The following is a 521,034-nucleotide window of genomic DNA, read 5'->3' on the forward strand; positions in this document are numbered from 1 at the left end:
TCACATTGGCTTCCTTGCTTTAGGATCTCTAGTTTCTCTTGTTAACCTAATCTTGAGGATCTTGTCCATTCACTTGATGACATGGGTATTACTACTTTTACTTCCTTGGATTTTATTTTCTATGAATTTCTAAGGATCTTGCCTCTTTCCTTCTTTAAAGCAGTTCTTTATGTATTTTATTTGGGATATACACCAACAGATATTTTTCTTCACACTCCCATTCTTTTTAATTTAAAATTTTTTTTGACTATATTTGCAAATATACCTGACATTCTCAACTATCCAAATGGTACAGTGAGTACAGTAGTGGACTTGGAGTTAGGAAGACATGAGTTCTAACTCTGTACACTGCCTTTAGCGAAGTCACTTATTCTCTCTTTGCCTTAGTTCCTACTCTGTAAAATGAATATAAGAAGGCACCTACAGGTTTTTGTGAGGATAAATGGTATTGTGAAATGCTTTGCAAATCTTTAAGCACTATATAAAAACTAGCTTACTTAGTGCATAAGTAGTAGGTATAGTCTAATTCAAATCAAGAAACAAGAATTTTTTTCTCTTAAGTTCTCAGCTTTATCCTTTGCTAATTTAAGTTGGATAAATTATTAACTTAGTTTCTTGTCCAAGTATTTTATAAGTGTTTTGCTTTAAAATATTTCGGCTTTGGGAAAAAGTAGTTATGAAGTTGACTGGTGAGGAAAAAAGATTTATCATTGTTTCATTTTTATTTTTTATGAAAAAACATCATTTTTATGAAAAAAGATTATCATTTCCTTTTTTTACTTTTTTATTTCACTTCATTTTTTATGAAAACTGTTATGAATTACATTAAAAATTAGTGTGAGAATAATACTCATACATAAAAAGTTAAGGAACTTGGGAGTGTAAGTGAATTTAACATTATAGGAGAAAGGAATCTTCTCACCATGACTCAGATTTCCTCAGACTGAATTCATTTTGACAAATATTTGTTCCAAGTCCTATGTATAGTACTGTATTTTTCTTGCCACCAGTTACTCTAGTTTTCTTTTACCTTGTATCTGACCTTTTTTTGGGGGGGGGGTGAGGTGGGAAGAGGAGATGGTACCATATTGTTATAGTTAGTTAGAATCTTTGAGGGTTGGCACGGAATATAGCAAAAATCACTTAATCTCTTTGTTATTGCCTTATGACTAGGATATCTCAGAGGTAGGATTTATATCTAATCTTCTGGACTTAAAAACTAGCCTTCTGTTGCTTAGCAGGGTCAAATTCACAAAGGTACTCTTCCGCTTAACCAGAAACTCTTTTTGGAGATTTGGAAATTATTTATGTACTTTAAATGGTGGTTTTGAAAGCAATCCATTTCTCTTGTAGAAATACTAAAAAGGTTGCTTTTGAAGTCTTTGAGTTCAAAACCAGTGAACTTATATTATTGCATTTTTTATCATTTTTATTGAATTATTGAAACTTCCTATATTAAAAATATAATTCATAGCAGAAATTTAATTTCATTAGGAAATATCTTAAATTCCCCCCCTCCAGGTGGACCTTCCCCTTGGCTTGCCTTTTTATAAATGGATGCTTCGACAAGAAACTTCACTTACATCACATGATTTGTTTGATATTGACCCAGTTGTAGCAAGATCAGTATATCATCTAGAAGATATTGTCAGACAAAAGAAAAGACTTGAACAAGATAAATCACAGGTAAGGATATAAAATGAAGAAAATTTTCCACCTTTCTTTTCATCATCATTGTATTAGTATGTAATTTTGTTAGAGACATTTATTATCAAAATAGCACTTCTATCTGGTAGTAAAAAAGAATGGGTTATGATTTTAATAAACTCATTACTATTGACTTTACTATCATTTAAAATTTTTTGAGATTTCTTTTACATTATTTTCATTTTCCACTTTTTACTTCCACCCATTTTCCTCCCCTTAACCCCATAGTCCTTTTAATGAGAATGATTCCAACAAAATAAACTTTACTTCAAAAAGTTGAACGTAACATCCTTGGTCCTTTTCCAAAGAAGCTATCAGAGATTTCTTCTCACCTGTCCTCTTTATTTTTTATTTTTTATTTTTATTTTTATTTTTATTTTTTTAGGATTTTGCAAGACAAATGGGGTTAAGTGGCTTGTCCAGGGCCACACAACTAGGTAATTATTAAATTTCTGAGGCCGGATTTGAACTCAGGTAGTCCTGACTCTAGGGCCGATGGTCTATCCACTGCACCACCTAGCTGGACCCCCCACACACACACACCTGTACTCTTGTTTGGTATTATAAATTTAACAATATTTTAATTTTTAATTGTTTTTTCTACTTAAAAATTGTTTTAGTTGTTGTATATTTTTTCTGATTCTGCTTCATTTTTGCATCACTTCTTGTAGTCTTCCATCTATTTCACCATCTAGATCATGCTTAACATGCTTAACATTTTTCTATATTAGTCATGTTGTGAAAGAGGGATAAGAACTATGGGAAAGAAAAAATTTTTAAAAAGTAAACATAGTATGATTTACTCTGCATTTAGACCCCATAGTTTTTCCTCTGGATGTGGATGGAACTCTCCAAGGCAGGTCTCAGGTCTCACAGGATTGCCCTTGATCTCTGAATTGATGATATCTTGATGTTCAGTTATGTTCCATGACGTTCTTATACCATAGTTTGTTTGGCTATTCCCCAAAAATGATTCCTTGGTTTCACGTCTCTAAAACTGCAGATGCTTTCTAGAATTGTTGGGTCAGTTCATAACTCCACCAACCATGAATTTTAATGCATTTTCACAACTCTGTTATCAATTTTCATCATCCGGTTTTCTGAGTGTGAGATAAAAGCCTCATAGTTGTTTTGATTTTCCTTTTTCTCATTGGAGATTTGGAGCATTCTTTTTCTGGTTATTAATAGTTTGTTAATTCTTCAGAGAATTGTTTATTCTTCTTGGTGCAGGACATTTCCTTTGTCTGTATCATATATATTAAACCCATGAGATATTTGATGCAAGGTTAGTTTGTTCTTTTTTTAACCTTTGCTGTATGTATTAATCTTATTCATGCAGAACCTTCAATTTACATGTAATTAAAATGGTCTCTTATCTTGAAATTTGCTGTCATTGTTTGGGTTAAGAAGGTCCCTTTGGTTTAGAATTTCTGAGGGATGAAGTTGAAAAGCTGTTCCCACTAAGTTCAAAACCAATGTGACCCCTAGTAGCAGAGTGCCGCTTAGACTGCCTAAGGAATTCTAGGTCAGAAAAACAGAGCCAGTTAAAGCTTTATTGTCACTCACATGTTGGAGATCAGACTGAATTGCAGCAGCTTTTCCAGCCTGGATGAGATGGGCAGGCACATTCTCAAAATTGAATGAATTAATAAATAAACAAAATTTATCCCGAACTCATAGATATTTATTTTAGAATATGGTATAAGATGTTAGTCTAAATTTAATTTGTATCGATCTCTTTTGCAGTATTTCCAGCAATTCTTTTTTAAATAGTTCTTTCTTAGGAAAAGTTCTTGTTTTCTAAAATTAATTTTTACTTTAAAAAATCTTTTGACTTCTAAATTCTTTCCTCTTGAGCTCCTACCTCACCTGTGGAGAAGGCAAGCAAAGTGATATCAGTTATACAAGTGTAGTTATGCAAAACATATTTCCATACTAGCCAAGTTGGGGGGGGGGCAAGAAAAATAAAATGAAAAGAGTATGTATTTTGTTTATTTCATAGCACAGCAGTATTCCATCACAGTTATATACCACAACTTGTTCAGCTGTTTCCTAATTGATGGGTATCCTTTCAATTTCCAATTCTTTGTCACCACAAAAAGAGAGTGATTACATTTCTGTACATTTAATTCTTTTCCTTTTTCTTTGATTTCTTTGGGATACAGACCTGAAAGTGTCATCACTGAGTCAAAGGAAATGCATGGTTTTATAGTTCTTTGGATAGAGTTCTAAATTTTGTTTGTTTTTTTTTTGGGTTTTTTTTTTTCAGAATGGTGGCCACTTCACAACTCTTATCAAAGCTGCATTAGTGTCCCTATTTTTCCACATCTCTGCCAACATTTGTCCTTTTCCTTTTCTGTTGTGTGAATTAATGTACTAGTGAATTAGAGCATTTTTATATGACTATAGATAGCTTTGAATTCTTCTTTTGAAGAGCATCTGTTCATATCTTTTGACCATTTGTCAGTTGGACCATTGTACATAGTTTTATCAACTTGGTTCATCCTTACATATTTGAAAAATTAGGCCTTTTTCAAGGGAGACTTTAAAAAATTTCTTCAGGCTCTTGCTTTCTAATTTTGGCTGCATTGATTTTTAGTTTGTGCAAATGCTTTTTAATTTCCTCTAATCAAAATTATCCCTCATCCCCTGTGATCCTGTCTGTTGCTTGTTCATAAATTCTTCCCTTATCCATAGATCTAACTGGTGATTTTTTCCCCCATACTTCCCTCATTTACTTTATGATATCACCTTTATGTCTAAATCATTTACTCATTTTGACTTTGTTTTGATTTGAAATGTTGATCTATACCTGGTTTTCTGCCAGTCTTTTCAGTTTTCCCCACAAATTTTGTCAATTATATCTTTGAATTTATCAAACTCTGCATTTATTATTGCCATTTACTGCTTTCTACCATGTACCTATTTGAACCCATTTATCTTTTTTCTTAGAAAGTACCAGATTGTTTAGATGTTTACTACTTTATAGTATAGTTTGATATTTGGTACTAGACTGCCTTCCTTCACGTTTTTTGTTGTTGATGCCTGGATTATTTTTCTAGCTTTGTAAAATAATTTTTTGGTAGTTGGTATGGGATACTGAATGAGTAGATTAATTTAGGTGGTATTCTTGGTGTTTTAATATGGGCTCAATTTGCCCATGAGCAATTATTATTTTTTCAATTGTTTGGCTCTGTCTTAATTTGTGTGAAAAGCATTTTGTAAATCTCTTGATGTAGTTTCTGGGATTGTCTTGGTGGGAAGACTTACATTGTCTGCAGTTATTTTAAAATGGAATTTCTCTTACTTTCTGCTGATTTTGTTGGTAAGCTAATAGAAATGCTGATGGTTTGTGGTTATTTATTTTTTATCTTGCATCTTAATTGTTTTGACCTTCAGATTGGTTGTTTTTTCTTTCAAATAATTGATACTATTGAAGGAGAGTATCTGTTTGGATCAAAACCTCCCTGTTAACGTGTTCTTGAAATGCCTTGTTGATCTTCTTCCTTGTGACATAGTTGACTCTTCTAACTCAATGACTTTATAGTTATAAACTTAGAGATACCAAAGCTAGGAAAAGTTTTAGGAAAGGTTCCAAATAGAGTACTGTGTGTTGTTGTCAGGTGACATTTTGCTGGACTCTTGGAACTACATTCCATTGAAGAGTAATAAAAATTATTTTTTAATATTTTAAGCGCAGCTTGCTTAGGTGGTATAGCAGATAGAGTGCTAGATCTGAAGTCAGAAAGACTCATTTTGCTGAGTTTGAAAGTGGTCTCAGATACTAATTGTGTCACCCTGGGCAAATCACTCAATTGTGTTTGCCTTAGTTTCCTCATTTCCAAAATGAATTGAAGAAGGAAATGATAAACCATTCCAGTATCTCTGCCAAGAAAATTCCAAATGGAATCATGAGGAGTTAAACACAACTGAAATTATCTAAATAATAATGACAGCAATTAAGGAACTTTTCTTTGTTAACCTTAGATAAGTCTTCTAGAATTGTTAGGTAGTCTTAAGAAGTTTTTGCATTTGGTTTGCATTATCATTGACTTAATGAATTTTTAGGTGTATATAATATATACTATCTATCTAGATATGCATATCTAGATAGATAGATAAATTTTGGTGGGGGGGCATGCCAAGGCCAATGGGATTAAATGACTCACTGAAGATCACATAGCTAAGTAAATATTAAGGGTCTGAGTTTGGATTTGACTTGGTTCCTCCTGACTCCAGGGCCAGTGCTGTATCTACAGTGTCACCTACCAGCCCCTTTTAGGTATATATATATATATAGTACCATTGAAAATTAAATCTAAAAGAAAGAAAGAAAAAAGTAAATCTTTTTTTTGTTGCAAGAACCTCCTTATATTCTTTTAATGGTATTATATTGGATCTTTTGCTATATTGATATGTGAAACTAATTGTAATATGATTTAATGAATTGTGCTTTACTCTTTTCCCTCTCTGTGTTTTTAGACCAAAGAGAGTCTACAGTATGCTTTGGAGAACTTGAATATGAATGGCTGCTCAGTGGAAGATCTAGGGTTGGATTTCACACTACCAGGGTTTCCTAACATCGAGCTGAAGAAAGGGGGAAAGGATATCCCTGTCACCATCCACAATTTAGAAGAGTATCTAAGAGTATGTAATATAGAGGAACTTTTTCTGGGAGGAGGAGGTTTTTTTAATAAGCTTATCTTGACTCCAGTGCTGTTTTTCTGGATGGTTCTAAGTATACCAATTTTGATGAGTCAATCTTGTGATATAATTTGGTGCAAAGATACCTTGTGATTTAAAATATAATTTTGCTCATTACATTTACTATACATAAATAATAATAGATATAATATGTGAAAATTGAGTTTTGGACAAAGTTCAGTTATTTATATTGAGATGATTAAAAGGTAGCTAAACCTCGGAATCTTAGGATTGGAATGGAATGGACTAATACCATCTAATTCAGTCCATATGTCTTGACCAGGGCATCATTCAGCCTTGTCTGAAGACTGATAATGAGAAAGAACCCACCCTCTACTCCTTTGGCAGCCAGTCCCATCCACCATCCACTCTGATGCAGACTTAACTTATAGGAAGTTTTCTTGATATCAAACTTAGATTTGCCTCTGAAATTTTCAGCATCCATTTCTTATCACTGGAGATTTGGAGAACACATAGCAAATACTTGTTTGCTTCTTAAGTGTTTTCTTCTCCAACTTGAACATACTCAGTTCCTGGAAGCAAAGTTGGTACCAAATGACCTAATAATGATTGAACAAGTATACTATGTAAAAATGATGGAATATTACTAAGTTGTAAAATAACAAATACAAAGATTTGAAAGTATAGGAAAGTTTAACTTATGTTACAAGATCTTGGAGAGTGCAAGTATAGAATATAGTCAGGAACGAATGTGACATGAAAAAAAGACATTAATACTACATCATGCAAAAGTATATGTTCTTTGAGATTCTCATCATATCTTTCTCAAGCCTAACAAGTTCTTTTGTTCCCAATATAAAAAATTCTTAAGAAAAATATTGCTTTGTAAATTTATTTTCTTCCTATAAATAATCAGGTGATACTTTTTTGATTGAATGGAAATTGTTAGGAGAATAGTTATTTCAGACTTAATGGTATTTAGAAGTAAAACTTTGGGCAGAATGAGATACAGATAGTCTTTCACAAATGTTTTAATAAATTATTTCTCACGTAATCCAAAGGACATTTTGGATTTGGCTGGAGATTTTTTCCTTATTTTCCATTAAGTCTAAAACTGGTATGATGATTTTTGTTGAATAGAAGATTTTTGTTATCTACAGGCATAGAAGAAAATTTTTCACTGCATGAGGTTCCAGATTAAAAACAATCTTGATGAAATTACTTTCCATTAAATTATGTCAAAGATATAATAGCTTATAGAATACCAGTTTTATTACAACCTGCCATCCATTTAATAGAATTAAATGAAATCTTTCTGATGTTGATTTTTTTTTAAGCTGGTTATATTCTGGGCACTAAATGAAGGTGTTGCCAGGCAGTTTGATTCATTCAGAGATGGATTTGAATCAGTCTTCCCACTCAGCCATCTTCAGTACTTCTATCCTGAGGAAGTAAGTAATTTTCTGAGCATAATATCAATCCTATACATGGGCCTGCAAGTCTCATATCCTTTCTGTTTCTCATCTCACAATCAGATTCTCCTTTAACAGTTACACTATGACCAGGATGTCATAGATTAGTAAGCTTTAAGGATCAAACTACATGTTATTATTCTTTATATGCCCTCCAGTGCCTCCCACAATAAATGTTTATAGAATTGAAATAGGGAAGGACAATTGGCCCAGATACTCTGTACATGGTGAGGATCCACATTATTTTGTTCAAATTCATTTATGTTTCTCCTCTTAAGTATCTACCAACTGAGAATCACGCTTCCTCCTGCTTCCCAAACCTCTTCTGTGGGAGTAAAGGTTAAATGTGGCTCCATTGCTTTGGGTGTGGGAACATTATCAAGACATTTTAAACTGGATTTTACACTTAATTAGGTGAGATATTTATTATACACATAGTCAAGGTTGGTATTACATTGACATGTTGGAAGTGGTAATTAGTTGCTGAAGAGGAATGTGACAGAACCCTGGGGAAGTGGTCATTGGTTGTCATGGCAGAGGAAGAGTCAAGTGCTTGTATCAATAACTTTTTTTAGTATATCTGATTTTACAATAAAGTACATTTTCTTGAAAGACAAATTCTATTACACTATTAGAGTCCATTTGATCTATGTTTACACTCTTTCCCTCAAGAACCAACTTAGGGGTAACTTTTGGTTCTTGAGGTCTCTACTAGCAGAGCCCAGACTTTGAAATTGGGGTTGTTGAGGGACTTGGGGATTTATTCACCCTCAAAAATTAGAGGAGAGAGAGAGACAGACAGACACAGACCCTGTTAATCTTGCGAGGTGAGGGGAGAAATTACAGCAACTCAGAGAGAATATATACTTAAGCATAACATAGCAAGGTTGTGATCTTTGTTAAGTAAATACTCCTCTTGGGGTATGTTCCATACTCTCCTCTTCCCCAAACTTTTCAAACAGGGTATCTTAAAGTAAACCACCCCAAACCTGATTGCCTCTTTTCCCCAGGTATCCCTCTAGTCAAATCCCATCTCCTATTTCTGAAGGGACTCCTTTTGCTGCCATTTGTATGAATAATTTCTTCCCATGTCTTTGAACACAGCTGGATCAGCTTTTGTGTGGCAGTAAAGCAGACACTTGGGATGCAAAGACACTGATGGAATGCTGCCGGCCCGATCACGGTTATACACATGACAGGTAACAGTTACTAAGGTCTGTGACTTCGGGGAATTTTTTCTTTGGAATTTAAGGCAGAGGCAAGTGAGTCCCCATTATCAGTGGTTTTCTAGGAAAGTTATTTTAAAGAATCCCCTTCAACACATTCATGATTTTTTTTACCTTAATACTGCCAAGAAGCTCATTTTCAAGTGGTAAATAACTAAAATGGAAAAGAATTTAGGTTTCTTGGTAATTAATATCAACAAAAATCTTGAATCCAAAAAAATCTTAACACAGTTTAGGTTGTTAGGTTACCTGGTTATTAATGATAATTTAAATTTAGTTTAAACTCATTACTTTATTTCTCTACTTATGTATCTATTTCCATATCTTAGATATTTTGGATCTAAGATTTAGGCATGTTGGTATCAATCTTGTCTGTCTCTCGTCTTCCTCATCAGTCTCTTGGCTAGCCATTAGTAAAAACTGGAACTTGAATTGGTTTTCTTGCCCTTAACTATCCATCATTTAAAATAATTTATTGTTGAAATATTTGTTATTGTTACTGTGTCAATTCCAAAATGAAGCTATCTTCCTGACCATTGTTCATTGTATACTTTCTTCTATTTTAGTCGAGCTGTAAAATACCTGTTTGAGATTCTCAGTGGTTTTGATAATGAGCAGCAGAGATTATTTCTTCAGTTTGTCACTGGTAGCCCAAGATTGCCTGTAGGAGGTGGGTATATATCTAGTTGTTTACCCCACATTTCAGTAAGGCATTGTTTCTAGACTTTTAAAAATAAACTATTATAGCAGTTAACATGAAGACTTCATATTTCTTGTTACTTCAATTTTTCCCATTTAAGTTATTAGACCTAGAAAGGTCAGAATTATACTAGTTGCTTCAAAATGTGTTTTAGTACTCATTTCATCCATGACATAAATGCAAGAAAATACATGTATGAAGTTCTAATAAAATAATTTCATTTTATAGAATTAGTAACATTGAGTGATATTTGATATTTGAACTTTTTCATGGACAGTTTAATTCATGTCTTTTTTCCCTTTCAGAATTCAAAGCAAAAAGTTAAAATGTCAGTTGTTGATGAAAATATTCATTCTTATTTAGAATTAAATCTTAATAGCTAATTTTATCTTAAAAGAGATATTTTTAAATGGCTTAAAGAATCCCCTTCAACACATTCATGATTTTTTTACCTTAATACTGCCAAAAATTTCATTTTCAAGTGGTTAATAATTGAAATGGGAAAGAATTTATTCTGTGATATTTTTTTTTTAAGCAGAGTAAGTGATTACATCACATAGATCAGGATAGGTTTGATTGCTAAGTTATAGAAGGACTGGTAACTTGCACAGATAATTACATTTCTAGGCCATGAATTTTCATATTTTGATTTAAGTACAATATAGGTTTGATATAAGTACAAGTGCTATAATTTTTCATTAACCCTTCTCTCCCCCCCTTAAACCAGCTGAACTTCTCTGATGAATTTACTTAGTAGAAATTGTTCTGAGATGTTTTGCTTTTAGCAAACACAATCTACTTATTAAAACTCAGTGAAAACCTTAATGATTGCAATTTATATGCTTATTGATGAGTGCCTTGGCCTTTTCTTCCTTTCCTCTCAATCAGGCTTCCGAAGTTTGAATCCTCCTTTGACAATTGTCCGCAAGACCTTTGAGTCAACAGAAAATCCAGATGACTTCTTGCCCTCAGTAATGACTTGTGTGAACTATCTCAAGTTGCCAGACTATTCAAGTATTGAGATAATGCGTGAAAAACTGTTGATAGCTGCCAGAGAGGGGCAGCAGTCATTCCATCTTTCCTGATCACAATGAAAAATGCAATGTCTGCCTGTTACAGCAAAAGAGAAAAAAAAATCATGATTTCTTTTCTAAATGTATCACCTGAGTCAAGGAAACGTGTTACTCCTTCTTGTAGAAAAACGGCTTGCAGATTATAAAAGAGACACTTGGTTGATTTTTCTTAATGGCCCCATGGACTTAAAGTGATCAGGCCCTAAAAAGTTGTTGTGACAAGGTTTCTTTAGCAAGTTCTTGTTTAAATTATCATTTATTTGATGAGTGAAGTTTTTAAACTTGCTTTGCTGTGTGAAATTTAAAAAGGGATGTTTTTCCAGGCTGGAACAATAAATGTCGCTGTGCAGTTTAATACTGGGCTGTGTGTATCCATCTAGCTAAGTCTGCAGTTTTATTTCCTCCAAAGACAACTTTTGTACATAAGTACAGAAATTAAAACTCACATGTATTTGACATATAGTTTTAGTAGACTAGCTCTCTGTACCTTCACTTGCCTCTGATTTTTCTCCCTTCCTCCTTGTATTGTCTGATGTGCAATTCCCATGGGTCTTTTTTTTGTGTGTGTGTGTACAACACTCACAACAATTGTTACATTTTCGTTGGCATGGACATTTACTGTTCCATGTCTTTTTCTCAAATTAAGATTTAATTTAAATTTTACTGAATTAAAATATATTGTCAATATAACTCAGCCTTTGTAACTAGGTAGTTCTTTCATATAGCTTAGTTTTAATGTAGTTATAGGCTCTATTGGCTCTACAGATGAAAGATGACACACTAGGACTGTTGACACAGTTATTTCAGGCAACAAAAACCCTCCAAAATGGAGGTGAGGAAGAATTGGGGGGGGTGTATGGATCGGTGTGTGTGTGTGTGTGTGTGTGTGTGTGTGTGTGTGTGTGTTTGAAAATTTGACCAGATTGGGCTGGCCAGTATTTATTATTACATGGCCAGATCATTTTGAATTGTTGTAAACTTTTAAAAGTAAATTAGCAATTTTCATTCCCTGTTCTAGGAAACCTTTTTTCCCTTTGTTCTTAAGTTCTTGCTTTTCTTTCATAGTTTTACTTTCATTCTTTTCTCTTAACCGTTCCTTTCTTCTTTTCCCTCAGCTCCCCCCCCCCCCCCCCCAGCTTGGAACAAACAGTTCAGCCTTTGTCTTGAATACAGATAAAGCACCTGTAAGCAATGCTCTGTCCAACTGTTTTATGTGCTGATTTCTCAAATCTGCAATAATTTACTTCATCAGGTTAATGTTTTTTACCTGAATATAAATAAATAAAGTTTGCTTCACCTTTTTGTTTATAGTTTTGTACTGTATCCATAATTCAATTGTGTAAATTTATTTCAATGCTAGTAAATCATTTAAATCTCCATGACTATGGTCTGTGGTCATGGCTGATTTGCTATTTAAATAAGAGTTTGCAATATATGCGATTAAATTCTGTGGAGATGAGTGAAGGAGATTCTTTCCTTCCATGGGTTAAAAATTTACAGTCTGCTACAAACATTCTTGAGAAAGAACTTTCTATGATTCATCTCTGAAAATCTGATATGTTTAATTATTTTTATTCAACTTTGAGAAATCAAATTTATTTTTAGTTTGATCACTTGTTCAAACATTTATTTTGTCAATGTAAGAATTCCTACCTTCCTCCCCTTTTCATCCCTAAAGTATCTTAGCGATTTGTTTTATTTGAGTGAATGTGTCATTTTAGAATAAATTTAAATGGCCTTTCACAGAATTTTTTTATAGTTAAATTAGTCACAGAATTTCATATGAAGCAAATCCAGCTAAGTGCCATTGAATTATAACTCAAACTTGTGATGAGGTGTGAAATTTGAAATCATTGAAGAGTCTGAAAATTACAAATTCATATTAAAATTGAATAAAGGTACTAAATTTCTACTTGTAATGTTAGATAACAGTTTAATTTTTAAAAAGGCAGTGTTAGAGCATGGATTTAATTGTTTCAAATTGTTAACTTTTTTAAAGCTAAGCATAGCAGTTTTATGTTTATGATGTCTAGATAAAACATTTTGTTCTGCATTAAAAAACAGTTCTGTATTTTAAAAACTTTACATCTGTGTTGCCCACCAAAACAGGGCAAGTAATATTTTCTATTAAAATAGGTGTATTTGATATTTTTTAAAATCCATGTTGTCTCCCTGCCTAACATGGCTCCAATTGGTCTGCATCTAATGTAGATTAGAATTATGAATTCAAATAGAAAATAACTAAGTGTGAATAAATCAGTCATTTCTTTTGACAATATCAAAGAGAACATTTTAAAAACAACCAAAACTTCAAATTCTCTTAATGGTTGAGCAATCCTGTCACAAAATCAAGAGATTTATTCACTAAACCCCTTATGAAGATTTCAGAGATTGAAGGATATAAACTGCTTCTTTTGTATTAGTCAACCTTCATTGCCCAAGATCAGTCATACCCCTGAAGCACCAGATGAAAATTTAGATAAGTGGCTTTTACTGGGCCTTAAAGTTCTGTCATGCTACCTACCCTTCACAAGAATTAGTGACTTTAAGTAAATTACAGATAACAAGGTTATTTGGTCAAGTATTATTTTGTCTTTGATTTCTGCTGAATTGGTTTCTAATTAACATGAACCATAACTGAAATAAGTCTATAGGCTTATTCAGTTCTCTAAAGGACACTTCTGTGTCCACAGTTAGTGTTATGTGGTCAGGTGAATTCCTATTTGATGGTTTGGTTTTTTGTTTTTTGTTTTTTTTGGCAGAAGTAGTGCACCTCTAAATTTGGGCGGGGGGCGAGGGATTTAGCCACCATACTTTTAAATCAAATTCATTTTTCCTTAATCCATGGCAGAAGGGACTTGAGAGAGTTGAGATAAATGAAATCAACTGTTTTGACTAACCCAGAATAAAAAGCTGCTTGCCAAGAAGGAATGGATGAATAGCTATCTGGCTTGCCATGTTAGAAACCAGTCATGAGAAGATAGTAGAATTGGTTACCTTTTTTTTAAAAGTGTACAATGAAATTCAGCAGGTTGTATGTTGTACTTCCTCAAGTACAGACTTAAGTAGGACTATGTTCGTTGGGTCACATCATACAGTTCCTATGTACACATAACACAGTTGCTCTCTCATTGTCATGCAGCCTGTAAAGAAGATTGATGCCTTGACTCTTAAATTCATCAAGTTATTTTTCACTAATGTCTTATGCATCCCAAGGAACTACATCAATCAACTCTTGGTTATCTCCTTCAAAGATACTCTGGCAAATTTTTGAATTCTAGGTTGCTTTCTTAACCATCATTGGGGCAAGTACCCAGAAGAACCCCATTTCTCTCTCATTCTCTCTCTCTCTCTCTCTCTCTCTCTCTCTCTCTCTCTCTCACACACACACACACACACACACACACACACCAGCATATTAAGGCTGTGATTTCAAGAAATGTGTTTGTTAGTTGAACAAGATTTATTCAAAAGAACAATTCTGGATAGGGGAATAATGCAAGTGTTTTCCAAAACCAAAATCACAAGTTATTTCACCAATAACATGGAGGATGATCAAGAGTTGACTCAACAGTTCAAACATTTAAAGCTTTTCTACATTGTTTGCTTCTGTCCTTAACTGCAATTTAAGATTATGGTGTTTTGGAATGTCTTTGAACTATGTAATATTCTTTTGGATATCCTTTTTGAGCAGTTGAATCCTGGATTGGATACTGCAGTGACGCACATTAAGTTCCAGTGACAAAATGCTTCTTCCATGACCTCAACAAAGCAACATCATTAAGAGAGCTCATTCAGATGTATAGCAGTTTTCCAAGAATTTTAAGATCATTATAATGCAAAAAATTTCAACTATTCAACTCACTTTGCATAACAGACTAATGATTCTTTAATAGAATTGTTTTTCTCTCTCCAAAAACTCATTGGTATAATCAAACCTATCAATTGCTGATACTTGTATAAAGCTCTTTTCTCTATTTTACCCAAAACTGATTTATATTAAAATTTATCCTCTGTTGAAATAATAAAACCTCAAGCTATAGATGCATATGTAAAAATACATAAATGCACTATTCTCCCTGAATATATTTTTAATAAATAGCATTATCCTGACTTGATCACTTGTTAAATTATATTTTAGAGGGTTTCTTCAGAAAAGTGGAATGTGCCTTTTTGCAGTGCTTTTGGAAAACATGAATTACTTCATTGTAGGATATAGTTGACCATTACAGAGGGTTTTGAAGGGATGTTTTGCAGGGAAAGGTCTAGAAATCTAGAGTCTCAGATGTGAAATTGTTACCAAAGGTTAACCAAAGGTTAACCTGTACCTTTAAGTAATGCTGTCTATGCAGTGATGAAAATAGTGCCTTTGAGATTTGGTTTATATTTGAAAATAAAGATAGAATCTCACTAAAAAAAATTAAGACTGCGAAAACGAGAAATTTTTTTTCCTGAAAAATAAATGTATCCTCTTAATTACAACACTGGTTGAATTCCTAGGCTTCATGCCTACCTTGAAGACAGGTGTTCACCAAAACAGTAAAATGTTTTACGGGCCGATTGATGGGGTGGAGTGAGAAATGAGGTTATGATTTTTTAGAAGTCTTTGAATTGGATACAATATCTCTTGGTCATGCATTCCTGCTCTAGAGATCTTAAACTAATCACCTACACCAACTAAATATTTCACACTTCACATTTTTCCCAATTGTACATCTATCTCTGAGTTATGTATAACCTGTGATTAATAAAATGCTCTGAGCCTCAGATGAATGGTGCTATTCAACTTAAACCTGTTACAGAACAAGAGCATTTCCATAACATTTGTAACTGATGCAATGCTGTCTGTATTATAAATTGTGTATATTGAGGTAGTGAGGCATTATGTTAAAGTAACAAATTTAAGTTGATCATGTTGACATGTTTTAATGGCTCCTTTGGATAGTATTTTTAAATCTTTACTATTAAAATGGAAGCTATCTTGACTGCTGTTCCAATACTAAGTTTACAGATTAAATACCTTATCCCCAAGGCCAGTGGACACTACAAAAGACATTTATTTTCTATTCTTGCTTGGAAACTCTCAGCATCCACTAACGTTTATTGTAATACACTCCACAACCCAGGTAAGAACCAGCACTAGCCCAGATTTTGGATACCAGGTTAATAGCTCCCCAAAGATGAATTATGCATATCTTTATAAAATGGATCATGGTGTACTGGAATACCAAAGTGCTGCTATCCGAGTATCTATGCAATGGGTAAAGAAGGTGGTAGTCTGAAGAGTTACCCTTAACAAATGGCTCTGTAAGAATGTTTCTCCTGTTCTGTTTTGTCTGCCATGTATAAAATTCTTAATGGTCTGGCCCAGCTGAGGAAATATTTCAGATGCATGGTTAGATGGCAAGATTAGTATAACATCCCTAAATGGAAAAAGCCATATTGGTTTCAGAAGCTGGTACCTTGATCAAATGAGATGTAAAGCTTCACAAACTAGCTATATTAAAAATGGTGATGTTGTTGATAATTGGCATTCTAGAAAGAATTTCTTAAATTCAAGCAAAGGTCTGTTGACTTGTCAAGGGACATCATAGATTCTTCAGATATGAATTGGATTAGATGACTTTTTTGGTTTCAACTCTGAGGTTCTGTAGTTCTAACTAGCATCCCTGCATCCACTTATTTCTTTACACATTCCTATTTATCATTCTTTTAGAATTGTAAATCTAAAAAGAAATTTAAATTCTTGACATTAGAGCATTCTGAAAAGAAATTTAAATGTTATTTAAAAAAACAACCAATGACATTACTTTGGCATAATGTAAGAAATGAACTCTTCTTTCAAAGACAGCTGAAGGTTGGTAATTAAAAATCCAGCTCCTCCCCATCCCAAGTATAATTACACTTAAGGGGGGAAAAGTCTAAATTTCAACTCAGACAAAACCAATTTGCTCTCAGACAAATCCAAAGATAATTGCAAAAAATTACATAGGGGTGCTTTTTTAAAAACAGAAAACATCTAGAAATTGCCTTTATGCAAAAGTTCAATTTCATTTTTGGATCCTTTAAAAAATTTTAAAGAAAAATAAGGATTAGGTTCTAATTTGAATTATATTGGTTCCAGTTATTGTATTTGTCAGCAAATTTGATGACAACTCTTGTTTGTTGTTCTGGTACAACTTCAAGAAGAAAATTTTATGGCAATAATGCATTTGAGTAAAAAAGAGCCTGGGAGAGGTGAGTTTGGAGTTCTGGTTCCTGTTTACCCATCATTAATTGTGCAAACGCTTTGGGGAGTAGCTTAGCTTGCCTGGTCCTCCCTTTTTTTCATCTGCCCAGTAACTTGGAGCTGAGCCTTAAAATTTACAAAGGTGGTCATACCCTATGGATTTGTAAGGGAAGGGAGTACTGACTTTGTTATCCCCATTGGAGACATTGAGTGACTTTTTCCATAGTAACAGCCAGCAAGCGGGGCCTTGTTCTCAGATTCCTTAACTAGGTCTTATGGGAGAAATGATTTTTAGAGGCCTTATTATTAGAATTAGAACTATGCTAGATCCTTTGCTTCTGATGCTCTCTGGATCCTCCTGGCCTAGGAGACCACCTTGGAGGGTTTTGTTTTTTGGTTTGTTTCTTATATTCCCATCTGGTTTTGTTGCATTAGGAATTTTCTTTTTTTAATTTTGACTACTATTTGAAGGGAAATGACTATCCTAATATCTAGTTGATTGAGCACGTAAACACTCATTAGTTCTATGTAGCTTTCTCCAATTACTTGTTTTCACAGTTGCACAAGTGTGGCTATGTTCGTGGGGCTTAATATGTCCCATCTAGAACTGAAGCACTTAATGAATCTTATTGTTTTTATCTTATTTTTATGATTCAGTGTTTATTGGTATTAAAATTTAACTGAACAATTCCAACTTCTCAATCATAAAAAGAAAGCAACTCCAACGGATGACTAATTGGGCCCGAATAACTTCTGATTGATTATTTGTGAATTATTTGTGTTTTGAACTCTAAAGGACCTCAATTAGGCAACCCCTTTCAATTTGTCATATGGAATGATGAGGCACGGTCTCAGTCTTTAGCATATGCCTGTTTCAGTAGTTCTGAGAGCTCATGAACATGTCTTTCTCTCGATGCTGATTACAAGCCACCCACACTTCACCTGGTGCAATCCTTATCTATGTTTTTGATTGAGCTGACTTTACTTCCTGTCCAATTAATCCCTCATTATTCACATTCCAGGTTCATCTTTCTGTAATTTCCTTAAGGATAAATTTCCTGCACATAGTTTATCACTGAAGATATTGCCTATTTGCATTCATCATAACATCCTTCAGTTGCCTCTTGTTTTGGTCATTGGATACTTTGTTTTTTCAGAGATTATGATGTTCCAAGATTAACCAAATGTTTTAGAAAAAGGAAGGAAGGTTTTTGTAGGGAGTAGTTTGGGATTGCTGAAAACATTGTACAACATTCCGCAGCAATCCAGTGTGCTGGAGTCTTCTATTTCAAACTATCCCTCCTGACTCCCAGACCATCTTTCATAGTTTAGAAAATAAGCATTTTAAAATCCAATTTAATTTTTCTTGAATGGATTTCTTGAGTAAACCTGGATCTCGTAAAGGATGACCCTGTAGCATTCTTAGGTTTGGAGAAATCTGCACAACATCATTTACAAATGGCAGTGTCTCCTGAGCTTTGTCATCTATAGCAAGGTTTCTCAACCTTGTATCCCAGGAGTTTGATGAAGCCTATGGATCTCTTAGAAAACTTAAATGCATAAAATAAAGCATATACGATTGCAAAAATAAATTATATTGAAATATAGTTATACATATTTTTAAAGTTCACAGACCCCTTTATTGGGAACCCTTCCATTTGCCACTTGGATTCAGAAACTTTGTCCAAGTTCTGATCCCATAAAAATAATGTATGTTTTATATTTTTAAATATAAAACTACACAAAAAATCTTGGCAATATCAACATAATTTACATTTTGAATTGAGTACATTGAATTCATACATTGCCAGAGTAAAAAAGAATACATCCATCTAGAATATAAATAGTTCTGTTTTACATTTTTTATTTTTTTTTGGTCAGTTTTCTTCCATCTTCCTTATTCCCTACATTATTGGGGGAGGGGGAGGCAACTTACACTGTTAAACAAAAAACTCCCACATTGACTATCAAAAAAGTATGCTTCATTCTACATTTTGAGTTATCACCTCAACTTTAGTCCTGTCATCTTTTGAGGGGTGTTTTTTTTTAATAAGTCATACTTGCTTATTTGAATTTAGGCAGGTCATTTACCTCTCCAGGTGTGGGTTTCTTCATCTGTAAAATTAAGGAATTGAATTTAATTACATGATAGTTTAAGCCATCTTGAAAACTTTGGTTCCCTAAATTAGAGTTAGGGAATCAAAACAACGATCATGTACCCTTTTGGGGTGGCAAAATAAAGAATGTAAAAGCTGAAAGGGACCTAGAAACAATCTTTTCTGATTTTGCTTCACAGGTGAAGAAAGTAAGCACCCGAAATTATTTATTCAGGATTGCCTGAAGACTAACACTAAAAACCATCCCTCCTGACTCCCAGACCATCTTTCTTTCCATGACATCATACTACCTCTTAACTTGGTCCTGGCCTGTTTAGAGTTGAAATACATACCTTATATAAATTCTGTGTTTGGGGAAGCTTTAATTTGGTCCTAAATTCCACTGGAGGAGCACTCAGGGTTTTATTTAAGTTATTTGCCCAAGGTCACATGGGGAGATCAGGAAGGTATAAAAGGTTACAGTAAGAGCCTTCTTGGTTTTGCCAAAATTTATTAGAGATCTCTAAGCCCTCATAAAGCACAGTATTTCACATCACCAAATCTTGGGTGTACAAGAACACCTCTTGTGTTTCCTCTCACAGAAGTAGATAACTAGGATCTTAGCCACAGAATTTGAAACTGGAAGGAACCTTAGAGGTTACCTATTAAAAAAAACTCCATTTTAAATAGGAGGAAACTGAGGCCCACAGTGGTGGATTAACCCCTTGAGCAGATGGTTAGCAGAGTCGGGGCTTCAAAGTCAGTGTTCAGCTTCTAATAAGTCTTTCATGTCGGGAGTTTATCATCTTCCTTCCCAAACCACCACCCAAAATTCTAAGATAAATTTTACCATCATTCTGCAATGAACCTGAATTATTAATCATATTAAAGCCTTTTGCATAATGCTTCAGGAAAGCCTCAGTGATTCGTAGACTTAGAATTCTAATGTATAACGAGATGATAGATGACACTGGATTCATCTGGGTCAAAAAGTTAAATGGAGTTTAGAATTTAAAAAATGAAATCAAGATTTCTTTTTCTTGAATAAAAAATGTTATCTTCTTAAGGAAAATAATCTCACAACTTGAATCAAATTTATTTCCCAGCTTGAAATGAATGTTGCATCTTTATTGGAGTGTGTATATAACTGCTATTATTCTTGCATTCTGTTTGCTACCTCATGTTCTTTCTATAAGAACAATGTTTTCTGCAATTATGCTTTTGTGTTGGTTGTAGTGTTCACTGACCTCTTTGGAACTCCTTCTTTCTCCCCTTCCCCCATCTTGGCACTCATCACTGTTACAAATAAAAATTGTTCCTAAAAGTCACTGGAGTTTTTCTTGGAAGGAAAAATGAAACAATCTTTAGATAATCTGAAGTGATTATATGTGATTAAAATAATCTATTATGTTACAGATTTTTTATTCATTGGGTTCAACTTTCCTCCAAGAGACTCTAGATCTAGACATAGGTATTTTGCTTTGATTTTAAGTTGACAGGTTTAAAGATTATAATAAAAAAGTAGAGAGGAGATGGGGTGGAGTGGGGTAGAAAGGGGTAGTGTGGGATGGTATAGGATCAGAGAGAGATGATGAGAAGGAACAATAATAGAAGCCTTCAATCCTGTCATTTCCTCTCAAGAAAATAAGCTGTCTATCACACAAAGCTATAGGCTTATAGAACTGTAATAATAATAATAAACATGTTACAGTTTCTACTGTGTTTCAGGAAGCATGTAAGTCTTAACTCATTTGAACCTTGCAGTATTCCTAAAAAGGAGGTGCTATTATTAATCCCATTTTGCAGATGAGGAAACTGAGACAAGCAGAAGTGAAGTGACTTGCTCAAGGTCACACAGCTAGCAAGTGTTTGAAGCTGATTTGAGTCAGGACAACTGATTCCAGGCCCTGAGCTCTATCCATAGTAGTAGCTCAGCATTGTAGTAGGTTGCAGGGGTATCATGTACTGGGCTGGGATTTCAGGACAAAATTCTGGTCCAATTGGTATGAAAAGATCCTGAGGCTTTTGAAGCTAAAGCCAGACTCTAATTTTCGCTTGCATAGAGTATACAGAATGGCCATAGATCTAGTTATGAGCTCCAGGAACCCATACTTATGATTTACATGGCAAGAACTTGGAAGACTGGACAGGACCTTGGAGAGCATAGTCCAGCTCCCCAATGTATAGAGGAAGTGGTGAAGGGCTGGAGTATTTAAGTCATTTGCCCAAGAAAGAAGCAGAGCCAGATTTTGAACACAGGCCCTTTGACTTGCAAATCAGTACCTCTTCCACAAGTTCCAATAAGTATTGGATATACTATTAGTTGATCTCTTCATACCTAATACCCAATCTAGTTGTCTGATAAGTAACAATTTGTCTTTTGGGGAACTCTGTTAACCCTCCTTATCCCATTTAGCCATGGTCTTATGGCTGATTTACTCCTGTGTAACTCCCTAAGAGAGTAAGATTTCAAGGGTACCCCACTGGTAACAATAAAAATCACTTTTCAATAGCAAAAGTAAACAAGAAGACTCTGCCCCTGCACCTAAATATATCCTAGGCCCCTCAAGCTACCTGGTGCTCTGTTATGATAAAAATACAATCTGTTGTGATTTCTTGAGCAAATGACTTAAATATTCTTGGTCCTTCAATATTTCCTCTATACACTGGGGAGCTAGACTATAAACTTATCCTCATAGCTGACTTTTATATTGGTTATAACCCAATTGCCCCTAGAAGCAAACTGAAGAGAAAGTTGAGTCTGATATGCTCTGGATTAGGCAGGTCCTAGAGACAGGCTTGAGCCTCCCTTGAAGATGAACAGACAGCCCTATTGTCCTGCATGGCATTGTGTCCTGTTAGTAATTTTGCTTGGGCTACCCAAAAATGTCAAAATCTTATCCCATCAAGAATCCATGATCAAAGCAAATTGGGTATGTCCTGACCGCAGAGACAGAGATCAGAAAGTAACTATGAATAGGAGTTTTCCCTTGTACAAAGGTATTAGCTAGATACCCGTATATGACTCCCAGTACCATATTATTCTCACCCTGCAACAGAATTGTGAAGCAAGGGAAATTCTACATCCCTCATCACTACATAGGCAACTTCTTACTCTGTCTACAAATAAGGTTGACCCTATTTTAGCACTTTCCAAAGTTCCCCAGGAAATAGTCCAGCCAAGACTAAAGATTTGGCAACTGGGAGGAGGTGTGAGGAGGACAAATCAAGGTTGACTACACATTTGTGAATCTGCTTTGCTGGAAGGATGCTAGTATAAGAAGACAAAAATTTGGTGGGGCAGGATTAGGGAGGAAGACTTGAGTTTCACATTCTGCAAGCAACTGAGCACAGATTGGAAGTAAGTATAGTTAATTGGACAGTATATGCAGGTTTAAGAATCATCTATGTCTAGATATTTGAACTCATAGAAACAGAAGTAGAGGAAATCACCAACAGACAAAAGAGTCCCAGAACCAAGCCAAAGGGGATCCAGATTCTGGGAGCAGGAAGTGGATGAGGACTCAAGAAAGAAAATATGAGTTAGAGTTGTTAGGCAGATAAAAGAAGAATGGGGATTAGTATCATAGAAACCAAGGGAGTTGAAAGCCTCTAGGAGGGACAGTTCATAGTGTCAAAAATTGCCAGGGACATTAAGTAGAATAGATAAAGGCTATTTGACTTAGCAATGAAGTGGTCATTGTTAATCTTGGAAAGAGCAGTTTCATATAATTTGTGGAGTCAGAAGCAATATTAAAAAGGGCTAGGAAGTGAAAATGGGAGGTCAGGCAGTGAAGACATTAAATACAGACAATTCTTTCCAGAAGCAAAATGGAGAGGAGATAGATTTTTACTGATAAAGTAGAATGCAAGAGCAAGTGACTTATTTCCCTCAAGGGGGTGTGTTTGTATTTAGCAGGAAAGGACTTGGATCGGGGCTTCCTAACTAATTTTGTATCCAGGACTCCTCAAAAAAATCTTTTTTATTTAACAAAATAAAATAGGTTTACAAAGAAAACCAACTATGTATAGAAATACAAGTACCATAGAGAAAAAGAACCACTGAGGAAGAAAAGGACTGGCAGAAAGTAAGTTCAAACTGGATGGGGATGAGAGTATGAGGAATTGTGTCAGAGAAAGGGAATTTTTACCTTGGGAGATGTTACAGGGATTAAGGAAATAAGGGATAATCATTTTTTAGCTAGTGGAACAGAGAGAAGCAGATAGGTGAAGTTGTGGGCACGGTGTTATACTTCAAATCAAGAGGACTTGAGAGTGAGTCTCCCCTCTGATTCTTACTCATATAACCCTGACTTACTAATGTAACACTGGCTGGTCACTTCAGTTCTTAATGAATCTTCTCATTTTCCTCACTTGTAAAATGAAGGTATGAACCCAATGGCTCTAAATCTTTGATCCTCTGGAAGCGCAGATTAGGGTTTTTTTGCTCCAGAAGCATGCCGAAATGTATTGATACACTCAAAATCTGGGGAGCTGGGACTGGTGGTTGAGAGTTAAGATCAATGAGCTTGAACAATATTACAAAAAAATAAGAGATATAAGCTTACAAGACTAATTTACCCTGCAAAGCTTAAAAGAATCTTTCAGAGAAAAATGAATTGTTAGTAGAAGATAAGATTTTCTGATCGAATAAAAAGATCAGAGCTGAATTGGAATTTTGAAGTACAAATAAAGGGGTCAAGAGAAAGGTAAATTTATCTGAACATTTGATATACTGCTAACATTCTAATGGGGGAGAAGAAAAAAAATTTCCATTCAAAGCCTCAATGTCTTCAAAGGATGTTGAAAGACAGACCAGTAAAGAAAATAAAGTAGAAGGAAGCATTACAGCCCTCCTGTCTCCCATGATACTCCAGTAAAGACCTAGGAAGAACATCTGATGAGGAAAGATTGGTAAAATCTAAGGAGAAGTCTCCATGAGTCCTTTTTCCACCCTAGGTCAGAATAGGGAGAAAAACCAAAGGCTTGTAGTCAATGGGAAGGGTTATCTAATCAGGAAAGACAAAAGAAGACCCTTTCAGCATAGGGACTAAACTGGGACCTAGGGCTATGTACCAAAGTGGATAAGGATCTAGCAGAGATTTTGTATTGTAAGAAATGATGAAAGTGATGGCCTCAGAAAAACCTGGGAAAAACCCAGAAAAAAATCCCTGCATGAACTGATGCAAAGTCAAGTAAAGTGAGCAGAATTAGGAGAACATTGCACATAATAACAGTGGTCATGTTGTAAAGGTAAATATAACCTCCCCTCTCAAAAAGAGAAACCTGAAGAAAAATAAAGTTAAAAAAAAAAAAAAAGGATGTTCAGTCTGTATTCATATACCAACAGAGCTCTGTCTTTGGAATGGAGAGCATTTTTTATCATAAGGCCTTCGGAATTCCCTTGAATCACATCATTGCTGATCATCCTGCAACATTGCTGTTAGTCTGTATACAGCACACTTCCCATTTTATCTATTCCTCTAAGTTTCTTTAAGCACTTCATCTTAATCATATACCACAATTTGTTCTGCATTGTATATAATAACAGCAATATTATGACAACAGTAAAAGATTTAGCTATTGAGATCAATATTATGATCCATGACAATTTCAAAGGACTCATGATAAAAAAAAACCCTACAATTGAGTGATCAGGACACAGAGCTCAAACAAAGGGAAAGTCTACAGTCTTCTAGAATCTTCCAGAATCTTCCAGAGTCTTCAAGTTAGCTTATAGAGTCTACTACAATTCCCACTAGAGGCAAGCCTGAAGTTGTGTCATTCAGACTCAAGCCAAAGTCAGGAACTTTTACAAATACTCAGACCAAAATCAAACTTCACTCTAGATGATATTTCTAAGGGTCCACTGAAAGCTTGCAGGTCCAGGGCCAGAGCCACCCCCAAGATCTTTGGAGAACAGAGCATTAAATACTGAGAAAGTAGCAGCAACTGCATAGTTGAGAATACAAATCAGAACCAAACAAGGCCCTCTCATTCTCTAAATGGAGAACCTGAATCTAACACAAAATCCCAATTTGTTTAGTTAGACCGAAAGAATTAGTAATCATAAGAAAATTGACAAAGTTAAATATGAAAAACAGAGAACCTGGCAGTAGACTAGTTCTGTTCTGAAGGTTTTGAGAGGGAAAGGGAAGGGAGGGTAGAAGGAATACACTAGCATAAAAAGGGAAAAAGTAGGGAGAGTTAAGTGCATGAAAAGAAGACTATACACATGAATGAAGAGATTGAGGGGAAGGATGAACCTCATTCTTATCTGAAACAGATAAAAGAAGAAGCTATATGGGGTGGCTAGGTGCCATAGTGGATAAAGCACGGGCCTTGGAGTCAGGAGTACCTGGGTTCAAATCCGGTCTCAGACACTTAATAATTACCTAGCTGTGTGGCCTTGGGCAAGCCACTTAACCCCATTTGCCTTGCAAAAAAAAAAAAAACTATAATATGCAATTTGGTGTAGAAATGCATAAATTCAGGAGGAGGTAGTCTAAGAGGAAGGAGTGGTCCCAAGCAAAACCAACTTTTTGATCCTAAATGGAAGGTTAAAAAGAAAGTAAAGTACTAGAATCTAATGGGTGTGGCTACCGATTAGCAAACAGTGAAGCACATTTGACTTGTGCATGTAATGGCAGATTATTGATTCACAAAAATAATGGAGACAATTTTAGAGAATGCTTAATGCATGCTCTGATGCAGTGAAGAGAGCAGATGCAGGAGAACAATTTTCTTAAGAACGACAATATTGCAAATAAAACAATTTGAATGATTGAAGAGCTCTGACCAATGTAAAGACTTGTCTGGTGGTTCTGCTCTTCTTACTGTTCCTCCTATGCAATGTGTCATCCCCTATCTCAATGATTTTACATGAGTCACTTTTCATTCCAGGAGAAGTTGAATTATGTCTCCCTCTAATTACTTCTAATTATCTTTCAAATACTTGAAGACAGTGTTCTTCCTGGCTATTACTGACTATACAACTCTGCTTCTTACTTCTTGTATCTGTAAAATGAGACAAGATAGTATAGTAAGAATAGAACCAGAGTCAGCAGATGTGGCTTCAGATTCCAGTTCTGCCCCACCTAGCTTAATTACAACTCACTAGATTTTCTCCAGTTCAAAATATCCATAGCTCAATCTTTCATTATAGATGTGGTAGAGAGGGTCCTTTTCTGGTTGTAGACTGGATTAGATGATTTTTTTTTTTAGTTTTTTGCAAGGCAAATGGTGGGGTTAAGTGGCTTGCCCAAGGCCACACAGCTAGCTAATTATTAAGTGTCCGAGACCAGATTTGAACCCAGGTACTCCTGACTCCAGGGCCGGTGCTTTACCCACTGCGCCACCTAGCCGCCCCACTATACCACCTAGTCGCCCCTAGATGATTTTTTAATTCTGTGATATCTCAAATTCATTTAAAAGAAGACACGTTTACCATTCAAGTAAAAATGACTATTTTTTTTTAGAGTCAGTTGAAGAGGGAGATACTGGGTGTCTAAAAGGAGCACAATGGTAGCTCAGCAGCTAGAGTTATAGAACCAGAAGGACCTGAATTGAAATTTGACTTGAGACACCTACTAGCTGTGTGACTTTAGGCAAGTCACTTAATCTCTCAATTTCCCTGAGGATAATAATTACATGAGTCCCAGGGAAATGGTGAGAATCAAATGAAATAAAATTGGTAAAATAGAAGGATAGTTTTGGAACATTGGAAACATTTAATAAAAGCTTGTTTCCTTTCTCCCTGGAAGGAAGAAGGAGAGGATACTGCTGAGAGGGGAAAAAGAAAAATAAAGGAGAGGCTGGTTAGTTTTTTATATATGGCAGGCAGAAGCCAGAGAACCCTGGAATAATATTTATATCTAGAACCTGTGAATTTCCTTTGTATTAGGTGCTTCCAACTATTTTTATTTCAGATAAATATGGATAAAAAACATTTTACTGTAAGTATCATAAGTCTTCAGTACTCTGATGGATCCAGGATTTTCCTTCAAAGATGTAGATTGCAACCTTTTCCTCTGTGACTTTTCCCCCATATTTTGCAATCAACTTATAAATATATACTAAATACCTATAATTTTTAGGCATAATGGCAAATGCTAGGGATAAAAGGAAAAAAGATTGAGTCAGTACCTGCCTAATTTACATGTTATCAAGGTAGAAAAAAATGTATAATTGTAAATATATACTCATCAGCCACTGAACTTAGCTGTAGGAAGTCTCATCACTGTGTCAACTTACAAATTCACATTATTCAATCTCAACTAGGCCCCGACTACAACAAGGCAGTCCTTCTTTCCTTCCCACATAATGCTCCCCACATAAGCTTTTCCAGACCTCCTGTTCTTTTCTCAAATCCCCTCGGCCTCTATCAGCTGAGGATCCAGCCTCTGACTTGACATCAGGTCTCATTCTTTCCTTCCTCCCAAGTCTCTAAGATGACCTTTCTCCTTTCCAATGTCGGCCCTTCTTTCTACATGCACATTTTTTTTTTGCTGTCTGTTCCAACAGATTGCATCTTCAATTATCTCCCTTCTTTCTAATCATCAATCTCTCCTAATCAACCAACTTTAAACCTGCCCAGGTCTTTCCCATCTTTAAAAAAATCTTCATTAGACTCACTTATCCGTTCAATCTCTTATCCTTTATCTCTTCTTATTCAACCAACCCCTTTGCTCTTTTGACTTCAGTTCTATTCTCACTCATTCTTTAACCCTTCACAAACTGACGTCACTCCAATGTGACTAATCTCTTCAAAGTTATCAATGACCTATTAAATATGAAGTAGAATTATCTTTTTTTTTCAATCCTCAACTATGTGCCACATTTAACCCTGTTGTGCACCATTTCACTAGAAAAATCAATATAGGAAGGGAGGAAAGTGCAGCTGTGGCAAGACTGGAACAGAATTTAGGATCAAAGTAGTCATGATGAGGATGAAGAATTTTGAGTTTCAAGTTGGAAAGAGAGAAAGAGGTAAAATGACAATAAATTGGGATAAGAAAAGGGAATTTCAGAGTACATGAACATTGAAGTGGCACATTTGGCAAGACTAAGGGTACAAATGTCTTATGTAGCTGAGGTAGAATGAATGAATAGTTCATGTGAAATGAATAAGTTGAGACTGGGAGGTAAAGATGTTTGAGGAAATATCAATATGTCATGTTGAAGTCTTCTAATATGAGGATAGAAGATGGGGAGGAGAGATAGACTATGAGCCAGGCAACCTACCTCATTGAAGAATGATGACATTCCTTCATGGTCTCCCTTTCAAGCATCAGTGGTACTTTCTCTTATTCCCTAAATGTCTGATTGAATACTCCTTGCTTCCTATTGTCACTTCCCAAGCTAGCTCTCTCTCCCCCATCATAACTCTAACTTTTTTCTCTGAGATTCACTCAATCCCTATCTATCTCTTAATCAAAATTCTGGCAATTGTTATCTCTTGACCTCCAGGAGAAGTTGGGCCTTCCCCAAATGACTTCTATTATTAATTTCAGTATTATCCTGTTGACCTCAATCTCACTTACCTCACATATCCAGTCAACTATCAAGTCCTTCCATTTCTCCCTTTCCAATATATCTTCCATCTGACACATTTTCTCCACTCTCATAACTAACGTCTTAATCCAGGTTCTCATTTCATTGTGCCTAGATTATTCCAACTTCCTGATTACTCTTCCTGCCTCATGTTTCTTCCCATTCTAGTCCATTCTCCACACTGTCACAAAATAATTTTCCTTAAATAAAAATTTGACCAAGTGACTCCCCTAACCAGTCAATTTCAAGGCTTCTTGTTGGCACTAAAAATAAAATATGAAACCTGTGTGGAGCTTTTAAATCTCTGGCCTCAACCTCTCTTCATCTTCTGTGACTCAGAAAAACTCACAGTCAGTCTCTCTCTCTCTCTCTCTCTCTCTCTCTCTCTCTCTCTCTCTCTCTCTCTCCCTCACACATAATTCTTCATTTCCTGCCTTTGGGTCTTTGCCCTGTTTTGCCCCTCTCTTCCATATCTGGAATACATACTCTCCTTATTTCTACCTTACAGAATCTCTTTCTGCCCAAGATTACACAGCTAGCTGGTGTTAGGACTATGATAGGCTATTTTTAGTCTGTTACTCTTTCCAGATACCAGAATTTGAGAATTGATTATAGCATATATGGATGCAAGGACATGTACATGTATGTGTGTGCACATATACATCCTCAAATAGATTTTATAACTATTTCATAATGTTTCCATAAACCACCAATAAACATTTGTTAATTGTTTTATGAACCCTAGGTTTTAGGCTGTGTAGAAAGAGTTTTCAGATGAAATTAGGCAGAATAATAATAGCATAAAAATAAACACACAGAAGATAGCTGTAGAAATAAAAACTATTATTATTATTATTATTATTTTTTGTAGAATTAGTTGTGTTGAGATCTATTATGTCATCCTCTTAAAACAGAGGTAGGATACTGTCTTCAGCTTGAACATCCCTCCTGTAACTGCCAGTACCCTTCATCTCAAACTACCTTGTATTTAGTTCCTTTGTGTATATTTATATTTATTCATTTTGTATTTTTGTTGTGTACAATTTGATATGTACTGGTTTCCTTCATTAGGATGTGAATTCTTTGCAAGGAGAGATTGTTTCACTCTTTTTATGTCTCCCCATTACCCAGTACTTAATAATTGTAATTCTTATTGGTTGGATTGACTGAAAATTCCTCTAGGCGTCCTAGAGGAAAAATTGTTGCTAGAATTTTCTTTTTTCTCTTTCTTTCTTTCTTTCTTTCTTTCTTTCTTTCTTTCTTTCTTGGAATGGAATTTGATTTGTGAAGTTCAGTCATCTTGCTTGCTTTTTTTTAGCTTTTTTTTTTTTTAAATCACACTCCTGGACTCATCCAATTTGCTCCTGAACTGTAGGACTGAGTAACAGCTCAACCTTGGCCTCTGGTTCTTTACCATTTACTGAGCCCTTGTGCCTGCCCTACAACAATATGGGAGCCTTCCACACGGACCGTTTTCCTGCTTTATCAGACTAAAGAATGAACCAGATCTTGCAATCAGTGGAGTTTTTATTTCCATTTAGCAAATGACTTTGCTTTTTAGTTTCCTTCAGTACAGAGTTGCACAAATCTGAGCATAAGGCAGGAAAATGGGTAATTACTTCTGGAACCAAGATTCTTTGTTGGGAGCACAATAGTATGATACATTTTAAGTATGAGCTTGCCTTAGGACCTGTTAACACCCCCCCCCCCATATAGGCTCCAGCAATGTCCCTTTATATGGAAAAAGAAACCTAGAAAAATAACTTTTCCATCACTTTCAATAAATTTAGCAATTGGGTGGTCTGTTAGAGACTGAGATGGAAAGAAGGGAGAACAAAACATCTCTTTAAACTCCCTCTAAATTGCCTGCTTCTTCTCTTCTCCTTTCCCTGGGGTTGAACCTATAGCACTGTCAGCATGAAGCTGCCCATTTGTGTGCTATGTAGCCACTGTTATTGAGCACACTTACCCAGGAGAATAGTGTATTTGTTTCAGAATTTAGTGCATTTCCAACACCAAAGTGGAATGCCAATACATTGATCTTGGGATGCTAGGTACTAAGCTTCAATAATTATAATATTCATTATGCTTCAATAAATGAAAGATTGGTGATTTCATGAGCATGTCTTCCTTTTACCCATGCAGATAACAACCACTCTCTACATGTTGTCTGCCCCTATTAGAATGGGGTTTTTTTGAGAGAAAGGACTATTTTACTCTGCATTTGTATTCTTAGCAATTACTACAGTGCTTGGCAGATAGTTAATACTTAAAAATTTTTCATTGATTCATTTCTGACTGATTAAAGTTGAATATAGTTTATTATCCCTATTTTACATGAGAATTTTAGTTGAGGAAATCAGCACATGAAAACTGAGAGACTTGCCCAAGATTACACAGCTAGCTGGTGTTAGGACTATGACAGGCTATTTTTAGTCTGTTACTCTTTCCAGATACCAGAATTTGAGAATTGATTATAGCATATATGGATGCAAGGACATGTCCATATGTGTGTGCACACATACATCCTCAAATAGATTTTATAACTATTTCAAAATGTTTCCATAAACCACCAATAAACATTTGTTAATTGTTTTCTGAACCCTAGGTTTTAGGTTGTGTAGAAAGAGTTTTAAGATGAAATTAGGTAGAATTAATAATAGCATAAACACACAGAAGATATCTGTATAAATAAAAACTATTATTATTAATTTTTGTGGAATTAGTTGTGTTGAGATCTATTATATCATCTTTTTAAGAAACTTGTTGCATAGAAACTCCTTTGCTGTTGAAGATTAGTATTTTATCTAAAATACTAAAACACGAGAGTTTTAGAGATTTTTAAGGGAGCGTTGAAAAGTTCAATAATTTTCCCATGCTCACACAGCCCATAAATATTAGAAGGAGCACTTGAAATCAGGTCTTCCTAAAAGACCTGCACCATGATAAATCATTAATCCTAAATAAGGAAGACTATTTTCTTTTTTTTTAATTTTGTAAGGCAATGGGGTTAAGTGGCTTACCCAAAGTCACACAGCTAAGTACGTATTAAGTGTCTGAGGTCAGATTTGAATTTAGGTCCTCCTGACTCCAGGGCCAGTGCTCTATCCACTATGCAACCTAGTTGCCCCTGGGAAGGTTATTTCTATCCATACCAAGAAATTCACACCAAGATATGAATTTCTGCCTGTAAAAGGAAGGTTAAGTGATGATCTTGGCTTAATTTATGAAGTATTATATATTTAGATTACAAAATAATCTCCACATGGGAAAACTCCCTAAGTAGAAGAAATACTTGTTGGAGGAGTTGTTTCACATCATTTTTTTATTTGGTCATTAAAATTAATAGTTTTACTTGCAGTATAACCTTTGTAATCTCAGTATGCATGCTCAAAATGAAATATTTTTCCTTGTTTAATAAGAAGCCTTATAGGATCCAGTAAGAGATAGGGAGAAAGGATTCAAGGGGATCAGATAGGGACATTAGCTTTATAGAAGACAAGGGAACTTTTCTGTCACCAGAGGGAAGGAGGAAATATTGGGTAATGATATTAAGAAGTTAAGAGGGGGTGGCTAGGTGGCACAGTGGATAAAGCACCAGCCCTGGAGTCTGAAGTACCTGGGTTCAAATCCAGTCTCAGACACTTAATAATTACCTAGCTGTGTGGCATTGGGCAAGCCACTTAACCCCATTTGCCTTGCAAAAACCTAAAAAAAAAAAAAAGAAAGAAGTTAAGAGGAATGGAAGAAGTATGTAAAAAGAAAACCTCAACTTTCTCATCAAATTAGAAGACAAAGTCATCTGCCGTTAGTAGAGAGAAAAAAATGTAACTTTTTGGGACTGGAAGCTTGGGGATTGAAAAGAAAAGAAAAGATTTAGAACACAAGTTGATAAAAGGAGAGAGTGTAGAATTTTATATTTCAGGATCTTGGCAATGAGGCATTCCAAGAGATGTTAGATGAAAGATGTAACCATTCCAGAATGTGATTGACTTGGGATTCCAAAGGAACTCATTGGAGTGCAGAGTTTAAGGAATTGTAGAATAAGTTGTTATGAGTGAATTTTCAATCTATTATTGATGTCTCTGAGGATGATGGCAAATGATAGGGTGGAGAGGAAGTCACTGAGTTCAGATATAAAAAGTTGGGAGAGGATGACATAGAGATTGGCATTTGACACAAATTAGGATGGAAAGAAGAAAGGTTAAGTCACATTTATTAAACACCTACTCCATACCTAGGATTTTGTACTAAGAATACAAAAAAAAAAAGACAAAAATAGTCCCTACTCTGGAGGAGCTCATAGTCTAAAGAAGAGGGGTGTCATAAATGGAATTCAAGAACTTTGAAAAGGTTGGAAGCAGAAGAATGTTCTGGAAATAGCAGTGAAGAACAAAGGAATGTGACTACCTTACCTCCTCACCCTGAGAATCCAGCAGATTGAGAGAAATCTTCAGTAGACACAGTCATTCTCAGGAAGGAATCAGGTTTCAGCAGGTTTAAAAAGAATGTTGCTTGAACAGTGTTGATGAAGTAGGGATTTTATGGAGAACATAGGGAGGGTCTAAAAAGCATTCACATCTCCCTTGCCCTGATCTTTGATCTTTTTTCCTCAAAATCATGTGAAAGGTAGTATAGCTCTTAATCTATGAGCTATATGATAAACTCATATACACACACCTTCGTAGGGCAACCAGCAAGCTTTGTTCTCAGTGACTCAGTAGTGAGACCAGAGGAAATTTCTAACTCCAAGTCAGAGAGTAGACTGATGCCAAGGATTTTGAGTAAAATCGCCTGAGGAAAGTCAAAAGGATACATTTAACCTCAGGGTATGAATTGGATTTTTTCTATTTCTTTTTAGTTATTGCCTTAGGCTAAAACTTCCCTTACAAGGGAGGGATTCACTACCCATAGACTTCAGTAGACAGTACTAGAGAGTAGTAGATGACACTGAGGTTGAATAGCCAAGAGCTGTTAAATGGTTTTTCTTTTTTCTTTCATTTTCTTTTCTTTTATTTTTTTGCAAGGCAAATGGGGTTAAGTGGCTTGCCCAAGGCCACACAGCTAGCTAGCAAGAGCTGTTAAATGATAGCAGAGACTAGCTCAGAAAACACCCTGTTTAGAAAAAGAGGTGAAATACTCAATAGAGATAACTCAATGAGGGGCGGCTAGGTGTCGCAGTGAATAAAGCACTGGCCCTGGAGTCAGGGGTACCTGGGTTCAAATCTGGTCTCAGACCCTTAATAATTAGCTAGCTGTGTGGTCTTGGGCAAGCCACTTAACCCCATTTGCCTTGTAAAAGCCAAAAAAATATATTTACAGAGATAACTGAATGGTCAGCAGAGACCAGAGCCATAGTGACCAGTGTCCCTATGATACCTAGCAGATTCACTACAACCAGTAGGGCATGAAGTCATAATACCCAACAAAATCCAGCATAAAAATAATCCCTATGGATAGATAATGCTTTCTAGCAGTAGAGATAGGAATTGCTCTAACTCCAATATGACCCTATATGTGTCCTCCATGTCCTGAACATACATATGTTCTCAGTGTTGGACTCCTCCTACTGATAGCATGGTAATTTCTGAGGAAATATACTCTTGTAGATGGGGGACTTCTTTTTTTGTCACTTGATTTGCTGTGTTATTTGATCAAATATCTTGATTTGAATTAATGTGGTTTTTTTTGACTTAATAAAAACATCAGTGAGTCTTGTGAGTGGGTGTTGCTCTATAAACTTATATGAAGTGATGCCTAGTGAAAAAAGCAGAACCCAAAGTAACTGTAGGTATAAAAACTAAAAACAAAAAAATGACAGTTATAGAGACATATAGACAGAAACATAGACCAATAAAAGTATAGATACATTGATCATCCAATAAAGATTTATTAAGTATTAGAATAAAGAAAAGGGTACTATGGGCACCTCTGTATTAAGGTCTTTTTGGGGTGGGGTTAATGTTTAGAAGATAGCAGAAGCTTACAAATGTGTACAACTCTTTAAAATATAATTTTTGTTGTATAATATTGAGTCTTAGTCTTTTATTTTTTTGTTCTTTGGTTTATATATTTGAATACCTGTTAAGGGGGCATTGAGGTGGCATAGCGGATAGAGTGCTGGACCTGGAGTCAGGAAAACTCATCTTCCTGAGTACAAATCTTCCCTAATACTTACTATTTGTATTATCTTGGGCAAGTCACTTAACCCTATTTGCCTCAGTTTCCCCATCTGTAAAATGAACTGGAAAAAGAAATGCCAAACCACTTCAGTATCTTTGCCAAGAAAACCCCAAATAGGGGTAAAGAGAGTCAGACATGAGCAAAACCACACAACAAGGACCAACAAAACCAAGCATAATAGCAGCTACTTCCTAGGTTTGTGAAGATACAAGGAGATAAGTGCTTTGCAAGCCTCAAGGTACTAGAGACACACTAGCTATCATAACTACATTCTCTAGCTTTAAGATCTACCTAGTGCTCTCTTCACTATCTGGCTTTGAACTAGGTAGATCACTCACTTTACCTAACCAATGAAGCAGGTCCTTTATTCATAATTCAAAATAGGAGGCCATGAACCGGCCTCCAATCCAACTAAATCTTTGAACAGACTGCTATTCACCAAATCCTGGAGGCTTAGTGATGTTATTTTTTATGTTTCTTTCAAGTAAAGCTTCAATTCTTTTTGCAGTAAAAAGTGGACTTGGCTTGTAAAAGTTTGGGGAGGGAGAATAGATTGTCGTACTAAAAAACTGTTTTCCGAGAGATCACTTCTATGTGGTTCTTAATATTTTAGAAGGGTTTAAATATTCACAAGCCTTTCTATTGCCTTTTTGCTGCTACAAAATGGTCAACAGTGATGCAAAGACGCAAAGAGCTCTGGACTAAAACAAAGTTACTGGAGAGAGGGCCAGGTTATATTCTGTTTCCATATCTGTATCTTTAGCAGGTTTAACTAGCTTTTTGCTTTCCTCCTCCTCTCTCCTCCCTCTCCCTCTCCAGAATGCTGATGATTGATAGAAAGAAACATTATATAACAAGAATAAGATAAAATAGACAAACATTTATCTAGGAATACAAATACGTAAGGGAAATGGTTTTGATCTCTGATTTATATGAGATGCAGACTCCCTCTACCAATAACTTGTAGTCTTGTAGAGATGATTGGAGCATTGAGAAGTTAATTGACTGGTATATATCTGAAACAGCATCATGGTATCGTATACTTAGAGCTAGAAGAGACCTTAGAGATATTCTAATCTACCTTCTCCCCCCAGGACCCATTTCATTTGAAAGATGAGAGAAGCAAATCCTGGAATGGTTAGTGACTTGTTTTTGCTACTAGTTAGTGTGTATTACAAAGAGGTGTTGAGCCCAGGTCTTCCTGAGTGTAAGGCTAAGCTGGTATTCCCTATCCCCTCAATATCTCTCTGTATCTATAATGAATGAGCTGGATGCAGTGTAGTTTAGGGAATCCTATTTCTGACACTAGTTCTATGACCCTTCCCTAGGATGGAAATGTGATTTGTACTCTAGCTGAAGCAATGATGATGGAAATATTGGGCTCACCCCAAATTTATGTACTAAGTTACAGGTTCCCTGCACTGTACTGGTATGGTATTTATATTGTGATAATTTAAAAAATTTTAAAAACTGTCTCTGGTTCCTACCATCCCCCCCCATTATCTCCAGTTATCTTTCCTTTATTTTTAGCCAAATTCTTTGAAATGCCACCTGAACTCCTGGCATCTACTCTTGCTTCTCAACCCCTTTCTTTTCTCAGCTCCTTACTTTGGCATTCATCTTTCACCAAAATTACCAGTGACCCCTTCAATGCTCAATCTGTTCTCATCCTTCTTGACATGCCACGAACACTGTTGATTGTACTCTCCTACCTGGTACACTCTCTTCTCTGGCACTTCTCTCTTTTAGCTCTCTTCCTTTAGGTCTATAATGTGAGTATTGCCTCTTGGTTCTGTCCTTGGATCTTTTCTCTTCTCTCTTTCAGTAACTATAGACTTCCGTGGGGAAGCTATAATTTCTGTGCAGATAATGTCCAGAACAATATATGTTAAAGGAAACTTATCTCTCTTTCCAATCTTACTACACCAGTTGCCTAATGGACATTTCAAACTACATGCATCTTATACTCAACATGTCCCAAACTGAATGCTTTTCCCTTAAGTCCCTCTTCCAAACTTCCCTACTTCTGTCAAATGCACTACCGCTCTATGGTGTCTGAGGTTTGTAACTTTGGCATCATTCCAAGTCATCATTCTCCATCATTCCCACATGTCCAAGCAGTTGCCAAAGCTTGTCATTCTTCTACCTTCACGATATATCTTCTTTGCTATTCTCCGAATTACTGCCTTAGTTAAAACCCTCATCACCTCTTGATTAATTATCATGGAAGCTTTTGATTGGTCAGTCTTTCTCATGGGTCTCCCTACTCTGGTCTCTCCTCCATCCTCCATGGGACCCCCACCCAGCCAATTAATCAAGCCCAGGCTTTCTGTTGCTTCTAGGATAAAATTTCAATTTCCCTGCTTCTTTTCCTATTGTAAATCTCTTCTCCCCACCTCCTTTGTGAATAGTTGTTTCTCTCTTCTCTCTCTGTTTAACTATTAAAGTTCTTCTCAGGCTCAACCCAACCTTTAGTTAGAGCTAACTCTCCTCCCACATTCCTGTGACCCAGCAAGACTGGCCTCTCTTTTCCTCACACATAGTATTAGATGTCTTGTCACTATACCTTTGCTCGGACCTTCCTCCATTTCTGAAATGCAACCTATCCAGAACATCACTACACATAGCTCCTGTCTTCCTTTAACATGCAACTCAGACATCATCTTCCACATGAAGCCTTTCTTGATCCTCTCAACTGTTTAGTACCCTCCCTTCCAAACTACATTCTATTTAATTATTTTGCAGGGAGAGAAAGTCTCAAAAAGGCTTAGTGTGATTTTAATCTATAAAATTTTGTATTTATTCACTTTATATTTATGCTATTTTTATATGTTCTTGATTTCTTGTCCATAAGAATATAAGCATTTGATGGGTAGAAATCAATTCATTCTCTATGAATATATATTCCCCAGCTTAATAATTAAGTGTTGAATTGATTATTTGACTTCATGAATGCAAAAAGTAGCAATTTAAAAAAATTTAAATTAAAAAAATTTAAAAATATCAAGGACATGTTTGACTCAGAAAGGAGGAGGACCCTTCCTTTATCAGGAAAGTGAGACAAACTTGAGGACTCATGAACAGCACCAATAAACCAACTGTGCCCAAAGAATGAATGCCAAGAAGATCTTTAGGACAAGATGGGCAATTTCTCAATAGACGATTTATTGGAAAGCACAGAGAAGAATGGCATGGAATGAGATTTGGTGTGGTTTTGATATATGTTAAGTGGAAATATGACTGATGAAATTCAATTAATTTTGAGAATACAAGTATGAAGTAGAAATAATATCTGCCATTTTTGATTTTCCTTAAAAGGCATTAAAACTATTTCCAATAGAAGGGAAGTTTTATATGAATAGATGCAGTGTGATATGTGCAGAAAAAGAACAGTTTCTACAATAACAACAGGATTGCAGAGACAAATAACTTTGAAGTAGCAAGCATTTAAATAGTGTTTTAAGATTTACAAAGTGTATGTTATCCAATTTAATCCTTACAACAACCCTGGAAGGTAAATGCTACTATTATTTCCATTTATAGATGAAGAAGAGATAGCTAGGTGATACAATAGATAAAGGGCCAGGATTGTCCTTCCTAAAATATATAAAAATTGAGTCAACTTTATAAAAATATGTCAGTCTCCAGTTGATAAATGGCAAAAGGATATGAACTGGTGGTTTTCAGATGAAGAAATTAAAGCTATTTATACTCATGAAAAATGCTCTAAAAGTCACTATTAATTAGAGAATGCAAATTAAAAGAACTCTGAGGTACCACCTCACACCTATCAAATTGGCTAATATGACAGAAAAGGGAAATGATAAATGTTGGAGGGGGTACTGATGCATTGTTGGTGGAGTTGTGAACTTATCCAACCATTCTGGAGAGCAATTTGGAACCATGCCCAAAGAGCAATAAAACTTCATATCCTTTAATCCAGCTATACTGAAACTGAGTCTGTATCCCAAAGACAACACCCACAAGAATATTCATATCAGTTCTTTTCGTGGTGCAAAGAATTGGAGATTTTGGGAATGACCATCAATAGGGGAATGTTTGAACAAGTTTTGGTTTACAAATATAATGGAATGTTAAGAAATGATGAGCAGTTAGATTTCAGAAAAACCTGGAAAGATTTACATAAACATGCTGAGTGAAGTGAGCAGAAGCAGGAGAACATTGTACACTGATAGCAAAATTGTGAGATGATTGACCATGATGGACTTAGCTCCTCTCAATAATACAAAGACAATTTAAGGACCTGTGATAGAAAATGCCATCCACATTCAGAGGGGGTAAAAAAACAAACTATAGAATATGAAAAAGATTAAAGTATACTATCTCTACTTTTTGAAATTTGTTTTTTGTTTTTCCTTCCCATAGTTTTTCCCTTTTGGTTCTGATTCTTTTTTCACAGCATGACTAAAATGGAAACATGTAACATGGTTGTATGTGTATAATCTATATCAGATTACTTGCATGATCCTAGAGTGGGGGGAGGGAAGAATGAGAGGGAGAAAAGTTTGCAAAAATATAATGCTGAAAATTATCTTTACATATAATTGGAAAAATAAAGATTTAAAGTATTTTTTTTAAAGTTCAAGGTCTGAAGTCAGAAGAGTCATTTTCTGGGGCAGCTAGGTGGTGCAGTGGATAAAGCACCATCTCAGGAGTCAGAAGGACCAGCCTCAGACACTTAATAATTACCTAGCTGTGTGACCTTGAGCAAGTCACTTAACCCATTGCCTTGCAAAAAAGCAAAATAATAAAAAATAAAAAAAAAAGAAGACTCATTTTCCTGAGCTCAAATTTGGCCTCAGACACTTGGTAGCTATGTGACTCCGGATTGTCACTTAACCCTATTTGCCTCTGTTCCTCATTTGAAAAATCAACTGGAGAAGAAAATGACAAACCATTTCAGTATCTCTACCAAGAAAACCCCAAATAGCCTCATGAAGGGTAGGACAGCATTGAAACAATGAGCAACAACAGAGAAAAAGCAGAATGGGCCATTCTCAGTTTTTTTCCTATATGTAATGTTTTTCAGGCATAAAAAGATAGGGAGGTAACTTGGTGTATGACAAATTGCAGGTAATACAAATGCTACAGATTGGGCCATGCTTCCCACAACACTAATTGACAACATCTGGGAACAATGGGTCACTGTGTCAACATAACTTTCAATAATTCCCTCATTTGATGTTACCATATATATGCAAATGACTGAATAATAAAACAAATTCATATGATTCAACACCATATTTTGTCTTATATTACTCCTTTGTATTCAACTGCATCATCCTAATCTCTGCTCCTTGTGCAAATCAATAGCTATGAGCTGGAAGACTCAAACTCATAGGAAATATATACTATGGTCATGAGTATCACAAATCATAATCCCCTTTTCCTCAATGACACAAAATTGAATAACCTTAGATATACAGTTTTACTTTATGTGTCTCATGTACCTTTTCTTCTGCCTTCCCTTCTTTGTGCATGTGAAAAAAAGTCAAAATTTGGATTTTTTTTCTCCTTGTTTTTCCTATTTCTCCTTTAGTTATACTGAGCTTTGGAGAATTAAATTCTTTACCACTTCACAGTTTTTATCAACTGTGGGGGTGGGGTCCACTCTGCCCTATTCTCAGGCAATGTCTCAATACCAGGTTTTTAGGGAGAATTAGAACTATCCATAGTGATAGTCAAGGGTGAAAACCCTCAAGACAACTGGATGGCTTGCCATTTGTTTTTTGTATTTTGTTTTCAAGGACCTAGCTGCCCTTGCCATTGGTTACAAGGAAAAATTTTTATTCCGGCTTTTGTCCTAATTAATAAGGCAAAGAACAAAGAGAATTGAAAGTTTATTAAATGTACACCAAGATAGAAATATGTTGACAAGATATTAACTGGCGATCAGCAATGGCTTCAAGATGGAACCAGCTTTTATCGATCACTTTCATGAGACAAAAACAATTTGAATATGCCCATATCAGTAAAAAGAGTTTGGTCATTGCCTATTTGTGATGTTTATCTGTTTATCAGATGAAGTTTATCAGTGGGGATAAATACCAGATAATACAAAGGCTGCAGATGAAGTGATAACTTCCCCAACATTGATTGATAAGCAGGTCTGGGAGCAGTATTGGTCACAACTTTCAGTAGTACCAGATACTCATATTCATCATACATCTCTTAAGAGTGTACATAAGGGGGTGGCTATGTGGCGCAGTGGATAAAGCACTGGCCCTGGAGTCAGGAGTACCTGGGTTCAAATCCGGTCTCAAACACTTAATAATTACGTGCTGTGTGGCCTTGGGCAAGCCACTTAACCCCATTTGCCTTGCAAAAAAAAAAAAAACACTAAAAAAAAAGTAAAAGAAGTATATATAAAGTTGTGAGAAATAATTAATTTGGACCCCTATTCTATTCCAATCAGTATTAATCAGCCTGATATTTCACATAAATCATATAGGGATAATTAGATAAGATAGATTCTTATATTAGTCTTTTTAATGGCCTCAAACTTTAATATAATGTTCACTACTCATTTACCAGTTAGGTTTACCACTTGTGCAACCACAAGAATACTGACAAAGATACTTCCATCCTGTTTTGCTCAAATTCCAAATTCCAAGGCATGGGTGAGATGTGTTGATTCTTTGGAAAGTCCCCCACTTATTTTTGTACCTATGAATCATTTTCTCTTGTCCATCATGAGCAGGTGACCATCTTCTGACCACTTAGTCAGTGAAGATGACCTAACCTGTGATTCCCCCCACTTGATGTGTCACTTTTGACCTCAAAAACTAGGTCTATCAACCAATGAGAGCCTATATTTTACCATGCCTCTCTTACATAGTTGAACCTCAAAACTTATAAAAACAAGGTCCTGGGAACCAGGAGCATCTCAGTCTGTAAGGAAAGTCTAGGATCCATTTCATTAGAGGGGACCATGGATCCTTTAATAAAATGCCATTGGCTCCAGAGCTTTGACTCAGTGGTTTTTCTTGCAGTTCGGTTCAATTATAATTCTCACAAAGCATATACAAATTACTACTCTTTTATATTAAAATTTATCCAGAAATGAATTGACTAACTGCCAGACATAGGAATCAACATTTTGTTTGATTTATTTTTAGAATTTAGAAGTGGGTTGTGCCAGCCAGTCAATAAGCATTTAGTAAATTTTTACCTTGACTCTAGAGAGCTGGGCTGAACATTTCCATCATCACTCAATGCAAAAGCCACTGAAGCATTGACCATTTACTTCAAGTTGTAGTCAATCAGTCCCTAGCTGAAGTTCCAACTGAAGAAGAGGTTTTGAATGCCATTAGACTCCTTTCAAATGGCAAAGCACCTGGTGCTGATTCTATTCCAGCTGAGACCTTCAAGATTGGGCGGGGGGAGGCCATCGCTCATCAAAAACTGACTGAAATTTTCCAGGTCATATGGCATGAAGGGGTTATCCCCTAAGAATTCAAGGCTGCCTCCATTAGCCATCTCTATAAAGGAAAAAGGGATAGATTGTCCTGTGACAATCACAGGGGTATTTTTCCTTTAGCCTCTGCTGATAAGATTCTTGCTAGAGTCCTCCTCAATAGGCTGATCCTTCACCTGGAAGATGGCCATCTCCCTGGGAGCCAGTGTGGCTTCAGAAAGGGTCGAGGAACAGTTAACATGATATTTGCTGCCCGACAACTCCAGGAAAAATACCAGGAACAGAACAGAGGTCAGTTTTGTAGATCTGATTGAGGTCTCTGATACTGTCAGTCATGAGGGTTTATGGAAAATTATGTCAAAATTTGATTGCCTAGAGAAGTTCATCAATATTGTAAGTCAGTTCCAGGATGGCATGCATGCCTGGGTTCTGGGTAGTGGACGATTTCCCAGTTAGCAATGGAGTGAAACAAGACTGTGTCCTTGCTCCCATACTTCTTAGCACTTGATGTTTTCAGCCATGTGGTCTGATCAGTCCCAGTCAGACACTGTAATTTGTCTCAGACATAGTGATGTCATTTTGATCTTTTTTTGACAATGAAGAACAATAGCTGCCGTGCTAAGTACTGGGATACAACTAAAGGAATAGTGCTTGTCCTCAAGGAACTTAAAATCTAATGGGGAAGGCAGCATGCAAAAATTGTATAAAAAAGCTAAACATAGAATGTTTGATCCTGGAGGTGATAGTGAACCACTGGAAATGATTGAATATAGGAATGACCTGGGTAGACCTGTGTTTTAGGAAAGTAATTCTGATTTTTCAGTGGAAGAGGGTTTAAAGCAGGAACACTTGTAAACAGACCAATTTATTTGCAAAAGTTCTGGTGAGAGTAGGTGGGAGTTTACAACATCATGATGGCAATGTTGATGGAGAAAAGAGAGCAGTTAACCAAGATGTTACAAAAGCCTTGGGCAACAGAACTGGTGTATATCCATATGCAAAAGAAAAGCTTGACTAAAGTATACTTTGATGGATTTCTCACTTCTTTCCCCCAAATCTGGGAGTCTTAAGTAACTTTAAAGGAAACCATCCACCCAATGTGTTGTCCTCAACCTACCCCTTGTAAGCATATGATTCACAAAGCTCAAAGAATTGTTTACATGTTGAAGAAAATAAAAGCAGCTGCCTGTAAGCAAACACCTAAAGAACTTTGAAGTCTTTGATTTTAAGTCATGGACCATATTGAGCTCCTGGAAGGCAGAGACAAGTAATCCTTAGAATGTGTTCCTTGATCTGCTGCTCCCACAGGCAATGTGTTTCCTGGGCAGCTCTCTCTTCTCATCTCTACCTTCTGGTTTCCCTCAATATCGAGGTATATAGGAAGCCTTTCCTAGTCTCTCTTTGTTTTATTTTTAATTTTTTTTATTTATTTAAGGCAATGGGGTTAAGTGACTTGCCCAAAGTCACACAGCTAGGTAATTATTAAGTGTCTGAGGCCACATATGAACTCCTTACTCCAGGGCCAGTGCTCCATCCACTGCACCACCTCGCCGCCCCTCCCAGTCTCTCTTAATTCTAGTGCCCCCCTATTATTTCCCATTTATTCAATGCATAGCTGATTAATTATGAGTCAACTTCCCTCCCCCATTAACAACTCTCAGATGGTAGGATAAATAATCTTTTTTTTTTTTAGTGAATGTATAACCTCACTGGTCTATACCACTCTACATTCGTCTCCACTAGACTTTCTCCACCAAGCTCCAAGCAATGAATCAATAAATATTAATGCCTACTACAATAAATATTAAATGCCTACTAGACCTGTACCAAGCACTGGGGCTTCTCTCAAGAAGCTTGCAATCATAATGGAAGAGATAATAAGCAAACACATATATACAAAGTATGCTACATAAAGAATAAAGAGGAAATAATTAATAGACAGAAGGTACTACAATTAATAGGGATTAGAGAAGGTTCCTGTAAAAGATGGGCTTTTAATTGGGATTTAAAGGAAGTCAGGGGGCAGCTAGGTGGCATAGTGGATAAAGCACCTGCCCTGGAGTCAGGAGTACCTAGGTTCAAATCCGGTCTCAGACACTTAATAATTCCCTAGCTGTGTGGCCTTGGGCAAGCCACTTAACCCCGTTTGCCTTGCAAAAAAACCTAAAAAAAAAAAAATAAAGGAAGTCAGGAAAATCAGCAGGTGAAATCTCTTTACACTTGTCAGTTAACCATAACTGGACTTCACATATCAGAAATTTCTTTTTGATCAGCTGGCTCTTCCTTGAACCTTCATTTTAAGGAGGCTCAGGAAACCATTTCATCATACCTCACAATGTTCCTTTCCCACATTTCTACATGCTCCATACCCCATTTGACCAGAAAAGAAATGTGACCACTTTGGAAATATTGATCAGGCCTTCCCCTTCTTAGATTGATTTTTTTTTGAATTGGGCAAAAAAAAAAAATGGTCTTTCTTTGCTTCCTATCTTACTGAATGGGGGTGACCTCAAGAAAACTGAATTCTAGAAAGATCTTAGCTTAAAAAGGCCAAGGTCTCCTGCTGCATCCAGGACCATCTCCATTGTCCTGATCCGTATTTGGCCACTAGACTCAGATGACTCCAAAGGAAAGAGTGAGGCTTTGCACATCTCTCCCTCACTTAAGTCCAATTCACTTGCGAGACATGGCATCACCTTCTTGATGTTGGGGTCCTCTTTGAGGAAAAAGGACAAAGAACCACAAACCACAAGACTTTATCTACTATCCTTTACCTCCCATTCCTGGTACTTTGGTCTTCCTTCCATGTCACCACTCCGCTTTTTCAGCTTCCTCTTATGTGTTGTCTTCTCCCATCAGAATGAAAATTCCTTAAGAACAGAGACTATATTTCTGCTTGTCTTTGTATCCCCAGTCTTTAGCAGCATCTGCCACATAGCAGATCAGATACTTAATAAATGCTGGTCAACCTTGAGCTTTCAGCCTTATTTTTGTACTTCAGAGAGGTGCATGTTAGAGTTTCTATGTTTGACCAGAAGACACAGATTTTTGCAAAATAGCTCAAACTCAGTTTCAGATCAGGAGGCAGCTAGATGATGAGTGGAGAGTGCTAAGCCTAGAGTCAAAAAAGATGTGAGTTCAAATCTAGACCCTGGACAAGTCATTTAATCCATGACAATCTTGGTTTCCTCATCTTTAAAATAGAGATAATAATGGCACCTATCTCATAAGGTTGTTCTGAGGATCAAATTAGATAACTTTGCATTCAGTGCATTTGTGTCTCATTTAATAAATTCATATCTCTTCCTTTCTATTCCAACTCAGAAGCCTCTTTTTTTTCAAACTATACTTCCTTTTGACTTCTGTTTCAAAACAGTATACATTGTAACACAATCCAAAAAAAATTCACCCCTCTGATTTCCTGGAGGGTTTCCATGACCAGCACTAGGTTGGACCAAGATAATTCCAAAGTCTAACATGCTCTTTTCTCCAGACATCTCCTGAGTGGTATGTTTCCTTTCTTAATGAGTATTTCCTAAGGATATAGAAATTTGCCATAAGATTCTAATTTTTCCCCAACTGTTTTCTCAAATCTGGTGAATATTTCTAGAGACAATTGGATAGAGTTATTCAAATTGCCTAAGGCTGCTTCTCAGGCATAGATGAGAAAGCCACAGCTTCACTGATCAGTCCCACATCAGAACAATAATGCAAGAAAAAAAATGTGACCTCAAATACAGATGAATAATATGGTTATCTCAGTTCTTAAAAGCAAACAAAACAATCTATCCAAAGAAATTTATGCTGCCTTTTCTCCTGATACAAATCCCTGGAACAAGCCCCAGAATTCAAAATCATTACCCTGACTTTTAAGGTCTCCCATAGCTTAATCCTAAAATCCTAATAACTACTCAATAAATATTTGCTTTTGTCTGCAATGGTGAAGTTTGTAAGCAACCCAGTCTTGCTAAAATGAATTTGTAACCGGTTGTCAAAATACATTTATTAAGTGCCTACTAGATACAAGGTTACTGATTCAAGCTAGGGATGCAAAAGAAAGAAATAAATAGAGAAAACAAAACCCCCCACCTGCGGGGGTCCAGTCTCTGAGGGGTCCTTGGAACCTGACAGGAGGGATACAATCGGCGAAATGAGTTGAATCAACAAGGGGGTAAAGGCAGGAGCAGGTTGACTGACTGTCAGCTGCTTAGATTTATTTTTATAGTCTCAGAATCATATCAAACAAACTAAAATCATTTCCTTGGTTACAAAAGTATACAATTTTCATCATTAATCATATAGTTCATATGGTTACGAGTTTGATCGTGTAGTGGTTACAAGTGTGATTATCAATCATATAGTTAATTTTCTTGTCCCTGCTTAGACCGTGATGACCTCAACCTGTCTGTTGCTTAGTTTGTTGCTGCATAGTAAAGTTATTAATTAAGCAGAACTTTCCTGATAATAATCTTTGATGTAACTTGTTTAATGGAATGTTTTTATGTTTTTGTGCCGCATATGTAATGTTTTTCAATATACTCCCTTGACAACCTATAGTAAGTGCAGTTATGTTTGTCCACCTGTCCGTTGACTCCTTCAATCACCAATTTTCCTTTCAGCCCTTGTTGGTAGACACTACGGTTTCTATGACTTTTTATTCTTTTCCACTAAACTAAGGCTGTTGAGAGTTCACATATTGGTCACCTATACTAACTATTCTCTCACCATCTTTATCATATATTCCTATGTATGATAAGGGGGGGCAAAACTGTTAATTTCCCTGGAATTCTATCTGACCCATCTTGTATCTGGTTTCCCTGTATATATTCTGACATCTCCCTGGAACTCCCAGTGCTGTATCTTCCAAAGATTTCATAATGTTGAAGCCTTTTGTATGTCTCAGGGAGAGGCAGTCCTGTTAAATTTGGACAGAGTTCACAATCTGTTTTATTCAAGGAATTTCTCTGAAATCCTTCCTTTATAGTCATTCCACTATTAGGATGAATACGTTTTGCAATCAATAATAGACCTATAAATATGGGCATACATGGAATTCCTATATATATTGAAGAGGGAAATGTTGTTCCATCAGGCAGTGTGACTGCCTTGAGTCTTGCTGCAACTGTGTCAAACAGCTTAGAGACCCTGGCTCCCAACACCCACCCTCCAAGAGCTTCCATTTTACTGTGGATAGAGGAATTTCAAGAAATTCAAGATTAATGACTATAGAGATCTTGAAAGGCATTTTATGTAGGGAGGCATTTGGGTACTGATTTTTTTTTAAATTTTATTTATTTATTTTTGAATTTTACAATTTTCCCCCAAAATCTCACCTCCCTCCCCCCATCCCCACAGAAGGCAGTCTGTTAGTATTTACATTGTTTCCATGCTATACACAAATCTAAATTGAATATGTTGAGAGAGAAATCATATCCTTTTTTTTTTTTTTTTGGTTTTTGGAAGGTAGTGGGGTGAAGTGACTTGACAGCTAGGTAATTTTTATGTGTCTGAGATCGGATTTGAACTCAGGTCCTCCTGACTTAAGGGTTGGTGTGAGAGAAATCATATCCTTAAGAAAAAAGATAAAATATGAGATAGAAAGATTATATAATAAGATAACTTTTTAAAAAAATTTAAAGAATAGGGGCAGCTAGGTGGTGCAGTAGATAGAGCACTGGCTCTGGAGTTAGGAGTCCCTAAGTTCAAATTTGACCTCAGACACTTAATAATTACCTAGCTGTGTGGTCTTGGGCAAGCCACTTAACCCCATTGCCTTGCAAAAAAAAAAACAAACCTAAAAAAAATAAACTTAAAGAATAGTCTTCGGTCTTTGTTCAAACTCCACAATTCTTTCTCTGGATACAGATGGTATTCTTCATCACAGATACCCCCAAATTATGCCTGATTGTTGCACTGAAAGAATGAGTAAGTCCATTAAGATTGATCATCACTCCATGTTACTGTTATGTTATACAGTGTTCTTCTGGTTCTGCTCATCTCGCTCAGCAGCTCAGCATCAGTTTATATAAATCCTTCCAGGCTTCTTTGACTTCCCATTCCTCTTGGTTCCTAATAGAACAATAGTGTTCCATCACATACATATACCACAATTGGTTCAGCCATTCCCCAGTTGATGGACATTCACTCAATTTCCAATTCTTTGCTACCACAAATAAAGCTGCTATGGATATTTGGGTGCTGATTTGAGAAAAACTAGAGATCCTCTGAGAAAGAAGTAAGGACAGAGGGCTTTCCTGGCATACTCATACAATGAGAGAATAGATGAACTTTTGTGTTTTGGGAGATGCTGAGCTAGTTTTATTTGAAAATGGAGCATGAAGGGGAGTAATAGAAAATAAAACCAGGTGTGAACCATCTGAAGGAGGGCCTTAAATGCTAGATACCTGAACAATTAGTTCTAATTGTGATTATTTTTTCTTAGATGAAATAAAAGACACCAGGAAACTGGTGTCAAATACCACAAAGATCTTATGCTTTGTGGCCACCTGATCTACCAGGCAGTTTGACTTGGATGTCCAATGAGCACTTTGAGAAAGAAAAAAATATTCAGTAATAAACATAAGTTTTCGTCAAGTAATTTCAAAGCACCACTCATAGAGCTGCAAAGCAAAGTTTAAGGAAGACTGTGAATTAATTCAGTTTAACTGGGTGAAAATCACCAGTTAATGAACTATTGGTTAATGAACTATTGGTTTTTGGATGAGAGAGAGAGAGAGAGAGAGAGAGAGAGAGAGAGAGAGAGAGAGAGAGAGAGAGAGAGATGACCCTTTGTACTGGTCTTGACTCACTTATTTACTTATTAGGGAACTGGCATTTATATTCTTTAAATCTTAAAATCATTTTACAGTGTCTCATTGGATCCTTATCATAATCACTCTATGAGATAGGTGCTTTCATTATTCTCATTTTACAGATGAGGAAGATGAGATTGAAAGGATAACTTATCCAAAATCATACAGCTAGGCAAATGCCTGAGGCAGGTAGTCTAGTCTCTGATCACTATTCTACCTAGTTGCCCAATGTGATTTTTTTTTATTTACTGATTATTTTATTTTTATTTTTTATCATCTAATATATCTAAATTTTTATTTTCTCACACCAAAAATGAGGATAATAAAATCATAATAATATTTGCACCACTTGTTAGGATCAGATGAGATAATATATGGAAAAGCTTTTGAAAATCTGAATGGTATCTATCTATCTATCTATCTATCTATATATGGAGAGAGAGAGAGAAAGGAATGACAATTATTAGCACGTGGTGGTTGTTTATATTTGTGGATTGAATTTATGTGAAGGACTTTTTATTGTTTTACTGTCTAAGAAATATATTAGGTAAGGTGAAAGTTGCTTTGGAGTTGAAGAACAACATAATTTATTTAGATCATACTAGACATTGAAATAAATGGTTTATTTAATATTTTTCATTTTGGATTTCACGGGATCATAGGCCTGGAATAGAATCAGAGACCATCTATTCTAACCTCCTCATTTTGCAAATGAGGGAACTTATTTCCAGAGAAATAAAATAACTTTCCCAAACTCACACAAGCTGAAAAACTATTTAAATTCAGGTCTTCTGATTATAAATCCATTCATCTTTCCACCGTACCATGCCATATTATAAGAATATGGCAAAAGTCAATGAGTATAGCTCCAATATATAGGAAACAGGGCAAGAGAAGTAAACTACTTTCTCAAAGCTACACAACTGGTAAGTATATGAATAAATGAAAAACAGTTACTAACTCTTACTAGTCACCAACTATGTGCTAAGCCCATGTCAGTTCTTGCCTTCAAGGAGTTTATCTGTCTTATCAGAGATGGCACCACTAGAGCCAGGATTCAAATCCAGATCTTTTCAGGTTCAATAATCTTTCTAATAATAAAATGCCATGCAGCCTACTTCGGGAAACTAACCAATGAATAATTCAACAAAACTGCCTACTATATGTCAGACACTGATATAATTAATAGGGACACAAAGAGAGGCAAAAAAAAACCCAATCCCCTCAGGGAGCTTACAGTCTAATGGGGGAGACAATGAACACTAGATTAGGAGAAGTTGGGGAAGGTTTCCTATAGAACTTGGAATTTTAGTTGGGAACTTAAAAGAAGTTAGAAGAAGAGCATTCCATGCATGGGAGAGAAACAGAAAATTTCAGGAGCCAGGAGAAATAGGGTTTATTCTTTGAACATTCTGGATGCCAGTGTCATTGAATGGGAGTAGGGGATTAAAGGGTGAGAAGCCTGAAAAGGTAGGAGGCTAAGTTATGTAGGGCTTTGAATGTCAAATTGAGCATTTTGTATTTGTTCCTGGAGGCAATAAGAAGTCACTGGATGTTATTGAAATGGTGGCTGGAGAGGTGAGGTGGAGAAGTGTGCTTTGGGGAAATTTGGGGAAATTACTTTAGTGTCTGAATGGAGAATGGTAATGGTAATGAGTTAGGAGAGACCTGAGGGAGGTAGACCCATCAGTACGTTAATACAGGTGTGAAATGACTCTTATACCCAAGTGATGTAGTATCAAAGAAAACTAACCAATTGCTTAGTTATTTCCCATCCTTACTAACCAAGTGGGCTGCAGAATTATGGATATATCCCTAGTTAACATTCTTTATGATGTTAGCATGACTGTGAGAGCCCATTAAAAGTTAAGGGACTTTGTGGGATCAGGATAGTTGCAAAAAACTCATTCCAAATTAGAATCCTTAGAAGATGACCAACAACAATGGAGAACTAAATATTTCCCCAGTCCTGATTATCTTTCTAACTCTCCAATTCTCCCCATAAAGTAATTAGACATCAAATATAGAATGATTGTCTGAATACACAGGATGAAAATGAGAAGCCTAGAAAGGGTAAAAAAATGGTATAGGACAAAAGACAGAAGCTACCTCCTTACAAGTGAAAATTTCAGTGGACAAATCTAGAAATCAAGGAGCAGATATATTCAGATTTATGGAAACAATGGAAAACATCATTAATGCTGATTAAACTTAAAAAAAAGTTTCATTAATTTTCAGAGATGTGGTTGTTAAACTTTTACCAGTACATCCCTGAGTAAAAAGAATGGACCCTACATTATGAATTAAACCTTAATGTGCTCTCTTTGCCCTCCTGGGTTTACCAGGGGACACACAAACTATTTCATGGAATTGCACTTGGGACTACACAAATATTCACCTCCTGCTGCAGAGATATTTCTCATACATCTACTTTCCCTCTCCTATTGCAGAAAATAACAGATTCTGATCCTGCTCAGGCATGGGAGGAAGGACCACATGCACCTCATCCTATGCAAGAAGCAAGCCTCCTGACTGTCCCATGAACAAGATACCCATCTCTAGATTTCAGACATTTTCCCTGGTTGCACACCTTTGCCTCTTGGGTTTCCTTGGCTTCTGTTAAATCTCAACTAAAGATCACTATTTATAAGAAAGCTTCCCCATTTTTTCTTAATGCTAGTGCCTTGTGGCTGTTGATTATTTATGATTAATTCTAAATTTATTTATCCTGAATAAAGCACTGTGAATTGCTATATAAGATTATGATGACTATTATTATTTTGAACAAATTTACTGGTTTTTTTTTATTAGGTAGATGTAGCTTCTGTAGAAACTCCTGGAAATGTAAAGCGTACGTTCCTATCTCTTCTTTCACCTGGTCATTAGTAAACATTGCTGAAGCACTTTCCTTGGATGAGAGCTGTATTTAATTCTCTTCTCTTAGAGGATTCTCAAGTCATTTGCACTTGACTGCCTTGACATCTGAGATAAGTCCTTGAGATTTTTGACCTGGTTCTCCCATAGACCTGGGGTATTCAGACGTTTTTCTAAATGATTTATCTTTTTGGCTGGTATTTGGGTCAAAGCCAGTATGGGAGGCCATTGGGCAGGTGGCCCTGGTTTGCTCATGCAGCCAAATATTTTAATATAGGAGAAAGGACCAAACCCTTGAGTTTTCTTCTGTGCAGGGTAAAGCAAGTTTGAAAAATAGAAAAAAAGGAGACCATCTGGCTTGATCCTTAACCCAAATAACCTATAATGCTTCTGTTGGGAAAATCAGCATTTCTTTTTTAAAGTTGCAACATCATTAATTTTCCCCCCCAAGATTTGAAACTGAGAAATGAGTGTGGGAGAATATGTATTATTCAATTAAAACAAAGTCCAGACATGAAGTGCCCTCCTAATGGTAAAAGGCACTTATCATTTTATTTTTTAGTAAAACATTTATTTTTACTCCCCTTCCAATAGACTTGGAGGAAAAAAAGACAGCAAATCCAGTTAAGCCAAACTCCCAGGTTTGTCATATCCAAAGATATTTAGCTTATTTTGTATACTAGACCATCATCTCTCTGCAGGAGCTGGGTAGCATCCTTTACTAGTGGTCTTCTGGAATCGTAGTTGATCATTGAGTTGATCATAATTCTAAAGTTTTTCAAAATATTCACCTTTACAATACTGATATAATTTTATTTCTACAAATGAACCTGAAGTAATGTTTCTCAAAGCCTTTTTTGCCCAGTGATAAAAACTCCCCTCCTACCAAGGAAATTCTAGAGGTTGGGTACCAGGAGTCACCTGGGAAGGAGTAGGGAAAGGTTGTTATAGTTATCATTTTCCAGCTGTTTTTGACTGTCAGAAATCTTTCTTTTTCCTTCCTTCCTTCCTTCCTTCCTTCCTTCCTTCCTTCCTTCCTTCCTTCCTTCCTTCCTTCCTTCCTCTTTCTTTCTTCCTTCCTTCCTTCCTTCCTTCCTTCCTTCCTTCCTTTCTTCCTTTCTTCCTTCCTTCCTTTCTTTCTTTCTTTCTTTCTTTCTTTCTTTCTTTCTTTCTTTCTTTCTTCCTTCCTTCCTTCCTTCCTTCCTTCCTTCCTTCCTTCCTTCCTTCCTTCCTTCCTTCCTTTCTTTCTTTCTTTCTTTCTTTCTTTCTTTCTTTCTTTCTTTCTTTCTTTCTTTCTTCCCCTCTTATCATCTTTTTATTTCTTATTTTCATTATTTATTTTTCTAGGTATATGTAAAGATAATTTTCAACATTCATCTTTTGTAAAGTTTTCTCCCTCTCCCCACTCTAGCACAGCAAGTAATCCAATATAGGTAATACATGTACAATCATATTATACATTTTTCCATACTGTATGAAAGAAGAATAAGAATAAAAAAGGAAAAGTCATGAGAAGAAAAAAGCAAAAAAATTAAGAAAAAGTGAAAATAGTATGCTTCGATCTGCATTCAGATCCCACAGTCCTTTTTCTGGATGTGGATGGTATTTTTCATCACAAGTCTTTCATGGTTGATTGTTCCAAAATGTTGCTGTTAATGTGTACAATATCTCCTGGTTCTGCTCACTTCATTCAGCATCAATTCATGTAAATCTTTCCAGGTTTTTCTGAAATCTGTCTACTCATCATTTCTTATAGAGCAATAACATTCCATTATATTCATATAACACAAATTGTTCAACCAATCCCCAATTTATGGACATCCCTCAGATTCCAATTCTTTGCCACCACAAAAAAAGAAGTGCTATGAATATTTTTGTATATGTGACTCTTTTTTCTTTGTGGCCTCTTTGGGATACAGCAAAGTAATGAAATTACTGGATCAAAGGGTATACACAATTTTATTGGGTGTAATTCCAAACTGCTCATCAGAATGATTGGATAAGTTTACAACTCCACCAATAATGCATCAGTGCATTGGAATTTTCTTGGCAACGATATTAGAGTGGTTTGACATTTTCCAACTTTATGTGACCTCATTTTCTGGCAAAGATACTTGGCAAAATTGCCATTTTCTTCTCCAGTTCGTTTTAGCACCGAGGAAACTGAAGCAAACAGGGTTAAGTGACTTACTCAGGGTCGCACAGCTTGTAAGTATCTAGGGGATAAGATTTGAGCTAAGGAAGATGAATCTTCCTGACTCCAGATCCACAGATCTGTCCACTGTGCCACCTAGCTTCCCCAGAGAATGAAAAGGAAGAAAAAAAAGGAAGGATCTGATAATCTATAGGTTACCACTGTACCAAACTTCTTCAGAGGAAGAAGACAGAAGTAAAGAGAAATCAAGCATGACTAACTTTCATCATAACACTATTCTAGGTCTGAATCCTAAAGAGATCATAAAAAAGGGAAAAGGACCCACATGGACAAAATTATTTATAGCAGCTTTTTTGGCAATAAAGAATTGGAAATTGATAGGATACCCATCAATTGGGAAATGACTGAACAAACTGTGGCAAATGAATATATGGAATATATTCAGCAGACAGATTTCAGGAAAACCTGGAAAGATTTACATGGACTGATGCTGAGTGAAGTGAGCAGAACTAAGAGAACACTGAACATTGTAATAGCAAAATTGTGTGATAAGAGACTTAGTTCTTCTCAGCAATATAGTGATGAAAGATAATTCTAAAAGACATGTGAAGGAAAATGCCATACACATCCAAAGAAAGAACTATGGAGCCTGAATACAGACTAAAACATACTATTTTTTTTTTTTTTTTGCAAAGCAATGGGGTTAAGAGGCTTGCCCAAGGCCACACAGCTAGGTAATTATTAAGTGTCTGAGGTTAGAATTGAACTCGGGTCCTCCTGATCCAAGGGCCAGTGCTCTATTCACTGTGCCACCTAGCTGCCTCCTATTTTCACTTTTTAAAAAATTGTTTTTTGCTTTTCTCTCCCAAGAAAGACTAATATGGAAATTGGTTTAGGATGATTGTGTATATATATATATATATATATATATATATATATATAGTCTAAATCAGATTCCTTGTTGTCTTGGGGAGAGGGGAAGAGGAAAGGGAGAGGGAGAAAAATTTGAATCTCAAAGTACTACAAAATGATTGTTGAAATTGCTCTTTACAATTAATTGGAAAAAATTAAATTAAAAAATGAGAAAAAAAGAAAATTACAAAAAAATGTGAAAAGAAAAAGAGCAATGCTTCCAAATCTGTGATCTTGGAACCCCTTGGGTGCTGCAACCACTCACATCCTTTTTCAATCATCAGTTAGTAATAGTATCTAGGGGACCAGATTTGATCTAAGGAAGATGAATCTGTTATCATGTGAGATCCTAGAAAGTGTTTGATATGAAAAAAAGAATCCTCGTGTTGAAAAAGTCATGAACCCTTGGTGATCAGACAGAGTTAAAGGGGCTATGGGAATATAATGATGTTTATTGATTTATAGACTCAGCTGAAATGAAATTTAACAATTTTGTTGTTGTTGTGCTGTTGTTTTTCAGTCATGTCCTACTCTTTGTGACCCTGTTGGGGGTTTTCTTGGCAAAGATACTGGACTGGCATGTCATTTCTTTCTCCTGCTCATTTTACAGATAAGGCAACTGAGGCAAAGAAGGTTAATGACTTGTCCAGAGTCACACAACTAGTAAATGTCTAATGTCAGATTTGAACCGAGAAAGATGAATCTTCCTGACTCCAGGTCTGAACTTCTAGCCACTACTCTACAGAGTTTGAAGTACTTGCCTAGGACACTCTGGAGTGCACTTTCGTGTTCAGAAAAAGGAAATATAGGGTCATAGATTTTGAGACCTTACAGGTTATCTATTTCTTTTGAAATTGCCTTCTATTGATGCTTTATATATCTTTTTTTTTTCTTTTTTAGGTTTTTGCAAGGCAAATGGGGTTAAGTGGCTTGCCCAAGGCCACACAGCTAGGTAATTATTAAGTGTCTGAGGCTGGATCTGAACTCAAGTCCTCCTGACTCCAGGGCTGGTGCTCTATCCACTGCGCCACCTAGCCGCCCTGCTTATATATATATACATATATATATATATATATATATATATATATATATATATATATATATATATATTACTGTACAGTTATTTGTATGTTGACTCTAATTAGAATGTAAGCTCCTTGAGGGAAAGTACTATTTTTTTTATTTCTTTGTATCTCCAAATGCTGAGTAAAATGACCGGTAAGTGATGAATAAATGATGTTGACTGTTGGCTAAGTATTCAGGGAAGGACTGAGGCCTAAAGCAGGAGGTGTGACTTTTCTCCAAGATCACATAGGTAGGAAGTAGTGAAGCAGAAAACTTTAGTTATGACTTCTTGGAAACTTTCCCAGAAATTATAGGCATCACAAATTCTATCTGAAAGAATCAAGAACTCAAGAATCAAGGCTTAAGAGGTAGAGAAATTGTCACTGGTGGGTGCTCTCATGGAAAAAGAGGGGATTTCTGGTTTTGGTTTCTTCTTACCAAGATGAGAAAAAATTGCTTCTGAATTAAAGGGAGGTTTGGCAGACTGTCTACAGTATCTGGAGTTCTTCAGCATCAATGTCCAGAGAAATGCTCTAACAATCACGGCCAATTGCCGCCAGAGGATTACACTGGATGAGTTCCACTTCGTAGTGGAGTCCCTCCCTTTGTTCATTCAAAGACTCACCCATCAGGTAAAGGAAAAAGAGTTGTTATATTCTTTTGCTTATTTTTAGTTGTTTGTGATATTCCTAGGCTTTTAAAAAGATTTTGAAACTACTATATTTCCTCCCCATAGGATAAACTTAAGAATATTTATCCTATTACATCCGTCAGTGTTATCCTGTTTTGTGTAATTTTAGATTTGTCTTTGTATTGAATATGAACATCAAATTGAGATGGAGTTGAATAAGACTATTCAAAAAAAAGCTCTCAGGTTTTTATTTATAAACATCGAGCTTAATAGACATGGTTAACATCTTGAAATTATTTGACTAAGATCAAGTTGGAAATTGTTTATAAAATAATTCGTTATGAACAACCTAGTTATGGCAACTAGATGACACAGTGGATGGAATGTTGGGTCTGGAGTCAGGAAGACCTGAGTTCAATTCCAGCCTCAGATACTTACTAGCTGTGTGACTCTGGGCAAGAGTGTTTTGTTTGCTTAGTTTTTGTTTGCCTGAATATCCTCCACTGTAAAATGGAGATAATAATACCTATTTTCTAGAGTTGTTGTGAGAATTAAATGAGCTATCTGTAAAGTTGCTTAACATATTATTAGTAGGGCCTGTATAAAAGTGAGTAATGATGATGGTGGTTGTGGTGGTGGAGGTGATGGTGATTATTCCAGAATGTCCAAAGGATGGATCATAATACCCTTACTCCTTCTTTCTAAGGAATTGAATGTAGTCTTTGTTGGTTAAAGAAGGATGAGGATAAAAAAGTGTTATTTTTGAACTCTTTCCTCAAGTCTGATCTCTCTCTCTCTCTCTCTCTCTCTCTCTCTCTCTCTCTCTCTCTCTCTCTCTCTCTCTCTCTCTGTTGGGTGCAGGAGCCCATTCCTGCCAGGCTTCAAACCCTCACTCTGCCCAAACCCACTTTTTAGCTCTTCAAGTGAGACTATTGCTTGTTCTTCATTTGTACTAATATGGAACTATGGAACTTTAGATCTGGAAATGACTTTATAATGAATGAATGACAAATCATGAATTAAACATTTACTGTATACAAAGCACTGTTCTAAATTTTATCTTATATATTTTCTAGTGCTTTGTGAAATAGGAACTTAAGGTAATGACTTGCCTCAAATAACAGAACTATACAGTAAAGTTAACCAACCAATCAATCCGTAATGCAAGACTTTGTCACTAGGTACTGTAATAAATATGTAAGTGCTTATCTATTTATCCATCTATCCATCCATCTTCCTTCATTCTTCCCTCTCTCCCTTTTTGCTTCCCCTCTCCCTCCCTCCTTCCCTTCCTTCCTTCTTCCCTCCCTTCCTCCTTTGCTCTCTCCCTCCTTCTCTCCCTTCCTACTTTCCTTCCTCCTTCTCTATCTATCCATCTTCCTCCATTCCTCCCTCTCTCCCTTTTTGCTTCCCCTCTTCCTCCCTCCCTCCCTCCCTCCCTTCCTTCCTTCCTTCCTTCCTTCCTTCCTTCCTTCCTTCCTTCCTTCCTTCCTTCCTTCCTCCCTCCCTCCCTCTCTCTCTCTCTCTCTCTCTCTCTCTCCTCTCTCTCTCTCTCTCTCTCTCTCTCTCTCTCAACTACTATATCTCTTTCCCCACTTCCTCCTCTCTCTTTCCCTTTTCTCTGTCTCTCCTTGATCAAGAAGGTTCCCTAGGGCCCCTAAGGATCAAATATAAACGTCTGTTTGGCATATAAAATCCTTCAGCCCCCAGATTTCTTTCTTGGTTGATTCTACCTTATTCCTGTATCTACATTCGCCTCTGTTATCTATACATTTTTTTCTTGCATTTTCTTTCATTTCTCATCTCCAAGCCTCTGCCCTGTCTGTACTCTTTGCTCACCCTCCTTTCTCTTAGAATCCTTAACTTTCTTCTAGATGCAGTTCAGGTACTATATTCTCCATGAGAAATTTCCTCTTTGCTTTTTAGAGTCCTTCTTTGCCCCCAGTATTACTCAATATGTATTTTGTATTTATTTGTGCATCTATTTATGTATTAATTTTTAATTTAATTTATTTGTGTATTTGTTGCATTTTTATCTATATATATTATTCTTTCCTAATGGAAATGTAAACTCTAGAGGTCAGAAACTGTTTTAGTTTTGAAATTCCAAGGCCTAGCACAGTGTTTAGGACCTAGTAGACACTTTGCAATGCTTCTTGAATGAATAAATAAAGGAACCGAATGAATAAATAAAGGAACCAGCTCTATCTAGGTACTACTTTGTCACTTCAGTGGCTGGGCACAGGAAGGATGTGACAATACGTTTTTTAGATGAGATGTATTAAGCTGCTAAAACATAAAAGCAGGGAAGATAAGCTTGGAGATCCACAGGAGATGACATAGGAGACCCATGGTGCTGACTTGGCAGTGGGGCCTATAAAGCTCCATCTTTATCTGGCTTGACCTTTCTTGGTCTCTGTCACTGATCCAGGAAGGCTTCATTGGCATCAGATACTCTGTGAAACAGAACCTCTCCCAAACACTTGGCTTAAAAGTAAGCAATCAACACCTTGACATACAAGCTGGAAAGAAAGTATAATCTACTCCAGATGCACTTTCTGAAAGATAAGCCAGTCACTGTCTAATTGACTAGGTCCTTTGCCCAATCTCCTACCTGTTGTATGCAGTCCTTGCTATCCTTGTAAACTGAATACCTGATTGCCTTAGATGTGAAGAGGTTAAGAACTACCCTCCCTTTCCCCTGCTCCCACTCCACCTTCCTCTCCTCAAAGAGAGATCATAGGATAATCCTTAGAGCTAGAAATGACCTTAGAGGCCATGAAACTGCTAATTCCCACTCATATTGCCAGTCAAGTCTTCAGAAGGTGGCAAATACTATTCCCTCAGGGGTGTACTGTTTCTAGTACTGTTGTTCACAAGTCCCCATCTAGTTTTCTTCCCAATATCCATCAGAATATTTGAATTTCATTAACTTTTTGAAAAGGGATTTACTAACAAGCTAGAATGAGAAAGGAGGAGAGAAGTTGCAAAACCATTTTTGCAAATTGGGGTACATTCTTCCCTTGCACTCATAGAGTCCCTTGGGAGAGAGATCTCAAGTTTAAAGCACCATGATGGTGACACATATGTTAGAGAACCAATGTGATCAAAGGGTCCTGCGTGGCCCCAGAAGTTTTTTTCCCTCTTTGTGGAGAATGTGAACTTTCTTTCTTGTATAGCTTTCTTGTATTGCTCTAGGGGTTAGTGTCTTTACTAACTACATTATACTATAGTAGATAGCATATATATGTGCTATATACTATAGTATACTATAGTCTTTCTCCTTGTTATGAAGTAGCTGATGAACACAGGGAACTATTTTTCCTTTTCCATCTTCAAATATTTCTTCTTTTGTTGGATACCAGTAGATTCTGTTCTGATTCCATTTGCCAGTGGGATCTTTGATGACTTTGATGGGTCTCCTGGTCACCTGGACAATTCCCTCTTGGAATATTCATTTACTTAATAACAGGAAAGAATAAAGACAAAAGAAACATAGTTAATGTGAACTCACAGACATGTGGCAAACCAGGTAGGAGAGATAATAGGTGCTCATGTCCTACCTGGCCACTTATAGCAAAATCTGCCTCCTTCCAAGAAGAAAAAGAAATAAGAATGGAGGGAGTTGGTCCTTGCAAGCACATTCAGTCCTGGCCCGGCAGTTCTGGAGCCATCAATCCTTCTGGTTCCTGAAGCAATCATGAGACTGTTCTTTACCCTGTTAATACCAGCCCCTCCATCATTCATGGCAAAGAAGTGGGACTACCTCTCTTCCATACAAGATTGGATTAGACTTAAGAGAATATCTGCATTATTCTCTGTGGATACTGTAAGAACTCAAACCAGGCAGGGACCCTCTATTGGCCAGTTCTCCAATATATAACTTAACCCTCTCATTTTATAGATGAAGAAAATGAAGTTCAGGGAGCTTAAACTATTTGCCTAAAGTCACACAGAGAGTAAATGTCAGAACTTGGATTTCCTCTGATGATTACTCTATTTAACCCAGTCAACCAAAAGTTACTGGAAGTTCTGTTGACGGAATCTCCAAAATTCCTGTCATATACGACTCTTCCTTTCCTCTCACATTGAAATCCTCTGTCATCCTCACCTTTACCTCATGGAATCCCTTCAAGGCATCACCTACAAGTAGTCTTTGATTAATTGTGGCAGGACGATTAATTGGGTTACAGCATTTGCCTGAAGGAGGAAATGGAGTCCAGTTCAAGTAAAAACCCCAGAGTACACTTATGAATGGCTGCTCCAAAGATTGGGGGTTTAGGGAGTGTCTTATATGGTTTTACAGCAAAGGGAGGCAGGAGAATAGGAGAAATGCAGAGTACCCAGAACCATGTTTTTGCAAACTCTGTTCATTTGGGGATGACATAAACCAGGGAAATGTTCCAGGTTCACCCAGTGGACACCACAAAGGATCATTGGTATGTTAAACTCAAGTTTAAAGCACCATGATAGCGACACATATGTGTAAGAGAACCAAGTAACAGTCATCCTGCCTCTTGATTGACTGATTTTGATTCCCAAGTTATTTTGTCCTCTCTTAGATTGTAAGAGAGTTCAAGCAAATCAAAGTGATTAGTAAACTCATTATTCATTTCATTTCCACACCCTTCTTGATCCCCCACCAACTACTACTAATACCCCCCCTTCCTGTCTATCTTGTATGTCCTTGTATTTAGTCACTTTACATTTATCCTGAATATACTTTCATACTATTTTTCTCCTCCAATAGAACACAAACTATTTGAGGGTAGGTATTGTATTATTTATTTTTTGTATCAGCCTTCCATTGTGCTTGCTTATAGTTAAGTGCTTAAGGCTTGATGATCTATTCTCCTCACATTAAATTCTAAGCTCCTTGAGGAGGAAATCTATATTTTATTTCATTTTGTAAGTCTCCAGAATATTCTTAAACCTAGCAGAAAACCAGTTTGTTGACTTGAAAGTGATATCTAAAAGGTTACCATGTTGACTTGAAGTGATGTCTAAAAAGGTTCATTCATCATTTTGAGTTAAACATTGCATCTTTACATCTGGAAATACCTGTGGGAAGGGTTGGCTCATCCACTTCCCAGAATTTGAGCATAATTTTAGCCAGAGTATGTTCACTTTCTTCAAATATTTGAATGATTATCCTAAGGTAGAAGGATGAATCCTTGTCGGCTATACCAAAGAAAGGAGATCTTGTGCAGGTTTAGATGAGATTAGACAGTCCCTGAGTTCCCTTCCTCCTCAGAGATTATATGAAATAAGATGATTAGAGGTCAGTGTGAGGTCAGGGGATGGAAATGGCAGAGAAGTGGATGGAAAGGCCCTAATAATAATGAACACCTGAAAGTTTGAAGGGCTTTTCATAGGTATTAGGGATGTATTAAGGCCATGAGGACTCATTCAACTGGTTACTAAGACAAACTCCATGGAGACCTTAAAGTGGCAATCCACCTCTTTGGCTTTATCTAGTGGATCATAGATAAGCATGACTCTGACCTCTGAAGGGCTGGTGATTGTGTGTGGGGGGGGTGCTCTTCTTTTCCCTATTGTTTTATGAGGACTCCCAGACAAGTCTGTGTCCTATTTGTGTCTTCTTTCCTTTGGTAGAGGGTCTTATGAGACCAACTGAGAGGAAAAGAGTTGCTCACAGAGAGGAAAAATCATTGGGAAGAAAGAGCCCTTGTGGCGTTGATTGGTGTGTATTCATGAAAATGAAATATAAAAAAGGCTAATGAGCAGTCCTGTGGCAAATACCCCAGTGATGCCTGTATATTAACTTCTCAATGGATTGTAATTATCCTGGAATTCTTTATTGCTTTGTGGGATTAAACTGTCTGTTCCATGCCTAATTCATATTTGTTCTCTGGGTAGCTCTTTCTACTTCTTCCCTCCTCCTCCTCAACTGGGAGGCCCAAGCAGAATCATTCCTCAAGGAATCACACTAGAAGCCCAGTTCCCTTTCTAAAGTAAAGAATTTAGGGCAGGGGAAAGATGGGTATTGGAGACAGTTGCCAGGCCTTATGGTCTCAATCTAGTGGTGCCTAATTAGCTGTTGAGTGCCAGAAATAACTTATCTCTTATGAGCCTTGGAACAACCATAAGAGATAAGAGAAAGGCATACCTCACCTGTTCATCACTTTTATTTTGCTATGAAAATATGTACATGTGTTTGAAGGGGCAGCTAGATGGTGCAGTGGATAGGGTGATGGATCTGAAGTCATGAAGACTTGAGTTCAAATTTACCCTCAGACTTACCAGTGATGTGACTCTGGAGAAGTCACAATCTCTGTTGGCCATAGTTTCCTCATATGTAAAATGGGGATAATAAATCACCTACATTGTAGAGCTATGAGAATCCAAGAAATATTTACATAGTGGTTAATAGTGAGATTCAAATGATAGTACTTAATTATGTCTGGCACTTTATAAATATTAGCTGTGGTGATGATGATGGTGGTGGTAATGATAATGATAATATGGATGGTGGTGATAATGATAATATAGGAAGAGGAATCAAAATGTAAAAGAATTGGAACTGGTCATGGAATGACTTTTTCTTTACTTGTTATTGATGCAAGCTAGTATGCTAAAATATACTTTGTATTGTAAAGGTCATCAATGTTTGATTCTTTATCATCCAGTGAATCATACTATCCATGGGGTTTTCTTGGCAAAGATGCTGTAGTGGTTCATCATTTCCTTCTTAATCCAGTGGATTAAAGCAAGGAGAGATTAAGTGATTTGCCCAGGATCACTCATCTAGTAACTGGATTACTAGTAAACTGGATTTGAACTCAGGTCTTCCTGACTCCAGACCCAGCACTTTTAACCACTGAGTCTGCTTCTTGAAAATGATTAAACATTTACATTTTAGAATGTGTGTATGGAAAGCTGGAAAGAGTATTGGGTTGAAGATCTGCAAATTTGTGGTTTTCATTCTTGTATTTTGCCCCTGACTATAAGACATTGGACAAGTCACCATCTTCTGAGACTGCTTCCATATTATCTATAAGACAAGGAATTTGGAATGTCAGAAAATTACATAAGGGAACAAACTACCAATGGCAAATACTTGAAATTTTTTGGGGGGACCATTTCTTGAAAAAACATTTATTTATTTATTTATTTCCTATGAAGAAGAGGTGGAAGGAGAGGGGAAAGAAACATTTGAATTGTTCCCTGAATTAGGCAGCCTTTGTTCTGCCTCGGTGGTATTTTAATTGAGGCCTTCCACCAGGAACTATCCACAAATTTAGTTGTTACTTTCAAAAAAAAGGTTATGAATTCTCAATCAAGTCACCACCTGATGACTGAAGCCTTCTCAGTCATCTGTCACAGGTATGAAAGGATCAGCAGGATCCCAGGTCCAGGAACAGCCTTGATCCTCTAAATGAGGTCAATAGGGGTATATCCTCATATTTCTTGGGGAGGGGTAAGTAAATTTAACTCCCTTTAACCTTATCAGGTTGATCAGGATTGTCTAGATGGGATGTTTTGAAAAACTTATAATTTCAGCCCCAGAGAGCTTCCTTCATCAACACTTATTTTCACATGTACTTTAAGACAATTTCCTATCTGTCCAATAGGATTCTTTTGGGGCAAAGCATTAATTTAACTTCATTTCATTTCATTTTGATATTGTTCATATTCATGAAATTTCATTTAGATGAAAAAAATTCACATTTAGATGAAAAATACCATATAAGGCTAAGGGATAAAAATAGAATAGGATGGAATGGAAAGAAATAGAGGAGAATAGAGACTGGATCTGTAATCTCATTGTTTAGGGAATTCCTTGATGAAAAACTCTTCCTATCAATGCAAGTTGGTACCTTTTATGTTACTTAAGACAGGCTTTGCCCACAAGAAACTTACAATCTAATAGGGGAGACAACATGCAAGCAACATGCAAAACAAGCTGGATATAGGATAAATAGAAAATAGTAATAAAAGGAAAGCATGTAATAAGTGCTTACTGAATTGAAATATGATGTATGATGGGATCTGATGCATGTGCAACATCCTTGGAACTTAACCTAGAGAGGCAGTCTTTCTGAGCTTTGACAATCTCTTTATCCACCCTGCCACACTGTCTCATACATAAAGACATCTAGTTAATAATTTTACTGTAGAGTGGTATGAGTCAGTGGTTAGTCATTAAAATCATGACCTCCCTGACACAGACAGGGCAGAAATGAATTCTGTATTTGGAAAATACTAGGAGATTGAGTGACTTGCCTAAAGGACTAATTTAATATCCTGGTGAAAGGGTATTGATCAGTGTTGCCTGCAGAGCTGTCTCTAGATCTCCTCAAATTATCCCTGTATTTATCTGAGGTAGAATAGAAAGAAGGGCCTGTTGTTGTAAGGGAGTATTAATAGAAAAATCACAATAACTGAAACTTATCTGTAACAGGAACTTGGTGCATGTCCAGCTTACCTAAGATGGAAGCACTATTTGGGAGGGATGAGGGACCTTCTATGAGATGGGAGACCTGGCTCTTGCATGCATATTCTGCATTGACCTACCTTGTGGTTGGGAGCAGTCTTTTTCTGTTGTCTACATAACCACAGTTGTTTGCATTTTTAAAACCAACTAACTGGGACATTTTTGTTCTCTCTTTCCTGTCATATCAGGAGTGAAGGACTCATTAATTCACAGCAAGGAAAAATGAGTTTGGGATTTGGTCTTTCTCATTAATCCTTTTCAGTTCTAGGTACAGGAAGTGGAATTCCAGATTTGGGGACTTAAGTCCAGAATCTGAGATCTTACATCCGAGATGTTACAACCAGTCCAGCAAAGAAGTCTAGAGAAGCCAGAGTCTCTGTATACAAGCTTACAGAGGGCATTGAACTTGGACTTGGTGGGATTAATGCTGTGTAGGAGCGGACCTAAATTATGGACTCAATAGCCCTCTTCTCTCCAGGAATGTAGAGGAAATTAAGCCCCTGAGGTGTTGGGGATGGGGCGATGCTCATATTTTTGTTTTTGAGATATCTTTCAAACAAATATTCCTCTGTTAAAGTTAATGTGATTGTTAACTAGTTAAATGGAATTGGACTGATACAACATGGGGCTGGGGGTTGACTCAATGACAGAGAAGAGGAACCTCTACCATCCTCAACTCCTTAAGAGTACAGAAAAATCCTGGGAGAGAGAGAGAGAGAGAGAGAGAGAGATGAGATATACATCTGGTTTTCAGATATTGAGCCCAGAGTGTCCCTGGAAGCTATTTAACCCTTTAAAGTAGGCAAAGCACTTTTGCATAAACTAATTTTTGATTCTTGTACGTTGTTCACATGTTTCTCAAAACTCTCTAGCAGGGAGGTATTACTATTATTCCCATTTTGCAGATAAGAAAATTGAGCATAATAAGTCTAACTCATTCATTCAGGGTCACACAGTAAATCAAAAACTTAGTCTTCATGGCCCCAGGTCCAGTTCTCTCTTCAGTATGTCATGGGAGATCATTGGGGACAAAAAAAATACTAAATGGTGCTGAAGACCCCTCTGAAGTTCATATATATAAACTCCTTCTCTCTTCTTCTCCATTTCCTTCTCCTGATTGCTATAGTTATTTATATTTGGATTTATATATGTTTATTATATGTTCATACAGTATATGTTCTCTATATAATACATGTGTGTTTACATAAATATGGATATGCACATATATATATATATATATATATATATATATATATATATATATAATTATGAGTGTATATGCCCATAATCAAGAAGTCTCTCACTCTCTCTATAACCAAAACTATAGCCAAAACATATTGTGGTTTCCTATTTTTCCTTATGTACTATTCAAACTATATTCTTACTGGGCCTTCTTTTGTTCTTTTTAAGGTTTTCATTAATGTTCATTTTGACCTGATTTCATTTATAGAAAGCTACTTGTAGGGGGAGGAGGGGAGTGTACTTTGCCCTTAGCCTCTACCAAGAACAACCTTGGTTATTTATATCCAATTGATTTCACTCCTCCAAGATGTGTGAAAAGCAGTTTTAAGATACTTTGAACAATGATGGGGAGCATAATTATGTGGTACTATTTAGACTCTAGAACATTATTTATATTTAAAACTACCTGAGTTCAATCCTGGATTCTTGATGACTTTAGAGGACTTGAGAAAATAATAAGATAAGAACCAGATGATGATGATGATGATGATGATCCACAATCTTATTAGCTTAAATGTTTGCAAAGCATTTAACCTAAATTATCTCTTTTGATTAGAAATAGGAAAGGGATGGTAATTAAAATAACATCCATCTCCAAAAAAATCTTCATTCAAATATATTAGGAGATAGGGCACTCTATGTGCTTTAACAGCTTCCAGTTTGGGTTATTGAACTCTGCCATAACATTTATTTCATAAAAGGATTTCAAATCCCATGATTTTCATGCTTTGTATAGGGTTTAATGGTTTTTGCAAATTTTGCAGTTCTTTGGGACCATGGATAAAATGGAAAATTTGACTATTTTCTTTCTTTAGTGTTCTTTCCACCACAGTGAATATTCTCTGGAACTTGAGTACTACTGTGATCTTTTTTTTTTACAAAGATAAAATGAAAAATGATTCTGCCCTGGAGGAATTTAAATTCTACTGGAGGCTTAAAAACAAAAGGTTTTATTGATGCCTTTAACTTTTTATGTCACGGTTTTTTATGTATATCTATCCCTCCCATTGAACTCTGTCTTATAGCTAAAACAAAACAGGAAACAGTTAAGCAAAAAACAATCAACCTTGTCTAGTATGCAACATTCTGTATTGGTAGTTACCACTTAGTGGATGAGAAGAAGAAAGTATTTTTATTATATGTTTTCTTCAGTATTTTCCATTTTTCAATTGCTCAGAGTTCAACTACCAAATTTTAGTGATCTTTTAATTTGCATTGTTGCAGTCATCACATAGATTTTTTTCTGATTCTCTTTTCCCTCTACTTTGTATCACTTCACAGAAGTCTTTCTCTATTCTAAGTCTCTCGTTAAAAAATATTCTCCTTAATTGATGAAATCTGAATATAGATTGAAGTATATTATTTTTCACATTCTCCCTCCTTCATACTTCCTTTCTCCATCTCTCCTTTCCTTCCTCCCTCCCTCTCTTTCTTTCATTTTCTTCTATAAAATGGAAATTTCTATATGATTACACATATATAACCTATATCAGATTGCTTACCATCTCGAGAGAATTTCAAACTCATAATTAAAAAACTGTTAAAATTGATTTTTAATGTAATTAGGGCAATAAAATATTATTTTAAAAAATCTTCCTATATCCTTGTGTATAAAATTCTGACCAATAGAAAGTAATTGTAGGGGGCAGCTAGGTCGTGCAATGAATAAAGCTCTGGTCCTTGAGTCAGGAGGACCTAAAGCTCAAATTTGGCCTTGTACACTTAATAATTTCCTAGGTGTGTGACCTTAGACAAGTCACTTAATCCCACTGCCTTGCTAAAAAAAGAACTCAAAAAGAAAAAGTAATTGTAGAAAATTCATTTTTTTTAATTACAGAGATAGAGTAGAGTACTTCAGAAATACTTCAAGAAATACTCAAAGCAAGAAGAAAAATCTAGAATGTAACAAAAAATGATTGTGTTTGCTTCTTCAATATGTGTCCTCATTCTCTCAATCCTCACTCATATTGGCAGGCTAAGTAATCAGGGACTGATGACCAGGAGCCTCCATCTGGTGTCGTTCATCCACAGCTAACATAAATTAACTTTTACAAATGATGCTGTGGATTGGACAGTCTATCTCTGCTGACCTACTACAGTTACTGACTGGACCTTTGATAGCTCTTTTCACCTGTCAAAGAACATAAAGTCCTAATCTGTTCATTTCCATGTCTCCATACTCATTCAGCTAAGATCAGAAGGGAAGAAACCCAAAAGAAACAGAAAAAAATTAGTTCTATGTGCTCACTGTCATGCGATGACTGGATGAGAAAATAAAGCAACCAATGTCCCTTCCCAACTTGATGGATTTTAGTAATTCTTCTCTTAAAAGTCAGGGGGAATTTAATAATTGCCTAGTTGTGTGACCTTGGGCAAGTCACTTAACCCCATTGACTTAAATAAATGATTTTTTTAAAAAAAGCTAGGGGCAAGTGAGCAAAAATTCAATTCATGTCTTTGCAGTAACTCTCAATTCCAGCTCCTTCTCTAATTAGAAGACTTTCTGCCTTCTTAATATGAATCTCTAAGTCCCCATGTCTAGAAGGAGGTTCACCAAGCCACCATTTATTGGATTAGAAACAGAGAATATTGTGCATGCTCCCTCTAATCCCTAAGGAAGGGGAGACTCAATGGGGTGCTTTAATGACTGGCTTCTCATTAGATAATCATCTTTCCTGCCCTGCCCTCATTATACTTGTACAAAGAACAGTTTATACTTTCAGAAAAACAAATGAGCTCCTGGCAGTGATCCTCAGCTAAGCTGTCATAGATGTGCAGAATATGGATATATCTAATAAGGTTGTCTGGCTTTCTGATCTTAATTAATTTCTTCCAAATTGAATTTTTGCTATGAAGTAATTCTTAATCAACTCATGACAAGTGGATCGAAATGTATTGATTCAACCCTGGGATAAATCATCTCCTCCTCTGTAGCTCACAGTGAAAGGAACGTCCTTAATATTCACAACAGATGTTACAAGGGATGTTCAGACTACATATCATCTAGTGACGTACGTTTTGCCCTTACCAAAAGTCACATGAGGCTGTGGTCACATTCTCTGGTGACGTGGAACAAACGCTCCAATTAATCTCAGGGCAGAGGGACTGACGTGTTGTCCACGAGTCCGTCTGTGCTCCTGCTACTCCAGGGCTGGATCAATTGAAACTTCACCATCCTTGTTGTCTTAGAAGGAAAACCTTTGTCTTAGGCTTGCAATTTGATCTCATGCTGTGTTTTTTTTTCCTTTTTCTTCTTCCTCAGAGCTGAATACAAAAATGGAATGTTGGAACCAGCAACAGTCTGTGACCCTGACTCCTTACAAGGGCAATAAGCCAGAAAATTCTAGGGGAGGCAGCTGTAAAAGCTTAATTCTATTCATTATTATGAATAACACTTAGCCCCCCCCCCAAAACCCCCCAAAACAAAACAAAACAAAACTAACCACTTGCTAGAATTGTAGTAGTTATAAGAAGGTGAAGACTGGTCATCTGGGCCAGTATCCATGAATGTCAGATTTGCAATGCAAACAGCCTAGCTCAGACACATTCTGCTGCACAGTCCCTGGGGATATGGTGTTATTAAAGCATGTAGCAGTCAGAAACAAAGTGGAAAAATTTTTTTTCTTTACATTTACTTGTGTACTTAACTGAGAAAAGAATTTTAAGCAACATATCAGTTCCTCTGTTAATGGCATTTTTGAAGTTAAAAAAAATGCTCTGTTGACACTTGCTTGTCTTTGGATATTTTCCCAGTCTCTCTTCTCTCTTGTCTTACCTCCTTTCTGGGTTCCCTACTTGGAAGACCTACCTGGGGCCTCTAGGTGGTAGAATGGATAGAGCATCAGTCTTGGAATTGGAAAGACCTAAGTTCAAATCTATCCTCAGACACTTGACTGTTATTAGCTGTGTGACCTTGGGTAAGTCACTAAACCCTGACTGCCTTGCATCTCCAGTCTTCCTGATCTACATCTGGCCACTGGACCAAGACAGCTCCAGAAGAGAAAGTGAGTCTGGTGACTTTGCCCAGCACCCTCTCACTCAAATCCAATTCATATGCTTGTCATGGCATCACCTCCGATGTTGTGGTCTTCTTCGAGAAGGAAGGACAAACATCACCTGGAAAATATCATGAGAGTAATAAGGGATCCAGGCAGCTATCACTGCTTCCTAGCCCTAGTTCTCTTTGAATACTCCCTTTCTCCATCCTCCAGACTGTTCTGACTTCCCATCAGAAATTACCTGTTCAATATACCCTTCCCCCCTGGACCTAGTCTCTGATTGTTAATCTTAGATACAAATGAATGAGAAGGGACAAGGTAGGGCAGCCCTGGAGTCAGGAGTTCTTGAGTTCAAATCCAGCCTCAGATACTTAATAATGACCTAGCTGTGTGTCCTTGGGCAAGCCACTTAACCCCATTGCTTTGAAAAATCTTAAAAAAAAAGAGAGAGAAGGGACAAGGCAACAGTAAAATAACAGAAAGAACAATGAATTTATATTCTGAAGACTGGGGCTCATATCCCAACTCTCCCATTTAGGAACTACACAAAATTAGAAAAGTCATTTCCTACATCTTCCTGATATGCAAAATGGGGAAATTACAGTGGTACTATTTACCTGGCAGGGTTATTATGAGGACTGAATGAGACAATGCATGTGAAATGTTTCATAAATATAAAATATCTCTTGAGGAATGTGAAATTGGGTACAAATGAGCCAATGCATATTATCACTTTTTTTTTTTTAGGTTTTTGCAGGGCAATGGGGTTAAGTGGTTTGCCCAAGGCCACACAGCTAGGTCATTATTAAGTGTCTGAGGCCGGCTTTGAACCCAGGTACTCTTGACTCCAGGGCCAGTGCTCCATCTACTGTGCCACCTAGCCACTCCCATGTTATCACTTTTAAGAAACCTGTTTGCATTTGAGAAGGAGTCAATGTTTTAACAAAAAGAAATGGTTTTAATGCTAGGAATTTGGGGCATCATGATTGATAGACTTTTGATATTCCCTTGGCAAACAATTCAAATTACTACCATGTAGGTGATCAACTAGTCTTTTCCTGTTCTCACTTTGCTACAAAAGAATAAAATGTTCCTTCCCCATATGAGACTATATTGTGAAATAACTTCCCTAGAAATATAAACCCTAAATGTTTATTAAATACCTTAGCCCTGTTATTTCACATCTATAGTTCTCTATTTATAGATCTGAGATAATAATTGCATGTCAAAGCCATAACCAGCATATGGTGACCAGGTCTTTGCCCTAGGGAACCACTAATCTACTGAAAAAGATATCATTAACCTACTGAAGAAAAGAAGGTGCAACTTCATTGATTTTTTTAATGTCCAAAGTTCATCATTATAATCATTGAACATAGAGTTTCATATTTGTCTTCACTTCCATTACTGGAATCATTATTATACTCATTTTCCTGATTTTACTTCCTTCACTCAGTATCAATTCAGATAGATTTTTACCATATTTCTCTGAATTCTGTGAATCTGTCATTTCTCCTGTTATAATAATATTCCATTTCATTTATATGCAATAATTTTTTTCAACTTTTCTTTTTTTTTTCGGTTTTTGCAAAACAAATGGGGTTAAGTGGCTTGCCCAAGGCCACACAACTAGGTAACTATTAAGTGTCTGAGGTTGGATTTGAACTCAGGTACTCCTGACTTCAGGGCCGGTTCTCTATCCACTGTGCCACCTAGCTGCCCCAGCTTTTCTTTAAAAGATGGGCACCCACTGTATTTCCAGAATTTTACTGCATAAATACTACCACTGTGACTATATTGGTTTTCACAGGAACCTTTCTGTCTTTGTCCTCCTCAAGGTCAGTAATGGTATTTTTGTGTCAAAGGGTATGATCATTTCGTCAGAGGCTAATATTAATAGTATTCAATGTGCTAGCATTGACTTCCTCTGAAACCAAGAAGGTTAGAAGGTTTCTTTGGAGCTCACTACATGGGTCAGGAGTAGAAACCCCAACTCCATGTTTCCTTTGCCTCAGGCTAATGTTTTGACAGAAGAAGTTGGAGGGATTGACTTCTCCTGACCTTGTGAGACTAGTCACATATCTGGTCAGAAGTTACCACCATAGTTAAAAAGAACCTGAAAAAGCCCAGAGATAAAATGATTTGCCAAAGCTCTCACAACTTTCTATTGTAGCACTGTTGATGATGACTTTCTTTTCCCATTTCTATTATCCCTTTCATTTCTGACCCCCATCTCCTACCCTCACTCAGCGTATGGAAAAGTCAAAATGAAAAACTCCTCCTAGAAATAGAACAGAAGCATCTTTCTTTTTTTTAAAATATACTTTTGCAAATATTTACATTTTATTAAATTGTTAAATTTGTTACATATTTACATGTAACAGCCTAACATATAAATACTTTGTTAAATTTTAACATTCATATAAAAAACTTTAACATTCATTTTAAAAGAAATGAGCTCCAAATTCTTTCCTTTTCTTCTGTTCTTCCTCCAACCATTGAGAAGGTAAGCAACAGGATATCAGTTTCACATGTGAAATCATGTTAGCCATTGCAAGAGAAAACATAAACAAAATGAGAAAAATAAAGTAAAAAAGGTATGCTTTAATCTGATCTCATAGTCCAACAGTTCTCTCTCTCTCTCTCTCTCTCTCTCTCTCTCTCTCTCTCTCTCTCTCGCACGCGCGCAAGGTAATGGGGTTAAGTGGCTTGCCCAAGGCCACACAGCTAGGTAATTATTAAGTGTCTGAGGCAGGATTTGAACCCAGATACTCCTGACTCCAGGGCTAGTGCCCTATCCACTGCACCACCTAGCCACCCCAGTTCTCTCTCTTGAGGTGGATAGCATCATGGTTCTTTGGAATTATCTTGGGTCATAAAAAAAGAGTACTGTATTTCTCTTTTTTATTGTAAGAAACAGTAGCCGATAGATTGTTAGTAACTAGTTTACAACTGTAGAATATACAGAGCTAGAATTTTAGTCATTTAATTTCCAGGCCAATTTTCTTGAGTTTCTTCTTGGACAAGTTCCAATATTTAAATGTTACTTATTTTTTTATGAAAACAAAATATTTTTACTAAAAACATTATTGCTTTTAAAATAATGTGGTGGCTCCAAGGAGACTATTTAAGACAATTTGATTTTCCTTTGGCTATTTCAAGTGCCTCTGTAAATATTTATCTGCAGAAGATGCAGTCTTCAGTTGTGATCTATTTATTCAAGACATTGACTTTAAATTAGTTCTGGGTCAAAACAATAAAAGAGTTTTAATGTAAGATGTTTGAGTTGTCTTAGTACCCTATTAGAAGAGACATTGTATAATTAAAGCAGGTTGAGATGAAAAGCAGTAATCTTTCTTGACTATAGTACTTAGGAATCGTCCATGGATATTAGATAATAAAGTCATGGGAATTTTCTATATTTGGATGTTTAACTGGTCTCAGGGTATATATATATATATATATATATATATATATATATATATATATATATATATATATATATATATATATAGTATAATGGTTTTCAAACTTTTTTATCTGAAAATTTTTTTAATGTTCTTAAAAGGGCAACTAAATGGTGTGGTAGATAGGGCTTTGAGCTTGGACTCAGGAAGACACATCTTCATGAATTCCAATCAGCCCCGGACACTTATTAGTTGTATGACCTTGGGCAAGTCACTTAACCCTGCTTGTCTCAGTACTTCATCTGTAAAAATGAGCTGGAGAAGAAAAAGGCAAATCACTATAATATCTTTGCCAAGAAAACCCCAAATGAGGACATGAAGAAGTTGGAAACAACCAAAAACAACAAATGTTCTTAAAGATTATTGAAAGTCCTAAAGACCTTTCATTTTTGTAGGTTACACTTATCAATATTTATCATATTAGAAATTAAAATGTTTTTGTATTATTATGAAAATAGTTTTGACTTCATGGATTCCTCTGAAGTGGTCTCAGGACCCTTACTTTGGACCACACTTTGAGAAACACTGGTTTGGAATCAGGAAGACTTGAGTTTTATCTTAGGAATAGATAATAGTTGTGTAACTGTTGGTAAATCACTTATCTTTTCTCAGCCTCAGTTGCCTCATCTGTAGAATAGGGATCTGTATAACAGCACTTGATTTAAAGGATTTTTATGAAGATCAAATATGGGAGATTCTATATATATGCACACACACGCATATAGATAAATAGATGTAGATATATAAAGTGTTTTGCAAACCTTAAAGCTCTCCATAAATGTCTGGCATTATTTTGAAACAGGAAAACAAAGAGAATATTTATCACTCACTAAGGGAATACTACAAATTTTACATTGCCTGTGGGTTCAAGTTTATGAGAGTCATTTATATTTTGTGAGATCTTTTAAAAAACACTTAAGACTACACTGAACTATTTGTTTACATTATGATTCTGAAGAGGCATTTGTGCTTCATTGCCTTGAGCTCAGAAAAGATGTGATCATTTCTAGTTGTAGCACAGAATATTACCAAGGCTACGCTTTCTCCCTACCTAACCCAGCTAGATTGGTTCCCCTTGGTCTTTTGGTACTAATCTTTTTGGCCCGTAAATTCTTCCATGACAATTTGATCCCAACTCTGGGTTATTATTGTAGACAGGTCTTCTAAGTTCTATGGGGCATTTCCCTGAATTCAAGCATTCCTTAACCAAAGGTCAACTTTTCTCCTCATTCTGAATCAGAACTAGAAATCATAAACAAGAGAGCTTCTTTGTGACTCTGAAATATTGCAATAAAAGATGTGGTGATTAATTTAACAAAGGGCATTGGCTGCAGCATTTGAAGAAGTATGAGGATTTTTTTAATTTGCATATGATAGCCATACATGTCTCAATCAACATTCTAATAAGGATTTTAATCATAATTAATTTATTCCAAAGGCAAAAGGGAGCCAGGGAAACTTTTTGAGCAGGGGAGTAACATGGCCAACCTTGTGCTTTAATAATATCAATTTGGCAGCTTTGTGGAGGATAAATTGGAAAAGACAGAGTCTGGAGACAAGGAAACCAATTAAGAAACTATTGTAAAAGTCTAGGGAAGAAAGGATGAAGAACTGAATATCAAAATTTTTCTATTGTACCAGAATGCATTGCTTTAACAGGAGTCTCTCTAATAGCTTTAGCTCTGCTATTATCAGTCAGTAATAATAGCTCACCTTTCTATAGTATCTTAAGGCAATCTACCATCACCATGCCATCACTTCCATTTAAATCGTCTTAGAAAGATTCTGAAGATCACCTGGCAGGAGAAGATACCAGACATTGAGGTCATTTCTTGAGCTAAGTTCAAACTTTACTACAGAGAGTGCAACTACAATGGTCTGGCCATGTTATGAGAATGCCAAATGCATGCTTGCCAAAAACTGTTTTATGGAGAACTCACACAGGGCAAGTACTCACAAGGGGGGGGGGCAGAAGAATCAATACTGAAACACCCTGAAGGTCTCATTGAAGAACTTCAGAATTGACTGTATAGCTTGGGAGACACTGGCACAGGGCTGCCCAGCATGGGGTGCCCTTATCAGAGGGCTCTCAATGAGCAAGGCAGAATTGAAGCAGCTCAAAGGAAACGTGAGATATGTAAGTATAGAGTAGACACCTGCATGAACTATTTGGGCCCAACCTGTGGTAGAGAATTCCGAGCTCATATTGGTCTCATTAGCCACAGTTGGACACATTGTAACTCAGAACCAGTAACAAGTTTCATTCCATCCTCACATTATGATCCTCATTTTCAAACTAAAGAAACAGAGGACAAGCGAGACTAAGCATCTAGAACACTGCTAGTTAGTGTCTAAGAAGGTTGTCTGAATTCCAGACTTGGGTCTGTGTTTTCTAGGTCATTGCTCCGGTGATCCAATCCCAGAAGTTGAAGGGATGTTGGTTTTAATTGATCAGTTTTTTCCCCCTCACACAGGAACTCCTCATTTATAGCATTAGACAGATGGTTATCTAGTCTTTCTTGATGGAGAACTCACTTTGTCAGGAAGTAGTATTCTTTCCTGGAAATTTTCTTCTTATATTGATTGTATGGAACCTTCCTCTCTTTGATTTATCTATATATTTATTTATCTATCTATCTATCTATCTATCCATCCATCCATCTATTCATCCATTCATCAGTCTGTCTGTCTTTCCTTCTGTCTGTCTGTCTGACTGTCTCTTTACCTATGTCTATATATCAATATACATGTTGTTATTGATATTGACATATAGATAGATGGAAAAATATACACATATTCACTGGTTCTAGTTCTATCCATAAAATGAGTACATGTGTAAATATTTATATATGCCTATAATTTAATATATAAATGGAAAGACACATGTTGAATCCAAGTAGGCTGCAATACATGACCAACAATTACTTGTCCACAAGGTGTAGCATAAAAAACATTCATTAAAGGAGGTAGGCTGGTTGTATAAGAGGGTATTGGGATGTGCCTCTTTAATTTCTTGTATTTAATTTCTTTATGCCAGAAAAAGGCCTCCTGTATACTTGGAGAATTCCTTTGAGGAAGATTCATGGAAGAAATTGGGCAACAATTCCTAGAGGAAGAAGGCCTATAGAGATGGTGATCTCAACTATTGGAAGGAGGCAAGAGATCCATTCAAATAATGAAGTATATGATTGCACTTCTTCTTAACAATTGAATTATACAACTGACCCTTCTAGGTGGCAGAGTAGATAGATAAAAAGCCTGAAATCAGGAAGAATTGACTTTAAATTTGATCTCAGTCTCTAACTGGCTGTCTAACCATGGGCAAGTCTTAACTTCTGTTTGCCTCAGTTTCCTCATCTCTAACATGGGGAGAATAATAGTACCTAACTCCCAGGGTTGTTATTAGGATCAAGTGAAATAACATGTGTAAAGTGATTAGCACAATTTCTGGCATACGGTAATGCTACATACATTTAGCTATTGTTATTATTATTATTATTATAATTGTTATGTGAACTGAAAATTCCAAGTCTTTTTCATATGAATTATTGTCTTTTCTGGCATTCCCTTTTCAATCCGTGCAATTGTTTTTTGAACCTAGTATAGAAATTTACATTTATTCTTATTAAATTTCATCTTAGAAATAATAATAGCTAGTATTTATGATGCACCTACTATGTAAGATAACATCAATATTATCTCATTTTATCCTTACTACAATTCTAAGATGAAGGGACTATTATTGTCCCCATTTTACAGATGAGGAAACTGAGACAAATAAAGGTTAAGTGACTCATCCAAGATCATTCAGCTAATGTGTCTCAGGCTGGATTTTAATTCATGTCATCCTAGCTCCAGTTCTGCCACTCTCCTGTATCCCATAGCTAGCTCATGTTAGTAGTCTTCACTCAGCATTCTACCCCAATTAATTTCTACCTATGAATGAATGAATTTGAGATTATTTAAAATCTCCAATATATCACTTAACATATTCAACATGCTTCCCAGATTTGCACCATTTGCAGAGTTTTAAAATCACACTTTTAATGTCTTTACCCAAGTTATTCATTATAACATTGAACAGGGAAGCATGACCAAAAATATTCTAACACTACAGACCTTCCTCCAGGTAATGACAATCTGTTAACAAACACTCTCTGGAGTTGGTTGTTCTCCTGGTTGTAAATATACCTATTTATGCAATCAACCACATTCCCCAATTTTAAGTATAAGAAGTTTTCAAATGTTTTGCTGAAATCAAGGCTTTCTATGCTTAAGGCATCCTTCTAATCTGCCAAAAGACTGACATTATTGAAAAAGGAAATGAATCCAGTCAGATGTTTGGCATGACATTAAGAAGAAACATCTGGATGATTGACTACATTTTAAAACTTGTCATTTAAAAATAGAGCTAAAGTTATTTTTTGAAGCCACTATTAAAGGGATGAACCATAACATGGGGGGAAAATTTAGAAATTTTATCCCTCATCACTATGGTCTGGACCATTATAGCAACCTCTTAATTGAATGTTCTGCATTTAGTCGCTCCTTTCTCTAATTCATGTTCTACATAGCTGCCAAGTTGGTATTTCTAAAGCATAGGTTTGGCCATGTCTCCCTTTCCAAGTTTCAGTGGCTTCCATTGCCTCTAAGATAGAATTGAAACAGTTTTGGATCCAGTTAATCTCCTCAGCTTGCTCATATGTTCCTCTCCAGCCTCCATAAAGCAATATGAAGTAAATGAATTTTTGTTTTTATAATTTATCTTTCTCTTGGGATAATGATGGTAAAATAGGGCATAGGAACATTATGGAGAGTCTATTAGGAAGGAAGAAATGATCAGCTAGGTGACACAGTAGATAGAGTACTGTACTCGAAATCAGAAAACCTGAGTTTGAATCTGGTGTCAGACACTTAGATGTGTGATCCTGGTCAGATCACTTAACCACCTCATTTTCCTTAACTGTAAAATGATGACAATAACCCCTACTTTCCAGGGTTGTTGTGAGAGCAAACAAGATAATATTTTCAAAGTGTTTTGCATATAATAGGTATAATATAAATGTTTGCTTATTCCCTATCTTTTCTCCTTTCCCTATATTCTTGTATTTCAGAATCACCAATTTCAAATGTTATTTATTTATTTAACTATTTATTTATTATTTATGGGGGCAACTAGGTGATGCATTGGATAGCACACCGGCCCTGGAGTCAGGAGTACCTGAGTTCAAACCTGGCTTCAGACACTTAATAATTACCTAGCTGTGTGGCCTTGGGCAAGCCACTTAACCCCATTTGCCTCGCAACCCCCCCCCAAAAAAAAACCCCCTATTTATTATTTATGTTTTTGTTTATGTATTTATATATTTTTGCCAAATCCATGTTAGGAGTTCCTAGGGAGAAACTTCCTCTACCAATGACAAACTGCCATCATCTCTGTAATTTTAGAGTCTTGAGAGAAGGTAATACAGGTTCACAAAACCATCCTAGAGACAAGGTTACACTTAAAATTAGCTCTCTCTTCTTTCTAAGCATGCTCTCCAGCTACTTACAGAAAGTTGCCTTACAAGAAAATTTTGCAGGGGTGGAGGAAGAAGCAGGGCAGTGTGTCATGAAAGTTGCTTGAAGACAACAGATTGTGTTCTCACTTCCATTCCTGGGACACAGAGTCAAAAATGAGATGAGTCTTGCCCTCAAGGAATTTACATTCCAATAGGAGTACAAATGAATGAATGAATGAATGATTGATTGAGAAATCATTTGATAAGCACCAAGATACATGCAGGAGATAAAAATACAAATATGCAAGGTATTTCCTGCAAGAATCTTACATTCTTATAGGAGAAAAAAACCCAATAAAAGAAAGCTGGGAGTGGGGAATATGGGAAAGGGAGATGATTTGTAAATGACCAGGAATAGCTAGATATACAGGAAATGTTTTGTAAAAACTCATCTCTGAGAACTTGAAATATCAGGTTCTGTTGGGAGGGGGATAGGGAGAATGGGTGAACTTAGGAGGCTTTGAAATATACTCTGGTTGAAATACTGTCAATAAGATGTCAAAAGCTAATTTGAGGCAGGTGTGGCAGGCCAACAAAATAATTTTTTCAATTCTTTCCAGATCTGTAGATCTCTATCACTTTCTCATTATACATAAAAGACTTCAGTGATGCTTCTTAGAATTCTGTAACTACGATTGTTCTTCCTTATTCTAAGGAATGCAAATGAATTAACATAGCATGCTATACAATATCCCAATGCATACATACATTTATACAGAGTTAGCATTGTTATTCCCCTTCTCCTACAGAATCTGCCCAAGGGAAGAAACAAACAAGCAATTTGAAAGATTATCAAGGAGAGGGGAGGCTTAATAGGCTATTATGGTATTTTAGATGCAAGTTGATAAAGCCCAAACTACAAAAGTGATCATGAGTAGAGAGATGGCCTGGATGTAAGAGATGTAGAAATAGAATTGCTGGAGTTTGATGACTACAGACACTCCATTCTTTTTGCACAATCTATTGTGGAGGACAGCCATTGTGCTTTTGTTCCCTAGAATTTCTGGTTTTCTTTAAGATCAGTTACAGGGTCACTTCCTACAGGAGACCTTTCCTGGTGCCTCCAGTTGAGTCATTGCCTCTAGGAAGTAGGTATTTAATAAATATTCATTTATTAACTTCTATCTACTCAGTATTTATTTTGTGTTTTCTGATTTCTACACATTGTCTCCAACATTAGAATGTAAACTCCATGAGGGCATGGAGTGGTTTTGCATCTTGATATTCCTAGCACTTAGCCTACACAATGCAAACATAGTTGTTCTTAAGTTGTATTTTTCAGTCATGTCCTACTCTTTGTGACCCCTTTTAGGGTGGTTTGCTTGGCAAGGATATTGCATTTCCTTCTGTAGTTCATTTTGCACAAGAGAAAACTCATGTTTAAGTGACTTGCTCAGGGTCGCACACAGTAAATGTCTGAGGTCTGATTTGAACTCAGGAAGAGGAGTCTTCCATTCCTTTTTTTTTAATTAAATTTTTTTTTTCTATTTAAGGCAATGGGGTTAAGTGACTTACTCAAGTCTAGGAAAATTAAGTGTCTGAGGTCAAATTTGAACTCACATCCTCCTGACTCCAGGGCTGGTGCTCTATCCACTATGTCACCTAGCTGCCCCAAGAGAAATCTTTCTGACTGCAGAACCAATACTTTATCCATTGTACCAACTAACTAGTTAATTGTTTGGTGATGAGAGAGAGAGGGAAATGTCAAGGATGACTTTGAAGTTGCAACTTTAAATAGCAGAGAGGGAGATGTTGATGCCCTCAAAGGAAATACAGAAGTTTCAAAGAAGAATTCTCAGGGTGGGGTGGGATTGACTGAAGGTATTAGAGTACTTATGTTTTAAATGTGCTGAGATTGAAATAAGGCATTTCTGGGGTACAGTTGATAGAGGACCTGGGGTCAGGAGGACTTGAATTCAAATTTGACTTCAGATACTAGCTGTGTGATTTTAGATAAATCACTTCATCCTGTTTGCCTCAGTTGCTTCATCTATAAAATGAGTCAGAGAAGGAGATGACAAACCACCCCAGTCTCTTTGCCAAGAAAACTCAAAATGGGATCATGAATAGTCAGTCATGATTGAACAACAAAGAGCAAGACAGGCATTGTGCTAAGCAGTGAGGATGCAGTTAATAAAAAGAAAGAATCCTGGCCCTCAAGGAGTTTTCCATCTAATGGGGGTTGGTTGTTGGCCCTCATGCTTGAAGAGGACCAAAATGACATCACTGTGTTGGGGCCAATATGCAGTGTGTCTGACTGTGATTGATCAGACCAATATGAGCTCAGAACATTTTACCATACTGTGGGAAGCTGACATACCAAAGGAGGCAGAAAAAGGGAAGGGGAATGGGGTGGGGGAGAATATCAGATGTAGGACTATCTTCTTTTTTTTTTTTTATTTGAAACCAGGTAGAGTAGTGAGTCAGAAAATCCATTTTCTGCCCTCTAAAAAAGAAGGTATTGGAAGGAGTTGGGTACTCCATCCTCTCCAATCTGAAAGAAGACAGAGGGAAGTAGTATTAGTTATGGTGCTGAGATTAGAAGTGGTCAGCTTAACCTGGGGGGGTTTCTTGTTCTGTAAACCAGGCAAAGCAGCAGATGCAGAGTGGATGGGACTGTGCCTTGATAGTGTAGGATGGACAAACGAAACTGATCTCCATAGAATGGTCAGCTAGGAACATGCCAAGTCAGCACAGATCAAGAAATGGAATTAGAGAGAATCAGGAAAGGCTAAACCAGCCCATTCGTGTCCCAAGTCATAGAATTTAAAGTTGTTATTGACACTGGCAAGATGGTTGGAGCTCTCTAACTGAAGGTGATTCAGGGAAAGCTGCAGGGTTTGAAAATTCTTAAATGTCAACTGAAGCATGAGGACCTCCTATTGGAATTCTCCTTTTCTTTCTGGGGATGGGGTTCAGGGAAGCACTGTCCATGGGAAACTTTAAAGATCTGATTAGAGTTCTGTACATGTACTTCTGGAGTTTTATTTCTAAATTTGTATATCACTTCTTTTTCTTGTGAACTAACCACAGAGAATGCACACATGAGTCCAGAATTATGTGGTAGCAGTGGGAGAAGGGGAATGGGAAAGATGCTGGAATTAGACATCTAGTTTGAATGGCAGAAGTAAAAGAGGGAAAATTAGTGATTAAATGTAATATATATTTGAATGTAGAAAACCAAGCATGATAAGGGTCAAGGGGTCTTGGGACCCTGAAATGAATTTTAGAAAGTAGGGAAGTTTAGAAATGAGGGCAAGGTCTCTTGGACAGGTTCCAAAGAGGATTCCAGCAAGAGTTGCCCTAGAGTTCTATGCCCTAGAAAATATCTAACTTGAGATACTTAGAGATCAATCTTGAGGCATAGTTGAATAAATGGATAAATAAATGAATGGGAAAAAACCCCATTTATTAGGTACTTAATTATGTAGGGGGCACTATGCTGAAGGTATAGAAATAAAAAGACATAGCTTCTGCCCTCAAGAAGAAGCTTATCTAAGGAAAGGAATTTTGTTCTGGGGAGTCATAGGGATGGTGAGTGGATGCTTAGAAAAGCCAACTGACATGGCCTTTCTAAATTTAAGGATACTACTGCTTTTATTACTGTGCCTAGAGTAAGAGGTAGAAAGTGAGGATGCAGGGGTTGGAAGGGGAGTGATTAGCATCCTCAGGCAAGATGGCCTAGATGGGTAACTGTGAAGATGAAGCATGGTTTCTAGTTAGACATAGTGCTCAAAGTGGACTAGTTTGTATTCATTATGTCACCAATCAAGAAGACTGCTTCCTGGGGCAAGAGTCCAAAGATGAGTAGATTGACTTATTCAAAGAGTGGAGTCTGTGATTGCAAAGACTAAACCATACCTTAAAATGAATCCTTAACATAAAATGCCCATCAAATGATCATCTAGCTTCTGCTTGAGGATTTCCTTTGGGTGGGCATACTGTCTCTAAAAGGAGTCCATTCAATTTATGAACAGCTTGAATTGTTAGAACTCCCAATCCAGTACCCCTTTCACTATACAAAGTGACTAAACTTGAAGTGGAATTTCTTTATGAGAAATGCAAATGCTGAATAATTCAGACTTGAGCTCTGAGGCAGGACATACTACTGAAATGTTTGCTTATATGAGACCCGCTCCATTCTTTTTTTGTACCTCTGGTTTTATCTGCCAGAGAAAAGAGTTAACCTTTTCTTCTCACTCCTTGTTTTCTTATTATCACTTATTAATCCCATGAGAATAGGCAGTGTATACGGTTTAGAGCAGTAATGTATATTTCTAATGACATAATCCCATTAAAAATAAAGGAAAAAGGGGCAACTAAGTGGCACAATGGATAGAGCATGGGCCCTGGAGTCAGGATGACCTGAGTTCAAATCTGACCTCAAATACTCAATAATTATCTAGTTGTATGGACCTTGGGCAAGTCACTTAACTTCCCTACCTTGCAAAAACCAAATAAAAAAATAAAGAAAAAGACAAAATAGATGTGTTTTACTTGTAATCTTTGTTCAGAGACTACAGAAGTCTTTGTATCTGAAAAAGTCAAAAAATGAAACTACTCACTTCGATTTGTTTGTTTCTAATTAATAATTAATATTTTATTTGTTTTCCAATTATATACAATAGTTGTTTCTACCTATCATTTTTGTAAGGTTTTGAATTTTACAATTCCCCCCTTCCTTCCCTCCCCCCACAGAAGGTAGTCTGATAATCTTTACACTGTTTTCATGTTATACATTGATTGAAATTGAATGTGTTGAGAGAGAAATCATATCCTTGAGGAGAAAATAAAGTATTAGAGATAGCAAAATTATAGAGTACAAAAAAAAAAAAAAGGAAGGTGATAGACTTTGGTCTTTGTTTAAACTCCACAGTTCTTTCTCTGGATACAGATAGTATTCTCTGTTGCAGGTGCCCTGATTATTGCATTGATGGACTGAACTCCCCTGGGGTTTTAAAGGGTTAAGTTCCATGGTAAAGAGTTGTTTGAGGTAAAGATGGGTGGGTGAGGATTTACTTCAGTCTATACCCTTTTGGATATGGCAGGCCCCAAGGTCGTCAATATATGGAGAGGAGGGATACAGAACATATATGTGTCATGGGATGGGCGTGGCAGAAGTTGGGTCAGCATGTAGCAGAGAGAAAGGTTAAAAAGTAATAGTTCTTCCATATAGGTCCGTGTGAGATTCCCAGATGTCTCAGAGGGAGAGAAAAATAGTATGTGAATGGTCAGAATATGACCAGCAGAGGGTGCTAAGGTGGCACAGAAATGGAAACCTTTAAAGCTGATGAAGTCGGGGATAAAAGTCAGATGCAAAGGAAAATATGAGCCTGTTCTGTTCCACTTGGAAGCACGGATCTAGGGATTCCTCCAACTGAATACAAACCTAGCTAGGTTTCAGCTTCTTTAAGCAAGTCGTGACAAGGATTTTAACTGCTGTCTGCAAGATACCAAATATTGGTTAAGATAAGATTAAGAGAGGCTAGGATATTTGCATTGGAATGAAGACTTTACTGACTTGCTAGACATCTATGGAATGGGAATAGGGATGGAAAGAACTCTCCGTCTAACTTCAGAAAATGATAAGATTCAATCAATCAATAAGAGAAACACTTATTAAGCTGCTGCTGTTGCTAGGCATTTACCAAACACTGGGCGATACAAAAAAGGTAGACATATAGATGGGGGGAAAGACAAATCTGTTGGGGGAAAGATAAACATATATATATATATATATATATATATATGTTTATATATATATATATATATGGCAAGCTATATGAAGCATAAATAGGACATGATTAACGGAGGGAAGGCAAAGGAATTAAGAGTGTTAGGGAAGGGCTCTGGCAGTTAGCAATGTAACCTTAGATAAGTTACTGTTTTCTTGGGCCTCAGTTTCCTCAATGTAAAATGAAAGATTTGTTTCTTCTTTCTAACATCCCCAGATAGGCTAAAGTCATTCATGGGCTTCTAAGTAGGCTTCTAATATTCTAAGAGTAATATTCTTATTCCTGAGCATATTTATCTACATCCAGGTTGGGCCAGCATCCTCTCCCTCATCCATAGTATCTCTATTATTTTGGAAGTCTTTTGTTTTCCATAGAAAATCTGGTCAAGATTTTAGGGATCCCCCCCCCCATGGGCTTGTGGGTTCTTTCTCCTCTGCTGCAATTGGAGAGTTATATGTAGCCATGTAGATGGAGAAGGGGTGGTGGAAGGTTCTGGGGGGAAAACCCTGCAATACAAATAGCGTCTATGTTGTTACTCCTCAGATTTTGAAGTTTCCCTAAGGCAGGTGAAAGCAGAAAAGCTACTTTGATGCCTCTTGCCTTCCACAATAAGGGGCTGACTTAAAAACAATTTTTTTTAAACTAGTAGAGATATCGAGAACCAGGATTTCTAAGTTGCTGCTTTCCAAGTCTGGCTTTGCTCCTGTTCCCACCTCAGATTCTGATGAGTGAAAGGGAAAGACAGAAAGGAGAGGGAGAGAAAGGAAGAGAGAAAGAAAGAGGGGAGAGACAGACGGACAGACAGACAGAGAATGGGAGAGAAAACAGTGAGAAAAAAGGAAATGGGAGAAAGAGAAAGGAGAAAGAGAGAGAAAGAGAGAGGGAGAGAGATAAAGAGAGGGGAAGAGAGAATGAGAGAGAGGGAGAGAAAGAAAAAGAGAAAGGGGTAGAAGAGAGAAAGTGAGAAAAAGGGAGCGGAGAGAGGGAGAGAGGAAGATAAAGAAGAAGAAGAAGAAGAAGAAGAAGAAGAAGAAGAAGAAGAAGAAGAAGAAGAAGAAGAAGAAGAAGAAGAAGAAGAAGAAGAAGAAGAAGAAGAAGAAGAAGGGGCAGAAGGAGAAGACCAGAGGGGGCCAGCCAGAGACAGCGACGCGGGCCCGGCTGCTCTCGCGCCTCTGCCAGGCCCGGGGCTCCTGGGTGGCACGCGGTGGGGGAGGGGGGCGCGGGGTGGCACCCGCGGATGAGGTAAGGCTGGCCTCCGCAGTGGTACACACGGATTCTGCGCCAAGCCTCCCCCCGCCTGCTCCGGCGCCCGCGGGGGCTCTGGGGGAGGCCGCGGGCCCCGCCGGCACCCCGGGGGGCTCGGGCGCGCAGAGCCGACCCCTTTCCGGGACGGGGCGCAACCACCTGCGGCGGCCCGGGCCGGCCCTCCGGGGCCCGGCCGAGGGGGCGCGTCCCGGGCCCTAGCGGCGCCCCTCCGGGGGCTCCCGGGCCCGGCCCCTCCCCAGCCCCCCTTCCTCGGGGCCCCGCCCCTGCCCTTCCCCAGCCACACGCACTTTCAGCCCCCCAAGGGGAAGGGAGAGGCGCGGGGCCGGGGCCCCGGCGGGCGGGGCCGGGGGTGGGGGCGCCGGCCGAGCCCCCCAGCCCGGGGCCCCGCCCTCCTCCCCTGGCCCCGCCCCGCAGGCCCCGCCCGCGCGTTGCCCGGGGAACCGCGGATCCCGCAGCTGCAAAGAAGGCAGCGGGCGAGCGGGCACTGCTGCTGCCGCCTCCAGCCTCAGCCCGGCCCCGCAGCCCGGCCCCGCAGCCCGGCCCCGCAGCCCGGCCCCGCAGCCCGGCCCCGCAGCCCGGCCCCGCAGCCCGGCCCCGCAGCCCGGCCCCGCAGCCCCCCGCGCTCCTCTCCGGGCCATGCTGCCGCCCCGGCGCCCCCGCCGCCGCCGCCTGCTGCCCCCCCTGCCCACCGCCCCGCTGCCGGTGGGCAGGCCGGTGCTGCCCGGGCTGCTGCTGCTGCTGCTGAGTCCGGGGCTGTCCCGGGCCCTCCCGCTCGGCCCGGCCGCGCCCCGCCCGGACCCCTGCGCGCCGCAGCCCTGCGCCAACAACGGCACCTGCGTGGCCGACCCCGGGCCCCCCGGGCCGGGCTACCTCTGCACCTGCCCCTCCGGGACCGCGGGCAGCAACTGCCAGGTGAGGCCGGCCGACCCCCCCCCCCCCGGCCCCCCTGTTCTGTCTGTCTGTCTGTCCGTCCCCCCCTCTCCTCGCCGCCCGGGCCGCTTCTGGCTCCCCCTCAGCGCCACTCCCTCCATCTTTCGGGGGCAGGTGGCTCCGTGTCTCTGGGATGCGATGTGCGGGCGCACCACGTCGCTCCCGGGCACCTGCCCAGCCTGGCCCCTCTCCTGGCTCCGCGCCTCTGCCCCCCCCCCCCCGCCGGCTGCCGCGTCCGTGCCCCCCTCACTTGCACTGACTTCTCGTGCCCCCCTCACCTCCTGCCGCCCCCCGGCTTGGCCGTGCATCGTGCAAGCCGGCTCCCCGGCTCCCGGGGGCGAGGAGGGCGCGAGCTTGGGGCTCAGGTGTTGCTCGGACGCTGCCGAAGCGCTTCAGGCCCTATAGACTTACCGAGGTGGCCGGCTTCTTTTCTCATTAAACATTTACGGTGGATGCTGTTCCCCAAAGGAGCCGCGCTCACCCCCTCGACAGCTGCTCCTGCTCTCGCCTTCCCGGGCCGGGCTCTCCCACTTGGGCTGTTGGCTGAGGTTGAGAGAACTTTGCTTCCCCTTCAGGGATGGGCTCCAACAGGCAGACCGTGCGCTGCAGCTGGCAGGAGCCGGAGCCGCTGTCTTAGGCGATCCCGGCACTTGCGTTTTCCTGGACTTCATTTCAGAAAAAACCCTTAGGCGACTTGTATTAGAAGGCAAGTGCAGTGAGCGCGATGTCGGCGTGAACCTGCCTTAGAGGGAGCTGGCATATACAGGCAGATCTAAAGAGGTGAAATACGAGTCAAACTCTTTGGTTTTGGGGGGCAGCCACAAGACGACATCTCTACCAATGAAGTATTAATCAAAGAAAATCTTCTCTCATTGACTATTGACACAAGAGGATGGAAAGGAGCTTTCTGATCTCAGTCGCCGGGAAAATCTGGAGATAATACATAAATACAAAGGCTGAAATGTCAGCCCCAGCCAAAAAGCAGCTTTGGGTTCTCGCCATAAGGAAATCCAGTGCCTGGACTCTGACTAGTTAGTAGAGAAGCCCTAAGCCACCAGCAAGGGTAGGAAAATGAATCTGATGCCCTTGAGGAGAAAAGAGGCTCTTCTGTGATCATAGGATTCATTTAAACTAATTAGATGTGAACTATCCTTGGGTTCCTATTGGAAAATCCAAGGACACAACCTTTCCACATTGCATGTAGACCTGAAGAGAGTGGCTTTGGATGAATTTAATTAATGAAAGATTGTCGATGGGAAACTGCTAAAAAAATGATCAAACCAGCCGTGTTTGTGTGTGTGTGTGTGTGTGTGTGTGTGTGTGTAGAACTCTCACACTCTCACCCCCATTTCCTCAAGGGGGAGGAGGTCACATGAAATAAACATGGGATCAAGTCTATTGACCTTGATGAATGATGCTTAGTTTTATTTAGAGGTCCTTTTTTAGGACAGCTGTCAACATGAAGGTAATTTGTCTCAAGGTTGTCGTTTTTCCCTATGTTCATGGAGCTGTAATTCTGGTGGAAAAGACGTTCATTTATTCCCTCCTCCTGCTATGACTTGCCACTGGGTTTTTGTTGTAACTATTATCTGTCCTTCCAATCCCTAATCATTAGAACAGAGCTCTCAAATCCAACTTTTGGAAAATTTAAGAGAACCACAAATGAATAGAGGGACTTGGTTAAAATGAAACGAAATGGATTAAGAACTAATTTCAACTGCTTTGCCACTTAATGAATTGAGCGGCTGCAGCTGTTTAGTTTTTCTCAGCTATTCCTACTGAATTCAAAAACTGAAAGGGAAAGTTATTCATTTTTTCAGGGGCTGTGTTCTACCTGTAAGAAGCCTCAGTCACTTTCTCAGTGGGGGGCAACAGTGGGAAGCTAAATGGGGCATTTGTGTCAGCTCAAGTCAAAGGAAAACACATACATGGAGATACTGAAGACAAATTTTAGTTTTTTTCTTTAATTTCACATAATTTATCTGGAGCCCTCACTGATAATGACTTATCTGTTTTCTTTACGAGTATGTTATGGTCATTATGGTTTGGGGCGACTTTTAAAACAAGCTATTTGTGGTGGTGGAAAGAGGGAAGGGGGAATCTCAGTCTGGGAATTTCTTTGGTGCAAATCAACAATTCAGCTGCAATTTAGAGCCTGAAGAAATTGCTTGACTTGACCATGGTTGATCGGTTACTGAGGATCAGTGGTATGACTTGAATCCAGGGCTTAATACTTCTTAACCATGGCCAGTAAAGAAGCACAAACATTTTCATTATGTCTAAAATGATGGTTTAAGATAGAGAGAATTAGTCTAGATTAAAATAGTCATAGATCATACATGATCTCCAAGAATCATCAGTTCTAAAATATCTCTGATCTATGATGTCATATTTTAGTTATAGAAATGATATGGGGCAACATATCTTTTTGCACATGTAAGAATTGTGGCGAATACTTCAAATTCATATGGGTTAGGGAAGAGGAACTGGGGATAGAAAGCTATATGAAAGTCTTAAAGACATGGGAATTGCAATTTTAACAGATTTTGTTTTTGTATATTTGGAATTTGGCTTTTACTTCATTACCAAAAATATCTTGTAAATGTTATCTAGTTACTAATTACTCATAAATACTCAATTTTTGATTATCTAGATTTTCTTATTGCATGTTTATCTAAATTTTATCTTATTGCAGTAAGACCTAAGGATATCTATTTTATTTTCATTTCTTCCCCTTTCCTTTTTTTCTTTTCCTTAATAACTTCATTAGAAAGGACACTTCAAAGATTCACAGCCTTGGAATAATCTTTGATTTCCCATTCTCCCTCATCCAACATACCCATTGCTAGAGCTTGTAATTTTTCTCTATAATTTATTTTCCATCCATCCATCCCTTCTCTTTCCTCACATAGCCATCACTGTCAATTGGTTTCTTTGTCTCCCATGTCTCCTCACTCCAATCCATCTTCCACTCAGTTGACAAAGTGATTTTCCCAAATTGTAAATTTGACCATTTTATTCTCCTACTGGGTGATCTTTGGGTCACTCCAGTATCACATATAAGATCCTTTGGTAGCATTTAAATTCCTCCCTACCTTTCCAGTCTTCTATTTACACTTTTCCTTCTCACCTCCCTTCTTTTTGCCTTTACATTGGTTATCTTCCTGATACTTTTACCCTTCCTCTCTGCCTCTTAAGATTCCTTTTTGCTTCCTTCAAGACTGAAAAAACTACCTTTAAAAAAATTGGATCACTACTCCAGTCTTACTGTTGTACATTACTCCTTTTCTGAAATAATAAGGTCCTGTTAAACTACTCTCATGATTGTTCTTTATACATGACAGTCTCATTTACTGTCTTGTCATCTTTGTCCTAACTATTCCCCAGTCCAGAATCTACTCATCTCCAGTTCTAGGTTCTCCCTAGATGCTAAAGTTGTCCCCAGAGGACAACCTAATGTGGTGCAGTGGATAGAGCATTGTCCTTGGAGTCAGGAGAACAGGAGTTTGAATCCAGTCTCAGACACTTGTCACTTATTAGAGGTGTGACCTTGGGCAAGTTACTTAATTCTGATTGCCTCATAGCCAGGACTATGTCCAGATGACTGTAGAAGAGAAAGTGAAGTTGGTGACTTGGCATAGCACAACCTCATTCAAATCCATTTCATGTGCTTGTCATGGCATCGCCTCTCTGTTGTTATGGACTTCTTTGAGAATGAATGACAAACATCATCAAAGTTGTCTTCTTTAAGGTTACCCTTTACTCCAAATATCTTGTATTGAATTATTTATTTACATGTCTTGTCCCATATTAGAATGTAAGCTCTTTGAGGATGGGTATGATGTTTGTTACTCAATGTTTAGTACTTTCTCAGAATATAGTAAGTGCTTAAAAATATTTATTGATTAAATGACTGACAGACTAATGCAAACAAGGAAAGGGAGTATTAACCATTGAAAAAGGATGTGGTTGCTGAAATAGGGCTTAAGCTTCTACTACCAAATCATCCAATAAATATTTAACAGTATTTAAAGAGCTTTAAACTGAAATAATTGGAAAGACAAATAATAGTACTATGAGTAATGACATATTGATGGTGTATGGTCTTTATTATCTCAATAGGTTTTCTAATTGCTCTTCCTTCCTTAAGCTTCTCCTCTTTCCAATACATACTTCATGCCACTGCCAAAGAGGTTTCCTTGAATGACAGGTCTAACCATATTGTTCTCTCAACTCCTTTTCTTGGCATCCTGTTGCCTCTTAGGATCATATATTACACTCCTCTGTTTAGCTTTTGAAGATCTTTGCAATCTAGCCCCTTTACATTAAATTTAAGATTTTTCAATAAACAAAAACCTATTTGCTTTCTCCCTCTCATCTTTCCCCAAAACTTGAAAAAAAGGAAGAATAATAAAATCCTTGTAACAGACAAACATAACCAAGCAAAACAAATTTCCATATTGGCTGTGTCCAGAAAATATACATTTTAGTCTATACACTGAATTTATGACTTCCCTGTCAGGGAGTGGGGAGCAAGTTTCACCATGAGCTCTCTAGAATTGTGGTTGATCACCACTCCAACTTACTGGTCTTACTTCTGTACATTCCTTCCCTTCTGAAACATTAAGGTCCAATTAAACTGCTCTCATGACTGTTCTTTATATATGACACTCCCATTTCTGTCTTGTAATCTTTGTCCTGTTTTTCAACCCAGAATGTACTCACCATAATTTCTTCAACATCTTTCCTTTAAAATTCTGTCTAAGCTTCCTCTTTTACTTCAAATCTTTCATATTCCCCCCATCCCAATTTTCTAGTGCCTTCCTCCCTCCACACCATTTAAAAAAATTTCATGTATTAGAAAGACAATGTGGCATAATAGATAGAGAGGGGAACCTCAGAGTTGGGAAGACCGGCTTTCCAGACCCAACCCTGATACATCCTCATTCTATGACCCTGGACTCAGTCAATGAACCTGCTCCTTCCTCTTTCTACATAATTCTGGAAGTCTCTCAGTGTGCCAACCTGCCTATTACTATGGAGGAAATCTTTTCTACTAATTTAATAGCAGAACTAGTCCTTATCTTACTATAGAGTTTTCCTATACTTACTGATGTGTTTATAAATAATAAATGAACAAAGAGATAAACACACACAAATATATATATACATATATATACATATATATGTATATACAAGTTGTCTTTCCCAGTAGAATATAAGCCTCTTGAGAGCAGAATTATTTCATTTTTGTCTTTTTTATCTCCAGCACCTAGTTTCTGACTCTTAGTAAGAGTTAAATAAATGTTGTTTGATTTATGCTTTCTCAAAAATTGTCATATGATCCTCACAACAATCTTGTGAAATATTTGGGGGAAGATGTTATTAACAACTTTTTTCAGATAGAAAACTGAGGCCTAGAGATGGGAAATAATTTGTCCAAGGTACAGGAGGCACTATGATAGTCATATAAAAGGAAGTTGGGGTGAGCAGATGCAAGCTTGAACACCTGTCTTGCTATAGTAAACTGGCCTTGTGGCTTAGGGCTCTATGATTTCAAGGGTTTTGCTAGCTCTAAATCCTATAGGAAAATATAGTGTTTAAATAGATGTTATGTTTGAAACAAGTAATAAGATAGCTGAACTTTTGTTTTATGGGATGGAATTATTAGGAATGAGTATTTTGATGTACTTTTGGAAAAAAGCTAATGGACTGTGTTGTCTTTGAGACTCAGGAGGCAAAGAGCTCTGGCTCAACTCTTGAGTTCATAGGAAGACCTGGGTTTAATTAAGTCTTGCCACTAATATGTACTTGTCTATGTGACTCAAGGCAACTGGCATATGGTAATAAATTAAGAAATGCTTTTTGATTGCTTGGATTCACTCAAGATTATATATTTCATACAAGTTGCTAATCTACACAGATGGAGAGAGTTTATATGACAGAAGTTCCTTATATTGATGGAATCACAGATCTGAACCAAAATCAAAGTGTAGCATGTAATTGATCCAAAAGGTAAAAGGTAAAAGAGTGTATCAGAAGAGTCTGGGGACCTGAGTTCTAGATTCTGCTTGGCCAAATCCTAAGCAAATAAAGTATTAACATTTCTGAGCTTCATCTGTAAAATGAAGAGCCTAGATTTGATCATCCCTAAGGTTCTTTCCAGCTGAAAAACCCTTTCAACTAATTTATAAAGACAGTAAGTACATCTTTTTTTGATACAGAAACCAAGGTGTTTGCAATTAAACATCTTAGCTGAAAGAAATTTTGTAATTAAAAAAATAAACTAATACCAAAGAAAAGAGGCCAGCATTCCTGATGTTTTCTACAACCAACTTCTGCCTCTTTATTTCCTGTCAAATTTGTCTTTGTTTCTGTTTAGCTCCTATTTGAAGATGCATTTTCTGGGATGGGTGGGATGTTAATTGTTCTATTGAAAAGTACAGAATCTCTCAAAGTTCTGATTATTGAAATCTGTATTATATTGTTTGTAAAGTTTATTTTATCTTCATGAAACATTTTGTTGCCAAGAATTCAAGCATTAATTGAGAGAGCAGATACTATTTTTTAAATTAGATTTCTATAGGTATGCTGTCTTTTAGGATGATAATGAAAATGTGTCAATTTTTTTTTATTGGAGGAAGAAAGGACCTACAAATTTTTTATTGGAGGAAGAAAGGACCTACCTTTCTCCCTCTCCCTCCTTTCTTCTCTCTCTCTCTCTCTCTCTCTCTCTCTCTCTCTCTCTCTCTCTCTCTCCTTTCTAAGGATGCAACAAAGGCATGTGCTTTAAATGAAATTGTTTTGAGTTGAGTTATGCTAGCCAAAATAGCGGCTAAGAGTATTTATAGATATCTGAACACACTATTACATTTTGGAAAACTGAGAGACAAAATTTTTTGTAAACAGAAGGGACTTCTCCCTTCAATAAATGAATTATTGGTTATTAAAAATTTGAAATTCTCTCCTCTTCCCCACCTCTCCCTACCCATTGAAAAGGCATTTGATATGTTAAAAATGAGATAGCTTGTTAATGACTAAGCCAAAATTAGAGCTGAGATGTCCTGCAGCTTCTGGTTCAGTGTAACTGGATGTTGAGAATCAGTCTGGTATGGTGCAGAGATGTGTGGTCTCTAACACTTCTCTGTAAAGTAGGAATCATATGAAAATGTGATTGGGAAGTATCTAGCAAAATAAAAAATATAATGCAACATATATAATGTTAATTTGTGGTTTTCTAAGTCAATATGATACTAGCAGGAATCCCAGGTGTATTAGATAGGGAAGAATGTTGAACTTGGAGTTGGAAAAACAGGTTGAAATCTCACCCCAGACACTAGTTGTATCACTTTGGGCAGGTCACTTAACCACTTTGAGCTCATTTCCACAGCTACAAAAAGAGGATTACAATATCAATAACTCTTGCAAGGTTGACTTGAGGATAAAATGATGTAATATAGTAAAGCACTTATATAATTGCACATCATTATATATTAAAATTTATATATTTATATACATAAAATTCATTTATATGAATTGAATAAATGAAAAAGCATTTTTTGAGAGAAATAACAATAGCTAATATTTCTATAGCATTTAATGTGCAAAGTGCTTTATAGTTATTTTTTCCTTTATAATGTGCTAAATCAAGGGCTACAGATATCCTCAGCAAGAGGGACTAGGTATATAATTTCATTAGCATAGGAACCTTTAAGTGAGGAGAGCCCTTTTACCCTTCCAGAACAGCATCTTTTGGGTAATTTAGAATTGTCTAAACTCAGTCAGTGGATACTCAGTGGTTAAATGACTGGACTAAGGTTAGAGGTTCAGTCTATGTTTTAAATGGATTTGAGCCTTGGTCTTCCCAAACCCAAGAGCAGCTCTCTAGTCACTCTATATTTTAAATTGGGATAGGGGATTGACTTGTGATTTCATTGGAATTAGCACATTAGCACATCATTTCCCTTTTACGATCTTAAAGAATTTCCCAGACATCAGAGAGTCACATAGTCACTGTCAGAGGTGAGACTTGAATCCCTATCTTCTTCCTTCTGAGATTGCCTCACTAGTAACCAGGCAAAACTATTTCTAATGAGGGGAAGACAAGACATAATAGTGGTGATTTGGGGAGTTACAGGTATGATGAATGGAAGCAAAGGTTAAGATGTAGAGTGATATACCTTTCACTGGAATAAAAAAGAGAATGGAGTAGATTATTCTTCCAGGACCGGATGGTGGTAGGGAGAGCTGGAATTTTGACAAAAATGGGATGTTATCTTTTATCTTTGCCACTTATTTGTTACTTGAGGAAAGACATTTGACTTCTGGAAAATACTTTCCTAATTTGTAAAATCTGTAAAAAATACCTCTTCTATCCATCTCTATGAGATTTTATGATGATAAATATGGACATGTTATTGAGAGTTCTCTGAAAACTATTATATATAGAAAATTATTACATATTATATATATAGAAAATGTGTACAAATGCATAAGATAATGATGTAATAGAATCAATAATGTTAATATTAAATTAATACAAGAATATTGGGAACTGATTCCAGTTTATAATAATGAACCATTTCTCAAGAAATAGCATAGAGATCTGAGCAGGTAGTTTTCAGAGGAAGAAATTCAAGCTATTAACAGTCAAATAAAAAAAAGGTTCCATGATATTAATAATAAAAGTAATACAAATTGAACCAAATCTCAGAGCCCACCTCAGATTTGCAAAGATGGCAAAGAAAATCACAAGTGCTGGAGGGGTTGCAGATAAACAGGCACGTGATGCACTCTTAGTAGAACTGTGAATTGTTCAATCCATTCTGGAAAGCAATTTGATACTAAAAAAAATCACTGAAGTGTGTATATTCCTTGGGCCCAGTGATAGCACCACCACTAAATATGGACCCCAAAGAGATCAAAAAAGAAAAAGGTGCATATTTATAAAAATATTTATAGCAGCTCTTTTTTTGTGGTAGCAAAATATTGGAAATTGATGGAATGCCTACGTATTGGGGAATGATTAAACTAATTATGCGATATAAATATAAAGAAATATTATTGTGCTATAATTTTGAAGAACTAGGTAGTTTTAGAAGAACATGGGAATATTTCATGAATTGATAGAGTAAAATGAGTAGAACAAGGAGAAACATTTATATAGTGACAGGCAATATTATAAAAGGATAACCTGAAAGACTTTACAACTCAATGTAATGACAAACCATGATTTGAGAAGAATGAAGATGAAGTCCATGTTGTCCACCTCCTGAAAGAGAGACTTAAAATGTAGATTGAGATATAAATTTTTGGATGTGGCCAGTGTAGGAATTTGCTTTGACTAATGATGGTATTTATTATGATAATTTCTTTTTCTTTTTTATGTATTTGTGTGTGTGTCTGTGTGTGTGTGTGTGTGTGTGTGTGTGTGTGTGTGTGTGTGTGTGTGTGTCGGAAGGGAGGTGAGGAGTGAGAAGGAAACAAAAGAAATATTTATTAATTGGAAAAAATAATAAAATAAAAGTAAAAGTTTTTCAAAAAATAAATTCATAATCTCTTATCTGGGAAAAAAGGAAAGGGCAAGGGAGTATTGATTAATCAAGACAACAAAATAGGGAACTAGGGCAGCCAGGTTATTATGTAAAATCTTTTTTTTATTGTTTTAAATTTTCATGTATATCTTATAGCTATATAGAGCCTATTATGTGACCAATAAATACCCTTTTTTGTTTATTGTTAATTTTTTCTCTAACCTTCAGTAAGAGGGTTGGTTAAAAAAAGTAAAGGATTATACAATATTAGAATATGAAAATACATATTGCTTTAAAAAAAATTAGGAAGTGTGCCCTTAATTGAATCAATATCTGGAAATGTTTTCTTTGAATAAAAATACTTAGAAAAGTTTTATAAAAGTTTATCATTTAAATGGATATGACCAACTAAACTTGCTCAGTGTCTATTTAAATTATTTTTAACATAATCTATTATAAATTGCAATTCCGTACTCTATAAAGTTCTCATGAAGATTTGTTTATCCTTTCATTCTCTTTTAATTTCTTATTTGACCAGTGTGAATGTGTATTTCATTTTTTTCTGGTTTTTCTTTTTTTAATTGTGTTATTACACAAAGGTCTTTTTAGATTTCCTGCCAACTTCTCTGTCAGTAGCATTATAGCATTCCTTTATATGAATGCACTACCTTTTATTTAACTATTCATTGATTACTATAAAAAAGGAAATACTGTAACCTATATTTGTGCACTGTTAAGGGGAGGGGGAGGGAAGGGAGAGAGAGAGAGAAAAATGTGAAACTCAAAGCATTACAAAAAACGATTGCTGAAAACTATCATTACATGTAGTTGTCAAAATAAATTCATTTAAAAAATAAAATACTGTTCATCCAAATTGGACTTCTTTTTGTGTATTACTTTAAAAATTTTTTAAAAAATTTTTTGCAAGGCTATGTGGTTAAGTGACTTGCCCAAGGTCACACAGATGGGAATTATTAAGTATATGAGGTCAGATTTGAACTCCTAGGTCCTCCTAACTCCAGGACCGGAGCTCTATCCACTGCATCACCTAACCACCCCATCTTTTTGTGTTTTAAACTGGTAAATTGCTCCACTCTATCTTTTTGTAGATTTTTTTTTTAATTCCAGAATTTGTTTAGAGGCTTGATTTAAAGTTATTTTTGAGGGAAACTGAAAAGAGCTCAGGGAATTTCCTGGCTTCTCTCCACCATCTTGGCTCCATCCTTGATACCATGTGTTTTAAGTGGGGAGAATCATAGAATTCTAGAACCCAGAGCTGTAAGGGTCCTTAGAGATCCTCTTGGTCCCCATCCTTTCACTTTACAGATGAAAGGCCAACAACATGAGTGGCCAAGTAACCTGCCCTAAGATCACTGTGGCAGGGCTGAGACTAGAACCCATTCCAACACTGTTGTACAAAGTCCAAATTTTAAGACTTAGGGCTTAATCGGAAACTGAATAGAAAAGATGGATGGGGCTTTCAGAGGAAGGCAGTCAAGATCACTGAAATATACTGGTTCATAGCATAAGAGATTCAGCTGAAACAACTAGGGAAAGAGAAGTGTTTTGTCTAGAAAAGAGAAGCCTGGGGAAACAAGATTGTTGTCTTAAAGAATTGAAAAAACTGTCATAGAAAGAAGGATTAGACTTGGTTGACTTGATCTTAGAGAGACCCAACTGACTTGAAGCAGTATTGGCTGAAATTGTTTAAATTCTACTACAGCATTTTCAGTTTATCTTGATTTACTGTGATTATTTTGGTGGATCATTTAAAAAGCACCCATTTCCTACTTTGTATCATTCTTCTTTCTGGAATTAACTTACTTTCTTTCATGTTTTGCAAAAATGATCAGACTCACTTGAGTGTGTTTAAATGACCACTGGATGCTTACTATACTTACTGATAGTTATGGATGAATAGCTGAGTCTTGAAAGAAGAAAGCTTACTCAACCCTTGTGTTTTTCCTTCTCCAGAAAAAGAGAACAGTTTTAATCATTCATCGGAGTCAAGCTCCCTCATACTTTAATCTCCTTGTTTTATTTTGTAGTTCAAGGTTTCTAGATTACTTCTCTCAAAGAAGGATTTTTCCCCTAGTCATTTTGTTTTCATTTTCACAAATTAATTTCTTTCAGTCTAGAGAAGAATAACAGTAGAGGGAAAGACAGTGATGAGAACTAATATTAGCATTTCTTTGAGACCCAAAATAAACAGATCCAGCTGGATAGAAGTAATTTGTGGTGTGTGTTTGTCTTTTTTTTTTTTTTAAAGAAGGCAGAGATTTTTAATTGAGTCAACTGAAGGAAAGTTGCACTTATTTCTATTGCTTGAGAAAATAATTATAATTATTGTAATCATCCTTAATAGGATTAAAATGATATTGACAGCCACTTAAAAAATCACTAAATTGATTTTATCTCAGTTAGCTTTTTAAACATTTTATTCACTCAAAAGTAGCATTATGAGTGACCTTTCCCAAGCAGCACAGACAACCACAAAATGCACCTTCTCAACTAAGTCACTACATTTCCCTGAAATTCCTTTGTTTTCACTCTTTTGGTCATTGAGGTTATCTTAATATACAAAGTTCTTTTGGGGATCATTTAGGTTTAACTCAAATTTTCTTTATCAATTAACCTAGACATCAGCTGAGATTCTGTAGTGGGAACCCTGGGACAGACAGTAGGAGATTTGGGTGGGTACCATTTTGCAGATGAGGAAATGGAGCTCAGACTGGCTAGATGACTTGGCCATGGTCCCACAGGTAGTAAAAGAGGTGAGTTTTGAACCTAAATCATTAAGTCATAGATTTAGAACTGGAGGACCTTGAGCAGTTATTTGTTTGCTGCCCAGGAGAAATAAGTGACTTTTCCTGAGTCACCCCAGTAGTAGTAGAGATTAAGTTTGTTGAGTTTTCCTTCCAGATTCAGAATTCTTTCCATTGGATCCCTTCTCACTCTCTCAATTTGGAGAGCTGGGTAAAATTACTGATAGGGCTTATAATAAATGATGCTGTGAGGCTTTCTTAATTATCTAATTTAACTGTGCTCAGTTTCTGTAAAATTAAATCAAATTCATTTAAACCATATAATAAATAATCCAACTTGAATGATACATGTTATATGTTGCCCAGATTGCGTGCCCATCAAGTACTGAAAATCTTCATTTTAATATTCTTTTAGGAACTCCAGTAGAGAGATTCAAGAACTGTTCAAAAGCTATCTTTGTAATGGTGCTCATCTCTTATACATTCTTGATTCTGGAGATTATTGGGTTCAAAGAAAAGCTTATATAAAGTTGATGTATAAATCTGTAATTGGAAAGTTTCAAGAGATTTGTCAAAAGTCTTGGCTCAATACCTACCGTCATAAGACACTTGGTATCCTCTCTGCACCTCCAACATACATTTGTGTTTTTTACATTGCTTTGATCTGAGCATTCTTCCTCTCTTTCTTCTGTGTCCTGGGGTGACTTCCAGTCATTTGAAAGCATGCTTCCTTTTTGTTTTCGGAACTTCGTTAGACTGAACAGCTCAAAACTTGGTTGAAAGCTCTGAAACTGAGGGTTAGCCTAGCCAGAATTGTTTCTCTCTGTCTCATTTTGTTTAAACATTAAGGAACATCTCTATTCGTTAATGTTCATCAATAGACAGCTGGCTTTTGTGATTGAATGCAGAGCTTATATGGTTGACTTTTATGAACAAATATACTTGTGCTTATTAAGGTTAAGGGACATAGCTACTAGATGGCCACCACATAGAACCCAGCTTTTCTTTAGGGACTCAGAACATGGCCAACTGTAGGTCGGAATGTTCCTTTTGACCATTGGTTATGCCGGCCCATAGTTTCAGTTTGGAGATATCTTTAGAGATCTCCCCAGTAGTTGGATCAGGCCCAATTGTCATTTGGAGGGTTCCTAGGTTCAATTTGACTCTGAAAATTGGGAGCTGGAGTTGGCTCAGGGAGAGTGTGAATGGAAACTTCCTGAGGACAAGGGTGTGTCATAGTTTTCTATTTTATCCCTTTCGTTTGGCATAGTACCTGATACATAAATACTTCATAAATGCTTATTAATTGATTATAAATTTCTTTGTTGGTAACTTTACAAACTGATTGATTATAAACTTCTCTGCTGTTAACTTTTATATCTGATGAACCTGATGAAATCCCACCCTGAACTTCCAGGTCAGTCCCACTGGCCTGATGCATCTAGAGTTCAAATCCAGCCTCGGTTACTTCCTTACTGTATAACTCTGCACAAGTCATTTAACCATTGTCTGCCTCAGTTTTCTCAGTTGCAAAGAAGGGATACCCCTCCCAGGGTTGTTTTGAAGATGAAATAATTTAAAATTTGTAAAGTGCTTGATATATATCTGCTTCATAAATGTCCATTCTATCTTTCCCTTCTCTGTACTCTTTTTTAACCGTACGACTTTTAAGTCCTTGCATATATCTCTCTCCCCACCCCAAACAATGAATCTTCAAATTCTGAAGTTCAGTTCTGGGTATGTGCATAATAGTTGGACTTGAGAGAATTTTTATACCTATTGAAACATTTTTAAGTCTCCAGTGCAGGATTTTTTTTTTATTAAATATTTTATTTATTTTTCCAAATCCATGCAAAGATAATTTTCAACGATCATTTTTGCAAGATTTTGTTTCACATTTTTCCCTCCCCCCCGACAGAAAACATTCTAATATAGATTATACTTGGATAACTATGTTAATCATGTTGTGAAAGAAGAATCAAATCAAAATGGAAAAAATATTAGAGAGAAAAAACATAATACATAAGACAACTTTTAAAAATTGAAGAGAGTAAGTTTTGGTCTGCCTTAATATTCCATAGTTCCTTCTCTTGTCCAGTGCAGTTATTAATCATGTTCTGTTATATTCTTCTTTGATAGACCAACATTAATTATTATAGTGCCATGAATATAATGACCACTCAATAACCCTTTTTTTTTCTTTTTTGCTATTTGCAAGGGAATGGGGTTAAGAGACTTGCCCATGGTTGTGCAGCTAGGTATTTATTAAGTGTTTGAGCTGGATTTGAACTCAGGTCCTCCTGACTTTAGGGTCAGTGCTCTATCCACTGAGTCATTTAGCTGTCCCCACTTGATAACCCTTTGTGGAATGAAAGAATCCATAATTCAAGGCATTATCTACATTTAGTGTCAGCAGTTTTTGTTTTTTTAAACAAGGAAACTTATCATGGAGAAGACATGCCAGTATTTGACAATGGCTCAAATCAGTGTCTGTGATTTGTCTCATTGTGGGAGCTCCCTTCCCCTGTGCTGAGAGCAGCCCATGGATGTCATAGAGTTGCTGGAGACTCAGGGAATTTAAGTCACTTGACTTTGTAAAAATAGTTAAGGGTCATGCTTGGGATTTGAGCCCTGGTCTTTCTTTCTTTTTTTGGTTTATTTATTTTATATTGTTACAATAATCTTATGTGAACCCTCCTCTCCCCCCAAAAAGATGAGAAACCTCAAGAATAGTGAGACAAAAATGTACTTCAATCTGTTCAGATTCCAATGACTCTGTCTCTGAGGTGAGTTGCCTTCTTTATCATAAGTCCACCAAAGAAGTTGCTTCAATATTTTTCCCATAGTTGCTATCACTAGCTGTATTTCCCTCCACTCTATTCCTCCCCACTCTAATCTATTCCATTCTCTCTCTCCTTTCATCCTGTCCCTGTGCAAAAGTGTGTTGTATCTGAGTACCCTCTCCCATGATCTCCTTCTCTTCTATCACCTACTCCTCCTTCCCTCCCCCCATTCCCCTTATCCCATCCCTTTCTTCTCATTTTTCTCTAGGGTAAGATAGATTTCTATACCCTATTAGCGTGTATCTTATTTCCTCTCTGAGACATTATTGATGAGAATGAAGGCTCACTCTTTCCCCCTTATCTTCCCTCTGTTTCACTCCATTGTAAAAGCTTTTTCTTGACTCTTATGTGAAATATCTTAGCCCCTTCTTCCTCTCCTTTCTCTTCCTTCCAGTACTTTTCCTTTATTACCTATTGACTCCATCTTTTTACTATATTATACTATTTATTATATTCTGCTCCTTCCTGTGCCCTGTCTATATATGTTCCTTCTAACTACTCTTATAAATGAGAAAGTTCATATGAGTTAACAGTATCTTCTTCCCATGCAGGAATACAAACAGTTCAACATCATTAAGTTCCTCATAGTTAGTCCTTCTCATCCACCAGAGGGCTATGGTTCACCTGAGTTCTGTACTTGGAGATGAAACTTTCTGTTCAGCTCTGGTTGTTTCAATAGGAATGTTTGAAAGTCCCCTGCTTCACTGAAAGTCCATCTTTTCTCCTGAAATAGGATGTTCAGTTTTTCTGGGTAGTTGATTTTTGGTTGCAAACCAAGATCTTTTGCCTTCTGAAATATCATATTCCAATCCCTACAAGCCCTTAATCTAGATGCTGCCAGATCCTGTGTAATCCTGACTATAGAGCCACGGTAGTTGAATTGTTTGTTTCTAGTAGTTTTTACTATTTCCTCTTTGACTTGGGAATTTTGGTATTTGGCTATAATATTCCTGGAAGTTTTTCTTTTGGGATCTCTTTCAGGAAGTGACTGGTGAATTCCCTCAATTTCTATTTTACCCTCTGCTTCTAGGATCTCAGGTCAATTTTGCTATATTATTTCCTTGAAAAATGAAGTCTAGGCTCTTTTCCTGATTGTGGCTTTCAGGCAGCCCAATAATTTTTAGATTATCTCTTCTAGATCTGTTTTTTGAGATCAGTTGTTTTTCCAATGAGATATTTCACATTTTCTTCTAATTTTTGGGTTTTTTTGGAATAGTTTTATTTCTTCCTGATTTCTTGCAAAGTCATCAGCTTCCTTTAGTTCCATTCTGTATTTGAAGGAGTTATTTTCTTCAGAGAATTTTTTTGTCTTCCTTTCCAGCTAGCCAATTCTGCTTTTTAAGGCATTCTTTTCCTCATTTGCCTTTTGTTTTGCTTTTTTCCATTTGGCCTAAACTGGTTTTAACATTTTATTTTCTTCAGTATTTATTTGTATTACTTTCACCAAGTTTCTGACTTGGTTTTTATGCTTTATTTGCATTGCTCTCATTTCTCTTCCTAATTTTTCCTCTACCTCCCTTAGTTACTTTTCAGAGTCTTTTTTTTGAACTCATCTCTAACCTGAACCCATTTTCTATTTCTCTTGGAGGTTTTGGATATAGAACTTTTGATTTTTGTCATCTTCTGAATCTTCCATGGGACCAAAGTAATTTTCCGTGGTTAGATTCTTTTTTTTTTTCTTTTGTTTTCTCATTTCCTCAAATTATGACTGATTTACCACACTTCCAAGGCTTTGGGGTTTTTTTGGGACAACTAAAAGGGACCTTAATTCCTCCAACATCTTATGAGAGACTCTGACTGCTGTCTTACCTATGCTTTGGATATGGATGACCACAGACACTCCCCTCTGCCCTGGAGGCAAATGAGGAGGGTACCTGCTTGACTATAGTGGTATGGGAGTACAGACTGTGACCTGGATCTGAGTGTGGGAAAATAGCAAAGTCCTGATCCAGGGAAAGCAGAGACCTCTGCTCTGTCCCCCCACCCCTTACCATCTGTGGGCTGTGTTCTGGAGGTGCAGGCTGGCTTCCCCAATTCCTGCTTCAGGTTCTCACTGCAGGGCTGCTCTGAGGCTGGCACTCAGTGCACACTCACTCTGGTGTGATAGAGTTCTCTCACCACCCCTCCAAGTGTTCCTGGTAATCCCTGGAACTAGAAACCTCCTCCATGAACCCAGGCACCCTCACCCTGGTCTTTCTAATGGACAGTCTAGGACTCTGTTAACTATACCACATTACCTCATCATTTCAGTTCTACCATAAGGCACTTGTACTGTGTTATTGATACTGGCTGGGTAGCTCAGTAGATAAAGTGCCAGACCTGGAATCAGGAAGCCTTACCTTTCTGAGTTCAAATCTGACCTCAGACAAAAGTTGTGTGACCTTAAGCAAGTTACTGATCCCTGTTTGCCTCAGTTTCCTCATCTGTAAAATGAGGAAATCACAAACCACTCCAGTTCTTTTGTCAAGAAAACCTCAAACAATATCACAGAGAAGCACATAAGACTGAAACAAGTAAACAAAATTAATACTATCCCCACCATAACAGGAAGTGCCTTTCTCTTCTTCACCCTTTTTTCATGATCTCTTCAGGGTATAGACCCAGTAGTGGTATTGCTGGATCAAAGGGTATACACATTTTTATTGCCCTTTGGGCATAATTCCAGTTTGCCCTCCAGAATGGTTGGATGAGTTCACAGCTCCAGCAACAATGCATTAGTGTCCCAGATTTCCCATATCCCTTCCAACATTGATCATTGTCCTTTCTGATCATATTGGCCAGTCTGAGAGGTGTGAGGTGGTACCTCAGAGCAGGTTTAATTTGAATTTCTCTAATCAGTAATAATTTAGAGCAATTTTTCATCTGACTATGGATCGCTTTGATTTCCTCATCTGTAAATTGCCTCTGCATATCAGGAAGTGCCTTTTCAATGTATTCAAGAATGATTTCCTTTATGATAAAAATAGAATTTCACATTTTAATCCTTATAGAAATGAATCAAAACTAGAGAATACTTCTGAAGAATGGTAATTAATTTGTATTCTTGCTTGCCAAGGTCAAATTCCAAAAATCCAATTAAAAAGCCATTATAAAAACTTTAAAAAATAGGTAATTTCTTTGTGATTGGAAGTGTCTAAATAAATTTTTCCTGTACCTGTGATTTGGGATTTAAAAAAAATCCTAGCACTGATGTATTTGATAAAAACCAATACCTTATATATGAGTGGGGTTTGGCAGATTTCAGAGTGACTGTACATACATCGGCCTGCATCCTCCCAGAAACTCAGACCATCTCCACTGGGACTTGGCTGTTGCTATGGAGAACAAGTGAGGAGCATTCCAGCTAACGGGACTTTAGGGAGAGGAAACACAAAAGCAAATGGAAGGCGGGCCAAGATGCTCACAGCCAGACATGAAAGCAAGGGCTGATGAGCATGGCCATTTGATATAGTACTCTGTCCGACTCAGCACCTTGGTCTTTGGCTCTTGCCAAAGAGTCCATTTGAGCTCCAGACTTATATTCTTGGAGTCTTGTGATTGCTGAGATGATCCTCCATCTGAATCAGAACCATCTCCCTCCTTCTGGGGAAGGGAAGAGATGGAAATAAGCACAAGAAGTAGACAATAGCCTGCTATGTAACAGTTACCATACTAAGCATTTTAACAAATATTATCTCATTCCATCCTCACAACAGCCCTTCCTCCCAATCTTTACAGATGAAGAAATAGAGAAATAGAGGTTAAGTGACTTGCCCAGGGTCATACAGCTGTAGTCTGATTTGAATTCAGGAATTCCTGACTCCAGATAACAACAGCTGTCTCCCTGATCCCTTACCTAAAATGGAATTCCCCTCTGACTGCCTATGGTAAAACTTATTCTCCTTTGGAAAATGAGAAAATTGAAGTTGAAAGTGGGTAGGTGAGGGCAGCTAGGTGGCACAGTGGCTAGAGCACCAGCCCTGTAGTCAGGAGTACCTGAGTTCAAATCCAGCCTCAGACACTTAATAATTACCTAGCTGTGTGGCCTTGGGCAAGCCACTTAACCCCATTGCCTTGCAAAATAAAAAAAACAACTCCCCAAAAAGAAAGTGGGTAGGTGATTTCTCCAAGTCCTAGGGCTAGTATCTAGGGAGGCAGAATGGACAGAGGAAACTGAGTGTTGGTTAGAAGTACAGAGCTCATCAAGAGCTTGAAAAAGAATGAATGTTGCAAAATACCTTTGCATGTAATTGAAAAAAAAATAGAAGTCCAGAGTTCAAATCTTATTTTATATGCTTACTGCTGAGGTGATGGTGGACAAGCCATTAAAATAAACTCTTTGGGTATCAGCTTCCATATCTATAAAATGAGGAAGTTGAATTAAATGGTCCATGAGCCCTTGACCTGCTCTGCATCTCTGACCTTGGCCCTAGGCATAGACGAACTCTCTTTACATCATTTCACACTTGAATGAAGTTTGCATCATTTAAAAATCACATTCTGGACACTGCCAACCAAGGGAAGTTGTACCTTCAGCACTAAGTGCATAAGATAGAAGACCCAGAGAGGAATGTGGGACTTCCATGGGGATGTGTTTTAAGAGCAGTAGCTGTCAGCATTGCCAGTACTGGAGGGCACGGTGTGAATGGACATCTTCAGCTGTTTCTTAGAAGATTGGTCAGTTTAAAACCTTTTATGGTTACCATCTTTAACTGAATCTTGGTCATTTCAGAACTCTCTTGCATAGTTTAGAAAGTATTTCTTATAATTCAACATTTCTTCAATGGATTGAAAGGGTGGACTTGAAAGACGGAACTAATTTTTTAAAAGGGCTAGTAGGGATTTGATATATATATGTATATATATATATATATATACATATATATATATATATATATGTATATATATATATAGTTTTTTTTTGCCCTGACTTGTTATCACTGATGGAGGGAACTCTTGTCATGAATAATAAGTCATGAATAATCTCTGTACACATACTGATACCTAAAGGAATAACTGGGAATTTTTTTCACCAGTGAGCAAAAACAATTTAAGGGTGTTGGCGGGTAGGAGGGAGAAGATGACTGAACAACTGAATTCACTCTTGTCAAAGGGCCAGGGTGTTCAATGAGGCTGAAGGCTGCATTTATAAAGGTGTAACCTCAAGGTTCAGGTCCTTTGAGAACTGACTGAAGATAGAAAAGAAAGAAAGGAAATAAACATTTTTTTCTTTCTGTCTTTTTTTTGGTAGGTCAATGGGTTAAGTGACTTGCCCAAGGTCACATAGCTACTAAGTATCAAGTGTTCAAGGTCAGATTTGAACTCAGGTCCTCTTGGCTCCAGGACTGGTGCTCTATCCACTGCATCACCAAGATGCTCTGAAATAAGCATTTCTTAAATAATAATAATAATAATGTTTGTCCTCCATTTTTGAAGAAGACCATGTCATTAGGGAGGTGATGCCATGACAAACACATGAATTGGATTTCAGTGAGAGGGTGATGTGATGTCATAGTCTCATTTCTCCTCTAGAGCCCCCTGGGTCCAGTGGCCAAATATGAATCAGGATGACTGGAGATGGCCCTGAATGTAAGGCAGAGTTAAGTGACTTGCCCAAGATTTCACAGTTACTAAATGTCAAGTATCTGAGGTTAGATTCGAACTCAGGTCCTCCTGACTCCAGGGCTGGTGCTCTAGCTACTGCCCTACCTAACTGCTCCTAAATAAGCTTTTCTTAAGTACTATGCTTTATATTTATTATCTTTTTTGATTGTCACAGCAACTCTGGGATTGTCTGTTATTATCCCCATTTTACAGTTGAGAAAATTGAGACAAACAGAGGTTAAATGACTGCCCAGGATCACACAGCTAGTAAGTACCTGAGGATGGATTTGTAAGCCCAGAGCTCCATCTACTATTCTATAATACAGAGCATGTGGACTTCATTCCTACCAGGGAGAGAGGGCTCTAAAATGACAGAGGGCCAGCTACTCTGGGGGGAGGGACCTGCTTCTCTCAACCAAGGGTGTTGTTTGGGGAAATTCCAGGATTGAGGACTAGCAAAGCCTGGGCTGTCTGCCCTAGTTCTAGTCTTTCTTCTAGGATTGAGGATGAAAGAGAAAGATATGGAGATTCCTTTTTCATGCATTCCAGCTTCTAACACTTTGCCCTTTTCCTTTCTCCCCATCTTTCATTCCATCTGGCTCCTAACTGATGGCCCCAGTAAATATCTCTTCTTTTCAGACTGAATTCATAGATGTTCCTTTCTCAGATCAGGAACAGGACTGAAATATTTGCTTAGGGGAATCATTTAGCTTGCTGTCCCCCCGCCCCGGTTCTTTGGAGCTGGTGCCCAGGTGATAAGGCCCCTGGGAAGCTTCTTCCATCCTGTGCTGAATTTCAGCCAAAACAAAAAGGCTGAATATCATTTGTCTTTGAACTTTATCTTGAGAGTAAAGGACAATTTTAGGTGATAAGAGGCTTTGGCTTCTATTTGGTAAATTAAGATAAGTAATAAGACTCAGAACTATAGTGCAAGTGAGTTATTTTGCTAGGCAGCAGTACACAATTCCCAAAACCCAAGATTTGGATTCATTGCTTTCTTGTCTTCCCAGGATTTTTTTTCCCCAAGGGCATCACTTGGAAAACAGAGATTTTGTATATATGCATGTGTGTGTGTGTGTGTGTGTGTGTGTGTGTGTGCTTCCAGGAACATATTCAAGTGGCAATAAATTAAAAAAAAACACAATTGGGTTTTGTTTTCTAATTCCCCCACCTTGCATGGATTTTCTGTAGAACTTGCAAATGATTAATAAACACTGTGAATTCTTGTCTTGCCTATGTTACTTTAGGGAAATTACCAGAATTAGTTGGCTCTGTGGTTGACTGCTTAGTTGATATTTGAGAATGGAAAAGAATCTTGTGGTGGATCATCTGGGAGATTTACTTGTAAACATTCAAAGAGTAAGGAGACCACTAAAGGAAAATAATTTTCAACCTTCCATTATAATTACTGAAATTACAGCTTGCAAAGGTTGTAGGTTTTAAGATTCCTGCTGCTGGATGGAAAAAATACACCTTTCAATTAACTATTTAGCAAGTATTTATTAATGTTTACTATGTGCCAGACACTGGAGGCAGAAAGACAAAAGTAAAAGGTTCCCATACTCAAGAAGCTTATGTTCTTATAGACATGTTGCTGCTGTCACTGTCCTTTGTTCTTGAAGATCTTGACATCGAGCAAGTGATGTCTTTAACATGCACATCATTTAAGTGAGAAGTTATTGAGGAAAGATACCATTCTCACTATTTCTTCCAGAACCAGCTGAACCCAGTGACTGATAGAGTGGAACAGGATGGCTGCTGGATATCATGAGAGACCTTTGTATTTTAAATGTAGTATCTAAGGCACCTCGATGGTATTTGGCTTTGGTATTATCAAGCTTAGGGGTCTTTGACTAAAAGACATTCAATCAAAGTTCCACAACTAGGACCCTTGGTTCTATTTTGTTATTTTTTTGGAACTGGGATCATGATTCAGGGGGATATTTAAGTATATCACAGGAAGAAGTTGACCACTGGGGGATGGAATTTTCTTACCCCATAGCAGTTCCTGAGGATTGGGTAGAGGGGTTGTGACCATCATTGTTGGCCAGGTAGTGATGGTGTCTACATTAATAAAATCAAAGATCCTTGAAACATGGAAATACTTTGTATGTTGAACATGAGACCACTTAAATTCCTAGCTTCTGTCCAAGTTTTCCTCCATGGGATGCATGATTTCCTTTCTTCCCTTTCTTTCCTTCTTTTTTGTTTCTTTCCTTCCCCTTTTCTTTTTCCCCATATCTTCCCTACTGCCTCTTTCTTTAACCCTGTCTTGGCATCCCCCTCTTCCATATCTCTTTATTTTCTCCTTCTCTCCTTTTACTTCTCAACTTATTACGTACTAGTAGGTTTAAAACATTGTGCTAATGCTGGAATGGATCAAAGTTACAAAGGACATGGTTCTTACCTTCAGAGAGCTTCCATTTCAGAAAGAAGGGATTTAATACCCAAATATGAATCAGTATTCAATAACTAATCCCAAAGAAGAATATATTAAGAGTATAGGAAAGAGGACAAAGTGTCATACAAAACTTGAGAAAGAAAAGGTAAAGATCAGGAAAGAGCTTTTGAAGAGAGTAATAGTTGAGTTAGGTCCTAAAGGATGTCCTGTAAGGAGAAAGAAATCTCAGTATTTTCTGCTTATGAGTTTTAGCTTGGATTAGAGAAAAGATAGAAAAGGGAGGTCTGACTACATCAACACTTAATTTTAGGCAGCCCACTGAGATCAAAAAGTCCCCTGATAAGGTAATTGAAAAGAAGTTTTTGATTGCACAGTTGGATTCAAAGGTAAGGGAGAAAGGACAACTCCCTAGCTAAGGGAGACAACAGTGTTGGACTTCTGACATGGAGGAGGGGGTGGTTTGAAGTTGTCTGACACCTCAAGTAGGAAAGTTGGGCTTATTCAGAAAGAATGTTTAAAAATAGCTAATGCTTATGTAGTACTTGAAAAGCATTTAACATATATTATCTTATTTGATCCTCATAACAACCTGGTAAGGTCGGTGCTATTTTTCTCACTTCCACTCTACAGATTGAGGACACTAGATTTAATAATGGGCAAGTGATTTGCTTATGGTCATGGAAATCATAATTGTCTGAGGTAAGATTTGAACCGATAGCCCTGACTTCATCTCCTCCGGCTTATCTATATGCTTTATAGCTATATGTATATATGTATATAAATATATATATATATATAAATAAACAATATCTATACACATACACATATATGTGTATGTGTTTGTGTGTGATTTGTATTCTTTAGAAACTATTGCTCCCATGTCAGGGATAGAGTCTAAAATTTCTTCCAAATGGTTATATCAATGGATATTTCTGATTTTTCCTAAAAATTTCTTAGAAACTAGTTGGATACAATAATTCTTCAGGATTAGAGTCATCTAGACACAATCCATTTCCTAGGTCCCAGCTTTGCTGTGTCTGTGGTTTGAATTCATTATCATCTAATTATTTTTTTCATAGTGATATGATCTTTGAATTATAGGAAATTGAGCTGGAAGAGATTTGTGAGGCCATGAGATTTTAACCTAAGAGGGGTTTTAGGGATCATTGAGGTCAAGCCCCAATCTTAAAAAGGAAGAAAACAGATCTAAGGAGATGAAATGACTTACATATTGTCATATAGCTAGTTGATGGCAAACCTAGGGTTAGAACTTAGGACTCTTGACTTGATATCTTTTTTTTTCTTTACAATGATTATTTCTCCCCACATAGGAATTCATGTGAATTTCCCAATCATGATGATCAAAGTCTGGCTATCTCAATCTTTCACAAAATTCTCTATTTCAACCAGAAATTCAGTTTGGTAACACTAACTGCAGGGCCATGATGGTCAATATCTTAGGTCTGTCTCTATAGAGATTTTTATGTGTGTTATTCTTTCTTTGACTCAGAGTGCAGGATAGTGTCTTCATGCCCAACACTGATTGGATCTGATCAGTGGAGGAGGACCTGCCTATACTGAGGAAATTACAGGCTTTTTAAATTATCGAAGTATGGAAAGTTACCTTAGGTAGGGCTCCTTAATTTGGACTCCATGAATTTGTTTTAGAAAATATTTTGATAGTTTTGTTTCAAAATACTTAATTCCCTTTATATTTCTGTGTATTTTATTTTATGTATTTAAAACTGTTATTCTGAGGAATCTATGAAACAAAAAAAGGTTAAGAATCTCTGCCTTAACCTTTTCCCCCTTCTCTGTCTACTTTACCTTTCTGACCTTGTATGTCAATCAAGCAAGACATTTCCTGGTCATTTAGTTGCCTTTCTTACCTTTGTGACCAATCTTTCTGAAACTGGGTTTAATTCTGAGTGTTGGGTACTTGCCTTAAGAATTGTAATAAGATGTTATTCAATATTCAGTCATTTCCCATATGGTAAAGTAAATAGTTCTCCCCACCACATCCCCCATTTCTTGTCATCAAATCATGGCTTCCTAGAAGACATGAATCACTTCTACAGCCTATCACAGTGACAGATTGAATCAGAATCCACAATCTGTCTCTGATCTTTTTGAATCCCTTATACCTGCAACACCAAGAATTAAATTTTAATGTCATCCATCAAGAAGTCAACAGATAAGTTATGAATTACTGTCCTTGTTAGCAGTAGCAGAAGCTCTGGCTGGGGAAAGATGACTGTCAGACTAGCAAGTGGGTCATTTGTATGCAACTCAGAAGATTCTCACAATGTCATATGCTGTTTTATCTCTCAAGTTTTGAGGTCACTGCCTAAGGTAACCCTTACAAATTAGAGAGGAAGGGAGAAACCCACCCACAGGATGCTCCTGGTGATTTGAACTGAAGGGGCCTTCTGACTGTGATGGCTATGGTTCTCTTGGATGTTGATGGCTATGGAAGAGCTGTAGTGTGTAAATCAAGATCAGGGCTTCAGGGAGGCAAGCTGGCACTTGTCAAGGTTGATGGTTTGTGAGGAAGTTTTGATCAGGGAATTTCAACAGAGCAGCCTTGAGCCCAGGTCTATGTGAATCCAGTCCATTTCAGGGCAGAATAGATTGGTGTATTCTACTGTGACCATGGCAGTGACAGCAAAATGCATCAGGAAAAGTGAACTTGGGCAATTATCTGTGGAGATAATTGAATCAACTAAAAGCAATTATTAAGCACCTACTATATGATTTTCAGCTAATGAATATTACATTTGTATGAACAATGAAAACATCATTAAGGGCAGTGGTTTTATCTCTGAATAGTAGTATTCTGAATATTTACCAGCCAGATTAATCCCTGAGTTAGTTTACTAGATTTATAAGGATGATAACAACAGCAGACATTTATATATTACTTTACCCCTTCTAAAGTATCAGAGATTTAGAGCTGTAAGGGACCTTAGGGGCCATCTGCTTCAATATCTTTATTTTTCAAATAAAAAAAATAGGTCCAGAAAAAGTGAAGTCACTTGCTCAGGGTCACAGAGACTGAAGAGCCAAGACTCAATACAGTATCTCAGTTGGTTCTTTTAACACTTTTGGGAGATAATTAGGAATTATTTTTATTTAATCATGGGTCCCCCTTCCCTTTTCCCTTCACAAGATCATACAACTACTAAGTAGCAGAGCCAGCCCCAGGGTTTCAATCCTGTAGACAATTTTCTTTATATTCCATCTGGGCTGCCTCTCCTATAAGGTAAGTTGGGTAGGGTAAGTTGATTAGGGACTGGAGTATGGTTGTGTACATAGAATTGGGGGCAAGGACAGGATCAAGTTGACTTCCTTATTAGGGAAAAAGGGATCCCAGTTGTCCATTCCTAAATCTGGGAGATGCCAAGAGGAAAAAAGAATACACACTTTTCTTCCTGTAAAATTTTCTGTCTTTTGATATATATGATGAATTTCTATGATCTATATTCTTTACATCCCCTGTCACTGGGTTATATATCACAGGGCAAAAGATTTATATCCGGATGAGACCTTAGAGGTTATCTACTTCAAACTCCTCATTTTAGAGTTGAGGAAGCAGATTCAGAATGAGTTAAATGACACATCCAAGGTCACACAGGTCATCAGTGGCATGACTGGAATTCCAAACTAGATTGTGGGATCATATCTATAGAGAGCTTGCAGGGACCTCTGAAATCTTTTGGTCTAGTCTCAGTCTTTGAACCTGGATGTTGTGACTCTAACTCCGATGTTCTGCTGGGGTCCTTCTAACCTCTGCTTATTAACGCCAATTCCACCTGGAACTAACTCTTCTTTTCATAGCCTGCTTGCCAAGCCACTGATAACTCTTGTTTCCTTCCCTTTATCTCCCCTGTCCTTTTCACTCCCTTCCTCTCAGATTCTAGGTTGTCACTGCCCTTTGGGCACAGAGATATGAGTCATTTATGGATGAGGTTGAATTATTTATTCTTTGATAACAAAAATGTGGGTGTGATGAAGTAAAACCAATCCTAGGAATCCTAGGGCCTAGGATACTAGTTCTACAGAATCATAGATAGAAGATACTTTAGGTGTCCTAAAGTTGATGCCTCTCATTTTACAGATGAGGAAATTGAGATCCAGAGAAATTGTCAATTCACAGAATCACAAAGACTGAGAGTTATAAGGAACTTTAGTAACCAAAAACCCAAATCATACACCAGAGGAATCTCCACTCTTAACATGCCCAACAAGCTAACATGCAACTTGCCCAAGGTAACTCAGGTAGAGCTGGAGTTCAAACTTAACCATCTGGGGAAAAAAAACCAACAAAACTCTCTGAGATCCCTAAGTTTCACTTGATGAAGGCTACTTCTGTTCTAGACATGGCTCCTTCTCTTTCTGGGTACTTTCCTATCTTGTCTTTTTCTAGAATTTCTAAGCTTGGATTCTTCTATGCTAGAAATGTCCTTCTTCCATGCTTCTAGAGCATGTCATATGTGTGCCTGTGAGAACAGAGCTCGGAAACTAGTTTAGATACTTGAGAGCTCCTTCATACCACACATAGCCCATTCTTATGTCATTGAGCTGCCCAAATATGGAGGATTCAGGGTCTAGGAGTTCCATCCATTGCCTTAGGATGATGAAAGCTTGGGATATGTCAACTCTGAGAGTTAGATGTCCATTGTTGACCACCTTTCTTCTCTGACCAAAGTTTGAAGGTCACTGTGCCAGAAGCTTTAGCTCCTTGTCTAGTATTTTTTTGTTGTTTCTTCTCATCAGGGTTCCTAGCCTTTTCTTATGTAAGTTAAAATGTGCCTTTAATAAAATCTCCAAAATCCCAAAGAGTTGAAATGGATTGGGATGCTTGTTTCCTCTGACTTGTCCAGAGAGTAGAAGGTGGAGAAACTTGCATTCTACTGAATTCCCATCATATTATCTACTCCAGTGGTCCTCTGTATAGATTTTTTTTTTAGGTTGTTGCAGGGCAAATGGGGTTAAGTGGCTTGCCCAAGGTCGTACAGCTAGGCAAATATTAAGTGTCTGAGGCTAGATTTGAACCCAGGTACTCCTGACTCCAGGGCCAGTGCTCTATCCATTGCTGCCACCTAGCCTCCCCCCTCTGTATAGATTTTTATCTCTGTTGATCCACCCTAAGAGGAATGAGTTGATTGGACTATCCTTAGTGATAAAATGTTACTTGATTCAAATGTCAAGATGCAATAAAAAAGGCCCTGTCGCTTCTTGGGGGAATCAGTATTTCTCTGGACATCCTTTGATGATTATAAACAAGTCAGAAATATGTAGATTGATTTTTTTCCCTTAAGATAAATAGGAGGGGCGGCTAGGTGGCAGTAGTGGATAGAACAATGGCCCTGGAGTCAAGAGTACCTGAGTTCAAATCCGGCCTCAGACACTTAATAATTACCTAGCTGTGTGGCCTTGGGTAAGTCACTTAACCCCATTTGCCTTTCAAAAACCTAAAAAAAAGATAAATAGGAAAAGGTTCATTGTAGGACATTGGACTTTTACTGAATATAGCAAGACAAACCAGGTTATCTATTTCTGTTTAACAGATTCGAGTTCTTTGTGCATCATCATTGTATGACTGGAACAATGGTCCTTATCTTTGTTAAATCTTGCTGCCATATTATTTCAGTTTGTTGAAATGATCTGTTTCATGTATTCAGTCTTTGGTCTCCACGTCAGATACTTGGCAAGATGGAGATTGCACTGATGATTTTTTTTTGTGAAGTACTCATTTGCATATTTGTATTTGGATAGAACAATATTAATATTTCTAAAACTTTTAACTCTCTATTGAAATGCAAGTGGCATTATCATACTGTGCACTCTTTGTCCTTCATATGATTCAAGGCTGCTGGTTGCTTAGCAACTGAAGATCGGAGTCCTCTAACCTTGTGCTGTTGTTATTATACAGTCACTGTCCCAGTGGAATTGGGAGGGGGGCGATCAACAGAGATAAAAATATACCTCAGAATGATTGCAATAATTCAGTGATTATCTCAATTGCCTTCTAGAGACTCTTTCTGTTCTAAAGCATACATATATATATGTATATATATATATACATATATATATATGGTTTCCTTATCTTACTGGGTCAACAGAATAGCTTCCATTTCTGTTAGTGCACAGATTCTTTTTTGTAAAACTTTCTTAAGCTAATGCTTTAAAATTAGAGACAGTAAAAAAGGTTGCTCCATGTCACAAAGCAAAAATAGGCAATATACCATCAGTAAGTTAGACTTAGAAAATTAGACTTGCTTAAAATATTTTATCACAGATTGTTTAGTAGAGCTGAGATATAATGAGGGCCATGATATAATGGAGAGAGAGTGGACCTTGGAGCCAGGAGGATGCAGGTTCAAGTCCAGCCTCTGGCACATCCTGGCTGTTTATGACCCTGGATAAAATCATGGAACTTCTTAGTATTCTATTTATCTAACACGAAAAGTTGCAAAGTAAGTCCCAGTCTACTTTGGTAGAGGAGATCCTTCACTAATAGAATCCTCCCTATACTAGTAAAATCACAGGTCTTGTTCATATTCCTAACCTTATTGGAATTAACCATTGTTATGTGCTCATTCTATATAGCCTAGACCATTGTTAGTGGTAGGGTGAGCAAACATGACAATTGATTACTGAATCAGGCTTTGGGTTTATTAAGAATAAGGTAGATGACAACCCATTTGATTTAAGTACTTCAAAATAAGAAATATGTGGGGTTTTTTCTATTATTAGGGGAGGTATTTCCCTATACTGATGCTAATCATGTCCTTTCTACAACTTAGCAGATAGTCTTTGAGAGTTTTTAGGTACCTCAAATTGATCACCCTTTAGCCAGCATCATGATAATCCTCTTGAAATTTAGCTAGGGTGGTCCTCAGTTTGACATATCACTAGGTTCACTTTGTGCCAGTGGTAGAAGAGAAGAACCTTTTATCTAAAGGGACTCTTTTACAAAGGTTAGTTTATACAAAAAAATAAAGAAATATACGTAATTAAACTTTACATTTATCATATATCACATCATTAACCAGTAGAAAGGTAAATATTTTCTATTGTAGCTGGCTATTCATTTTTATTGATTAGTTACATGGTTATAAAAATGAACTTCTGTCTCTCAGCAAGAAAGTTTATAAAATTCTCCATTTTCCACTACATAGTTGTATATTCATTTTTGTTTTAATCTTTTTTTAAGTCAAATTGCAGAAATAAACTTGATTCAGAGAAAGATCTAAGACTGTATTTGTCTTATAATGTTAATCTATGTTCAAATAAAAATGTCCAATATTGAAATTGTTTCTATAGATCATCATATGTTAAATATAAAATTATGTTAACATCTTCCAAGTTGTAACATTTTATTAACAATGTTATTTATAGGCAACCAAATTTGTAAAATAAAGAAAATTAATAAAAAAATCTTATACCTAAGAGTAAATATATGAGGTCTTGCTAGATTACATAAAAAATTTTTATAGCATGTCCCACATAAAATATTTATAATTAAAGATTGGAATTTTAAACTTTATAAATTTTTACAATTATGAATAGCATAACATTTTATATTTTATAATTATTATTATATATTCTAACTTGGAGCTTTTGGGGGGCAAAAGTAATCATTGTAGCAATTATAAGCACTTAATCAATATTATAAATAGAGTATTAAATTACCCTGGTAATTCATAATATTTATTTTTGTTGTTGGAAGGATTCTTAAACCAAAATAAATATTGGGAACTACTGCCCTATTTGAATCACATTTCTTCATTGCAATCTTCCCTGATCACCCTACCTGGAAATAATCTCTCTTAACACTTACATATTGCTTTGACTTATGTAAAGCTTTTGAGTGTGTATATGTTTTGCTTCTTCAATTAGATCATAAACTGCTCATTGCTTACACTTCATTTTATATCTCTTTCTAAACCTTGTAGTATTTAGGACAGTACCTTATACAGAGATGTTAAATTTTGTAATGACTAGGGACTCCAATCAACTGAGTCTTCCTTGCTCCACATTACTTGATGCATTTATAGAAAGTGAGGGTCATGTAATAAAGACAATGAGATGTTGAGATAATGGAGAAGTTCATTAATACTTAGGCTAATAATAGAATAATAATACTTAAGATAATAAGATAATAATACTTAGAATAATTAGCATTTACACAATATTTTAAATTTTGCAGAGTCCTTTTTCATTTATTATCTCATTTGATCCTTGAAATAATTCAAGTGCTATTATTATTTCCATTTTACAGATAAGGAAACTGATATTGGGAAGTTAAATGATTTTTCCTGGAGTCACAGGTAATAAGTGACTGTGACAGGAATAAGAAGGAGCTTATTTATCTGTTTAGGGGAATATTGGATGCTCAAAAGATCAGCCATACCCTTTATAAAACTAGGAAGACTTCACACCCTCTCTAAGAAGGCAAGGCTGAAGCTCTGACAGTCATGGGGTGGGGGGTCATCTCTTGGAATAAAAAAATAGAGCCAGCTATTGGGAAAGAAACTAGCTCCCAAGAAGACATTACTTTTGAATTTATTCCTTCATGCCTCTCCTAGAGCCCAGAAGAAGAGGGAAGCTGATTTCTTTATTCCTCATTCTATCCCCATCGCCAACAGTGCCTGGCTGTAGAATAAATTGCCTAATAGAAAATGATAATCTGAACAGAGAGCAGGCTTAGATAGTCCAGTTAAGAGAGAATGAGCCTGGAAAGACTCAAGGAGCCTCGCTGAGTTTCATGACCCACAGAGATACTATAACCAGATGAGTGTGGAAACCCTTGAGAAGAGAAAAGAGGAGCTCAGACACAATTGAGGCTTGGGTTTCTTTGGCAACATGTGTTGTCCAATTGTGTGCCCAGAATGGCCATTGATGCTGTGTCTATTTGTGGGATCATGTACCTCAAATTTATGGGAGGAATGTTTTGTGACTTTTGTGCTCTGTCATTTTGATAAACGAGATAAATAAAATTTGATAAGATGAGACAATATTACATGCTTCATAATAATACATGCTTCATAAATACTTGTTTCCATCCTAGATTAATTTACTTTGATCATTTCAACTGGCTGACTGTTAAAGGTAAGCATACTAGGAGGGGCTTATGAGAACTGTAGTTTTCGGCAGGTAGACCCACAGAGTAACTTGTACCTGAGACAGATATTCCCTGGGGGATCCAATCTGTGAGTTTGAATTGGGGGAGCAGTGTACCCAGAGGTTCCATTTAGTATAATTACCTTGTCTTATAGATAAAGGAATGAGTTCTAGAGAGGGTAAATGACTTGCCTAAGGTCACAGTGTGCTAGCACAAGGATTAGAATTCAAATCCTTTGGTTCAAATCTAGCACTTTCCCCAAAGTTATATACTACCTTCTAGGGAGTGATAGAAATCAGATCTGTCTCTGGGGCCTACTGGAAATTCCCTACTGGGTGTTCCCTTGAGGTCTTTGTTTTATAATAACCTCAAAAACTATTTGGTGAGGATAGAAGAGGACAGTTCCACCTTAATCTCTAAAGGTTTAAAGATCCCTTAGGACCTTCATTTATTTGCAATTAGAGAGGAATCCAATATGTTGGTAAATTAATAAATAAAAGCAACATTATTAAATTTAAGGACTTTGATTCATATGATTTGTTCATTTATTTTGACAATTGTTTAGTTATTTACAAGTTATTTTTAATATTGTACATAAATCAACATCCTAAAGCATATCAGAAACAACAACCTAGTCTTTGTTCCACTTGAGTGCTCTCTGCTTTGTTTGCCATAAAACTGGACTGATAGAAGTGGGGCAAGGATGTCAAGGTTTCTTACAGAGAAAAAGTAAATGATCTTGATTCTTCTGTGGGTTTCAAAAAATACATTCTGTGTCCTTGGAGGGTGGAATTTATTGCCACTTTATGTTTTACATTTCAGAGAAAATATGGTTAGTAAATTTCACCATTATTATTTATCCATATTTGTTCATTTTCATTATTTCCTAACTTTTTTCAATCTAGAAAATATCTCTGCCTTTTAAAGACTCTTACTGATTTTTTAAAGAGTTTTAAAAACAACTCCAGCTTTTTGGCACTCCATGGGATTATTCCTGAACAAAAGGTAATACCTTACCTATAAATTAATACCTGATTAGTTGTCCCAGCCTTCCAACTAATGATAAAGGCGGAATGTCACTCAATGACTTCTTTGTGATTTTCTGATGAGTATCTTTGAACCATTAATGGGTGCCAAGTTTAATCATCAATTTTGTTTAGGTATTCAGAAATAAAAAAAATCAGGCAAAATGATTATAATTTCACTAATAATTATAAAACATTTTAGTTACAATTGATTTTTTGGGGGGATCCTCTAGTATGCTGAGTACAGAACTGCATGCTTCCTTAGCTCCCTGAGACTAAAAGTTCATGGATTTTTCATCTAATGAGCAACCAATATATATTGATTACTAGAGCTATAATTATTTGCAAGTATCCCTGGAGGGAGAGACCTGATTCTGTGCTCGGTTACCAGTCCATAAGATCTTAACTAATCAGCTAGTTCATAGGACAAATGATTTTTCTAAATGACCAGGTAATGGATGTCAGCCTCTTAAAATTTTGTCACTCAGCATTATTTAGGCCAATTAAAACTTAGGGCTTTTGCAGTACACTTGCTGAAAATCATTGTATTGACCTTTCTGTTGTTCCCAAAGTTATCATCATATTGCTGTAAACCTTTCTTCCATTCTTTATCTTGCTTAGCATTTTTAGATGAGCTGACAAAGCTTAATGGGGCTGGATGCTATTTGCTCAGCTGATTCTATTGATAAAAAGAAACTGAGAAGCAAGGCGAATACAAAATTAGCAAGAACATATCTCTGTATGTATATATGTGCATATATTTATTTATGTGTAGATAAACAAGTAAACAAATAAACCCGTCCTTCTTCTCTCTCTCTTTAGAATGTAAGCCTTGTAAAGCATGGATTGTGTCATTCTTTGTATTTGTTTCTGTAGCACCTGGCTCAGTGCCTGCCACAGTAGATAATAAATTCTCGTTGATGGATTGGTCCTATGAAATGAACAAACTTATTACTTAATTTAAATTTATATTTAGCCTCAATAGTTAGGAAACTTGGAACATAGGGGGAGTTTTCAGAAAATTAAAAAAGAACCATAGTAAGCATTTGTGTTGCTGTGGTATAAAAGATATCAACAAGGGCTTATTTTCCCAGAGAAGAAGTTTGTGTGTATGGGTGTGTGTGTGTGTGTGTGTGTGTGTGTGTGTGTGTGTGTGTGTGTGTGTGTTCAATTACATATCTAAAATAAAGAAATAAGGTCTGCAGTGGGATAGTCAAGTAATCAGGAGGAACTGAGTTAAAAATCTAACTTTAGACACTAACTGCATGACCCTGGACAAGTCATTTAACCCTGTTTGTCTTGTTTTTTCTCAAATGTCCAATGACCTGGAGAAGGAAATAACAATATCTTTGCCAAGAAAACCCAAATGGGATCATGAAGAATTGGACTAAAGTAACTAAACAAACATAATACCGTATAAGTGCTCATTATTATGATTATTATCAAAATTCTTTAGATACATCTTTCATTTGAACCTTACTGTAAGTCTATGAGGTAGCTGCTGCCAAAATGATTATTTTACTGATGAGGAAACTGAGGTTGAGAGAGGTTAGTGACTTGCCTGTGGCCACATGACTAGTCAGTTAGAAGCATGATGTGAAGTTGAGCTTTACTGACTGAATTCAGAGTTCTGTCCACCATGGCACACTGCCTTTTTAAAATTCAACTTGTCCATTACTTACTTGTTCATTGGAATTAGCATAGTAGCACAGACCTGTTTTCCATCTGGTTTAAGAATTTATTGTCAACACTTTGCCCTGAGGGATATATCTATGTCTGGAGAGAAAGTGACTCTCTTTTTGGATTTTGACTAAAGATTAGGCATATCCTGTTTTCTTTCAGTTTCCATTTATGACTGTTCGTCACACCTTTGACAAGAAATTTTTAAAATTTCATTTATATTTCCTGCCACTCTGACTTCTGACCATAGGCAGATGCTGTTAAACATTTATGTAATATATAATATATGTTGCATACATATCTATAAAATATAAATATGTTTTATATAAACACAGGCATGCTGCTAAACATTTATACAATATATATTATTTATGTATAATATAAATAATACATACTTTTTATATATATAAACAGAGGTATGCTGGTAAACATTTAGCAATGAAAAACTCATGTGCAGAACACTTTTGGTCAAATGTTTTCTCCATTTTTTCTCTATCACTTTCTCAAATCTAGACAATAAACAAAACAAATTGAGCTTGCATGGATGGTGTTTACTGCTATTTGAGGTATAAATGCTCTTAGTGAAAATTTTTATTCTGGCAAGAGCTGACTCCAGCACATTTAGAGCTGGCAGAGAATTTGGAAAGCTTCTATTCCAACTTTCTGAGGCTAAAGAGGAAAGAGTTTGGGGATAGGCAAATGACCAAGTAAAGGTCATCTAGCTAGCAAGTGACAGAACCAGCAATTATCCTTTTCATCTTTAATTCCATCTCAAATAAAATTCTACCTTCCATAATAATCTTTTCCTGATCCTCTTTTGTTGACTGTCTCCAACTTGTTTTGCATATAGCTTGTTTGTACATAGTAGTTTGCATGTGTCTCCTATTAGATTGGGCACTCCTTGAGGGAAGAAAGTATTTTGCCTTTCTTTGTATATTTATAGTGTCTGGCACATATGTTCATTGATTGACAAAGGTGTTGGGATCAGTGTCTAGGGAGTCAAAGTTATTACTCCAGGAAGAAAAGCCTGGTGCTAGTGTATGATGAGGGTGGGAACTAAGGTTATGCTAGTCAAAAATGGGGGTAGAGGAAAAGAGAATTTTGAAAAGGTTAACAAATTCTGAGGGGACAATTAAATACAGACATCCCGTTTTCAGAACACAGTCATGATAAAGGATTATTGGCATCGGTTTTTGTTCACCTTTCCAGTGAGATTAGCAAAGGATCGACAAGGAAGAGAGAAGGAATGATGGCTAAGTGCACGATAGTCTGTGTTCCCAATGAGACTCCCATTTTTCCTCTGTTGGATTGTTTAAAGAAATATGACAAACTGATTCTAATGCAATGTTGTTACTGGTAGTGCTGTTTGAAGATAAAGGAGGTGGGGCACTGGATAGGTTCCAGAAATGAGCTTCGATGTATATCCTTTTAAAATACTTAGAAATATATTCAATATAAAAGATAATTTTCACAAAAAGAGACAGACATCAGGAAAAAATGAAAAAAAAATATGTGAGATACTGTGTCCCTTACTTCACTTCTACTCCTCTAAGAAGGTGAAAGTTAATCTAGAACTACATCAAAGGCACATTATGATTAAATATGGATCAGACAATTTAAAATCATAGAAATATCTCCCCTTCCTCCTACACAAATTATATTTTAAACACAGAGACCTAGTCAAAGGGTTGTTTTTTTAAGGAATCTGTGGCTGTTAAAACAATTGGCAGTGTCAATTTTCCTTCTTGGATCTCAACATTCCTGAAAGAAGCTAATGGGGTGGTTGTGAATAGGTTCAATGGTAGGGATACATCGGAATGGCACACAATTGGAATTATATTAATATTTAAGCTCCATGAGGGTAGGGAATGTTTTTGATATTTTTAATGGTATCCTCAGTGTTTTATGCAATGACTGGCATGTAGTAAAGACCTATCGATTGATTGATAATTTCTCTTCCTGAAAGAAAAGACTCTTTTAGTGTATAATAACTGACTTTTGAAAACCCTAAAGTACTTTAGTGATATGAGAGAGAATCCATCTCTTGTGCTTTTTCCCATTTCCATTTCACTATCCTCATCCAGATTCACAACCACAGAGTCATCCTAAACTTTCCATTCTTCAAACCCTATAGCTAACCCATTGCCAAGTCTTATTGGTTCTACTTTATATAACAGCATCTGCAGTCTTCCATTTCTCTCCTTTCATATAGCCTCTCTCTTAGTTTAGACTCTTCTCATTTCTCACCTGGACTATACTTTTGTGTTATTCTTAAATTAATCTATATCCAGATTGTCATGACCTCATGGACCATAGTGCATCATGTTTCTATCCTCCAATATCCTCCCAAGCTCATTATTGATTCCATGAATCTATCTAACCATTTCTTCCTCTGTTGCTTTTGCCTTCCATCTTTTCTAAAATCAGGGTCTTTTCCAATAAGTCTTGTCTTCTCATTATGTGACCAAAGTATTTAGGCTGCAGCTTTAGTATTTGATCTTCCAGTGAACATTCTGGATGAATTCTTTTAAGTACTGACTGATTAGATCTCCTTGCTGTCCAGGAAACTCTCAAAAATCTTCTCTAGCAGCATGTTTGAAAATGTCATTTCTGTTCTACTAAACCTTCCTTATAGTCCAACTCTCAAGCCATATGTTGCTAGTGGAAAAAACCCATAACTTTGATTATATTTTTGTTGGCAAGGTGTTGTCTCTACTTTTTAGTATGCTATCCAGATTTGCCATATCTTTCCTTCCAAGGAGTTAAGTGTCTTTTTAGTAGTATTTTTTGCTTCAATATTTATTTTATTTTATTTTTTCCAATTATGTAACAAATGTAGTTTTCAGCATTCATCATTTTGTAAGCTTTTGAGTTCTACTTACCTCCCTTCCCTCTTCCTTCCCCATTATAGCAAGTAATCTGATATAGGTTGTAACATTTTCATATTAGTTATGATTTGAAAGAAGAATAAGAATTAAAGAGGGAAAAAACCACGAGAAAGGAAGAAAAAGCATAGAACAAGTTTTATTTTTATCTTTTAATCTTAACAGTCACTTAAATTTTTTTTAATTTTACAATCCCCCCCAATCTTCTCTCCCCCCATCTCCCCACAGAAAGCTGTCTGATAGTCTTTACATTGTTTCCATGCTGTACATTGATCAACATTGAATGTGTTGAGAGAAAAATCATATCCTTAAGGAAAAAATAAAATATAAGAGATAGCAAAATCATATAATACCTAACTTATTTTTAAAATTGAAGGTAATGGTGTTTGGTCTTTGTTTAAACTCCATAATTTTTTCTTTGAATATAGATGGTATTCTCCATTGCAGATAGACTAAAATTGACCCTGATTATTGCACTGATGGAATGAGCAAGTCCATTAAGATTGATTATCAGCCCCATGTTGCTGTTAGGGTACAGTGTTCTTCTGGTTCAGCTCATCTCGATTAGCATCAGTTCATGAACATCTTTCCAGTCTTCTCTGAATCCCCATCCCTCCTGGTAGAACAAGTTTTATAAAGTGAAAAGAATAAGTTTTTATCTGCATTCAAATGCCATAGTTTTTTCTTTGGATCTGGATGGTATTTTCCATTGCAAGTCTTTTAGAATTGTCCTTAATCACCGAACTGCTGAGAGAAGTTGAGTCCATAATAGTTGATCATCTTACAATGTTGTTGTTGTGAATGTGAACAATGTTCTTCTCATTTCTGCTTACTTCACTCAGCATCAGTTTGCACACTTTTTTCCAGGCTTTTTGAAGTCCATCAGCTCATGATTTCTTACAGAATCTCACATTCACATACCATAATTTCTTCAGCCATTGCCCAATTGATGGGTTTCCCTTCAATTTCCAATTATTTGCTACTATAAAAAAGAGCTGCTGTGAATATTTTTGTACATGTGAGTCTTTCCCCTCTTTTGTGGTCTCTTTGGAATAAAGACCTAGTAGTGGTTTTACTGGATCAAAGAGCATGCCCAGTTTATTGTCCTTTGGGCATAGTTCCAAATTGCTCTCCAGAGTGGTTGAATCAGTTTTCAATTCCACCAACAGTGCATTAGTGTTCCAGTTTTCCGACATCCTCTCTAACAGTGATCATTTTCCTTTTTTTTGACATTTTAGCCAATCTGGTAAGTATGAGGTGGTACCTTGGAGTTGTTTTAATTTGTATTTCTCTAATCAATAATGATTTAGAGCATTTTTATATGACTCTTAATAACTTTAATTTCTTCATCTGAAAACTGCCTGTTCATATTCTTTGGTCATTTATCAAATGGGGAATGACTTACATTCTTATAAATTTGACTCAGTTCATTATATATTTTAGAAATGAGTCTTTTATCAGAAATACTAGCTATGAAAATTGTTTCCCAGCTTTCTGCATTTCTTCTATTCCTGGTTGCATTGGTTTTATTTGTGCAAAATCTTTTTAATTTAATGTAGTAAAAATTATCCATTTTGTGGCTTATAATGTTCTCTGTCTTTGATCATAAACTCCTTTCATCTCCATAGATCTGACATACAAATTATTCCTTGTTCTCCTAACCTGTTTATGGTATCATCCTTTATGTCTAAATGCTCCACCCATGTCAACCTTTTCTTGATATAGGGTGTGAGATGTGGGTCTATTTCTAGTTTCTGCTGTACTGTTTTCTAGTTTTCCCAGCAATTTTTGTCAAACAGTGAGGTTTGGTTCTAGAAACCAGAGTTTGCCAAACAGTAGATTACTACAGTCATTTACTGCTGTTCTTTTGTACCTAATCTATTCCCTTGACCCACCAATCTCTTAACCAATACCAGACTGTCTTTTAATTCATAGCTTCAGCCTCTCTGTGGAGATCTTTATGTCCAAGAATATAAAATCTGACATTACTTCCCTTTCTCTGCTTCTCAAAATGGTGTGAAATTCAGAGAGGAACAAATAAATATGAAAGAAAGAAGGGATATTTGAATCAGAGTTTGAATCCAGATCTTTCTGAATCCTGGTTAGATTAGGATTACAAATTAACAGAAGAATTAGGAGACTGATTAGGATTAGGAGACTTTCTCCCTGGATTGCTACCTTGTATAGAAGAAAACAAGCCAAGAGACACAAGACAATTTACTCAAGTTTGATCCAGCTGGTAATGTTAGAGCAATCACTAGAACCCAGATTTCTTGACTCTCAGTGAAGCTCTTCCCCCACTAAACTGTCTCTGCCTCGGAGTAATCTTACTTCTCTTTTCTCTTATATTCAGTTAGATATGAGGTTCCTAACCTGGGAAATCAAGAAGCATGGTGATACCAGCTGCAGGTATTGAGGAAGATGCTTTGCTATTCTTATTTAACCAGCTAATTCTTTACATCTTCCAGTACATTTGATACCATGCATGCTTTTTTTATTTTTAGTTGTTTTTTTTTTTTTTTTTTTTGCAAGGCAATGGGGTTAAGTGGCTTGCCAAAGGCCACACAGCTAGGTAATTATTAAGTGTCTGAGTTCAGATTTGAACTCAGGTCCTCCTGACTTCAGGGCTGGTTCTCTATCCACTGCGCCACCTAGCCACCCTGATGCCATGCATACCTTAAAACTTCTGACATTTCAAGTCTTTTGTTGTCAACCTAACATGTATTGTCGCTTCTTATCATAAGAGAGGGAAATATTTTCTGCAAATTTGGAAGATTTTTTGGTACACTTTGCTGACTGTGTCTTCTTTCCCACTTCCTGATCTTGTGTCTTTACACGATTGTGTTTTTTTCTTGAAGTGACCTGGCCTAATTTCTATTTTTGATGACTTTTCCATTTTCTTTCAGCACTCAGTAGAATTCTGGGTTCAGTCAGATTAGTCCCTTGTCCTTCCTATATATTATCAGAGTTTGTTCCCAAGTCAAAACGCTTCCCAAAACCCTGATATTTTGAGTGACAACTGGCCTCTTTGCATGCTTTTTTCTCCTTTTAAAGTTGTTTTTACACTGGAATCTGTTTAGTAGTATGCTGATTCTGGGGGAAAAAAATCTCATTTCTTAAATTATTTTATAATGACTTCTAAAAAGGTCCTTTCCCCATCTTTAGTTTCAATTTTAGATGAGATTGTGTAATCCTCAAATACCCTACCAGGCTTTAACCCTGGATTACTTGCCACTGACCCTCTTTGCCCATCCTTTCATCTTGCTCTACCTATTGAATTTATTGTAAATTTCTGTTATTTAAACTTGCACAGCAATCCTTTTCCTTATTTGACTTTTTATCATACTCCCCATAGGAGCTGTTCAAACTTTCCCTTCTCTTCTTAACCTTCTACACTCTCACTCTATCTCTCAGCAGAGGATTTTCTAGAGACTTTCAAAATCACCAGTTGTGAACTTCGTCTTCTATCTTCTACCTTTAATTCCTTCCCTTTCTAGTTCCCCTTTATATGTTGTCTCTCTTCCCCTTCAGAATATAAACTCTTCTAGGGAAATCTAAGCTCTTTAGCTTGTTTTGTTTGTAATCCCAGTGTATTGTACAGTACCTGAAATGAGGCAAGGGCATAATGGATGCTTTTTCTGTTCTCTCTCTCTCTCTTTCAGTCTGTCTCCCTTTTTATAACCCCTAAAGAAGGGATAGTCCTCTTTGCTAACTCCTCGAGTCCATTTCATTCTGTTTCTTGGGGCTTACCGCTTTGGTCATTCTCTCTTTCTCTCTACTAGTCATTTTCTTTTTCTTTTTTAAATGTAATTTATTTTTTCCCACTTATATACAAAGGTAGTTTTCAACTTTCATCCATTTGCATGTTTATGAGTTCCACATTTTTCTACCACCTCCCTTCTCTCCCCCTTCCCCACAGCAGAGAATAATCTGGTAAAAGTTGTACAATTGTGTTTAACATATTTCTATATTAATCATGTTGTGAAAGAGGAATTAGAAATGAGGGGGGAAAGCCATGAGGAAGAAAGAGAAAACAAAAGAAATTTTAAAAAGGGGGCATATTATGCTTTGTTCTGTATTCAGACTTGTTTGTTTTTTTCCCCCCTAGGTTTAGATGTCATTTTCCATAAAAGGTCTCTTAGGGTTGTCTTTAATCACTGAACTATTGAGAGGAACTGAGTCCATCATAGTTGATCATCTCACAATGTTGCCATTAATGTGTACAATGTTCTCCTGGTTCTGTTGACTTCATTTAGCATCTGTTCATGGAAGTCTTTCCAAGCTTGTCTAAAAACTTATCACTAATTAGCTGGTCACTAATGATTTGTTATAGAACAATAGTACTCCATAACTTTCATATACCATAACTTGTTTACCCATTCCCCAATTCATGCACATTCCTTCAATTTCCAATTCTTTGCCACTACAAAAATAACTTCTATAAATATTTTTTGTACATGTGGGACTTTCCCCCCATTTTTATGGTCTCTTTGGAATATAGACCTTCTACTAGTCATTTTCAATCTCTCCTTGTCTACTGGCTCTTTTTTTTTTTACAAGGCAATGGTGTTAAGTGACTTGCCCAAGGTTGCACAGCTAGGTTATTATTAAGTGTCTGGGGCTGGATTTGAATTCAGGTCCTTCTGATTCCAGGGCTGATGCTCTATCTACTGCCCCTACTGGCTCATTTTTGACTGCCTATAGACATGCTCCAGTTCCCTCTTTTAAAAAAACAACAAAAACCCAAACAACTCTTCACTTGATTCTGTATCCCCTCAATCTGTTGTCTGGTATTTCTTTTTCATTTCACAGCCAAGCTCATACAAAAAAAGTAGTTTTTATTCATTACCCACACAGTTTTCAACCCTTTGCAATCTGGCAATCTAGACTCTACTACTCAACTGAACCTATTCTCTTCATGGTTACTAACAATTTTTTAACTGCTCAATACAATAATTTCTTTTTTGTTCTCATCATACTTATTCTGCAACCCCCCTCTCTCTTCCCCCCAACCTTTGATACTGTCAACCACATATAATGCTAGGATACTCTTTCTTTGGCTTCTAATATACTTTTCTATTTAACTGACTGTTATTTCTCTCCTTTTCCTGCCCACAAGGCTCTGTTGGCTTTCATTCTTTGTATGTACTTTATCCCTTGGTCATCCATCCATACATACCATTAGATTCTTGTATAGCTATACAGATGACTCCCAAATCTTTATATCTCATCCTGGTCCTTCTCCTGAATTCCATTTACATATTACCAACTGCTGATTGGTTATCTTAATCAAGATGCACCATTAGCTTCTCACAAGTAGATCTTATTTTTTTTCCCCTAAAAACTTACCCTTATTCTAAATTTTCCTGTTTCTGTCAATTATACCTAGGAAAACAACCTCAAAGTCATTCTTGACTTTTTTTCCTTATTCTTCATATTCACTCAATTGACCTTGATGAATTGCCTCCTGCATTTCACCCATCCATTATTTTCTCTCTATTTGCACATATTCTACACTAGTTCCTAAACTCATCTTATTAATTCACAAAATTTGAATGTTAGAAGGAACCTCAGAAGCCATCTAGTCTCACTCATACACAGAAGGAATTCCCATCATATTATCCAGTAAGTGGTCACCTAGCCTTGACCTGATGATCTTCAAGGAGAGAAATTTACCAATTTTGAAGCAGACCATTCTGAACATTTTTGGATGGTTCTCATTGATTTCTTTGTAACTCCCCCCCTCCCCTGTCATTATTCTTGATTTAGCTACAGTAGTCAAACAGAAAACAATGCATTTCTTCTTCCATATGATAGCTCTTTCAGCACTTGAAACTGTTACTACCTCTCCCTCTAGACTTCTCTTCTCCAGGCTCAATCTGCCTAGTTCCTCAACTGATTCACATATAACATCATCTGAGGTAATCTACAGCCATTCCAATCCTTATATCTGACCATTGGGACCCAACTGACTCTGGAGGAGAATGTGAGGCTGATGACATAGTATGACTCACTTAAATTCAATCCATTTTTCTCTTCAAGAAAAGGACAATCAACATATGACATGGTCAAAGACTTTTTGTGTCATCCTGCTTGTCCTCTTTTAGATGATCTCTAGCTCTAAATGTCCTCTATACACCATATTGCACAGAACTGAGCAAAAAAACCCCCAATGAATTCACTCAGACAACTGTATTAGCCTACTAACTAAGTCTCCTTGCCTCCATTCTCTCCTCTCCCCAAACCAATTCATACAGATGCCAAAATCATCTCCCTAAGGTACCACTCTGGTTACATTACTTTTCTGCTCAGAAATCTTCACTTGCTCCCCATTGCTTCTAGGAAAAAAAAAACTATTTATTCCTTTGCTTGAGATTTCATACCCTTTAAAAATATAGCTTTTAAATTTACCTTTCCTTGGGCAACTAGGTGATACCATGGGTAGAGCACTGGGTCTAGGGTCAGGATGATTCATCTTCCTGAGTTATAATCTGTCTTGAGACACTTACTAGATATGTGACCCTAGGAAGTCACATCACTGAAATAAGTCCCAAACTGTTGGCCTTAGTTTTCTTGCCATAAAAGAAGTTGGAGAAGGAAATGGCAAACCACTCCAATATCTCTGCCAAGAAAACCCCCAATAGGGTCTTGAAGTGTCAGACATGACTGGAAATTGACTGATCAACAAAACATATCTTTCCAGATTTGTTTTATCATTACTTCTACACACTTCATGATCCAGGCAAACTGCCTAGTCTCAAAATCCTGTATTTTGTCTCTCATTTGTCTCATCTCTAATGGCTTTAAATTTAGAATTTCTGTCCAAGCTTCACTCAGGTGCCACCTTTTCCAGAAAAACCTTTATGATTTTACTGATCAATTTTCCCTCCCTATTCTCACATCATTTTGCATTTGCAAATCACAGATAATTTGTATGCTTTGTTTACCTATAGAATAAAAGGACAGGGAATGTCTTCATTTTTGCCTTTTTGTCCCCATTCCCTCCCTATTCTCAAATCATCTTGTGTTTGCAAATCATAAATTGTAAGTTTTGTGTATATGTAGAATAGAAGACTATGGAATGGTCATTTTTGCCTTTTTGTCTCCATTGACTCAAACAGGATTTTGTGTATGGTAGGTCCTTAAATATTTGACTAGATTAATTAATGAATAGTTTTCCAATTTAGTTCAAAACTGTTTGAAAATCTGTGGTCTAATAGGGGAATAAATATTGGTCTTTGCCACTATTATATTTTATTTTATTTAGAGTTTTTTTGCAAGGCAATTGGGTGAAGTAGCTTGCCCAAGGCCACACAGGTAATTATTAAGTGACTGAGGCCAGATTTGAACTCAGGTACTCCTGACTCCAAGGCCAGTACTTTATCCACTGCACCACCTAACCACCCTCTTTGCTACTATTTTAGCTATTTAATTTAAAATGGTTAGGGTTCAGAGCTTTTGGAAGGCCTGAGTTTGAATTCTACCCAATACATTTATTTGCTATGTTACTAACATGGTAGTTAACTGCTTTTATCCTCATAAAAAAGGGAAGATAACAATGCAGCTGTTGTACAAGGTTATTGGAAGATCTAATGAGATAAGATAAAAAGTGCTTTGCAAAACTTAAAGCACTATAGAAATATCATTATTATTATTATTATTATTATTAACTCTAGAAAAATATTCCTCTACATACTGAAATTAGGCAAATTATATCACCTTGCCACAAATGTATGGAAAGAGGGGTATTTACTATAAACAAGGTACTTTCTTAAACTTTGGGGATGCTCATTTACTTTTTGTAATACAAAAACTGGGAGAAACTATTATTGGTTTTTCCATTTTGGGGAATTTTTAGCATTGTATTTTCAATTCCAAATTCTCTCCTTCCCTTTAATTCCTTCCCTACCCCTTGAGAAGAAACGAAATATTCTTTATTCATATGAAGTCATGCATAACATTTCCCCATTATCTATGCTTTGAAAAAAAAGAAAAAAGTTACTAAGTTTTCCATGATGATTATCTTTACAATATTGCTGATACTTTTTATCTTAGTTTGTGTATTTATGGGATTTTAGAAAATATTGCAGTTATCCTTCATTGAAAAGAAATCGATGGTATCAGAAAAATCCAAGAAGGCTTACATGAACTAATCAATGTGAAGTAAGCAGAATCTTGAGAACTTAAGGATCTGAGGTGGTACTCCAAATAACTTATAACCTCAGAATTATTAGTGATGTAGAGTATTTATATATGACTGTGAATAACTTTGATTTCTTTCTCTTACAGCTACGTATATCCCATGACCATTTATCAGTTGGGGAATAGCTCTTATTCTTATAAATTTGGGTCATTTCCTATATTAATTCTTCCATTTTTTTTGAGGAAAGTAAAGATACTTTCTTGCAACTGAAGAAGGGTAAGCATAAGATTTCCTATAGATATACAAACTAGATATTTAGAGAGAAATCAGTCAATTGACAAAGTCTTTATTAAGTAAATGTTATGAGCTAGGAACTGTGCTAATCACTTAATAAATATTATATCATTTTAGCTTCACAACAATTATGCTGTTATTATTCTAATTTTAGAATTGAGGAAACTGAGAAGACGTTAAGTGTCTTGAGGATGAATTTGAACTCAGATCTTCCTGACTCCAGACCCAGAGCTCAATCCACCATATCACAGTCACTTCTAATATACAAAAATTGAATAATTGCATTTAGAAATATTATTTAAAAATAAACAACTAGAAAAGTTAATGAGAATCAAATAATATAAATACAAAGAAATACTTTCTTTGTTCAAGGTTTGAATTTTATTTTTACCACTATTTGGGTGACTTTGGGCATGTCACTATCTCTTTGAACTTCAATTTCCTCATCTTTGGAAAAGGGATATTACTTAGTAGTATCTACCTTACAAGGTTATAATGAATTCCAAATGAGATAGTGGATCTATTATCCCACTCTACATATTTTAGAGTGCTGTGTAAACATTACTTGCTAACGTTGGCAGTCAAATATATTCACCTTTAAGCTGAGAGATTTCTTTCTTGTTGTAAACTTTATAGAATGAAGGTCTTACTCATTTTGGCCCCTTCTCCACCCTGCTGCTTTGGGTTCAAGTGAAACAGTATGATATCATGAATCTTTTCTCTGAAATTGCCACAGGCCAAAAACATGTTTTCTTTGTCTTTTTTTTTGAAAGGAAAGCTGTTCTGTTGAGATAAAAGATGAGCTTTCGGCTTATTATTACACTTAGGTGGATCAGGGAGTTTGAGTCCTAAGAGTTTAGTCTGGGTGGAAGGAGGCAGTTTATATAAAGGATCCTTTGAAGGCTTCAAAAGCATTTGATTTCTTCACGTTTTAAAGCTCTGTTCTGACTTCGGAACAATGTTTGGACTGGGATCATGTCATCATTTATTGACATTAGAGTAGTGAACACTTGTAGAGTGCTTTAAAATTCACCTCACACTTTACATGTATGATATGATTTCCTATTTTAACTGAGCTCCAGTTTAATTTACTTGCTGGAATCAACTTGTAAAAATCCTCTTGACTCTAAGTTCAAAGTTCCATCCCCTGTGACACTCTGCCTTCAGATAAGAAACTGTATAAGTCAGAAAGAAGATGGAATAGTCAGGAAGGGAAAGGGAGGAGTTGATAGCTTGTCAACCCCAGGACTGGAGTATTTCCATGAAAAGATCAAGGGGAAGATCCATTAAGGAGGATTCATGGAATGATAGGAGCAAGAAGCCACAGTTTGCTTTCTGTGATAATGGCAGTCATATTCACTTTGATGAGTTCATGGATTTATCAAAGTATCACTTCTTCACATTGAGTCCTGGCTTCTTGAACTATTTCCATTTTTAGGGTGAATAGAGAAGGACAGAAGGATGATGAGGTTTATGGGGTGAAGGTTTTGCCCTTGGGTTTGGTAGACAAATCTTCTTGTTGTTGGGAAGGAACATATCAAGACCTTGCACATTTATTATGTTTGGACATCTGATAATAATAACCCACACTTACATAACTCACATTTAATTTTCTTAGAGCATATATAGAATTACCTTATCTGTTTCTCACCAATAATATGAAGAGCATTTTCTGAGACACAGATTACTTAGGAGACTGGCTCAGGGATGCATAGCTAGTAAGTGACTCAGATTAGATTTCATCTTCATCTTCCTAACTACAAGTCTAGCAGTCTACCCAATAACCCATTCTGCCTCCTATAATTTTATAATTATAGATTAATCCTGTAAGACAATCTGAGTTGATAATCATAACATTCCAAATACCTAAAGATGATCCTTTTCTCTGTCTCTTTCTGTCTTTATCTCTCTCTTCTCTGTCTCTATCTTCCATTTTCTCTTCTCACTTCCTTCCTCTCATCTTGAAGCATTGCCTTTTACACATCTAGAATTACATGTCCTGTATGCAGCTCAATCTTTTCCCCAAAGCTCTTCCCCTCCTTCCAACTTAAAAAAATACTATTTAAGGGCATTATCATTATCATTATCCCAGGCAATCAAACTTGTTACTTCAGTGTCATAATTGACTAATCATTTTCACTCACCCTACATATACAATTCCTACATATTTATCTACTTTCACAAGACCTTTTCTCTATGACTCTTTCTCTACTCACACACTTATTACCTTTAACTTGGACTATTAAAATAGTTTTCTAATGAATCTTCCTACTTTAAATGTCTCCACATTCTAATCTGATGCCTAAAGCATGAATCTGACCCTACTATTAAGCATTAATGGCTTCCTGTTACCTCTGGAATCAAATTTCAACTTCTTTGTTTGGCCTTTAAAGGTTTTCCAGTGCTTAGCCCTTTCCTACCTTTCTAGTTTTTATTTTCTTCCATACACTTTGTGATCCTGATGTCATGTTCCTCTTAGAGAATGAAGGATCCAGCTATGATGCCTACTGGGTGTTCCTCCTTGACCTGGGAGTTCTGAAATTTGGTTATAATATTTATTTTCATTTTGGGATCTTTTTCAGGAAGTAATCAGTGGATTCTTTCAATTTCTATTTTGTCCTTTGGTTCTAATATATTGAAGCAATTTTTCTTTATAATTTCTTGAAATATGATATCTAGACTCTCTTTGATTATGGCTTTCAGATATTCCAATAATTCTTAAATTACTTCTCCTAAATCTATTTTCCAGGTTTCTTATGAAGATGTTTTATAGTTTCTTTTATTTTTTCTTTCTTTTGACTTCACTTTATTGTTTCCTTGATGTCTCATGGAATCATTCACTTCCATTTACCTAATTCTAATTTTAATTAATTATTTTCTTAAATGAGATTTTACCATTACTCTTTTACCATTTGATCAATTCAACTTCTTAAGTAATTATTTTTTCACTAATTTTTCATGTCACTTTCCCCAAGGTTCTAGTGTCCCAATCTTACATTATCCAGGAGACCTTTCTGCTCTATGGCTAGTCCTTTCCCTTTAAGATTCCATTCTGTTTCCTTTTATGTATTTGTATGTACGTGATTATTTTGTCCTCCCATTAAAATGTGATTTCCTTGAGGTAGGAATTATGATTATGTTTTTGCCTTCTTTGTATCTTAAGTTCTTACCTCAATTTCTGGCACATAGTAAGGGGTTAATAAATTTGCTTGTTGAGCAACTGACTCTCATCATCTGCTTGACTATTAATCTTGACCTTTTGAGTCTGACCATAAAGACCAGTAATCCTGGCTATTAAAAAAAAAACATTTTGTAGAAGCCAGTTAAGGAAACAAAATGATGTGGCAGTAACAAAGCCTGTGAATTTAACAATTCTGTGACAGGGAGTCTGATTCTCTTTCTCTCATCCTTGAGAAGACAAGGAAAGTAGGCTGGCTGAAGTGCACACTTCATGTGAATTCACAGTGGGCATAATTGAAGGCTGCACCTGATGTGTTCTGCTGTTAAGAAGTGTGATGATGGATTAAGAAGGATGTAATTGTAGGAGGCAAAAACAGGGAGGAATTGTTCTTTGTAGAATTTTAAGTAACATTGGTATGTTTATAATCTCCGGAATTCTTTCAATGTTACATCTGATGGATATCAAAAAAAATGATTTAAGGGAAAAATAATCTGGCTTCTCACCCCTGCACTTACTGAAATCTCCCCCCTAGAGCTTTTTACCAATCTTCTTACCACAATTTCTCTTTCTTTTTAATGTCTCTTCAGCATCTGACTCTATTGACCAGCCTCTTCTACTGGACTTCTTTTTATTCCTCCCCTTTCCTCAGAAAACTCTCCTGGGTTTTCTCCTCTTTTATAGTTTCTTCTCTGTCTCCTTGTCTTCTTTCTGACCCCTTAAACCAGGAGATTCTCCAAGATTCTTTCATTTGCCCCATTTTATTCTCTCTAGCTTTCAGGATGTGATGAATAGAAGGTTGAACTTGTGCTCAGAAAGACCCACATTCAAATCCTGCCTCAAGATATGCTACTAGCTGCCTGGACAAGTCGTTGTCAGCCTTGGTTTCCTTATTTGTAAAAGGGGGAGATAATCATACCTGAAGCACAGCCTAACAGGATTGATAGGAGACTTGAATTTTATAATGCATCTAAGGTACTTTATAAACTAAAAGCATCATGTAAAATATCAGATATATTATTATTCTCTCCTTATGTATGATTTCTCTCAGCAAACAATCATTTTCTTGACTAATGCATAAATTATTGCTTTTTAGTTTCTTGAGCACAGGAATTATTGTATGACATGTTTATTTTTGTATCACTCATTCCTAGAACAGATCTGGCACATAGAAGGCTCTTAAAAATACTTATTGATTGATTGATGTGCAGATGACTCAGAATAAAAATCTGACCCTGACTTCTTCCCAGAACTTTAGATCCATATCTTCAATAGGATACTCCACTGGTAACACAAACTCTTAATTTCTCTATTTCTCTCATTATTTATCCAATCGGTCATATTCCAAAATGAGGTTCTCTTACTTACTACCTAGATTTTGAAGGATGACAAAGAGAGGAGTTTATATACTAGAGGCCAAAAAGAGTTATTGTAATTTCATGAGCCACAGAAGGATATGGTCAGATCCAAGTTTTAGGAACATTGCTTTGACAATTGAATGGAAGATGCTTTGGGGAGGGAGAGACTAGACAAAGGGAGACCAGTCAGAAGGTTATTGTTGTAGTCCAAGCAGAGGTGATGGGGACCTGCACTAGTGTGGTGGCTGTATGAGATGAGAGAATGGATTGAGAGATATTGTAATTGGAAAGATGATGGTAGTCTCTAACCATGCAAAAAGAAAAGTGAGGAAGGAGGAAGAGGTTTTGGGAAAGATGATGAGTAATACATAAATGGAATGACATACAAAGCACAATATAAATTCTGATTCTTATTTTTATCACTACCATCACCTAGAACATTTTTTGGTACACTATGTTTAAACATATTGTAAGAGAGAATCATTTGTTCCTCTTCTCAAAGTTACAACAGCATTGTCATTGTTATCTACCTTACTATCCCCTTCTGTGGTCTTGCTGTTTCTTTGTCTCATATTGTTTATATGGGGTCCCTCACTGACAATTATGTACATCTTATGAACATGACTCTGGAATATTTGCCTTTGCTTCCCAGGTAAAAAAATTCTAAGGTATACATTTCTTTTATAAATACATTAAGAATCATTGTTTGGGGGGCAGCTAGGTGGTACAGTGGATAGAGCACCAGCCCTGGAGTCAGGAGGACTTGAGTTCAAATGTGACCTCAGAATTTAATAATTACCTAGCTGTGTGACCTTAGGCAAGTCACTTAACCCCACTGCCTTGCAAAAACCAAAAAAAAAAAAAAAGAATCATTGTTTGCAGAAGCCAGGGTGTTAAGCCAAGGTGGACCCTTTCCTTAAAACATGTCCATGGAGACAGTTTGGTGTGGTGAGAAAAACTTGAATTTTCAATCGCAGGATCTGGGTTCAAATCTTATCTCTACTCCTAGGTAGCTTAGTGAATATAGCACTGGATTTGGTATCAAGAATTTTGTGGTTGTTCAATCATTTTTCAGTTGAATTTGAATCTTGAAGACCCTATTTGGCTACTGGAATAGTTTGCTATTTCCTTTTCTAACTCATTTTACAGATGAGAAAACTGAGGCAATTAAAGTTAAATGACTTCACTCAGATCCCTGAGTTCAAATCTGGCTTCATACACTTGGGGGGGGTGACTCTGGCCAAGTCACTTAAGAAAACAAAAAAAAAACTCCAACAAAAACCTACACCCATATTTACTTCAGTTGAATAATATTACCTCTCTGGGTTGTGAAGATAAACTGAATTTTATTTATTTATGAAGTGCTTTCAAAACTTCAAACACTAAATTAGTGCTAACTATGTTTTTGTTATTGTTTTATTATTATTGCCTATGCCATCTTGAGCAAATCATTTTATCTCTCTGGGACTCAGCTTTCTCTTTTGTAAAATAAAGGGCTTGGACAATATGGCCTCTGAGGTTCCTTTAAACTCTAGTCTATTATCTCATTTTTGTCTTACTTATGACTGAAATGTCTCTAACCAGTCATAATATGTGGCTTCTGGAGGGGAGGAGAATGGGGGAAAAATCCAAATGGGACCATTACTTTTCACTGTCCAATGATATTCTTTTGAGAGACATCCTACTTTTGCTGAATTAACACACAGAATGACTAAATTTAGGGTTATAGAACATTGCAAGTCCTTAGTTATATCTTTGTCAGTAGAAAAGCATCAGCCAAGCTTATTAGTTGGGACCATAAAGGAAAAAAAGGAAACCAATTGCTTTTAACTTGATTGAAATTTTCAATTTCCTTGATACCATGGAAATGAAATCACAGAGTAATAAATTCATTTTGTTTTTGGATTTTGAATCCTGGCAATAAATATTCGATGGGACTATATTCAGCAGTTTTCCTCAAAGGAATATTTATGGGAAGATAGTGTGTGAGGTGTAAACAGAGAGAGATTGAAAAAATTCATAGTTTATTCTCAGATTCTATTAGGTGTCGTGATTTGGGCTGTGGCCTGATTTATCAATTCCTTTTCCCTTCCCCCCCACATCTGGCTCTTTATTTGATGTGATTTTCCTTCCTCAGTCTTCTCATTAATCCCTTTAGTCCTCTTCAAGGACTATGTTACAGATGCATTTCCTTTGACCTTTATTTCATTTTTCTATACAGGTTGAGCTCTAATAAACCATTTAAAATCAAATCCCATCTTCTTGCTTTGATAAACACCAAAGTGTTAAAGATTTGCTTAACAGAACAACAACATGGTAGCTATTTCTGTTACTTTCTAGTTATTTCTGTAACTTTCGTTAAGGCAGTGTTGGAAGAATTAGAGAGAACACAGGAATTAGATACAGAAAAAATTTAAAGATTCATATTCCAACTCTGCTACTACCTTGCTATGTAACTATAGTCAAGTTACTTTATTTTGCTGACCCTCAATTTCCCCATCTGTAAAATAAAAACAGTAATAGGACTGTTACCTATTTCAGTGTCCTTTTGAAGTTTAAGTGATATAATGTTGCTATAAGGTTTTGTAAACCTTAAAATAATATATAAATTTAGGTGTGACTCTTCTGAGATTCAAGGAAAGGCATTCAATGGTAGTGAATGTTGTCCTTCCCTTCTTCTCCCCGTCCCTCCATCCCCAGATTCTTCTGAAGAATTTAAGCTCCTTTAGAGAAGAGATTATTTAATTTCTTTCTTTGTGGATGACTCTTGTTTAATAAATGCTTATACTTTGAAAATAGAAAACATTTGTCCATTTTGTAAACTTTAAATTGCTATACACACACACACATATGTCATCTCATTTGATTGTCCCAACAACCATGTGAGTTTGGTGCTATTATTGTGCCCATTTTACTGTTGAGGAAATTGAGATGGAAAGATTAAGTGACTTACCTGGAGTTATACAGCTTATTTGAGACTAAATTTACACTCAGGTTTTCCTGACTCCCAAGTCCAGTCTTCTATTCACTAGTGCCTCCTGTGTGGTGAGCATCTTCTTTTGACATGGAGAAAGATGCAAATTTACGGAAGAAAGAGTCCTTTTTCTTATTCTGATGGAGTTTACAATCTAGAAGGGAGATATGACATATGTGAATAAGTATGAAGCAAAATGATTCATGAACAAGACAGGTGTGAACCAAGGGCTCTGAGTGGCCATTACTGATGGGGAAGCAGGGAAGGTTTGATGAAAAGAACTGGGTTTGACACATTGACAAGTATAGTCCAGGAAAAGAGAATTGTCCTACACTATATGCATATAGGAGCTTGATTATACTTAAATCTTGACTAATAAAATTGAAAGGTGAAACACTTGTTCTTCTTTAGAAAAAATTGACCATATAAGGTATAGATTAGCGATGCCACATTGACAACCATGATTTATAGATAAAATGTTTATGAGGGTTTAAAAATACAGGCTAAAAAGAAAGTCCCCATCTGCAAGGAGTTTACATTTATTAGGGGAAGACAATCCCTAAAGGAGATTTGGAAAATGAATGGAGTAGGGGAGAGGGGAGAGAAGGGAGGATATCTAACTGTTGGAATAAGCTGGTGGTGAGGAGACAGAGAAGTCTGAAGAGCCATGGGTGAAGCAAGCTTTCTTCTGGCACTGATGTGCCCTTTGTTGGACTGTGCCCTCTGGTGGTCCATTGGCACCCCTTTAAGGATGATTGATGGATTGATTCACAGTAGGATTTAGAGCACCTGGGCTAAATACTTGGACTAAAACTTAATAGGCATTTCCAGGTAAATATTGAGAGATGCAGAGAGGGGCAGACCAACTAGCCATTGAGATTTGAATTCATTTCCATAGAAAGGCAACCTGAGGCTTCAGAAAAAGAGGGAACCCTGTGGCCTAGAAGACAGAATTAATCAGAGGCAGAAGAGGAAAGTTTTTGGACTAAGCTAATAGTTGCAGGGATGTGAGCTTGAAGCATAGAATGGTAGGGGCAGCAGTTGAAAGGAAGAAAAGTTTCTGGAAAAATGGGAGGGGCCCACACCTTCTCAAAAGAGAGAAAACATTCCTAGATAATGATGATTGCTTGGACTAAGTCTCCTGGAGAGATGAAAAAGAGTTCTTGGACAAAGAAGCATTCCTAAGAACAAACAAAAGTCTGAGCCAAGGGATGGAGGCTCAATATAGAGAAGCAAACCTGGAACTTCTCATTTAATGATACTTGGAATGATATAAACTGGAATTATCTATTGACCTTGTTTTCTTCATCTGAGGATGCTTCAACTAAGGCTTCAACTCAGACTAAGTCTTGAATAGACTATTGCTGTTGTTTGTCCTTAATTTTCAAAGAGGAACAATGATATCAGGAATGTGACAGCAAATGAATTGGATTAAGTGAGGCGGGATTGTACAAAGTCATCAGCCTAACTCTCTATTCCAGAGTTATCTGAATACAGTGGCAAGACTTAAATCAGGATGACTGGAGATGATCCCAATTGCAGTGGGAGAACTTGGTCTTTTTAAGCTAACATCTTTCCCAGGTCTTAATTTGTTTGGGGAAACATACCTTCAGTGGAAAAGACTAGATAAAAATGGGGCAAAAATGGTAAAAAATTATTAAAAATAATCCATCTGGGAGGGAAGATCCTCAGGTTCTAATTAGAACAGGAAACATTTGCTATTTACTCTCACTCTAAGCCAACAAAACCCATACAAAGACCAACTGAGGCTTGAGTTGGGGCCCATTATTGACCAGTCAGTGAAAGCCAAAGTTATTTGCCTTTACGGCATAGTCAAGTAACTCTATGTGAATCCAAATGGCTTTATCAATGCTTGGTTTCCAGAACTCCATTTTAAGAAATATATATTCCCTGTAAGATCTTTCCCAAGTCTCAGTTTGTCTAATGAAACATTCATTCAGTGATTTAAGGTTGGCTTTGTTTTATATTTAAAAAAAATTCAATTTGAGAAAGGAAGGTTCTCATGGTTTCTGGCTAGACCAGAAACAATTTCTATTTACATGTACTCTGAATCATTAAAACACATAGAAAGACCAACTAAGGCTTGGACTGGGACTTATTATTTGTCAGTCAGTGAGAGCCAGAGTGAGAATTAGTGCTTGTACTTTTGATAGGAGACCAATGACATCAGGAAAGTGATAGCTGCACAGGTAGAGTTCATCAGAAGGAGCCTAACTTTGTGGCAGCCCTGAGGGTTTTCACCTCTCTGTCTGTGGGAGAGCTCATCTTGGGTAGTCCTGTAAGATGATCAGATATCTACTCTTCATAGACCCTGAGTGCCTTTTCTTTGTAAGATGACCTTAGCCCATTGCAATCCTTGGAAAGGCTGAGACTCACTAGTGATTTGTCTTGATCATTTATAGGTTTTGATGTGAATCCTTTATGTTCTGTGTTTTCTTTTGAATGAAATAAAACCCATTCCTTTTTCAGTACAATGTTTGAGTACATACACGAGACAAGAGGGCTCTTTTCTATTTCTGTAGATAAATAGGTATGAGCCAAATCTGCTATTCTCTGAGTGAAGGTATAAGCCAAAAAGAGATCTTTGGGAGAAGATTCCAAATATTTAGCCTATTTTATTTAAATCCAGAATTTTATTTTTTGGGCCAAAAATTGCACATAGTGGTGAAAAGTATGTTATGTGCATATGAGGAATAGGGAATGGTTTTTACTAAGCTGGAGGATGAGTGCATTGAGGCAATCTAGTCTAGTAATTAGAGTCATGTTTATGAAGTTATCACAACCTGGGTCATGCTGCCTCAGATAGCAGTAGTGTAACTCTGGACAAATTACAACTATTATGGAATTCCATTTCCTTATCTGTGAAATGTGAAGATTGGACTCAACCGTGCAAGTCCCTTCTATCTCTAAATTTATTATTCAATGTGTAACAAAGTAATACGAAATAAACCTGGCAAAATAAGGTGAAAGATTGAGAAGGGCTTTGAATGCAAGAATAAGGTATTACTTAGACAATAGGGAATCACTTGGGTATTTCGAACAGAGAAGTAAAGAAGATGTGTGTGGCTGTTATGAAGTCTGAATTGAAGGGCAGATCAACTCAATTGTACTATCTAGGTGAATTATAACTATTCTAGAATGAAGGAAGAGAGAGATGTGAGTTTTTTTATTTTTATCTTATTCTGAATGTAATTGTATGAATAAAGTAAGCATTTCCATATATAGATCTCTGTCTGTCTTTCCATCTATCAGTCATCTATCTGTTTATCTTTCAAAAAGAAATTTGAACATGAAACTATGAATTTATACATAGCTTGCTTTTCCTTCAAGTATAAATTCGAGTAACTTTCAAAATTATAATGCGTGTCTGTGTCCTTTTAGCCTTCTCTCTGGTCTCTTATCCCTTTCATTTTCCTTTTTGGCAACCTTATTGCTGACCCCTCTTTTTCTTTTATTCCTCCTCACAAAAAAGAAAATCTTTGTAATGAGTTTGTATTATTAAGCAAAACAAATCCTCATATTATCCATGTCGTAAAACATGATGAAAGACATGTTGAAAATAAAATCCAAAGGACTTTGTAGGTAGTTAGATTTGAGAGATGTCAAAGAGAGAAGAATCCAAGATCACAGCAAGTTATTGGATAATGGTTGAACTCAGTCAGAAGAGCAGGTTATAAAGAGAAGATACTAAACTTGGTTTTCTATGTGTTGAGTTTGGGGTCTTGACAGGCTCTGATTTGGAGGCAGCTAAGAATGTAGCATGTTCTGGAGCTCAGGAGAGAAGTCAGAAACTTCGTAGCCATTCATGTGGAACTTATCAGTGAAGCTTGGGAATTAATGGTTCTTCTAAGGAAGACCATATAGGAAAAAAAAAAGAAATTTGAGATCATGCCCTCTAGTGAGTTGCACTTACTATAGTCCTCAATTATTGCCATGACAAGTAAGTCTTAAAAATGAAGCAGATTTCATTTCATGAGATGTTTAAATGTGGAACAAAAAAAGGTGGTATTTAGAAAATGAATATGCTCGAACTCTTTAAAAACCTATCATGATCTCTTTAACATAATAGTGACTTTAGCACAAATTATAGAACTGGCATAGTTTATACCTCGAGTCTTCAAGTTGAGGATCTTAACCTAACCTCTTCAACAGTTTGGATAGTCTATACATCCCTTCTCAGAATAATTTTATTGCCCACATTCATAATGGAAAAATATGCTAGATTTTGGTTGAAGTTAAATGAAAATCAAGATGCAATTCTCCACCCCCATCCATTCCCCTTGCCTTTTATCTATAGACTCCTTAGGGTTCCATGGATCTTTGGTTAAGAACCTCTATCCTATATTACATCAAGGAACTGTAATTTCATTTGTGTGTGTGTATTTCCCCTTTACCCTAAGAAGATTGCAGATTCTTTAGGCCATGGTTTACATTATCTGTGAATGACTGTGACCAATTTGGTGATGATCCTCTGCAGTCATAACTAGACTGTTTTCTGGACAATAAACATGTAATCTTGTTTGTTGTCTGGCCCAGACACCAGTACTTTCTATCTTAGTAGGACTACCACACAATTAAGAAACCTTTCATTAAAATCCTACAGTGATGTTCTTTGGTGGTATAGGAGAGTCATTAAGTTCTCCCAATTTACCTGTTGGTCCTTTTCATTTAGACTATGTCCTATAAGAGGCAATTCTTTCTTTATTTTAATTATTCTTATTTTGGGGACAGCTAGGTGACACAATGGATAGAATGCTGGGTATGGAGTCAGGAAGACCTGAATTCAAATCTGGCTTCAAGACATATATGTGACCCTAGGCAAGCCATTTCACCCTGTCTACCTCAGTTTCCTTATTTGTAAAATGAACTGGAAAAGAAAATGATAACCCATCCAGTATCTTTGCCAAGAAAACTACAAATGAGGCCATGAAGAGTCAGACAAAACTGAAAATGACTAAATAACAACAAATATATATTTATTTTAATTATGCAGTAAGAATCTGTTAAGATATTAATGAATTTCTTTCATAATCATACTAGGTATTTAGTGAGAAATCTGCTAATAAATTGAGATAGTTTGCTTAATTTTGTACAATTAATTCAGGAATTTATATATTCATGCGTTTATGAAATGTATCCTTAATCAATTAGACCACCAGGATTTAACTAGGTTCTAGACACTGTGCCAAGAATTAGGGATACAAAGACAAAAGAGAAAAGCAGGTTTTTCCATTAAGAAGCTTAAATTCCATAAGTGGAGACAATATATATGAATATGCGTATACATAAAATACATACAAAATGACTGGAAGGTTGTCTTGAAGGCAGGCAAGAAGAAAAGTTCTGAGAGATGGGAATACTTGAGGCTTGTTGTTTATCCTTCATTCTCAAAGAGGACCCAATGATATTAGGAAGTCTTAATTGTCAAGTGAATTGGATTTAAGAGAGAAGGGTGTGCAGTCAGCAGTCTCACTTTCTTCTCCAGGATCATCTGAGTCTAGTGGCAAGATCTGGTGACTGGAAATGGCCCTGGATGTAGTGGGAGACTTTGACCTTTTTTAAGTGTAGTTCCCAGGTCAATACAAACAATAGTTTGTATATGAATGTATGGTAAATATGGAAGAAAAGAGAGACTCAGTTAAAAAAAAAGCCAGGTCAGCGCCTTTTGTCTGAGGCAACACCCCTTTAGTGATTAAGGCTAGGTTAAGAAGTGAGAGAAAAGATGGTCTAGTTTTTACTTCACAAAAGAATCTCTCCGGGAGGGGAAGATCCTAGGAGTTTCTAGGCAGAACAGAAACATTAACAATTGCTATTTACAGTCACTCTGAACCATCAAAACTCAAACAACAATCAGTAGAGACTTGAGCTGGTACCTATTTTTGGGCAGTCTGTGAGAGCAAGTGATTTGGGTTTAAAAGACATAATCAAGAGGCTCCATTTGAACCCCACTGGATTTTAGCAAGCCTGAATTACTAGAGTAATTTCAAGAAATTATAAATGAAAAAAATTACATGTAACAAAAAGTTACTTAATTGTCCCAATTTCAAAAAATAGAAAAAAAAACAGGGAAGAAATAGAAAAAAAATCTAGCCCTTAAATATCAAGATATCTTGCAAAGTATAAACGATCAAAATTTACATTCCTTTGGGCAGAGAGCCTACATGTAAGGGTATGACTCCCCACACAAACAGAAGGAGAGGAGGAGGAGGAGGAGGAGAGAGGAAATAGCAGCACTATCCAACTGGAACTGGCCATTTGGGTTCCCAGGTGGCCAGCTACTACTATTCACAGATTGTCGTTAGTCATGGATTATGTGCCATCGCTATAGTCACACCCAGAGCTTTGTTTAGGATAGCCTGAGGGTTTTTGTTTGTTTTTTTTCTTTGCATCCACTACCCTCATACTTGACTTCACTAGAAAATTCTTTTCATCAGACATTATAGGGGTTAGTGTCCAGTTAAGCTAGGAAAGGGATATTTGATATTATCCTCAGACATCTGTATTATCCCCAGAAATTAAAAAGATTTGGTAGCTCTAGCTTCCATCCCCTGACATCTGCTGAATTCAATGTTCTTTTGCCTTTAGTCTGTCTTCTCTGGGCATCTTGTTAAGGATCTGGAATGCAACTGTCAGTAGTCTCCTAGAACCAAAGCATCTTAGAAGTAGGGTCAATCAAAAGATGTCACTACAATGTTGTTTGTTGCCAAGGGGCTCTCTAGAGCACAGAATATCTGGCTGAACAAATTGAAGAATTTTTGCTAGAAGGAACCTTTGAGGCAATCTTAGTTCAATTTTCCTATTTTACATATGAGGAAACTGAAAGTCAAGGAGCTTAATTGATTTATCTTAGATCACTTAGTAAATTAGTGGTAGAATTGGTACTAGAACCTGGGTCAGCTGACAGTTTTATGCTTTGGGAGTATGTGTTATGATCAGGTTAGATAAGGTAAAATAATTTAATTCTACTTATAGAATACTATGTATGAAGAACCTTTGCCTCAGCTGGGGTAGGGGAGGGAATTGCTTTCCTTTTTGCAATTTTGATATCTAGGTAATTCTTCTGAAATCCTTCCTAATTTTTTTCTTTTGTAGTTTGTATATGAATGTATGGTAAATATGGAAGAAAAGAGAGACTCAGTTAAAAAAAAAAAAGCCAGGTCAGTGCCTTTCAAATCTAGTTCATCTGAACAACACCATTTCAGAAGTTTCCCAAAGGCTGATTTCAAAGACCTTGAAAGGACATCCCATTCTTGTCTCAGTACAAAGAAACACATTCCAGTTTAGCTTTGAAACTGCAGGGGGCTTCTGCTGCTGAAGCTTTCCTTCATCAATTGCTGCCAGTCCTGGGTGCTGCAGAATTCTGATAATGAGAATTTGTCAGTTCTATGTAGGTCACCACATCCTTCAGGACAAAACTGAGATCTGGAGGAGTGATACATTAAAAAAAATTGGAGAGAGAATATTCTTTTTCTTTCAGTAGAAGAAACTAATTCATAACTTATAATTTTGAGTTTCAATTTATAAATTTTGTTATTAATGTTTAAAAAATGGTATTTTGTGTAATTCAAACTCATATGAGATAATGACAACTTCTCAGAAGTTGAGATGGTTTAGAACCCTTTTGATGACTGACCCTAAAACCAGTGATTCACAGGATTAAAGGCATGAGGTTTTCCAATTAGATTGTTTTATCTATATACTGATAACATTATAAAATGATTAATAAAATTTTTTGGCATTAATATAGCACTTTGAGCTGTGCAAACACTTTACATATAGTATCTTAATTAGTCTTCACAACAATTCTTCAAGCTATCCGTTTATTGTTATTTTATAAATGAGTAAACTGAAGCTAGGAAAGCTTAAGTCACATGCTTTCCAGAGTTACTCCCTTTTGAAGTATTCAGGCAGGATTTGAACTGAGGTCTTCCTGAATGCAAGCCAGGGTTCTTTCTACCATATCATGCTAAAAATGGGTTATTTAGTTTATTTCTGGAGTTAATTCTTATTTTGAAATGTGAATTAGTAGATGTTTTTCCATTTAAAAATGTAATTGTAACTATTTTTCAAAATTATCTAGAAGAATTCTAGACCAGTATATTAGTGGATTTGTTATCTCATTCCTTTGAATGTTCCCTCCATGCCTCCTCATTCTGTTTAATTTTTTATGTATATTCTCTCATAGTTTCTCCAAAGAATTCACTTCCATTCAGGAATAACTTAATAAGTGCCTACTATATGCCAGCTACCATGTTACATTCTGGAGATATGAAGACAAAATGAAACATTTCCTATTATTCCATGCTGGGGCTGGCATTCTACTGAGGAAATCCATGGAATGTATAGAACTCTCCAAGGTGCTGGAAACTCTCTTGTAGAGTTTTTTGTTTTTACTTTTCATGGGCATCAGTGCTTTGATTCAGAGATTTTAAATAGAGACAGCAAGACTGAGAGGATTTAGTGCATATATCAAGAGATAATAGATTTTGACTTAGTTTTCACAGTTTCTCTATCTGTAAAACGACTATAAGGATCATAGGACCAGGAGGGACAATAGAGGTCATCTATCCAAATCCCCAAGAGGATAAGTGACTTATATCCAGGATCATCCAGGGAGTGTCAGAGGTTAAAATTCAGGTACTTTGACTCCATATCCAACAGCTTTTCTGCTTTCCCATAGTGGCCCTATTTCACAAAGATAATGCTAGATTTCTGTTAGTTTGTTTTCAGAGAAGAAACACTCAATATTTTGAACAAATGGCACCAGGGAAAATGAGAAATCCAAAATGATGGCAGAAAAAAATGTAAAGTTCTGTGGAACATTCAGTAACTTTATGGACAATATTGGGTAAGACAAAAATCTTTAGATTTTTTTTTAAGAAAACTTGACACGTATTAATTAGGGGTCCTCAAGATTTGGAGTGGGTGTAGGGATAAGGAACATATGTTCTGAAACCCAATTGGTTCCATAACAAAGAAATAGGCATTACCTTAGCACAGGTTAGGTTAACTAGAGACAACCCTTATGTAGAAAATCTCCAGGCATGAGGTTAATTGTGCTATTACCACAAATCAAAACTAATTATCAAAGAATAACAGTTTATGTCATTCCCAGTCTTAAAATGATCTCTGTGGCTTTTCTGGGTCAGAGACAAGTGATTCAAAAATTTCACGAACAAAATTTTCAGTGGTTGCTTACAGTTGCCCGGGGCAGCAAAAACTGGGAGTTTCAACTTTCCCTGCGATATTCAATTCCAATTCTAATTCGGCTCTATTCATCATTCCTGGATTCTATTTTTGTGTTCCAATCACCAAGTTCAGTACACTGTAGAATATTGAAGGCCTAGAAAAAGCCTCCAATTTTAACTGTAAGCAATTTACAAGACTTGCCTGACAAGACAAACAGAAGTCTGTCGTGCCATAGACTTGGGAGGTGGTAAGGTTGTTTCAAGTTGGCAGTGCTGGCAGAATCACAGGTGAAACATTTGCTGCCTCACCTAAACTGAGCTAGACATGGCAGTCGGCCAACTGCTGACCCCCCTTGCCTGTTTCAAGTAAGCACTTTAAACTGTCAGGGATGTGAGGATCCGGGGGAGCCAGGAAGGTGGCTAACCAAGCTGAAAGAAATAATTAGCTTGATTAATCCTCAAGTAGTCATATGAGTTTGATGCTTAGCTAAAAAAGGTAGACCATTTTGATACATGTCTTTAGAATCATTATTATTTATTCAGTTATCGTACATGTTTAAGTGTGAGATGGCCTTGACAGTTTTGAAATTGGAAAATTATTGCTTTCATGTTTTTAGAAATTAAATTGTCTTCTATTTTCTTAGCTCTAGGCTATGAAAACACTTTAAACATGCACATGCTGATGAAACATTCCTATTAGGGATTATTCTTAATGACTGGAGGTGTAACTTTGGAAAGAGAATGGAGGCAGCTAAACATTCTGCACAGATATCCAAGTCACATGGCCAATCACTTATGTTCTTTGAATTGTCTTTCAACCCTTGACTGGGGAGAATTAACAAATTCAAAGGGTTAACCTTTGACAGAAAATATTAATAAGAAAAAATTCAGGGACTGTAAAATAGTTTGTTACCCATTATTTAATTCTTTGTTTTCATTGTTCTCTTTGTAGTAAGACGGTAATCAGACAGAAAATTGTACCCCATGGAAGCTGAATACAATGCTTTTCTTTTGGCTTTGAGATGAAAGCTGTTGAATGAATATAAGTGAATAAAATGACTATGTAATCATGGACAAGTTATTTAATCTCTCTAGACTTCAGTTGACTCATCTATAAAAACCAAGAGGCTGAACACTATTATCTCAGGCACTTAGCTCTATCTTTGACTCCTTCATGTCTTGTACCCATCATTTGCAGGCAACAAATTGTATTGGCACCATAAATACATCTATGTTTTCCTTTCCATTGATACTTCTGTTACGATCACTTCCATTACCCTATTGCTAGTCTCCTTTGCTTTTGCCTTCTGACTGATTCTTTGTATCCATTTTCTCCTTCCAATCCATCCTAAAAGCCTCTGTGAGATTCATTTTCCTAATGCATTGTGCATTCATTGATCAATTCTGATGTTATTCTACTGCACAGAAACATTCAATGGTTTTCTATGCCTTTACGATAAAATACATGATTGCATATTTAACATCTTTCACAATTTGGTTCCAATCTACCTTATCCTTTGGTATTGCCCTTCATGATATCTACTTCCCAGAAATATTGGTTATTTGTCCTTTCTTGGATTCATCTAGGTCTCTTACATTTTTGTACCTATACTCATTCTTTTTTCCCACATAATGAATTTAGCATACTTACTATGTTTATATGTAGTAGGGGCTTAATAAATATTTGTTGAGCTGAATTAATGTTCTCTAAGGTTTCTTCCAGCTCTGACATCTAAGATTGATTTATAAAAATAGACATTAGAAGCAGGGAACAGGAACAGGCCAAAAGACAAATTACAGAAAAGCAGGAGTGCAGTTCTGTTCTAGCAGGTAGTGAACTTTTGCTTTTGTATTCATTGCATTTGGTGGAGGTTGGTTACAGGGAACTTATGTTCAATTGAACAAACTTCTTTTAAATACCTGTAGTGTGTAGTTAATTACCCATGTTAGGTGGGAGGGGAAAGTTATCATTAAGGAACTTATCGGTAAGGGTGGGGAGACTAATTAGGTTGAGACTAATTCATGTCAATACTTCAATGGATCTTTGACCTCATCAATGCAGGTACTTCTTTTAGTAGTGAAGGCAGTGGAATTGCATCTTCTCATCCTGTGCTAATGTCCCTAATAAATATTCCATAGACAGTTAACCCTTACATTAGATTCCTGTTAGATCTTTAAAATTCTGGGAATATTGATCTATCCATCTGTCATGCTAGAGTTCTTTTTTACTTTCTTGTCCATTTCTTCTCTATTTGTCATACAGTTCTTTGATAACCTTTGCTCCTACTCTTCTTCAGAGTTCCTCACTGGTTATGAATTGTAGCCTTTTCCTGTCCATCATACTTCTTTCTATTATCCTCTGTGATGCTCATCTTTTGTTCTTTGGAGTCAGTAGTCTTAGATTCCACTGCCATATAGCAAATCTGGTAAAACGTTCATATTGAAAAGATGGACTTTTGTTGTTATAAGAAATTTTGGATTAGGAAAAATGTGTTGTAATTTCACTAAAGCAGTTCAGCCTGTTCTTCCCCTTTCAACTCTGCATCTAGCTTACTGCTCTTCTGTGTTGTCTGCACCAGATTTATAACTATTTTATATCTGTACTTATACTTAGATCTATTGATCTACCTATCTACAGATCTACTACCCATCTACCCACCTACCCATCTATTTACCTATCCACCTATCACCTATCAACCAATCATCATCTACCTATCTACATACCTACCTAGCTATCTTATCTACCTACCTACCTACCTACCTACTTACCTACCCACCTCCACACCCATCTACCTACCTACTTTTCTACTGCTTTATTAGTTGTCCATTCAGAAACATGTTGAAATTTGGTCAGCTGTTCTTTATTCATTTGGTCTTTCCTATGTGAAGGAAAAGACCATACTCCTTTATGTGCTCACAAAAGTTTCTATAATGATCTGGGGCTGGTAGTGTTGTTATCTGTAAACAAGGTTCTTGTGTAAGATCCTTCCATGTAAAGTAATATTTCTGAACCTGGACTCTGTGTTGGATCTCTTCATCACTTTGAGGAACATAGACATCCTAGTTTTATGCCTTGCTGCATATTTATTATTATAAAGTCCTTAAGCACAATATTCTGTTGTTAAAATGTTCAATGACTATTGAATTATCTTGATATAGTATCTCTTGTGAAAAAAAGCCTATGAAATACACTTTAGTTCTATTGAGGTGGAAACTTTTTGATAATCAATAAACAGTAAGCTCAGGGTAGCAGATGGTACAATGGATGGAGCACTAAGTTTGGAATCAGGAAGATTCATTTTCTGGAGTTTAAATCTAATCTCAGATACTTTGACCCTGGGCAAATCAACTAACTTTGCTTACCTCAGCTCCCACATCTGTAAAATGAACTGGAGAAGGAAATGGCAAAGCACTCCAGTACCTTTGCAAAAAGCAAAACAAAACTCAAATGGGGTTATGAAATGTTGGACATGATTGAAATGACCGTACAACAAACAATAAATTCAATAAGATCTTAGATTCTTTACATCTTTCAGTCAAGTGTGAGATGATGAAGATATAGTCCTCTATTCAATGATAACAATCTTTTGCAAAAATCTGCTTGAACCATGTAATACACTCATCAAGGAAGTTCTCGATTGACTTTCAAGAATATTTTTATATAAACGGGAAAATAAGGATATAAGGTGGTAGTTGATATATCCTTGGGTCCTTCCATGCCCCATCTGCCCTTTTCGGAATTAGTAAGTGAGATCTTAGATTTTTTCCATTTCTTTGGTATCTTTGTAAATAGTTTAGAAACTTTGTAAAATGGTTCCTCAAGTCTTTCATGGATGTATCACTTCCAGTAGGTATCTCCTTTTTATATATTTAATCCAATCAGGCTACTTTTCCCCATCTTTGTCTTCCTCAGATCATTTCTACTTCTCCTGCAAACATTTCAGGGATTGTGATATTAGAGACAAAGGATAATAGTTTCATCCTTGATAAAGTAGCCTTAATAATTTATGTAAATATTTTCCATTTTTCTTCTACTTGTAATCATATTTCCATTTTTTTAAATTTTTGAATGCCTTTGGAATGCCTTTGCTTAGTTGGATGTTTCTTTAAATTGTTTTTTACACTTTACTACTTCTTTCTGATAATCATCCACATTCTTCTGGGGATAAAACTGGGGGGAAAAATAAAAATTTTCCCCTAACATTCTTTTTTTTTTTTTTTTTTTTTTAGTTTTTAGTTTTTGCTAGGCAATGACCCCATTGCCTAAAGTGGCTTGCCCAAGGCCACATGGCTAGGTAATTATTAAGTGTCTGAGGCCGGATTTGAACTCAGATACTCCTGACTCCAGGGCTGGTGCTCTGTCCACTGTGCCACCTAGCCACCCTCCCCTAACATTCTTTAGGGGAAATAGCAGGCAAATAGAAAATATATACAAAGTGATTTGGGGATAGGAGCTCTAGCAATTAGGTGGGTTATCAAAGGCCTGAAGTAACACCTAATCTGATATTTGAGGAAAATTAAGGATTCTAAGAGGCAGAGGTATGTTGCAGGGATGATGGGGGATGGGGACAGATGGACAGCACGTACAAAACCCCCAAATCAGGAGCTGGAATGTCATATAGGTTGAAAGGAAGTAGACCATTTGCATTGGAACACAGATTGTGGGAAGAGTAGTAATGTGTAGTAAGTGGGGACAGTCTAACTGAAGTTAGATTGTGAAGGGCTTTATACAACCAACCAAGGAATTCACATTTTATCCTAGAGGCTGTTGGTAGCTAATGAAGCTTTTTGAGGGAAAGTGGGGAGGGAGAAGATGATATGGTCAGCTGCCTATGATTTATTGCTATTTGAGTCACTTGTAATTTTGAATCTTTTGGAAATTGCTGCCATGATTCATAGCCAAATAACAACCCTAGGAGAACATCAGCATTAAAAAGATGGGTTTTTGTTTCATCTCCCTAAATGTAATTTAGTTATGTTCTTTCTCTTATTTACTTCTAATCCCAGCTCAGTGATATAGATACAAATACCCAGCAAACTGTCCTGCTTCAGGGATCTAGGGTTTCATTGGATACTTGCCCTACCAGAGAAGATCATTACTAGTTTTCCAAACTTTAGGGTCCCAGAACATTGAGTGGTCAACATTATGGTGATGGATCCCCTGGATTTTTCTGATTGTTAGATAACAGACATTCTGTTTAGATAGTGTCAGAGGCCATAGTTGAAGAGGAGGACCAAAGGAGTCCATGTTGATGGTCTTGATCATTTTTAGTGAAATATGCAGCATAGTTTTCTGCTGAGACAGATGGTGGTAGCAATGGAATATGGGGTTTGAGGTTAATAAAGAAATTTTCAATGGTTGGTGTAGTGAATGTAATAAAGAGATAATCAGAGAGGAATAAAAATATGCCCATGCAGCAGTGAGGGCCAGGTTGAAGGTAGATAGCATGAGTTTATTGTGGGCCCAGGATAAGGATAGGGGTTGATTTTATGATATTGCAAAAGGGAATTCCATAGCTGATAAAACTGCCTTTACCAATACAGATCAATATTTATATTGTATTTGAAATCTAAGCTGCAGAAATTATATCTTATTATACCTAATAAGAAATTAAGTGACTAGTTCAGGATCACCCAGCTAATACATATCAGAGACAGGTCTTGAACTCAAGCCTTCTCGGGTGTGAGGTCAGCTTTCTATAGACTATGTAACACTGCTCATTGGACCCAATTAATTCAGTTGTGTGTCTTTTATTGGAGGGAAAAAAGCTCAACTTAAAGTCTTATACTTTGGAAACCAATCAGAAATCTTGTAAGGATAAGTAAATCCTGATTTTATGTAGAATGCCTTCATGTTTACTGGTAATGTGACCTCATGATAAATACTGACTGTCTCAGTGAAAAATATACTAAAGACTCCTAAATAGTCACTAAAGAGATTATAAGAGAGTTTTCAAAATGAGATGACTTTGTATAGCTAGCCTTCTACATCTAGTTGTCGCTCAGTCATTTCAGTCATGTCTGACTTTGTAACCTCATTTGATTTTTGTTTTGACAAAGATATTGGAATGCTTTGCCAATTCCTTCTTCAGTTCATTTTATAGATAAGAAAATTAAGGCAAATAGAATTAAGTGATTTGCCCAGGGTCACACAGCTAGTAAGTATTTGAGTCTGAAAATGTTTTCCTGATTTTAGATCTGCCAGTCTATCTACTCCAGTGCCCTGTAGCTGTACTACCTAGTTGTCTCATTTATCATCAGAATGACTAGGAATCATGTTTTTATTCATTTTTTTACCTACCCGTGCACCAGATTATGTTTAGTATAATAATCACATTTGAGAGTATAAATAGCTACTAAACCATTAATCCATTACTAATGTTCTATCCATGCTATATTTTTTTCTGAACCTTATCTTGGAATTCTTTGGTCAATTGTGAGGACTTTCTTAATCTTCTTTCTTATCTCTGTCATGTTCTTCAAGGCTTCCAAAGATTTTGTGCCATCTACTATGGCTTCCCATACTACCAGATGGTTTCCTGTGAATTTCCTGTCAATACTTGCCCCTGTTTTCTCTTACCTCTACACCTTAGAGTAAGCAAAAGTAGAGTTGCTTGTCTGTGGGCCACAGGTAAGGTATTGTGGGGCCAGTTCAAATTCCTTTTTTCCCACAGGGATGGGCACAGATTGTATTTGAAAGGACAAAATTTTGAATGTGAATATGAAATATGAATATGAATATGAAACTTCAGTTTGGTTGATGGAAGCCATAAGCAATTCAATTAATGTCAGCGTAGCTCTCTAAAACAGCTTCAAAAGGGCCAGATGTTATTTTTGTAACTTTTCCAGTCTTTGTGTAGAAGTATTGCTTTCCCCCTCCACACTAAAGATGGAAGATATGAAGTTGAATTTGTTAGTCATAACTAAGTTTTATTACTTGTGATAAGGAGCATGTTATTGCTTTAATGTTATATGAATAATGGGAACAGCATGCACTGCAGAATGACTCCTTTTAATAATCTCTGAGTTTTCATTGGCTGTAGAGTTCTAAAGTCATTATAATTTGCAAAATCTGATCCTTGGCAAGGTATTCAGGACCACTTATCAACTATGAGCTGTTGAGAGTAAATCCCTTTTAGTTTCCTTCAGAGGAATGAATTCAAGTTAGGAGACAGGAGAAGTAGAAATATTTCTTTTCTAGCAGGTGAGGCTGATGAGTAGTGATTGCTATGCAATCATGAAATCCCAAAGGTGAATAGGGCTTGGAGACCATCTAGTTCAACCTGTTGATTTTATAAATGAGGAAACTCAGGACCAGAGAAGGCAAGTGACTCATGTAAGATCACATAATTAATGAGTGGTAAATAGGAGACCTGAACATTCAGCGCAGTGCTCCCTTCCCTACCCCATATTCCCTTGTGCTTCACTGCTGATGGTAGCAGCCAGTCAAAGATAAGACTCAAGATGAGAATGATCATCCCCCCTGAATGTGTTCAACAAACTGCTGTGTTTGGGAATGGCAACAACCTCAGCAAAATCTTCAGGGAGGGACCTTTGGACTACAAGAATGGATTCCCACCAGGAACGGAACTAACGTATGGTGATTGCCCACATTGTTATGTTTTCTCTTCCAACATTGTTTTCCTTTCCCATTCAGACTGGAGAACATTTTCTCTGATCATTATACATTTAGGCACTTAAAAAAAGCTTAATTATACTTTTTTGTATTGTCCTGCCATCTCTACCAGGATGTCTAATAGCTGCAACAAAGATTGTTCTTTCTCCCCCACCCACTGTGTTAATTCCCTCTTGAAAAAACCCAAACCAACACACATAATTGCATGCACTAATGACCTAATTATCTTTAACAACTCTTATGGAATACACATGTGACTCAAAGCACAAATTTAATCATCTATATGCTGGAATAGCCTTTAGTGTGTGAGGCTTCAACATAGATCCAAGAGAGGCAGGTTGGTAGCCAGAATCCTGGAATTGCTGTCAGGAGGCTCTGGCTTTGAATTTCAGCCTACATGTGACAACAAGCAAGTCACATAACCTCATTATTTTCCTCATCTGTAAAATGGGACTAATACTACTTGTATCACCTACCTTACAGGATAATTATAAGGAAAGTAATTCACAAACCATAAGATACCTTATAAATGCTATTATCACATGGTACCTGTTCTCCCTCCAGAAAACACTTTGGTGTCAATTCTTCAAGGATTCACATTTTCCTTCATAATAACAGTAACTGTTATTTATATAGTGCAGTAAGGTTTGCAAAGTACTTCCTTACACATTTTATCCACATCAACAGAGGCTGCAACCCTTTTGTGCCTTATTCAGTAGTCAGTCTTTGGGAATAATTATTGCCAGAAAATTCATCAACTTATAGACATCTATAAACTTACCTGGATTGGTTCTTAGAAAATGGTCACAGTCTATCCCTGAGCATGTATTCCAAGGCTTTCTAGACCAGCAGAACTTGAGTCCTGTGGCCACAGCTATTGGGAATCCAGGGACACTACCATGTCACAGTGTGACATAAGATGATGGTGGGTTAAGATGACCTGCAAGGGGCACCTTTGGGAAAGAAAATAGCCACAGAAGTGCACCTTGCTACTTTCGGGGTTCCAGGTAGATGTGGATAGAGGCAAGTTTTCCTAATATATCTTGGTACTGGGGCAGTGGCGTTTATAGACTGATTTGGAGATGATGCTTCATACTAATTTTAAAATGAAGGAGTTAGTAGAACTCTCTCTGTCATGTAGACTTGTGGCTTTCTTGGGTCACTGACCAACCGACTGAAGGTAAAATTCTTTGTCCCCAGTATGATTTGGTGACCACTCTTGAGGCACCCAGGCACAGTTGTGCAGAGATCACAGGGAATGTCATCATTTGAATTTTGTTTCAAACACTTACTAGTTGTGTGAACCTAGGAAGATACTCCTTTCCTCTCAGCCTCAGTTTCCTCATCTGTCAAATGAGACAATTAGGTCTCTAATTCTGGTCCCTACCAGTCAGAAAACCTAAGCTTCTAAGGTTGACATAGTCAAGACATCACTATCCTGATGGCAGTGATCTTCAAAGACAAAGGAATACCCCTGCTGGTGCCACCACCAGCACCAGCACCACCATCATCAACAGAAGCAGTAGCAGCAGCAGCAACAAAGAGTAACAACAACCATACTGACAACTGCACATGCTGTGGATAGTGATGTCCCCTTGTTCCCTGAGAATTCTGAACTTGAGGATTCTATCACCTTTTTGGTTTGGTTGCAAGGCTTTGGAGAGGTGGAAGTGGGAAGGAAATAATGAGACCCCACTAGGTACCTCTCAGTAATTCTCAGTTCACATAAATATAGCTTCTTGTCACCCTCTCTGAGGAGTCTAGGGAGACCAGAAACCTAATATCTCTTCCGCTTTACTTCTAAAGAGACAGAAATAGTTGCAATTTGCCACCTCAAACACAGATATTGCTAGAGCTAAGACCACAGGTACACTAGCTATGTAGATGTGAAAATCATAATCCAAACTTCTCTGGAAATTTCTCACTCTCTATGGCAAGCACCATCAGCAGCATCTTTAAAGATGAAAGATACCAAGGTGTTTCCAAGGTTTGGTGGAAGGGACTAATGGAAATGTGAACTGCTATTCCCAGCAAGATACAAGTCTAAAATTAGCATGCTTAGGCTCCCAGACTGCAGACAGGGGAATCAGATTTCCAAACATTTCAGGAGAAAAGATCCTGTGTTAGCAATTGCACTAATAACCCCCACCCCCCTCATTAACATACTATCCATGTCTTCCTCTCTTTTTTGCTTCTTTTTACCATGAGAACAGCTTTTCCTGGCTTCTTTCCCTCCTCCCAATAAACAATAGCTATAACCAATGGAAAACATCCACAGCAGGTGACGGTCTATTTTTAGGACTACTGATAACTTGGTGTTGATTACTGTATTTTCACACCTAGAATATACTCAAGTCCTAAAGTTGAAATATTGATTTCTGTGCCCTCCTCCCATTTTGGCCACATTCTTCCCAGCCTGTGACTCTCTCTCCTTTCTTTCACACTGTTCTTGTCCAACACTTTTTGGTGAATTACTTAGACACATGATAAAGTGAAAGGCAAGAGAAACAGCATCAGGACCATGGGAGGATTGGCAGCTGCCCTAGGGTAAAATATAGAGTGAAGTGCAATAAAAGACACATTATGGCTAGCCCTTATATAGACCATTAAAGTTTGCAAAGTGCTTTATGGATATTATCTCCTGGGTTCAAATGGCAAGTAGGTGTTAATATTATTCCCATTTTATAGATGAAGAAAGTGACTTTTCTAGGGTTACTCAGCTGGTATTTATCTGAGACGTGATATGAACCAGGACTATCTGACATCAAGTCTGGGACCCTAGTCACTATGCCACCCTTCTGCTACATACATGATCATAGAGTTGAAAGGAGGAAGGAAACTTAACTATCATCTTAAAGCCCTCCTATTTTCCAAATGGGGAAACAGAAATGCCTCAGAAGGGAAATGACTTGCCCAAGGTGACACAAATGGGAAATAGAATAGTTAGAATAAATCCTCATGTCTTCAGACTATTAATACCAGGTCTTTCCCCACATTACTGTGCTGCCTCACTCATATTTCTACATGAAGAAACTCAAGCTACCCCAGATTGTGATATGTCTGAGGTTAACTAGGGATCAATGCCAGCATTTCACCTCCTGCTCTCTGATTTCATATCAGGTTTTTCTCCTCCATACTACTTAAGGTAACTTTATAAGTACATATTTTTGATGCCAGAAAATTCTGTTCTCTGAGTATTTTGTGATGTCAAGTTGCATATGTTACAAATGGAAGCTCCAAGTTTCTGGCAGACAGGAATACATGGGAGAATGCAGTTTTCAAAAGCTTGCCCAGGATGTAAAGTTATTTTAGTTCTTGTGTGAAGTCATTCTTTGGGCCACTTCACTGCTCATTGGAGATGCAGAGTGACAATGTAAAAGAACATTGATTTTGGAATAACCTTACTAGGTGTGTCTTTAGGCAACTGTGTCCAGTTTCCTAATCTGTAAAATGGGAGATAATACTACTTTCAGTGCTCGATAGTTTGTGGTGAGCAAAGTAGATCTGTGGTCCTACTTGGTTTGGGCACTCACTCCAATGATGCAGATTGCAACTAATAATCTGTACTTTATCCTGTGTGACTCTTATTCATAGGTGTTCATAAATCCTCTATAGGGTTAAGTATCCATATACTTAGGGGCTTAGAGAGCTTCTCCTGGGTGGAAATACCAGGGGTATGTGAACTGTTCATTAGTTTTTTAAGAACATTATTAATCTTTTTTTATTGTATATTTCCTACCTTCTTCTCCAAAGAGCCACCATATATAAGAAAGAAAATGAGGGGAGAAAACAGTTTTGCTGAATTTTTCAACAAAACTAAACAAAACATTAACCAAGTCTGACACATACAGTGTTATATCTCTAAGTCTTGATTCTGAAGAGAAGAGAGGAAGGTGCTTTTCATTAAAGGAGCTTAATAAAAGCTTATTGATTTGGCCTCTAATTTGGCCTCTAAAACTTGGTTGTTATAATTTCACAGCATTTGATTTTGATTCCCCCCCCCCCCCCAATCTAGTGTTCTTTCCATTGTACTGTATGTGTTTTTCCAATAAAGTTTCCTTTGGGAAAAATAAGATTGGAAGCTTTACTGCCATTCCTTATTCGCTTCAATGTTCTAATAGGGGTGGCAGTACTATTGAACTTATACTACAGTTCATTTCACCAAACATTTAGTAAACACTCACAATGAAAAGGCACTGGATTAGACTTGGGGATAAAAGAGGAAAACCAAAATCGCTCCATTCATCAAGGAGCTTCTGCTCTAAACTCATTGAGCTTGGGTAGGTAAATATGAAGTTTTAAGAAATTTGAATTCTCTGTACCTCAAAACTTAAATTTTGTATACACATTTTAGGAAGTAAACCATTAGAATAGTGTTCTACAAAATGGAGACCATGGACTGACTTCTGAGGTTGCCGCATGATCAGCTAATCAGAAGGTGGGAAGATGAGTTAATTGTGAAAACAACAATGCCTACCTATAGCCCTCAACACTCTCCTGGCTCCTGCTAGGCAAATTTCCAACTTCCTTTTTCTGAGTGGAACATTTCTCAGCTGCAGATCTCCCTTCAAGTACAGGGAGCAGTGACTGATAAGAGCTCCACTTTCACCCTTTAAATTTTGAGTTGGTCAGAGTAAGTTTTATAAGATGAGCAAGTCTTGATGGATTGTGAAAAATATTGCAGATATTATTATATGATCATATTTCTCTTCCAAATATATTCTTTTTCTTTTTCCTCTTAAAGATACAGCATTCTCTTAGTTCCCCAGCTTCAAAACTTTGGCATCAATGCCGGCTCCTCACTCTTCCTCCTGTATCCAATCAGTTTCTAAACCTACATTAAAAACACTTGACGGATCTCTTCCATTCTCTCTACTCATCCAAGTGCTACCCTAGTTCAGTATCTCATCACCTTTTGCCTAACTTATAGCAATTTTCTAATTGATCTCTCTTCATCTCTTCCCTTCTAACCCATCCTTCTCTTACTGTCAGAGGCATTTTTCTAAAGCTCATGTCTTACCATGTCTCTTCCCTTCTCAGTATCTTCCCTACTGGCTTTAGAATCTCATATTTTTCATTTTTTTATCTCATCCTTTAAAATTTATTTCTAATGTGTTTTATAAAGATATAATTTACACAGTAATACCTGTATACAATTTATAAATAAGTATAATTGTTCTAATGTTTTTAACATGATCAATAATGTTTGAAGACAGAGAGTAGGTTGGATCTATGAATACTTCATTTTTTACTCTCCTTTTCTTTGCTCTGACCAGCTGCCTTGTTGTCCATATCACAGAGCAAGGTTTTCAGGTTTAAAACCTTTCATCTCTGGATCTTTCACCATGAAATTTTTGATTGGCAAATGCCTCTCATGAGCCACTGTTTCAGGAAAGCTGGGACACTACTCTCTAGCCAACTCCTCCCTAGCCATACCCTTTTTTTTTGCCTCCTTACTTCCTCACCATGATGCAATCAATTCTGCCACCCTTTCTGGAAGGACTGTATCAGTCTTCTTCTCTGTGACCGCATTTACCTTCTCTCTAATTTCTGGACTAAAGTGTCCTTTCCTGGCTACTACTCCTTCATGAGAATATAAGCTATTTTAATATGGAGATTGCTGTTTTCTTTTTATTTATGGAAGCTAGTAGAGTAGACAGCACAGTGCTTTGCACATAAGAAAAATTTTATGCTTTTTTCATTCAGTCAGTCATTAACTTGCTTTGTATAGTGCCATGCTTACAATGGTTTTGAGGGACTAGATTTGGGGTTCTTTCTGCATTACTTTTCCTTAGAAGAAATAAAAAAAGTAAGGAGGGAAAAGTTGAGGATGATGGCCATCCACAGTTTTGGGAAAATTTCCCTCATTCTGTTGCAATCTAAATATCAGTTCTCCTTGATAATCAAATTACTTTTGTCTTGAGGACAATTTCCATTTATTCTCATATAAAATTTGTTTGGTTTGGAATTAAATGCTGTATTTTAGGATCTTAGAGAAACCTAGCTACTATATGAAGGATCTATTTACTATGTAACTATAATAACATATTTTCTTTTCCACCCCCAGAGTTCTTTTAAAATTACCTTTTGATTTACAGCTTGTATTCCTTTTTACCTAGAAACTAAAGGATTGGTTCCCATGGTGATGACTGAATACAACAGCGTCTTATCTTGAATTACTGCATATTGTATAGGGCTTTTGTCCTGTTGCCTGTTAGCCTTTCCTGCAGCATCTTCTACTCTACTAGCTTCCATTCCTGGAAGGACTGAGAAGTGTCAGTGACCTGTAAAATTTAATGAATCAGGATAGCATATGTTTTATTTGTGGGTATTAGTTTTCCAACACAGATTAATGGATACATTGGCTCTGGGTAGGAGGAATTTCATTACTAATTGTAGGTATGCTCAAAAGAAGGGATAAGTTTACATATTATGAAATCAGTAATCAAGAGCATGAAGACTGGGGAGTATTATGGAAGGTAGTTACTTACTGTTGACTGTAGTTTCCTTTTAGTCTGTATGTGCATCAGAGCATTTGATGGCAGACAGCTCATGGCTGGGCAGTGCACAGGTCTAGAGAGAGCTGGCATCTCATGTCTATTACAATATCATTCTAATGATCATAGTAGTTATGTATTATTCTTAAGGTTCTTAGTGCTTAAAGCAGTCAAAGAACATTTCCAAGAGGTAGCATTTATGCTTTTCAGAATAATCCAGTCAAAAATAACTCAGTAGGGCAGCCAGGTGGTGCAGTGGATAGAGCACCAGTCCTGGAGTCAGGAGGACTTGAATTCAAATTTGGCTTCAGACACTTAATAATTACCTAGCTGTGTGACATTGGTCAAGTCACCTAACCCCAGTGCCCTGCATAAAAAAGTCCAAAAATAACTCAGCCATTAATATGTCCGTTTTGTAGAGATAGCATTAAAAGAAGAAAGGATCAAGGAAAGTAGGAGGGATCATTTTAAACATGCTTTCCTTGCAGCAATTATGGAAACTAATCAAAGTGAATTGATTCAAAGTTGATAATAGCTAGCATTTATATAGTATTTTAATGTTTCCAAAGAAATTTACTAATAGTATCTCATTTATTCTTCAATAACACTACAATAACACCCATTTATTCTTTTTACGTTTTTTTGCAAGGCAAATAGGGTTAAGTGGCTTGCCCAAGGCCACACAGCTAGGTTATTATTAAGTGTCTGAGGTCGGATTTGAACCCAGGTACGCCTGATTCCAGGGCTGGTGCTTTATCCACTATGCCACCTAGCTGCCCCAATTATTTATTATTTTTCAATAACTTAGATGAGGAAACTGAGGTAAACAGACTTAAGTGACTTGTCTAGGGCCGTAGAGCTAATGTGTCTGAGACTAGATTTGAACTCAGGAAGATTAGTCTTGCACTCTATGAACTACAGGATCACATAGAAGCCCAATACCAAGGTATTTAGGCACTTATATATACAGATGAAAATGATTTAATTTTTAACTTTGGGAACAGGGACCTCATATTTCTTCTAAGAGTGTTGTGTGAGTCAGGCTCTGAAAGGAGAGTACATTTTCTCTATTTGTTTTTAACAATAAAATCTGTTGAAAATTGTTTTAAAATTTGTTCTATTTGTACATGTTGAGTCCCTCTCCTTCCAAGTATTTGCCAGGTGTATAATGCACTTTTTTGGTTCACTCAGTCCTTCTCCCGAGGGTGCCATTCATTTCACAACTGCACAAATATACAGAATGTACTCAGTTGGCATCAGCAAAATGTGACCACAGTTTATGCTTATTTAACTGATTAATTTTGTTACTTTGGATTCTGAATTAAACTGTGAAAGCTTCATCTATTTTGGTTTGGAGGCCATCTGTGTATGTTTTTAAAAAATTCTCAAGTGTTGATTTGGTTTCTTGGAGCTTATCAGGTGATACTTTTGATCATCGCCACACAATAATCTTGTGTGTGTGTGTGTGTGTGTGTGTGTGTGTGTGTGTAATTAGTTATCAGAATTTAATCTGAAGGATATTGGGATGTGAAAATCTAGGACACTATTAGGTGACTATTGGATGGGTTACCATTCAGCTTCCTTTCATAGTTATCCTGTGAGGTCCAGCTAGGAAGGAAGAATCATATTCTGTACCTTGCTATTTTAGCCGAAAGGTCAACAACAGAGATGGGAGCATCTTACATTTGATTGGTGCATTGTAGTTGACAATAAACTTTCATAAGCTTTAATTCACCTTAGGAGATGTCTCTATGAGGTGGGGTTACAGGCAGCCTCTCCATTTTACAAATAAGGAAACTTAGTCTCTAAGACATGTTTTGAGCAAGGTCAATTATCTAAGGGAAGGTATCATTTAGTAGAATACTTTCTAGATTCAGAGTCAGGATGCCTTTGTTTGAATCCTGACTCTAATACTTAATGATTTTATGGTCATAGAAAAACCCAATTTTTGGATAAGTAAATATGGTTATTGTATACACATGCCTATTTGGGAAACTTAAGGATCAAAGTATTATTATTATTCTCATTTTACATATAAGGAAATTGAGATTTTGAGAGGTCTTCATTTATTCCAGTTCACACAGTTAGAAACTTTTGTACTCAAACATCTCTGTTTCTGTTGAGTATATCACCATTCTTCTAGTTACTCGAATTTACAACCCCAGATTCATCCTTAATGCTTCTTTCTCCCTTACCATTTTCAATTAATTTGTAATCTTGATTCTATTTCCCTGCATCTTCTGACTCTTCTCCATCTCTTCATTCATGTGGTCAATATAATAAACCCTACTTGAGAGTTTTTAATCTCCTGCCTGAACTGTTTTAATAGCCTTCTAACTGGTCTCTCTCTCCCCCAATCCATATTCCACATAACTATGGAACATAAATATGACCATGTCATGCACTTAAGAAACTTCAATGGATTTCCATTGTCCTGATAATAAAAGATAAATTATTCAGCTTGGAATTTCTAGGACTCCAGCCTATCTTTCCAGGCTTTCTTCACATAACTACCCTTTCCACATTCTATGTTCTCAGTCACCTTGGCCTACTTACACTTGGCCAAGTTTTTATTGGCCGTCTTCTGGTTTCATTCATTAACATATTAGCTCCTGTGCTTGACTTGTACTCTCTTCTAGCCTCCATGGCTTAGAATAAAGATTCTTTAAAAAGTCTGCTTAGTGCCACCCTTTACAGGAATGCTCTCTGACTTCTGCCACTATTTTCCTCTCCAAATTATTTTATGTCTACTCATCTGTTTATGTGCTCTACCCCATAGTAGTCTATAATTCTTGAGGGCAAAGACTGATATACAAACTTGGGAAAACTTCTTTACCTACATGGGCCAAGTTTCTTCATCTGTAAAAATGAAAGGATTGAACTCTGTGTTTTCTTGCAGTTCTATGACCTCATCTTTTTGTCTTTACATCTTCAGCACCTTTGGTAGTTCCCTATACCCTGTAGGCACTAGATAAATGCTGGTTGAAATGAATTCAAGTCAGTTAGATCTGAAATCCAAGGTCCTGATCCCAAGTTTAGTGATCTAAGAGCTTGTTGGAGTGAGCTGAACTGAAGTTCATCATCTACCATGTTGTCCCTATGTCAGTGTGAATATGAGTGAAACTGTGGACATGTCAGGAAGAAATCCTTTGATTAGACTTATTAGTAGCTGAACACTGTCCATTTTGCATCTCTGAGTTTAAAAAGATGAGTGGATACTCTGGAATGAGAGGTTTAGGCAAAGATATCAAGCAAATTCTTAACTGTTTCTTTAAGGAATACCAGGGAATTTCTCTGAAGAGAAAGATATGTCATGCATATTTTAAGTATCACTCGATTTCAGGAAGGGGGTTGGATCAGATGATCTTGGGATTCAGTTATTGATTAGGGGAAGAGACATATAGTTGTATGTCTACAGACTGGCAGGTTGGAAGTCAGCTGTATTGCTCTTGTAACAGATTTCAACTAGAAAATTTTATCATGTATTAAATTTTCTGAAGTCCCTGACCCTGAGAAAGCTTGATTTTCACTCCTAGTTAACAACCCTATCTATCATAGCTCTCACTTGCTCTCCTTCCATGGTCTGGAATCTTTGATTGGAGATGATGTTAGGATACATCGGGGACACATTCTGATTTTGGAGACAAAGCATCTTCCTGGAAAAGGTTTCTGGAAGCAGAAATGCAAATATCTATTATGGTCAGGAAAGAGAATTTCAGGAAATTGTAACAATTTTTGCGAGATGTTCTGCACAATTTCCCAGATCTATCCTTAGGACACATGGCAGTGCATTACTGGAAAAACACATTAAAGAAGAGAGAGTCAGTGATATACATCAATAAGGAAGATGTAAAAGCCATGGCAGTGGAGACTTTGAACTCTGCTCATTGATGATTTGTTTCTCCTTCCTCAGTGGTGTCCTGATTCTGACTTTGGCTCTTTTCCCTGTTTTTGTTCTCTGCTGCTTTTCAACCCTGATGCTGAGGTACCAAGGATTTGTGTACAGGTGGTAGTCTAGCTTTTCCTCTAGAGAAATATAGATTTCATGGTATGATATACTCTAAAAATCAATATTCCAACAGAGGGAGTCGACTTGATCATGCTTGTGTCCTTGACAGAAAGGAGAAGTCTTTTATTCCTGACACAGTCCCATTAAAGAAAGAAATGTACCAGAAAAACATCTTTTTTCTTCTTTCTATTTTTGGGTTATTCCTTCACTTGTATGAGATGCATGCTCTTAGAATATATGTCTGTTATTCTGGTGGGACATTTATTTAATTTTATTCTTATATTCTATTCTTTTTCATTCACTCTTCCCTCCCTTCTCCCACCTCCAATAGATCTAGAAGATTGCTGGTAAAACCAGACTCAGTTCTTTCATAATGTCTATTTTACTTTAAGGGGACAGATGTGCCAACCTTTCTTTGGCCATTAAGCCATGGTGACATAAGTAAATGTGGCTTAGCTATAGATTCACATATCTGGAACATAGCCCAATGTGTTGAATACTGGGGGGAAAAGGACTCCAAGTAGTTCAAAATGGAAAATATATTTATTATTTTCAGAGGAGAGGCCTTCACAAACCTCTCAACCCTTATTTACTCGTATTTGACACACGGTTCTGAGAAGCTTAATTATTTAGTTTTCTGGTCTGCAGCTGATGTAAAAGGGAGATTCTAGAGGGAGATAAAAATTATCAACTGATGGTCTGACTTTGAAGAAGGAGAGAAAATAGTCTATAAATAGCAGTTCCAAAGACTCATGAACATAGCAGTTGCTTGTCAGTGAGCATAAGAGGTTAATGCTTTGTTCACCCTTAAAGACTTTTAGAATATTACTACATCATAGTGGATGTTCACAATGATGACTTGAAGTTATCAAGAAAAAGATGAAATTTTTCTCAATAGTTACTGAATTTTAGAAAGAAATCTGGAAAAATTGTTTCTAATGAAGAAATCTACATTTAAAAGGAAAAGCTTCAATTTTTACTTGAGAAAACTCAGGTGTGTAGAATAGCTGTGGCATTGGATAAATGAGTTGAGTTTAGAGTCTTGGAGTTTGGAGTCTCAGTATCCTTTATAGATGTTTATTGTTCATATGTTCCACAGAAGTTCTGAGGTCCCTGAGTCCAACTCCATTTCTCTCAGAGGAGTCTGAGGTGCTAGAGCAAGGCTAAATTTCCCCTCAGAATTACTCTCAGAGGTGCTCTTAAGCAGTTGGAAGGGATTCTCTTAATTCTACCAGCTCCAGTCCCTACCACTGATTTTCCTTCCCAAGATTATCATTTAAAAGCCATTTTAGCATCAACTATTTGTAGCTTTTTACCTATCTCTATTTGTTTCTTTCTCTCTCTCTCTCTGTCATCTATCATCTATCCATCATCCATCATCTACCTATTTGTTTTCTATAATTTGTTATCTGTTTTATGATTTATCTATTTTCTATCATTCTTTTTCTCTTTCTCTTTCTCTCTTTATTATCATTGTGCTATTATTTCCCACCTACCAATCATCCATATTTTTTATCAACTACTTTTAAAATATGGAATTGTCTATTACTTTCAGGCCATTCTTGTGAAGGGTCATGTTCTTTCTCTCTATATCATTCCAATTTAAACATATGTGCTGCTAAACATATATAGCTTTTAGAAAAGGGATGTTTACTAATATATTACTGTAAGAATACTTTTCAATCAACACTCCCACAAACATAAAGAGGGTTCTGGGCAAAATGGACTCAAAGTTAAAGAGCACATGTAGCAAAGCTATAACTCATGACCCCGCTTGCTTGAAGTCCTTTTCCATCATTTGTGGAATGCTTGCAAAATTCCCCATAGCCTGAGTTTTTTGAGAACCATGAATCCACATCCAGTATATTCTTGACTCCCAATTTCACATTGCCATCTACGCATCTGGGGCATCGGTGGCAGGTTGGGAAGTCCAAAATCCTTTGAATTATTTCAAATTTACTTGGTCTTTCTTTGGTCAAAGGAAGGTGGAGAAAGAAAGCTGGCCAAGGTTAATGTAGGGGTTTCTCTCCTAGGCAGATCCTCCTCAGGGGCTTTACTGGAAAGCTAGGCTTGCTTCAACCTTTCAGATAACTCCATTTCAAAACTAGTTTCATAATTTATTGAAAAATCCTGGATCATGATCAAGTCCCCTGGGCCTTTCCAAGCACTTCTTCTAGTACACAGCCATTTCCAGTTCCAAGTACATTCAGCACCTGGTCTAAAGCCTGTGACTGAGATTGCCCGAAAAGGCTTACAACCCCAACCCTCTCATATACTCTAAGTGGGGTGGGGTGGCTAGATTGAGTATATCAATCAACTCCACTCTTACTTTGAAAACCCTTCTGAAATAGAGGCTTCTCTAGTCCTTGGAGGAAAAACTAAATTCAATTCAATAAGCTTTAATTAAGTGTCTGTTGTGTGCTTGGTTCTTGTGACTCAGAAATAAACTTAGTTTCTATCCTTAATGCCTTCCAGTAATAAGAAGCCAAGAGATAAAATGGCACATCTAAAGTTCTTCTCTAAAGTTCAGACACTAATGTCTATATTATCTCTCTCTCTCTCTCTCTCTCTCTCTCTCTCTCACTCTCTTTTTTTTTTATTTTTGCAAGGCAACAGGGTTAAGTGACTTACCCAAGGTCACACAGCTAAGCAATTATTAAGTGTCTGAGGTCAAATTTGAACTCAGGGCTTCCTGACTCCAGGGCTAGTACTCTATCTACTACATCACCTAGCTGCCCCTATATTGTCTCTTTTGACAATGCACCCCTGGTCACCAGAAAAATAATCAATTGATTGTTCAGAATAACTTTTATTGAATATACGGGGAAGAAAGATTTAAGAAGAGAACAGCCTATGGAGGAAGAAGGCAACAGAAAGGGAAATCTGTGGTCATATAATAGAATCATGGAATTTCTGCCCAATAGGGGCCTTAGAGATCCCCTAGTCCAAGTCCTTTATACTGTAGTGAGTCAATCAACAAATGTTTATTAAGGCCTAATGTGTACCCGGCTCTGTACTAAGTGTTATTTGTGAACTTTTAGATTTGCTAAGCGATTTCTGGGTCTGGCTTGATCTTCACAGCTAGTCTGGCACCATTACTAACCCAATTTCACAGATATTGAAACTAAGACTGAGAGAGGGTCACCAGCTAGTAGCTGTCTGAGGTAGAATTCAAACTCAGATCTCCCTGATTTGCAGTCTAGCACTTGTAACCACTTTGCCACCTTCTGTTTCCAATAAAGCACCTGGGCACATGAAGTCACTTAGCCAAGGTCAAACAGATAGGGTCAAGATCCAAATGAAGAGTTTTCTATGCTATCATGATTTCCCTTCTATTTACCTGCCCCTTGTAGTTATGTGTCTCCTCAAATTAGTTGACTTTCCTCCTACTATCTCATGTGACCCAAACTTTCACTGATTGAACCATAGCTATAATGACCAAGTCTGACTGCTGTGGCCTGTTGAATGAATGAATGAATGAATGAACCAAACATTTATTAAGCACCAAGTAGGACAATCTCTTAAAGTCACACTTTAATGGAGGAGACAACAGTAAATGGAAGGTTTTTGCTGCAACTTAGATGGAAGGGCTCCACGGTCTTTAGGGTGCAGTGGCAAAGAAAATAGTGATGCGTCTTCTCTAATATCATTTTCACCAACAATGCTATCTCAGTCCCTGATGCTGAACCATTTAACAGTGTTAAGTACTTGATAATGAGGACTTTCTTTTCTCAGTATTTAGTTACTGTGGTTGTACCATGTTCAGGAGAAGTACGCAGGCTGCTTCTCCATAGGGGTTTCCTCTCAGGATAATGTCTGTTGACCCTAGACTTGGAAGCATTGTTATTCTGTCACCTCTTTGGTTCCTAGGTTTTCTTTGTCATCTGGAAGCCCTGCTATTCCTAAGTCTCTTTGGTTCAAGCTCCTGGGCTTTCTTTGTCAGGATCTGAGGAGATATGGTGGCCAAGGTGGCTAGGTGAATTAACTTTCCTGGCACATATACTACCTATACTCACTCTCTCTCTCTCTCTCTCTCTCTCTCTCTCTCTCTGCCTGTCTCCCAAGTTTCCCAACTTAACACTGCATCTAAAATTACCATTCTTTTTCTAGTTTTAAAATTAATGCTCATTTAAACATAGAGACATACAAATATAAGCCCTCTTCATGTGGGGTCTGGGATTTTTGTATTTTATGTTTTGATAATTTTTAAAATTATTCTTGATTTTCTTTCTAATCTTATATAGTTACTTTACATAATTAAGATATTACTCTGAGGGGTCAATAAATTTCAATACATAGCCACAGTGACCCATGATACAAGGTTGTTAAACATCCTTTTCCCAGAGAATAAAATATTCCTTCTTTTTAGAAATAGGAGAGAGAAAAAGAGTAGCTACAGAGAGATAGGACACATAGATTGTTTAGTGGATTTGTGAATTGTTTCCATCACTTTGGAAAGCAATTTAAAACTATTCCCTAAATATAACTACATTGTGTATATCCTTTGACTTAATTTACTACTAATATCAGCAAGAGATCAAAGAAAGAGAAATATGACTCATATGTACAAAAATTTTTTATCAGCTCTTTTCGTAATAGCAAGAAATCTTTGGAAACTAAGAATTGGGGGTGTCCACCTACATAAGAATGATTAATTTTGTCATTTTGAAATAAAAGTTTAATTTTCTTTTATTGTGAACTTAAAGAATGATGAAATAGACAATTTCAGGAGAAACCTAGAAGAACCTATATGAACTGAAGCAGAATAAAGTGAGCAGAACCAGGAGAAAAAAATTATACAATAATAATAACATTTTAAAGAAAAACAACTTTGAATGACTATAGAATTCTGATCAGTGCAATGACAAACCAAAATTCCAGAGGTGTAATGATATCAATTTTGTGAAAAAGAGGTAATGAACTCAAAATGTAAAAAGAGACATGAAATTTTGGACATAGATTTACTTGATTGTGTATATTCATTGTGAGAATTTTTCCCCTTTTTCTTTTTTTAATTGGGATGGAGAGAACAAGTGCTTGTTAATAAAGAAAGGATTTCAGGGATACTTAAGGGAAAATAAGATTTTTTCCTAACTTTATTCTTTTTTCTAGTCTTCAGTGAAAAGTTCAAACTTCAAGGGATATTAAAGAGAATATATTTTATCTGTTTTATTTTCTAGATGAAAAAACCAAGGGGAAGTCACATGTCTGTCATACCAGAACTGTTACCTACCACACTTGGTCCTGTAAACCAGGGCTCCTGACTCCATCACATGAATATATATTCCAGGGTGCTGTAATGGAAGGAGTACTTAGTATCAAGAAAGAATTAGATTCAGCTTTGTTCTCTTGCTATTTCTAAGAGAAATTGTTTAGTCTCTCTGAATCTTGATTTCTTCACTTGGAAAACAAGGAGAAAATTATCTGGGGAAAATTATCTGTAAGACCTAACAATAAAAATATCTGTTGTATTATCATTTTTCAATTTCAATATTTTTAAAAATTTTGAATTCCAAACTCTCTCCTTTCCCCTAACTACTCCTCCACAACTCATTGAGAAGGTAAGCAATATATGATAGTGTGAGGATTGAAGATTTTATAAATATAATTTTTCAAGATTGTGGATAAGAATCCCTCCAATTCTACAGATTGCTTTCCATCAGTGATTCTTGGTTTCCCTGATTTTGTCTGAATCCTTCTTGAAATATTACATAGGGGATCTTCCCAATATGCTATGGACCTTCTAGATCTTGTATATTTACAAAAGGAGCATATTTATCTGTCCATCACTTATATTTCTTTTTGTGACCAGCTCACTTCCATTTTGGTCATGCATTTTCTTTTCTCATTATTATTATTAATTATTATGTGCCTGCATCTGTGATCTCCTTAGTATAGGTAAATCCCAATGCAAACTCTTTCTATCAATACAGATTGCTAATGCTTGTATAACTGATAGGATAGTATTAAGAAACTACCCAGAGTGTTTGTGTCTTGCACATGGTCACATGCTATTTTATTAGAGTTAGAGTTTAAATATAGATTTTCCTGACTACAAGATTATCAATCTGGTTTCTATCCCATTCTGCATCTCTTATTATTAGTTCCCAAACCCAGTCACAGCCTGACCTGACCTGAAGTAGCATAGTATGAGATGGAATGCAATAAGTTTTGAATGATACAATCTCATATTTTTCTTGACTTGGTTCCCTTGAACAAGACTTGACCAGACTTGGGTTATAGAATTTGTAGAATACTTTTCTTCTTTTACATTAGGGACTCCTAACCACTTTTTTTTGTTCCATACTGTGTTGGTGGCTTGGTAAAAATCTATGAACCTCTTCTCAGAATAATGCTTTTAAATACACAAAATAAAATAAATAGTATTGCAAAGGAAATCAAAAGTTAGTAAAAATAAAAACTGTATTTTTCCCCATTCAAGATCACATTCCTTGAAATCTATCCATATGTATGTGTGTGTGTGTGTGTGTGTGTGTGTGTGTGTGTGTGTATGTATTGGATAAGTTCAGAATCTGTGCAGAGATCTGACATAGCCAGTGTACTCTGATGAGGTTTTTCAGGAATTCATTTTTTTCTCTTACGCTGAACACATTTATTGAAAGGAAAATATCTTCACCACCTGAAGTCTTATAGGATGTTTAGATGTCAGTCTTTCTCCCTTCTCTATTTTATAACCAAGAAAAAGTAAATCAGTATTAAAAATTGATGTGTTATGTGACTTATTTCTAGAAATTATCATAAATATTTGACACTTTCTCATGTAGGCTGCCTCCTTCCATGTGGCAAGAAGAGAAAAGAAAGGAATCCAGAGAGAACCTTATCATAAAAAAATGAACCATAATACTATGCTATTCATGTGCCAGCTGATAATAATGTTTTGCTAACTATTCAAACATCTTCAGCTCGTTTGGCACATTTCTACTTTAATTCTTTCAACAACACTATAGCTCTATGAGTGGGAAGTGGTATATTATGCAGCAATACTGAAACATACCTATGAGAGCTTGGAGCAGACTAGAGGACTGCCACCTTAATCCTTTACAATGGCATCAGCTGCTCTGTGTGATAGCACACCTGAGCCCACATTATGCCCTTAGAATTTCTGTCTTGTGACCTTCAAAAACTGCCTCTTCATGGTGCTTCACATTTAAAAGGACTTTGGGGAAAAATATCTCCCTGCCTTCTGACAACAAAGGAAGCTGACATGATGTTCTTGTTTGTCAATAGCTATCTGAGGGGTAAATCACCCTTGCTAAGATTTCTGCTTTCCAGAGAGGTCTCCCTGCAGATTTTCTTTAGGGGACACCAGTATCACCTCTCAATATAAAAGTACTTGGGTAGTTGGGGTCCAGATTTAGACAAAAGATGACATTACTATGGCTCCTTTGTGTTTATTTGGGAGTGTAAAGAGAATATGCAGGTGGAGTTGCTGAATCAAGTTTAAGAATTATTTGCTCAGCTCTTACAACAGGCAAAGCACTCCTCTAGACATTAGCAAATAAAGATAAATAATTCGATTGATTTCCATTCAGCAAGTGTTTATTAACTATGCTAGTAGACAGAGAGCTGCATTTAAAGTTAGAAAGATTTAGAGAGGTTTAGAGAGATAAATGGCTTTCCCATGGTTACACAACTAGTACCTGCCAGGCTCAAGATTTGAACCAATGTCTTATGAACTTCAAGTCTCCCATACCATACTATTTTCCATAAAACCTGAATCCTGGAATTGAGAGTTTATGATAGATTTAGGGAGAAAAGATTGAGACATGAAAGAGTTAAATAGTATTTCAGTGCTTCAGAATGATCTGTGATTATTGTGATGTATCTTCTTTCTACTGCCATAGATTTTGCAAAAAAAGCTGCTAGTCCTAAGATTAGAATGAGGAAAAATATGGTAGCTTCTGTTTCAATAATATATTCAGGAAAGATCCTGAAATTTGGGTAAGGATCCCTGTGATGACTTTGTAGGGGGATATGGAGTAGGCTCTCACAGAATGGAGAGGCATGTATGGATTTGGGTATGTATTATTGGAAGGAGAATCACACTGGTAAAATATGGATTTTCTGCTTACTATTTTGAGTATGATTAAAACAACAAAACCAATATCAAACACCTATGGGCTAACGTTTTGGGGATGCATATAGGGATGCCAAGAAAAGCAAAAACACACCCTCTACCCTCAAGGAACTTATATTCCAATGGGGAAGGCAATGTGACTAAATTTGTACATACAAGATATTTACAGCATAAATTTAAAGGAAATTCAAGGGGAACAGGTATGGGGTGATGTAAGCTGAATCTTTAAGAAGCTAGGCATTGGCTTCAGGGAGGAAGAGAACATTCCAGGTATGGGGGACAATCATGAAAAAAAATCATTGACCTGGGAGATGAAGTGTTAGTGTTACAGAAATCTTCTAAGAAAGATGCATCATAAAATGTATATGGGGAGAAATTATAAGACAACTGAAAAGATAGAAAGGGGCAAGATTGTAAAATTTTTAAAAGCTAAAGAAAGATTTTACGTTTGATTCTGCATTTGAAACAACAGAAATATAGTTTTCCTTAGAAGTATACACTAGTGCTTCCCTTAATAACTAGTTGGATTACACAGGAAATGTAGAATGGTTAAATTAGGACAGTGGAAAGAATACTCAGAAGATTTGAATTCAAGTTTGTTTCTGATATTTAGTAGCTGTTTGATCCTGGACAAATCACTTCAGTTCTTAATTTCTTCAGCTGAAAAATGGGGGCGGTATTTGAACTATTTTTTGCAAACCTTTTGAGTGATTGTGCTTATATTCATGGAGGTAGGATGACTTTCAGAGTTTGACTTTTGTATACATCAATGCTAGATGATTCTTTTGGGCACTCTGGCAGTAGCTCCTTTGTAGGTTTGTTGTCTTTCTTTGCTGTTATTTTTAACCCTATGGCCTTAGCGTAGTTGAAGGCTGGTATGTGATTTAGAGATGGGACTTTGAGCAGCATAGAGTTAAAGGTCCATCCTGCTAAAGACCTGCTTGTCCTGTGCCCGCACAGACCCTAGTCAAGCAATTCCATTAAGATAAGCAGAATGCACAGTGCCAGTTGTTTCTGTCATAACCAGGGGCTTTGGCTACAACTGTGTCAGGACCTTGGAGAGCACAGTTAGTATCCAGCTAGTTTCTTCTAGAAACATTGTCTTGTTTTCTGGCCTCAGAGTATAAAACCAGGAAGAGAAAATGACAAACTCTTTTTAAGAGCTCTCATTAGTTAGAGATTAGGCCAAAACATGATTAGGATACACATGGGATTGACTATGGGAACTGCTGAATGCTGCACATAACAAAATGGTTATATAAAGTGTTTAAACACGTTTCACATGATAGAAATACATAAAATGTATTGATTTTCTAATGGACTTGATAGAAATGCTGAATCTCATTCCATTGTATTTGGATTCACTGGGTCTTGACACAGTGAGAGTATAGCTCCATTGATTACCCAAATTAGGCAGTCTTACTTTCCATATAAAACCCTTTTAGAGTTGGATCTGGAAGAGAGAACTTTGAGGTCATTTAGTCCAGTATCCTCATTAAGGTAGATGAGGCCCAGAGAGGGGCTAAATGTTGTAAACAACAGTTGGATTCAAACCCAATTCCTCTTATTCTAAATGCCTTCTCCCCTTCCTTCTCCCCCCCCCCATACCCTGACTTCTTACTTGCCAGCTCTCTGTAATCCTGTATGCTATTAGCAGACCAATGAACCCTTCTCCTAAAGCTTCTGAAAATACTCCACTCCACTCCTGTTGTGTATTCTGCTAGGTCCAAGGCATCCAAGCAAGAGGAAGGCCAAGCCTTCCACTGTGCCAGTTTCTAATAGCTCTGGACCAGGGCAAATTCAACTCAATTGGGGAAAAAATGGAAGTATCCTGTTTTTTCAATTCTGATCAATTATTTAACTTAATTACCTACATCACCACGTCATAATTTCATCAGTATCCTTCCTCACACATCATAACCAAGCCTTCCATATTTTAGTAGATGACAATCTTCCTAAATTGCTGTGACTAAAGGGAACTTCCTCACTAGCCGTCAGTGTTTTAATGACGAACATTTCATAACTATTCCAATTCAATAGAACAGTATGGTGGCCTGAACAAAATGCTGAACCAGGGGAAAGGGAAGGAAAGAAAGTTTGGTTTGAATTCTGACATTGCCACTTACTACCAGTGTGTCTCTTTGGATACACTTAGTCTCTTTGGGTCTCAGTTTCCTCATCTATAAAATGGACAAGGGAATGTACTTGATAGCTTCTAAGGTCCATTTCAGCTCTAAATATATTATCACCATGGCTCTTTGGATTGCAAATACCAGTCAGTCACTAGGATTTATTTATTTATTTTTTTGATAGGCGTCATCATGGTGAAGCCTTCTAGACTCATTAGGATTAGTGGAAGTTTTTAAATGTATCACTAATAGGAGAAACAAGAAGTACCAAGTTGGTAGAAGCCCTTCATTATTGAAGTTCTTCCCCAGGGCATCTTAAAATAAGATAGTTTCATTTATTAAAACATTGTTTCTGAAGGCAAAGGATATTTCCCCACCCTCTCTGGGAAACTGCTGAGCTGTTAAAAGCACATATTGTACTTTTTTCCTTCATATCATCTTGGAACTACAATTTCAAATCTGTGATGCTTAGTTATAACTCTATGTGGATGACTCTTTCCCCTTTGACATGGAATCCTTAGGAAGAGCAGGATTGGTTACCAGTTTAATTGTATTCCAGAGGAGGGATCAAGCATTCAGAGTGGAGAAAGCAACCTTTTAGATCACCAAGATTAAACTTATTTAGCAGATTTGCTCAAAATTACTTAGGTCCTTTGATGATCAATCTAGTATTCTTTCCACTATACCTTGGGAGATGGATGTGTCAGAGATTTGAAATAGTCTCAAAAGATAACTCTTAAGCTTCAGACTGAAACAATAACTTGATAAAATATATAACCAATCTAATATTATTATAAATCTCATTCTTGATTTATTTCATGGCATGCAGACATTGACATTTTTATTCCTTCCACTCCACCCTCCTCACCCCCATTTCTTTCTCTATCCTTTTTCTTTATTTCTTTATACAATATCTATTATGCAATATGGGTCACTGATAAAACTTCCTTATCTCCTATTTGTGAACCCCTGGGTAAGTCACTTTGGGTTTCAGTTCCCTTGTAAAATTAGGGGTTTGGTTTTGATGACTGTTTTCCCTTCTAGCCCTCAATCCAGGATCTCATCATACTACTCTTCTTACCCTTATCCTTCAACTTCCAACCTTTATAGACAGTGACTGTTGGTTTCTCTTAATGGAAAATTGCTCTCAAGAAAGGTCCTGGTACTAATTTCCACTAATACATAAATAACTGTTAACATTGTAAAGGTTTTCTTCCCCCAAGAAGTCTTGGTTTTTAACAGGGATAAAAATCCCATGTCCAAGGGATTATATCCCTGAAAGTACAGTTCTAGGGCTCAGTGAGGAGGTAGAGATTTGTGGATGTGGAGGGGGGAGATAGAGGGGAACCTTCTCAGTGTCTCTTGAGATTCTTCTACTTACATCTACAGTTAGACCGATTTTAAGCTCAAAGTAATGACAATTGCTTTCATGTTGGAATCCACTCTAACATTACCATCAGCATATAAGACCATGATTTAACCCTAATTCCAGTTATCATTATTTGATACCACTTTTTATATCAGAATTGATTTTCTTCTAGGTGGGAAATGGAGGGAAGAGGCTAATTACTTTTGTGGTGATAAAGAATATTCAATGTGTAGTAATATAATCTTAGAGAACTAGAAGATTGCAGCTCATTGCTTCCTATCCTAAGACTTATTTTGTATAATCTATGCAAATAAGATACGAAGAATGGAAAATAAGACCTTTTATTCAATACCAAAGAAATCTGGCTTCCTTTCCTGTCTGTAGGTGCCTGGGAATCCAGATGGCTAATTGTAATAAAACAGGTACATTGTGGGGTGAAGGCTGAGAGCTGCATTTATGACCATATGTTTGGAGATTTAAATATTCATAATGACCATTTTTCACCAGTGCACAGGGGAAAAAGTCCAATGTTTATTCATGTTTATAAATTTGGTGAGAAAAGTTCCTTCCAAGACAATTTGGGAAGTTTTAATGTTAAATATGATTATCAGCCTGAGGGGAAAGAATCAGAATTTATTAAAGGGTCGCTATTTAAAAAAATTAACCTGATGGCTCTTCTAAAGTTATACTTGGGTACTTCATTGCGTCATGGAGGTGACCCTCCTTGTAAACCATGTCAATAGAACACAAGTTCTGATAGTCATATCTAACTTGCAAACAGGCTGCATATGTTGTTAAGAAATCCTTCCCTCCTCTCCCTTTTTTTTCTGCTTCCTTTTATGTGTTACCTTCCTCCTTTTCTTATTTGTATATATGTAGTATTTGGCTTATAGCAAATACTTAATAAATTGGTTATTGAATAGGAGAATCAATTTAGGTGAATTTAATCCTTACAAGGGGATTGACCATATTTTGATGCAATTGTTCAATTACAGTAGTAATTTATTTTTGAAAGCCATATTTTAAATTTAATTAATTTCTTTGAAATTCTATATTTTATTATCTTTTTTGGGAGGCATTTGGGGTTAAGTGACTTGCCCAGGGTCATACATAGTGAGTGTCTGAGGCTGAATTTTTACTGAGGTCCTATTGATTCCAGGATCAGTGCTCTATCTGCTGCATTACCTAGCATTACCCTCATAAGTAACTTTTGAAATCTGTGTACTAAAATATGGAGGAGTTGAGCTTTACCTTAGTGAAGGAGAATCAAATAAAGTCTAAATCATTTATTGCACTGACCAGAACAGACAAGTGTTTGTAGAATTGACCCATTTACATATGAAATGTGTTTTATTTTACTTTTTATTCATTTTTATCTTTTAGTACTTGTTCCCTTTCTTGCTTACTTCAAAGTTAGCAAGAACCATTAAACTCAAGAGTTCAACCCTATGGCTTTGTCTATCCACTATGTTGGCTTCATGTATTTCTACATGCTTATTTTGTATTTTGTTAATTTGACTTTCCTTTATCTTTTTAGGTTAATTAAACATAATTCTGTATTTTTAATCTTTCCAAGTAATTAACTTTTAGTTATACCAGTTTGATAATCTCTTTCTTTTCCAATTTACCTCTTTCTCCTCTAATCTTCAAAATTTCTTCTTTTGACCTTCTTTTACCTTTATTTATAGATTTTCTAATTTTAAATGTTCTCTTTTTAAAACTCTAATGGAAATAGTTTTTCCTCTGAGCCCTGCTTTGGTCTAATCTATCTGGCTAATCTATTCTTTTTCATAGTCTGTTTCTATAACTTTTTTTGACTCATCATTTATGTCATTATTAAGACCTCATGTAGGTTCGTATGTTTTGCTTGTCCTTTCTAAAATATTGTTTCTAAAATTCACATGAATATATTTGTATTTAATGTTGGTTTTAACTGAGAAAATCTAGAAGACTGGGACATGCTGTGCTGGAGGTAACCATCATAATTAATTTTTTATGTGGTACAGATCAGTACTAGGTGGCACCCTCAGGTACCCCATGTTCCTTCTCAGCACACTGTGGGGACTCGGTTTTTGACCCTAATCCTGATGCATTACTATTTTCTGCATAGACTATTGAAGCTGTTAACTTTAGGTCTGCTGACTTCAGGTGCTAGGGTTATAGCAAGCTGCAATCCTTGATGCTGTACATCACATCCTTCCCATAGGTTTTTTTAATTTTTCCCACTAAAATGAAGTGAACAGTAGTGGGGAAATAACTATAGGGGAATAGGAGCAACATATGTATTTTGATTCAAAGATTTTTATATGAATCAAATATTGACTACTTTAACTTAGCAACAAGAAAATTAAAGTTCTACTTAAACCAAAATTTAAATCAATTAAGAAACATTTAAAATTTATTCCTTTGTCTCCAGAATGTGAAATTTTCACCTCTCCTCTTCACCCAAAACTTCTTTACATTCTTAAACAAGTTGTGGCAAGCATCATATAGTCCTGGCTGGGCTATTCAACTCCTTTCTCCACATCTGCTAGGAATTTCCCTTTCTTTCTCTCTTCCCCTGCAAGGTAACTGAATGGGACAATAGATAGAGTAATGTGTCTGGAGTCAGGAAAGCTTGAATTCAAATTCAATTTCAGACAAATGTGACCCTTGGCAAGTCACTTAACCTCTATATACCTCAGTTTTTTCCATCTATATTAAAAAATTAACAATCTAATCAGTGAGATAATATCCAAATTGACTAGATTGCAGAGAATTCTTTCTCTTATATTTTCTCATTTGATGCTTACAATCAACATGTGAAATAGGAAGGGCAAGTACTATTATCTCAATATTATTATTAAAGAAACTGAGGCTTAATAAAGTGATTTACCATCAATCATAGAATTAGGGTGGTGGTTGAGATCTGAACCCATGATCTTTTTAATTTGAGTTCAATAGTCTTTTCACCATCTTATACTATATCTCTGGCAACATCATATTAGTATTAGGGACCATTTGCCGTTTCTTTGACATTTATGCTCCAGGCAGGTCTCTAAGACTATAAATCACAGAGAAAGTGCCAACATGTACTGAGAGATGGAGTTTCATTACTTGGGAGTTCCCAGTTTCACCGAAATCATAAGTAACTTTGTCCTCAGAAGGTAGTGGATTGAGTACTAGAGGAGGAATCAGATAGACCTGGGTTATTATTAAAAACAGGATTATAATCCACACTTGTTTCATATAATCAGATATAGAGAAGAAAATGCAACCTGTTTCTTTCAGCTGTGAGATATTTGGCAAATTACACATCTTCCCTGTGACTTGGTTTCCTCCTCTATCAAATAATGACGGCTGGATGAGACTATCTTTAAAGACCTTGAAAACAATCAGACATCATCTTGCTTTGAAAATGCATTTAGGTAGTCATAGTTTGAGTTTCAATTCAATCAAAAATGTCCTCATGTGTCCTTAACTGCTTTATTGATGTATGTACACTTGATGAAAATTTCATTTCCCAGAACATTCAAAATTCATGGAAGTGGAAGGACAGTTTGGAATCAGTCCAGTGTATTTATGCCAATTTCTGAGATAAGGTCAATGGTCTGAATTATCTAACAGGAATTCTTACTTTTGTTGGGGATTGATTTTTACTTGCAGGAGATGATGGTATTATTGCTCTGAGATGAGAATGTATGCCAAGAAAAAGTTACTTCTTTTGTAATTTTAATAGCATATACTATTATTCTAAAAGTAATTTTGTATACTATTACTGTACTTTTTCTGAACTTGACTTCATTTCTTCATACCCAACCCTTTCTTCTCTAATATACAGAAAATTGGAGTGAGACTTTTAGTAATGTTATTAATATTGAAGAAGGGAAAAGAGAGAAGGGAATGAACATTTATCAACATATTATTATTATTAATTTGAACCTCACAACCATCTTGGTAGGGAGGTGCTATTGTGATTTCCCAGTTTACAGATGACAAAACTGAGACAGGGATTAAGCGACTTACCCAGGATCAAAGAGAAGTCATGATAGAAATGAATAAAACACCTTCATTTAAATTAAAAGTCATGCAAAATTTTCACAGCAAATATATTTTTGAGTCTGACAACTTTGCAATGATTTTATCAGCATTTTCAGGCTTCATGACTTGAAGGTGACCTTGAGTTCTTATTTGCCTGTGTCAGCCAAGCATCAAACACTGAAAGGGCTTTGACAAAGACCCTTGTGATTGTGTGTCCAATGTCCAACAATCAGTCCACCTATTTAGGCAGGACAATCACCAGAAGGTTGGCAAGGAAGTGATGGATTACTTTTGATGACATGAGCTCATGGAAAGCATTGAGTTTGACCTCAGAAAGCCATGGGTTTGAATCTCTTCTCTGATATGTCTTCAGTTGTGTGACCTTGGACAAGTCACTTAACCTCTGCTTGCCTCAGTTTTTCTAAGAGTAAAATGGATCAAATGAGATATTTATAAAGGCTTATCTCATGTAATAGATCTTGCTTCCTTGTTTCCTTCCCTTCCCCAGGAGAAATAGCTTGTAGCACATAAAAGTGATTTTATTCATGAAAATAATATCAAGAAAAATGCATTACTAGGTAGTTTGCCACTACAGCTCAAGGACCTCTGGCCCTTTCATCTGACTTGCTGAAACCTCCCCTCTGGGTTATCTCTTTCTGTTTTAGAAGGTGAACTTCTTGACAGCAGGAACTGTCTTTCTTTTCTTTTCCTATTTCTAGTGATTAATATAGCACTCTGCATACAATAAGTATTTAATAAATATTTCCTTTTATTCTTTTATTCATTCAATTTCAAAAAGAGGAATAGCCAGAATTATGTAGTATTGCACTCTCACAGATCCCTACCTGTGCAAAGAAAGGAGAGCTGTTCATTTTCTTAAAGAAAGACTCCTGACTTCTGCCTTCAGTGCCACATCCTTGATGCTCTTTTATTATAAATTGGCTTTCATCCTCTGCTACAGTCTTATCTCTTATTGTCCATTCAGGCTGAACTTACTTTCTCATTACTCCCTCAATCCTGTCTTTTAACCCTTATAGAAGTAATCCCTTTGACATGGACCAGTCTTTCCTGGCATGCTCCATTTGTCCTTCAATAAATTTAAAAATTCACAATCATTGATTAAGTGTTAGACGTCATGCTGATTGTTGAGGATACTAAGGAAACATGAAACAGATCCTTCCCTCTAGGGACTTACATTCTATTTCAGGGAATGGGGATAAGCATTGCAGAGACAATAAAGGAGAGTGAGGACTTTGCCAACTGCTGGGAAGCTGGAGAAACATGGAGGAGATTGCATTTCAGTGGAACCTTGAAGGATTAGCAAGATTTTTCAGAGGCTGAAATAGGGAGGGTGTGCCCCTTTTAGACATGTGGGGGGATTTTAGAGGCAGGAGCTAGAATGTGAAATTTGGGGAGCAGTTACTAATGTAGTTTGATAGGAAAATAGAAAGCATGAAAAGGAATAGAGAGGGAACAAGCTGGGAAGATAGATGAGAACCAGGTTGTAAATGCCTTTACCTGTCAGGTAAAGGAATTTATATTTTATTCTTTATTGGGGGGTAATTTTTTGGTTTGTTTTTTGTGGGACAATGGAGTTAAGTGACTTGCCCAAGGCCACACAGCTAGTAAATATTAAGTGTCTGAGGTCACATTTGAACTCATGTCTTCCTGACTTAGGGCTGGTACTCTATCCTCTGTATCATGTAGCTGCTCCTTGGATATATTTTTAAAGTTCTTTTTCAACTTAAATAGAAAATGAGAAAAGTAAAAAAATTGCTTGTGTACACAGTCAAACACAAGAGTGTTCAATAGAAAACAATAATTTCCATTTCAAGAAAACCTATATAATAAATACTACACATTGTTCTCAAAGCGGCCCACTTTTTCTTTGTTTCCTTGTAGGTTTTCTTTTGTTCTCTGCTGTGCAATTTTTACTTTATTTTTCCCCTTCTCCCTCTCCTGCAAGAAGATTATAATTAAGTGTGGGGGCAGCAAGGTGGTAGAGCACTGACGTTGGAATCAGAAGGACACAAGTTTGAATCCACCTCACTTGACACTAGCTGTGTAACCTTGGACAAGTCACTTAACCTCACATACAGGGCCCTCTTCAATCCTGATTCATATCTGACCACTGGACTCAGATGGCTCCGGAGGATAATGTGAGGCTGGTGACTTAGCAGCATCCCTTCACTCAAATCTAGTTCATGTGCTTGTCATGCCATCACCTCCCTGATGTCATGGTCTTCTTTGATATTAAAAGACAAACATTATTATTATTATAATACAATTATTATGATTATATAATTATATATATCCACACATGCACACATCTACACATTTGCATAGATATCTGTAAGCATACACATATATACTTATATAATCTGCATTTATGTATTTCTACACTCACACACATATAAAACCATACTACACTTATTTTTATCTGTCTTCTGTTTCTCTGAAGGTAGATAGCATTTTCCTTCAAAAGTCTAGGTCTTTCCATGTTTTTCTAAATCAACCAGCTCATCATTTTCTACACCACAGCAATATTCCAATCCAATCACATCCTTTCTGAGACTGTCATGAAAGTTTTTTCCAATTTTCTGCATTCCTTCTAATATTTTATTTTCTAGGTGATAGGGAACCACTGATGGTCTTTGAACAGGGGTGTCCTGCATAAATTCTTTTATGTCCTTTTATCTTCCACATTAAAATGAAAACTCCTTGCCAGGAGGGATTGTTTCATTGAGTGTATTTGCATCTCCTGCACCCAGAACATAGTATTTCTTAATAAATATTTGTTGGTTGATTAGTCTGGTCCACATCCCTCCCACCCCTCCATTTTGTGGAAGAGAAGATTGAGACATCCAGAGGTAAAGTGATTTGCCCAAAACTACACAGGTTAATGGCTACCAAAGCTATTTGCAATTCAGCCCTGTCCACCTTTGAATTCAATGGCCTTTTTCCCATGACAAAGCTTTAAGAGCTCAGCCTTGACTTCATGTAGGCCTTTAATTGGAAGATCCTTGCTTATCTTCAGTAGCCAAGTCCATTCTGGCTGAGCAGGCCAGCTGATCCATATGCCAAAGGCAAGAAATAAACTCCCAACTGTTTTTTTCCCCAATCTCTACAAAGAAGGGAGGGAGGTTTAGAAGAAGGGAGATACTTGAAATAAGAAAAAGTTGAAATAACATTTTATTACTAACAACACAAAAGAAAATGGACGCCATTGAGAGGGTGACTTTAGAACTGTCTCCAGGAACATGCAAGAACGCTAAGGAATCATGAAACTGAGCTTTTGACTTTTGTCAAATTACCTGAAGTGAGTGTTGAATGTCACAGTCTGAAAAATTCAGAGTGAAAAAGCATTTTAAATTATTTCAGTATTGGGGAAAACTGCTGATAGCATGCAGGTAAATGTATCTGGCCCTGCTGAAATCAGGACATATTCCTAAACAGAAAACAGGCTATTTTGTGCTCTGTTAATTCTCTTGCATACATTTGAGAAAATCATGTTGTGAAGGAAAGTTTTGAAAGTCTCTCTTAAATGTTTATCTGATGTGAATGATGCTTCAAGTATCTAGACTTCCACTGATTAGGGGAAAAATCAATAATATTCTGTCAACTATAGATTTTGAATCTTTTTTTTACGTTTAAAATTTTTTTTGCAAGGCAAAGGGGTTAAGTGACTAGCCCAAGGTCACACAGCTAAGTAAGTATTAAGTTTCTGAGGTCGAATTTGAACTCAGGTCCTTCTGACTCCAGGGCTGGTGCTCTATCTACCAACTAGCTGTCCCCTTGAATCTTTTTTAAGTTCAAAAGGGAAAATGGATGGGGAAAATGTTAGTTGAAAGTAGAAGTGATTTGAAGATTCTTGTCACATTGCATAATATACTTCCCTGCTAGAGAGATAGTTCCTTAAATTGGTAAGAAACCTAGCTGTACACATAACCAGCTGCCTCTGAAAGCTCTCATCAGTTTGTCTATGTATAACTTTTTGTTTCTTTTTCATTTTACTTTCTAATTTTTATTCATTTTTTAGCTTTTTGGCACATTTTTGCCTTCTTTCTATTACTATTATTTGCCTTTTTATGATACTGTTCTTTAGTATCAGTCCAAAGGGGGTAAAAATCTGTTGGTCATTGATTTGTTTATGTAGAACTGGAAGGAAGCTCAGAAGACATCTAGTCTAACTTCCTCATTTTACAGATGAGGAAGGCTTAGTTCATGGTCACATAAATAGTTTGTCTATGGCAGTGTTGGTTTTAAACTCATCCTTTGGCTTTAAATCTAGTTCTCTATTCATCATGGCATGCCTCCCTAGGTATTAACTAACTCCTTTGGATCCCTATTGAGAACTGTGTCAGTAGCACTGTTGGAAGGAAAATCTTTTTTTTTTTTTTAGGTTTTTGCAAGGCAAATGGGGTTAAGTGGCTTGCCCAAGGCCACACAGCTAGGTAATTATTAAGTGTCTGAGACTGGATTTGAACCCAGGTACTCCTGACTGGAAGGAAAATCTTTAAAAAGAGATCCTGTCTTTTTTTTTCCATGTCTAGACTTGATTATCATGGGTGATACATAAATGAGATGATCTGTCGAGGGTCTTTGCTTCCTTCTGAAGGAAAAGATGTTCATAGGGGAAAAAAAAGAGGAAATACTATTTAATATAAGGGTAGAGGGAATGAAAAAGTTAGTTCACCCAAACTCTTTTTTCTTCCTTGGACTCCTGCCTTTGGGTGACAATATACTTTCTGGGAAGTTAAATTCCAAGAATCAAGATTGGAGTAAGCTTTCTGGGAAGGTAAATCTTAACTAGAAAAACATTTTTTTTGTGTGTAAAAAGATAAAGAAGGCAAATGATGCTCCATGTGAGGCATTCTGGAACCCAGGGCCTGCTGCTTCCTTATACTAATGAGTGAAAGAATAATCCTTGTCTATGAATGGGCATGTGGATATGCGTAGGCTGATATTAGTACTAATGAGATCCTATGTGTGCTTTGCACAGTCCCTAGGACATAGGCTCTTAATAAATGTTTGTCCCCTTTCCTTCCCTAAGTGAAGGTTTGTACTTCACAAACTCTTGCTAATTAATAAAAGTTTGCAAAATCTGAATTTCATACTTAATGACTTTGTCCTCAAGCAATCTGATCTTTTGACTTCAGTTGTTTGGTAGCACAGATGTCATTCGAAGGAGCATATGGCTTTCCAGGGTGAAGACTTTGAAGGAAACATTACTCATTTGACTTTATAAAACATGACATATATTTCTTGAATATCAATTACATTAATTTAGTGTCCTATATTTTCTGTGCAGCGTAGAGTCTTTATTCTGAGGTACCAATTTTCTTTTTCCCTTCAAACCCAATTACATGCCACTTTTATGTCTAATGTTCTTCAATAAAATCAGTTCATTTCAATATTTTTGAATCACCTACTTTGTGTAAGAAGCAACATTTTGCTTGGCGATTTGACGCAAAGACAAAAATGATAGGGTCCCTCGTTTTAATAAGCATATGATGTCATATTTGATCCTGGAGGTGATAGGGAACCACTGGAATTGATTGATTATATGCATATGTCTGTGTATGCCCAAGTATATGTGTGTTTGTGTGTGTGTGTGTGTGTGTGTGTGTGTGTGTGTGTGAGAGAGAGAGAGAGAGAGAGAGAGAGAGAGAGAGAGAGAGAGAGAGACATGGTTAAATCCAAGTTACAGCAAAATCTCTTTTAAAACTGCATTGATGGTAGATTTAAATGGGGAGAGACCAGCTGTTAGGCTATTGTGACAGTCCAGTGAAGGGACCACTAGAGTGGTGGCTATAGGGTTAGAGTGCTCATGAGAGAGATAATGTAAGAGCAGAAATGACAAGATTTGTTAATAGATTCAATATGTGAAATGCATGAAAGTGAGGAGCTGAGGATAATATACAAGTTGCTTGAGTGACTGGCAGTATGGCAATGCCCTCAACAGTACTAGGAAAGTTGGGGAAAGGGAAAGGTTTGAGGGTAAAGATCTTGAGTACAAATTGAATTTTTTTGCAAAGTGGTAGGATTAAGTGACTTTCCCAAGGTCACGCAGCTAGATTATTATTAAGTATCTGAGCCCGGATTTGAACTTAGGTCCTCTTGACTCTAGGGCCAGTACTCTATCCACTGTGCCACCTAAATACTTATTGAGTTCTGAGACATGTTGAGTTTGAGATGTCTTTTGCTATTAATTTTGAGATGATGATGTAAGACTGAAGCTCGGAAGAGACTCATGCTATTCAAAAAGATCTGGGAATCATCTGAATAGAAATTGTTTTTGAACATGGGAATGCTGACCAATGAGACAGAACAGAACAGAACAGAAATTCTTAATTTTGGGGACCGTGGATAGCTGTCATGGAATCTGTAAATTTCAATGGGAAAAATAACAGCTCCGTTTTCACTAACTTTGGTTTGCTTTATAAAGATTTCTCTTTTATTTTATGCATTTAAAATATTATTCTGAAAAGGGGCCCATTGATTTCACCAGGTTGTCAGAGCAATCCATGAGACAAAAAAAAGGAAGAACCGCTTCTATAGTGGATGAAGAGAAGAGGGTCCAGGATAAAGCAAAAGGAATCTATTAACATTTTTTTTTTGAGAAGGAAGTGACAAGGTCATATCTCAGCTTAACAAAATCACTTTATTAGATTTATGGAGTTTGGCTGGAAGTAGTAGTAGAAGACTCAAAGTTAGAAACAGGGATGTTTGGGACAAGGTTGTATTTTTCTTTGGGAGAAAGATAATACTCTTTTTTGGATATGTGAAATTTGTTAAATATCTGGGGCATTCATCTGAAATTTCTGAGAGTCAGTTAGAAAGGCTTACTTTCCTCTCTTTCCTCTCTCAAGTTAGGAGAGAAAAACTAAGACTGGATATATAGACCTGTAACTTATCTGCATAGAGATGATAATTAACCCCATAGGAATTGATGAGAGAGGACTGGAGAAAGGAAAGGGAGAGGGAGAGAAAGACAGAGAAAGAGGAGGCCCAGGACAGAGCCTTGGGTGACATTATTCAAATTCAATTCCAATTCAGGTAAATGCTTTTTTAAAGAAAAATACCATTCTTGTTTAATCAGTCCTTAAGAGAATACTGAAAATAATAGTGATGGGTGGTTTCTTTCTTCTCTCAAATCTTCATTAAGTGGTAGTTTCTTAACTTAGGCCCTCCCTCCCTCCTCCCTAATGCTTTGGAAGATCTATGATTCTTTCACACATATCTTTTCTTTAATGCTTCTGAGAATGACTGAGGAAAACTCTAATTCCTCCATTCCTTCTTATCTCATATGATCCATGTTTTCAACATAAATCCTGCATGTTTTGTTATGAATGCATCATACCATACATATTTTAGACAGTACCCTGGAGACTTTTTAATATCCTAATATGGGGATGTTGTGATAAGTGTGAACTACTCATATTGTCCCATCCTTTGCTTCTCATTCTTAGCTTCTATGGGCTGTTACATTAAAAGGCATTTATTCATTAATATTTCTGGCACCATACAACCAATTATCATCTAGAGTCGTAATAATTACAAATGGTTCTTCTTTACTCATAGCTAGGTAGACTTCTACTTAATAGTCCATTGATAGTTATTCAGTTGTGCTACTGACAATGCATAAGACAATGTAATATTATCAAAAGTATTTTATAATTCAGACTTTTTCCTAATTCTGATTGGTTTGTCTTTCTTTAGTCTTTCTCTGCCTCCATATTACTCTCAATTTGTGAGTTTGTAAAGCATTCAAGATTGGATCCCAATTCTTTGTTGAGACCACTAGGGGACAACATTAGATCTTGAAATCAGGTATGCAGAACATTCAGAATGGGATTTTCCTGACTTAATTATAGTGAATATCATGATATTCAGGGAACTGCACCTGTACCCCAACAAAAATATGAAAACTCCTCCTTGGAAAAGTTAATAAAGCCATGACACAGAAATAAATTCTATTTGAAGCATTTGTCAGCAGACTCCCCTTTTTCCCCTTATTTTCTGTTGTTGGTGGAAGCAAGCAAGTAAATATATACTGAGTGATATCAAAATTATTAAATATATATAATATATGATATTTCTTCTTGAAATAGAGATCTCTCAAAATAGCTACTTGTATCAGTAAATGTATAGTTTGGGGGAAGAAACTTTTAAATTATTTTAATGAATCTCCTTTAAGGTTCCTTTTAGCTCTAAAAAACTACTCTTTCTTTTGATTAGAAAATAAAGAGATATTTCAATCTTATAATCTCAGAAATGCAAGGGATGTCAGAAACTATCTAATCTAACACACACACACACACACACACACACACACACACACACACAGCTAAAAACATTCTCTTGTCAATGCATTCATTAAGTGACCATCTAGTGTTTTGGGTGAATCTCTCTAGAAAGAAGGAAACTGCTTATTTTCAGAGGCAGCTCATTATACTTTTGGACAGCTCTGGTTGTTCAGAGCTTTTTCTGAGACTAAACTTTCTTATTTACAACTTATTATTGCTGCTTGTTCTGCTTCTTGACACCAAGAGAAGTTGAGTCTGTCTTTTACATGATGGCTCATCAGATACTTGAAGACATCTAACAATCATGTCTTCTAAATCTCTTCTCTTAATGAATTATTCTCAGTTCCTTCTAATGAGCCTCATAAGATGAACTCAAGGAACTCATCTTGGTTATCCTCCTCTGGATGACTCTGTACTTGGTCAGACTCCTTAAAATGTTGAACAAAGGACTGAACACAGTGTTCCATGGTCTCCTAGAAATATAGAAGGTCTGGATGCCTCTCTTAAGGCAACCCAAGATGGTTCTTTTTCTTTTTGGATTTAATATTGCCATTTTGACTTCTATTGAACTTACATTCAACTAAGACCACTGGAACGTTTTCAGAAGAGCGGTGAGATAGCCATGCCTCTCAAATGTATACTTGTGAAGTTGATTTTTTGATTTGAAGTCAATTATAAAGTAAATTATGTCTTTCACTTAGCCCTATTAATTTTCATCTGATTTGACGATACATAAAGCAATATTTCAGCTTGTCCAGATTCTGTTGAATTTTGACTTTTTCTACTCTATTGTATTAACTTTTTTCCCTGGTAATTTTGTCTAATTTGTGGCTTTGATAATCAAGTCATATAATAATGATAATAATAGTGAAAATACTAATAGCAAGGATCAGAGATAATAATTGTAAAACACTTAACACAGTACTTGCCTCATAGTAGGTGCTATATAAATGTTATTATTATTAATAATTAGTATTTTATATAACACTTTACAAATTTTATCTCCTTTTATCTTCACAGCAACTCTGTGAATAGATGTCATTATTTTAATTTTCATGTGGGGGGAACTGAAGTAGACAGAGGTTAAGGGACTTGCCCAGGGTCTCATAATTAATAAGCGCTTGAGGCCTGATTTGACCTCAGGTCTTCCTGACTCTCGCTCAGGGGCTATATCTTTTTAAAAAATTTTAAACTTTTATTTATTTTATTTTTAATTTAGAAATAAAACAAGAATTTCCATAACATAGAATTTTAAAAAAAGGTGATTGAAATTACAGGTCTGTTTTGTATAACTTGTTATTCCTTTTAAATATATAATAAATTATTTTGTAAATTTATTCTCCTCCCTTTTTTCTTCCTCCCCCACCCTAGAGATGGCTGTCATTAATCACAAATATGTGCATATGTATAAAATCATTATATATATATAATTTTCTCTCTCTATGGAATTATTTATATATAATATTCTCTCTTTAAAGTCAATAGTTCTAGACTATTATACATTATATGTAATCATCTAGTGATTTATACACACACACACAAACACACAAGGACATCTATATCTACTTACACTTCTATTTATTAGTTCTTTTTCTGGATGCAAATTGTAGCTTCCTTCAAAGACCCTTTGTAGTTAATATAAGTAATTATAATAGTCGAAATGATTTAGTCACTCAAAGTTATCCATATAGTAATGTTATTGTTACTGTATACAACATTCCCTGGTTTCTACTCATTTTGTGGTTTATTATGTCATTCAAGTCTATCCATGTTTTTCTAAAATCAACAAACTCATCATTTCTTATAGTACAGTAGTGTTCTATCACGATCATTTATCACGACTTGTTCAGCCATTCACCAATTAATGAGCAACTCCCAAATTTCCAGTTCCTGGCCACCACAAAGGGAGTTGCTGAAAATATTTAAAAACTTTTAGTTCTTTTTGTTTTTTTCTAGTCAGCTTTGAAAATAGACTTAGGAGTAGTATTTCTGGGTCAGATGGTATAGGCAGTTTAATAACTGGAGATTGCTATCCAAAATGGTTGAATCTGTGCTCTATCCACTGGACCATTTAGTCATGTTTTTATAGAAGTCAGTCATAAAAATGTTGGACAGAAGAGGCTGAATTAGAGATCTTTGGACCACTCTACTGGGTCTGAGCAGTCAACAGTTTCTGATTATACCTACTTATATCATCACTTAGCTCATAGCACTGTTGTTTTTCTTCTTTTCCTACGAACAGCATGACAGATTTTGGCAAATGCTTAGCCAAAATCTAGATAAACCAGTTCTACATATTTCTTTTGTTCTTTCCAATTTAATAACTTTGTCAAAAAAAGAAATAAGACCAATCAGGCACATACCATTCTTGAAGAAATCATATTGGCCTTTTGCAATCACTCTTTTCCAAATGTTCACTAGTCATCTCTTCAATAATATATTCTAGAATTGAAATCAAGTTGATTGGCCTATGGTTTATAGCTCCTATTTCCTTTCATTTTTTTTTTGAAATTGGGACAGGATTTGTCCTCCTCCAATTCTGTCATACCTCTTCCAATATCTATGATCTTGACTACAAGAGATTTCAAAACTATCTTATAGACTGGTACTATTGGGATTTTCCAAAGCCTTCTTTGCAAATGTTACCAGGAATCTCAAAATTCTGAGATTACTGCATGATGAGTAGTAATACTTTATAGACAGAATGGGGCATGATTTACTATCTTATAAAGAATATGGTAAGTGTTTTTGGAAATCAGAGGAGGGAGAGAGTATTTCTGCCTGTGGTGGGGATTGGGAAGACATTGTGAAGATGTGGGATTTGAGTTGGGTTTTCAAAAATGGGTTATTAGGGGGGGGATGGCAAAGAGGCATTGTATTCATGTAGAAAGAATATCATGAAAACATTAAATATGCTTAGGGGACTATGACTAGTTAAATTTGGCTATACTATAAGAAGGGTAGCTAGGTGGCACAGAAAATAGAGTGCCAGTCCTGGAGTAGGAAGACTTGAATTCAAATCTGGCATCAGACATTAGCTATGTGACCTGGAAAAGTCACTTAACTCTGTTTGCCTCAGTACCCTCATCTGTAAAATGAGCTGGAGAAGGAAATGGCAAATCACTCCAGTATTTTTGCCAAGAAAATTGGAAATGGTGTCACACACAAAAGAAACACTTGAACAACAACCACAAAATATAAAGTTTGTGGGAAATTAAGTTGAAAAGGCAATCCAATGATCCAAAGCAAGAATTTTGGGGCATTTTTCACTCCTGGACCTTCTGTTCCCTCACTAGGGCTATACTGTTTGGTGAGAGCTCACCACAGCTGAATTGCTCCCAGACAGTGAGTCATGCCATTTTTTCTGCCATGTTGACATGCTTGTACCATTTGGTAGTCAAAGGAGAGCTATTGAGAAGTTGAATGATATAACTACAACTGTCCTTTAGGAAGATTAATTTGTTTTTTTTATTTTTTTTTGGCCTGAAGCAAAGGTGTATTAGTCTTGTTTTGAATCTCAAGGAACAGAAACAATCACACATATCTAATAATTCAACTAAAGATTATCAAGTACAAACAAGCCTGGTTCTCACTCACAAAGAGAACATAAAAAGAGACATGATTTACCACATCTTTGACTACCTATGGGCATAAATTTTCTCTTAAACATAATTCCTAAACATAACCGTAATTCAAGTAATTAGCCTTATCCAGAAACTTGAATTTATATATTTGAACTCTTTCCACATGTACCAATATATTACAAGAAGACTTTAGATTCTATTAAATACAATCTTTAGTACTAAGAAAAAAGAAACAGAATTTCAAGATAGCACTTAGGGCATGGTAGGTGAATTTTTGGCTTTATCTCTATTTCTTGATATAGTTTTATTTACTGATCATTTCCATCCCATTGAAAATTTGGATTCCATCCCTGGTTTCTCATCAGTTCCATGTGATTGGTGAATCTCTTTGCTTTATTTTGCTGAGAACCAGCAACCCCCTCCCCTTCCAGTACCATCTTATGCACTGTTTTCTATCATTAGCATATAAACTCATTAAAGACAAAAGACTTATTTATTTATACTTGTATTTCCTGTGCTTATCATATTGACTGACAAATAGTAAGTAATTAATAAATATTCTATCTGAATATCTAGACATAAACATTCTAGCCATTTTTCCTTTTCCCTTTGAAGGGACTCAATGAAACAGTCCACATCAGATGGGTTGAAGTGGGAGAGAATTCAGTTGTGGTGATACATGTTTTCAAGTTTTTTTTAAGATACAGAAAGCAGTATATCAAATCGGGTATCATTGATTATGTCAGAATGTGTATTTTAATATTAAAAAGTGAATATTGAAAGAGTGGAGTAAAGCAATTACTGAGGTTTTGCCATATTCTAGCACAATCAGAACATTCTTGCTTTAGTCTTTGCCCCTGGGGAGCAGTGTTAAATGATCTCTGTCTGTGGTACTAATTTGGAAGAGTGATGCCTCTCCAGGGATGCCTGTCAATTTTTCAAAACCATTTTCATGCCACACAGTAATAATGTTTGGTAGGTCTTTTTGAAAAATGAATATTGATTACTTGAAACTCAGGAGATTCCCAGCATTAGTAAACTTAATTGGTTTGGGGAAAAATATAGAGGTAAAATGTGTTTTGCAGTTATAAAGATAATGATAATTATAGGTTGATAAAAAGTCAGTTTAACTAGAATGAAGCTAACTTTTGGTTTTGATTGGCCTTTCCTGTTGGCACTTTCTTAAGGATGTAAGCAGTTTTCTTCCTTCCTATTAAGGCTTGTCTTGGCAAGTCTGCTGCTGGTCTCTGTTCTCTTTATAGCCTAATTTGGTCTGGCATTTTGCTGGTGTCTATCTGTGCTCTAACAGTAATCATGAGCAGAGCTTATGAAATCTGCAAAGGCCTTTTGCTTGAGAAAAAAAAGCCTTTGGATTAATTAGCTTCATCAGCCTGCTCTCTGAGGTCCCCCAAATCTTTTCCCCACTGAATTTGTTTTTCAGTTCAGAATGATAAAAGGAGCTTATAATTACTTGATCCCACAAGCCTCTTGATGGTTTAGAATGGAGGGAAAGGAAAAAGCAAGCTGAGAAAGACCCAGAGGGAGGAAGAGCAATAAATGAGAGTAATCTTATTTGTCCACAAACCCATTGTCTCCTCACTTAGGCATTCTTATTGTACATGTGTTAACAAACCTTGCTTAGTGCTGAATGTTCCTCCCTTGGTCCAAGGGGAGGGCAGATGTGCATTTCTCTCAAAAGTGATGACAACTCTAGAGGTAGCTTTGTCCTTGAATGCTCCTTCTTGGGATTGGTTATATCCTTATGAAAGCTGCTTTGCCATCTTCTTTTTCTTCCCAGTATTCTTGTTCCATTTGGGAATCATGTGATATTCCAATGCCAGGAAATTTCCCTGGGGCTTAATTATTGCTAAGCTTTTTCTTGATGCAAATGCATCCAATGAAGAAAACATTTATTAGCCACTTACTGTGTGCCAGGGATGGGGGAGAAACAAAATTTAAAGAGGAAATTGTATGATGATCTGAGTGATTTTTTTTAGGTGGGTGAAAAGAATGAGGGTTTCACAGGGCTGAGCACTAGGGTGTAAGCATGGTCTGAAGGGGACAAGTGGGATGACTTCCAAGGTCTGGAGACTAATATAAGAGTAAGAATAGATGGACTTTGAGTGTATTTGTCTGTTAAGGAGCTCCTGGAGCATTAATGGCATCATGGATGGGGCTTTGGTGTGTTATGGCTTGTCAGAGAGAATGTGTTCATTAGTATATGTATGTGATTTCACTGACCTGGGGACCAGGGTTGAAGAGTGAAGGGTGTGTGTTTGTGTGTGTGTGTGTGTGTGTGTGTGTGTACACAGACAAAAGCTGACAGTAGCAAAGAGATGCAGGAAAAGAGAAATAAAGACAACAAAGAGAAAGCGATTGGAGACATAAAAGAGAGGAAAAAGACAGGAGCTGAGACAGTAGTAAAGAGAGGCAGGGAAAAAGAAATAAAGACAGAGAGAAAGGGAAGGGAGACAGGAGAAAGGGGAAGGTAGGAAGGGAGAAAGGGAGGGAAGGAGGGGAGAGAGAAAACGGAGAGAAGGAGGGAAAGAATGAGGGAAGGAATGAAGGAGAGGAGAGAGAGGGAAAAAGAGAGGGGGAGAGAGAGAGGGGGAGAGAGAGAGAGAGAGAGATGCATTTAAAGACAGAAAGGGGCTCAGGACAAAAGGAATCATTGTTGGCAGGGATCAAGAGAGAGGGGAGTTTAATTTTTGGTTCGTGATCTGAACTTAGCCCCTCCTGTTGAGCCCATGGCTTCTCTCCTTGAAGACAAAGACTGCCACATAGGGGCCACTAATGATGGATGTGGTTGCCTTCTGTAGGAGAATGAATACTGACTTTGGAGTTCGTCTGGGCCTGGAACTCAGTTCAACTACTGACCAGCTCTGTGACCTTGGTCAAATCGCTTCACTTCTTTGAGGCTCTATTTGCTAATCTGGAAAAGGAGAGAGTTGGACTGTGGCTATCCCCTTCCAGTTCCATAAGCAAGGATCCTTTGATTCCAGGGACACACAAAGAGAGGGGTGTGTGGAATAGCAGTACTTGGAGAGGAAGTGGGTTGGCCTGGCAGGGTTTCTAATGAGGGTGATCCAGGGAGCAGGCCTGGGAACTGGAGCCAAGTGGTCAAGAAATGGAGAGTTCCATAGGCCACAAGCTGCTGATTGTATCCCCTGGGGCTCTTACTTCTGGGGATAGTTCTGCTTTGGAAGCATTTCTGCTCATCATGGATACTCATTGTGGGTATTCATGGGTAGCAAAGGAACATGACTATCAAATGTTGAGAAATGAAATCAAGTCGAAACAAAATACTTCTACCTTATTACATTCAATTTGCATAATTTCTAATGAACATGACACTGTTGACATTACCCCCTTGCTTATTAATTTCTTCCCATTTATTAATTTAATAGGCTCCTTGATCTAATTAGTAGAAATATTTTGTTTCATATATATATGTAAATATTTTTGCTCACAGATAAAGGATCTTCACAGGGACAGACAGATTTATGCACTGTATCCAGTGACATATAATCATACCAAGATTCCAGTCTCTTTTCCTTTCATCTGTCTCCAATACCTATTATGAACTTTCCTCATATATAAGATAGTTGGTCACTTGAATGTTATTGAGGGTAATAATGTAATGTTGAAAGGAAACTTAGAGGTCATCCATTCTTTTTTTATAAATCTCTTTTTACAGATCAAGAAACAGAGGCCCAGAGATGAAATGACTTTAAGTGGCAGAGCCATGTTTTAAACCCAAATTCTCTGATTTTAATCAAATAGTTCTTTCAGGGCTATTGGAATGATCCTTCAAACCACAGCTGGTAACTAATGCCTGAAGATCTTTTCACAGGTGACAACAATTTTCAGTCCACAGTTGGAGATAAGATCTAAAATGGATATATCTCTGGGAAAGGTAGCACTTTAATTCGCACAAAGGTGTAAATGATATCTATCACATTTTTTTCTGAGAGCAGTGTTTGATGAAAGGAGGAGGTGAAGGAACCCAATACCTACCTCAAGAAAGGAGGGGGAGAAGAAACTTAGAAGAAATGAGCACAGAAGGTGAAGCCCAGGGGCGGCTAGGTGGTGCAGTGGATAGAGCACTGGCCTTCTGGAGTCAGGAGTACCTGAGTTCAAATCCAGCATCAGACACTTAATAATTACCTAGCTGTGTGACCTTGGGCAAGCTACTTAACCCCATTTGCCTTGCAAAAAACAAAGGTTTACAGGCACTCTCCATTTTGGTGAGGATCAACAGTGTTATTTACTAATGGAGAAATACGGATTCCTTCTTAGGAAGATTCCTTCTTAGGAAAAAGATGGGGGACAATGCCCACGTCACCCTTGCACCTTCAAACACAGAGGTACAGACTGGAACTTATATGGAATTATAGCCAGAGGGTGTCAGGGCAAGGAAAAAAGAATATTATCTATTTCCACTGACCATAGAAATGGCATAAGGGCAACTTGGTGGTGTAGTCATTAGAGTACTGGGCTTGGAGTCAGGAGGACAAGAGTTCGAATCTGGTCTCAGACACTTGACACTAATTAGCTGTGTGTCTTTGGGCAAGCCACTTAACCCTGATTGCCTCACATCCAATGCCATCTCTAGTCATCTCAATTCATATCTGGCCACTGGACCCAGAAGACTCTGGAGGAGAAAGTGAAACTGGTGACTTAGTGCAACCTCCACTTACTCAAATCCAATGCATGTGCTTGTCATGACATTACCTCCCTGACATTGTAGTCTTCTTTGAGAATGAAGGACAAGCATTAAAAAAAAGAGGTGGCAGTAATTTATACCAGAGGTCTTTGTTACGAAGTGTGTTTCTTGGGTGTTCTCAAATGTTCCACTTGTTTATATCCAGTTATCATCCTAGAGCTTTTGGGGATATAACCTAGCCATGGACTTGGCATTAGGAGGTTTTGGGGTTCAAAACCTTCCATTGATACTTAAATAGTTACGTGATTATGGGCAAGTCACTCAATCATATCCTTTCTTAGTTTTCTCATATAAAATGAGAACAGTGTCTGTATTCTGTGCTTTACTTGTTTCGAGATATGGTCATATGGCCTATTGATAAAGTGCTCAGATTTCTCTAAAATGCAATGGCTCAAAAATCTTAGTGTAGCTTATACTAAGTCAATGTGAAAGCAATTTGTGACTTGTCCATGGTCTCCTAATTAGTAAGTAGTGGGTGGTGAGATAGGAACCCAGGTCTCTGACTCTGTTGCCAGAGTACTGTTCCCTATATAACTTCTCTCTCTCCCCCAGCTCCTTCCCCATCTTTATTTTTGTTAAAGGGGGATTGATAGTAATCAGAACCAGGGCTGTGAACACTGTCCAGACTGGGAGTTAGTTCTTGGTCCAAACCCTGATCTGGGGGATCTTAAGTTGGAGTCTGTGGATGGATTTCAAGGGATCTGTGAACTTGGGTGAGAAAAGTACATTTAAATTTCATTAATGTTTAAGTGAAAAATTAACATTTCAGTCAGTTATTTAAAAAATATTGCTTAAAGAAGATTTCGTAGGCTTCACCAGACAACCAATTGGGATCCTTGACACAAAAAATGGTTAAGAAACTTTGCTTTCGCTGGAAGCACTAGGCCAGTGGATCATCAATACCAGTAAGAGGATTTCAGTTCAACATATGGAAATCTTCCAAATAGTTCCAGCTGTCTGAAGTGGAATGTACTGCCTGTGGAGTTCCCCAACAGTGGAGGTCCTCCCAGTAGAAATGTAATGACTACTTCCAAAGTTGTTGATGGGAATGTTCATATTCCATGTATGGATTTGATTGGATGTCATTTAAAGTCCTTTGTAAGTTTAGGATTTTATAATCCTCTGAGGCATCTCTTCTGTTGTCCAGGAAGTTAGAGAAAGGAGATAGCAGGGATGAGGCAGGAATGGCAACCTGGGGCCAGAAACTTCAGAATGTATCCTTTCTTCCGAGATGAATTTGCTAAAGATGAGACTTGGCTTTGCATTTTGATTGGTAGTGCAAAAATAACCTTTCCTCCGAAGCTTAAATCTTAGCATTTACAACATAAAGCTCAAGACCTTTAGTAGTAATGTGATGCCCACCCCTGCTTTTCATAGATAAACTCCAAGGGTAAATAATTCAGGTTTAACTTCAACTTACATGAGTAGAAAGAAGCTTTGGACATAGGGTTTTAGGCCAGGCATTTTAGGTCTCTGCACTAGCCAAGTGGGAATATTGTGTGCTAACTCGAGAAGAGCTAGATGAGAGAGCCCAAATAATTACTTCTCTGGTTCAGAAAGGGCCTGGAACTAGTCAGTTAAAATGACTCCCCTGATTAGCTGGGGAAATGAGAGGTGACCTGTGCTTTTTGGCTGTGCATCAGTCGAAAGGTAATTCAAGTCCCATTCCCAGCAAGGAATGCTGAGCCCTGAAGATGATGAACCAGATGGAAAAGCTGCACAAGCACATTAGATCTAGGTGGTGAATTGTGGACTCATAGAAGGCTAGGTTGAGCTGGCTTGGACCTTAGTGACCTAATCTATTGGATATGATTTGCCATTAGCTTAGGCCATCACTGCTCTGGTGAGAGCTGCTCTGTTCTGCATGTGAAAGGCTGTCGGTGGAATTTGACCAATTCCTTTTGACCCTAGAGAATGGTTCTCCAACATTTTGATCTCAGGATCCTTTTATATTTTTGGATAATTATTGAGAGTTATAGCTATTTTTGCAGTATTAGAAATTAAAACTAATAAATAAAAATATTAATTCACTTGAAGTGCTAATAAACCTATTACATGTTAACATAAATACCACATTTAGTGAAAAACATATTTTCCAAAACAGAAATAATGGGTGAGTGAGAAGAGTGGGACTGGTTTATATATTTTTCACAAATTTATACTATCTGACTTAAGAGAAGCCATCTAGATTCTCATCTCCTTTTCAATCTGTTGCCATGGTTGAAGTTTAGGGAAAAAAGATGGCCATAGACATGTAATTGGACAAAGGAGGAATATTTTAATAGCAGATAAAGTCTTAGCATTAATATGAAAATAATTCTTACCGAGTAGACCTCCTCTTTGGGGATCTCTAGTATGGACCATACTTTGAGATCTGAGGCATAGAATGAGGAGCAAAGCACAGAAGGTGCAAGGAAGTGAATTTTAGCTTGGCATAAGGAAAAACTTGAAAAGTGAAAGGTGCTGCCTTGGGGAGGGGTAAATTCCCTTTTGGTTGAGATCTTTTTTTTGACAATTTATTTTAATCATTCTTCTCTTTTTTTTGCAAGGCAATGGTATGAAGTGACTTCCCCAGGGTCACACTGCTAGTAAGCATCAAGTGTCTGAGGTCAGATTTGAACTCAGGTCCTCCTGATTCCAGAGCTGGTGCTCTATCCACTGTGCCACATAGCTACCCCTGTTTGAGATCTTTGAATAAAACCTGGAGGATCACTTTCTGGGTATGCTGCAGATGGGATTCTTGTATAGGTAGAATTCTATGGAGGACCCTCCAAAAAATGAGAGTTTGTGACTTCTGAGGAGGTCAGACTTCCTCATTTTACATACAAGGGAATTGAAGTCTATAGAGATTAAGTAGTTTGATCATATTGTATAATTTATTGGGTTTAATACTGTTTTGAATTCCCTTAGTAGGCAAGAATTATATTAAAATTTCAAATTACACTGGTCATCTTGGTTTTGAAGAAAGAAAATCATTTTTGGATTATTCCCTTTTCTGTTTTCTTTGCCAATGTATACCATGATTAGTATGATTAATTAGAAATTTACCATGCAGCAAGTTTGCAAAGCAGCTGAAACTGTGATGAATGATTCTGGAGTCTTTTCAATAATACAGGCAGATGTTTTTTTCTTTCTCTTTCCTACTCAGATTAGAGATGCTCGGCTTCTCTAAGCCATGATTGTCTCTTAGGTATACTATTCCTGGTTTATGATGCTGATAACTCAAATGCTCTAGGTAAGATTGGAGTAATAACAACCATTGTCCAATACTCAGCTGATGACGTCTGACTCTTTGGTTCTGGTTGCTAAGCTACTCAGTGCTGCTGTTAGAACAATCTATGAGGCATTCTGGATTTTAAAAATTTCCTTCATTTACCAATAAACATTCTAATTTTGGAATTGATATTTATAGAAGCTAAGTGGTTATTAATCCATATTGCACACAACATAAGAGATTTTATGACTTTGTCTCTTCCCTCAGAGGCAGCAAAATCATACAATTCAAGACAATCTTATTTGAAACTTTTTGTGATGACAGTGGGCTTATTCAGGATGCAGATTCTTTTAAATGAATCCAAGTTATCACCTACTATTAAAAAATCTTTCAGTAATTTTTTTCTCTTTCAGAATTCATGCATTTAGATTAGTTTAAGATAATTTAGTATAACATAACAAATATAACTTTATACTTGGGGACAAATAGCTTAAATCATTTAAGATTTGTTATTAATTGTTATTAATTCACATAGGTTTTTCAGAAGTTAGATCTGGAAGGTATCAAGAGATCATTAATCTACAATGATACCTGGACCTCTTCTTTTCTTCTATCATTTTATGGATACCTTTTGCCTTGTGTTTTCAGGGTTTGCCCCTTTGACAAAGATAAATAAGCAAACACTTCTGATATGAACACTGCATCTGACAGGATGACTAACATTCTGCTTCATTAGGGTTAGAATTTGATCCTAAAACCTTTATTTTCAAATCCAATATACCCTGCTTCCATCACCATTTGATGGGGACCTACTTAATTTACAATTGTTTTTGCCATAAAGATGGCTTCTGTGAATACTTTGTTGTATGTTAGACCCTTTTAGCCTCCTTATTATCTGAGGCCACTGGAGAACACAATGGATAGACCTGGAATGGGGAAGATTTGAGTTTTAATATAATCTTATACACTAGCTGTGTGAACTGAGCAAGTCACTTAACCTTTGTTTGCCTTAGTTTTCTCAACTGTAAAATGGGGATAATAATGGTACTTGTCTCCCAGGGCTGTTGTGAGGTAATTGATGTAAAATACTTAAAAACGGGCCTAGCACATAGTGTGTGTGTGTGTGTGTGTGTGTGTGTGTGTGGTATATAAATGCTCACTATTGTTATCATTATTGGAAAGGTAGGTGTACAGTAAATAGAGTGCCAAACCCAGAGTCAGACTTATTTTCCTGAGTTCAAATCTGACTTCAGACACTAGCTGTGTGAACCTAAGCAAGTTACTTAATCCTTTTTGCCTCAGTTTCCTTATCTGTAAAATGAACTGAAGAAGGTAATGGTAAACTACTCCAGTACCTTTGACAAGACACCCCAAATAAGATCACAAAGAGTCAGACATGACTGAAAAATGATCGAATTATTATTATTATTTTAACAGATTTCAAAGCTTAAAGAAAAGAAGCCCAGAGAGAAGTGATTTACTTAAGGTCACACAGGTGATAAATAACAGAGCTGAGATTTAAAACCACCTCCTTCAATTTCGAATCTAGGGCTCTTTGCTGTTTTCCTCAGGTTGAGTATCAGGACAATGCTTATGAATCAAAAAGTACAATATAAAATAAGAATTTTAATTTTTGATGAAGTCAGCCTTTTATTCTGATAATTTTTCTCAGGGTTAATGAATATTTGTTATGGAATAAGCAAAGCTTTTGAATGAATGACCAGATCATTGGCTTTCATAATAGGTGCCCTTATATTAGACAATAATTTCCAAAAATGGAAAAGATTGAAGTCCTTGCTAAATAGCCAAACCTCTAAAACCCTTGGGTAAGAGGCTCTTATACTGTGAAAGATTGCTGTTCACCTTGAAGCACTTATTCCCTTGCCCAGAAAGAAAAAAGAAAGGGAAAATCTCTACTGGCTCTCATGAAAGAAAAGGGACATGGTAAAAATGCATATTGCCTACTTTCCTGACAGTGATTTGGCCTGTATTTCTCCCACCCCAAGTCTCAAAGGGTCCATGCTTGTTGTTAAGTTGCCTGTTGTTACATGTTCCTTTTTCCAACTCCAGAGGACTATCTAGCTGAGTTTTTATATATGATCTCTATGACTGATCTGTTCTTCAAAGTCTGTCCGTCTCCTACATTATCTCTCTACAACAAGTCTACTGGGCTCACCAATCTCCAGTTCCCCAACATTGTTGTTGTTGAGTAATTTCAAATTTCATCCAAATCTTCATGACCCCATTTAGAGTTTTCTGGACAAAGATATTGAAGTGTTTTGCTATTTCTTTCTCATGTTCATTTTATAGGTGAGGAAGCTGAGGTTTAAGTGACTGACTCATGATCCCATAGCTAATAAATGTCTGAGCCTGGATTTGAACTCATGATGATGAGTCTTTCTGATTTCAAGTCCATTCCTCTATTGACTGTCTCATCTAACTGCATTGACTGACACATAATAGGTGCTTAATTAGTATTTATTGACTTACTGTCAACATTTTAGCAGTTCTAGTAGGGTCTACCATGAAAAAATCAGTTTACTAAGTTTGATGGCATATATTTACAACTTTAATTATAGAAATAATCTATCAGTCCTTTGTGGTAAATTTTCTTGGCTCTGACCAATTTTTAAATTGACTAAGTCATTGGATGGATCTCTGCTTAGCCACTGACTCTCAAGTTCTTTTGTCCAAGATGTGTGAGCTCTTCTTTGGGGAGATCCTGATGTGAAAACTGCTTCTGCTTATTCAGGTGAACATTTCTCTGCAATTTATAATCTTAGTTTACTAGGTCACTGAAACATTGAAGAGCATGCCATGATCAAAAAGCTAATATGTCACAGAGTTCTTCAACCCAGTCTTCTTGGCTTCAAAGCCAATTCTTTATCTATAATATCATGCTATATATTTTTTTTTGCTCACTATGTTTGTGATATGTTTGTAAAACATATAATCTCAAAATGTTTTGAGAAAGAATGCTGGGAATACTGGAAGACCAAAATCTTCCTCCAAAGCCATCAGGTCATATTGAAATGGAAAGAATTTTAGAAAAGGTTAGGGATAAATTGTCTATTTTCTGAGGATCAGGCTGAAGTAAATTTGGAAAGGCTGTTCATCAATTTGACTGCAGGTTGATAGATTTTTTCAGCTCCAGAAACTCATGAAGGTCATTTATTAGGCATTGCAATCTGGAGGCAGAGGGCATATGCATAGATGAGAACTATAGATTATTGAGTATTAATGGTAGAAATTTAGGACTGGCAAACCATAACACACAGCTTTTTCATAAAAATATTTTGTTCTGCCAAACTTAAGATTGACTGACAACTAAAATATGCCTTTATGTTGGATATGTTTTATGACCAGGATGCCATATGCATAGGATAAAAAAAGTCACTAGAATAGGAAGAGACCTCAGGGACCAGATAGTGAATCCTCTTCATTTTTTAAATGAAGTCCTAGAAAGGTGAAGAGATGTCACAAAAGTCACCCAGGGTAGGATTTGAACCTTCTACTGTGACTGTGCAGGTTCAGATCCAAAGTGTTAAGTATTAGTTGGTTCGGTTTTTATCCTTCTTTATCAAAGGAGACCAAAATGACATCACTGTTTGAGACAAATTACAATGTGTCCGAGTGTGATATCACAGTACGAGCTTGGAATGATCTTCAGGCAACAAATAGTCCATGTGAATATCTGGGTACTCCAAAAGTATTAAACTATGGGTACTCTGAAAGTATTAAAATAAGTATTAAAGATAAAATATGCTGTGACTTTTTCACTTGACCAACTTCATCTGCTGTCTTATTTATGCCATTTTCTAGCTTGATTAGTCATGTTTTAAGACAACTTTAATTTATATTTTTTAAGCATCTATTTAAGACAGATCACCATGATAGCCACTGGGAGAAATAAAAACTTTCAATAAGGCATACTCCTTGCCCCCATGAACCCACAATACAGTAAGCAGAGAAGATTTGCTTTCAGTTCATTTAACTCCATCCTTAGAATGATGATAGAGAATGGTGCAAAAGTGTCATTCTCTACATACCAAGATAAAAACACAGAAAATGGTGCCCTACTATGGCTAACATTTTGTTGAACTAAGCAATGTCTTTTGCCTCATCACAAACAGTGATCTTGGGCTTTCACAATCTCTGTAAGAAGGAAATATATCATAGGTTAGCTACTTGTTGATAAGTGCTTTGCGTAAAGATTGATTGCACATAAAATTAATTGAGACTTGCTACGATGCTGGTCCTGTAATCCAGTTTCAGTTATTGGGCAAGAGTTTATAACTCCATCATTAATTCATGGTGTGACCTTGAGAAAGGTTCTTACTTAAATTGAGAATCTTGAACTAGATAATCTTTAAGATTCTTTCCAATTCTAACATTTCAAGATTCTCTATTAATAAATAATATATGTTCAGATTTTGCAATTTCATTGGTATTTGAAAAATTAGAGTGAATTAAGATATTTTAAAAGAATTTTGAAAAAATGGACATTTTTCATGATTACTACAGTTCTCCCTTGTCAGTCAGGTCCAATGTTCCAGGCACCTAAAACAGAGTTACATTCACTGGGTTGAACTGATAACAAAGAAACCACATGTTGTATACTTATATATAAAAGACAAACCTCAACACTATTCTGACTAAGGCTCTGGGAAATGAATTTATTTAAGTCATAAATTGATTCTGGATGGCAAATGGCTCTTAGGGGCCGAATGGTTTTTCATCAGCATAGTCTCACTTTTGTACTTGTGTCGTCAGAGTCTAGTCCAGTTCTTTGTACATGGTAGGTGCTTAATAAATGCTGGTTGTTTGATTGAATAAACAAAGGGACCTTTTACAGAGTTGCTAGGCTAAGCAAACTTTAGACTTCTTTGATTACATCTAATTTAAGGAGGTCAGATAAGGATAGAATCAGTAATTGGTATAGTTCCAGGAGCTGCACTCCCAAGATTCATCAATCACTCTAGCTGTCTTTAGCTACTTGCACCCCTCATCTTCCCTCCAGAAGTAGGTGCTTGGTTTCATGTTACTGCTTTAGGGATTTGAGAACATCATCATCTTAATTTTTTTTTCCTAGACTCATTGGCAATAGTTGGGGATCAAGTGAGGTGATCTGCGATCTGATCACTTATTGATGGTATGCTTTAGAGCATTGCCTTGAGCAAGTGTTAAGTCAGAAATCAGCTTGGTTTTTTTTTTCTCTGCTGAAAGGCCAGGACCCAGTACATTATAGGAAGCATGATCCATCTGAATATAAAGGGCTTACTGAACAAGTCTTCATTAGACTAGGGTGAAGTTAATCAAAGTATATGAACTGACAACACTGATGACCCATCAGTTTTTGGGAGAATCAATTCTGATGTCTCATGACTCACTATTAAAACACAAATGAATATACTTGACCAATACATTAGCTCTAGCTATGAATACAGTATCATGTTAGAGTAAAGTAACAGAAGATATTTTTGATAATTTTGATAACTGATCACAGTTATACCAGTTTGCAGTCAATAGCACCAAGTCATTCCTTTTGCTCTGTACCAACTACCGCACTGACCAGAAAGACGGGAAGAGAGGAAACACTTTAAGAATGTAAATAAAATTCTTTAGTTATTTCTTTTTAAAACAAGCATCCATCAATAACTACAGACTTTGCCTTTCTACATTTTACCCTAATTAGTAATTTTCTCTTCATTGTTTTAACCAGAATGTAAAAAAACATTTATTTTTATCAAAATGATTTTGTCTTTTATATTCTCCCCCATTTTTATTAAGTTGTTCTAAATCTCAATGTATTCTCATTGCCTTCTCTTCCTTATTCTCTTTTTAATGTGGGTTTTTTTTTAATAAGCCTACTTTGCTTTGAACCACTTTTTGGTATCTAAACCACCCCAAACCTCCAGTCTTACACTGAGAACAGATAGTCCTATTTTCTGTCTACAATTCATTCCATGCCTTCACAGCATAAAGAAAAAGCATTGTAGGATGAATTATGGTGTGTGTACAGAAAGTAGTGTGGGGTTGTGTGCCTTGCATGAGGCACATGGTAAAGTAAATCATGGTTTGAGCAGCAATAATATAACATCTAAGTAGCCACAATGACTATAGCAGCTACTTAAAAAATTAACATTTATTCAAAGTCCTACAAAATGTGCCTATTTGCATAATGATTATAGAAGAATAGGTGAAGTTGGGGACATGTGTGAATGTTCTAAAATAAGGTCTGAACTGCTTGGAATGGTGAAATGTTGAATTTACAGGACCTTTGGCCTCTATGCTCCCACTCCAGGACCAGACTATTCTTCCTAACAGTCAGTGAGTACAAATATTTATTAAGTACATTCTAGATGGAAGACAAATGCTGAGTATCAGATATACAAAGAAAGGTTAAAAATGACTTTTGTCCTTGATGAACTTCCATTCTATTGAGAGAGACAACATATAAAAATAATCTTGTGTGTGTACATATATATATATATATATATAGATAGATATAGATATATAGATATATATGTATATATACTCACACACATATATAAATGGAAGATAATATGAGAGGGAAAGTTCTATTGCAGAGAGTGGGATTTGAGATGAGCCTTAAAGGAAGTTAAAGAAACAAAGGGATGAGGGGACAGGGCAGAGGACTTCAGGTTTGGTGGATAGCTAGTGCAAAAGTTGAGGAATGGAGTGTTGTTTGTGAAGAGATCCATTGTGAATCATAGAAGGAGGAGAGAGGAGCATAGGCTAAGAAGAAGAATTGAAATGGATGAAGGGGACAGGTGTGATGGGTTTTAAATGTCAATGAATTTTTCACATTCTTTTGGGATGGTGGCAGATATATATCGGGAGTGGATCTCAGTGGGATTCTTTCATCAGCTTGCTCTATCTTTCTTGCTTGAATCACTTCTTGATGAGAGTTTTAAAATCTTAAGACAATTGAAAGAAGTCTGAGTTTTTTTGGTGAAGACCAAATTTAGGATCCCAGCTACTCTCTATGCGCCCACGGGCAATTCCTCAATCTTTCTGAACCACATTTTCTTTATCGGTTAATAAAGGCATTGGACTGGAAATTCTCTGTGAACGTCTTGTCACCCAGCATCATTTGCCAAGGATTGTGTGTTTCCATTTGCTCCCTCATCTGAGGTTGCTTCTTGTTGTTGTTGTTATTTAGTTGTGAGTGACTTTTTGTGACCCTATCATGCCAATAACTGTCAATGGGAATTTTCTTGGCAAAGATACTAGGGTGGTTTGCCATTTCCTTTTCCAGCAAATGAAGGCAAATAGAGGTTAAATGACTTTTCCAGAGCTACAGATCTAGTAATTCCCTGAGGCTGGTTTTGAACACAGATTTTTCTAACTCCAAACCTAATGCCCCATTCATTTTCTAGCTGTTTCTCACTGCCTCTATGAAAGATTGTTAACCCCCTTTAAAGATCACCAAGATGGAGGAACAATACTTTGGGTATATCCCTTGTTTTGGGATGTCTGAGCATATGAACTCATTGTTTGCTCTTTTCTGTACTATATTTTCTCAAAGAAAGATCTATTTTGATAAAGCTGTCAGAAAGTCCTAGATGAAAGGTGAAATAAGAATATAAATGATTACAGTTGTAGGATGATGCATTTCCATAGAAGCACTGGAATTATTCTGTAAGGAGAATCATCTTGTGAATAATTAAAAGAACAAAAACTGAGTTGCTCCTTTACAAGGCTGATTGTGTCTAAACACAGAGCTTTGTGGAGTCTCTTCCCTATTGTTTGCTCTAGTAGGAAATCTAAGGGATAAATAGTGTCAGATACTGGGAAGGACAATAGGACAGTCTGGCCAGTTCTTATCCTTATTTTACAACCAAACAAGTCTTCCTACTTTAAACATAGAAACAGATATATTGTATGATAAAGTTATATGGCCAGTAAGAAAATAGATGTATTTTGGGAGACTTTTCCAAAGGCACTATGTTTTAAATAGCAACAAGGTAGCTGAATAGACAACTAACTATTAGATTTGGAGAAATTCAACCACATCTTTCAAGGTTCTTTAGTTCAATTTTTTAAATGAAATAATGCAGTCCTCAGACAATTGGATTCCACTAGTAGCCTCCTTTTATGAGAACTTATAAATGACTCAGGCCATATTAAAGAAATGGACAGATAGATTGCCTTCAAGTTAAATCACTTAGAATTTTTCGAAAAAAGCAATTTTTTTTTGTATTGAGGGCTTCCATTAGTTGCAAAGTAATTCCTTAAGTGGATCTCAAGTCCATAATACAGAATTACAGTAATATCAAAATAGATTCATACAATTAAGGTGTATAGTATTGTAGTGCACTCTTCAGTAAATGAAATGAGCACTTTTCTTATTTCAAACTAAAAAATGTTTGACATTTCCTGGCAATGTCGTTGTTGTAATAGCTCTTGTGTCTTTAGTGGATGATGGATAGGAGGATGGTGCTTCAGTATGATGCTTGAAATCTCCATCAGACAAAATAAGAACAATAATTTGACAAATGAAACAAAAAACAGCAATAGTTAAATCGAGGAACAAACATTTTTTAAGCACCTTCTCTTTGCTGGCACTGTTCTAATCACTAGGGATACAAGTGCAAAAAATGAAACTGCCTATTCTATCACCCAATGAATGGGAATTGATTCTCCCTTGGAGAACGCTATCATTATTTGTCTTGAAAATTGTCATCATCTTTCATTCCTTCCTCTCCCTTATTCACCTTGTTTAGTCAGTGACCAAAGACCATTTATTCCACCTTCTAGTATAACTTGTTTTTATCCTTTATTTTTACCTCTCAGCTTCAATTTTTCTAATTTTGGCTCATAGTCCTTTATAATCTCTTAATCTCCCCCTCCTTTTTTGTTTTCCTCTGATCTGAATCTACCAGATTTATCTTCCTAAACTAGTGCTATGATTATCTCTGTCCATCTCAGATTTTAATAATTTCTAGTGCCTAAAGAGTCTATAGACTCAACTCATTCTCCACCACTTCTCTACATGAATTTTTTGCTTCAGTCTACTCAATTTCCTATGCCACCTGACTTTTGAATTTTTTTTTGGACAGCCTACTGTTTCTTTGACAATGAATTCCTATCCAAATCCAAGTCTTTTCTTCTTGAACTCTTACTTCACTTCCCCCTCCCAAATCAGAAAATGTCCTCCATTTTTCTTTCCCTTTTTGAATTTGGAATTATAGACATGAAAGTATATCTAAGGACAATTAAGTCTTAACCCATGAATGACCGGGAATTCCTTTTATAGCTTCCTCCTTAATAGATGATCATGTTAACTCCCTCTATAGAGAAGCAAAATATTTTGGTAGGTTAAATAGAACCTTTGTGTCACTCAGAGCTCTACTAAGAAAATGATCTCTATTAAGAAGGTGCTCAGTTTATGCTGGCCATTGTCAACATTATTATAAATTGATAAGCAATAACAACTTTTGTAATTGAGGAGACTTCAAAAAAGTGACTACATAAGTCAAGGGAGTCATAATCATGCCTTCAAATAAAGTTTTTATTAATAATATTCCTTATTTGCAGAACCACTTGTTCAATTCTTGGTTTTCTATGATAATGGAAGAGGAAGATAAATAAAACTCTCATATGATCTTCAACAAACCTATAAAGGATTTTGATTCTGAAGCAAGATCATTAATTAATTAATTAATTTTCACCATGTTTTGATCTTTCTGTATTCTGAATGATGCACTAATGAGATGAAAGGGTCAGTCATTGACTATATACTTATTAAGTTTCTATCATGGACCAGGCATTCAGTTGAAATACAAAGAAAGGCAAAATATAATATCTGCCCTCAAAAAAGCTTACATTCTAGTGAGGGAAGACAACATCCAAAAATGAAGTTGAAGCTTGGGGAAAGAGAAAGTACAAATCTGGGGGACATGGTGGAGAAATCCAGAGGAGTGTAGTAGTATGGAAAATGAAAAGATGATTGACCTGGTTGCCCTTTTTTAATGGAGAGTCAGGGAAGACTTCTCTACCCTGTAGTCAGATCTCATAGGGAAAAGGTACTGATTACATATAAGTTTTTGTGCTGAAATAATCTTTCAGCATGAAGAGATTGGGCAGCAGTGATTTTCCAGGATTAAAGGTTGAGGACAAGAGGGATGAGGAGAAGATACTTGAAAGAAATGAGATAGAGAGAGATAATTTCAATTAAACAAACATATCGAGGACTTCTTTTGTTTGCAAAGTAATTCATTAAGTGGATTTCAAATCCATAAAACAGTTACAGCAATATCAAAACATTTTCATTTTATAAACTAATGTATATAATAATTATAGTGCTTTCTTGGACAAAGTATCAAGAATAATCTGCTCTTCTCAGTATGCTTTGAACTGGGATGGGGTGGAGAGAAAGGAGATTTGACTTAGGTTTAAAAAAGTAGAATATGGGGCAAATGAGTGGTACAGTGGATAAAAGATTAGAATAAAAGATGAAAATGAACAAATTAGCTTCCCCAGGTGAAAAATTTGTATCAAATAGGTCAATTTAACACAACTGAGTTTTGATTTAGCAATCATAAATGAGCCCAAGTTAAAAGCAAGAGGGAAAATATTAACCAATGGATGTGCCTTATTTTTTCTGATTACTGTAGCCAGAATTATAAAAGTTAATGTACTCAAGAAATGATGACCAGGAAGTTATTACCTGAAGGTTGCATATTCTCCAAGTGAAATTTTATTGCTTATGATCTCCTCTTCATTCTTCATTTTATAAATCAGTTCTTTGCTTGTGGCTTATATCTTCAGGTTCTTACAGCATTATCCCCTAAAATAAGACATTTTCTTTTCCTTTGGTCTCCAACATGGAGATATAAGAAATGGTTATGAAATCCAAGGTTATCACAAATAGTTATGATTTCAGAGATTACAATTCTCTGAATTACATAAAATTTGATGCAATAGAATCAACCTCCTAAAATGTGCTAAAGAGAAAAAAATGAGCTTGTTATGGAGTCTGTAATAATAGGTGTATGGTCAGTTTTATGGAACAGCTAACCCAAAGCACAGGTAAATATGAAGTTGTTATTTTCGATTGGGAATCAATTGTTTCCTAATTCCTTCTAATCATGACTGTGGTCTATAGTTTGGAGTGTAATCAGATAATATAGTATTTGAGCTTTGGACAAAAGGTTATATCTGAAGACTTAATCTTTAGATTCTCCTCTTCCTTCCTTCCAGATAATTTGTTATTTCTTTTAGTCTTCCACTTCAATCATGCTTTATTGATTTTGCTTGCAATTTAGACATTTATCAGATTTAGTTCAGAAAATAAATTGCTGATTGTTCTGTTAGCATCGTTCAATCAAACTTTTGTTTCACTAACTTAGAACTATCTCTGTGATATCCAAAATAAGGATGGGCTCTGACTTTTGAGCATTCCAGTGTAGTTACTTCTTGCTGGTTGGGAGACAGCTGGTGGGAAAGGGAGATGGTGAAACCATTTAGTGATAACATATATCAGAGGCTCATTCAGATGCCTACATTTTGACCTGCAAAAATACCACCATGAACAGTGAGGTAGAGAAAGGAATTATCCTTTTGTTACTTCTATTTCCCCTTCATTACTGCCTTTGATACCCATTTCCTTTTGTATAAACAATGTGGGGGAGAGAAAGGGCAGGCTATATATGTTGTCACAGTTTTCTAGAAATTATCTTAGGCCTTCATCTCCTTGTAGGAAGTTTATCTTGGGTCCCAATTACTGGTCTGCTGAACAGACTGAGATCTCTCTCAGTCCTTTTATAATCCTTACTTGCCAAAAGAAATGAAATCCCTAGGGGAAAAAAAAAAACTCTTTTATTTATGGATCATAATTTATTTCCTGGCTTTAATATATAAAAATCTGGCTTGCTAACTTGTTTCTGAAGGAAGTATGCCTTAAAGTTATTGCTGTTTTAAACAGCAGTATGCTGCTTTTTTGGTAGTAATTAATAACTGGAAATAAAAGTATTTACTATTGTCCATACATTACCAACTACTCTGGAGAATGGCTCAACAAATCGCGGTACATGGATATAATGGAATATTATTGTACTATAAGAAACAATAAATCTAATGAATACAATGAAAATATTATATGAACTGATACAGAATGAAATGTGAAGCCAAGACAATGATCTACTCAATGACTATAATAATGGAAATGGAAAAATCAACAAAAAAGTAGAAAAAGTGAATGCTGTGAAATTCCAAAAAATAAGTCTGACCCTAAAGAAGGAATATAATATCATATAACTCTTTCCACAACTCTTTTGCAGAGGTGGATATGGAATATTAAATATATTGTCATATTTTTTTAAAAGTACCGATTGGTTTTGCTAATTTTTAAAAAAAAGTTATTTGAGATATGCAATGATTTTCTGGGAGTGAAAAGAGAGATAATTTGATAAAATTTAGATGGTGATACAAAAAGATATTAATACATTTTATTTAAATAATAGCACCATTTCTGACTTGACTGAACCATTCAAACTTCTTTTAACTAGTTTATCCTAGTTAACAACAATACACTTTTGCCAAAGATTGGCTAGGGCTAGGAATGGTCTTTGGCTATAGAAGATTCTTTCACTTCTCTATCAAATATTTACTGGGTTAGGAAGTGAGATATAATTTCTGGGCCTCCAGGAAACTTCAGGACTCTTACAGAGACACATAAAGTAAATATAGTACCAATTAGAATGAAATAAATGCATGAGGATTAACACAGATTATTGCTACCAATTCTAAATGATCATAATGGCATATTGAATGAACAAATTAAATACATAGGCATGAGAAATGGTTCAAAGTTTGTCACTGGTGTTATAGCATATGTATTGACTTTTTATTGAAACAGTGTTTTTAATTTTTCCAATTACATGCAAAGGTAGTTTTTCAACATACAACCATTTGCAAGTGTATAAGTTTCACATTTTTCTATCACCCCACCCTCCCAGCATGAAAGAGGAAGGAAAATCATAAAAGAAGTTTTAAAAAAGTGAATATAGAATGCATTCAGACTCCATAGTTTTTTCCCCTCTGGATCTGGATGGCATTGTCTATAGCAGTTGTCTCTTGGTTGTCTTTGATCTCTGATCCATTGAAGGAAGCTGCATCCATCATGTTTGATCACTTCACAATGTTGTTATTAATGTGTACAATGTTTTCTTGATACTGCTCACTTCACTTAGCATCAGTTCATACAGGTCTTTCCATGTTTCTCTAAAGTCCAATACTTATGTTATAAAACAATAGTTCTCCAAAACATTCATATGTCATAATGTGTTCAGTCATTCCCCAAATGATGGACATCCCCTCAATTTCTAAAGAGATGCTATAAATATTTTTGAACATGTGAGACCTTAACCATTTTTTTAAGATTTCTTTGGGATATAGACCTAGTAGTGATATTGCTGGGTCAAAAGGGAATGATCAATTTTCTTGCTCTTTGGGCATAGTTCCAGATTGCTCTCCAGAATGGTTGAACCAGTTCACAGCTCCTCCAACAGTAGGTATTGACTTCAGCTCCATATCATTTCTAGAAAAAGAATATAATAATGATAGCTGAGCAGAAAGGCATTAATTTGTGTTGATCCTGAGAATGACAGACAAGTGATTTTTTTTTAGTATTTGCAAGGCAGTGGGGTTAAGTGGCTTGCCCAAGGCCACACAGCTAGGTAATTATTAAGTGTCTGAGACCGGATTTGAACTCAGGTACTCCTGACTCCAAGGCCGGTGCTTTATCCACTACGCCACCTAGCCGCCCCTAGACAAGTGATTAATCAAGTCAGAATCATTTATTAAGTACCTACTGTCTACAAACCCACACTAGTGCATTAAAAGACACTTTATATTTATATAGGAGAGTTAGGGCTGGACCTTTGAGGTGGATAAAGAAAGGAGGTGATCTTTTCATATCAATTTTTTAAAAAATATCTTAAAGGTATTTAAAATGATGACACCGTGATGCTTTGGTCAAGTATGACCCAGGACTTAGACAAAATAAAAAGTCCTGAATTCTCTTTCCTACAGGGTACCAGTCACTTTTTATGACTACCACTGAAATTAAGTTCCATTTAGATGTTCATCATGTCCACCAAGTAATGGATACATGATGTCAAAATTTTACCCATTTCTCAACAATTCTGAAGTCCCTAGCCAAGAAGTACATGAGGAGGAGGAGGAGGAGGGAGAGGAGAGAACCATGAGTCTGAATCCACCCCTATCAAACACCAACAAAGAAAGGGTGTTGAAACATGTGCCAAGTGAGATCTCTTTATTTTCGATTTTTTAGTGTCATTTGACATGACACTAGTTTAAAAATAACCCACCTGGTATCTCCTTTTAGCGACAGCTCTAGTTGACTCAGGCTTAGACTCACTCCCCAAAATAACTTGTCCTTGGAGTCACTAGTGCCTAGGTGTCCAACCTTTTAGCTCTTCTGGGTCCCATCATGCAGCAAAAACTTTTTAAGGCCTCATAAAGAATTTCAGATTTATGATTACAATGTAATCAATGTAATGCAATGTAAGTCATATTCCCAATGACTATAATAATACATGCAATAATATGATCAAGTACAATAAAATGCAATAAAATATAAGAATAAAAATGAATATAATGATATATAATGAGTTTAATAATAAAACATTTAGTTTTTAAACAAAAAATTAACTTCATGCCATTTTTAATATGAACATTGAGCCTGTTTTTTTAATTAACAGTGCATCTGGGTCTAATTTGATAGAGGTTAAAATGATGCAAAGAATATTTTCAAAATACTCATCTGAAATTTCTGTTCTATTTGTTACTTTTTGTATACTTCATATGGAAAAAAATTACTCATAAATATATATACTCCTTAAAAGAAATGTCATGAAGAGGGCATGTTTATGAAATACTAGAAATTTTTCTTTAGGCAGGTTCAATTTACATAAAAGAAAAAAACAATAAATTTTTCTGTTGCAATTATTAGTCATATTACATTTTAAAATAAAGATCCTAATGTTGATGTGCTTATCTTTTGTAAAAAAAATCTTGAGATCACACAATGTCAGTTTTGTGAATAAGTTTAGCTGTGTTAATTAAGGGTTAAATTGGTCTGTGATGTTGCAAAGTTGGCCCATGTGCTCACCCCTTCTTTCGTTTTCCTATTATGCAATGCAGGTTGTGTGAATGGGTTTTTAGGGCTTCATGTAGCCTATGGGCCACAGATTGGACATGTCTGTTCTCTTGCTTAGCATTTGAAATTTGAGGACTAACTTTCCATTAAACTTTTCATTGTTAGAAACTCACAGTCCTATCTTTCCTTAGCTTATTACCTGGGTATAACCTTGAAAGCATTGGGAATAGCAATTTAAAATGGATTTTCTACAAAGACTTCTTTGTGGAACACAAGAGATAAAATTCCCTTCCACTCCCATTCCCACCCTGTCCTGCCCCATTATATTGTGGCTCTTCTTAGTAGGGTATATTTGACCTATTTATTGTTTCTTTCAGTTTGTAGAGGACCCTTGTGCCAGCAACCCTTGTCTCCATGGCAACTGTAGCACCAGCGAGGATGGATACCTTTGCATTTGTGATGAAGGCTACAAAGGCATCAGCTGTGAGCAAGAATCTCCTAGCCTCCCCAGCTCCAGTTGGACAGAGTCCCCAGCTCCGAGGCAACTCCAACCTGTCTCCTCAACTCAAGAGCCTGATGAAATCTTACCCCCCTCCCAAGCAACTGTGGCCCTTCCCACTTGGCAGCCAAAAGAGGGCCAGAAAGTTGTAAATATGAAATGGGATGAGATAGAGGTGAGAATGACCTTTTAAAATTCATTATCAGAAAACCAGGAATTCAAATGTATTGTCAGTAATTTTTATCAGTTAAAAACAGCCCTTCCAAGAAGTCTGGAGCTGAATTATATGTTCAACTTGTTTCTATTCCACTTTATATGTATCTTGCTGGGTCACAGGAAATATTTTCTATTTATGATATATGTTGATCTACATGTGTGTATATGCATGCATATAATACAGATGCAACAGAGATATTTCCTCTTTCCTATCAAAATACATGTAAAATTGAGTGGAATCAAGTTGGACTTGTTAGATATGTGTGTCTATGTACATAATACACACAGTGCATCTCTGTTTATATATAGGTAAATACATACATTTTTATTTTCAATGAGATGCACATATATATCTCTATATTGATGGATATATGTGTGTGCTCACTCAACATGGATGTAAGTATTTCCTATAACCCTGTAAAAATACTGAGTGGAATCAACTTGAGCTTGCTATGTTGGTGTGTCTATGTTTATGTATTAAATAATACACACATGTACATATGCACAGGGGACATATATATGTATATATACATATATGTATATATATATACACACATAAAATGTATATCTCTATCTCTATCCCTATCTCTATCCCTATCCCTATCTCTAATCTATCTATCTATATATATGGATTTGATCTTGATCTGAATTTCACTGCCTTTTCAGGGTCATTCTCCAGAGATATAGACCAGTTTGTAGTTACAGAGTAACCTGGGGGGTGCTGTGAGGGTAAAGAGATTTGCATAGAATCACCCAGCTCCTAAGTGTCAAAGACAACTTGAATTCAGATCTTCTTGACTCTCAGGTCACCTCTCCCCAATTTACTAAGCCATACTACCTCTCTTGTATGTATTATTCCAATCAAGTCACTTTGGAAGTATACCAAAGCAATGAAAAGGGTAGGGGAAAACCCAGATATCACACAATTTTACTGAAATGATTTGCTGATTTGATACTATTATAACAAAGACACCTCAGTTTTCCATCTTTCAAGTAGGATTGCATTTGCATTCTGGGTTAAATGATAGATTTAGAAGGACATGGCTCTGTTTGTGGAATTTTCTATTTAAAATTTTTTTAAAGTTTTTGCTAGGCAATGGGGTTAAGTGGCCTGCCCAAGGCCACACAGCTAGGTAATTATTAAGTGTCTGAGGCCAGATTTGAACTCACATACTCCTGACTCCAGGGTCGGTGCTCTGTCCACTGTGCCACCTAGCCACCCCTGTTTGTGGAATTTTCTAGAAGAGATGATATTAGAATTTAACATCGTTCTTTGAATTCCCTCTAAAAGCTGATCTTTTTTGGACATTTTCTGCTAATGTTAAGGGTTTGTTTATGGTATATCTATTTGCTTAGAGGCAGCACAGGGTAATGGATAGAGGACCCACGTTGGATTCAGAAAGCTCTTAGTTCAAGGCTAACATTGTGGAATGCTGAAAAAAGAGGGTTCGAATCCTGACTTTAACATTTATTGTTTGAATGATTTTGATTCCATTTATTTCACTTCTCTGGGCCTCAGCTTCTTCACCTGTGAAATGCGAGGACTGGATTAAATAGCTTTTAGCTTTCTAGTCATCTAAATCTTTGTGACCCTGGGCAAATTACTTAACTTTCTAGTACCTTAGGTGACTCTTTATGTAGCTGAAGAATTGAGTATCTACATTAGAAGGAGAAATTTCCATACTGAGAATTCCCTGATAGAATACTAGAACCTCCTCCACCCCCCAAACAAACGAAATGAACAATCAAATAAACAAAACCCTCCAAAGCCCCAAATCACCCAAACTTACCTTCATTTGTAGGCCAAGTCACTTCAGTGTGATTGAAACTGAATGATTGCCAATGTGAAAACTTTTTATTACTGTCATTCTATAATAGGAGATGCTTATTTATAGAGTCCTTTTTGAGACTGACTTCACAGATTTTTATTATTATTTTAGAAATAGCAACTTCTTTGTGGACCCTTGTTGAATGCTTGCCTATGAGTTATATTCCATGCCTTTCTACTGGAAAAAGAATTATTAATAGATCCCACTTAAGGAACAGATCATTCAATAGATTCTTTAACTTACATGTGTAATGAATATGGGAACTGGGGAATAAATACTGTCTATAGTTATATAAGTATTTATTTTCAGTTAATTGAAAGGATAAAGGTTTTTTATCATATATTCTATGTACTGTTAAATATTTTGGAGTTTCAGTGAGAAAATAGATCTTTATTATAAATATGAGAAATGTATCTGACAATTTCCCTTATGGGCTTGTTTGGGTGGGTCAGAATTATAATTCAATCTTCATTCTATTCTCATGACCATGATGTTAATAAAATGTCTCCTTTTGAGGACATGCTTTTTCATTATGAGATAATTTGCAGTTTGTTTATCTATTTTATAGAAGAGGGCACTTCTCTTTTACTAAGTATGTTTCCTTCGGGAATTTTGTCATTAGAAAATAAAGCTAAAAAGAGGGAAAATACATTTAAACCTATATCTACATCTATGTGCACATATACACACATGTAGTATGGTACTATTAAAAAACTGGATGATATTGACTTCATTAAACACACCTGATCATGCATGGTCCATCTCTGAAATAGAAAATTTTTATTGAGACACAAGCCCCTGTCTCTCATCCTCTCTCTACCCTCCTCCCATCAGTTGTGAGTTCTTGGTGGACTTTCTTCAGTATAATTAGGAAGCATTTTTCTCCTAATTAGCATGACGTGCCTTAAAGACTAAACGTGATCTTTTAAGCTCTCAACCCCTTCCAAAGGTGCTCAAGAAGAATTTGTTAAATGAATGAAAAATTGAACAATAAAAAGATTAAAATCTTCATTGCCTCCCTCATACGTAATCTTTTTCAATACTTAATTCATAGAAGGCCCTTAAGGGAATCTCTGGGTGTAAAAAGGATCAGTGATTTCCTAGTTCTTAGGGGTTTACTTTTTCTTCCTTAAACAGGAACAGAGAGCATGTCATTGGTGGCATTTCTTTCTGATAAGATTTATTTTCCTTATCGACGTATCAAGAATGAAAAATAACCAGCCATTATTGCTTTCAGATAATCCCAGATATTGCCTGTGGGAATGCCAGTTCTAATAATTCTTCTGGAGGCCGGCTGGTATCCTTTGATGTTCCACAGAACACTTCAGTAAAGTAAGAATGTGGTTTTGTTTGCTTGATTTGAGATAGTTGACTTTGCAAAGATAGATGTCATAGAAATATGCAGCCTTTGTTAAATTTTTAGAGGACTCACTATGTCTCCTGGGCAATTACTAGAAATTTTCAATAAAAAAAATGACCCTTAGAATTCATAAGGGTGTCTGGTGGAATTTCAGGTTGGCTTTTGAGATAACTTTAAATAATATTTAATGGGTTAAAAATATAAATGCTGTGCTTAGGGTATATTTATTCAGCAATCAATTGATTATTGAAAGATCTCATCAGTTACATGTGTAGGCACAGCTGATGCCACCTAGGATGCAGAGGAAGAAGCATCACAATAATGACATAATTGATTGTCTATACCTGTGAAGTTGTCTGGCAGCTTCCCAATAAGCCTAAGAATGCAGAAGATTTCAGTCAAGATCCAGAGGCATGCATAAGAACTTTTTCCAATCATATTTGTCTTCAAAAAAGATATTGAGCCTTTAACGGTTTTTTTTTTTTAGTTTTTTTTTTGGAAGGCAAATGGGGTTAAGTGGCTTGCCCAAGGCCACACAGCTAGGTAATTATTAAGTGTCTGAGACCGGATTTGAACCAGGTACTCCTGACTCCAGGACCGGTGCTCTATCCACGGTGCCACCTAGCCACCCCGCCTTTAACAGTTTCAATAGGTCATTGGGTTTAATATTCATAGAATAGTCAAATTGTAAGTTGAAATATTAATCTTTCTCTGACCCAAATTAGATGAATGGAAATCCTTATTTTTGTAGAGGGCACTACCATCATCACAGTCACACAGGTGACATTGGTGTCTGCCTTCACTCTTCCCTCTCCCTCATCCACTACATTTACTAAGTTGCTAAGTTTATTAACAAAGTGGTGCTTGAATTGAGTGTGAAATAAAGCAAGAGATTTTGTGGGGTGGAGGTGAGGGAGGGAGCGCAAAAGAAAATATGGGTGATGCACTGTCTTGGAAAAAACAGAAAGTATCTGTTGTCTAGAAAGTACCTTGTCTAGAATTACTGGGGAATATTGGGAAGTAGTCTGACAAAAATTGGTTTTAGAACAGCAATTTAGACCGCATATCACAGGACAAAATTCTGAATACAAAAAGTCATATAATTAAAAAAAAAGTTGAGGAAAATAGTAAATTAGTTACCTTTTACAGCTATGGCTAAGGAGAGAACTTTGGTTAAGTGCAAATATGTATAGAAACATTCTCCAAAGATTTTAGTTATATGAAATTGAAAAGCTTTTATCTTAAAAAAAAAAAAAACATTACAACTAGAATAAGAGAAGCTTTTATTTGGAAATCTGTGTTCTGCACACATGTATCCACCATAGTTTGGGTTCTCATAGTCTATTATCTAGACTATTGAAAAATTCTTCTTCCAGTTTTTCCATGTCTATTCCATCTTCTATATTGTAGGTGAATCCAGAAGTGTTAAGAGACTTTGCTAGAGGGCGGCTAGGTGGCGTAGTGGATAGAGCACCGGCCTTGGAGTCAGGAGTACCTGGGTTCAAATCCGGTCTCAGACACTTAATAATTACCTAGCTGTGTGGCCTTGGGAAAGCTACTTAACCCCATTGCCTTGCCAAAACCTAAAAAAAAAAAAAAAAAAAAAAAAAAAAAAAAAAAAGAGACTTTGCTAGGGTCATGTAGCTAATAGATACCAGAGAGAAAAGACATTGGGTTTAAGTGTCACTCCAAGAAGCTCACATTTTTCTACCATGCTATATGTGTTGTTGACCAGAAGATTTTGACTGCACTACTGGATCCAATCTCTTTTGAGTCTCTTTATGAAGGAAGTTGTAGCTTCTTGATTCCAAAGAGAATCGATCCAAATCCTTCCTACCCTATCCATTTACCACATTACGCCCTTGGATAACTTTCTATTATTTAAAAAGTTACCCTTCAGTTAATGTTTTATAATTTTTGTACTGTACTCATACTTTAAATAATAATGATATAGTGAAATGAGTCCTCTGACCTCAGGCCAGGCACATCTTTTTGGTGTGCCTCAGTTTCCTTGTCTGTTAAATAAAAGTAATAACTCTTCTCTCTACATTATAAGAGTATTTTTAGGTTTAAATGCGATGAATCATAAAGAGCTTTGTAAACTCAAGAAGGGCATATAAAGGACATCTTTTGTTAATATTTAAATTCTTGCAGTTCTGTATATGACATATAATTAAGGGAGAAACTTTTATATGAAAGAATAGAATGTTTAATTTATATTTCTTATTAAAATAGCTATTGCAAGCTTTCAAAATTTAAGATGGTTTAGACCTAGCTCTTTTATAAAATATATATATATATATATACACACACACACATATATATATATATGCACACACACATAAAATCAATGACTTTCTACATTTTGAAGGAGAATAAAAGATAGAATCTAAATTTTAATATGTAGAAAGTCATATAAAATAATGTGGAAAATAGGTATCTAGACAGTACTTGCTTAGAATTTGTATAGCCCTTTAAAGTTTTTAAGGAGTTTTATAAATTATATTTTATTTTGTCCTGGTAATAGCCTGGTAGGGAGGTTTAACCCTTATTTTAAAAATGAAGAAACTGAGACCATTTAGACTCTGTTCATCTTCTTATCATCGTCGTTATTATTTTTTGATAGTTTGATTGACTGTTTCTTGAGATGGGTTTTTCCAGAGGATGATTTGTGACTCACTTTTTCCATTGCTTCCATTACAGGATTTGGAAAGATGCCACAGCATCCCTAATTTTGCTCTGGAAGGTCACAGCAACTGGCTTTAAACAATGCTCCCTTATTGATGGCAGAAGTGTTACTCTTCTTCAAGCACTGGGTGGCCTTGTGCTCTCTGAGGAAATGCTTGCTTTGGGAAACAATTATTTTATTGGTGAGTTTATGGAAAGTTGCTCTTCCTCCAATCCCCAAAAGCCTCTCATAATTTTTCACAGTGTTGATTTAGTTATTAGAGAGCTTAAACATATATAACCTCCATAATTGTCACTATTTCTTATGCTTTAGGACAGAGATCATTTATTTAGATTAACATGTATTCCTAAAGTAACATTGTCAGCATATATTTTTGATGTTTATTTGTGGGACACTAAGTTTGGTGTATATGCATATATTTGTGTGCATGTATTTGTCAGACTTTGAAAAATATCAAGCAAATATAAATTTAAGTTTATTTTGTTTTCTTTTGGATTTCTGTCTACTTAGCCATCCTTGGTCTTATATGCCAGAAATGACACCAAATTACCTTCTAACTATTTGTGATGGATTTGGGGTGGCATAGGGAGAGAGAGAATAATTCATCCTTCTCTATCTTGCCTCTAGCCAGAATAATAGATGGCCTTAAAGAAGCCTCATTGACTGGATTGAGGGCACTTCATGTTTATTCATAGAGAAGGTCCTCCATGATTCCTACATGACTTATCATTTCATTTGTTAGAGAGAGAGAGAGAGAGAGAGAGAGAGAGAGTGTCCCTCTACCGACTTTGATATATTCATTCTAAGCTCTGCCAGAAAATCTGATACTATGTCCTGATCTGAAACTTAGATTCTGACACATATCCTAATTTGACCATAAATAGTAGATGGGGTTTAAGAACACACTGACTCTGAGATAAGGAGACTTGGATTCAAATCTCACCTCTGATAGTAGTTACTTATGTGACTTCTTGTTAAGTCATCTAACTTCAGTTTCCTCACCTGTCAGATGAAGATATTGGACTAAATGGCTTCTCAAGTCTTTTCTTTTAGGATCCATAGACTTATAGTTCCTTCCCTCCCACTTTCTCCCTGACAGGCAGCATATTAAAAGGTTCTTTTCTTTGTTCTTGAGGTACTCAGAAGAACAGGTTTTGGTTCTTCATCCTCCTGTTTATGTTTTCGTGTTGTGCTCTAGACCCCCATCTAAGTTCTTTTTCTCAGAAAGCTTAAATAGGGATGAGGTTTGGAATAACTCTGTAATGAGTAAGGATAGAAACAGTTATGGAGGAATAAAAGAATTGCCTTGCCCTGGTGAGAGGTCACTTATAGTTTTGTAATTTAATATTAGATAATACTTAATATCTATTGCCAGAATAGGCACGTTCTAATACTTATGGTAGAGCAACTTACATGTACGAATCTTGATTTTAGTGAGAAACTAAGTGGAGTCAGGAAGGCATCTTAGTGAGAAGAAAGGACAATAGAAAGAAAGAGGAAGCCTATGAAGAAAGTGGGATTGTTAAGCAGATAGGAAACCATCCCTTGAGCCAGTGCCAGTAACTGTGGAATACAAGCTTTGTCTGACAAGCTAACTGACCCACAGATGAAGTGTTCTGCAAAAGGGTATGAAGAAGGAACTATTTTGTTTTTTTAAGGGTTGTCCTAGACTAGTTTCACTAAAAATAAGCAAAAAAGACACTTCCACATTTCTCTCATCAGAACATAGGAGTTTCCATCACTTTGTTGAAATAAATACTTGAGTGAATACATATAATTTGATTCTTAAATCACATGCCTGGGACCCCTTAGAGTTCTTCTAAAATGTAGCTTTGTTATGGAGGAACAGAAGAGACACATGTTCAGATCCCTCACTATTCAACTGCTAGAGGAAACTATAAATCAGATTGTGAAAACAATTTCCTTTTAGGCATACTCTATTTATTGAAGTAAATTATAGTTGTGTATATTTGAAGTCAGTATTTGTCTTGTTTTGAGATTATAGAATATAGCAATGCATTATTTCTTTCTAAATAATAATAAAATAAAATAATCATTATTAACACTAATATGGTCATTTATATTCAGTATTTTATTTCAGTCTCAAGACTCTGAGAAAGGTACTTCAAGTATCTTCATTTTAAATGCCAATTTTTGGGGGTTTTTTTGTAAGGCAGTGGGGTTAAGTGGCTAGCCCAAGGCCACACAGCTAGGTAATTATTAAATGTCTGAGGCCAGATTTGAACTAAGGTACTCCTGATTCCAGGGCTGGTGCTCTATCTACTGTGCCACCTAGCTGCCCAAGTATCCTCACTTTACAGATGAGGAAACTGAGGTTCAGAGAAAAAAAGTTTTCCCCATGTATAAAATGATTTTCCAATGGTTATGCATCTAATAGTAGAATCTGAATCTGTCTTCCATAATAATAATAATAATAATAATGTCACACTTTTCTTGTAAAAAAGTCTATAGCCTATTTCCTTACAATAACCCGATGAAGTGACTTAACTATTTGATAGAAGAGAAAAATAAGATCTTGATGTCTTAGCAATATTTATATTTGATATTACTTTGAAATTATTCACTAATTGTATTGTGAATATTGCTATGGTCTAGTGGGTGACATGGAATTTGAAAGGTAAAGATCTCATTATGTCTGTTTACTTCTCATACCAAATTAAGAGTGGATAGCAAAGTCTTCTGGGAAATCATGCTCAAATGAAGCTCATGATTCCTAGAGCTAAATTTTTTTTTGTAGTAAAATTCACTCCCACAAAAGTTTAGCTCTAATTAAAGTTCATTTTCCATTTTTTTTGTGGGAAAAACTGTTTTTTCCCTTTAATTTACTAACACCTAAATTATGGAGAAGAAAAAAATCTACAAAATGATCCTGTAGTCTTTTGTGCACTGAAAACATTTGTAGTAAAACTATTTATTTCTTAACTTCTGTTCTTTGAAAGATTGTGATTCGAATAATTTCCAATGTAGAACCTTCCGGGTGTTTCATGTAGCTTTGTCTTTGAGATCACAATACTTTTTTTTTTTAAATTCAATAAAGGCAGAAGGCAGTGTTGTTATAAGTTACCTCCTGTGAAGGCATGGCCGATTTCCCAACAAAGACAAATTGGCTACACCCACACACTGGGAGCTAATCCACAGTTTCTAAAATCAGCTTTCTTATTTTAAAAGAAACAAAATTAATTCTTTGTATTCAACATGGACTCCTTGCACTTTATGTAGTAATCTGTATTTAAGATACTTCATTACATTTTTAAAATGACATTTCCTTTGGATTCCATTTTACATTTCTGGGATTTCAAAATTCTACTGATTTAGTTGTGCTCCAGAAAATTCCTTGGAAGTATAGTGACAAAAGTAGGACTCTGCCCAATTGATTATGCGGAGGTGAGACTGAGGAGGAGGTGATTTGAATATAAAATAGAATAAAAGTCTAGACTTCCATGACTGTGTCCCTAGTTGGTAATCAATTTGGCTTTTTCATGTTGTCAATAAAAATGTATTCATGTGGAAGATAGACTGTAATTGTAAATGGTGAAGGGAAATTAAGGAAAGGCGAATAAGCATTTACATTTATATATTTATTTGCATGCTAAATACTGCACAAATATTATCTCATTTTATTCTCATAACAACCCTACAAGGTAGGCACTGTTTTAACCATTTTACATATAAGGAAACTAGAGCAGATAGAGGTTAATTGACTTATTCAGAGTCAAACACTTAGTCTTATCTGGGGTAGGATTAGAATTTGGGTCTTCCTGTACTTCAGAACTCTATCCACTGGGTTATGAGTTGCCTCTCAAAGAATTGTGTAGGGTGTAGGTATATACCTACAGGTAATACCTGGTAATATAATAATAATAATAATAATAATAATAATAATAATAATAATAATAACTGAAATTCATGTAGATCTTTGAGTTGTTAAATATTTTATGCATATTTGTCCATATAAAACCTGTAAAATAGGTTCTGTGATTACCCTTTATTATAACTGAAGGAACTGGGGCTTGGGGAGCTTGTGACACACCTTTCTGAAGGTCACACATCTAGTAAGTATCCAAATCAAGATTTGAACTCATGTCATCCTGACTCAAAGATGTTCACACTCTACAGGATGTCCCCAAATTCTTAGTGCAGTAGCTCGAACCTGCTTAATTCACCTACACTGCACCAACTCAGAAACACAAAGAATATTTGTAAGGTTTTTATTTTTAGCTCTGTCAGTTCTATTGTCAGGGCTTCCCTGGGACACAGAGTAATTTGGATACTCTGTGATGTAAATATTTAGAACAATTTTATTCACTGCTTGGGGTTCAGTTCATAAAGAAAGATCATCATTGGATATCCCAATTTATCTAAAGCTCAAATCTGTTCATCTTTTCAGAGTTTTACACATTGGTGAAAACTCCCTCCATGCAGATATCCTATCATCATCACTCATCCTCTTCCTTCTCTTTGTTCTCATCCTCTTCCTTCTTCCCCCTCCTCTGCCTCCTCCTCCTTTTTTTAAATCATTTAGCTATGAACTGATCCATATCACCAGAGGGCCACACTTCTTTTTAAAAAATGTAGCTGGTAGTGAAGTGGTGAACAATCCTCCTTCATAGGATTCTTAACATTAAGCTTTCCTGCAAATAGATAGGTGAAGACAAGCAGTATATATTGCTGGCTTTGACCTGCTTTATATTAAAGATCCCTGGGCAGGGCATCTCCCCATCCTTCGAAATTCTGAAGCTTAATCCCACTTAAATTCTCAAAATCCTCTATATACATAAGAGGTCCTTTTCTTTTCCTAACAGTGATAGGGAAAATCATTGACAGTTTGACCTTTAGCTTTTAGAATGAGTAAGAGTAGTTTTTCTTCTTTTTGTAGGTAGAATTCTGTCAGCCTCACAGAGGAGTAGCTACTGATGTTAAGGAATTCTTATAGGGAGTCACAGATTTCAAGGTATAATGGTAGTTGGAGGTCATCTCATTCCACAATTGAGAAAATGAAGGGACAGAGACAGTTAAACTGCAGAGCTGGGATTTGATCCCAAGACAGTCTGGAGCTAAAACTATGATCGTCCTGTATTCCAAGCCCCTAAAAGTTTAGTGCCCTAGAGGCTGGTTGGGGGCCCTAGGATGCTGACCCCTAAATCACAATATCAGTTTTTTATAAATAATAATACCCAGTCCTTCTCAAATTTCTAGTAAAATGACTTGATATTCAGGAAATAATATTGAAATTTCCTGAAAACCTTATAAAAACCTGCATTTACATTTATCCCCACTCTAAGTCTTTAAAACTGTAGGCGGTATCAATTTGCTAAAAAAAGGGAGATTGGTTACTGAGCATCCTGTAGCATTCTGCTCCCCTCCCCCATCTATATTCTATAAAAATAGTTTTCTCTGTGCAATGGCTAACAATATTTATCTTTCCAATGATAATAAATTTTTGGAATTTTGGGATTTAGAATTAGAAGGAATTTGAGAGATCATACAATCAGTCCCTTCCCTCTCTGACAAATGAGGAAACTGGACAATTTGGAGGCAAAGTGACTTGCTCAATGTTCTCTAGATCAGAATTTGAAACCCAGGACATCTGACACCAATACTTTGTTCTTTTTACTAAAGGAAGAGCCTTTTTTTGGAAATTTTTATTTTGGGGCTCTCTTAAAAGCACAGTCTGACTTTTAGGGAAAATTCTTGGTGGAATTTGTTGCAAAAAAAGTATAGGTTTCAATGTATGCCATTAGATGATAAAAAAGTTTATGAAACCTATTTATATATATTGTTAGTATATTTGATTTGTTTTAATATTGCTTTACTAATGATTGCATGATAACAAATACATGATAACAAAAACAATGATAAAGACATTTTATATAATTCACCTTTAACAATATTTCTTCTTAGAAATCAAGTTTCTAAGGAAAATTAGTGCTTTTTTTTTAAAGAAGAAAATGATGGTCCTAGATTTAGAGCTGGAAGGGACCCCTTAGAAATCATCTTAATCTACTCTTTTTATAGATATAGAAACTCAATCTCTGATAGGGTTTGCTCAACTTCACATAAGTAGTAAGAAACCGGGCTGGGATTAGAATCTAGGTTGTCTCACTTTGAATTCAGTGCAATGATTTTTTTTTCATAGTATATGTATTTTTTTTTTAAACACAGTATGTGAATTCTTTCCCAGGAGTGAATTCTTTCCCTAGCTCAAACAGAAATGGGGGCCTACTAACCTATACATAAGGACCCCTACTGGCCACATGTGGATTTAGAAAACAACATATTAGCATTATCTGAGTTTTATTGTACTTTTATTTATTTTGTTAAATATTTCCCAGTTACATTTTAATTTGGTACATATTGGGGAGTGTTGCAGATCTGAAGCCCTATTTACTACCTCAACTCTTCTTTTTATCTCAAAGTTTCTATTCTGCCAGTCCCTTAATTATCCCTCAAGTCTTCCTGAAGATATCTGTTATATTGTGAGACAAAACATTCAGGCTAATATATTATTTTCTTTATATAATGTTTCTCATTGATTAATTAAGTAAATTAACATGCATTTACAATGTGTTTAACCATTTTTGAAAGTTTTCAGGTAGGAGGCAGTGATTCATTGTAATAGTGTATCTGCTTAGTGACAATAAAATAGAGCTAGGGATATTACATTTCTACAAAAGCCAGGTAATGGGGCAGCTAGCTGGCACAGTGGATAGAACACCGGCCCTGGAGTCAAATTTGTCCTCAGACACTTAGTAATTACCTGTGTGACCTTTGGCAAGTCACTTAGTCACTTAACCCCATTGCCTTACCAAAAAAAGCAAAAAAACAAAAAAAAGGCATGGTAACAGGACCTAATCACCATGACCCCTACTCTGTGTCCTGCTGGGAAAGACTAATTGTGACAAATTGATTCAATGCTCATACTTAAACAAATTGTACTGAATGTACCATGCAAAAAGTCTTTGCCTTAGAGTCTACAAGGCTTGTCCTCTGTGTCTTTATTAAAAAACCGTATTTTAAAAGTCCTTATTTAAATGCCTTTAATTAAAAGCCTTATTTAAAAGCTTCAATAACTATTTATAATCAATCTATCTTTCTGTCTTTCTAACTTTATCTTTTCTGTCTATCTATATCTAGATATAGTCCAAATTCCTTTGCCTGGAACTCAAGGTTTTCCACAATATGGCCCCAGTTCAAGAATAGCTCATGTGTGGGCTTTGGAGTGAGACCCATGTTCTCATCTCTGAAACTGATCATGGGTAAACCACTTCATTTCCTCTGTTTCAGTTTCTTGGGCAAAGAAGTAAGGACTTTGGTCTAAACTCTAGATTATCTATCTCTAAGGGCATGTGTAGTTGTAACATTCTGTGATTCTGTAATGTCCCTTCATCCTCCTGGTTAAATTCTCTGTTTTTTGTCTTCCATGTTGTGACTCTTTCTTTGCTTTAATTCCTCCTTTGTGGAATGATATTCTTATTATTTAAAAATGTTTCATATCTCTTAACCAAGGAGGGGATTGTGCTACCTGGTGCTCTGTTCTGGACCTTCTTTTTTCTCTTTACCATCTCTTTTGTGAGCTCAACAGGACACAGGGATTCAGTTAGTTCCTATTTACAAGCTAGTTATGTTACCTTTAGTGCCAATCCCCACAGAGACATTCTCTCTTGAAATTCAGTCCCATGTCACCAATTGCCTAGCTATATGACTTTGGAGAAGTCACTTAATCCCATTGCCTTGCAAAAACACATTAGGAATGTATTGGACATTTTGAGCTGGATAAAACCTAGAGAATGAGGTAATGAGAAACTGAAATGGAACCATGGTCATATAAATGGAGAAAAGGGGACAGATGAAAGATGAATTGTAAAATAGAATTAGAAAGACTGTGATTGAATAGTTGTGGATAGAGGGTAATAAGAGAAAGGAAGATAAGAGAGAAGGAAAAGTCTAAGATGATGGAGAGGTTTTAAACCTGTGATTGAAAAAATAAAAAATATTATGAGAATAACATGAATATGAGGAATTTTCAGAGACTCATAGAGCAACTTATATGAACTGATCAACAATGAAATGAATTGAACTTAGAAAACAATATACTGTATGATTATAATAAAGTAAATGAAATGAGCTGTAAGATAAAACTAAATAAAAGTAAGTTCTTGAGGGCAGAGATTTTAAATGTTTTGTAACAGCAACTCACATTTATATAGTGTTTACTATATACCAGACCCTGTGTTAAGCACTTTACAAAGGTTATCTCATTTAATACAACACTGCTGAGGAATAGGTAGGTACTTTCATTACTTCCATTTTATAGAAAAGAAAATTGAGACAAACAAAGGTTAAGTGACTTGTCAGGGTAATACAACTAGTAAGTGTCTAAGGTCCAATTTGAACTCAAGTCTTTTTGGCTTCAGGCATGGAGCCCTTTCCATTGTGATACCTTTGAAGCTCCAGCACCTAATTTGGAGCCTTGAATATGATAGGTACTTAATGAGTCCCTGTTAGATTGAATGGAATAGAATGATCCACTTGGATGAACCTTCTAAAGTGTATCTTCAATTCCTGCTTTTTAATGAATTTAATCCCAATTTATAAATATTCTAAGGTTTTTCTTATTCTTAAAAAAAGCCTTCCTTTGACTCCCCTTAAGGCAGGTTTTCTTCTCTCTGCCCCTTTTGCTGACAAACTTCTAGAAGATATTGTTTGTACTGGCTGCCTCTATTTCCTTACCATCCATTTACCTCTCAACCCCTTTAATATATGACTTCCACTCTCATTCCCCTCTTTCCCTTTTCCTCCTCAGGAAATTCATTGAATTTTGTCTAGGCTTCCTTTTATTCACAGTCCTCCTTGTAGCACAGCTTTTTGTAAAGTTAGCTCTCTCTCCTCTACCATTTCTTTCTCCTTTTTTTACAAGGCAATAGGATAAAGTGACTTGTCCAAAGTCATACAGGTGGGTAATTATTATGTGCCTGAAGCTGCATTTGAATTTAGGTCCTTCGTTTAACTGCCCCTATTTCCTGTCTACCAGTCCATGGATGCTAGATCATAAACTTCTTGAGATCAAGGACCACACTGAATTCATTTTGTATATATTGCCAGTGCTTTTGAACAAGAGTTGATATGGCCCTAGTCATCTCTGGATTTCTTTAATTTCCTAAAGAGTAGAGGAATAGTACCAATGTATGGAAATTATCAGGAGGCAGATTTCACTTCAGTATAAGTAAGAATGTCCTTATAATTGACCTATCTGATAATAGAATGAAGCTTCTCTTGAAGTGGTGAGCTCCTCATCAATGGTAGCATTTGAATAGAAACCCACTGAAAAGATGATGTAGAGGAAAACTTTATATTGTGTAGGAGAGTAACTGCTAGGTCCTTTTCATCTACGATTCTCATGCTGTTAAGAAAACTGAATAAACTGGACCTGAATCCAGGATATATGCTTTATACTTTGATCACTTCTTAAGGGTTCAGTTTCTTCATCTACATAAGGAATGGATTAGATCAGATCTCTCTAAATGCTCAATCCTGGTTTTTTTCTAATAAAAAAAAGATATTCCATCACAAAGTTTTATAAATAGTACAATAAAACTTGTTTACAGTTTTTGCTTTGGAAAAGAAGATAAATTCTGTCATTTACAAATATCAAATACATCCAATTTTCTTTTCTATAGGATGGAAAAATATTCCCTTGGTGAAATTTATCTTTATGCTTTAGGATTTTATTTTTCTGTTTATTGCATATGATATGAATTAATATGCTAGAGAGGGAAGGTGACAAAATCTGGGGGAATGTGGAAAAATTTGGGCACTGATGCATCATTCACAGAGTTGTGAACTAGTCTGACCATTCTGAAGAAAAATTTGAAACTCTATCCAAAGAATTATGAAACTGTGCATACGAAAATACCACTACTAGGTCTGTACCCCCCCCCAAAAGCAAGAAAAAGGTAAAAGGGGCTATTGTTCAAAATATCACAGTTCTTTTTTTTGTGGTGGCAGAGATTATAATCCAAGGGGATACCCATCAATTGGGGAATGACTGAACTAGTTATGGTATGTAATGTGATGGAATACTGTAAGAAATGATGAGCAGAATTGTTTCAGAAAAACCTGGGAAGACTTATGTGAATTGATGCCAAAAGGAAGTGAGTAGACCAGGAGTGACAGCAATATTGTAAGTATGATCAATTTGTGAAACACTTAGCAATTTTGATCAGGACAATGATCCAAGATAATTCCAAAAGAGCCATGATGAAAAATGTTTTCTGTTTCCATAGAGAGAGAACTGATGCATTCTGAATGTAGATTGAAGCTTATCTTTTTTTTAAACTTGTTTTTCTTTTTTTTTGCTTCCTTTTGAAACATGACTAAATGGGAACATGTTTTGTGTGACTTCACATGTATGATTGATATTAAATTGCTTGTCTTCTTAAGGAGAGGGATTTGGAGGGTGGGACAGAATTTGGAATTAAAAATTTTAGGAAATGGATGTTGAAAATTTTTACTATGTAATTGGGAAATATTTAAGAAAGTTAATTTTTTAAAAGAAGTCCTGGGCCAAGTACAAAAACTTTGGGCACTCTATTGGCTACCTATTTTCCAAGCTGTTATGGGACTATTAATGATTTCTTTTGAGTTGATTATTTAACTCATTCTGAGTCCATGAAATCCTATTGTCTAGCCTATATCTCTCTGTCTTTGCCACAAGAACAACATGAGTTACAGAGCTTTTAACAGTTTCTTTACTAAAATATTGTTAACTATATCTTTAGTTTCCCCCCCAACAGGTAGTTACCCCTCTTTTCACCCTATTAGAGGGAACACATCATCTAGCATAGTGTCCTATACTTGTAGGTCCCTAAGAAATGTTTATTGAATTAAATTCAGTTGAATCTATTATGTCTCAAGATATTCCATTATACACCTTCAGACAGTTCTCATTGTTGGAAAGTTTCGTCATGGTTTCCACACTGTGATGTCTGCTAATCATAGGCTGCAAATAAATAATAAAATTCAGTGTCAGTCAGTGTTCTGTTTATGGATTTCACCCTTCCCTTCCTTACTGCAATGAAATTTCAAAGTTTTTCTTTTTTTTATATGATATTAAAAAGTAATTATTAAATAAAATAGCAGGGCTGGGGGTAATTTGGAAATTTGAGAGCACTTAATTTTGTCTCTAGAGAAATGATACTACTGGGAGATGGAAACTTGGAAGGGAACCCTCTGGTAGAATCTTTGACATTGCCTTTTTGTTCAAAGTTGGAGCTTTAACAAAAGAAATGCTAATTTCTTACTCTTCATGGTCACTGTTCAAACCTCAGTTGAACGTGAATTTCTGCCCATTGTCTCCCAGAGGGGAGCCAAACTGTATGTTGAAGGGCACTAGAGAAAAGATACTTGGAAATCACTCAAATAAAAGGCAAGAACCAGGAAAGAACCAGTTGAGAAAAATGACTAAAAAGATGTTGAGGTCTCTGGGTTCATTTCAGTCCCTCTCATCTTTCCTTTGTTTCCAAGGCTCATAAATTTGAGGTATATAATAGTAGCCTGTATTCCTAGAGTCTTTTAAGCTTTCCAAAGCACTTTGCTCACAACCCTGTGGGGTAGGTAGTGAAACTCCTATTTTACTGATGGAAGTTTAGGCTTAGATAGTGAGATTCTACAGCTAGTAAGTATGAGAGTCAAGATTGGAACCTCAGTCTCCTGATTGTGAGTCCAGTGTTCTTTTTCCTATATCATTCTTTCTCATCAAAAATCCTAACTTGGTTGAATATCAATTGAAAACATATTTCAACTTCATCGACAAGAATTATAACTCCTCCTTAGGATCATGGAGAACATGTTTCAGCAGGATTCAAATTGTTGACTCTGATTTTATCTTCCCCTTCTATCTTCCAAAAATGTTATCATATGGTCTTTAGAGCATTTTGTCAGGTCCCTATTTGTTCCTGGTGGTGTAAAGTGATAAATAAATAATTACACAACAGAGAATATGGGAACTGAAAGGGTCCAAGTAGTCCAACCCGTTCATTTCAGAGACAGGAGCCAGCCCCAGACAGATGCAATTATTTCCTTAAAGTCATAAAACTAGTTAGTGATTGAATTTAAATTCCAGTGTCTAGTTGTTCCGTTGTTGGATGAAGGAATGGATAATGGATAAAGCATTAATTAAATTCTTACTTTATTCAAAGGACTCAGAATAAAAATAGGAAATAAGAAAAAAATAGGAAATACCTACTCTCAGGTATCTCACCTTTTAATGAGGGAAGAGAACACATTTGAAAGGTTTCAGCTTTAAGAAGGATGAATCCAATGCAATAAATATACCAGGCACATCCATGTTCTCTATCCCTTTGTCACATTAAGATGCATAATGACAAAGCTTTCTACAGAGAAGATAATGGCACTGTGCAATTTCAATGTGTATGCATCAAAGGAGATAACTGATGGAAAGTATTTGTCAATCTTAAACATTGGATAATTGTTATGCTACAAAATATAAAAAGCCGTATCCCAATGTATACCTGGACAGTTACTTTGTTTTGTTATTTCACCTTTAGAAGAAAAAGATCTGCTATAATTTTCTTACAATTATGGTATTCTATCACTAGGTGGCAATAGACACCTAAGTCTAGTAGTCTAATTTTTCAAGAAGAATGCTTTATGTGAATTTTAGATTATAGCTAGAAATTTCCCAATAAATAAGATCTTTTTCATAAGACAATTAAATTCAGTAAAGCAAATAATTCTGTTAGAGAAAAAGTTTTTAAGGAAGTTATTAACTTTCTTATTAGTTTATTTCTCTCTCCCCCTCCCCCAATTTTGACAGTCAAACTTAGAATAGAATTTCTTTGTTCCTGTGGACATTTGTGCAGTATTGACTTCAAGTCAGATTATTGCTGACAATAATCAAAAACCCTTCATAGGTTTCCTCATATATTGAATCTAGTCCTTACTATTTAGAAAGCAAGAAGACTGACCATTCCCCATATAAACTTGTTTATAAACAAATTTCTCATAGACTTTAAATTCCCCTCTAAATTTATGCTTTTCTTTCCTCCATAAATGGAAAATCATTGTTGTGATGGAAACCTAAATTCCTTTATATTGTTGTTCTCTGATAAGGAGGAGATGTTCTACTTTCACCTTAAACAAGAACGAACATCCCTTTTCCTTTTTGATTTCAACAGAGAAGATACTACTATGTGTAATTTAAAAAAATACACTCATATAATGACTTCTCTTAGCAACTCCTTAGCAACCCATATCTTCTAGCTATTACCTTAGCAAGAGAGCTATTTAGAAAATATCCCAGAAAAAGTCAGGGTTCTTTAAAAATAACATTTTAAACAAAGCTTCAATGAGACTTACATGTCAGAGTAATTTTTTATTGTTAATTTAACAAACATTTATTTTCTCTGCCTCTTCCTCACCCCCAGTTAAAAATAATAAAGAAGAAAAATAAAAACCTTGTGACAAATTTGCATAGCCAAGCAAAACAAGGTTTTATACTGATCCTGTCCAAAAATGTATGTCATTCTGTATCTTGAAACATCATCTCTCTATCAGAAGGTGGGTAGGTAGCAAGCTTCATTCTTGGTCATCTAGATCATGGTTGGTCATTATATTGGTCAGAATTTTCAAAACCTTTCTCCCCCCGCACAATGTTGTTATTGCCTGAATTGCTCTGGCTCTGTTCACTCTGTATGATTTTATTTTTAAAAATGATTTTATTTTATTTTTTTCCAAGGCAATGGGTTGACAGGTGGTAATTATTCAGTATCTGAGGTCACATTTGAACTCAGGCTCTCCTGACTCCAGGACTGGTGCTCTATTCACTGTGTCACCTAGCTGCCCCTCACTCTGTATGTTTTTAGCTGAATCTTTCCAGTTTTCTCTAAAATTTTCCATTTTGTACTTTTTATGGAACAAATTTTTTTATATTTATATGCCATGGTATGTTTAGTCATTCTACAATAGACAGATACCTTGTTGGTTACCAGTTCTTTGCCATAGCAAAAAGAACTTCTACAGTTATATATTACATTAAATTTCTTTTCTTCTTCTTTTGATCTCTTTAAGTATATAGGTTCAGTAGTGACATTGCAGGATCAAAGGATTTAAAGACTTTTGGGATTGTGATGGGTGAAACGCAAACTAACTGAGCATGTTGATTTATTAAGCAATGGATACCAATTACATAACAAATGGGGATACAGTCTTTTTAGCTTGGCACTGGACCCCCTGAAAAGGTTAAGACAGATATTAATACACTAAAGGAAATCAATTAACAGGATATAAATCAGGATATAAGATTGAGTATTTCTAATTAAGGATAAATTTTAGTGCTTTCCAAATTGGGAGGGAGATAAGTGAATGGGAACAATTTTGTAAAATCAGAAAAATGAGGTGCCGTATTCTTCCCTACCCCCCAAGTGTCTGTATTCAATAAAAGGAATAAGGAAATAGTAATTGATTGACCAGTTTGGAGTCAGTTTTTCAGAGAAGACATATGGATTGCTTGAGTTGTGTTATTGTGAAAAAACTTGCACCAATCTTTGTGTATGACTGGGTTCCTGGTTAATGTAACCTAGGTCCTTATTTAAGAGTTTCTAAGCAGCCAGGTAGAAGTGGTTCAGATTCTTAGAAACACAGGGTTAGGTCCAAATAATACAATAATTTTTTTCATAATTCCAATAGTTGAATAAAGATTTCTTACAAGAGAAAAATTGGATCCATAATTGAATAGAAAAGGAACTGAAATAGATGCAGAATTGAATCATAAGAAGGAGTCACTGTGGTTCCCTCAGTTCTCACAATTCCCCCAGGGAAAAGTTGAAAATTCCTTTCCAGAATGTCTGGACCAAATCTTAATTCCACCAATTAGTGCATTTTTTTTGTTTTTCTTTGCAAGGCAATGGGGTTAAGTGACTTGCCCAAGGACACACAGCTAGGTGATTATTGTGTCTGAGGCTGGATTTGAACTCAGGTCCCCCTGACTCCAGGGCTGGTGCTCTATCCACTGTGCAACCTAACCACCCCACCAATGGTATATTAATGAGTGATGCACCATCATATAGCAGGTAAATAGTGTAGACAAAATTTTCAATTGGAGAACAAAAGATAGGGAAATAATTAGGGAAGTTAACAATCAGATTTCAAATCATTTTTTTTTCAAGGTTATATGGAAGATTTTCACATTCAAAAAGAATGGCCATTCCTGAGGTCAATTCACACTTCTATTGGTAAAATTCTTTGGTCTCCCTATCAGAGAACTCTGAGGATATATGTTGAACTTGCTCTTCATGGAGTTTTATACTCAGAAACATTCAATGAATATGGGCACACTCATGCAGAGAAAACTAAGTGATCTTAAAATTTACCTAGTTTTCAAGACTTTGTACACTTACTTCCTATAACCTGACAAAATGAACATGGAAATTACCATGTGACTGCGATAACCATTGTTTTCTTTATTCTTTATTTTTCTTTTCCCTTAGAGGATATGAAAAGTGAAATTGGAGGGAGGAGCAAGGCATTGGACAGAAATAGGGCATGTCACCTGGAGAAAATTGCTGAGTGTTTGATGAGGAAGATAATTAATTAGAACTGTATTTCAATAGGACTCTCTCTATTTCTCTCTACTAACTATCTCTCTGACATTTGGGTTCTGAATGCCATGATATTTTTAGTATTCACATGCATCCTTAACAAGCAATGTTCACTTGCCTGTCCTGATTCTATGCTATAATTGTGGGCCTGACCTACAAAAGTCTGACTGTTTGGTAGGTAGTTACAAAGTCTCCTTAAATTGCCATTGGGGTAGATAAATCATTTTATTAGAATCCCAGGTAGCAGATGACAACCTAAAGCACATCACAAAGCTGAAGGAGCCCAGAATTTGTGGTCAGAGGACCTGGGTTCTGATCCTGTTTATGTTGCTTGCTTTCTATATGATCTTGGATGAGTTGCTCTTATTCTCCTTCTCTTTTAAATTAAGTGGTTTGGATTGAATGACTTCCAAGATCTCACATGACTCTAAAGCCTTATTGTTCATTCATTTTGGTTGTGAACCGTTTTGAGGTTTTCTTGACAAAGGTACTGAAGTAGTTTGCCATTTCCTTCTCCAGCCCATTTTACAGAGGAGGAAATTGAGGCAAACTTGCTCAGTCACAAAGGTTATAGGCATCTAATGTCAGATTTGAACTCAAGTCTTCCTGACTTTGGGCCAAGAGCACTTTCCACCTAGCTCCTCCAAATCCTAGCTGCTTTAAATTTTAGAAAGCTATTGATACTAATATAACAGCTCTATGTCCTGTGATCCTGTAATTGTCAACAGAAAATGCAGACAATCATGTTTCTTCTCTTGGTTCTTTACTCTTTTGCACCTTTTTTTCAAGCTCCTCCTTACCTTCTTGCCCCACATAAATGGGGTTTCCTTAAAGCCTTGTTTTTTTGAGATCTCTTCTTTCTTACTACTCTGGCCCATTCTGATTCCTTCATTCATGTGTGTCCAGTAATCACCTCTATGCAGAGTATCCTCCCATCTAAATCTTCGGTCCCAACCCATCCACAGAATTCCTCCTCCATATTTCCAACTATCTGCTGGATACTTCTACTTAGAGAAGTGGCATAATCTCTAAATCAACATGTCCCAAATTAAACTCATCATCTCTAAACCTCCCTTTTCTCAACTATTATGTTTTTGTTAATGGTACCACCAGTCATTCCCTTAGCATCCCATTCTTATGATATTTGACTCAGCTTTACTTCTTTCCTCTCCCTCCTCCCAGATATATATTTTGTTGCCAAGCCCTGTTATTTATTTCTAGGTAATTGTTCTTTACATCTTGTCCCTCCTCTTATCTCACAATGCTATCACCCTATTTCATGCTATTATATCTTGTATAATAGCTAACATTTATAATAATTCTTTAAGATTTGTAATGTGCTTTACATATTTTAATTCATTTTATCCTCACTGCAACTTGCAAGGTAGGAAACTCAGATACAGAAAGCTTAAGTGATTTGCCTATAGTCCTTCACACAACTAATTCAGACAGGATTCAAACTGAGGTCTTTCTAAACACCAAGTTTCCCCTTTCTATTAACTATGCTGCAAAATTTTCTCCAATCATTTTCTACCTAAATTAGAGTAAAAATATTCTAACTTGTAATTCTACCTCCAATCTAATGCATTTCCAGTCATTCTTCCACACTACTATCCAAGCAATCTGCCTAATTCAATACAGTGATTATATAAATAACATAGCTGCTAAAAAATTTTCAGTAGCTTCCCAAAAAAGAATGTTTGACTGATATTCATGACTCTTGACAATCTGCTGCCAATTTTCCCTAACAACTTTATCTCACATTAGTTCTCTTCATATATTATTTATTATATTTAACAAATATTTATTAAAATTCTACTATCTTTAAGACATTGTGCTGAGTCCTAGGATTATAAAGACATTTAAGAGTCTTTGCTTTCAAAGAATTTATATTCTGCTATGGGGAGAATGTCTTTCAGGTTGGCCAAATGCTTTTCCATACATCATTTCATATGATCCTAAAAACAACTCAATGAGGTTAAGGCTACAGTTCTATTATTCCCATTTAACAGATGAGGAAATTGAGACTTAGAAAAGTAAAGAAAATTTTTTCATGGTAACAGAGCTATTAAATGTCAGAGGTAGGATTTGAACTCAGGTCTCTCCTGACTGGAAAGCATCTTTTTTTTTTTTAAAGATTTTTTTTTTTTTTGGTAAGGCAGTGGGGTTAAGTGGCTTGCCCAAGGCCACACAGGTAGGTAATTATTAAGTGTCTGAGGCCGAATTTGAACTCAGGAACTCCTGACTCCAAGGCCAGTGCTCTATCCACTGCACCACCTAGCTGCCCCTGAAAGCATCCTTTTTAACTACTTTGTATTGCCTCTTTACCACATTTTAGCCAAAATAAAATGAATATGCCTTTTGCTCTCTTTAAGTTCTATACTTAAGTTTGTATATCTGGATTGATCTCTCTCTCTCTCTCTCTCTCTCTCTCTATATATATATATATATATATGTATATATGTGTTTGTTTGTATCCCTGATCCCTCACTCCAATAACGGACTCTTCTTTCTTGAGGTCCATCTCTCATTTTCTAATTTCATCTGTTGAAATTCCTTCCTTCAAGGCTCAACTTGAAGGAATGCTCCTTCCTTGGTGAATCCTTTACTCATCTTCCTTCTCTACCCTTAGGTTTCACATAATACTTTGCTTGATTTTTTTCTTCATATTTATCTCACTGTTGTGTGTCACTGTTATTTTCATACCTCTTTTTCCTTCCTTAGATTGGAAACTCCCTTAAAGCAGGGTGGTATAATAGATATCTTTGTAAAGTTTATCTATGTAACATAAACTGGATAATGTTGACAGAGTGGCTAATCTTGAGGATGGACAAATTTCTGTACAGGTTTCATTTTTTTTTGAAACTTAACATGGCTAAAATTATAATTTGCAAATTAAATTACTCTATTATCTCAATCTTCCTTTCCTTCTTTCTTTTTTGCAAACCATTTTATTCATTCATTATTTAATTAACATTTATTATATACTCACCTAGGTACTAGGTAAACAAGACAAAAACTGAAATCCTATGTTCAACTTGCGATAAACAGCAAATAGATAAGCAAATAGAATATATGATTGACAAGGGTCCTCCACTAACAACTGGGGGAAAGATGAGAAAGATCTTGTGTAGGGATGGCTCTTGAATTGAGGCTTGAAAATCGAGGAATTCTGAGAGATACAGGTGTGTATGAGGTAGAGTATGTCTAAGATAGGTGGCACAATTTTCAATTTTCAATTCAATTCCATTTTCTTATAAACAAGTTAATCATCAGAATTAAAATGGGTCTCAGCTAAATTCTCATGTTTTAGCTAGTTATGTAACCTACTGTCTTAAGGACATGACAATAATAAAAATATAGGAGAATTTTCTTAATGACATAAACAAAAAAAGAGGTCAGATACACAAAACCCTTTGCTAACTTTAAAGTGCTTAGAAATGTTAGTTATTAATATTAGTGCATTTTGAGAATAGCAAGCAGTCAGAGTGCTGAAGACAGATGTAATGTCACATATAGAGAATAGCAAGTAGGGCAGTTGGACTGGAATAGAAAGTAAATGAAGAAAACTAATGTGCAACTGGGGCAAGTAGGTGGTACGGTGTATAGAGCACAAAACCTGGTGTCAGTAGGACCTGAATTCAAATCTAGTCTCAGATACTTCCTAGGTGTGTGACTCTGGACAAGGAACTAGAATGGAAGTTGCCTGCTTTTTTTTTTTTTTTTTTTTTTTTTTTTTTTTAGTTTTTGCAAGGCAATGGGGTCAAGGCCACACAGCTAGGTAATTATTAAGTGTCTGAGGCCAGATTTGAACTCAGGTATTCCTGATTCCAAGGCCAGTGCTCTATCCACTGCGTCACCTAGCCATCCCAGTTGCCTGCTTTTAAAACCCCAATCCTAATTATTCCTCTTGAAACTTTCAGGAACAATATAAGCCAACCAGTTATCATGTTTATGGAAGAAAATAGAGAACTTATTAAAGATTCTAATAATAATTGATTTAGTTACTTGTCATTCTGTGTTATTTACACTACTTCTTTATATATAGCCCCTGAAAATGGTTCAGTTTCCTCATCTGTAAAATGAACTGGAGAAGGAAAAGGCAAAACACTTGAAGTATCTTTACCAAGAAAACCCCAAATGGGGTCATGAAGAATCAGATGTTACTGAAATGATGGAAGCAACAATGTGGGACAAACTTAGAAAGGGAGGCTGGTTTTACTTTGAGCAGAGGAATGATATTTCTTAATTTTTACTTTAGGAATATTACTTTAGAAATTGTGTAAATGGCAGTTTGGAAGAGGGAAGAGACTTATTAGTGAAATAGAGAAGAATCTATGGCAATAGTATAGATGAGAAGTGATAGGGCCTTTATTAAGATGAGTAGGAGTGAAGATGAAGTGAAGATATTGGATGTGAAAAATATCTTAAAGACAGAATTGACAAAACTTTTATAATTGGATGTGAGGGGGACATGGGGATAATGATGGGAGTGTGTGTGTGTGTGTGTGTGTGTGTGTGTGTGTGTGAGAGAGAGAGAGAGAGAGAGAGAGAGAGAGAGAGAGAGAGAGAGAGAGAGAGAGAGAGAGAGAGAAGAATTGAGGTTAACCCTGGGGTTGGAACCTTCATGATTATAATTCATCATATCAGCTAGTAGGATTTTGATTTTTGGCTAAAACAGGATCTTAGAAGTATATAAAAGGTTGGAAAAATGGCTGGTTTAATTTTGGCACTAGTACCTCCCATTTAGCTGCTTTGAAGTTCTAGGAGACTTCTCTCCACAGATTCCCATGATTACTATGTGAAAGCCAACTGACAGGAGATAACCCTCCTTTAGCTTCCTTTAAACAAACAGCACAAATATACCAATGCAAAATTCCATCTTCAGTGGCTGTATGTAAAAAAGTGATACAAATAGTAGAATGGCAAGTAATTAAGCCATTTATTATTAGGATTTTGAATGAATTCTGTACTTCCCTCTATAAGTATTATGACTAGTTGACTTATTTTGTTTCTGAAGGTTTCAAGAGAAGTAATTAGGGGGTGAATTTTAAAAGCTGGCAACTTCCATTCTAGTTCCTAGGGTTATAATTTATACTGAGAGGGGCAGGTAGGTGATACAGTGGATGGAACACTAGTCCTGGATTCAGGAAGATCTGAGTTAAAATATGACCTCAGAAACTTGACACTTAATAGCTGTGTGACCCTGGACAAGTAACAACACCAATTGCCTCATTCCTCAAAATAATTTATATCGAGAATTGAGAGATGGGGATGATGTCATCGGAGAAAATATATAGACAGAGGAAAGGAATTGATAAATTACCAAAAGTCTGAAAAGAATAGTCCACTTTTCATGATTCCTGCCACCCAGGAATGAGCAAGTACAGAAATTGATAGTCATAAGTGACTTAAAAATTAGACTTGAAATGAATAAAACATAATATAAATAATCAGTGAAAATCAAGATGATTGTAATTTTGAAAGACTAAACAAAAAACTATTATAAAGAATCCCCCCCCCCCGACTTTGAAATGTGACCAGGGTTGAAATTTTATGAAGTGCCTTTTATTTTTGTCCATTCATTCAACCAGTGATCATTTCTTATAAACTTATTATTTACCAGGAATTCACTCAATCATAGAGATGCAAAGTAGAAACAAAACAATCAGAGCCTTCAAATCACTTAATTTGGGCAAATAACTTTAACCTCAAATTGCCTCAGTTTCCTTTTCTGTAAAATGGGCAAAATAATTAATTGCAACTACATTCCAGTGTTGTGGTAAGAATATAATGAGATGATATTTAAAACCTTAAAGAATCATATAAAGGTTAATTATCATTATTGGTATTAGCTTTGAAGAGTTCATAATCTAATGATGCCTCTTACATATATAGGTATATATAGAATACATGATAATCTTTTAGGGAAATGCTCTGTTTATAGAAATGCATTGTTACATTGCACAATAAAAAGAGATCCAACATCTTTCTTCATCTTCCAATAATTATAGCATTGAATCACCTGATACCTTGCTGTTTCTGTAGTCTCAAAGATGTGTATATTCCTTCCAGTGATGGATATTTCAACTTAATTTTGCCTTCCCAGGCTGTGTAACATTTTTTTATTTCTTTGTCCTACCATTGATCTGCCAAACTTGGTCCAGCTAATGCTCTTTTTCTAGATCAGGGATCGACAATGACCTGAGGGTCAAATGTAATCTATTCCTCATGCTTGGGTGGTCCATGAACTAAGAATGGATTTTTTAAATTTTAAAATGAGATTATTTCTATTTAAAAATGTAAAAATTATTCGACTTCTGGGATTTAATCAACAAGTAAATACTTACTAAGCATCTTCTTTGTGTTAGGAGCCTGGGTCCTTGGGAATAGTATTACTGCCCCTGCCCTCAAGAAGCTTATCTTCCATTCCTTCTATTTTCTCTGTGCCTAGTCCATTTCCCCCTCTAGTTAAACATTTTTTTCTGATAATTTCCTTTATGCTGCTTCTTCTGAGTAAGTCCTAGATTATAATGTATTTTAACTTGCTCACACCCACCATGTGTCATTAGCACAATTTTAAAAACTTAATACATTTCTTGTAATATTAACTGCCACACATTAATAATAGTTTCAAAATATCTGATGAGAGGAACAATAGAATTGAACACAAATATATGGTGAAATAAGAACTATATTTCTCCTCCCTTCTTCCCAATAAAAAGGATGAAATGGAAACATTTAGTAATGCATTTGGGGAAAAAATCCTATCTGAACCATAGATACCTAGAAAAGACAGTGGATAGTAAATTAGTTTTGAATCTATAATGTGGAGTTCAACAAAAGTAGCCACTGTTATTTTAGGTATCAAGCATTGTGCCACTGGAAGCAGGAAAAAGACATTGGTTTTCAAAAGAACTCATTTGAGGTCTACATCCATAACCAATAAAATTTATTAATATAGTTTCATTCATGGACTACTTCCTTGTAAATCTCCCCTAGCAGGATGGATCTTGTAAAGAATGTTCTTCCATTTAAAAAAAAAAGTTTTTGCAAGGTAATGGGGTTAAGTGACTTGCCCAAAGTCACACAGCTAGGTAATTATTAAGTTTTTGAGGTCAGATTTTAACTCAGGTCCTCCTGACTCCAGGGTTGGTGCTCTATCCACCACACCACCTAGCTGCCTCATGTTCTTCCATTTTCTTTTTTTTTTTTTTGTTTTGCAAGGCAAATGGGGTTAAGTGGCTTGCCCAAGGCCACACAACTAGGTAATTATTAAGTGTCTGGATTTGAACCCAGGTACTGCTGACTCCAGGGCCGATGCTTTATCCACTGCACGATGTAGCTGCCCCATGTTCTTCCATTTTCAAGGTATTCTTTGAATCCTCATTCCTAAAATTGTAGTTCAGAATTTGGATTTCTCTTTGACTTCATGAACCTTAAAGCCCCCTTTAAATGCTAACTGTTATTATCATCTTCATTATTAATTGCTGCTATTATTGGCTCATTGAGGGTTCATTAAAAACCAAGATACATACATACATATATATATATATATATTTATATACACACACACACATATATATTCTTAAGGAAGTCAGTGCAGGCAAGTGGTAGATCAGAGAAGTATGGTTTTGATCAATCTTGAAGACAGTATGAATTAGCTCAGTCTTCAGTGTTTTTGACTTTCATTGTTATTGTTTGTTCTTCATCAGTGGTTTTTACTTTTGTTTGTTCTTCAGTCTGGAAGAGGATCAAAGACATCAGAACGGTGATGTCTTGCTTGCAAGTGAATGGGATTTATGTGAGACAGAGCTGTTCAGTAATCAACTTCACTTTCTTTTCAGAGTCCTTGGAGGCCAGTGGGAAGACATTGGTCAGAACAACTTGTGATGGCTCCAGATGCAATAGGAGAATCTTGTCTTTTTAAGCTTAGGTCTTTCCCAGGTCTTAGTTTGTATGAGGTAACACTCAGTCAGTGATTAAAGGCTAGGTGAAAATTGAAGCAAAGAATGATCTAGTTTGACTTCCTAAAAGAATCAGTCTGGGAGAACAAGACCCTCAGAGTTTCTGGTCAGAACATTTCTTAGTAAGCCAAAAGAAACAATTAGCTCAAAGCAAAGACATTATAAGAACAGTAGTTAAAAATATTTCTCCACAATTCTGAAGTATACTCATGTCAGTGGCACACACATAGAGGAAAATGTACATTGGGAGCATATGTGACTGAGGGAACTCATTTTTCTTGTATTGAAGATGTCATTTTTCTTCTCACAGTGTCTTCCCACTATTCCTGCTAGTCAAAATTTGGACAAATTGCTCAGTGAATTTTCTTTTTAAAAATTTTTTTTCATTTAAGGCAATGCGATCAATGACTTGCCCAAGGTCACACAACTAGGCAGTTATTAAGTGTCTGAGGTCAAATTTGAACTCAGATCCTCCTGACTCCAGGGCTGGTGCTCTGTCCACTGGGCCACCTAGCTGCCCCTCAGTGGACTTTCCTAAGTGTGTTCCTCACCTTAACCTCTGGTGCTTAGGACTGTCTCTTGACTCATACATTTCCTCCTTTCTTATGCCTTGACTCTTTTGCTTGTCTCTTTTCTGGTATAGTGGTTGCTACTGAACAAATAATTCTTTTGTTAGACACCATGTGGAAAAAGACAAGAGAAAAATCCCTTGCTATTATGGAGCAAAGAATATTCCATTCTCAAAGATTGAGTTAATACATATTTGGTTGTCTTCAAGATTGATAAAAACCATACTTCTCCAATGTGCCACTTGCTTCCACTGACTTCCTACGGAATATATTTTGGTTTTTAGTGAACGCTCAGTGAGCCAGTAATAACAATGATTAATAATGAGCATGTACTAGTTATATGAGTCAGTACTAGTTATAAAGGAATAATAAAGGAATTTAAGGATCATAAATTCAAATAGAAGAAAATCAAGACTTGTCTCAAACACTTGCTAGTTTGATTCTGGGCAACTCAGCTTCTTAAGATCTTGGGTTTTTCCATCAGCACAATAAGGACAATATAAGATCTATCTTATTTTGAAGAGTTAATGGTAAAACACTTTGCACATGCTAATTGTCACTATTTTATGGTTTTATGTTTTAGTTTTTCCTCCTTTTAGATTGTAAGCTCTTTGAGGTTACGGAATTAAATTTGATCTTGTCTTTTAGTTAACCTGCTTGTTTAGTGTTTATTTGAACTGATTTAAGGATTAAGCACTGCTGAGCCTGGGCACAGGTATTACAGCTATTACAAAACACAAATATGATTGTGAGGGTTGGTATAGTAAATAAATAACAACTTCGGGCCAATTCACTTACTTGTCTTATGACAGAAAAGCCCCGGTATCCATGATAATTTCTGACTTGGGGAGAAGAAAGGCTCAGAAAGGAGAAGCTAGAGAGCCTGGAAGACAAATTTCCATTATTTTAGTTTCATTTAAGGTACATCGTGATTAGCCAGTTTACTAGAATGAAACAAATAGTTTACTAGGATTCAGCCTTCTGGAGGCAAATTAATTTCTCTAATTAGAATTGAAGTTGGCTGTAACATGAGATAATCTTTCTTTAAATGATTCCCATTGGTCATTAAAAAAAACTTATGGAATATTATTGTCTTAAGATAGGATAAATTTAGAATTTTTCTATATTCATGTAATCTTGGAACAAGAGATCCTGGAGTTGTCCATATTCCAGATGAGTTACAATGATCATTTTTGACCCAGAGAATATGCAATAAATAGCTATTCTCTCAGTAAGGAGATTCACTATCAGATGTTTGCTTTGTTGGTTGACTGTTTTTTTTTTTTTTAGGTTTCTGCAAGGCAAATGGGGTTAAGTGACTTGCCCAAGGCCACACAGCTAGGTAATTATTGCCCGAGGTTGGATTTGAACTCAGATACTCCTGACTCCAGGGCTGGTGCTCTATCTACTGCACCACCTAGCTGCCCTGTTGGATGACTTTTGATGACTTTTTCGGCTACAAGGGCAGATTCAATGGAGGAAGTATTTTAGGAACTGATTTTGGTTTAAAAAAATTAAAAAAGAGAAAATTGGAATTTGGATCATACTGAATTTAGAATCAAAATGCCCTCTAAATAAATAAGGAATAATGATTATAAAAAGAAAATAGGGAAGTAAGATGCAAAGAGGAAAGTGTTCATCAGCGATATTTATGTGTGAGACTATGTAATTTTTGACCTCTCAATGTCTGAGTTTCTCCTGTAAAATGAAGGAATTGATATGGGTTCCCACTAAAGTCCTTTTCAGCTGTATATAATAGGATAATGGGATTTTAGATCTAGATCTACAGAGTATCAGGACCAAATCTTTGATCCTTTGCTACCCAAGGCTTATTTCAGCCAAAAGATAATCTGTACCAGTCAGTATCTTTCTTCCTTGTTCTTCTAAACAACCTTCCCTAGTCCAATTGGTTTTGCATTTGTAATTCCATTCTAAACCCATTCATAATAAAACCATAATCAAGATATATTAATTTGATATCAATGAATGGAATTTGTCTATAATTGTATGCAAAATTCTATTGATTTACCAGTGTTTGATGAATTGAAACTGTATTAATGGAAGATTGAATGATACAATTTTACCTGCTTATTAAAAGGTGATCAAACAGATATGGACAAAAGAAGGGATTAGAATAATGAAGTATTTTCATTATATATCCTGTATCCTGTTGAAGCCATGACAATTTTAAAAGGAGAGAGAGCAAATTAATTTCATGTTCAATCAATGTGCGTTCAGTGTTGGCATTTAAAAAATTATGCCACATCAGAATGAGTTTTTCATCTGCTTAGAGGAAAACAAGGACTTTAAATTTGTCCATTTAGCAATTTGACATGGCTACTATTAATGAAATTTATATTGAAAATAGGATGACAATTTGAAACACCATAGTCAGAGAATGAAGCTAAGTTCTCAAAGAGTATGCCCCCAGGTAGAGTCCAATCTTAGCACGATGGGAAATCTTTGGATGAAATTCCAGTGATGAATAGTATGCTCATTATCTGTGCACTGGCCTAGTTCAATTGAAAAAAATTTGTCACAAAGGTGACCAATGAATTAGATACAGCAACTGTCAGTGACCATATACTAAATATAAGAACGGTTGGATAATGCATTCAAAGGGTTGTGCCCACTCCAAGGAAATCACAAGTCTGAAAATATAGAAGAAACTTTTTTTTTAGGTTTTTTGCAAGGCAATGGGGTTAAGTGGCTTGCCCAAAGCCACACATCTAAGTAATTATTAAGTGTCTGAGGCTGGATTTTAATTAAGGCACTCCTGACTCCAGGACTGGTGCTCTATCCACTGTGCCACCTACCTTCCCCCTAGAAGAAACTTTTGAAAATTATTTAGGTTTTTATGATTGCTAATCCAATCTCTTCCTTCTTTTTTTAGAGTAGCTAATTATTTTCAGGTGCCCCAAAGAAATTTTTACAAATATTAGAGGCATAGATAATTCAAAATTCTCTGCAATAAAAAATTCCTGTGCTTTAAGGATAGGTTTCTATTTACAATTGAAGATAACTGTGATGTTAGAAGAATCTCCTCAAAAATAAGAAAGACAGACTTTTATCATTAAGGATACTAAGGCTCTGAGAATTTTCATGAAGGAGCTTAATGATCACATGACTTGTAAAGGTTGGAGTTGGGATGCAAATACACACCATCTGAATCCAGCTGCATCACCTCTCTTGAATGAATGTTAATTGCTTCCATGTAACAGATATTAATTTTTAAAAATCATTTGACATTAAAACATAGCTGTCTAGAGCCATGAGAGAAATGAATTTTTTTCCAGAGCTGAGAGATCAGTATCAAAACCTTCATAATTTTAATCAGTTTTAGATAGAAATGCTTCTGATTTTTTATTATTATAACTTTGAATTCAGGAGAAGGGGAGAGAATACTTATTAAGGAGCTATAATGTGCTTTTCAAACATTATCTCATTTGATCCTCATAACAACCCTGGAAAGTAGGTATATTTATTACCACCATTTTACAGTTGAGCAAATTGAGTCACACAGTGGTTAAATGATTTGCTCAGGATCACATAGGTAAGTGTCTGAAGCTAGATTTGAATTAGCTCTTCCTGACTCCAGGTCAATTGTTCTGCACAATCTTAGCTGCCTTTTTAAAAAGCTTTTTTTCAAAATGACCTAACATTTATCATGATGTCAATTTTTATTAGACTTTAATGCATTAATTTCTCATGACCCTACAGAAGCAGGACAGTTTAATGCCCCACTGCCAGATAGATGACCTTAAACTGCTTCCCTTCCCAGCCCCCAGCCCGAACCCATTTCCCATGCAGTCATTGTGAAGAGGAGCCCTACGTTTGTTATTACCTGTGTCAGACAAGTCAAGTCACCATTACTACCTTGACCACTACTTAAATGCTGATGGAGAAAGCCCAGGACCCTGAATCTAGGAGCCTTGCGAATACCATTGCTTCCACATCAGAAAACATCTTGAGGATGTTGGTAACAGGTGCTGCAGCCAGAGATACTGAAGACCCCAAAAAGAAAGTTATTATAATCAATATCCTTGACCCTGGATGAAATCCTCCACTTGCAAACATCCCCTTGTTCCCTGATCTGGAGAGAGAATTCTTCACTTTGCCAGGTCAAGGTTGCAATTGGCTGAAATAATGAGACTCATGTTTTATAGTTCTGCCCATTGAGATTATAATCTGAGGGGGGAGGGAGAAATGGAGAGGGGGGAGGGGGAGATGGGGAGAGACAGAGAGATGAGAAACAGAGAAAGGAGAGTGAGAGTTTCAGGCATTGCTAGCTGCTATTTTCTATAATACCATTCCACTCTATAGCCCAGTTTCAGGGAAATGTAGAGAACCAGGAATGACCGGGAGTTGAAGTGTACGTTCGCATTTCCCCTCAACTATATTTGATGGTTGGTGTCGGTGTCTTCTTTGGCTCAGTCCGGGACCTTGATTAAAAGTACCATTGGATGAGCATAGCTTGATTCCGTTTCTGGCCACCTCTGCTGATTTCTAAGATTCTACTTTTAAGTCCTAGTCCTAGGATGATACAAAATTAATGGCAGAATTTCAGATTTTTAATGGAACCCAGTCCTCAAGGAGACCAGTGTGTATCCTCCAAGATTCCTCACATACCACAAGAATAGGTCATTCTGCATTGGCTTGAAGACAACCAGTTAGGAGAAAATTTCCCCTCTCCTCCATCTTTCCTGGGATAGTTTCTTCTACTTTTGCATAGTTCTAATTTTAAAGAAGCTTTTCTTGATAGCAAGGCTAAACTTAACCTCTTTGCAATGTCTTCCCAATGTTTCTAGTTTGCTCTCTGAAGAAAATGGAAGAATCTAATCCCTCCCACATGACAGCCCTTCAAATATTGGAAGTCAATTGTCATACTGGGCAGGTATGATAACTATAGGCAAAACAAACAAGCCAAAAAACCACAGTCCCTTCAGATGATCTTCATACAACATGGGTTCAAGCCTTTTCCTCATTTTGGTTGTTCTCATTCGATCATTTTCCAAAGTCCTTTCTAAAATATGTTGTCTAGAACTTAACTTGATTTTCCAAATGTGGTCAGGCCAGGAAAGAGTACAAAGGGAATGATCTCCTCCTTATTTATGGAAATTACGCCTCTTTTAAAGGAGACCAAGATCAAGAAAATTTTATGATTTCCATATCATTCCACTGATTGAGTTTTCAGTTCACCAATGTCCAATTTATCTTTATATCTTCTTTGTACATAATTGTTTGCATGTTGTCTCCCCCAATTCATTGTGAGGTTCTTGTAAGCAGGGACTGTTTTTTTTTCATTTCTTTGTATCCCCTGTACTTAGTTCAGATTCTAAAACCTAGTAACTGCCTAATATATATTTATTGACTGGCTGAGAAGAGCTGCTATTTAGCCATGACTTTCATTTGAAGTTTCTTAGATTCAAGTGTTAAATTTTGTTGATCTTTACCAAAATTTATCTTAGATTTAGTCCAAGTTTCTAATCTGTTAAATTCTTTTTAGATGTTATGTTTTAGAATTTTGATCTTTTGGTCTTAGATACAAGTATAAAACTTCATGTTGCTCTTTACCAAAGTTTATCTTCTTAGATTTAGCCCAATTTTCTAACTTGTTAAATTCTTCTTAGCTCTTATGTTTTGGTGCTTTGATCTCTTCTTCTTTTTCTTTGTTTAAACTTTTTGCCCAGGTAAACCTTCCTTATACCAAATAAAGATACATTTTTAGGTTATCTTTTCAAATTGACCCAAAATGAGAGACTGTATATGACATTTTGTGAATCACCATTCTGTGATAGTGAGGATATTTTGTGAAATGCTTGGGGAACTTTACAAAGTTCTGGATGGTCTTAATTCCAAAGGAAAACAAAACCTGGGCAGATTTGGCACTTCCTAAGGGAAAACTATGCCACTTTATCCCATGCATCTAAGAAAAGGGCTCCCTTTTCATCTTAAGACTTTCAGAACCTAGAGAGTTCTAAGGGAATAATTTTCCCATGGGAATGCCTCTACCTTGGGAATCAGGTTGGAGTTTGTGTCTGTAAAATTTCCAACACTAAAATTCCTTTGTAGTATTTGCCAAGAGGATTCCATGGAAGCTGATGTTTTTTAAGGCTATAGGTTAGTGCCAAATGACACACTTTGGCTTAATAGAAAATTGAGCACCACTGATTTCCAACACATGCTACTCAAAATCTCCTTTGCAGAACTTTTATTTTCCATATGTGCTTTACTTTTATGAGGAAAGACAATGATCTTGGTGTAAGCAAGTGAAGCAAAGCATGTGTACCATCCTTGCCATTAAATCCAATGAAGTGTGAAATCAAAGCCTATTTAAACCCATTTAGTGTTTCCTATTGAAGAAGGCAGGTAGTAAAGTAAACAGTTAACAGCCTGGTGCCAAGCACTTTCCAAGGCTTTATCTAAGCTATTCTACTCAAATTCTTCTCTTCCCCACTTTGCCTGCCTTAGAGGAGACCACTCGATTTTGCTAGTGAGGCACAAACTCAGGTAGGGTCTGTCATACTAAAGTGGTTTCAGGGACGAATCTGGTAAAAACACCCTTCACCCATCTACGGGAGACCTGCCTCATCAAAGAGGCGACCAGAAGGCTGCACATCAATTCATGAACTTTTTGGTTCAAATAGCACATGGATGTCATTTTTCAATAGCTAGGAGAGACTGTGATCTGCATTGGGAGAGGTGTTCCCACACAGGTGAAATCATAGATTTTTGGAATTAATGGAATATTAGCTAAAGCGAGATCCATGTGCTTGACAATAATAGACTCTTCTCTTTTTGGTGATACTGTGTGGCCGAGTATAAATTATGTGCATAAAAAGAGGCACATGCTAGGATAGGAGTTTTAGAAGTACCGTTTTTTGGTAGCAATGAACTAGAGACAAAGTGTATGTCCATTGATTGGAAATAGTTGAACACATCTTATTACAAGAATGTAATGGCATATTATCATTTAGGAAGGAATCCTATATGATAATCCCTTTGATATTTTAATTGAGAGTTCTTTAATCTAGAGATAGGAATCAGCTAAGTGTCACAGTGGACAGAACGCTGAACCCGGAGTCAGGAGGACCTGACTTCAAGGATAGGATAAGAGTTTACATATGAACTCAGCTACTTCCCAGTGTGTGACCCTGGGCAAGTCACTTAACCTTGTTTACCTCAGTTTCCTCATCTGTAAAATCATTTGGAGAAGAAAATGGCAAGTCACTCTAGTATCTTTGCCAAGAAACTCTCAAATGGGGTTGGAAAAGTTGGGACGTGATTGAACAAAAACAAATAAACAGATGATCTACATCTGATTTAATTTAGCATTTAAATTTAGCCCTTGCAGATTTGGTTTTGAGAGGCAGTAAAACTAGTAGATAGAGAACTGGCCTCTGAGTCAGAAAGATCTGGATTCAGGTTTCACTTCTGACACATACCACATAGTTGGGGTACTCAAGACAAAACTGTTAACCTCTCAGAAGTTGAGGTAATTCTCTTAGAGATAATTCAGATCATATTCCCTGATAGCATCATAGATTTAGAACTGGAAGAAATATCTGAGACCATTAAGCCCATTCCCTGCATTTCATAGATGAGGAAACTGAGGCACAGAAGTATTAATTGATTTACCCAAGGTTACACAGCTACTGATATGAACCTGGTTATGCCTGACCCTAAATTTAGGAGTTACCTAAACTGATGAATTTGCAGGTTTGGGATTAAAAAAGAAAAAAGGATATTTGATTATAATAATCAAAGAGCAAAGTAATCCTTCCCTTTCTCCCTTAGATACATTTATTGATATAGATTGATTTTATTTCTATTGCAAGTTATTTGACAATTGAGCCTCACAATCGCATATATTTCTTAGAATCAAAGGATCAGATTGCAATGAAAATGGGATTAAAGCAAGGATTTTTTATTCTTCCCCTTTTTTGGATAGGAGTAGGATAGAGGAGGAGATTAAGTGTTGCAGTCTTAAAGACCTATTTTTAATAGAAAAAAATAATAATGAGATGAAATTCCCTTTGTAATGAAAGATGAGTAACACACAAACTCCTTGATTTACTAGAAAGGTCTAATCTACAAATAAATCTCTCAGATTTTTTTTAATGTTTTTCTTACTTCTCTTTATCACCTCTCTTCTTCATTCTTCTATTTCATTTCTCTCTCAATACACTTTTATTAAATGCTTATTTGGGCATTTATTAAAGATGATTTCATTTTTAATGTAAACATTTATTAAGTTGGCACTTGGCTCAGAGTTGGGAATCAAATCCACATCACAAAACAATCCCTACTCTCATTGATCTCACATTCTATCTATAAATACCTGAGTAGGTATATGTGGAATAAATATTTTTAAAATGAATATAATCCAATACAATGTAGTTAAGAACAGAATAGTTAAGGAAGGGGTCAAAACCAGCAGATGGGGCCGGGGATCAGGAAAGGTTTCACGTAAAGGGGGGGGCTTGAGCTGTGTCTTAAGAAGAGGTTTCTATCATATAGAGATGAAGAGGGAATCTAGTCAAAGCAGAGTAATTTTTTTTAAAGGGATGGAGATAAGAGATGGAGTGCTGTGTGTGAGACATACAGAGAAGGCTAGTTTAGATAGACTGAAGAATGATAGCAGGGAGTAAAAGAATCAACCGTAGATTGTAGCCTAGCTATTGAAGGAAACAGACTTGGGCTCTGATAGGTGAACTTTTGCCAGTCCTCTCCATCACCTATTCATTTTCAAGCCAAGGTCCTTCTTTCTTTGTAGTTTACCTTCACATGCTGTCTTCACCTTTTCAATGCAAACTCCTTGAGACAGTGTCTGTTTTAGTCATGTCCTGGAAAGCCCTTCATCCTGGAAGATACTTTCAACCTTGGAATTCATACCTCAGAAATATTTTCAGTCCCTGTGACTCCTCCCTCTGATTGGAAAGCTCCTTTGAGAATCTCTGTTCAAGGATGGCACCCAAGCCAGCCATTTCTTCAGTTCTCTCCAGGAGACAATCTTGGTGACACTCTTTGGGTTCTCTTCTGGGTACCTTCTTCCTTCCTCCTCTTCACTTTCATCTTCCCTTTACAAGTGTCTTCTCCCATTAGAATGTAAGCTCTTTGAATGACAGGTGTTTCTTTCTTTTCACCTGTATCTGGCACTGGGTTAAATACTTAAATATTTATTGACTGATTTTATATTTGATTATTACACATAGCCACTACTTACTAAAATTTATACTCTAATTATCCTCTTGTTCCTCTTCCCATTCCTCAGGAAAATAATGTCCAAGTCAAGAATGGAGCTTACTAGCTCTCACAAAGAGAACCTTTATATTTTTTACAATTTTTAGGTGAGCATGTAAAAGGGACCCTGGGACACAATTATCATGGGGAATGGAAGAGTCAGCTCAATGCAGGCAACAAGCATGTAGTCTTTATTCATGTTGTCCCCAGCATGGATGGGGAAAGGACTTCATGGTTAGCATGAACAGCATCCTTCAAGTCTTAGATTTAAGGAGAAGAAAAAACTTAAGTATTTTCTGTAATATCTTTGCTAAAGAAAGGAAGCAATGTATGACTGCCTGTGAAAGGCCATCCATTGGCAGCATTTGAGTGACATGAGAAGAAATCCACTAGCTTTCCTACAACTCTCCAGTGAGTATTGATAAAGCCTTTTGGAGGCTTTATTCCAGTTCCACATTTCTCCCACTGAACCTCAGAGAAAGGTTGAGGTCTTGCTTTTCACTCTTAAAATTACCATATGACTATTATTTTGTACTTTACAATGATGAAAGTTAATTGGACAAAATTACGTTCCATTATGGAAAACTCCAAGGATTCTTCTGACATGATCAAAAGGAGTTAGTTGTAAATGAGTTAAGGCAATTATATGCTCACCTGGAAGTACTGACTAGACTTCTAGTTTATCTCATTTGTTTAATCAGTATATGGTTGAAAATTGGGAGCTCAACAGCAATGATTTAGCTTTGATGGGCACGGGTGGGGACAGGAAAGTGAAACAATAGTAAAATTTAGTATTTTTGTGAGTGGGATGATTAATTTAGAAGTTGGTCAAATGCTTTTGGCCAGAAAAGCCTGTGTCTCCCTAGGCAAACAAAATTGACTTAAGAATCCTATCAAGAGCTAGTCTGATATACTTCTGAGGATGATCACCCTAATGGAAGAGTTGGGTTTTTTTTTTTTTGTGTGTGTATGTGTGTGTTGGGGGAGAGGGCTATATAGTGAAGGCAGAAAGACCAACGAAGGGCTCACCATTGATTCCAACTTCTCCCTTCTACCTGAATTCTGGTTCCCTCTTTAGCAAGACAATTTTATAATGAGCATGATGAGAGTTCTAGTCATAATATCATAGATTTAGAACTGGAAGGGATCTTAAAGGTCATGGAATCCAATGCCTCATTCTTGCTGATGTGAAAACTGAGGTTGAGAGAAGTTAATTTTCCCAAGGTCATCCAACAAATTGAGGTCTTAATAATTTCAAGTCCAGTGCTCTGTTGCTCTATCTCTGCCTCCCCCACCACTGGACCATTCTGTTCTATTTATATCATGTTTATACTGTCCATACATACAGATGAGACAGATCTCTCTATGTGTGTCTATATCTAGATATAGTTATATCTTGATACAGCTTTACATCTTGCTGTTCAATAGTGTCTATCTCTCTTGACCCTATGGATATCAATACTTGATTTTTTTCCCTTGGAAAAGATACTGGTATAGTTTGTCATTTCTTTCTCTGGTGTGTTCCCAGTTTACAAAGAGAAACTGAAAAACTGTGGCAAAGAGGGGTTAAGTGACTTGCCCTAGATTACACAGCTAGTAAGTGTTTGAAGTTGGATTTGAATTAAGATTTTCTTGACTGCAGGACCAGTGTTGTATTCACTATGCTACCTAGCTACCCTCACATCTCCATTTCCATCTATCTATCATTTATATCATCTACTATCATTTGTCTTTCCATTGATTAGCTAGCCATCCATCCATATCTGTCCATCCATCCACCTGTATCTGTCTGTCTGTCTATCTAACTACTTATCTGTCTATTTGTATATTTCATACACACACATGCACACACACACACACACACACACACACTCTACACAGAAAAAATGCAACAAGAGACCTGGGTATTTAGAGTGGTATATTTCTGGCTTACTGAGATGTTGTTTTTGTTCAGTTGTTTCAGTCATTTTCATCACTCTGTGACTCCATTTGGGATTTTCTTGGCAAAAATACTGGAGTAGTTTTGTCATTTGCTTCTCCACTTATTTTACATATTTAGAAAACTGAGGCAAAGTTAAATGACTTTCCTCAGGGTCATACAACTACTAAATTACTGAGGTCAGATTTGATTTCATGAAGATAAGTCTTACTCTCTACCGACCTGGTGCCCTATGCACTTTATGGTGCTCACCTCCAGATTCCTGAGATGAAGCAGGGGTAAATCAATCAACAAAACATTTATTAAGGATGACCTAGACTTATTAAATCTATTTAAGGGTATACAAGATTCATTCGAAGTAGATACAGTAAATCTTTGAGGGGAAGGCACCAGCATCTGAAGGGAAAGTCTTCTTCCATAAGATTTCATTTGAGCTGAGTTTTGAAAGGAGTCTGGGAGGCTAAGAGGTCCAAGGAAGGAGAGAGTATTCCAGGAATCCTATGGAGATGTGAGTTGTGTGTGAGGTGTCTCAAACAGCTAGTTTGACCAGAAGTATGTAGAGGTGGCAGAGTTTAAGAACATTGGAAAGGTAGAAAAGAGCTGGGTTGTGAAGTGTTTTACATGCCAAACAGAGGACTTTGTATTTGATTGTGGAGGCAATAGGAAAGCAGCTGGGTGGCACAGTGGTTCGAATGTTAAGTCTGATGGCAGAAGACTTGGCATGCAACAAGTACTCTATAAATTCTTATACCTTTCCTCTTACCTAATAAGGAGCCTCTGGAGTTTATTGAACTGAAGAGGTGGTATAGTAATGAAAAGAAAATTACTCATTCTACTTCAGATAAAAGTCAGAGTTGGAGACCCTCTGTAGAAAGAAGATAAGAAATATTCAAAGTAGCTGCCTGAGAGGCTCTTTTGGATTAGACTATGAAGTAGATGAAACAAAAAGAGTTGAAATAATGTATAATCTGATTCTTAGAGCATACTTAACTATGGACTGAAAGTTCAAAACTGAAAGAGACTTTAAACAATAGCAGGTACTCAGAGTTGGTCTGTTTATTGTGGTATTTAGTGTCAAAAGCTGGGGGGGAGAGAAATACATTGAAAAAATATATATATATACAAATATATATTTATGTACATTATATATATATAAAATGACAGTGAGAGAGAGAGAGAGAGAGAGAGAGAGAGAGAGAGAGAGAGAGAGAGAGAATGCTCTATGCTTCTGTAACTATAGAAAGGGGTGAGCACATATATGGGATAAAAAAGTAACTACCAAGCTGGAAAGGCTTTGAGGATAGACCCAACTCTATGTGGGTTGTTGGAAAAAAATACACTTTCTAGTAAGAGCAAATTATGAGAATATCATCTATCAAGGCATAGAGATATTACCTACACTGATATAATTGTGAATCTTTGAAATTTTTTTCCATGAAGCTTACTCTTTCCAAACGCTACTTCGTTGTTTTATATTACTCTGTTGAGCAGTCATTATGGAAAGTGATAGAAATAAATACTTTGGTAAATACAAACACACACACACACACACACACACACACACATATATATATATGTATATATATATATATATACATATATATATGTATATGGTTCTTATGATAAATTAATTCCTACCAAACAATTATAACTACTAATTTAATTACTTTTCTGGACCCATAGTTCCTTTTATTAAGTATTATCAAATCAAACTGATCTATGTATCATCATCACCACCACCACCATCATCATTCTGACCTACTGTGGGTCAGATCCTGGGTTCAGAGCTGAGGCTACCAATATATATTTTTTTATTCTTTCTTGGGCTGTAGTTCCTTTTATCTCACCTTTTTTTTTTATAAAAGAAAGATTCTATTTATTTTGAATTTTACAATTTTTCCCCTAATCTTGCTTCCCCCTCCCCCCACAGAAGGCAGTCTCTTAGTCTTTACATTGTTTTCATGGTATACATTGATTTAAGTTGAATGTGATGAGAGAGAAATCATATCCTTTAGGGAGAAAAATAAAGTATAAGAGACTGCCTTCTGTTGTACAATGTTCTTCTGGTTCTGCTCATCTTACTCAGCATCAGTTGATGCAAAGCATTCCAGGCTTCTCTGAATTCCCATCCCTCGTGGTTTCTAATAGAACAATAATGTTCCATGACATACATATACCACAGGTTGCTAAGCCATTCACCAATTGAAGGAAATTTAGATAACTTCCAATTCTTTGCTACCACAAACAGGGCTGCTATGAATATTTTTGTACAAGTAATATTTTAACACCTTTTCATAATCTCTTCAGGGTGTAGATCCAGTAGTGGTATTGCTGGATCAAAGGGTATGTGCATTTAGTTGCCCTTTGGGTGTAATTCCAAATTGCTCTCCAGAAAGACTGGATGAATTCATAGCTCTACCAACAATGTATTAATGTCCCAGATTTCCCATCTCCCTTCCAACATTGATTATTGTCCTTCCTGGTCATATTGGCCAATCTCAGAGGTGTGAAATGGTACTTCAGAGATGCTTTAACTTAAATTTCTCTAATAATAAGTGATTTAAAGCAATTTTTCAAATGACTGTGGATCACTTTGATTTCCTCATCTGTAAAATGCCTTTGCATATCCTTTGATCATTTGCCAACTGAGGAATGGCTTGTTTTTTTTTAAATTATCTGTATATTGTAGAAATGAATCATTTGTCAGAAATACTAGTTGTAAAAATTGTTTCCCAATTTATTACATGTCTTTTGATCTTGGGTACAGTAGTTTTGTCTGTGCAAAAGCTTTTTAATTTAATTCAATCAAAATTGTCTAGGTTGTTATTAATGATGTTCTCTTCCTTGGTCATAAGCTGCTTCCCTTTCCATAGATCTGACAGGTAAACCATTTATTGATTTCCTAATTTGCTTATAATATTTTTTTATGTCTAAATCCTGTGTCCATTTTGATCTTATCTTGGTATATATAGATGTGAAACGTTAGTCTAATCCAAGTTTCTTTCATACTACCTTCCAATTTTCCCAACAGTTTTTAATTGAGCAGAGAGTTTTTATCCCAATAGCTGACCTCTTTAGTTTTATCAAACAGCAGATTACTATAATCATTTCCTGCTATTGCACCTAGTCTATTCCACTGATCCACCACTCTATCTATTTCTTAGCCAATACCAGACAGTTTTGATGACTGATACTTCATAATATAATTTTAGATCTGATACGGTTAAGCCACCTTTTTGCACCTTTTTCATTAATTTTCTGGAAATTTTCAAGTTTTTATTTCTCCATATGAATTTACTTAACATTTTTTTCTAACTCATTAAAGTAAATTTTTGGAATTTTGATTGGTAGGGCACTAAACAAATAGTTTATTTTTGATAGAATTGTTATTTTTATTATATTAGCTTGACCTATCCATGAGCAGTTGCTATTTTCCCTGTTATTTAAATCTGATTTTATTTGTGTGAGAAGTGTTTTTTAATTGTTTTCAAAAAGTTTCTGAGTCTGCCTTAGCAGGTACACTCCAAGGTATTTTATATTGTCTGAGGTTACCTTGAATGGGATTTCTCTTTCTAGTTCTTCCTGGTGCATCTTTCTAGTCATATATAGAATTGTTGAAGATTTATAAGGGTTTATTTTATATCCTGTGAGTTTGCTAAATTTGCTAATTATGTCAAGTACTTTTTTAGATGATTTCTTGGGATTCTCTAGGTAATACCATCATGTCATCTTCAAAGAGTGAGAATTTTGTTTCTTCCTTCCCAATTCTAATTCCTTCAATTTCTTTCTTCTCCTATTGCTGAAGGTAACATTTCTAATACAATATGGAATAGTAGTGGTGATAATGAGCATCTTCATTTCACTCCTGATCTTACTGGGGAATAAGCCTATCCCCACTGTATATAATGCTTGTTGATAGTTTCAGATAGATGCTGCTCATTGTTCTAAGGAACAATCCTTTTATTCCTATACGCTCTCATTTTTAAAATTTTTTTTAGTTTTTTTTTTTTTTTTGCAAGGCAATGGGGTTAAGTGGCTTGCCTAAGGCCACACATCTAGGTAATTATTAAGTGTCTAAAGCCAGATTTGAACTCAGGTTCTCCTGACTCTAAGGCTGGTGCTCTATCCACTGAGCAACCTAGCTGCCCCTACTCTCTAGTGTTTTAGCAGGAATGGGTACTGTATTTTGTCAAAAGCTTTTTCAGCATCTATTGATAGAATCACATGATTTCTGATAGGTTTCTTATTGGTATAATTAATTATACTAACAGTTTTCATAATATTGAACCAACCCTGCATTCCTGGGATAAATCCTATTTGGTCATAATGTTTTATCCTAGTGATAACTTGTTGTAATTGTTTTGCTAAGATTTTATTTAAGATTTTTACATATATATTCATCAGGGAGATAGATCTATAATTTTCTTTCTGTGTTTTAACTCTTCGTGATTTAGATATCAGCACCATATTGGTGTCATAGAAAAGAGTTAGGCAGAGTTCCATCTTCACTTATTTTTCCAAAGAGTTTTTATAGAATTGGAACCATTTGTTCCTTAAATGTTTGATAGAAGTCACTTGTGAATCCATCTGGTTCTAGAGATTTTTTTCTTAGGGAGTTCAATAATGACTTGTTGAATTTCTTTTTCTGAGATAGTGTTATTTAGGTTATTTAATTGCCTCTTCATCTAACCTGGGTAACTTATATTTTTATAAATATTCATTCATTTCACATAGATTATCAAATTTATTGGCATAGAATTGGGCAAAATAATTCTGAATTATTACTTTAATTTCTTCCTCATTGGTGGTGAGTTTACCTTTTTCATCTATGATAATAGCAATTTGGTTTTCTTCTTTCTTTTGTTAATCAAATAAATCAGAGGTTTATCATTTTTTTTCATAAATACAACTATTGGTTTTACTTATCAATTCAATAATTTTCTTGCTTTCGATTTTATTAATTTCTCCTTTAAATTTTAGAATTTCTAATTTGGTATTTAATTGGGGATTTTTAATTTGTTCTTTCTCTCTTTTTAATTGCATATTTAATTCATTGGTTGCCTTTTCCTCTAATTTATTCATGTAAGCATTTAAAGATATAATGTATCCCCTGACAACTACCTTGAGTGTATCCCATAGGTTTTGATATGTTGTTTCATTATTGTCATCATCTTGGATGAATCAATTAATTCTTTCTATAATTTGTTGTTCCACTCATTCTTTAGAATGAGGTTATACAGCTTCTAATTAGTTTTGGGTCTGTATCTCCCTGGCTCAATATTGCATGTGACTTTTATTGCATTATGATCTGAGAATGAAGTATTCACTATTTCTGCCTTTCGGTAATTGATCATTAGGTTTTTATGCCCCCATACATGGTCAATTTGGTGTAAGTTCCATGTACTGCAGAAAAGCAAGTATATTCCTTTATATCCCCATTCAATTTCCTCCATAAGTCTATCATGTCTAGGTTTTCAAACAATCTATTTACCTCCTTAATTTCCTTCTTGTTCATTTATTTTATGGTTAGATTTGTCTAAATCTGAGAGCAGGAGGTTGAGGTCTCCCATAATATTGTTTGGCTGTCTTTGTCTTCCTGTGACTCCTTCAACTTCTCCTTTAAGAATTTGGATGCTATAGCATTAGGTGCATACATATTTAGAATTGAATTAGAATTAGAATAGAATTAGAATTAGAATATTTAGAATTGAACTTACTTTATTGTCCATGGTACCTTTTAGGAGGATATAGTTTCCTTCCTTATCTTTTTTTTTAATTTGTTTTTTATTTTTTTAGGTTTTTGTAAGGAAAATGGGGTTAAGTGGCTTGCCCAAGGCCACATAGCTAGGTAATTATTAAGTGTCTGAGACCAGATTTGAATCCAGGTACTCCTGACTCCAAGGCCAGTGCTTTATCCACTATGCCACCTAGCCACCCCCTTCCTTTTCTCTTTTAACAATATCTATTTTTGCAGCTGCTTTGTCTGAGATAAGGATTGTTACCTCTTCTTTTCTCACTTATATTAATTAACTTAAATTAAATTTTGCTCTAACCTTTTACCTTTACTCTATATGTATCTGCCTCAAATGAGTTTCTTGTAAGCAGTGTATTATAGGATTCTGGGTTTTAATCCACCCTGCTATTCACCTATGTTTTAAGGGAGAGTTCATCCCATTCACATTCAAAGTTATAATTATTACCTCTTTATTGCCCTTCATGCTATCTTTCCTCTGTTTCCCCTTTTTTTCACTTTATCCATATTCCCCAGTATTGTGTTTCTGAATATCACCACTTTCAGTGTGTTTGACCTCCTATATCCAATCCCCTCCCCTTTCTCTTTGCCCCTTCTTCCTTAACTTCCTTCTGTTAGTTCCCCTTTTTCACCCCCCTCCTCTTTTCCCCCCTTTTCCCCTTTTAATACTTGAAAGCTAAGATAGGTTTCTTACTCTAAGCCAAATCTGATGAGAGTAAGATTCAGGTGGTTCTTACCTCCTCCCTTCTTCCCCTCTATTGCAATCAGTCCTTTGTACCTCTTAATGTAATGAGATTTACCCCATTCAATCTCCTCCATCCTCCTATCTCTTTATTTCCCCTGTTTTAAAGGAGATATTGTTTCTAAAACATTCTATCCAAGTCACAGAAAAGTCATGAGTGTCAATCACTTCTGGCTAAGTATATCCTCTAATAGTAATCTCATAATTAATTCTCAAGAGTTATGAGAATCTTTCTCCCATGTGGGGATATAGCAAGTTTCATTTTATTGGATAGCAGTTTTTTTTTCTTTACCCTTTTTTAACCTTTTCATGTGTCTCTTGAGTTTCCTTTTGAATGTCCAAATTTTCTATTTAACTCTGGTATTTTCATCAGGAAATGGTGGAAATCTCCCATTTTGTTAAATGTCCATCTTTTCCCCTGGAAAAGAAGGCTCAGTTTTGCTGGGTAGGGAATTTTTGCCTGTGTTCTGAGCTCCTTTGATCTTTGGAATATCTCATTCCAGGCCCTTTGATCCCTTAATGTTGATGCAACCAGGTCCTGTGTAATTCTTACTGTTGCTCCTTGGCATTTAAATTGTTTCTTTCTGGCTGCTTGCAGGAGTTTCTCTTTTATTTGATAGTTATGGAATTTGGCCAATATTCCTTGGTGTTTTCATTTTAGCATCCCTATCTGGAGGGGATCGATGTATTCTTTCAATAACTATTTTTTCCTCTGGCTCCATATCAGTGCAGTTTTCCACCACTAAATCCTGTAATATTAATTACAGGCTGTTATTTCTCTTTGATATTTTCAGGAAGACCAATAATTCTTAGGTTGTCTCTCTTTGATCTGTTCTTGAGAGCTGTGGTTTTGCTGATGAGGTATTTTACATTTTCTTTTATTTTTTCAAAGTTTTGGTTTTGTTTAACAGAATTTTGTCGTCTCATGAAGTCATTAGTTTTCACATATTCCATTCTTTTTTTTTAGAGATTTTCTTCATTTACCTTTTGCAACTTCTTTTCCTATTGGTCAGTTCTATTTATGAAAAAGTTTTCCATCTGCCCAAGTGTAGTTTTGAAAGAAATATTTTCTTTTTGTATTTGCCTAATTGAAGATTTGAGAAAATTATTTTCCTTTTTTGCTTTTGCCCAATTGAAGATCTAAGAGAGTTATTCTCATCTTGTATTTGTCAAATTGTATTTTCCAAGGATTTGTTTTCTTGTTGTGGGATGTTAATTTTCTCATGCAATGTGTTAATTTTCTCTAGAGTTTCTTTTCCCAATTTTTCCAATTGATTTTTAAACTCCTTCCTGATTTTTTTCAAGTAAGTCTTTCTGGGCTGGAGACCAATTCATTTTTTTTCTCAGAAGTTTTAGTTCTCATTTGGAACTGTGCTCAAAGAGCAACAAAAATGTGCATACCCTTTGATCCAGCAATACCACTACTGGATCTATACCTTGAAGAGATGATGAAAAAGGGTAAAAACATCACTTGGACAAAAATATTCATAGCATCCCTATTTGTGGTGTCAATGAATTGGAAATCAAGTAAATGCCCTCCAATTGAGGAATGGCTTAGCAAATTGTGGTATAAGTATGTCATGGAACACTATCATTCTGTTAGAACCCAGGAGGGATGGGAATTCAGGGAAGCCTGGAGGGATTTTCATGAACTGATGCTGAGTGAGATGAGTAGAACCAGAAAAACATGGTATACCCTAACAGCAACATGGGGGAGATGATCAACCTTGATGGACTTGCTCATTCCATCAGTGCAACAATCAGGGACAATTGGGGCTCTATGCAATGGAGAATACCATCTGTACCCAGAGAAAGAATTGTGGAGTTTGAACAAAGACCAAGGACTATTACCTTTAATTTAGAAAAATACCTGATATCTTATTGTCTGATCTTGCTGTCTCTTATACTTTATATTTCTTCCTTAAGGATATGATTTCTCTCTCATCACCTTCAATTTGGATCAATGTATACCATGGAAACAATGTAAAGACTGACAAATCGCCTTCTGTAGGGGATAGGGGGAGGGAAGTAAGATTTGGGGAAAAATTGTAAAACTCAAAATAAATAAAATCTTTATAAACAAAAAAAAAAGAAAAAAAAGATAAAAGTTCTAGTTCTCTCTGGGTTAGGATATGTGTCTTCAAAGTAATTCTCAATGGACCCGTTTACATTGGCCTTTCATCATTTTCCTGGGATCTTGTGTTGGGGAGGGGTTGGCTCTCAGAGGTTTGCTTTGAAAACCCTAGAGGCTTTGTTCACTTGGTTTATTAGCTACAAGTGGGCCAGATGGTAGGGGGTGCTGTTTGCTTTCTCTGGAGTGTTTGAGGCCCTCTCCCTAGGCCTTAAGGGACTGAGGGGTGGCAGTAGGGTCTGAATTGTCCTTGTACAATAGGATGGGCCCTGGAAGAGGTAGTTCAACTCCCTTTCAGATGAGGGAGCTCTGCTGCCCACACCTGAGCCTGAGGGGTTGGGGGGGGGTGATATTACTGTTTGTTCTGATTAGAGTCTTGGCTAAAAGTTTGGAGCTTAGGCCCCCTAGCCCAGCCAGTTGATGTCCAGCCATGCTCTGCAACTCCTGTGCTGGAACTCACCGTCCAGCTTGGCTGGGACTCACCAGACCTTCACTCCCCCTACCAGATATTCGGCAACTAAAGTTGGTCCTTGGACCCACCACTCACTGAAGCCTTCATGGCCAAGTTTAATCCTCTGGCTTTACCCCACCCCTGCTGACTCTCTGCTCTCTGTCCCTGGCTTACCCATGCTCCCCTGAGACAGCCCTTGTTGGTAGATATTCTTCTCCTAGCTTCTCTCTCTCTCTGGGTTTTGTAGATTGAATTTCTGTTAAGAGGTTTCTTTCTTGTTATTTTTGAGGGGAAACCCAGAGACTTTAGTGTAATGCCTGTCTTCTCTCTGCCATCTTGACCAGAAATCTCTCTCCTTCTTTCAATCCCTACTTTCCTTCAAAACTCCTCACCAGTACATCCCTACTGAAGGCCTTTCTGGATTCCCCAGCTGTTAGAATCTCCCTTACCATTACCTTGTATTTATTTTACATGTACTTAGCATACATTTACATGATCTCCTGCAGTTGAATGTAGGCTCATTGAATTCAGGCATTTTTGTATGTATGTATTTCCATGGTCTAAATATCTGCTGTTTATAGATGCTTAATAAATACTTGTTGATTTCTTGATCATTGTAGTGACTCAAACAGTAATGTAATTAGACAATCACAACACCTATTCTTTTCTATTTCTACTTCATCCTTCAGTTCCCTTGCTCTCTATCTAGTCTCAATATATTTAGTGCCCTGTGTAGTCCTTTATATATAGTAGGTGTTCTGAAAATGTTTGTTAAATTGAACAGAATCATTAAGCATTATAAATGAGTAATGACCTTCTTAGGAATAGATAATGTTGTCCATTGACTAGGAATGATTCACTCTATTATACTTCACTGCATTTCTTTTAACAGTATTTAGCACAATTGCTTAATAAATATTATTCATTTTAACAGTGTTAGCCAATTGCTTAATAAATATTATTCATTCATTCATAGTAGCTTGGAACTTGAATATCCCCTTATGCTCAAGTGAGCAAATAGTTTAAAATATAACTACAGCCATGATGATTCTTGTGTAGAAATCTGCTTAATTATATAAGAAAAAATTGGCTAATTAGTCTTTGATACTGTTAAAAAATCCCCTAAAAACCTCTTTCTAGACATTAGGTAACAGAGTAAATTCATAGTTATAACTTTTTCTGGATAATCCTCTTGTAATTTTTCATGGTTTATTAATGAATCTGTCATATTCCATTCAGGTTTTGACATCTCACCCAGGAAGTTATGTATATTGTCATGTCCCTTTCAGACACATGTACAAAATAAATTTCTGACAAAACTTGATGTACCTTCTTTAAAAAAATGAGAGAGATGAGATTGTGGTAGTATGTTTATTTACCAAAGGGTTTTTGTTTATTGCTTCTTTCCTGAGTTATAGTTTGGTGTTGATTTGTTTAAAAGAAAATGAAAATACTGCAGTGGACACAGGAAGGGTTTTTACTGGGAGTAGACCTTGGCTGAATTACTTGTCACTATTTCCAAAAAATCAAAACTAGTACAGTGCTATATAGCAAGTGCTATTTAAATGTTAGCTTGTCATTATTATTTGTTATTGTTACTATTATTATTATTATTATTATTTAGGTTTTTGCAAGGCAAACGTGGTTAAAGTGGCTTGCCCAAGGCCACACAGCTTGGTAATTATTAAGTGTCTGAGACCGGATTTGAACCCAGGTACCTCCTGACTCCAGGGCTGGTGCTTTATCCACTACACCACCTAGCCACCCATTATTATTATTATCATTATTAAATTCTATCTTCAAAACACAAAATGTGCTCCCACTGAGGAGCATAGGATTACTGATTTAGAACTGAAAGAGACTTTATGGGTCATTTCTTGCAGTGAGATGGCCCAGGGGATTCAGTTGTTAGAGGCAGGAAGATTTAAGTTTGAATACCACCTTTGATGTGTGTTAGCAATTTCATCTACCCTTTCTCAGCCTATGTTTCCTCATCTCTAAAATGGGGTTTATAAAAGCACCTGCCACATGTGCAAAGTGCTTTGAAAAACTAAAACACTATAAATATTATAATAATATAAAAATGTTAATTAATAATGTTGATGATGCTATTTCAATTCTAATGATGCTATTATAATATTATGCCTCATTTTAAAGATGAAGAAACTTGAGAACTAGAGAGGCAAAGTTACTTGTCCAAAGTTGCTTAGTCTGTAAACTGTGGTTTGAACTTGCCTGACAATATTTCTTAAACTCTGGAACTTACTAGAATTCCAACAAAATTTTGAACAGTGGCAAAATTAGCAGAATAACTATAGACCTTCTTTGAGTGATTTTTGAACACTAACACATGGTTTCTGGTGTGTTTTATTTAAAAATGACTCCATTACTTTATATATCATGGTTGTTAAATTTAGGGAATTTTTTTGTCTGGTTGGGGGTTAGTGGAAAGAATAATAGTCTTGGAGTTAGGACACTGAATTCACCTCCTACCTCAGACTCTTATTGGATATGTGATCCAATCCTAATTTCTTATCCTCTCTGCCTCAGTTTTCTCATTTATAAAATGGTGATAATAATAATATTAAACCATGATATCATTTAGAATTATGGGACCTAGATAGTTGTAATATAGAAAAATGTACAAGTATCTATTGACCATCTTAACTGGCTCAGTCTGCTTTTCTTTACGACTTTTATGTCAAATGTAGTACATTGGAAGGAATGCTAAGTGTGGCATTTGTGACCCTGAGTGTGAATCCTGTCCTCTCATAGATCAACCACATGACTTTGAACCAGTATTTAACCTTTCTGGAACTCAGCTTTCTAGCATGCAAAATGGAAGATCTGAGACTTTAGGTGACCTCTAAAGTTCCCTCTATTGCTTATCCTACCATGAATATATTATGATCCTACAATTCTTCCTAGCTTGTTATCAAGACAAGCTGGTCTATGCACAAGCATCGTCGTCATCATCATCATCATCATCATCATCATCATCATCATCATCACAATAGCTAGCATTTATCTAGTACTTTACAAATATTATCTCATTTTCCCCCTCACAATATCTCTGAGAGGTGTATGCTATTATTTTCTATTATTATCATCCATTTAGGTCCTCATTATATAGATAGGGAAACTGTCTCTAAGAAGTTAGATAACTTGCTTAGGATCTCATAGCTAGTGAGTCTCTGAGGCGGGATTCTAGACTCCATGTCCAGGATAACAGTTCTAGTTTCTTATCATCCTTCATTAGCTCTACCAATTATTCTCACCATTATCTATCTTAGCTAGGTTTCATCCCAGTTACTATTCTCCCATCACCTACCTTTACTATGTACTTTTGAACCTTCTGACCATAATTACAAACTCCCCTTCATCTTGAATTTTTATTCACACTCTCATTCACTATGGCACATTCGTATAAAGGCAGCACAGTATGATAGAAAGACATATCGGACAATTAATATTTGTTTTGGAGTTGAGGTGTTGAGTTTGAATCCTGATTTTGTGATATTGGGTGTCACAATATCTGTGAACTATTCTTTCCTCATCTATAAAATGACAGGATTTTACTAGATGTCTTCTGGGGTCCCTTTCATCTCTGAATCTCTGTTCCTATTCTATTTAGGATATACTCACTATTAGTTGGATTTTGCCTTTGGAAGTAAATTTGATATTTGATTTTTTTAAATAACCATTAGCAGAAAACTGATTTTCCTCTGAGTACTTTACATTACCAATTGATTTTTGCCTATTCTCCTTCACCTGTCCTCCAGATTTCCTGTTGTATGGCCTATATGGAGAGTTAAGTCCAATTTTTTTTGCTTCCTACAGCCACTTCCATACATTTTATTTGCTGTCAGGATGCTTTAATATTTGTACCACCCATCCATACCACTCTTTTCCTGCTCTCTTCTGGTTTTCTGGACACTAACCCACTATTCTCTATGATCTTGGCACTTGACTTTAAACAGTCCTCTTCATCCCTTTCCATGTGCTTGTTTGGATGACCCAGCTAACATACTGTCTCATAGATTTTTGAACTGCTCCTCTTCTGTGCCCTCATTTTTCTGTACTTCAACCATTCACTAGAGAAAGTCACAGACCAGAACTCAACCTTTCAAAAAGTTGCATTTCTCAATGGACTAGGACATTTCAAGAGTTTGAAAATCTCTCTGACTACAATCTGCAGGAAATAAAAGTGGATTGGCAAAAAGTTTAGGTAAACCTTCATATAATAAATACTAAGAGAAGCTTAGCTGTACTGGGTGGAGGATGCAATAGAATAGAGGACCCAATGAATTGAGTTCTGAACTTGGAATCAGGAAGACCTGAGTGATAATTAGGACTTTCTTGCTGTGTGATTCTGGGCAAGTCAATTATATTCATGGTACTTCAGTTTTATCAACTGTAAAATGAAGGGGTTAGATTTGCTAGTCACTCAGATTTCGTCTATCTCTAAATCTAGAATCCTTTAAACTTTGAAAGCTTATGTGAAGAATGCTAACTCTGCTCTCTTTTCAGTATTACCCTTTGAGACTAACATGGGTGGCCCTTGGTACTGACTTAGAATAGTTATTCCTATGTAAAAGAAACCTCTTAAAAACAGAAAAGCCAGCTCTTCCCATCTTTCCTCTCTAGGAACTTTACCTTAATCTAACATTTCTGCATCTTCAAGTGTGCCCATTATACCAATGAATACAACTTTATGATCTTATTTCACATCTTTCTCTCCCTTCCATTTCCATTGTGAAGTAGTAATTTCCACTTCCCACTGAAAGACTGCTTCACTCTCAAGTCATGAGAAAATAGTTGTGATGGTTTTCTCTTTCCTTTTGCCATTTTGTTTATTGACATATTTAAAAACAAGTGAGCATATTATAAAATTATATATATATATATATATATGTATGTATGTATCATTCCTTCTGTGGACCCTTCTTGTTAATTTTTAATGCTTCAGGATGTCCTATTTTCCTGTGAGATATTAGTTGTTAGTTCATTTCAACTAATTAAGATAGTAGCTTGTTGTTTCAGTTAAGGAATAGGGAGTGGGAATAACTGAGCCCCTGTCAAAAGTTACTTTCCTGAAATAGTTTTAAAAGAATAGAAGAGGAAAAATATGTGGAAAGCCTATTTTTATTTTTAATATTTTCCACCAAAATTTCTTACAATGCACTTTTCCATTACAGCATGAAATGAAACTCAAATGACAGGTTGACAAGGTCTAATACATGTGTTTTAGTGCCCTCCCATTCTGTCTTAAAAGGAGTGATAAGTGGAACCCATTGAAATGGAGGGAATGCTGTAGAACCATTATTGACTTCATTAAATGTGTTTATGACATTTCTGTCAGTTTCTGGGTTGGTGCCCCATGCTATATAAGCAAGTTAAATTGGTGAAGTTGTAATTTCTGGAAAGCTTACCACCAAAAATGAACTGAAGTGCTATGAACAAATAAAATACCCCTTTATCTAACTCTGCTTTTTCCATAAGGAGGAACTTGACACGATCGAAAAGGGGGAGGAATAGTTATGACATAGGAAAGTGAATGTAGAAGCCATGTCTTATTCATTGTGAAGCTGTTCACTTTTGAGTAGTGACTCAACTACAATGAAGACAAGAGATTTTCCAAGTCTCATAGGAGGACAGTCTAGAAGTGTTATAAGATTATGCTGCAGCATATCTAGGCTTGTCATCTCAATCAACCCATCCATGTTAGTGTCACAGCAGTCAGTCTGGAGTCCTGAGATAATTGGATGGGATGTGTTACGGTCTTAAATATTGATTTTCTAGAACACAGGAAATGAACCCATGCATTATTTTGAAAGAAGGTATACATGGATAAATGAGGCTTTTGATGAGAAAATTAGAAATCTACCAAAATGCTATAACTAGGTTTCACTGATGTAGTTACATTTTCTCAGTTCAGGAAAATTTTTCTGATTGTTTTCCTTGGTTCTATCACCAAATGACAATGTATATTTAAATATATTTGAGGCCCTCTCACATGGAAAAGGTATTAGATTTGTTCTGTTGACATCAGTCACCACACTAAAGACTAAGGGGTGGGAGCTCAAAGAAACAAGCTTAGACTTGAAAGGAGAATGTGCTGCCTTAGGTGATGGTGATTTCATCCTAAGTGAACTCTGAACAAAGGGTCTACAACCAATAGATTTGGTATGTGATAGAAGGGATTCTAGGTCAGTCATAGGTGGGACTGAATGGTTTCTGAGATCTTTTCTCATGCTGAGATTTTATAATTCTTTAACTCTTCCTGTGTCCTGCTTCAATTAGATGGTTTAATTATATAGTTTTAAATCAGAGAGTTGAAGATTAAATGAAATATTAATTCATATAATATTTGATGATCATCTGCTATGTTAAACTCCATTGTCTTTGCCAGACCATAATATTACTTTGATAGTATTTTCTATCCTGCTAATGTGACAGCTTTTTTGACCTTATCTCAAAAGAAAAAAAAATGTTCCCTTTTCTTCCCAGGTTTCGTGAATGATTCTGTTAGTAAATGCATCGTGGCTTTGCGCTTGACAGTGGTTGTGAAGGTCAGCACCTGTGTGCCAGTGGACAGCAAGTCACATGATGTGCAATGTTCTGGAAAGGGAAAATGTACCACCACACCAGCAGAGGTGAGGAAGGGGGAGCTTTTCTCTTTTAAAAAGTTCATATTCATTGATAAAAATCCAATATATATATTTCTGTTTTATCTATGTAATGATTGTATATGCAACATTTTTGAAATTATTATATTGTGATTATGGAATGCATTCAAACAGGCCTCATGGTATATAGGATGAGTGGTGGTGAATACAGTGTTGGAAGAGTCAAGGAGACCTAGGTTTGAATTTTGCATCTTACATTCACAAGAAATATGGCTCTAGGTAAATCACTTAATTCCTGAGAATATCAAACAACTCCTTGATTTATCTACCAGTTTTTAGAACAGTGGTGATCTACATTTGTTGGAACTATTCCAAACCTGCGATTCCTTGCATTGATGAATAATAGCAGATTCCTCACGTGTAAGTATAAAGTGTTGGCAGATAGGCTAGATTTATGCTTTGGTGGAAGAGATGAATTTTTGTGAGAATGGGCATATAAGGGGAGGTCCATACCTTTCCTGTCATTTTCAAAAAATCCTTTGCTAACAAATATAGTAACTATTTCCTTGAGTTTTTAGAATCTTCTGATGCTTAAATAACAGGCTGTCCCCTTTTTCTCTAAGAGCTGAGATCATATTTTCATTAGGAAGTATTATCAGGTTGTGGGATAGAAGTATCTTTTAATCACATGTCTTCTGACACCTTTCTTCTTCTGAATTGTTCATGAGGAGAGTTCATGAAATCATTGAATTGGAAAGGACTTTAATGCTCAGAGAGTCCATCTTCCTACCTAATGAAGAACTTCTCTCTATCATATTGCCAATAAATATCATTATCCAACTTGTGCTTGAATACATCTAGGGTATGTTCTTCTTTATGGATATCTTGTTCTAGCTCACTCTTCACAAATCTTGCAAGGATTTCTGCTTAAATTGGTGTCAAGTATGAGCAGAACCTTTTAATCATTTAAGGATTTTTTAATCTCATTGATATTGGTCTTTCCATAGCTTTTCATCCTATGTGACCTTTGTTCACTGATGAAACAGTAGCCTCTCATGAAAAAAGCTCACTCTCATTTTCCCCCCACCCCAGAGGTCTCACTGCTGGGAATCAAATAACTCAAGGAGGTCAAAGAAAGATGTCATATACCAAAATATAGCTGCATTGGAATCAAACCAGAGAATCATCTTTTGGGGAATGGCTAAACACACTGTGGTATGCAGATATAATGTGACATTTCTCTATCAAAAGAAATGAATATATAAGAATTTAAAATAACATTGGAAGACATATATGAACTGATTCAGAATGAAATACTCAAACAACCAGAACAATAATAGACACAGTGACTGCCACAATGTGAATAGAATGAATAAAAAAGTCTGAATACTAGGTAACTTAGAATGACCAAATTAAGGGTAAGGAGTATTGGAATATTGAATATCTCTCAGGTGTAGCTGATGTGTTGGCTATTCTAAATTGCTTTTTTATCTTTTTTAAAAAAAATCTGTGTTAGGGTAAGAAAGGAATAAGCATTTCTATAGTGCCGGCAAATTGTCAGGCATTTTACAAATATTATCTATTTTGATTCTCCCAACAACCCTGCAAAATAGATGCTGTTATTATTGTTGCCATTTTACAACTGAGGAAACCAGGGCACACACAGATCAAGTGACTACCCAGGATCACACTGGTAAGGATCTGGGACTAGATTTGAACTCTGGTCTTTTTTGACTTCAGGTCCGTCATCATTATGCCACCTCGTTGCCTCATCTATGTTAAAAAGTAAGGGATGGAGGTGGGATATCTCAGAAATGAAATGATAACAAGGAAAACAAGATATCCATAAAATAAGATTAAAAAATTTAAAAAGAAAAATAGGCATTATTTTCTGGGTTTAGAGATAGCAGCCTATTAGTTCTTTATTAGAATAGTTAGAACTTTCAAAAATCAGTAACAATGAGAGAGAGAGAGAGAGAGAGAGAGAGAGAGAGAGAGAGAGAGAGAGAGAGAGTGAGTGTGAAAGTGAATTATTGTCTTTGGAGCTAGGTGAGATCATTTGAATCCTACTTAACTACTTTCTATGCAACCTTAGTCAATTCAATCTCTCTGGAGCAGTTGCTTCATCAAAAAGGAAGGGTTTGGACAAGCTGATCTTCCTTGCAGCTCCAACAATCTACAAAATTTCTATTTTATAATTATATAATCATGCAATTTAATATTTAATTATATTATTAACTAGTATTTAATGTATTATCTTAATATTATTTTGACATAACTTAATATCGTATTGCTGAAAGAAATAATATGTAGGGGCCAGAATTTAGCCACTAAACCGGATGGCTCAGGCTGTGGCATGGTGGTGACTAAAAAGCTTTGTGCAAATGATGAAAAAAGAACACAAATAAAAGTGAGAGTCAGAACATTATTCTTGCCTTGGAGCAGATGCATTGGATTTAAGCCAAAAGATGAAAGCAGCCTAAGGACATTTCTTTTCCACCAGGTAAACTTGCCTTTTATATTCTACTGTCTCATTAATCAATATATCCTATAGCAAAAGTGAGGGTACTCAGTACTTTCCCTGATTTTAGTCAAAAATGTACAGAAGGAAAAATAACTCACCAAAACCTTTGGGAAAAGCTATACATTATGAGCATGGAGACCGTAAGCTCTTTGAGGGTAGGGACAATTTTCACTTTTATCTGTCTTGCCCCAGTGCTTTAAAACAGAGAGCACAATGGAAAGTCATATGATAGGTGTGAGCTGACTGCAAGATAAACTATTCCTTGTTCTCCCAATTGACTTATGGTCAGGGAGAGCTTAATAAGTTTTTGTTGCATAATATTCTCACATTGTCTTCTTTCAAGGTGAAACAGTCATGAGTTTTGGAAGCTCTTATTTAGTAATGATGTTCATTTTAATTCACCAAGTAGAACCAGCTCAATTTGTTTCCTGTCATACCTTGTTAGGCCAGAGGAAATGTCATACTTGAGGAATATGAATCATTTTTTGTTAATGCTCAACATTAACAGTTTTCAGCTCACAGGATAAGCATTTCTTCTTGGTTTTTCCTTCTTTATAAATTAATTGCTTATTTTCCTCCTCCCACTATAAATCACATTTTCCTAATCATGATCAAAGTCTTTCTTGGTAGTTACAGTGAAGACCTTCTCTACCTTACTTCACCACCAAGGTTAGCTATATATGCCATGTGTTAAGACATTTTCTTCCAGGGTAATTCCCATCCACTTTGATTATACTTGATTGGTTTCCCCCGTGCTGTTATGGGGTTTATTCTCTCTCTCTCTCTCTCTCTCTCTCTCTCTCTCTCTCTCTCTCTCTCTCGTGTGTGTGTGTGTGTGTGTGTGTGTGTGTGTGTGTGTGTGTGTGTGTGTGTTGAGGGAGGGAGCAGAATAAAGAAGAAAAAATGATCAATAAAAAGTTATTGTTTTGAAGAGTTTGACTAGTAAAGTTACTTTTTATTTTTTCACCAATTTAATTTGTATCAAAATTAGTCAAACTAACATGGCTAACTCCTAGTTTACCAGTGATTATTTCTAGACCCAAGAATGTAGTCATGAGACAATAGAGGAATTTTGACTTATAAGTATATTAGCAGATTAGCCATCCTGAGGTCCTCATGGAAAACCCGATGTCTTATACTTGAGCAAGGCTTGGTGATTACCAGAGTACAGAAGATGACTGATGAATATGGTTATTGAGAATAATGGATTAGAAACATTTTCTTTACTAAGCCATTATTATGCCAATCTCACATATATTGTAGATCCACGAAAAATGTAATAGCCACTTCAAAAGGAAACTTAGATACATTACCAACTCTTTCACTTACTTTTCAAAATGAAATGGGCCAGAATAATTTGAGAAATTGGTACTCTCCCTATGCTATCCACTTTTTTTGACCATCTTATTGATTTGAAATAATCACTAGTCTGCTTTTTTTTTTACTTTTGATAGTAGTGCATTGATGGACTGGAATAGAGATAATATTTCATTTATCTGAACAGATGTCTCAGAAATATGATTCTCAGGCTATAATTAGAACAAATTGAAACGATCCTCATTAAAATGTATTCTCAATGTAAAAAAGGCCATTTTCAGGTTGTATAAAGAAATTTTACTTTGGTAGGATTGTAAGAAGATAGAGAGGTGGATGGCAGAGAATGCTCATCCAGAAATAAAGGAAGATAATATTTTTACATCTCTTAGAGATGGTGTATAATGAATATTATACTACAATATTTGTTTTATGTACTGTATTCAATAGCCTTGGAGTCAGGAAGATCTGGGACTAAACCTTGCCTTTCATCCATGCTAGCATTCTCATCCTAGGAAAATCATTTAATCTCTCAGCATGCTATCAACTCTTAGATTCTAGGATGATTAGTTAGAGACCTATTGCCAATCTAAATAAGTGAAATGATTTCCATAGAAATATCCCTTTGCTGATGAAATCACAGATCTGTTCGCAAGAAAACAACACTCGAGGTTAGAGAGGAAGTTGTTAATTAGTACATTTCCTTACTCTTGGGAATCTTTAGTGATCGCTGCAGATTTGATTCTATTAGATCTGGATTCCCAGTCACTAGTGTTCTAGTTAGAAGAGGAATCTTCCCTTTGAATTTTGGAAGAGCGAAAGAATAATGGTCTGTAACCATGCTAAGAATTTATTAGGACTGAAATAATGGTAGATATATTAAAGGCAATTAAACAAACACTTAAACTTCTATCACAGTTTAATCTAATCAGAATTATCTATTTTACTCCTTAATCTACTCTCTATTTTGTGCATAAATTATTTGCCTATCCATAAGTTTGATATGTAATATATTCCATGTTTTTCAAATTTTTGTGTTTTGATATTTAGGTCATATATTATTTAATCTTATTTTGGTAAATAAGATATTAGTCTATGCCAACTTCTGCCATGCTGATTTCCAGTTTTCTCAACAATTATTTTTAACCAAATAATGAATTATTATCCCTCAATCTTGTCTTTACACTTGTCAAATACAAGATTGCTTTATTTGCTCCTGAAAATTGTGTATAAACTTTACTCCATTGAGCTATCTTTTTATTTCTTAGCCCCATCTATAGGCACTGGGACTAGAACCAAAGATAAAACAACCATGAGTTGTGGGGGGTGGGGGGGAGATGGTAGAGGATATAACATATCCCAGTAAATTACAGGGTCCCAAAAAACTAAGTTTTAAGTCACTAACACTTGAATCTGTCTTAGTTCTTTTGGAAAACTTTGTTTAACTATAAAATAGGGATTCAAGGAGGTAAATGAATGACAATGCTTCTGGGCTTTGGAGAGTAGACTCAGAATTTGGGGTATTGGGGAGTGGAGTACATTCCCAGACAAGGGGAGAAAATGTTTGTAAATACTGTTTTAGGGAATAGAGGAGAGAGCATCAAGAAGATCAGTGTTACTGGATTTTTTTAGGTTTTATGTAAGGCAAATGGGGTTAAATGGCTTGCCCAAGGCCACACAGGTAGGTAATTATTAAGTGTCTGAGACCAGAGTTGAACCCAGGTACTCCCAGGTACACCAAGGCCGGTGCTTTATCCACTACGCCACCTAGCCACCCCAGTGTTAGTGGATTTTTAAAGAATATGTGTTCTAGACAGAACAACTCTGAGGAATATCCATGCTGAGGAATGAGATGGATGATGGATTTGCTATGGAAACTGAGTAGTGGTTAGATAAGTAGGAGAACCAGGAGAGAGCAATGTGATGAAAGCCAAAGTAGGAGAGAATATTTAGGAAGAGCATATGGTCAATGCTGTTAAGAGCTAAATAGAAAGTCAAGAAGAATAAAGAGAAGAAAAAATTATAAGATGGATTCATTGAGGTTATTAGTGACACTCTAGAGAACAATTTCATAATATCTGTGGGATCAGAAATGAGATTTTAAATAGTTGAAGAGTGTGTGGATAGTAAGGAAGTGATGCTAGCAGGAGCAGATTATTCATACTCAGTTCTTATTAGTGAAAAGGAGAGAGATGAAAAGATTAAGGAGACAGCATGGTCAAATGATTTCCTCTTCCAGCTCATTTTACACAAATAGGGTTAAGGGATTTGTCCAGAAATACACAGCTAGTAACTGTCTAAGGGCAAATTTAAATTCAGAAAGTTGAATCTTCCTAACTCTAGGCTTGGCAGTCTATCTACTGCACCATTCAACTACCCCAATGAATGGCAAACCATTCCAGTACCTTTGCCCTGAAAAACCTCAAATGGGATTATGAATAGTCAGACCTGACCCAAAATGACTGAATGTCATCATCATCAACTCCTATGTTACCCTTTATAGAATCAAGAATAAATTCCTTTCCATTTTGATTGATCTGAATTTGAATTATAACAAATTATAATATAAAAATTTTAAAATAAAAGTTTCCTTATATGTTGTAGAAAGCATCTGAAAGCATGATTATCAGCCTGCCTGAATTTAAATGTGATAGCTCACATTTTACTCACCTGTAATAAATATTTAAAATAAACAATTACTAAATAATTGGTTTATAATACAGACAATCCATTCTTAATCTTCTACTTCATTGCCATTATTCAGGATAATGAAAATTAAGTTTTATAAGTTATGCCATTATTGTTTATAGTTAATGATCTAAAATTGACAGGTTAGTACAGAGGATTGCAATGGTGTCTATATACTGGTCTCTTTTCTTCCTCCATCCCAAACACCAAACTGTTCTTAGAAAATTAAGACCTAAAGATGGCAGCCCACTGCTTGGGTGGTTTCTGTGTGCATTGTTTGGCCATTCCATGAAATGAAAACAAGGTAGCAGATTAAAATACTTTAAAACCATTGCACCTCAGGGAGCATATTTATTGCGACCTTTCAAAGCACATTTTTGATTCAGGAGATTTTGTTCAAATAAAATTACTTTGAAATGAATTCCACTTGAAGACCAAACTAACTGTGTGCCCCTAATTTCTACAGAGAGTAGTTTGTTCAAAGGACATTATTGTTGTAAATTTGTCAAGAGAGAAGAAACAATCATGATTCTGCAAATTGTAGTCTAGTGATCATAAAAATGTTTAGACTTACATTCATAACTTTTGAGTACAAAAATATTGCTCTGACCAGACTTTTACCCCATGGAGAATAAAAATGTCATCTCTGGAGTTTCTGTTCTCTTCCCTTTTAGGGAAAAACAAATTGAAACTGCTTTTTATTGTGTCTTCTAATCTGTAAAACAGTAAACTGAATTTGATATACTTTAATGACTTCATTCAAGAGTGGCCCATATTTACGTGAGTGGAACACTTTTGTTTCTTTTGCTTGTAGGGGGTGAGTTCAGTACCTATATCCCATTCAATTCAACTATTCTTTAGGTAATGACTATATGAAGGGCCCCATGACACTCACATGGGACATGGACTCTGACCTCAGGGATCTTACGATCAAATGGGGACAGTGTGGGTGTATGGGGAAATATGGGTATGTGTAGTAAAGTGACAAAAATATGCCACAAAGTACATTATGGAAAGGATCAAAGAAATTTCCAGACAATATTCCATAAGGAAGTCAGTAAGACTTTTTGTTGGGTGGGGCATCTTGTTTAAGTTGATGTTCATGCTTAACTTCAGATGACTTCTGGGATTTCTTTACTTTTAGATTCTATTGCTTGAGATGATTTTATAGAAGGCATATTTCATAAGATAGAAGTGAACAAAGAATTTTCAATAGATAGAAATGCAGAGGAAGTTATTTGGGGATTTGTGAAAATGTAAGACCTTCCCCAGAAAACAGAGTACTTGAAGAGGAGTAGTTTGAAATAAGGTTATAGTGACTGGTTGGCATTGTACTGGGGAGAGTTTTGCATGCCAGGTTGAAAACTGTATTTTACCCACTAGGCAATAGGGACCAGATAGTGTGAGCAGGATAGTGACTTTTTCAGATTTTTGTAGTATATTTTGAAAGCTATTTGGAAGGATGGATTTGAGAATGGAGAGGCTAGAGATAGTAGGAGATTATTAAAGTAATCTAGCTTGTGGTGAAGGCTTGAATTAGAGTGATACCTGGATGAATGGAGAAAAGGGGACAGATGAGAGATGTTTTGGAAGAAGGACAACTAAAGATGTAAGTATGTTGTGGGAGGAGGAGAGAAGAGCCAAATAGGTGATTAAAGTATTGTACATGACAAGATGGTGTTGGCCTTGAGAGAAAAAGGGAAATTAAATATAATACAATATTTTAGAATGAGATATGCAAATATATTAAATTAAATAGAATTTATATATATATGTATATGTATATAAATATGGTCAAACCTCAACTCTGGGAGAGGCAGAAGATACTTTATAATTTAAACTTGCTCCTGCCTCAATTTATTCCTTTATCAAAAGAGGGAGTTGAACTATCTGACCTCTAATTAGAAGAATGAGACATTCAAGAATGCACAAAATCTGATAGATTATGGAGAAGATAGATTTCCTTGAGACAAAGACTCTAATTTTTGAGTGTCTGAAACAAGACCTGGGAACCATCATTTCTTGTAAAGAAACCACTGAATTTCTCTGTGAGAAACATTGACCTAAGTTCCCTCCCACCCCCTAAGTAATACTGATAATAATAATAATAATAGATCATTTAAGGTCTGCAGGTCACTTTATACAAATTAGATAAGTAGATCCCCAAAATTTGTGTAAATGATGTTATTAGCCCCTTTTTATAGTTGAGGAAACTGAGGCTAATGGAGGGTAAATGGTTGACCAAGGTTCCCCTAACTAGTAAGTGCATGAAATAGTGTTCAAACTCAGGTTGATGTCCTGATCCCAACTTTAGTGCTTTATCTACTGGCACTACTTAGCTTTAGTATCAAAGCAAAAGATTCTCTTTCACAAAAAATCTATTCTATTCTTTCACAAAAAATCTATGTAGCAATGACATCAGTTTCTCAAAGACTTGGGTTTCACATCACTGAAACAGAGAATCTGGCCTGCTTTGTTTACCAAAAGGTTAGGGTTTTTGTCCCCAGTGAGAGACTATGTCAGTTGTGGAAAGATCAGTGCAGATTTAGGTAGCCACATGCATTGGTAGATAGAGTTTTCTCACCTGGAGGTTCCCCTTCTTAAATGAAATCACAGGCCCTGTTCCTGCATACCAAACACTGTGTTCACTACACTAACTCAATTCTGGCCAAATAACAAAGATAGCTCCAGAAAGAAGGAGATCACATGAACACTCAAGCAATAAACATTTTTAAGAGCTTTCTATATACACCAGGGACTGTGATAAGAAGAATATTTGAATAAATATTCAAAATGGTCCCTCTTCCTAGCCACCTCCTCAGATGGTGGCTGACCTGAGGAAAAAGGAGGTAGATGGGATTAAGAATGAAATTTTTCTATCATATATAGCTATTAATTTGCTTTTTTGGTGATTTATATGTAAAAAATCTTTAGTAACATTAAGTTGATATGCTACTTGAGGAAATGAACCATATCAGCATTAACATTCTAGTCAGATGCAAAACTAGAACTTAAGAAGTTTCCCTTAAATGGAAGGAAGGTTCATAAGATCTTTTCAGAAAAAGTTAGTGAAGTTGGTTTCATGCTCTACCCAAAGGTAACAAATTGCATCATTTCTTAAGATATCATCATTCTGCCGCCTTCTCATCCTCAGTTTCCTTTGCTATTAGGTCCCCACAGCCTTCTCATCTTGGGAGATTCTTGCTCTATTGTAACCATCTCTTGGCAAATTTCTCCACCCAAGAACTTCCTCTGATGGGTCATTTCCTCCCAGGACCCCCATTTGAAGAAGGGTCCACAGGCCAACCATCTTCACTCCATCATTCCTTTCTGTGCCCCACTCATGATTGTCTCCTTCATGTCATGTACATTTCTCTTTTCAATTCTTCTGTATATCATTCTCCCTATTAGAATTCATACTTCTCCAATGCAGGAACTGTCTTTCTGCTGTTTCTATTTGCTTCTCCAGCTTTTAGTATACTTCCTGGCAGATAGTAAGCCCTTAATAAATGTTTGTTGACCTGGCACTTGGTCATTTCCTCTTTGAGAGTTCATGATGAACAGAAGACAATGAAGGAAACTGAAAAGTCAAGGACATTTGGAGAAAGGTGACCACAGCTCTGAGAGATCCGTGATAGTGCCCCATGATGACCTGTAGAAGAAACTGGAATGCATAGCCTAGTCAAGAAAAGCCTTAGGGGAAACATGATAAGTGTCTCCAAGTATTTTACAGGTTGTCATATGGAAGCAGTATTTGCCAGGCTGGAGAAAGCAGACCCAGCAGTAATGGGTAGGAATTGTGAAAAAGAAGATTTCAACTTGATGAAAAGAAAAACCACAGCAAACTTTCCTAAAAAATTAAAACTACTAAAAATGAAATGAACTGCTCCTCACATATACTGACTGTGTGACCCTGTATAAGACACGTAACCTCTCAGTGTTCTAGTATGTAGAGAAGGTATCCATATGCATTGGTAGATAGAGTTTTTCTCACCTGGAGGTTCCCCTCCATAAGTGAAATAACAGGTCCTGTCTTTGCATGCCAAACACTGTGTTCACTGCACAAACTCAATTCTGGTCAAGTAACAAAGAGCTCCAGAAAGAAGGAAATCACATAAAATTCATGGTTGTGGGTTGACTTTTCATTGGTGGTTCAGTTGGCATAGCCTTTGAAACTCCAGGGTTATTTTCACATTCTGATGAAGCACTAGAGTAAAACTCTAATGACATTGCAAGACAACATGGCCATCAGAGACTCCCAAGTTTCAGCCATTCTTGACCTAAGTCACATTCAGACTAGCAACTATTTGGAGGTTAAGGAAACCATCTCTTATTGCCAGGATTTATAAACTTGGAGAGCTGACAGGAGAAAGAAAGACCAGATTTATTTTGGCTGGCCCCAGAAAGAAGATCAAAAATCAGTGGGTGGAAGTTTTGAGGACACAATTTTTATTCAACATAAGGAAGAAGTTGCTAGGAATTCACATTTGCTGAAAGTTGAATGGGAGACTACAGGAGCTAGTTAGCTGATGAGCATTCACTATGTGATAGGGATATATCAGGGGAAAGGGAAAGGATGGACACTTTTAAAAGTCAAATTTTTCACATTTATTCCTTATAAAATTAATTCCCACCCAGGGATTTTATTTTTGTTCCTACTTTCAATTTCTAATTGATGCAGTTTTCAGGAGATAGTAATAGAATAATGGCTGGGAGACATGGTACCTGGTGAGAGTACTTGAGGTTAAGCTGGCCACTGTTTAGAAAGTGAGTGTCATGGGATGAGTGATAACCCATTAGGCAAGGCAAAGAGAAAGGTTTCATATCACAGTGATAAAATCATAGTGATTGCTAATAAACATTAGAAGAAAAGGAATGGACACTTCCTAAGACCTACTTTGGAGCAGCTAGATGGTTCAGTGGATAACTGGACTTGGACTCAGGAGGATGGAAATTCAAATTCGGCATCAGATACTTGACTCTTACTAGCTGTGTGACCTTGGACAAGTCACCTAACTCACATGATTGCCTCACAGGGTCATTTCTGGTCATCCTGATTCACATCCAGCCACTGGACCCAGATGGCTCTGGAGGAGGAAGTGAGGCTGGTGACTTAGCACAGCATACCCTCACTCAAAAAAAAGGCTAATTGATGTGTTTGTCATGGCATCATTGTCACAGTCTTCTTTGAAAATGAAGGACAAATATTTTAAGACCCATTCTATACTAGTACTATATTAAAAACTTTACAAATCTTATCTCATTTGACTCTCAGCACAACCTTGAGAGATAGGTACTATTATGAACCCAATTTTATAGTTGAAGAAACTGAGGCAGACAGAGCTTAAGTGACTTGCCTTTCTTCCTAATAGTAAACAAGTAAAATGTAAATTAAGATTTTTGAGTAGCTCACTTTCCAATATGAAAGACAACAAGCAAAAAACAGTCACTGACTCTTCATGGAAATGGTTTGTTATTTCCTTCTCCAGCTTATTTTACAGATGAGGAAACTGGTAAACAAGGTTAAGTGACTTGCCCAGGGTCATACAACTAGTACGTATCTGAAGTCAGATCTGAACTCATGAAGATGGGTTTTCTTGACTCCAGGTCCAGCATTCTATCCACTGTATCACTTAGCTGCTTTCCATATGTGATAGATGAAAGTAGAGAGGGTGGAAGATAACCCCTGAGTGAAGTGACTAATAGTGGGAGGTGTTAGTGGAGAAGGGGAGAGAGAACCAGGAAAGTCCTGGTGAGATCTGAGCTGAGTCCTGCAGGAAGTTAGGAAAGTTGGGAGGTAGAGGTAAGGGATGAGAACATTTCTAGCACTGGGGTCAGACTCTGGAAAATCACACAGAGAGAGGAGATGCCACATATTAGGGACAGGCAAAGGTAGGTGTTGCGGAATCTTTAAGTACATGGAAGTGAATAAAATATAAGAAGACTGGAAAGACTGAATGAGTCAGGTTGTAGACTAGAGTTCTACATATTTAACAGTCTTTTGAATTTGATCCTGGAGGTAACTGAGAGCCAAGGGAACTTATGGAGAAGGGGACATGTAAAATCACTACTTGAGAAAGATTGATTTGTTTTGTTGTCATTTTTTGTTTTGTTTTTGCAAGGCAATGGGGTTGAGTGACTTGCCCAAGGTCACACAGCCAGGTAATTCTCAAGTGTCTGAGGTCCTCCTGACTCCAGGACCGGTCCTCTATCCACCAGACCACCTATATGCCCTTGAGAAAGATCACTTTGGCAGCTCACAGAAGATGAACTGGAGCAGGGAGAGACATATGGGACATAAACCAAGCAGAAGACTATTATTGCAATAGTCTAGTTGAGGATGAATGTTTGTTGGGGGATATTATGGGGAGGGGAGTGGATTCCAGCAGGTTCCCTTCAATCTCTTCAGATTTTCTGGCCCTATATCACAATATTATATGAACTAACCTTATATTTCTAGACTGGTTTGGGACAATATTGGGTGATTTGACCTCATCCCAAATCAAACATAGCTGAAAGGGCTTTTAGGAATCCAATTTGGTTCCAGGGAATTTGAGATGCATCCACACCACTTCAATAGTTTGGCTTCAGATTGGATGGGAAAGAGGATTGGAGTGGACCCAAATCGTCTCTTTCTTTCTGGCTGGCGTAGAACCTAACTAAACTCTTATGGGAAGAGAGGATAGGGCACATCTTCACCCTGACTTATGCTTGGCTGTCAGGCCAGTTTCTTCCTTTTCTCAAAATCTTTCCAAAATATCATAAGAACTATAGCTTGAGCCTGTCCTTCTCTTACTCATCTGTACCAGGGGACTAATTCAGTACTCTGCTTACTTGCAGTTAATGGGAATTTTGAGCTTAAGATCAGTGTGTAATGGAACCCCTGATATTAGTCCCTTCCAAGTGTACAATGGAAAAGAGTGTGGCGTTTAATGATAACGTTGTAGTGAAGCAGGATTCTTCCAAGTTTAGAAAAGATAGAGAGAATGCTGGCTCTGGAAGGGTAATGAGAAGGATCTCCCAGGAAAACAACAGCTGCTCAATCATGAATAAGCCAAGGAAGGTTCGTATAGAACCCCTTGGGCCATTGCCATTCCTGTAATTTGCTCTCTTTTAAACTACTGTTAGTTGGTTTCAACAAACTTTCCGGGCAAGAAATTCCTGATATGCCTAAGGCTCCAAAAGGAGACTTGTTATAGAATATGCACAGCAGGGTTTCTGCTCAGTGCTTCAGTGTAGATGGGAAGACTGGGGACAGTGGCTTGAAATCCTTCCAGAGAGTCTGTAGCCTGCTCAGCAAATGTGGAATGTTCAGGCTCCATCCCAATTTCAAAGATCATTAATTATGTAATACATCAAAACTGTCATTGCCATACCTCCCTATTGTACAATCACAATATTTTGGCACAAAACGATAGGGGGAGAAAAAATGAAACACATGTGCCAAGAAACACCCTAAGCAACTTATGGTATGTCGCTATATTGCTCTCTCAAAAGCTGTTGCTTCTTTCTTCTTTTTGCTTTTTCTCCATATTCTGTTTTCAGAGTGTTTTTTCTCTTCCAGAGACTAAATTCTTTATGACATCTTCGGATTTTTGATTTCTTTCTTTTTTAAAAAATAGATTTTGTTGTGGTAGTTTCTTTTTAAAAAATTAAATTACATTTTATAGTTATCTTGTTTTTGCATCACCTATACTTGCCAGTATATCTCTTTCCTTTCTATATCCCTTTTTATGAAATTGAAACAGCTACAGTCTTTGAGATATTTTATGTCCATGATTTACAAAATTGCTTCTTCACAACAACCCTTTGAAGTTAGTAGTCTTCATAGATTACCTTGTTATTATATAGGAAGGGAAAAGAGAGGCTGCTAGGTGGCATGGTGAATTGATCACTAGGTATGGATTCAAAATGATCTGAGTTCAAATATGATCTCAGATTCCTAGATGAAAGGAATGACTTGCCTATAGCAAGTCACTGAAACTTCAGTTTCCTGAATGGTAGACTGGGGATAACAATGGCATCTATCTCCCAAGTTCTTGTGAGAATCAAATGAGATATTTGTTAAGTGCTTAGCATTACATCTTTTTCTTCTTTTTTTTCTCTTCCCATATTCTCTAAGTAGAATTTCTTAGCTCCAAGTAAAAAAGCTCTAAGTAGAATTAATTCATCATTGTATCTGAGGAAACTGCTGCTGGAACTTGACTTCAGTTCTTTTGGACCTAAGTCCAATACTCAATTCACTATATCAAGCTTTCATCTTTTATCTCATTTGGGTGATTTCATTCCTATTTTCCTCTTTTTTATTATTTTTTTTTTGCTTTTGATTTGAATGAATGTTTCTTCAGGTAGCATTTCAGTAGCATTTTCTAGACACCCACCCATTCAAGGCAGAGTGCTCTAGTTAGAAATGACAATCACCAAATACATGTTATTCATATGTATTGGGTGTTCTTTGAAAAGTCAGAAATTATGAATTATAACAAATGCTTGTTTTATGAAAAAAGACTTAGTAACAGAAGAAACATTAGAAGTATTGCTGGAGCTAAAGGTAATTACTCTCTCCTTGTTGTAGCTGTTCTGAGGAGGTATTATAGAGAAGAAAGACTATTAGGAGTTTGTTAATAATGGACAGCAAGTACCTTTATAAGCTGAATCAGGAAAAGGAGTGTTATAGGGCAAAAGTATTGGCCTGGAAATGAAGTGATTGGTATTTTCATTCAAGCTCCATTGATAACTGACTGTATTATCTTGAGTCAGTTCTTTCCCCTTGGTTCACCTCTATTTCCTCATCTGTAAGATGATAGGAGTTAGACTGTATTACATGATAACTGAGTTTTTATTGACTTTGACTCTATTTGTAGTGAAACCTAACTACTTTGCTTCAGGTTTATGGAAATCTTTGACACACTAGAATTTGTGGTCCTGGGTGTCAACTTTTGCCTCAGTTTCCCCATCTGTAAATTCCCACCTGTATTCGAGTTGTTATGAGAATCAAATGAGATATAGTTATAAAAGACTTTGAAAATGTTAAGTGTTAATGACTATTATCTTTAAATAAACATTGTAGTGCTAATTCTCTTAGTAATTTTTACAAAAAAGGAAGGTTTATTTATAGGTCGTTGTGTGACTCTGGTAGATTCACTTAATGTTTCTATGCCTACATTTATAAACTACATTAATAGGAGATGGAAGTAGGGATACTCTTTATCCACCCCAAGTCATGTTAATTTTGAACATGTACTGTTTAAAAAAATAGTAGCAAGGTTTCATATATGGGAAGGTGGGCAGGGATGAGTCAAAGATCTATTCCTTGTAAGATAATCATATACATAATGAGATGATAATAGGGAACTCTGGCAAAGGAGATCATTTGGAACTCAAGTTGGAGAATTCATAGTTTACCACATAGGAACCACATTGGGGTTCCAAGCTATCCTTTCTGTCTTGCTCTATACTTGCTGTCCTTCTGGAACACCAAGCTTTCTCCATTTGACCATCATTCATAGAATGTATGAAAATCCAACATCTCTATGGTGTCATGTCTACCTTAGCTGAAGGAGGGCTATTGGCTTTCCCACCCTGGACTTTATTCTGTCTAAAGCAGGGGCAGGGAACTTCCAGTCTGTGGGCTATACTGGTGTGGTAGTGCCAAGGCAATTGCAGGTGGGACTTGAAATTCAATTCTAGCAGCTTTTTAAGGGAGAATTAATTAAGTGTTTTGACCCAATATAACTGCCAAATGACCCTTTGTGGGAAAAAAAAGTTTCTTCACCCTGAAAAGGTTTATTTCCTATCATTTTCATTTTGTAGAGTACTCTTTGTGCTACTTATTCCATTCTGTAGAAATGTCATATATATATATATATATATATATATATATATATATATATATATATTTTGTTTACATTTTTGATCATTGCATCTTCCATTATCAGCATGACTCCTCATTAGTATTATAATGCCAACTGAATTAGACCATAAGCCCTTAGAAGGAGATTCCCCTTTAGTTTTCTACACAAAGTGTCCACGTTAGCATTTATAGGAGATGGAAGTTTACATGGTTCTGCTGCTGCTGCTGAAATAAGAATATGGCAGAGACATTACAATATACACAGGCAGACGGAGAGGGAGCAGGATGAATTCAGCAGATCCTCTCTGTAATATAGATTTGAAAGGACAGAACTGTTTCCTAATACAGACTAGTTCTATTAGGATGGGCCTTTTGCCATATATTTGGGGAATGTTTCATGCTTGGCCCATCTGAACATCTGAACCTCACTAAAACTACTTTAGAACAGGAGGAATAACTTGATGTAGTACAAACAGAAAAGTAAGACAATCCTGACTCTCTGTTGAATACAAAAAAATAATTCCATGGAAGGGAGCTCCCAAGCTACTGCATTTGTGGAGCCTTATTCACCTTTGGCTGATGTTCAAGCCACTCATAAAGGTTCTTTTTAAGTGGGTGAAATCGATAACAATGCAAGTAGCACAGACTTTCCTGGCTAGGCAATATTAATACACTCTGCTATGCTTTCCCTTCTTACATTAAGAACCATTCACAGTACAATTTCCTCAAACATACAACATTGCACTCAAGATGATTTAGATCAATGGGAAGCTAATAAGGCAGAATTGATATAAGTAATTGTTTAACATTAGCTCCATTGAGTTAATGCAGCTCAAGGGTGTGGATGTTTTGCCTTTTAAAATTCAATAACATTCATTAATTAAGGATTACTAAAGGCACTGAAACTCACAATTGACTTTGGGTCAATGAAGAATCACGTACAAGTCTGTTGTCACTTAGTTGAAGAAAAGAGCTTTACTTTCACCAAGCCTCAAAAAAAAAAGTAATATCTATATAGTTGTACAGATAGGACCTGATGAATGAAATAAGATTTACACTATTTAACATTATAATTGGATAAAATAGTTAATTTTATAGGAAATTAGAATCATTGATTTTGAGCTAGAAGGACCATTAAAAAAATCAAGTCTGGGGCAGCTAGGTGGCACAGTGGATAGAGCACAGGCCCTGAAGTCAGGAGTACCTGAGTTCAAATCTAGCCTCAGACACTTAGTAATTGCCTAGCTGTGTGGCCTTGGGCAAGCCACTTAGCCCCATTGCCTTGCAAAAATTAAAAAAAAAATCAAGTCTAACTTCCTCATTTTGCATATGAAGAAACTGAGGCATAAAAACACAAGTGAATCTACCAGAGTCACATGTCTACCAAGTGTCTGAGGTAGAATTAGAATCCAGGTCTTCCTAGCTCCATATTAATTCTATTAACCAAGTTGTTTGTCAGTTTACATCATTAAAATTTAATGTTATTGAGGTAGAAAAAAATATTGACTGAACCTTTGTCACATCAATCAAAGTTAACATTAGAATGGGTATTGTATTATCTTTCTGTATTTTTCATCTTCTGATCTTTTGAAATACTTTTGTACAAAGTAATTGATTATAGTAGAGAGAAGTGGAATTAATTTGGGGGACTATATATTTCATTTTCTCTAGTGAGTACTAATTTACAAAATTTATATCTTAAGAAACTGGCATTTAAGTGGAAACTCAGATCCTGCTATTTTGAGTGGCTGCCCAAATTAAAACCTTTATAACCCAATACCACCCATTCACTTTCTATGATTGCCCTGCAGGTATAGCTGATTCTAGGAGAGAAATGACTTGTTGTTGGCCCCATGTTTTGATAACTACCTGGTTTTCGGTTTGTAGTTTAAAAGATATTTAAAAGCTTTAAATTATGTCTGTAAATATTACAGATTTATGTAAATGTATTTACCTAAGAGGGAAATCTGATGAAATCTCTTTCAAAAATGGACAAATAATAATAAAATTGAGTATTGAAATAAAACTTTGAGATTTGCAAAGGTCTATATTATTTCATTTTAATTTTAAATGACTCTAGAAGGTAGGTGCTTATTATTACTACCCCTCTTTTGTAGATAAGGAAACTGAGGCAGAGATTAAGTGACTCTTTCTCAGAGTCACACAGTAAATGATTGAGGTTGGATCTGAACTCAGGTCTTCCTGACCACAGGTCCATTATTGCATCCTCAATGTTACTTAGTTGCCCTTGGGTTAAAGACATGTGGCGTCAACTTTGGAAAAAACTGCATTTTAATTTTACCCTAATGTTGGGAAAGATTGAATGTAAAAGGAAAAGGGGATGACAGAGGATGAGATGGATAGATAGAAGGTGGAAACAATGGGAATGAACCTGGTCAGATTTTGAGAGATATTGGAGAATAAAAGGTCTTGATATGCTTGGGTTTATGGAATCACAAAGAGTCAGACATGACTTAACAACCAAAAAACCCCAAACACATTCTAGTTGATCCCAGGTTATACATTCCTTTCAAAAGATACATACTTGGTTTTTAAAAGACCAGAGAGATTAAAAACCTCATCAGAATTAGAATCCAGGTTTTCCCTCTTCCAATTCTCACACTGAGTTCCATTACCCCAATTATCTTTCAAGTTTTCTCATTAAATTTTAATATCACTGAAGTAGAAAATGGGCTTTTATCAACATGCTGTATTGAAAGAACCTCTAGGGGCAGCTAGGTGGAGAAATGGATAGAGTACTGACCCTGGAGTCAGGAGGACCTGAGTTCAAATTAATAATTAGTATTTAATAATAATAATTTAATAATAGTAATTAAGAGTTAGTAATTAAGAATTACCTAGCTGTGTGACCATGGCCAAGTCACTTAACCCCATTGCCTTGTAAATGCCCCACATACAAAAAAAAGAACCTCTGTCATGTCAATAAAAGTTACAATTCAAATGGATATGGAATTAGTCTTGATGTATTTCACAAACTCACCCTTATTTCTCTCAGTTTCTACTATTCATCTTATCTTTTCATCTCTTGAAATTCTTTGGTTAAAAAGTGATTGATTGGAGACCACATAGTTCATTTTCTCTGGAAGTGCTGATTTATAAAAAGTATATTTTTTGAAAGATGGCCTTTAAGTAGAAACTTAGGCCCGGCCATTTGGAGTGGCTGCCCAAATTTAAATCATCAATAATAGAATTTTTTTCATTTTGGTCATGGTATTGAGTCTAGTATGACATCTGGTACAAGGTAGTGTCTGATAAATACTGGATTGCTAATTGATAAGTTGCAAGCATCTTTATACTGCATTGTTGAGCATTACAAAGAAAGATGAGCTTTTGCACCACAAAGTGATGTTTCCTGTTGAATTTGGTATCCAATGCAGCTCACTTTTCCAACCTTTCTATTCACCTTTCCTTGGAAAACCTTCCAGCCTTTTTTCCAATTAACTACAGCTTCATATCTTATAGCTTCATCTGATGATGATGTTTTTGTTCTTTGTGAAGAAGACCAGGGAAGTGATACTATGACAAGCAAATGAACTGTATTTGAGTGAGGTGGGGCTGAGTAAGTCATAGCCTCACTTTTTCTTCCGGTGTCCTCTGGGTCCAATGGTCAGATATGAATCAAATTGACTAGAGATGACCCTGGATGCTGCGCAATCAGGGTTAAGTGACTTGCCCAAGGTCACACAGCTAGTTGTGTCAAGTGTCTGAGGCAGATCTAAACTCAGGTCTTCCTGACTACGCTGCACCACTTAGCTGCTGCCCCCATGGTTTCATTTATAGTGAAGATGTCAATATGAACCATTTCTTGTTATTGATTTGTTGGTCATTGAAGAAAGATTGCATGTTAAGAGTGTCAACAATTAAATTAATGTGTCAAGTTCTCTGAAGAACATTACAAAAAATAAAATGATTACATATTAACAGACACAAATTATAAGCTCCAAATTTCAAAACCACCCATATTTATTTAATCAGTCATTGATGGGTAGTATGGAGGTCAAAATAAACACCAAGCCAAAATAAAGCCTATGGAGGGAAAACGAGATGTTGCCTGAAATTATAGCAGCTCTAACATGATCTTTTAAAATTATATAAATGGGGGCAACTAGGTAGCGCAGTGGATAGAACACTGGCCCCAGAGTTGGAAGTACTTGAGTGCAAATGAGGCCTTAGACTCTTGATTTTTAGCTGTGTGATATTGGGCAAGGCACTTAACCCCACTGCTTTGGAAAAGAAAATGAAATAATATAAAATTATAGAAATATGCAAAAAGTAAAGACACTGATTCTATCATTGTTTACTGAATGTATGACCTTGAGCAAGTGATTTGAATTCCCTAGGCCTCCTCATTTTCTTCTTCTATTATATATGTAAATTGAATTAGAAGGATCATAGGCTTAGGATGAGAAGAGACCTTTGAGGTCAACTAGACTGGGCCTCATCTTTTTATAGAAATGGAGACTGAGGTTCAGAATATATAGGTTTTTATTTTTATTTTTGCAAGGCAGGGGGATTAAGTGACTTGCCCAAGGCCACACAGCTAGGTAATTATTAAGTGTCTGAGGCTGGATTTGAACTCAGGTACTTCTGACTCCAGGGCCAGTGCTCTATCCACTGCGCCACCTGGCCACCCCTGGTCCAGAATATGTAAATGGGTCAGTTTCATACCCATAGTGAGTTAGGATTTGAACTGAAAACATCTATCAAATTCACTGTTTTTCCTACTGTGCCTCTCTCTGAGGGCCTCTCCAGCTGCTACATATGATGCTAAATCTTATGATTTTTTGAGATTTAGCTTACTTTATGCAAAATTGTCATTGCAACAAAGAGACAGGGAGGTGGATAAAGCTTAGAAACTGCTACTTCTAGTAAATAACTAATCTTGAAACAGAGAGGTATGTCAGCTAAGAATACCATTCATTTAGATAGAAGCTTCTTTGTGATACTTTATGGAAGAAAATTTTAGAACACTATAAGCAGTATCACACAATCTAGCAATAAATATTGGAGGAGAAAATGACTCAATGTATGAAGTATTCTGAGTTTTATGATTTACTTGTACAGAACTTTAGATATTCAGTTTATAATGATCTTTCCCCAGAACCTCTTAGTTTATATTATAAAGCATGATAGGTTAATTTATCATGTTATTAGGAACTCACATTTGAATTAAAAGATTCATAGGCCTTTAGAGCTGTAAAGAGTTTAAAAATATTTATACCAAGTTTCATTTTGTAGATGCAGGGAGGTAAATGCTTTGTCCAGGGTCATACAGCTATGTGATAATATTTCATTACTGGAGAATAAAGACTTTGGAAATCAAGGTTCTAATCACTGAATTGTGAACAACAAACAAGAATTAGAAAAGAGATTGAAATCATTTTAATGGTTAAGAGGTGATGAGCTAGTAATGAGGTTGTTTAATATCAAATAGAAAGTTTGTATGTGAAAAAAGGTAATTCTTATAGTCATAACTTTCACTCAGGGTACCTAAAGGAACAGGGTTAAATCATCAATCAAGAAAACTGAAATGGCTTGATGGAATAGAGGTAAACAGGCAGAGATATAAAAATTTAATTTGAAAGCAAGGCAGGGTGACACTGTTCATTGGCTCTCTTCCTTTTCTGCTGCTAGGCTAGACATTTTGGTGGGTTTCTCGTGGGTGATATTTGGATGCTTACAGAATATCTAACTACCCTAGAGAAACACATTTACCAGTGTAGTCTGCCTTTCATACAACAACAAGACAATGAACATGATTAGCATCTAAGTGGTCACCAAGAGGGTTTCATTAAAATGTGCAATGGGAACCTCATACCTCTTGGGTTGTTATTATTTCAACCTGGGAGGTTGTAGATTTAGTAAAAACAGAAATGCATTGATTAAGCTGGGGACTTTGTCTCTACAACAAAACCTAATGAAAGTTTAGGCTTTAAAAAAACCCAAATGAATTCTTTGGTATTAACCTGTGGGTTCAGGACTGAATTAACTATAGTAGTATTATGAAATCTCAGCTATGCCTTCTATTCCATGGAATAGAAAGGAACATTAGCTCTGGAAGAAGATTTGAATTCTTCCTTTTATGATCCTACCTAGGTGATCTTAAGCAAAGAGGTTAACCTCTTGGGCCTTAGTCTTTTCATCTATAAGACAAGACCTTGGACTAGATGTGACCAAAGATCCTTATAACTCAGTCTGTGATTCTTTTATCACAAGATGGATGGATAATTGTGATTTTTTTTTTCTTGAAAGATTACTCTGGGAAGTAGACTCTTCTTTGTCATAGGGAAAATGAATTGTTAACCTGTTAAAATAGTGTAAAATCCATGGCCATTTTTTAGGGTTTTGTAAGACAAATAGAATTAAATGGCTTGCCCAAGGCCACACAGCTAGGTAATTATTAAGTGTCTGAGACCGGATTTGAACCCAAGTACTCCTGACTCCAGGGCTGGTGCTTTATCCACTGCGCCACCTAGCCCGCTCTCCATGGCCATTTTTAATATTAAAATTTGTTTGACTCAATTATGAGCAATTCCAGTCACTGATACCTACCCATGGTACCTTATTTTTGAGTAGAAGTTCACATATTAATATATAAGAGATTTGAACTTTCTTGCACTAGATCTTGTACTGCTGCTTCCTTGGAGATCACACACCTTCCCTTCTCTCTATACCACCTCCTCTTCCCTAATTATCCAAATCTCATTCAGGAATTAGGAAACCCTTTTCGATCTCCCTGGCCACCCAAACCACATTGGATGAGAAGGTGACTTGGATGTGCTAGGAGTGATCAATTCTAATCCTGCAGGTCCATCAGAACTTTCCATCTGCTTTTGCATTGTAATATCTTCAAGGCTTTACTATCAACCTTGCTTCTCTGTCTACCAGACATCTTAAGGTACTGTTGTCTAGTTTGGACCTTAAGGACTCCTTGGGTCTTGCCATTTACATTGTAATTGAATATTTAGGATTTGTGGGCCTTTGCATTCACCATGCAACCAAATTCATTCAATTGAGTTGTTTTCTCCAATTAAAGTATGAACTCCTCGAAACATAGACTATCTACATTTTTTCTATTAATATCCAGAGTATCAAGTACAGTGATGGCACATACTAAGGCCTTAATATTTTTCTTTCATTCATTCACTATACATTTACCAATAAAAATAAAGTCTTCTTAGTTTGGCACCTGCTTATTAGTCTACCTATATATTAATGTGAAGGGTACCAAAAAGGAATGGAAAGACAAAGAGAAGCAATGAAAGGGGGGGAAAACAGAGCAGTCAAGCTATCCTGAAGTTTTGAGATGGACACACCTTTTCAAAGACCAAGTCTTTCATAAATTGTTCTTCCAGCTAGATAACAGCGAATAGGGGATTTGTTGCATTTGAAGATACTTAGGAGTGAATGATTCAGTTCCAGAAAAAGACTCATCCTGCCACTGTGAATGTTCGAGGGGCCTTTATTATAGAATACATTGAGGTTCAGTCTGATTCTTGAGTTTCACTGCTCAGATTAGATACAGATGAATTCCAGCTTTGATTTCTATAGGCCAGTTATGTGCATGTTTCCTAAATCAACCTATTGAAGATTTTTTTTTCCTTTACCTCACTATTCACATCTGGAGAATTGTACAGTTTGGAAGCAGAAGATGTTAATCTCCAGTCTAAATCTAGTTCCTGCCTCCCTTCCTTCCCCTTGTGATTTTTGCTATCTTTCTCAGCTGTGGGCAGCAGCTGCTCTGTATCAGGGGATAATTGGGAAAGGATTAGGCTGCCATACTCCTGTCAAAATGAAAAGAGAATAAGAAAATCCTTCCTTCCTTCCTTTTCTTTCCTTTTCTTTCCTTTTTCTTCCTTTTCCTTCCTTTTCCTTCCTTCCTTCCTTCCTTCCTTCCTTCCTTCCTTCCTTCCTTCCTTCCTTCCTTCCTTCCTTCCTTCCTCCCTCTCTTTCTCCCCTCCGTTTTTCTCTCTTTCTCCCTTCCTTCCTTCCTTTTTTTCTCTTTCTCTCTCTAATTTAGATCATGTGCAGCTGTTCTGTGACTTCACATCTGCTTACTTTTTTTCCATTGAGGTACCTTTGCATAGAATACTGAGAGTGTGAATACAAAAGGATACTAATAGACCAAACAGCTTTCTTTTCTCTCAGGGAGAGGCAATAACTACTACCAAGTGACTAGGGTGAAGGTAGTAGAATGCAGTCCATTGAGCTCTATTAAATACAGTACCAAATTAGGAGGCATGAGACAGCTTATAATTTGACACTTATGCTATACATATCACATTAATAGCACCTCTTGTTGAACTTTTGTCTTGCCTCTTCAGCTGGCTTGTAAGCTCTTTAAGGCAGGAACTAGTTCTCAAGGTCTTTTGAATCCCCCACAGTGCTGCCATCAAGAACAGTAAGTATTAATATTAGTTGCTAAGGCATAAGTGACTCAATTCAGGTTTAAAAGACACATTTGAAAAGAGTTTTACATTTTCTGAATTCCAATAATCCACACCCCTCCCCCCCCCACTTCATGAACTGTCAACTGTTTTTTTTTTTCTTACTCAGATAAAAGAAATAATGCAAAAGGAAATAGTCTAGAGGACCAAGAAAACAGGTAGAGACTGTAATGTGTAATTCATTTAATGGGAAAATGTAATGACATATCTGACTTTTGATAATCCCTCAACCTATATTTATGTTGCTAGTCATCTACTAAATGCAATTTCACATAGGAAAAAAATAGCATGTTGAACTATGAAAATTTGTTCTTATCAGATCTATATTAAAAGAAATCTCAAATCACAATATATTACTATACTCACACCTCACTGATGAACTTATGTTTTTTTATTTGTTTGTGTATATCTATGAGTATCTTTTGTGAGTGTGTATTTATGTATGAAGCACGGTGATAAGAGAGGGCAATATACTCTTTCTGATTCTCCCCATCTCCCAATGAACTTCTGAAACATGTGGAAAAGAACCATCTCTTATTTAATCCTCTATCTTTTCCAGAAACTAATACAGTATTCTGTGTGTCAGTAGTGCTTGCTAAAGTTTATTGAATTGAATTGAATTTCTCTATATGTGAAATAGAAATAAGTTAAAATATTATAGCCATAACTGATACTACTAAGTTAGGAAAATATAGATTTAGGTCATCTCTAAAATACAAAGAGGTCTGGTGGTCATACTCAATGCTGGAGTTGAAGGTTAGCTAACTATGAAGTTAGGTTACTACAAATTGCTCCCTCTGTATCATAATGTCTGAAGCTATTGTCTACAGAATATGAATGCTGAGTTGTAAATAACTTATCTTGAATTGTTATCAATATTACCTTTTAATTATTGAAAATATTTTTATAGATCAGTTTTACATTTAATAGACAGGAGAAGATAGGACTCTGAACCCAGTGAAAACATCAACATATGGAGTTAACTTCTTCCCTACAGTGGTCCAGAGAAAGCTTTCCCTGTGCCCTTAGATTTGTCATTATCTGCCAACTTGTGTTATGTGGTATGAATCCAATTCCTCATACAGCTCCTGATTGCCTATGGATACTATCTTTGTAACACTTTTCATTTGGTGCTTGCTTTTCTCCTCATTCACTCAGAGATATTGCCCATCTCTATGGAAAAACATTCAATCAACTAATATTTAATGAATACATCCTATATGACAGGGACTAGAAATGGGTCATCTTCCCAGCTTTGGTCTGGTTATCCTTCGTACTATCATTGCAGACAAATTTCTTCCCCAAATATTTTGGGAAAATAGAAAATCAATTAAAAAATGGGAAAAATAATTCATGTTTGATTGGGCAGGGGAGGCTGGAGCCATTGGACTATTGTTTGGGAATGATCCAACCTATGAGCAAATTAATTAGGTAGGTAGGATGAAGATTCGGGTGGGAAGAGGGGGCGAACAGGGACAGGAACATGCTGAAAAGATATTAGGTCAGGGCAGGAGCATTGGGAGATACCAGAGACCAATTTTTATCACTTTAGAGTTTTACTGAATTCTATAATAAATATGGCCTTTAATTCCATTCTCAATTTTGTCCCATTCTCATTATTCATTCTGTCTTTATGATGATCATGAGAATAATCATAGTAAAAACACCTCTAGTTGAGTGGAAGAGAATATTATAAATGTTAAACACCCCCAAACCCAATACCTTCCATATCAAAAAGATATTTTAAGATGCTCTTGCCATTGTTTACCTATACATGTTTTCCCTATTCAAAAGAATCTCATTTTAGTAGTGTGGTCCATAAACAGAGCAATGCAGCATTCAAAAACGTAATGAAATCCGATCTTTTCTACCAAATAATGAATCCACATCATTATTTGTTGAAAATTCATAGTCTACTAATAGTATCTCCTTAAGTTCTGTAATTGAAAAAAAATCCCCAGGTAGCTTCTGAAATAAGAAATAGTATTTGTGATTTCTCTACGCTTTCCCGTAGTTTGACAAATTAAAGTGCCTGTTTCTTTTCTTTGGGTGAAGTTAAGTTAAAAAGGTAGAAAGCAGTCTCTCATTCTTCCCTGTCTCTTTGTTGTTTAAAAATGAATATTTAACTTTTCTTCTATCATAGAAAACATTTTCATCTGATGGAGACTCACTTGCTCAGAAATAATTGATCAGTTAAAAAAACAATATAGGATGCTTGCTATTTGGTGGGGAAGGAATGTCTTTTTCCCCCCATGAATTCCTCATTTGCATTAGAACGAAACATTGTTTTATTGAGGGCAGTGAACATTTTACAGAGAATTCAGTGTTTGATAAAAAAAAAATTTAATGCCAAAAGAAACAAACTAAACACTTTTTGATGTGATTAAATTGAACTTTTATCCCTAAGTATTCCAAATGGTCAGGATAATACTGCCACTAAAGTCCTATCACTGTGGCAAGATGGTGACTCCTCTGGGCTCTGAAAAGCATAGCTGGGAAGACTTTGAATACAGGTCCAGGAAATCTGTCTTTTGAGGATTAGAATGATGTTCCATTGCAATAACTTTCTGAAATCATTGGTTAATTAAAAAGGGCTTGTTATCTGTGATGGGAGAGAAAATGCCTTCATGGAAAAACTTAGAGAATATAATAATAACTAGTGTTTTCATGTACGTTATCTCTCTTGACACTCTAAGGATTTTTTTTTTGTATAAACATGATTTCCTTGGTAGAGGAAAGAAACTCCTTTATGAACCCCCCCCACCCCCACAACATAACAGTTACTTTTCTCTAACATAGGGCTTTAGAAGGTTGCCTGGAGGTACTGAGAAGTTAAGAAATTTGATCATGATTACATGATTGTATTGCCAATTTTAAGGATCATGGCATCATAGATTTTGAAAGGAAGAAAGGAAGGAAAGAAGAAAGAAACAAAGGGAAGAAGGGAGAGAGGGAGGAAGGAAACAATTTATTAAGTGCTCACTATTTGCCTGATGTTTGTCCTTCATTCTTTTTTTTTTTTAGGTTTTTGCAAGGCAAATGGAGTTAAGTGGCTTGCCCAAGGCCACACAGCTAGGGAATTATTAAGTGTCTGAGATCAGATTTGAACCCAGGTACTCCTGACTCCAGGGCCGGTGCTTTATCCACTACGCCACCTAGCTGCCCCTGTCCTTCATTCTTGAAGAAGACCATGGCATCAGGGAGATGATGGCAAGAAAGTAAATTGGATCTAAGTGGAAAGGCTGTGTTAAGTCATCAACCTTACTTTCTCTTCCAGAGCCAGGGCAACCGGATGGTGCAGTGGATAGAGCACTGGCCTTGGAGCCAGGATGATAGGATAGGAATTCAAATTCTGTCTCAGACATTTAATAACTATGTGACCTTGGGCAAGTCACTTAACCCTGATTGTCTCATATCCAAGGTCATCTTCAGTCATCCTGATTCATATATGGTCACTGGACCCAGATGGCTTTGGAGGAGAAAGTCAGGTGGTAACTCAGTACATCCCTGTCCCCTCCACCCCCCGCCTGCCCCAATCCAATTCATGAGCTTGTCATGTTACATGGTCTTCAAGAACAAAGGATTAATATCATCATCATTATTTGCCTAGATTTATAGTTGGAAGGCTCAGTTACTGAAGTCCACCTAATCAATACTTCCCTTTTAAAGGAAGATACTGAGGTTCAGTAACTCACCTAAGATTATATAAATAGTATCCTCTGACTCTAAAACTCATACTCTGTCTTTCTACTTCTTTCTACTATATCATTCTCACTCTTTACTAATATGGGTATTATCATTGTTCTAATTTTACAGGTAAATACATTTACAATAAAATTATTCTAAATTTACTGTGACTGGCCCATAGTTGGAGTAAGTGATAGAGCAGAATATTAGTTCAGATCTTGGGGTCTGTTGCTCTCTCTTTACTAACAAACATTTTCTTATCCCAGGTGTTCATCTTGACCATGCCACATAAAGGATTTGAATCCAGCTGGAGATGCCTTCTAGTTCTCTCAGTTCAATCAATCTAGCCAGCTAGGTTTTACAGAAAAATGCACAGCTCTTTCCCTTCCACTGCCTCAGTATTTTAAAAAGATTGTTGTGTTTTTCCCTTAAAGACATTTACTTCCTTGAATCATAAATGATAAAGTAAATTTCCATGTCCTTTAAAAGTAAAGGGCACCTACTCTCATTATTGCTGCCATTATTTAAAATTTAACATTTAGGGCCAAAAAATGAATGGCATGAATTCATGAATGTCAAGCTATGGATTTATTGTGTATATATGCATACATACACACACACACACACGTGTGTGTATGTGTGTTCTGCTCTCCATATTTCCAAATTTACCTTTCTTACTAGATATTGCCTTTGCAGTGAAAGACTCAGAACTCTAGAATGAAGATGTAAGGGAATGCAGTTTAAACTTTATAAATACTGAAAACAATATAACCCAAAAACCCAGCCAGGAGGCCAGAAGTTTTGGAGTCTTTTATCATACTTCATGAAAGTTCATCCCAGGCTTGTTTCTTTCCAAGGAGTATGGTGAGTTTCCCTTTGAGACTGCTCAACATTCTTAAGAATGTTGTATTCCTAGGAGGAAGCACTATTTTATCTCTATGGATAAGTTCCAGTTGTTTCTGTGTGGCCCAGGCACAGGAAGAGGAATTTATGAGCAATTTTACATTATAAACAGTGCCCTAAGACCTGTATTGAAATCTGATGTCCAAGTGACTCCTTTTGTCTTTCTGTGAGTGTAGTACAAAATCCATACTTTGCAAGAATTCCCAATGAGAAAGCCAGGTCTTATAACTGAACATGTTAGAAAGATTTTTTGATTCCATGAAACAGTTTTTAAATTATGTTTAAGCAGATGAAACCATCTATTACCATTAAAAATTGCTGTCTGGGTTTTTGTATTTGTCAGTGGAAAGTAATTTCAACCCTGGAAACAATCCTCAAAAAAAAAATCAAATTGGGCAGCATTTCTTTTGTGAACATTTTCCTTCTTTTACAAGGCGTGTCATTAGAGTTACATTAAAAATCAAATCAGTAGAGACCAAATGAGAGTGATTGTTACTTAGCTGAGAAATCATCAAACTAACCCCATCTTCATAGAGCTTAGGGTTTGGAAAATATAGATGTAGGAAGCTCCCCTCTAGTATAATTAAAGTGGTTGGGAAATGTCGGTCTGGCAAAACACACAAAAAGAACTATGGTAGTTTTGGATTTTTTTTTCTCAGTAAGATTAATGCCAGTCTAAGCACCTGGGATGATTGGTACATTGATAGACCTTGCCTGGGAAAGAATCCTATGGTTTCTGGTCCCAGAGGAATTTGTTTTGGCACTCAATGGGGCTAGAGTTCTTCAGGATAAGATCTGGTTCTTTCCAACTGGTATGGCTTAGGTAGGGTCTTATCATACCTCTGAAATGTGATCAAGATAATGGCAGCTTCAGGCAATAATTGGAAGTAGCAAGACTTAAAGTGAGGCTGGAACTGTCCTCAAGTGACTCCAGACTATTCACAGGGGGATATTATGGGTCTTTATAGTGGCTGTTTAAACCTAGAAGCTTCCAGTATTTTTTTTAGCCAGTTAGGAAACTCAATTCAATTTCACATTTATTAAACACCTTAATATATGTAGATTTCTGGAGAAACAAAACCAAAATAACCCTAGCCCCTCACAGAACTTAAATTTTAAAAGGGAGACAGTATTGTCTACTAGAGACATGACAAAAAGAGGTGGTCAGAATTTGGAAATTAGAACTGTGACTTAGAAAAATAATTTTGGAAGCCAAATTTGATAAAAGTGAAATTAGAAGTATGGAGATTAAATAAGAAGCTCAATCTAGATGTAAGGTCATGAGGTCTTTAACTAAGATTTGGGTCTATGAGTAGAAAAAAAGGGATGATATGAGATATTAGGGAGCATCTGCCAGATCTAGAAACTGAGTGGATAGTGGGTTATGAGGGAGAAGTGATGAATTAAAGATAATTCTGAAGTCATAAACTTAGGTGACTAGAAAAATAGCAGTGCCCATAATAGAAAGGGAAGTTGGATAAGGGAGAGGATTAAAGGAAATATGTAATGAGTTTCATTTTAGACATGTGCCATGTGAGATACTAATGAGACATTTAGATGATTGGAGATGTGATACTGAAATAGAAGAAAGAATTTGAAGTTGGATATACAGACTTGGGAGACAACTGCATAGAAATGATAAATGTAACTGATGGAACAACACAATGTAAGAAAATGTAGACAGAGAAGAGGAAGCAGCCCAGGAGAGGGCATTGGGGAACATATATTGGGGGAGAAGATAGATGATGGTCCAGCAAAGGAGTCTGAGAAGGAGAAGTCAGACAGAGAAGGAAAAAAAGAAAAATGATGTCAAAGAAGCCTAGGGAAGACAGGTTAGCCAGGTGGCCAAATAATGACAGAAGTTTTAGAGAAGTGAAGATTTAGTTGTTAAGAGGTAATTTGTAACTTTGTAGGTGATGGTTTCAATTGTTTGGTCAGGTAGGAAACTATATTAAAGGAAGTCAGAAGTGACTGGTAGGTGAAAAAGTGGAAGGAATCCAGATGATTTTTTTCTAAGAGTGTGATTATGAAAAGGAGAAAAGATAAAAGGGGTGAGCTTGAAAAACAAGTGAAGATTTTTATGAGCGGGATGACCTGGGAATGTTTGTAGGTGTGGAGGAAGAAAGCAATAGAGAAAAGTGGGATTAAAGAATAAAACGTAAGAGGTGGCAATGATCTTTGCGCAGATTCCTGGAGGATATGAAAAGGATTAGGATCAATGGCATAAATAATGGAATTGGTCTCACCAAGAAGTTCATATCCTTCTCAGAGATTGGAGCAAAGAAAGAATAGTTGTCAGGGATGGTAGAGAGAAGTTTTAAGGTGTGAAGTAGCAAAGGAGCCCACAGGAGATGGCTTTGTTTTCCCACTGCATTGGGACATTTCCTGTCACATGTATACCTCTAGAAAAAACTACCCTAGTTTTGAGAAACTCTATGACTCAAAATTCGTGTAAAACCTTAACTCATAGGCCTCTACCATTGAATTAAAAATGAAAGCATAGCATCACAAAGAAGATAACAAGAAAAGATGGATATATTATCTCAAAGGTTATCAGACCCTTCATGGGATGGAGGATGCACAAGAATAGATGACATGAAAATGGAGAGCACACAATGACTATTAAAACACAGCCTCAAGAACAGAGGAGATCATATTTTAGGACCACTAAGAAAGAAGTAAATAACACACTTCCAGAGGCTCTGTCCTGAAATACATATAACCATTGATGTCATTATGTTAATTTCGGGTAATTAAAAAAAGTTTAAATAATGGATACTGCCTGTGTTTATAAAAAATGGGAAGCCATGGAATATATTTCAGAAAGATTCCTATCCAAAAATAGCTCAAATGAGACATTTTGGTACTTAAAGAGAGAAACCCCTAAGTATTAGAAAATTTATCAGTCTAGACTGAAATCTTCCCCAAGGGATGAAGAGATTTGGCTATATATATTTTCCTGTAGATTAGGGTAGTTTAATTGATATATGGGATATTTAATGGATATTAGACTTCATGAAATAAAAAATAATTTATTCCTACTACTTTTTAAGTCAAGCATGAAAAACTGGGCATTTACTGCAATCTTTTATTATTCTAAACATATTTCCCAATTATGAACATTTCCTCAAAATGACTAAACAGAAGGCCAAGGGCTAAAACTATGTCTATGTAACATTAAAATATCAGATTCTCACAAGATCAATATCATTTTTAGACCTTTTAAGAGACAACTGGAATTATTGCACAGTTCACTAAATTGCTCATTAGTACAGCACAATTGTTCAATGACAGAGCCAAAGGGGAAAAGTTAAAAGCCCAAACATGTGTAGATTCACCCTCAGAAATACCCAGACTTCCATTCACATGTTGAAATAGCCGCAGTCCTCTTTAGGTCTGAGTTAGTCTACCTTCTGATCACTTTGAGGAGGTCTTTATTCTCTCCTTCATGTTTTGTCCTAATTGAGTGAAGAAAAATCAAATGCCTTATCAAAAATTAAATTCACTGTTTAAAAATAGTCTCAGGAAATCAGACTGTTCAAAGGGAAATAACATTTTCAGCAAAATCATTTACACTAATGAAAATGTAAATTATGTATTTTGTACTCAGTTGTTTGAACTTTTGGTTAGAAAAACTTCAAATGATTCTATTATTTTTTAAATGTTAAAAATTGGGTAGCTATGTAGTGTAGGCATAGGCAATTATTCATCTGATGTGTAGAACCCAATTTAGGTCAAGATAATATAATGGGTTAGTGCATTTTTTTCACTTATTTTTTTCATTTTTATTTCTTCATGCTTACCATTATGTAGTTTTGACAGAACTTGTAGTTCTTACCTAGGCAGCTAGGTTAGTGCAATGGAAAGAGTGCTAGAATGGAATCTGAAAGCCCTCCGTTCAAATCTATCCTGAGACATTTTTAGACACTAGGGCAAGTCACTTAGTCTCTATCTGCTTCAGTTTTTTCATCTGTAAAATAGAGAAAATAGCACCTACCTCCCAGAGCTGTGAGAATAAAATGAAATTATATTTGTAATGCATTCTGCAAATCTTAAATTGCTATCTTACTATTAACTGTTATTATTTTTAAAAGTTCATGATAATACACCTGTTTTGGGGCAAATGATATGAAAATTTATCTGAATAATTGGGGGAATCATTTCTCCAATTTCTAAACTTGTAAAATTGGGAGGAAGTGACATTAGGAGAAGGGACATATTATAGATGGGAAATAATGAGTTCAGTTTAGGGGCATTTTTTTTTGCAAGGCAAATGGGGGTTAAGTGGCGTGCCCAAGGCCACACAGCTAGGAAATTATCAAGTGTCTGAGACAGGATTTGAACCCAGGTACTCCTGACTCCAGGGCCGGTGCTTTATCCACTGCACCACCTAGCCTCTCCTAGGGGCATGTTTTGAGTTGATGATGGCATATGTAAGTATAGATGTCCATTGGGCAGTTGGAATTGAGAGACTCGTGGAAGAAGTGATTCCTGGAGATAGAGATTTGGAAGGCTTGTACACCGACATTAATCTTGAAGTCCTGAGAGTGGATAAAGGAGAAGGTTCAGAAAGAGGGGGGGAATGAATGAATGTATCAATGCTGGCTGCTGGGACACAGGAGGAAATGCTATATTAGTTCTCCAGGGACATAACAGACCATTAGTATCACAATTTATGGGAGGGGAATGATCCAGAAGAAAAAATTATTCGTGTTAAATCAATGCTGTGGTTTAATCAAGGAGCTGACTAAAAAGTTGCCAGATTTGGGGTTAAGGGAATCATTGGTAACATGGAGTGAACACAAGCTATTAATGATCAATTGAAACCAAAACAGGAGAAAAAGTATTTATTTCAGTTGTGAGCTTTCAAATTAATCTTGCTATGTTTTCTAATGCCCTGTGAAACATCGGTGAATTTATCAGTATGAAAAACTCCTACTGTGGAAACTTCCTCTTTTAATATGATTTGAAAGTCATTTGTAACTTTGATATTCCTGGTATGAGAAATCCCTCTACCAAGACAGATTGCTACACATTTGTGACTTAACAGCAAAGACCTAGAGAGATATGTGATGCTCTTCTAACAGACTCAATGACTCATTTGAGATCATGCAGAGAGTATGAGTAAGGTTAAAGAAAATACATAAATATGAAAATATGGAGATCTTATTGACCTCATATTTAGCAGTCTCACTCTGTTTCAATATATTTTTAACTTTACGATCATGTATTTAAGATTTGCTTTGTTCGGAAGGCTCTTGGGGGAAGTGGGGGAGATATGAAGTTTAAATAAGACACATTTCCTGTGTTCTCCGGGGTCTGCTCCCCGCAAAGTACACTCAGATTTGAAGGTTGAATTTCCAGAGAGACCTTTGCTGCTTCAAACTCTAGCGGCATCCCAGGGGGCCTGTGCTTCTTACCCCTGTAGTTTTTAAGTCCGCACCAAGATATTTAGTAACAAGCAGTCAGTAGACACAGTTCTTAACAAAGGTATTTGCTATCATGGTCTTCTAATAACATTAGGTACAGAACATCTCCATAATAATATTTCTCTGATAAATGCACACGCTATCTATGGAAATACTGGGATCCAAATTCGAGTATAATGGTAATGATCGGCAATGTGGCAAAGATAATTCACATTGCCTAAAATTAGAAGTTTCTTTCCTTCTCCCAGAGTCCTCAGGCTGGGTTCCCGGGCTCTGTTCCTCTCCATAGGAGGTTGTCTGTGTATGATTGCTAGGGATCACACTGTCTCAGCACCTGAGTCTGTCTGGGGTCTTTATCTCTGCTTCCCAAGGAATGCCATGTCTAGTCCTGTAGTTCCCTCTTAAAGCTAAATAGCTTATATGACCTTGAAAAGTCTTTTCCAATGGTAGTTCTTGGCTTTCAAAGTCTCCCGTTCTTAAACTTGAACTCTCCAACTTCTGGATAGATTACTTAAAAAAAAATATTTAGGCCCAGGGGACTTGACTAATTCTCTATGCCAAAGACAAGATGTTTTCTGTGTGGTTGAACAGAACAGAGGTTTTCAGACTTTTTGGGCTCCTAAAAATTATTGAAGAATCCAAAAGCAATTGTTTCTGTGGGTTATGTCTATTGATATTGACTATATTAGAAATTAAAATATTTTAGTATTATTTTAGTTTTTTTATAAAAATAGTTTTGACCTTATGGATTCCCCGAAAGAGTTCCCCAGGAGCTCCAAACATACTTTTGAGAACTTGTAAGTATAGATAATTATAGGCAACATTTCTATTCACCTCAATTCCACATTCCAAAGGCTTTCTTTTACATTTATAGTTATGTTTCCAAATTTATTAAACATTTGTTTCTTTTTTCTGGTAATAATAAAAGCTGTTAACTAATTGGTTGTATTTTCTCACAAAATTTGAAAGCACTATGTATTTGGACTAATAAAATCACTTCTATATCCAGGCAACAAAAGAGTTTTTCAACTTTCGATTCAGATCTTGTTAGTTCATTATTGTTTCTTTTTAATCTGGAAAATGTAGAAATACAATTAAGATTATTGAAATAAAAATGCTTGAAATTAAACTTTGAGGCAATTTAGTATCTTTGAATTGATTTTGAAAGCACGATCTTAAATATGGAATGTTGACATTTAAACTGTATTTACCAAAGGCATTATTTACTTTATTGTAGAAGGGGATACTTTTCATCTGTATGGTTTTGGAAAGGAAATGGGAATTTGGAAGGACTTGTAGTTATATAATGGCATGTTTGTTTTCAGGCAACTTTTTCCTGTGACTGTGAGGACAAGTATGTGGGTACTTTCTGTGAAGAATTCGATGCCTGCCAAGGACAGCCATGTCAGAACAATGGGAGCTGCCTTGATACAATTGAAAAACATGATGGGAGCAATTTCACCTGTGTTTGCCTGACTGGTAGGTATTTTAAATGGTATTTTGCACTGTCTTATGTGTTTATCCTTTATGTACAATTCATCCTTCTGAAATGTGTGCCTGTGTATCACTTAGGGGCAATAGAGGGCTTTATGCATTTGAAGGACTGTCCCACAGAAGAATTATTAGAGCGGACAGCTAGGTGGCACAGTAGATAAAGCACTGACCCTGAAGTCAGGAGGACCTGAGTTCAAATTCAGACTCAGACACACAACACCTAGCTGTGTAGCCTTAGGCAAGTCACTTAACCCCATTGCTTTGCAAAAATAAAACAAAGCCCCCCCCAAAAACAAAACAAAAAAAGTTATTAGACATGTTCTTCCTGATTTCAGAGCAGAGAACAAGAAGAAATAGATAGAAGTTTTAAAAGGGTAAATGTAGACATCATTAAGAAAAAAAGGGAAAGATCCATGGGTTTATATGTAATCTAATTGGTATAGGGAAGTGATGGATGAGGAAGCATCCATATCTCAACTAATTTTGATATTTTTTTGTGACCTACAGTTTTAGATAATTGCCTAGAACATTGAGAGATTTAGACACTTGCATAACATCACATAGCAAATATGTCTCAGAGGCAGGATTAAAGAAAAACTTTCTGAAATTAAAATCATCGAAAAGTGGACTGTACTGCCTCAGGAAGTAATGACAACCCCCACCTTGGAAAGTTTTTTTTTTAACTTAAAGATTTTATTTATTTTGAGTTTTACAATTTTTCCCCAAATTTTACTTCCTTCCCCCCCAACCCCCCACAGAAGGCAGTTTGCCAGTCTTTACATTGTTCCCATGGTATACAATGATCCAAACTGAATGTGATGAGAGAGAAATCATATCCTTAAGGAAGAAACATAAAGTCTAAGAGATAGCGAGATCAGACAAAAAGATATCAGTTTTTTCCTAAATTAAAGGTAATAATCCTTGCTCTTTGTTCAAACTCCACAATTCTTTCTCTGGATACAGATGGTATTCTCCATTGCAGACAGCCCAAAATTATCCCTGATTGTTGCACTGATGGAATGAGTAAGTTCATCAAGGTTGATCATTGCCCCCATGTTGCTGTTTGGGTGTATAGTGTTTTTCTGGTTCTGCTCATCTCACTCAGCATCAGTTCATGCAAATCCCTCCAGGCTTTCCTGAATTCCCATCCCTCCTGGTTTCTAATAGAACAATAGTGTTCCTTGACTTACATATACAACAGTTTGCTAAGCCATTCCCCAATTGAAGGACATTTACTTGATATTCAATATTTTCCCACCACAAACAAGGCTGCTATGAATATTTTTGTACAAGTGATGTTTTTACCCTTTTTTCCTCATCTCTTCAGGTAATAGACCCAGTAGTGGTATTGCTGGATCAAAGGGTTTGCACATTTTTGTTGCCCTTTGGGCATAGTTCCAAATTGCTCTGCAGAAAGGTTGGATGAATTCACAGCTCCACCAATAATGTAATAGTGTCCCAGATTTCCCACAACGCTTCCCACAATGATCATTATACGTTCTGGTCATATTGGCCAATCTGAGAGGTGTGAGGTGGTACCTCAGAGAAGCTTTAATTTGCATTTCTCAAATAAGTAATGATTTAGAGGAATTTTTCATATGATTATGGATTGCTTTGATCTCATCTGTTAATTGCCTTTGCATATCCTTTGACCATTTGTCAATTGGAGAATGACTTATTTTTTTAAAATTGACTCAGTTCTCTGTATATTTTAGAGATGAGTTCTTTGTCAGAAACATTAGTTGTAAAAATTGTTTCCCAATATACTACATTTCTTTTGATCTTGGTTATAGTGGTTTTGTCTGTGCAAAATCTTTTTAATTTAATGTAATCAAACTCATCTAGTTTGTTTTTAGTGGTGTTCTCCATCTCTTCTTTAGTCATAAACTTCTTCCCTTTCCATAGATATGACATGTAAACTAGTCCTTGATTTTCTAGTTTGCTTATAATATTGTTTTTTATGTCTAAATCTTGTATCCATTGGGATCTTTTCTTGCTATAGGGTGAGAGGTGTTGGTCTAATCTAAGTTTCTTCCATACTAACTTCCAATTTTCCCAGCAGTTTTTATTGAAGAGAGTTTTTATCCAAATAGCTGGACTCTTTGGGTTTATCAAACAGCAAATTACTATAATTGCTTCCTGCTATTGCACCTAGTCTATTCCAATGATGCACCACTCTATTTCTTAGCCAATACCAGACAGTTTTGATGACTGATGCTTTATAATATAATTTTAGATCAGGTAGGGCTAAGCCACCTTCTTTTGCATTTTTTCATTGAATCCCTGGAAATTCTAGACTTTTTATTTCTCCATATGAATGTACTTACAACTTTTTCTAACTTATTATTGGAAACATTTTAAGCAAAGATTGGACAGCAATTTGCCAAGTATTTTTTTTTTGATACTTATTTAAGTCCAGGTCAGACTAGGACCTTAATGATCTATTCAGTTCCAGTCAACTACTCTAAGATTCTGTGACTTTTTTTTCTTATCTGAATGGGGAAGCTAGGACATTAGCTTGTGGACTAATTGAGCTCATGCCTTTTTAAAGGTCTGGTTCTTGCTATTAAAAATAGGGTGAATGACTGTGGAAGTCCATATGAGTTAAATATCTTTTCCTCCCATGTTTTTTCTTTTACTGATATACATTGGGTAGGGACCATTGATAATCTGAAGGATCGGTGGAAGATTTGGGAAGACAGATGCAAAGGTAGAAGACAGGGCTATGTCATTAAGTAATCCTTCTACTGAGAGGGTTCAGATCTTGGGAGAGGACAGTGAAGGATGGATAAGATTTCAATTCTTGGACAGACACAGACTTGCTTATGTGAATGAAAATAATGAAATAATTCCTTCAGTCCTTCAAAATATCCATGATTATGTTGGTGTGGATTCTTTTCCCATTAGCATGGACTACAGCATCTCTAGGATTTAAAAGAAAATCTTCATGAATTTCTGGGGCTAAGAATTTTATTACACTTTGACCAATTACCTATTGATTATGGGATAATCAACATGGAGCTGAAAGAAATTCCAGGGACCATCTAGTTTAATATCTTCACTTTTAAGATGAAGAATATGAAGCCTACGGATTAAGTCATTAAAAGGATTATGTGTTAGAGCCAAGATTCCAACTATGTTTCCAGGAGAGTCAGCTCCTTAAAGCTTCTATTTAATACATAGTAGCTAGATTTATGGATCACTTTAATACATTATCATCTCATTTGATCACAACAATCCCACAAGATGATCCCCATAGGTATGTATTTCTCTAAGTATAATGAGACTAATCCTATATATTTATAGTGCCAAATTCATGGTTAATGCTTTCTCCATTTTCCTTTAAGCTTTTAGAACAAGTGTTGCACTGATTTCAGGCAATCAGGTCCACTCTCATGCTACAAGATGCAGGTAATGGAACAACTTCCTTAGTGTAGTAGCCAGATGGTCAAAAGATTCAACTATTTATTTCAAGAAGCATTTATAAAACGTGAGAGACTTTTTGAAGCAGTGTGGATTCCCTAGCTAGAGAGAGGTCCTCGAAGCCAGGAAGACCTAAATTCTAGGCTCGTCTTTAATATATTCTGGTTGCATGGCTCTGGGCAAATCATTTAATATCTTGAAGCTCTGTAAATCTTTAGGACTGTAAGTTGTGGAGAAAGTGCTGACCTGCATATATTAATGACATCACAAGGTTGTTCCATATGCTTAAACCTTTCTATTTCATCTGAGACTCACAACAATCAAATGAGGTAGGTACTATGGGTATTATTATTAATAGTAAATAAAATTATGCACCCACTAGGTGGTGGGACCTGTACTAAGCATTGGGGATACAACTATGAAAGCAGATAGTCCCTGCCCTCAGGGAGCTTGCATTTGAACAGGAGAAGACAACATATACTAGAAAGCTGAAAAACCTTTTATGGGTAGCTATAGAGGTATAGTGGAGGAAACAAAGATGTCCAAAATGAATGCAGCTGGTTGGGAAATGAAGAGATGTGTGAGGAGATGCCAGTCTCTCATTTTGCAGATGAGAAAACTGAGGCTCAGTGGAAAAAGCATTGTAATCAAAGGTCTCAAGGTTTAAAACCTTTTTCCATTGTAAGCAATAGGTGTGATCTTGGCTGAATCCTTTACCTTTTTTTTTTTTAGGTTTTTGCAAGGCAAATGGAGTTAAGTGGCTTGCCCAAGGCCACACAGCTAGGTAATTATTAAGTGTCTGAGACCAGATTTGAACCCAGGTACTCCTGACTCCAGGGCCAGTGCTTTATCCACTGCCACCTAGCCACCCTCCTTTACCTTTTCTAGACCTCAGTTTTCTCATCTATAAAATGAGAAGATTGGACTAATGGACCCCTGAGGTTTCCTTCTAGCTCTGAATCTAATTAACTTATGGCCTTTGCTCAGGGTCACACAACTAATAAGTGTCAGAGACAGGATTTAAACCCAACTCTTCCTGACTCCATGTTCAGTACTCTATCACTGTTATGTTGCCTTTATGAATAAAAAGAATGACTGATTTGGAGTATCAGAGCATGTCTTTTGAAGTTTTTTTTAACCTTTTTGACAAATGTCACCTTGGTCAAGGATTTTGCTAGCACTAAGATTGCTCTAGATGTTTGGTTCTTTCCTTTTACCTACCCATGACAACATTCTTAGTAATTTTTGCACAACACATTTGAAAACTGACTTCAGCAATAGTAGATAACCTATGGCAATTCAATTCCTAGAGGGACCTAGTTTCAAATCTTGTCTCTGTGACTTAGGGCAATTCAATTCCATCTTTCTGAACTTAAATTTCTATATCTGTAAAATGGATGACTTGGATTAGGTATCCTCAAAGAGCTTTTCTGTATTTAAATCTATGACTTTATCATCTAACAATAGCCTTATCATTCCTTCTTTAGTAGCAACAAAGAATAGACTTGATTCAATTCATCTGAATTCAACATCTCTATGTAAGGTATAATAGTTAGATTTGTGGGTTGACTTCAGGGCATTTTTATTTACTGGAGAGTAATACAAGCTGACATTTACATAGCACTATAAACATCCACATCTCTCTATGTCTGTGTCTATGTCTATGTCTATGTCTATGTCTATGTCTATGTCTATGTCTATGTCTATGTCTATGTATGTCTGTCTCTGTCTCTGTCTCTCTCTCTCTCTCTCTCTCTCTCTCTATATATATATATATATATATCTCCATATCCATATCCTTATCCATATCCATATTTATATGTTTATGTAATCTTGTTTTATCTATTCTTTTCAGCCTTTGATCACAATAGTCTGAGAGAATCAAGTGTTTGGAAAAGTTGCACGATTTGTCCTTTGTCCTTACTAGCATTGCCAATTTTTCCAGACAAGTGGCCAGAATAGATTAGCGCTTACAATGTGACTTACAACATGTGAAACACAAATCAGAATAATAAAGAGTTATGGGATTTTTTTATATACCTGATAACTTTTTGTTCTTTTTTATGTGAGCCAGACCTATAATTTCATTAGTGTAAGGGAATTCTTGATGTGGAATCACCATTCATGGATATAAATCAGTTTCTCTTCTTTAATTTATAGTCATGATGAGTTGCTTGGGCATTAAGTAGTTATGTAATTTGTCTGAAGCCAGAATCAGAACTTGAATCTAGGTTTTCTTGACTCAAAGGTTAGCACCCTATCTACTATACCATACCGTTTCTTCAACTGTAGTCATTCATTTCAGATCTTCCTAAAAAGTCAATTAAAAATCAATTAAGGGAGCAGCTAGGTGGTGCAGTGGAGAAAGCACCAGCCCTGGAGTCAGGAGTACTTGGGTTCAAATCCGGTCTCAGACACTTAATAATTACCTAGCTGTGTGGCCTTGGGCAAGCCACTTAACTCCATTTGCCTTGCAAAAAAAAACCCCTAAAATCAATTAAAAATCACCCCATTAGATTTTAAGTTCTTTGTGGTGGGGACTTTTTATCTCTTTTTGTTTCCTCAGTGTTTAATTCTGTATCTGTCATATACTAAACACTTAATCCGTACTTATTAATTGATTAGTGATTTGATTTTAGCAACTAGAATACGAAAAGATGTCACTATTTTCCTTTAGTGTTCAAAGTTTATTTTGGAAGTGAAAACATTAGCCATCTAGCTTGTTGTTTTTTCAGTTAAAATCAAATGAGATAACCTATGAAACATACTTTGCAAATTTTGAAGTTCTCTACAAATATTAGTTAATAGGATAACTGTTATTATTATTATTATAGCAAATATGATCTTCTGAAAAAATGACTGATTGCCTTAGAAAGGCAGTTTGTAGATGGATGTCCCTGAACTTGTGCTATGTTGGGGTAGATTCCATGTCCTGCAACTAACCAATGATGAAATGGAACCAGCAACTTCTTTATGTATTTTGAAGAGGCCATGGATTGTCTCTTTTGCTTCCATACTCCTCATAAAGCACCTTATTAAAGAATTCTATCTTCAGGAACATCTCAGAAGACCTGAGATAATTTCAAGCTTGCAAACATACTTTCCCTCCAGACCTCTTCTCTTCTCTAAATTTTCTCCCTTGATATTCTCATCTACCCTATGACCTCAGTGAACATATGAATTCCAGTAATTCCTAAACTCCTGTTTCTAGCCTTATCTCCTGAACTCCAGACCTGTAGTTCTAGCTTCTTGCTAAATATCTCCATTCATGCAGCATTTATTAATTGCCTACTATATGTACCAGATATTGTGTGAGGCCCTGGAGATAGAAAAACAAAAGTGAAAAAGTCTCTGTCCTCAAGGAGCTTAATTCTAATGGGGAAGACAAAATGTGCATCTATAAGTTCATGGAAAAATCTATCCAAATGAATACTAGATTTGGGAGAGGGGGATCACTAGCAGACATGCAGAGCGTAAGCTAAGAAAGACAATGCAGAAAGTGCTACTTGAACTGAGTTTTGGTTGAATGAAGATAGACTGATCATTTTTATTTCGTGGGAATACTGCACATATACTTAAGTAGTCTAAGGGTTAATAACTTTTCATATCCATCTTCTTAAACTTAACATATTTAGAATTAACTAATCTGAAATTTAATTTTTTAAATCTTAATTTAAAAAAATTAAAAATATGTTCCACTTCCTTCAATAGCACCACCATTTTCTCACTCACCTAGTCTCAAAATCTTTAGATTCTTTTCTTTCCTTTGCTGTACCCATATCCAAAAAATCACTAGGTCCTATTATTTCAAGCTCCATAGTTTTTATCACACCTTTCTCTTTTAAATTTTTTTTTTAGTTTTTTTTTTTTGGTAAGGCAGCGGGGTTAAGTGACTTGCCCAAATAGCTAGACAATTATTATGTGTCAAAGGTGGGATTTGAACTCAGGTGCTCCTGACTCCAGGGTCAGTGCTCTATCCACTGTGCCACCTAGCTGCCCCTCACACTTTCCTCTTTTGAAGGTAATAATTCAAGCTAACATTACTTCTCATGTATTGACATAATTTCTTTATTACTTTCTAATCTTATCTTTTAATTTCTAAAAATTTTTCTGCATTGTTATCATATCCCAATTACTGCTATATCCTTGTAATCAAGTAAAGCAAACTGGCAAAATGAATATGTCTGACACCATATATCTCATTCCACATCTGTAGTCCATCAATTCTCTCCTAAAAGGGGTGAGTTATGTTTCGTGATTGGTCTTCTGAAGTCAAGATTGGTCACTAACTTTCTTCCAAACTTTTATGTGAAATTTTCTATTATTATGGTAATTGTATCATTTCCTAGATTCTACTTACTTTGCTCTGTATCAGTTCATACAAATTTTTCCTGGTTTCTTTGATTTCTTCAGATTTGTTATTTTATGTTACAAACATATTCTGGTAGAGACACATAAATGCAGTTTGTTCAATTATTCCCTGATTGATGTGGATGCCCATTTTGTTATTCTTTTGTTTTCAATAGATTCTTATCTGACCAATTTAACCAATAATCCTGATGAACAACTTCCTCAGTGTTGATTTCCCATTGTCAGAGAACAGATATCAAGCTAGAAGAGGAAATTTCCATCATGAGTCTCCTTTAACATTGCTTTTAATACAGGAGGAATTTTGTTCTCTCCTATGCTTCCTTAACTGATTTGCATGTATGGCTAGCAACTAATTTGTATTTATATGTTTTTTCCACTTGAGAAGTCAGATTTATATTTAAATGAAAATGGAAGTGAGAGTTGACCTTGCAGCATAAGCTACTTTCATTGCTTGTTTTTCATAAATATTCAGATGGAATCAAATGACTCTTTAAGTAAGGATCTGTGACACCTGCTAAGTAATGATTTAATTTTGCTTAAATGTACTTAGCAATGAAAATGGAGACTAGACTTGAAATTGAGTGATTTATCAAATCTTTATCACTTAAGTCCCATTCAATTGGATTCAATTCAACAAGCATTAACCGCCTACCAAGTATTAGTCACTGTGCTAGCTGCTGGGCCTACAAAAGCAAAAATGAAAGTCTTCACCCTCACAAAACTTACATCCCACATAGACTTCCAAATTCTCCCTGTAAACATAGGGTGACTTACTACTTGTTTTTCTTGAAGCAAGACTGAGGAAAAAAATTATCAAACCATCTCACAGCTATTTTTTGGTAATAATTCCAGAATCATCATTATCATTATAATAAACTTTAGAACTTTTTCAAATATAAGAAGGCAATAGCTACTTATGCAAAGTCTGTTGAAATTTAGCTGAGTCTCTTTCACTGATAATGGGCCTGCAAGTCCCACACAGGGCTTAATTTTTCTGGTTCCTCCTGATCCATCAGGCAAAGAGATGAGACTTTAAGAGGCAAAATCAGTAGAGCATCCCTGCATTTTTTCTTTCTTTTTAATGGGGAGAGGAAAGCATGTGGTTTGTCTGTGATTTTTATGGACCCACATTGCTTTCTCCAAAAGAAGTCAGGGCTTTGTAAGGATTATAGTTTGAGGTATATATAAAATATACATATATATTTATACATACACACAAACACACACACACACACATATCCAGATTTACATTCTTTTCTTCATCTGCATATTTTAGGGGTAAATGGCATTTTATTTTTCAAAGACCTTCCTTTCTGGTGTTCCATGCACAACATTTTCATATTGGAAAGATGTCAGAATCTGTTTTAAGCTCTTAATGCTGCTTAGTTACTACAAAAGGCTTTCCATTTTGCAGCCAGTTGTCATTTGCATCTTGTTTGGTTGAATGAAGATAAACTAATCATTTTGATTTCCTAGGAGCACAGCAGCTGGGATTAAATAGTCTGAAAGCTAGAGAGACTGTTCTTATGGGAATTTATCTGGTTCCTTCAATATTACTGATAACATTTTTCCAATCTTGTTGGGGTCTGATGAATTCAGAAGTGTTCGTCCTGGCTACCTACCTATTTACTGTATTGTGCCCCATGGGACTTCTGTCACAAGAAATGAGCATCTTCCCTAGAAGATGACTTAGAAGTTGATTATTTATGTGTGACCTTGGACAAATAATTTAAAATCTGGGCATCATAGACTTCTTCTTTTTTTTTTAGTATTTTGCAAGGCAAATGGGGTTAAATGGCTTGCCCAAGGCCACACAGCTACATAATTATTAAGTGTCTGAGGTTGGATTTGAGCTCAGGTACTCCTGACTCCAGGGCCCGTGATCTATCCACTGTGCCACCTAGCTGCCCCTGAATCATAGACTTCTAAGCTGGAGAGAACCTTAAGAAGTGCTTAGTTGAACTCATTCTTAGAACCAAGATAGGTGAATTTCCTCACTGACATTTAATGAATTAGAAATAGAATGCTAGACTTAGGTCTCTACTCTCAGTGACCTGTCCTTTCTACTACATCATGGCCTTCCTCTCAATTGGTTCCTCATCTGTGAAAGGAGTAAGCTGAACTAGAGGAGTACTCAAGCTCCTTTCCTGGCTAACATTCCATGACCTTTCTTATCCTCTATATGCTTGCATGCAGAGTAGGCTTTGTAACTTTTGAACGGACTCATTCATCAAAGAACATTCCAAAAGGTAAATGCTTTGGGGTCTGTAGTCTTCAATTTATTCATGTCTTTCCAATGGCATATGTCAGGTTATTGTATGAATTATTTCCAAGAACAGATTAAATTAAAGTGAGTAGCAATGATTAGGTATTTTTTTTCCTCTTAGAATACAAATCAATCACTTGGCAGTCTTTGAGTCCCTCAAGGGTGACATTGTTGTGAATCGTTCTTTTATCACATGGTATCGTAGAATTTGGAGCAAGAAGGGGCCTTGGAGGTATCACATTCTGTAAGATGAGGAATTGGACTAGATAGACTTTGAGGTTCTATTCAGATCTAAATTTATGATTTTATGATCTTAATCTAATCCTTCATTATACTATTCAAGAAACAGGTCTACAGCATTGAGTGACTTGCCCAACAACACAAAGCTCATGGCTAGGGGTCATGGTGGATAGAAGGCTGACTTTGGAATCAAAAAGACCTGAATTCATATTCTATCTATATAACTTTGTATCTTTTTCTGCTAAAGAGCTCTTAATAGAACTTGATAACCAATAAAATAAGATTGATTTTGAGGTTATATTTAATTGTTGGTTTTAACTTGGGATACTGCTATTCAGTCTTGATAATAATTACATATATATATATATATGTATATACATATATAGGGATAGGACTAGACAGTTTATGATTACCAAAACCCTATGTGTATTACTATTATTTTTATTATTTCAGTTCCATAAACATGGAAATTTAATGTCAATTCAATAAATCTTTTTTTTCTAAAAAATATTCTCAGTTTTTAAATCATTTTTTAAAAGCTGAACAGAATTTTATATTTGAACCTAGTGACAATAAGGAGCCTCTAGTGTATTCTGAATTCAGGATGATTTTGTCAGAACTTTATTTGAGTAATAAAAATTTGAAAGTTGAGTAAAAGATTGTCTGGGGTAGTAGGAGACTTGAAGAGTCAGCAAGAATCCAGGCTTGAGGTGATGAAGGTCTGCTCAAGGATTCTGTATATATAATAGAATGATCAGAGTGATATGGCATGAGCTAGGGAAAGTTTTTGAAAGGACACGACTTCTGAGACATCTCTACCTTTTAATTTAAACAATTTTCTAATTTAAAGAATTATGCTTTTTAGGGGCAGCTAGGTGGCGTAGTGGATAAAACATGGGCGCTGGAGTCAGGAGTACCTGGGTGCAAACCGGCCTCAGACACTTAATAATTGCCTAGCTGTGTGGCCTTGGGCAAGCCACTTAACTCCATTTGCCTTGCAAAAACCTAAAAAAAAAAAGTTATGCTTTTTCAAGAACAAATTAATTAATTTTTTTTTTCAAAAGAACAGATCTACAATTTCTGTGTGAAGTCATTCTTGCCCAAGTACTGCTTAGCATTTGCAAAACACTTTTCAACTTCAAAGCACTGTTGACTAATTGGTGATTTCAACCTCCTTTGGATAAAAAACAACCCCAATTTCAAAGGCAGGGAGAAACTGAAGTCCCAGTTCTAGTTTAAGCTTTACTATTTTAAACAACTACATTGAGAGAGGCAGTCAAAGTGCCCTTTGAGCTGGAAATAGGTCAGTTCCTGCCTGGGGTGGGGAGGAGGTTGGGGAGACTGTAGATTAGAGTGAGTTGGGGACGTCCCACCAAGTTTCCCTCAACTGACAGAGGCGGGCAGCTTTTTTTCTTTTTAAGAACATTAGCCACATCATCTGGATTTGCTTTCCATGTGGGTCACAATAATGAAAACTAGTAACAATGAGTTTTCTACTGAAACCAAAGCTGTTTGATAAAGGTTTTAGAATTCTTGACACGGCTGTGAATTTAGTGTTCTTGCCAGGTTGGGTCCACTCCAGGGCTGCCTATTTTGAGTTTGAGTTTACCATAATTCAGCTAGCAATGATGTGCCTACTATATTCAACTCCATTCAGAGGTGGCACAGTGGAAAGAATCCTGGCTTCACAAGCTCCAGGTTCAAATTCTGCCTCTGGGCCCTTCCCTTTGTCATTTGCAAGATAGTCACTTGCTCTATGCCTCGGTTTCCTTATTTATAAAATGAGGGAGTTAGACTCAGTGGCATCTAATATTCCTTCTGGCTCTCAATCTATGATAAAATGAGATTAAAGTGTAATATACAAATGCTAGTGATTATTATTATTATTATTATTTTGTTATCCTTGTATCTTTATCTCCTTTTATCTTTGGGCCTCAAATTCCTCATCTATAAAATAAGAAGGCTGGACTAGATAATCTCAAATGGTTTTTCCAGACCTAGCCTTTATGCTCTATGAGTTGAGGACAAAAATCTGAATTATTAAAGTCAAGCAAGCAAAATATTCTCAGGGCTCATGAAATTTTTCAATTTCATGCTTTTATTCAGATGTTTTGTCATTGTACTCACAAAGCCAGGGACTGTAGCCAAGTAGGTGAATTTCCAATAGCTAACAAATAGAATATTTTTCTACTTAAAAAATTTCAGTAGTCTCATGCTCCCTACTAATAAAGGTCCAATTCTTTTCTAGGTCATTTTAAGACTCTCTATACCCTAGGTTACCTTTCCAGTCCAAACTTCTAGAGTTCCCTATATTATATAGTGTAATTAACTTATTCACCGTCCCACAAGTCTTCCATACTTCCTATTTGTCTTTAATCCTATTGTCCCCTAATCTTTGTTTTCAAGTTATATAGCACTGTGGATAAAAACCCATGATTCTCGATTACAAGACTAGCATCTTTCCACCTTTTCACCTTGCCTTTCACAAATAAAAGGACAAAGTGGAGGGGGAATATTCCAGATCTGAACCCTCCCCATCAACTTTAGTTCTAGGTACTATATTTTTGAGACTCATCAGTCCCCATTCCTTCAATTCCTTGCAATGTGACTTCTGTTTTTGTTATTACTGAAACTTCTCTGTCCAGGCTCATTAGTCACTTCCTCTTTTTCCAAGTTTGAAGAATTTTTCCATTCAGTTTTTTTTAACTTTAGCATGGCATTGCTGGTTACATCATCCTTATGAAAATTTTCTGTTTGCTAAGCTTTCATGATATGTAAGTGTGTTGGATTTAGGAATAAGAGTGATTTGTAACTTTAAAAATACCACTTTTGACATTTTCTATTTCTATGACAATGTGCAAGTCACATAACCCCTCAAAGTCTGTCTCATCATCTGTAAAATGGAATTTCCTTATATCTGTCTTACCCCATAAATCAAATGAGATATAAAGTACATTTTAAGGCCTTAAAGTATTTTTAATCTTCACTCTTTTACCCATTCTCCTCTAGGCCCTGATCCCTAATAACTGCCTTACAAAACATTTTTCTTTTGGAAGTTTCATCTTTGTTTCAAATTCCATGTATCTAAAGTTCATAATGACACCAAAAGGATTGTTTGAGATAATTTAGAAAAAAGCATTTGTGATCACTGAGACCCAACATGGATAAGTTCATAAAGAAGATTTTTCATGTCAGAAAAGCTTCATTTCTTTTTTTGACAATATTAGATTATAAAAATGCTATAGTTTTCAGTACATCTATTACAGCAATACCTTTGGGAAAATATCTCATAATGTCCTTAGAAATGTTGGCTATACAAGAGTTCAGAGGGTAAAGTCTTGCTGTAACTGCTTTCAATATGAATTGACAATGCTAGATGTAGAAATTCTTAGGTTGAATACAGAGATGTGGAAGGTTCAGAAGGAAGTAATTGTGCTATTCGCAGATGACATCATTAAATCTGGGTGTCACATTTGTGGAAATACATTATTTCCTTTCTTTTTATTTTTCTAGTTATTCTGCCAGGACCCTGTGTAATTCTATTTACATAGTCTAGCACTTAACAAAATCTAGATCTTTCTTGTCTTATTTTCCATAGGAAACTTCTTTACTTTAGATAAACTGGTATCTTTTGACATGTGAACTTGCCATGTTTCTTTTCCTTCCAAGTTTTTGGTTATGTTGTGGCTTCTCCTTGAAGTAGTCTCTACTATCTTTACCACTTCTCAAAGATTATGAAACCTTTCTGAGTTATCTCTGGCCATCGTTCACTTCATCCTCATCTTCCTAAATGCTTGTTCAATGACTTGCTCATTTTGACATTTAATTGAATTCCAATTTTTCTTGCTATTTGTACTTTATTGTTTTGGATTGTAATCATTTCATGGTAAGAAAGAGAGTTCCCATAGTTCTGTAGTGAGTTAGGGATGTTAACCTAGAGCTATGTACCCAGCAGGTGCTCAGTGAGTATTTGTTGAATGAAAAAGATGGTGGAAACTTTCCTCTTTACCTTGATGTGGTTTTTAAGATTAGAGTTCAACTGAGAATTATTGGTGAATCTAGTTCATGTGTAGTCTTAACCACAGTATGATAATAGTGTTATAATTAAAAGAAATGGTTTCTATTTTTGGCTGAATTTTCAGAGAGGGGACAGCAGGTCATTGCTAAGAAAGGGTCTGAATCTTGAAAGTTTTAGCATCATTGGATTTGGAGGTCATTTGACCCAATATTCTTGTGTTCTAGCTAATCAAACTCAAGTTGAGATCTAAGTGATTTTTCTCAGTGTCATACAAGCTACAAGTGGCAGAATTTGTATCTGAACCTAGGACCTTTGCTTCCAAATCTAGTGCTCTTTTCACTGCACAACTGCTTCCCTTTTGTGATTGCCAAACATAAAGTTTTTAAAACCATGGGCTTCAGCTAAGTTGGGGCTCATAGCCCTTCTTCTCTTCTTCCTTTCTTCCCCTCCTTGTTTTCATTACTCTCTTTCCTTGTCTGTGTCTCTTTCCATTGTCATCACTGTCATTTCTCCTCCTCCTCCTCCCTCCTCCCTCCTCCTTCCTTCCTCTTCTTGACCTGGCAAAGGAATGCTTGCAGTCTATTGTACCAGGATCTGCCCAGCTAAATTTAAAGGGACTTATCATCATGTTAGACAAAGACTAAGGAATTTTTTTGATCCTGACCCCTCTCAAAGATGGCTCACTAAGTTACAGAGAAATTGCACTTTGCATTGATAGAGGAAATGCCTGTGATAAAATTCCAGATCTTTGAATTCTTGATGTCTAATATAGGTATATATTATGTATATTGTATACATATATGTATGTATATATATATATATATAATATATATATATACCATAAATTAAATATGTTTGTTATTATTTAACAGGATTATTTGTGCTTTGTTTAAAAAAATCTGTTTCCTGCTTAGTTTATTGGGGAAAAAGATTTAATCAAGAATTTTATTTAAAGGACACAATTACTTAATGTATTTAGCTTATCTAGGTTTGTTTTTCTCATCCTTCTGAATGCTTTTCTTTAAGGATTTCATTTTTTCTTTCCCTTTTAATTTTGAGATGCTTTTTCTTTAGTTTAATTATGGTCTGTTTCTTGGCTTTCACAGGTATTTGTTATCTCACTTTCTTCATCTTTCATATTTAAACATTTTTTTTCTTTTTCTATTGTTCATTGTGTGTTTTCTCTTACTATTCACATTCTTTTCCTACTCTGGTAAATAATTTTTACTTTTAGATTTGGAAATGGAATTAGTCCTGAAATTGATTGTCTGCCTGGTGAACTAACTCTGCTTCTCCTTTTCACACCTCAGTGTACTAACCTCTGGGTCTGTACTTGCAGCACTTTGCCTGAACCCCACCAAGTACTAAAGCTGGTAGACGCTGAAAAGAATCGTTATATCAGTCAAAATCTTAGCAGCTTCACTTTTCTGCATATGCTAATCTATTAAAAGAACCAGGAGGCAAAAATAGCATTCAGTACCATTCCCTCCCTGACTGCTTTCAGGCCATGACTCCAGAGGTTATTAGTTTCTGTCTTGCAGAGGCAGAGAAATGCAGAGGACTCTCTATCTATCTTTTTATCTAGCCAGCTAGCTAGCTATGATTTTTCTATTTCTGGGGAAAGATCATGAAATAAAGTTACATGCAGACGCACAATTCAGAAGGAAAGTGAATTTTTTAAAAGCAATGGTTCATTAGACATTCTGGGATCAGATTCATTCAGCCATTACTGTTCATCCCTTTCATTATTTGCTATGGAAGATTAAAAACAATCTATTCTCTTTCAAATTCCCTTGTAAGATAGATAACTGATTAGAAGGAGCAGGTTGTTTGTAAGGAGCTGGCCATCATGAAATCATCAACAGAGGCATTTTGCTCTGCACTAGTCTGACAGAAGGATAGTAGAGTAATTTCTGTGGGATCTGATGAATTTCATCAGACAGCACAATCTTATATTCCTTGATAGTCTAAAGTTTTTCAAGTCATATAATCAATGTTGGGAGTTTAAATTTTCAAAAGACCAGAAAATTCCTAGATATGTAGGGCAGGACAAAGCCCTTCTTTGCATAGAGATTGTTTCCTTTATATGGGGGCATCAGAAAGTTATTTTGCCAGGGATGTCAATGAATCTCAGCTCTTTTCCTTCTCAACTTGGGTGTTTCTGGCTGACATTTTCCCACTGATAATTTACATAATGTGACAAAGACCTTTTTATAGTATCTTTGAATGCTTTTCGATTCCAGTGTAATATTCTTATATCATGGCTAACCCACCCTTTCCAGTACTATATGTTCCTTTTTGCACTGTAGATTTAGTTTAAAATATGCTACAAACCAGCTATAACTACTCTACACCTTGGCATTGTCTTTTGCGCCATCTGTTATTTTGAATTTTCTGAGATCATTGTTTCTCATGATTCATAGCCATACAACACTCTCTGGAGAATATTAATGTTTAAAAACATGTGACAGAGAGTGACAAAGAGCATTTTGGGATTATTAAAAGCCTTGGATAGTTCATCAAGAGGCAGCTTGGTGGCATGGTGGATAGAGTGTCAGGCTTGGAGTCAGGAAGACTCCTCTTCCAGAGTTGAGATCTGGGCTCAGATACTTGCTAGCTGTGTCACTTAACTCTCTTTGCTTTAATTTCTTCATCTGTAAAATGAGCTGAAGAAGGAATTGGCAAGCTACTACAGTATTTTTGTCAAAAAGACCCCAGTGGGGTCACGAAGAGTCAGACATGACTGAAATTACTGAGCAACAACAACAAAAATTCCCCAAATGTAATAGAGAGGCTTAGTGAAGTGGATAGGATGGCTCCCAAATATTTACTGACTAAATCATCTTGAGCAAGTTACTTAATTTTAATCAGCTTCAGTTTTTTCCAGCTCTAAATCTATAATCTTATCTTTTCTATGGTGGACCCAGATTATTGCTTTTCTTGCAGTGCCTCTCTCAAGAGATGCATATCTCTTAAGTTGTAAACTCATTAACTCATCCCTATAAACATATTTTGTCTGTGAGCATGCAAAAATTACCTTTGTATATATTGAGGTATCTTTGAAAATGTAAGGGGAAATAGGAAGACTTTTATAGATGATATTCAATGTAGCAGAATATATCTCCACTGTAAGAGTGTAGATAATATCATTGTTCTCTGATGATCACAAAAACCACTTTGTTTAGTAGAACAAAATCCAGATTGAGGACTTTTCTTTTAACAACTTGTTTTCCATGTCTTTGCTAGTTTCATAGAAAATTCCTTGATAGCTCCAACCACAGAGATAACTTTTTTCGACTTCTGTCTGAATATCAATGGCAAGCATGCTGTATCTTTGCCAATAGTGTTTTGTTAGCATTATGCAGGATGTCTTACATAAAAAAGAATTCCCTATGGATGTTGAAGGTGGCATATGACACTAGAAGAATTTCTTAATAAAATCCATAGCCACTTAGGAAAAAAATGTTTATACATTTCACATGGGAAAAACCAAGTGTTGAAGAATATATATTATCTGAATGATAACATGCAATCGGAGGGGAGGCACATTGAGGTGGTCAGTTGGTACACTTTTTTCTAGAATATAGGTTCATAGGATTTCTATTTTCTAGACCAACTTTCTTATTCTACAGATGAAGAAAATAAGACCCAAAAGAAATTAAATGACTTGCCCAAGGATATGAAGAAGCTTAGAGAGAAATATTTTTCAAACAAGAACTTTGGAAACTTAGTAAGAATAGTAATTATCACTTATGGGAAAAGACTCTGGGCAAGTCAAGTATTAATGATGAGAGAAAACAAGCAACACTTTCAGCTAATGTATGTAACCTTTGGGATCACAAAAGACTGATGAGTACAAAAAGAGAGCTAGGCAAACCAGTTGTTTTGCTATTTGGACAGAAAGAAATGAGGAATCACAGAAATATTGATAGTTGGGTTAAGTATGTCTATACTTTCATTGTAGTACATAAAGGTAGGTTGAGATGTGAATATGAATTTGAAAGCACTACAGTAAGCAAAAATATGTGTCTTACCTGCTTTGTCTTTAATATATAGTACTCTTTCTACACTGACCTGAGGACTGATCAACTACAGTCTGGAATAGTCTCTGTCCCCCATCCCTAAAAATGAATTATCTCTGATTCTAAAGAGCCCTATGGGCTGATGCTCCAAATGTGTCTAGAGATTTAAGATCTAGGGGATCTATAGAGTCCAAAAATGAGCAGTCATTGTAGACCAACTTTATTCCTTTTGTTGATAGTTACTAGATTGATCCGGGAAATACTGGATATAAATTTTGACTTGTGTTCATTAAAGGATTTGGCAAAGATCCTCATACTTTTTTGAAATGATGGGATATGTTGACTGGATTTTGGTGTGGTTAAATGAGACAATTGTACCCCAAGATTTTTAATGAATGGACTGAAGGAACCAAGAAGATAGATCTTTAGAGACATGCAGTTTTGTCTTATGTTCTATTTAGGATTTAGAGTATGAAAGGACCTTGGCAATTGAACATTATTCATATATTAAATGAAAGTAAGTGGTACAGGACTGGGCCTGGCTCAGGAAGTTGTTTAGTTGTTTCACTTGCATCTGATTCTTTGTGACCCTGCAAACTATACTGTTCATGTGGTTTTCTTGGTAAAAATAATTAAAGTGTTTTACCATTTCCTTCTCCAGGAGCAAACAGAGATTATGTGATTTGCTCAAAGTCACACAACTAGTAAGTTTCCAAAGCTGCATTTGAATCCAGATCTTTCTAGTCATTGTGCCAGCTCGCTGGCTGGAATCAGGAAGACCTCAGTTCAAATCTGACCTTTGAAACCCTCTAACTGGGTGAGCTTGGATCTGTTTGCCTTAGTTTCCTCATCTACAAAATGGGAATAATAATAGCATTTAACTTGCAAGACTATTGTAAGAATTAAATGAGTCAATAATTGTAAAATGCATATCACAGTGCCTTAGGATAGTAGGCACTATATAAATGTTAGTTGTTATTATTCTTATCATCATCATCATCATCATCATCATCATCATTATAGGTGCAGAATAAGGATGAGGTATGCTTTACATAGTTGAGGAAAGTAGAATTAGGATGAATAAGTCAAAATTATAGGCAGATATATTTTGGTTTAATAAAATGTAGACATTTTAAAGAATGATAGCATTATAGCATTAGAAAAGACTGTCTCACAAAGAAGTTGGTCCCTTGTCTTTGTAAGTGTGCTGTTTGAAAAGGGAATTCCTGCACAGTTAGAATTTGGATTAGTTGGTCTTAAAATATTCTGTCCAATTCTAAGCGTTGATAATTCTTTAAGTCAAGACAAATCCTATGACAGAGCTGACTCCCTGTCTTGGCTCTAGTCTAGATCTGGCAGCTGTTGGCAGGAGAGCCCAGTATGAGGTCATACTCCTAAGGTTATGTCGAGCTGTCCTTTGGGGGGCTCAGATTTAATGCTAGAGGGGACTTCAGAGTTTACCATAAATTACAACCTACTCATTTTACAGATGAAGAAACTGAGACATGGAGAGGTTAAGAGACCTTGCAAAAGTCACACAGATACTGATCATCAGAGATGGGATTGAAACCCAGGTCCTCGACTCAGAGCCAATGCTTGATCCATTGTACCATGGTTGTTTTCTTCTTTCTCAGATGGGCCATGTAGTAATAAACTCCTTTGGAGGTGGGAAAGAATTAAAAGCTGCCTATATTTTGGAGTAATCTGTATGTTTTACTCTCCAAAGAAAAAACAACTTGAACAGAAACACTTTTGGCTTTTAGCATGAAAAAGAAGGATGGGGAAATCCAAGCCTATCTTTATATTTCCTTTTGTTTAAATTGCTTCCAATTTACTTGTTCACGTTAGCATCCCTGAGTCATGAGAATAAATTTTAAAGAGGCAAAAGAAAAAAGATGTGTTTGTTCCTGATGGTGAAAAGTTCATGAATTAGATTTAGAAAAAAAGTTGAAAAATCTGCATCATTATCAATAGTAAAGTGTCACACCTTCAGCTTAGCTCATTGTCCTCTGAGACATTTGGGAAAAAGGCTGCCTAGGGTTTAAGAGCAAGGGAAAGTAGTCTCCCATGATTCCCTGCTGACTCCCTTTAGCAGCTGTTTGCTTACAAAGGGAACAAATCAAATGGGAATGACTCCCCTGGATATGCTAACTAGAAATGTATACCAGATTGCTAAAATGACTTGACCATTTGACATGATGCCACAGTGGAGAGCTCGGGTGAGGGCATCTTGTTTGCCATGCCAGTAGTCATAGATTAATGATATCATTTCCCCTTCTTGGAACATCTTACCATTTATAAAGCACTTTCATAAGAAAAAGTATTGAGGCTGGACCTAGTTTCCTTATTTGCCTGTAGTTAGAAGTTCAAATCTAGCTTCAAACTCTTACAAGTTTTGTGATCTTGGGAAAATCACTTAATCCTTGTTTCCTTGGGTATAAAATGAGCTGAAATGAGAAATCACCCGAGTATCTTTGCCAAAATAATTCCAAATGGGGTCACAGAGAGTTGGACAAAACTGAAATGACTGAATGACAACAGCAAGGTTTCAGTGTCTGCTCCAGAATCAAGACCAGAGGTCTTTTGAATCATAGTCTTCTACTTCATAGGTCAAATCACCTCATTTACTTTGAGTCAAGGAAGTTCCCAACCCCAATTGCTTGGGGGTTAATAGAGGAAGGGGTTCCAAATGCTTACTGACCAAGATTGCTTTCCTGTTTCCATTAAAGATAGAGTATCAGTAGTGAAGATGGTATCTCCCAATTAGTGAGAATGTGGACAAATTGAACCAGTTTCCTTCCTTGCATCTGCTTGCTACAGCTTGCATTCATATTGCTTATTTAATTCAGCTGAACTCTTGTAGCCTGAAAAATGCAACTCATCTTTCACCTGTTTTCCCTTCTCTCAGGTCTTCTAATTCTTTGGATCTGACACTGCTTTTAATACTGATAATGATAATAGTAATAATAATGACAATAATAGGTAACATTTCTATAGCACTTTATATATATATATGTATATATATACATATATATATATATATATATATATATGCGCTCTCACTTGAGTCTATTTTCCTATGGTTCCTTGAGTCCCTTTGGATCTCAGTTTCCACATCTGCAAAAGAAAGGGGTTGGTCTTGATGGTTTTTAAGGTCACTTTCCATTCTAATTTCATAATACTGATCCTATAATCTCTCTGTCTTGATTCTCTCATCTGTAAAATGAGGGCCTTGGACTACATTGCTTCCAAGGGCCCTTTCAGCCCTAAATCCATGACCCTATTGGGTGCCTATCTGACTGCTTACATCATTGCCTTCAAGAAACATCCACATCACTACCATTATGCCATTATAATTCATCCATCCAAATGGGTGTATCTAGCAAGCTAAGATGCCATTAAAAAAACAACCTGGAGCTTTAAATTCTAGAATGCCAGTTTCCCTTGGTAGAGGGCTAATCCACCAGTCAGTCAATAATCAAGCTTTTATGAAGCACCAACTACACGTCAGTCACTAGACCAGGTGCTGGGTTTGAACATTCAGAGAATGAAATGAGCATTTCTGTGAGAGACTGAGAGATTTATTTGCAATTTTAAGTCGTTGCAGCCTAGCAACAATTGATGGTTTGTTCCAGTCGACTGCCTGGCAGTTTCTTGGATTGTAAACTTAGGAAGAGAAATTGTTTCTTTCCTGATGAATATAGAACAAACAGATGAACAATATTGTCGGATGTAAAAAAAAAAAAGCAAACTAAAAAACCGACTCTTTGGAGCCATGTTTTTCCCCCTCAAGGTTTCTCATCATATCCAGGTGTTGTGCAAATTGGGTCGTGGGTCTCATGTACAGGAGAGAGCCCTGTCTTCCCTATTTCACCAGCTCCTTTTCCAAATGTACTACTTTCATTTGCAAATGAAACTCTGACCCAAGAGCCAACAGCAGTGGTGGACTTAAGCTTGAAAACAATTAGCTCTTTCCTTCTGGGGTTTGGATTTTTCCATGGAAATTTAGGGGTTTTGTGGACTTCTTTTTCAGATCTCTTTAATTATTTAGACTTTGTTACATAGCATGCAGACATGTGAGGAAAAAGGGGGATTCTAGACAACTGGCATTCCATTTGCAATCTGTAGCTTGTAACTCATTTGGCAGGGATTTGCAACTCTGGTGAATGGCTCCCCACAGCTTTCATCTGAAATCAACCATTCTTTTCAAGGCCTGGGACCAAGGACTAATGATAGTCATTCAACACAAATCATTCAGAAAGGCTAGTCTTATTGAAAGTCTCCCAGGAGCACCATGTTGCCAAATTTTCAATAAATTTGAATTTCATTGGAAGCCCTTTGTGCTTATGCAGGTGCTGAGAGAGATGTCATATATGTCCCTACATATCATGCCTTCCTGCAGCATTAAAATGTTACTATCAATCAATATGACAATTGTAAGCCTGCTTCGCAGAGTATTATTTGAGTTGAGTTTGTGGTGTAGTATATAGGTGTGGATTGATTTTTAGTGTTTAACATGATATGTGCCTCCATTTTTTCATCTCTACAAGCATTGGAGTTGAACTAGCTCAACCCCAAGGTCTCCTCCCAGATATTTTTGCTTTCATGGATCTTTGGATAGTAACTGGTATATTTGACTGTAAATTTGACACATGTCTAGGTTACCAGAGATGGTGTCATTCACTGTTGAAGATATTAGGGAGTTGCTTCCAGGGTAATTGTGATGATTTGAAAGAAAAATGACTTGGTGAACCTGGAGCAGGTTTAGAGATTCTTGGTTTCAGTCAGCTAACCAAGTGCTGCAGATTGATTCTGGAGCCATTGAAAAAAAGGTCTTTCAAATTCAGACTCCTCCTCTGTGCTTTAACACTCAAGAAAATTTGGCAACTAGGGAGAGGGAGTGGAGTCTATAAACTTGTGAGTTTGAGAGATGCAGAGGGTTCTTCAATATTCTTTCATTCCAGAGTCCAGGTTAGAAGTTGACATAGTGATAATGCTTCAAAGAGTAAGGAGTGACCTTAAGAGGGGATCTTTGGGCCCTCCATACAGTAATAACTGTGATATGGAATCATCCTGCTGCAATACAACCTCTGGATGTGAACTTGGTGAGAATGATGCTATGCAAAGACAGCTGAATTGAGCCTATGTTCCTTTAGAGACCAAGGAGTAGAGTATGCCCCCAAAAGAGGAAGAGGAAATGGCTGTTTTTATATTCTTGTTATGGCTTTGAAGTAAATATCATTTTGCAAAACCTAATTCATGTTAAATAGTTAAAGAAATCTGGTCCCCTATCATAGGCCTCCAAGAAATGGTGGAACATCTGTGGTGGGGACTCAAGCTGATAGACAGTAGAGACACTCCAACATCTAAAACCTTGAAGGGCAATTTAGCAGGCCTATCTGCCCCTGAAAGACTGATGCCAGAGCATACAGTTTATATAATTTCTGCTGAGATTGCACAAGATGATAATTTCTAATAAGCAAATTGATAGATTTTGTTTGTGATGACATTTGTTATAAATGTAACATTTGAGGTCCTTGAATCAAGCCCCCTCATTTTTACACATGAGGAAACTGAGCCACAGAGAAATTAAATGACTTGGCCATGGACACACAAATAATAAAGCTCAGAGATCCTTATTAGAATCTTCTCATCCTTTCTGGATTTAAAGCAAGGGCTTTTATTTCTAGGGCTGGGGTTCTATGATGTGACTTAGATTTTTAGACATGGAAGGAATGCCAGAAATTTTGTAGTTCACCTTCCTTTGCTCCTCCAAACACATGACAGATGAAGATACTAATCAGATCATTCAAAATGTATAAAGAGACCAAAAAAGTTGTTTTGGTATGATAATGTCATTTTACTAAAAGAATAGAAGATAATGTGGGTGTGTCAATAATAATGTTATTTTTTGGGGGGGAATTTAGCTTGTTTTTCTAATATGATAAATTGACATCATTTTTCAGGTTACACTGGTGATCTTTGCCAGTCCATGGTTGATTACTGCATTTTGGAACCATGCAAAAATGGAGCAACATGCATTTCGAAACTCAGTGGATTCAGTTGCCAATGTCCAGAAGGTAAATAGCATCATTATTCAAAGAATACCTTTTCTGTTAATATTGTTAAACAATAGTTAAAAGTAATGCTATTATGTTTCTATTTTCAATGTCCTTTAAAAAAAAGATATTGTGTAGTAAGATTTTTTTGATGTTTTATGCCTCTAAAAGAGGAAGGTATAGATTCTTTTCTCTCCATATGGTAGAAGAATTTGAGTTATGTTGATCTTTTGGTATTAGAAATATTCTAATGAGTTTCTATTATTTTAAAAATGCATTGAAAGCTATTGACACAGAAAATGGAATTGATTTTTTAAAAAAAATATATTAATGGAGGGAATTCAGAGGGTAAAAATTCCCTCAACTTTTTTTTGATTTATACACTTTAAAAGATTTAAATGTCATTGTCATCTGTTGATTCAATTCTTTTCAACTAGTAAATCAATTATGCAACCTCATCAAATTAGACTTCCCTTGATTGACTTCTGGCCCTGCTCAATTCCAGGACTGCTTTTCTCATTGAATATTTTTTCCCACTTCACTTGTCTTTAGTGAACATTTGTACCTGGAAAATAGCAGTTTTGAATTCTAAAGAAGCATATTCTTCCCATTTCAGTTTTGGATGGATCTGTATTTTTAATGTCCTTATTTATTTCTGATCTCTGCCATCAATTATGTTATCTGCACAGTAAGAATAAAACAAAATAAAATAAAATATATGTACTAATATAAATATAATCAATACAACTACAAATATAATATAAAAATATAGAAAATATAGTTTAAATTAAATTAAGTAAAAAACAACCAAACAAAATAGCATGTGTGCTGTTGGTTTGGTGAAGTAGCCTATTGGCATAGGGAAGGAGTTCTCTCATATTGTGTAGCAAATTAGAAAGTGAGGCAGTCTTGGGCTCCAAAAGACTTTTCTTCAATAATACTTAACTAAATAATTGTGGTTAAATTGGCTTATCCTTTTACTATAGGTAGTTCTTCATCAACAAGCACTCATTAAGCTTCTATTTATTATACACTGCACATTGGAAAATACAAAGGAAAAAGTTAAAAACAAAGCAACAACAATAGCCCCTGTCCCTTAGGAGCTTGTGTTCTAATAGGAGAAACACCATATATAGAAATAGTTGTATAGGGGATATGTAAAGTAGATGGAAGGTATCTTTGAGAGAAATGTCATTAGCACCAGTGGGAAATGGGGACCTGGAGGAGTGGGAAATCTTGGGAAAGACTTCCTACAAAAGATGGTGTTTGAAGTGAAATGTGAAAGAACCCAGAGATTATAAGAGGTAAAGGTGAGAAAGCAACATTGGTAGAGGACATTTTCATACTGGGACTTCCCTACACCAAGGAAATCACAGGTCATGATCTTTTTTTTATTTCTTTTCTTTTTAAGGTTTTTGCAAGGCAAATGGGGTTAAGTGGCTTGCCCAAGGCCACACAGCTAGGTAATTATTAAGTGTCTGAGACTGGATTTGAACCCAGGTACTCCTGACTCCAAGGCTGGTGCTTTATCCACTAGGCTACCTAGCTGCCCCTAGGTCACAATCTTTAGTAAGAGTGTTCAGATTTGGACTCACAAGGCTGGTTCTGCCAACTAGGATTTATCAAATATTTATTAGGTACCAGGAAGCTAGATTAAATTCTGGAAATACAAGGAAAGGCAAAAAAAAAAAAAAGCTGGTCCCTTATCTTTAAATAACTTCTTTAAAATAATCCAAAAAATACTCTTTCTCTTTTTATTGTAAATATGAGACACATTTTTAGCAACCCCATAAAGGGACCCCAAAAGCTGCTGAAAGTATGTTTTCAATATGGATATATTTATCATTCTTTATCTTCCTCCTTTTTCTGAGTCTGGATGAAGATTTATTCCAGGTCTCCACATTCTTTAATTGTAGATACATTTCTAAGAGTCCATGGGCATAAAGAAAGCAAAAATAGTTTGAAGAGGAAGGGAATGAATGTCTAGATTTGCCACAGTTCAGAAGGAATCACAGCTATAAGAGGAGAAAGTTTTTCAAAATAGACTATTTAATCCCTAGGCCATTGTTAAATAATCTGAATGTACCTTTCCCAAAAGACAGGAAATGAAACTCACCTTTGCTGAGTCCTTTTATAACTTATAACTTGTAGTGCTGTTCTGCCTTCTCTCCAGTTTGGACATTTAGCATAGAATGTGTTGATATTGTGGGGATCAATGTCTCATGCACCCACTTCTCCTTTTGTTTTTCTGGTTCCTTCATACTTTTGGAAGTCTTCTCAATGAAAAATATATCTTCAGAATCTATTTCTCAGGATAGGGGATAAGGAATGCAAAATAGCTATAAGAAAGCCCTTGTTCATGGGCATAAGGATATGGGAGAAATTGAATTAGAAACCTTTTTTTTAAATGTGTTTCTGTTTTTTAAGAGTTCATATGGGCAATATTATTTTCTGGAAAAATCTTTGAAGTTCTCATTTTTTAAATTGGGTACATTTTAATTTGGAACACATAATTATGCATGCATACTGTGATTATCTATTAGAATTTGAAAGTGCATAAAATGCAGATTTTAGAAACAAGTGAACTTGACCCCATCGCCTACAATTTTCATCCAGTCTTATCTTTCTTTGAAGTATCACCTTGCCTAAATTTAGATGGAATAAAATGAAAAAAATTATCTATAGCATAATGTTGCTATTCATTCCAAAGGTGACATTTGTTTTCACATCTAATTACATTCCTGACACAAATGTGTCCCATAAAAGTGGGTGATAATAAGAGATTAGTGTTGAGCATTAAAGATTCACTATCTCCGTTGAGAAAATTTATTACGTAAAATGTTTTTGGGAAACTGTCCTATAAAGAGAGAATTCCCTTTTCAAATGAACAAAGCATTTATGAGGCGCTTTTTTGAAAGCAAAGCACTGTGCTAAAGATTGGATGGACAAATAGAGGAGTAGGAGCCCTCATGGAGCTCGTGTAATGAGGAGCAGCCCATCAGATGGAGAGGTCCCATGGTCCTTGGGATGCAATGGCAAAGCATATGGTGATGTCTCTTCTTCGATATCATTGTCACTGATAAAATCACAGTTCCAAGCAAGGTATTTGGGAATAAGAAATTTCTTTTCAGGGTTTTCGGTGACTGTTTCTGTAGCCCCTGTAGGGGTAGTTGCCAGGATGCACCTCTCAATGCTGACTTTACCAGCAAGGATCTAGATACTCAAGATTTTGCATTGACCTAGTTGAATGAATGAATGACTAAATGAACATTGTGTATTAGATAGTGAGTCTTTTGTTTTGCTTGGAAGTCCTTTGTCTTCATTAAAGAGTGGTACCCAGGTGGATGGAGATGGTTGTAAATGACAGATCCTATCAGAATTCTAACTTGTCTATTGCAGAAATGGCATTTTTGGTATGAAATGATCCATAGACTTATAATATGAAAACCCTCTTAACCAAGGGTGGAAATATTGTAGAATGAAAAGAATGCTTAGTTTGGGAACACAGGGCCTGAGTTTGAATTACTCTACTGTCATATACCGCAAAGGTGTTACTCTGGGTGTCAGTTTTCTCATCCAAAAAGTGACTGAGTTGGTCTAGATGATTTTAAAGTCTCTCCTGGCTTCATATTCATGATTCTATGAATAACTAAGGACCTACTAAAATAGCTAGAAACATTTATATAGCACTTTAAGATTTGCAAAGCACTTCACAGTTATTAACTCATTTTATTTTCCAACTGTCCTGGGAGAAAGGGTACTATTATTATCTCCATCTTACAGATGAGGAGACTAAAGCAGGAGAGTTTTACAGTGATTTTTTTTACAGTGATTTGTCCACAGCTAATAAATGTTACAGTTACAGTAAATGTTACATTTACAGTTTTTACAGTGATTTTTCCACAGCTAGTAAATGTTGGAGGCAAGATTGGAATTGAGGACTTCCTAATTTCAGGTCCAGAGCTCTATTCACAATCAGCTGCCATTACCCAGGAACTTCTTGTTAAACTGGTAAAAATACATCCTTAATGTGATAAAGCAGAAGTAAAAAAAACCCCTGAGATATCCATATTCATTAGTAATATAAGAAAGTGTTAACTGGGAAGAGACCCTAACCATCACGGAGGATCTGTTCTACAGGTTTTAATGACAGCTTTTTGTGTCAAAAATGAGTAATGAAAACAACTCCTTGCCTCTTTAAAATCTTAGTACATTAGCATTCTACATCCTTTTGACATTTTCAACTTCACATATATTGGGGGCCCATAATATCCTTAAATGAATACTCTATTGTGTGGAAATGTTGTAAATTCTGAGAAAACACACACACACAGTCTCCAAATAAAAGGGTGACTCAACTGAAGTCATGGCATGCTTAAGAATTTGTGGTTGTTGTCTGACTATATTCATCATCTAAAGTGATTGTGGGAGTTATGATGAATTCACATAAGTATTCTCTTTCAATGTCATATTTAGGAAATGTTTAATCATATATTTAATGATTTTCTTATCCATTAAAGATTTTTTGTATACTTATATGGATTCTACTACCACACCTATCTCTCTTCTTTCTCCTTCCCCTTTTATTGCTACTGCTAATACAATGATAATGACAATGAACTAGACATTTGACTTTATTGCTGTAGGATATTTATGATTGAGAAAGTGACTTCTGGGGTGACTCGGTGATGCAGTGGTTAGAGCACTGGCCCTGGAGTCAGGAGTCCCTGAGTTCAAATCCAGTCTCAGACACTTAATAATTACCTAGCTGTGTGGCCTTGGGCAAGCCACTTAACCCCATTTGCCTTGCAAAAACATAAAAAAATGAAGGAGAAAGTGACTTCTACCAATGCAACTTATGGTTGTAGAGAATTTCAAGAGAGCATTGGGAGCTGAAATAACTTTCTCAGCTGCCCAGTCCCACATTTGTCAGGTGTGAGCCTTGAACCAAAGTCTTCCTGACTACAAGGTTATCTATTACTTTGCAATATTTTTATATGTACACAAATACATATATATATATCCATATAATATGTTATATATAAATAATAACACACTATAGATATAAGTATATACCTAGGTATATATATGAGTATGTTTATACATATGTGTTTATTCATACATAAATATATGTTTATGTATCATCTTATACAACTCTATCTTTATAATGTATTTTGGGAGTGTTGTGTGTAGCTTAGGGAGGAACATATGCTATGACTCTTGGACAGAAGGATGAATTTGATGCTATACACCCTTGTAAAGTCTATAAGGAGTTGATTCAGTAGCTCTTAGGGAAAGACATGGAAATAGAGGAAATATCAGGGAGGGGAGAGACTTTGGGATGGTAGATATGCAGAGGAAGCCTTTTGGATGAGAGCTGGATTACATTTGTCTCATCTTTATGTGTACAATTCACAAATGTACACAAACACATTTACATAAATATGGATTATCTTATTTTTCCTACTATTGTCACTACTACATCTTGATAAAAATTTGCAAAAGAAAAGCAAGAAAATGGCCATGTTAGTGTTTCACAAATATACTGTTTGGGAAGGAGTTGGTTTGTATGGCATTTCTCCAAAGCTATAAACTAATCTACCCCAAATCCCCCCCCCTTGCCTTTCAGGTAAATTTCCAACTGTAATCCTATTATCAGGATCAGAATATCAATTTTAGAGGAAAGCTGTATTAATTAGAATATATTTGAGTTTCATTAAAATATTTGATTCTATAATTCCAAAGTTTCACTTGCAGAATTTATTTCCATGTTCTTTGAAAAAAGAACACGGTCACAGAAATTACAAGGTGAAGGGAAACTCATTGAAAATTTGGGAGAGACTGCCAGGCATGGTGGCATAGGCCTTTATTGGCTGCCTCTTGAGAAGCTGAGGCCAGTGCATTGATTGAGCTTGAGAGTTCTGATTTCCAGTGGATTGAACTAATAGGTTGTCCACACAACAAATGTTTATTAGTCATCTACTATCTATTAGGCATCGTACTAAAGGTCCAGCTCCAATATGGTGAGTCCTTAAGAATGGGGAAAGAGGTTCCAGGTCTCCTAGTGAGGGTGAGGGGGCCCTGATTGGAATGGAACAGATCAAACATTCTGTGCCAATTAGTAGTGGGATTTGATCCATAAGTAACTTCCACATTTCCAGCTTGGAGGAGATGGGGAGCCCTAGTCTCAAAAAATGGGGAAGGAATGAATGAGAGTTTTTGTTGTGCTCATGTTGTGCCTCCAAGAAGTTTGGCACAAGGGATATTATACTGAACTTAGAGCAGGAAGACCCAAGCTCAAATCATGCTTCTGACTCTAGTTATATGACTATGTATGAGCCATTTTATCTCCTTGTACCTCATTTCCTCATCTACAAAATGAGAAGGCTGGAATAGATTTATTCTAGTTTTAAAGATGTTTTTATAATCCTATTAACTTTATTGGAATATCATGAAAGAAAAAGAAATAAAACTTAATTTCTAATGTTAATATCTTTTCTTTAGGGATGGACACAATCTTTATAATGAATCTTATAAAAGTCTCTTTCCCTCAGGATGTTGGGGAAAAGAACATAGTGTACATCTGTGCCCTTCTCTCTGCTCATAACACAACTACACTAGCTTAGACCCTCCTCATCTCTCACCTGGAAAAACTGTAGTTGCCTTAAAACTGGTTTCACTGAGTCCAGGAATCCAAGCCTTGCTCTTCTCCATACTAGATTCCACATAGGAGCCAAAATGATATACCTGAAACAGAGTTCTCATCACATTGCACCTCCAGAAATGCCAGAGACTCTCTGTTTTCTTTAGATTAAAATAAAACATTTAAAGACATTTAAAAACCTTTAGGATACTGCTCCAGAGACTGGACATTCCACTTAAACTGGCCATCTTGCTCTTCCCACCACTGTGATTTTGTCCAGGCTGTGCTCTCTACTTAGAATATTCTTCCTTATCATCACTATCTCTTGTAATATCTGGATCTCTTCCAGGCTTCACTCAAGTGCCATCTCCTTTATGAGACTTCTCTGTTTCCCCAAGTTGTTAATTCCCCTTGAAATTTGTGTTTAATTTATGTGTGTGTGTGTATATTTGTATGTTTGTCTATATATCATCTATCTACTTATATCTATCTATAGCAATCTATCTATCTATGTATCTACCTATCCATCTATTCATTCATCCATCCAGCTATCATCTCTCTCTCATTATATCTAGCTACCTATCTTCTCATCTTTCTCTTCTTTTCTCTCTTCTCTCTCTCCCTCTCTCTGCCACATCTATCACCTATGTCTGTCTGTCTGTCTGTCTGTCTATCTATCTAATCTAGCAATCATCTATCTATATCTGTCTGTTTATATCTTTGTTTATATGCCTGTTGATATCTGTCTCTGTCTTTCTATCATCCATCTGTCCACTTCTTCTATTTACATGTTGATAAGCTTGTTATATCCCCTCAATAGATTGGAATCTCCCTAAAGGCGGGGTCCCATTACTATTCTACTTTTGTCTTGTATCCCCAGCATCTAACACAATGCCTGGTATATAGTAATCACTTAATAAGTGCTTATCCATTGATTGCATTGTTGAATGTATCAAAGAGAAAGTTTGCACATTAATTTGATCCGTAATTCCTTGACCACTTTCCTTGGTGGATTTGGATTCAAAGATTCCGCATTCAGATTCTTCTACTGCTAGTAGCTGTACTCTCATCATCTCAGTTTCCTCAGTTGTAAAGTGAAGATTTTGGGCTGTATGATTCCTGTTTTCCCTTCCAGTTCTAAATATTACGGAGTGTAAACTATTGAAGAGAATCAATAAATCATTGAGATGAAGGCCAAGGAACTTTGGCTAGATATATAACCCAACTTTCCATCTCTCTCCCCCTTCTTTAATCACTGTCCTAAAATATAATGAGAAATGGATATTGTGAAATTCCATTTCGGCTTAGACCACCCAGACAAAGACCACCCACTTATAATAACAAAAAGTATTTAACACTGATTTTTGGTGAGCAAGAGAAATTTGTAACTTTATAGGCCTGATAAGGCAGCCAAAAACATAAATGAGAAATGTAATAAAATAGGAAAAATGCTAATGCTTTCTGGATTTAATAGAAATTTCATTACATGGTTGGAAGATTCTAGTAAATATTTGTGTGACTTGGTCCATATCTTACCAAGAATAAATGTATTCTGTTTCGGACATCTCCATAAAAGAAAAATTCAAGAAATTCTGGCATGATAAACATCTTCTCCTTTCCCTTTTCTGCTCTATGGAGAAAGTTGTAAAATATATAGAGACTAAGATAACAGGAATGAGAGACAAAATAATTAATATCAATGCAAGGCTGGGTCTGTATGAGTGTAAAATGAATGTGATATATTTTGCACTATTTCTCTTACAAAGCTATTATGGGAAAAAGTTCATTGTTAGCTCAAATGCAATTAATCTATCTCTTCTTTTGCATCTATATATTTCTCTGTCTCTCATCTTTCTCTATATGTCTACTTCTCTAGCTGTATCCATAACTGCATTTATATATGTCATCTATCTATCTACTATTAATCTGTCCATCTCTGTCCATCTTTATCTATATCTATATTTATATTCGTAGCCACTCATATATTATATTTCTCTTTGTGTGTGTGTGTGTGCGCATATGTGCATGTATGTGTGTGTGTGTTAATATTTAAACACTTCCAGGATCTATGATTTCATAATGTAGATGCAAACCTGTTCTACCATTAGACTTTGTAACTAAGGATTCCTTACCTTGCAGCTAACTTTCTGATGATGATGAGTGTCTGTCACATTAGAGAAATTGTTTCCCAAATAGCAAGGCAATAGGCAGGCCTATTACTAGGTCATACCTAAACCTTTACAACTTGATAGGACCTGCTGAAAATACTTTCCCACTGGCAAAACCTTTGAGAATTCAGGATTTCTTACATGACAAGATAAGCCATTGGGAAAGTACTTTAGAAGAGGCTTATTCTTATTCTAATGATGTTGCCATGAGATCAACTGACCCCTATAATGTTGTTACACTTGGTACCAGATTTGGACATAAGAAATTGGCAATCTTATGTAGGACATGCCTGCAGATAAATTCAGGTGGGCAATCTGGACACTTTGACTTTCCTGTGAGGAGCAATTGAACTTCATACAAGGATCTATATAAAACTGGAAGATAAATGTGCTCATTTACTGTGAGAAAACAACCATGTAATTGTAATAAATACTGTGTTGTTTAAATGAAATTTAAAGGGCTCAGTGGGGTAGGGGGAAGATGAAGCCCCTTTAAAAGGCAGGCTTACTGGGGAGTTAATTAGCAATCTTGAAATTTCTATGTAAACTAACTTTTAAAGCAGTTCTCTTCATGCTCTTTGGTTTAATTTAACTGTCATTTCTGTATATTAACTTACCTGCCCCATCCCAACCACCAAGTGTCTTCCCTTATTAAAAGAAAATCAAGTAAAAACAACTAATATAGTAAAATTCCTTGATAGCATTATGCAATCTTCCAATTCATAGATTTCCATTTCTGATCTTAAAAACTCAACCAGAAAATATAGAGTTGAAAATCTGATTGCTAAGATAGTTTTCCTGATAGAGGGAGTCACATGGAAATATCATAGGGCATCAGTTAGCATTGTTTTCTTTTGGCCATGAGGTAGAGAGAATGCAGTGGTTAGCAGCAGAGAGAAGCTACATTGATAGAAGGTAGTTCCTGACCAAAAGGATGCAGAGAATAACTTTGGTCCTTGGGATAAGTGGATGATTAGACCCTGCTAGAATAGAACTGATGCTGGCAGTGGGAGACGTTTTTGATTGCCAAAGTTAGAATAAGTCAAAGTATGACCCATTACTGAACTAAAGCCTCAAAAACTTTTAGCTCTCAGTAATTCAAGGGGAATAAAGGTTGTCTCTTTATAAGGAAAGTAAGTGGTAATTAATGACCACTAAGTCAAATAATACTTGAAAACCTTTGATGATTCATAAGACATCTAATAAATACCTAAGTGTGTGTGTGTGTGTGTGTATATATATATTGCTTTAAACTTTGCCCAATACCATATTTTACATAATTTTGGGGTGGGTCTGGACTGGATTAATCTCTGCCAAGTAAATCAAAAACTCAACCAAGCTCATTCACTGCACTATAGATGGTATTCCTAATCAGTCATTTATCAAGGTAGCATCTTCCTTTGGCAGCAGTTCTTTGAATTAGAGGCCAAGTGCCCAAAATGGCACATTTTGGGTAGATAAGAAAGACCATTTAAAAAAGGTCTTTTGGGAAAGACCTTAAGTTTAAAAAGGCCAAGGTCGCCCAGTGCATTTGGGGCCACCTCCAATCATCTTGATCTGTGTTTGCAAGGTCCAGATCTATGATTGCAAGATCCAGATGACTCTGTAAGAGAAAAAAGGCTGGTGACTTTGCCTGTCACACTTACATCCAATTCACTTTCAAGTCAAAATATCGCCTTCCTGATGTCATTGGTACTCTTTGAGGACAAAAGACAAACAGCAACAACCCCAACAAGTGTGAAAATAAAGTGAACATAGTCCTCTAATTTGTCAGATGAGAAAAATCAAAGCCTAGAGATGTTAGGTGACTTGGCCATGGTCACACAATCAAGAAAGTATTTGAACTCAGATATTCTGATTCTCAATCCCACACTTTTTTCTTCATAATCATTCTTTATATTTGAGCTTGTAGATCCAAGCTTTGATTTGTAAGGCGAAAATTTAGAGAGTCTGGCCAGCTGTGAGGAGTGTTGGTTGTTTCACAGCTAAGTGAACGAGCTCTTTATTTCCATGGGCTTTTATTAGGGCCATGCTTAAGTGCTCTCCTAATGACCCAGGATTTTCACTGCACTATAGGAACCTCACGATGTAAATAGCATTAGCAGCAGAAAATAGGCCAATATTGAAAATCACACAGCAGGCCAATGAAAATGTCAGCTGAGACTTCCAAAAACTGTTGGAGTTATGTACTTTTGGTTTATTTGTTTTTTATTTGTCTGGCACAGTAGCTGACTGGCCTCAAATATTCAGATTCTGTTAAGTTATTTAGGGTTCGAGAGTAGATTTGGTCAGTTAGGTGGCACAGTGAATAGAATTCCAGGCCTAGTGAGTTCAGATTTGGTCTCAGATACTTACTAAATGTATTAAACTAGGCAAGATGCTTAATCTTGTTTGTTTTAGTTTCCTGATTTGTAAATGAACTGGAGAAGGAAATGAAAAACCACACCAATATCTTTGCCAAGAAAACCTCAAATGTGGTCACAAAGTATCAAACATGATTGCAAAATAACCAAACAGGATAGATTAGGTAACATTTTTCAGTTTTTCTATACTGTTGTATATTCTATATATTGTTCTATAATGTTGATCATTCTAGTAATGGAATCTAAGTGGTGCCTTTCACCCAGGATGGCTAGTTGGCACAGTGGGTAGATCTTTGGGCTTGGAATCAGGAAGTGTCATTTCTGTGATGCTTAGATATTTATTGTGTGACCATGGACAAGTCATTTAACCCTATTTGCCTCTGTTTCCTCATCTCTAAAATGAGCTGGAGAAGGCAATGGGGAAACTACCTCAGTATTCTTAGTAAGAAAACCTCAAAAAGAGTCACAGAGTCAAACGACTGAAAACAACAGCAACAATAAATACCATTTTTCAAACCAATAAGGAGAGTGTCCTTTCTTGGTGCAAATCATAGAGGTTATGCATGTAGAAGTAATGGTATATTTTGACAATGCCAGAGAGCTCACCTGTTGAGAGATAAAGCCACGGCACTATGGTGGGAGAGACTACATTGGATCAACATGATTCAGAGACAAGAAGTGTTAAGAAAGAACTAAAAAACTCTGAGAAAAATAACAGAGTAGAGACTACAAAAATTGAGGATCTAAATTCCTTGTATTTAGTAAGGATTGTTTTCTTCATTTCTTATATATCTCCAGCACCTAGTAAAGTACCAGGAAAATAGTAGACACTTAATAATTTTTTTAATTAATTGATTAGTCAAAGTTAGATCTGGGAGAGCAATTTGTGGAATCTACCTAACCTGTTCTCCTAGAAGACAGATATATTCAAAAAAATTGAGATCATATCTTGGGATATGATGGGGCTATGAGAAGAGCAAGTATTGTCTCCAAAGAGTTAGAACAGAGATGGTTTTCTTTCATGTCTGGGAACTGAGACTAGCTATCTGTGCATATCTAAGAAGAAGCCAGACGTTTCTTGTGATTTGGACAAAGCTAGACTCTAAATGTATCTTATTCTTGCCCCAATATTCATCATTTATTAGTAGATCAATGTCAGTGCCAAGAATGTAAGCAATTCCTTTGGATGTAAAGCCAAGAGCCAGGACTGAGAAGGGAACAAGACTGAGAGTAAATAGTTGAGAAGCAGGGAAAATAGAAATGGGCTAGACAGCAGAACATATTTGGAAGTTGATGGTCATAGCATCATTTAGAGCTAGAAGTCACTTCAGAGACCATTCCAGACCAACTTTCTCATTTTAGATATGAAGAATATGAGCCTCAGATCTCATTTTGTGATTTACTCAAGGTCACAATGGTAGTAAAAACCCAGAAGTAGGATGTGCATGTTTATTTAAAGACTTTTACTTTTCCCATAAGACATGAGAATTTAAAACTAGTCCAGAGAGAGGGAAGTGAGTTTATCATCAGAATCAACAGGTGAATCTAAAATACAGGGATTCTGGCAAGACTTTTAGGGATAGGCAGCAAAAGTCAGAGCAAGTAATAGCAGATGAACTCAAGTAGATAGGTTAGGTATTGGGCAAGAAAATTTGGAAATAATAGGGGATTAGGATGAAATTAATGCATTAAAAAGTGGGGTAGACCCAGATATAAAGGGTCAAATCCAGTAGGAATTAAAAAGATTGAAAATGTGAAAGTGGTGTAATGACAAGAGCACTGGAAAGAGTTGGATTCATATGCTGGTTTATTTACTTATCATCAAGTATGACATCAAGTGTTAGAACAAAGTTAGAACTCGAAATGGATGACTGCTGTGTCAAAGGATCAAACAAAATAGAATTGAAGACATCGAAGTGCCCTGCTCTCCTGGTTTTTGTCCTTTAGACAATTCCTTTATTCTTCTTTACTCACACCTCTGCTTGATTTCACTCTAAATGTCAGAATTTCCCAATATCCCTTTTCTCTTCTGTCTCACTTTCCCCCATAGAGAGCCCATCCACTGTCATGGATTCTGCTATCACTTCAAAGGACTTCTTATATTTGTAGCTATGGGTATCTCTGTGCAGTTACATTATGAACACCCTTGGGGCTAAAGGACGAGCATTTCAGGAGTTCTTTCATGTTCTGTGTTCTTCTACTAAAGTATTCTTCTATTGTAAATAATGTATTCTCAGGTGTGGATCGGGTGACACACAGGACAGGATCTTAAGGAATTTTAGAGATCATCTAATTTAGTCCATTCTACTTATTTTACAGATGAGTAAATTCAGTTCTAGAGAAGTCAAAGAGTTTGACTTAGTCAGGTGGTAAGTATCAAAGTCAGGATTGGGAATCTCCTAACTCCTAACTAACTTTCTCCTATCCTCGCTCAAGAGATCAGGGGATGAGTCATATGAATCAAAAATAACATAAAGTTTCTCTGCAAGATATCTAGACCCTTTGTGATGAGTCAAATAATCATATTCTAACAATGTAATCAGTAGGGGATATATATAAGTTTATCAAAACATTCGGGAAATCCCACAGCTTGGAAACAAATCAGGGAATCAAATTAAAAGAAATAATTTGAAACCCAAAATTCAAATATCACCTTCCTTAGTTATCTGGGAAGGGTTTGGATAATTTATGATGTCCACTTTTGACTTGAAACTTAAACTTTCATAGGGAAACTCAGTTTCTATCATCCTTCTCTTAAATACAGACCACTTTTTGAGCCACTTCACTGTTTACTGGGAGAAGGCATCCCACAGTGTTGGATGCACCATCATGAAGGCACTTTGCATACATGGAAATTTACTTCTGAGTATGTCAATATATCATGATGAACATAAACCACTGATGACAGTTTACCTTATAGTATAGAACAATTATTTTGCCCATTGAAAAGATTTACAAAAGAGTTCTACTCTGAGGTATTTAAAAAGCCCTTTCTATTTTCTCAGGAGACTTAATATTTTCTGTTAACCTCAAATCCATGACTTTATAGAATTTATTAATTATCAAGGCTCTCTCAAGGACAAAGGTAAGCCCATGTTTTTAAAAATTTCACCACTTATGTAGCAATGGAATGGGAGTCCACATTTCTGTTCTCATTTTTGTTCCTGGGAAAGCAAAATTTAAAAAGAAGCATTAACTGTTGTAGGCACAGGGAAAGAAATAGCCAAAGTGAAGCAGTCTTAGTCCTTAGGAGGCATGTGTTCTATTAGCCTAAATTCTAATATCAAATGGTAGGCTGAATTCTTGGATCCAGGTGATACTGAGCTGTTTTCATACACAGAATACAAATTGTTCCTATCATATAACATTGTACTGTACTATATACATTTTTCTCTAAAGGTTTTAAACATTTACATCTTACCTCTCCAGTTGTAAGCACAAGTCCAACCATGGCACCCCTCTTCCCCCTATTCAATAAACTTAAGTGACTTCTTATTCCATCCAAGAGCAAATACAAGAGGTTTTTTTGGCATTCAAAGTCTTTCATATTCTATTCCCTTCCTACCTCTTCAGTATTCTCCACCTTATTATAGGGATGTGTGCTGTGATCAGGGAGGACCACTGATGTGAGGACTGCTGAGATCTTGTCAGGGCTACTCTTCCATCTTTGGTATCCACCTTCACCCAACTCTCATTTGTGGCTCCAAGAAGGCATAGTATGTGAAATGGCCACACCTCAGTAGGCAATCTTGGCAGACTGGCTAAACCAGGTTGAGGGGAAGCAATAGGCCTCAAATCTATTGGTGAGTTAGGGGGATATCTATCGCAATCATGTGAAGAATTCCCTGGTAGAATAGATGAATGAGAACCATTTGTTCCAACAGCCATGAGGATGGCTGATTGTCCTTCTTGTCACTGAACATGCATGATTCTGTAAGAGTGAGGGTGATGAGTCTGTGCAACTATGTTTTACTTAAATCCAATTCATGAGTAGATCAAGACATCACCTCATGATGTCATCAGTCCTCTTCCAAAATGAAGGATGAACAACTATGCTACCTTACCCCCTGGATATGTACTCTTTGAACTTGGCCTCCTGCTTGTTCCATAAACTTCATCTCTTGGTTCTGGACATTTTCTCTGGCTAGCTGACATTCAGGGAACACAATCCTACCTTTGCTGTGCCTACTGACCTTCCTGACTTCCTGTAAGTCCCAAGTATTACATTCTATAGGAAGCCTTCTCCAACACATATTAATTCCACTTTGTCTCTCCAATGCATAGGACAAAGGCACTTAATAAATTAATTAATTGTATCAAAATTGATTGGTTGGTTGACATCATAGATCCATGCCAATGATTAAAAAAATTAAGATACTAGTACCTGAAGGTTCTACTTTTTCCTAGTGATCCCATTATTTAAATATAACAAGACCCTTATTATTTGTCAACTGACCATTTTCAATTTTGGGGGAGATGCTGCAAAATTGAAAGCTTTTCATTAATTGCTTCTATAAACTGCTATAAGATCATAAATTTAATTATGAAAAGGATCTTAGGGATTATCTGGTCACAATCCCTCATTTTATAAATGAGGAAACTGAAATCCTGAGAGGTTGTATTATCTGACCAAGACCACACAGAAAGTAACAGAATTGGTCTTTGAAAATAGGTTTTTCCAAATCCAGAGTTCTTCTCTCTCAATCACATTTTAATCTATGACATTCTTCATTTATGTTGTAAGATTTCTGACCTTCAGTTTTACTTCTGAATTTTTAATGATATCTTGCCTTTATTATTTTCAAATTTAAAATTCTTAGGAAATTTGATGTTTCCATTTTGGTTCTCTGACTCCAATAATGCACATATTTCTGACGGGTGTTGACTTATGCCTATTTAAATGATAAAATATTCTAGGGGCATGATATTTTGAAGTTTTCTCTAACAAATATTGGTTAGAATCCATTATCTCTTATCAGTAGCCCTGAAGTTAAATATAATAAATTATATGTATTCCTTCATTAACCAACATGATTTCTTCATTAACCCACATGATTTTTCCCCATAGTTATACTTTATTTACTTTCTATTTTAAATCTTTCATCTTTCATCCTCATTTGCTTCTCTTCCTGCAATCAGTTATTTCAAATCTCTTGGTTGCTAACCTTACTTCAGTGACTTGAGATATAGGTTTTCTTTTCCAGCAATTTCTCCTTCTCTCTGAGGTACTTCCTGTTGTTGCCCTGTGATTCCCTACTCCCTTAAGCCTTGAAATGAACTATTCTCTGTGTGATTACACAACTCTCTGAGCAGCATGCTGCATATATAGGGGGAAAATACATTATCTTACACTTGCTTGCAAAGCAAAGAATTTTAAATATCTTCATATGACTCCTACTACCCAGGAGTGGGAAAAGGAATGGAGTCTGATTTGCCAAGAATGAGAGAAAAAAATCCTTCAGAAATGGAGGCATCATCTAATCCATGACTTGAGATAATGAACCAGAGCCCAAATTAAGCCAAGCCAGATTTCACTAGGAATACTTCATCCAAAGAGAGAGATAAGAGGCAGGAAATTTCCTCAATTCCCTAAAGCTAGGGAAATTAAAATGGGCTGAGGAAGAATATCCTACTGAGAAGAGTGGGCATCCCTTGAATCTATATTTTGGATGACTTATCACAGCATTCCTTCGCTCAAATCCAATTCATGTGTTTGTCATGGCATCACCTCCCTGATGTTGTGGTCTTCTTCAGAAATGAAGGACAAGGGGCAGCTAGGTGGCTCAGTGGATAGAGCACTGGCCCTTGGAGTCAGGAGTACCTGAGTTCAAATCTGGCCTCAGACACTTAATAATTACCTAGCTGTGTGGCCTTAGGCAAGCCACTTAACCCCATTGCCTTGCAAAAAAAAAAATCCTTAAAAAAAAAAGAAATGAAGGACAAGTATTATTACTTATGGGACTTCCTTGTTTAAGACAACATTCTCTTAGGACAACAACTCATCTCTTTTAAAAGTGTTACCCTTGTTTTTATGCTTTCCAGATCTATTATTGGTACATAATCATATGGAATATACAGTGCTATATTTTTCATTTTAAATTGGGATCTTTAGGGAGGTGGCATAGTATTGTAGAGGATTGGCCTTGGAATAGAAATTTCTAGTTTCTTATCTTGCCTATGACAAGGTCTGGAGCTAGAGCTTTATCACACATGGAAGCTGGGCTTGCATGAGTCTTGTATCTGACATAGTAAGTTCTATATACAAATTCTGCTTCAGGGATCTGTAGATTCCTTGGTATGGTTATTTCCTCTATAAACTCAGATCACAGCTTCTCTCTAAATTAGGAGATGGTCTTTGAGAGGTGTCCTTAGCAAAAGCTTCATCACCCAATTGGTTTTTCTGAATGCAGTTAGATATTCTTCATAAAAGCCACAGACTCACAGTTGTAACTGAAATTGGCATTTTCAATGGGGCTATGCTCTGACTTATGAGTATTTTCCTCATAGGATCCTCCAGATTTTCTGTAAGACTTGTAATGCCATTTTATAGTTTGTACTTTTGATGGAAAGCAAATGCACTTTGAGGTTGCTGGGCAGATAGCCTACTTACCAGTGGACTTACAAGTACATTCTCTTAATCACCAATGTTAATTTGTGGGAGAGAGAATACCAGGTTTTTTCTCCAATTTCATAATTTTAGTCTTTCAGATAAAGGGGTCATGAGGTCTTATTGCAAGAAGATCTTGAAGTTACTCTCAACTAAAAGATGTTAACAAACTTGGTGCTGCCCAAGAAATTTCCCTTTAACATGAGGACTAGGTTTGGGGATAACACTGTGTTATCCCATGTACCAGTCTTTCCCATGTGCTTTTATAGAAACTCAAATTATTTCATTATGATCTCTTTTGTTGGAATCTCTTGGACTGAAAGTCTCCATTACGAGAAACTCTCAAAATAAGGTTAAAAGGGACAAGTATGAAAACGCACATTTGAATTTCTCAAAAATAATTCATAGTTACACAAAGGCAACATTAGATTACATCTTCTCATGAGATTATGTCCATTCAGCATCAAAAAATTCTGTTTGATCTAGTCAATTCAGAACCCAATAATTCATGTATCTTTCTGTCTCTATCCATTTAATTCATCTATCTCTCTTACCTATTTGCTTGTTTATTTATCTCCGTCTACCATTTATTTATTCATCTATCTATCCATCTATCTGTCTGTCCATTTATTTATTCATCTATCTATTCATATATATCTGTATGTGTCTCAATCTGTCTCTGTCTCTATTTTTGGTGTCAGACAAATCAATGAGTAGATCAAAAGAAGTTTTCTCTTTTCACTTGGTTGTGCAGGCATTCTGTAGTTTACTTAAAAAGTTGTATGTATAGGAAAGAGATTGTTAGAATTGGACTATTATATTCTGCTTTTGAAACTACTCTGCTTGTGAAATTTTCTAAAGAAAGACAGTGAAACTAATAGTGCTATCAAATGGTGATAGCCATCTGAATATCTTATTTTCAGACAAAAATGACTGCACATTATAAAGGATGGAATTACAGCCTATGCTTAGTAGTATAATCATCATTCAGAGAATGTCATGTCCTTCTAAAATTGATTACATGATAATTTATAGGTCTACTTTCCAAACTTTAATGCTAGGAGCTTCATTAAATCCTTAACAGCACCAGGTTTTGTGTCTCTGTACAGAAAAATAGCAAGTCTCTCATGCCAATGTGGATGGCAGAGAGAGGAAGTGAATTTGTATTTGATCCATCTGTTGCCCACGCAGCCATCTACATTTACTATCACCAGGAGCCTTGAGTGAGAAGGGTGAGATGGGATTCAAACTGAGATCAGGAAAATTAAACAGGAAGCTGATAGACATGTAATATGAGCAACATTTGAAAAACTGTTTTTCATTTAATTTCTTCAGTGTCAATGATTTGTATTCATCTCAGGTCAATTTTTTTTTACAGCATCAGTCAAAGAATAAGTTGCCCTTAGAACATGCAGTATTTAACCAAAGAATATTTAATATAAGACAACATTTTAAGGTAAAAGCATTCTCTGTATTAGTTAATCTCCTCATTCTTTTTAATCAAACAAATGCAGCTAGTAGAATGAGACTGATCACTACCTCAAAGCCACGGTCTCACAGATCTCTGAACATTGCCATGCTCCACTGCCTGCTCTACCTCCTCAACTCCATTTGAGAAGAATTCCTAATGTAGAAGGTGGGCATCCAGGAACAATGCCCTTCTGCTTGGGGACAGGACTATTAGCAACTGTGTGAGCATCAGTTACATATGGTTGGCCCAGCTGCAGTGGGATCCTTCTAGCTGAACTTATTGGTACATAAGATGCCAAGGCATGTTGTGCAGAGAAGAAAATACTAGCCTAAGAGTTAGATAACCTATTTCTGATTCTTTCTGTTTCTTAGTTGTGTGGTCTCTTAATTTCATTGGTCCTGTTTTTTCTCCTGTAAAATAATGGATCAGACTACATTGTTTCTAATACTTATAGTTCTAGAGACCTGATTTTAAGGGGCATATGTGAAAAGCCATATGGTTACTGTGTGTCAGAGGTCAGACTTGAAGCTGGCTACAAAATTCTGTAAGAAATTAATTTATATATGGGGAAATATTTTATTCTTTAAAAGATTTCATTATATACTCTTTTCAGAAGTTAAAATATTATATAAATATTGTTATTATTACATATACTAATATGAATTATTTACAAAGCACTTAAAAGGGATTTATAGATTTCTTTCAGAGGAACTGTGAAATTGGACTGGGGGAGGGGGAAATGACAGCTTTATTTTCACTAATCTTTAACTTAAGTTTAGAATTTCCTTCAATTATTTGAAAACAGTCTGAGGTGGGGGTGTCCACAGGTTTCACCCAACTGCCAGAGGGGTCCATGACCAAAAAAAAGGTTAAGGACTGCTGTTTTAAGCTTTACAGATTCTTTTCTTACACTGATTCTGTGGAGCAGGTAGTATATTACTATCCTCATTTTATAAGGAAGAGAACTGAGATTCAAGCAGTTAAATAGGTGATTTCACTTAGTAACCCAGTTAGGAAGTATCAGGTAATATAGGACTTACTACACTTTAGAACTTTCAAATTGCTATCCCGTTTGATGTTTCCAAGGTAAAGTCCCAGATTATTTTGATTTACAGATGATGAAACCAAGGTAGACAGAGGCTGAATTAAGTTAGTGAGGGTCTTGGGTTGAATTTGAAGTTTTTCTGACTTTTGGCATAGGATTCTTTCACTACCCCGCCTAGCTGCCCCAGATCCAGGACTCAAATCCTCTGAACCAGGACCATGTAGCCTCTGTATCTCTGGTTTTTGGAACATCTACCAAAACTCTATCCACATTGGACAAAAGGCAGAAAAATATAAATGAAAGATCTATTTTCATTGACATGGTCAATGGCAATTTATTTGAATTCTTAAAAAGGAAAAATCCATCTTTTTTTTCTCCTAGAATATTCTGGACCATCTTGTGAAGAAAAAGTGGATCCATGTGCCTCCTTGCCCTGCCAGAATAATGGGACTTGCTATGCTGCTGGGGCTCACTTTACCTGCAGCTGTAGTGCAGGATTCACCGGACCCACCTGTGCCCAACTCATCGACTTCTGCGCCTTGAATCCCTGTGCCCATGGACAGTGTCGAAGTGTTGGAACGAGCTACAAATGTCTCTGTGATCCAGGTTTGTATTAGCTTCTTAACACATATTGTAAATTTCAATAGCCTCTAATCATTTGTCTTAAATAAAAGGAGGACATCCTCCCCCCCCGCACCCCTGGTTTGGTATTTAATAACTGTTGAATACCAACATTCATGTCTTATTTCAAGAATATCAGATGTACTAAGTTCCTATTCTGGGTATCATACATGATGTGTGCATATGAATGCCATGCATCTTTAGGAGAGGCAATTGGATGTTGTAGAAAGAGTAGGGAAAACTTAAATTTAAACTCTGGCTCCTGCTCAAACATGTGATCCTGGTCACATCATTGAAATTCTCTGGACTTCAAGCTGCACCTCGGTGAAATGGTCACTGTGCCTACACTTGGCTACCTATAAGATAGTTGAGAGGGAAGTTCTGTAAAATTTTAAATTATTATTTATTATTATCATTATTAGCCCCAACTTAAGGTTTTATTGGTGTAGGGAACTGATAAGAAAACTCCCCCTACCAATACAGATCTGTATCTGCTCTGCAACAAGAGTAGATTGTGGTTAAGGGACTTGTCTAGGGTCACACAACTATGGATGCCAGAGATCAGACTTGAACTCAGATCTTCTGGACTCAAACACTAGCTCTCTTTATCTGCTAAGTGTCTAAGAATAATTAACATAGATTAGGGAACTATAGGAAAATTCATGGAAGCTTTTGAAGGGTGCTTAATGGTTTCTTCCATTTCTTCCTCCACCCCCCTCAAACTATTTTAGGAAGCTGGTTTTTCCCCCCTCTTCTTTAAAATATGGGGCAGCAGAGTGAGGTGGGGGATCAGTCTGGCCAATGACTCAGTCTAGTGTACCATAACTCTTGTAATCACAGGCTTCTGATAAATGTGTGATCTAAGCCCACTTCCTCTTGTCTAGTCCTCACTGGAAATAGGAAAAAGCTACTCAACTATGACTGGTTCAATAGTCCCTCATGTCCACTCTATTATGTGTTTGAAAAAAGGAAAAACTCCAGAGGAGTGATGCCTTACTCTTCTGGGAACTTCCAGCACTGAGATCATTCTGTGCGTGTGTGTGTATGTGTGTGTGTGTGTGTGTGTGTGTGTGTGTGTGTGTGTGTGTGTGTGTGTGTGTTAAGGCAGAAAAATAAGATATAGACGTTGTTGTTGTTTTTAATGTGAGATGACTCACTCTAGAGTTCTTTCTAGATGCTTCTCTGAATGTTGTAACATGTGGAATCATTTCCCATGGAGATACTCTGAGTTCAAACCCTCTTTGGAGGTTTCAATTCCTACCCTTCTACTATGAATCTTCTCAATCTTCCTTTAACCATCTTCTGGGGGCTATGCTTTCTTTATGAAGTCCTCAGAGAGATGATCAGATATCGGAATACTAATTAACTTTCAGTCCCTCCATTTCCTTCCTTAGCTTTATAAAATCGTCAGTATTACTAAATCATAGGGGTTTTATATATAAAGAGGGATGTATTTGAGAAGATCTGGTCTCACTGCCACTAACTTAGGAAGCCACAACTTCTCTGGGTCTCAGCTTCCATATCTGTAAAACTAAGGGAGGGCAACTTGGTGGAACACTAGGCTTGGGATCATAAAGACTGAGCTCCATTTGTTCAAATCCACCCTCAGACACTTACCATGTGACTCTGAGCTAGTCACTCAACCCCGTTTCCCTCAGTTTCCTCATTTATAACATGAGCTGTAGAAGGCAATGGCAAACCACTCCTCAAATACTTTTTACCTGTCTGACCCTGGGCAAGTCACTTAACCCTATTTTCTTGGTTTCCTCATCTATAAAATTAGTTGTAGAAAGAAATGGTAAACCACTGCCCAGATAATTATTAACTATTTGACACTGGACAAATCACTCAACCCTCTTTGCCTCAGTTTCCTCATCTATAAAATGAATTGGAGAAGGCATTGATAAATCACTCTAGGATCTTTGCCATGAAAACTCCAAATGGGGTCAAAAAGAGTTGGACACAATGGCACTAGATGGTTGCTGCTATTTTTATCCCCATCTTAAAGATGAGGAAACCAAGGCCATCAGAGGTTCAATGACTTGTGCAGGATCACATAGCTAGTAGGTGACTGAAGTGGGATTTCAACTCTAGTCTTCCTGATTCTGGGCTTAGCATGGTGTCCCCTAGTTGCTTCTTAGGAGGAGACTGGTCTAGATCACCTCAGAGATCCTTCTATATCTAAAATTGTTCGCACAACACCTCAGAACCTCCAAAGATCCAGATTTATAAGTGACCAAAAGTCTCCTGGCACAGGTTACCCAAGGGCTCTTGTAAATACTTTAAAATGGGTCCTTGGGTTGATGCTCTTCCAGAAACTGTCTTGGACTAAGCCTTGTGTGAGAAAAAAGGCACCTTAACATCTGGTTTTGAATTTCTGTTTTAAGAGGTGACCATGAGAAGTCTTTCAGTGCATCATTTCAGGTCTTAATCTCTTGGAGCATGTAATTGCTTCACTACTTCTTTGCATAATAGAAGAATCCCATGAGCCTAGGTTAAATTGGGTATCAAGCTGGAGAGCAACATACATAGTCATCTTTATGGATCACTAACATATCCAATTCCATAATGGGGTAGCAGCCTGGAATCATATCAGGTTGATCATTATTCTACGTCCAACAAACTCACAAAAAAATGCCTTTTTGATTAAAAAAAGTCAGATCTGCCAGGAGCTTCCTTTTTTAAACCTCATTTTCAGGTTATTGAATGAGAGATTTTGATGGAATTTTAATATTTAGTAATAAAATGTCAGTGCTGCATAATCACCCAAAGGTTCTTTCTCTCATAGCCCTGTTAATGGATAGGCGATACGTAGTCTAAAAAATTTACAGGTTGGCAGCACACGGTCTTAAAAAATTTTGCATATTGTTGTCTCCTGACACTGAAACTGGTCATTGAAATGTGTAAGATTCACAGGCACAAATTTCATCTCCAGATCGTGGTTTGCTTCTGATTGCCTGTATGGCAAGCATTTAAAATGAAACAGCAGACATTTGGAAAACAACTCCCATGATCAGTGGTATACAGGGTGCCCTTAAATTGTGGGCAAATAAAATAAAGCCAGGAATAGAAAAGATGTGGTTTAGTTATTAATTGAAAAGAAGTATTTCAATGCCTCCCTCATTCCAGGCACTTTAAAATTTATTATCTCAATTGTTCTTATTAGCCCTGAGAGGCAGACTCTCTTATTTATCCCCATTAATAGTTGAGGAAACTGAGGCAGATGGGGGTTAAGTGACTTGCCCAGGGTCACACAGCTAGCAAATATCTGAGATTGAACTGAACTCAGATCTTGCTAATTCTCACTGAATAATGCTGTGCCACAAAGTAATACACAAAAAAGTCCGAGAGTAAAGAAAAAAATGAGTATCAATTTTCTTCCCTTGTTTTGCATTTCTCCTCCACTTTTACCAGCCCTCTTGATTTCCTTGATTCTTTGAGCTGTTGTTTTTTATAAAATTATCTAATTAAGTTAGCATAATGACTTTCAAGGGATAGGGAAAACTGTAACTGAAGGATGTTTTTGGAGGGTGTGATTTCTGTGGGATAAGACCATACCTGTGATTGCATTGCTAAAAAGGAACTGTTGTTAAGGAAACTCCCTCTACCACCTCATAAAGATTGGGTTCTTCCCTGCATCTCAGAGACTTCAAGAGTTTGATGGAATCCTGGGAGCTTCAGTCACTTGCCCAGAGCCCATAGTCAGGAAATGTCAGAGAAGCTCTTGAACCTAGTTCTTCCCAACTCTAAGACCAGCTCTTTATCTACTATAGCACACTGCCTTTGTATTTTCTTTATGTTTTTGCAAATCGACACTTTGGAAAGGTATTCCAAAACCAAAGAGAGGACCTGATGTCATGGACAAGATTGGACCCCCATTAGCAAGTGGAGGTATAGCTTCTATACGTTTCCTCTCAGCAAAATGCAAGATTTTTGAGGATGCGCTTGATTACATTTCTTTTATCTTTGAATCCCCAGTGTCTGACACAATTATCTTAGATATGATGAGCGTTTAATAAACCTTTGTCAAATTAGATTCTTTACCTTGTTTGCAGAAAAGGGCGCTTTTGAAGGTCTTGAGACTCTCTCAAGATCATGGAAGAGCTTTAGCTCAGTATCAGTGACCAAGAAACACAAGAGAAACAACCATGAGCCAAGCTCTCCCCCTCTTTGGTTCTTGCTTTCCCCATTTGCAAAATATGGGGAGATCAAAGATCTCTTCCAGTTCTAAATCCATGATCTTAACATCCTAGAACAAAACCATTACAAGTGACCAAAAACTATAGATTTTTTAAAAAGCAGGAACTTTTACTGATTCATCATCATCATCTTTGTGGTGGTTCAGTCTCTTCATAACTCCATTTGAGATTCCCTTGGCAAAAATACTGAAGCAAGTTTGCCATGATCTTTTCCAGTTCATTTTAAGCAGATGATCTGCCATCTTGCACAGGGTCACATAGCTGGGAAGTATTAGAGTCTGGATTTCAAATTATTGATCACCATCATCTAGTATCTTACTTATATTATAATCAGCCCATTTGGATCTAGTCATCATTAGAAGCAGGTAACACATTATGCTTCATCATAGGGAAGAATTATTTTTTTCCCCTCTCAAAGGGTTTCACATGTTTGTAGCTTCAGGATCTCTACCAGCATCATTTACCCTTTTATATTTAGGATATATAACTGCATAAAAGATCAATCAGGTCATACTTTGGTTTTTATTGTCAGAAATATTCAGAGGTCATTACCCACTTCATGGGAGCCCAGAGTTGGTGACTCAGGTCTCCCATCTAAATTCTAATGTCCATTGTCCAGCTACATAGAAATTACAATATCAAGAAATCTTGACTGGGGAATAGATTTTTGATTGCTTTTGCTCTCCTAACCAAGTCTAGGGACATCTCCTCTAGTATATTGTACAGAAAACTTGATCCACTCTCCCCGGCATGATGATGATGATGCCACATTCTCCGTGGTTGATGTAACATCTTTTGTCTCTCCCTTCAGATTCTCTTCAAAGGGTAGACATTAAACACATCAGTTATGCTCCTCAGATTCTAATTGGGCCAATTAAGTCCAGACATTGGCTGGAAAGACATTGAAAGTGTCTTAAATTTCAAATTCTTGCCTTAACTATCAAAGTTGTGAATAGGTTATCAATGACCTGGTTGAATGAGTACCACACTGCACATCCCCTGACAGACTATACATGAGTTACTATGCCTACTTCAAGTTTGCTTTTCCTGATTTTTCTCCCTCAAATTATTTCCTTCACACACTTTATATACCAGCCAAACTCAATTACTGTCAATTCTTAAATCTCTTCATTGACTTCCTCCTCCTGCCACCCTGCTGTCATGCTTCTCCAGGGATGTGAATATACCCCTTCCTTGGTTCTCTGTTGGCATTCCTGGCTTCCCTCCCATTTCAGCTTAGCTGACTCCTCTGGAAGGTAGCCTTTCCTCATGTCCCCAGTTGATAGCTGTCCTCTCTCTTCCTGCTCACATATGTCCCCAGAGTTTAATGGACACTCCTTGAGGATAGGGACTATTTCCTAGCTCAGCATCTTATACAGAGGAGACAAATATATGTTGGATGGAGTGGAATTGTATTGGCTGGGATACTACAGGGATCCATCTATCTAATGAAGGTTATACGATTCCCTACTTGAGTAGCTCAGAATGTTTACTACATAATGACCAAATGGCTGCTGATATTCCTCTAGGCATTTGGCTTCTTAGCCCTTGACCTTACTTGAGATTTTCCAGATTGATAGGATCTTCCCAGAATTTGTGACTCAGTGAAGTGATCTTAGGAGATAACATCACCCTTATGAGAGTAGATAAGACTATAAGACTATAAAGGGAGAGAGGAAAGAGAGGGAAGGAGGGAGGGGAAATGGGGAGAGAGAGAGAGAGAGAGAGAGAGAGAGAGAGAGATGAGTGAGAGGCAGATAGAGAGAGAGAGAGAGAGAGAGAGAGAGAGAGAGAGAGAGAGTGTGTGTGTGTGAGAGAGAGACAGACAGACAGAGAGATGAGTGAGAGGCAGAGAGAGAGTGTGTGCGTGTGTGTGTGTGAGAGAGAGAGAGAGACAGAGAGATGAGTGAGAGGCAGAGAGAGAAAGACAGACAGACAGAGAGATGAGTGAGAGGCAGAGAGAGAGAGAGAGAGAGAGAGAGAGAGAGAGAGTGAGAGAGAGAGAGACAGACAGAGAGATGAGTGAGAGGCAGAGAGAGAGTGTGTTTGTGTGAGAGAGAGAGAGATGAGTGAGAGGCAGAGAGTGTGTGTGTGTGTGAGAGAGAGAGAGATGAGTGAGAGGCAGAGAGAGTGTGTGTGCAAGAGAGAAAGTGTGTGCATGTGTGCGTGTGTGTGTGTGTGTGTGAGAGAGAGACAGAGAGAGAGATGAGTGAGAGGCAGAGAGAGTGTGTGTACAAGAGAGAGAGAAAGTGTGTGCATGTGTGCGTGTGTGTGTGTGTGTGTGTGTGTGTGTGTGAGAGAGAGAGAGAGAGAGAGCACACTCACAGGACAACCCACTAGCACAAAACCCACTATTCTTATCTGAATGTGTCACATTTGAATCATTGTTTGCAAGATATTTGTATACTCCCAGGTTCTCCCAACTCTGGACATTTTCACTGGTTGTTCCTCATCCCTGTAATTCTCTTCCTTCCTTCAGCTAATTCTCCATCATTGGTTCCTGATCCTCTTTTCCTTTATCTCCCATAGTCCTACAGTCTAACTCTTGTTGATGACCTCCAACTTCTCTCTTTATCTTGTTTGTACAGTTGTTTGGGGGCTATTTCATCTGTTAGACTGTGAACTTCTTGAGAGTAGGGACAGTCTTTTGCCTTTCTTTGGATTCCCAGAACTTTATCCAGCTCCTAGCCCTAGTTGGCATTTTATCCATGTTTATTGATTGAGTGATTAATCCTGCTATCCCTTCCTGCGTGTTTTGGTCATGTTTCCATCTTCTGAGAGGGCTTCATTTTGTCCTTGAAATTGAGAGGTGAAATTGAGACAGGGAAAGTTCTGGTTTCAGAGAACCCACATTGAAATCTTACTTCTAATGCTACTCATTTGACCTTTCTAGCTGGATGATGACAGGTGATTTGTATAAGTCACTAATTTGTTTAAGTTCCCCCACCTTAGTTTCCTCATCTTTAAAAAGAGGGTGTTGTCTCTGAGGTCCCTTCCAGGTTGAGATACAAGATCTCTATTCTTTCCTTTGCCTTTCCTCTCTTATTTCTTTGTTTGGTTACATCTTTGGTGTCTTAGCACCCAATATTTAGCTACACACAGATTATCTACAAACATTATTTACACTCCAGGCTCACTTGATCTCCCAGACCTCTCCCTTAGATACCTTGTCTTGCCATTCATCTCTGATAGTATGACATCTGCTGAGATCCGTTTTCTATCAACATGAATAGCAAGATTAGAAAACCACAGGACAGACTGACCTGGATGTCTTATCTTTTTAGATCCTTTCAGCTTGTACTGTTGCTTAATTCCATATTGATTTGAGATTTGTGCAAAAGTCCAGGAAAAGACAGACTCGATGTTTTGATTTGGTTTTCTCCATCCTTGTTTCTGCACTCCCTGTTTTGAAGTCTGCAGCTGAAGTTTCTCCATTCACCAATTTTTTTGCATTTGCCCTGTTGGGGATGATTCCAGGCTCTGTGTGAGGTGTGCCCTAAAGGCTATTGATAGATGACCTCAATTTCTTTTCAGCTTCCTGTCAACTAATAGCTATTGCACTGACTCGGCAAAACACTATGTCTTCATACTCCCATTCTGAATATTTTTTTTAATATGTTGTTCCTAGGCTCCATATTTAGTTATCTGCTCAGCTTTCCATGAGAAAGGTCACCTAGAGGGAGATTAGTAAAGATTATGACCTGAAGTCTCACTGGGGTTCTGTTGATGGCCACTTACTTTATTTTGACTTTACTCAGAAGACACTTGTCCAATGAGCATAGGAAAGAGTGGCTATTAAAAGGATTGATTTATTTAGAAAAGAGCAGTGCTTGTGGGATTTGAAAAGTACTTGTTGCTGAGTCATATTCAGTTTTGTCAGACTCTTTTTTGACTCCATTTAGGGTTTTCTTGGCATAATTATGGGAGTGATTTGCCATTTCCTTCTCCAGCTCATTTTACAGATGAGGAAACTGAGGTAAATGAGATTAAATGACTTGCCCAGGTTCACAGAGCTAACAAATGTCTGAGGTTGAATTCGAACTTGGCAAGATGATTCTTCCCCATTTCAGGTCTTTCCATTGCACCATTTAGTTGCTCATTTGAAAGCTGATTTCTTAAGAGGCCTGTCCCTTACAAGTAGGTAAAATTTCCTTGTTACTGTTGTTCAGTCATTTCAGTTGTGTCTGACTCTACCTGACTCCATTTGAGATTTTCTTAGCAAAGACACTACAGTGGTTTGCCATATCCTTCTCTGGCTCATTTTATAGATGAGGAACTGAGACCAACAGGGTTAAGTGACTTGCCCAGGGTCACATAGATAGTAAATATCTGAGGCTTAATTTGAACTCATGAAGCTAAATCTCCCTGACTTCAAGCTATGTGTCAGTTAGATTTTCTAGTCTTTTTGCTAATGTCTCAAGGCTCCCCATCAGTGTTTCCTTGGATGGCTTAAAATGTTATTCTCTGTTAATTTAAATGTCCCTGGGAGAAATGACAGAACAAACCTTGTTGACCCTATATAATTTTGTACAAATGAATTTTTGAAATTATTTCAGGAGAATAGATTTTGATATAAAAGAGTTCAAAAGGAGTATGAGGATGCTGGCTATCAGGGAGAGAATGGTCCTCATAATGAAATCACATGTCCTAAATATGAGGAGGCTTTGCTCAATTAATCCACCTCAGGTTCAATTCAATGACCATTTATTGAGTACCTACTATGGTAAATCACAATCTGATATATGATAGGGATGCAAAGGACTCAGGGACCATACAGATGGTAAGAGGTGGAAGTGAGGAGGATCTAGGGCCACCTTCACAAGGGATGGAGGTGGTAGATGGACTATCCTATAGGAAAAATGGCTAACTAAGAAAACTTTGCCTCTACCTTTTCAGGTTAAGTTTCTCCAATTCCATTCGAATCTTAAGTAGTAGCAGTGGGCAAAATAAAAACTCTGCTTTTGATATTTCAAGGCTGTCTGACCTCCTGGGTGAGCAAATGTATTTTTCTTGAGGCTACTTTTAACAACCTCTCTGTCAATGCAGTCACTGCGGAATATAGGCTTGGCTCTACTTTGAGGGCATGGATCACATTTTATGTGTCCTCTGAAGTTTTCTCTGGAAGCCAGTTTCCTTCTAGGTGAGATTCAGGTTGTTAATTTTCTCTATAAAGTTCTTTGTGGTTTAAGCTCTGAATATCAAAGAGTCATATACTGTCAGTGGGCTGGGGAACTTGCAGGGCTGAAATCTTTTTAAGTGAAAGGCTTGTAGCTCTCAAACTCCTCATGGATATTCACAAAAAGCTTGTTCTATTCGAGTTTATTAACTTGGATCAAGTTTTAACTAAGGAATACTAATGAGCAAATGGAGGATGGGGAAACAATTTCTAAAGGCAACTGAATGATGACTCTGAATATCCCCAACTTTAGTGCTAAATAAAGAAACTATCCCCAAAGTTTCCCCAAAGAAACTATCATCTGCATTATAGACATAGCATAGCTGAGGGCTAGTTTCTGTTGTTTATTCCCCCCAATCCTATATGGGATGACCTCTCATGGACTGGTGAAAAACTCAGGCAGCTGGATCAAATAGGAGGAGAAAGGAATGAATTATTCAGCCAGTAATTCTCAATTCAGATTCTAGTTTCTTTGTGTGTCTGGGATGCTTCCATTCATTCTGATCAGGAGAAAGCCTGTGATGGAGGTGAGAAATGTATTACTGACCCAAGGCTGTGACCCTATAATGGCCAAAAATGGATAACTTCCTCCATTATGGCAGGTGGTGGCTATCACTCAATATTTTTGGTTTGTTTATTTCTGTTCTGTCTCTGAAATAAAACCTGGGAGGAGTTTTAAATAGTTCCCATTAGCCCAAATATCTCCGACTGATGGACTCCTTTGTGTCTGTATTTTATGATCAGTTTGTTTGAGGATTTGACAAATGCATTGTCACATTTCCCATATTTCATTAATACTGGGTTCTTCTATGGCTATCTTCACAGAATGGGACCTCAGAGATCATGACCAAACCCCTCATTTCACAGATTAGGAAACTGAGGACTTCAAAACCAGGATGACTTATCCAAGGTCATGTAGACACTAAAGTGACAAAGTCAAAATTAGAGCTTGATTTCATTTTTATAACTGGCTGTCATGACTAGGGAAGAAAGGGATCGTGTTATAAGGGTCATATTCTTTTCTTTGATGTGGTATATTTTTTAAACCCTCAAAGCAAATAACACAAATAATTCAGCAAGTGCTTGCATTAATGATAAACTCCTTTACTGTGATGAATCTGTGCGATCTCATTAATGTTTCCCCCAAGATCATAGCTGGTTCATGCCTACCTATCTTATTGACTCTTTTTTTTTTTTTTTGCAAGGCAAATGGGGTTAAGTGGCTTGCCCAAGGCCACACAGCCAGGTAATTAGTAAGTGTCTGAGGCCGGATTTGAACTCAGGTACTCCTGACTCCAAGGCCGGTGCTTTATCCACCTAGCCGCCCCTATCTTATTGATTCTTAACCATGCTGAATAGACATTCGATCTACAAGTATCATTATACATCTACTATATTTCAAGTAATGTGTTGGGCACTAGGGTAGAAATAAAAATAATTAAACAATCTCTTATCTCAAGGAATTTTCATTATATCAGGGGTGACAATATGTATACAGCAGAAATCTAAATATATCCTCCCTTAACCTCATCCCAGGAGTCAATCCAGCCTTGGAATCTTTCTTCAATTCCTTTGTTATGACAAATATACCCATGAAGCATCAATGATACCTTCTCTTGCCATGAGATTGGACCATCTTCTTTTTCAATTATGCATTTCTTTGATAACATCTCTTCTACCACTTCTATATAATTTCATGCTTGCCCTCTGTTGTAGCTTGTTCATTACATTGATGGTACTCCACCTTTAAGTTAAAATATGCTTTAAGTCAATTTATTGAATGCACAAGGGATTTAATTTGATATGAATCTCATGACATTTGTTATTTTGCTTTCTCTATTTTTCTTTATTAGAGACACTTGAGAAATAGAAACTCTCTTTCCCTTTTTACTTCAGTGGCTTTTCTAACCCTGCTTTAGTCATTAATTTTTTTTCTAATCTTATATCAGCTGCCTTTGTTGCCTCAGCCTTTCACTCCATCCATTCTCTAATGACAAGTACCTTAAATCCAAGGTCTTAATCCCATCCTTTTCCTGGCCCCCAAATCCACCTATTCTGCAATGCTTTGTCCTTGTTCCTTTGCTGTGCTTGTGGCATAACTGCATTGGCTCTTATTTGAAACTGGTAGGAGTTTTTGATTAGGATGATTTTTCTCATTGGAAAGTCATGCCTACACAATAGACATATGTGTAGATGAGATGCCATGATCATTTTTTCCTAGTTGTGATGGCTTGAAGTAAAAGTAAAATGATTTTGCCACATTACCTAATGCTAATTTTATAACCACATATTTACAGTATTTGAAAGGGAATGGATAACTATATTTTTATGAATGTGCAAGTCATGTTTTAGCTATTAAAGAAGATCTTTAAAAATGGAGCACTTTAGCAGACTGGTAAAAAGTGAGCCTATCCCTCTTGATGCATTACTAAGATAATAGATTGATTGTGATTTCTGTCTCTCCAAACTCTTACCCTCTCCCTTCCCCCCAACCTCACCACATATACTGTTTCAAAATGAAACAGTGAAATTCTATGAGTTTTAAGTTTGGCTTTGAGGCAAATGGTCACACACATGTAGCAGCTCATAAAAAAACACTCAATTTGCTTAATCTTTGAGATTTCTGAAAAATAGAACAGGGTCTACAGAAAGCTAGAGATTTTCTTAAAATAAGTTATAGTCTGTTGAACACGAGCATAACATTGCAAATATTTTTGCAAGTGTTTTTAGCTATTTTCATACCCTACTCATTGTAACTGAAGTTAACCAAGAAAATCAGCCCAGTGAGGAATATAAGGAAGCTTATTAATATTTGGAGGGAACACTGAGAATTTTAAGAAAATTACCTTTTGTGTGCAATCTCTTTTTCACAGTTCTTCATTAAACATCAGAGGAATTAAGACTCTTGTACTACCCTCCCTGCAGTGACCTATTTACCTGAGGGTAATACATTTTAATGAATCTATATTCCCCACCAGGGGAAATCATTATAATGAATTCTTTACCTGCATCACTATTAAAATATTCAAAATATCTGCATAAAGAAAATGTTATTTCCTCCTGTACAACATTTAAAACCTTTTTTGCTGTTCATAGTCAATGACAAAATGAAAAATGCTGTACAGATGAATAATCATAGTTTAGGATTTTTTCTCTTCATCATATAAAAACATCTAATTGTTATATTTTAAATTTTAGAATGAATGAAATGCCCCATCATACTAAATAAATTTCCATCAGTTATGCCATAGCAAGGATGCACTATTTTAGAGAACTAGTAAATATATTATTTATAAATACAGATAAGTATATATATATGCATACACATTACACACATACACATACACACATAGAAATAAAATTGCCTGTCATAGGCAATTCTATCAGTATTTTAAATAATAATTTCTTATGAGAAAAATTATAAATGTTAGTTTTTGTGTTTCTAAATGCAAATTCTGTTCCCTTCCTTCCTCCCTTTCCCCCCTCTTACTTTCCTTGTTTCATCCCTTCCTTGTTCTTTTTCTTTCCTTTCTTATCTCCCTCTCCCCGCCTCTGTCTCTCTCTGTCTCTGTCTCTGTGTCTCTGTCTCTGTCAAATTAGAAGGTGAAAAATCTTTTTCTTACTGGCATACTATCAGAGGCTAGATCAATGGGACAGAGTCCCATTATGGGTTAAATCATAAACTTAGAGGAGGTGCCATTAGACAATTAGGATCCAGATGACTAGCAGAGCTATGAAAATGGTGACAGTACTTTAGACAAAGCACAGTGAGAATCACTAGATAACCTGCAGAAATGAAAAATGAGGAGAGGGGGATGTTATGATTTAAAGGTTTATCATGTGGAAGGAGGTGATATATATATATATATTTTCTGTTTGGTTCCAGAGAATGGAACCTAGAAGAAACTTCCAGGAGGCAGGTAGTAATTCATTCTAGACAAAAATATGAGACCAAGATTGACTATTTAAGAATGATCATCTTCTTATCAATAGTATTAATGTCTATTAGAGATGCTGTAGAAGGGGTCCCTGTTTAAGAAGGTGACCTTTGAGTTGCCTTTCAACTTTGAGTCTTAGATTCTATGATTTGTAGGTGAAATCCACCCTCTAGTGGCCAAAAGAAACATTTTTGATACTTTTTTTTTAAAGTTTTTGCAAGGCAATGGGGTTAAGTGGCTTGCCCAAGGCCACACAGCTAGGTAATTATTAAGTGTCTGAGGCCGAATTTGAACTCAGGTCCTCCTGACTCCAGGGCTGGTGCTCTATCCACTGTGTCACCTAGCAGCCACAGAAAGAAACATTTTTGAAAGAAGTTACATTAATCATGTTTGATTTTAATAAAATGATGAGATCCATTCTCTTGGGTTCCTGGTGAACTGCCCTAAATTCATTTGCCAAGGAGGAACTCAAGTAACATTTTGAGAAGTGCCAGTATTGTAGGAATATGTATATGTCTCCTGGGCTGAGTACTTTAAAGGGAAATACTTATTTGTATGTTTAAGTTCTGATATATTTGCTTAAAAAGTTTACTTGTGCCTTCTCTTTAGGGCTCATTATATAATGGTTTCTATCTTATCATTTATAAAGCTAGGCACTTTCTCTTTTTCTTTAACAAATCTTTTGAACAAAAAACCAAAACAGAAATCCATAATTGCCCATCATTTATTTAGAGGAGTTTCTGATAATTATAAATATTGTATGAAGATTCCTTCCACGTTTTAAATAAACATAAACTGATCTCATAACTACTATAGATTTCAGCGTCTCTGAGGAGATTCTCTTTAACATATTAAAATACTTAATGATCTGTTGTTCTGCATCTTTAAAGAAAATAAAAGACCATCTTCAAATAAGGCCAACACCTTCCTCCTCATTCCCATACTCACTTAGAATGTGTTAATTTTTGCTGTCCCAGAAAAACATCAACAAAACATCCCTGAATGAGGGCAGACTTTTCCTAGGACAGTTACCAAGCTGTTCTTTTAATATATTAGTGAGTGAGCAACATATTCTGTAATTAGCCACCAACTGTAGAGTTGTTATAACAACTGGAAAGAGAGACATCAAGCTCTTCGCATAAATTCCACTTTTGAAGAAAAGGGAGTCTTTGTTTTTATTTTAGCTCTTTGAAGGCTAGGATTGTTTTCCCCCTTCAGTCTTTGATTCACCAATATCTATCATGGTGTTTATACACAGTAGGCATTCAATAACTACCTGTTGTATTTCATCAAATTCTGAAGCAGATGATGCCATTTCCTTTACCTGGTTTCTAAATTGCATTTTAATATGCTGTTTAGGTCTTTTATTCTCTTAGGTTTAATTAGTTAAGTTGGTTAGAGCAATGGTCTTCAAAGTCAGGGCTGTGGTCTTATCCAAAGAGATGTGTGATCAACCAATAAAAGAGTAGAAGAATAGTTCACATAATATTATCTTTATGATGGTTGAAAGATGTTGTCTTCAACAGCTGCCTTTGTTTCCCAAAGCTGTCCTTACAGCCTTCTTTCTTTATTATGCAAGTTTTCAAACTTTGCCTACCCTCCATCTTCTCAAAAGTTCTCTAGATGCTTCTGAAACACCAACAGCAAATAACCACTGGGAGGTGACATTGGGAAAATTTCTGTCCTCCCCAGAAACACACTTGACCTCTTACCGAGCAGGCTCTAGATCTGGGCAGTGAATAGTGAGTGAGAGACCAGTCTCCTCCTTTTCAGTTTGGGTGAGACAGAATGAATCCCAAAGAATGAATAGGTGTGAGTGGGTTACAATATGCATCTCAGACCTCTCTATATTATCTTTCCTTTTGAACTCTTCCATGCTGTCTTTCCATTCTCCCAGGTTTTTGTCTTCTTACTTCTCATTTTTACTTTATACATCCAATCAAGTGACAAGTTTCCTTCTCTCTACTCTAATTTATGCCCTCATCATTTTTGGCCTGGATTATTCCAAAAGTTTTCAATTTACTTAGCCAAACTCAATTTCTCTTCCCACTCCAACTTATCCTCAACATAGTTGCCAAAAAAATTTTCCTTCCGAAAAAATTTGATCATGGCATTTGTCTCTTCATCAAACTTCAGTGGTTCCCCATTGCCTCTAGGATAAAATATTATTTCATTATTATCTTTCTATTTTTTGTAATTTATAACAGATGAAATTATTAGTTTAGTAATACAAAAATAAACTTTATAAATAAGTAAATATACAGAAAGTAGATGTATATGCTAAAAAGATTACCTGGAGGAGTGTACAATCAAAACTTTAAAGACTACATGGTTCTACCATGGCGCTAAATGAGCAAAACAATTTGGGTTTCATCCCTGAGGACAAATTCTGTTCGGTTTATGGGCAAAGGTTTCCTGAACCCTTAACCTTGATCAATTAAGGCAAAGGTATGCCCTTTCTGTCAGAAGGGATGGGACAACAGTGAAACTATGAAAATCCATTCTCCAAGTATCCTATAGCAGGACATTTCTCAGCATGCCTCTTGGTTCTTGGGTCAATGGCATCACTTTTAATTAGACATAAACACCCAGTGGCTGGGTTTGGCTTCCTCAACATGGCTAGGCTCCTTAAAATTATTATTTTCTTTTTCAAAAAGTTGAGACAATTTACTTTTTTATCCTTCTGCAATCTTCATTTATGATTTCTTGAAATATAGCTCTGAAAAAACAGACTTTTAAAAAACTCCTTGAAATGGAGCTATCAGATTATGTCTTTAAAACCAAATCACTGAGCTTTCATGAATTATATATTACAGCCCCCATCCAAGCCTTTCTGACTAATTGTTTTGGATCTGATGGTTTAGAATGAGTGTAAATAGCATTTGTTTTCTGTTCTGGCCAGAACCTCTGAGGGTCTTCCCCTCCCAGACTGATAGTTGTGTGCTGGTAAATTGGGCCATCCTTTGTCACAGTTCTTACTTAGCCCTTAGTCACTGGGCATTGCCTCAGACAAACTGAGACCTGGGAAAGATCTCAATTTAGGAAGACCAGCATCTCCTACTTTATCTTGAGCCATCACAATCATCTTGATTTTTGTCTTTGCCACTAGACTCTGTGAACTCTAGAGGAAGGAGTGAGGCTGATGACTTTGTCTCACTTAAATCCAATTTATGCCCAAGTCAAGATATCACCTTTCTTCTATCATTGGTTCTCTTCAGGATTGAAGGACACACATCCTAGGATACGTATGTTTAGTGTCTGCTCCTATCTGCTAAATTGGAAGACCACGAAGATCAAAGGAAGGCATGCCATGGTTAAATGATGCATGAGGTTCTTAATTATTACTTTTGACCCTTTCTCCCATTCAAATTTTACAATAACTGCTAACAAGCAGAAAAATGTTCTGATTCCTACCATATTTTCCAATGCTATTGAGCAATGAAAATGTACAAAAGGAGCCAACAAAAATGAAAAGCAACATTTGCCATTCACAAACAGGATGACTTGGAAACCACAGTTAGTTGCAGAGTTTCCTTCTTTTTTTCATTGCTATTTGGGTGAGTACATGTACTTACCATTATATCAGAGATTACTCACTCCTAAGAATTCTGTAGAACTCTAGAATACTGGATTCAGATCCTACCTTAGATGTCTTCTATGTGTTGCTGAGCCAGTCAATAAAGATTCTGGGCATTAGTAACACCATCAGGAAAATGGGGATAATAATAGCAATGGGGTTATTGTGGGAATTTATATATATATATATATATATATGTATGTATGTATAGTGTTTTAAAACATCAGAGTACTATTAAAATATTAGCTGTTATTATTAACATTAATGCTTCAGAGAAACTCCTATGAATGTCTGATCAATGATTATATCTGTACAGTTTTCCTTTTTCTTTAAAAGACCTGCCAGGATCCCATTATGGGCAGCTAGGTGACCCAATGCATAGAGTGCTGGGCAAGGAGTCAGGAAGACTCAAATATAAATCTGGTTTCAGACACTTACTAGCTATATGACCTTGGACAAGTCATTTAGCCCCATTTGCCTTAGTTTTCTCTACTGCAGAATGAACTGGAGAAGGAAATGGCAAACCATTACAATTTTTTACCAAGAAAATTCCAGATGGGGTCACAAAGAATCAGACATGATTGAAAGAACAACAAAATGGCCCTATTAATATTTGTTTTTTTGAAAGAATTTTACTTGGAAAAAATACAGGTGAAATATATCCTTTTGCTAACAGGGTTTCTAGTGATTCATGGGTTTGATCAAAATTATAAAGAACACTTGAAACCACATAATCACAGCAAACTTATTTTTCCCCTTTTACCCAAAGCAGAGACACTAGCATCTATAACTGCTTTGGGTGACCTGTTATAATGTTTTAATTTTCGAATCAGAGACAAAAAGGATTTTATAATTTTCATTGCTCCAGAAAAGAGAAAAAAATTCCTTCAAGATAGCAAAAGAGAAATACTCTGCCCTGCTCTTCAGTGCAGTATCAAAAAATAACAAAGAAAAATGACTTCAGATGTCCTATTTCCATTAAGTCCATCTATCATAGAAGGAAGCAGCCCCATCACCCAATGTGCCAGCAATTGCCATACACAGCATCATCATTTGTTCAAGCCTGATAAGGCAATTTGAAAACCCTTGGTCTTCATTCTGTCATTTCAGGTATGTATAGGTTTAAAACTGACTTTTGTCCTGTCAGTTTTTCTATCCTTCAAACCAATTAAGTTCTTTTCAGATCCTGATGAAACCATCCCACATCTTCTGTGTTGTCCAACTAAACTCATTCCCTCACCCCAGTTTTGTGTTGTCCACAAATTTGATAAATACAATTTCATGTCCACAAATTTGATAAATACAATTTTTATGCCTTCCTCAAGGCCCTCATAAAAATTCTGAACAGCACCAGGGCCAGAGCTTTGTGACCTATGGGAGGCAGCTTTGTTGAAATGGATAGTGTTGGATGCGGAGTTAGGAAGTTGTAAGTTCAAACTAAGACATTTATTAGCTGTGTGACCCTGGATACATAACCTCTGACTTGCCTCAATTTCCTCCGCTAAAAATCAGGGATAATAATAGCTTCTTACTTCTCAGAGCTGTTGTAAGAATCAAATGAGATCCTATTTTTAAAGCATCTTGCAAATCTTAAATTGCTATATGAATACTATTTTTATTATCTTCATAATAAATTATTACTATTATTATCATTATTATTGTGTCAGAGCTAGGATTAGAAATGGAGTCCTTTGCCTTCCAGGGTTGCATTCTTCCTAGTATATGAGTTTACCTATTAATTGAAACTATAAGAAAAAGGGAATTTTTGTTGCTTGTAATTGAGAAAAATGAACAAAACATATGATATACTTATAAATATAAATTATATATATATATAAATATAAAATAACCAACATATATATAGTGCTTATTCTACCCAAAGCATAGGCAAATGTAGTAGATTTCATTAGGCTGTACGCCCAGTTAGTTTTCTTTCTTATGATGAACATCTGTTGAATGAAGATAGGAACTGGACCTGTTGGTTTCATTGATATAGCAAACTTGTCAAATGATAATGAAATCTTGAACCATGAGATTTAGAGCTAGCAGTGACCTTAGCAATTGTCTAGTTTGATCCTTCCCCTTCTTTTATGGATGAGGAAATTAGAATGATTTGCCTACCCCTACATAAGTAGTGCATAGTGGAATTGGAATTCCATTCCAAGACCTCTGATTCCAAATTCAATTCCTTCTGCCACAACAAGATCAATAGAAGTGGTATTTTGTTTTAAAACTAGGATCAGGTTGCCTTCTTTAACATTTACCATTATCATGGACTATTTAGTTAAAAATAAGCAATACCTTAGGTTGCCAATCTCTAGAGAGGGAAGTGAACATCCCATCCCTCCTTTTCAAAGCTAATTTCTGTTTTGTATGAAGTTGCTTTTTATATTTGTTTAGAAATATTTAGGTTCTTTGCCTCTTTCTATCAAATAATCAGAAAAATGTATTCAAGTCTATAATGAGATTACTTTAACATCTCAAAAATCCAAGATTTAATCAAAATAATTGTTTCTTCCCCTGGTGCAGAGGGCTACCCTTTTGTGCCTTGGATTGAGTTGCTGTGATCAAAGAAATTCCCTATTTATTGGACAATTTTAGGGGAGGAATCTCTGTAACTTTGCTAGGCTGATGCTCCATTGACAGATACATGTCTCATCACTGGGTGCACTCCTAATTGTTTTGTATTTTGGTATTGTACTTGACTGGCTTAGATTTTGAAGTCACATTCATATCATGATAAAGCAGTGGGGTAGGAGTACACACTCTGCAGCATGAGATAATGACAGAAAACAGAACCTTTATTTTTTAATGAAGAGATAAAAATTTCATAAGTTTCACCATGCTGACAAAATAGATAGCAAGATCATTTGCTTTTCATGTTTCAGAGGGGGAAAGGTCATTGTACTGTCTGAAGAAAATGAAACCATCATAGATGATTTCAGGAAAATTTTATCTTGATTTTGAGTAAATATCTCAATCCATTGATACATCAAACATATATCCTGGTTATAAATTTTCTTTAAGTTTTATGGGCAATTTAATGAGATGTTAGCAGAGAAGTATATAAACATTGTATTTATACTTATGTGCTATATAAATTATATATATATATATTGCTCAATCTTCTTGTCTTGATAAAGATATGTACATATATAGATATATATAGATAGATGTAGATACTAGATTTATCTATTTCAAATAGATTTCTCTAGTCCCTATATCTACATAGTTACTAGAAAGCTCTAGTCTCTCTTAAAGATATCTATTATCCTCTATATCTATCTCCTATCCCCCCCACTTTCTTTCTCTCTTTCTCTCTTTCTGTTTCCTCTCTTGTTATCAGTTTAAAAGACTTAAAATTGCATGGACTTTTGGGGAAATGTGTGCTTAGTATAGTATAGTATAGTATAGAATAAATGCTTATTAATCAATTGATCTATCTATCTAGTTTTTTTGTTATATAAAATTATTTTAACAGTTTAAAATCAATTGGCTTATTTGAGCCTTTATTGAATCTGTGATCTCATTAATGGAAGTACTCCCTTCACTGATTACAGATCTTAACCCATGCATAGTCTATCTATCCTGTGCAACTATGTTCCATGTCCTCGTAAGAGTCTACCATGGAAGATTCATTATATAGATACCTATTGTGTGGGTAGACAGTCCACCAATGACCCTTTCTTTTTTTTTATATCATGATATAGTGGATTGGTAGCTGACTTTCGATACAGGGATGCCTGTGTTCAGGTCCTGACTCTGACACCTACTGGCAGTGGGTTCCTGGGCAAGTCAGTTAGGCGGACAGTTGTCTAAGATTGTAAGTCACAAAGAAGGGATTGATCTGCCTTCATGGAAGAAGTTGCCTCGCCTCAGAGATATAGGAGCAAGGACTGGGAAAGTCATTATGTCTCCATTTTTAGACAAGGAAACTGAGACCCAGGGGAGAAAAAACTTGATCAAGGTCTCAAAAGATGACAAGTAATAGAACTCAGGGCTCTTGCATCTAAATTCAGTGCTATTCCAAGTAATACAAGACATGAAAGTGGAGAGGGAAGGATGTTTTTTAAGGAAAGAATTTGTTAACAATTTCAAATTGAGATCACTCAATAATGGAGATATACTTATTCAGTACTTGTCATATGACATGCATCTTGTTAAGTGCTGAGGATGCAAAAGCAAAACTAGGCTAGCCAGGGAAGTCATGCAAATATAGGAATATATAAAATAGGTACAAATTGATTGGCAGGGTGGGCTGGTGTTAGGAGCAAGGGGAATAAAGGGTGAGTTATTAGAGTAGGAAGGTAGCATCTGATCTTGAAGGAAACTGGGGATGCTGACTGATGGAGCTGATGAGGAAGACCTTAAAAGAAATAAAGAAAAATCAGTTCAAAGATGCAGAGGTGGGAAATGAGATTATATGAAGGACAATATGGAAAGGAGATGTTTGAACTATTCTGAAACAGGGTGAGGAAGTGTTTCTCTAAATTTATGAAAAAATATTTGCCTAAAGAAGACCAAAACAGTAGCTGTGCTTTTGATGTATGGGTTATACTCAGTAGCATTTAGCTAATAGGTTTGCTGTGAGACTTAACACATCTGGATAGGACTTCGCAAAGCTTCATGGGTTATAGAAGGGCTAGTTTTCCTGAGCACCACCATCACCACCACTACCACCATCATTGTCATCATCATTAACATGTTTTCTTAGGTAGGTCGATGGCCTCGTCCAAATGCAGAATAGAAGAAAAAAATGTTAAAAATTTCATCCAAACCAGCTAAAATATCTGCACTTTTTGATGAAGGCCTACTGACAAGGCAAATACAAAATTATTCCCACATCTCTGATAAGCAGAATAAATAAACCATGGAACCCATGAGAAGGCCCTTGTGAGACAGACATTTGGGCTTTGAGGATTTGGCTTTGATGAGTTACAAAGGCAAAGAAAGTGAACAGAACCCATTCCCATTTGGAAAGGCGCTTATTTATCCTGATTATCTAAAGCCAGAGCCAACAATATTAATACTATTTAAATGGCTTCACATGTTTCTCCCTGTCTGGATAAAGCCCATCCCAAAATGGGCTTGTTTTCGCAAAATTGGCAGCAACTTTAGATATCTTCAGAAATCAAAATAAATGGGTTATCGTTTGGAAAGTTTAGGACATTTTTATCTTTGCTCTCTATAATTTAGAAGTATTTGGGAACCAAGGAGTTAAGTCTCTAGTGAGAACAGTTATTTATTCTTAAAAATCTGCTTTAACATAAAAGTTTAAATATTATGGTAAGTAGTCACTTGATAATATCATTTCTTCCCCCCGCCCCTGTTTTAACTTTAAAACACATTAATGCCATATTAGTCCTTTAACTGGCATTATTTTCTGCCTGAAAAAAAGAGAAACTATTGCTAGTTTCTGTCATCTTAATTAAATGCATTTTAATATGATTATTTATTTTAGGTTGGAATGATTTTTCTAATTGATTTCAAAGAAGATATGGTTTTCATTTCCATGAAAGAAACTACTTCTTCTATCATTTATTCACTATTCATTCATTTATTCAGTAGATCCTCACTAGGAATCTGCTGTTATATAGAACACTGGATCAGGTCCTAGAAGTTTAAATAAAGTAAAACCCCTGCCCTAAGAGAGCTAATAGTCTACTAAGCTTCATGAGAGGGTTAGACTGGATTACCTTTGACGCCATTTCCAATTCTGAGATTCAGTGGTTCTGTGATGATGTGGCTCAGAGCTAAAGCTTTGGATGTAAAAGGTCTGAGTTCCATCTTAGACGATTCTTACAAATCCCTCTTTTCTTTGTGCCCCCCACTCTGGATTTCCCCTGGAAACATAACAATTTGTCTTAGGTGTAAGTCTCTATGGAAAAAAGAAAAGGTCCCTTAACTATCATACAACCACTCCAGCTAATAATATAGACTATGGGCTAGGTCCTATGTCACCAAGGACTTATATGTGAGTCTGTAAATATCAAAACCACTCTCCTTTCCTTTCCTTTCTAGGGAGCTTCAGACTCTCCCAGGACCTCACTGATTTTTCCAGTATTGCCCTGAAGTTGAGCCTCTGTTGTAATAAAAAGCTTTGACATTGTCAGAATGACAACTCCATTCTTCCATTGAATTCCATTTTCTCTAGAAACTGCCACAATCCATACAGTCCTCTCAATTTTAAGTTCAACTAAAAAGCTGAGGCATCCCCAAAAGGGAAGAACACTCAGGGTTTCTATTATTGTCCCCAATCTCCTCCCCTATTTTAAAATGAATGAATAATTTAATAAGTTAATTAATGGGAAACATTTCTTATCTGCTAAACACTGTGCTATAACTCCAAAGGCTAAAACAGTCCCTGCCCTCAAAGAACTTATATTCTAATGGGAATAATAACAGACAGAGGAAAGTAGTAACCAGGGGATTTAGAAAAGTATGGGTATTTTGGGTGGGGCCACATGGAAGTAGAATAAGGAAAGGGCAAAGTTTAGATTCACATCCTCACATTGTGGCTCTAGCTCTGGCTTATTCTGGGAGCCACTTTGCATCTTTCAATTCTGCTCAATTAATGCTGTTTCTGGAGACAAGAGGCTCCTTTGAATTCCTCACGGGGGACCCAAGTCCTACAAAGTACGTAGTCCGCCTCTTCTCTGTATCCCTCTCTAAGCATTCGCCTCTCTTTCTGGGCCAAAGTCAGGTCCAAGGGTCAGAAGATGTCAACTGACCAATGAACTAACTTCATGGAAAGTGAGGATAAACTCAAGACACCCAGAAGGGGAGTTTTGTAAAGAGTAACCTGGTCAAGGGAATTTCACACCTTCTTAAAGAGCCATCTTCATGGCCAGAGTGAAACTCCCAGCAGTGGGCCACAAGAATGTGTTTTTCCCTTCTAGAACATTTTACACCTACATCTGACCCTCTATATTAAAAGTGAGCACAAAGAATCTCACTCACCTAACAAATGTAATTAAATTAAGGCCAGTCACTGGAATTACCACCATTGCGTGCACTGAATTATTATCTCTCTCTTTTTTCCTCTTTTCCCTTCTCTCTCTCTCTCTTTCTCTCTCTCTCTCTCTCTCTCCCCATTTCTCTTCCTCTCTCTTCTTCTTTCTGCCCCTTTTCTCCGTCCCTATTATCTCTCTCCCCATTATCTCTCTCCCCATCCTTTCCCCCCTCTTCCTCTGTCTTTCTCTGTGTCTCCCTCTCCTTTTCTACCTCCCTCTTCTTCTGCCTTATCATAAAAAATATAGGGGCAGGGAAGGACAGTACCTTGATTATCTTTCCCTAATATGCTTTTTTTGTATGTATGTAGGCAGTATCTCTCTTTCTTAAATCTCATGTAGAAGCATCATACCCATCACAGCTTTCTTTGATGTAGGTCAGTTAAAGAGAACAGAATAGAAGTATTAAGATCTGGTTATGAACCCTAGCTCTGTCACCCATTATCTGAATATCCTTGGACTTTACCTCTCCAGTCCTCAGTTTTCTTTTCTGAAAAATGACAAGATTGAGTTAAATGAAACCCAAAGTTCCTTTGAACATGCCAATCCTAGAAGCCAATAAGTGAGTTTTGAAATTGAAATGTGTCCTAGATTATGCTGTCCTTTTGTCTTATAGGTTATCATGGTCTTTACTGTGAAGAGGAAGACAATGAATGCCTTTCTGCCCCTTGCCAGAATGGGGCCTCTTGCAAGGATCTTGTGAACAGCTATGAGTGTGTGTGCCTTCCAGAATATAAAGGTAAGGATCAACTTGACTGTTTTGTTGGGGGTGACAATGAGTTGTTTCAAATGCTTTCCAAGAGAACAGATATTGCTTTATCTAATTAAGGCATCCTGAGAAGAAGAGAGATGAATATTTCCCAGACTAGGAAGGTAGACCAGTAAGCCCAACCAAGTTTTGTAACTCATTCACTGAGTGACCTTGGGTAAGTCATTTGACTTCTTTCTTATTCAAAATAAGTGACCTCCAAGTTTCCTTATGGCTCTGACGTTGCATGATTTTGTTCACTGGTGGAGATACATTGGAGATGGAATCAAAAGACTCATGTCTGAATCTTGGCTAGACTGCTGACTGCCCTGGTGATCTGGAGGAAATCATTCCCCGCCTGAACCTCATTTTCCTTATCTATCCAGGGAGAGGTTGGATTAGATTGTCCCTGGAAGGCCGCTTCTTACTCCTATGATCTGGATCTTAGATTCATGATCTGGAACTTTTATGTTTCTTCCTTTTTATTCTCAGCACATTAGTTTGGAATTTGTATTTGGTCTGAACTTGTGATTTCATTGATATAGAAACTCCTGGGGAAGAAATCCTTTCCAACAATAGATCCTTGAACTCTCTGTAAGTAACAGTCTTAGAGACTTTGAACTTTATCTTAGAGTCTTAGAGGCTTGAAATATTGACTCAAACAGGGGCCCAGGGCCAATGAGTGTTAGAAGCCTCCTCCTTACTGAAGGTCATCATTTTACCAACATAGACACCGAATAAAGGTTTGTTGGACTTGCTGAGAGAATTGATATTGTCACAATAATGCTGGTGTTAACCCTGCACAATTGCAATGTCTGGTAACCCTGGTGACAGCCAGTGTTTGTAAAAACCGACAGTCCAGCCAGTGCTGTCTCTCATCAGTGCTTGCTAGATGGGTTTATCTGTGGCTATTGTGCCATAGATAATTGAAAAATATTTGGATTGGAAGTTAGAAGTTCTGGATTCAAATCCCAGTGAGAATGCTTATTGGCTTTGTGGGATACGGAGGCAGCTAGGTGGTGAAGTGCTTAGAATACTGGGCTTAGAGTGAGGAAGATTTAAATTCATATCAGACCTCAGACCCTGGGTGACATTGGGCAAGCGACTTCACCTCTTCCAGGGTTTGAATGGGGCTTGCATGAGATGATATAATAATAATAATAATAATAATAATAATAATAATAATGATGATGATGATGATGATGATGATGATGATGATGATGATGATGATATAGTAGGTGCTTCTTAGGGCAAGTGGGTGGCTGTGGATAGAGTGCAAGTCCTGAAGTTGGGAAGACTCATCTTCCTGAGTTCAAATCTAGCCTCAGACACTTATTAGATGTGTGACTCTGGGCAGGTAACTCTGTTTGCTTCAGTTGCCTTATCTGCAAAATGAACTAGAGAAGGAAATATCAGACCCCTCCAGGATCTTTGCCAAGAAAACCCCAAACAGGGGCAAAAGAGAATCAGATATGATGGAAATAACTGAATAACAACAAAAAGGTACTTAGTGGATACCTGTTTAGTGATTGATAGTTTAAAGAAGGGTAGAGGTAGCTTTTCACAGATTTTCTTTAAGGACATTTAATTTCACCAATCTATAGCTTAAATCTCATAATTTTAATTCTAAAAAAAAGGGATCCCAGGGGTTTTCTAATCTAGCCACACCTTCCCTCTTATTTTATAAATGAGGAACTGGAACCTCAGCTAGAGGAAGTGACTTACCCAATATCATACAATTCTCTGTGTGAACAGCTGACAGGATTCCATGTGGCCACATCATTTATCCAAACTTCTCCAGCTGAGTAGAGCTATGTTGCAACCAATATTATTTCCAGGCCAATGGACCAGAGGCACACTGGCTCTGGTCAATGACCTTGACATGGTTTCAGCCAGTACTCGTGAACTTGCCTATGTGGCGCTTTACCTGGGCCATGGGGAAGGAAAGCCGTCTTCCTGACAACGTAGAACTTGGAGTTTATTCTAGATCCTGAAGATCCCGAAGGGAAGACAGTCAGAGGGATACCAGATTTCTTCTAGCTAATGCGTAACACGTGCCTGAAGCATAGTAGGAACTTAAATATTTGTTGATTGACAGACTATCAGTTTGTTAAAGAAAAAGATGGCATGTGAGCTTACAGTTATTATACGAACCACACCAGGGACCTGGTCCCCATTCTGTCACTAACTAGTGTGGTCAAGTCACCAGGTAATAACACCTGCCTTATGCAATTAACAGGGTTGCAATTGGGAACAAAGGAGATAATGGAGGTGAAAATCCTTTGAAAAGCCATAAATGTAATTTATTTCTTTTATTTGTAACACTCTCATGGTTCTTTTATGAGTTCATTAGGCAAACACACAAACGGTTTAACACAGACTAATTAAAAACCCTAGAAATGTCTTCCTAAGATATATCTTCTCCCATATGAGTTTCCACTGTGGTTTCAGAAACTGGGAATTTAGTAGTTGATGTGTAGATGAACCATTAAGCAATAGGCCTTGAAGCAGTGAATCTATAAACATATGAAATTCATGTATCTCCTCAAAGGAGATCTCTGAATTAGATCCTGATCTCCAAGGGAGACTAATGGATTATAATCTTTTACTGTTAAAGATTAGGCACAGTCTACAGTTGGACTATTTATCCCCCGCTCGCATAGCAAGTTCTATGACCAAAAAAGTACACAATTGGAAAGGAAAATACTTTGCTGTGAACTGAATGTTTCACATGCAGAATTCTACTTTATCAATCATTCAACATGTAATTATTGATCCTTTAACTGCTAGATGCTGTGGAGCCTCCAAAAGACACATACATATATAATCCTTGCCTTCAGGGAATCTACAGTCTAATTTGCTACAGAAACCTATGACATATGAAACATGATTAATTATCAATGTCTGTGGTATAAATGTAATTAAAACTTAGAGAAAGACCTGGGCAAATAAATGAAGGCTCCCTAGGAAGAATAATGACAGAGGAAATATCTTTTGGATTTTATTTATCTGGAATATTTTGTCTCGAGATTAATTCACTTGCTTTCCCTAAAACACACACAAATACACCCTACCCCCCCAATGCCCCTTCCCCTGAACATACAAAGTAATCATCACATTATATTGTGGTAAAAGAACAACTTTTAACTTATATCCTACCCTGATTCATCCTATATTTAATTCTAAATTAACATGTAAGGAATTCTGGGGAGGAGCAATATTTTAAGAAACATTGCATCTATCCACCGTTTAATATGAAAACTGGGGATTTGTGTTTGTTTTGACTGAATTTCAGTTTGTTTTTGCTTGAGGCTAAATATAAATTTCATACTAGCACGTACTGTGTTTGTTGCCAGTGAATGATGACTGTATCATTCCACAGACTGTCTGAAGTATGGACCTGGTTTTCCCTGACAAAATGTGGTGTTTTTGAGATAGATTTGGAATGACTCCTTATTTTATTGGCCAGGCTACCTGTGTGTCTGCCAAAGAACATTGGGTGTTTCCTCTCCTTTAGGGATGAGAGGCCAGTTTTATATACCTGATTTCAATGGAAGCTCCCTTTTGACCAATGATAGTGTCTATTACTCTTCTGAAGGTAGCAGTCCACTAAGTATAATAACTTGCATGTGAGAGATGGCATAAAAGTCATCTTTAAAGATGATAGGAAAGAGAGAGCCTGGTCAAGTGAAAACATGTCTAATGAGTCTGCTGAAATCCAAGAAATATTTACAAAACCAGGAAGACCTAGGCGATGGGAGGGACTCCCCCATGAGGGACTTGAAGAGTAGGAGGTGGAAGAGGTCTCAGGCTAGTTAAGATGAGGAAACTGTGGTCCAGTGGCATTAAGTGATTTTCCCAGGGTTATACAGGTAATAAGCAATGGGGATAGGATTGGCTCTTTTACTTTTAAGATATAGAATTGGTGGTTTTTCATTATACCACCCCCTTAATTCAATGTTATAGAAAATTATGGACAGAAATTGTAGGAGAAAAATTGGGTAGGCTGGTAATTTACCTTATTAGAAAGGATATCCCTACTGAATATAAGCCATATACATGTCCACATCTCATTGGGGTCATCCAAAGAACAAGGACTTTGGCAAATCTCTCCCATGGCTGTACCAGCCCATCAGCAACAACTATGGGGCAAGGACTCCAAGCAGCTGCAGTACAAAGACCATCACTTTGGTGAAATAGATTGAGTCATGAAAATGAGCCCCTCACTGGAATTTTCTTCATTTTTGTTCCCTAATTTTTTGTGAACCTTTCAACCCTGAATCTTGATCCACCAACCAGTTTTCCGATGTGTCTCAGTTATTAGATTTCAGTGCTCCACAGACCCACTGGTAATCACTTTTTTCCAATTGATAACTTATTCTTTTTTCCAATTTGAACCTAGATAAATATAGCTTTCTTTTTTCTATACTCTGCACCCCTTTCTCCATTTCTCTCCATGTACTTTACCCCTCATTCATCATTCCCCTTCCAGGGTGTTTGCCTATTTCCTTACTCCTGTTGGGAGTTTGATGTCTTAGACAGATGGCTTGTAGTTGATCGTGGCAGTGTTCCCTGGAGTTCTTCTGTGGAGGTCTCCAGAATACATAAAGAGGTGATAACAGTTGCTTTGGACCCCCAAGGACCTAGCACTCTTGAAAGACACATTTAGAACTTTGAAGGCCATGAATTCCTGTGGCTTGGAGCCAATGATCCTTGGCCCACATAGCATCTGGAATTCCTTAGAAGTTTTTACTGAATAAATGGAGGATGTCCCAGGGATCCTGCCCCATTATAATCCAATCCCACCGGTATCACAGAAGATTATCTATAAATTGGGCTAAGGTAGGCTTTTTGAAATGGATACCCCATCACACTGATAACAGCCCTCTTAATAGCCAACATAGGAAGGTTTCTCCCATTCTTTGTGATGGTTACAGAACTTTTAACAGCTCCTTCTCTTCCCTCAACATAGGCATTTGCTTACACAAATAGTAAGAAGGGACTTGAATAAAATTGCTAAATGTTTGTGGACCCTAAGGCCAGAATGAGAGATCCATAGATTACTTTTTTGGAGGGATTGATTTACCATGCTTATCTTTGATGCATCTACTGACCTTCCCCACATGTGACAATTTGAACTTGTTGACTTCTTATCTATGACTAAACTTGACACAAAACACAAAAGGCAGCTTCATCCCCTACCTCCTTGGAACCAGTTGCATAATGGAGGACATTCAATGTAGATAAGAGGGGAAGACTATTCTACCTCAAATGACTTCCAAGAATTCACAAATATGGTGAAAACTATGTTGTTATGAGTAAAGAGACAGTGAGGGCTGTTCCTTAGCCCCCATCCTCTGACTGAACAATCCAATAAACAAAAAGATGTTTGTTATATGTGTTGAGAAAGGATGAGTACATCAGAGATCCCATGCTAAAGTTAATTGGGTACCCACTCTGGTCCAAACTAGTGATTCAAGGAGTGAGTCTCTCTAAGTCACAGAATCATAAAACTTTGGAACTCAAAAAGACTTCAGAAGCCATTTATCCATTCTATATCAGAATAAAATATCCTCTAGAGCCTTGTGGTTTGTTGAAAAGAGTACTGTCTTGTCATTAAAATTCCATCTCTGTCTTTATCTCTAGTCTTGGTTTCCTCATCAGTAAAATGGTGGGGTTGGTGTAGGTATAGGTTAGCTCAGCTCTTAACATTTGTTTAAAGAAACCTTCCTTCACAGTGAAGGGGAACCGTTCCATTATCACTTGAGGCAATACATTCCATTTAGGGATGGCTGTTTCCTAGAATTATAGATTTAGATCTGAAAGGGATCTATTAGAAATATTTTTGTTACATAAAACCTAACTTTATCTCTTTGCAACTTTTATCCATTTCTTCTTTTTCTGTTGATGCAGTAGATAGAGCACTGGCCTTGGAGTCAGGAGGATGGGAGTTCAAATCTGACATCAGACATTTGACAGTTACTGTGTGATCTTGGGCAAGTTACTTAATCCTGATTGCCTTGCATCCAGGGCCATCTCCAGTCATCTTGATATATATATATATATATATATATATATATATATATATATATATATTATATATTACATATTATATATATATTCATATATTGACCAGATGACTCTGGAGGAGAAAGTGAGGCTGGTGACTTAGCACAGCCCCTCACTCAAATCCAATTCACATACTTGTCATGACATCACCTGATGTTGTGGTCTTCTTTGAAAATGAAGGGCAAACATGATTTTCTGAGAAGTGAGAATATTTCACATTTCTCTTCCATGCAGGTGACGTGATAGTCTGGGAAGAAATGTGCTAGTAGGTGGAAACATTGGGAAGTAATAAACACAATGGCTAGCTTTGGTATAGTACTCAAGTGTTTGCAGAATGCTCATTATCTCAGTTGAAAAGTTTCAGAGAGAAGGTCATGCTTGAACTGAGTTTTGAAGGAAGTGACCAATATCTCTGTATTAACTTCTTACTCTCAGTAAGCCTAGTTCTAGGGTTCTTAATCTAGCATCTATGAGTCTATTGCATTTAAAAAATTCAATATAATTGAATTCCTTTGTAATTTTACTTATTTTAATGGATGCACCCCAAATGGTTATTCTTATAAGGGATCCATAAGTTATAGGGCATTGTGAACAGAATCAATAACATAAAAGTGATTAAGATCACCTGGCCTACGCTATCCTGCTTATTTATAGAATTCCATTATAATAACTTGATCTACCTGTCCAAACAGAACTCACTCTTCCATAGGAAATATGTTTTCTTTTATAGTTTTTTTTCTGTACCCATTCAGTATTTCTGTAGACTCTACACTTTGTAACTTTCTGGGAAAGAAAGAAACTGGTTAGGCTGATTCATGACTCACCTTTGTCACAGCCATAGTATGGCAGACCACCATCAATTATTTCTCCCTCCCTTCCCCCTTCTCCCCTCCCAACCCATCCACATGGGTTTTTTTTTTAGTTTAGGATATAAGGCACAAATTGCTCAAGGACCCCAATGGGAAGGGTAAGACTAAGACCTTCAATTCATTATATTAAGAGAGGTAATGGGAGCTTGTAGTCAATTCTTCTTATTCAACTTGGTATAACTTGGAAAAGGTATTATCTCTCAGGGCTATAACTAATACCCTTCTTCTTTCTTTAATAGTCTGAATATTGTTGTGCCTGAGGTTTCTGTAAGCTGCCTAAGTATAGCCCTTATTGTTCCTTCCTTTAGTTACCTTTGATTGTCTTTGACTGCTTCTGGCTACCTTCTGCCCTCTCATGGGTGAGTTAAACAATACTTATAATAGGATCTACTGCTTTTAGCATCATTGGCTAGTCTGCCACTTTTATAAAAACCTATAAAATACTTCAAGTTTCACCAAGGTAATCTTTAGAAAAGACCAAAGTAAGTGTTTAATAGCTTCTTCCACAGAAATGCACTTTCTGTGAAGATGGTTGTAGTTATGATCCATCTGTTCTAAAAGAATTCTTCAATAAATATATAATGATCTGAGGACTCATTAAAAAAAGACAATCATAAGAAGTAATAAAAATATTTCCAAAGATCCTAAATCCAAATTGCTTCTTAGAATATTAGTTTTGTTATAGTTATTTTAAATTAAATACAATAAGCACAAAATAGTTTAAATCGATTCTCTTTTGTACTTAAATAGAGTCATAGAACATTGAATTTGGAAGGGAGCATAGTGGTTATTCCATACACCTTTGCGCTTGATGTGTGGATGTCCTCTTTCATATCCTCACACCCCTACCTGAATACTTTTGGTGACTGGAAACTCACTGTCCTTGGGGATTATTCCATTTTCAGATGGCAAGTCTTTGTCCCCTCTTGAACTGAAATTTGTCTATAAAACTTCCACCAAATGATACTTCTTTGCTACTGTCATATCAGTATTTTGTCTGGAATTTGATTGTCAACTTTACTTGTTAAATTTGTATTTTTGAATGGAGACAAGATTCTTAGACAAGATTCTTCAGATTTTTGGACCTAGAAGAGATCCTTCTTGTGTGGGTTTTGTCCATGGATTTTACATCTTCTGGTTCTCTTGGTCAGAGGCATACTTTTCTGTTTCATTTGAAGGATCATTTCATCTTCTCTTTCTGCTATTGATTTTAGTATATCATCCTGAGCCTTGGGATTCTTTTATCCTTAAATGCTTGATGAACAAATTGAAGCAAAGGAGATGAAAGCTCATTTTTAACTTAATCCTTTTCAGTAGGGGCTTAGTGAAAATTTTGAGAAGGGAAAGAATTTTTTAAAGGTAAGCAATTTTTGCACATTAATTATTGCTTCAATTTGATCTTTGATGTAAATGAACATTCTGTATTTGGTAAGAATGAATGAAACCAAGGTATCTGTTGTAAGTGGAAGCCAGGAGAGCAACTCGGAAGTGACTGAAGTAATCCAAGCATGATACTGGAGCCCAGGGATTTGGGTGGGGTTGCAGAAAGGATAAGGGAGGCCACAGTTAGAGAAAGCATGTTGAGAAATTTGGCAGGATTTGGTGATGGATTGGATTTGAGAATATTGAACAAAGAGGGATTAAAAATAACTTTGCCCTGAAATACTTGCTAGACACCACATAAATATATAATACATAGAGAGAGGGTTTTTATTATTTCTTCTATAGCTTTCTTCCCTTTTATTTGCATTGCTAAGGGCAATAAAAATGAAGAAAAAAACAGAACAAAAACAAGGATAATTTCAGTGACTAAATAGTGAATCATAGGGAGTGGTGATAGCTTACACAATAGAACTTAAGCAATGATATGAAAAGAACAAAAGTGAATGTAGCATTAAAAAATACAATTTCTCATTTTTGTTCATTTCCTCAGGGTCATGGGAAGGACTCAATGAATGAATATTTCTTTGCTCTTGTCTGGTTTGCCTCATAATTAGTTTTCATTTCAGATTAAAAGGTTAGTTTTTATATAATTTTCCTGATTTCCTTTTAAAAGAACAAAATGCATCATAGATTTCATATATAGGGCTTGAGTTTTTTAAAAAAGACATAAAACTATTCATGGATTCATTTTTATCAAACTTTGTTTTGTTTCTTTTCCACTGTTGCTACCCCCAGTTGAGCATTTATAGCAAAATAAATCACAAACACACCCACATATATATATATACCCTAAAATAAAAATCCTCATAAAAATATGCACAGTTCAGTAAAACCAGTTCCCATATTGACCATGTTCACATAGTACACTCATTCTGCATTTTAAGACCATCGACTCTCCAGTAGAAAGAGATGGGGGTAGCAAGTTTCATCTTGAGACTTCTGCACTCATATTTTAGCACTGCATTAATCCTGGTTCTAAAATCTTTCCAAATTATTTTTCTTCATGATGATTGTATCCATGGATCCTGGCCATTTGGTTATTTCTTATGACACAATAATATTTCCATTCCCATACATATCTATAATTTTTTTAACCACTGGAGAGCTTGGGGGTTTTTTTGGGGGGTGTTTAATGAGAAGACAAATTCCCTTGATATATGCCATAAGGTTTGGTGGAAAAAGAGTTGATTGAATTGGGAGTTGTGGAACCTTAGTTCAAGTTTCTATTTTGCCTTTTACTCCCTATATATTGTTGGGAAAGTCATTTCACTAATCTTTACCTCAGTATGCTCGTCTGAAGGCATTAGACTTGATGAATTTTAAGGTGCCTCCCAGTTCTAGGTATTTGATTTTATGATTTGAGGGGGTATGATATAGTGGGAAGCATACTGAACCAGGAGCCTTGGGTTTAAATTTCAGCTCACATGTTCTCTAGCTGGGTGACATTGGGTAAATCACTTCAGTTTTGGAACTTGGGTTCCCCCACTCTGATATTGGGATAAGAATGCTTGTAGCACCAACTTCAGGCTGTTTTGGGTTGGAGATGGGGAGGTGAAGAACTTATTCATCCTCAAAGTCCCAAAGAAATCTATGCTGTTACTACTGCTTTGAGATAGATATTCCTTTTGCCTTGGATATTCCTAACAGCTGTAATATATTATCAACAGGAGCTTTAATGGAATGTATGTTGAGAGAGCTAGTAATTCTCCATTGGTTAGCCCAGAATGCTCCCTAGTTCCATTTTGGATTTTTGTTCCCATTCTGGGGAACATTCTTTGGGTTATTATAATAGTTGACCATGTGCTAACCCCTGGACCTCAGTTTCCTCATCTGTAAAATGAGGTGAATTGAGTTATATCTAGCCTATAATGGTCTCTTCCAGTTCTAAATCCAATAACCTATGATCCTATGGTTTGTATAATTTGTTGGTCTAGGAACATGGGGAGAAAGGGTGAATCAATTTCATTTCTAAAACTTTCTGAGAGTTGAGGCTGTAAAAGGAAGTCTGATTGTTTATAAAATATCTTAGAGAATACTTTTTCTTGTGGACCTGTCATCTTCTATGCTGCTGCTGAATTCTGTTGTTCTCTGATTTTTTATGCCTGTGATCATAGAGAGTGTCTGGAAAAGAATTTGTATCTGATATAGTCTATGGTCAGACTCCACTCTTTTTTGCCCTTATCTCTTAGCAGGACAGCCAGCAGGACAACCACACCAACTGCAATTCATCCATCCATCACTAGTACCCAACATGCTGAAGATTTTCACTTTCTTAGATGATGTGGATCTTAGCACACCACTCCTGAGGTGGCCCTATCCTCCTCTGAATTACATAGCTTCTTTCTTGTCTTTGTTCTCAGGATCACACTGTGAATTGTACAAAGATCCCTGTGCTAATATCAGTTGCCTGAATGGTGGGACCTGTGATGGTGAAAGTCTGAATGGCACCTGTATCTGCTTACCTGGGTTTACAGGTAAGTAAATTTTCTATTGATTTTTTTTAGTTTGTCTTTTATTTTATTTATTCTAAATTTATGGAATGAAGCAGACATTCCCACAATATAATCTAATAAAAATATTATCATTCAAGTCCTTGTGTAGCAAATGTCAAAGGAGGGAAAAAAGTACCATGGCTACTTATTTTAGAATCTTATCATTATGGGTTAATTTTAGTTGCTTGGATACAAATCAATATATGCACATCTAAATGGATGATTGAATCAGGAGGAATCATATAGAGAAGCATAGATTATAGCTTGTTTACAGGAATCCTTTTGCCTAGTATGGTAATAACATGGTCCTTGGGACCCATTTACAGATCATAGTACAGACATATCTTGAAGAAATAATTGATTTTTACCATTCCAAGAAAATGGAAATGATATTAAGAGTGGGAAGAAGAGGTGGGAGGTATCTAAAAATGTATGCTCCTAATTTCTAGAGAACTGCAAAACTCTTCCAATGTGTTTACTTAGAAAAAATTGAAAAGATTTTTCTTCTGAAGGGTTACAGGAACATAATTTGGACAAGAAGAGTGTAGCATAAACATTTTTGGTGAGGAATGTGGTATTAATGATGGTGCTGGTGCTCTGGGGTGGGGGAGGGGAGAAAAGATGGAATGACTGGGGGATAGCATAGGATTTAGAATTGGAAGGGATATCAGACATCCTCAGTCCTCTCATTTGACAGATGGGGAAACTGAGGTCTAGATAGGGGATTTTGGGAAGAAATTCATAAGCTGGCAAGTGTCCAGAGGAAGACAACCGAGATGGTGAAGAAGCTTAAGAACTTGCTTAGAGAACCCTCTAAGAATTGGTTAAAGAAACTGGGAATATTCTGGGAAAGAGGGAGGGTGGGATATAGCAGTTGTTTTTAGTTATTTGAAGGGTTAACAAGTACAGGGAGGGATTATACTTTCTCTAGTTTGCACCCTGAGAAAAGAGCTGAGAACAGTTTCAAAGAGGTAGACAGACACTGCATAACATCAAAAACTTCCCATTAAATTGATCCCAAAGCAGATGGGGCTGCCTCAGGAAGCTAGGAGGACCTCATTAGAAACATAGGCTGGAGAAGCATAGATCAGAACTGTTTAAGGAGGAGTCTTCACATTAGAGGAAAACTCGATGGTCTTTGAGGTTTTTTCCTAATCAGTCAATTAGGGCAGTTAGGTGGTACAATGGAAAGAGCACTGGCCTTGGAGTCAGGAGGATGGGAGTTTGAATCCAGCCTCAGACACCTGACACATAACTAGCTGTGTGATCTTCGGCAAGTCACTTCACTCTGAATGTTTTGCATCCAGGGCCATGTCCAGTCATGCTGATCCATATCTGGTCACTGGACCCAGATGACTGGAGGAAAAAGTGAGACTGGTGACTTAGAGCACCCCTTCTTATCATGGTATCATCTCCGTGATGTCATGGTCTTCTTCAAGAATGAAGGACAAACATCAATCAATCATCAATAAATTAATCAGTAGACATTTATTATGTACCTACTAACTTCTAGACACTGTTCAAAAAGGCAAAAAACTGAACCTGTCTTCAAGGAGCTTACAATCTAATGAAGGGAGACAATGTTAACAAATATATACAAAGCAAGCTATAGATAGAATAAATAGGAAATCATTAGCAGAGGGAAGGCACTGGAATTGAGGAAGACTCAGTAAAAGATGAGTTTTATTTGGGACTTAAAAGAAACCAGGCAGGTAAGTAGGTTCAATGGAGAAGAGAGAGAGAGAGAGAGAGCATTTCAGTAAATGGGAATGGTCAAATCTGATTTATCCAAGTCTGAGAAGATAGTAAATACTAGAGCTGCAAATGGAATTAGTTTTTTTTTAATCCTAGACCCTGAATGGCAAAGTGGATATAGAGTGTTGCTGGCAAACAAGACTTGGGTTCAAATTCTGCCTCTGATACTAACTATTTGTGTGATCATGGATTTTTTAACCTTGTGGGGGCTCAGTTTCTGGATCTATAAAACAAGGGGGATGGTAGATTCAATGACTTCTAAGTTCCCTTCCCTCTCTAGTGCTATGATCATAAGATGCTTTACATTACCCCCTGCCCAAGCAGGGAGGAAAATTTACACCTAAGGATGCAAGCAATTCACAGGGGAAGCTAGAGAAGAACAATTTTCTGATTCATAATTTCATAGTTCAAATAACCTGGAGTCAGGACTGCATGGAATGGGCCTTTGGTTATTCCAAGTTTTGAGCAGTAGGGAGAAGTTGGAGGTTGGAGGGGGGTTCTCACAACATTCCTTTTGCCTGTTCTTTGAATAACCCTGCACCGTAGCAGATCCTTGAGAACAATATAGGGTCTGTATGTTCAGAGTTTGCTCTGGAAATATAAAGTAGGGATGAATTTGGTTTCTAAATTGGGGGAATTTTAGAGAGAAATTCCTACTTTTACCAACAAATCAGATGTCAGTAAATGAGCCAATTCAATAGAAACATATGAAAACTAGTTAATGTTTTAGGGTCACTTTCTGGTGTGCTTACTAATCTACAAATTTTGAGAGTCACATTGACAGATAACTTCTATCCATGTTGCTACAGGAGAATTTATTTGTGTGTGTGTGTGTGTGTGTGTGTGTGTATTTATGAATTTCTGTGCATGTTCATCTCTTCCTCCCAATCCTAGTGTAGTCATCCCTAAGCTCCTAAAAGGAAAAGAAGCACTACCTTCTCCACATATCTTTGTAAGGTTTCCTTTTATTGCTTTAGTTCAATTCAGTTGAATCCAATATATGTTCATTTAAGTGCCTGGGTTGACATGACAAAGAACCAGGAAAGGATTCTTATAGTAGATGGGATTTAGCTGAAATCTGCAGGGAGAGCTTTAAAGACATAGAGGAACAAGCCAGGGAACATTCCTGGTGTCTGGAGATGGAGAGCCTTGTATGAAGAACTACAAGGAGGCCAGTGCCACTGGATCGCAGAATTCATGGAGGAGGGTAAGATTTGATTAAGAAAGTAGAAGGGGGAAGGTTATGAAGGACGTTAGATGCCAAATAGAGGAGTATATTTTGATGCTAGAGATAATAGGGAGCTAGCTTTCTCCAGCCCCTCTTAATTCTAGTGTCTTCCCCTTTTTATTAATTATTTCCTTTTTATCTTGAATATAATTTACTTTGTATATATTTGTTTGTACATTGTCTCCCCCCATTAGACTGCAAGCTCTCTGAGGGCAGGAACTCTCTTTTGCTTCTTTTGGTATCTGCAGTAATTAGTACAGTAAATAATAGGTGCTTACTAAATGTTTAATGATTGATGAATTGATTGGGTTTTTGAATAGAGAATGACATGGTTAGTTCTGCTCTTTAGGAAGATCACTTTGATAGATGAATGGAGGAATGGAAGAGAGAATTGGAACAGGGTGCAATCAGCAATCAGCTGTAATAGTTCAGGTGCTTTTGTCTTATTCCATGACATCCATGTTCCATAATTTGTCTGGTCATTCCATTATTGATAGACACCTTTTTAGTTAGTTTCCAGTTCATAAAAATATTAGATCATGGAGGTGAGAATCGTATTAAACTCTGATCTGTTTTTTTTAATTTTTGAAAGGCTATAAGGTTAGGTGACTTGCCCAAGGTCCCACAGCTAGGTAATTATTAAGTGTCTGAGGCCAGATTTGAACTCAGGTACTCCTGACTCTCGGGTAGATGCTATGCTCACTGCACCACCTAACTGCCCCTGTGTGGTCTGTTTTTAATGTATCTGAAGTAGTGTTATATTTATTTCTAAGTGTTACCTTTGAAAATGAATATAACACTACTTGGATTTACTACTTGGAAAAACATGTTTCTATGGAGAGCATCCAAAAGAGGGCAGAGGACATTAAGATCATGCCACATGTGGATTGGCTGAAAAAGCTGAGACTGTTTTAGACCTCAGAAAAGATGGGATAGATATGATAGCTGTCTTCAAGTATTTGAAGGCTATCATATGAAAGAGGGACAAACTTGCTTTCAGAGGGACAAACTATGAATAATATGTGGAAATTATAGACAGTCAGGTTTAAATAATAGGGAATAAGGAATAATCATCCTAGTGATTGGATCTATTCATAATGCAATGCAATGCCTTCAGACATCATGGGAACCTTTGTCAGTGGTATTCTTCAAGCACAGGCTGGTTGGCCACTTGTGAGTGATGTTGTTCAAGGGATTCTCAGACTCACGTTGGGTTCAATGGCCTCTGAGGTCCTTTTCATCTGAAACTCTGTCATACTATGATGCTTGGGGTTTGAAACAAAGAATTCTAAATAACAAATCTGTTTCCTTCTTAGAGTGTCCCCAAATCTGAGAACATCATGTCCTTTGCTGCATGCTCTCCCTTTCTGTCTAGAAAACTATTTCCAGTATGCACACATGCCCGATTCTTTATTTACTCCAACAGTTCTTGTTGCTTCATTTTCTCCCTTTTCTTTCTTCAATATTTATATTCATAATCAATCTTTGAGCTTCCACGGGCTAGCTATGGTAGATTTTTATTTTATTTTTTTACTCCTATCCCCTTTTTGATGATGATGTTGAGAAGAAAAATCAATTCCCTTTAAATCACTGTGCTGCTCTAATAACATTTGTGAGTGGAATGAAAAATGAAATTGCTGTTTGACTTACTCAGGGAAAGAGCTTGGAAACCCTTATCACTTCTTCTCAAAGCACTGTTCTCTATGAATTGAACATTATTTGTTAGTTTTTCACATAGGTTTTCATATAAGATCAGTCCTTTGACCTTTCTTGCTGTAGATGATAAAATCTTGGTGTTACAATCACCAGAGCACCAAAGTCCCCAGCAAAACTTAGGTGATAGATTCAATTGAATTATGAACTTCTGGAGGGTTGCGACTATGACCTTTATTATCTTTCTACCCTTAGTTATATTTATAGGGTTTTGCCTATCTCAGGCTATTAATAATTGTTGGATTGATTTCTATAAGGCCGCTAGACATATATCATTGTTATAAGGAGAATGCCATGAAAACTTCCAAGAGGGGTGTTATTTTCCAACTCAAGGAAAATCTGAGAGATTGCAGAATTATTCCTTCTCTCAAACCTTGTTCTTTCTGATGTTCATTCTCCTCATCAGTACTTTAGGAGATAGGATCAGTAGTCTTTTTTGGTAAGATAATAAATTATATTGAAGGCAGTCATGGCATATTTGGTAGCTCCATGCTATTATAAACTATCTGGCTACAGCTAGCCTTAGAGACAAGATAATTCATGTTCAATCCTTGTCTCTGATGTGTATTGATTGTGTGACCCTGGGCAAATCACTTGACCTCTTGACATCTCACTTGTAAGAGCAATACTGGGTATTATCTTCACAGATGAAATCATAAATCTAGTAAAAAAAGAAAATAATAATAACTTGTTTAAAACTTTAGGTGTAGGGGCAACTAGGTGGCACAGTGGATAGAGCACCGGCCCTGGAGTCAGGAGGACCTGGGTTCAAATCTGGTCTCAGACACTTAATAATGACCTAGCTGTGTGGCCTTGGGCAAGCCACTTAACCCCGTTTGCCTTGAAAAAAAAACCCTAAAAAATCTTTAGGTGTTTTGCACATACATAAGCATGTTTATATGTATGTGCATACACACAATCACACACATATTTATATAAGTGTACCTATATATATCCATATGGATAGGGGCTAGACTTAAAACCAGGATGACCTGGGTTCAAATGCCATCACTTACACATGCTGTGTGATTTTGGGCAGATCACTTATTTCCATGTGCCTCAGGCACCTCTCTGGGATTTATTTATTAATAGATGGGTTGCTATTTGTATTGGAGGAAAAAGCTCTCACACTTGGAATTTCATGGGAAATTATAAATTCTTCTTGTCCATGTACTTGAACATATTATATCTTCAGAACAATTCTATAAAATAGGTACCACTTGTAGTGTTTTGTTCTGTCATCCAGTCACGTATGACTCTTTGTGACCCCCACAGACCTTGGCATTCCAGGTCCTTCTGTCCTCCACTGTCCTAGTTCCTATTCAATGTTTCCATGCCACTATCTATCCATCTCATCTTCTACTGTCCCCTTTTCCTTTCGCTTTCAATCTTCTTCAACATCAGAGTCTTTCCCAATGAATGACTTTCATCTTCTTATTATGTGGCCAAAGTATTTAAATTTCAGCTTCAGTATTTGGCTTTCCAATAAAGAGTCTGAATTAATTTCCTTGAGTATTGACTGATTTGATCTCCTTGCTGTCCAAGGAGATTCTTGCCAGCAACACAGATCAAAGGCCTTGATGCTACAGCCCTCAACTTTCTCTATAGTTTAACTCTCATAGTCATATATTGCTACTGGAAAAGCCATAACTTTGACTAAACGGACATTTGTTGGCAAGGTGAGGTCCCTTGTTGAACTCCTTTTTATCTCGAAGAAAACCAAAGCTCAGAAAAGTTAAGTCCAACATAGGTTATCATTGTCCAAGTCAGAATTCGACCCCATCCCTTTCTAGACTCCAAGCCAGTTCTCTTTCAACTCCACCATAAGGGGATGGGGGAAATAAATGTTAGAAGATAGCAAATCAATTGACGTCAGTTTGTTTGTTCTCTGGCCAAGGTCCATTCCTCCATGTTTAGTTTTTGTTGCTTTCATTTCACCCGTAGATTTTAATAAGTATTGTGTTTTGATTTTTTTTTTCTTTTTTTTAATTGAGCTGGAAGAGTGACAGGGCAGCTAATATGACTCAGTGAGGTCTAGTCTTATACAAGTTGTGGTTTTAACTTTGTTATTATCTAGCTCTGCAACCAATTAAAAAGTTTATTTCATTGCGGTTATCTCAATGACAGGAACTTTTCAGATTACCATTTGTCAAGAGACATGCAGGCTTTGGGGAGGAGGATGGCTATGCTGGCCTCTGACCTCCCTCTTTCTGCCCTTCTGGACTGGTTTTGCAAGGATTATGTGAGTCTGTTTTGACAAGCTTCCTCTGGGATATTGGGAGGAAGAAAGAGTAAGAGTCTGAAAGGAGTCTGAACAGCTGCTGTCAGAGGTACCAAGCAAATGTTCCCTAGAATTGGATAAGATGAGATAGTAATGAAATCTGCAAATAAAGGAAATTCTGGAGCAGAGAATGCTATGGCAAAACTGGGGATGTACAAAGAACTCTTGAGGTGTCAAAAATAGGAGAAGGATGGGATAAAGAGATTCAATCTTTTAAAAAAGTGCACCTATCAGATAGGGGAAAAAACTGCTCCAAAAACATATATTAAAAAAGATTGTCTTTAAAATGTAGTAGTGCTAAGAGGAGTGTCAAAAAATAGAGGTTCTAAGAGGTAGAGGCAAGGATATAGGATCCTTAGATTCTTCATCCCTCCCTCCTTCCTTTTTTACTCCCTTCCTCCCTCACCCCACCTTCTCTTTCCTCTTCTCTGTCCCTGTTCCCTCTCCTCTCCTTTTCTCCTTCCCCCTGTCCCTCTCCACTCCCTCTTTCTCTCTTTTCCCTTCTTCCTTTCTCTTTCCCTCTTCTTTTCCCTTTCCCTTTTCATCTACCTCTTCCTTTCCCCCTTTCTTCTCCCTCTGCCTCCCTCACCCCTTCCCTTTCATATGTCTCTCTAGTTCAGATAAAAGAGTAGTAGTACTACAAAGGTTTGGTATCTTTAATACCTACATTTGGGTTCCAGAGACACCACAGGTCTTCTTCTATAGGGCTCCTGCCACCAACTACATAGGTTTTAGATGAGAACCCAAGTAGGTCTCAGGTGCTTGGTTCTACCTAAATAGTTCTCAACTTTAATCAGTTGGATTGTTACCCAGACAGCTAGACGAATCTGGCAATGAAGGAATGCCTTCTCAGGAGAGCATGTTTTTTAAGAAGCAATATAGTTCAAAAGTAAGAACCCCAGGACAGGAGCCAGAAGACCTAGGTTCTGGTCTCTGCCCTACCACCCCTCTTCTATGTGACCTTAGACAAGTCATTTCTCTCTTTGGGACCCAGTATTTTCATGTGTATAATGAAAGTGTTGGATTAAATTTTTTAAGGTCCCTTCTCGCTCTGCCTAGGAATGAATCACTCAATAACTTAAAGAATAAATGATTAATTGAACCCTTCTATGGTCAGCATCAAGGATAGAAATTTGAAAAGATAGGTCCCACCCTTAAGGATACCATATTGCCATGGGGGAAGATGGCATATGAAGGAGGACTAGGAAGGGGTAAGGAGATGTGTGCAGAGGCATGATCAGGAAGTTATTTAGCAGCCTGGTTTCAGGAAATATAAGGTGAAAACTTCACCTTTGACAGCCCAGGAATCCAGGGAAGCCTCAAGGTGGTTCTGATGGGAGGAACCTAAGGAGGATGGCCAGAAGGGAGGAGGAGAAGGCAACTTCTGCAAATACTGAGAAGGCCCAGAAATGGCTGAGTGGTCTCAGGGAAGATGCTGCAGAATATCAGTTTGTATTAAAAATCCTATCCAGATTCTCCCCTAGAAGTTCATCAGAATTGACTTGATTGGTTCAGAATGAATGCAAATAACAATTGTCTCTATTTTGGCCAGAAACCCTCAAGTCTTCCCTTATATGATTGATTTTTTGACTAAGTAAAAGATGTCTGTGAGTGTGTGTTTTTTTAACCTCATCTCTTACTTAGCCATTTTCACTGAATGGGACTTGCCTCAGTCAAATTGAAACTTAGGTAAGACCTTGACTTCAAAAGGTCAAGATCTCCCACTGCATCCAGGGGCATCTCCAGGAATCCTGATGTATATCTTGTCAGTGAACCCAATTGACTCTGGAGAGTAAGATTGGTGATTTAACAAGACACCCCCTTACTCAAATCCAATTCATGTGCTTGTCATTACATCATTATGTTGTAGCCTTCTTCAGGATGGAAAGACCCACAAAAACAACAATCCGAATCTCTAAGTTTTGTGGCCATTCTCATCTGTAAAATGAATGAGTTGGCCTAAATGAACTCTTTTCTGATCCTAGAATCAGATAGATGAGAGAAGGGATTCCAGTTGTAAGTTAAACAACACACAATTACCATGTGTTCCAGGTACTCTGCTAGGCTCTGAAGTTGTTGTTCAGGTGTGACTCTCCATGACTTTAGTTGATGTTTTCGTTGGCAAAGATACTGGATGGTTTGCCATTGTCTTCTCCAGATCATATTACCATTGAAGAAATAGGGTTAAATGACTTGCCCAAGGTCACACAGCTATTTAAACGTCTGTGGTCACATTTGAACTCAGGTCCTTCTGACTCCAAGCCTCACACTCTATCCATTGCACCACCTAGGTTCTGAGGACATGAAGACAAAAATGAAATGGTTCCTTTCAAAAGCTTACATTCTCCTGAAGGGGCAAGGATAGGGGAGTGGAGACAATGACAGAGAAAAAATATGCACAAAAATGGGCAATTTGGGAGGGGTGAGGGGTTGAATCTGAAAAGTTTGCGTGGAGAAAGGGACATTTTATAGGTATTTTGAACATAGTCTAAAGGTAAGAAAGTTGCATTTGAGCCATGAAAAGGCAGTTTGAGGAGAGGTAACAAAGGGTTTTATAGATCCAAGAAAGGACATCGTATTTCATTATAAAATCAGCAGGGAGACATTGAAGTTTATTGAGTCAAAAAGGAAAAAAAAAATCATTTTGCAAAATAACTTTAGAAAAATAATTTTAGTAGTTGTATAGAGAATTGATTGGATTGGTATGAAGAAAAGAAAGCAGTTAGAAGCTAATCCATTTTTAATTTAACTTTTTAATTAATATGTATTTGTTTTTTCTCCATTTCACTGTTACCACTCTACCACTAAAAATAAAAAAAAAATTCACCAAATACTTGTTACAAATCACTTGTGATAAGCACAACAAAATCTTGTAGTGACCATATCCAAAACCATGACATATTTTGTATCTTAAGTCCATCACCTTTGCCAGGAGGTGAGCCCAGTGACTGGTACATAGTAGAGAGATAATCAATATTTATTGATGATGGTTAGCATGCTTCATCCTTATATGGAGCAATGCCTCAATTAGAGTTCTTAAAAATCTTTCAGTCCAGTTGTTGCATCCATAATAAAATCACGTGGGGTTCCAGAACTCAGGGGATCTTTTTGTTCAAAGAGTTCTGGGATGTTTTTGTTACAACTACCCATCTTGAGCACAATCATTGTATGTTCCCTGGGGTCCCTCTGGGTTATGAATCTAGACCTGGAAGGGATCTTCCCAGTCACATAGTCTGATCTCCTCCTTTTACAGGTGAGGAAACTGAGTTTTAGAAAAGGAACATTAACTTCCCAAAACCACCTTCTTGGAGTGTAGTTCTATAGGACAGTGGCAGATTAGAATAGATCCCTATATTCCACAGGAAGATGAGGGTGGGCAGTTGGAAAGAGTTCTGGAACTGCTGGGGATCTAGGAAAATGGTTTATGGGGTTGGCGTTCCTGTTGGACTGCAGGGAATATTTAGTGGATCATTGCATTTCTTTTTTTAAATTTTATTTATTTAAGGCAATGGGGTTAAGTGACTTGCCCAAGTCACCCAGCTAGGTAATTATTAGGTGAATGAGTCTGGATTTGAACTCAGGTCCTCCTGACTCCAGGGCTGGTATTATATACACTGTGCCACCTAGCTACCCCAACCATTGCATTTTTTCTGACTGTCAGACTAGGAGCTAAGGGAAAGTTGTTTCAGAGCTGGGCAGATTTTCATTTTTTAGGAGTTCATAGAATTCTTATTGGTAGCAGCAAAGAGAAGCTCTGAATGGCATTTCCCCCATTACAAATTCCCTTTCTGAGAAAGAGAGAAGGGTTTTGATGAACATCTCTGTCAAGACCCTCCACTCAAGCCTTTTAAGACTCCCTCACACATTAAAGGTTCACATGTCTCGGGATCTGGAATACTGTGTCATGCCATTTGTAATTGTTGGGTAGTTGTCCTTTCCTTCTGAGAGCAATTTACCCATTAATACCAAGATAGCCTTAGAAATTGGTTAGTGAGAGGCAATCAATTGGACGTTCTCTCTATTGACATAAATGACTATATTTGCTGCAAATAGCAAATTCATTTAGACAACGCTGAATTATAATCAACCTTGTCCAGCTCAGAAGCTGGAAGGGTGATTACAACCAATTTCACTTTAGAAATAATTGAGGGCAAAACTAAGCACTTGAAAGGACCATGAAATGGGATGGCTATGGTGCTGTGATGTCCTCTCAGCTGATATTGTTTCTTTCTACAGGAGGATGCAGGCAACATGTCAAGGTGTATCAACAGCTGATAGAAAAGCATCTACCAAAGCTGATAGTGGGTTAATCTTGTTGAGAATATCTGTTTCTATGGAAATGAAGGCTTGCTTTTAATAAAATCATTACTTATGTTGCGTAACTTCTCAAGACATGAGGAGGGGCATGAGAAAGGGAGAGACTTGGGAATTAACTGTTTTTTAATGAATTTAATTTAAATTTAATTTAGTTTAATTTAATTTAATTTTTTAAAAATTGGAAATATTTAGTGAAGTAAATAAAAACATATTTCAAAGTAAAGCCTTCACCTCCCAGATGATCCCAGGGTGGTTTATGGGGTTTGTTCAGATCCAAAGCTAACTGAACAAATATATCTTTAATCCAGGCAAACCCTAGACTACTAGAAAATTCCTGGTCATGTAGAACAAATAATCTCTCTGTCTTTGGGGGAATATTCTACCATTTGCTTCTAACTGACTGTTAAACATAATGCGTTAAATGCCATAGATAGTGGATAGAATTAAGACTTGAAGTCTGAAATACTTGAGTTCAAATCTGCCCTTAGAAACTCAATGGTTATATATCCCTGAATGAGTCTCTTGAACTTTGCCTATTTTTCTCCTCTATAAAATGGGGGTAAAAGAAGCTCCTACCTCCCAGGATAATTGTGAGGATCAAATAAGATAAACTTGCAAGTCATTTAACAAATCTTAAAGAACTATATGAATGCGGACTTTTAGCTGAAGGAGGAGCAATGGTAGAATTAGCAGTAGTAGATGTCATGGTTTCTTAAATAGTCCATTCTACAAGAATTTATTAAATGATTACTGTGTTCTGGGTACTCTACCAGGAGCACAAAATACAAAGGTACAAAGATAAAGACATCCTATAGAGGGTACATTATTGGTGTCAAACCAACTATGAGACTCGAAGGAAATTTGTAAGAGGCTATCTAATGATTTTGTAGATTTATTAGTTTGGGAGCTTATTTATTATTTTAGTTATTATTTAACTAGGTAGTTGTCAGATATAGGTCTATCTGGGTATTTTGTGTCTTAGGTGATGGGACATTTGGGACCAGAATATAAGAGCTTATATATCTAACCCCTCTATGGCTTTGCCAGGACCATAAAAAAGGAATTATCGACAAATTAAAACAAAGCATTTGATGCTGTAGCTGTGATTTGTGAAAGACTCTTTATCTCCCTTAGGTGAAGACTGTGAGACTGAGATAAATGAATGTGAGAGCAACCCCTGCCATCACTCTGGGACCTGTATAGACCAGACAAATGGTTACATCTGCCACTGCCCCCACAATTGGATTGGACCAAACTGTGAAGTCCGTAAGTATTTCTACGTCCAGTTTCCTATTATCAAATACTAAATTTATAAGATAAGGGCTCAGAGGGGAGAGTATTGCTAAAACCTTAGCTTTACTAAAATCCAGCTCTTCCATGTTTTTAGAACAAAATTTCTATTTCATTTTAAAAATGCATTTTAAGTTTCAAATCTCCAAAAGATTACATTCTGAAGATGCTACATGTTTGTAAATCTTGGGATTTCACAATGTCAGAAAAAACTGAACTCATAAATAACTCCAATGGTCTTGGATAGATATTTGATGGATAGGAACAGTCTAATGGGTACTAACAATGGTTACTTGTGCTAGACAAGTGACAAAAAAATGGTACTTTTCAAGAACCATGTGACTGCAGATAAAGTTGGATCTGTCATGGGCCATAAACGAGAAATGGCAGATAGACAAAGCCAAGTGATGCACTAGAACCTCTTAGGTCTTAAAAGGATGAGAAAAAATATTACTAGTATGCTGGGTAGAGAGAAGACATGGGAAAATTAGAGCAAGAAATATATTGGATCAAAAGGAATCCATACCTGGAGAAGTAGCATCCTTACTGTTAATCACAGATATTTCAATGCTTTCCCACTATTCATGGCTGTTTGGAACTATAGGAACTATGGCTATACAATGGTACAATTCTTAAATCTTTTCACACTCCTGGGCTATCCTTGCACCATAATCCCGAGCTCCAGATTCTGCTTTTTTACCAGATAACTCACCCCTCCAGCCTTTTGATTGGTGACTGTTGCTATTTTTAGCCTAACCCAGTCTACCATTCTGCCTTTGGTTGGTCATTTTCCCACCATGCTATTATATGTTGGCCATCTCCCCACAATGCTCTCTCCAGAAGATTGACACTCTCTTCCTCAGCTATTTTCTACTTCTGTCTCTAGGATGAAAAGAGTAAGTTATACAATTACTCTATGATTCTACTCATCATCCTCGTAATTTCCCCAAAGTCTTCTTCTCCTACCTCTACTCCTTAGAATTCATTGTCTTCCCCTATTAGAATGTAAACTCCTTTAGGACAGGGACTGTTTTGCTTTGTTTTTTTAACCCCCCCTCACCTCCATAGTGTTTACCTCAATTCTTGGCACATTGCTTAATGCTTTTTCATTTTTAAAAAACAAGACAACTTATGTAATGTCTATTGACCTTGGCGTCAGAAGGACCTGACTTTAAATCCAGCCTCAGCCACTTAGTAGCTGTGTGACCTTGGGCAAGTCACTTCACCCTGATTGCTCACATCCAGGGTCATCTCCAGCCATACTGATTCATATCTGGCCCCTGGACCCAGATGGTACTGGAGGAGAAAGTGAGGCTGATGACCCCCTCGAATCCAATTTATGTGCTTGTTATGGCATCATCTCCTTGATGTCATGGTCTTCTTTAAGAGGAAGCACAACCAACAAACAACTGTATAAGGAGTTGTATTACAACAGAAGAATAAGCAATTTACAATTTAGTAACATACACTGGTTGTTTGTATTTTATGTATTATGTACAAAATCTTTGATTTCATCTCTCTCTGGGAGTGACCAGGTGAGCAGGAAGGGCTCTCAATCGATTTACTCCACTTGTCATTTGTGTGAGCAGAAATTTCCTAGGACTTCTCTCTTTGGTTGTGCTGTTCTCCCCTTTTCTTTACTTCCCTTCCACACTCTTCTGGAGGCAAATTTGTCATTAGGGCAAAAGGGATTATTGATGCTTAATTCTCCTACTCAGTTTCCACTGATTCACTTTAGTGATGATATTATACCCTAGAGAAAATATTTTCTCTATTTTGAGAAATTGTTAAAATAAATAAATATATGATCTCTATCTTTTATAATATGAGACCCCAACTGGCTGATGAAGTAGTAATTTAATTGAGCTCCCAACCAGGCTGATGAAATAGTAATTTAAATCACCTTCCTTTCCAGGTATTCCTAATTTAACTTCTTTTGACATTGCATTAATCATAGTTTTTAATGACTTAATAATTTAAGGGAAAACTTAGACATAAAAATTTTTAAAAACTAGTGCCTTCGTTAGCCACAAGTTAGTAGCAAGTCTATTATCTCTTCCAAGGTTGTGTAGAAAATAGGGACGAGTTTTGTGTTTTGCGTTAGAGTTCCACAGCCTCTCACAGTTAGACAAGCACAGGCTTAGTGCTGATTGCCATTCTGCCTCAACATTCCAGTCCTGTTTTGTCGAGCTCCCATTCTTCCTTGCTCACTATTGCAAGGCTGAGACATCTAGATCTTATTTTTCCTCTCTGCATGGTCACATCATCATCCTCTCATGCATAAGGTCAAGTCCCTACTCCTACCAGAAGACTGTCACTTTCCTCTGTCTAGAAGTAGCTTCGAGTCAAAGTTCCTAACTTTGTAAAATAATATTATGCTAATTTTAAAGAATCTACTAAAGCTTGTCTTTCATAAGCATTAGTTTTGGAAAACATAGGCTCACTGCTGCATCATAAGGAATTAAATTTTAGAAGTCAGATTTGTATATGATGAAACTTAAATTTTATTTAACATTAATAAAAAACTATCTTAGGCAAGAGGCCCATGGAACCCTAAAAGGAGATATGTGGCATTCCATGGTGTGATGAGTACTTTTATAAAAAAACCACTCCTTGGACAAACTTTAATGGTTAGGCATATTTTGAACTTTCAGTAGTCAAGAAAAATCAAGTCAATAAGTATTTGTTAATGGGCAGCTAGGTGGCGCAGTGGATAGAGCACTGGCCCTGGAGTCAGGAGTTTCTGAGTTCAAATTTGACCTCAGACACTTAATAATTACCTAGCTGTGTGGCCTTGGGCAAGCCACTTAACCCCATTGCCTTGCAAAAAAACCTTTTAAAAAAGTATTTATTAAACAATATTTACCAATCACTGTGCTAATTGTGGGGATGAAAAGAATGGTTAATGACCATCCCTGCTCTTAAGAATCTCACAGTCTACTGGGGAAAAAACATGTGAACAAGTTACATATGGGATAAATTGGAAGCAATCAATACAGGGAAGGTACTAGAATTAAGGACTACAGCTTCCTGTAGAAAGCAAGACTTGGGTTAAGACTTAGACGAAGTCAGAGAGACTGAGAGGTAAAGATGAGGAGAACATTTCAGGGATGGGAGGGGGGCAGCAGTAAAAATGGCCAGACTTGGGAGGTGCAGCATCTTGGTAGAGGAATAGCAGAGAGTTCAGGGTTATTAGGTCACTGAATATGTGGAAAAGAGTGAGGCATAAGAAGACTGGAAGGGTCAAGAAAGAACAACTCTGAAAGTCAAATAAAGGATTCTATATTTGATCCTAGAGGTAAGAGGGAGTCACAGCTGGCATAGGGAGAGATCTGAGACAAAGAGACCAACCAGAAGCCTATTGATTGACACAGTCCAGGGATTAGATAATGTTGACCTACACCAAGATGATAGCAGTAGCAAAGGAAAGATACATATGTGAGATATTATAAAACTAGAAAAGAAAGGACATTGCAGCTGATTAGATTGGGAAGAGTCAAGGATTACCCCTGGGCTACATGTTTGGGTGACTTGAAGGATATCCTCTTCCTCTTCCTCTTGTCACCTAGAACCCACAGCCATATATACACAATGAGATCAATTAAATATTTTTGTAGCATATTTTCGAAATTCTTCGAAGTCATTCTTCATTTTCTCTAATGAAATCAGATGATCTCATTTATACATTTTCTAATTCATTAAAAAATAGTTTGGGAAAAGACTAAATTGGGAGAATCTCAGGATCAAGTCAAGTCATCAAACATTTTGTGGCTATGTATCCAGCAGTGAAATGGAAATACAAGTATATAATGCTGCCCTTCAAATAATTTATATTCTAAAGGGAAGATAACACAAAAAAATTGAAAAGTTGACACATGAGTAAGAAACTAGGGAAAAGACCACAGGGGCTTAAGGAACTTCTAGAGTCAAAAAGTAGCTGGGATATGATGGGGAATTCTGGACAGCCAGAACAGAGAAAAAAGAAGAATGAAGAATGACGAATCTGAGCTTCAAATTTGAGATTCCAAAGTTACTTCACCATAAGAGAAGGGGATCAGAAGAGTAAGGGGTGTTCAAAGGTGAGAAGACCATCTAGTCCCAGCTCTTCATTTTTTTTAGATAAGGAAACTGAGTCTCTGGAAAGTTAATTTAAAAGAGGCAAAATACAAACCTATGTCCTCTGACTTGAAACTAGGTGGTACAGTGATAGAATGCTGGAACAGAAGTTAGGAAGACTCTTCTTCAAATCTGGCCTGGATATTTACTAAATATGTGATCCTAGACAAGTCCTATTTAACTCATTTTCCTCATCTGTAAAGTGAGCTAGAGAAGGAAAAGGCAAACCACTCCAGTATCTCTGCCAAGAAAACTCAAAATGGGGTCACAAAGAGTTGGACAAGACTAAAAAATTCTGAACCAACAACAAAAACCTTTGACTTGAGAGCCACTTTTCTTTCCACTATACTGCATTACTCCAAGGGTGTTCATTGCTGCTTAATGTATTTTTGTTTTCTCTTGTTTTCATTTAAGCTCCTGAACAATAGTTTTCAGATGACCCTTCAGCATCAGCAGATTCTATTTAAAGAATGGGATAAGAATTAAAATGACCTTGATAAATTATTGGAGTGACCAGTTATCAGAATGAATCAGAAAGAAGGAGTGCAGACCAGCAGATTTAGGAGACTCCAAGTACATAAGATAGAGATTGATTATCTAAGTAAAAGTAAAATAGAATGAGATTTCAGTGTGGTCCATAAAATGACCAAAAGTCACCAAAAATGCTACTTTATTGCTAAAATAAATTAGCATGCTGCCATGATCCTTGGAAAACATATATAAAGGGAATCAGAAAGTTAGGCTAATGGGACGTTAGAATGTAACTTGTCCAAAACCTTCATTTTGAAAAGAAAGGAAGAAAATGAAACTTAGAATGAGACCTTTACTATACTTTTCACCAATTGTGCCATTTATTAGGTTACTTAAACCAGTGTGTTGGTTCTATAAGTAGTATATATAGAATTTCAGAATGGTTCAGAATATTATGCTAAAGATAAAGGATTGGGAAACAAGAACTCTGAGTACAGACCATGGGGAACTTCAGTGATTAAACCTAAGAAAACAGAAGTTGAGAAGCAACAAGTTTTAAATATTGAAAATAGCTGAAATGTGAAGAAGCATTGTGGTATTTAGTTGGGAGATAGTTGGACTTGGAGTTGGGAAGACCTGAGTTTCAACTTCACTTTTGTCATCCGCTCTCTATGCAATTCTCTAATACTAGACATTATAGATACATCAGTGTAGGAGTTTATGCATTAGAAATTTCCCACATCAATAACACCATAGGTTAGGACAAAATTGTCCTCTTACATTTATATATTGTTTATTCTTTGCTAGAAGTATAAAAATTATCATTTGTATAGTGCTTTAATATTTGCAAATATATATTTTCATATATTAGTCCTTTAAGTACTCACAACCACTATGTGAAGTAGATATAATTATCTGTTATTATCTTCATTTTACAAATGAAAAAAGGCATAGAGAAATTAAATGACTTAACCAGAGTCACACAGGGAATAGTGGAGACAGAATTCAAATATAGATCTTCCCTGATTCCAAGTTCTACCCAATGATAGATTGTAAAAATCAAATACAAGGATTTTTTTCTCAAAATAGAGATCATTGAGCATCTCAGTAAGTTACCAAAAGAGGCTTTGTTTTATGGAGGTAGGTTAGGGTTTCATGGTGAGTCTTGTGTGATATTTTTTTTAAAAAAACTAATTTTTATTTATATATTGGCAAAATTTCTCTCTATATCCATTCTCTGCCCCTTCCAGAAAGTCATATCATACAACAACGAATATTTTTAAAGAAAAAGGGGAAGAGGAAAAAAAAACAATTATCAAAACTGATCAGTGCATTTAAAAAAAAAATCTGAAAATGTGGCAATGTTCCATACCAGTGGATTTCCAAACTCTACAGAGCAGTGGAAGGAGGTATCTTCTCTTGAGTGCCATATATGCAGGCATACATAGACTTCATTATGTAGGGAGATGAGAGCCACTATACATTTTTGAATGTATGGTGCAATCAGAACTGTGAACTCACAAGAGAAATATGATAGCCCAGGTCTGGAAGGGAAAAGATTGAAATTAGGGAGACCAGTTAGGAGACTGTTACTCCTTCCAGGGTAAGAGGTAATGAAGGTATGAACTAGAATAAAAATAATGGGACTGGGGAGGAAGGAACACGATCCATGAATTCTCATGATTATGGAGTAAAGAATTATTCAAAATATCCATGAGGACTAGAATTGTTATCACAAAGATAAAATATGGCACATTGATTCTAAAATTAACACAATGATGTTATGATGTAATTTAAGAACCTTGAAAAACCTCTGGTCATAGAAATAGAATTCTAGTGTAGAAAAGAACCTTAAAAGTACTTTCTTATTAAATTGGATTTTAAACAAACAAACAGAACGTGTTTCCTCAGACAACACTCAACAGAAGTTGAATGTAATTAGAAATGCCCTTTACTGTATTTCTCTGCCTTGGAACAGGCTCATATCTAACCAATCTCAAACAAAGAGTCTCAAAAAAAGGGTAAACAATGAAAATATAAAACAACCCATATTGTTGCAGAGATTTTTCTACTTACTAAGCAGAAGCAGATGTCCCTCAATAATTTCTTGATTTGGAGGGCAGTTAGGTTGTGTAATGGATAGAGCATCAGCCCTAGAGTCAGGAGGACCTGAGTTCAAATTTGACCTCAGACACTTAATAATTACCTAGCTGTGTGACCTTGGGCAAGCCACTTAACTCCATTGCCTCACCAAAAAAAAATTCTGATTTGGTCCATCAATGGATATAGAAAACAGCTGGTTACCTTTCTAAGAAATAATATGCCAGAAATAATAGAATATAGAGAATTCAGAGATTATTTAGTCTAGCTCCTTCCCTTAACAGAGGAGAGTAGAGAGACCTTGGAAGTTAAAGTGACTTGCTCTGGTCATTAGTCATTAGCCCTAGTATTAAGGGCTAAGTCAGAACTCAAACCCAGATTTTCTGACTTCAAGTTTAATATTTCCAATTTTGCTACTAATTAGTTGTTTACTTTTGAACAGTATTTATAGCCTTTCTTGGTCTTTTTTTTTCATCTATGAAATGGATAAAGTAAACATGTTTAGTCATGTTTAACAGGTTTAACATCAATACTGTCCATGGGGTTTTCTTGGTAAAAATACTAGTTTGGTTTGCCATTCCAGAAGGATCTCAGTGGATTAAGGAAAACAAAGGTTAAGTGACTTGCCCAGGGTCATACAGCTAATAAGTACCTGAGATTGGATTTGAACTCACATTCTTCTGACTCCAACTACCTAGTTGCCTATGGGGACAGTATTGACCTAATCCTAAAATTCTAATTTTAACATTCTACAATTTTTATCAAATTACTTCTCTGCCCTCATTCTAGGAATAGTTGAGTCCAAGGTAATATTTTAAAGCTCACAAGATGCCAGACATATAATGTTTGTCCTTCATTCTCAAAGAAGACTGTGGCATCAGGGAGGTATTAATTGAGTGTGTGTTGTGCTAAGTCACCAATCTCAATTTCTCTTCTTGAGCCATCTGGGATAAGTGGCCATATATGAATCCGGATAACTGGAGATGGCCCAGGGTGCAAGGCAATCAGGGCTAAGTGACTTGCCCAAGGTCACATAGCTAGTGAGTGTCTGAGGCTGGATTCGAAATCCTGTCCTCCACAGTCCAAGGTCAGTGCTCTATCCACAGTACCATCTAGGAGATAAGCTAGTTCATGCAGTAGATAGAATATTAGATTAGAAATTAGAAAGATCTGAATTTGAGTCCACTCTCAGAGGCTATTAATAACTATGTGGATGATGATGATAGCTAATATTTATATTGCTTTTAGCATGTGCCCAGACACTATGCTAAGCACTTTACAACAATGATCTCATCTGATCTTCACAGAATTTCTCAAAGGTAGGTACTGTTACTAATCCTTATTTTACATTTAAGAAAATAGAGACAGAGAGTGGTGAAGTAACTTGACCAAGATGACACAGCTAGTCACTGTCTGAGCTTAGATATGACCTTGAGTCTTCTTGACTCCAAACTCAAGCTCTATCCATTGCCCTGCTTCAGTTTCTTCATCTGTACAGTGGAAATAGAAATAGCACCTACCTCCCAGGATTGCTCAGGATCAAGTGAGATAATATTTTCAAAGTGTTTTGAAACCTTAAAATGCTTTATAAATGCTAGCTATTATTATGCAAAATCCTTATGAATTGATTCCGAAAAGGATGTCTAGCAAGTAGCATTCACTCATCCTATAGATGACAAAGTCACATGACTTGTGGATGGTCCCTCAGTGAGCCGGTATCAGTGATCAGAGTTGAACCCCAAGGGCAGGACTCTTGTGATGTTCCTGTTTTATGGGATTTTACAAAGCAGCCATCAAAGTCAAAGGGAGAAAATCAGATTGTTTCTCGTGCAGTTGGTCCCAGTAAATGGTGATTGGAAGCTGAATTCACCCATCCCTATGAAATCTTGAAGGGCTTTGTAAACTGGCCTCTCAGACCTACCAGAGCAGAATGATAGAGAAAGAGAAAGAATCAATTCTGTGAAATGTTCCCAAACATGTGTCTTTACCTGTATGGGAAGAGGCTCCTTTGTGCAATTTAGCTGTTTCCTACTCCCTACTACATCTTCCTCCAGGAAAAATCACCACCCCAATTACTGCTGCCTATGGAAGCAGTTTAGAGATGCATGTGAGACCTCTCTGTTTGGTATTTAAAGCCCTTCTCAGTCTGGTCTCTTCCTCCCTTTTAGTCCTCCCATTCTTTAGCCCCTTCCATGCACTCTGATCCAGCTATATTGGTCAAGAGTGATGGGTATGAAATCAGGAAGACCTGAGTTCAAGTTCAGCTTCAGACACTTCCAAGTTGTGTGACCCTAGTCAAGTCACTTCACCATGTTTGCCTCAGTTTCCTCATCCACAAAATGAGCTGGAGAAGGTAGGTCACTCTAGTATCTTTACTTACTCCCCTCCCACACCCTCAAACAGTGTCACAAGACAGGACTGAACAACAAACATGCTAACTTACTTGCATTATTCCATATGACCTTGAGTCTCGCATCTTCATGCTGCCCCCCCCCCATGTCTAGGATGCTCTCCCTCCTCACATCTCCCTTTTCATTTTTCTTAGCTTCTATTGCTCCTCAGCTCAGGTCTTGCTTGCTTTTCCTTTCCTCCCCCCCACTGCTAGAGCCTTCCCCTCTGAGATAACTTTTAATGTATTATTATATGTACCTAGTTAGTATATATTGTCTCCTCATTAGAATGTGAGCTCCTTGAGGATAGAAACTGTTTACATTTTTACATCCCTATTGCTCGGTACAGTGCCTTATGCATAACAGCTTAAAGTTCTATATAAATATTAGCAATTATTATTATTATTAATAATTATTATTACTAACTTGCTAAATGCTTTTTAACTGACTGAGCCATAAACCAAAACCAGATAAGAGTCCCTCATTATTATGCATCTCATTAGAAAGCATTAGTCTACAGAGCTTCTGCAATTTCACATGCCAATTAGTTCTATTTTCGCTATTCCATAGCAACCTCCACTATTAATTTTAGCCTAGGGCCATAAACACTCTCTCATACTTGGCAGGTAGTCTTTATCTAACATCCAATCAGTAATAATAAAAAGTTATCTGGACTACTCCACAGATTTTTTTCATGTACACAGAGGGAGATGAGTTATAACCATTACCCTGGGAAGATAATTTACAATCCTTATTAGTATTTGATGCTTTTCATGTCCAGAGATAAGTCAGAATGTTCTGGAAAGTTACCATAACAACTCCTGTATCTCAGAATTTGAGTCACTGTCACCCATGTCCTTTACATTAGGGTCTATCTCACATCTGATAATATTTATTGAAAGAAAAGAAGCCAAGGGAGCCAATCCTAGTAACATCTTTACAGCCTGATGGCCAATGGGTATTGTTTGCATCGAGAAACATAAGGTTTTCTCATTGATATCTTAAGCCTCTTAGATGACAATAATAATAATTGTTTAAAAAGCGAACATGTATGTAGCATATATATATACATATATATATATATATGATGTGCATTATTTCACATAGTAATGCTGTGAGATAGGTCTGGGAGACATGACATATAGATGAGAATTATTGCAAATTCAAATAATGCAAAATTTTGTTAGTTCAAATTATGAAATGATACCAGGTCACACTTAATGCAAGCCAAAATTCAGCAAATGGGATAGGTGAGATCTAGTCGATAGTGTTAACATGTCCTTCCATCATCAGTCTGCTCCTGCCCAATGTTAAGTGTGGCTAAGAGTCACTGGTGGGTACCATATTACCAATTAATTTGTTATATGAGATAGATTGAGGTCCTTCCCAGCTCTAAATCCATGATGCTGTTTCCTGTAATTCAGGTTCAGATTTCACCTCTGATAAATGGACAAGTCAACTCCTAGTCTCTCTTTTTTAAAATGATGAGTTCTACAGTCTTTCAAGTCCTAATTCTCTGAGCTTACGATCTTATGACCATTAAGCATAAACCAAATGGGATAAACAAAGTGTCACATATATTTATAGGAGGGTACAATTATGGCAAATGTATTAGCCTGTCGTCCAGATGCTTGCTGGGACACTCACACGCAGGTCCATGTACCTGCTGTGGGTTCATCCTGTCGATGCATGCTTTTTTCCACCATCCTGGGCTTTATCCAATGTAGTAAATGATTTATGCAGTGGATCTCCCAGACTACCACAAAGCTGAAGACTTATGAGGATAATGGATGGAATATGGGATGGCAGATGTGACCACTTGGTGTAAATAAATTTTGGTCCATTTCAGAAAAAGTGTTGGATTTATTCACGCTAACTAGGGAAGCTGTCAGTCAAATTGAGCCAGGTTACTAAGCAGATTTGGAGAGCAAAACAACTCATACAACATCTCCTCCTGACAGAGGAATGAAGCAGTGGTAATGTGGGAGCAATCTTTTAAAACCTGTGCCAGGAAGTTTGTCTTTTTGGTGGGTGTGGAAAGAATGTAGACAGTTTTTCCCATAGCAAAAGCAATCTGGAATAAGCTATTTCAGAGAAACAGATAGATGATGGAAGATCCTGTATCCCAGTTTCCTTAGACAGTTCTGGAACATAGTATTGATGGACGAAATGATCCAGTTGTACACATATGATAAATACTACTACTACTACTACTACTACTACTACTACTACTACTACTACTAATAATAATAATAATAAACTAACATTAATTTAGCCTTGTGTAGTTGATGAAGCACATTATCTGATTTGATACGAAAGTATTAGAGGAGGAAGGTACTGAAGACATTATTATACTCATTTTACAGATAAGAAAATAAAATCTCAGAAAAGTGATCTTCCATGGTTCCAGAGTTTGGAAATATCAGAAGCAGGTTTCAAACCCACTCCCTAACTGCCAAATACTGTTTTATTCACTTAGCCAATTGCCTTTCAATAAATGCATCCAAGTATATGTATTGTTATATATGCAGATTATTTCTGTGAATTGCAGTAATATTATGTGAAAATCCAATAGAAGCTTGTCAGACCCTCCTATGGACAATCTCATTTAAATAATAGATAGATCTGAAATACAAATATATATCTGCTATCCTCATGCTATGGCTGTTCTGAAAGTTTAGCATAATTGTGCTGATTGTTGGACTGTAGCCTATACTTTTTTCCTAAGAGAATGTTGAAATACTTAGAAATCAAGTGAGTCATACTTCACTTTCATCAGCCAGAAAATAACATTTGTCTCTCTAAATGTATAACAGATCTTTTCAAACAATTCTTTGTGGACACTTAATTTGGGGGAAAAGCAATGTGTATCATTCTGTAAATATCCAAGGATCATTGTACTTACCTCCTTCCATGGGAATTGTTCAGTGGCAGCAATTTATTTACATATTTCCAGGATTAGGAAGGTAAAATGGTCTATGCAATGCCAATTTCTTTTTTTTTTTTTTTTGGTCCACATGGACCATTTGGATTTTATAACATCATTCAAGGGATTTATTTGGTCAAATATTTGGTCAAACATTTAATTCATATTCACCCTTAAAAACTGGTGGATTTATTGAATTTATTGAAATTTCCTGTGGTTGTCTTGGCAACAATCACATCAATATGGTCCAAAGACTGGAAGTTCACAACCCCACCCCCCAATATAGAGAATAAGCTTTGTAAGGTAGAAGGCTGTACATTCATCAGTAATATTTCATTTTAAAGCAGCATTGCATGTGAGAATTTTTTAAAAATCACTAATAAAATAATTTGGAACAGACCTCACAACAGACCTCAGAACAGACCTAGTTTATTTCCCTTCTTCTTGGTCAGATGGTATCCAATTCACTCAAGACAGGTGGTAGTTACTCACTTTCCTGGTTAGTTCTCTAGGAAAAGAGGGTCTTCAACTTCTCTTGGTAGTTTCTTTCTGTGTCTGACAATAATCACACTCTAGAGTAAATTTTTCTACACAGTGTTTGGAGTTGAGACATTTTCTCCTCCATCCAGCCAGACCTCTCTTGAAATTTAAAGTTTTTTACCTTCCTTGTCATTTTCCAGAGGGCATGGAGCATAGCTGGTACCATTTTCCATATGATAGGCCTCTGTTCTCTGTAAATAGATATTATAGAAGTGATGTCTTCGGTCTACAATGGGAATATTTTCCCAACTGCTTTAAGAGAATGAAGGATCATTGAGGGCATGGTCAGTTTTTTTAATTTGTATCTCCAGTTCCTACCATATTGCCTTACACATAGTAGACATTTGATAGATGCTGAGTGGACTGGATGGGAATGGGGGCCACAGATGCCACAGGTAATGGACAACATGGTGAGGATTTTGAAAGCAGAGAAACAGGAAAACTCCCATCCATTATCAATGTCTATTTCTAGTTGATAGAAGTCATGGTGTAAAAAGATGGTACCAAAAGAGAAAAATAAAGGGGAAGCTGTATAAAGTGAGAGGAAAAAGAACATTGTGGTTGCATCAGTAATGCTCTTTTATTGTGCCATTTGGTGTTTGACCCCTAACGTATCCTTCCTAACTCATTTTAAGTTCTCATAAATCCTATTTTCCAATGTTAAGGTCCGAGAAAAGTCCCCAATTACGGAACAGAGGCACTCAACACGATGGAGATGCAATAGCAAGGGTTTATTAAACTAGCTCAAGCTAGGGTTCCGTCCTAGGACAGGGCTAGGATCCTGGAACCCCGAGTAAAGTGAGGAGACCTTATATATGGTTCAGTGGGGGATTTCCAAGCATCTGCCTGCTGATTGTCTTGAGATGGTGCGGCATGTTCTTATTGGATGCACGTCCTTGGAGAAGCCCCCCTGTTGCATGGTCCAAGAGCTGGCCCGGCAGAATCTCCAGGAGCTGATCAGGCAGCAAACTGACCAAGCAGAGACTTAGGAGCAGAATTTAGCCAAAAGTTCATAGCTTTCGACATTCAGGGTCTTACAGGCATTCAGGCAAAAGTTCACAGGTTTCCACACTCAGGGTCTCACACCAATAGATAATGATTGTTTGTAAGTCTCCCCTGACTTTGTCTAAGGTCTCCAGATCTCCTCTCTCTAATGCGATGTGTTTCCCCTGGACTTCAGTTGCTTTACCTGGGCAGCTGGGTGGCACAGTGGATAGAGCACCAGCCCTGGAGTCAGGAGGACCTGAGTTCAAATCCAGCTTCAGACACTTGATAATTACCTAGCTGTGTGGCCTTGGTCAAGTCACTTAATTCCATAATCTTGCAAAAGCAAAAAACAAACAAACAAAAAAGAAGTTGTATAAATGACTGTTGAGTCCCTATGTGCTATAATTCTTTAAGTTACCTGGAAGCCTTTTCACTTTTTGTAACCTTCTGCCCCATGCCTAGTCTAGAAATGATACCGTCTTGTTGTACATAAAAGTCCTGTTAGTATAGGTTGTTATTCTTAAAATAGAACATACAAAAATAATGAGGTCTAATTTTTGCTTGCTGTAATAATATACTGAATAGTAATGAGGTAACTGAATGGTTCAGTAAATAGGGTACTGGGCCTGGAGTTAGGAAGATCTGAGTTGAAGTCTAGTCTCAGATGCTTACGAGCTATATGACCTTGAAAAAATCTCTTAATCTTTGTCTCAGTTTCCTCAACTATGAAATGGGGATAATAGAAGTACCTATCTTATGGTGTTGTGAGGATCATATGAGATAATATCTGTAAAGTGCTTAGCGTAGTGCCTGGATGCTTATTGCTTCTCCTGGCCAAGGTTTGAAATCTCATCTGCATACCTCAAAGTTTGAAGGTATCAGAGTTAAGAGAGAATGGAAATAAAACATCTAAGGGCTCCCAGTAACATTCTACTCTCTGTTTGCTTACTTATATTCACAGATATCCAGTGGAGATCTGGACCCATGGCAGAGAGCCTGAGCAACATGCCGCGCCACTCACTCTACATCATTATTGGAGCACTCTGTGTGGCCTTTGTCCTCATGCTGATCATCCTCATTGTGGGGATCTGTCGTATCAGCCGGATTGAATACCAGGGCTCTGCCAGGCCGGCCTATGAGGAGTTTTACAACTGCAGGAGCATCGACAGTGAATTCAGTAGTGCCATTGCCTCCATCCGCCATGCCAGGTGGGTGGGCAGGAAAGGGGAGTGGTTTATACACCTAGGGCAGTCAGAGGAGGCAGCAGCAGGGTACTGGGGAAAGACGGTGACCTGTGAAATCAGAGGATTTGGGTTCAAGTTTCAAATCTGATGTTTACTACCTATGGGACTTGGTAAATCCCTTAACTTTCTGGGTCTCAGTTTCCCCATTTGTAAAGTGAGGAATTTAGACTAGATGGTCTCTGAGTTCCCTCTCAGTCCCAGAGCTCAGATGCCATGGGGCTGTATAAATAAATTGTATAATAAATTTTTAAAAATCCTTAGTGTAATATTAGGTCAAAGTTTTTGTTGTTGCTGCTGCTCAGACATTTCAGCTGTGTCCAACTCTTCATAATCCCATTTGAGGTTTTCCTGGCACAAATACTGGAGTAGTTTGTCACTTCCTTCTCCAGCTTCTTTTACAGATGAGGAAACAGAGACTAATTGGGTTAAGTGACTTTCCCAGGGTCACACAGGTAGGAAGTATCTGAAGTGAGATTTGAACTCAGGAAGATGAGTCAACTTCTAGACCTAGTGTTCTGTACTCCGTGGTACCACCTAGGTGCTCTTATAAAGAAAATACTATTAAGATCTCTCCATTTTAGTGGGGAGCCAATAGGAGGGAGCAAGTCTGGCTCTGTGATTTCATCAAGGTGATAAACTTAAGAAGGGGGATCTTAACTCTAACTGCACTACTGAAGCTCAATGAGTCCCCTCTAGCTTATAATGTCTTAGAGAACTTCCTGGAGACATGAAGAGGTGAAGGGACTTGTCCATGGTCACATAGCTAGCATTTGTTAAAGTAAAGACAGAATCTGAACTCAAGTATTCCTGACTCAAGTTCAGCTTTCTTGCTCACTCTCTCACTTGATTAGACATTCAGAAATAAACTATACAGATACATGTCAATTTTTTTTAAGAATTCATCACCATTTAATCAACACTTACTATGAGCTAGGAAGCTTCTCTGGCTCCTCTCCATATAGCTGGAGGGACTTAGTTTATGTCAGAGTAAGTGTGGTGTCCCCTCATTCCTTTAGTATGTCTCATGGTGACTGCAGAAATGAATATTCTGGCAATAGTGTGAGGATTGAATGAATATTCTGGCAAAAGTCTCAGCTGCCATCCCACCACGAAGGGTGTGTCCTAGGACCTCTGAGGACTCCAAAGGAAGGAGTCAGCAGCCCTTATTTTTAATCCCCAAAGCAGTTGTCATGGGCTTTGAAGATATATGTATATTTATGATGAGCTCCTGAGGGCTGAACCTGCAACAGCGCCTAGTCGATAGCTCATTGAAGTCTGTTTTCACTTGGATACTGTTGGTAGGGGAGGAAGCAGAATGTAGCAGGGTAGAAATCTGGGACTGATTTTTAAAAAATCAAAACCATTTGCAACAAAATGATGAAAAGGCAACTTCTCATATGAACCAAATGACTAAAACAAAACAATTGAATTGAAGACAATATCTTCCAGAATACCTGGAGCTGAGGACCATCTGATTTCTAGTAATTTCCTCAATAGTATGATGGATTTTTCACCAAGTGAACCCTGCCTGGGCCTCTGACCCATTGGTTCTGGGGACCTTTGGCTTTTGTCTTTCTTCTTTCTGTCAAGAAAACCATATAAAACCATCTTGACTTCAATCTCTTTCAATACAAAATCCCAATTGAAAGACCTCTATCTCCAGTTTTTTGCCTTTAGGTCACATTGAGATCAGATTGATGGGAGTATTTCAGCAGTGAGGCAGAACATAAAACAAAAAAGCATAGATAGTGTCTTACTCATCAGAGCCAAAGACATTCTTTAAACATGTTTATTAGAGATGAAGGAAGACTGGCAACCATGATGTCAACACCCAGGATGTCAATGTCCATTCTACCTTAGATGATGACTTCTAGACAGGTCACCAACAAACCACACTTAAACTCACATTTGCCCACCTAACTGCCAGTCAATCTAGTTTCCATTTTTTTTTTTTGCTGGGATGTATGAGTTGGGATAGTTTGAGTTGGGTTTCCCCTCCTCTTCCCTTCCTTTCTTCTTCCTCTTCTTGATTTCTCTTTCCTCCTTTCTCTTCTCTTCTTTCCCCTCTCTAGCTTCTTTTCCTCTCCTTTCTTTCTTCTGCTCTTATTTCCTCTCCTCTCTCCTTCTCTCTTCTTCCTTTCCCTATCTCTTCTTTCCCTCTCCTCTTTCTTCTCTTATTTACTCTCCTTTTATATTCTTTCCCCTTTTCTTCATTCCCCTATCTCTTCTTTCCCTCTCTTCTCTTCTCTCATTTTCTCTCCTCTCTCATTCTTTCTTCTTTTCTTCCTTCCCCTATCTCTTCTTTCCCTTTCCTCTTTCTTCTTCTCTTATTTTCTCTTCTCTCTCATTCTCTCTTTCCCTCTTTTCTCTTCTGTTATTTCCTTTCCTCTCTTCTCTCATTCTTTCCACTTTTCTTCCTTCCTCTGTTTCTTCTTTCCCTCTCCGCTCTTTCCTTTGCTTCCCTCTTCTATCTCCTTCCCTTTTATCTCCTTTCTCCCTCTACTATCATTTTTTCCTTTTCTTTTCCCTTTCTTTTTTCCTCCTTTCTCTTCCTATTCCTTTTTTTCTTTGCTTTGAAGTTTATGACAGATCCGAAGATAAACAATAAGACTTTGGTAGCAATAGCTTAATTAAATAATAGTATTTAGAGCAAGAATGTTCCAGAGAGATGATCTATTCTAAATGCTTCTTTCTCCAGATTGAAGAAACAAGGGCCCAGGGAAACAAATTGACTTACCTAGGATTTCATGGAAAGTGGCAGATATTGAGAAACTGTTTGGGCTAGGTTTTAATTGACAAGTTAGAGAATTCACTTTGATGTTTACTGCCTGGATTTTGACCCACTGGTTCAAAGGACTTGAAATTTAGGAGATGAGGAGGCACATATCCATGAAGATAATGTCATGACTTGTTGATGTCATGGTACATTTTGAGGGCTGTTTCCCTAGTGGAGAGGGTGAATTTACAACAATTAATCCCCCCCAGCAAATAAACTTTCACAATTAAATCAGGGGTCATTATCCTGGGTACTTTTAAAAATTAGCTAATTGTATTATGCAATATAATTAGTTTCCTTTGTGACCCTACATGTTCTATGAATTTAAAAACATTATTATGAGAATGAATATTTAGGCTATATCAGATTATCAAAGTAGTCCAAAACCCAACAGATGTGAAGAACCCTTGGACTGAATAAAGACACATTCATTCTTTCAATTTGTTTAAGAAACAAGAAAGAAAATTAAAGAGGTGATTTCATATTTCCATATGTGTGGGATTTCAGTCAGAACACATAATATTAATAACAATAATATAAATATAAATAACGAATATACTAGAGTAAGTGCTTTAGAAATATTTAATTTTATCCTCACAATAATCCTTGGAAGTAAGTACTATCATTATCACCATTTCACAGTTGAGAAAATTTAATCTCTATGGCCTTCATTTTCCTCAGCTATAAAATGGAGATAATAATACACTACCTATCCCACAGGGTTGTTCCAAGGAAAGTGCTTTATAAAACTGAGCATCATCTTTCTAAATGTGAGCCACATGTTGGGATACTTTGCAAGGTTCTAGAAAGGCTTGGGTGCATGTTTATGTCTTATGAATATAGAAAAAAACCCCTAATAAGCGAGGGTTGAAAAACTCAATACTTTTTTGGTGGCAACTCAGTAGTATAATAGATAAAACCCTGGGCTTAGAGTCAGAAAGACATCTTCTTGAGTTCAAATCTGGCCTCCAACACTCATTAACTATGTGATCCTGAAGAAGTCACTTCACGCTGTTTGCCGCAGTTTCCTCATCTGTAAAATGAGCTGGAAAAGGAAATGGCAAACCACTCTATTATCATTGCAAGAAAACCCCAAATGAGGTCCTAAAGGGCTGGACACAAAGAGTAGGAACGACAACAAAAATACCTTCTACATCTTAAATATACTCTGGGATTCCTCAAAGTGAGAGAATACATAAAGTCCAATTTAAAATTTTCCCCTGCTATTTAGATTATTGATTTATCGTTCAGTCTGGATGACTAAATCAAAATAGAGTCAGATTCACTTATCTGCTAATGTAATACTTCTCTGGCAGTGAGTGGTTCAGTTTCTTATATTTTAAAAAGCTCTAAAAATTATTTTTGGATATTCTTGAGTTTCATGAAAATAGCTCCAGTTTGCTCACTCCAATGCTATCTTGCTAATTCCTAAGACCTTTATTTTGGTTGGTAACTATCTGGCATCATGCTTTCTACCTCCTGGAGATGAACCATCTGGAATGAATTGACATATGTCATCAATGAGTATTTCTAAAGGAAAATAGTTTTCAAAAATGTTGTTCAAGGTGGGGGGTGGGGGGTTCAGCTGGCTGACCTCTGAGGGATTTCCCATTCTGAGATTACAGGATTCTATGAAAGCATGAAATTCTCTTTCCCCATCATCAAAAAGTTGAAGTTCTGAATGATGCCAGCACTCTAGAAAGAAACAGGGCAAGAAACAGAGGCAGAATTGGTCCATAGTGAATAAATTCATTACATTTCTGAACAACCTGATTTTTGGAAATATCTTCAAAAAATTAAAATAAGAGTTTTCATAATTTTTACTTGGACATGTCAACTGGCATTAAGGTTGTAAAAGAGAAGTTAATTAATTTTTTAAATTGGGGTTTTAAGTCATTGCAGTGAATGTAAAATGAAAAATTGTAAGTGTATAGAAAATAAACTAATTTCTCTCAATATTTATGGAGCTTAATAAAGTACAGAGAAATCAATATGAGCTTTCTCAAAATCTGCCATGCCATGTCTGAAAGCTTTGCAAATAATTAATACAAAAGCTACATGAGTTTGGGCTCTCAATCTTAATTCAATCCAACAAACATTTATTAATTGACTGTGGTGTCCACGGTGTTAATCAATGAAGGGGATTCAAAGAGAAAACCAAAACAAGACCTTGACACTCTAGGAGATTTTCAATTCTACTGAGGTTGGGGTAGGGGATACAGCTCATAGTTTAAATAAATATAAAATAATTTTAGGAGGAAAAGATCATTAAGAACTAGAGGCATCCAGAAAAGCATATAGTATCTGAACAGAGTCTTGAATGGAAAAAGAGGAAATGTCATCTTGAAGCAGTAGCTTACCATTTCTGGGCCCATTTCTTCAGATGAAAAATGATTACACTGGGTTAGGTGAACTGGAAGGTATTTCCTTCTAGGTCTGACATTGCTTGTTCTAGGGTTTCTTGTAGGTATGAAATTTCAGGATCCTATCATCTGGGAATAGAATAGATCCTTTACAAAAATATGCTTTTTATTGCAGAGAATCATGTATCTAGACCTTGATCCAGAGATAGAAGGGAACTGGAAGGTCATCGTGGTACAACCCATTCTTTTTGGGATTTTTGAGGAAACAGGCCAAGAGGAAAAGGAGTGACTTATTCAAAGACACACTGTTAGGAAGCCTCAGAGATAGGATTTGAACTGAGATCCTCTTACTGTGTTTTCCCCTCCCCACAGGATTACATTTCCTCTTGAAAGAAAATATCTAGTCTTTGTATAATTATACTACTACCCCATACTTTTATAGTATAGTGACTGGCATATAGTTAACTTTTTTAATTCATTTTTATGTATCGTTTCTTTTTTTATTTTGAATTTTTTACACTTTTCTCCCCACTCTTGCTTCCCTCCCCCCACCCCCCACAGAAGGCATTCTGTTAGTCTTTACAGTGTTTCCAGGGTATACATTGATCCAAGTTGAATGTGATGAGAGAGAAATCATATCCTTAAAGAAGAAAAATAAAATATTGTGCCTGATTGTTGCCCTAATGGAATGAGCAAGTCCATCAAGGTTGGTCATCACTCCCATATTGCTGCTAGGATGCACAATGTTCCTCTGGTTCGGCTCATTTCGTTCAGCAACAGTCCATGCAAATCTTTCCGGGCTTTCCCGAATTCCCATCCCTTCTGACTTCTAATAGAACAATGGGGTTCCATCACATACTTATACCACATTTTGTTAAGCCATTTACCAATTGAAGGCCATTTACATTAATTTCCAATTCTTTGCCACCATAAACAGAGCTGCTATGAATATTTTTGTATAAGTGAATTTTTTATACATTACTAAAATATTCTTGTTTAAGAGTAAACATAATACCCCCTTCCCCCCCCCCCCAGAAATATAGACCCTAATGAGAAATAAAGTAAAGGAAAGAGAAAAAAATGTTTCATTCTGTGTTCTGATACCATCAATTCTGTCTCGGGTGGATCACATTCTTTATGATAAGTACATCATAAAAGTTACTTTTATATTTCGCTCTGCTTCTGTTGCTGATTGTAATTCTCTCCATCCATTCCTCCCCACTACCATATATTATATTTTCTTTCTCCTTTCACTCTGTCCCTCTTCTAAAATGTTCTGTAGGGTAGCTGAGCAGCACAGCAGACTGATCACTGGCCCTGGGGCCAAGAAGCCCTGAGCCTACATACCACCCCTGAAACTCAGCAACCACCCAGCCCTGTGGTTCCAGACAGGTCACCCAATCCTAGTGCCTTGAAAGAAGTTATAAAGAAAATGTGTTATATCTGACTATTCTCTCCTATGATCTACCCTCTCCTCTGTCACCCACATCCATCCCTTCCCCTTGTCCCCCTTCTCTCCTTTTTTACTGTAGATATCTATACCTTATTGAGTGTGTATACTGTTTCCTCTCTGAGCCATTTCTGATGAGAGTGAAGGTTCCTTCATTCTTCCTCCCCTTTCCCCCTTCCATATCATTGCAAAAGCTCATTGTAAGAAAAAAAATCTTTTATACAAAATATCTTAGTCTATTGCACCTCTCCTTTCCTTTACTCCTAGTGCATTTCCCTTTTAGCCATTGACTCCACCCTTAAAAGATATTATATCTTCAAACTCAGCTTTGTCCTGTGCTTCATTTATAAAAAAGCTCCTATCAAATGAGAAGTTTCATATGAGTATCATCAGCATCATTTTTCTATGCAGGACTACATGTAGTTCATCATCATTAAGTCCCTCATATTTTACCCTTCTCCTCCACTCTCTATGCTTCACTTGAGTCCTATATTTGAAGGTCAAACTTTCTGTTCAGCTCTGGTCATTTCAACAGGAACATTTGAAATTCCACTGGTTCACTAAAAGTCCATCTTTTTCCCTGGAATAGGATGTTCAGTTTTGCTGGATAGTTGATTCTCAGTTGCATTCCAGGCTCTTTTGCCTTCTGGAATATTATTGGAATATTATAAGTCCTGCAAGCCCTTAATGTAGATGCTTGCTAAATTCTCTGTGATCCTGACGGCAGCTCCACGATATTTGAGTTGTGTCCTTCTGACTGTAATATTTTCCCTTTGACTTGAGAGTTCTGGAACTTGGATATAATATTTCTGGGGGCTGGCTTTTTTGAATCTCCTTCTGGGGGAGATTGGTGGATTCTCTTAATTTCTATTTTGCCCTCTGTTTCTAGACTACCAGGGCAATTTTCTTGTAGGATTTCTTTAAAGAGGTCAAGGTTCTTTTCCTGATCATGGCTTTCAGGTATCTCAATAATTTCTAAATTACCTTTCCTGAATCTGTTTGCTAGATCAGCTGTTTTTTCAATGAGATGTTTCACATTTTCTTCTAATTTTTCATTCTTTTGGTGTTGAAGTATTGTGTCTTGACTTCTTGTAAAATCATCAGTTTCCTTTAGCTCCATTCTATATCTGAAGGATTTGTTTTCCTCAGAGAGCTTTCTTATCTCCTTTTCCATCTGGCCAATCCTGCTTTTTTAAAGCATTTTTCTCCTCAGTACCTTTTTGAACTGTTTTATCCATTTGGCCTATGCTGGTTTTCAACATATTATTTTCTTCAGCATGTTTTGGATCTCCCTGACTAAGCTGCTGACTTTTTTTTCATGTTTTTCCTGCATCTCTCTCATTTCTTTTCCCAATTGTTCTTCTATGTCCCTTACATGATTTTCAAAATCTTTTTTTTGAGCTCTGTCATAGCCTGAGCCCAACTTATGTTTTTCATGGAGTCTTTAGATGCAGGAGCTTGTACTTCTTCATTTTCAAATTGAGGAGGATTCTTGGGATCATAGACAAAAATTTTTTCAATTTTTTTTCTGTACTTATTTCTCCAGCCTGTGCCTGGTTTTGGAGTGCTTCATGAGCTTTTGAGTATTATTGGATCACCCATTTTGGGATTTTTTGGGGACACCCCACTGGGACATTTGTTCCTCCTAAGTTTTATGCTCTCTTGCCTGTGCTTTGATATGTAGATGACCACAGGTACTCCCCTCTGCCCTGGAACTGTGAGGAGCCCTGCTATCTTAGTATGGAAGGCCAAAGTGCAACCTGGATCTGAGTGTGGGCAAACAACAGAGTCCAGCTCCAGGGAGAGCAGAGAGATTTCTGCTGTCTCCCCTGACCCCCTTACCGTCTGTGAGCTGTGCTCTGGAGGTACAGGCTGGTTTCCCCTGATTCTCACTGCATGTTCTCCTGCTGGTGCTCCTCACTCCGCACACATTCTGGTGTAGAAGAGTTCTCTCATGGCCCCTTCAAGCTGTTGCCAGTGATCCCTGGGCTGGGCTGGGCTGCACTGCAGCCAGGGCTTTTTTCCAACCCCCCAGTCCTGGTGAAACACACCTTTCCTGTGGAACTTCTAAGTTATCTTGGATTGGGAAAATGTATCACTCAGTCTTTTTGTGGTTTCTGCCCCTCTAAATTTTATCTAGAGTCATAATTTGTTGGCTTTCAGAGTTTTGGGGGGAAGGCATTTCTGGGAAATGCTGCTTTCACTCTGCCATCTTGGCTCTGCCCCCCACAGTTAACTTTTAATGAATGCCTATCGATTTTGTCTCAGAACAGTCTTTGTGACCCTGTGAAGTACAAGAATTATTATCTTCATGAGTTTTAAAATTTTCATTTATTCAAACACAATACACAGTGCCTTTTTGTTCTTTTGGTACCTTTTGGTACCTTTCCAATGACATATCAAGGAGACTCAAATTAAATGTTGGCATTTCATTGGACTCATCATCCTCCCTCACCTCACATATACAATCAATTCCAAATTTTGCTATCTTTCTTATGTGTCCTTTTATTCCACTCACACAGCTGCCATGTTAGTTAAGGCTTTCATTATTTCTTGTCTAGATTATTTTACTTCCACATCCTCTTAATTAATCTCACTATTTCAAGTTTCTCACCACTCCAGTTCATCCTACATTCACCAACTAAAGTAGTTTTTCTTAAGCACCCATCTGACCATATGATTTCCACTACTTGGCCAACTCTAGAGACTTCCTGTTGCCTCTAGGAAAAAAAGATAAACTCTACTTTTTGACTTGTTAAAACTCTACAGAATCTGACTCCCATCTATTTTTTTCAGGTTCATTGAACGTTATTCCTTTTTCCAGTCTGTGATCCAAATTGATCTTCTCTTTACTTCTTATTCATAAAGATCCACTTTCCCATTTCCCATCTCCCTGCCTTTGGACTGATCATACCATATTCTTGGCATGTGTTTCTTCCTCAGCTGTATCTCAGAGAGTCTCTCTCTCTTAGGATAAAACTCATGTAGCATCGTCAGCATGAAACCTTTCTTGAGCCCATCATTGCTATACCCATCCTCCCAAACTGCCTTATATTTGATTTGTATATATGTGCACTTGCTAATTTTGTATTAGTATTATGCATATGTATATGTATTTGCATATGTGTGGAAATATATGTATGCATATGTGTATATGTAGGTATATTAAATTAAAAGTATGTAAATTAAATTAAAATATAATTTGCTTGTGAGTTGGGATTGTTTCTTTGTACTTGGATCCCCAGTGACTAGTATAAGCCTCAATATATAGTACACACTTGATTAGAACAAAAACAAAAAGGTATTGATTGATTGACCCTGAAATGTTTTAGGCATTCTATTCATTTCTTTAAAAAAAAATAAGGAAGTTATTTATCATTGTACATTCTCAATTTAGGGGCATGGTCTTTGTTTAATCAGGTTTCTATTTTCTTTTTGTGTTTCAGGTTTGGAAAGAAATCCCGACCTACGATGTATGATGCAACTCCCATTGCTTATGAGGATTACAGTCCCGATGACAAACCCTTGGTCACACTGATTAAAACAAAAGATTTGTAATCGACTGTATCTTTTTTGGATTATTTTTCAAAAAGATGAGAAACGACACTAATTTAAATATTTTTAAGAGTTAAAAAACCTAAGAAATTTAAATTGTTAGCTGCTCAAGAATTTTCTGTAGAATATTTAAGAACTAATTTTCTGCAGCTTTTAGTTTGAAGAAATATTTTAAAAACCGAATTTGTGAAGTTCATAGACTACATTTTAATGTACTTCCAGCTCTCTAAACCATAGGCTTCTAATAGTGTGTGCTCTTTTCATGGTAGACACTATTATGACACCCAGATTAATTTCTGTGCTTGTTACAGAATAAGTCTAATGGAGAAGAAGTTTCTATTTGACATTAAAGTGCCGGCTTTCTGAGTAGAGTTAGGAAAAAAAAATGTAAAGCATAGTCTGATATATAATACAGTATATCCATATCTTAAAAGAAGTCTAAGATGTGTGTGTTGTGAAAAAGAAACTAGTTACATTAATTATTCCTCACCTGAATGAATTAGCTTTTTTGCCTTATTCTGTGCATGGGTAGAGATCCTATTTCTGCATTATTTGATTGAATCTTGTGGAAGCATACTTTGGAGTTCAATGTTTGTCGGATTTTGTTTGGTTTTGGTAATAGTCTTCAAGCTAGGCCACCTTCACAGAACAAACAAACCAACTGCAAGTTCAATAAGTATCTGGGAAGGCAAATTTGGTGATGGTGTTGATCCTATATTTTCCTTTGAATTGTCCAAGTTTTTCTATTGTGAGTAAATTAAATCTATGTTTTAAGTTGTTTGCTCTTAGGAGGTTGCAAATGTATGAGAGAACCGGCTCTTTGAATAGTATGTGTTTCTCCTTGCATATCTTATTTGTCCCCAAGACCCTTTTTGTGGCTGTATTTGAATGCCGTGTGCTTCTTCAAGTTCTTGCTGATTTCAAAGGATATTAAATAAATGTCATCAAACCAGTAGTGCCATGGACTCTTTTATCTGAAAACACACCAGGAGTCTTTGATTTGCTTCTCTATGAATAAGAGAAAAAAAAACTGTTTTAACCACTCAGGTGAGTACAATTGGTCTTGAATCCAGGAGGATTAGGGTTCCAGTTCCCTCCCCAACAAATTCTGGCAAGGTAACCCTGGACAAGTCATTGAATATCTCGGTGCTCTAGACAACTCTCTAAGATCAGTAACTTCTGAGAAGGTGCCTACTTTTATTGGATGTAGAGAAGCTTCATCACCAGTATCTCCCTACTACAATGAATTCCCAGCTCTAATCCCTACCCCGATATCTGCCATCATCATTCATTGTGTCTTCTATGAGTCCTTTCTGTGTGTTAATGAAGTTTAGGGATGGAAAGAAGAGGGTAAGGACTAGGCAGCATTCTATCTAGGACTTTTTTGCTTCTGGGGCAAACAACATGAATAGCATTCTCACTTAGTAGAGACTGGAGGTGAGGCTGCAGTGAGAACATTAATTTGTGAAGGAGGAGGAGAGAAAGACCCAAGAGATAAGCATAAGGAATTATGGGGTGGGGAAACACAGTGGGACATAGGAGGAGTTTGTCAAAGGGACAACAAGTACTATCAAGTACTACTCTATTCCTCCATAGCCTCACTGGGCAACTTTTGTTTCTGGGATTAAGATGGTGAATTTTTTTGTAGGAGACATGAAACTGCATGACATTGGAATTAGGAACTGAACCCAGGTCTTCCTGACTTCCAGTCCAGCTCTCTCTCCATTAAACCATGTTAATAATCCTCCAAATGATTGAAAACAAAAGCTACAATCAAATTGTTCAATGATACAAGGCAATGTCTTGGGGTGATTTTTTATTGGGGTTAAGAATATTATCTAGTGGAATCAAACATAAATCTAATGATGTTGAGGTGGATATATAGAGAATCTATCAGAAAAATACTATGAAGTCCTTTGACTAAAAATCAAGGTTTCCCACTGCATTCAGGACCATCTCCATTCATCCCGATTCATATCTGGCTAATGGACCTAGATGGCTCTAGAGGAGAAAGTGAGGATGGTGACTTAGCACAGATACTCCCACTTAACTCTAACTCACTTACATGCCATGGTATCACATTCCTGATTTCATGGCCTTCTTCAAGAACAAAGGACAAAAACAACAAACTTGCTCTGCTAATATAGACCACCATCTTTTCTGCCTAGAGTATGGAAACCCATAAGTATGAGAACTGGGACTTGAACCCAGAACTTTCCAGTTTTGCAACAAATCTCTATCTACTATGAATTACTGCCTTTCCTTTATATGTGTATCCAGAATAAATATAAAGATAAGAAATACAATTAAATTCAAAATAGTTAAGTCTAAGGAAACTGGGGGCACTAAAGGGTAGGTGATCAGGAAAGACTTCCTGTCAAAGATGATGCCTGAGCTTTATCTTGAATGAAGAAGGGGATTCTACGAGGTGGGGGTGAGAAGGGATTACCCTCCCCTCCTCAAGGGGTTTGAGAAATAGTCAAAATAAAGCCACAGAGAAGTGAGATAGCATATCATCTGGGATTCAGACAGAAAAGGCCAGTTTGGAGAGGGGGATACACAGAAAGATAGGTTAAGGTTGGGCTTCGAAAATGAACTAGACTATTTTTCCTAGAGGTAATAAGGATCCTCAAGAGTTATTAGAAGGGGGTGGCTAGTGGAAAAGGGGGTGGCGCAGTGGAAAAGAGCACGGGTCCTGGAGTCAGGAGTACCCGAGTTCAAATCCGGCCTCAGACACTTAATAATTACTTAGCTGTGTGGCCTTGGGCAAGTCACTTAACCCCATTTGCCTTGCAAAAACCTAAAAACAAAATAGAGTTATTAGAGGAAGAACATGATTAAGATTAAGGAGGACTGGGAAAGTTTTCATGCAGGTGGGACTAAGACTTGATTCACACTTAAAGAAAATCCTTTTGGGCAACTGGGTGGAGAATGTACTAGAGGAGAGAGCCCTTAAAATAAATCAAACAGGCGACTGCTATAGTAATTTGTAGAAGAAGGAGGTTTGGGGTAAAATACATTGTAAAGAGAGAAATGACAAGATCTGATGACTGATTGGATGCATGAGATAAAGAAGAATGAGGAATGGAGGCAAACACTGAGGTTTGGAACCCAGGAGACAGGAATTGGGGAGTCTTTGAGAAAAATGGGGAAGTTTGGAAGAGGAGTATGTTGTGGGGAGAGTGATGGGTTCCATTTTGGATAAGTGCTGCCTAAGTCTCCTCTGGGAGATCTCATCTGAAATATATAGATAGATATAGTTATATCTATCTATAGATACATCCATAAATCTCTCTCTCTCTCTCTCTCTCTCTCTCTCTCTCTCTCTCTATATATATATATATATCTATATATATATATATATCTATATCTATATCTGTGAGTAGTCTGTATAGAAATTCATAGTTCCTTTGGGAACTGATAAAAATTAAAAACTCTTGTGTTCAAATCATCTTAAAATGACTTAATGGAATATAAACTCACTGGGAGTAGGGATTGGGTCATTTTTTGTCCCAAATACCGAGCATGATACATAGTGGCTACTTTAAAAATGTATAAACAATATCCTTGTTACCTGTGTGACACTGAATAGGTCACCTAATATCTCTATTTAATTTTTTAAACCTGAAAATGAAAGGCTTAGACTACATCAGCACTGACAAACACATAGCCACATATGACCTACAACATCCCTGAATGCAGTCTGAACCAAATTTTAAAAATTGGGAAAAATTTAACAAAATATTTAAAAATACAATAAAATGAAGTTAATGTTTATGTATGATTTTATAATCAATTATATCCCTGAAGGGATCTGTTTCTATTTGAGTTGGATACCCCTGGACTAGAAGATCTGTAGTAATCCTGGTTTTTCTTGGATCTTAATAATAAAATAAACAATTACATTTATTTAAGCAACTGCACATGAATCCTCCAAACTAGAGGATTTATCCGCATCAGAGGAGCTGTAACAAACCTGATCGTTCTAGAATCTTAAAAATAAAACAATTACATCATTTAAACAACCACATATGAAATGCCTGCCAGACTAAAGACCCTGTACTGATGCTGATGAAAAAACATGAACACAATATAGTGTCTGCCCCTGAGAAGTTTACATTCTATTAGGGAGAACAAAGGCAAAATTATATAATAGAACCTATATCAGTGCTGAGGGATAAAAAGTAGATGAATGGGGCAGCTAGGTGGCACAGTGGATAGAACATCGGCTCTAGAGTCAGGAGTGCCTGAGTTCAAATCCAACCTCAGACACTTAATAATTACCTAGCTGTGTGACCTTGGGCAAGCCATTTAACCCCATTGCCTTGTGCAAAAAAAACCTAAAAAAAAGGTAAATGAATGACCAGAGTTGGTTCAGAAATGGCTAGAGGGGCATGAATACTGGGCACTTAGATTTCAATGCTAAATCTCCCATTGGTCACTATGTGAGAATCTTTGGGCAATACTTCTGACTTTTCTGGGCCTCAATTTGTTCATATACAAAGTAAGTGAGTGATGTCAGATTGGTCAATCCTTTATTTAGTTAGCTACGTGACCAAGTGGATAATGGGTGAGGGAGATCTAAGTTGAACTTCAGACATTACTATCTGTGTGACTTTGGGGCAAATCATTTAAACTCTACCTGCCTCATTTCTTCAACTGTAAAATAAGGATAATAATAGCACCAACCTTCTGAGATTGTTTTGATGATCAAATGAGATGATATTTGTAAAGTACTTACATTAGTTCCTGCAACATAATAGATAATAAAGAAATGCTTATTTATTTCCCTTCTTTCCTTTTTGATTTTAAGGTTCTATGTAATCAGGAAAGATCTTAGTGGAGGTAGCTTCTCAGCCCCAACCTCTGAATGGAGGAAAAATCAGGTGCAATCTCCTTATCGAGAAGGTGGACATTTCCTTTTAGCCAGGGGTGCTCATTGGAGTACTTGGAGTGTGTAGGGGCTATTCTGAAGTGTGATTCACTAGCATTTAACTGTTTTCAATTATAATTTTAGGATCAGATCCAAAAATAACCCGCTGCTTTTGGAACTATGTATGGGCCAAAGTTGGACACATTTCTGGATTAAATCAATATTTTTGTAATGGGTTTTTGTGAGGGTGAATTTCCATGCTGCTTTCCTTTTTAATGTGTATGTTAGAATTTAACCCTCAGTTAAAGTACTGCTCTACAGATGGACGAATCTCTTTGCTTCTTCTTTACTTAAAACCAATCAGCCTGATAGCTCCAGTTGTCAAAGACCATGCTTACAGTGGAAAAATCCTTTTGTTATTAGTTAATGAGCATGTATTAAGTTTCAAGCACCTTCCAGGCACAATGCTTGTTAGTGAGGATTTTAAAAAAATGACCAAAGATAATTCTTGCTCCAAGGGACTCACAATCTAATGGGATGGTGATGTTTTTGTTATTTGTCCTTTCTTCTGGAAGCAGATATCAGGGAGGGGTAGGGAAAGAGGAAAGAGTGACAAGCTGATATCAGTGAGGGGGAGCCCTGCTAAGTCATCAGTCTCACTTTTTCCTCCAGACCACCTGAATCCAGTGGCCAGCTATGGATCAGGATGACTGGAGATGACCCTGGATGACTAATGGGTAGACAACAGGCAAACAACTGTGTATAAACAATCTAGTCATGGACATAAAGCCTCCCTTATCAATGTTATTAGTTAATAAGATGCTTTCCAAGACACACGATTCTTCATTTCCATTTGAGATTCAGATTTCCTGATCTTCCTGTCTCCAGAGAAAGTGACCCCTAGGTATGAGATAAAGATTTCACCTCAACCTTTATGTGCCATGTGTTTTTCTAGTCAGTTCCTAGACCCTTAATCTCTTGGGGTTTAGACTTCCCTCACAGCATTTGAAGAGAAGACATAATATTATTAATAAAAATGATGATGATATTAATAACAATATGCATTGTTATTAACAAGTATATTAATGATACATTAAGTATGTTATTATTAATAATACATATATTACTATTATTATTCAGTAGGTGTATCCTGACAAGGTAAAAAACAAAGTGAGAATAATATAACTTATGCTCTAAGGATAATTAATAATAATAATAACAAAATATTTGCATAATGTTTTAAGATTCCCAAAGCGTTCCTCTTAGCAACCCTACAAGGCAAGTACTGCCAGCACTATTACTTATATTTTATAGACAGGCATCTGAAGCTCAGAGAACTATCTATCGTAGCTAGGTAAGGCAGGATTCAGAGAATTATAGAATCTCAGCATTAGAAATGAACTTAGGGGCAACTAGGTGGGTTAGTGAATAAAGCACTGGCCTTGGAGTCAGGAGTACCTGGGTTCAAATCCAGTCTCAGACACTTAATAATTACCTAGCTGTGTGGCCTTGGGCAAGCCACTTAACCCCATTTGCCTTGGAAAAAACCCCCTAAAAAACAAGCAAACAAACAAAAAGAAATGAACTTAGAACCCATCTACTCCAAACCAAGGCCTCCCCTAATCCCAAAAGGATTCCCTCCATAACATGTTACAAGTGATCACTAGCCTTTGAAGGATCCTTTCTCATCCCCTCTCTGAAGGGAATCCTCCCAAATGCTTCCTGGAGGTAGCCCAGTACACTTTTGAACAGCTCTCATTTTTAGGAATGTTTTCTCCCTTTTCCATTAAGCCTAGAAAGACATATTTCACAACGTTCTCTCATTACTTCCAATTCTCTTCTTGACTCCTTGCCTGGGACTCATTCAACTATACTGTAGTAATTTTCAAATAGGAAAATATATGTAAAGTGATTTGTAAATATTAAGGAACTATATAAATGTAATCCTGTGTGCTCACAAAGCAAAGGTTCATTATTAATAGTTTTGCTCTAAAACTTCTGCTTCGATTTATTTGGCTAGTACCCTGCCTAGGGTTTCCTCCTGGAATATGAAAATTTGGCTTATGATAAGGGCTTTCAACTCCCATGCAAGCACTCAAGCTATCAAAATATTTAACATAGGACAGATTTTAATTTACCTAGGCAAAAAAAAATGTGAAGGACTTTTGCTTGCATTCAAGAGAAAGTCACCAACTCCTCTTTCTCTGCCTTCTCCAGGGAGCTGTGCAGTCATTCTAATTTAAAGTATTCTCTGGGTCACTCTTTTCCCTTTCCCTACCCCAACATTCACAGAAAGAAGACTCTGGATTTCTAGAGTCATGAAAAGTCTCCTGTTCTGGGGAGATTCTGCCTTTCCAGTCTCCATAAATTATTAAACTGCCCTGGGCTCCCTCCTTATAAAATGAAGAATTGCTAAGGAATCAAACAATTTTCCTTTCTGAGGTGTCTCCATGTCATCAGGGATAGAATTGTAGCCACAGCTTAGACTTGAGGCTCCTCAAGTGGAGAAAGAACTTATCATAGAACTATACCCCTTCACCCAGATGTTCCATGAGATCTTGTTACAGTCCTTGAGACACCTAATGAGGAAAGTCCTCAGTTAGCAGTGCTCCAAGAACTTTTCCATTGTCTTCTGCCTTCAGGTTGAGCTTCTGCTGATCTTAGCCTAGGAGAGCCCACCCTTGTGACAGGTCAAGGATGAAATGACTAGGGAAACAAAGATTTAATCTTCTAAGCATACTAATTTATTAAGCAATGCATGGAAATTGCCCAAGAAACCAGAACCAGCCCTCCTCCACTTAGTCCTGGACTCCAAACACAGGGGGAAACCGAATTTTAGAAATTAAAAAGCAATCAAATAAGAACAAGTAATTCAGAGGAAACAATATGACATTATGTAATCTGATTTCTAATTGAATGAAAGAGTGGGAACTTTCTAAACTGGTAGGGATGAATGAATAGTTGCAATTCTCTGCAATCAGAAAGAGAAGTGTCCCATTCCCCCCAGTATCTGTAAACAACCAAGGAAAAATAGAAACAATAACTGATTAATCAGTATGGGGGCAGACCCGGTTTCTGGTCAGCATAACCTAGGTCCTTAATCAAGGGTCTCTAGTTGGTAGAGGTGACCCAGTTTCTGAGTCACGAAGGCCTAGGCTCAAACAATCCAGCAAGGTTTTCTCCAACTTCTCACAATTGTATGACATTTCTCCCAAGACAGAAGTTGGACAAGACTCAAAATTGGATAGAAAAGGAACTGAACTAGCCCTAGAATTGAGTCACAGGATGATGTTTGTGTGGTTTACTCAAATCCCCTAATTAATCACTTGCTGTTCTAATCCTCTCACATTGAGCAGAGAGAAGTTTTGGTCTATGCCTAGGTAGCTACTGGTGATCCCTAGCCCAGTCTTATATTTCAACAGCAGTGATTGCAGGGGTTCTGGTGCTTATTGTGCAGTAGCTCTGTGGCTTTGACTTTAAGTCAACGTTTGAACCTTTGTTCCAGAGAATGGGACATCATGGAACTAGGGAACTAAGACAAGTTCTTGCTGCTGGTCAAAGAGACAGAAAAAGGAACAAGACTGTATTCAATCCTTCTTGGATATGCATAGATATAGCCATTATATCCCTCTTCCCCAATTAAAATAGCATCCCTACAAATTATACCAGTGTGCTTCCTGGCATAAAATTACAATTCTGAATACCAGAAAAGATTGCAAAAGGTTTTAAGCAGCTTACATATCGATCAATGAATCAATCAATAAACATTTATCAAGTATCTATTATGTTTGAGACATTGGTTAATGAGTGGTCACTTCTACCACCCATCTGTACAATTCACCCAGCTTGATGTTGCAGTGGTTAGAGCTGTGTGTGTGGAGTAAGGAAGGTCTGAGTTCAAAACCTGCCTCTGAAAACTTACACGTTGTGTGATTCTGGGCAAGTTGTTTAACCCTATTTATCTTAGTTTCATCACTTGTAAAATGAGCTGGAGAAGGAAATGAAAAACCACTCTAGTATCTTAGCCAAGAAAATTCCAAATGGGGTCACAAAGTGTGAGACACAACTGAAACACGTGAAAACAACAAATATAAGCTTAGACTTTTTAAAACTTCTGTGGATCAAGGCCAGTGTCTGCAGAGGATCATAGATTTAGAACTGGAAAGGACCTCAGAGGTCATTTGTTTAACTCCCTGATGATCATCAGTCAGAGACTTCAGAACAGGGAACTTCTAGAAAATGTTTAACAATTGGTTTGATAATGGTTTGAACACTTTTTTTACATTTTATTTTATTTTTCCACTTATATACAAAGGTAGTTTTCATTAATCATCTATGTGCAAGTTATTAAGTTCCACATTTTCCTACCACCCTCTGTCTCCTCCTCCTTCCCCATGGAGGCAAATAATCTGGTAAAAGTTGTTCGTGTACAATTAATTATGTTTAACATATTTCCATATTAGTCATCTTGTGAAAAAGTAATTAGAACTAAAGGGGGAAACCATGAAAAAAAAAAGGAAAAACCACAAAAGAAGTTTTGAAAAGTAAACATAGTATACTTTGCTCTGCATTCAGACTCCATAGATTTTTCTCTGGATATGGATGGCATTTTCCATAACAGGTCTCTCAGGGTTGTCCTTGATCTCTGAACTGCTGAGAGGAGCTGCATCCATTTAGAGTTGATCATCTCATGTTTTTATTAATGTGTACAATGTTCTCTTGGTTCTGCTCCCTTCACTCAGCATCAGTTCTTGTAATTTTTTTCATGTTTCTCTAAATCCAACAATTCATGGTTTCTTATAGACAATAGTACTTCATAATATTCATGTAATATAACTCATTCAAACATTCTCCAATGAATGGGCATCCCCTCAATTTCCAATTCTTTGCCACTACAAAAAGAGCTGCTATGAATATTTTTGAACATGTGGAATTTTTCCCATTTTTTTATATTCTCTTTGGGATATATAAACCTAGCAGTGGTATAGCTAGGTCAAAGAGTGTGAATATTAATTCCAAGTTACTCTTCGGATACCTTAAAAAAAAGGTAAATCTTCATTATTCACATTTTCCCATTCATTTCTTAAGCCTAGAAAATTAATACAATCTATCCCTGATGGTAGAATCTGCTGATCTCTGAGGTATAAATGTATACACTGAAACTTCACCATTGACTCTCCAGTTCAAGCTGCTGCAACACAGCCCTTGCCTTGAGAGATGCCTAATTCTTCCATTTGATATAGAAACTGGAGTTCAGAGAAGTTGAGTAACTTATTTAAGGTTATGCAAGCAAAATGCAATAAAGCAAGGATTTGAACCCAGATCTTTTAATGCCACATAGAGTATTCTGCCCTCTATATCACATTGCTTCCATTTTAGGAACCATGTTTCCCAAGACTGCGGAGGGAATTCTTATGCTCCTGGATTCCAGGTGTTATCTCTTCAGACAATGCCTTCAGATTATATGTAACCTTTAGATGAGTTTTTTTAGCATCAGAGCTTGTTTCAGATCCAGAAAGTGAGATTATTCCTTGAGGAAGACTTTCCAGAAAATACCCATCAGAGTCATCCTCATATCTCTATAGTAGGGTTGGAAATGTCCTGCTAGTGAGCCATTTGGTCTGGTGGGACTCAAAATTCAATAAATCTAGGAGATTTTTTGGGGTGCTATATTTGACCAAATGATGCTATAAATATCCAAGTAAATGTTGGCAGAAAAAACATTCCCCACCCCTGCTCTAAAATATATATTACACTTAAGTTATTTCTGGTCTCATTTGGTCTGTTTAACTGCCCCTCACCTTTGATACTGGAGGAAGTTCTGGGACTGGGAGACAGGAGTTGGCTTTGAGAGAAGCCCAAGAACTAGATCCTGAAGAGCTTCGATGACCTAGAACATCACCTTGACCTATTTACTCCATGCAAGTATTCTTTCAATTCTGATCAAGGAAGGCTCAGTGGATCATTCAATGATTAAAAAGTGCAGGAAGTTGAGCTATTTTCAGACTTGAGCCTACATAGCTAACTGTACACAGTGGGCCACCTAAGGTTTAAGGCAATGCAGTCAAACTCAGAAACTGGGATCATTAAACCATTCATGAAGAACTCTGAGAGTGGCAAGAAATGATATTTGATATAATGACCTGGTCCCCCAATTCAAAATGGCAACCAAAGTCCCTTTTCCAATTTGCTTTGAACCTAGTCACTTGAGTTTTCTTCAGATAGTCTCTGGCAGAAGTAATAAGGAAGATTCATTTAACCAAGAAAATTGGAAGCATGAGCCTCACATTTCTTCATTCTGGGATTTGTCATTTTTGATTAATCTGCTTTTAATCTGCTGCAGCAGCAGACTTTTCTGTCCAATGTGCAGGAAGTAGGTCTATTTTCAGGCTTGAGCCTACACAGCTAACTGTAGGTAGTGGGTCACCTAAGGTTTAAGGCAAAGCAGTCAAATTCAGGCTTTGGGACCATTCAACCATTATGAAGATCTCTGAGGGAGGCATATTGACTTAAAAAAGTCACATATTAACATTATTTGTGTTCTATTAGATTCTCATCTATTTTGTTAAATATTTTCCAATTACATTTTAATTTGATGCACATTTGACATATCCCAGCTTAAAAGATATATGGCTTCTTCTGGGCTAGGCACTGTGCTAAGACCTGGGATTTTCCCTTATTTCTAACTCCTTTTTTTTTTGTTGTGGTTGCCAAAGGCATGCCTTTCCCCTGGGGGAGCATTCAGCATCTAGATTTAAATGGACTCTGTCTCTATTATTTTCTTCCAAAGTAAGTTCTCTGTCCCATAGTTGCCAAATAACTGAAAAGCGTTGCCTCCAAACTTTTCATTTTTTATGTGTACATTTTTAGGATCATAGATTCAGGACCAGAAATGATCTTAGAGATCTTTTACTCCAACCCTTTTGTTTTTACCTATAAGAAAACTGAGACCAGAGAGGGTGAGAGATCTGACTAAAGACACGGGCAGATCTGTAACTGGGCATTCTTTATCATGGGGAAAATTCAGCTGAAAGTGGGGTGGGCTAATATTTGCAGACTAAATAAGAGCCAGACCAATTTTCTGGCAGAAGGTGTCTCCACATGAGTCCAAACAGCACACCACTTGTTTCCCTAAACAAGTAAAGGATTGTTGGCAGTGGCTGGGCTACATCTCCAATTTCTAGCTCCTAGGGGCCCTATGCACCTATCTCACAAACAAATAGCATATCTACTTATTTTGCCCTAGGAAGCTGTTAGTTAAAGGGTGCCAAGGGAGGGAAGGAAAAGAAAGGGGGGAGGGTAGGAGAACAGTAAATTTTCTGGAAGCAAGCTTCCTGTGCTTCTCAATCTTGTCCACATTGCCTTGAATTGAGCAGTCACCTTTGGGCAGAGCAAAATGCAAGAAGGGAAAATTGGAATCATGAATTCACACCTTTTCTAAGGGTTCACCTGATACTAGATTGTAAAGCAATTGCTTCCACAGTCCCTGTTGAGCCCACAATTGGAATCCATGAATTCACATTAAGAGTGAGGTGATCTGGACAAATCAACCTTGACTATTTCTTGATCTTTAACATTTTTTCCAAAAGATTGTTCTTTTTGGTTAAATCCTGGATAAGAGGTGGACACTGGCAGGCTTTTAGCACAGGTTTCCCATTGAAATTGGTTGGAAGTAACCTTATTTTCTTACCTTTCTGAGTTACATACATACTAGTTACATAAGTTATATACATACTACAATCCTTCTAAATGGAACTGGGAGAGGCCCAGGGCTGGCATGGTTGATGTGTTTTTATGGTGAAACATGGAAACGGGAAAGGTGAAGAAAAGAAATGGGGGAAAAGACATTCTGGATGGACTATTCTCCCCTAGTAAAGGTTAGGATGGCAGTGAAGGAATCAGAGAGGTTCAAGTTCTGGGCCTGGGAGACATGAGTAGACATTGAGAGACCCAAGAACTAGACCCTGAAGAGCTTCAATGACTTAGAACATTACCTTGACCTATTTACACTATGAAATTATTCTTTCCTAGGAGATGGGTAGGATGCTTCTCTTCAGCCCTTGCCTTCTGAAACATGGCTTCTTCCCCCTTGCTTCTATCTTGGCCCACTTGGACAGTCAGTCTAGTGAAGTCTCTGGACCACCCTCCCCAGAAGAATGTTTTTAAATGCATCAAATAGGGCACTCAGCACTAGAGATTGTCTCAATTCTATTGAAAAGTTATGGAAATACTTGTAAAAATGCAAAAATGTATGGATCAGATCAGGTGAAGGCCACTGGCTCTAGAGAATCTCTGGGGTGCTGGATTCATTCTTCTTTTTGGTCTAGGTCTCTGATTTCATTAGGGCAGGGAATTTGCTGTGTTGAGCTCCTTTCGCCGTTCTCAGATGCGCAAGGAGAATGACCTGAAGTGACCTGCCCAGGGTCATACAGCATATAAGCATGTGAGACTTGAATACAGCAGCTTGTGATGCCAGCAAATATTCTATGTACTATGCTACTCTCTATGATCACATTGTAGAAATAGGTGGGCACTCATATATATGAAGATGTTTCTTTTAACACATATTTCATTTAACTTGTTTTTTTTAAAGATAGAATAATCATTTCTCTGTGACTTTGGGTTTTTCCTTGCTACTCTCAGCCTCAGTTTCCTCATCTGTCAAATAGGGAGGTTGAAGTCAAAAGATGTCTCTTGTCTCCTCCAATTCTAAAAAGAAAAAAATATCCTCTGGGGTTTATGACTCATCCTGGCCTTGTCTTCTCGTTGTTCTGTCTCTGGCAAATTATTTTGGAGCGGAAAGTTTTCTAGCCTCATCACCCACTTTGTGAAGGAGCACCGGCTTCCTCCATCAGTCACAGTAAAATCCTGGCAGGGAAGGCATGCCCGGTGGGCATGCACATTAACAGTCTCGGCAATGGCTTTCAGTGTCGGTGACAGGTCTAGGAGGCAGGTAATTTGTCAAGAGCTATTTTTCTTCTGTCAGACAACAGACTCTGGGTCCTGGAAATCATTGGAGGACTCAGGCCTGGGGGTTTATCTTCTCTTTTCTGAATGATTGCACTCAAACTGGTTGGCACATTGGACAGTGTAACCCTGCCTCTGCCTACGCTGGGAGAAATATTAACACACCCCAGCAACATGGGCGAGCTTGGCACCGCAGCCTTCCTTAATGACAGTTTGATCCTGGCTCCCCCTGTACTGCTGGGGAACTGAAGGATGCTGAGCTTAAAAGACTTGCCCAAAGCCAGGGAGGGGATGGATCTGAGATTGAACCAGGAACAGGACTGCCCACCTCCTTGAGCATGCCACCTCCCTACCTGGTTTGTTAGATCAAACCTCTGGGTCCTTTCTGGTTCATAGCAATCACTCCTTTTTTTGTTTTGTTTTTTTTCTCTCACCCATGAAGGAAGGCAGAGGCAAGGATCTGCTTTTGTTTTCTAGGTAGTAGCTAGACCAGGAGTTTTTAACTTGGGAGGTCCACAGATCCCCAAGGGATTCATGGATAGATTTCAGAAGGTCTGTGAATTTGGGGGAGTACATAGATCCCCCAAGGGATTCATGGATAGAGTTTAGGGAATCTGTGGATTTTGGAGTCCACAGATCTCTAAGGAATTTGTGGATATTTTTTAGGCAGTCTGTGAATTTGGGGATCCACAGAACCCCAAGGGATTCAAGGATAGATTTCAGGAGGTCTGTGAATTTGGATGGGAAAGAAACGCATCTTCATTTTCACTAGCCTCTATCTGCAATTTAGTATTTCCTTCAATCATGAATGTAGACAGTTGTCATTGTTCTGAGAAGGGGGTTCATAGGCTTCTACAGACTGCCAAAGTCAGCTAGGTGGTACAGAGCACAACAATCTGAGAAGGACCTGAGTTCAAATCCAGCTTCAGACAATTTTTAGCTGTGTGATTTGGGGTAAGTCCTTTTTTTTTTTTTTTAGGTTTTTGCAAGGTAAATGGGGTTAAGTGGCTTGCCCAAGGCCACACAGCTAGGTAATTATTAAGTGTCTGAGATCAAATTTGAACCCAGGTACTCCTGACTCCAGGGCTGGTACTCTATCCACTGCATCACCTAGCTGCCCCCTGGGTAAGTCTCTTAATCAGTGTCTGTCTCAGTTTCCTCAACTGTAAAACAGGAATAATAATGGTACCTACTTCTCAGAGTTGTTGTAAGAATCAAATAAGATAATTATATGTACTTAAAATACATATTTTCTTCCTTCTATCAGGGTCCACAACAACAACAAAATATTTAACAATTCCTGAACAAATCCCCCATAAATTTTCAATCATCCCCTTGGCCCCAGTTACAGGACTAATCCTCTATTCTTTTTCACTCTCCAGGGTTACCCCCAACTCCAGGGAAATAAAAAAAAATATATAGTATTTAGAACTGGAAGGAATTGTAAAGATCAGAAATTCCAATCTTCTCATTTTACAACTAAGAAACTGAGGCCCAGCAGCATTAATGGGCCCAAAGGTCAAATATCTATTCAGTAGAAGAGGCCAGAATTGAACCTGATACCGAGGTCAACCCTCTGTCCAGAACCATGATGTCCTCTTTATTTCATTGATGATGATGGGGCTAAAGTGAGATAATAAATGGGGCTATGGAAAAAGAATCTTCTGCAAGTGTTAGGAATAGTCATTGCTGTGGTTATAAATGTATTCCATTGCTCAACAGCATCAAGAAAGGGGTGGAAGCTCCAGATTCCTGAGGATTGACCTCATCTTCAAAGATGTGGTGAATATATTAAGTCTTCAGAATCTCATGAATACTATTTGGCTCGGAATAATCACTGATTCACAATGTTTGTGCTATATCTTTGTCTACTTGGTAGTTAATCTCTGTTCTAAGTGGTTTTTCTTTTTTAAAACAAGTATTGATCTATAAAAGGTGGCATTGATTGACAATTATAATCTCAAGGTTTTTCTTCTCCTGGGTCTAGGACCAAAATATTCCTGAGACAAGATACATCCTTGTTAAGCATCCATGGATAGATGAGCTCTTCTATTGGTTTGTGATCCATGTAGAACCTGATAGTTGCTGACGTGCCTTTGCTTGCTTACCAAGGTCTCTCAAAGTGCCTCTTGCAAAGGGATTTTTAGAAAATCCTTCACTGTTCAATATGCAACAATACTTTTTGTTCCATCATCAACATTTCTGTCTTCCAAAGGAACTTCATTTCTATGTGAGCAAGTCAATCAACAGAGAGCACAAACCACATCAACCAGTATTAGTTTTACATCTACCATATACAAGACAGTTTACTAAGTGCTGGAGATTCAAAGACAAAAAATTTGATGTGGTCATAGTAGCACTCTAACAAAGATCAAGGATATTAAGAGTAGTTGGGTAAAGTAAATAAATGGCAGTTTTGTGCTATCGTGGCAATTCATCCATGAGAGGGAGAGAGGAACAACTTTTCAGTAATATTTCAGAAGTAAATCACAAACAAATAGGGTTAGAGTTTAGAGTTCTCAGCTAATTTTGTGATTCTACTACTCTTTGGGAAGATCCCCTAGATTGACCATCACAGAAAAAGCTCTAAATTGTTTCCTTGGACCTCTCTAAGGGAGGAATGAGACAGGGGAGAGAGTAGTTGGTGGTTACAGGGGAGAACTGCTGCTCCAAGTGACCCACAAAAGTCAACACTAAATTTTCGAAGTGAGCATTTACACATTGAAAATTGGCAAATGCTATAAATCATGGCTGATTGTCTATTCCTAAAAAGTGATAGGAAAATGTTAATGCCGATTAAACTTAAAAGTGAGTCTCACAGACCTTCCTTTGCCTTCCAAAATTGGTTGTTAGACACTTTGAACTGTGGATCTTGTGTTCTGGATTCTAACCCTGATTCAACCACTAAGTCACTATGTGACTGCAAATGTTTCTTCATCTTTCTGGACCAAGTTCCTGAATCTATAAGATTGAAGAGATAGGACTCAGTGATTACCCTTTCTAAATTTACCATTCTATGTTAGTGACATAACTGTTGTTGTTAAGTCATTTCAATCATATGTGACTCTTTATGATCCTATTTGATGTTTTCTTGGCAAAGATACTTGAGTGATTTGCCAATTCCTTCTCTAGTTCATTTTACCGAATAGGAAACTAAGGCAGTCCTTATGTTCTATCAATGTAAGATCCCTTTCCCAGGTCTGCTTTTTTTAGTTCAATTTAACAAGTATTTATTAAATATTCACTCTGTACAATTATTATCTCATTCAATCCTCATCATTATCATCATCATCATCACTGTCATTAATAATCTTCTGAAAGAAATTACTTACAGCTAGTAAGGTCTGAGGACAGATTTGAACTCAAGAAGATGAGTCTTCCTGACTCCAAGCCCTGGAACTCTATACATTATACCATTCAACTACCCAAGCCATAGCTAAGTAGAGATAATTAGGGCTTTGCTTTAGGATTCTGATGGTGGAGGTGGGAGAGGGGGAATTCTAGAGACCATGGAGCATACTTCCACTGGCCATCCCTGTGTTCTTATCATCTTTCCCAGGTCTGCCTTTTTAGTTCAATTTAACAAGTAATTATTAAATATCCACTCTGTACAATTATTATCTCATTCATTCCTCCTCCTCCTCCTCATCATCATCCTCATCATAATCATCACTGTCATTAATGATGTTCTGAAAGAAATTACTTTGACTTCCCAATTCAATTCAGTTTAATTGTTAAGCATTTACTTATAGCCCAGGCACTGGATTGATTCTTGGGAATACAAAGATGAAAAAAATAAAATAGTCTTTGCCTTCATGGAGTTTACAATCTAACATCAAAAATTATATGTACACAGAGAAGTAAAATATATTTGTTTGCATGTTGTTTCTCCCTTTAGATTGGAAGCTCCTTGCGGGCAGGGACTGTCTTTTGCCCTTTTTTTGTATACACAGTGACTGGCAAGATATTATGTGCCTAATAAATATTTATTGATTGACATATATAAGTGCAAAATAGTTTGAGGATGGGATGGATGCTAATAATTCGGAGAATCCTAAGCAACCTTTTGTAGCTTATGGTCTTGAAGGAAGTTAGGGACCCAAGAGGCAGAGATAAAAAGGGAGACCCTTCCAGACAGGGTGGATTATCTGTGAAGTCTTAGAGCCGAGGGAAGGAATGAGCAAGTTGGTCCAGCTTGTTTGGAACAAAGAGTATGTGATAGGAAATCATGTAATCAGCTTGGAAAGATAAATTGAGTCTAGACTGCGAAGGGCCCCATGCTGGAAAAGGGGCTGAGGTGGAGTCAAAGGGGCTTCAGATATGGAGGGGAAATGTTGGCAAGTGTGAGTCAAAGTCATTTCCATCGGCCATCAGGGAGAAATGGGCCCTTTGCCCTGGGAAGGCTTTAGGGACTTCCAAGTCTCTGTGGCTACAGTAGTGAGGATAAAGGATTTCATAACCTTAACCACAGTGGCAACAAATGTCTTCTAGAACCTTCTGGGCTGCAATCGATCATGTTTGGAGCAAGACCACCAGGGATGCTCTGGTCTCCACCCCTCCTATTTCATCTGGTGCAGGCCATCTGGGGCCTGGGTGTAAAAATAACTAGATGGATAGAAAAGAAAACAGCAGATTGGATGCGTGTATAACTTGTAAGATGCTGAAACCTTGTCATGATAAATGGAGAAATCCACTGGCACTCCGGCCGGCTCTCTTCTCTTGGAATCCATACAAATGCAAACCTGACAAGCTTCCCACTTCCTCTGTGTGTGTTTCTTTTTAAAAATCAAAATCATCACTTTTTTTTTCTTTAGTCACCCACACATTGGCTCATGTTGGATTTGTGTTTGGTGTGAAAATGTGTTGGGTTAGTTTGAAAGATGCTGAGCAGAACCCACTAGGAGCTCACTGGGAATTCCTGGTCAGAAACCATCAGAGCAGGAAGCCAGGTGGCCGACGACCTGCATCATGAGGGACCTGCCCATGTTCAGGCTGAGATGAAGGCTGTCTCTGATTTTCCATCAGGGTGACAGCTCTCTACACTGGTCCTGTGCCAGTCCTTCATGGCAAACTCTAACAAGGTCTATCATAACATGGGCTAGCCAGTGGGATAATTCCTAGATCTAGAATTGGAAGAATCTCTAATTAACAGCAATCTAGTCCAAGTTCCTCATTTTTTACAGATTGGAAACTAAGCAAACTGTCCAAGATAAAAACATAGGCTTAAGAGACAGGAGAGTAGAAAAGAGATCAACATTATATGGCATCGAATCTGTGCCAAAGCCCTTGACAAGTATTATCTCACCTGATCCTTACTACAGCCTAATATTATTATCTCCATTTTACAGATGAGGGAACTAAGGCCAACAGAGGTTAAATGACTTACCCAGGGTCTCACAGGCAGTAAGTGTCTGAGGCTGGATTTGAACTTTAGTCTTCCTGACTCCAGGGTCAGCTGTCCACTGCCTCTAAGTCTTACAACTTCTCAGTGTCCCCAAATACACGTCTTCTTTGCAAAACAAGTGTTGCTCTCATTGGGAGAGAAATTTTCCTTACCAGGAGACCTTATACCAGTGAAATCACACGTCTTGTACTCCCTCTCTCCAAAACAAAAACAAAAACAAACCCAAATCAACAATAAAAAATCCTTTGTCATGAAAGACTCTATGGAAGGATAAGATTACCATGACACCCTGGGGAGGCTGTAGACAACTAATGATACCAATTTTTGTGCCTCAGTTTTCTCACCTGTAAAATGAAACTTGGACTAAATAATCTCTATAGTCTCAATCAACTCTAAAATCCTATGAAAGGTTCTTAGGAAGAGATGAAATACTTGTTTCTGGACATTGCTTTTATTCTCAAATGAATACTAACTCAGGAGAAATGATAGACCTATCCATAGACATATCATCTCTTTAGATCATGGTTTATTAAGCATAAAATGTAGTGGGGGAAAGTACTGGATTAGAGACTGGAATTCTGGACACAAATTCTGGTTATATGTGTTTTATGAAACTTTGTCAAAATAATTTCACATCTCTCAACTTCAGTTTCCCCACTTGTTAAATGAGATGGTCAAAGATGGTTCCTAGGTCTCCTTTAATCCTATAAAATGAAAGGACTTTCTATGATGAAGTAACCAAGGAGCATTCAATGGAATACTACCCAATGTTGTACTTTTAAACCTCAGTCTGTTTAGCAAATATTTTTAAGGTAACTATTATGACCATTTGGCTCTGACCAGTATATTGGAAGGGGATGAGGGTAAGGGGGGAGAGCTCTAGCAGGTTTTTATATGAGCATGATGAACAGTTCTATCTTGGATCCTTCTAGTTTAGTCACTCTATCCTTATAAGGATTCCTTCAACTTCCTTTGCTTCAATGTCTCCTTGGCCGTCTGAACTGTTGATAAAGTCTAATAACAAGAGTTCTTTTGGTGTTTGGAAGGAACGGGGCTCCCAATTTGTGATATCATTGGGGTAGGATACTGGGTATCCCATCACTGGGACAATTTTCACCTCTCATCGTTGAATCATTTCTTTTCTTTCATTTCTTACCTATCCTTAAATGGGCATTGCCTCAGACAAACTGAGATCTGGAAAAGGCCTTAGCTTATAAAAGGTCCAGGTCTCACACTGCATCTGGGGTTATCACTAGTCATTCAGAACTATGTGATGACACTAGACTTAGATGACCCTGGAGGAGACAATGAGGCAGATGACTTTGTGTAGCTCTGCCTCATTTAATTCCAATCCACTTGGAAATCAAGACATCACCCTCAAGATGTCTTTGGTCCTCTTTGAGGATAAAAAAGTACCACCACCAATAACAATATTATGCTCATTCCGCCCCCATCCTATGTAATTCCCTATCTCTTTTCTCTCTTCAATGTGACCCCACATAGAATTCACTTAATTATCACAGAGGCTTTTTAGTGGTAGAAAATGTTAAAAATGCATTAATAATAAGTACACTTGAATTTTTAATAACAAAGGTACAAGTTCTGGTTCAGAATTAATTCTTTTAGATTTTTATTTTTTTATTATGGATTCAAGAAACATCAAATAAATCGAGCATTTCTATGTACAAAGCAGAACAGAAAAGAGGACTAAAAGAAACTGTAAATATTATATATGCTTCTCTTTTCCTTTTAAATATATAATGAGTGCAACAAACATCTCTCAAAGCTATCTAGTTTGTGTTTCTTCCTGATTTCCTTTCTGTTCTCTACTGTACATTTTAAAATAATGCTTCAATGATTCTTTTATTTATTTTTTTGATACTCTTTTATCAAGGGTCTTCCTTCCCTCCCCATTTCCCATCTCATTGCCTCTAACTGAACACACAAACACACAGAAACACACATACACACACACACATACACACACATAAATAGGCTAACTTCACTTATAAAATAAGAAAGTAAAAATTCAAAATAAAACAACAAAAAACGAAATTGTTGCTTCTTACCAAGACCTGAATTTTTAGCTCTTCTCCTCTTATATTTTTCATCTGTTTTTCTCTGAAATTCTCAAAGACTTTTTTTAAAAAAAGAAATAAGCAAAAAAATCAAAACAAAAATCTAACAAGTATCCATTACTTAGTCTTAGGACCATAAGAAAGTAGAGGAAACTTTCAAAACATCTGGCTTCCCCAGTATGGCTGTGGGATCCCACAGAAATTTCCTTTTAAAATACCTGAATAGTAGACACGTAAGCCATAGTTAGCTGCCTTCTTCCCATCTTCTTCTCACAATCACCTATTGAGTACACATCTCTAGGTTGTAAGTATTAGGGAGATTAGAGCTTAGGAGAGAGAGCTATAAAACCCAACATAACTCTTGGACTCTTGCAAATCCTTTTATTCAAATGTGAGTTTTTTCCACTATCTTCCATTTTCACTGGGCTCTAGGGATCCTAGGAAACAGGTCTTCTCACTGAACAGCAGGTGAACACCAAATAAAAACAACATTAAGAAAACAGTTTCGATGCCCAATCTTGGTCCTGAAGGACCATTATAAAAACCCACTTCCCTCTTCTCAATAGAGAGAAGAAGAACAGTGTGGGCTAAGAATGGGTAATGATGTATACCATATGGGTTAATTTTGTTGAACTGTCTTTCTCTTTTCCAAGGAGGAGTTCCATTACCTGTCAGATACCGACTGAAGCTGTCAATCAAACTTTTATAAATAAGGTCACAGGATTCTAAGAAAGTGAGCGTTGTCCCCTTCCCTGGGACCTCTCTCATCTTCTATCATTATCCTGATACCTCTGACTCTATGGGATCTAGGAAAGGATGGTGTACAAGCACGTTTGTTTCCTTTCCCCTTAGATCTACCTCATATAACCTGTGTTGCCAGAGTCCCATTCCAGGCTCCTTGAAGAAAGGACTACACAGTTGGTGGAACAATATGGATTGTTCCCCTATTCCTTTGGGGACTGTGGGAGATTTGGGTCAGCTATTTAAATGCTGCCCCATTGAAACAGTTCTTTCACAAACTGTTCCTGGGAGTGAAGTCAAGAGGTTGATCAAAGGTTCATCCTGCCAGAGAAATTGCTATAGTTTGTTGAATGATAAATAGTGCTGAAATGACCTCTACTTTTGGACCAGAGCATTCCCAAACAGGTTGTCACAATCCAGTCTGTCCTGAGGGCTTTTTGGAAGGACTACAGAACTACGGTTCTGATGATTTTGCTAATAGGATAAACAAATCTCTGATTTGTAGACTGGAAATAGCTCTGCTTATCTCTGGAGGGGGATGGGAGGCTTTCCTCCTGCCTTTCTCCCTCTTGATTCCTCCCTCCTGCTTACACTTACATAAAGAGAAGATAATAGAATAATTGATTTCAAGTTAGTTTTAAAAAAGGGTCTTTGAGATCATTTTTCCCAACCCCTCATTGTACACATGGAGAAACTGAAACAGTGAAGTTGAATAATGTCCCCCTAAGACACATAGATTAGTAAGTGTCAGGGCTTGGCTTTGAACTCAGGTCTTTTTTCCCAATGAAATTTTATTTTTATTATTCCAATTACATGCTATAGTCGTTTTTCAACATTCATCCATTTGAAATTTATGAGTCACACATTTTCTACCATTCTCCCCATAGTGGCAAGGAGTCTGGTAAAAATTGTGTATGTACTTTTGTATTTAACCTATTTATATATTAGTCATTTTGTGTAAGATATGTATTAAAACTCAAGAGAAAGATGAGAAAGGAAGGAAAACCTTAAAGAGAATTTTTTAAAAAGAGAACTTAGTATACCTTAGTATACCTTCAGATTCTGTGATACTTTTCTCTGGAGGTGGATGACATTGTCCATAACAGGTCTCTCAATGTTGTCCTAGCTCTCTGAACTGTAGAGAACAGCTACATGCTGTTATTATGTACAATGTTCTCTTCATTCTGCTTCCTTCACTCAGCATCAGTTCATGTAATTTTTTTCCATGCTTCTCTAGAATCCAATCACTCATAATTTTTTATAGAACAATAGTACTCCATAATATTCAAAAACCATAACTTGTTCAGGCATTCCCCAATTGATGGACATCCCCTCAATTTCTAGTTCTTTGCCACTACAAAAAGAGCTGTTATAAACATTTTGGAACATGTGAGACTTCCCATTTTTATATAATTTCTTTTGGATATAGATCTAGTATTAGTATTGCTTGGTCAAAGGATATGATTAGTTTTATTGCCCTTTGGGTATAGTTTCAGATTGCTCTTTAGAATGGTTGGATCAGTTCACAACTCCACCAATAATGCATTGATGTCCCAATTTTCCCACTTTGTCTCCAACATTGATCATTTTCCTTTTTGTCATCTTAGCCAATCTGCAAGGTGTGAGGTCAAACCTCATGGTTGTTTAATTTGTATTGCTCTAATCAATAATGATTTAGAGATTTTTTCATATGACTATATAAAGCTTTAATTTATTCATTTGAAAACTGCCTATTTATATCCTTTGGTCATTTATCAATTGAGGAATGACTTGTAATCTTATGAACTCAGGTTTTTTAATTTCAAATTCAGAACTTTTTAGTAGGAGTGGAAGAGCACTTCACAGAGCACAGCTATCAAAAAAAAAATTGTAGGTACTTGACAAACCTTTGGTGAAATGAATGAAATTAAGGGAAAGAGCATGGGTTTGGACCTAGAAAAAATTATCTTTGTGAGTTCATATCTGGCTCAGATCCTTATTGGCTGTGTTATCTTGGGCAAATTACTTAATCCTGTTTGCCTCATTGGTAAAGTAAGCTGGAGAAGAAGAAAGCAATCCTACTTAATGTCTTTGCTAAGAAAATCCCAAATGAGATTCCAAAGAGCTGGACACCACTGAAATAACAGAGCTACTATAAAAGATTTTGAAGACACATCACTTCTTAGCGACCTGGGAGATATTATATATCATGGAGCAAATAAATAAATAAATGAAAGACTCCCACTTCCTAGTGGGATTTGAGTTTATTGAAAATCCCAACTGTTTTTTTTAATTTTTTAACTTCATCCCCTGTCCCCTAGCTGTGACTTATGATTATTATAATAAATAAGATAAATAAATAAATATAATAAATGAGAATTAGTCAACCAACAAACATTTCTTTCATGCTTGTTACATGTAGATGCTGGGGATAAAGATAAAAATGAAAAACTGTAACCTCAAGTTGCTTGTGTTCTTTCAAGGGAAAAAAAAGTAACCAAAACAGACACACCACCAAGTTATTACCTTGCCAAACTTCAGAAGGATTTATTCCATTAGTGATCCCAAAGTTTAGGGGGCTTTGAGCAGAAAATTTCTTTTTTACTATTTACTACTCCTTTTTTCCTCTGCCACCCCCCCAAAAAAAAGAAAAAATGTCTCACTAGCATGAATGGGAAGATTGGTGCTGCTCTTGATGAGACACCAGTGACGTGATGTCTCATTTTTATTAAAGTATAAACACTGTCATTATAAACATCTCTACTACAGTCTGCAGAACACCTGGAGGAGATCCATGACCCACACTTGGAGAACCATCTGAGGAACTGACCTCTCCCAGACTTTTTTAGTTCCAGAAGGATAGCATCTTTCCAATATTTGTGTTTAACTTCTGGATCTGAATTCCTCTCATCCACCCATTCAGACACTGAAATGGATGTTCTTTCAAAAACTGTTTTCTTACTGGAAGGGTCCTCTGACTTCATCCCTTAGTATCTGTTGTCTGTGATTTTCCAGGTAGAGTCAGGTTTGCTCGTAGGTCTTAAAACAGCATTATGGTAGATTCAGTCAGAAACCCTTGGAGGTCTTTTTACTGTAGATCTTTTTTTCTTCTTTTAGTATGTACTTACTGCATGACCTTGGGCAAGTCATTTGATGTCTCTGAGTCTTAATGTCCTCATTTGTACAATGGAATAATAATAAAATCTTTCTCATAAGAGTCTCAAGTAAATCAATTGAGATCATGGACATAAATCAATTTGCATACTTTGAAGTATATAAATATGTCATTATTAGTGTTGAAATGGACTTTAGATGGTCTTTTGATGACCTTTTTATTCACTTCTTCATGACTTCATTTAATGTTTTCTTGGTAAAGAAATTAGAGTGATTTAATATTTCCCTCTCCAGTTCATTTTACAGACTAGCAGAGTTAAGTGACTTGTTCAAGGTCACACAACTATTACATATCTGAGACCAGATTTGAATTCAGACCTTCCTGACTCCAAGTTCAGTGCTTTAAATATCTCATCTCCCAGTTGCCTTTCTAGATTATCTTAGAGGTCATCTAATCCAACCCCCCTCATTTTACAGATAAAAATTTAGGGGAAGAGAGATGAAATTACACTCAGGTAACAAAATCTGAAAGCAGGATTTGGTCCCAGACCTAGAGTATTTCCATGCAAACCCACTGATCTGCGGAAGATTATAAGAAATAAGAGAATCTAGGAAACAACATTTAAACCGAAATGTTTCACACACTTTTTCTAGATTTCAAACTGGAAACAAATTTGTGTAAAACAGACTCTCTCCCTTTAAACAAGAGAGTATTATTGATGATAAATAGTGTAATTATTTCATAACATTTGTAAGTTTCTTAAATACCTGGTAAATTGCCCTTCTCAAATTGGATATTTCTCATTTAGTTTATGAAATAAAATCTGACTCATTTTTTAAATGGAGGGGAAAATAGTTGGCTGGAATCAGAGCAGTTGGTGAACATAGATCCAACAATTGACTTTCTGTTCTGTCTCTAGGACTTGTGTTTACAGGAATGTCCCTAATCCTAATTTTTTTTTAAAAATACCCTTTTAATAAGAACGACCTTTTGTGAAAGACAGATTCAGAAATCGAAGAGTTAAATCACAATTTCTGTTTCAATATGTAAGCTTTTGGTTAAAACAATGCTTGGATATTAATTTTCTCAGCTTAGAGATCAGAGCTCCTGTTCCCGACTCCCTACCTCTTCTTTCAGTGTTCTTACTTCATCAATAGAGATAACAATTTACCATTTAGTGGGAATCAATACAAATCAAGACATACAAGACATACAAGAGTTGTTTGCCAACCACAAAAAAGGCTATTCTGTCAGATTACAAATGAAGAGGAATTTTGTAAACATAGTTATGCTCTATTATACTGACTGTCAAGCCTTGAGGTACTATGGACTACTTCCTTAATGAGTAATGCTTTCCAAACGATCTAAGGCTTCTCCAAAACGATCAGCTCATGATCTTTCAGGTAAAACCAAGTGCATGAAGCATGCCTTCAATATAGTCATACACTGTTGAGCTAGTCTATCTACTAATACACCCTAAGGTGGAACAATGGGCTGGTCCAAGAAGAATTAAATGAGAGAAACAGAGAGCTCTGAAGCAGATTTGAGAAACTGATATTACAGAACACAAAGCTTATTCTTTTCAACACCTAATGATATGAAGGGGTTATGAATCTTGGAATAACATCATCTCCAAATATATGGTGATCCAGAAAGGCAATAGAAGGTCTAAGTAGTCTGTAGCACATGACCAAAGAGTTATTATGACACAAATAGTTATTTTAAATATCTCATACCATATGTATAAGTCAAAAGAAGAGGTGAGATGGTCATATAAGGAGAAAAACAGATAACAAATGAATAGTGCAGTTGCTAGACTGGTACCTTATAGAGTGTTAAGACCTTGAGAGGAAGGTTTGTAGCATTTTGAGTTTATCTTTGTGGGACTTCTGAAAGGACAGAGGCAAGAACTGCACAAATTAAGATGATGTAGACTAATTGTGATCTTCACCAATGGATGAAGTATACCTTAGTCTTGGATGGAGCCTATCAATAAGGTCAAAGGTTAAAGAGTGTAGTGAAACAATGACCTTAGTTTGCATATATTTAGTTGAGAAGTATAAATAAGTTAAAGAACTAAGTTGTAAGATTCAATAAATGCACTTTTCACAACATACAGATGTTTTCTTCCTTCTTTGCTCCCAGTTTCAGAGGTGCAATCTCAGCTGATACTTAAAGGCCATCAGGGAAGCCAGGAGATAGAGACAAGGAAGGAGATTTCCATGCAGAATAGTCACTAAAAAGATCCATAGATTGGAGACATATTGTTTGGATCAAAGGATAGCAAGATCAAGGACAGTGGATTGCAAAAATACAGAGGGTAAGCAAGATATAAAAAGAGTGGGAAGGTAGTGCAGGCAGGTTATGAAGGTCTTTAAATGTCAAATATAGAACATTATATTCGATCCTAAAGATGATAGAGAATTACTGGAGTTTATTGAATAGTATATGTTTCCCTGATTGTGAGTGTGTGTGTGTGTGTGTGTGTGTGTGTGTGTGTGTGTGTGTGTGTGCATTTAACAGACTGGAGTTGTGAGAAACTTAAATCATGAAGACCAACCAGAAGGTTATGGAAATAGTCTTGGCATGGGATGATGAGGACCTGCAGCAGAGTGGTAGCAGAATCAGAGAAGCTAAAATCGACCCGAGTTGGTGTCATGTTCAAAAAAGGGATGAGAGGAATTGAAAAGGTTGCAAGCTTGAGCATTGGGAGATTGTGTACTTCTTTCAGCAGTAACAGGGAAGTTTTGAAATGGAGAAGGTTTGTGGGGTGGGGAAGATAATGAATTCAATTTTGGAATTGTTGAGTATAGGATATTTTTGGACATCTAATTCAAGATTTCCAATATGCAACTGAAGAGGCCCTGGAGGTTAGGGTGAAGTAACTCGATCTCACAATCACCAACCTAATGATGAAAACTGAATCCAAGGAGTTGATGAGAAAAACTAAGAAAATTATATAAAAGGAAAAGAGGACACAGGATAGGTCCCTGGGGTACACCCATGGTTAGCAGCCAGACCCGGATGAAGATCCATTTTCGAGGGAAAGGGGATCCTACTTCTCTCAAATCCCAAGCCCTGATGTCCTAGAATAATGTTGGGTGGGTCTTTCTCCTCTTTTTTCTTTTTCTTGTGCTAATTCTATTTTCCACTCATACTTTGGAAGTACATATGAACCAGTAAAATCATTGGCATATGTTGTTGCTCACTATAAAGGAGAAAAACTTTGTCTAGAAATATATTCTGGTAGTACTATTTCATTCAAATAAATTACTTCATTGAAAACAACATTGAGCATCAATATAATTATCCATATTATGTTAGTAACTTAACAATTAAGATTTAATACATGTATCTTTTTCTCTAATTTTTTTACTATTACAACCCATCAATTCACCTTCCACATCTCCCTTCATCTTCAGTAGAAGGGTCCCTGTGTTGTTAAACAAAATCAGTTGAGAAGTTGGCCATATCTGAGAATGTGTGCCTAGAACCATACTGTTTTTAACATCACATTTGCTCTTCCTCCCTGACCAGATTATCATCTGACCTATCACAGGATGTGTAATCCATTCTTTTACTTTCCAATCCTTTTCACCTCTGGCTCTGGCCATAATGTTCAAATGAACCATCCCATTGATTTTGTAAAGAGTTTGTCAATTATTTTCTTTATTGATCAGATGACCTTCTCTGTGTCTTCTTGAACCCAAACTGATTGACCTTCACCCATTTTTATTTATTGTTCCCTCCATTACAATGTAAGTCACTTGAGGGCAGAGACTGTCTTACACTTTGCATTTGCAACCCTAAAATTTCACCCAGTATCTGGCCCAGAACATGTACTTAATGAATGTGTTTTCATTCATTCATTCATTCATTCATTCATTCATTCATCCTTCATTTATAGAATTGCCATAGCATTGGATCTTCTCTTCCATATTCCAAATGAAGAAAGTGAACCCCAAAGAAGCCAAGGAATTAATCATTGTCTAAGAAAATTAGTGAGTTGACACAGTTAGGACTGCAAGTGACCTGATTCCCAATCTTATATCCTTTTTTTAAACCATAATTTCAGCTTCTATACATAAATTATCTCATTTAAGCTTCACAACAACGTCATATGGGATATGCCACAGGTCACTGCCATTTCCATTTTACTGATGTATCAACTGAGGTTCATGTAGATTTAGTTCTTTATCCAAAGTCACATGGCATGTAAGTGCCAGAGCCAGAGGAGAACTGGGACCCTTTAACTCCAAGTTCAGTCCTTGTATGACTCCCCGAGGCTGCTGGTTAAAATGAAGCATAAAAAAAATACAAGAGGAAAGGAAAACACAATTGTGATGGAAGAGTTGCAGACTAGCATGGTGGCATGGATAGGATCCTGGACTTGGAGTCATATATTACCCCAGGTTCATATATTACCCCAGATACTTAATAGATATACATGTCACTTAAATGCACTGTGCCTCAGTTTCTTCATCAATAAATTGAGAATGTTAGATCTTTAAGATCCCTTTCAACTCCAAATCTTAGGAACAATGTACTGGTCTGTGAGTTGCACTCTCAGCAAATAGTGAATGAGAAGTGAAACACCAGGAGCACATGTAAATTAGGAAGTGGAGAAAGAGGAAGGAAATAAGTCTTGGACTGTGTATTGGTCTGGGCAAAGGTAAAAGATGAAAATGGGTAGTCAGTCTTCACATTATTAGTCAGGGGATATAGGCTTTGTAAGATCCTTTTGGACAACCAAACCACGCATCTGGAGAGACTTGGGAGCTGGAAGATAAGAGATCCTGGTATCTTGACTCTTGATGGAAGAAGGTTTACATGGATGAAGTTGTGCGTCTGCTCTTCACACATCAAGGAGGGCTGTAGTCACGGATGAAAGGGAGAAGATGATGGTATCAGTAAAAGTACACTGTAAAGGTCACGAGATTTGTTGTCAGAGGATCAGGGTTCTCATCCTTTCTAGTACACTAACATTATGATCTTTGAGAAATCACTTCAACTCCTTGAAGCTGAGTCTTATCATAGACCTTGCATTGACATCCTACAGAGCCCAGGTATTGTCAGTTTGACCTATTGATGCCATCTAAGCAGCCTTGAGCCTTATACCTGAATCTTTTATATTTGCTGTCTTCTTCCAATTAGACTTGAGATCAAGGACTATCTTGCTTTTTTCTATTCATATCTCCAAGGGTTTATATTAGTGCTTGGCATACATTAAGTAAATATATAACAAAAGCTTTTTCATTCATTCAGTTTTCTCCTCTGCAAAATGAGAACACTGGGCCTGTTAGCCTTTGAACTCCTTTTCTGTTCTAAATAAAGATTGATTACCAACAGGAAGCCAAATAAAAGCAAGAAAAAATAGAAATAATTGCATGTAGATATAGGCCCTACTTTATTCACTTAAAGTGGGGGAAAGGTTTAGTGGCAACTATAATTGCAAAATGAAAATCACAAAGAAAATGACAAAAAAAAACACTTAAAAACTCAAATGTTTGACTGAATTATATAAGAAGATAGGAATGTAATTTTCTTTTCTTATAATGCATGTTCTTTTAAAACCACTCTGGATCAGCAACCTGGTCTTTTCTAACCAGAATTTCATCTTGGATAGTAACATCATAGTGATATGTACTAGAAACAGATGTGAAACTGGGGGAGTAAAGGTAGTTTCCTGGGAGAAAGGAGAACAGAGAGAAATATTTTTAGTTTAACATTTTAAAACACTTATTCCTCATTCCACCTTCCATATGATCCCCCAAAGATGCTCCTTTGGGATTGAAAATAGGATTAATATCATCTACGGTATGAATCAGCACTCACCCCAAACCATAACCCATGAGAACATTCACCAAGGTGTTTGTTTTACCTTTGGTTTAAAGCAAAAAATATTTCCTTCAATTCTTGAGTATGAGATTACTTTGGGAAATCAAACCAGCTTTCTAGGGTGGTGTCCAAAGAGATTAAATTCAAGGGGCTTGGGGTGACTAGGTGGTGCAGTGGATAGAGCACCGGCCCTGGAGTCAGGAGGACTTGAGTTCAAATTCGGCCTCAGACACTTAATAATTACCTAGCTGTGTGGCCTTGGGTAAGTCACTGAACCCCATTGCCTTGCAGAAAAAAAAAACTAAAAAAGTTCAAGGGCCTTCCTTCTGAGTCTTGACAGAAGAAAATCTAATAGATGTTATTTTTCCCATATCTTGAAGATAAGTAATAAGAAAGTTCCTTCTCTTCATAAAAAAATGGGAAAAGTCTCACATGTCCACAAATCTTTATAGCAGCTCTTTTTGTAGTGGCAAAGAATTTGGAAATAGAGGCGATGTCCATCAATTGGAGAATGACTGAGCAAGTTATAGTATATGAACTATTGTTCAATAACAATCATGAGTGGTCAAACTCTAGAGAAGCATGGAAAGAATTACATGAACTAATTCTGAGTGAAGGAAGTATAAGCAAGAGATCATTGTACACATTAACAACAAAGCTGTGAGTTGATCAACCTTGATGGAAGCAGCTCCTCTCAACAATTCAGAGGTCAAGGACAAGCCTAAGAGACCTGCTATGGACAATGCCATTCATATTCAGAGAAAAAAAACCCATGAAATCTGAATGCACACTATGTTCCCTTTTTTAAAGACTTCTCTTATGTTTTTCCTTCCTATTTCATAGTTGTCTTTCTTTCCTCTTAGATTTAATTCCTCTTACACAAAATGATTATATGTAAATATGTTAAATACAAATGTACATATACAACTGGTACCAGACTGTTCTCTCCTAGGGGAGGGGGAGGGAAGGGAGAATGGTAGAAAAATATGTAACTCATAAATTTGCCAAATGGATGAATGTTGAAAAACTACGACAGCATGTATTTGGAAAAATGAAATAAAATTCCAATTAAGGAAAAAAAAGCTCCTTCTTCCCCATAGGCAGAAGGGGGGCACTCTTCTCAAAGATGCAGGGGACCTGTGAACATTAGACTTTCCTTGTGGGGTCCATATAGAAGGAACTCATAAGCATAGGGTGTTTCCTGTTCCCCTACACACACTTCATTTTTCCATATTTTCCTGTGTGCTACTCTCCACTGATGCTGGCCATCTCAGCAAAGGCTGGGTACCGACCTACAAAGCTGCTCTCTCCTGTCAGTTACTGTTTGGCCCCTTCTGACCTCAGGAGGAAGAGATCTATCAGCTTCTCAGTCTGATAACTCCAGCTACCAATTTTTTCTACAGCAATACTAGTCATTTGGTTAACTATAGAAAATGTAAAGATTTTGTCCATCTTTGAATTTTTTTGATGCTATTTAGGATACCCCAGCCTAAACTTTTATCTCAGTTATGACCTGAAATGATTTTAACATTCTATTATATCCCAGGGTCATTTTCCTGACCTCCCTTCAAATTATCCTGGGGACTTCCTTTAGCAAAACTACAAAGATACTGGTTATTCAAATCAATTAAAAATATTTATGAACTGCCCACTGTGGGCTAAGCACTGTTCTAATCATTGAAGATAAAAATTTTAAAAAGATAATCCTTACCCTCAAGGGGTTTACAATCTAATAGGGGAAGTGAGGAAAATGTTGTTCTGTACAGTAGCTCGCAAGCAGAGCAACAGAAAATCTTCCTAGGTTAGTGCTATGGTGAAGGGATTTTTTTTAAATTCATTTGTATCCCTGGTTATCATACAGGTCAAAGGGTGACTAAGACTGAAATGACCCAGATGCATCTAGTGGCCATTTTTCTCTTTCTATATCCTTGCCTTTGTTACTGATCTCTCTGTTCTTGAAATTTTGACTTTATATATCCAGTTGAGATTTTGGTTATATGCCTTATATATTTAGGAGTCATATGTGTTACAATAAAGAGGGATAGTCTCAGAAGTTCTAATGGATGGAAAAATCCAGAGGCCATCATTTTGTAACCTTATCTGTAGTGCATTGATATCTAGAAAGAAGGGAAATCCTCCTGTATTGGACTCAAAGAGCAAGCATGTAGTTCAGAAGACTATAATTTCTCCTAATAACTAATTATGGGTGTGTCATTCATGATTTTATCTGGCACTAAGTAGCAAAAGAAGAGGGGAAAACTAAATAATTTATTAGATGGGATGTTGGTATTATTACTAGAACATGATAAAGCAAAAGACGTGAAAATAGATGTATGTGATGTTAAAAATGGAAATTAGCTTGGGAATGACTTCAACCTTTCTGAAGATTGAGTATATTTTATTTAGCACAGGAAAGACAAAGACAGAAGATAATTAAAGTGAGGCTTCCCAGCCAGGATGGGAAGTGGTAAGAGAGGCTGGAAACAATGATAAAGGAAGCAATAAGGAGGGGGAACCATGCAAACTAATTTTAAAAAAAGGAGAAAGAACATAAGGGATGGGAGGAGATGTCACCAATAAAATACTGAGAGAGCACAGGGATGACGGGAATCGACATAACCAGCTGAGAATAAGGTACAAATTAGAATAAATTGTATGGAGCTGTGAGTGCAAGGAGAAATGAAATGTTATCTGTACACATACTATAATGTGACAAGAGGTAGAGAACAGCACTCATTTATGCTGAGGAACAAATGTGTTGAAGACCCATCCAAAATAAAAATGAGAAATAGTGATTATTTCTTTTTTTAGCATATTGAAATTAGGAAAAATAATGAGAGGTATCAGGGAGGACATCAGAATTTTCACTCAATTGCTATTGACAAAAAATAAATTGAAGATTTAAAGTGAGGAGGTAAGCTTAATCTGGGATTCATAGATCCCTAAGGGGGTCTAGAGATAGGTTTCAGGTGGTCTGAACTTGGTTGGAAAAAACTTCCAATTTTATTTTCACTAACATCTGATTGATATTTAGCATTTTTTTTATTATGAATTTAGGTGGCAAACCCCCTGAGAAGGGACCTATAAGCTTCACTAGACATCCAAGGGAATTTTTATCACAAAAAAAGTTAAGAACCTTTCATTTAGAGGCAATAAGCTTTTGGGAGGTGGAAAACTTATGAATTGTTATATTAAATTATTATTATTATTATTATTATTATTATTATTATTGAAAATAATGTAGTTCTATGGCAGGTTTAGAAAACACATATCACAACAACACTCCAAGACAGTTAATACAAATAGAATTATCCCCATTTTACAGCTCAGAAAACTGAGTCTTAGTAAAAGTTAAATGACTTCCTCAGGGTTTCAGTTATTACATATTCTGAAATTTGGCCAGATCTCTGAATCACAAATCCAATGCTCTCTACAATATTATGTTGCCTCTCAAGAAGGTTGGATAGCAGTAAGGAATGGCAATCATGGAGTGTTTGAGAAGCTTGGGGTTATTTGAATGAATGAATCCATGGTGAAGAAAGAATAAGGGAAGAACAATATACAGAATGACTACAATAAAGTAAGTTAAGACAAGGCTAAAAGATCACAATGCTCAATGAAGAAACAATGGTCAATATTGGTTCCAGATTACTGAGGCCAAAAGCCACTTCTTTTTCTGTTAAGAGTTGGCTGACTTTACAAATGGAAAGTGAAGTAAACCGGGTTGGGAGGGGGTTGTAATCACTCCATCAGACCATTTTGCTTTATTGCTTTATTTGGGGGGAAGGTCCTGTGGGAGAGATTGTTTATTGGAAAGTGATTTATGTGTCAAAGCACAATGTATGAATAATAAGCAGCATTTTTTCTTTGTAAGATTGACCTTGCCTTGGGATTTTATAAAGAATTCTCTGGCAGTTTAAATAAACTTTTTTAGAGGCTTTCAGTCAATTTTAGGAAAGGGGGAAATGACCAAATCCAAAAGAAAAGAGGGGGGGAGTCATTTTTTTATTTTTAAAAGAAAAGAAATTGCAGGTTCTTAACAATATTAAATTCAGACTGTAATATATGTGCATGAATTTTATTATCAAGACAAGTGGTAGCAGCAACAGAGAAAGAAAGACAGAGAGACAGACAGAGAGTCAATGGGAGAGAGAGAGAGAGAGAGAGAGAGAGAGAGAGAGAGAGAGAGAGAGACGAGAGAGAGAGAAGAAGAAGAAGAAGAAGAAGAAGAAGAAGAAGAAGAAGAAGAAGAAGAAGAAGAAGAAGAAGAAGAAGAAGAAGAAGAAGAAGGAGAAGGAGAAGAAGAAGGAGAAGGAGAAGAAGAAGAAATAGAAGAGAAGAAAGAAAAGAGACTTCATGCTATAAAAGATGAGGTGGAGGAATGCAGATAACTCAATCAAAGTAAAAGAAATAGAGGTGCAAAACAAATTGAAGGAAATAGTTAACATAAGCATGGATCAAGAGAGGAGGCTTACCAGGGAAAGTCAGGACTTGGGGGGATTACTGAAAAGCATGTGGGCTACTATCTGGACTTGTAAAATATGAAAGCACCATATATAAATATGACCTGTCTTTTAGATTTCCAGTCAGGGTGGACTGGAAGGAAATGAAGGACAGGAGAGGGATCAGGTAAAACTGGCTATGCTTGCAGTTCTCTGTTGAATGCATTAGCCAAGACCTCCCAAGAACAAAGGTACAGTGTACATAAGTATGTGCAAATAATAGGCCCAGCGGGAAAATACACACCTGGGGTCTGGTGCAGACTCTGGTAAAGAGAATCTCACTATCCTAGGCCCCAGCCAGAGTTCTCCACATCTGGAAGAGAAGGAAAGATTCATCCGACAGTTGCTAGATTGATGGCTCAAAGTGAGGTGGGGAGATCAACATGAGGTAGAACAAGTCGCACCACGATTGACACCACAAAGGGCATTAGCAAGGACATCTTGCTTCACGTAATGTCTCAGTCTGAGAGGGCAATCCTTTATGAAGGCAGCTTGCCAGCCTGTCCAGAGGAGATTATGGATGGAAGGCTTCTTCCGACTCTCTCTCTCTCTCTCTCTCTCTCTCTCTCTCTGTCTCTCTCTCTCCCACGTACTCTTCCACAGATCCATAACCTTCTTGGTCTACTGCAGTAGATACTACTTTTTGTCCCTATGTATCTCTGTATCTCCGTCTCTATTTCTGTGCCTCTGACTTTGTTGTCCCCATGAAAAACAGTGTCTTCTTCTAAACCTGGAAATCTCAGGTTTACTGAAGAAATTTGGGGCCACATATCCCCTTGTCTTCCTTAAAAAAACAGGAGATCACTGAGTGGATAGATAATGAGAAGAATAAATCTAGCAAGTATGGAGCTCATCACCTGGGTGATGAGGAAGAAACCTATCACCTGTTCTTTTCTAGAAGGGTCTGAAATTCAGCAGCACAGGGAAATTGGAATGTCTACAATTAGAGGTTGTGTAGCAACGAGTCTCACATTTATGTGCTACTTTGGATGCATTTAGGGAATGTTGTACATGAGTTTGTACAACCTAGGGAGGATAAATCAACATTTCCAGTATCAACAGGAGTAAGCATCTGAGTTAGGTTTTCAACCTCAGTGATGGAACACTCCAGAGTCATTGCTCCCTTTACTATACCACGCTAGCCATTAACAGGGGATGTCATCATGTATGGGGTGAATATAGAGAAGTGGCACTGGAATCCAGAGTTTACATAAAGCATCATGTCTTGAGCAGATATGTGAACTGTGATTTTAAGAATCTAGAGATAGGCATTAGGGTAATCTTATTGGTAGGAGAAATATGACACTTGAAAGATCTTTCAAGAATCTGATTCATGTACTCACTCTATCCTTTTATTATACTGGGGTGTATAACCTGTAGAACTGGGAATTCTACCCTGGATGACCAGGAATAGTCTAATCTGGAAAGGAGAGAGAAATTAAAGTGGGACAGCTAGGTGGCACAGTGGAGAGAGCACTGACCTTGGAGTCAGGAGAATGTGAGTTCGAATCCACCCTCAGATACTTGACACTAGCTGTGTGAACTTGGACAAGTCACTTAACCCTGATTGCCTTGAATCTAGGGCCATCTCCAGTCATCTTGATTCATATCTGGCCACTGGACCCAGAAGGTTCTGGAGGAGAAAATGAGGCTAGGGACTCAGCACAGCGCCCTCTCACTCAAATCCAATTCATGTGCTTGTCATGCTTTCACCTCCCTGATATTGTGGTCTTCTTCAAAAGTGAAGGACAAACATTATGTGAGAAGAGATGCCGTGGAGTAGGAAAATGTCTTTCAGGAACAGACAAATGGCATGATGATGATGATGGTGGTGATGATGATGATGATGTTATATCTGAAATGATAGGTAACCAGCAAATTGTCTATGATGATTTACCTTATGAGAATCTTGAAAGATTAAGATGAAGACCAAGGCAAACTTGCTTGGTTTATTCCTTTTCTACACCAAGAAGTTCCTTGGAATGTTTTTACAGAGGAGAAGGGGTTATCACAATAGAAAACTTTGGGATGACATTGATAAAGTCTTCACTTAAGACCTCTACCTTAGATGGCTACATTCTGTTTAAATGTTGATCTATTATAAAATGCTTATTTGATTGGTACTTCTCCAAATTAACAAATTATATTAATGTAAGCAAGGGAGACTACCCTAGATCAGTTTGCTGTATTGGGCAGGTTCCTATGGATAGATGATGAGATCAAGATTAACCACCAACACTCTTTGCCTTGCAGATCTTGAAATTCTACAAGGACATTACACAAACCCAAAGATACAATTTAAGATTCCTATGGACCAGGTGTTCTTAACCATTTTTGTGGCAATCTGGTAAAACTTAGAGATCCCTTTCAGAATAGTTTTTTAAATTTTTTTTAAATTTATTTTTATTAAAGATATTATTTGAGTTTTACAATTTCCCCCTCAATCTTACTCCCCCCCCCCCGGAAAACAATCTGTCAGTCTTTACTTTGTTTCCATGTTGTACATTGATCTAAATTGGGTGTGATGAGAGAGAAATCATATCCTTAAAGAAGAGACAAGAAGTCTAAGAGGTAACAAGATCAGACAATAAGATATCTGGGTTTTTTTTAGGTTTTTTTTGCAAGTCAAATGGGGTTAAGTGGCTTGCCCAAGGCCACACAGCTAGGTAATTATTAAGTGTCTGAGACCGGATTTGAACCCAGGTACTCCTGACTCCAAGGCCGGTACTTTATCCACTACCCCACCTAGCCACCCCATGTTTTTTTTCCTAAATTAAAGGGAATAGTCTTTGAACTTTGTTCAAACGCCACAGCTCCTTATCTGGATACAGATGGCAAGCTCCTTTGCAGACAGCCCAAAATTGTTCCCAATTGTTGCACCGATGGAATGAGCGAGTCCTTCAAGGTTGATCATCACTCCCACTTTGTTGTTAGGGTGTACAATGTTTTTCTAGTTCTGCTCATCTCACTCAACATCAGTTCATGCAAATCCCTCCAGGCTTCCCTGAAATCCCGTCCCTCCTGGTTTCTAATAGAACAATAGTGTTCCATGACATACATATACCACAGTTTGCTAAGCCATTCCCCAATTGAAGGACATTTACTTGATTTCCAATTCAGAATAGTTTTTAAAAAATAACACAAAATGCATAAGGCAAAAAATATTACATTGAAACACAGTAATTGAAATCTAAAAACAAACAAACAAATGAACTTACCGATTCCAAGTCCTGTTAAGAACCCTCCATAGAAGTCATAATGTCCACAGAAGAGTAATTATTATTCCCGCTACAACTAGGGAGGCAAAAGGTTACAGGGATACTTCTCTAATTTGGATAATACCAAAGTTAGCTAAGAGCCCCAAATTTAACAAAGTTAGGAATCTGGCTGATCCATTGGTTTGAAAGTTAGGTTTTGAGAGTCAGAAACAAGGGAGTTGATCAGAAGGCTCATAGCCATTATCTAGTCTGGGGGAAAAGGGGAAAAGTTGTGGTCACTGGTGGGAAACCATTCTGTGAATGTTGCTGGTTTGGGATGGTGCTTGGGATCTGGATGGCAGTAAAAAGTCACATCAGGTAACTAATAAGCTATCTAGGTCCTTTGGAATCAGTCATACATAGTAATTGAGACCCATGAAATAGGAGGGCCATTTGTGGTTTTGGTAGATGCTGAATCTGAGACTCTCAAACACATTCTATGAGTTGGGATTGTTTCCATTTTTGTGTGTGTATTTTTGTTTTTGTTTTTGTAATTTTAGTATAGATCTAATATAAGGCATTTAATAAATGCTTGTTCATTTGCATGAGACTGTGAATCTCAAGCAATTGTCATGTCAGAGTAGCAGCAGGCCAGAATTGTTTCAGATAACCTTCTCATTAGTCAATCAATATGAGTTTATTAATCACCTATTGTATGGTAAGCCATTGTTGTATCCATTGTGCTTGAAATGTAGAATACAAAGACAAAAATCAAACCTTCTTTGCCCTTAATGAACTTACATTACAAGTAGGGAAATAAAACATATGTATAAATTTACATAAATTTACATAATTTATTTACATAAATTACAAAATTACACAAATTTACATAAAACTGCATATGTACTAGTAAATGTACATAGTAATTATTAGATATCTTTGGGGGCAGAGACACAAGTAATGTGGTCAGGAGTCAGAAAAAGTCCCATATTGTAAATGGTCCTTGGACTGAGCTTTGATGGAAATCCAGAATTCTCAGGGGTAGAGGAGAGAAGTGAGAAGAGGAGAGCAACTTCTTCAAAGGCAAAGAGCAAGATTTCCTCCAGCAAGGACATTTCAAGGAGTATCTCAGTCTTTGAAGGTGGACACAGGTCAGAGTTTCAGAAATGATCTGATTAATGAAACTGGAATGGAATAAATGGATAACCTTTCAGGTGATCACTTTATAAGGCAATATTTATTTGAATGGAACTTCAAGAAGTCCAGTTTGGCTAGATAAGTTTATTTGAATTGGAATACTGACCCAAGTGTCTTGGAGTTCCAACCAGAGAAATGGGTCCAGTGATTGGAAGAAATTTCCATGTGATACCAATCAATAAACGTGTTTCAATATAGAAGGAAAGAGGGATAAGATATGCTTCCACTTATAGAGTCGGAAGTCAGCTCTATGCTAATTCCAATATCTGAGACCCTGGTTCTTTGGGAGTCAGATTTGGGTCTGATGATCAGGTCAGACAGCACTAACTTTGGACTGTATAACTATTTATTATAATTTGACACCACCATAACAAGCAAGTCATGTCAACATGTATATAATGACATGGTCTTCAATTAGGGAGGGTGAGCATCACTCACAACTGAACTTCACATGGGATTTATTTTTTTGCACAGAATACAAAAGAATTAACATTGCTCTAATTCAATAATAATACAGTTTATATTAGTATAACCTATTTGCATTTCTTTTAACCACATCACACTATAAATTTATTGCTATTTCCATTAGGATGAAATCCCTAGCTGTTTTTTGAAATATAAGCTCCTATTAAGGCATGTCTCTCCCATTTCTTTTTTAAATTTAAGTAAAGGGCTTTACTCTTGACCTAAAAATTAATTTAATCTTGTTGAATTTGGCTCATACATTCAACCCCCTGAAATCTAAATTCTGTTATCCACCATATTAGCAGTATGCTATCTGCAAATATCATGAACTTGCCCTCTATGTCTTCATCTAAGATAAAAATGCAGAACAGGACAGGACTAAAGAGAAAGCTTTGTAGTTATCTATTGGAGATGTCCCCTCAGACGGACAATGACACATTAATTAGCATACTTTACATATGGTCATTCAACTAACTAGGAAATCACCAAATGTTATTTTTTTTTCTAACCCACAAACAAAATGGATATCACAAGGCACTTTGACAAATGCCTTTCTGATATAATTCCCTTATTTCACTCCTGAAGTAGAAAGACCATTGGAAGTAGAAACCTGTAAGAAAGACCCATAAAAGTACCAGCTGTGCTCTTAGGTAAAGGTCATTGCAAAAATGATCTGGGAAGAGATGTGAAAAAAGGTAAAAATAAAACAAAACCAGAGGGAGTTTGGAGAACATGACAATTAGAACACTGCCCATCTGGTCAAGCAGTCTCAATTCCCAACTTTCTATACATATGTTGTATCTGACTGCCATAAACTGGATTGATGATCTTCTTGTAGACTTCTAAAAATTATCTATAGTACGATAAAACCATCTGATTTGAAGGTAATTAATATTATTCATTTCCAAGGACAAGGTAGTGATAAGGAGCACTGTGACCATCTTCCAGAACTTTGGGTTTTTTATTCTATAATTTTGACAAAGAGACAAGAGGAGAGGAAAGAGCTCTCTAATTTCCTACATTTTGAATTTATTCTATTTCAAGAACAAAGGTAAATAAAAATAAGTTTATGACCCATGTATCATTAGATACATGACCCCTTGCAGAATGGACTATGGGGACCTCACTCAAAAAATGGCTTGTCTTGCTTCACTTACTTATGGAGCATCATTTGAGTCACTATCTTTCCCATAAAGAGCTCTCAGCTTCCCTGAAAGCATCTTATTCATTTCAACATTTTTTCAGGATCTGATATGACCTACACTATGTGTAAGAGCCTGACAATATTATTAGAAAAATTGGAATTCTCTGCAATTGGGGAGCCAATATTTTACTAAAAGGATAAAATATAGATTCAGACAGATAAATGCAGGATGGGAGAGACAGACAGACAGAGACAGAGAGATGGAGAGAGACAGAGAGAGAAAAACAGAGAGAGAAAGAGAGAGAGAGAGAGAGAGAGAGAGAGAGAGAGAGAGAGAGAGAGAGAGAGAGAGAGAGAGAGAGAGAAGCGATGGAAGGAATCAATATAGGAAGAAGAGACCTAAACTTTGTAATGATAGATATTAGATATAGAATCAATTTTATTTAATTCCACAAAAACTACCTCTGGACTTGAACATCTTGGCCAATTAAAAAAAAGGCCTCCCTTTTTTTTTCAGGTTTATAGAAGGCAAATGGGGTTAAGTGGCTTGCCCAAGGCCACACAGCTAGGTAATTATTAAGTGTCTGAGACATATTTGAACCCAGGTACTCCTGACTCCAGGGCCAGTGCTTTATCCACTGCGCCACCTAGCCCCCCCCATCTTCTCTTTTCTAAAAGTAAACAAGAAACCTTTCCATCTAATAGATTTTGCCATTTATCTAGACCTACACAGGCAGCTAGATGGTACAGTTAGATAGAGCATCAAGTTTAGAAACAAGAAAACTTGAGTTCAAATGTGACCTCAGACACACACAAGTTGTGTAACAAAGTCGCTTAACCTCTATTTATCTCAGTTCTTCAACTGTGAAATGGAGCTAAACTGGAGAAAGAAATGGTAAATCAGTGCAGGAGCCATATAAAGAAAACCCATGGACAAAACTATGAGGTCATGAAGAGTCAGACATAGCTGAATGATTGAAGAGTGACACAATTTACAGGATAGAAAAACTTAGCCTGAGTTACCCTTAATATATGTGGTCCTCTGAGGGCTTACTCATCTTTACTCTTATGGACTTCACAGAAGGCATGACCAGATCTGAATAAACCTAGGCATCTCTGTCCTTTCTTGCTCATCTCATCAAAGTTCTATTCTCTCTTCTCTCCTTCACTCCCCTCCCCTCCCCTTCCCTCTCTCTATATCCCTCTCTGTATTTATATGTCTGTATTTCCCTTCTGTGTCTATCATTTGGTGGGGAACTGTCTTTGTAAAGGTCAAGCCCAAAGACTAACGCAAGCACACAACTCTTATTAATATGGTATAACCAACTTACTGAACATCCCTTATGTTGTCTATAGAAAGACCCTGCTATGGGACAAATAGAGTAAGGAGGTAAAACTTTTAGTTTCTGGGTGCACATCTAAACATACCTGCTACAAGGAAACAAAAATTTTTATGAGTATGAAGTTCTTTTTAAATAAAAAACTACCTTCATTATCTTTTATCCCCATTTAGAAGATAGAACTAATAACAGTTCACATTTAAATAACATTTTAAGGCTCATGAAGCATTTTTTTCACTTTGAGGTAAGCAGTACAAATATTATCATTCAGACTTTGCAGATGAGTAGACAAAGGCTCAAAGACTAGTGAATGGCAAAACCAGGACTTGAACTCAGATTTCCTGCTTTGCAGTTTACCACTGCCTCTATTTTTTAAAATGACAGTTCTATAGTAGATAATTAAACAGCACCTCAGTAGCAGCAGAAGGAGACAGGGAAGAAGAAAAAGAGGAGGAGGAGGGGATCTGTGTACAGCTTTAGAAAGACCTCTTAAAAGAGGAACATTCCTGCTTCCCTTTTCTAATTTTTCTTTTCTTATTTCCTGGTGATAATGACAAGAAGCCAGATGACTCAAGTCCCAGAATGTCAGTTCATGTGCTTCAAGGAAAGAAAGTGAATAAAGAGAGGTCTAACTTAAAAGGCAGAGTATAAATAAATTTGCTTATTAGTGTGAGTAAATCACCTTTCTACATCTTCATCCTTTGGTACTGAGATTGTCATATGACAGCCTGTCATTGAGGTAGAGAGAAATAGTTGTTGATACTATTTTCTAGGTTAAGTCTTTTTCTATCATTAAGCTGAAGTGTTCTGGACAGGATCAATCCCTGAAGATGGGGGAAGAGAGTGAGGGGGTCTGAAGGATAAGCTATCTAAGGCAATTTAAGGAAATGGAGAGATCTCATCATCTCAGCCTGAAAAATTTTAATCTTTGCTCGAGCTAACACTTTTGCAGACTAGCAACCACTAGCTCATCCTAAGCTTATGTCCAATAGAGAACATGGTGTCTTAAAGAGAGAGGGAAATCAGTTTTTTGGAAGTCCCTGGAGAAGATTGGCATGAGGGAGGGCTGGATAGTTACTTACTATCTAGACTTCATGGTTGTAAGAAAGTCAGAAACTAGCAGATCAAGAGAAAATTACAATAATGGAATGATGAAATGGTAATCTGGTTCTCAAGAAGACCCAAGGTCCAGTGTTGGATTCAAAAATTATAGTGGTACAATTATGAGCAAGTATTTAACTTCTTTTGAGCCCCAGTTTATTCCTCTGTAAAACGGGGATTACAATTGGTGATAAGCAACTCTTCGAAGAAATCATATTGTAAATGATAAATTGCTCTAAGAATGTGAGATATGATACAGTGGTAATTAGTAATAATTTAAGGGTTGCAAAATGTTTTACATAGTACAATCTCATTTTATACTCAGAATAACTCTCTGACTTAAATGTTATTATCATTCCCATTTTACTGTGGAAAAAACTGAGACTCAGAGAGATGAAAAGATTTGCCTAGGGACATGCTGCTAATAAGTTTCTGATTAGAACCCAGATCTTGCAGACTCCAAGGGCCATATACATTACACCATACTGCCTTGTCAATGGCAAAATTCTCATCTTAAAGATCAGCATTACAAAATGAGAGTCTTATAAGAGTCTCATACTAACAAGAAATAGAGATGGGAAAACTAAGAACCTAAGTCTTCTGAAGAAATTCCTTCCTAGTTTGAGGGAAAACGATGAGGAGAGTTAATGTTGTTAGGGGAAAGTTAGAGCATGGAACCCTCCTCAGATACACAGAACTTGCCCTTTTTATGCTGATCCTTTGCAATAAGGTACATCCAACCAAAGTCAAATTCCTCTTGTCCTGCAAGAAAAAAGTTTTCTTCTTAGTTTTTTATGGTAGTTGCCTCTTCTTGGGATATCCTAAAATTGGCCAGTTGTTGACAGAGAAGAACATTTTGATTTCTGACCTTTCCTCTAGAATTATAAAAATTAATTTCATTTTTTTAGTTAATATAGTTTTTCCCCAATCTTCCTATACATGAAGAAATGAATGAGGTTTGGAATTTTTTAGCCTATATTTTCTGTCACAAAAAGGCTAATATGAACATGTTTTTTCATGAATACACACATATAATCTATATCAAAGTGTTGTCTTTTTCAAAGAAGGAAGAAGGGAGGGAGGGGGGCAATTTGTAGTTCTAAAATTTTAAAATATGATGTTTGGAATTATTAAGTATAACTGGGAAAAATAAAAATATAAAAAGCCTTTTAAAAAGGAAGGATGAAAGAAAAGCATTTATTAAGGACTTTGAGTCAGACATAGATATCATGCCTCTATAGTGAGTAATAGATGTTGAGAGGAGAGCAGAAGAGATTTTGTTCTTTTCATGTTTTTAAGCTCATTCTTCTCTCTTCTCTGAAAATGAATTTTGCCCTCCTACCTAACTTTCTAACCATTTTTTCTTTTCTTTTCTTTTCTTTTTGCTCTTCTCTTCCCTTCCCTTCTCTTCTCTTCTCTTCTCTTCTCTTCTCTTCTCTCTTCTCTTCTCTTCTCTTCTCTTCTCTTCTCTCTCTCTTCTCTTCTCTTCTCTTCTCTTCTCTTCTCTTCTCTTCTCTTCTCTTCTCTTTCTTCTCTTCTCTTCTCTTTTCTTTTTCTTTTTTTCCCCTCTTCTCTGGATTGTTCTTCCTTCACTTCCCTTTCTCTGTCTTCACTAGTAAAGTTCAAAATGATAGATTGGGATTGGGTCAGGGTTATGAGGAGAATTGTTGATGTGGAAAGATGCAACCTTGTCCCTTTGTATCCCTCTGTCTTTCTTGTCCATGTGAAGTTGCATTCAGACTATGCCAGTATACACAGGAAATCATCAGAATACATGGAATGACTCTAAAATGATTTGTGAGGCAATAGAAACCAGCTTCCTTGTTTTGTAATGATATCTCAGCAGCCTGGCAAGGTGAGAAGGGCACTGGACTTGGGGTCAAAAGATCTGGATTTGTGTCTTGTTTATTGGTCTCAGGAAATTGACTTCACCTTCCTTCATCTCTAATATGGAGTAGATACCTTCACTACCTACCTATGGAGGGTTGTTGTGAAACTCAAATGAAAGAAATTATTGTTGATGTTTTACAATAATAAATTTATATATAAATGTTAGTTTCTTCTAAAATGCAAAAACTAATTCTCTCATAAAATCACAAAGTCTAGGTGTGGAGGATGGTACAGTAAATACTTAAGCAGTAAATAATTAATACCCTACAATCCCCTTGATATGGGAGTTCACTCTAATAGAGAGGAATAATAAAGCATTGAAATCAGGAAGACCTGGTTTCAAATCTCAACTCTGATACTTGGGTGACCTGGACAGTCTGTCATTCTCTACCGAATTCACTCTCCAATCAACTATAGTGCCTCCTTATTCCGTTCAAGTTTAAAGTATAAAATAATCTTCTTGGTATTTTAGAACTTCTATAATCTGAGTCTTTGCTATTTTTTCTGTCTTCTTACATTTTACTGTCTTCTACTTACCATATTATAACTGTTTGACACTAGCCTCCTAGCTGCTACCACAAATACCAATACCAGTAGCACTGATTGGGCTGCGGGCTTAAAACATTCTCCCTCTGGTCTTCTAGTTTTCCTAGCTTCCTTCAAGATTCAGCTCCAAACACTCGACTGGATGACTTTCCCAGGCCTCTCCTTCTACCTTGCCTTTCCTTTTGAGAATACCTTCCATTGATACATAGATACATAAATACACACATACATATAATTTATATACAAGACGTATCTATTTATATAAATAAAGATAAATATGTAGATATATGTATATAATACATATATACATACAAGACATACATATACACATTACACAAGACACATTTATATACATATAAGAAATGTACATATACACAAGATATAAATATATATCTACATATAAAAACATTTAAGATATATAATATACATAGGAAACAGACATATCTTGTATGCTTATAGTTATAAAGCATTTTTTCTGTTCTTTCTAGAAATCTCAAAGATTTTCCTCTACCAGATCGATTCTTTTGAGAAACTAAGCCATCTCTTGCTTCAATTCTTACCTAGCTTTAATCATTGAATGGATATTGTCTCAGACATACAGACCTGGGAAAGGCTTAGTTCAGAAAGCCTAAGGTCTCCCACTGAATCCAGGGCCATTTCCAGTTGTCCTGACCTTCGTCTTGCCACCATCCTAGATGACTCTGGAGGGCAGAGTGAGGTTGATGCCTTTGCTCAGCCTGACCTCACTTAAATCCAATGTACTTGCAAGTCAAGACATCACTGTCCTGATTTCAATGATCTTCTTCAAGAATAAAGGAGGACCATGCAAACAATAATAGTTACTTATATATTGTTTTCCCCTTAAAATATGAGTTCCTGAAGGACAAGAAATGTTGTCTTTGCCTTTATCATCATCATCATCATCATCATCATTATTTTTATTGGTATCACTATCAATATCTTGTACACAGTAGGCACTTAATAAATGCCTATGTACCAAATGACTCTCTAATGTCAATTTCCTCATCAATAAAAGTAATTTCCTTCTCAATCCAAAATCTATGGTCCCAGGGGCGGCTAGGTGGCGCAGTGGATAAAGCACTGATCCTGGAGTCAGGAGTATCTGGGTTCAAATCCAGGCTCAGACACTTAATAATTACCTAGCTGTGTGGCCTTGGGCAAGCCACTTAACCCCATTTGCCTTGCAAAATCCTAAAAAAAACCAAACCAAAATCTATGTTCCTATGATCCAGCTGTGCCTCATCCTGGGGTATTTTTGGCCATGCTTAGGAGGAGTAAAGCTTCCATATGAAATGCTTGGGTCTTTCTTAATTCTCTTGATATTGTATCAACACTGGGTTAACCAACAGGATGCTCTTGCCACATCACTATTTCTACAAGTTGACCTTCCTTTACCATTATTCCTTTCCCTGATCACATCTTTTATATCACTTCTCTTGTGCAATTGGTGGCTAGACATTTCTCAAAGGCTAATCATGCACACCCTTCGTTTCTTCATTGCTCTGAGGGTGATGCTCAATTTTTATCATTCCAAAACTATAATGACTCACAGTCACATACAACAATGTTGATAGAATCCTATTAAAAAGATGGTGGTATCTGGTTTTATGTAGTAAACCCATAGTCATTTATTGAATATTTATCAAGTTCCAAACTCTATATTAAAGCACTGAATATGCCAATGAGAAAAATGAAATATCGTGACTCTCAAGGAATCTTCAGTAACAAAACAATCAGCTTTCCATTATGCTTTCTTTTATTCTATGAGTCTGTGTCTATTAATGACAACTGGATTAATTCCTCATCAGTCATGATGACAACAGGATATCCTGAGATCCCTTATGACCATTCATAGCTTCATGGTGGGTGGATCATAAATTAGTCTGTCCTCAGTTGTACAGAAGGAAAGATACTTATTAAATTATATTCCTGAATTTTTCCATTAAGCATCTGTTCACAAAAAGAAAAGAATCTGTTCACAAGGTTGCAACATGCCCCCAAACTATGGGTCAGCATTCTTTACAGGTGTATATCTTTCCTTGCAGTATTCCATAGAGTAATGAGTAGACTGCATTCTCCTTTGCACACCCATGAATCAAGGGAGTTCTACTCTATACTCAACAGAAAGTAGCCTGCTCATTCTAATCAACATGTCACAGTAATAGCTCTCTATTATTTTCACAGTATTCAAGTTGGGGTAGGGGGGCTCCTCTGACCCTGTCCTCAATTATAAGGAGAAAGAAACTTGATGTTAAATCAATCAAATAATCACTAGGGATTTACCAAGCACCTTCTTTGTAAATAATGGGAACTCCTAGGAATATAAAGAAAAAGTTATGGTCTTCAAGGAGCTTAAATTCTAATGACCTTCAGTTATTATTACATTTTGTGTAGGATGGCTAGATATAATAGTCAAAAAGGTCCAAGAATATAACCGTCGTTGAAACTTTTGACTCCTAAAGTATTGGTTGCTTTGTTTGTGTTGTTCTTGTTTCAATTATGTCTGATTCTTTGGGATCCTATTTGGGGTTTTCTAAAGTTACTGGAGTGGTTTGACATTTCCTTCTCCAATTCATTTTACAGATCAGGAAACTGAGGCAAACAGGGTTAAGTGATTTACTCAGGGTCACACAACTAGTGAGTGTTTGAGGTCAGATTTGAACTCAGGCAGTTGATTCTTCCTGACTCCAAGTCTGGCACTCTATCCACTATACTACCATAGTGAACCGGTTTTGTGTAGCCATAGGCAAAGCTTTGTTTCTAAGTAAATGTGATACTCTTCTCTCTTTGCATTCTCTCCTTTGACAGCATCATTCACTTTGACAGCTTCGACCACCACATCTACAGAGATAACTCTCACATTCTTATCTCTGACCCTGACTTTATTTTTTCCCTTTGAGCTATAGATCCGCATCTCTAAATTAACAATAGGAAATTCTTTTCTGGTGCTTCAAACTCAGCAAATCTTAAACTGAAGTCATAATCATTTCCATTCCCCCTCCTGATATCATTATTTCTATCTTTGGCACTACGATTGAGCCTCGTTTTTCATGTTTGGATTTACTCTTGAATCCGTCTCCTCTTTCTAATCTTTTCCCCATTCATTATGAAATCCTATGAATTCTGCTTCCAAAACATTTCACATCTTCCCCCTTCCCTCAGTTCTCTTGCTCTCACCTACTTAAATGTCATCTCATCAGTTTGAAATGCTTATAAAAATGGACTCAATCTATTGATTTACAGTATTTAGTGCCTTTATTATCTTTCTCTAGTTGCTGTTCTCAAATACAGGAACAAGAATTTTTGTTTTATCAGAGTAGAAAATTGAACTAAATTTTAACTGACTTTATTACATAGTTTGTATATGTTTATATAGTGTGCAGAGGCAGGCAGGACAGGTTGGTGTATATTATATGTCATAGATGATCCATTGTGTCAAATAGTTAAGTAGACCCTCTCTGATTTTGGAGAACCATTTAGAATTACTGAAAATCAATAGGACTGTTAGGTTTTTCTTCAATAAATAAACAAATAGAATAGAATACTGAAACCTTGACTAAATTGGAATAGTTCCACTATATGTATTTTTTTTCTGCCAATAGTAGTTGTTAATGTTTGAATGACTTATAGTACCTACTGTTAGACCCTGCTTTGTCTGCTGTTCTTTGCTGAAGGCAGTAATTAGTAGACATTTACATTACTGTGGCCTTTTTTAAAAATGTGTGGACACAGTTTGGTTTACAAAATTAATATAAGGCTTTCTGGATTTTGGCAGAGCCTACTGGACTTTGTTATAGAATGAATGAAGACTTGCATCAGGGAAGGATGAGTAGAGGATTTAGGCATTTTATTATCTTTTAAGCTTTAATAGCAAAATGTTTTGTGTTAAATATGGTAGTCAGATTGTATGTAATTGGTAAATAAAATTATTTTATTTTTATGAAATTCCAAACTTCAAAAAAGTTCTATATTTCACACTAGATTGAGCATTTATAGTAGTACAAAAGTTTTATTCATATAAATATTTTATTAGTTGTTATGATAAGGAATATTTTGATGGTGAGAGGGAAAAAGATAGTAGCTATGTGAGCTAATAGACAGTTCCCTTGCTTAATATCCTACTCTTGTTATCATGGTGCTTTTCCATTTAAACTGAGTTTCTCACAATTAATCATATCCTGGAACTAGAGGAGCATTTACAGGGGCTGGGAAGTCACATAATGTACAGCATGGGGGGAGTGGATAATGTGGTAGATTGGAAGTCAGGAAAATCTGATTCTAAATATTTTTTAGACACTTGTTAGCCATAAGACACTGGCTAAGTCATATAACTTCTCCCAGCTTCAGTTTCTTCATCTATAAATAGGGGATAATAATTATAGTAGTTACCTCGTGAAGTTTTTGTGAAGCTCAAACAAAATTACACATACACACACACACACACACATATATATATTTATATACATATGCATATATCTGAATAAATGCATATAGGTACTGAAGATTTTTTAATGTTTATAGGTGGCAGTTATTAATGCTTTTATTATTATTCATTTTATTCTCATATTTTTCAACAAAATTCATTATATAATAGCTAGAATTTATACATATGGTATTTTAAGATTTGCAAAGTGCTTTTCCTATGTATTTCATTTGAACCTCACCACAACTTCATTATTATAGATCCATTTTACAGATAAGGAATTTGAAGCTCAGAGAGTTAAGGGACTTTCTGAGGGTCACACAAATTGTTAGAATCTGAAGCAGAATTTGAACTCAGATCTTCCTGATTTCAGGTGCAGCACTCTCTTATTCTTTCATATTTGATATTTTGTGGAGTGTTGCACAGGTGGATAAAATGTCTCAGGTGGTTTGTGATGGAAAGAAAAGTATTGATATTTAAGCTCATTTTCTGTGTTTTTTTGAATATAACTTCAGAATAATGCCAGGAGCAGATAGGACAAAAGGGATGAAATTTTGCTTGTCCCTTCTTCATATGATTTTGATTCTTTTCCAACATGTCTTTATATTTTTAAAGTTCGGGGTTTTTTTGTCTTGTTTTGTTTTTGATAGAATCACACTGATTGCCTACAATTCATAAATTAAAGGAAATATTAAAATTCAGTTAGAGGCTAGTGAAAATAAAAATGTATTTTTTTTTCTTTTCCAGTTCATAAAATCCCTGAAAACTATGTGCTCTTTGGGGGTTTGATCCCAAATAAAGAACTCCTGGAATAGATGATCTCAAAGCTCTAAATCTGTCATGTTACAATGCCTTGAAGTCTATTCCTGCAGAAACTTGGTGGAAAATTTAAATTTAGTTGGTAGTTGGGAGTTAGAGGGCATCAGTGATATGAAATACTCAAATTCTGATTGTCCTATATAAGCAAATATCAAATATTTTGGTCTCACAGCCGTTCTGCATTCTTTTTTTAAATTTTTTTTTTTTAGGTTTTTGCAAGGCAAACGGGGTTAAGTGGCTTACCCAAGGCCACACAGCTAGGTAATTATTAAGTGTCTGAGACCGGATTTGAACCCAGGTACTCCTGACTCCAAGGCCGGTGCTTTATCCACTACGCCACCTAGCCACCCCCCGTTCTGCATTCTTAAAAATTGTTGAGGACCCCAGAGAGATTTTATTTATGGAAGTTGTAACTGTCAATATTTACCAAATCAGAAATTAAAACTTGTAGAACTTTAAAATATTTTATTATTATTTCCTGAAAATAACAATTAGTAAACTATTACATGTTAAAATAAAAAGCATATTTTATGAAAGCATTATATTTTACAAAACAAAAAAGCAAGACATTGTTTTATATATTTTTTTAAATTTCTTTAATGTCTGGCTTAATAAAAGACAGCTGGATTCTCATAACAACTTCTGCATTCAATCTGTTATGATATGTTGTTTTGGTTGAGATATAGGAAAAAAATTCAGCTTCACAGATATGAAGTTTGAAAAGGGAAGGATATTCTAATAGGCAAATGATGTTTTAGTATTACAATGAAAATAGTTTTGACCTTACATACTGCCTCGTGGACTTGGAGGGGTCCATGAACTATACTTTGAGAATCATTGTGCACTAAATTCATTGACATGATTCACCCTCTTGAAGGCTCACCTAATGAACTTTTCCTTGAAGCATTTCATGTGGTTTCTTTCCAGCCCTAATGGGTTAAATACAGGCATTCTATACATTTTTTTTGTTATCATGGACCATTTTGTTAGTGCGGTAAGTCCTGGATATGGATAGCTAGAATATGGAATCCTGGATATGATTATCCATATCTATATCTCAGAACCATAATTTTAAATGTATAAAATATATAAAATTAAAAGGGAAACCAATTATATTGAATAGCTATCAAAACCCAATTTTTTTTTAAATTTCCTGGACCCTAGATAAGAATCCTAGTCTAATCCAATCAGTTTCTGAGAAATTCTCCTCACATATAAATAATCAATACAAAGGTAGGATCCATTTTTTAAACATTAATCAGATTTCTACTAATATTAGCTTGCAAGATCTAATTCATTCTCCAAGTCATTTTGCTCTTTTCAAGGATAGGCTACCTCAGAAAAAGGAACTTTCTTTACCAGTAGAGGCTTTAGCCATTGCTTTGAAGTTATTCATCCCTTAAGATTTGGTGATGGTGAATATTTTCTTTCCATATATTCAAGATCCTAATCCATGATAATCAAGAGTAGAATACTCACTATGAAAATTTGACAGGGCTGAATATTTATATGAAATTTTATGTCAGCAAGCTTGGCTGCCAGGTCTTACACATTCAGCTTAGCCTTTCTCAGTTTAATTTGGGCTACCATGACTGCTTTTTGAAGGCACCACTATTTGTATCCTGCCTTTCTGTCTACATCCTGGAATCCTTTGACTTCTCCACCGCCAAATTGAGCTGTGTGCTTTCAGACCGCTGTTCAAAACAGCCATCCCCACCCATAATCTTTATACTGTTTATGTTTTTCTTAAATTCATAGATCTTCTTGCCTTATGGCATAATCGCTGCCAATTCCCTACCCCAAAGGAAACATTATTTTCTGCCCCATCCAACCACAATAGGCAACTGAAGAAACTGATTGTCAAGAGGAAACCATTGGTCTGGCTTCTTCTAGCTTGGGATTCCTTTTGCTGGCATACAGTAAGTGTCTATTAAATGCTTTTTTTTAACAGATTGGCTTTACATATATATATTCCTACCTCCAAGAGGTCTACATCATAAGTGAGGCAACTGAGAGCCTGCCCTGGTCCTTATAGCCTTGTTGGTTAAACTAGCCTTATAGTCTGGTCCAAAATTTTAAGGGACAGGGACAAAACCATACTCACTACTAATTAAACTCCAAAATTTATGGATAGCATGAAGGTTACCAGGGGGACACTTAAATGAAAGGATAAAAAAGGATACAAGAAAAAATGTTCTTATACCTGTCTTGAATTCTAGTCTTATTTGGTTTTTTTAGAAATGAAGGTACACAATTAACTTAAATTCAGGAAATAAATTCTTCCCAGACCTGTGGGCCAGCGGTGATTTATACCAAGAAATATAAAGGGAAGTTGGCATTTTGCCAAAGCTACTAGTCTGAGGCAAAGAAATTCCTTTGTTTTCAAAAGGGAGAAAGGCCAATTCCGGTGGGTACCATTTTGGCTGCTATCTCCTCTCTCCCCTCTCTAAGGAATGGAGAATGGTTTGGAACCTCATCAACTCAGTCTATGTTATCAGCCAATTAAGTGCCATAAATATGACTGTATAATATGATAGCTTTTATATAATAAATTTAATTATCTTAATTCATTTAGTTTTTACAACAATCGTATGAGATACATATTATTATTACTCCCATTTTACAGCTGAATGAAGAAACTGAGACAGAATGAGATTAATTCTCTAGTTTGAGGTCACACAAACTGGTGTCTGGGCCATGATTTGAAGTCAAATTCTTCTTGCCTTTAAGTTCAATGCTCTATCTACTGTACTACCCACTTGGATAATATGTACTGGAGACTTCAAAAAGTCATGTTACCGGTGCAGTGAATTTTATTAATAAATTTTAGGCAGTGTGGTGAGTGTACAAATGTTCTAGATACTCAGGACCTGTATTATTCTGTATACTCATTGATTATGATTCACAACAAAGCTGTTTTGGTGTTGGAAGAAGATGACGGAAGGAGGCAGTAACAGTAAGGAAGGGGGGTACGTTAGTTCTTTCTAATGCTAAGTTCTTTCTTTAAGGCAGTGGGGTTAAGTGACTTGTCCAAGTTCACACAGCTAGGTTATTATGATGTGTCTGAGGCTGGATTTGAACTCAGGTCCTTCTGACTTCAGGGCTGGTGCTCTATCCATTGTACCACTTAGTTTGCTTGCCAGAATTAGTTCAATATTTGGGAGGCTCAAAAAGAAAGTATGGAAGAGAAGAGGTCTACCTGAGTACCAAACTGAGGGTCTCCAGAGCCATTGTGTTGACCTCATAGCTATATTCCTGTGAAACCTGGACAGTCTATCAAGCACCATGTCAGGAATCTGAATTGCTTCCATTTAAATTGCCTTGGGAAAATTCTGAAGATCATCTGGCAGAAGATACTAGACACTGATGTCCTTTCTTAGTTAAACTACCTAGCATTCCATCATTACTACAGAGAGTGCAACGACAATGGATGGGACATGTTATTAGAGTTCTACTACCCTTGCCAAAAAAGACTATTCAGTGGAGAACTCACACAGAGCAAGCACTCACATGGGGGTCAGAAGAAGTGATACCAATACACGCTGAAGGTCTCATTGAAGAACAATTGATTGTAGAGCTTGGGATTCACTGGCACAGGACCACCCAGTATGGCATGCCCTCATCAGTGAAGTGTTGCATTCTATGAGGAAGGCAGAACGGAAGAAGCCCAAAGGAAATGTGACAGCCATAAATTTAGAGTACCTACGCCAGGTGTTCACATGGACTATTTATGCCTGACTATTTGTGTGGTAAAACATTCAAAGCTTGTATTGATCTGATCAGTCACAGATGGACACATTGTAATTTGTCTCAATCATAGTGATGTCAGTTTGGTCTTCTTCCATAAGAGAAGACAAGAACCAACCAAGTTCTTTCTAAAGTAAAGGGTTCTTACTCCTGGGAAAAATTCTGTTGAGTGAAGGTGAGTGAGAACAGCACAGAGGAGAGTCTGACTTTGGGATCAGTCATATTGGGAGAGGTGTGGCCCATTCCAATGCCAGATATATTGAACTGACTGCCATAGAGAGGAAGTACCCTTCCAGGAAAGTAGTTCCCACCAAGAAGAAAACACATTCCTTCTGTATGTCAGCACCCCAAGGTAGAGCCCATATTATCTTACAGCTGCAACAACACTACCATAATGATTTTGACAAAGATGGTTACAAGTGATGGTTTTCAAAAACATAGGCCACTTCAAGAGACATCAGGAGATTCCACTGTCCCTGAGCTACACTTTGCCAGGTAATTCCATGGTACCAAATGTGAAACTTATAATAGAGAGTGGCTAGAACATTCGTCCATTACTTTGGGGCATATTTAGAATTTTGTGCCACTGAAAGAGTCATTTATCTCCATTGTTAAAACAAGATGCAGACTCATTTTTCCCCTCTAGACACATGAACAAACAAGCAATCATACATAAATGAACCCTTAAAGAAATAATAGTTCAATGACAGTCTATTTGGGGATATCAGAAGGAAGAGGATATGGTTCTAATAGCATTTCCATTATCTCTTCCTTGCCTTCAATGTTTCACCCAATTCTGCATTTTTAATTTTTTTTTGACTAGGTTAAAGAGGTCATTCTTTGTTTCATTTCTTTCTTAGCCTAATCAATGAATGGAGTTATTTTAGTCAAACCAAGACCTCTTAAAGACCTTAGTTTAAAAAGACCAAAGAAAATAATTTGGAACTCGAAATTTAAAAAGAAAACAATGCTAAAAATAAATGAATATAGAAACATTAAAGAAAAAGAAATTATACAAGTCCACAACTGCATTCATCCCTTGAATCATCTCTTTGTTTAGTTGAAATTCTTTCAATAAGTCAACAAACTTGCTCAGGCTAGAGCTAATTATTGGAGACAGGGATTATTATATGCAAAGTACTATGCTAAACACTTTACAAATATCATCTCTTTTGATTCTCACAATGCTATTATCATTTCTATTCTACATCTGAAGAATCAGAAGTACACAGAAGTAAGTGATTTGTCCAAGTTTACAAAGCTAGTCAGTGTCTGAGGTTGATTTGAATTCAAGTCTTCCTGGCTATAGGCTCAACATTCTCACTAACTGAGACAGTCTTTGCCCTCAAGGAGCTTACATTCCAGTGGAGACATGTAAATAACTAGGTATGTGTAGAATATAGAAAATAAATCAAAGATAATCTCAAAGAGTAAGGCATTAGTAGACTTCCTGAACACTGATTCTTAGAAGAAATCAGGGAGCCAGAGGTGGGATGAGATCATTCAAGGGCTGATGAGCAGAAAGTGTAAAGGGAAAGGTGGGGAACAAATGTTGTGAAAGGAACAACAGACTGATGTAACTGTTTCATACATGCAAGTTTTTGCCTGTTTCACACATGTTTCATACATGTGTGATGATGGGAAAGGCAGGAAGAGGCCAAGAGGCCAAGGAAGGCAAAAGATCCTATTAGAGGAACAGTAACTGCACCAATATGACTAGATCTTTGTGTATATGGAGGAAAACTGAGATTAAACAGATGAATCCAATCACTGAAAAGTAAGCAATCAGAGACCCCATACTTTCTCCCTGGAGGTGACCTCTTCAGGGATATCTGAGTTGTTGCTCATCCCCAACTTTAGGGATCTTGAGACTCAATGTTGAGAGGATTACATGACTGATGTCAGATTAAGTAAAGCAATGACCATTTGCTAAGATCATATAGGTAGGGGTGGCTAGGTGGTGCAGCAGATAAAGCACTGGCCCTGGAATCAGAAGGACCTGAGTTTAAATCTGGCCTCAGACACTTAATAATTACCTAGCTGTGTGGCCTTGGGCAAGTCACTTAGCCCTATAGCCTTGCAAAAAACCTTAAAAAAAGATCATATAGGTAAATAAAGAACATAAAAGTGACCTGAAAACCAAGGAAGGGAATGGAATATGAGGGGAAAGAGAAAGAAGCTTTGAGAAGATATGGTGAAAGAGTCTGTTGACCAAAGCCATTTGAGGAGCTGTGAAAAAGGAAGCTGGCTGGTCTGGACATATTCTTAAAATGGAAGTTCCAGAAGAATCTCACCAGTTGGAAGAGGGATCACAAAAGCCTAAGTATGTCCAGCGGTGATAAGTTTTGGAAAGAAATTTAGAGAGTCAGGACCATAACTGGGAGAGGGGTGAAGTAGTTGTAATATGCAAAGCATGTGTTCTTCCATTATTTTACTTTATGAACAGCTTGGTTACAATGGTCAATGAGACAGTATTTTTCTTGACTCAATCCAGTACCTGAGAGATGTCAGGCATACTAATGCATGTAAACTGAAGGGTTTGTTATTATGGGCTACTCAATTTCTAGAAGCCTCAATCTACCCATTACTTTTTTTTTTCTTTTTTCAAGGCAATGGGGTTAAGTGGCTTCCCCAAGATCACAAAGCTAGGTAATTATTAAGTGTCTGAAGCTGTATTTGAACTCAGGTCCTCCTGACTCCAGGGCCAGTGCTCTATCCACTGCACTGCCTAGCTGCCCCTAAATCTACCCATTTCATGTGAGAACAGAAAACACTTAACAGAAGACACTCAGTTGTTTTTCCATTATGTCCAGTTCTTCATGATTCCATTTGAGGTTTTTTGGAAAAGTATGATTGAGAAAAGTCATTTTGATATTTCTTTCTTGAGCTCATTTTATAGATGAGGAAACTGAGGCAAAGAGTATACAGATCCCATACTTAGTGGGCATCTGAGGTCAGATTTGAACTCAAGAATATGAGGCTTTTTACCTCTAGGCCCAGTATTCTTATCCACTCTACCACACAGCTGCCCCAACTTATGCTATAGAAATTCTGAAAAGCACTGTTATTGAAAAAAGATGATACCACAAAGGAACCACGTTATTGTCAGGGATTCAGTCAACTAGCAGAACTCTTTTCTATGGAACAAAAGGAAACACATATCAAAAGGAAAAATGGGTTTGTTAGGGAAATAAAACATTTGAATTGTTGATATTTGAACTAGAATGATGAATCAAATGAATTACTAGTATTCCCATAAAAGCGATAGGAGAGAGAAAAGTACAGTGAATTCTAGATATGGAACCCAAGCATGCATGCCTGGTAAGTGAATCAAAGGAAATGTAACATGTGAGGCAATGACCTCTGGAAGAAAAAAATATATATCCAGTCCCAGAGTGTAGAGCTCTTTCATTTTTATTTTTCATGTTATATTTGCTTCTGTTTTGGTCGAAAGAAACCCAAGGTCTGTAAAATGGAACAAAGAATCAGGAAATGCCGGAGCAAAGGGAATTGGATGGAAATATAAAATATAGATAGAATCTCATTTTAAAAAAAGAGAAATTACACACACACACACACACCAAGTAGTGTGGAATCAGAATGCAGAATACAAGAATAAAAATAAAATGAATTCACAAAAGAAATTTATTATAAAAGAGAATGTATCATCAACCCCCTAAGCTCTGTCTCTGCCAATACATAATGAAATAAAGAGACTTTTCTGTAAGAGTCAGTTCATCATAATTGATACCTTGGGCCCCATGCTGTGCTTATGTCTCAGCCAAATCACATTGACGTCAATAGGAGATTTAGCTATGGTTAAACCCTGACATCTAGTTTTTTGGGTTTTTTTTTAGCTTTTCCACTTGGGAGTAGGAAGTTCTACTTTTAAAAATAATAGTTACTTGAAATTTAGGAAAATTGAGGTCAGGCAACTTAATCAGATCACTGGAAAGTAAGGGGGAAAACTCATCCAAGATTGGTTTGGAAAGCTACTGTGTGCTTGAAGCTTGACTCAAGGAATTAGAATTTCTTAGAATATATGGCAAAAGGCTAAGAAATGTACGTGCCATTGCTTGGTGTAAAGAGTGCCCAAGGTGGTCTTGGACTTCAGCCATCCAGCCCAAGAGAATTCTTTGTTTCTTGGATAGGGGGAATGACACTTTTATCCAGGGTTTGATGGGACTGACCTGATAAGACAGATAAGGAACTAACTCCTAGATTTTGGTGGGTTGAATGCAATCTCCATGATCTTGACTACAGAGGCAGGGTACAGTGAGAGCAGTATGGATGGGTCCAAGGAGTTGCTGACTGGGCAATAATAACACCAAATAAAAGGATTTGTCCAGAAAATGGTCCAGGCTGAACTGAAAAAAAAAGTGAAAAAAAAACCTTTGAGAGCCATAATATAAGAGAACAGGGATGTTCTAGACCCAGAATAAATTGGAGAAGTGAAAATGGCAGGTGAGAATTGTGTAATGGTTGAAAGTTGAATTCTATAAGTTGATCAACTATTTCTTTTTTTAAAAAAATTGTTAATAATATTTCCCCAACTATAAGTAAAATATTTTCTGACTTTTGTTGTTATATTTAAAGTTTGAATTTCAAATTCTAATCCTACCTCCCTACTCTGTCCCTATGATGCCCAGCCATCTGATATAGGTTATACATGTGCAATCATGTAAAACATTCCTTTGTTAGTCATTTTGTGTGTGGGGGGGGCTCAAAAACAAAGAAAGATAGATAGAAATATAGAAAGAAGGGGAAAAGGAAGAAAGAAGAAAGAGAAGGAGGAAGAGAAGAAGGGAAGAAAGGAGGAAGGGAAGAAAGGAGGATGGAAGAGAGGAAGAAAGAAAGTATCAAAGATGAAGGAAAGAAGGAAGAAAGAAAGGGAAAAATGAACGAAGGAAGCAAGGAAAGAAGAAAGTAAGAAATAAAAAGTGGAAAATTATGCTTTGCTTTGTATTCAAATGTCATCGGTTGTTTCTTTGGATGTGGATAACATTTTTTTCATCATGGGTGTTTTGGATTATGATATTGCTGAGAAAATGTAATTATTCACAGTCATTTATCATATAATTTTGCTGTTACTATGTACAATGTTCTTCTGGTTCTGTTCTCTTCTTTATCAGTTCATGTAAATCTTTCCTGGTTTTTCTAAAATCATACTGCTCATCATTTCTTACAGCACAATAATATTCCTTTATTATCATTAGCATAGCTTGTTCAGCCATTCTCCAATTGAGGGACATCCTCTTAATCTCCAATTCTTAGCCACAGCTAAAAAACTGCTATAAATAATTTTGTACAAATAGGTCCTCTTCTCTTTTCAAAAATTCTTTTTTTTTTTTTTTTGGAAACAGATCTAGTATTGGTATTGTTGGAGCAAAGGGTATGCACATTTTGATGACCTTTTGGTTATAGTTCCAAATTGCTCTCCAGAATGATCAGGTATTTCTGATGAGGTGAAGGCAGGGTGGGAATTTTACAGGGCAGGTATTCAGAGATCCAGTTGGTCTAGTTTGATCAAACTGCCATGATCTTTATGATACTCCATTTCCTTTGGAATCCTGGCTCTTAATGGGTGCCATAGGTCTCTTCAACCAAGCATTCTCTTGGAGAGTTGATGAAGAGTCTTCCAGGTTAGACCATTGGGTTTGCTTGCTTGATTATTTCCCTTTTAGGCCTCTAGGAGTATTCTGGGAAACCTAGGACTTAACAATTGTGTCTAGATACAAATTTGTAAAGAGAATCCCATTATAAAAGAATGAGATCTTACTTAAAGTTAAGAATACTTAAATAAAGAATGCTTTTGCAATGTGAAAACATACTGATTTGAATTTTTCCTTTGCTTGTACCTTAGGCTTAAGGTACATGTGAGTCTTGAGTGGTATTCTAGGCTTAAAAATGGAACACCAGAATATTTAGGGTTAAATTCAGGGTGGGGATACTTCTAGGATTACACAATTTTCAAGGGGTCAGTAGAGGGCAGCAAAGTATTAGTTCAGCCTGGACAATGGTATCTTGCCTTTGTGTTTGAAAGGTAATGTTCCCTTGTTGAGAAATGTTGGCTAGAAGGGGAAACGAGGAAGAATCTGAAACTGTCTGTGTTTTTGTGTGTGTGTGTGTGTGTGTGTGTGTGTGTGTGTGTGTGTGTGTGTGGTGTGTTTTACCAAGAGAATGTAAGTTCTTTGAGAGTAGGCACTCTTTAAAATTATTATTTTATTATTCTTCTTCGTTTCTCTGAGACTTAACATAGAGTCTTATATAGTAGGCATTTAATAATTACTGTTTTTTTTAGATTTTTCAAGGCAATAGGGTTAAGTGGCTTGTCCAAGGCCACACGGCTAGGTAATTATTAAGTGTCTGAGGTTGAATTTGAACTCAGGTACTCCTGACTCCAGGGCTGGTGCTCTATTCACTGTGCCACCTAGCTGCCCCCCCCCCAATAATTATTTCTTAAATTTACCAAGGAACTAAATGGACATTGACATGCAGGGTAAACAAGACACCAGTTCCTGGAAGACCAAGAAAGAGCATCATCAAGAGGGTGGGCCAATAGTTAAGATACTCAGAAAGTAGATATGAACCAGAAATAAGTAATGCCATGAACAAGAAGGTGGCCAGCTCACCAAAGATCTAGATCAAAATCCTTTATGAAATTTAAAAAAGTGAGTGTAGCTAGAATAATTATACTACTCATACAGATTAACTTTTGATGGGCATCTTAGAGACCCAGAGCCTTTTATTTCACCAGGACAGCACCTATCTGATATATTATACCCACTGTCTTAAAGAATTAAGCCTCTGGCAAATCTAGTCTCTGATTCTATGTTGATATATAATTGAATGGGTTGAGAGAGAGATGAATGGATGGCTGACTGACTGGATGATTGGATTGGTGGCCACGATTTGTTTTTTTGGGGGGTGGGTGAACATTTAGCAACTGTGACTCCTGAGAGGCAGGGACTGGGTGGTCCCTGGAGAAGCAATTGCCAGGTCAGAATCCACAAAAAATTACGTTTAAAAAATTATGTTTAATAAAACAAGGTTATGGCTATGGGGACTGGGTTGGAAGCAGGGTGAGTAGTCTAGGGAACATTCAGTTTTTCCATGGCTCTTGGGCTTACCTTTCCATTGGTTTCAGTTGTTTAGCAGTTGGTGTTGATGGTGGCAAAACAGTCCAATTTTCAAATCCCTCTTTGAAGGTGATTGGTTGAATCAGGCTGAAAGATGGGTCAATAATCTAGAGATATGGGGGCAAATCTCTACAATTCCCAGGACCCTTGGACTCAGTGTCTGGTTGATCTTAATTTGGGTCTTCAGGGAAATGGTACTTGACAATGGTTTGAGTCACTTGGAATATGACACATTTTGTCTTTCTTTATGAGTGTCTAGGTATTATTTAAGTATATGGACTATAATGACATTCAAAAATTATGTCTATATGCAAATGCTCTGATATTTATCTGACCAATATAGGTGCTTGTCTTCAATGATATTAGTCCAAATCTACCTTTGCCCTCTAATCCTGTATTACTTATCTAGGTCCTCTCATAAGATTGCCACAGAATGTCCATCAAAAGTTCGGGCAGTCTTCCTTTGATTTCTTTTAATATGGAAAGGATTCTTATGATATATTTAGGTTATCTTCCTGATAACCTTCACGTTTGTTATGTGACCAACCCAACTTCCTTTGCTGTTTTATATTTTTTGATATCCCTTAATTTTCTTCTTCACTGATCCTTATTTCTCAAGTGTTGAAACTTACTAATACCTATTAGCAGTGAATTGATGCTTGCTCAACCTGGCTTGAGAGACTTAATCATCAAATTTTCAATTTGAGTATTTATATCTCAGGAAATCGACACATGATACAAATCCAGGCTTGATGTATTGTTTTGTTGAGTTTCCAGACTTAACGTGATGGAGAAAATATATCAATATTTAAATTAAATTTATTTATTAAATATTTATTTGTGAAAAGTATTAGTCTGCTTTCTTAAAAACTGATAAGACTTTTAAGTGTGTGTAGGTTATTCCTTACCCCCCCAGTTGATTGTTAAACATTTACTAGCATTTCACTGGCTACCCCTACCTAGAACAACTGGTAACAAGAATACAGGGAAAGGTTGCATAAATATCTCACCTTGGTACAGAACATTCTGCACAAATGCGACCATGTGCAAAAGACCTTGTATTTTTCTGAAAGTCGCATCATTCTAACTCATACTTGAAAAATCAGAATGTGTATTTCTACAGCCAATCAAAATGAGCCCTGAGAGACATCCCCAGGTTTAGATTTTTATTGGCTCTTGCCTCTATCTTAATTTAATATATAAAAAAGTAAATTAAGTCTGGTCCATAGTTTGCAACTCAAGAAGATTTCCAATTAAAACCAAGAAATTCAAAAGTCACTAAGCCTTTATTAAGCATATAATTTGTGACAGACACTGTACATTTAATCTATAGATGTTCTTGGATGACAGTCACATTTCTTGGTTGGGGAAGGGGCACGGATGGGATTAGAGTAGAAGGAATAGCCCAGAAAGGAAGTAGTTAAATCAACCTCAAGACCATATTCTAGTCTGGATAAATCGCCAGTAGCACATTCTTGTTAACCTCAGGCTTCCATTGCTTCCTGAACCTGCCTCTGTAGAAAACCCTTGGGGAAAAGCTTCTGTAAAGTTTGTATTTGAAAAGGGTCTACTTTTATGTTTAAATGTATTTTGTTCAATTATATATCAAGAGGAAGAAAAGTTATTTTCCCTGTAAAAAGCAAGCCAGTGTTCATGACAGTCTGAAGCCATGTTCTAAAATAATGTTGAATGAAAAAAATTACGTTTAAAAAAACCACAAAAAAACTTAAAAAACACCAGCCTTAGATTTCAAATGGCAAAGCATTAGGTGAAGAAAGAAATCGAGGAGAGGGGAAAAATCCTGATTGAAAGAAAAATCACAGAAAAATATAGAACATGATCTTCCTTCTTTGAGGCTTTTGATTGTTGAGGGGGAGAGATGAAGAAAATTAATTGGGGTTCAGTAAGGAACCAACTTTCTTAGAATTATCAGAGAAAAGTTATATTAAGAACTAGTACCCGAAGGACCAAAAAGGCAATTTTTTACATTCAGAAAACCTATATTACTGTTTGTGGACTTTCTACAATTAAAGCATCATAAATGAGAGGAGGAGGAGTTAATGTTTTCTCTTTGAAGCAAAATTGAGAAAATCAAACTCAATCAGTGACTTATAATGATTAAAGTTCAGTTTAAAATTTAAACATCACATTATAATTATGTGTTTATATTTCTTTAAATTTTGCTCTGAGCTCTCATGTTTGTAAAATATTATCTCCCTCCAAAGCACAACTAACTAAAAAGTGTATGCTCAGTTATCTACTCTTTGGGAGGCTTGGCTGTTTGAGCAGAGGTATCAAAAGCTCCATGAACCAGATTAAAATATAATTGGGGGCAGCTAGGTGGCACAGTGGATAGAGCACCGGCCCTGGAGTCAGGAGTACTTGAGTTCAAATATGACCTCAGACACATAATAATTACCTAGCTGCGTGGCCTTGGGCAAGCCACTTGACCCCATTTGCCTTGCAAAAACCTAAAAAAATAATTGGGAAATATTTAAGGAAATAAATATCTACAAGAACATAGATGATATTTATAGGTGGCTTTTTGAGTCAATTTATGATCTATAGAGATTGTTATATACATCTTAGGGTAGCCTGTTTTTATTTGAAATTGATACCACTGTTAGCTGCAGCTTGGATAGACTCATTGATCCTATATTGGCAAGTAGCCAACTTAACAGTCAGTCATGGTGGCAAGAGGAAAAAAAATTAACCTTGTAGCAGAATATTTGCAAACCTAAACTAGATGTTATAGGCTCAAATTGTTTTCTTTTGCTAATCAATAGAATATTATTAATACAACTAGATTTTTAATCCTGTAAGTAAATTAGTGGTAAATACCTGAATTTTTTTCTTCAAGTTCTTCAAGGACACAGAATGTCTTTTGCTTCTTTAAAAGCACCCACATAATTTGCACAATGTGTATGTTTTGCAAATGTTACTGGTTGACTAACAAATGGTAGTTTTGGACCACCAGAGAGTCAAAAGAGAACCTTATATCATAGCTTAAGTAATGCTTCTCATGTTAATTTGACACATTGTTTAATAGGAAGAGTGCTGGATTTGGAAGGAGAGGATTTGGATTCATAACTCAACAGTGCCATTAACTACTAATATAATCAGCCAAAATACCTCTCTGAGCCTCAGTTTGCTCATTTGTAAAATGAAGGGATTGGGGATCAATACTGATACTGTTTATGAACAGAAAGCTCATTAACCATATATAAGATCCCTGCCCATATTTATTTAGAAAGCCACATATTAAAATTATCTATGCCCTTTTAAATTTTTTATTTTTTAAATTTTTATTTATTTAAAGCAATGTGGTTTCAGTGACTTGCCCAAGGTCACACAGCTAGGCAATTATTAAGAATCTGAGGCTGGATTTTAACTCCTGACTCCAGGGCCCTATCCACTTTTCCACTTAGCTAGCAAAATTTTATTTATTTGTTAAATATTATTTCCCACAATGCATTAACATTCTTGGTGGAGTTGTAAACTGATTCAGTCATTATGGAGAGCAATCTAGAACTGTGTCTAAAGGACAATAAAACTGTGCATACCTTTTGATCCATTAATATCACTACTAGATCTATATTCCAGATAAATTATTAAAAAAGGGAAAAGACCCACATGTACAAAAATATTTATAGCAGACTTTTTTGTTATGGCAAAGAAATGGAAATAGAGGGGATGCCCATCAATTGGGGAGTGGCTGAACAAATTATGGTATATGAATGCTACGGAATACTTTGTTCTGTAAGAAATCATGAGCAACTGGACTTAAGGAAAAACCTGGATGAACTGATGCTGAGTGAAATGAGTAGAATGAGTAGAATATTGTACATATTAACACCAACATTGTGAGATGATCAACCATAGTGATCAAGGACAATCCTGAGAGATCTGTTATGGACAATGCCATCTACATCCAGAGAAAAAGCTATGGAGTCTGAGTGCAGACCAAAGCATACTATTCACTTTAAAAAATTTTTTTACATTTCTTTCTTATGCTTTTTCCCCCTTAGTTCCGATTCCTCTTTAATAACATGACTAATATAGAAAAAGTGTTAAACATGATTGTATATGTCCAATCTATATCAGATTGTTCACTGCTATGGAAGAGTGATAGAAAAATGTGGAACTCAAAAGTTTACAAAAGGATAAATGCTGAAAATTACCTTTGCATGTAACTGGAAAATAAAATTATGGAGATTTAAAAAAAATGAACATTTCCTATTTACATTTTAATGAGGTCATATTCAGGAGTATTACAGGCTATGTGTTTAACACCTCTGACCTAGATGATTCCTACGGAACATTCTTGTTCTAAATCAAAAATCCCATAATTAATGAGACAAAGACATCAGGTACACAAATTAAAGATCCATCCCCCAAGCAAAATTTCTGAAATTAGTATAGTATCTCTTATAACCCCTCACCTCCTTGCTGCCACCATAGATTGTACAAACTGGCTGTAGTACAACCAAAATGGAAAGGGATAATGTTTCAACAAAACAAGAACTTTTGATTGGTCTTGCTGCCAAGGTATTCTATATAGGTAGGCAGGTGTTCATTGCTAGGCCTGGATTCAAGAAGACATGAGTTCAAATGTGACCTATGTCATAGGAAAAGTCATTTAACCTCACCTGTAAAATGTAAACAAAATTATCACCTACCTTCCAGGGTTGTTGTGAGGATCAAATGAGGTAATAATAGTAGCATTAGCATAATGCCTTAAATGTTAGCTATTACTGATTATTTTTAACTATCACTACTTGAGAATTTATCTCAAAAAGCAAATTCATTCTGAGACACTAGCTATGTCACCCTAGGCAAATCATTTATATTCTGTCTGCCTCAGTTTTCTCATCTGTAAAATGGGGTTAATAGTTATCACCTACCTCCCAGAGTTTATGGAATCAGAGATCTTATTTGTAAAGCTCCATTTCATGCTAGCAATGAGGTTGACCACTAGCTATCTCCTTACTTCAAGTGGGGAGTCACCAATCATCAATACTTCCCTCTAATCCTTGCAGAGTAATTGCTCTGTATGAGATAACATCTGGCATACCAGTCCTTGGAGAACTTGCATCTTTTTCCTCCTCAAAACCTCCAACTCCTTCCTCTTCAAAAAAGCCTCATATTTATCTTTTACTCCCAAACATCCCTTGAGTCTTTTTTCTTTCCTCATTTGTAAACTCTTCTTCCATATTTAGCTTCAGTCATTCAGGTTTTTCTGGTATCAGTAAAGTTTCTCATCTTCTTCATATCATTCAACCACTGATTTATTTATAGATTTTTGCCTCATCAAAGGTTCCTTCACTCCATTGTCCCTGATAATCTGGGATAAAGATGAGTAGTAGCTGAACCCCCTTAACCATTTTTTTCTAGCCCTAGATATCAATAGCCTGGTTAGGCAGAAAGGCAAAATCACATTCTCAGTGCAAGTCATTGCAGAATTTCCCTTGCTCTCTATTCTTCCTGACTTTCATATTTCTTGTTCAGTCCTTTAGATTTTTTTTTTTGCCAGCATTATAATGTATTTTGTTAGCGCCTATTTTATAGGTTGACATTCTTTGGTCACCTCAATAACCTGACAGCCATGCCTGACTTCCTTTGCCTCTCTAAGAATTTATCAGTCATAACAAGTTCTTTTCCTTTTTCTCACTAATCCTCTCCCTTGTTTTTCAAAGAGGGACCACAGAAACTTATGGAAGACGTCAGTGAGTCAGTCAACAAACATTCATTAGACATTTACTATGAACCACACACTGTTTAAATGTTGGAAATATAGATTAAGTAAGAATAGTACAGCTTGGTGGTGAATGAAGGGGAGAAGTCCTTTAGTCTCTGAAAAGAAAGTGTCCCCAAAGGAAGAGTGAATTTCAGAGATATGAAATCCAGGACTGAGATGATCTTTCAGGATAAAGAGACTTCTGGGGATTGGCAGAGAATCTAGTCCAACTCACTTCCTCACCTAACATACGAGGAAACTGAAGCTCATAGAAAGATAAAGTGATTTGCCCAATAAGTAGCAGATTTGAATTCAGGAATTCTGATTCCAAATCTAATCTTCTCCACTATAACCATCTAACTAACCATCTTTTCTTACTTACCTCGTCTCATTAATTAATATTTTTAATCCTTCCATTCCTTTGGATAAGAGCAAACCCTTCTCCCATATGTCATCCTCCTTCAGTTTTTCCTCATATTCACTGAGACATATCCATCCTAATCCCAATGTCCAACTCTCCTCACAAATCCAAGTCAATGAATCAGTTAATGAATCAAAAACATTTATGAAGCACCTACTATATGCTAGACTTTGTGCCATATAGTCGGTGGATATAAAGGCAAAAAAAGAGTTCTGGTACTTAAGGGTTTATATTCCCATGGGAATCTCAATTATAATTTCATTGTTATTTAGTTGAATTCCTTCTTCTTCCCCAGTATCGTTGGTCATTCTGTAACTCATCCTCCTGAGATTAAATCTGGAGTATCATTTTCAGTTATGAGTATCACATTTTTGGTTATGAGTATCACATTGATCAGTTAGAAAGGTTCCAGACAAGGGCAACCATAATAGTGAAAACTGTATAGATTTTGTCATAAAACTTTTGATTGAAAAAAAGCAAAAAATATTTAGCCTTGAGAAAGGGAGACCTGGAAGATATATATTGAATATCTTCAAGTGTTTGTTGGAATCATATGGAAGAGATGTTTAGATGTGTTCTGATAGACCCAATGAACCTAACAAGAAAAAATTGATAAATTTTCAGAACATTAGAGTTTTATGGGACCTCAGAAGCTTTCCAGGCTAACTCTTACTATTTATTACATAGTCAGCCAGTAGCCATCAGCCACTGCTTGAAGAGGATGTGGAACTCACTAGCCACAAACATTAAATTTGGGTATAAATCTAACCATTAGGAATTGTTTCCTTATATAAAGGAAAACTCCACTTCTTTTCTAGAGCCAAGCAAAACAACTCTAATCTCTCTCTTTTACGTGGTGACCTTTCAAATATGTCAAAGGTATTGATCACATTTCCCACTAAGACTTCCTTTCTTGAAGTTAAACATCACCAATTCCTTCAACTACTCTTCATTTGAGATGACCTTCATGTCCTTGGCCATCCTGCATGCCAATACCTTTTTTCCCCTCTAAGCTAAATGTCTCTAATCCCTTGTTCAAAATCTCTTCTGCACCATAGTGATCTTCTTGTGAATATTCTCTAATTTCCTTTCTAAAATGTGGTACCACTGAACACAATATTCTCAACCATATTTTGAGCTCATGAAGGTTGTTTTCTCTGAATAATTCCCAAGTTATTATTCTGTGTTTATCCCTGTATCTTTTAGGCGCCTAAAATAGTTCATATAAAGACAATGATCATGGCAAGAGTATAGTAATAACAACAAAGAAATATACTAATTGCTTTAGTCCTGTCTGACTCCTAATGATCTCATTTGGAGTTTTCTTGGCAAAGTCTCTGGAGTAGCTTACCATTTCCTTCCCCAGCTCATTTTATTGGTGAAGAAATGGAAACAAATAGGGTTAAGCAATTTGGACAGAATAGAATAGCTAGTAAGTGTCTGAGACTAGATTTGAACTTGGGATGAGGAGTTTTTCCTGATTCCAGAGTCAATACTCTATCCACTGGGCCTTTTAAGGGCTCTCAACACTGTATGATTATTATCTCATTTTATGCTCACAACAACCTTGGTATGTATATGCAATTATTAAGTCCATTTTACAGATGAGGAAACTGAGACAGAGGTAAAATGATTTAACCAGGGTCGTGTGTGTGTGTGTGTGTGTGTGTGTGTGTGTGTGTGTGTGTGTGTGTATTATAAGCATCTGAGGCTAGATATGAACTTGTCTTCTCAACTCCAGTCTTAGTACATTATCACCAGTTGCTGATATAAAGTGTTTAATAAACATTTGTAAAGTCAGTTCTGTTTCATACTAGAGAAGCTATGGTATTTTGAATTCTACCATAGTTTTAAAAAATACAGGTTTTGATTTTTAGATTTATAAACATACACACATATATACATATATATATTCAATATATATTATACATTTATTCAGGATACCTTTCTTGAATGGCTCCCAAAACCAAAATATGTAATCGTTTTGCTAACTGATACCTCATCTGCTTTTCATATAATACACTGTTACTGAATTCCTTTCCAAAAAACAAAATCAAACCACAAAATAAACCAAAAACCCAGAAAAGTTAGCTATATATGTGAAACAATTCAAGGTCATATGAGAAAAGATATTATATATATATATATATTTCTCATCCCTCTTATGATTTCTGTATGACTTACCAATGATCTCAAATGTTCAAGATGCAGTAGAGATGAGATGGGGTAACAAGGAAAGCACTAAAGAGACAAGGGTCATTTTGCTCTTCTTTTCACAGGATTCATACCTGTCAGTCGCCCCTGAGTTTGAGAATTCTACAGAGATACTTAATGCACCTTTGATCAAGGAAAAGCTAAAAACAGCTTTAGCTAAGAGTGTCTTTTTTTCAACATTTTATTAGCACAGTTCATGTTCCAATGCAGGCATCAAACACTAGGCTACAAAATCCAACCTGCTAAGAATCCAACCTGCTGTTCAGGTGTGAATCGTGGATTTGTTATTGCCATTATATTCCTAGGACATAAATGATGGAATTTTAAAAGTGTAAGGAAACATTGAGACAATGCATGTGGTAGAATGGAAAAGTATTATGGGTTTAGTTCTAGAATTTCCTATCTTTTACTCAAATTTTCCCTTCAATCTTTTATTCTCTTGTTTGACTTTGGTCAAATCAAACAATCTGCCTGGAATCTCAATGTACTATTTTGATAAAAAAAAAAAATTGATAGATAAATTAATGAATGAATAAACAAACAAATGAATGAATGAAATAAGAGTTAACTTGAATGGCCTCTAGATCTAGTTCAACATCCTCCTTTGATAGAAAGAAGACAAGAACATTGGAGTGATTTGTTTGAGATCCCAGAGGGGGAACTGAGACTAGAACTTGCAATCTCCTGACTCCTGATCCAGGGTCCTTTTTCCTAAGTCACCATTTATCTCCTGGATTTGTGTCAATCATATTTTTGCTATAACAAGCCATCAGTCTCTGTCAGCTTGAGCACCAAGTGTAGAATTAAGAAATTGCATTAAAAATATAAAAAATTATTCTTAGCTCAGGGGCTATACCAAAATTTGCGATGTTCTAGGGGGCTGATCCCTGCCCTAGATGATGAAAATTTTAAAACTGGAGTCTGCTTTGTTTTGTTTGTTTGTCTTTGCATTTTCAGGTTCTAGCAATATATCTTTATCCTCATGGTCATATCATAAATATTTGTTGAATTGAATTGAATTGAACTGAATTCTACTCCTTTCCCAGGACCCCTAGTGTTTTGTATTTAGTAGAAACCGAATATTGTTTAAGAATTGAAAGCAATCCTGTTTTTTGTTGCTGACAGTCCAAAACATAAGTAAGGAAATAATGGAATCAGAAGGGACCTTAGAGGCTATATAATCAAACTTCCCACTTCACCAAGACTCCCATCTCCAACCTAGATAGTCATCCAATTTTTATAGAATGCTTCCCATAATGGAACATATTAGGCAATCTTTTCTATTAGGTTCCTGTGATTATTAGAAAACTCTTCCATATTTTGGTATTAAATTTGACTTTCTGTAGTTTGTAGTTATTTTTCAGTCAATCTACAAACATTTATTAAACACCTACTATATGGCATGCAATATAAGTACTAGAGATAAAAAGAAAGGCAAAAGACAATCTACTCTCTTGAGGAACTCATGGTCCAATGGGGAACCTATGAAGGAATAGTTGTGTGCAAACAAGAGATGTGTAAGATCAATTGAAAATGATTGACAGGATTAATTATGGGAGATCTAGAGAGACTTTTTATAAAGGTGGAGTTCTATCTGGGTCTGAAAGAAATCCAGGAAGTAGAGATGTGGAGGGAGAGAATTTTAGGCTTAGGGACATCTAGTGAAAATATACTGAGTTGGAAGATGGTTTCATTTAAGGAACAGCAAAGAAACCAGTATCACTGGATTGAGTGAGTGATGCATAGGAAGAGAGGAGTAAGGTATAGGAAAGTTGAAGTCAGCTTATAAAGGACTTTATATGAAAGCAGGATTTTATATGTATATTTGAAGGAACTGCTAAAATTTATTATTAGAGAAGTGACAGGGTTGTATCTACATTTTAGGAAGATTAATTTGATTGCTGGAGCGAAGTGAGAAAAATTAGGAGAACACTGTACACAGTAACAGCACTATGCTATGATTAGCTGTGAATGATTTAGCTTTTCTCAGCAATACACTGATCCAAGACAATTTTGAAGGACTTATGATGAGAAATGCCATCCATTTTCAAATAAGGAACCGAAGCATACTATTTTTCACTTTATTTTTTTTTGTGTTTTTGTCTGTGTTCCCTTTCAAAATATGAGTAATATGGAAATATTGCACATGCATAAAAATATCATCTCAGGGAGGAAGAAGGGGAGAAGAATCCAGAGGGGGAGAATTTGGAACTCATAATTTTAAAAAAGCCCAAATATTAACAATTGTTTTTTTACCTGCAAATGGGAAAAATAAAATAATATTTTAAAAAAATTTGATTACTGCATGGAAGATAGACTGGAGCAGGGAAAGCTTTGAGAAAGGGAGAAAAACTAAAAAAAATAGTATTTTAATAAACCAAGTATGAAATGATAAGGGCTTACTCCACAGTGTTGACCATGTCAGAGGCAAGAAATATTTTCTGAAGGTCAAATTGACAAAACTTTGCAGCAGACTCGATATTGGAGGGTGTGTGTGTTTGTGAATGTGTGAGGACACAAGGAAATCTGGTGTTGAATCCCATTTCTGACACGTAATGATATAAACCTATACCCCTGAGCATGAATGTCTTTTCTTTCCCAGTCTTCATTCTGAGTTCTTTCAACTGTTGTTCATAATAAGAACTGTGGTTTTTTGACGTTGCACTATCCTGGATGGCTCTCTTTGGGCAAAAAGTCACAGAAAATTAGAATGGGAAGGGATCTCAGAAGTCCACTAATGACGCCTCTAACTCTCTCCAGCACCTTCAGAAAGTGATCTTCTATCACTCATATTTGGTGATAGAGAATTTGTTCTTCTCCAAGGTATCCCATTCCATTTCACACAGGTCTTTTTCTTAGAATTAGAGGATTATAGATTTAGATCTACAGACCTCTCAAATATCTCCTAATCCAACTCATTTTTATTATAGTTGAGGATGAGGCACAGAAAAATTAAATGACTTTGCCAGAGTAACAAAGGGAGAAAATGTCAAAATCATAACATGAGCACAGGTCACTTTTATCATGGTGCCATGATGCTTCTTTGCTGGGAATTCCTTGATATTCTCTCATATCTTCCTTCCTTTAACTTTTACCTTTCAAACTGGAGAATTCTTCAAATATTTTAGAATAGCTATTATGTCTTTTTGTGGCAACTAGGTGCATCATAGTGTATAGAGTTTCAGACCTGAAGTCAGTAAGATTCTGACTTTAAATTTGTCTTTAGACACTAGATGTGCCATCCTGGACAAGGAACTGACCCTCAATTCACTTCAATTCCATCAAGTGTAAAATTAACTGAAAGAGGAAATGGCCAACCATTCTAGAATCTTTGCCAAGAAAACCCTAAATGGGATTACAAAGAACTGGACATTACTGAAAGAACTAAGCAGCAACTTGATTGAAAACCATGGAACAACAACAAATCATGCCTCTAGGCATATCTAGATGATTCCATGGATATAGTGCTGAATTTTTCAAATACAGCCTTAGACAATTACTAGCTAAATAAGCTTGGACAAGTTACTTCACCTCTGCTTGCCTAGAAAACAACTAGGTAGCTAAGTAGATAGAGTGCTCGGGTTAGGAAGACCCGAGTTCAAATCTCACCTTAGACATTTACTAACTGGGCAAGTCACTTAATCTCTCTTTGTTTTAACCCACCAGAGAAGGAAATGGCAAGTATCTTTGCCAAGAAAATCACATAGATAGTATGATTCATGAGATCATGAAGAGTCAGACACAACTGAATGACTGAACTACAAAAATAATGTCAATAAGTACAGTCCACTCCAATCTAATAATGTATTAATAAATTATAATTGATAATTATTTATTAATAAATTAATTATGCATAAAGTCCTGTGCTAAGTACAATGATGGCTACAAAGACAAAACTCAAGATAGTTTATGTACTTAAGGAACTTAAATTCTAGAAACAAAGTCTAGTCTTCCCTAGGGGTAATATTCATAGTTTCTTCATCTGTTCTGAAAATAATATGGTTATGAACTACCTCACCACTGGTCACCACACTTTATTTTGTGGCAGCCAGAACTCAAGATTAGGGTTGTATACTTATCTTTGGTAAGTGTCATAGCATCATATTTGCTCTCTTGTTCCAATATATAAAAATATTTTTGAATCTCAGTTCTGTCATCTATTTTAGCTATCCTGCCCAGATTTGAGTCATTGACAAATCTGTTCACTGTGCCACTCATTTCTTCATCCATAATCTCACTAAAACCTCAGACAGGGCCATTAGGAGGAAAAATTGGGGAGTAAGCTGCCTCTGAGTTGATATTAATTCATTAATCATTGCCTTTTGAGTATGAATGTTCAAGCAATTGGGACCCCACCTATATTTTAAACAGAATTATATCATGATGGAAGACAATATTGAAAAGAAAGAAAAATTAGTGTAAACATTAGTATAAAAGTGAAAGGAGAAAGGCATAAAGATAATCAGAGAAGGTAAAAAGCCTATCCAATTCTTTCCACATTTTGTCCAGAGTTTGCTTTTCTCCATGTAAAAGTTAACTTCAAATGGGTTGATGACATTATAATTCTGAGCCTTTCTTCACAACAACCAGTGTTATTTGATTATTATTCGGTCTTATAATCCCTGATGCTTGGTTTTACTGCCCCTCCAGGTTTTCTTCTGGTTGAACAAATGATTAGAATGGTTTTAAATGGTATAAGATATAGATGATTTAAAACCATCTTAACCATTTGTTCAATCAGAAGAAAACAATACCGAAATTAAATACAAAGGATCCAGGAAGGAAGATGCAAACTACATCTAGAAAAAGAACTTATAAATAGAAGTATATATAGATGGATTTACATACATGGATACATATACACATATATAAATGTATATAACTATACATATTCATATGCATATATACACACAGTATAGTAGCCATCTCCACAGCAAGGGGGAAAGGGAAAAAGCAAAATTTAAAAACATGACATGATAACTTTATGACAGCAAAAGTTGGAAAAAGGAATATCAAATTGAATATAGTAGATATGTTTCATGTACAGTCACCTTTCTTTATATTCTATTCTGTTATGGAAATTCTTGTTTAATTTAAGTTCAGAATAAAATAAATAAAATAAAATAATAATAGTAATAACAACAATAAAATTACATAATATGTTAACATACCTTCCCTCCTGACATGCTGGGGAAAAAAAAGACAAGTCTTATTTCTTTTCCTTCCAGGAAAGAAAATATCCCTGCTTATCACAATTACAATTCATCACCATCTATTGCCACATCACATCTGATAGCTGTTCTAATATTTCACTCATTCAGGGTAATACCCAGGGATGTGCTGGTAAATATTTAGCAACAAGATGTCTAAAAAAAAAAAAACCAGCAACAGTAACAACAACAAAAGCTCATGACACACCTTTTAATTTAATCTGCATTTTTAATATTTACTTCACTTTTTAAAGTCTAGACAATCAACAAAAAAATTCTGATTTTATGTGCTTGCATCTTTCTGAGGTGTAAACGCTCACATTGAAAAATTAGCAATCAGTTGCAAAGAACTGCGAAAGCTGGTTCTGGCACTGCCTTGATCCTTCTCCTCTTTGCCTTCCCACTGGACCATTCCTCTATCCCTTCGCTGCTACCACAGCAGGCCTGCAGGCACATGAAAAATTGGTGGAAGATCAATTTCAAAGGATATGACATTTATGTTGACAGCTGAAAAACAACAGTAGTAAGCGGACAGTGCTGGCACAAAGAGATCAGGAAGGATGGATGAGTGTGGTTGAAAATAAATTGCCAACCATGAGACCCAGAAACTACTCAAGGACAGTCTAGTAATGAATTTTATCTATCACTTGTAGCCCCAGAAAGATAGTATTTTAAAATGTAAAGAGAACTGGGCAGGAGATGGGAGAGTTGAACTGAGGTTCTTGTTTCCCTTTAAGTCACTGTGGGACCTTGAGTGAGTCACTTCAATTGTTTTTGATTTTCTCATAAGCAAAAAAAATATCAGAAGGATATAAACTACAAAATTGTGTACTTTAATATTCTATGATTCTTCCCTCAGTCACATAGGCCATGTCTGGAGGGGAGAGAGGACAAGTGTTGGGGAATAAGGATGGGAGGGGAGATAGTAATAGTCATTGGAAATTCCTTTCAAATATATGTAAATGGGTTCTTTTAATTAATTCTTGGTTGTAGAATTTTGCTGCAGTGAAATTGTAAGGGAGTAAAACTAGTCAAATCTATGGTCTGTTCTCTTTTACTATATGTGGAATTTTGTTGTAACAGATGTCCACTGGGTACAGCTGCTAATGGTTTAAAGATTGATGCTTTGGGTCGCTCTAGGCTGGTCATTTTCTGTGAAGGTAGTTTTTTCTTTTTTTCTTTTTTAACTCCCCATGTGGCTTAGTCTCAGAGTTCCGTTTCTTAATTATTAAATGCAGCAGAGTAGAAAATCATTCTCTCTCTCTCTCTCTCTCTCTCTCTCTCTCTCTCTCTCTCTCTCTCTCTCTCTCTCTCTCTCCCCCCCCATCCCCAGTGGGTAAAGATCATGTACTACTGAAGAAATGATTTGATTGTATATTTTCCTGACTTCAAGGCCATCTCTCTCTCTATCCACTATACCATGCTATCCCTCCACTAATTTTGTTCTATGTCCTAATGCTCAAGTCAACTAAAAATCAGGTTTCCATGGTTTCAAAATGTTTGGGGAAATACCTTTTATTTTCAGAACTGTAGTTCTCAAACTAAAATTTCATTACCAGTGCTTGCTCTTTTGTATCGGGCACTTCTACATGGATCATTGACTAGTAAATTCTAGCATGAACATATAGAATTTAAAGATCCACAAAACATCATTTAGTTGAACCCCTTCATTTTTTTCAGATGAGGAAACTGAGAGCTAGATAGGTAGAGAATGACTTGCTTAAAAATACCAAGCTAGTTAGTAAGTAGCATCACCAGGTATTGAGGTGCTGAAAAATCCCAGTTTAGTTCTCATTAAAGCTATGCCTTGGTGCCTTTTAATCCATTTGTCTTATTACCTTAAGTCTCCTTGCAATTCAGAGTCACAAGAAAGACAAATAAATCACAAGTCAGAGATGATGGAGGAGAGGAAACTTGGGAATTCTGTTGTTAGTATAGTAAAGATGAAGTACATTTGCCATTAGAGATTTAAAGAAGAAAACCTCTTCAGAATTGAGAATGATTGTTAACAGCCTTAAAGTTTCATGTTGGGATAATTAGCCAGAGGCCCAAGAAGTAGACAAGTCTCTAGTACATCCTGTAATCAGACATGATGTTCTAAAACCCATTTTTCAATGCCACCCCCACATCCTCAACTGGTCAATGGATGCTTCTTTAAACATATTGAAGAAATAAGACATGGAGTAGGCATTGGGGAAGAAAGCATGAAACTTAAAGGGAAAATAGAAAGAAGGAAGGAGAATGAGATCATTTGCAGAATCTATTTGGTAAACAGACCTGAAATGTTCAAGATGGAACAAGTCCTTTAATATATGAACCATGGAATTTCTTACTAATTCAATTTTTGCTACAAGAAACAAATTCAGATGGAAGAGATACAGAGAATAAAGTTAAAAACATTACTGTAAAATACAATTTCATTGCAGCCAAATGAATTAATGCCCAAGCTGGATTTCAGTGTTGAGAGAGGGGAATCTCATAAACTGCCTATGGGACATTTCAAGCTGGATGTCCCAAAGAGATACAAGACTCAACATGTCCAAAACCAGAATTCATCAGATGTTCTCCTAACCTCCCTCCATGCCTTGAAAATGTTCCTATTTCTGTCAAACGCATAAACATACTTCTAGTCTTCTTTGTTATTATCCTGAACTCTTCACTCTCTTCACCCCAAAAATCCAATTAGCTGCCAAATCTTACTGTTTCTATCTTCACAATATTTTCTTCATCTAACCCCTTTTCTCCACTCATACAACTACCACCTTTATTCTGGACCTCCTTTTCCTTTTTTCCTCTTTTCTACAATGTTGTACCAATTTCCAAATTGGTTGTTCTTCCTCAAGTCTCTTACACTCCAGAACATCATCCCTTGTGTTGCCAAAATAATTTTCCTTCAGTGTGGATCTGACCACATCATTCTCCTAGTTAATAAACTCCAGGGTCTTCCTATTTAGGATAAAATATGAATCCCTCTATTTACTTTTTCAAACCCTTCAATCTGCACTCTGCTTCTATCAACTCATGTTCCACTATGAGTCCTTTGGATTAGATGCATTGGAGTTTTTAGAAAAAAGGACAGGGACTGAACTTATGCATCCTTTGCTTAAACAACTCTTAACTAGGGAAACAGCCTCCAACAATTCAGGTTAGCACTTTCCATGCAACTTTTGGTCTCAGAAGATTGCCTAGAGCATGTGTGTTCAAATCAAGGCCCATGGACTGGGTCCATTCATGAGGTATTATTACATTTTACTAATATATTCATTGGTAATATGGGTTATATTGTAGTCATAAGTAAATATGAAATCCTATATGTGGCTCTTCACAAGTTTTTGTTGGGTGATGAAACCCCAAAGAACAAACATGGTCTAGAAAGACTTTCCTAGAACCACCCAAATAGTAGTACTGAAGAAATGATTTGAGTGTATATTTTCCTGACCTCAAGGCCATCTCTCTCTCTATCCATTATACCATGATATCCCTCTACTAATTTTGTTCTATGTCCTAATGCTCAATTTCAACTAAAAGCACATCCTCACTTCCAGACTCTTCAATATGCCTAAATTCCACACAATGTCCACAGTTAGGAGGATTTAAAATAAAGTATCATTTGGGAGGTTTTCTACTTTCATTACTTTATCAAGTGTCCTAATGACCAGTCCCTCATTTAGGTACCTCACAGCCTCAGGGATAAATGTAAACGAGTCTTCACTTTATATGTGATTCTCATAGGAGGAACTGAAACCTATGGATAACTCACCTGACATGATTTGAATAAACCCAGAGGAATGTGCTCTTCTTTAGGACAATTTGACTCTTTTTGTCATTAGATGTAAAAAAGAAATCAAGAAGTTATAATTCTCTTCTGTGTCTGTGGATTCCCTTCTACTACTCTACAGTATGTTACATTAGGAATGTGCTACACTATGCAGAATTTGTAGGAGGATGATCCAGGTTTGAATCCTTGCTTTGATATTTATTATTTCTGGCCCTTTTGGCAAATGACTTCATCTCTCTAGCATATAACTTCCTCATCTGTCATAAATGGGGGATTAAACTAAAAACTTGTTTTTAAGACTCAGCACTGAAATCTATGCATAAAATGTGCCTATTAAAATTAGAGATGGATGTATATTAATTTAGAATACATCCTCCTCTTTTCCCTTATGTCTTATCAGAGAAGAGTTTGCCTTAATTTAGTATTTTCTTTCCTTCTTATCTATTGGCACAATTTAAAAAAATCTGTTGTTCTTTCATTTCTCTTTCCATCTGGTCTTTCAAATTTGTCTTCCTGTGTAGATTTTTTTTTACTGAAACTGCCTTATCTAAAGCTACCAGTGATCTCTTAGTTGCCACATACAATGATATTTTCTCAATCCCATACTTGGGCAGCTAGGTGGCACGGGAATAGATCACTGGCTCTGGAGTCAGGAGGACCTGAGTTCAAATTTGGCCCTCAGATATTTAATAATCACCTAGTCGTGTGACCATGGGTAAGTCACTTTACCCCATTGCCTTGCAAAGAGAAAAAAAACCCCATACTTCTTGACTTCTGTGCATAATATTAGCCACCTTTCCCTCTGGGATCTTCTCACTGTGTTTTTCTGACATCATTCTTTCAGGGGTTTTCTCCTATTGTTCTATTTGTCTTTCAAGTTCCTTTGATGGATCATTATTCATTTCCCTCTTTTTAACTGTATGTCCTCCATAACTCTGGCTCTGGGTTCCTCTTCTCTTTTTCTGCCCTCATCTTGGTTATCTCAACAGCTTCCATAAGTTTAATTATCCTTTCTATGCATATGTCTTTCAGAAACATATCTTTACTTGTAGTCTCTCTATTAAACTTCATTTTCATATCACCAGTTGTCTTTTGGACAAGGACTGTCCAAGCAATGGAAAGAGAAGTAGGCATTTCAAACTCAACCTGTTCAAAACCACTCATTATGTTTCCATCCAAACCCACCCCTCTCCTTAATTTCCCCATTTCTATCAAAGACACTTCTCTTCTTTCAGACCTCTGGTTCTTATCTCTCCAAATGCAATCAATTTCCAAGTCTTCTGTATATTAAGTAATATTCTTAAAACACAAGTCTGATGCCATTCCCCTATTTAATGAATTCAAGAGACCCTGGTTACCTTTATGTTCAAATACAAATATTTTTAATTAGCATTTAAGACCCTTTTCAACCTGACTGCTTGAAATCTGGAAGAGTCTTCTGTCTGAGTTATCTGGCATCAGACATTTTTTATTTTTATGACCATAGGCAAATAACTCAACCTTGTTTGCCTCAGTATAAAAGGAACTGGGGAAAGAAATGGCAAACCACTCCGTTGTCTTTGCAAGAAAACCCCAAAATGGGGCTATGGAGAGTTAGAAATGAGAATGAGCAACAACCTCTCTGCTACCTACCTGTTTAGTCTATTTACTATGATTGCTTTTTGCATGCTCTACTGTCCAACCAGACCAGTCTGCTTATTCTTATATCTCATGCACAAAGGTTCATTGTCCCTCTCTATGTCCTTGAAAAGGAAGTATCCCATAACTGAAAAGTACTTCAACCTCACCTCTGATTTGTAAACTTCCTTTCTCCCTTTGACTCTTACTTAGGGTTCCCCTCCTATAACAACCCTTAACTATTCTTTTGTTAGGACCCCTGAAGAAATTGATTTGGATTTTATCTTTATATATTTTTATCTTTATATATTTATCTTTATATACTTTGTATTTATTTACATGTGTATTTTTTATTTCTCCATACTACATTATAAGCTCCTTGAAGGTAGAAAATTTTCATTTTTATCTTTTTATTCCTTTGAGAAGGCATGTTTTGTACATTGTAGGAGCTTAATAAATGTTCATTGCCTAATTGTCATATTCATTCCATTCTTTTCTCTTTGATCATTCTCTTTATGCATTCATATGATAGCTTCTTTATTTCTGAACATCTGTTGTTATTTTTGAAATCCCTTATCTATTTTTTGGCTTCTCATTTGCCTCCATATAATATAGGATTTTTGTTATATATTAGTGATCTCTCAGATTAGTTATCTTTCAGAATGAGTATTTCAAAACTTTTTGTGGTGTTTGTGGAGTCTTCAAATCACTTTTCATGGACCTTCTTCACTCACCATCCAACAAGCATTTTTAAAACTCCTAACTCTGTTCCAGATAATGTTCTGTGTGCAAAGTAAAGTAACAAATCAGCCAGTTGAAAAAAAAGAGAAACAGTAGAAGTAGAAGAGGCAAATGATGATGATGACAGAAGACTAGAAAGCATAATTATTAGAGTACTTGGCTTGTAGAAAGACTTGAGTTTGAATCCTGCTTTTGACACTAATTATGTGACCCTGGGTAAGTCATTAGACCTCTTTAAGACTCAGTTTCCTTATTTGTAAATGGGGGTAGTAATAACATTTAGGATGCAAAGTTATTGTGAGTGTCAAATGAGATAATATAAACATAACACTTTCCAAGTCTTTTCTTTTGAATGCTATTTTATTTTTTCTAATTTTAAGCAAAAATAATTTTCAACATTCATCTTTTTGCAAGCTTTTGAATTCCATGTTTTTCTCCATCCCTTTCTTCCCTATCGCCCTGTGACAGCAAGTCATCTGATATAGATTATATATTTCCATATTACTTATTAAAAAGAAGAATCAGAACTAAAGGGGAAAACACGAGAAAGAAAAAGACCATAGAAAAGCACTTTGCAAATTTTAAAGATTAGATTCATGTGAGCTATGATTATTAATAATTATGTGACTTTAAAGACTTGATGACTATAATAACAATAACTAGCATTATTCACTAATTTAAGGTTTGCAAAACACTTTACAAATATTCTGTCATTTGATACTCAGAATAACCTGGGAAGGAAGAGCCATTCTTACCTTCATTTTACAAACAAAGAAACTGAGGCAAACAGAGGTTAAATGACTGCCAGGGTTACATAAATAATATACTTCAGATGTAGCATTGAACTTGTCTTCCCAAGCCCACTGCTTTTTCCACTGTGCAACCTAGGTGCTTCTCATTTTTTAAAAATTATTATTATTTTTATTTTTTTTTAGGTTTTTGCAAGGCAAATGGGGTTAAGTGGCTTGCCCAAGGTCACACAGTTAGGTAATTATTAAGTGTCTGAGGCTGGATTTGAACTCAAGTACTTTTGACTCCAGGGCCAGTGCTCTATCCACTGAACCACCTAGCCTCCCCCCAGTGCCTCTCATTCTGAAGTTAAAGTTCAATGATAAGTATAGATGGATAGATAGAAAGATGTATTGTATCCTTACTATGTTCCAGGTATATATTGTCTTAACACACATTTTTAGAACAGAAAAATGGAAATACTTGAAACATACTCAAACAAAAATTCATATAATATTAAGTAAACACAGGTATCATCATCCTAAGGTATCCATGGAAAGATGAAAACTCCACAACAAAAAGGAAGAAGAAAATTGATGGACATTTACAATCCACATGATAAACTGGTTTAATAATTTATAGAAATGCTCCTGAAGCAAGATATATATATATATATATATATATATATATATATATATATAATATATGTATGTATGTATGTATGTATGTATGTATGTCAAATCATAATAATGGCAAACAAAAGTTAAAGACCATTGGATTTTTCAAAGATAGTTAGAAGAAGTTGACTTCTGAGTGGATCCTATGAAATCTAAAAATCCAAGAATTAAACCAACAGGAACTCCATGGGTATCATCCATTTGAATTCAATCAATAATTTTTTGACAAATAAATATGGAGCAAATGGTTGGGTCTTGTAGGCCTGTTAATAGAAATGGCTGGATTTATATTGGCAATTCAGGGCGAGATCATTGCCACCAGGAAATGTGGACCAGTTATCTTTGTAGAGACTAGATTCAAAAATAAACAGGTTCTGCAAAGAAATACTAATATTTGGCAATGCATTACCAAACATGTAATCCCAGCACGAGTTGATAGTAAGAAACTTGCTATGTTTCATAAAGTAACAGATGGGAGATTCTTATTCTATTAAAACAGGTCTTATAATATCTTTGAGAATTTGACAAATTAAATGTATTGAACTAAGACTATTATTGTTGATAAAACTGTTGCCCATATCTGTTTGAATATTAGTGATTCACTGAAAAAAATTTAAGAACCATATTTTCAAAGATTGTTGCCATACAAATAGATATAAACCTCCAAGATCCATGGAACAAAAAGCTTGAAAAATACAGAGACTTAGCAGATGAAATAAATATCATATGAAAACACAACGAGGCACATATCATGTTCATGTCTGTTACCATTTAGTCCAAAGCTACTTTGGGATAGGTGAGCTTAATGAAGATGAGTTCACATTATATTTCTTTTATTAATTGCAGAAAGGGTTTATTTTAGGCCCTTTCAAAAGTCTACAAACCATGACATATGGAATAATATGGGGATAGAGGCTTGTTCCAGAACATCTGCTATCTGAATTTCATTTATGAATAATAACAATATATAAAAATATCCTTATTAATCACCTATTATCCATCAGGCAATATTCTAGGTACCAGTGATGAACAGAAAAAAGGAGAATTGTCTCTACTATCAAGAGAATATAGGAATGCATATATACATGTATGTGTATATGTTTGTATATATGTATTTATATTCAAGTCATATGTGAACATGTATGCTTATATATACCTTCTGTTTTGTAGTTATTTATATAAATTGTATATGTATTTCTGTTTTGTTTGTGTGTGTATATATATATATATATATATATATATATATATGTATATATATAAAATCTGTACCAAATTACTAAAAAGTAATTTGAAGATGGAGGGAAAACTGTGGTAACTAGAAATTCTTCATATATATATAAGAGAAGACACAGAATAGAAAAATATAAATACACAATTTTGAAGAAAACAATTATAATAGGTGGCAGAAAAGAAAGAAGGCCATCTTGGCATGGATAAATTTCCATATAGGCACAGAAATAGGCCATGGAGCATGTATGAAGAATGGTAAGGAGACCATTTGGACCGAGCCATAGAGTATTAAAGAAGATTAATATAGAGTTTATTTAAAGGCAATAAAAATAAATGGAGCTTTGGGGCACAGGGGAGTAACTGGAACTTTGGAGGATGTCCAGAGATAAATTGGAAAGGGGATAGACGAGTCGTCTAGGTCAGAATCAATTTGAACATGAATAAGAGTAATTGTAGTGTGAATAGAGAGAAGTGAGAGATATTGTGGAGATTGAATTGAGAAAACTTGATAACCAATTGGATGTGGGATAGAGGAGACAATGAAGAGTTCAAGCTAAAAGACAGTGACTTGTCCTTTGTCAGACACAGCTTATAGGGAACCTACAGATTTTGAATTTACTTCCCAATATTTGTATTCAGTTGCCCCAAATTGGTCATTTTATCTATCTGTGCAATAGTGTGCAGAACAGTAAACATCAAAGAAGATAGCAGTGTAGCCTAAGACACTTTTACAACTCCATTGAACTAGATGAATAGAATGAGATAACAATACAAATAACAACTGGTATTTATAGAGTACTCAAAATACACTATTACATTTGATTTTCCCTAATAGCCCTGTGAGATAATCAATCAGCAAGTAATTATTAAGAGTATACTACGACTTTCATGAATTTATACACTGTGAAGTGAGCAGAACCAGAAGAATATTGCATAACAGCAACATTGTATGATGATCAACTCTAATGGACTGCACTCCTCTCTGCAGTTCAGCCATCAAGGACAATCCTAAAAGACTTGTGATGGAAAAATGCCATACAAATCCAGAGAAAAAGCTATGGAGACGGAATGCAGATCAAAGTGTACTATGTTCATTTAAAAAAATAACGTCATTTTATATCTTTTCCCTCTCTTTCTCATGGTTGTTCCCCTTAGTTCTAATTCTTCTTTCATAACATGACTAATATGGAAATATCTTAAGCACAATTGTACATTTACAACCCATAAAGTATTACTTGCTGCCAAAGGGAGGGGTGAATGAAGGGAGGGAAACAGAAAAGTGTGGAACTCAAAAAGTTACAAAAAATAAATGTTGAAAACTATCTTTGCATGTAATTGGAAAAGAAGAAATAAATATAAAAAATAGCCTACTATGTACCAGGCAATAAGGATCCAAAGATAAAAATGAAATTCTCCTTAGTTGTTTAGATTCTATTGAAGGTAATTACACACACATATAAATAAACATGAAATTTATACAAAGCAAATGCTACAATGCTTCAGCTATTATTAGATTCACAGATGGAGACTGAGGCTGTGTGAAAGGTTAAATGTCTGATTTCCATTAGTGTCTCAGGCAGGATTTTAATCCAGGACTTTCTCATTCTAAGTCCAGTGCTTTATCCTTGACACCATTCTACATTCCTCATCTATAAAATGCATTAAATATATCTGTGTAGCCTAAGTCAGAGGCAGTTTGGACTTGAACTAGGGTAGTTGCAGTGTGAGTACGAAGAAGTAAAGGTTGAAGTTGAGGTTGAATTGAGAAGATTTGGTAACACATCATAGAGGTTTTGTGAAGCTTAAGTGATTGATGGATGAAAAGTGCTTTGTTAACCTAAAATATTCTATGAATGTCTATCATCATCATCATCACTATATAGGTTAATTTCTGTTATTTAAAAAACCCTCAAGCATATATTTTGTGGCGCTAGGATTTTGTTGTAAAGAATATTTCTTAAATCAGGTGAGCTATGAGCTGTGTTTTGTTAAAGGAAAATTGTTGTTGTGCAATGGTATTTGTTTTTAGCAAGATTACAACTGTTTGTGTATGTGTACACCTGAAATTGAACACCGTTTTCTATACCTATAATGCTAAGTATTATCTAAGTTTTGTTACATCAAAAATCTTGCCAGACAGTTCAAGAACAGTTAATCTGTTTGCTCAAATCCACTTACAATCTTTAGTAGCAATTACAGAGTTTTATGTATTAGGAAATAGGTTCCAAGGTGTCAAACCCCACAAATCTACCAGATGAGAAAGCAAGTCACACATCTAGCCAGTAGATGTCTCTATTACACTCACCCAACCAATACAGCTCACTCTAATGAATGAGAAACCTTGGGAAAATAATTAGTTGAGAAAACAGTTTCTCTTTCCTCCTCTCTACCCCCCTTCCACCTCCTCCCAAATCTACATATTCATCCTCACCCTCATTCTTCCATCTGAAGCTTTCTAGTGCCTGGTCCTGCAGGTAGCTGATCAGTGCCAAAATTCTGGCTTGAAGCATTCTTTCAGTGTCTATTTGTCTATTTGAAGAGTCGAAAGGCAACAGAAGAGGCATCATGTGGAATATTCACCGTTGCATTACTGAGTCATAATAATTAATTACATACTGAGGTGAGAAGACATTCTGAGTTTAGGTGGTTAACTCATCCCACTGCTTTTTAAAATACCACTTTTGTGGGGGGAAGTGAAAGTGGAAAGGGGAGTTTCAGTAAGTAGCAAAGAAGGAAGCCAAAACTGATTTGGGCAATGGACCCTCCCATTTGGATTGATGAGACTTCCAAAAGAGGGATTCTTCATATTTGGGGGTCTTAGATCCTTTGGGTAGCCTGATAAAGCCTATGGATCTGTCCTCAGATCCTTTTTATATTTATAGTCATAAAAATAAAATACATAGGATTACAAAGTAAGCTAATTATATTGAAACAAAAAGGTATTTTAAAATACTCATCTACATTCATCTACATTGATAGACTCTCTGACATCTACCCATGGACCCTAGTTTAAAAATTCCTGTTCTAAAAGTTTTTAATGATCAGATTCCATTATTTTGGGTGAGATGGGTATATCACATTCTCTAGAAAGGTACAGTCAGAGGGGAAAGAGTGGAAAGGAATCATCACTGCCATTTTAAAATAATGTTTTAGCTTTAAAAAATGTGTTTAATGAGGTGTTAAAGTAGGTTTAAAAAAATCCCATCTTAGGATGGGATTTAGAACTAGAAGGGACCTTAGGAACCTTCTTAATTTACTGATGAAAAATGAACCTGACCAATTCATTTCTCAAGGAATCAGGAAAACAGGATGTAAACCTTGTCCTTGGAAACTTACCTGCTATAAATCCCTTATTTCTCTGAGCCTCAATTTCTTATTCTGTGAAACAGGAAAAATACTATTAATGGTATAGATCTTACAGGCTTGTCATTAAATTCAAATGAGTGCATGATAGATCTGTGATTTTGTCACTGTAGGGGAGACTGTAGGTGGGCAGTTTCCTTTACCAGTTCAGATTCTCACCTTTTCTAGAACGCATAGATTTATATTGAATTGAACAGGATCCCACAGATAATGTGTGTGTGTGTGTGTGTGTGTGTGTGTGTGTGTGTGTGTGTGTGTGTGTGTGTGTGTTTTCCTTGGAAGCAGGAAAATTCATCTTTCTGAGTTCAAACCCAGCCTTAGACCCTACTGGCTGTGTGAACATGAGCAAATCACTTTACCCAGTCTGCCTCAGTTCTTTATAAAATGAACTGGAGAAGGAAATGGCAGACTCTCTAGTACCCTTGCCAAAAAAAACCAAAAACCCTAATAGAGTAACAAAGAATCAGACTCAACTGAACATCAAGCTGCCTTATTGATGGACCATATGTAATCCGCATATAACTGAGACTTGGTAGGTATGAAGGTCAGCTTTTTTTTTCCTTCAGAAAAAAGGAAAACTTTTGTCTATTTTGACAACAGCTAATATAGAGGAAGGCAAGGGACATTATTAAGTGCCTGTTGTTGTTCTATTGTTTTTGACTCTTTATGACCATATTTGGGTTTTTTGGCAAAGATACTGGAGTGGTTTGCCATTTCCTTCTCTAGCTCATTTTGTAAATGAGAACACCAAGGCCAACAATGTTCTCACTTGCCCAGGGTTACATAGCTAGTACGGATCTGAGATTGGATTGAAATTTAAGTCTTCTGATCCAGTTGATCATTGGGCTAAACACTACAAATGTCATCTTATTTCATCTGTGAAACACCTTGGAGAGAGGTGCAATTAGTCCCATTTTACAGGTTGTTACTTCCCCGTCTTCTCATAGCTAGGAAGTATCTGAGGCAGGGTCTGAATGTAGACTTTCTGATCTCCAGATCAAACACCCTCTCTACTGCATCTCCTAGCTGCTCCCATGACCTATGGATGAGATCATAGGGCCTTTGGAGTAGTGGAGAAAGGATTCCAATAATTCAGACAGTGAAGAGATGAGGGATAGAATTGAGGAAAGGCAGTTAGGTGACTCAATAGATAAGAGTCCTGGGCTTGGAATCAGTAAGACTTGTCTTTTTAAGTTCAAATCCAACCTAGAAGATCTCTTTTCTAGTTCTTGCTCTGTCCAAAATAT

At 36.6% G+C, this 521,034-nt stretch overlaps 2 protein-coding genes across 13 annotated transcripts in view; both read left to right on the top strand.

Annotated features, from left to right (window-relative positions):
* The window catches only part of TRIP12 (thyroid hormone receptor interactor 12), a 155,366-nt gene extending 144,168 nt beyond the window's left edge, over positions 1–11,198 (top strand). For all 12 annotated transcript variants that reach the window (XM_074191197.1, XM_074191196.1, XM_074191194.1 and 9 more), the window contains 6 exons: positions 1,522–1,686; positions 6,190–6,354; positions 7,710–7,823; positions 8,949–9,043; positions 9,637–9,740; positions 10,659–11,198. In XM_074191197.1, the coding sequence (XP_074047298.1) occupies positions 1,522–1,686; positions 6,190–6,354; positions 7,710–7,823; positions 8,949–9,043; positions 9,637–9,740; positions 10,659–10,855 (840 nt within the window). In that variant the 3' untranslated portion in view covers positions 10,856–11,198. The remainder of the gene's footprint in view (positions 1–1,521; positions 1,687–6,189; positions 6,355–7,709; positions 7,824–8,948; positions 9,044–9,636; positions 9,741–10,658) is intronic.
* A 75,940-nt stretch (positions 11,199–87,138) lies between these two features.
* DNER (delta/notch like EGF repeat containing) lies at positions 87,139–432,491 on the top strand. The gene is made up of 13 exons (XM_074191208.1): positions 87,139–87,429; positions 219,568–219,864; positions 222,972–223,066; positions 225,798–225,964; positions 276,726–276,871; positions 313,036–313,189; positions 337,511–337,624; positions 358,282–358,506; positions 383,038–383,160; positions 393,911–394,024; positions 406,471–406,602; positions 421,118–421,364; positions 431,436–432,491. The coding sequence occupies exons 1-13, from the start codon at positions 87,154–87,156 to the stop codon at positions 431,545–431,547; spliced, it is 2,202 nt and encodes a 733-aa protein (XP_074047309.1). The 5' UTR covers positions 87,139–87,153; the 3' UTR covers positions 431,548–432,491.
* The last annotated feature ends 88,543 nt before the right edge of the window (positions 432,492–521,034 follow it).

This window comes from Macrotis lagotis, chromosome 6 (assembly GCF_037893015.1).
Source record: "Macrotis lagotis isolate mMagLag1 chromosome 6, bilby.v1.9.chrom.fasta, whole genome shotgun sequence".
Classification (NCBI taxonomy): Eukaryota; Metazoa; Chordata; class Mammalia; order Peramelemorphia; family Peramelidae; genus Macrotis; species Macrotis lagotis.

Bases quoted from the DNA above. Each gene is read 5' to 3' on its own strand.
- DNER (XM_074191208.1), top strand. From the start codon at position 87,154: ATGCTGCCGCCCCGGCGCCCCCGCCGCCGCCGCCTGCTGCCCCCCCTG. The intron at 219,865-222,971 runs GTGAGAATGACC...TATTGCTTTCAG, and splicing joins TGAAATGGGATGAGATAGAG to ATAATCCCAGATATTGCCTG. The intron at 225,965-276,725 runs GTGAGTTTATGG...TTTTCTTCCCAG, and splicing joins GGGAAACAATTATTTTATTG to GTTTCGTGAATGATTCTGTT.